This window comes from Sminthopsis crassicaudata, chromosome 1 (genome assembly GCF_048593235.1).
Source record: "Sminthopsis crassicaudata isolate SCR6 chromosome 1, ASM4859323v1, whole genome shotgun sequence".
Taxonomy (NCBI): domain Eukaryota; kingdom Metazoa; phylum Chordata; class Mammalia; order Dasyuromorphia; family Dasyuridae; genus Sminthopsis; species Sminthopsis crassicaudata.
In genome coordinates, this window is record NC_133617.1 from 543363639 (window position 1) to 543940354 (window position 576716).

Here is a 576716-nt window from a genome sequence, read left to right on the forward strand (position 1 = left end):
ACAGCAATTTCAAGCTACCCTGGGGCTGGGGTTGCTGACTTCCTTCTGTGCAGAAGTGGCCAAGTCCTGTTTGTAATGCTAGGCGTCAGGAGATCACTATTTGCTTTCTGTTACTGTATTGGAGGTCTCACCACTAGTCTGCTGATCCACTTGCTTCTGAACAAGAAGAAAGTAGCAAATGTTGCTGTATTTTGGCTAAGAGCCTTCCCCTAGATTCCCCCAGCATGCAGAAGCCTCCCTACCCTGGGTCTCCCTGCACTGCATTGTGCTGTGCCTTTTTCTTCTCTCCCCCCCCCCCCATGCCCAATTGATAGAGACCTTTCCTGAAGTTCTTTAAAAATATCTTCTGCTGGAAATTTGTTACATCCAAATATTTATAGGTTCTGTCACTCCAAAACCTATTCAGACGCTTGATCTGCTGTTGATATGGAGGAGCCAGAAAGAGCTCAGACAAAATCCTGTCTACTCTCCCTCATCTTGGCTCTGCCCCTGAAAACAAATCTTTATAACTAGTTTCTCTGATAAATATTTGAAATCCAAAATATTGGGGATATGTATTAGGCCTATAATTTCTGTGGCATAAGAAACTCCAGTATAGGAAACTCCCTTTAATAATGCAGGTTTTCTCTTTTGCATAGTTTTTCTTTGATTACTTAAATTTTTTTTGAAGTTTTGCCATCTTTTTTTGTTTGTTTTTTGTTTATTTGTGAGATTGGGATTAAGCTACTTGTTCAGGGCCACATGACTTCAGAGCTGGCACTCCATCTACTGCACCAAATAGCTGTCCCTGCCATCATTTTAAATAAGGTTTGCTAAAGGTTTAACAATGTTTTAATGTCCTAGGGAGCCAGTTTTTATTCTTGTTGATTACTTCAATGGTCTTTTTGGATTCCAGTTTATACATTTTTCCTTTAATTTCAACATTTCCTTCTTTGTATTTATTTTGGGTTTGATCATTTTATGTCTTTCTCATTTTTCTAAATGCATATTTAATTTATTTATTGTTCTTATTCTATTTTTGAGAAATTAATATATATATATATAGTCATTAATGCATGAATACATACACATTTTTTGAGGACTATTTTAATTGCAGAAATTTAGACTTATTGTCTTATTATTACTGTTTCACATAATTATTAATACTTAATATAATTTAGTTTTATACTGTTTTTACTGTTCTTTTCATTCTTTTAGGTCTCTTTCCTTAATACTTACTCCAGTAGGCTGTTTCTGTCTAGAGCTGAAACATTTCTATTAAAATGTCATGGCTTAAAGAACAGATACAGGCTTTCTTCAAGCCAATATCATCTTAGCTTTCATTTTCCTCTCCTTTTCCCCAAGTTTTCTCATAATCTCTTCTCCTTCTGTTTTATATCATCTTTATCTTATATAACTTTTTACTGGCTCATAATATATTTGCTAAAGTTTTATGTGAAGGGCTGATCCAAAATATAGGGATGGGCCACATCAGACAGGACATCATATAAAGCCCAACTCTATTCCAGTAATTTGAAATTTGCTTTTCTTCAGACCTTCAATATTTATCTATTTATTTTCCACACAAGGTTTTTCAGTGCAATTGAGATTTCCTGAGTGAATTCTTGATACATGATACATTTCTCACCTTCATGGCTTGGAAAAGTATGGGCAAGTTAGAAGTAAAAGTGCTGGAATTTGTGCCAGAAGATATATTTTAATTTTTCCTATTTTATTCACCATCTATATGTTAATGAGTAAATCACATCTTCTCTGGTGCTCAGTTTCCTTTTTTGTAAAATTTGATTGCTGAGCTAAATAAAATTAATGTTGCTTTTAAACTCTAAATATGTGATTTTATTAATTCCTTGAGTCTCAATTTCCTCATTTGTAAAATGGGGACAAGAATATTTGCATTTTCTGCCTCATAGAATAGATCCTGAGAAAGCACTTTGTAAATTTATTATATAAAAGTGAGTTATTATTATTATCAATGTGTGTATATAGCTGCAGAATCCATATAATGTTTTCTCCAGAAGAGCATTGTAAAATGTCCCCTTCTGAAATTTGAAACTGAGACTCACAAAATACAGTGAGCTTTAATTCCATGAAAAAGGGAATGGATAAAATTAGCTGACAGCAGAAATAACAACTTATCCCCCAAGAGACTGTTTGTAAGTGTGTTGTTGCTGAGTCAGTAAGAGACTTAGGATGCCTCCTTTAACAAGGTAAGTAATATTAAATAAGTTGTAATGTGAAAAGTTGTAAATCACCTGCCACGGGTAAAGTACTGATAAGAATTATTGAAAAAGAAGAGTTGTATACATAAGATTTTATTAGTCTTTCCTCAGCACTTGCTAGGTTAAAAAAAACTTTCTGTTAGACACAGAATAATACCAGGTCTATTTGATGCATATAATGGAGATTGATGATTAAGAATTGAAAACACTATCCATAAATATCAGAGAATTTAGATGTAGAAGGGAAATTACATATCACATAGTTGAGCCTCTTCATTTTGAATAGGAGAAAACTAATATCTAGTGGTAAACAGCAATTTGGGATTTGAACTCAGATAATTTGAGTCCAAACATAGTGTTTTTTCAAAAACCCTTTCAGTTGATAAATTTTGTTTCAGCTTACATAAAAACTTCAACAAACTTGTAGTCAAATCTCTCACAAAATACGAGCTCTGAAATTAATTGCGTAAAAGATAAATTGTGACTATTACCTCATGCAACATTAAATTTTAGTAGTTTATCATTTGTTAAAAGAGAGGAGACATTGTTAAGCTAGAGATGCTGATGGTTGTAGAAAAATCCTGTTCTCCCATCATAGCCTAGAAAATGTCTGAAAAAGACCTATATAGAACACTGAGAAAAACAAAACCTGAAGAAAAATATCCCCATCCAGATCAGAAACAAAAACAAAAACAAAAACAAGAACTAAAACTAAAACTAAACAAAACCCTATTAGAAACTTACGGAGGCTGAGAGAGAGAAATAGCAGTAGGAAAGATAGCTCCTATTAACAGTTCATGAGACTGAAGACTGAAGGATTGGGCCAGAAAAAGTATTATGAGCTCTTGCCAATGGACCCAAAGTCAAAGAGTGTTTCAAATGAGGATTCTCCAAGAGAGTTGCAAGCCAGTGCAAATATTAGTCATTGGGGATTAAGACTATCAGGAGATTGAGATGGAATTAAGGTATGGGAGAGGGGAGTTCAAGAGTGAAGGATACCATACATCTCATCTGGAATAGTAGGAAGAGGGAAATTATGGCTATAGAAGCCAAAGAACCAAAGGAGGTCTGCCCACACAAAAATGTAAGAAGAGGTAGAGACCTAATGCTCTTACAAAGTCCCAGTCCAAGAACTAGTATTAAAAATATAAACAGAAGAAACATAATAATCAAAATGAAGAATAACTCTTCATTATTAAGAGAATCCAAAGATATAAATCTGAAGAAAAGAGTAGCTTAACTAAAAGAATAAACTTTGCTAAAAGAATAAGCAAAACTTCAGAAGAAAAAACATAAATTAGCCATAGGGTCTATAAAAACATAGGAATAGCTATAAGATCATGTGACTAAAAAGATTAAAGATTAGACAATTTATCCTATCTTCACTACCTCATACTTCTCCAGTATGGAAGTTATTTGCCAGAGATAAAGCAATTTCTGATGTTTCTCCCATGGTTGAAGAACCCAAGAAGCCAAACTAAGCAAAAAAAAAAAAAAATCAAAATCAATGAATTAACATCAAAGAAGGTCAATATTCTCAAAGAGCATCCTCCCTTTGGGGCCTTCCACATGGAAGCAGCATTGTACAGACATCCTCCTTCTAACTATACACCATAGCACAATGGCAGCATTTTGTGTCAGAACAGAGCTGGACCAGAAAGCACAAAGAATGAAAACCAAGCAGTACATCTGTACAAGTTTGTAATACAGCTCAGCTCTGGCAATGCTCTGTTCCTTGTGGTCAGAGAACTGAAGAACAGAAGAAATAGAATAGAAGGTGGATATCTCTGTGGCTCTCTACTGAACTTGAGGAAAAGAATAAAACACTTAACCAGGGCCTATTCTATGCCCTCAGAAGTCAATTGGAGTAGAGATTTATACTGGAGAATTATACTGAGAATTTTAGATCCAGGTCCAGAGAAGCCTTCAGTAGAGAAAAGGGAATCTGGAAGAGAGCAATAGGAGAAAGTAGGGGAGAGAAAACTGAAATTATATAAGGTCTCAGAAAGGAAAAAATTTTCTTATCATAAACAGATAAACTAATAGGGAAGAGATTTTTTTAAAAAAGGACATGAAACTTTTAGATCTAGTAAAAGAATTCAGGAATCCATGAACAAATATTAAAGGAAAAAAAGGAAATTAAAGGAAAATAATTCAATGCTTGCAGAGCTTGTAGCTTTCTAAAAGAACACAAAATCAGATCATGCTATTCATGAATAATTTAAAAGAGAAATAAGAACGATGAGAGCAGAATTTGTGACCATCACAGCAGAAATAATTGGTCGAACAGAAAACTAGAATCCAGAATAGCAACTACTTAAAACAACAACAACAACAACAACAACAACAACAACAGAATAACTGATTTGAAATGCAGATACAGAGAAGTAAGGGACAATCTAGAAGAAGAGAAGTAAGATTCAGTAACTTTAACAGAAAACATAGTTTTTATACAAATAAAAAAATCTCAAAGACTATGCATAGAGACATTTTAAAGATCATAGATCTCCCAGAATAACATGACAAGTCACAAAACATAATTAATATAAGGCAGACAAATAATATTTGAATACTATTTATAACATTTGAACATAGAAAAAAAATGAAGCAATTGAAGGAATTAGAACAAGTGACTAATGTGGTAATAGAATGAACCACACTGACATTGTGACTCAATTCCCTTTCTATTCAATTATGGGACTAGTCCAACATTTGTTTGTGAGAGGACTTTATTCAGTTGTGGAAGTAGCATGGAAACCTCTCCATGTTGTTTGAACCTACCCCTATGTGACAGTAAAGCTGGATCATTTCTACCTGCTATTTAGAAATACTTCACTAAGAATCTAGGGATTCAGTCATATCCTACGATTAATACAAGAAGTTTTCTCACAGTTGTATATATCAGTCAATCCATATAGCTTATCTAAAAACTGATCATATGCTGATGAATTCCATGTTCCTCTGATAGGAATATAGACAAGTTGGGGAAGTGTACTCCCAACTTAGAAAGTCCCTAATCTATCTATCTTTCTTTTTTTTTTAATGCTCATATTAACTATATTTATTTGTGTGTGTGAAGTATTTGAGGTTAAGTAATTTGCCCAGGGTCATATAACTGGTAAATGTCAAGTGTTTGAAGCCAGATTTGAACTCAGATCTTCCTGACTCTAGGATTGGTGCTCTATCCCCTGCACCACCTCACTGAAACCCCCTAATCTTTCTATCAATTAGAAATCAGATTTCCTAAAATTGCATCCTGGTTAATTGCTTCCTTTTCATTAACTGGCATTATTTGATTGTTTTTAATGTATAAGTCTTTTTCTCACTATTTTTAGTGTCTAGGTCTAATCTTTTATTTGCTGCAGCACTATTTATATAGTGCCTAAATACTGTGCTAAATGCTTTACATATATAAATTCCTTTATTCTCTGGGAAGAAAGTGCTATATTAATTATACTCGTTATACAGTTGAGAAAACTGAGGCAAAAAGAGATAAAAGGAATTGCTCAATATTGCACATCTATTAAATATCTGAAACTGGATTTGAACTTCCTGATTCCAGCACAGTGTTTTTTATCCAGTGGACTACCTAGTGTGGGGAAAATACTTTATTATTTATTAATATTGTCTGAATCTAGCCTTGTGGGCTAGATTTGTTTAACCTAGTATGAATACAGGTAATACCGACCACAGGAACCCTTCAGTGGAGTCAGAGATTATTGAGAGGCATGCTTACTATTCTACTCAAAACTTGTGTTTTGGATTAGGTCAATAGCTTGTGTTTTGGCTTTGCCCAAATTTTACTGAATGTTTATACTTGCCTTACTGATGTACATTTTAATCAATTTATATTAATTTCCTTTTTTTTTTTTTTTTTTTTTTTTTTGGAAATTGCTTATGTGTAGGCTAATCAGTTTGTACCTTTGTTTGGACTTTATGCGATATGAGATTTACAAAGTTTAGGGAAGGGGTGTGGAGCCAGCCAAAACTTTTTCTAGCTCTCTCCTCTGTTAAACTGACTTAAAAATTATTTTAAAAGCCATTTTAGAAAGTTTATTCTCAATAGATTCCCTCTGTATGAATTTATAAGTCCCCGTGCAGCACAATGTGGATAGCAGCTTCTTCATTATTTTTATAATTCTTTCCAGTGTCCCTATATACCAAGAATATTTTTGCTCCTGTTCCAAACTATTTAATTTATTAATGCTGCCTTACATCATCTGTGGTTTACAGTATTCGCCATCTTCCCCACACAGATTCACATGACCATAATCCCTAACACATTTAGGATTTGAGTTGATCAATTCTTGCAGTTCCTATTTCTTAGAGGACACTTCAATTAGGTGTGTAGCTAATAAAAATACAAGGCAATCACCGTATCTGTCACTTTCATTATAACCAACTGGTTGCAGATGCAGCTACTATTTGATTATGCAGGTTTTCACTAACTACCCTAAAAGGGGCAGGGTTGTGATCACACTGCAGGGCTTCTGTACTTCAGTGGTCTGCTAGTCAGCAGTCTAGCATCCTCATATAAACCTAATTTTGCTCATCTTCCTCAGCCTTTTTCCTAGTTTCCAAGCTTCTTTTGAACACCTCAAGAGATGGATGACTGTTAGAAGTGTAGCTCATTTCCCTTTAAAATCAAGAATTAGATAGAAAGTCTCTAGATAAGACTGTTTTCAGAGATTGGTTCGTGTGTGGTGGAGATGGGGTGCCACTTTTCAATGGATTTATGCATAATAGGTTTTTGGAGGAGGCAAATTTAGCTGAAAAGCTTGAGAATCAAGGCCCTGTGAAACTGAGCCTTTATATATTTCCTTCAGGACACAGAAAGACAAGTCATACCTGAAACCAAAGCAGAGTAACAAGCTCCTTGGACAGCCTTCTCAGCCCTACTAATCTGTAGATAGAACTCAGGAGGATGCAAGAACAGCATTTGATATAGGGAAGCTTTTCCTTGTGCCTCATTAGGTTACACAATAGGCAACATATTTCACTACAATTTTGCCCTCCTCTCCACTCCAGGGCTGAAGGTATGAGGACAAACTGTGAGTGGTCATGCTCCTGCTGGCTTTACAAAGTACAAATAAAAAGTAAGTCTTACAAACAGCAAGTAGGGTTCATTTTATGCACATATTGCAATTTAAAGTGGATAAATCTCTCTTCATTATATAACCTTTCAGAGAGATGAAAAGCTATACACACACAGTGCTCAAGGGCCTTTTTTTTCTATTTTTTACATTAGACAGACTTTTTTTTTTTTTTTAAAGGGCCATACAATATTAAGGGTGTACATATCTAAGTAAGTAGACAAGTCAAATCCTTTGTGCTCTGTTCTAACCTCCTAGGGAAAAACTCACCACTGCACTAGATCAGACTTTTTTGTTCTGTCCTTGCATACTTTCTTTGACTTTCCAAGAGAAAACACCATGGAGTAATGAGGATGTATGGACAAGAAAATATGGGGTCAGTCCCCACTCTGGACACTCTCCAGTTGTGTGTGATCACAAGAAAGTGACCTTTCCTCACCACACTTGTTTCCACATTTGTACATTAAGGAAATTGTATTTAATGGCTCCTGGGATCTTTTCTAGCTCTAAATTTAAATGCTGTTATGGTCTCACTATCAATCATATGGTTTTTTTCCACATATAAAACATAAACAATTTGTCATTATTGAATCCCTTAAAATTAGTCCTTGGTGTTGGCTCTTGGATGTTAAATGTTTTGGTTGTTAATGTTAATGTTAAAATGTTAAATTTTTGGTTGAGTTTGGTTGAGACAAAACTCTTAAGATATATGAGTTCATTGAATGCCCTTTTTGGGCAAAGGGGAGGGATTTGTGGCTCCAGGATATTTGAAAGATTTCTTTCTGGCTGATTGCAATGTTTTCTTCTTGACTTGGGAAGTAAGGAATTTGGCTATAATGTTCCTGGGACTTTTTGTTTGGGGATTTCTTTTAGGAGGTGATGGTTAAATTATTTTAATTTCTATTTTACCCTCTGGTACTAGACTATCAGGACATTTTTCCTTGATAATTTCTTTTTTTACATTATATAAAGTTTTGAATTTAATGTTATTAATATAATGGATGATGCTTAATTACTCTATTACCAGAATTTACTCCTTTTTCTTATACTTCTAATCTAATATACTTTTCTTAAATCAGAATAAGAATATTCATTTAGTTTATTACAATAGTGTTTGTCCTATAGATACCTTATTATTTAACTGCCAAATGAAAGAATTATACTGAAGGAATTCTGAATTAAAAGATTTTTCAAATTTGGGGGGGTCTAATTAATCATTTGCATCATTTCCCCTCAAAAGTCTAATATCTTTCAGGATAGGAATTCTCCCTCCCCCTCTTCCTCTCTCTTTTTTCCTTTCTCCTTCTCCCTCTACCCTTCTCCCTCCTCCTCTCCTTTCCCTTTCTTCCTTTTCTTCTCCCCTCTTCTTCCTCCCTCTCCCTCTCCCATTTTTCCTCTCCCTCTCCCCTTCTTCCTCTCCCTTTTTCCTTAGGGTAGTTTGAATTAGAGGTTTAGAGGAGGCTTGAGGAGGGTTTTTTTTTTTTTTTGCTGAAATATGAAAGATATGAGAAACTTCCTATCCTGTAAATTTGTGAATGATGGTTAGAGAAATGCCTTGTTTACAACTTAAAATGTTGCTATGTTTAAAATGGAGATTATAGAAATAATTTTGCAGCATGGAATTGTATATAACATGCCAACATTTTACCCTTGAAAGACCATTAGAAGGAGGTGTACCAATCTTTACATGAAGGATATATCTTTATATTACGATTTCTATGTTTTTAGAGTGCCTCATGGGTCTCAAAAGAGGAAAATGGCAATGCCATTATAAATAAAAAAAAATAAATTGACTAGAACTTATTGTATATATTGAGGTGCTTACAGGTAATGGCCCTTAGAAAAATTAAGATTTTTTTTGAATGATACCATTTGTAATTATAAATCCAGGTTTGAATTGAGTTAATATAGTCTAATTAAAGAGAGATATGTTCTTACCAGGATAATTGTGATATTTTACCTTCTATAGGTAGATTAGACCTTAAGGACAAATATATTTAATATTGGTTATTGAAGTGACATGTAGACATTGCATGAATAAGAATGAAAAATGAAATTGCTTCAAAATTATTCTATTGCTGGTTTTTAAATGCCATTAGCATACAATGACCAGTTGAATATGGGCAAAAGAATTTTCCACACAAGATGATTCAGAAATATATCCAAGTGATGTAATTTTACAAGAATACATTTTGTTTTATATTTTAAAAATCAAAATATTGTTTATGTTATTACTAGGGTTTTAATTTTATTGTAATGTGATTTTGAAGACATTGTTATATAAGAAATGCTGTGAATTAGAGTGGTATAATTATAGCCTTAGAAAACTAATTTCTCTTTTAGCTTAGCTGATGTTAGATTATGAATTGAACTATTAAAAATATGGCCATGTTTAAAAACTGTTAAGTATTTAATTATCTATATTTTGCTTTATAATTGGTAAAAATAATAATTTACAGTTTTGGAAAAGTACAGTTTGGGAAATTTACTGTGTGGAAAAGTAAAACACATTTCTTTGGGACATTGTCTTTAGGCAAAGTCATAAAAATCTACTTTGCTGACAACAAATTTTGAAATTCTAGAGTAATGAAGCAGTTAAATGGAAGGCTAGGAACTCTCATAGCTGACATTCTCAAAGTGGGTATAGGATAAAATTGTAATGTGATTAAGTTGCAAATTTAATTTTTAATGGAGTTGTAAGCTACACTTTGAGATCAGCAACAAGATCAAAATGTTTTCTATAAGAGCTAAATATGTGTGCATAGAAATACACACAAATACATAAAACTATATACACATATACATAAATGTATATGCATAGATATAAACATTATTTATACATATTTATATGTTATGGGCCAGAACTCTGAACTTGAAACAAGGCATTAAATCAATGGAATTGATAAAGACCATGGTTATCATATAACAAATAATCGTTTCCTAGTGATATAATGATTGCTTATACTCAGTGTGGAGCATATAAGCAGGGACTGAGAGCCACAGAGAAGAGGCTTACAGAGGCCAGAGAAGACAGAGGACTGGAGGCAGAGATTCATTCTATCTTCATCAGCACCGTGGCTGGACTATCCTGCATTTTCTCCACTGAAACCAAGACTTGGGAAGGCCTTTAAGAAAAGCTAACCAGGCCCCAAGAAAGGAGACAAAATTTTGAAAAAGATAATAAAGGATTTGGACTTTAACCCCTGCTTACTCTTGTGGTGATTACTGAACTTAAAAGAAGGCTGCACAGAGACCTCAAGAAAATCAAACCAGAAAACATTACATTTATATAATTGATTTTCAAACAATTACAAAGGGGCAAGTAACATAATTTTCCTGGATGAAATTTCTTTTTCAATTTTTTCTTTTGATCTTGAAGGTAATTAAGAGCAACACTGGAAAAAGTAGAACAAGGTACCGACTATCCTTCAGATTCAATTGAATATACAGAAGTCTCTGTATGATAATATTGAGAGACAGAAGCATTCATTTTAAATCATTTTTAATCGGTTTTAAATAATTTCTTTTTAAAAAGTCTCTCATTTTATATATCAGACCGTTATGGGCCTGTTTCTGCTGCTTTCACATCTCAGTTTGGGAACTTGCTTTCAGTACTAGCAATTGATATAACCTGGGATCAAGTCTACTACTTTCCTCCTAGTTTGAACTCTCCAGGTTCTTTGCCCAGATTTAGACTTGGTTGGTCAGTAGCCACTGGGGCCTACTGTGCCTTTTCTGCCCTGGATCTGTGGCCTGAATCTGGACAGTAATGGATGGAGCTGCTAGATGGACTTGTGTTGTATACTGTGCAAGTATAGAGATGACTCTTTTTAAAAATCCCTGTGCACTAGATTACTCCTCTCATGTTGCTAGTGTTTACAGGTTTCTCTGTCTTTCCTCCTTGGTTTGGAAAAATGACTCATTGTGAATTTTCCTTGGATTTTCCTATTAGAAATTAATCTGGTATATGTTTTAGATATTTGTCAAGGGAATGTTATGAGTGAGATAAGTTATAATGCTTTCTCTTAAAAGAAAAGTGGTCTTGACTCTTATCACCCGCATTAATGCAGATTAAGTTCAAAAGTGTGTATCTCCATATCTTCCTTCCCCATTCTGTATCTAGAGATCCAGTTATTAAACATTTACTGACATACCACTTAGTATGGGAATAATGAACCAGAGAGAATACCTAATTTGAGTCTTTAAATCTTTGGACCTGATTCCTTGTTCCTTCAATAAATTTGAGCTCCAAGTGAACTTGGAGGATAATTTTTGAGGAGAATATGCTTAATGTGATCCCCTGAGTCACAGGTCATATTGGTTGTCAGCTAAGATACAAAAAAGATAAAAAAGAATGGTTTGAGAAATCTTTGTACTATGTAGATGTGATTTTTCTAGGAATCTTCTCTACATGATGTCACCAGCTGGACCATCTGCTTGCCAGGAAAAAAAGAAAGCTTATGGTTATACTGCATATTCAATGTGAACTGAGCTATAAGAATTTAATGTGGGAAAGCTGTTTGTATTGCCAAGTTGATCATGCTTTTCTCTTAAAATGGTCAGATTGACTTAACACTGGAAACTTATCTGTTTAGATACAAAGAAAACATCAAATTGAATAATTCAAACAACAAATATTTGTTAATCTTCTATAAGACTGTGTTCTTTAGTAGTAAGGGAATATTGTACAGGAAATGTACTGTTTTTATGTACCTAAAAATAGAGGGTGTGGAAGTCTAGCATACATCTTTTCAATCCTATTTCCCCTATATATACTTTAAAATAAGAAATAAGACCAACTCTAATGTCAGAAGGCCTGAGTTCATAACTTACCTTTGAAATTTGTATGACCTGTGACTTAACTTTTCTGAACCTCAATTTCCTCAATTGTAAAATCTGTGAGTGAGACCAGATTATTTGTTTCCTTTCAGTTCTAAAACCTATGGTTTCCATCTTCATAGTGCCAAAATGTTAGCTTATTTAGTTGAAATACATTGTCGTTAAATTAAATTAAAGTTGCCATTAAAAGATAAAGGGATGCTAAGGAGTTTTTGATATCCGAATGCCTAGTAATGGAGAAAGGTATATCTATAGAGCAAACAAAGGTGAGAATTAGGTGAAGAGTAGGTACGTGTAGATGCAGTCTGTTTTGGGGGGCATTTTCTGCCATATTTTCTCAGAATTGATGTGTAGAAGAGAATGAAAAGCAAACTTTGTTTCTGTTCTTACAAGATTAACCAGTATATAAAAAGGTGAAAGGCCTATTTACCAAAATGGAAAGGAAAGATTGTGTCAAAACATATGCTAATAAATTCTTTCAACTTCTGATCACATCCTTATCCAATTCTGTTATTTTTACCTTTTTCTCCCTAATTTAATTTGCTCCAAAATATCATTGCTGTTATTGTTGTTCAATCACTCAGCCCTTGTGATATCCTTAACTATAGTACACCAGACTCTAGTATCCTCCATTATCTGTCATAGGGTGTCCAAGCCCATGTTCATTTTTTTAAAATAACATTATCTATCGAACTTATCCAGCATTAGGGTCTTTTTCCATGATTCTCACTTACATAGTGAAAGTATTTAAGCTTCAACTTTAGTATTAGATCTTCCACTGAAGAACCTGAATTAATTTCTTTAAGTATTAACTGATTTGATCTCTTTGCTATTCAAGGAATTCTAAAAAAATCTTCCCTAATACTACAATTAGAATGTGTTCATTCTGTAGCACTCATTTCCTAATAGTCCAACTCTCATAGTCATACTTTGAACAGGGAAAACTCTAGCATTGACCACAGACCTTTGTTTGCAAGGTGATATCTCTGCTTTTTTATATGCTATCCAGATTTGCCATAGTTTTCCTTCCAAGGAGCCAGTGTCTTTTAATTTCATGGCTGCAGTTACTATTTGCAGTGATCTTTGAGCCCAAGAATATAATCAATTTCTTCTTCTATTTGCTAGGAAGTGATGGGACCAGTTGCCAAGATGTTTAGTTTTTTTATGTTAAACTAAGCCAGTTTTTACACACTTCTCTTTCACTCTCATCAAGAGGCTTCTTAACTCCTCTTCACTTTCTGCTATAAGAATTGTATCATCTGCATATCTGAGATTGTTGATATTTCTGCTGGCAATCTTAACTCTGGGTTTTGATTCATTCAGCCTGGCATTTCACATGATGTACTTTGCATATAAGTTAAATAAATATACAGACATTTCACTTAAGTTTTCTTTGTACTTTCTCTAAGGTCTGCCAGAACTAACAGTTGGCATAAATGGAATCCACAAAGTGAAAAATTTTATGGGAGAGGCAAGATTACATAATAAAAATAGCTAGAAAACATGAATTAAGGTACCTAGGATACTTCTAGATCACCATTACTTTGTTGTGTGACCTTCAGAATGCAAACTTCATTTTAAATCCTCATTTGAAAAACAGAGATATAGGCTCTTAAGGTTTTTCCTACATGTTTGAATTTTGGACTGGACTGTTCTTGTTCAGTCATTTCAGTGTAACCAACTTTTAATGATCTCATTTTGAGTTTTCTTGGGAAAAAATGTTAGAGTCATCTTCTATTTCCTTCTCCAGCTCATTTTACAGAGTTCCTAAAATGGTTTGAGACTGATAGAAATTTTATTTCTATTATTTCAGAATTATTTTCTGAAATGGTTGGAGAAATATAGCTTTATGTATAATACCTTAGGATTCCTGTTCTCTTCAAGCCTCTCCAATAGTTTCCCTTTTTATCTTTAATCATAGTCAGTATGAAAGGTATGAGTAAGAAACTTCAGAGTTCTTTTAATTTGGAGGTCTTTTTCCTATGTCTTTGATAGTTTGCATTTGTTCTTTTGAAAATTTCATATTATTTAATCACTAATCCATTGGAGAATGGCTCTTTTTCAGTTAACGAGTTAATCAAGGAACATTTATTAAGTACTAACAATAGCCATTGGAATCTTGTCCATTCTTTTGTGTGCTTTGGTAAGTAGATTCTCAGATATTTTATTTGGAATTAGATTTTCCTTTCTAGTATTTGTTTTTATGACATAGACATTTTGTTAAATTTTAGAGTTTTTTGTAAATTATATGTTTATTGATTCTCTTGAATTTCCCCAGTATAATGTATCATTATCAAACAGGGATAATTTTATCTCTTCTTTACCTGTTTTTAAGTCTTTAATTTTTTCTCTTGTTTTACTGTTGTTGCTAATTTTCCCCAAAATATATAAAATAATATTATGGAAACTAGACACTCTTGCTGTAATCTTGTATTTATTTTAAAATGTTCTAATGCATCCTTATTGCACATAATGCTTGCTTTAGGTTATGATAGATGTTTTTTGTGATATTAAAAAGACTATTTCTATGCCAAAATTTTTTTAACATAAGGTACGTTTCTTAAAGACTTTTACCTGAATCTATTGAGATGATTATATAGTTTTGGATAATTTGGGCTTTAATATGGTTAATTATGTTGTTTCTTTTCCTAGTGTTGGACTATCTTTGTAATCCCTTCATTTCATTTGGTAATAATTAATGATTTTTTTGGAAAATTGATGTACTTTTTTGATAGAATTTTACTTAAAAACTTTAACTCAATTTTCATAAATAATATTGGCATGTTATTCTTTCTGTGTTTTATCTTTCCTTGTGTTGTGTATCAAGATGATTATATTTGTCTCAAAAAAAGAAAAGATTATGGAAGAGTGCTTTCTTTCTTGATGTGAATGATTTTTGAAGTATGAATACTAATTATTATTTAAAAGATTGATGGTATTCTCCTGTGAATATATCAGGGCCTAGATCACCCTGCCTTTCTACCTCTATCCCACTTTGCTTTTCTTTATACCTTCTTTATAGCTAGATCTATTTCCTTTCCTAAGATTAGGATCTGATAGTTTGGGTATTTTATATTTTTATATTTTATATTTATTTATATTTATATATATTATATTTTATATTTTTAAAGATATTCCTCTTGTTCTTTGGTATTCTCAGTTTTGTTAGCATATAATTCCACATAATATGCTTTTGTTATTTTTCCACATCTTCTTGATTTTTTGTATTTAATCCTTATTCAATTTTTTAATTTGTTGATTGGATTTACTATTCTCTATTGAAAAAAATCAGGTCAAATTTTTTTTTGGTGGCTGCAAAGACTCAAATTTTAGTTTTATTGATCATTTCTATTGTTTTTGTTCCCAATTTATTTTCCCTATGCTTTTTAATATTCCCTCTTTTATACTTATTTTAAATGTTTCTTTTTTGGGGCTTTCTCATTTTCCAAAGACATATTCAGTTCATTAATCCCTTCTTATTCAATTTTGTTAATGTATATTTGTGAAGAAATAGTTTTGCCCTTGAGGATGACTTTAGCTGCATCTTAGTAATTTTTAAAATGTTTTTTCATCATTATAGTTTTCTTTTACAAAGTTATTAATTATTTCTATGATTTGTTTTTTGACCTATTTGTTCTTTGGAATTTCATTACTAAATCTCCATTTGGGTCTGTTTCTTTTGTTTGTGCTCCTAGAACCAATGGCTTTTTAAAAATTGCATTTTGGTCTATGAAGATATAGACTATTTCTGCCTGTTTACATTTGTTTGCTATATTTTTGCTATATACTCTAATATATTGTCAGTTTTTGGAAAAAGTTTCATATGGTGCTGAAAACATGTATATTCTCTGTAGTTCAATTTAGAAGATGACTTAATAAATCCATTAATATGTTATCAGTTTTGTTATTTATAAAGGATCTACTATGTGCCAGACACTGTGCTGAATACTGGCAATACAAAAAAAGACTGAAAAGAAAGTTAATTCCACCAAAGAATTTGAAATACAATGGGGGAGATAATATATGAACAAATATGCATAAAGCTAGCTATATACAGGTAAATAGGAAATAATTACTGTGGGAAGAATTGCCTGCTGGCTGTTCCATCAACAAGATACTCCATATGTTGACTCTGGGCATTCTTTCGAGCTGTCCCCCATGCTTGGAGTGTTCTCTCTCATCTGTTCCAAATATAACTTTCCTAGCTGCCTTTAAGTCCCAACTAAAATCTTACATTTTATTAGGAATCTTTCCATATCCTTTTTATTTTTGAAAATGTTTTCACCTTATCAGACAGAATAATTGCAATTCTTGATTTTTTTGTATTGACTCAATGCATAATTTCCCCCCATTCTCTCAGTTTTATTTTGTATATATCTTTATATCTTAAGGAAAATAGATCAACCTACCTTTTTATGCTAATTACATAGTACTCCTTCTAGGTGAATAAACTTTAGAGTTCAGCACCTGATCCATTTTCTGTTCTCTGTACATGATGTTCCACCTTCTACCTCTATTCTTTTGTAGATTATCCCCTATGTCTCAAATATTCTCTCGCTTTCACCTCTGATTCTCCTTCCTTACTTCTGCTTCTATGAACATCTACATTTTTTAAAAGGTCAACTTATGTGTCACCTCCTGCAGGAGACCTTTCTTGATTTTTTCATTGTTAGTGTTTCCCATTCTCACCCAAATTACCTTTATACATGTTATATGTATTTGTCTATGTACAAATTGATTTTCTTAGTGGAATATAAATTTTCTGAGGTCAAGGAATTCTCAATTTAGTCTTTGTCTCTCCATCACCTTATGCCAAGCTTGCCTATGCAGTCAGCATTTATTAAATATTTATTGATAGGTTAATTGGTTGAGGAAGCATCTTCCATACAATAAAAATATAGAAAAATTGATGAACAGTAGGACTAGAGATCAAGTTGTACTCTAGAAGAGAATAGAGAAGTTACATATTTCACTTGATATAAGCAATTTTAGCAAGCAGCTAATGAAATTGCTTAAGTAAAACAAACTAAGAAAAAAAAACATAGATCAAGGTAAGGGTGTATCTTCTAAGAGGCAAGGGGGAGAATGAGCAAGGCAGTGCAAAATGGTATTAACACTGTGGCTTTGAAGCCAGGCTCCAAATATAGTATTATTAAATAGTATTCCTTCTCTTGATTCTAGAAAGGGACGATGTTACTAATAGCCTTACCAAGATGAAACTTACAGAATTTAGAATTGGAAGAGATTTTATCTTAATTATTGACTCTGACCCCTTCGTTTTACAAATAAGGAAAACTGAGATCTAGAGATTTGATTTTCTCAATGTCACACAATTTAGCAGATCTAAATCCAATCATTTAACCTATGACTGTAAATCAAAAACTCTTTTCCAAATATCTTACTCAAGCTTGAGAAGTTTGGCCAGCATCACATCCATTAAGGATTTGAGTTGCAGTGATTCCAGGGATAAAGAGGAAGGAACATAGTTAGGGAATAGGAGAAGCTGAAGAAGATCAAGTCCTAGTTCCATTTAGATTTTTCATTTAAGACTACAGCTAATTACTGTTCTAAGTTTTAAGTTTTATTTATACCTTTGTAACTTTTTTCTATGCAAATTTTAGACTATAGTTTCCTTCTAGTTTAAAACAATAAAATCTCTTACAGATTTAAAGACATGGTATACTTATTTCAGTAATAGCAGAATCTGGGAGAAGTTGAAAATTTGTCTCCCCTTTTACTGGAGTCTTTGGTGTGAGGAGTTAAGAGAGAAAAGAAAGGATCATGATAATTATTTCCAAAAAGAGAGCAAGAAAAGGGGAGATAGCATCAGATAGGGAATTGCTGTAGAGCAAAGCTTCTTAAACTGTGGGTCATAACCCCATAAGAATATGGGGATTGCAAAAAATTTGGCAAATAAAAAGTTACTGATGCAATGATCAAAATTTAATTAAAAATTAAAGGCAGAAATATCTGCCCATGGTGCATTGTGCTTCTGAATTCACAACATGTACACTTTGCTCTGTACGTGTATAAACACTATCAGAAACACCTTGATCCAGATTTGTCATGTAAACATTTCTTAGGTGAAAAGAGATCCCAAGTGGAAAAAGTTTAAGAAGGTCTGGTGTAGAAAATCAGTGATAATACAGGAAAAAGAACTAATTCAGGCCTAAAAGATCAGGGTTGAAATCTTGACTTCTACTTGTGCAGGCCATTTCATTTCTACAATCTTAGGGTTTTATCATCTATAAAATTGGGATAATTTTAAGTAAACAATCTCATCAGGTTGTTTTGCATTACAAATATGATGATGTATACAATGTACTCTGTAAATTGTAAATAGCAACTATATCTCTGTGAATGTAATAATATGTCAGCATACTATTTATTAATCAAATCATAGAATTAAAGCTGGAAGGGATCTTAGAAGCCATCAAGTTAATCCTCTTCTTTTACAGAGGAGTAATAAAGGAAGTCAGAGATTAAATAATTAAGTAAAACACAGTAGTATTTGAAGCAGGATATGAATTCAAGTCTTTCCTCATACCATTTAAACTTTCCACTAGACCATCCATCCAGCTGCCTATAGAAGATACCTCAGAAGTATCACAATCTATTTGTATGGTTTTTGTACTTATTATATCATATTGACATGGAGTGAAAAACTGTGTAAAATAAAGTTGTCCCCTTTGATCTGCTAAGTAGTGAGAGTGGTTTTTCCCAGGCTCCAAGGAGTCTAGAGAGGGGATCCATCTTCTCAGGATGAGAAAAGGAACATTATCCAAGGGCAAATCAACTCCCATTGATCTTTTGGGAAGTCACATCCTCATACAGAAAATTCTAAATTTTTATTCAATTAAGAAATGCTAGTCTGATTGTGAATTCAAACCGCCCCAAATTTGTTCTTAAAGTGGGTTTTTGCCAGTCATTCTTTGCAAATATTTTTTCATTAAGAAATAGGCCTATTAAGGGGAAAACCTCTTAGTGCAAAATAAAATCTCTTTTTGCCACAGCCTCTGGGTTAGTGAATTCTTTCACTTCTGAATCTGGTCTCTGAGAAGGGATCTCATTTATTCATTCACTCACCTCAACAGTGTTAACCTTGTATTGTAAGTTATCTCTCCAAGTGTACATATTTTGTTTTTCCAACAAAATGAGAAGTTCCCCAAGAGTCATGAGTTTTTTGTTGTTGTTGTTGTTGTTGTTTTTTGCTTCATTCATTTTACTGGAGTGAAAGAACAATTAGGAAAACAGGTTGGCTAAGATCAATGGTATTAGAAGCTGTCACTGACTTTTCTTGTCAATACACAATATTTGTTTAGCATTCATTATAAGTCCAGCAATCTACTAGACATGAGAATGAGGAGGATAGGTGAAAAATGAAAGACTAAACAATTTTTCCCAAAGAGTTCAGGAATATTTTGGGGATGAAAAAATACATGAAAGTATTAAAGATTGCTTATAAGCAATTTAATAAAGTGCCAATAAATATACTTCAATGATTTTGTCGATGTGAATACTATTTCCACTGAAACAAATCTCAACCTCTCTAAACTTGTTCTTTGAGGTTGCATTAAATGGAAAATGAATTATTTTGCATCCAAATTGGCCATGATATTCTCCAAATTTAGCTCAGCTACAGAACACTACATGTGGTATATTGCCAGTACTATATGCCTTTCCTTCTTGATAGAACCTTTATTGGTACAGTCTGAGAATCTAGAGTCTCTCTATGACACAGTGGAGTAGGATTTTAATGGAAACCACATTACATATTCAAAAAATACAGATCAATGTGGAGAGAATGTGAAGAGGAGGAAAAGAATTGGCAGAATTTTCCCACCATCTACACCCCCTACTTGAGCCAAAACATGACTTTGTCATAACATTTCTTCCTGTCATTGAGAGCACTAGTGATATGCTTAACCTAACAGACTGCCAAGCAAAAAGTGAGCTGGGAACTGTGATGGAATCATGCATTATACTATTTGATTAGTGGGAAAGGAAGACCCTTCATAATATTTGAGTAACTCCTGAATATTCTAATGAGCCAGGAGCACAAATAGGAATGAAATATAAAGTTTTGCACTCAAAGAGTACTTGGAATTTTCTCAACTTGTAAAAGGAATAACAAATGCATTGCTACTGTTCTATGGTTTAGTTTTTTTGTTTTTGTTTTTGTTTTTTTTTTACCTTTCCTCAAACACTCTCAGTTATTTAAAGCAAATTTCCTTTTTATAGGAATATTTGGAGCATTAGCTATTTCATCGCTGGCAGGATTTAAAGTTGCATCATTAGCAGGTCCTGGCATTCTTATTTGTCCTCAGGGGACTTGACAGCTTAGAACTCATGAATGTGCATTAACAGGAACACATACAGCATAATGTGGGTTAATTTGACATAATGTGATGTATGTTCATCCCTTTCACACTAAGTCAGAATGATGAAAGACAACAGTCTTCTCTGGACTTTCTATAGGACTTCCATCGACTTTAACATTTTGAGTTTTCATTTTTTTTAAAAGGATAAAACCATTTCCTGATTTCATGGTTAATGAATGTTCTTTCCTTAAGAGGCTTTGATGTCAGGTTATTTCTCAGCCTGAACCACACTTTAATGTATTATCTGTGGAGTGTGCAACCACTAGAGCTTTACAACATCATTAAATTAGGTAACCATGGGAGCTGTTGCCACGGAGGATAGCTGAAGCCTTTTCATTTTATTACTAAAGAGTTTCCATTGGAAAGGAAAATGGATGGTTTTAAAATTTTATTTGGTCTTAAGAACTTTCAGGAAGAGAAAAAGAAAGAGATTCCCTTTGCCTTAGACTCTTATGGAATAGGGATTTCAGGTTTCAAACAACATGCTGTTCATTTTTTTACTTAATTTAAATGTCTTATGTCAGCTCCCAGATTTTATTCTCTATGAAGAGACCTCAGGGGAGAAAACTGAACTAAAGAGTCTTGGAAAACCCAATTTTCCAATGTTTTGGAATTTATCTTCATGAAATTCTCATATATGATCCTTTTTTGTGAGGATGACACTAGTGAATCTTGGTGACTAGTGACATTTAACAAATTCTGCTTATATATCTCATTTTTCATGAAGTTTCAAAGATCACTAATAGTCCTGAGGCAGAGAATCCTCCAAGAGGGAAAAAAAAAGCAGGAGAAGATTTTGGAAAGATGGTGGAATAGAATAGAATAGAATAGAATAGAATAGAATAGAATAGAATAGAATAGGATAGAATAGAATAGAATAGAATAGAATAGAATAGAATAGAATAGAATAGAATAGAATAGAATAGAATAGAATAGAATAGAATAGAATAGAAAATTTCAAGCTCTCCATATTTTTCCAGAAATAAGACAAGTTAGCATTTCAGGGCCAAAGAGTGGTTAAAAAAAGAGTTGGAGTAGAAGAGTGAATGGTCTTTCATGATAATTGGAGAAAATGAAAAGGGTGAACTCACCACTAATGAAGAGGAAATTAAAACAATACTTAGGAGCTACTTTGCTCAACTTTATGCCGATAAATTCGATAACTTAAATGAAATGGAAGAATACCTTCAAAAATATAGCTTGCCCAGATTAACAGAGGAAGAAGTAAGTAGTCTAAATAGTCCCATCTCAGAAAAAGAAATAGACCAAGCTATTAACCAACTTCCTAAGAAAAAGTCCCCAGGACCAGATGGATTTACAGGTGAATTCTACCAAACATTTAAAGAACAACTAACTCCAATGCTATGTAAACTATTTGAAAAAATAGGGATTGAAGGAGTCCTACCAAATTCCTTCTATGACACAGACATGGTACTGATACCTAAACCAGGTAGATCGAAAACTGAGAAAGAAAACTATAGACCAATTTCCTTAATGAATGTTGATGCTAAAATCTTAAATAAGATATTAGCAAATAGACTTCAGAAAATCATCCCCAGGATAATACACTATGACCAAGTGGGATTTATACCAGGAATGCAGGGCTGGTTTAATATTAGGAAAACTATTAGTATAATTGACCATATTAATAATCAAATTAATAAAAAACATATGATCATCTCAATAGATGCAGAAAAGGCATTTGATAAAATCCAACATCCATTCCTACTAAAAACGCTTGAGAGTATAGGAATAAATGGACTATTCCTTAAAATAATAAGGAGCATATATTTAAAACCTTCAGTAAACATCATATGTAATGGTGATAAACTAGAACCTTTCCCTGTAAGATCAGGAGTGAAACAAGGTTGCCCACTATCACCATTACTATTCAATATAGTACTAGAAACTCTAGCCTTGGCAATAAGAGCCGAGAAAGAGATCCAAGGAATTAGAGTAGGAAATGAAGAAATCAAATTGTCACTTTTCGCAGATGACATGATGGTATGCTTAGAGAACCCCAAAGACTCTGCTAAAAAGCTATTAGAAATAATTCAGAATTTTAGCAAAGTCGCAGGATACAAAATAAATCCACATAAATCCTCAGGATTTTTATACATTACCAACACAATCCAACAGCAAGAGATACAAAGAGAAATTCCATTCAAAATAACAGTCGATAGTATCAAATATTTGGGAATATATCTACCAAAGGAGAGTCAGGAATTATATGAGCAAAATTACAAAACACTTGCCACAAAAATAAAGTCAGATTTAAATAATTGGAAAGACATTCAGTGTTCTTGGATAGGCTGAGCGAATATAATAAAGATGACAATACTCCCCAAACTGATCTATTTATTTGGTGCTATACCAATCAGACTCCCAAGAAACTATTTTAATGACCTAGAAAAAATAACAACAAAATTCATATGGAAGAATAAAAGGTCGAGAATTGCAAGGGAACTAATAAAAAAAAAGTCAGAGGAAGGTGGTCTAAGTGTACCTGATTTAAAGCTATATTATAAAGCAACAATCACCAAAACCATTTGGTATTGGCTAAGAAATAGACTAGTTGATCAGTGGCATAGGTTAGGTTTACAGGGCAAGATAGTGAATAAAAATAGCAATCTAATCTTTGACAAACCCAAAGATCCCAAATTTTGGGATAAGAATTCATTATTTGACAAAAACTGCTGGGAAAACTGGAAATTAGTATGGCAGAAACTAGGCATGGACCCACATTTAACACCACATACTAAGATTAGATCAAAATGGGTCCAAGATTTAGGCATAAAGAACGAAATCATAAATAAATTGGAGGAACATGGGATGGTTTACCTCTCAGACTTGTGGAGGAGGAAGGAGTTTGTGTCCAAGGGAGAACTAGAGACCATTATTGATCACAAAATAGAATATTTTGATTACACCAAATTAAAAAGTTTTTGCACAAACAAAACTAATGCAAACAAGATTAGAAAGGAAGTAACAAATTGGGAAAAAATTTTTACAGTTAAAGGTTCTGATAAAGGCCTCATCTCCAAAATATACAGAGAATTGACTTTAATTTATAAGAAATCAAGCCATTCTCCAATTGATAAATGGTCAAAGGATATGAACAGACAATTTTCAGATGATGAAATTAAAACTATTTCCACTCATATGAAAGAGTGTTCCAAATCACTATTGATCAGAGAAATGCAAATTAAGACAACTCTGAGGTATCATTACACACCTGTCAGATTGGCTAAGATGACAGGAACAAATAACGATGAATGTTGGAGGGGCTGTGGGAAAACTGGGACACTGATGCATTGTTGGTGGAGCTGTGAAAGAATCCAACCATTCTGGAGAGCAATCTGGAATTATGCCCAAAAAGTTATCAAAATGTGCATACCCTTTGACCCAGCCATACTACTACTGGGCTTATACCCCAAGGAACTACTAGAGAAGGGAAAGGGTCCTGTATGTGCCAAAATGTTTGTGGCAGCCCTTTTCATAGTGGCTAGAAGCTGGAAGATGAATGGATGTCCATCAATTGGAGAATGGTTGGGTAAACTATGGTATATGAATGTTATGGAATATTATTGTTCTATAAGAAATGACCAACAGGAGAAATACAGAGAGGCTTGGAGAGACTTACATCAACTGATGCTGAGTGAAACGAGCAGAACCAGAAGATCATTATACACTTCAACAATGATACTGTACGAGGATGTATGCTGATGGAAGTGGATTTCTTCAACATAGAGAAGAGCTAATCCAATTCCAATTGATTAATGATGGACAGAACCAGCTACATCCAGAAAAGGAACACTGGGAAATGAATGTAAACTGTTATTTTTACCTTCTGAATCCAATTCTTCCTGTGCAACAAAAAATTCGGTTCTACACACATATATTGTATCTAAATTATACTGTGATATATTTAACATATATAAGACTGCTTGCCATCTGGGGGAGGGGGTTGGGGGAGGAAGGGAAAAATCTGAATAGAAGTAAGTGCAAGGGATAATGCTGTAAAAATTACCCATGCATATGTACTGTCAAAAAATGCTATAATTATAAAATAAAATAAAAAATTAAAAAAAAAAACAAAACTAGACAGAATAAGATTGGGATATTGTTGTGATGCAGAAAATGATGAGTTGGTGAATTTAGAAAAATATGGAAAGACTTGGACTTATGAAAGATGTTATTCAACTTCAGAGAAACTGAAGACAAGCATAGTATATTGTTTCATAGATATGTAATGAATATGTGTACATATGTGTAAAATTATAATAGCTGAATCTATGTCTATGTGTATATATTTATATGCATATATTTACATATCATATATATATATCATAATTTATTCTTGTGGGAGGGGAAATAGAAATGGGAAAAGAATAAAATAAGAAGTGCACTGCAGAAAAGAAAACCTAGAAAAGAAGCAAAGATTTATAGCTCTGAAAAAACTGTAATATTTATTATATAGAATTTCTTGAAATTGTAGTTTTTGATTCATATTTTAAATTTCTTTTGTTCTGCTACTTTCTATTTACATTTTAAATAACTAAATAAAGGTTTTGTTTTTTTTTTAAAGGAAAAAAGTATGATCCATGTAAAAGAGTAAGTAAAGTGTTATGCTAAGGACAAACCAGGGTCCATAGGAAAAGCAAATTGATAAGGAGAAAAAAGCTATGATGGAGTTCATTGTTATCACAAACTGTGTCAAGAGCACCAAAGCTAATTAGTTAAGAAAAACACTATAAAAGGATATTGGGAAAATGATACTTTATCCATTGAGGGTTGTTTTTTTTTTTTTTTTTTTGCTTGAGATAACATTCTTTTCTAGTAGTGGTGAGCTCAGTATGATCCTTCCTACTTCTAATGTCTCAGCATTATTGTGGCACAAGAGCCCAAGTATTAGCTGTATAATTAGGTCAGATTTGAGTTCTAGGAATTTTCAAGTTTTTATAGATTAATGAGGAGTATAGCAACTTGATTGGGAATTCAGTTTGAAATCTGATAGTATGGTATGACAAAATTCAGTTCCTATGATAATTTATTATTTTAATCTCATTAAAGGATTTTATTTTTAATAACAAATGAGTCTCATTTTGTTTAATTTTTTAATCTACCAAAACACACAAAAAAATCCACTAAAGGCAAAGCCTTTACCCCCCCCCAACATCCCACCATTATTTTCCATTGTAGACTATCTTATTCAAAATAGAATCTAATTTCATGTTATTTATTTCTTCTACCATTGTACTAGACTAATTTGGTTCACATTGTGATTTTTTTTGTTAAAATTTGATTGTCTTGTAGTCAGATGGTTTAAAATTAGCAATAGAATCATTTTAGATGACATTGCATTTGAGTTTAGCTTTGGACCTTCTATAAGCTTTTTAGCAGAAAGAAGACCGAAGAGAAACATATCTTTTTGTGCAGACATTACACTCAGTAAAGAAAACAGTTGGAGAGTGATTGGATTCATTGAATAAATCTTCTTGTCTTGTAGAGGTTGGAAATAAGCAGTAATTCAGTGGTGCAATCTTTAATTTATTGTTTTCTTTGAATAAGATAGAGGTTTAGTAGTAGAGAAAAAGCTTTATTACAAAGAACTTTATTACTCTTCTAATGGAGAAGAGAGATAGGAAAGGTTGCTTATCACCATCCAGTTGCTTTTTGTCAGGAAAACTGAGCACTGGTCTTTTTGTAATATTACTCAAAAAGATGTCTTAGTCTAATTTTCTTTGGGGCAAAAAACAAACACCAAAACACTGGGAATGTTTTTTGTTGTTGTTTGGTCCCTAATTATTTTCTGTCATCTATATCTGGATGATGTAGATATGAAGTAGTTTTTTTCCTATTTTCATAAGGTAAATGGCTAATCTCCCTCTGAGTTTATGGCCTCTGGGTAATTGGGGGGGGGTGATTTTATAAAAGTAGACAGCTACTAGTTTTGCAAACATGTATATAATACAGAGGTTTTTCATTCTTCATTTTTCTTGAAATTTGCATTTACAATTGGGGGGAAATAAAAATTTTAAGAGGAATATTAAGAAAATTAGAAGCAGAAAAAGCAGAAAAAGCAGAAAGAGGACAAAGCAAGCAACTATAAAGAACAAAGTCTAAGAATGCAAAGGACTTATTTGTGCATGTTTCTATTTGTGATATATTTGTAACATTAATACCAGTGCCTTCCTTTTTGTGATGATGTATGATGCCATTATTTTGCAACATGGCAGAAGTTTCTGATTACTGGAATGGCCAGTCTTCCTTAGAGAGCAATGGCTGTAGTTTGTATCCAGTTCTCAATGCATCGAGTCTAATGTAAAAGCAAAAGTATTTTATTTAACAATCTGGCCAGCTTGCCACTTGGGGAAAATTGTTTTTCAGCATTTTTAAGTACCACCAGAGACTATTAAATATTTTATCCAATACATGTCCTTGGCATAAGTTTGTGGAAAGAAGGAATTATTTCCATAGGTTTTTTTCTAATGAGAGCAAGTATTTTTAATCTAGGGTCCATGAACTTGGACAAGGAAAAAAAAAACATGTGTAAATATATATATATATATATATATATATATATACACATATATCTTTATTTTAACCAATCTTGGAATTAAGATTAGTATATGTAGAGATCTAAGTTTGGAAAGTGCTATATATGTTATTTCATTTGAGCTTCACAATAAGCCTGGGAGACAAGTATTACTATTATTCTTATTTTACAGATAAGGAAACTGAGGCTAAGGGGAGTTTAATGACTTTTCCAAGGTCACACAGGTAATATTTATCTGAGGCAGGTCTTGAACTTAGGTCTTCTTGACATAAAGTCTCTATCCAGCGAACTGCTTAGATGCCTAAATTCTGAATAGAGGGAAGTAGTATTAACAGTTGACAAAAATAAAAATGACATTTTTAAATATATGATGAAACAATTTTTGGAGATACCTTAAAATATTAGTTATGCTCCTCACTACTTTGGAATTATTGTACCTATATTTTGCTTCTGACCACCCCATTCCCCAATATGCCTTCTTCCATCACGCTCCTCACTTTTCACATTGCTTTTCTGTCTTACATTCCTGCAGGTTAAGATAGATTTCTATAGTCATATAGATTGTGTATTTTCCTCTTTGAATCAATTCTTATGTCTCAGTCTCCCTCTTCCCTCCAATGTAAAAACTTTTTCTTGCCTTTTTCTAGCAGATAATTTACACCATTCCACTTCATTTCCCTTTCTCCCAGTGCATTCTTCTCTCACTCCTTAATTTTATTATTTTTTTAGATATTATCCCTTCATATTTAATTCACAACTGTGCCCTCTGTCAATATATACTTCTAACTACCCTAATAATGGTGGAAAGTTGTTATGAGTTACAAGAATCATCCTTTCATGTAGGAATGTAACAGATTAACTTTATTAAGTTCCTTATGATATCCCTCCCTTTCCTGATTATCTCCTTATGTTTCTCCTAAGAGCTCTATTCATCTTTGGTCTTTTCATCATGAATGCTTGAAAGTTCTCTATTTCATTGAAATTCTACCTTTTTCCCTCCTAAAGGATTATACTTAAAGATATTTGGAGGAGTGTGAGGAATAGCTCCAGCAACTCCTCACCTTTACTCCTCCATCCTGGCTCTGCCTCCAACAAATGATATTTTAAAAAAAATTTTTGAAACAAGTCATCAAGATAATGCCAATCTGGTCATGTTCCTTCACTATGCAAATGGGTAAAGCAATAGGTATGTTTTAATATAATCAATTCCCTTCTTTTGTTTGTAATTTTTTAATATATATGTTGATATCATTAAACAAGAATTTCAATTTTGTCATTTTCCTTTGTAAACTTTGTATACATTTTAGAAATGGTAATAAAAATTGTTTTCAGTAAAACAAAAGCAAACAAACCATTTGACTGGAAAGAAATATTTCATGCCCTATGCAAAAATGGAACTCATTGCTTGATAATACATCTAGTTCTGATATGTTAATGAAAAAAGGAAACTCCTTATTTTATTGCTATCCATTTTATTTTTTTAAATCATGAACAACTCCTCCAGCATCCTAGAAAGAAATTTTATTTCATAACAATCTAAATTGTCAACCTTATCAAAAGCAGATTTACCAAGTATTACATTTTTAAACGATCTTGTCAAGAAATGGGAGCAAAAGGCAAAACACTTCTCTTTCACAAAGTTTTCTGGCCCTCAAGAAGTCAAGTTTTAAAGTATTTTGTTTCAACTAAGGGCAAAAATTTCACAGTTTTCTGAAAGAAAAAAAATCACTTCTGTAACATTTTGAAAGAGAAGTTTTTAATCCATTGTTGGGTTACCTATTGCCATTTTGAATTTATGACATATAAAAGTTCCAGCTTAAAGTTCTGAAGCCACCATTATGAATACTACTGAAAAAATTGCAAGCTTTCTTAGCTAAGCTGCTGATGTGGAAGAATAGAATAGTAGCTAACATGCTTGGAATTTTTGAAATGCTCCAGAAAGTGCTTTCCAAAAGTAGAGATGATTTACAAAATTATCTGCCAATATCTTTGAAAAGAGAAATTTGAAACACCTGGAAACATTTTGGAAATCCTTCACAAGTTATTTCTATCTTGATGTCATCAAAGTTGAATCATGGATTTGCAATCCTTTTCTTTCTGAGAAAAATTATTGAAAATGTTGAACTAAGCAAAGGAAAACTTATTGATCTTAGGTTAAAAAAAACATGATTGATTTTTAACTTAAAAAGACTTGGAGAATTCTGCTGTTCTTAAAAAAAAAAAAAGCTGAACTTGTAAAATGAGCCCGTGGAATCTTTTAATTTCATTTGCTACAACATATCTTTCTAAACCAACATTTTCAATATTTGGGAAAAACAAAACAAAGAGTTGAAATCAATTAAATATCCAACTCATGTTGCCGTATTAAAAACTAATCCATAGTTTTGATGAGGTCTTCAATGTTAGGTGTGGTTAGCGGAGGAATTGATAAAAATTAATCCCTGAGGCAAGCAAAAGTTCTGCTTAAGATTAGTATAGCTTCATGGTTTTACCCTCTAGGGAGGTTGTCCAGTCTGAAATTGAAGTTATGTCAAATCCCTGAGACCTACCCTCTGTAGAGATCTTGAGTAGTCTCACCTTGCCATGTCCTGTCAGAAATCCCAGTCTCATGCCCCTGAGATTAAATTTTTGTCTATTAAAGTCTACTTATGTGCCATCCCATGGCTGTTGCCTTCCTTTGGGTCAGTCTGTCATGGCACTATGCCTCAGGGTGTATTTCCCCTTCTCCTTTCCCCATGCTGTGTTGTATCTCCCCTAATTCCACTATGCTTTCTAACCCCACATTTTTTCTTTAACTTTTTTGAGGTGCTATATCCCTTTTAGGACTAAGAGAATGTTCCTAACCTCATGGGATGTTTCCTTTGTCCTTGTAAATAGCAAGTTTCACTAGGGAACTTGCCATTTCCATCACTAATTATTAAAACCCCTTTCTATGCTCTCCCGACTCTATTTCATATTAACCTTTCCTGATGACTTTATTTTGTCTATAACCTCTTCCCTAAATAAATCTATTTTTTGTCAAAGAGAATGGCCACTTTAGTTGCCTACCATAATTTGGTGTCTACATTATCCACATCATTTTGGTGTTTGAATTATATCATTTAGTGTCAAATCCCAAATCATAAACCACATCATTTTCATATTCTTATTTAAGCTGAGAAAAAAGCAGCTTTAAAAAATAAAACTTAAACATTTCCTTACATAGTTTATATGAATTATTTTGTAATTTAATGTATCAATAAAGAAATCTATTACCATACTATAATTTTAAAATATTTTGACAACTATATTTCAATATAATTGATTTCCTTTGCAATAATATATATTTAATTATATGCATTTAAAATTTATTGGCTGACAAATGGGTTCATTCATGATTCAAAAATGGTTAAAAATTCCTGAATTAAGAGTCTCTGATCAATACACTTTAGCGCTTGTATGTAATCATGAATTTCATGACACACTTAGGATTTAAGGGTACAGTATTTAGTGGTAAACAGCATTGAATAAATTACTCATAGTCTTATTTCCAAATATATTGCAGAAGATTGAAACCAATTAGAATTATAATCTGCTGCTGCTGTTCTATTCATTGGATTTAAAGCATGGTCCTTAAGGGAAAAAAATCCAGTTGGTAAACCCCAGCATATTTTGGGAGGCTTCTTCAAGGAGAAAGAAAGAAAGAAAGAAAGAAAGAAAGAAAGAAAGAAAGAAAGAAAGAAAGAAAGAAAGAAAGAAAGAAAGAAAGAAAGAAAGAAAGAAAGAAAGAAAGAAAGAAAGAAAGAAAGAAAGAAAGAAAGAAAGAAAGAAAGAAAGAAAGAAGGAAGGAAAGAAAGAAAGAAAGAAAGAAAGAAAGAAAGAAAGAAAGAAAGAAAGAAAGAAAGAAAGAAAGAAAGAAAGAAAGAAAGAAAGAAAGAAAGAAAGAAAGAAAGAAAGAAAGAAAAAGAAAGAAAGAAAGGAAGGGAGGGAGGGAGGAAGGAAGGAAGGGAGGAAGGAAGGAAGGAAGGAAGGAAGGGAAGGAGGGAGGAAGGGAGGAAGAATGGAACAGAGGAACAAAGGAAGGAAAGCAGGGAGAGCAGGAAAGAAGAAAGAACTATGTTGCCTAATTGACGAGTTCAATTGAATTTCCTCTGAGGCAGCTCTACTCACAGAAGTTGTTGTTTGTCCTTTGATTTGGCAATGTAGATCTTAGGAAAAATACCAGTTTATACAACTGAAAATAATAATTGTTGTTAGACAGAAAGTTAGCCTTTCTAGACTTCTGTTTACTCAATATGAAAATGAATGAGTTTAGTGAAGAAACTTTAAAGGTCCATTCCAGTCTTAATGGCTTTTGTACCCCTCCACCCACCCCCCTTTTTAAAATCAGCAATATTTGGGAGGGGGATGGAAAACTGAACCAGCAATTAAATTGCAAATGATTATAAAGCACTTTTTTGTTTATGCTACTTTTTAAAGTAGATTCACTATTTTCTCTGCAGAAATCTATAATACATATAGTTATAAAACTATTTAATTATAAAGCCATACAAAGTAAATTTAATTAATTACATTGTAAAAGATACAATTATATTCTCTTTTATTCTATTTTTTGACAGTTACAATAAAACTTTCCATTTAGTTGTTGTTATAAAAGTCTTGAGGTTCAAAAGGAGACCCCAAAAGGTTGGAGTTGCAGACCAGTGTTGTAAGATGTCTCAAAAGAATTTACAGGCTTGAACCCATTTCCAATCAAGGTGCAAAATTTATTGCAATTTTAACTCCAATTAAAGAGAGCTATGTGCCAAAAAATTTAACAAAGAACCAGGAGCAAGGATCCAGTTCCTCATGTCACTGATTTGCCAATTTTATGGCCCAGAAGTAGAACTAAAAAGTGGTCTATTCACTATTATCTCAGGAATTTGGTTATCACTGACCAGCAGATTATCTGACAGTCAGAAATGTTTGTAGAGCTATCCTAGAGCCAGAAAACTTTAGAATCATTGACAGACAGATTGTTAGAATCAAAGCATTCTAAGGTCAGGGGACCTCATTACTGTTATTTTCCCTGGAAGCTGTCCTTCATCACCTAAATCAGGGAAAAGCAAAGGAGAATTGAAGAAGTGTCAGATAAATAAAGTACCCAGGTATGAAGTGATGGGAGAGCAGTTCACATTGTAAAGAACTCATGAGAATTTATCACAGTCACGAAAGAAGACATTTATTAATGTGAAATGACTCATGGGCTAAATCAAATATGATTAAGCAAGGTTAAACCATATATGGTTTAAGCAGGAAGCTTTGAGAGCTGTGGACTATTAAAGTCAGAAAGAAGAGGGAGAGAGAAGTAAAGGTAGGTTCTAGGGAACTGGGGAGGAATTATGGAGGAGTTAGGAAAGGGTCAGGAAGGGACCAAGTTGAGAACAAACTCACATGAGCCCCTAGCAGCTACACAACTAGGTATATAGTTAAATTTGTCTTAGGTATGCTAAACAATACAATCTCAAGAGTTGCCCTAAGTCTGTGACAATGGTTGAGTGGGTTAAAGTTTGACAATAGAGGCAGAATGGACTGATTAAAGTTCCTGTTCCACATCAAAAACTATGATCAAAATGATTAATCAATATCAATTCAAAAGTTTAAAAGAAAATTTAAAGAACCATTAACTTGTAATGCACACAGGCAACTCATTTAACATTCTTGTGTTTTCTTACTGAATAATAATAAAGATGATGATAATAATGACAATAATAATTAGTATTTATATTACACTTTAAGGTTTGCAAAGTTCTTTTCAATCTCAAATTGTTTTGTTTGCAATAAATTGATGCATAACATTTTGCAATATGAAGGATTAAAGGAATATTTAACAATATAAAGTAGGCAAGAGTGGTCTAGGTCTATATCCTGATACTGATAGAGGCTAGAAATAATGCAAACACTATCTGGCGCGGCAGAAAGAACACCAGACTGGAAGTCAGAAAGCCTAATTTCTAGTCCTGAGTCTATCATTAACTTGATAAATGACCTTGGCAAGCTACTTCCCTCCCCTCATCCTCTATTTTTTCATCTATAAATGAGGGGGCTGGGTTTGATGACCTCTAGCTCTCTTGTTAGCTCAATCATTCTGTAGCATCTATAGCTAAATTTGGAGAAGTATGAATAATGAATCCCCCAAGTGTTCACATTATTCAAATTCAAACTGTTCGTTTCCATTGGGCTAGAACTAATTATCATATTTCAAACAGTGATAACTTTGAATAGAGTAAATTCCAATACATGAACTACACTAGAGGATTCATAACTTGAACAAATCAAGACCTAGCTATGTGTTGTTTGGGTTGCTTCCCTGATCCTACTTCCTCTCTGCCCCATCTCACAATCTTTAGTAGATGAAATAGCAGAAAGGGAAAGGGAAAGTACATTAATTAAATGTATTAATACAATAATACATTAAAAGGAAGTACAAAGATGAGTCTGTGTCTTGTTATCCTTTAATTAAGTGTAAAGAACTTTTCCTGTTGCATTCGAAAGGGATTCTGGCTTTTGGTAGCCTGAAGACTGGCTGTGTTTCAGGTGACCTTCAAAAAGTCAAACCTGCCAGTCCCAAAGGCAATCAAGGCACTTTGGAGGCAGGGAGTAGCTTTGTGGAAAGGGACTCCTTTACTTCTACCAGAGGGCAACAGGGCAGGAGAGTTTCCCTTTTCTCCTCCCCAGTCAGGCCATTCTGTAGTTCAATTTGGAACCATGTCACCCAAATCACTGAACTTCATATATCTCTTTGCCCTAGTGATGTGGATGACATATTCACCACATGATGGCAGACACCAAAAGCTGGAGTTTGGTTATGTGAAGTATTCACAATGACCATTCTCTGTGGCAAAAAGATAGATTTATTTGGGGAAGAAGTTACAGACAAAATGAAGGGATCCAAAGACATCAGAAATGGCAAGAATGAAATAGAGTTGGAGAACATATAAAGAAGTTCCTCAATGGAACTCAAAATTACTATGAGGTTGGGACTAAAGGGATTTAGCCCCCTAAAAGAGTTAGTTAGTTGTAAGGAGGAAAAGGGGGGTTGGGAAGCATAGTGGAGTTAGGAGAAATATCTCATGGTATGGGGAGGGGAAGGAGAAGGACAATAAGAGGCAGAGTGACATGGCAGACTGACCCAAAGCAGCCATGGGATAACCCATATGCAGATTTTATTGAGAAAATTCAACCTCAGGGACATGACTGGGATTTGCTTGCTTATTTTCTTATTATTTTGCTGATATCTATTAACTTTTACTAAAATTTTTTAAAGAGATAAAATGTAATGGGATATGGCAAAGTGAGACTGCTCTAGAGCTCTACAGAGAATGAGTCTCAGGAATTGACATAATTTGGATTTCTGATTAGACCTTCACAGAGGATGGGACTATGAAGCAAAACTGATCTATGTCAGTGTCTTATCCCTGATTGCCTCAAGGATCAATTCCTTTTTTTTTCCTGAGGCAATAGGAGTTAAGTGATTTTCCCTGGGTCACACAGCTAGGAAGTGTTAAGTGTCTGAAGCCAAATTTGAACTCAGGTCCTCCTGACTTCAGGTCTGGTGCTCTATCCACTAAGCTAGATACCCCAGGGATCAATTCTTTAGTTTCTATTACTTGCTCCTCCCAAGACCATTATTTAGGACCTTATAACCAGCAGTATCACTACTAGACATATACACCAAAAAAGAGCAATGAAAAGCTTCCTCCTTTTTTAGTAATAGTAAAAGAAAAAACCCTGGAAACTAATGGGATATCCAGGTATTCCAAGGCTGGATTTTTCACAAATTATAATTCTCCTTTTCCCAGTAAACACACATATAGCAGATAGCAAAGAAACCCCATTTATCCAAAGTCAATAGGGAAACAAAAATTAGAGGAAGTATAAATAGGAGAATGTATAACAGACTATACAAAGTGAAACTGTCCCATTGGGAGTGAGGTAATTCAACTCAACCAAGAGAGACTTCTAGATCTCATCCAAGGTGAAGTTGCCCAGAATCTCTAATATAGCAAGCTGAAGATGGGCACATGATGAAGACGGTCAACTTCTCTTGAAAGGGTATGTATAGCTTCTAATAGTATAGCAGCAATCCAAGTCCCTTGAGCTTAGAGTGATTTTATTCTAACAATCTGTCAATGATTCTAAAAGTCTTCTGGCCTTATGATAGTCCTACAAACATTGCTGGCTGCCAGGTAGATAATTTGCTAGTCTGTTATTCCCAAGGCAGTAGTGACTAGAGTTAGACCATCCCTCAAACCTACTTGTAAGCCATCAAATTAGCAAATAAATGAGGTCTCTCTAACTTTGTCCTATACATTTATCTTCTTTCTCTGGGTTCTTTGTTAAATCCTTTTGGAACTTGGACTGCTTCAATTGGCAAAAACAATTACAATAAACTTTACCCCTTGACTTGGAGATGTGTTCAAGTATGCAAATTCTTTTGAGACACCTCACAACACCAATCTGTGATCCCAACCACTTGGAGTCTCCTTTTGAACTTCAAAAAAAGAACCAGAATGATGTAGAAATTCTGGAAGAGAAAAATTTGAATGATAAAGGAAGTTACATCACAGAACTTAGAAGCTAGAAAAGAGATGAGAGGGGATAGGGCAGTAAATAAAAAGTTTAAACTGAGGGAGAATGGAAGATAAAGAAGAGTGTGAAAAAGAAAAATTATATTATACTTCATCAATTAAATGTAATGTCAGCTACATATGATCATCACACATGGTTGTGTTTGGACTACTCCTGTGATCTCACTGATAAAGAGCTCAAGGAGGAAATTCTAACAATGCTTATTTACATCTGCTCTGAAACTTAGAATCTTTTTTTTTTTTTTAATTTTGTGAAGCAATTAGGATTAAATAATTTGTCCTGGATCAAATAGGACAAATTATTTAATCCTAATTGCTTCACAAAGTCAAATGGATCAAATATCTAATAAGTGTCAAGTGTCTTGAGGCCAGATTTGAACTCAGGTTCACCTGACCTAAGGTTCTATCCATTATGCCATTTAGTTTCCCCAATTTAGCGTAGCGTCTTAAAAAGTTTCCTGGATGTCCCAGAAAGTCAACATCATATAGTCAACATATGTCATTATGTGACTTGAACCCATGTCTTCCTAACTTGCAAATGGGCTATTCATTCACTATACTATTGGGCTATTCATTCACTATGCTATATTGCTCTTTGTGAGTATGATTATATCATCATTAATATTTTTATTTTCTTTAAAAATATGTAGTATGTCCATTTTTGCCCAATAACTTTTTATAAATTTATATTTTACCTTTTAAAACATTTTATTAAAAAGTTGGATATCAGTAAAACTAAATAAGAAAATAAGCAAACATAATACAATTATTAAAATGTAAGGTGTATAAACTTTAACAAATCAACAGCCCTGATATCTTCTTACTTGCTTTTCTAATATTTTTTTCATTCTCTGTGTTACAAATGTTTTGCTATTATGTTTTTCCATGATAAATGAGTTTATATTTAATTTTGTTGCTTTTATCTTGGGAAAATGTCATTATCTTGCCTGTACCTGGGTAGGGACTTGTAAATAAACATTATGCAGAAAGTGAATGAAAAAAGTCAGGATATTCACTCCTTCATTTATATACATAAACACACATACACATAATTATGGAAAATTAGGACAGAAGAGATAGACTTGAAAGCTTGTGGTAAGGAGGTCAGACCTTCAAGAAATAATGTGTCATATACAGTCTTTACTTCTTGGTTGATAGTAAATTTAGCTTGAAACAGACTGAAATTATGTGTCTGAAGTTCCTCATGAGGCTTCTAAGTTGATGCACTTACAAAACAGAACAACAGTTTTCACACTCTGCTATTTCTGACAGATCATTATCCACAATATAGTCAATTCAATGCAATCAACATTTATTAAGCCATTGTTATAATTTGTTTAGCACATTGCTAGACACTGAGAATACAGAACCAAAAGCAAAACAGTCCTTGCCCTTAAGGACCTTTGCTTTCACTCGGGGGATATAACTTGTAAGAAAAAAATAATATAACAGAAATTTATCTACCAGGTAGCAGTGCTACCCATTATTCTGATTCTGCTTGTAGGGAAGTTATTGAAGTAATCAGGGTTCCATTCATCCATGTAATTATGCATTTCATCTCATTGAGCAGAAGTATCAAGCTCTCTATAGCTCTCAGAAAGTGGACTATACCCAGGGGTACCTCTTTATGAGAGTCCTCTATATCTCAATTGTATAGAAAATGTGATTGGTGTGGATTTACTCAATGCAAATCATTACTGAGCTTCCATATACTGCTGAAATTTGCTAAAACTTTCCATGATGTATTACTCAACTGATATTGAAATATGGCTAAATGTATACAGTGCATTAGTCTTTGCAGAGAAATCAGTAAAAGCAACAAAATAATACTTAATGAAATGTGGTGATACTATATTTACCTTTAGACAACGCAAAACTCAGATATTCAATATAGGTGGGGAGAGCTTAAAGATGGAAGGAGATTTTGCACAAAATAATTTTGAGTCAGGACACAAACTACTAGATGAATGAGAAAAGGTTATAAAGCAGAGATTAAGAGGAAATAGGTTCTGCACAATGGGGTCTTTCCATCCAAAAATATGGTAATTAGAGTAAAATATGAGGAAAATTTAGCTGGGCAATTTGTTGGAACTTGAGAATTAATGAAGGAGAGTAATATTTTCCAGCAAGCTGGGAAATAAGTGGGAACCATATCATGAAGAGTTTTAGCTGCCAAGCTAAATAATTTATATTTTATTTTAGAGATTGATCAGGTCCAATATATAAAAATACAAAGAGGGGGATAGAGAGAAGAGAGGAGATAAAGGTGTTGTGAAAAAAGAATTGACAAAACTTGGCAAATGAGTGAATATGAAGAGTTGAAGAGAAGGAAGAAGGACAAATCAAGCATGATTTCAAAGATGACTTGCAAACGAGTTATTAGAATTAAAATTATGCCCTTGATAGTTACTTACAAAGAAGAGCAGACTTAGAGCAGAAGGTAATGAATTCCATTTTGAGTAGGTTGAGTTGAAGATGCCAATAGGACAATTAGTATTAGTTATTATTGATTTCATACTTAATAAATTATGCAATCAGAAACTTGAATTGATTTAGTTGATTTAATCACAGGAAATGAAAAGATTTAATATAAAGATAAAATTAAGTAACTACTTTTGAGACAAGAATTTCTTTACTTTATTAAATAAGTAATTGTTTATCACCTGTGTTGGAATGATTCCTGGATTTAGCTGATTAATTAAGAAATATATAGAAATTTTATTATCTAGTAAATATACATATATGCTCTTGGATTACCTTTAAAATTTGAAATAATAAGATTAAATCAGGAAATGAAAGGTTCTAGAATATGATTGGACTGCCTCTGACATGTCTGTTGAGCCCAAGAATCTTTATGTCTTGCCAGCTCCATTTTTGTGAAAGGGAGGCAATAACAATTTATTTCAACTAGTATCTTAAGTAGAATGCAATTTGAAGATGAGCTCTTTTTGCAATTCAGAGAACAAAATCTTTACTTCTCATGTTATTTATCAAAGTCCCTTTCCACAATTTGCTTTAAAGATTTAGTAGTGCTAATTTGTCATGTACAAATGACTGAGCATATGGGCAAGTTTGTAGTACACTCATGATAGGTCCTTTGAACAACTTAACCCTGCTTTGAATTCAAGATGAGCCTCATTGACTTTGGTAGAAGGCTGTTTTCTCAGGTTAAATTGTCAAGTTAAGTTGCAAATAATTATTCTGAGAATGACCCTGAAAGAAACCATAATTATTTTTAATGGAGAAGCAAAATCCACGCAATTTCTTATTAAGAGATAAATAAAAAAGTATTGAACTTTGTTAGCATCTAATTATGAAATGTCTTTAACTGAAAAAAGTAAAATATGAAAAATATTTTCAATAAACTATACTTAGTATGCATTTTTCTTCTACTTATAAAAGGATTATAATAAAAATTAGGATTATATTTGCAGTTTCAATAAATAAATACATTAATCAATAAAATACATTAATCCAATTTGATGCAGAGATTGGTTTTAATAAGACGTTCCTACAAAATAGAAAAAATAATACAGAAGTAAAAAGCCATCAAGAATGAAATGGATCATAGCAGTGACAATGAAGGAAAAAATGTCATTCAGAAATCTAAATCAAGTTTATAATGTCCAATATAAATGGCTCTTTTCAACAGCAAGGTGATTCAGATTAGATCCAATGATCTTGTGATGAAGAGAGCCATCTGCAGAGAGAGGTCTATGGGAACTGATTGTGGATCATAACATGGTAACTGTGGAAATATTTATAGAAGAATTGCACATGTTTAATTGTACACTGGATTACTTGCTGTCTAGGGGAGAAGGTGGGGAAAAGGGAGGGAAAAATTTGGAACACAGGGTTTTGCAAGGATGAATGTTGAAAATTATGAATATGTTTCAAAAATGAAAAGCTTTAATAAAAAATTAAAAAACAAAATGTCATATATATATATATATAATTAGCAATTCAGAACTGAAGCTCAGAAGAGAGACTAATATCAGATTTATCATCTCCTTACAGAAGTGATAAGCAAATTCATGGCATTAAAGAGATCATTGAGAGAAGAGACTGAAAAAAGTATAGGGCTCAAGATAGGATTTTAATGAATACCCATACATAGGAAATGGGCTACAAGGATACTGTAAAGGAGTATTTAGGTTGAAGAATCAAGAGAAACCAGTGTCATAAAAAAACAATCTTCAAGATCACAAGTGAAATGAAAAATTTTGTCATTAGGCTATTGGTAACTTTGGAGACTGCAGCTTCAGTTGAATATTGAGGTCAGAACATAGATTACAAGGGTGAGAAGAAACAAAAGAATCTACACAGATTTTTCTAGGAATTTTTGGCTATGAAATGATAGAGACATATAGGTTGATACCTTGAGGGAATGGTAGAGTCAAAAAAAAAGATTCAGGATATGTTGGCATACCTATAGTCAACAGGGAAGAAGCCAGCAGAAAAGTAAGAGAGAAAGATAGAATTTTATGGAGAAAAAAGGAGATTTTTGAGAGGAGAAGGAAGGGATGAGAAAAAGAGCATAAATAAGAGAATTCCAACAAGGAAAAAGCCATCTCATCTTAAATGATTAAAGCAAAGGAAGAAAAAAGTAGGAGATATTAATGGGCTCTGAGATATAGATTAGGAGAAATTAGGACAGCCCAAATTGCCTTTTTTCAATAATGATATATTTGCTATTAAGGTGTTCTTTAGGTTCTTTTGTTTTCCTTGATATAGCAATCAATTTATTATTAGTTGAACTCCTGTATGAAATTATTTTGCATAAAATATCATGTAACTTCTTTCTTTAATTGATATCTCATTTTAAATTATGAAGTTGTTTGAATACGTCAAGATTGTGCTGTTTCATTTTTATACTGTTCATTTTTCTCATTTTAAACCTAACTTCATATTACATTTGATATTTGTTCTGTCAGTTTTCTCATTGTAGACAAGATTCAAGAATGACCCAAGTTATCAGTTACTATTTATTTCCTGATTTAAAATATATTAAATTTCCATGTTTATAGTTGATCCTTTATTATAAACATGATGTTCAATCCATCAATCAAATAGAGTTCACAGACACTAAATACATGCTCACACTGCTTAAGATGCTAAGGATACAAAGAAAAAAATGAAGGATTCTCTTCCTTTAAGGAAACTTATTTTCTCACAAGAAACAAGTGCATAAATGAGTATATTCAAAATAAGTACATGGTCATTTGAGAGAGGGAGTACCAGTAGTCAGAAATTTGGAAGGGCCTCATGTGGACAGTAACTACTGAGCTGAGCTTGGAATGAAAAAAATGTAGGCAGAGGCAAAGAAAATTCTCTCATTTCAGGTATTAGATAATTCTTATGAAAAAGTAAGGATATGGATGATGTTGTGCCTAAAGAACTGAAAGAGGGGAAGTTTGATTAGACTACATGTTACATGAACAGCCGCCAATCAACAAGCATTTATTAAGCCTATACTATATTCCAAATACTGTGAAAAGTTCTAGGGATAAGAAAAAAAAAAAGCTTAAACTTGGTCTTTGCCCTCAAGGAGCTCTCATTGTAATGAAGAAGCTAATATGTAAATAATTATGCACCAGCAGGGTATATGTAGAATAAATGGAAGCTAATTTTAAAGTAGAAGCACTGGTAGCAGAAGAGTAGTGTTTTAATGGGATTTAAGCTGAGTCTTAAAACCAGGGATGCTTCAGAAAAAGAGATAAGAGGAAGAACATTCTAGGTATGGGAGACAGCTGTTGTAGAGGAGACAGAGAAATGGTGGGTGGTATACATGGTTCATCTCCTGTTTATCTGAACACTTTTTCTTAGTATCCTTTGCTGGCTCTGTATCTAGGTCTTGCCTAATAACAGTAGATTTTTTTGGTCCTTTTTCAAAGTTGTTGATTCTTTCTTTATTATTCTTATGCATAACTTAGTTCTTTTTCCAATTTTTCTTCTATCCCTGCCTTTTTAAAAATTTCAATGTTCTCAAGATAAACTCCAGTCTTTCCTATTTTCATAGTAACTTTCTATGATTGGATTCCTCAGAAGAAGACAACAATGTCAAAATGTCTACTTGCAAAGCCTCAAAGAGAAATATGAATTGGTCTCAAGTCCAAAAGCCTTCTTGAAAGAATTCAATAAAGTTCAATGCTAAATTTCAAAACCCCCAGATCATAGAGAAAATTTTACAAACAACAACAACAAAAAGAACAATTCAAATATACTGGAGGTACAATTAGAATCGTACAAGATCTATCAGTAGTTACAATAAAAGATTACGGAATACCATATATCAAAGAGTAAAAGAATTAGGGTGGTAACTGAAAATATCATGTCCAGCAAAATTAACCGTAATCCTAAACAACAACAACAACAACAACAAATGAATATTCAACGAATTTCCAGATTTTCAAAAATTTGCTTAAAAAAAAAACCCTCTGCATTAAATAGAAAATCTGATACATAATATACAATGAGAAATATAAAGTAAACATCAAAGACTAATTTCAAGGGACTCAATAAAGACAACTTGTTTTATACATGGACATGCAAACCATATATTTAAGATTGTCATTAGTAATTGGATAGTTCAAAAGAAAGTTTGGGGTGAAGAAATGACCAACAGGATGATTTCAGAAAGGCCTGGAGAGACTTACATGAACTGATGCTGAGTGAAATGAGCAGAACCAGGAGATCATTATATACTTCAACAACAATACTATATGACAATCAATTCTGATGGGCATAGTTCTCTTCAACAATGAGATGATTCAAACCAATTCCACCTGTTCAGTGATAAAGAGAGCCATCTACACTCAGAAAGAGAACTATGGTAACTGAGTATGGAACACAACATAGCATTTTCACACTGTTATTGTTTGCTTGCATTTTTGTTTTCCTTCTTAGGTTTTTTTTTTTCCTTTCTTTCTAGATATGATTTTTCTTGTGCAGCAAGATAATTGTAATTGGATTTAACATATACTTAAACATATTTAACATTCAACTACCTGCTATTTAGGGGAGGGGTAGGAGGAAGGAGGAGGAAAAGTTGGAACACAAGGTTTGCAAGGGTCAATGTTGAAAAATTATCCATGCATATATCTTGTAAATAAAAAGCTATAATAATTTTCTTTTAAAAAAAGAAAGAAAAGCTTAGACCTAAAATGGATAATGTTATCTACTTTCAGAGAAAGAGGAGACAAACAAGTGTCGTACAACCTTACATAGATGTATATGAATATATATGTATATGATTATAAGTATCTATGTATATGTATGTATCTAGTAAAATGTATCTATATGTATGTGTATATACCTTGCATGTATGTATAAACATGCATATAGATGTGTGTATACATACATACATTTACTCATTCATTCATTTATAAATATATTCTTGCTTAACTGTAGCTTGCTATAGGAAGGTGGGGGAAGGAAATGGAAAAAGGATAAAATAAAAAGTGCATGGCAGAGAATAAAAGAAAACTTACAAGAAAGCAAAGATGGACAGTTCTGAATACAATATATTATATTATTATGTATGCTTTCTTGAAATGGAAATTTATTCTTACACATTTTGAATACTCTCTTATGTTCTGCTGTGTATATGACTATTTTTTCTGTTTTTTTTTTCTAATTTGTATTTAAGTTTTAAATAAATAAATTCACTTTTTAAAAAGAAAAGTATTGGTGGGTATTTGGCATGTTGCATACCAAATGACATGACAAAAATTAACTAATTATTTTTAGAAGAAAAGAAACAATTAGTATTCTATGGAAATCATCCTTGTGGAAACCAGCTATCTATATGTAGTCAAATCACTAAATACACACACACACACACACAAAAAAAAAAAAAAAAACATATATATATATTTTAAAATTACATCCAGAAGAAAATAAAAGTGAGAAAAAAGATAGAGCATGCAATCAAAATAATTCATTAAAGATCTATTCAGAAAAGTGATGGCCAAAATAATATGTGAAGGAAAGAAATTATTTAATCATAGCATAAAATACTTTCATACATAAACTTAACCCTTCTAAATCTATTGCTAAAACACAGAGAACAAAAAGAGCCTAAAAACCAAATTTTAAGCAGATACTTGACAAAGATAATAGTTCTTGAGAATATAAAGACATACATAAAATTTAACAAAGAGGGATGATAGAAAATTATGAATATTATGATGTCATAAAATAAAAGATCAAAGTTTAAAGGAAACTTGGCTAACAAGAATAAAGTCAACATGGTAGGGAGAGGAGAAATAAATCTAGAGACTATGGACAAAAATTCTCTCCTCTGATGTTTATTTATATCTGAGTGATTTTGGTAAGTAACTTGTTCTTTCTGGGCCTCACTTTCCTTATTAGTTTTTTTTTTTTAACTTCAAAACTAGGCTGTTGGACGAGATGGCTTCAAGGCCTTCTTCCAGCATTAAATTTATGATCCAATAATCCTATTGAAAGCCATCCTGAGGCTTATAAGAATGAAAATGGAAAGGAAAAAAGAAGAAAAATGAAAAAGATCTGCAAAGATTTACAATGTTATTTTTTCACCATTAAAGCAGTGTTCTGACTACATTTGTATTCTAAAATCACATTGTGATTATAGAGGAGGTAGAAAGAACAAAGAAGGGGAAGGTAGATAAACAAAGAGATCTGTACTCAACTTGATACAATTATAAAGATACTGGAGAATTGATTCACAAATTATTTGAAAGAGGAGATGTTAAAGGCATAAAAAATTTTTAGTCTAAATATAAAAAAAAAAAATCCCTGAGCAATAGCAACAACTAATACATATACCTACTTTTCCATTTCCACAAAAACAACTACAACAAACTTTAAATAATTATTAACAAATTATTAAGCATGTGACAAGGATATTAAAAGGAATAGGAAGGTTTTTATTAGAAAGAATCTAAAACAGATCATATTTTTGCTATCCCACAACTGAGTGAAAGATACATATGAGAATATACAAGCTTCCCTTGTGTTTATTGTATGTTAAATTTAGATTAGATTATATTAGAGAAATATCTACTAGAGTCTATGCTATATAGGTTAAGCTAATTTATCCCTAAGAAATTTAAGGAAGTTGCTCATAAAACATAGATATAGCAGATTAAGGCTTTAGTTATTGATGATGGATCATAAAAAGGCTATCCTCTAGTCAATGTTGCTCACTTTTAAGAATGTCCCACTACTGTGTGATGTAACATGCTGTTCTGATACGACATATTCTTCTGACCAAAAGCATTTCCATATGGAGACAAGGGAGACAACATATTCTAAATTAGGTTCTGTATTCTTAAGTGTCACAATGCTAATGTTAAATAAGCTTTTTTTTATCTAGGCTCTTTTTTTTCATCATGGTTTTCAGGTAGTCCAATAATTCTTAGATTGTCTCTCCTCGATCTATTTTTCAGGTCCGTTTTTATAGGAGCAATGGACTCTGCCTGGTTAATCCCAGCTAGAATGGCATTAGTACCAGGTGATTTGCCACATGCAAGGAGCCAAATAGCATTCAAAACTCTCTTCTTCAACTGGAAGCTCAGCAGCAATGTGATTGACTTCATTCTGAGACATAAAATCAATGGTTTCAGCATTGTTTGCTGATGGTCTATTGTGAATCTTATGGAAGCCTTCAGTCCGTCTCACTAAGATCATATCCTTATCATTTATCAATGAAGATCCATTAGCCCTGAGTTGTTGAGATGCACCACAGGTCTCTGGTCCACATATAGCCTTCAGGGCATCAAAAAAGCATTTTGGATTGTTGCTATCACTGTAAAATTGAATTTTATTTGTCTTCTTACTGAGTCAAGAATCCTGCATCTCTTTGTTTCATTTACACTTTGCTTTTGATGGAGTTAAACATTGGTTTCTTAGAGACTGACAAACAACTCCACTCTTAAATCCCGTGGAATTCTTTTTTGTTTAGCAGCTTCTGATTTTCTCCTTTATTTTAGTCAAACCAATTTTGATGTTTGAAATCTTCTGGCCCATATAAGTAAATGTAATTCTGCATACCAAATCTGTGAAAGCTGCTCATTCATTTTCTGCTCCACTGTTGCCAACTTTGTGTTGGCTCAACTTTCTCTCCAAGTTGGTAATGAATTGTTACTAGAGAAGTTTCTGCTGATATTGTCTTCTGGTAGTGCTCTTGACTTGGAGTCACGACTTTTGTTGAATGAGAATGATTCGTTTGGACAGGATAAGTCTATGATTGGTCAGTATCCAGTGCCACACTTTACCTTTGTCACTCTTTTATCCTTTGTTTCTTTCCTTACAATGGCATAGTTAACTGAGTCAATTTTGGAGGAGTGGTTCTTTTTATAAATAGTTTTTGTTTTTCCCCTATTTACATGTCAAGAAAAATTTTAGCATTCATTTTTATAAGATTTAGAGTTCCAAATTTTTCCCAATTCCTTTCTTTCTACCATATCCTCTTCCAAATATGGTAGGCAATTTAATATATTTATACATCTACTATCACATAATGCATATATTTATATTAATCACAATTGTGAAAGAAGAAACAGATCAAAATAAAAAAGTAACCATGATTAATGTTCAGTTTTCATTCTGAGTCCATCAGTTTTCTATCTGGTTATATTTATAGCATTTTTTTCCATGAGTCCTTTGGCCTTATTTTGACTCACTGTGTCACTGAGAAGAGTTGTCAATCACAGTTGATCATTACACAATGCTATTGAAATATACAATGTTTTCCTAGTTCTGCTTATTTCACCTTGTATCTGTTCATACAAGTTTTTATAGATTTTCCTCAAATCTACTTATTTGTCATTTTTCATTGCATATATTCCATTCCATTCATAAATCACAGCTTATTCTTCGATTGATGGACATCCCCTCAATTTTCAATATTTTGACACCATGATAAGAGCTGCTATAAATGTTTTTGCACATTTAAGTCCTTTTCTAATTTTTGTATTCTCTGGGATACAGACCTAGTAGAGGTATTGTTGGGTCAAAGGGTATGCACAGTTTGGCTGCCCTTTGAACATAGTTTAAAATTATTTTCCAGAATAGTTGGACCAGTTCACATATCCACCGACAGTGCATTAGTGTCTCGATTTTATCACAACCTCTCTAACATTTGTCATGTTCCCTTTTTGTTATATGGGTCAATCTGGTTAATGTGAGGTGTTATCTCAGAATTGCTTTCATTTGCATTTCTCTAATCAACAGTAATTTAGAGCATTTCTTCATATGCCTATGGTGTGTTTTGATTTTCTCATCTGAAAATTGCCTGTTCATATCTGTTGACAATTTATCAATTGAGGAATGTCTTGTACTCTTATAAATTTGACCCAGTTACCCATATATTTGAGGAATGAGGTCTTTATCAGAGACAGTTTCTATAAATATTGCTTCCCAGATTTCTACTTTCCTTCTAATTTTGATTGTATTGGCTTTGTTTGTACAAAAGTTTTTTTTAACATTTTTTTCAAATTTAAATATTTTACATTTCATAATTCTGTCTTTTGTTTGATCATGAATTTTCCCCCTTCCCCTAGGTCTGACAGATAATTTCTTTGTCTTCTAATTTTCTTATAAAGTTATTTTTATGTCTAAATTATACACCTGTTTTGAATTTATTTTGATATATGGTGTTAGATGTTGGTCTATACTAAATTTGTGTCCTATTGTTTTCCAGTTTTCCCAGGACTTTTTGCCAAACAATGAGTTCTTATCCCAAAATCTGAGGTCTTTTTGTTTATTAAACATTTTTTGCTTTTGACTACTATGTTTTGTGTGCCAAGTCTATTCAATGATTTACCACTCTATATCTTAGCTAAATTATTGCTTTATTATATAATTTGAGATCTGGCATTGCTAAGCTTCCCCTTCACTAATTTCCTATTTTACTAGAGCTACACCAGAGCATGTGGTGATTCCCTGGAGCTGGACTCTCCAGGTTTCCCTGATTTTGTCAAATTACAGGAGAGGTTTCTCCACACTTCACGATCCTGGGGCTCAGAATCTTCTGCTGATTTCCTGAGGTAGGGCTTCCTGCTGGCTCACTAGGCAGCTTTCTATCTTGGACTGCAGTCTCCCTCTTTTTCCTCTGCTTTACTCTTTTGTGAGAGTGATCCTGATAAATGTTGGAGAGAGATGTCTGGCTGATATTTCATATTTCCTGAGCTAAAAGATTATTTCATCACATATCCTTGCTGGTTCTACTGCTCCAAGACTTGTCTTGGGATGTTACTTTGTGTTTGTCCAGAGGAGAACATGGGAGAGTTACAGTGACTCCCTGATTATTCTGCCATGTTGATTCCCAAAAGTAGGGGAAAATTGCTAATTTTTGCTGTTGGGGTGATCCACTAAGTTTTATTGTGTTTAGGTAAATGGAAGACCATGCTGGTAATGAGAAGGTCATGAGACATACATGTCTTCAGTAATAAATGACTACTGCTGTTATTTCCGATTGCATTCCTCTCAAGGACTCTGTCAGTCTGATTGTCTGTGCCTCCTCTGGCATTAAAGTCAGAATTATAAGTTAATCCTCTTTTGGAGCACTGATTATGAGTGTCTCCATGTCTTCATAAAATTTTTCTTTCAAATCAGAATTTGTCATAGTGAAACTATACACACTGAGATGGTGGTGTGGTGCTTTCCTACAAGCATTGTCATGAGACTGTTCCCTCCTTCTGAGAGATATAACAGCTTATTGACTAGATTGGTTTTGATTGTAAAACTTAAGCCAGCTTCACAGTGGTGGCCATCACCATGGCCACTGCAGAAAAATGTGTATCCCACTAAACTTCTGTAAGTTGATTTTCATTTGCCAATCTTGTTTCACACAGGTCTGCTATTTGGATGTGATATTGCTGAGTGTTCTTTCTTTTCTCCTCCAAGTTCAAATTTAATTATTTATTTTAATTCACATTGCTTTATGAATCATGTTGGGAGAGAAAAAATCAGAACAAAAGGGAAAAACCATGGGAGGAAAAAAAAAAGAAAAAATAAGTGAACATAGCATGTATTAGTTTATATTCACTCTCCATAGTTCTTTTTCTGGGTGCAGATAATATTTTCTGTCTAAAGTCTATTGAGATTTCTTTGGACTAAACCACTGAGAAGAATCAGGTCTTTCATAGTTGATCATGTCACATTCTTGCTGTTATTGTGTATAATGTATTCCTGGTTTTGCTTGTTTCACACACCATCAGTTTCTGCAAATATTTCCAAATCAGCTTATTTTTTATAGAACAATAATTCTATTACCTTCATATACCACAGTTTATTGAGACATTCCCCAATTGATGGGCATCTACTCATTACAAAAAGAGTTATTATAAACATTTTGGCACATATGGGTTGATTTCTCTCCTTTATGATTTTCTTGGAATATAGACCCAGTAATGACACTGCTGGGTCAAAGAACACACACAATTTTATAGCCCTTTGGGCATAGTTCCAGATTGCTCTCCAGAAAGGTTGGATCATTTTACAACTTCACCAACAATGTATCAGTGTCCCATTTTTCCCACATCCCCTCCAACATTTATCATTATCTTTTCCTGTCATCTTAGCTGATCTGAGAGGTATGAGGTGGTACCTCAGAGTTGTTTTAATTTGCATTTCTCTGTTCATTAGTGATTTAGAGCATTTTTTCTTATAACTATAAATGGTTTTAATTTCATCATGTGAAAATTATCTGTTCAAATTCTTTGAACATTTATCAATTGTGGAAATAACTTGTATTATTATGAATTGGACAGAGTTCTTTATATATTTTAGAAATAAGACCTTTATCAGAAACACTGGCTGTGAAGATTTCTTCTCAGCTTTGTACTTCTCTTTTAATCTTGGTTTTCTTTATCCAAAAACTTTTTAGTTAATGTAATTAAAGTTGTCCATCTTGCCTTTCACAATATTCTTTAGTTTTTCTTTGGTTATAAATTCTTCCCTTCTCCAAAGATCTGATAGGTAAATTGTCCCTTGCTCTCCTAATTTGTTTATTGCATTATCCTTTGTGTCCAAATCATATACCCATTTTGACCTAATTTTGGTATACGATATGAGATATAGATTTATGCCAAGTATCTGATATATTATTTTCCAGTTTTCCCCTGTTGAGTATTCTTTCAACAAGAGCTGATCTTCTTTGAGGTCTACTGGATTTCATGTTATTCATAAGTATGTGCACATTGCATGTACCATTGGTGAGTGGAATAATCTTTGCAAAATTTTTTGAATATGTATGTATGTGTGTGTGTATGCTTGTGTGTATGTGTGTATTTCAACCACAGGGTAGTATTCCTGCCTACTGAGGTAAGTACACCAGGATTAGTTAGGTGAAGCAAACAATTTTTAGGGCACCTTTTCTACTTAACTCCAGGAAGTGAGTAATGTGTTCCTTTAAAAAGGCTACTTGGACAACCCAGATGACCACTGACTCCCACTGCTACTTCAGTCTAGTGGGAAGATGATCCTAGAATCTGGGCTACCTTTCTATATCTGTGATATAGGTGATAGCTTTTGAGACATGCATGCATAAATTGTATTTGAGTTAGTTTCCTGAAGTTGTCAGCTTCATTCTCTCTTGCAAAGTCATCAGAATCTAGTGGCAAGAAAAATGTTGAGAGGATTTGGGATGGCTCAGGATGCAGTGGATGACCTTGTTGTATTTGATATCTAACCAACCTTTAAGCACTTTACAACATCTCTTTCCAGTGCCTTAATGGCCCATTGGAATGAATTGTTCACCTGGATATATTCCACAGAGAAAGTTTTTGCATGCTTTCGATAAACATCCTCCTATCTTGGTTACCTTTAGCTTGGTTTAGCCCATCTGCTGAAGCAGTTGACTGAGGTGTGTCTATTGTGCATGTTATAGCTTCTTAGAGTGACAAGCGAGATTTGGGTGAATCAGATAAATGCCAAAAGTAAATGAGCAATACTGAAAAAGGGTTTTTCAGACTTCATACCAAAGGGCTGTACACTCATTGTATAGTTATATACAGGATATATACCAGTATCAAGGACTTAAGTTAACTTAAACCAATTCATTATTTTATGCATAAATTCTAAGAAACTTAACTTTCATGGATTTACATAATAGTGGCAAAGAGGATTAGAGAGCATTGGAAAGGATGGAAAGTTTCAAAATAACCAGATTTAATTCTTATTCTTCTAATTAATTAAGTTGTGTGATTTCAAATAAACACTTCACATTTTTAGCATCCAGTTTCTTCAACTATATAATAATCATGGGGGCTTGTACTAGACTATATCTTGCCTTTCACTTGAAACATTTGATTCCTGACTCCAGCCATTACTAGTTATAAATGCATGAACGAGTTCCTTAAATTCTCTTGAGTTTCAGTTTTTTCATCTGGAAAGTAGGAGAACATAGTCCTTATAGTATTTATTGACATACTTATTGTGAGGAATAAATAAAATTATACATGCAAAGTGACTTGCCAACTTTAGAGAATTATATAAATGTTAACTATTATTGTGATGATTCTTCAAATATAATTTACCAAATCACTAGAAATCTTATATTGTTTTCTCATTTTTAAGTGGTATGTCTTCTTGTCTACCCAGCCAGATTACAAAATTCTAGGATAAGTATTATGTCTTATATTTCTCTTATACACTTCCATCATACCTATCACAATGTCAAATATATGGTAGGAAACATTAAATGTATACAGTTTAAGAATTCAAACATTTACTAGCAAGAAAAAGCAGAGGGGACATTTTTATTTTGGAGGGAAGTTTCATAAAACTTCTGCAAGAATTTTAAGGATAAAATAACTCAAGAACTATATTGTTATTGGTATTTCACTGTGTACAGTGTATATATAGTAGTTTCTAGGACTCAAGGCAGAAACATTTAATTTTACACTTGGTGGCAGAGTCTATGAAATATTTATATTCATATTTTAAATAAGTATGCCTGAAGTAAATAAATAATTTACTGTAAAGTTATAAATTATTTACCAAGTTATTCTAAATATACACATTATTTGCATTCCACTGCATTTCTATGAAAACGAAAATAAGTGGACTGCTATTCTTCCACAGATACAAGGAGACAACAGAGGAGGAGAGCAAAAACAGTAAGAACAAATTCAAAAAGCTGCTAAAGGAGGGACAGGCATCATTTGAGATTAGGACTAATAAATATTACCAATACAATTTCATGTGGATCTTTGTCTGATATCTTAAATATTTAGCCCCATAAAGAAAATTCATTAGAATTAATTTTTAAATTATCATTTTTCTTCTAGAGCCTTAAACAATTGAGGTATTGTCTTTTATTGCAAAAGATCTCTATGACCTTTTTTGAGTTTATTTTTCCTCTATTAAATTATTTTGTACTGATAATGCAATCCATTTTCTCCTTTTCCTTTTCAAGTACTTGGTCCCTATGGATTGTTTGGCTTATAGTAATTTGATGATTATTTCCTTTCAGACTCCTACATACTTATATCTCATCCAATTATTGTGTCCAAGCTTGTCAAAGTCTTATTTTTTGTCAGTTTATTTCTCTTATTCTGTCTCTATTGCCAAGCCCATATGAGAGTGTGTTTATATGATCCTCTTTTCTCTTACCTATTCAGTTCTAACAACATCCCATATCTATCCATTTACTATTTAGTTTGAGTAATATAGATAAGCAAGACTCTTTTCCTAAGAAGTGCTAATGTACCTCAAGTCTCCCATCCCCTTTTTAAAAAACACCTTTCCCCTTCCAGGCTACTCAGGAATTAAATTACCTATTAAAAGACTTAGTATTTAAAGATTCATGTTTTTTCATCTTTATAAAATCCTCATACCAAGTGATGTTCTGGAAGAACATCTTCTATCAGTCCACATATTTATTCAATCTCTCATCCTATTTTCCTTGTTTATCACCTCCATTTCTTTCACTTTCTACTTCATCTCCCCCTTTTGTCTTCTATTACCATTTATTTTTTCTCTTCTGAGGAAGCTCAAAGGTAATACAGTATGTTGGCAGGCGTTTTATATCCTACATCAAAGGATGCAGTTCTCCAACAAGACCTTTCATTTATTCTCTGCCTATATTTAGGAAAATATATCCTTCCTTTGGACTTACTACATGCTAAAACCCTCTGGGCATACAAATAAATTGATTCCATAGGATAGGAGAGAGTCATAATAAAAAGAGCCCTTGTTTGAAAGCCTCTTGAATCCATTCCCACTGAATAAAAGCCCTATATTTACCTTCAGAAAGAATAATAGACAAACATACATACCATCATCTTCATATTGGATATAATCACTCTCAACCCCCAAGAATTCTCATTTCCTGGATAGAAGGCAAATCCTTTTCACCTTTGTAAGTTTTGTCCATTGATATTTTTTCTTAGCCTTTTAAAGCTCTTTAGTAAAATGGAAAATCAGGAAAACTGTGATCTCCTACTGCTGTTAAGCTCACATTAGATGTAGTAGCATGAGAATCATTTGAGACCAAAAATAAATAAATTTAAAAATGAATGAATGAATGTGTTGGCTTATACAGGATTGATTCAGCATCCTTAAAAAAACTTTTAATATGCGATATATTCTTATTTTGTTGCAATTGTTTGTTTCACCCAATTTGAAATCGAATTCACAAGCTTTTGAAACATATATACTCTTTAATCTTTTAGCATGAAACCACATTTTTTATCTTCCTTTGATCTGTTTTTTCAACTGTAGTCTTAATTGTAGGCCATAGATTTTAAAAAATAAAACATTTTATTTTTTTCCAACTACATAAAAAAGTTCAATTTTTAAATTTGTGTGCTCCAGTTTCTTTTTTTCCTTCTTATCTTTCCCTTCACTGAGAAGGTAAGCAATTTGATATAGGTTATACATGTGTAGTCATATAAAACATATTAATCATTGTATGAAAGAAAATACATAAAAATAAAGTTTAAAATATGCTTTCCTATGGATTCAGACTATGTATATACATATGCATATATACATCTATATATGTGTGTGTGTATATATATTTATATATATATATGTATATAATTTAGAATTCTTTCTTTTGAAGTGAATAACATTTTCTACTATAACTTCACAATTGTCTTGGTATCACTCTAGCTTGAATTTTTAAAAATTTGAGTCAATTCTCTATATATTTTTAGAAATGAAGCCTTTATTAGAACCTTTTTTTTTTATTATTATATATATATTTTATAATATTATCCCTTGTATTCATTTTTCCAAATTGCCCCCCCTTCCTCTATTCCCTCCCCCCGACGACAGGCAATACCATACATTTTACATGTGTTACAATATAGTATAGGTACAATACATGTGTGTGAATATCATTTTCTTGTTGCACAATAAACATTAGAATCCGAAGGTACATGCAACTTGGGCAGACAGATATTAGTGCTAACAATTTACATTCGCTTCCCAGTGTTCCTTCTCTGGGTATAGTTATTTCTGTCCATCATTGATCAACTGGAAGTGAGTTGGATCTTCTTTATGTTGAAGATTTCCACTTCCATCAGAATACATCCTCATACAGTATTGTTGTTGAAGTATACAGTGATCTTCTGGTTCTGCTCATTTCACTCAGCATCAGTTGACCTAAGTCTCTCCAGGCCTCTCTGTATTCCTCCTGCTGGTCATTTCTTACAGAGCAATAATATTCCATAACCTTCATATACCACAATTTACCCAACCATTCTCCAACTGATGGACATCCATTCATCTTCCAGTTTCTAGCTACAACAAAAAGAGCTGCTACAAACATTTTGGCACATATATGTCTCTTTCCGCTCTTTAGTATTTCTTTGGGATATAATCCCAGTAGTAGCGCTGTTGGGTCAAAGGGTATGCACAGTTTGATAACTTTTTGGGCATAATTCCAGATTGCTCTCCAGAATGGCTGGATTCTTTCACAACTCCACCAGCAATGTATCAGTGTCCCAATTTCCCCACATCCCCTCCAACATTTGTCATTATTTGTTCCTGTCATCTTAGCCAATCTGACAGGTGTGTAGTGGTATCTCAGAGTGGTCTTAATTTGCATTTCTCTGATCAGTAGTGATTTGGAACACTCTTTCATGTGAGTGGATATAGTTTCAATTTCTTCCTCTGAGAATTGTCTGTTCATATCCTTTGACCATTTATCAATTGGAGAATGGTTCGGTTTCTTATAAATTATGGTCAGTTCTCTATATATTTTGGAAATGAGACCTTTGTCAGAACCTTTGTTTTTAAAAATATTTTCCCAATTTGTTACTTCCCTTCTAATCTTGTTTGCATTAGTATTATTTGTACAGAAACTTTTTAGTTTGATGTAATCAAAATCTTCTATTTTGTGATCAATAATGATCTCTAGTTCTCCTCTGGTCATAAATTCCTTCCTCCTCCACAAGTCTGAGAGGTAGATTATCCTCTGTTCCTCTAATCTATTTATTATCTCCCTCTTTATGCCTAAATCATGGACCCATTTTGATCTTATCTTGGTATATGGTGTTAAGTGTGGATCCATATCTAATTTCTGCCATACTAATTTCCAGTTTTCCCAACAGTTTTTTCCGAATAATGAATTTTTATCCCTAATGTTGGAATCTTTGGGTTTGTCAAAGATTAGATTGCTATAGATGTACCCTTTTTTGTTCTTTGTATCTAATCTGTTCCACTGATCTACCGGTCTATTTCTTAGCCAATACCAAATGGTTTTGGTGACTGCTGCTATATAATATAGCTTTAGATCAGGTACACTTAGACCACCTTCCTCTGAGTTTTTTTTCATTAGTTCCCTTGCAATTCTTGACCTTTTATTCTTCCATATGAATTTTGTTGTTATTTTTTCTAGGTCATTAAAATAGTTTCTTGGGAGTCTGATTGGTATAGCACTAAATAAATAGATTAGTTTGGGGAGTATTGTCATCTTTATTATATTCGCTCGGCCTATCCAAGAGCACTGAATGTCTTTCCAATTATTTAAATCTGATTTTATTTTTGTGGCAAGTGTTTTGTAATTTTTCTCATATAATTCCTGACTTTTCTTTGGTAGATGGATTCCCAAATATTTTATACTCTCAACATTTGTTTGGAATGGAATTTCTCTTTGTATCTCTTGCTCTTGCATTTTGTTAGTGATATATAAAAATGCCGAGGATTTATGTGGATTTATTTTGTATCCTGCCACTTTGCTGAAATTTTGAATTATTTCTAGTAGCTTTTTAGCAGAGTCTTTGGGGTTCTCTAAGTATACCATCATGTCATCTGCAAAAAGTGATAGTTTAATTTCCTCATTTCCTACTCTAATTCCTTGAATCTCTTTCTCGGCTCTTATTGCCGAGGCTAGCGTTTCTAGTACTATATTGAATAGTAATGGTGATAGTGGGCAACCTTGTTTCACTCCTGATCTTACTGGGAAAGGTTGCAGTTTATTTCTATTGCATATTATGCTTACTGACGGTCTTAAATATATACTCCTGATTATTCTAAGGAATAATCCATTTATTCCTACACTCTCAAGAGTTTTTAGTAGGAATGGATGTTGGATTTTGTCAAATGCTTTTTCTGCATCTATTGAGATGATCATATGGTTCTTATTAATTTGATTATTAATATGGTCAATTATATTAATAGTTTTCCTAATATTAAACCAGCCCTGCATTCCTGGAATAAATCCTACTTGATCATAGTGTATTATCTTGGAGATAATTTTCTGAAGTCTTTTTGCTAATATCTTATTTAAGATTTTAGCATCAATATTCATTAAGGAGATTGGTCTATAATTTTCTTTCTCAGTTTTCGATCTACCAGGTTTAGGTATCAGTACCATGTCTGTGTCATAAAAGGAATTTGGTAGGACTCCTTCATCCCCTATTTTTTCAAATAATTTATATAACATTGGGGCTAATTGTTCTTTAAATGTTTGGTAGAATTCACATGTGAATCCATCTGGTCATGGGGATTTTTTCCTGGGAAGTTTATTAATAGCTTGTTCTATTTCTTTTTCTGAAATGGGACTATTTAAGCAATTCATCTCCTCCTCTGTTAATCTAGGGAGCCTATATTTTTGGAGGAAGTCATCCATTTCACTTAAGTTATCAAACTTATTGGCATAAAGTTGGGCAAAGTAACTCCTTATTATTTCTCTAATTTCCTCTTCATTGGTGGAAAGATCCCCCTTTTCATTTGTAAGACTATCAATTTGATTTTCCTCTTTCTTTTTTTTGATCAAATTTACCAAAGGTTTATCTATTTTATTGGCTTTTTCATAAAACCAACTCTTGGTTTTATTTATTAATTCAATAGTTTTTTTACTTTCAATTTTATTGATTTCTCCTTTTAATTTTTGTATTTCGAGTTTAATTTTTGGTTGGGGGTTTACAATTTGGTCTTTTTCTAGCCTTTTAAGTTGTAAGCCCAATTCATTAATCTTCTCTTTCTCAATTTTCTTCAAATAAGCCTCTAAAGATATAAAATTTCCCCTTATTACTGCTTTAGCTGCATCCCAAAGATTTTGATATGATGTCTCATCATTATCATTATCTTGGGTGAAATTATTAATTGTTTCTATAATTTGCTCTTTCACCCAGTCATTCTTTAAGATGAGATTATTCAGTTTCCAATTACTTTTTGGTCTATTTACCCCTAACTTTTTACTGAATGTAGCTTTTATTGCATTGTGATCTGAGAAGAAGGCATTTATTATTTCTGCCTTCCTACATTTAATTTTGAGATCTTTATGTCCTAGTATATGGTCAATTTTTGTATAGGATCCATGAACTGCTGAGAAGAAAGTATATTCCTTCCTATTGCCATTCAGTTTTCTCCAAAGGTCTATCATACCTAGTTTTTCTAATGTTCTATTTACTTTTTTAATTTCTTTCTTGTTTGTTTTGTGGTTTAATTTGTCTAAATCTGAGAGTGCAAGGTTGAGATCTCCCACTATTATAGTTTTACTGTCTATTTCTTCTTGCAGTTCTCCTAACTTTTCCTTTAGAAAGTTAGATGCTATACCACTTGGTGCATATATGTTTAGTATTGATATGGCTTCATTATTTATGCTACCTTTCAGCAGGATATAGTTTCCTTCCTTATCTTTTTTAACGAGATTTACTTCTGCTTTTGCTTGATCTGAGATAAGGATAGCTACCCCTGCTTTTTTGGCTTTACCTGAAGCATAATAGGCTCTGTTCCAACCTTTTACCTTTACTCTGTATGTATCTCCCTGCTTTAAGTGTGTTTCCTGTAGGCAACATATTGTAGGGTTCTGCTTTTTGATCCAATCTACTATCCGTCTCCGTTTGATGGGATCGTTCATCCCATTTACATTTACAGTTAAAATTACTAATTCTGTATTTCCTGCCATCGTATTATCCCCAGCTTATGCTTTTTTCCCTTGACCCCCCTGATCCCCCTCCCCGATATTTAATTTACAGACCCCCCTTGTGCCACACAACCCTCCCTCTTTTTTTTTTTTGGATCCCTCCCCCCTCCCTCCAAGTCCCTTCACTTATTCTCCTTTTCCTTTTCCCTTTTCCTCTCCCCCCTTTTAATGAGGTGAGAGAAAATTCTCTGAAAAACAAATATGTTAATTATTTACTCTTTGAGCCTCTTCTGATGAGAGTAAGATTCACACAATGATTCTCCCCCTCACTAAGTTCCCTCAGATATGGTGTATTTTCTATGTCTCTTCCTGGGATGTAGTTTCCCTCTTTTTATCACTCCTTCCCCTTTTTCTCAACCGACCTCCTTCCCTTTACTACACCCCCCTTTTTTTCTTTTATATCAGTAAAATCAAATTATCCTTGAGTATTTTTTATATACCCACAACAGAGTTACAGTTCTCAAGGGTTCTGTGTACCTTTTTCTGTTTCTCTTCAGTCTTGTGGATGTAGATCAAATTTTTTGTTTAAGTCTGGTTTTTTTCTTAGAAACATATAGAATTCCTCTGTTTCATTGAATGACCATCTTCTTCCATGGAAAAAGATGCTAAACTTAGCTGGGTAGTTCATTCTTGGTTGCAGTCCTTGATCTTTTGCCTTTCGGAATATCAGGTTCCAGGCCCTTCTATCTTTTAATGTGGAGGCAGCCAGATCTTGGGTGACCCTTATTGTGGCACCTTGGTATTTAAATTGTTTTTTTCTAGCTGCTTGCAGGATTTTCTCCTTTGTGTGGTAATTCTGCAGCTTAGCCACAATATTCCGTGGTGTTCTTTTTTTAGGGTCTATTTCAGAAGGAGTTCGATGAATTCTTTCCACATCTACTTTCCCTTCTGTTTCTATTATCTCTGGACAGTTCTCTTTGATAATTTCCTGTAAAATAGAATCTAGGCTCTTTTTTTGGTCATAGTTTTCGGGAAGTCCAATAATCCGCAGATTATCTCTCCTAGATCTATTTTCCAGGTCTATAGATTTTCCCAGTAAGTATTTGACGTTGTTCTCCAGCTTCTCACTTTTTTTGTTTTGTTTGACTGATTCTTGGGTTCTCTGTGAATCATTCATTTCTATTTGTTCCATCCTGACTTTTAAGGAGTTATTTTCTTCTTTCACAGTTTTTAGTTCTTTTTGTAAATGCCCAATTTCGTTTTTAAATGAGTTATTTTGCTCTATTGAATTTTTTTCCATTTCCCTAATTTTTTTTTTTGAGAATTATTTTCTTTTTCCAATTCAGAAATTCTATTTTCTTGAGACTTTTTTATCTTTTCCAATTCAGAAATCCTACTTTCCTGTGTTTTTTTAACCTTTTCTAATTCACTAATTTTGTTTCCCTGCATCTCCTGTGAATTCTTTATTTTTTCCAACTCCAATTTCAGGACATTGTTATTCTCTATCATAACTTCTCTTTCCTTTCCCCATTTTTCTTCGATCTCCCTCAATTTTTTAAGAGCTTCTTCTAGGAGAGAGTTATGTGATGGGGGGCAGGAATCGTTCCCCTTTAGGTTGTTATCTTCTGAATCTTTGCTGTTAACTTCCTCGGGGTTGGATACCCGCTCTTTCTCTGTATAGAAGGAATCTATAGTTTTTCTAGCTTTTTTGCTCATACTTAAAAAAATCTTTTGGGGTCTGTCCCTGGGGTAGGAAATTATTTACTTCTTTACCAGCTTCCTCCCAGACGGGATGGATGCAGCGGCCCCTGCGCCCGAGCTAAGATAGAGCTCTGGGAGAGAGTTCCACACCCCCTCCCTGGAAGTGCCCCAGAGGTGATTAGCACTGCTGTGCTTCGAGGGCGTAGAATAGTGAAGACAGCAGGAAGCCCAGTCTATGTGTCCGGGTGGGGAGTGGATGTCTGCAGCAGGTGACGTGAGAAGCCCCTGCGCTCAAACTGGAAGTGTCTGCCAGAAACCGCGGTCCCTAGTTCAAAGGTTCAGCTTCTCTGGGACTTCCTGGAGCTGAGTTCCACTCCCTCCAGCTAAGCTAGGCAGTGTGTGTTGCCTTGGGCCGTATCCACCCACTTGTCAGTCTCTTAACTATTCTCAGGAGGGAGCTGAGGCCACACCCCCTGGTGCCGATTCTCTGCTGAGTCACCCCCAGGGTGTGGGGGGGGGAAATCTAATCTGAGTTTTAAAATATTTTGGCTTTCTCTTCTGAACTGCTAAATAATTAGCAGAGAAGAGCTAACAGCCTGTGCCAGATTCCTTTATCTCAGTGGCTTCTCTGATCCCAGAGCCCCTCCCAGCGCAATGGGCGCAGTGTGCCCCTACCCCACCGTCTGTGCTGGTCTTTCTTATTCCTCCCCTGAGAACTGACCTTTCCTGTTGAAACTCCAGATTCTCTTCAGCTGGTAAGTCGTGCTTCCAGTCCTTGTGGTATCTATCAGTCCTGAGCTAATTTTGAGACTTAATTTATCTAATTGGTTGTGAGGGAGTGAGGACGTTCACTGAGTCGTGTGTTTCTTCTCCGCCATCTTCTTTATTAGAACCTTTGAATATAAAAATGTTTTCCCAGTTTATTACTGTCCTTCTAAGCTTTTCTGCATTGGTTTTGTTTGTACAAAAACTTTTTAACTTTATATAATTGAAATTATCTATTTTGTATTCAATAATGTATTCCAGTTCTTATTTGGCCACAAATTTGTTCCTTCTCCATATATCTGAGAGGTAAATTATACTTTGTTCTTCTAATTTGTTTATAATACCACTCTTTACATTTAAAACATGAACCCGTTTCAACCTTATCTTGGTATAGGGTGTTAAGTGTGGGTCAATGCCTAGTTTCTGCCATCCTAGTTTTCAAATTTCCCAGCAGGTTTTGTCAAATAGTAAATTTTTATCCCCAATGCTAGGGTCTTGGGGTTTGTCAAACACTAGTTTACTATAGTCATTGACTATTTTGTCCTGTGAACCTAATCTATTCCACTGATTGACTACTCTATTTCTTAGCCAGTACCAAATAGTTTTGATGATGGATGCTTTGTAATATCATTTTAGATCTCACATAGCTAGGCCACTTTCATTTGTACTTTGTTTATTAATTCCCTTGAAATTCTTGACCTTTTGTTCTTCCAAATGAACTTTTTGTAAAATAATTTCTTGAGAGTTTGATTGGTACGGCACTGAATAAGTACATTAATTTATATAGTACTATTATTTTTTATTATAATAGCTCAGCTTACCCCATGAGCACTTGATATTTTTCCAATTGATTAGATATGACTTTATTTGTATGGAAAGTGTTTTGTAGTTGTGCTCAGATAGTTCCTGATTTTGCTTTGGCAAATAGACTCCAAATATTCTATATTATCGACAGTTATTTTAAATGGCATTTCTCTTTGTCTCTTTTGTTGCTGGACTTTGTTGGTAATATATACAAATGCTAGTGATTTATGTAGATTTATTTTGTATCCTGCAACTTTGCTAAAGTTGTTAATCCTTTCTAGTAGGTTTTTAGTTGATTCTCTAGGGTACTCTAAGTATATCATCATATCATGTGCAACAAATGATAATTGGGCTTTCTTGAATTCCTACTTGAATTCCTTTAATCTCTTTTTCTCCTCTTATTGTCAAAGCTAATATTTCGAATACAACATTGAATAATAATGGTAAATAGTGAGCAATCTTGTTTCACCACTGATCGTGTTGGGAATGCCTCTAGTTTGTACCCATTATATATGATGCTTGCTGATGGTTTTAAATAGATGCTACTGATCATTTTAAGGAAATCTCCATTTATTCCTATTCTCTCTAGTGTTTTTAATTGGAATAGATGTTGGATTTTATCAAAAGCTTTTTCTCCATCTATTGAAATAATATTGTAATTTTTGTTATGGCTGTTGATTGTGTTAATAGTTTCCTAATATTGAACCAATCCTGCATTCCTGGTATAAATCCTGATTGATCATAATGTATTATCCAGATTACTTGCTGTAACTTCTTTGCTAATATTTTATTTAAGATTTTTGCATCAATATTCATTAGGGAAATTAGTCAATAATTTTATTTCTCTGTTTTCACTTTATCCGGTTTAGGTCTCAACACCATATCTGTGTCATAAAAGGAATTTGGTAAGACTCCATCTTTCCCTATATTTTCAAATAGTTTGTATAGTATTGGAATTGAATGGTCTTTAAATGTTTGGTAGAATTCATGTGTAAATTCATCTGGTCCTGGAGGTTTTTTCTTAAAGAGTTGATTAATAGCTTGTTGTATTTCTTTTTCTAAAATGGAACTATTTAAGTAATTTATTTTCTCTTCTCTTAATCTGAGCAAACTATATTTTAAAATATTTCTCCATTTCACTTAGAGTATCATATTTATTGACATATAGTTGGGCAATATAACTCCTAATTATTGCTCTAATTCCCTTTTCATTGGTGAAGAGTTCTCCCTTTTTCATTTTTGAGACTAACAATTTGATTTTCTTCTTTCTTTTTCTAACCAAATTAACTAAATGTTTATCTATTTTATTTGGTTTTTTTCATAAAATCAACTCTTAGTTTTATTTATTAATTAAATAGTTTTACTTTCAATTTTATTAATCTCCCCTTTTCTTTTCAGAATTTTGAATTTGATATTTAATTGGGAGTTTTTAATTTGTTCTTTTTCAAGCTTTTTTAGTTGCAAGCCTAATTCATTGATCTTCTCTTTCCCTATTTTATGCAAGTAAGCATCTAGAGATATAAAATTTTTCCTAATAAGTGCTTTGGCTGCATCCCATAAATTTTGGTACATTGTCTAATTGTTGTCATTCTCTTGGATGAAATTATTGATTGTCTCTATGATTTGTTATTTCACCCACTCATTCCTTAGGGTTAGATTATTTAGTTACCAATTACTTTTTGCTTTATTTTCCCCTGGCCTTTTATTGCATGCCATTTTTATTGCATATGATCTGAGAAAAATGCATTTATTATTTCTGCCTTTTTGCATTTGATTTTGAGGTTTTTATGCCCTAATACATGGTCAATTTTTGTATAAGTTCCATGTACTGATGAGAAAAAAGTATATTCCTTTCTCTCTCCATTCAATCTTCTTCAAATGCCTACCATCCCTAACTTTTCTAGAATTCTATTTACCTCTTTACTTTCTTTCTTATTTATTTTGTGGTTTGATTTATTTAGCTCTGAGAGAGCAAAGCCAAGATGCTTCACTAGTATAGTTTTGCTGTCTAATTCTTCTTGCAGCTCTCTCAACTTCTCTAGGTATCTGGCTGTTTTACTACTTGGTGCATATATGTTTAGTATTGATATTACTTCATTATCTATGGTACCTTTAAGTAGGATGTAATTTCCTTCCTTATCTCTTTATATGTAAAGTGTTTTGTTCATTGGATTTTTTTCCTGTTTCACAGATTTTGTTTTTCAATGAATTGGTTTCTTTTTCATATTTATTTTGTAAGGATATATATGCTTTTTCTATTTCATCAAGTCTATTTTAATAAACTTTCTTCAGATAATTCCTGGGTTTTTTCCCCATAGCTTCTTGCAAAGATCTAATTTCCTTTCCCCAATTTTCTTCTAAATCTCTTTTAAGATCTCTTGAATTCTTTTAAGACAGACTTGTGAAATGGGGACTAACTCATATCACCATTTGGAGCTTTCTGGAGCTGGTTTGCCTTTATGTTCCTCAGGATTTGAGGCTTATTCTTCTCTTTCTCCATAAAAGCTATCTATTTTCAAAATTCTTTTTTCTTTTTTGATCTTTTTTTTTTAAAAGGTTGAGGTCTGTTGTTAAGTCAAAGGGATGATAGCTGCTTTAGTTTTCCCTGGGACACTTCTGCTGACTGATTTCCAAGGCTGGGTAAGCATGACTACGTCCTGCATTATTTCAGGTCTCAGAGGCTCACAATTTGCTTTTTGTATTGGCTTTTGTGTGTCTTACAGAAAATCTGCTTAACCACTGGCTTGGAACCAGGACAAAGTAGCCTAAACTCCCAAGTGCACAGATGCAGCAATACCCTGGCTCCCTACCCCAGACTCCCTGTGCTATGCTCAGGGCTTGGCAGCCTCTCCTTCTGCTTGATTGAAACAGACTTTTTTGGAAATTCTTTCACAGTATCTTCTTCTGGAAATGTGTTGTACTCCAAATATTTGTGGGTTCTGTAACTCCAAAACCAGTTTAGAGCCTTAATCTACTGTTAATTTGAGGGAAGTTCAGAGGAGGTCATAGAAAGCTATGTCTGCTCTTCTCCATTTTGGCTCCATCCTGAAAATATTTAATTTCTGCAGCCTGTGCTATTAGAGGAATCAAAATTCTACCCAAATGTTACTGTGGGATAAAAATAATATAATAATTTAGCCTTTTAAGACTTTTTTTTTAAACAGGAGCTTGCTTAGAATATTCTGTCCCCAGATTGTCTAACATGGAGACACTTTGCTTCTTGCATTTCCCTATCGAGATGATGGGACATGTAAAACTGTGTTCTCTTTTGATCTGTAAAATTAACACTCTGAAATTCTGTCTCCTTTGCTTTCTGACCTCCCAAACTCTGAGAGTCTATGAGAGAGCTTCTCAGGCTGGGCCATTTCTAAGTCTAAACACCTCCATTGATAGCCAGATCTTAAGGCTGAAAAAAGCCTTTAAAGTAATTTCAATTGAGAGATCCTGATCTGATCAGTTCAAACTGTCCCCAACCCCCTGACAAGATCTCCTCATAAAAGAAATTTCTGCTCTCTCATTTCTTTTCAGGATTTGCAAAGTAGCAAGCTTTGCCTCTTTGGCATAGCTGCCACCCTGCCTGCTGTGAAGACATTCTCTTCTCAGTGCCAGGCTCTATTTCTCTAAAAGGACTTTGCCACTAGGAAGTCAGTCTCTTAGCAAAGCTGACCTCATCCAATAATAAACTTCCATTTTTGCCACTTAACATTTTGGGTTTGTGAATTCTTTCACAAAGGACCTGAGCCAACCAAAAGGGGACAATTCTCTGACTGTCACTAGAATCAATATAGGTTGGAGTGGCCTCCTTTGATTGGCAGAATTGCCAGAATAAGCTATATCATTAAAAGCAAAGGGACTTGGGATTCAAGAGTAGTAATACATGGAACTTGGCGCTTGGCACTTAGAGCCATGCTTCATAGGAATTGGGCTAAACTAAAAATCTAATTTCTTTCTATTCTGCAGAGAATGATATAGAGTGGGATGAAGACTCATATATTAGAGAGTGAGTTTGTATATTTGTGATTATACCTTTGAAGTAAATAGTCCTTTGTAAAAGCTAATTTAAATGTCAGTGGTTAATTGAAACAAATTCTGAGGATTTACCTCATACAATTGAGGGAATACTATCAGTGAGAACTAAAGCCAATTGCAGAAAGCCAAGCACTTTAAAAATCCCTTGAGGTTACTGGAGAGGTGAAGGGAGAAAATATCTATTTGGCCTTCAGGTGGTAGGGACCAGGTACTCAGTGTTTCATTTAGGTAAAGCAAACCTCTGCCAGAGTCCAAACCCTGCTTTTTAGCATATATTAAAATGAACATACAAATGATAGTGTCTCTATTTTTAAGAAAACTTTTATCCCTGGCCTCCCTATTGTTCATAATAAACATTGTTTATTCTACCTTACTGCCTCTTTCCTCTACCATGGGGGGAGGGGGAAGTGCTGTGTTAAATTCTGTTGGTGCTTTAGAGAAAAAACTGAAATAGTTCCTGCCTACAAGGTCATTACATATTGCTAGGAGGATAAGACTCATACTCAAAAAGTGATTACAACGAAAATAGCAATTTTAGGAGAGAGGATAATAATTAAACAGGAAAAAAGACCTCAAGTAGAAATAACACTTTAGTAATATTTCAAAGGAAAAATGGTTTTCTAAGAGATGGGATTAAAGAGAGAGGACATTCCAGGCAAGAAAAACAGAATTGAAGTTCTGAATGTCATTAAAGACCAGGAATAGGGTCCAGATCTGAGATTTCATTGGTAAAGGAAATTTGCAGGTTAGGAAATTCCCTCTATCAATGCAGGTAAGCATCTCCTCTAAAAAAAGTAGTCTTAGAAAATTGTTTTTTTTAATGGTTTTTTTTATTAATTTTTATAATTGTAATATTTTCTTTGACAGTACATATGCATAGGTAATATTTTTTTTTACATTATCCCTTGTACTACCTTCTGTTCCGAATTTTTCCCCTCCTTCCCTCCACACCCTCCCCTAGATGGGCAGGCATTCTCATACATGTTAAATATCTTATAGTGTATCCTAGGTACAATATATATGTGCAGAGCCGAATTTTGTTGTTGTTGTTGTTGTTGCAAAGGAAGGATTGTATTCGGGAGGTGAAAATAATCTGGGAAGAAAAACAAAGCAAAACAAACAAACAAACAACAACAAAAAAAAAACAATGCTCACAGTTTACACTCATTTCCCAGTGTTCCTTTTCTGAATGTAGCTGATTCTGTCCATCATTGATCAATTGAAATTGGATTAGCTCTTCTCTATGTTGAAGATATCCACTTCCATCAGAATACATCCTCATTCAGTATCATTGTTGAAGTGTATAATGATCTTCTGGTTCTGCTCCTTTCACTTAGCATCAGTTGATGTAAGTCTCTCCAAGCCTCTCTGTATTTCTCCTGTTGGTCATTTCTTATAGAACAATAATATTCCATAACATTCATATACCATAATTTACCCAACCATTCTCCAATTGATGGCCATCCATTCATTTTCCAGTTTCTAGCCACTATGAAAAGGGCTGCCACAAACATTTTGGCCCATAAGGGTCCCTTTCCGTTTTTTAGTATTTCCTTGGGATATGAGCTCAGTAGTAGCACTGCTGGGTCAAAGGGTATGCACATTTTGATAAATTTTTTGGGCATAATTCCAGATTGCTCTCCAGAATGGTTAGATTATTTCACAACTCCACCAACAAACAATGCATCAGTGTCCCAGTTTTCCCACATCCCCTCCAACATTCATCGTTATTTGTTCCTGTCATCTTAGCCAATCTGACAGGTGTGTAGTGGTATCTCAGAGTTGTCTTAATTTGCATTTCTCTGATCAATAGTGATTTGGAACACTCTTTCATATGAGTGGAAATAGTTTTAATTTCATCATCTGAAAATTGTCTGTTCATATCTTTTGACCATTTATCAATTGGAGAATGGCTTGATTTCTTATAAATTAAAGTCAATTCTCTGTATATTTTGGAGATGAGGCCTTTATCAGAACCCTTAACTGTAAAAATTTTTTCCCAATTTGTTACTTCCTTTCTAATCTTGTTTGCATTAGTTTTGTTTGTGCAAAAACTTTTTAATTTGGTGTAATCAAAATATTCTATTTTGTGATCAATAATGGTCTCTAGTTCTCCCTTGGACACAAACTCCTTCCTCCTCCACAAGTCTGAGAGGTAAACCATCCCATGTTCCTCCAATTTATTTATGATTTCGTTCTTTATGCCTAAATCTTGGACTCATTTTGATCTTATCTTAGTATGTGGTGTTAAATGTGGGTCCATTAAATGTGGGTAATTTCCAGTTTTCCCAGCAGTTTTTGTCAAATACTGAATTCTTATCCCCAAAGTTGGGATCTTTGGGTTTGTCAAACACTAGATTGCTATTTTTATTCACTATCTTGCCCTGTGAACCTAACTTATTCCACTGATCAACTAGTCTATTTCTTAGCCAATACCAAATGGTTTTGATGACTATTGCTTTATAATATAGTTCTAGATCAGGTACAGCTAGACCACCTTCATTTAATTTTTTTTTTTCATTACTTCCCTTGAAATTCTTGACCTTTTGTTGTTCCATATGAATTCTGTTGTTATTTTTTCTAGGTCAATAAAATAGTTTCTTGGGAGTCTGATTGGTATAGCACTAAATAAATAGATTAGTTTAGGGAGTATTGTCCTCTTAATTATATTCACTTGGACTATCCAAGAGCACTGAATGTCTTTCCAATTATTTAAATCTGACTTTATTTTTGTGGCAAGTGTTTCATAATTTTGCTCATATAATTTCTGACTTTCCTTTGGTAGATATATTCCCAAATATTTTATACTATTGACCGTTATTTTGAATGGAATTTCTGTTTGTATCTCTTGCTGTTGGATTGTGTTGGTAATGTATAAAAATGCTGAGGATTTATGTGGATTTATTTTGTATCCTGCAAATTTGCTAAAGTTCTGAATTATTTCTAATAGCTTTTTAGCAGAGTCTTTGGGGTTCTCTAAGTATACCATCATGTCATTTGCAAAGAGTGATAGTTTGATTTCCTCATTTCCTACTCTAATTCCTTGAATCTCTTTCTCGGCTCTTATCGCCAGGCTAGCGTTTCTAGTACTATATTGAAAAGTAATGGTGATAGTGGGCAACCTTGTTTCACTCCTGATCTTACAGGGAAAGGTCCTAGTTTATTGCCATTACATATGATGTTTACTGATGGTTTTAAATATATGCTCGTTATTATTTTAAGGAATAGTCCATTTATTCCTATACTCTCAAGCATTTTTAGTAGGAATGGATGTTGGATTTTATCAAATGCTTTTTCTGCATCTGTTGAGATGATCATATGGTATTTATTAATTTGATTATTAATATGGTCAATTATACTAATAGTTTTCCTAATATTAAACCAGCCCTGCATTCCTGGTATAAATCCCACTTAGTCATAGTGTATTATCCTGGGGATGATTTTCTGAAGTCTTTTTGCTAATATCTTATTTAAGATTTTAGCATCAATATTCATTAAGGAGATTGGTCTATAGTTTTCTTTCTCAGTTTTCGATCGACCTGGTTTAGGTATCGGTACCATGTCTGTGTCATAAAAGGAATTTGGTAGGACTCCTTCAATCCCTATCTTTTCAAATAGTTTATATAGCATTGGAGTTAGTTGTTCTTTAAAGGTTTGGTAGAATTCACATGTAAATCCATCTGGTCCTGGGGATTTTTTCTTAGGAAGTTGGTTAATAGCTTGTTCTATTTCTTTTTCTAAGATGGGACTATTTAGACTACTTACTTCTTCCTCTGTTAATCTGGGCAAGCTATATTTTTGAAGGTATTCTTCCATTTCATTTAAGTTATCAAATTGATTGGCATAAAGTTGAGCAAAGTAACTCCTAATTATTGTTCTAATTTCCTCTTCATTAGCGGTGAGTTCTCCCTTTTCATTTTCAAGACTAACAATTTGCTTTTTCTCTTTCCTTTTTTTAATCAGGTTTACTAAGGGTTTGTCTATTTTGTTGGTTTTTTCATAGAACCAACTCCTAGTTTTATTAATTAATTCAATTTTTTTTTTTTTTACTTTCAATTTTATTAATCTCACTTTTTATCTTTAGAATTTCAAGTTTTGTGTTTGTCTGGGGATTTTTAATTTGTTCCTTTTCTAGCAATTTTAGTTGTAAGCCCAATTTGTTGGCTCTCTCTTTCTCTATTTTATGCAAGTAGGCCTATAGAGATATAAAACTTCCCCTTATTACTGCTTTGGCTGTATCCCACACATTTTGGTATGATGTCTCATTGTTGTCATTTTCTTGGGTGAAGTTATTAATTATGTCTATGATTTGCTGTTTTACCCAATCATTCTTTAGTATAAGATTATTTAGCTTCCAATTATTTTTTGATCTATTTTCCCCTGGCTTTTTATTAAATGTAATTTTAATTGCATTGTGGTCTGAAAGGGATGCATTTACTATTTCTGCCTTACTGCATTTGATTTTGAGGTTTTTATGCCCTAGTACATGATCAATTTTTGTATAGGTTCCATGAACTGCTGAGAAGAAAGTAGACTCCTTTCTGTCTCCATTTAGCTTTTGCCAAAGATCTATCATTATCAAACTTTTCTAGTATTCTATTTACCTCTTTGACTTCTTTTTTATTTATTTTGTGGTTTGATTTATCTAATTCTGAGAGTTCAAGGTTGAGATCTCCCACTATTATAGTTTTGCTGTCTATTTCTTCTTGCAGCTCTCTTAATTTCTCTTTTAAAAATTTAGATGCTGCAGCACTTGGTGTGTATATGTTTAATATTGATACTGCTTCATTATTGATGCTACCCTTTAGCAGGATATAATGCCCTTATCTCTTTTAATTAGATCAATTTTTGTTTTTGCTTGATCTGAGATGAGGATGGCTACTCCTGCTTTTTTTGGCTTTGCCTGAAGCATAGTAGGTTCTGCTCTACCCTTTTACTTTTAGTTTGAATGTCTCACCCTGTTTCAGGTGTGTTTCCTGTAAACAACATATAGTAGGATTCTGACTTTTAATCCAGTCTGCTAACTGCTTCCTCTTTATGAGGGAGTTTATCCCATTCACATTTATAGGTAGAATGACTAATTCTATATTGCTTGCCATCCTGTTAACCCCTGCTTATGCTTTTCTCCTTTCCTTCCCTCTTACCTCCCTACCCAGTATTAAACTTGTGAACACCACTTGCTTTTCACAGCCCTCCCTTTTTAGTATCCCTCCCCCACCTTAAAGTTCCTCCCCTTATTTTACCCCTTTTCCTCACAATTTCTGTATTCCCTTCCCCTTAGCTTACTCCTTCCCTCTCACTTTTCAATGAAGTGGAAGAAGTTTCACCATAAATCGAATATGTCTATTAATACACACTATGTTCATCTCCCTCCTTTCTTTCTCTCAGATATAATAGGTTACCTTTGCCTCTTCATGAGATGTAGTACCACCACTTTACACTTTTTTATGATATAATTTCCTTTCCACCCCTAGTTTCTAGGACAAATTATACATATGTTCTTTACATATTTTTATGGCAGAAGTATAGTTGTCAAGATTTCTTTTTATCTTGTTAGAAATCTCGAGCTCTGTATTTGAAGATTGAACATTTTATGTAGGTCTGGTTTTTTCATCAAAAATAGATGGAATTCATTTATTTTGTTAAATGTCCATCTTCTTCCCTGGAAAACAATGCTCATTTTTGCTGGGTAAGTTATTCTTGGCTGCATCCCAAGTTCCTTAGCCTTTCGGAATATCATGTTCCAGGCCCTTAGTTCTTTTAATGTGGACACTGCTAGATTCTGGGTTATTCTTATTGTGGATCCTCCATATCTGAATTGCTTTTTTCTAGCAGCTTCCAGTATTTTTTCCTTCGTCTGATGGTTCTTGAACTTGGCCACTATATTTCTTGGCGTTTTGATTTTAGGGTCCCTTTCAGTAGGTGATTGATGAATTTTTTCAATATCTATTTTACCCTCTGTTTCCAAAACATCTGGGCAGTTCTCTTTGATAATTTCCTCGAAAATAATGTCCAAGCTCTTTTTTTCCTCACATTTTTCAGGGAGTCTGATTATTCTCAAATTGTCTCTCCTGGATCTGTTTTCCAGGTCTGTTGTCTTTCTAATAAGGTACTTGACATTCTTTTCAATTGTTTCATTTCTCTGGTTTTGTTTGACTATTTCTTGGTTTCTCCTTGATTCATTCATTTCTACTTGTTTGAGTCTAATTTTCAATGATGTGTTTTCTTCACTCACTTTTTTTATATCTTTTTGTAATTGTCCAATTGTGTTTTTAAATGAGTTATTTTTCTATGGAATTTTTTTCCATTTTATCCATTTTATTTTTTAGAGAGCTGTTTTCTTTTTCCAGCTCACTAATCCTGTTTTCCTTGGAGTTGTTTACCTTTTCCAATTCACTAATTCTGTTTCTCAATGATTTGCTTTCTTTATCCACTCTGTCTTTAAATGCGTGGAATGACTTCTCCAGGCTATCTTGCCAAGCTTCCCTTTCTTTTTCCCATTTCTCTTCTAGCTCTCTTGTGAGAGCCTTTTTGATTTCCTCTATGAGATTCTTTTGTATTGAGGAGCAGATCATATCCCCCTTAGGGGATTCCTCTGGGGACAGTCTGTTTTTAGTCTCTTCAGTATTTGAAGTCTGCTCTCTCTCCATACAGAAGCTATCAATGGTTAGAGCCCTTTTGAATTTTTTGTTCATTTTTTCAGAGCAGGAATGGAAGAAAACAAATTAACAAGAGAAACAATTGGTCTGTTTTGGGGGGGGATGGGGCTGGAGGGTGTTAATGGGCTTCCTCTACAGACTGGGGGGAGGGCAGCAGCATTATAATTGTTGCAGATTCTCTCATATTTGCTTCAATGGAACTTTTGTGCACAATGCATTATCTTCTTTATATTTAAATCAAAGGATTCTTAACAGAATTCCTATTCAGTAGAAAGACTGAATGTGCAGACAAATCTTACAGTTATTCCCTTTTGAAAAATCCATTCCTTTTCTTACTTGTTCTCCTCTATTTTCCATTCTTTTGAGTCTAGTTTTCCCTTTGTTTCCTATGCATTTTGGATCATTATAATTGATTTTGATTCTCTCATATTTGCTTCAATGGAACTTTCTGTACATGTTGCATTATCTTCTTTGTATTTAAAGCTTGAGCAAATGTTTCATTACAGCAATCCTTTTCATTCTAAAAAGTTTACGTCCAAAGCAATGTTTCAGTAATTCCCTTTTGAAAAAACAATTCCTTTTCTGACTTGTTCTTTTCTATTTCCCATTCTATTGAGTCTAGTTTTCCCGTTGTTTCCTGTGCATTTTGGATCTTTATAATTGATGTTAATTTTCTGCTTCTCCGGTCAAGCATTAACTCCGAGGCTTGTCATGAAGTAAGTCCTGAGAGAAAACACAGAGCTCAAGCAACTGTCTGCCTCCACGCCGCCATCTTGGCCAGAAGTCAGTCTTAGAAAATTGTTAAAGCATTGAGACAATAAATGATTTGTCCATAACTGTGGTCATATCTATCTGTCATATGATGGTACTTGAACCTGGGTAAGTATGTGGCATAATGGATAGAGTTGTTAAATAGATCTTAACTTAAATTTGATTTCAGATAATTACAAGCTGTACTACTTTGGGGAAGTCATTTAGCTTCTGTTTGCCTTAGTTACATATATACATATTTGTATGTGTGTATGTATGTCATCACAGTTACCCATGATATCCCTCCCCCTTTTCTTCCCAGAGAGCCATCCCATATTAAAAAACAAAAGTATTTTAAAATCCAAAAAAGAACAAAGTCTGTACAATTGATCAATGCATTTAAAAAAATTCAAAAACCGTGTTACATCCACCACTTGTAGAACTCTCATCTCCATGAAACGGTAAGTGTAGGGTCACATTTTATCTTTGTAATTTTGTTACATTTACTTTTGATTTTGTGTGTATCATTCTTTTCATTTACATTGTTATAGTTACTGTGTATATAGGGGGTGAGAGAGTGCTTAACTGGCTGTGCATCTGTTCATGTATTTGTTTCAGTGCTTCTCTATATTCATCTGACATGTTATTTCTTACATTACAGCAATACATTATAACATAATGTTATTTTTTTACAATTTGTTTAACCATTGCTCAATCAATAGAATCTATTTTATTTCCTTTTTTGCTATCACAAAATACTATAAATACACAAAAAATACTATACATATTTTGGTTTATATTTTGACTTTTTTTCATATCACTGGCATACTTAGAGTATAAGCCCAGAAATCATCATTACATCAAATTCTATAAAAAAAAAATTAGTTATTTTCTATTTAAAAATTATATTCCAAATGTTTATACCATTTTACAACTCCATTGACAAAGAATTTATGTGTCTGTCATTCCATAATCACTCCAATATTGATTATTGCCATTTTTTTGCTCATCTTTATCAATTTGATGAAACTCAAGGTTGTTTGTTTTGTATTTCTCTTATTTTTAAACATTTTGATGATTCTTTCATGTGTGTCTGAATACCTTGCAATTGGGCTTTTGAGAACTGGTTGTTTGAATTTTTCTTGACAATTTATTTATTGGGTAATAGCTATTAATCACATATACATATACATACACATATAAGATATGTGTATGTATATATGGTAACTGTTTATATGTCTTGACTATTAAATGTTTATTAGAGAAAATTGATACAAAGATATTCCCCCCCATTTAGTAATGTCCCTTCTTATCCTAAATATATTAGCTTTATATTTGTAGAAGTTTTTTTCAGTTTAAGTAATCAAAATTATCTTCAATTTTTTTGTAATTGTCTTTATCTCTCATCTGATTAAGAATATATCACTTAGCCATATAAGTTTCTTTTCTGATTTTTAAAATAATGTGTTCTTAAATGATACTGTTCAGAATATATTATTGAATATACTGACAGGTGTTGCTTTAAGCATAATTTTTCCCAAATGGTTTTTTTTCATAGTTGATCACAGCACATTCTTGCTGTTACTGTGTACAATCTATTCCTATTTCTGCTTTTTTTTTTTTTTTTTTTGGTCAGCATCAGTTCATGTAAAAATCTTTCCAGGCCTTCCTAAAATCAGCTGGTTCATCATTTTTATAGAACAATAATATTCTATTACCTTCAAATATCACAACTTGTTAAATCATTCCCCAAGTGATGGGTATTTACTCATTTCCTAATTATTTGCTACCATAAAAATAACTGCTACAAACATTTTTGCACAAGTGGTCATTTTCTCTTTTACAATTTTCTTGGGATACAGATTCAGTAGTGGCACTGCTGAGTCAAAGGTTGTACACAGTTCTATATCCCTTTTGGGCAGAGTTCTAGATTGCTCTCCAGAATGGTTGAATTATTTCACAATTTCACCAATGATGCATTAGTGTCCCAGTTTTCCAATACCCCTGCAACATTAATCATTATTTTTTCCCGTCATCTTAGCCTATCTGAGAAGTGTGAGATGGTGCCTCAGAGTTGTTTTAATTTGCATTCCTCTAATCAATAAAGATTTGGAGCATTTTTCATATAACTATAAATGCCATTAATTTTGTCATCTGAAAATTGTCTGTTCATATCCTTTGACCCTTTATCAATTGGAGAATGACTTGTATTCTTATAAATTTGATATCGTTTTTTATATATTTTAGAATTAAAGCCTTCATAAGAAACACTGGCTATAAATTTCCCCCCCTAGTTTTGTACTTCCCTTCTAATCTTGACTGTGTTGGTTTTGTTGGCAAAACTCTTTAAGTATTAATGTTGTCATTTTGCATTCATAATGTTTTCTAGTTCTTCTTTGGCCATCAATCCCTCCCTTCTCCAAAGATGTGATAGGTAAACTATTCCCTGCTCTCTTAATTTGCTTACAGTATCACTCTTTATGCTTAAATCAGGTACCGATTTTGACCTTGTTTTGGTATGGGGTGTATTTCTTTTTTTTTTTAATTAATTTTATAATTATACATTTTTGACAGTATATATGCATGAGTAATTTTTTTATAACATTATCCCTTGTATTCATTTTTCCAGATTTTCCCCTCCCTCCCTCTACTCCCTCCCCTAGATGACAAGCAATCTCATACATTTTACATGTTACAGCATAACCTAGATATAATATATATATATATGTGTGTGTAAATCCAATTTTCTTGTTGCACGTTAAGTATTGGATTCCAAAGGTATAAGTAACCTGGGTAGATAGACAATAGTAGCACTCTATTTCTTAATCAGTACCATATGGTTTGGATTACTGCTGCTTTATCATAAAGGTTTAAGCCAGTACTGCTAGGCCAACATCCTTTCTAATTTTTTTTTTCATTAATGACCTTGATATTTTTGCTCTTTTTTTCTTCCACATGACTTTTGTTATTTTTTTCTAGCTTTATAAAATAATTTTTTGGCAATTTGTTTGATATGGCACTAAACAAGTAGACCATTTTGGGTAGAATTTTATTATATTAATTTAATTAATTAATTATAATTAATTTTTTATTATAATTAATTTTTATTATATTAATTTAATTAATATAATTAATTATATTTATTATATTAACTTGGCCTATTCACGAGCAATTAATATATTTCAATTGTTTAGATCCGATTATATTTGTCTGAGAAATGCTTTGTAATTGTGTTCATATACAGTTCCTGAGTTTGTTTTGGCAGATAGATACCCACATATTTTATTTTCTCTACAATTATCTTAAATAGAATTTCTCTTCCTATCTCTTGTTACTGGGCCATGTTAGTAATATGCAGAAATGTTGATGATTTTTGGGGGTTTATTTTGCATCCAGTAACTTTGTTAAAATTATTAATTATTTCAAATGGGATTTTGGTTGATTTTCTATGATTCTCTAAGTGCACCATGGTATCATCTGCAAAGAATGATAGTTTTATATCCTCATTGCATATTCTAATTCCTTTAATTTCTATTTCTTTTCTTATTGCTAAAGCCAATATTTCTAGTACAAAACAATAATAGTGATAATAATGAGCATCCTTGCTTCCCCCTGATCTTATTGGGAACATATCTAGATTCTCCTCATTACAAATAATGCTTTAGATGGTTTTAGATAGATGCTGCTTATCATTTTAAGGAAAAGTCCATTTATTCCTATGCTCTCTAATGTTTTTTAAAAGAATGGATGCTATATTTTGTCAAAAGCTTTTTCTGCATCTATTGAAATTATCATATGATTTCTATTGGTTTGTTCTTGATATAGTCAAGTGTGGTTCCTGATATTAAACCAGCCTGGCATTCCTGATATATATATAAATATATATATATATATATTAATAGGACTACTTAAGTAACTTATTTCCTTTTCTGTTAATGTGAGTAATTTATATTTTTGGAAATATTTATCCATTTCAGTTAGATTGTAAATCTGCCATAGTTGAGCAAATTAGCTCCTAATTATTGCTTTAACTTCTTCATTGTTCATAACTTTATCCTTTTCACTTCTGATGCTAGTAAATTTGTTTTTTTTCCCCTTTCCTTTTTCAAATCAAATTAACCAAAGGTTTATGTATTATGTGGGTTTTTTTTTTTTTTTTCATAAAACCAACTCTTAGTTTTAGTGATTAGTTCAGTAATTTTCTTACCTTCTATTTTATTAATCTCTCCTTTGATTTCCGTAATTTCTAATTTGGTATTTAACTTGGGTGTTAATTTGTTCTTTTTTTTTAGCTTTTTTTTTTTTTTTTTTTTTTTAGTTACATGCCCAATTCATTGATTTTCTCTTTTTCTATTTCCTTCATATAACTATTTAGAGATATAAAATTTCCCCTAAGACTGACTTTGGCTTTATGTTGTCTCAATTTTTTTCATTCTTTTGAATGAAATTATGTATTGTTTCTATGATATATTGTTTGACCCACTCATTTAGAATTAGGTAATTTAATTTCCAATGAATTTTTAGTCTATCTTTCCCTGCACCTTTATGGAATGTAAGTTTTATTGCTTTGTGCTTTGAAAAGGAAACACCATTTCTGCCTTTTTGCACTTGATTGTGAGATTTTTATGCCTTAATACATGATCAATTTCTATGCAGGTGACATGTGCTGCTAATCAATTTTCTCCAGAGACCTATCATATCTAAATTTTCTAAGAATCTATTAACTTCACTGGTTTCTTTCTTGTATATTTTTGTGGTTAAATTTATTTAATTTTGAGAGGAGGAGGTTGAGGTCCACCACTACTATAGTTTTGCTGTCTGTTTCTTCCTGTAACTGGCTTAACTTCTTTAAGCATTTGGATTCTCTACCACTTGGTGTATATATATTTATTATTGATACTACTTCATACTTTAACAAGATGTAGTTTTCTTCATTGTCTCTTTTAATCAAATCTATTTGTTTTTGCTTTATCTGAGATCAGAATTACTATTCCTACTTTTTTTTTTGTTTTGGGTGAAGCATAATACATTTTGCTCCAGCCTTTTATCTTTTCTGTGTGTATTTCTCTGTTTCAAAAGTGTTTCTTGTAATCAAGATATAGTGGGATTCTGTTTTTTTTCAATCCACTCTGCTATTCACTTCTTTTATATGGGAAAATTAATCTTATTCACATTCACAGTTATGATTATCAGCTTTGTATTTCCCTCCTTCCTATTTTCTCCCTTGTATATACTTTTGTTTTCTTTTTTCATCCTGTCCCTCCTTGCTAATGTTGTTTCAGACTAAACACTCCCTTAACCTTTCTATCACCCTTCCTCCCTTTTCTTACCCTTTTCTCCTAGTGTTACCTGCTTTCTCTTCTATCTAATCCCTTCCTTTTTTCCACTTTCTCCTCCCCCTCTCTTACATGGTAAGATAAATTTCTATATCCAACTGAGTTTATATATTGTTCCCTGTTTTAGCCAAAACTGATGAGATTAAGCTTTTGACAATACTCATCTTTCTCCCTTCTTTCCCTCAATTGTAATAGGTATTTTATGCCTCTTCATGTGATTTAATTTATTTCATTTTACCTTCTCTTTCCTATTCTCCAAGTACAATACTTTTCCTATCCCTTAATGTCTTTTCATTTGATATCATCACATCAGATTCAATTAATGACTATATATGTATTATATATATATATATATATATATATATATATATCCCATCTAACTGTCCCAATAAAAGATAGTTTTCCAGAGTTACCAGAATCATTTTCCCTTTTAGGGATGTAAACAGTCTAACTTTTAAATAATATGTATTTTTTTCTCTGTTTACCTTTCTATGCTTTGATTTTTCACATGCTTTTATTTCCTATGCTTCGCTTGAGTCCTGTGTTTGAAGATCAAATTTTCTGTTTAGTTCTGTTTTTTTTTTTTTTCAATAGAAATGATTAAAAGTCTCTTACTTCATTGAAGATCCATCTCCTCCCCTGAAAGATGATGCTTAGTCTTGCTGGGTAGCTGACTCTTGGTTGTAATCCCAGGTCCTTTGCCTTCCAGAACATGCTATTCCAGGCACTCTGATCCGTTATTGTAGAAGTTGCAAAATCCTGGTTAATCCTCACTGTTGCTCACTGATATTTGGTTGTGTGTGTGTGTGTGTCCAGCAGTCTGCAATATTTTTTTTCTGAAGTTCTTGAAGTTCTTCTGAAGTTACTTCTGAAGTTTTGCAATAATGTTTCTTGGGGTTCTCCTTCTGGGATCACTTTCTGGACATGAATGAAGAATATTCTCCAGACTTTTTTGATCATGGGTCTTCAGGTAATTTTTATTGTCTCTCCTGGACCTATTTTCCAGGTTAACTATTTTTCCAATGAGTTATTTTACCTTTTTATCCAATTCTTCATTTTTTTTAGTTTGTTTGACCGATTCTTGATATCTCATAGAGTCATTAGTTTCCATTTGGCCTGTTCTAGTTTTTAATATGTGATTTTCTTCAGTTAGCTTTTCTGTTTTTCCATTTGATTAATTCTACTTTTCAATATGTTGTTTTCTTTGATGGATTTTTTTTTTTTTTGCATTTGGCCAATTGTATTTTTGAAAGAACTGACTTTCTCATCAGTGTATTTTTTTTTTTTTAATTTGGTCAGTTGTATTTTTTAAGGAATTATTTTCCTTTTCCAAGATGTTGACTCTCTTGCACCCCTCTCATTTTTTTCTCATTTTTTCTTCTATCTCTCTTATTTGCCTTTAATTTTTTTTATAAGTCTTTCTAAGAAGTCTCTTTGGGCTTGAGACCAATTCATATCACTCTTTGACATTTCCTCTGTGAACATTTTGTCCTTGTATGAATTGGTGTTTTGATCTTCCTTGTCATCCTAGTAGTTTTCTGCGGTTAAAATTCTTTTCTGTTTCTTGGTCATTTTCTTTTCTCCTCTTTTTTTCTTCCTCTTTTGTTCATTTTATGGTCAAACTCTGCTTTTGGGGCAAATGAAATACTGTTCCAAGATTCCTGTTCAAATCTTTGGCTTTGAGAACAGAGGCTCCTAGTTACTTGCTCACAACAAGGGATAGCCATACCTGCTCTCTTCAGGAAATAACCTGGTTTCCCAGGCTAGCAATTTGCCATGAGTCTCTCGTGTTTGATATCTCGCTCACAGTCTTACTTGTTCTCACCAGGCAATAGACCAGTTTCCTGAGCTGGCAATTTACCTTCTGCTCTGGAACTGGAAGCTGCCCCACTGAGCCAAGACAGTGGGTCACAGTTGCTGGTATGCTGCGATTAAGACCCTCTCACTGGCTTTCCCAGATATTGTTTGAGCTGGGCTGAACACTCCTTTCACCCCAGTGAGACTGATCTTTCTTGAAGTCCTTCTAATTTATCTTAAACTGGAGAATGGCTTCATTCTCAGACTCTATGGAGAGGTTTGGTGCATTTAAATTGTGTGTGTGTGTGTGTGTTATATAAAGCCTAAGCTGTAATATGTGTTTAGTTGTACTTGGATGATAACCTGAAAGCTTTTTCTTTTCTTTTTATAGAGATATAGATATGTGTCAATTATTAGATTAATTATAAGATAGAATAATTATTTAGAATCCACAAGGTTAAATGACCTATGTAAATTGACTGCTTTTCTATATTTCTGGGCCATAAGTTATAAAGGTCTCAGGTTTAGGACTTTTTTGGTTCAATTACATGAAATGGGGAGGTGCTGCTCAATCCTTACCTACATGTATATATTCTTGCACATTACTGATTATATAATTATATGACTATTCCAAAAAAACCAAAACAGTTTGTCTTCTTTAGGATAAACTTTAGTTCAATTCTTTGCAGGGGGTGAAGGAGACAAGGGATGGTATTCTTCATTAAAATAAGAAACCACTTCCCATAATGCATCCCTATATATTAGAATTGCTCATTGTCTTTAAGAGAGGCATTACTATTCTTTGGGAAGGTGTTATGAAAGTGTGATTTTACCCATTACACAGGATCATAAAACTAATACATGTTTTATGTATTAAGGATTTGAACAGGATTTGAACTTGGGTCACCTTGATTCAGAAGGTGACAAGAATGGTTAGTTAACTGGAAACCATATAATTTTAGGAGTTTTAATCTGAGAATAGATGTTGGAACTGGCATAATTGCTACCAGCAATTTTTTAAAGGGTTGTCAGGATGATTAGATATTAATCTAATTTGTATAGTTTCAAAAGAGAGAACCAAGAATGATAGGAAATAGATTTAAGCTCTGTTTAGGAAGGATTAGAGACCTGAATATTTAATGTAGTTTAGAGGTTTATTTTATAGGGGGAGAAAACTCAGACCCAAAAAAGTGTAGTCACTTACCCAGATTCATCCCAGGAGTACATAGCAGACCTGTGATTAGAATTCAAGTCCCATGATTCCAGATTCAACAGTGTTCAGTGCAACGTGTTATCTTCTTGCACTTCCTAACAATTAAAATTAATCAAAAGTGGAATCTGTTTCTTTAGAAAGTTGTGTTTCCTTGGAGGTCTTTAGTCAAAGGCTAGGTGAATATTTATCTGGGATGTTGTGGGAAATTTTCATACTTCAGGTATTTGTTGGACTGAATGCCCTCTGAAATTTCTTTTAACCCTGGGATTTGATGAGGTTGTTCTTTCAACTCTTATCCTTTAATAAAAATGTTTGAATCCTACCTAATGAGGTCCCTTCTGATTCCTTTCCACAGACTAAACTTTTGCTCTCTGAATCTGAACTAGAAGAAATTGTTCAATGTTTTTCTTTTCTTATTTCTAAGAAACTTGTCTTTCTTTGAGTAAACCACCTTCTCTTGCCCTATCAGTTGTGATGGTCATTTAGATGAGGCAGAAAAAAATAAAATATTCTTTATATAGTCCTGTATATTACATTTCCTAGAATTGTGTTAACACTCATAATAGCAATTCACCTGGTTCTTCCTCTTCCTTAAGGCTTTCCTGCCCGGTATGTAAAGCATAAAAAATAGTACAAAACAAGCAAGGCTCCAATGACTTTGCTCTGCTGTTTTGCCAGGCTGTCTTGCCTTTCTAGCCTAATATGAATTGAGGATGGCCTTTGGATAAGGCTACAAGTTTCCCTTTTTATTCAGTTAGGTACATTAATTTCTGCTTCCTATTTTATTTCCTATATGCTAGTAATTAAAAAATAAATTCCTAAGATGTGAGAAAAATTATTTTACCTGCACTATTTCTGAGACCTCTGCTTTTGGCTTGGTTCTCTCAGAAAGAAGCAGTACCAAAGGAAATAAATAAACATTGTTTTGCTTTTATTCATTTATGCTTTAAGTAACCATAACATTAAGTAGCATAATTTTCCCAGTCTGGCTCTGTGGAATTTGAATATGCCATCTCTGTTTACAAGCATTACAGGGAATTCTGCTAAATAACTATTTGCATTCAACAGAATTTCAGAGTTAGAAGGGACCTCAGAGGTCATTTAATCAAACCAATATTTGCAGTGTGAAATTCCTCTACTACATCTGTATTGTGTAACATTTTGAACAAGAATCATTTCTGCACCATCTTCAATAAGCATCCAGCCTCAGTTTGAGAGCATCTAAGCAGGGGAACTTAATTCCAAAAGTACCACTTTTACTTTGGGACCATTATAAGAATTAGAAAGTTTTTCTTCACATTGAGCAAAAATCTGTCTCCATAATTTAGTAATTCTTTTCCTAAATTATTCCCTCGAGAACAAAACAGATCAAATCTCCTACTCATTTCACATCATAACTCCATGTCTAGCAAACTCACTTCATTACGATTTAAATTACAAGTCAATAAAAGCTTTGATTTCATATAATGATACCACAACAAAGAGAAGTACTATTTGACAGAGAAGTATATTTCTATGGAGCAAATTATCAAGTCAACAAGCATTTATTACTTGTCTACCATATGCAAAACACTATGTTAAACATTAGGATTACAAAGAAAGGGAAAAGACAATCCCTGTGTCCAACCACGAGAAATTAATCTCTCTCCATTTATGTAGGTTCATATTTATGTAAACAATGTCTTATAACTGTATTCATATAATTCTGATATGTTTTTTACTAGATAAAATTCCAGATGTTTTATATAGACTGTCATCATTTTCAATGACATTTCTTTTTCCATCCTTAGTATTCTGGAGAAATGCTGATGATTTGCATAGATTTATAGTATGTCCTGCAATGTTATTTTTTTGAGTTCTTCAAGTAAACTATCATCATCTGCAAAAGTGTTCATTTTGCTTATTGGTATTCCCTTAATTATTTTGTGTGTTGATGTTGTTTTTTAATCTTAAAGCTTAATATGAAATTGAATAGGAAACTGAGGCCTTTAACTGAGAGTCAGAGATGGGATTCAGATACAAGTCCTAGTGTTCTTTCCACTGTGCCACTTTTCTTCTCAGTTCATGTGTCACTATGCTAGTTTCTTGCTTCATTAATCAACTACAGGAAGAAAGATTTATCTCTGTGGTCTCCAAGAAATAAAATGATAGAGGGAAATTTCTTTAAGAGTAAGAGAAATATTAGCAACTATATGTAAGACAAAGGAAAGTTAATGGGTCAAGGTTTATAAAAAAGCTAAAATGGAATGTATAGGTGGGGATAATAGGGCATTTCAGCAGTTTATTGAGTAGCGGGATGACAGTGAGAACTGAGTTTGAGGAAGATCACTTTGATAGTTTAAGAGAGGGTGGAATGGAGTGAGATTAAGACTTGAAGTAGGAAGTCCATGCGTAAAGGTACTGCAATAGCACAGGTTTGAGTTGATGGTGGCCTAAATCAGGCTCATGGCTATGTCAGTAGATAGAAGGACATATATAAGAAAGGTATTATGAAGACAGAAACAAGGCTTGACAACAGATTAGATATGTGGGGAAGGAAGAGTGAGAAGTCAAGAATGACATCTGGATTGCACTGAGTTCCTCAATAATATCCCAAATTGACAAATCTATTTGCTTCCCATGACTTCTCCTCCACTCTATCTCATCTGCACAGAAGTTGGTGATATCTTGATCTTGCCATCAACCCCAAGAATTCCCCTGCCATGTTCATGAATTCTGAAAGTTCTTTATTTGATCACATTTTTTTATGATTCTCTCTCTCTCTTTCTGTCTTTTTCTCTGTCTCTGTGTCTGTCTATCTTTATGTCTGTTTTATGATCCTTAACCCTATTCTTCAACCTTACTATGACCTCCAAGCTCTCCATTCCTTAGTTCTTTCCCAGGCTCTCACCATCCTCTATTATTTCCTATCCAGTTGTCCTTGGGTAAACCAGTTAAACTCTACATATATCTTCCATACTCAAACTTTCCAGTTTTTTTTTTTCTATCACTCTAATTTCATTTATAATGTAATTTGAATCCATTGTTTAGAAAATCATTTTTATAGGAATTCTAATAAGTTTTGTGTACATTTTTCTTTGAGCTTTTGATTATAGTTGTTTTGGGGTTATTCTACTCATGTGGGGTTATGTCTTGGGCATTACAGGCTTCTTAAAAAATATTTTTAAAAAAAATCATATATCCAGCCATCTGCTCTGGAAAACCTAGCATTGCTATCCTAGCTAGTAGTATTAGGGTCTGATTCTATAGTTCTGGATCCTCTGAACCACTTCCTGCTCCCCCCATCCTCAGAACTGCTATCCTGGGTAGGAAGATTGAATCTACTATCTGTCCTGGAACACCTCAAGCTCTGAGCTCTGGACATTGAATCCACATTGTAGTCACATTCTGGCAATCCCAAGATGCTTTTGAGCCCAAGGCTGAATCTAAGATTAGTTCTGAATATCCCTAGACTCAAAACTCTGATCTAGAGTCTGCATTCCTGGACTGCCTAGGAGACACCCTCCAACACTCCCCAAATGTATTCACTTGGCCCTAATCTTACTTTATTATTAGATCTAAATGTCCTCTTACTGTTATTTGTATTTCAGAGTTTCTACTCATCTCCAGTCTCTGCCTCAGAAGTGCTGGGAAATCTAGTCTTTCACTCAAAGTTCTTATTTCTCCAGTAAGATTATATTCATTTTGCTGGATGAACTATTTTTGGTTACAAGCTGATATTTTTTGCCACTTAGAATAGCATATTCTAAGCTCCTCACTTCTTTATGGTTTCTAAATCTTTTGTAATCCTATTTTTTGGAACCTGAACTCTTTTTTTCTGGCTATTTGCAATATTTTCTCTCTGAACTAGAAGATATGAATTTGGCTATAACTTTGTTGGGAGTTTTCATTTGGGAGATTTTTTTTTTAAAAAGATGACAAATTGATTCTTTTTTTTTTTATTTGCCTGCAGATTCTAATAGAATAGTTTCTTTTATGATTTCTAGATATGTGACATGCATTATCTGTTTTTTAATCATGATTTCAGATGTTCTTTTAATTCTTAAATTCATATCTTTTCTAGGACATTTTTTTTAAAATATGAGAAACATTGGGGATTTTTTCAGTCTTTTGACATTGTTTTAATATTTTATGTAGTCTCACAGAGTCATTGGCTTCTATCTTAACCAATCTAAAATTCAAGGAATCTGGGTTTTGTGTAAGATACTGTACTTTTCATATTAATCTGTTAATTTTTCTTCCAAGTCTCATAGACTCCTACAGCTAGAAGGAATTTTATAGAGCACTTCGTCCAACCTCTATTTTTTTTTTCAGAAGAAGCACAAGTTCTCCTGACTCTCAGGTCAGAAAGGTGGTTGAAATTTGGCTTTCCTCAGAGTTCCTTCAGGAGAAATAATGTCTGGATTTAGCAATAATAACTCAAGACAAGAAGTTAATCAAGGACTGACTTCTTTAATCCCTCTAAGTACTCTATGGCTTTGGCTTATCTCACCTTCCTATCTGTGGCTTGCTCTGTCCCACCACAAATGGCATGATTTGGTTTATTCAATGGCACTTCATATGCTAGTGGAGGCAATGAAGTCACAGGCTAAGCTGTTTGGGGAGAAGAAATATTCTTTAATCTTCAGTAAAAATAAATGAAGTTTGTTTTTGGAAACTATGTCTAAACTAAGTAGATATAAATTAAAGATGCTGTTAGAAGCCCAGCCCCTTATGCAGGCTTCCAAAGAGAATACTTTTTCTTTCAGCAAGAAACTGAGGAAAATCAAGTTTAGTTAGTCAATATCGCCAAGTGCCAGGTCACATCAATCATGTGCAAAAAAAGCAAAAGGCAATCACTGCTCTTAACAAGCTCACAATCTAATGGGAGAGCATGGTAACAACTATGTAAAATTACACACACACACACACACACACACACACACACACACACATACATACATAGATATATGCTAAATAGTCAGCAGAGGAAAATCCCTAGAATTGATAGGGATAGAAAAAGGTTTTTTGAAAAAGGTGAGATTTTAGCTGGAACATGAAGAGATCATTCCATGCTTGGGGAACAATCAGTAAAAATGCAAACTTAGAAAAACTGAATGTCTTGATTAGGGAATGTCAAAAAGGCCAATGTCACTGAATTGTTGAATATGGGGGAGTATAAGGTATAAGTAGACCATTGTCCATAATAGTTTGGCTTTGGGATAAAGTCTTTTCAAGCTTTTAGCTATTTATGTCAAGAGAATAAGAATTTAGAGCTAAAGAAATGGTGCTGTTCCCTTTCTCTCAAGGTAGATTCTGGAGACTTTCTGGTCTTTCTTCTTTTCCCTGGAAGGGAGGGGTCAGGTATTAGAAAAAATGGTATTTCTCTTTTTCCATTAGGAGGCTGGAGTCGAGGGAGGAGATTCCAAAAACTGAATGGCTCCTTGAACCCTTAGTTACTCAGAGTAAGGAAAAATAGAGAAATACTTTTAAAAGAGAAAACCATTCTATTAATGACCGTTATTATTTTTATTTAGTTACTACTGTAAAAAAGATTAGAAATCATCATGGGAATTAATAGTACTGGAAGGGAAAAGAATTACAAGCGAAGAGTTCAAATTACATGGAATGTGATAACTCAAGGCTCTAATATTTGGCTGGTTTTTACTCTCATTAGACAGTAGAGGAAGAATATTAAATTGCATCTGTGTTTTTTTCACACTGAGGACTCCGATTAGGAATTTAAAGATCCATCTTTATAGATGGAGTTCTGAAGGGAACAAATGACTTTGTTAGGCTGTAATTTGTCCTTTTCTAGAACAATCTCTACCACCTCCACATGTAGTATATTACAGACATAAATCATAAACTTTATACATGTATATTTATGAATGAAGCCAATACAAATGTTTAAGTATCACTGTCCCAGTCAACTTGTATATTGATTTCTTTGATGTCATGTTCTTGACAAGCAACTCTATAATTTCAGTGAATTTCTTTTCATATTTACCTCCACACAGAGAGAATATTTGACTCTTTGGGTGAATCAAATGCAGGCTAAAATGAAATGTCTCACTCTTTCTATTGTCAGGCTGATATAAAAATGGGGGAATTGTAGGGAATATTTGCTTTGTGAAACCCTACTATTAAAAAAAAAATACAAACTTCAGAGGGGCTTGTACCTCATTGGGACTTTGATCTTCAAGGAAAGGGCTCTGAAAGAAAATATTTTTAGTATGAATTTTCAAGCAGGAGAAAATTAAATGAAATGAAATTTGATGTTTGGAGCCATTTCCATAATTTCCTTTAAATTGAATCATGAGAAAGGTCACTTTGAACATACAAATGGAAAATAGGCTGAAACACTCCTAACAATCTGAATTGAGACTGATATGTCTTTTAGTTTGCAACTCAGACAATAAGGTAGCATGCAGAGTAATGAAGGACTCCCCACTTTTATAATTTTTGATTTAAGAATTTATCTTTTTTGCATGGCTTGCATTTTGGTGGCTGAACGCATGATAAAACATTTGATGCTAGCTTAGGAAACCTCTAGAAAGTTTGCATTTAACTTTATCAAACAGAATGATTACATAAAATTATCCTTCTCATCAAACACACACACATATGTACATATAAATGTACAGGACTTCAGATATTTTTGCTAATACATATTTACAGTTTTTGATGTGCCAGAAGATTTCATACATGATCTCAAAAATATAAAATGAAAATAATTGCTATGACTGTTTATTTAAATCTTATTTGAAATTTGATCTGCAAAATTAACACAATTATGCTATTATAAAATATGGACATTCTCCTATACCAGCCTGATAAAGAAGGGTTTATATTTTGGGGGAACTTTTTATTAGTGACATTTTTTTGGGCCAATACATTATTGTAATTAAAATACAATCTCAGAAGAGTTCCTAAACTTTCTAATACTGGGAAAAGGGTGAGCTAGCAATATTGTCATCCACTAGTTCTGAGTTGCAAATCTAGGGTCGATTGAGAAGGGTACTGACGATGCAGATTAAGGAACAGTTGCAGATCTGAACAGTGCAGGTAAAGAGGATTAGTTTAAAAATCAATCATAAGCAGTGTGGCTGAAGCCTACAGAAGAATACTCAAGGCAGGAATCTCAGAAAAAAGGGAAATCTACAGTTCTGTCATTCTGAACCAATAGAGCTTTCCAAGTGACTGATAGTTACTGAGTCCCTAACAATCTACAATTTCCCTGACACAAATAGAGATCAGGAACTTGCAGACCTCAGTCTAAGTTGGAAGTGGAAGGGAAACTGATTTGATGTTGCACTAGATCAGACCATTTTGGGAGCACTGACATTTTACAGATTTCTTACCACAGTAAAAAAATAAAGTAAGATATCACTTTATATCTGTTAGATTAGCTAATGTGACAGAAAAGAAAAATGAAAAATGTTGGAGGGGGGATGGGAAAGTTGGGACATTTAAGAGCACTGTGGATAAGATTATGAATTGATACAACTAATCTGGAGATTTTTTGGAACTATATTCAGAAGGCAATCAATCTTTGATCAAGAAATACCACTACTAGGTCTGTATTCCAAAGAGATTAAAAAAAATTAAAAAGGACATATATGTACAAAAGTATTTATAGAAGTTCTTTTTGTAATGGCAAAGAATTGGACATTGAGGAAATGCCCATCGATTGGGGAATAGATGAATAAATTGTGGTTTATTATGACAAAAGCTGAGCAGGACAGTTTTAGAAAAACCTGGAAAGATTTATATGAAGCATTGCAAAATGAAGGGAGCAGTATCAGGAGATTAATATAAACAGTAACAGCAATATTGTGGAATGACAATCTGTGACTAACTATGTTAATTATTCTCAGCAAAATAATGATCCAAGAAAATTCTAAAGGACTTATTTTGAAAAATATTCAAATATTTATCTCCCAAGAAAGGACTGAAGGAGTCTCAATGCAGATAGAATTATACATTTTCAAATTTTCTTTGTCTTTCTTTTTTAATCATTTTCTTTCACAACATGATTAATATGGAAATATATTTTAAATGGCTGAACATGTATGATCTGTATCAAATTGTTTACCTTTTCAATGAGGGGGAGCAGAGAGGAGAAAAGAAAAGAATTTAGAATTCAAAATTTAAAAAATATTTACATGGGGGTAGCTAGTTGGTGTAGTGAATCGAGTACCAGGCCTGAAGTCAGAAGGCCCCGAGTTCTAATCTGGCCTTAGATATTTGATACTTCCTGGTTGTGTGACCCTGAGCAAGTCAATTAACCCTAATTGCCTCAGCCAAAAAAATTTACATGTACTTGGAAAAATAAAATTATTTTAAAAAATAGATGTAATTCTAAGTATAAAAATAAAAAAAATGAGTAGAGAGATTAAATTAAAGATCTTTTTACTTGTCATTTACTAGCTCTTTTTTCCAAATGTATTTAAGACTTCAGAGTAAGTACAAATTGAAATTTTTAAAGTTAATTTTTATTTATTTAGATGGAACACCACTGATGTGGTGCTAGTGGCAGTGAAGAGGTGCAAGAATTGAGGTGGGGAATCCCCTCTGATCGGTGCAGGTCCAATGTGAAGGAATTCACAAACCTGAAAAGTCTGAGTGGCAGAAAAAGGAAGTTTATTGTTCACTAAGAAGAATGCTCTCTTAGAAGGCAAAATTTCTAATGAGGAATTTTGCAAAGGTGTGTTAACAGACCCCTGGTCATATGGACAAATATTGGCCTGGGACTGGGAGCTGTCTGAGCTAATCAATAAAGGACCATCAGACAGAGACCTTCAATTGAATAAAATCACTTATTTGGGAATTTGAAGGCTTTTTCCCAGAGTCTGGAAACCCCCTGAAGGGGATCTGAGCCATCCCCAAAAGATCTCAGTTTCAGTGGAGGGTGATTTGACCAAGATCTCCAATTGAATGAAGCCACTTAATTTGGGAAAGGCTTATTTGGGAAGGTATGCTTTTCCCAGGGGAAAAGGAAACCCCAAATCTCCCTTCTTTTACAGAGTAAAGAGGACACAGTTTCAGGGTTCATCCCCAGCACTACTACAAACTGGGTAGTAGAAGAAATTTAGAAGAAGTCCTCTGTAACGTAGGGTCCTTTATGTGTCATCTGTTATATGAATCTATAGCACATAATTCAGAAGTGTTAAATAATACTCAGAGGATTCTATAAGTTTCCTACATCATGAAGGAATATTGAGTTGTATCTGATGTTCTTTGTAATGTATTCTTTCCAATGATCACCAATGAATAAATCATTAGAGAGGGTAGATTCTGCCTGGGAAATTCAGAGGATTCAGAGGTTGAGGGCATTCTGCTTTTTATGAACAGTCTGTTTTCCAAATTCCTTCCAAATGGTTCTTGAATAACCCCTCTGAGAACTAGTCAGATATATGTAAGTGAAAATGAGAATTATAAGGCCTCAGGTATACTTGCACAGGGTGCAAGTTAGATTCTGGATGTCAGTGAAACACTTAGGAAAGCAGGTTATCGTTTAGAAATATCTTGCTTTTGGATATACTGAATGACACTCTTAATGACTAGCAAGAGTTAACAAGTCTCACAAAGGATTTGATTTAGAGCCAGGGAATAAGGACACACTAGTAGTTCAATCATACTGAATAATAAATACAGCCTGGGAGTATGAATGCACTCTCCACACATAATAGGGCTCAGTAAGCTCTCCCAGACCACAGAACACAATGCCTCATGCAGATACAGAATGACTGCAGAGATGAGATCATCTTCACTCTATTTTATCATCTCACCCTTTCTTCAGTAAATGTAAACCATTGATGTATTTCCTCTGCAAATACAATATACCAATAGCTAATTAGTTATCTAGATTCTTTTCTAGGATTCTTATTATTTCTCACATTTCTCATTATATTCTCTTGTGGCTTAGTATTTTTTGGAAAAAAAAAAAAACAAGCAAAAAACTCCAAAAATATGTGCTCTCTTAGATGTGCACAGGCTCAAACCTCTTCTCTGTTTAGTGAGAGGTTTAAGAAAACATAATTTCTACTGGTATTAGTAGATTCTAATAAGTCCAGATTCAAAGCAAGGTATTTTCAAATCATGTGATATATATTTATGTAGACGTAGACTTTTCTTTTTCTTTTATTTTCTTTTTGCTGAGGTAATTGGAGTTAAGTGACTTGCCCAGAGTCACACATCTAGGAAGTGTTAAGTGTCTGAGATCACATTTGAACTCAGGTCCTCCTGACTTCAGGGCTGGTGCCTCCACCACATCACCTAGCTGCTCCTTTATGTAGACTTTTCAATATTTAAATGCTTCTGTGATCTAAATTCCCTCCAAAAATGCAGATTGTAAACCTATCCATTTTGTTCTATCCTGGGTAACTCATGTCCTCCCATGAGTTTATTTCAACATGTCTAAAGTCTTCCTCTTCTGCCCCTCTTCTCCCAGAAAGATGACTTGCCCAAGATAACCAAAAAATTGCCTGAGAAAGAATTCAATAATTTTTGAAGGAACTCTGAGGAGAATCCTTCATTGTATTCAAATTCTAACCATCGTTGTCCCTCAGGATGTTGCCAGTCTTGTCCATGAAGCATTACTCTGTTTTCTAGAAAAGGAGATTTTTGGCTCATTGGGCTCTCTCAACTAAAAAGGAAATAAGAAAATTGTAACTCCTTTTTTTTTTCTCCTTTTAAACCAGTTACATGCCAAATATAGCAAGCAGGTGGATGCTAAATCAGGCTTTCACTTTTAATTAGGACATATAGTGATATATGACTTTAGTCTTTGTAAATAAATCTCTCTGATCAAAAACCTATCTTTTAAAGCTAATTTAAATATATATCCATTTTAATTAAAGTGAATATTGAATAGGAAAATGACTTCCCCTATATTCTTCCCTCCCTTTTGGATTTTACTAATGCCACTTAAATATTCCCAAGATACATAGAAAGCCAATATCTGGAAAATCCTTCTTCAGGGTTGAGATGCCAGCTCTAGGGGCATAGTGTTCTCTAACCCCTTTCAAAGATAAAGCAATCCCTCATCCTGTCAGGATTGAGTTATGATCCTTTCCTGGAACTATGGTTTGTCTAATATCCTTGACCCCCCGCCCCATATGCCTTCTTTTCTCCTAGCTATAAAAGACTCTTGAATTAGTTGCTTGCTGCTGAATGCTTTCAGACAAGAGTCCCATGCAGCCATCTGGCCTCCGCTAGTCTAAATTCTCCACAATTAAAATATTAAAAATCAGTCTCTGTCTTGCCTCAGTTTCTCTGGCATTATAGAAGGCAGTAAGGAAGCTGAAATTCTGATTAATGGGATATGACAGTTTAATAATTTGTTAAAGCTCCCTTAATTACAACTCTACCTGACTCTCATCTGTGGAGGAAGTATACATTCCCTAGTAGGAGTGTACTCAGAAAAAATAGGAAGATTCAGAAAAATTGGAAGTTTTAAAAAGCACACTTTGTTCATGGTTTTATAATTTTCTCAGAAATTTAGAGATATCTCTTGAAAAGATAATGCTATCTATTTGGAAAAGCACCTAAATAAAGGTCATTTAGTATTTTACTCTCCATGAACTAAGCCTCTGTCTGATGTTATTAAACAGAAAAGTCAGCAATGAAAACCAAGAAAATATCATCTGGCTGTGAGCAGAGGACTAAAGATTAAAAATTCTTTTGCCTGGGGAAAAAGCAATAGTGGAAGGCAGTCTTCTCCCTTTCCCATTACTTATAACTACGAACAGAATCATGCAATTTCAAATTCAGAAGATACCTTAATAGAATATCTCTAGTCCAACCCTTACCCAAAGGAAAAATCTACCATAATGTATCCAACAAGTGGTTATCCAATGAAGAGGAACTCATGACTTACCAAGGACCTTAGAGCAGATTTATTTGTTAGGAAGTTTTTCCTCATGTGATGGACAGCTTCCAACCATTCCTTCGAGTTCTGCCTTCTGGGGTTAAAGAGAACAAATCTAATAGTTCCTTGTTTCCTCCCCCACCTCCCATAGAATATAAACTGTTTGAGGGCAAAGATTGTCTTTCTGCTAGTACTTACAGCTGTAGTGTTTAGCTCAGTGCTTGAAACTTTGTAAGTGCTGAATAGATGCTTGTTCTTGCTTTACATAACCCCCAAATTCTTAAAGACAATTTATCATGTACCTGAAATCCTCTCTTTGCCAGGCTAAGCATTCCTAGTTTTTTTTTTTTTTTAAACCAATAGCCATATGATGTAAACTCAAGACAGTTCATCCGCTGAGTTTCCTTTTTGGGGGATGTTTTCTCTCACTTTTCCTTTAATTAAGGACTTTAAACTAAAAGGGAAAAAAAGATGGAAGGAGAACACTTGATATTTCTATTCCCCAAGTTATATTATCAAGAGCAGCCACAGAGAAGGAAGACTATATGGGACACTGCCAAACTAAGAGTAGACAACATCCAGGAAAAAAGTAAGTAGTGAAATCCATGGCTTTTTGTCTACACATATATTCCCAGTGATAGATAACAAACAAAAACTAGTGGTTCTTTATAAGAGAGCAATTATGACCTCATGGGTGTCACTGAAATTTGGTGGAATGAATTTCATAATAACTTATTTTAAAAATCATATAGGCAAAATGATATAGAATAGGGTAGTCTTAAGAAGGTACATGCATTTGAGGAAATTTAAAAACTTGAAAAGGGAAGCATGACAGATGATTTGATAAACGTTGAAATGATGGGAAAGAAAAAAGTATACTGTCATTGGAATGTATTATATATCCATAGGACAGAAAGGGTAAATAAGGAGTTTGAAAAACATAAGATTTTTTCATGTTGTCAAATGCCTTCAGTGAGGACCAACATACACACTGATGGTAAATTCTTCAACTTTAAAAGGCCACAAGTCAAAACTAAAGTGGAGAATGTGTTGGTGCATGATTTTTTGTTTGCAGATGATTGTACACTTAATGCAGCCTCTGAAGCATAGATGCAGCAAAGTATGGATCAATTCTCTGTTCCTGGTGCTAATTTTGGTCTGTCAATCAACACCAAGTAAACAGAGATCCTCCATTGTTAGGATTACTAAGTGAGAACTGAGGTTGTCTGGACAGTGACAAGGTGAGAATTCAGGTTTTCTGGACAATTACAAGGTGAGAACTCAGGTTGACTTGATAGAAGGAGCAAGCTCATTGGCTGAAGTGGTTCTTCCCAGAAGCCCTTGCATTATCCCACGCCCATTCTCTGGGAGGATAAAGAGGACAGCACTCCAGGAAGAGGAGAAGACTCTGAATTGCATCAGGCTTGACGGGGCTCTCTGCAGGAAGGGAAGTCACTTCTTTGGACAAGAGTTAACAGCAACTGCCTGGAGACAACGGTTCGTTACAGGAAGAAGAATCTGTCTGAGAGATTTGAATAGACACAGCAGATCTCTTCCCAGAGAGTGATCCGGTAGCTTCTGGAGACGACAGCACGCTACACTCCATCAGCCAGCACCATACCATCCATATTGGAACCACCAGTTACAAAATAAATGGTGAATGGCTAAGTTCACTTATCATTTTGATGATGAGATTGACACACATATTGCCAGAGTTAGCTCAGTGTTTGGGAGGCTCCAAAGAAATTCATAAACTGAAGTTCTACAGAACCGTTGTGCTGATCTTATTGTTGTATATTTGTGAAACTTGGTCAGGAAAATGGTTTGCTTCCATTTGAATTGTCTTAGGAAAATTCTGAAGATCACTGGGCAAGATCAGGTACCAGATACTGAATTCCCTTCTTGAATTAAACTGCCAAGCATTCCAACTCTACTGCAGAGAGCATAACTCCTGTTGGCCACATTGTTCAAATGCCAAATGTACACTTGCCAAAAAAAAAAAAAAAAAAAAAAATTTATGGAGAACTCACAAAAAATAAGTGCTCACAAAGTGGTCAGAAAAAGTGATACCAGGACATTCTGAAGGTCTCTCTTCAGAACTTTAGAATCGATTGTATGACATGGGAGACACTGACACAGGACAGCCCAGCATGGTGTGCCCTTATCAGAAGCAGAATTGAATTAGCCCAAAGGAAATGTGAGATGCGCAAAATTAGACAAGCTACCCCAAATGTTCATAGAGACCATTTGTGTCTGAGTTGTGACAAAGCATTCTGAGCTCATATTGATCTGACGAGCCACAGAAACACACTGTAACTTGACACTAACACAGCGATATCATTTTGGTTCCCTTGAGAATGAAGGACAACTAGTGATGAGGCATTTCAATTATCCAGACATTTCAAAACACTTTACCAAAATAAGAACAGCTAATGAGATCTTGACAGTTATGAGTGTAAATTTCATCTTTAAAAGTGAAAAACAAGGCAAAAATGTATTCTGGAACTGATTCTACATAATAGAAAGGAAGGAATTGCTAGGTTGTAGATCACAGGAATCTTGTGGAATAATGACTATTCCACTGCAAATTTTGTGATAAAGGAGAGGATATTTAGGTATATTTTAACATGCTTTCTAGATTTTGGGATAGAAGATTTCAAAGTTCAGAACAAAATTAGATAGGATCTGACACACTAAAATGCTCCAGGAGATGTCAGTGATAAAGGAATGAAGATGTTCAATAGTTATATTCTGAAAACAGGGAAACAATTCTAATGATAAGAGGGAAACTAGATTTGTTGGGAGAGACTTAATATAGATGCACATGAATATGCCTTCTTAATATCCTATCCTATTGCATTTCACACACACACCCATCTCCTTATCATATTTCTTTTTAATGAAGAGCCATAATCTTTCATCCCACAAAATTTGAATTTAACCTTTGAAGTTACACTTGTCCATTTTGTTAGGACCTCTAGTTGCTCTTGCTCTTTGCCTAAATTTTTGCCATCAGATATGAAAGATCATTTCTCACATTTAAAAATATTTTTTTCTCTCCAGTGTCTTTTCAGAAGCATATTCTTCATTCTTTCCAAATCATTTCCAATCCCTTCTCTTTTCCCAACCCTAACTCCTTGTAATTTACACCCCTACACTTAGTCAATAAAGAAAGATAAAAACACATGGTGTCTGTCTGCTCTCCAAAAGCTCACGTTTTAATTCAGGAGAAAACATGGAAATAATCAAGCACATAAAAAACATATATATATATATGTATGTATGTATGTATGTATAATATATATATATATATGTATGTATGTATGTATGTATAATATATATATATATATATATATATATATATATATATATATATATATATATATATATATATATATATATATATATACACACATATATATTTATATAGCATTAATGTAAAGCAGAGGGAATGAAATTATCTGGGACAGTGTGGGGAGGAAAGGTGAATGCTGTTTTCCCATTTGGTGAGATTTCAGTAAGTCTTTTTTTTAAATTAATTTTATAATTATAATTTTTTTTGACAGTACATATGCATGAGCAATTTTTTTAACATTATCCCTTGTATTCATTTTTCCAAATTTTCCTCTCCCTCCCTCTACTTCCTCCCCTAGATGACAGGCAATCCCATACATATTAAATGTGTTACAGTATAACCTAGATACTGTAAATGCAATTTTCTTGTTGCACAGTAAGAATTGGATTCCGAAGGTATAAGTAACATGGGTAGAAAGACAGTAGTGCAAACAGTTTACATTCAATTCCCAGTGATCCTTCTCTCAGTGTAGCTGTTTCTGTCCATCATTGATCAACTGGAAATGAATTGGATCTTCTTTATGTTGAAAATATCCACTTCCATCAAAATATATCTTCATACAGTATTGTTGTTGAAGTGTATAGTGATCTCCTGGTTCTGCTCATTTCACTCAGCGTCAGTTCATGTAAGTCTCTCCAAACTTCTCTGTATTCATCCTGCTGGTCAGTTCTTACAGAACAATAACATTCCATAACGTTCATATACCATAATTTACCCAACCATTCTCCAATTGATGGACATTCATTCATTTTCCAGCTTCTAGCCACTACAAAAAGAGCTGCCACAAACATTTTGGCACATATAGGACCCTTTCCCATCTTTTGTATTTTTTGGGGATATAAGCCCAGTAGTAGCACTGCTGGGTCAAAGGGTATGCACAGTTTGATAACTTTTTGGGCATAGTTCCAAATTGCTCTCCAGAATGGCTGGGTTCTTTCACAACTCCACCAACAATGCATCAGTGTCCCAGTTTTCCCACAGCCCCTCCAACATTCATCATTATTAGTTCCTTTCATCTTAGCCAATCTGACAGGTATGTAGTGGTATCTCAGAGTTGTCTTAATTTGCATTTCTCTGATCAAGAGTGATTTGGAACACTCTTTCATATGAGTAGAAATATTTTCAGTTTCATCCTCTGAAAATTGTCTGTTCATATCCTTTGACCATTTATCAATTGGAGAATGGTTTGATTTCTTATAAATTAGAGTCAGTTCTCTATATATTTTGGATATGAGGCCCTTATCAGAACCTTTAACTGTAAAAATATTTCCCCGATTTGTTACTTCCCTTCTAATCTTGTTTGCATTCGTTTTGTTTGTACAAAAGTTTTTTAATTTGATGTAATCAAAATTTTCTATTTTGTGATAAATAATGATCTCTAGTTCTTCTTTGGTCACAAATTCCTTTCTCCTCCCTTGAAGTTAGATGCTATACCACTTGGTTCATATATGTTTAGTATTGATATGGCTTCTTTGTCTATGCTACCTTTTAGCACGATATAGTTTCCTTCCTTATCTCTTTTAATTAGATCAATTTCTGTTTTTGCTTCATCTGAGATAAGGATGGCTATCCCTGATTTTTTGGCTTTAGCTGAAGCATAAAAGATTCTGCTCCAACCTTTTACCTTTACTCTGTATGTATCTCCCTGGTTTAAATGTATTTCCTGTAAACAACCTGTAGGGTTCTGACTTTTGATCCAGTCTGCTATCTGCCTCCGTTTAATGGGAGAGTTCATCCCATTCACATTTACAGTTAAAATTTCTAATTCTGTATTTCCTGCCACCATATTATCCCCTGATTTTGATTTTTTTCCCTTGTCCCCCCCAAACCCCTTCCCCAGTATTGAATTTATGGACCCCACTTGTAATATGCAGCCCTCCCTTTTTAGTATCCCTCCCCCCTCCTTTTAAGTCCCTTCCCCTTTCTTGTACCCTTCCCTTATTCCTCTTTTCCTTTTCCCTTTTCCTCTCCCCCTTATAATGAAGTGAGAGAGAATTCTCTGAAAAACAAATATGTCAATTATTTACTCTTTGAGCCTACTCTGATGAGAGTAAGATTCACACAATGTTTCTCCCCCTCTCTAAATTCCCTGAGATGTGGTAAATTTTCTATGCCTCTTCCTGGGATATAGTTTCCCTCTTTTTATCTCTCCATTCCTGTTTTTTGATACTATCCCCTTCTCTTTACTACTTCTCTTTTTTATGTTATATCAGTAAAACCAAATTATCCATGTGGACTTTCTGTATATACACAACAGAGATACAGTTCTCAAGAGTTCTTTTTACCTTTTTCTGCTTCTCTCAATTCTTGTGGATGTAGATCAAATTTTTTGTTCAAGTCTGGTTTTTTTCTTAGAAACAAATGGGACTTCCGGCCAAGATGGCGGCGTGGAGGTAGACAGCTGCTTGAGCTCCTCGTTTTCTCTCAGAACTTACTTCATGACAAGCCTCAGACTTAATGCTTGACCCAGAAAGAAATCCACAAATAATCACCAAGAGAAGACATCCTTGAAAGTCGCCAGAAAAGGTCTGTGTTTGCTCGGGGGAGGGTCAATCAGACTGGGTGCTGACTGAGGGCAGGCAAGCCAGAGCGAGACAGGCATCTCACACAGCTCAGACCGGAGGGGGAGGGTACGATCTCTGCCGTTTCTGCAAAAAGACTTTTTCCCCAGTGTGGATACTCCGTCTTGGCAGCAAGCTAGGATCAGTGGAGAGGGTGTACACACCGGAGGTGAAGATTAAAACCCCAGAAAGCCAGCATCTCTCAGAACCCGGGCACCCCCAACCCCCACCTGGACTGATTCAGTGCGTTCTCAGAGCCTCAGAGAGCAGACTCAGTATAGTCATTGTTGTTCTGTTAGTGGCTCTCTGCTGCCCTACCCCCAATCTGTAGAGGAAGCCCATTAATACCATCCAGCCCCATCCCCCGCAAAACAGACCAATTGTTTCTCTTGTCAGTTTGTTTTCTTCGATTCCTACTCTGACAAAATGAACAAAAAATTCAAAAGGGCTCTAACCATTGACAGCTTTTGTATGGAGAGAGAGCAGACTTCAAATACTGAAGAGACTAAAAACAGACTGTCCCCAGATGAATCCCCTGAGAGGGATATGAGCTGCTCCTCAATACAAAAGAATCTCCTAGAGGACATCAAAAAGGCTCTCACAAGAGAGCTGGAAGAGAAATGGGAAAAGGAAAGGGAAGCTTGGCAAGAGAGCCTGGAGAAGTCATCCCATGCATTCAAAGACAGAGTGGATAAAGAAATTAAATCATTGAGAAACAGGATTAGTGAGCTGGAAAAAGAAAACAGCTCTCTAAAAATTAAAATGGATAAAATGGAAAAAAATTCCATAGAAGATAAAAACTCAATTGGACAATTACAACGAGATATAAAAAAAGTGAGTGAAGAAAATACATCATTGAAAATTAGACTAGAACAAGTAGAAATGAATGATTCAAGGAGAAACCAAGAGGTAGTAAAGCAAAACCAGAGAAATGAAACAATTGAAAAGAATGTCAAGTACCTTACTAGAAAGACAACAGACCTGGAAAACAGATCCAGGAGAGACAATTTGAGAATAATCAGACTCCCTGAAAAATGTGAGGAAAAAAAGAGCTTGGACATTATTTTCGAAGAAATTATCAAAGAGAACTGCCCAGACGTTCTGGAAACAGAGGGTAAAATAAACATTGAAAAAATTCATCGATCACCTACTGAAAGGGACCCTAAAATCAAAACGCCAAGAAATATAGTGGCCAAGTTCAAGAACCATCAGACAAAGGAAAAGATATTGGAAGCTGCTAGAAAAAAGCAATTCAGATATGGAGGATCCACAATAAGGATAACCCAGGATCTAGCAGCATCCACATTAAAAGAACACAGGGCCTGGAACATGATATTCCGAAAGGCTAAGGAACTTGGGATGCAGCCAAGAATAACTTACCCAGCAAGAATGAGCACCGTTTTCCAGGGAAGAAGATGGACATTTAACAAAATAAATGAATTCCATCTATTTTTGATGAAAAAACCAGACCTACATAAAAGGTTTGATCTTCAAATACAGAACTCAAGAGATTTCTAAAAAGGTAAAAAGAAATCTTGAGAACTATACTTCTGCCAAAAAAATATGTAAAAAACATATGTACAATTTGTCTTAGAAACTAGAGGTGGAAAGGAAATTATATCATAAAAAAGTGTAAAGTGGTGGTACTACATCTCATGAAGAGGCAAAGGTAACCTATTATATCTGAGAGAAAGAAAGGAGAGAGATGAACATAGTGTGTATCAATAGACATATTCAATTTATGGTGAAACTTCTTCCACTTCATTGAAAAGTGAAAGGGAAGGAGTAAACTAAGGGGAAGGGAATACAGAAATTGTGAGGAAAAGGGGTAAAATAAGGGGAGGATCTTTAAGGTTGGGGAGGGATCCTAAAAAGGGAGGGCTGTGAAAAGCAAGTGGTGTTCACCAGTTTAATACTGGGTAGGGGGGTAAGAGGGAAGGAAAGGGGAAAAGCATAAGCAGGGGTTAGTAGGAAGGCAAGGGATATAGAATTAGTCCTTCTAACCATAAATGTGAATGGGGCAAACTGCCTCATAAAGAGAAAGCAGTTAGCAGACTGGATTAAAAGTCAGAATCCTACTATATGTTGTTTACAGGAAACATACCTGAAACAGTGTGAGACATTCAAACTAAAAGTAAAAGGGTGGAGCAGAATCTATTATGCTTCAGGCAAAACCAAAAAAGCAGGAGTAGTCATCCTCATCTCAGATCAAGCAAAAACAAAAATTGATCTAATTAAAAGACATAAGGAAGGGCATTATATCCTGCTAAAGGGCAGCATCAATAATGAAGCAGTATCAATATTAAACATCTATATGCACCAAGTGGTTCAGCATCTAAATTCTTAAAAGAGAAATTAAGAGAGCTGAAAGAGGAAATAGATAGCAAAACTATAATAGTGGGAGATCTCAACCTTGCACTCTCAGAATTAGATAAATCAAACCACAAAATAAATAAGAAAGAATTCAAAGAGGTAAATAGAATACTAGAAAAGTTTGATATGATAGATCTTTGGCGAAAGCTAAATGGAGACAGAAAGGAGTATACTTTCTTCTCAGCAGTTCATGGAACCTATACAAAAATTGATTATATACTAGGGCATAAAAACCTCAAAATCAAATGCAGTAAGGCAGAAATAGTAAATGCATCCTTTTCAGACCATAATGCAATCAAAATTACATTTAACAAAAAGCCAGGGGAAAATAGACCAAAAAATAATTGGAAACTAAATAATCTTATACTAAAGAATGATTGGGTAAAACAGCAAATCATAGACATAATTAATAACTTCACCCAAGAAAATGACAATGATGAGACATCATACCAAAATGTGAGGGATACAGCCAAAGCAGTAATAAGGGGAAGTTTTATATCTCTACAGGCCTACTTGCATAAAATAGAGAAAGAGAGGGCCAACGAATTGGGCTTACAACTAAAATTGCTAGAAAAGGAACAAATTAAAAACCCCCAGACAAACACAAAACTTGAAATTCAAAAAATAAAAGGTGAGATTAATAAAATTGAAAGTAAAACAACTATTGAATTAATTAATAAAACAAAGAGTTGGTTCTATGAAAAAACCAAAAAAATAGACAAACCCTTAGTAAACCTGATTAAAAAAAGGAAAGAGAAAAAGCAAATTGTTAGTCTTGAAAATGAAAAGGGTGAACTCACCACTAATGAAGAGGAAATTAGAACAATAGTTAGGAGCTACTTTGCTCAACTTTATGCCGATAAATTTGATAACTTAAATGAAATGGAAGAATACCTTCAAAAATATAGCTTGCCCAGATTAACAGAGGAAGAAGTAAGTAGTCTAAATAGTCCCATCTCAGAAAAAGAAATAGACCAAGCTATTAACCAACTTCCTAAGAAAAAGTCCCCAGGACCAGATGGATTTACAGGTGAATTCTACCAAACATTTAAAGAACAACTAACTCCAATGTATGTAAACTATTTGAAAAAATAGGGATTGAAGGAGTCCTACCAAATTCCTTCTATGACACAGACATGGTACTGATACCTAAACCAGGTAGATTGAAAACTGAGAAAGAAAACTATAGACCAATTTCCTTAATGAATATTGATGCTAAAATCTTAAATAAGATATTAGCAAATAGACTTCAGAAAATCATCCCCAGGATAATACACTATGACTAAGTGGGATTTATATCATGAATGCAGGGCTGGTTTAATATTAGGAAAACTATTAGTATAATTGACCATATTAATAATCAAATTAATAAAAACCATATGATCATCTCAATAGATGCAGAAAAAGCATTTGACAAAATCCAACATCCATTCCTACTAAAAACGCTTGAGAGTATAGGAATAAATGCACTATTCCTTAAAAAAATAAGGAGCATATATTTAAAACCTTCAGTAAACATCATATGTAATGGCGATAAACTAGAACCTTTCCCTATAAGATCAGGAGTGAAACAAGGTTGCCCACTATCACCATTACTTTTCAATATAGTACTAGAAACGCTAGCCTTGGCAATAAGAGCCGAGAAAGAGATTCAAGGAATTAGAGTAGGAAATGAGGAAATCAAATTATCACTTTTTGCAGATGACATGATGGTATACTTAGAGAACCCCAAAGACTCTGCTAAAAAGCTATTAGAAATAATTCAGAATTTTAGCAAAGTTGCAGGATACAAAATAAATCCACATAAATCCTCAGCATTTTTATACATTACCAGCACAATCCAACAGCAAGAGATACAAAGAGAAATTCCATTCAAAATAATGGTCGATAGTATAAAATATTTGGGAATATATCTACCAAAAGAGAGTCAGGAATGATATGAGCAAAATTTTGAAACACTTGCCACAAAAATAAAGTCAGATTTAAATAATTGGAAAGACATTCAGTGCTCTTGGATAGGCCCAGCAAATATAATTAAGATGACAATACTCCCTAAACTAATCTATTTATTTAGTGCTATACCAATCAGACTTCCAAGAAACTATTTAAATAACCTAGAAAAAATAACAACAGAAATCATATGGAACAACAAAAGGTCGAGAATTTCAAGGGAAGTAATGAAAAAAAAATTAAGTGAAGGTGGTCTAGCTGTACCTGATCTAGAACTATATTATAAAGCAACAGTCACCAAAACCATTTGGTATTGGCTAAGAAATAGACAAGTTGATCAGTGACATAGGTTAGGTTCACAGGGTAAGATAGTGAATAAAATAGCACTAGATTGTTTGACAAACCCAAAGATCCCAAATTTTGGGATAAAAACTGCTGGGAAAACTGGAAATTAGTATGGCAGAAACTAGGCATGGACCCACATTTAACACCACATACTAAGATTAGATCAAAATGGGTCCAAGATTTAGGCATAAAGAACAAAATCTTAAATAAATTGGAGGAACATGGGATGGTTTACCTCTCAGACTTGTGGAGGAGGAAGGAGTTTGTGTCCAACGGAGAACTAGAGAGCATTATTGATCACAAAATAGAACATTTTGATTACACCAAATTAAAAAGGTTTTGCACAAACAAAACTAATGCAAACAAGATTAGAAGGGAAGTAACAAATTTGGAAAACATTTTTACAGTTAAAGGTTCTGATAAAGGCCTCATTTCCAAAATATACAGAGAATTGACTTTAATTTATAAGAAATCAAACCATTCTCCAATTGATAAATGGTCAAAGGATATGAACAGACAATTTTCAGAGGATGAAATTGAAAATATTTCTACTCATATGAAAGAGTGTTCCAAATCACTCTTGATCAGAGAAATGCAAATTAAGACAACTCTGAGATACCACTACATACCTGTCAGATTGGCTAAGATGAAAGGAACTAATAATGATGAATGTTGGAGGGGCTGTGGGAAAACTGGGACACTGATGCATTGTTGGTGGAGTTGTGAAAGAACCCAGCCATTCTGGAGAGCAATTTGGAACTATGCCCAAAAAGTTATCAAACTGTGCATACCCTTTGACCCAGCAGTGCTATATATCCCCCAAAAATATAAAAGATGGGAAAGGGACCTGTATGTGCCAAAATGTTTGTGGCAGCCCTTTTCATAGTGGGTAGAAGCTGGAAGATGAATGGATGTCCATCAATTGGAGAATGGTTGGGTAAATTATGGTATATGAATGTTATGGAATATTATTGTTCTGTAAGAAATGACCAACAGGAGAATACAGAGAGGCTTGGAGAGACTTACTTCAACTGATGCTAAGTGAAACGAGCAGAACCAGAAGATCATTATACATTTCAACAATGATACTGTAAGAGGATGTATGCTGATGGAAGTGGATATCTTCAACATAGAGAAGAGCTAATCCAATTCCAATTGATCAATGATGGACAGAATCAGCTACATCCAGAAAAGGAACAATGGGAAATGAGTGTAAACTGTTATTTTTACCTTCTGAATCCAATTCTTCCTGTGCAACAATAAATTCGGTTCTACACACATATATTGTATCTAGAATATACTGTAATATATTTAACATGTATAAGACTGCCTGCCATCTGGGGGAGGGGGTTGCGGGAGGAAGGGAAAAAATCTGAATAGAAGTAAGTGCAAGGGATAATGTTGTAAAAAATTACCCATGCATATGTACTGTCAAAAAAATATATAATTATAAAATAAAATATTAATTAAATTTAAAAAATAAAAAAGAAACAAATGGAATTCCTCAGTTTTATTAAATGTCCATCTTCTTCCATGGAAGAAAATGCTAAACTTAGCTGGGTAGTTTATTCTTGGTTGCAATCCTAGTTCTTTTGCCTTTTGGAATATCAAGTTCTAGGCCCTTCAATCCTTTAATTTGGAGGCAGCCAGATCTTGAGTGACCCTTATTGTGGCACCTTGATATTTAAATTGCTTTTTCATAGCTGCTTGCAATATTTTTTCCTTTGATAGTTCTGCAGCTTGGCCACAATGTTCCATGGAGTTCTTTTTTTATGGTCTTTTTCAGAAGATGTTCGATGAATTCTTTCAACGCCTATTTTCTCTTCTGTTTCTATTATCTCTGGACAGTTCTCTTTTATGATTTCCTTTAAAATAGAATCTAGGCTCTTTTTTTCATCATAATTTTCGTGAAGTCCAATGATCCTCAGATTATCTCTCCTAGATCTATTTTCCAGGTTTATAGATTTTCCCAGTAAATATTTGACGTTATTCTCCAGCTTTTCATTTTTTGTTTTGTTTGTCTGATTTTTGATTTCTCAATGAATTATTTATTTCTATTTGTTAAGCCCTGATTTTTAATGAGTTATTTTCTTCATTCACATTTTTTAGTTCTTTTTGTATATGCCCAATTGAGTTTTTAAATGAATTATTTTGCTCTGTTGAATTCTTTTCCATTTCACTAATTTTTTTTTTAAGTGAGTTATTTTCTTTTTCCAAATCACAAATCCTACTTTCTTGGGAATTTTTTATCTTTTCCAATTCAGAAATCCTACTTTCCTGTGATTTTTTAACCTTTTCTACTTCACAAATTTTGTTTCCCTACATCTCCTGTGAAATTTTTATTTTTTCCAACTCAAATTTCAGGACTTTGTTATTCTCTATCATAGCTTCTCTTTCCTTTCCCCATTTTTCTTCAAACTCTCTTAATTTTTTAATAGTCTCTTCTAGGAGAGAGAGTTATGTGATGGGGAGCAGGTATCATTCCCCTTTAGGGTGTTATTTGGAGACTCTCTGCTGTTAGCCTCCTCAGGATTGGATACCCATTCTTTCTCTGTATAGAAGGTGTCAATCATTCTCTTCAGCTTCTTACTCATTTTTAAAACTCTGTTGGGGGTCTGCCCTTGGATAGGAAATTTACCAGCTTCCTACTAGACCGGGGATAGGATGCAGCAATCCTGTAACTAACTGGAGAGAGCTCTGGGAGAGAATTCCCCTCCCCCCCCAGAAATGCCTCAGAGTGGTTAGCACGGCTGCACTTCAAGGAGTGCCCAGTGATGGACCCCTGCTGTGTGGCCTAGCAACTGCCCTGAGGCTAGGAGCTGAACAGTAAAAGCGTCACAAACCCCAGCCAAAGCCTCCCATGGGGCTGTGGATAATAGCAGCTGATGTGAAAAGCCCCTGCACTCAAACAGGCCACTTCCAGATTGGGGTGGATCTAGGAACTGGCTTTGTATTTTAAAGTGGCTTGACTTCTCTTCTGATTTGCTGTTTTACAAGCAGAGTAGAGCTATCAGCCTGTGCCAGATTCTGTGCCAGATCTCAGTGGCTTCTCTGATCCCAGAGTTCTCCCCAGCCCGTTTGGCACAGTGTGCTAGCTCCTAGTCCAACCCTGTCTGTGTTGGTCTTTTTTTTCCCTCCTCTTGGAACCGACCTTTTCTGTTGAAATTACAGATTCTCTTTGGCTGGTAAGTTGTGCTTCTAATCCTTGTGGTTTTTATCAGTCCAGCACTATTTTTGAGGCTGATTTAACTAGTTAGTATTGAGGGTAGAAAGGAGCTTAGAAATGCGTATCTTCTCTGCCATCTTGGCTCTGCCCCAATTTCAGTAAGTCTTGAGGGAAACCAGAGAAGCTTGAAGTTTAAGGTAAGTAAGAAGAGAATTGAAAACATTGATGATAATCAAAAGCACAATTCAAAGAGATGTGAATGTAGAAATAACATGATTTGATAACTGATTAGTTATGTAGGGTTAAGTGATAGTTTAGAGTAATAATGATGATGCAAAGCTGGGTAACCAAGTATGGTGGTGTCTTCAACAGTAATAAAGAAGTTGGAATTGGAGATAGGCTTAGCAAAAAAAGAAAGTGTATTCTATTCTGGAAATTCTTTGTCCAGGATGCACAGGATTCACCCCAGTTAGATCAAGATATCTAACTAGTAATATGAACCCTAGACTTCAAGAAATAATTTAGGACTAGATATATAAACATGTAAGTTATCTGCACAGATATGATAGATGGGCTGATGAGAACAATTGAAATCATCTCTTGAGATTGTATAGAGGGAAAAAAAAAACCAGGATTTAGGACAGAGTCTTGGGGAACATAGTCAGGTGAATGGGAAAATGACTAAATTAGGGAGAGGCAAAATGATTGCATTGCAAGAACTCAGGAATAAATTTGTAGTGCTTGTTTCTAAGATTTTTTTTTTGTTGTTGTTCTAGTTTTGTTCAGTAGCATGTGAATAGGAGCATAACCAAACAAAAGAGCAGATAATGGGAGTAACCCCAAAGTGAGTTTTAGCAAGGAATGGTCACTGAAATAAGTGAGGAATTAAGAGTTTAGAAAATAGCATAGAGTTGAATTGATTCACCAGGGAGTAGAGATAGGGCAGGTTAGAGAATATAGTCAGTATAAGGGAAGGGAGTAGTGATTTCAGGCAAACTATCAGTAGATAAAAAAGAGATCTATTGAGGGGGGGGAGATGACTAGGATTTTCAAGATCTTTCCTCAAAAGTTTCTTCAAATTACTTGCAGGTAGTTATTTGTCCCTTGAGGCCTTAGAGGGCCTATGTCTCAGCAGGCAGAAGCAGGAAGAGATAAAATCTCAAGGTGTCTGATCAGGATTTAGGAGGAGGTGGTAAAACCCTGATGGAGAATTGGTAGATGAACTCTGGGAGAAGCCTTAGTAAAGGCAGAATTCTAAATTAGAAAATTGTTAGGACCTCTATTGAAACTATACTCAAAGTTACCTATGACTTCCTAATTACCAAACTCAATGACTTTTACTCTGCTGTCATCCTACTTGAACATTCTACAGTATTTTATTTCATTAGCTACACCTTTATTTTGAATATTTATTTAAAATATGTAATTGATATTCTTTTTTATAACAATATTATTTTGCAGGGACTCTTTTCCCTACTCCAAAATTGTCCTTTGAAACAAAGTCTAGTTTAGCATAGCATTGTCTTAACATTATTTACTTCATTGTACACCTATATCACTACCTTTTTCAAAAGATAAAAGATTGGTCAGTATATTGATTAGACTTTTGGAAATCAGTGTTGTTCTCCATTGTTGTGGTCCTTACCTAAAATTTTTCTCCTAATTTTTTGTTTATTTTGTTGATCTTGTTTTACATTAGTTGATAAAAATCTTACCAAGGTTCCCAGAAGTCTTCATATCTTATAAATCAATAGCATTAAATTCATATATCAGAATTTTTTATAATTCTCTTACTTTGGCTTTAGAGATGCTCTTTCTCTAATCACTTCTCTATCTCCCTCATCTTCTTATTCCTATTACTATTTATTAAGAGAATATTCCCTAAACAGTGTAACAGTGTAAACTGTTTGCACTTTTGTTTTTCTTTCCAGGTTATTTTTACCTTCTGAATCCAATTCTTCCTGTCTAACAAGAAATTCGGTTCTGCAAACATATATTGTATCTAAGATATACTATAACACATTTAACATGTATAAAGGGAAGGGAGGAAAGGAAGGGAAAAATTGGAACAGAAGTGAGTGCAAGGGATAATGTTGTAAAACAATTAACCATGCATATTTATTATCAAAAAAAAGTTATAATTATAAAATTTAAAAAATTCCTCCTGGATCATAGATCACACACTGTCTGTCTATTCTAGTGATTAAAACATCAATTTTCCAAACCATTCTAAAAATAAACACTGTTTTATAAGTACTCATAGGTGGTTGGGCAATTAAGCCCACCTGTGGAAATGGAAAATCCACGAGGTAAGAAAAGGAGAGTTTCAACTGTCCAAGAACTATCCTAGAAGTTTTATTGGAATAAAACTCCACTTTCTCTAACTGCAATGTCTGCTTGGAAACTATCTGAGCTGTGTTTTTTAAAATTTTCTGAATACTGTAGCCATTACTATCTTCAGGATGCCACAAGTCTTTTTTGGCTTGGTCCATAAAGCCTACTTCCTTAGCTGTTACTATTTGAATTTGAATCAGCCATTCAGGAGCCCAATCAATTTTTCCTGAGTCAATCATTCTAACAAGAATGGCTTGTTTTTTGTATAAATAGTACATATGGGTTTTTCTTGCCTAATTATCTGAGTAAAATTCACCTCACCAAAAGAATGTAATGGAAGTGCTTTAGAGATTAGATGATATCCCTTTAAGTTCACAGGTTCCATATATTTTGATATCTTAGTATGTATAATCATGGGTGCATAGTCTGAAAATCCAATTCTATCTCTTGCCTTAGGTTGTACCTCAACATGTGCAGTAGTCCATGGGCTAATGTTAAAACCCTCAATTGCCATGCACGAAATACTGTAAATATTTCTCATCAGAGCTTAATTTAATCTATTTAGTATGTGTTTGGGGTCCTCAAGGGGACCCTTTAGAGAGTTTCCATGAACCAAAGTCTTACTTCCTACAAAATTCTACTATGTGGCCTATCTTGTCCCAAGCAAGGTCAAGGAATTTTCTGTCCCCTTTTGGACGAATATGATATTGGGCTTGGAAATGTCCCTTTCTGCCACATTTATTATATTTCTTTCCTTCTATCTTCTCAGAATCCCAAAGCATTATATCTTCCCCTTCAGCAACTGCCTTCATTTAACCCTTTCTATAAAGCTGTGAGGGGGTGGCTTTTTCTGTGCTCAATGGGAAAAATATCTGGTCTTTCCAAAGCTATCTCCTTTCTCTTCTCTGGCTCAATCTGTAGCCAGGGCTCTGGCTTTCTTTTTTGTTCTAATTTAACCCTTTCTCTGTCTTCTACCTTAGTTCTCTGCCTGAGCTGTTGCATTTCCTGGTCTAATTGCTGAAACTCAGTGTTATCTCCTATTTCTTCTTAAAGGCCCAATTCCTGCAACTTTTGTTCTATTTGCTTAATCCCTTTACCCTTTCTATTTGAGCTGTACTTAAGGGGTGGGGGAGGTGGTTTTCTTTATTATCTCGATCACCTGGAGGCACATATCCTGATAAACCTTCTAATGAAGGATAAATACTTTTTGAGTGCTGAGGAGCACTCTTCCTGCATTTCTTTTTCTGGGGATGTGTTTTCTGTTAAAGAATCGCCCATTCTGGTTTGTAATTCATAAGCTTGCTCTTCTTTCACAACTCTACTCTAGGGTCTGGTTGACCCATAGTGTATCTCTACCTTCTCTTCTGGACAAGGAACTGTTATGTCTACCTGGATATTAATTTTAATAATTAATAATTAATATCTCAAGGCTTAGCATTTTAAATATTGTGCCCCACATTGGGCACCATGCATTAGGGTTTATTTACTCTCCCTAACTAATGCTAATCTGTCCTTATTCTTAGGCCTATCAGAGAAAATCTGGTAAATGTAATATCAATAATAATCTCAATCTCACCTCTGTTTTGAGGTTCTCAGAATCCTCCAGCTACCATCTCATAGAAAGCAGTTGAAGCATAACAGAGCACCTGAGAGTTTAAATCAGCAACCTTAAACTTTATTCCCGTAAATCATATCTACTCTATGACCTTCTGCACATACCTTAGTAGTGACTTCCCAGTCCAGGCTCCAGATGGTAAGAGGAAAGAGAAAAGGAAAAAAAGGGAAGGGCAAGAGCTAAAATAGGGTCAATGAGGTCATAGACACAAGCCAATCAACGATGAAGTCTACATCCCAAACTTTACTGAGACTTCAGAGCCAGATCTAGGTTCCTGCCATGAGTGGAGGTACCACCCACAAAGGAAGTCCCTAGTACTCAACTCTTAAGCACATACAGGGATAAAGACCATTGGTCTACTTACATCTCAATTGCACTTGCCTAACCTTTCTTTGGACCCTTACATCTATCCAGGGCTGCTAGGTCCTGGGTAATCCTGATTGTAGCTTTTAGGTATTTAAATTGTTTCTTTCTGGCTGCTTTCGATATTTTTTCCTTGATCTGATAGTTCTGAAATTTCATCATACTATTCTTTGCCATTTTCATTCTGGAATTTCATTCAGGAGGTGATAGGTGAATTCTTTCAATGGCTATTTTATCTTCTGATTCTAGGACATCAGGGCAGTTTTCCTCTATTTCTTGTAAGATAATGTCTAGGTTCTTTTTTTCATCATGGCTTTTAGGAAGTCCAATAATCCTTAAATTGTCTCTCCTAGTTCTATATTCAAGATCAGTTGTTTTTCCTTGGAAATATTTCATATTTTCTTCCATTTTTTCATTGTTTAAATTTTGTTTCACTGATTCTTGAAATTTTATTGAGGCATTCACTTCCATTTGTTCAATTCTAATTTTTGGTATATTATTTTCTTTAGTTATCTTTTTTAGCTCCTTTTGTATTTGGCCAATTGAATTTTAAAATGAGTTGTTTTATTCATTACATTTTTTCCTCACATTTCACAAATTCTATTTTTCAATGTGTTGGTATCTTTTTCATATCTATTTTTAAGGAGTTATATGCTTTTTCCACTTCATCAAACCTATTTTGTAGGGAGTTATATGCTTATCTCATTTCATCAAATCATTTTAAGGAGTTTTCTTCAGAAAATTTCCATTTTTCCTTTTCCATACCCTCTTGCAAAGATCTCATTTCCTTTCCCCATTTTTCTTCTAATTCTCTTTTAAGATTCTTTTTGAAATCTTCAAAGCCTTATGAAATGGGGGCCAGATCATAACTCCCTTTGGGGCTTCATCTGGAGTTGATTTGTCTTTAGGAACCTCAGGATTTGAGATCTGTTCTCTCTCTCCATAAAAGCTGTGTATGGTGAGAGGTTTTTTTGTTTTGTTTTGTTTTGTTTTTTGCTCATCTATTTTAAGAGTTGAAGTCTACTCTTAATGCAAAGGAGCCACAGCTGCTTTAGTTTAGTTTAGTTTTTACTGATTGACTTTCAGTGCTGGGTAATTCTGGCCATGTTCTGTGTTCTTCAGGGACTCAGTTTACAATTTGCCTTTTGTAGCAAATCTGCCCAACCACCTGTTTGCAACCAGGACAGAGTAGCCTAAGAGGCTCACAGAATATTCCCAGTGCAGGGTGCACAACACTCTGGCTCCCCACTCCAGCTCCTTGCCCTGGGCTCACAGTTGTGATCTGGATTCACAGAATGTCCCCTTGCCCATTTGAAACAGACCTGTTCTGAAGTTCTTCCAAGGTATCTTCTTCTGCAGATGTGTTGTACTCCAAATATTTGAATATGTCACTTCAAAAACCAGTTTAGAGGCTCAGTCTACTATTGATTTGAGAGAGGGCCAGAGGAGATCACAGAAAGCTGTGTCTATTCTCCACCATCTTTGCTCTGCCTTCCCTGGAAATCCCAGAAAAAGTACTTTATGAAATATCATAACTTTGTATAGGATGGGTGTTGAGCTTGTCTAAGGAAACTTGATGACACCCTTTGCATCCCTGACAAAATATGAGAGCTAATCTGGAATTCAGAGTAAGGCCACATACCTGGGACAGTTTGGATTAAAGATTGGTTATAAAGAAAAATTCTAATGAATGTATGTTAAACATTAGTCTAAGAATAAATTAATAAGTACTAATAAACATTAAATCATATTTAGTTGATTTATTTTAACTATAAATTTTTTTATCCACTTTAAATGTGGAGATATGTTTTTAATATGTAAGAGTCTGGAAATGTTGTAGTTGAATATAGCAAGTTCAACCAGAAAACTATCAATTTTTTACTTCAAAATGAAGATGCATTTCTTTTTTTTTTTCAATCATATGGCATGAGGCAATACCTTATAAAATAAAAACTATAATTCATATTGTATATTTATTTGAAGATTCTCTGGAAAGTTTTAAATATGGTTGTTGTCATGGAGACATTTTATAGTTGGAGAATAAATTGAGATCTCCCTTAACCCCCAATTTGGGTTCTTTCCATGAGAATCATGCATTGGATAGAGTGAATGAACATCTAAAAAGCTGTTTTAAGTTCCTGGTAATACTTTGATCATCCCAGTCCATTTTTATAGTCCCTCCTGACAAATTAAAGATGTTATCTATTAATACTCTCATACTGTGTATAGTAAAGACTAAAATGAGCTTCCAGTAATATACCAATTCTTGCTTAGCTGCATGTACTCATTTTTTAAAAATTCAAGCTGTTCAGAAAGGTGTTTGTTTTGATATACAAAATCCAGACATGAGAAAACAGACATTTTATTCTTCTATTATATATTACAGGAGGAATGCCAATATTCTCCCTTTTGTTTTAAAGAGATAATTCAAATGTGGCTTATTAAAAATTATAATTATTCTACATGTAATTGTATGCCACCATGAATACCAAGAACTTGTGCTTAAATGCAAATAAAATATGCCAAAGAAAGATAAGTCATAGTCAATTGAGAGAAATGCTAACTGAGCTTCTGAAAAATTTATAATTGGAAATTTTATACTCAGATGTGATTGCTAAAGAACTGATTGATTAACAAAGATTGAGATATTACCTTTAAGAAGTTTGAGTCACAACATTGACAACTACTTTTAAGCATCTCTAAGTCAATCATAATAAAGTTTTCTTATGCAATACATATCCCTTGATTATTTGGATCGTTTGATGACTTATCACTAGTCATTGGTTCAGAATTTTCCCGTCCAGGTAGTTCATAAGGTTTAGTTGTCTTGTGTATTTTTTCTTCCCTTCTTTTCATCATTGCTTGATAGTGCTCTAGCTCTTCTTTTCTTTTTTTCTTCTCTTCTTGTTTCAGAAGTTTCTCCTTTTCCTTAAGTCTGAGTAACTGTTCCTTCTCCCACTATTGTACACAAAAAATTGTTTTATTTAGCAGATTGATATAAGTACAAGAACTATGTTAGAAAAAACCTACTTTCACATTAAATGAATTAATCTCTGAGAATTTCTATGGTAACAAACAGTGACAGTTGGAAAAAAAATATTTCCTTATTTCCAAAGCTTAGGTTCTAATAATAGAAATTAATATTTTTGAAAAGGTGACACTTTTTAACACTTTTAAATATTAAATATTGATTTTTGAGGTGATAATGAGTACATTTCTTTTTTTTTTTTCTTTCTGTTGGAGGCAATCAAGATTAAGTGACCCATCCAGAGTCACACAGCAAGTGTCTGAAGCCATATTTGAACTTAGGTATCTCCTGACACCAGGGCTAGTGCTCTCTCCATTATACCATTTAGGTGCTTCTGCAATATTTTCCATTTCAAAAACACTCTAGTTAATTTTCACTTCTGAAAACTTTATATTATTTCATTCAGGAATTTTACAGTACTACATTATAAAAATTAAAGTTAGTTTAAACATCTAGATCCTCAAAAAGAGAATTCATTTTTACTTTTTGCAAATAAGAGAAATCATTCAACAGAAGAAGCTCAATTTGGTAGGGAGTAGCAATCTTATATTTCTGTAACTCAGGCCTCAGTGATTTTTTCTTTTCTCAATGACAATACTTGCCTAGAGGGAGAAACTTGTAGAATTTATAAAAAATGTTGAAAACACAAATCAAGCAACAAAGTAGTACCTAGTATTATATTAATATATAATGTTGAAGAGAAAATTGTAGAGCAAGGCAAACCTATACTTATTTCTCAACAATTCTGTAAAACAGCCACTTGGGATCACTTGAGTTGGTTACATACATTTTATTGACAGCAACCTGGCTTCTTAAAAATCCTTTGGGAATAAAGATATGGAATAAATGTTGGACAGTAGCAGATTCTATTGTGCAGAGCCTGCACTTGGTCCCCAACATTTTCATGGGGCCAAATTTATTTAAAAATAGATTTATTATTATCTTCTGTTGTTATATGACTTTCATTCTAAATATATCCTCTCCTCCCCTTCCCTGGGTCCCCAACCAATCCTTGCAACAAAGAAACAAAAAGAAAGGCTAAAAACAAAGTTTCACAAAACCAACATACACAAAACTCAAATCTGACAATATATGATTATTCTACCATAGTCTACACCCAAACACAACATTTCTTTAGTAGTCTTTCATCTTCACTAAAGAGGGAAGTGTATTTTTTTCAACTTGTATCAAAGTTGTATTAGAGAGTCTGCATGAAGTTTCCTTGTAAATCCTGAGGAGTTGCTTGTGTTTTTTTGGTCATTCTTTATCTAAAATATTAATTAAAGAGGGCACATGCTAACTTTCAGTGAGAAATGATATCAAATTGAGTATGATAAAATAGTCTTGAATTGAAGAAATATGAATACAATGCTATTTCATCATATTCATGAATACATTTTTGTAATTATTGTAAGAACCTGCAATTTGTGAAATCCATTCTTAATATACAATCGCACTACAGCACTGACACATAGTAGAATGAAAATCTTTCCCCAGTTTACAGCTACCCTGGTGTTGGATACCCAAGGGAAATGAAGCCATAGAATGTCCAAGAAGTTAAGATCCTAAGATAGGGATTTGATATAGTGTCTAGCTAAATCCTAGAACATATTTCTTGATTGAGTTAACCTTTGTATATATCCATCAACTCAGCTCAATCAAAGTGAATAATTAAGCACAGAACCATTTGAAAACAAAGTTAAAGGATAAGAGAACTTTTTTTGGCACAACCAATTGTGGAATCAAGAGGTTTATATTTGGGGTGGGAGTGAAGGATCTGACATGATGGGACATTTAGGTTATTATATATAGCCCAAGGAGATGAGATTACTAGTCCATTAAGAATTGAATTACTCAAAAGATTTTACTTAGCAAATTTATTTAAGGGGATCAACTAGAAATGAAAAGATAAGAGGGCAAACATCTTCTAAGCCTCCAAATAGAATAATGGAAATCCTAAAGCTTGAAACTTAAGAGAGGCAGCATAGAAAGATTAATTTCTTGTAAAGAATTTGTGAACAGATATCACAGAACAGAATGTTTCAATATGACCAATAGGTTGAATATGTAAAACAATATGACTAAGCTAAAGGAAGTAGGAAGGACAGATTTGGCACAGGGTTTTTTATGACATAAGGGCTAAGGAAATAGATTTCAGAAAGGCAGTTGATATCATGCAGTTTCATTAATGATGAAATTAAAATTAAATAACTATATAAATTGCTAAAAAGAAGAATTTGAAATAAGGAGATAAAGAAAAGGACAAATTTCCAATAAGTGATAAATGAGCAAGAATGAATTCTAAGAACCTTTTAAAATTATGGAATGTTATTCTTTTCTATCTGCTGCTATCCTTATTATTCACCACTCCACCCTACTGTAGTATTTACATTAGTAAAGAATTTGGGATCCTGGAATGTTATCAGAGGGCAATGGAAAGAAGAAGCTCTGAATGCATTGTAGAATAAAGAGTTTCTGAAGTTTAGAAACCCTGTTGAACAAGGATGAGCAATATCACTTAAAAACCTAAAATAAGACAACCATAAACCAAGACCTAGATTTTCTGGTGGAAAAAGTAGTGAGGTCGCACACTCTGGGAGGTCTTTCAAGTTCCACAGTTCCACATTCTTCTCATTGATTTCACTTGTGATTGGTTAATTGTAATTGATTGGGAACTCCTGCTTTTGAGACCAATGATAGAAAAATACTATTCACATTTCTTTTTCAGGCATATATAAAAATTCCTTTAAAAAAGAATCTCCTTTCCTTTTTTTTTTTTTTTTTTTTTTTTTTCTGAGGCTGGGGTTAAGTGATTTGCCCAGGGTCACACAACTAAGAAGTGTTAAGTGTCTGAGACCATATTTGAACTTGAATCCTCCTGATTTCAAGGCTGATGCTCTATCCACTGCGGCCACCTAGCTGCCCTTTCTCCTTTCCTTTTAATCAATCAGCAAATCAATATTATTAGCCATTTACTACATGCTAAGTGTTATACTTAACCACTAATCTTCCTAAAAGGGACATGGAAATGTTCAAGATAAAGAATTATTGTAAAATAGTTTTTTTCTTAAATAACAAGGAAAAATTAAATAAGTTTTAAGTATATACTGGCAAAAAGCATATCAACACATAAAATAAATCTATGATCTGCAGCATAAAAAATTACCAGAGAGGGAGAGAGAATGATAGAGAAACAGAGAAAGAGAAATAGAGTGCCAAGAGGTTATAGATAAAAGACAAGGACAACTTTGTTTGAAATATAAAGAAATAGAGGCCAAAATAATCAAGAGCATCTAGATGCAACTTGTAAGTCATGCCTTGAAAAGAAGCTGATAGAAAAGCTGATAGATTTTATGACATGCTTTAAAAAAAAATATATGTGTGTGTGTGTGTGTATATATATATATATGTATATATATATATATATATATATACATCTATATATGTGTGTGTGTGTTTGTGTGTGTGTATCTGTGTATATATGTATATATATATATATTATATATATAGATATAGGATTATATATATCCCCATATCTATATCATAAACACATGTGTATGTATGTAGACTATATATAGGCTATATAGAATCTATATAGACTATGGCATTGGCTTTATAGTATTTCTTCAGTTGAAAGGACTTAATGATGTTAAATATCTAATGAATTCATAATATTTTATTTTTTATAACCAAAACCAATAGTGTGATAATAACAGATCCTGTTCATAGAGAAAATTTAAACTCTAGATTTTAGAGAGATTTCAAAATAGTTAAATGGTAATTCAGAGTCAAAATGGCACTATGAGAAGGAATATAGCCTTGTTCTAAATTATCTCTTCTCCACAACATCTGGGAATACCAGGAAAAAAGTCACAGTAAGTCATTTTTTTTCAATCTAGGGTGGCTTAGAGATACAGGCAGAAGTCTGTGGACACTGAAGACAAGGAATGTCCAAGAATACATATAATTGAGAACAGTATAGTTCCCAGGGAACTGAAAGAAGGTTGAGATTAAAAACTAGAGGAAGAATTACAGGGCAGAAAAAGATCCCAGAGTAGCACTGAACTAGCACTGGGTACAAGGAAAATGCCACCTAGCAACTCCTATCTCCTATTACTCAGTTCCTCGTCACAGATTCAGGGAGAAGAGGAATAGTCCCAAACATGGGTCCTTGCTGTCTACTAACTGATCAAGAACAAGTTCTAAAACTTAGCTGTGTGGCTCTAACCCCAGGAGAAGATCCATGTAAATCAGCATGTAAACTTGCTGTGGAATAATTAGGATAGGATTCTCAAACCAAAGGACAGCTAGCAGTTCAGTTGCTCTGAATCTGCAAATCCTCAGCCTCTTCCCTAACTCTATCCCTCCACATAAACACTGTTGAACCTTAACCCTTTGAACCTTATAGGATCTTGCTCAACCTCTCAAATTTCAGTCTCTTAGAATTTTTATTTGCCTTTCTTCTGACCCACATGTACTAATTCCTTTCCTGATAAATTTCAAAACAAGATATCCCCTTTTAATTATTTTCTCCATCAAAATTCCTTTTTAAGGTTGACTAGGTTGCCATCCCAAAATTTTATGTGTAAAAGATACTTTTAATCTTCACCAAGTCTTGCCATTGCAGAATCAGGAACTATTTGGCAAAATCTTTTATAATATTCTTAAAAAAAAAAAAAAAAAAAAAAAACACCATAGTTATTTGGATTCAGATATTCTTGAATGGCTGGGATCCTAAGTCCTTATTGGTTCAATGTGTTAGATTGATTTCTAACACACTGAATAAATGATTTGCTCTTGACTATCTGATGTTTAAATGTTTGTCAAGAATTTACATGAAGATGGAATGCTTACCAAATATAGACAAAATATGAATCTTGGAGGAGTTGTTAATATCCTGGACAACAAAATAAGGATCACCAAAATACCTCATTAAAGTACAATAATTGCTTCAATCTGATATTAAGAATAGATAGAGCACCAATAATTTGGATTAAAAAAAAATCACCTGTATAAGTACATAGTGGGACGAAAACATAGAAAATGTATAAGAAGATATATTTTTTTAAATGATCTACTACATGCCTCCTCCTCCTCCTTTTCCTACTACAATTCCTCCTCCTCCTATTACTACTACTACAACTACTACTACTACTACTACTACTACTACTACTACTACTACTACTACTATCATTGTTGTTATTTTGTTCTAGATATGAATCAATATGGGGAATTCTCAAAGTGGTTTTTCCCTCTGCTGATGCAGGTCATTGGTAAATTACAGTTTTAGGGAATTGTCTGGGAAGTGATTTTTCCTTCTTTTGTGATCTCTAAATATTAAAGCTGTCTCTATAACAGATTTTAGTAAAATGAGTTTAGTAATTTTTATCTTTGACAAGTGTGTGACTTATTGAAAAAGTATAAAGATCAACTGACATGGATATTATATATTATATTTCATGAAGGCTAAACTGTCTTGAAGAATTTTAGAATCATAATAAGGTGGTTTAACTTTCCTATTCAATACATGAAACCTCAAATGGTAGCTAATCCTACTGTTGGTCAATTGTAATTATTGGGCAAATAGTGATCTGGTTGAACAAAACTAGGGGAAAAAAAAACAAAACCCAAACAGCAACATGCTATCTAGCTTCACAAGGCACTGCTTTTATGCCTCCCTGTTAATTTATTATTCCATTCAAAAAGATTTTTTCAAATCTTTTCATCCCTCTTCAAAACTTCTATAGAACTATCCTCTAAGCTGAGAACTTTGAATTTTTTTTTTACTGAGTATATTAAGGTCATTTAGCAACAGCTTCCTCTTTTGCCTTCCTCTTCATCTTAAATCATTCAGATTCCTTTTGTCGCTGTCTTATGATCACTCCCTTTCAGTCCCCTTTATTGTATCATCATTCAAGTCATACCTTCTAACTATGAGTTTTCCACAAGGCTCTGTTCTAGGACTATTTCTTTTCTCCTACTTCACCTGGCGATCTGATCAACTCCCATCTCTATGCTGATTATTCTCCAATTTATTTATCTCTGCTGACTTCAAATTTCATATCTTCAGTTGCCTTTCAGATATCTTTAAATGGATATCCACTAGACATTTTAAACTCAATATATCCACAGTTGAACTCATATTTTCCACCCAAACTTTCCCTTGTCCTAGCTTTCTTATATAAATTAACACAATTCCCTCCCCCTTCATTACCAAGGCTCTCAATATAGGTGTTTTAGTTTACTTTCAAAGCATCTTTTGCAAACACCACCTTATCTCCTCTGACACCACTACCAATCTTGTTGCAGGCCCTCATGACCTCATGCCGTTACTATTGCAGTGCTCTTCTAGTTGATATTCATATCCACTTCAGTCCATCCTTCACTCAGTTATCAAATTATTTAGTTTTCTTTAAATTAGGTAGGTCTGACGCTACACCCCCATACAATAAATTCTAGTGTCTCCTTCTGATCTGCAAATGAGATAGAAAATACTCTGTATGACATTCAAAGTCCTTTATAACTTGCTTTTCTACATTTCCAATCTTTTTACACCATATATTCCACCATGCATTCTATAATCCAGTAACATTTAGCATCCTTGATGTTTCTTGAACAAGACACCTCTCTCCATATTCTGGGCATTTTCACTGTTTTCTCTTCATGCCTAGAATACTTTCTCTCCTCATAGCTTCCCTCCTGGTTTCCTTCAAGTCCCAGATGAAATCTTAGCTTTTCCTATTTCTCTTAATTCTAGTAATATGTCTCTATTTATTATTTCAAATTTATCCTGTATAGAGCTCATTTGTAAAATTGTCAGCAGGTTGTCTCCCCATTAAAATGTGCACTCTTGAGGGCAGGGACTGCTTTTATTTTTCTTTGCATTCCAATGCTTAATTCAGGGCAGATGTGTCATGAATATTTATTTATTGAACTAGATAATTCACTGACCAATCTTTAACTATAGCCTTTCTTGGTTCTTACTCTAGGTCAAGCCTACTAATTGTGGGCTCACCTAAAGTTTTTTCTTCAACTGTCTGCTCCCTTTATATTATTTTCCTTGATGATCATACTGTGATTTCAATTTTTATCTCTTTGTAAATAATTTTCAGGTTGACTTTGCCTAACTCCATCTTTTCACAATCTATTTGCATCTCTACCTGTTTATTGGACATTTCAGATCAGATGTTATATAAATAAACATCTTAAAGATATTTTAAAGTTAACACATTCACTATTATTGGATAATATCTTCCCTCTAAACCACTACTTCTTCCTTCTTCCCCATCACTGTTGACAGTATCCACTCACAACCTAAGTGTTATCTTAAATTAATTGTTTTCTCTCACATTCTTCATACATAATCTGATGTCACACCCTCTTATCTGTTACCTCCTAGATAAAATTTAAAACCAATTGCTTGGCTTTTGTAACCCTTTATATTCTAGCTGCTTTCCATGTATTCATCAATTCTGTGGCACTGGCTTCCTTATTTTTCTTTGAATAAAATACTCCACTGTCTGATTGATTCTAAGCATTTTCACTGACTTTCCCACAAACCTAAAACTCTTCCTTATCTCAGCCTTCTGGTTTCCCTATATTCCTTCAAAGTCTCATCTTTAACTTTTGTGCCTTGCTTCTAAGACAACCTTGGCCTTTTCCTGGATTTATCTTATTTGTATAAAGCCTCATCCTTCTCCCCTGGAGAGGTTGCCCCCCTGAATGGGCAGCACGAACTGTCTTGAGTCCTGCTGATCTGTAAGCAGAAGCTGAGTCAAATGCACAAATGACCACAGACCTAACTCACAGTGAACTGTCCATATGCAGAGGACCTGACATGATTGCAATGAGGAGCTTTGTGTATTGCTGATTAACTCTGAGGTTATCAGGGATAGACTTGTCCTTGCCATAAGTCCTTGCATTGTTCTAGCTTTATTTTTATTTTTATTTGGTCTATTTACTTCACAAAGGGTTGGTCAAAAATTATGGTGCTAAAACCTTCTAGAAGAAGGTAATTCAAAGATTTGAATAGTTAGAAGAGAGAGAGTGTGGAATGTGCTCCATCATTTTCTTTTAATGTCCTGACCCAGTTTGTCCTATTCAGTTACTCTGCCTCAGGTTATAACTATTCCCTCAAAATGTTTGCTAGGATAAAGATCTTCTATCTTACACCTTAGGCTATAACCATTCCCTCTTAATGTTTGATGGGATAAAGATTTTTTATCCATTTTAGATATCATTAGAGTATCAGGAGAGCCACTCCAATACCTCCCATTATGTCATCCTAAGTGCCTCCCCCCATTAGGTCATCCCCATCTAATTACCTCCCCCATTATGTCATTGTTTTTGTTACCCTATAAAAGAATCTTGTTATGGGACATTGGGTGCTGAATTCTTTGAGATGATAGTCTCCTTCAGCCCTGGGACCAAACCATGGATCCATTTGGTCCCAGTAAATCTCTCCATTTAATAAATTCTATATTGAATACTCTCTAATCTCTATCTTGCTCAGTTTCTCTGGCATGAGAGCTGGGGTTGTGTTTTGTTTTTGCTTTCTTTGTATCACCATGGTTCAATAAAATACTTAGATAGTAGGTACTTAATAAATGATTTCTGATTTACTGAAGGTGTTACAACTATAGATATGTTATGTTCTCTATACCATATAGATATACCATATAACCCATACTTATTTTTCAAGTTGGTCATTTGGAGAGTTCCAAATGCCCAGCCTTATAGTATAGGGCAATAACTCTATAGATTAAAGTATACCCAAATCTAAATGATATAGATAAGCATTACTTTAGTTTTTAATTAGTAAATGAAATAATTTCTTCCTTAGTTTAGAAAGATGAACATAGTTAAATAAAATAAAGGAAAATACTAACGAGGATCATAAGGATGTAATTCTACAGTTAATAGTATCCTGTTAGAAGTCTCAATTTCCAAGTGTTGTAGTATAACCTTACCTATTACTGCTATCACTATTTCTGTGCTTAAAAAAAAAAAAAAAAGTTAATGAACATTTTCTTCCTTCTTCTCTTGCTTTAACCTCCCCAACACAACAAAAGTAAATTTTGGAGAAATTTATATACATATAGCAGAATAGACAAATGAACTGTCCTAATAGTTAGGTCTTTTGCTTCCCCAGTCCATTTACATCTTCCAGGGAACAAAATGATTAATAGCCTTTATCATATCTCAAAGACAAAAGTTGGTCACCATGTAACTTTTTAATTTTTAAAGATTGGTATTTAGTTGACAAAAATATTCATCAGAGAAAATCAAAAGAACTCAAAAATTAGATTCTTGTCACATATTATTGCTAATTTAAGAAATATGTTAGGCTAGTAGTATCTTACAAATACAAAAGGCAAAGTATCTCATACATTAAGGAATGTATCAGTGGTATAGCAAAGCAATTGAATTTAGCAATGTACCTACAGGTGAGATTTTGTAATTTCCAGTGTTTTTTTTTAATGCGTGCTGCATATAAAGGTTTATGTGTCAAAATTGTATTTTCTTATTCAAGGTACCTTTATAAAATACATATACATACATACATATATATATATATATTTATATATGTATCATATTTTACTGATTTTAGATAGTGAATATTACCTGCTTATCAATAAGAGTTTTCAATGCCATATCTGCACGGGTAATGATATCCGGATATGGACGAACTAGTTCTTTTTCTGGATGTTTTTCCCTTCAGACACAAAAGACAAAACCTATGATTAAGCACATGCATCATCACTAGTATATTTCTGTTCACTATAACTTACATATTAACCATTTTATTATATATAATCAGTACAGAGTACTTATGAGAATAATATACTCTATTAGACTTCAAATTTCTTGTTCAATCCAGTAACTTTAAAGTTTTTGTCTTTATTTTTGGTGATTAATTCTGATATATGTGGTTTTTACATTTGACTTGAACTAAAGGATAATAAAAAAAAACACCTTTGCTTGTTTTGAAAAATGTATGCAAATTACTAGATATATAAGAAAAATAAATAACTCAATCTCAAAAGAGGGAAAATTGAATGAGATATCAGTGAACAACTTAAGAGGAAAAAAATGTGGGTTTATAAGTGAATTCTCTCAAGCATTAAGGAGAAAAAACAATTGCAATAATATTTTGAATACAAGTAAACAAAAAACATGGCTGGGTTGACAGTTTTTCTACTATGAGATCTCTGTCAGCCACATTACAAAATTTTTAAAAAATGATGTAATAATCATAACTGATAAAGTAGTTTAAAGTTTTTAAAATTTATCACAGTTATTTGAAATAAAGATTTACTTATGCTATTGTTGGTGATGAACTTTACCTTAAGTATAAATTTTGCCAGAGATATTAGCTAATAATTTTATGAAGCCACTATGATTAAACTTTTACAATAGTGACCTTTTGTTGCTGAAAATGATGTGTTTCTCATGAAAATTTTATCTATGCACTAATAAAACTTATAAATAGACATTTCTGACATTTTAAAATCATCAAAGAGTTTAAATGGTTTTGAACTTATTTATTTTTAGATTTTATAATTTTTTTATATCATTGGAATTTTTCTCAGTGTTCCTCCCAAAATTTCCTTCCAGAAAACCATCCTACAAAAATATTTCAAGAGAAAAAAAGAGGAAGAGACAAAAAATATCAACCACAATTAACAACATATCAAAAAAGTTTGAAAATATACACAATGTACTACACACACAAAGCTCTCAAGTGTGTAAAGAAATGACATATCTTCTCATATCTCTTCTTTAGAGCCATACTTGCTTATTGTAACATCATAACATTCACTTTTGAATGTCTTGTAATGGTTATTAGTTCCATTTATATTATAGTAGTCACTGTGTATATCTTTTTGACTGCTTATATCACTCTGTATAAGATCATGGAATTTTTTCCATTCTTTGTGTTTATCACAATAACAATTTCTTAAAGTAACATTCATATACCAAAATATGTTTAATCAATCCTTAAATGATGATAATCTATCTTGTTTCTAACTCCTTGTTACCACAAAATTGTTATTGTAAATATTTGGTGAATATAGGCACTTGCTTTCTTAGGAATGTCCTTCTTGGGATATTGTCTGATACTTAAATCTCTGGATCATAGGGGATGGATATTACCATCACTTTAATTATGTTAATGATGATTGATTTCCAAAATGGTTTTATGATGAACAACTCCATTAACAATGCATGTTTTGTTTTTTTGGGGGTTTTTTTTGTTTTTTTTTTTTTTTTTTGCTTCGCTTCCCATCCTCTCAAACATTGACTATTTCCACTTTTTTTTTACATCTTTGCCAACTTTCAAGGTATGATTTTCTTCTTCTTGAGATTTCTGGTAATAGTAGCCTTTTCCTCTCTCATATCTTCCCATATATTTTCCTTATGTCTCACATTTAAGTATTTTCCTTCTGATTATGTATTTCTTGACTGCAAAGCTGTCTCAGTCTCTTATACTGGAAAAATAACTTTTCACTATCATTTATCTTAGGTTAATGATGATCCTTTTTCCTTTAGGTCTAATGGAGTCTCCCTACCAACCCACCACCAAACACACATACATACACAAATATCAGCTCTTTGGCCCATTTCCTTTTGTTGTCTGTTTCAATATTTTCATTGTTCCTCCAGTTATTTTCTATTTCCACTTTCCTGCTCTTCTTTTTCTTCTTCCTCCTCCTTCTGTTCATCTTCCTCCTCGTTACTGGGTTTGGGATTGGACCAAGTTGAGTTCTGTCTCTTGGTGCCACAGAATGGTTGGGTAAGAACAGGGAAGAGTGATGATCCTGTAGAGATTGTAGCAATTGCAAAGGAATTGCTCAGTTGATCTCAGAACATAAGCTTCTATATAGGTCCATTGTGCAGCTCTCCCATGAGTGGTAGTTGATGGGGGAGGAGATGATAAATGAGCACTGGGAGTTCTCTGCTGTTACTCAGATTATTACCTAGTAAGGTTCTTGATATATCTGTGGAAAAAAACTGAAAAAATCTTTGAAGTTATGTCTTGTGCATAATTCTTATTTTAGAGTGTTTTGAGAGGTTGTGAGGATCAAAATATATATATTTAGTCCTCCATCTTACTGATCACATGACACATAAATTGAACTATTTCATTTTTTTTAATTAAAGTTTTTTAATTACAAAACATATGCATGGGTAATTTTTCCAACATTGACCCTTAAAAAATCTTTTGTTTTAAATTTTTCCCTCCTTCCCCCATCTCCTCCCCTAGCTGTCAGGTAGTCCAATACATGTTAAATATGTTGAAATACATGTTAGAGCCAATATATGTATACATATTTATACAGTTATCTTGTACAAGAAAAATCAGATCAAGAAAGAAGAAAAAGAAAAACTGAGAAAGAAAACATAATGGAAGCAAATAACAACAGAATGAGTGAGAACGCTATGTTGTGTTCCACACTCAGCTCCTATGATCCTCTCTCTGAGGTTAGATGGGTCTCTTCACCACTGCACCAGTGGAACTGGTCTGAATCATCTCATTGTTGAAGAGAGCCACGTCCATTAGAATTGATCATCATATAGTCTTGTTGCTGTATATAATGATCTCTTGGATATGCTCATTTCACTTAGCATCAGTTCATGTAGGTCTCTCCAAAATCTGAAATCATTCTGCTGGTCATTTCTTACAGAGCAATAGTATTCCATTACACTCATATACCATAATTTATTCAGCCTTTCACCAATTGATGAGCATCCACTCAGTTTCCAGTTTTTAGCCACTACAAAAAGGGCTGCCACAAACATTTTTGCTCATGTGGGTCTCTTTCCCTCCTTTAAGATCTCTTTGGGATATTATCCCAGTAGAAACACTGCTGGATCAAAAGTTATGCAGTTTGATAACTTTTTGATCATAATTTCAAATTGCTCTTCAGAATGGTTGGATCTGTTCACAGTTCCACCATCAATGTATCTGTCCCAGTTTTCCCACATCTCCTCCAACATTCATCATTATCTTTTCCTGTTATTTTAGCCAATCTGAAAGGTGTATAGTGATATCTCAGAGTTGTCTTAATTTGCATTTCTCTAATCAATAGTGATTTGAAGCACCTTTTCATGTGGCTACAAATGAACTATTTCTTTACAACACAAAATGCAGCCCTTTCCAATAGTTTACAAAATAATTGAAATCAAAGGGAATCATTATTTTTTGCTTTTTCTCTATTACTTTGTTCCCTCTTTTTCAGTTGTGTCATCATTAGAACCAAATTTTTAAATAAGATAGCTTAGAATAATGACATGTAATGAGTCACATTGCTCACTAAAATATTAAACATTATTAGCATATTAATATAGTTTAATTGCAAAATAAACTTACTATAATTAAAGTGTAAATATTAGTGAGAACAAAAATATTTGTACCACCAAAAGGAGAATAAGTTCTTTTAAAGATGTCATTTATTTTAGTTTTATCACTTTTTGAAAAATTCTTAGTGTATATGCTTATAATGAACAAAATACACTTTTTATAGTAGCAGTACATTGTGTAAACATGCATTATATACATTTAGATGGATACACTCTGTGTATTTAGAGTATATGCTCAAAAAAGTTTTAATAATGCAAGTACACAATTAAAACAATTTGGAGACCATTGATCTAGAGCATATATTATATACTAAATTTGTGCAAAGGAAATAGAATTGTATACATTGGACTTTAAATCATTTCCTTACAACATACAAAGTGCTATATTCTAGTATGGATGTGATAAATATGTATCTCCTTGGAAAAATGATCTAACTTTTCTGCATTTCTGTTACATTATACACTGAAAGGTGACTTCTTAGTACATGGAGCTCTGGACCTGAAGTAAGAAAAGACCAGATTTTGTACTTGGTCTCAAATACTTATTTGCTGTGTGACCCTGGGCAAGTCACTTAAACTTTTGTTTAACTTAGTTTCTCCAACTGTAAAATAGGGATAATAATATCTTCTACCTTTTAGAGTTATTCTGAGATGACATTTGTAAAGTGCTATGTGTCTGGCACATAACAGAAGTTAATAAATACTCCCTTCCATTGATAAATTCATACAATATAATCTAATCATTTTGATATTAAAGGAGACCTTAAAGTCTAACTATTTCATTTTATAAAGGAATAAGGTGAGCAGTACACTCTAGGTTGGGGCTGCAGGGATCATCCTATAGATCATATACTATAATTCCTTAAATAAAGTCTATGGACAAGATGGGCTCATAACTGAATGACCTGGTATTTTGAGATGATGAAATAATTCAACTATTGATCAGGAAGGACAGCTGACTAAAAGAACCTTCAAAATGAAGCCATTCTACCTTAAATTCTCTTCCTAAGCATAGAAGAGATCTTTAAGCATCTCCTGTGGGGATAAAGATAGGGTTGGTGCCCTTTCCTGAGCATACCCAAAATAAACTGCATATACATAATAATTAAAGACATGTATGGGGTAAGCAAACCTGATCATATGCCTTGAGCTCCTATGTGATGCTTCTGTTTTATTTCCTTCTCAGTATAGGGAATTGAATTGCAAAACCAGAAGAGAAAGTATCCAGTTTTATTGGCAACTCTGTGAATTTGAGAAGTCCAGAGATTCTGGGTCATTTCACTGGAGTTGACTGGCAGAAGAAGAGGTTTCTTCATCAGAGCAGACAACTAATAACAAAAAGAAGGAGTTCAATCCATGTCCAGGCTTATCAGAAGACATGAGTAGGGAAATGAAAAGGGAATATTTATTTGTTAATAAGTTGCTGTACTCCAGGTATTATGTTAAGCCTTTTACAAATATTATTTTATTCTCACAATAATCCTGTGAGGTAGGTGGTTTTATTATTTCCAATTTGCAGTTGAGAAAAATGAAGCAAAAAAAAGATCATGATTTGTCTAGGATCACAGAGATAAGAAGTATCTGAAACTGCTTTGAATTCAGGCCTTCTTGACTTCAGGTTCAAGACTGCATCTACCTGCATCAGTTATGAGCTTGGGAAAAATTGTTTTGATAATGAAGAGATAAAACAGAAAATGACTATTCAGCAGTCCCACAAATTTCTCCATGTCTTAAAATTTAGGTCTTAACCACCTGGGAGAGTATAACAATAGTGATAATTTATTGCATACTATTTTATATCCTTTATTAATGTACTTTTGTGTGCAACATTACATATGGAAGAAATAAAGTGCTATGCTAATATATGATTTGTAGTACATATTGAATAATTTTCCACTTCCCTTTTTTGGGGACATGAGCCCTAAGTTTTAAAGAATTTTTTCTGGGTCTTGAAGATAGGAATGAAAAAAAATTAAAGACAATGGTAAAATACTAAATATTCTCTTTGGAAGTCAAACTCCCCTAAGACTGAACTCAGTCCCTGAATGGACAGAAAGAAGAGATGGACTTTGAATGGATAGGGAGAAGGTTCAGCAGGCCACATTCCCTGAACCCAAAGTGCATTATTGTTACGTAAATTAGGAAAATTTTCTGCTGTTAATGATGTATGAAATGAGGATGTTCTGGGAAGTTTTCAAGCATAAAATACACTTTAGTACAAGAGTTGTAGTGCCTTTTAGAGGTAACAACTCTGTTTTCTTTAACTTCATAAATTAAAAATGTTTAATTTGCTCTCTAATTTCCTAGGGACCCACTTGATTCACTTTTTCTAAATTTTTCTTTACTGATTTTCTGCCTGGCTTCTATATTAGTTTTCCCCAAATTTATTTTATTTTTAAAAACTTTATATTCCCAGGGTATTTTTTTAGTTTCCCCTTAATAAAATCTAGTTTCTATTATAAAGTTAGTTATATTTTGCTTGTTTTTATTGAATTGACATTTTCATTCCTTCTTGAGTTATTTATCTTTTTAAAGTTTTCCTCATTTAAGATTTATGATTTTTTTCTAGAATGCTTTTTCTATAACTTTTTTCCTCCATCATCTTTTTGTAATCTTACAGAATCTGATGGTCTAAACATAATTTTTAGTCATAAATAGGCATTAGAGCAAATTGTTTTTAATTATAAAAATGGATGATATTGTTTGATTCTTTTTATAATTGAAAGGATTTTGTTTGCATTGAAATCATCAGTTCCATCATCTTTTCAAATGTATTGTTTTATAAGATTATACACACACATTCACACATATTCACTGCTTCAAAATGTTAAAGAAGTACAGGACTAAGTAAGATACTGCAAAATGAAATTTAACATACCACAGAAATACTGAGAAATGATGAATTTCTTTAATTACAATTTTTTAGTATTTAAAGATATGCAAGCTATGTTATAAAATCATTTCATTTTATCTTAACATCAGTGCTGGAAAGTATATGATATTACTATCATCATTATTATATTTTTACAAAGGAAGAAATCAAGTTTGAATGATTTACACAGTGTCATCTAGCTAATAAGTATTTGAAATCAATGCCAAGTCCAGAATTCAACTGACTTTGCTACCTTTATTCCTACATTCTCTTTGTAGAAGGACAGATAAGGAGCAAGACATGGAATTGTGTCAAAAAATTCCAAGCAGATAAAACAGTGAGTAATAAGTTACTGTACCATCACTAATTTTATTTGCTTGATGTTTTATTTATTTTTACTTATGTATTACACATCCTATCACAGAGAAAAAGACATTGGGTCTTATGATCAGACATCACATCTGAATTTAGATTGACCTATGTGTAGGTTCACATGTTCCCTAACTATTGCTTTGTTATTATGTGGCTAAACTTTGTCAATAAATTTCTTCTTTAAGAAGCTCATCATAATGCATAATATCTTACTTCTAGAGAAATAACATGAGAAGTATTTAGGAAAAAAATATAAAGTCGTGTCTTTGAAGGACTTCTAACATTTTCTTCATCTTTTGTGATGTACTTCATATCCAAGATAGTGAGCATTGTCTTAATTAATCACATAGTTCCTATTTAACTTACAATTGAACATCTTCAAAACTGATCTTAAAAATAAAACCCAAATTAACAAAATCTTGTTATTAAAACTTGTATACTAAGACAAAGTTCTACTTATATAGGGAAGCTTGAGTATCCCCAAGGAACTTAGTGATACTGCTTCTTTTTCATTCCTATAAAAATACTACAGCTATTTTACAAATAACTAGTCATACCACCATAGACTTAACTGGAATTCTACTGTCTAAAAGTTTCAGAGGATTCTCTTCAAATCTTTGTTCACTGACCTTGCATCACATAGGTTTGCCTCATAATTGATCTGCTGAGAAAAGATAAACCTACAAACAAAATCTTTTAAGTTCATATAAGGACAATTACCCCTTCATGTAGGATTAAACTACCCTAGAATGGATGGGATTTTCTTTGGCCTAGGAGTAAATTACATTTAGAAATTGTAGCCTGATATCATAAGAATGTTCCCAGGCTAATTTTCAGAGGCTAGTCAATTCTGCCTAAGAAGGGAAGAGCAAGATGGCAAAATATCAATAGATTTTGTTTTCTTTATCCTTTTCTTCTGTTCCTTAAAAGCATAATATCAGTACCAGCATGATACAGAGGAAAGAGTGGTGGATTTGTTGCTTAGAGTCCTAGGTTCAGTGGCCAGTTTCTGTTACTCCATAAGTGACCTCCCTCCTGTCAGAAGATTACAAATTCTTCTTATTTTTCTTTTCCTCCATGCCAGCCTTTCCCATTAGAACATAAGCTCCTTGAAGACAGGGCTACCTATCTTTTTTGCTTTTTGTATTTTCATCCACAGCATCTAGCACAATGTCTACTACATAGAAAATATTTAATAAATACATTTTGACTTGCTTTTGATTTTTTTGTCTATTTTGGATTTTTTTTTTTGGCTTTACATATCTGTATAGCTGTTGATTTTCTTAAAATAATGTCATCAACAAAGGTTTTTGATTTCCTCTTTTCCTATCTTTACATTTTAATTCCTTTGTCTTTTCCTTATTGAATTACTAGCATTTCTAAAAATATATCAAATAAAAAAGGGGGAAATATACATCCTTGTTTTACACTTGAATTTACTGAGAAAGCTCATATAACCTCATTGCATATGATACTTGCTTTTACTTTTAGATTGATACTTGACATGCTTTTATTAAATACATATTCTTCTATGCCAATACTTTACAGGTTTGGATTATTTTAGGGTTTTTTTTTTAACATTTCTTTTACTATAAATAATAATTGTATTTTGTAAAAGACTTTGTCTACAGCCAATGAGAAAATCTCTGAAGGTTTTATTTTTAATATCATTATGAATATCATATTTTTAAAGTTGAAACAGAATCCTTGGTATAAATCCAATTTCATGTTAATTAATGCTTTCTCAAATCACATATTGTAGTCTGTTTCAAAAGATTTTATTTTAAAATATTGAATCAAAATTCATTAACAGCAATGGCCTAGAGTTCTTTGTTCAGTCCTTTCCTAATTTAGGTATTGGAATTAAGTGTATATCTCTAAAAAGGAGTCTGATACTTTGTTTTCTTTCTTATCTTTTGAGAATAATTTGTGAAGTGTTTATATTAACTGTTCTCTAGAACTTTGAAAGAGTTATATTTTGAATTGATTAGAATCATTAGAAGCAAATGAATATCTCTTACCCTTGTCCCAACTCTCATTTATTAAGCACCCACTATAAGCTAGTAATTTCTCAGTGCTTTAATAAGTGAATATTGTGAAAGGTTAGGAGCTATCATTGTCCTCATTCTGCATATGAAACTGAGGTTAAAATTAAGTGCCTCACTTTGAATCACATGTCCATGGCCAGTTTAAAACTCTTCTTAGTGATTCCAAGTCCTGAGTTCTATCTATCTATTCTATCTATGCTTCTCATATAGTTTCATAGATCTACTTCTTTTTCTGAGATTGAATTGTTGGATATATTTATTTGATCTTCAGTTATTTAAATATTTTATATTTTTGTAAGTATTCATTTCTTTTGTGTTCTCAATGTTGATTGCATATAACTGAATAGTAAATTCTGATAATTCTTTTTTTTTTTTTTTCTTCTGATTTTGATGTGATTTTACCTTGGTCATTTTCTATTTTGTTGATTTAACTTCCTTTTCTTTTTAATCAGATTGACTAAATGTTTTTTCATCAGTTGTTGCAAAGAACTAGTTTCTAATTTTATTAGTTATATAGTCTTTTTGATTTCTAATTCATCTACTTTTCTACATTTGTAAAATACCTCCTTTTGCATCTATTTTGGATTTATTTTTTGAAATTTTAATTTTGTAAATGATTATTTTTCACTGCCTCTTAACTTTCTTATTCTGTTAATGTATGTTCTTATGGAAATAATTCTTCTCTCAGAGGTTTATTTATGTGCCAGAAATTTTGAATTGTCATTTCATTTTATTGTTATTTTTGTTATTCAAATTTTGAAATGTTATTTCATATAATTATTGTTTGTAAAATTTGTTCTTTGACCTATTTGTTATTTAGAATTGCATTGTTACGTTTCCATTTGGCTTCATGTGATTTTTTTCTTTGTGTTCCTAGATCTGTTTATTATTATTTTGTGATCTGCAAATAAGCTGTTTACTATTATAATTGCATATATGTTTATATAAATAGTTTAATTACATAAACACTTTTTATAATAGAATATACACAATTGTAGTGCCTTTTTATATTTATTTTCAATATCTCTGAGTCTGAACATATGACTAATTTTTGTCAAGATTCCATGTGGTAGTGTTGAGAAATATAGAATTATTTTAGCAGAATGATTTGGATGATACCAAAGTTTTTAGCTCAATTTCTATCAGAAATTTGTTCAATTTGTGTTTATTTTTTTGTTAGATCCATCCAAAACTGAAAAAGTACATTATTCTCTCTTACTATTGTATCTTTTTGTAATTTTTTTCTATTTATCTACATCTAAGAGGTTTTAATTTATCCATGTCTTTTTGTAATGTTTTCCATTGTGAACTTAGATATAATAATATTTGAAATTTATAAATTCAATATTAATTTATATTCTGTAATATATAATATAAATATACATTTATAAATATATAATATAAATATAAATTTATTATTAATATTGCTTTGTTGTTTATGGCTCTTTCAGCATAATATCATTTCTTTATTTTCATTTATGCTATTAATATTTGTTTTCCATTGTCTGATAGTAAGCTATTATAGTTCCTGGTTTTTTTTAATTCATCTGATGAATTGTCAATTCTTTATTTTTATTATGTTTTTATCTTTGTTTTTTTTTTTTTTTTTAATAGTTTTTATTTACCACATATATGCATGGGTAATTTTACAACATTGACAATTGCCAAACCTTTTGTTCTAATTTTTCCCCTCCTTCCCCCCCCCCCCCCCCCGCCATGACAGGTTGACCAATACATGTACAATATGTTAAAGTATAAATTAAATACAATATATATGTATACATGTCCAAACAGTTGTTTGCTGTACAAAAAGAATCGGACTTTGAAATAGTGTAGAATTAGCCTGTGAAGGAAATCCAAAATGCAGGTGGACAAAATTAGAGGGATTGGGAATTCTATGTAATGGTTCATAGTTATCTCCCAAAGTTGTTTTGCTAGGTGTACCTGATTCAGTTCATTACTGCTCTATTGGAACTGATTTGGTTCATCTCATTGTTGAAAACGGCCACATCCATCAGAATTGATCATCATATAATACTGTTGTTGAAGTATACAACGATCTCCTGGTCCTACTCATTTCACTCAGCATCAGTTCATGTAAGTCTCTCCAGGCCTTTCTGAAATCATCCTGTTGGTTATTTCTTACAGAAGAATAATATTCCATAATATTCATATACCACAATTTATTCAGCCATTCTCCAATTGATGGGCATCCATTCAGTTTCCAGTTTCTAGCCACTACAAAGAGGGCTAACACACACATTCTTTCACATACAGATCCCTTTCCCTTCTTTAAGATCTCTTTGGGATATAAGCCCAGTAGCAACACTGCTGGGTCAAAGGATATGCACAGTTTGATAACTTTTTGAGCATAGTTCCAAATTGCTCTCCAGAATGGCTGGATGTATTCATAATTCCACCAACAATATATCAGTGTCCCTGTTTTCCCATATCCCCTCCAACATTCTGAATTATCTTTCCCTGTCATTCTAGCCAATCTGACAGGTGCTTAGTAGCATCTCAGAGTTGTCTTAATTTGCATTTCTCTGATTAATAATGACTTGGAGCATCTTTTCATATGACTAGAAATAGTTTCAATTTCTTCATCTGAGAATTGTCTGTTCATATCCTTTGACCACTTATCAAGTGGAGATTGGCTTGGTTTCTTATAAATTAGAGTCAATTCTCTATATATTTTGGAAATGAGGCCTTTATCGGAACCTTTGACTATAAAAATGTTTTCCCAGTTTATTGTTTCCCTTCTAATCTTATCTGCATTAGTTTTGTTTACACAAAAACTTTTCAATTTGATATAATCAAAGTTTTCTGCTTTGTGATCAATAATGGTCTCTAGTTCTTCTTTGGACATAAATTCATTCCTCTTCCACAAGTCTGAGAGGTAAACTATCCTATGTTCCTCTAATTTATTTATAATCTCATTCTTTATGCCTAGGTCATGAACCCATTTTGACCTGACCTTGGTGTACGGTGTTAAGTGTGGGTCAATGCCTAGTTTCTGTCATATTAATTTCCAATTTTCCAAGCAATTTTTGTCAAACATTGAGTTCTTATCCCAAAAGCTGGGGTCCTTGGGTTTGTCAAACACTAGATTATTAAAGTTATTATTTTGTCCTTTGGACCTAGCCTATTCCACTGATCAACTAGTCTATTTCTTAGCCAATGCCAAATGGTTTTGGTAACCACTGCTTTATAATATAATTTCAGATCTGGTACAGCTAGGCCACCTTCATTTGATTTTTTTTTTCATTAATTCCCTTGAAATTCTTGACCTTTTGTTTTTCCATATGAACTTTGTTGTTATTTTTTTCTAGGTCATTAAAATAGTTTTTTGGGAGTCTTTTATCTTTGTTTTTAAGATGTTTCTTGTAAGCAACAGATTGTGTCTCTTGAAGGAGGGTTCTTAAATAATCTATTGCTTTCTTTTGCTATATTAGATTGTTACAGTGGTTCACATTTAAAGTAATGAGAGTTTGTTTTATAATTTCCTCCATTTCTGAAGAATCTTATTTAAGTGAGCTTTGAAGTTTAGATTACATATAGTCAAAAACTCTAGAGTAGCCATTTTCATTTCAGTTTTTCTTTCCTGTGAAGAAATCTATACTACTTAACTCTATGACTTTACATATACATATATATATATATATGTATATATATATATATATATATATTTAAACATCATTTTCCATATGAATTTCATCATGATTTGTCTACTATTCTACAAAGAAGCAATAAGTATTTATTAAATACCTAGTGAATACAAATACAAAGAATGAAATTATCTTTATTCTAAAGGACAGTATACTCTATTACTTCAAATTAAGTTTCTTTATGTCCCTAATTCCTGAAGGAATTATATGGCTTAGGATCACAAGATTTAGAAGAAGCAATAGGTGTGATCTACATTAAACTCTGGCAGGCTTAGAGAAATTGTGATTTATCCAAGTTATAATAGGTACTGAATAGTATAGGAGAGTGGATTAGAGAGCAGAATCTAATAAAATGTTATCAGAAACACATTTGAAATATAAAGATGTATACAGAGTTAAAAATAAAATACTTCAGCAAAATCTATTATGTCTCAGATGAATTCTCAAAAGCAAGAGCAGCAATCATGATCTCTGATAAGCCAATACAAAAATGGACTTGATTAGAAGAAATAAACAGGGAAAACTTATTATATCTTAATATCAACATAGACAATACTTAAAACGCATGTTCTAAATAATGCACTTAATCTCTACCTTACTTTTTATTGCTAGGACAATTTATTTCCTTCTTCTTCTTCTTCTTCTTCTTCTTCTTCTTCTTCTTCTTCTTCTTCTTCTTCTTCCTTCTTCTTCTTCTTCTTCCTCTTCTTCTTCTTCTTCTTCTTCTTCTTCTTCTTCTTCTTCTTCTTCTTCTTCCTTCTTCTTCTTCCTCTTCTTTTTCTTCTTCTTCTTCTTCCTTCTTCTTCTTCTTCTTCCTCTTCTTCTTCTTCTTCTTCTTCTTCTTCTTCTTCTTTCTCTCTCTCTCTCTCTCTCTCTCTCTCTCTCTCTCTCTCTCTCTCTCTCTCTCTCTCTCACACACACACACACACACACACACACACACACACACACACCCCATACACATATACTGAATTGTGTGTGTATCTTCATGAAATGAAAGATTTACTTTAATAGTAACAACAATTTTCCTTTACCTTATTTGGTTTATTAACCTCACTTCACAAAAAAAGGAAGAATTCAAGAAGGGAAAACAGAAACTCTTAGCCTCTCTATTAGGGTGAGCAACATGAATTTCACATATGTGAAGAAGAAAAATAAGCATAAAATATTGTAGATAATCTTTGTTATTTACAATCTGTAGTATCTATGGGTTATTAATGATACATTTCTAATGTAAAAGTAATGAGAGGAGCTCATCAGAACTCCTATGTTCAAATGATTTCTATTCCTATCTTCTCCTTCTATCTCAGGTGATGAAATTACAGAAGGTAACAGGGACAACAATGTGTTAAAATTTTTACTGAAATGCAAAGTGTCTACATTTTGCTACCAATTTATGAGAGGTGAGATTTTTCTAAAATTATTGTAGGACTTGAAGGGAATTCAGAGTTCATAAATCTAGGTTCCTCATTTTGAAATTAAAAAAGCTGAGGATTACTATGGATTAACATTCTCAGAATTATACTATTTATGTCTAAAACAGGATTCAAATCCAGGTCTTCTATCTCAAAATCCAGCATTCTCTCCATTATAACATGTTTGATGTTATTAGAAGTGTTAATGATCTGACATACTTCTGATGATCTTTTAAAAAGTGGAGTACTTTTAGTTAAGGCCAAAGGTAGTTCTAAGAACTATGAATTTTGAAACACAATTAAGAAAGCCATTTATGGAAAAAGAACCCAGTAATTGAAAGGAAAATGTTTCTTGATTATCAAAAGAGAGGTTTCTTTTTTTTCTTTTTTTCTCTCTATTCACATTGACCATGTTGTCTTGCAGTGAAGCTATTCAACACACCAACAGGCCTAGCTGGTGAAGGCATAAGACCAGAGGAATTGTTAGTTGAGAATAAATACTTGCTTTGAGTTTAGCTGCAGGTCCATGAAGCCCAACTAAGCAAGCTGCCCAGGAAACATAATGTGACAAAGGGGAGCAGCATGAATTAAAAGAAAACAAAGAATGTTCCCCTTATATCCCTATGTATATACTTCTGTATTGGAGTAATATATTATGAATGCCCACTTTTCCCATTAATGTTGGATATAGTTGTAGGAAAGTATGCCCAGGTTGTTAGGACATATTTTCTTATTTTTGTTCTTACAAGGCCATCTCACTATCTTCTCTTTGAACTAATTGCTCAAGGTGAGTAGATCAGTAAGGACTCAGTTTTAACAGAACCAAAAAAAAGTATCTCAATACTTGATGAAACTCTTCTCCCCAACCCACAAGAAGAATTGGGTTTTTTTTGGGGGGGTGAGATAAGTTGATGGAGAAGAATATCATATAAAAACCATCTCTCTCTCCTAAACAATTGTGTGATTTTAACTTTGTAAGAGTAATCATGAATTTGATTAACTTAATGGAGTAAGATAAGTAACTGATGGAGTAAAATAAGTATTGAAATAGAATCAGAAAACACTAAGTTTTGATAAGACCTGAAAGAGATTCATATAGCAAGCAAATTAATTTCCTGTGCCAAAAAAAGGAAAGAAAGTAAATCATAGCTATAAAATTATGGAGTCTTGGAGCTAGAAGAAATCATATAGATCATCTAATTTGATTCCCTCATTTTATAGATGAGGGAACAAAAACTAAAAGTAGCTTAAGATAACAAATCCAGGACAAAGTTTTGGATCTTCTCACTCCCAATCCAATTCTTTCCCCCATTCACTGATGTCTCATTGGATATTTTTATCTGCACTGGGATGAGAAAAAAAGGGGGGGAAGTAGTGCAAAAAGTCTAAATAATGTTGAAAGCTATAAAGGAAAAAGGTTTTTTTGTTTTGTTTTGTTTTGTTTTGTTTTATTTTGTTTTGTTTTCCCCAAGATCAGGAGACATGGGAATGTTTGTAGGTGGTAGGAAATGAATCAGTGGACAGGGAGATATTATCACTAAGTGACAGAATATAAATGACAAGCATCAACCTGTTGGAAGAATGGCAGAAGTAAATTATAAAGACTGGAAAAATAGGAGGGGCCTTTGGTATGAAGGGCTTTGAATGCCAGAGAATTTTGTATTTCATCTTGGAGGTAATAGAAAGCCAGAATAAAGCCAATTTAAGAGATTGGGTCTGTACTTTAGGAAAATCATTTTGGCACTTAAATGGAGGATGGAGGAAATGAAATGGGCTGGAATGGGATCACTCAAACAGGTGGAGGCTTAGCTTTCATATGTATTAAGGTTACCTCATGTGAGATAGGGATGAAATAAGAAATAGTAGCAGAAGGCATTTGAGTCGTAAATGGCACAAATGGAAGGCACTTTGTCAGACACCTTGCTGCTTTCCCTTAGAGGATATCCTGTACTCAGCAAAAGATGGAAGACACAACACATGCAGTGAGAGAAATGTTTCCCTTATCTTTTCATCTGAAAAAGCAACTTCTCTTGCATTTAGTTTTAAAGTTAACATTTAAAATAACACAATAGTAATAAACTTGCCTGGCTTGTCTATGACTCCTGAATTATCTTCTCCCTTGAGTGATTTTTAAATAATCTTTCTTTCACCATTATCATTATCCAGAAACTTTCTATACTTTCCCTAAATAAAAGTCCTCCCCTGTAATTAATAAATAAATATATTCAAGCAAAAAAAATCAACATATTTTCTTTCTGAAAAAATGTATATTTTATTATTTATCTGTCATCTATCATCTCTCTGAAAAGAAATGGTAAGCATGATTAAAGTTCTGAAGTTTTTTCTTCGTAATTGTCTTACTGTTATGAACTTGAACAAATAACAAAATGAAAATTTCCAATCAATGAATGGTTAAGGAACACACACAGACACACACACACACACACACACACACGCATGCAAGCAAATTCTATTATATTCACATTATTCATTTATTAAAAGTGCATCTTAAATTTAACATAGTACTTGATTGTGTTGCATTCTGAACTTGTTTTATGTTTCAATAATAATTTATTTTTGTTCTTTCATTTTGAAATCAAAGTTTTTTCTTTTATATTATTGTGCTCATTATATAAACTGTTCACCCTGTTATACACACACACACACACACACACACACACACACACACACAAAACACACACACATACATACATGTGTATATATGGTATAAACTCATCCTATTTTAAATCAATCAATTAATATTAGTCTTTCCATGTTTCTATTATATATCATCTCATGATATAATAATATTTATTCAACCAAATGGGATTTTCCCTTAATAATTCTTTTGTAAGGCATTCTAAACTTCCCAAATTATTCAGACTTCTTTTGTGTGATTGTGCTATTCTGTCCAAATAATTATTTTCAGTTATTATATTTTAACTGATAGTAAGTTCAGAATTAGTAATTACAATATTGGCCAGAATACTGTTCAGAATTTTTGAGTCTGTCAATCATATCATCAAATTACTATAATATTATTATATAATAAATAATCTAATGAATATTAAAATAATACACATAATATATAATTACATAAAACAATAATAAATTACTATACAATTGTTATTTATATATTCAATGGTATGTGCTAGATTTTGAAAACTCATTTTTTAAAAAGTACTTGTGAATAGGAAAATGTGAATATAATAAAATTCATGTTTTTTATATAATTGTTTCCCAGAAGTTTTGATTATGTTGAATAAATGAATAATATAATGGTAAATGTTATTATTCAATTTAATAAAAAAAAAAACTTTAGCCAGCCAGAAATTTTTAAAGAAATTTATCATGAAAAGTTCTGTCTTCTAAAATACCTATATTATTTTCATTATTAAATTGCCTCCTCAAAAACAATACATTTATAATAATAAAAAACCACTTTGTTTACCATACCAGTACTCATTAAATGAATTTATTAGATCTATATGCTCGTTTGACTTAATAGTAATAAAGTCACTGTAATAAAACACTATCATGGTATTAATGTCTTCTGCTCTGAAAATGGAAGTCTTTGGCTCGGTATTTCATTAAACAGCAGGAGACCATTATCTTGTGACAACATTCTATTTCATTAGTATCTCAAATATATTCTTAATATTCTTCATATTTATGTTTCTATAAAATGGGAGGCCTAGAATAATCATTGTTCTCATGAAAAGTATTCATCGTTGCATTTTGAATAATATTCATTAGAATATTTTCAGTCATTAGAAACTATTGACAAGTATTTTCTATTCCTTCTCCTATTCACTCACAACAAAGCTGGTTCTGCATCATACCTGGGATTTTGGTTATTTGAATCATTACCAGCTTCAGATCAGTTTTTGTTTGTTGTTGTTAATACTATGTCTTACTTCTATTTATTTACTACAAATCTGATCTCTGAAATTGCAGTAAAATATTTAAAGGTGAATGTAATTTTCTAGATTTAATTTGAAATAATAACCATCTATACAAACTTGTACCTGCACTAGAAAATAAATTCAATTTTTTTCTTTTTTTCTCCCTTCCTTTTCTCCTTTCCTCCTCCTTTCCTCTTCTCCTCTTCTCTTTCTCCTCTCTCTCCTTTCTCCTTTTTCTCCTTTCTCTTTTCTTTTTACTTTCCCCTTCTCTTTCCTTCCCTCTTTCTTTCCCTTCCTTCCTTCCTTCCTTCCTTCCTTCCTTCCTTCCTTCCTTCCTTCCTTCCTTCCTTCCTTCTTCCTTCCTTCCTTCCTTCCTTCCTTCCTTCCTTCCTTCCTTCCTTCCTTCCTTCCTTCCTTCCTTCCTTCCTTCCTTCCTTCCTTCCTTCCTTCCTTCCTTCCTTCCTTCCTTCCTTCCTTCCTTCCTTCCTTCCTTCCTTTCTTTCTTTCTTTCTTTCTTTCTTTCTTTCTTTCTTTCTTTCTTTCTTTCTTTCTTTCTTTCTTTCTTTCTTTCTTTCTTTCTTTCTTTCTTTCTTTCCTTCTTTCTTTCTCTTTGTTCCTACACTGATTTTTCAAATTTGGATTCTTTCTTCTTTGCCTGCTTATTTTTTTAAATTATCTATAACAGATAAAAAACTATCTATTCACCTCTAGTCATGGAATGTGTGGAGGTGGAACCTTTGATCTTGGGTCTTTCTTCAGTTTTCCCCTCTGGCCTGGAACCAAAAGCAAGAACTATACCTCTCTGTAAATTCATACAGCCAGCAGCATCCCTACCCATGGCTTCTACACTCACAGGGACACGTGCTGGTTCCTTCTCTCCCAGAGCCACATCTCAACCAGCCATAACCTGGCATCCCTTATCAGCAGGGGTTCCCTCAATATTCCCCCTGCTCCCTACACAGTTTGGAAGGCAAAAAGTCTTGTGAATGGGGCTGAGGCTACCTTTCAAATCAGCTAGTCCCAGAGCTCCCAGCTTGCTTTTTCCCTGGTGCTGTTCTGGAGGTGTTTATGCTTCACCCAGGTCAAACCTCCATCCTGTATCTTTCTTTGAATCTTCTCCAATTATTCCAGGAGCATCACTGTTTTGTCCCATTTCTTGTTTATTTTTACTCACTTTACATTTGTCCCGAGGTGCTGTTTTTGTCTTGTTTATAAGGGAAATCAAGAGAGCTTGGAATTTTCTGACCTACTGCACCAGCACTCTTTTGATTCCTTTCTTTAATTTGGGAAGTTATGCTTTCACTCTATCAATACTAGACACATGCAAAGTGTTTCTAAATACATGAATGTTAAGTAGAAAACTGACACAATTATCTACATAATGATCAAATTGATGAGGTTTAGGTTTTGGGGTTCCTTCTCATAGGGAACCAAATGATAAGATCTAAATTTAGGGAACCAAAATGAGATTAGGGTTTCTGGTAATAAAGGAGTTAAATTATAAGGTCTAGTGCCAGGTTCGGGGTTCAGGGAACCAAATGATAAGGTTTAGCTCCCCTGCACCCCCTTGGGATTTGGCATAAGGTTAGGGAGGTTTGGGGAACCCCCTTCTGGCAGCACAGAAATTCTCTGTAAAGGAATTTACAGACTGAAAACCTAGATTGATAAAAGGTTTATTATAGGGATTATAAGGTTAGAAATCCTGACAGAGAGGCATAAAGTCTTATTAGGGAAATAGGTGAGGGTAAAGAGAGGATAACACTGGAAAAGAATATTATTCCCATGGGCAGAGGCCTACTTGGCATAACATGGCAAAGCCTATAATGGCATAGCATGGCATGTTTAGAACCTCTGCAAAGAGAAGATTTTAGTTTGGTTCTTTTATGATAGGAGCTTTGGCTATAAGCTGAAGGAGGCTAGTGGTTGGAGTCCCAAGTTGGCTCATCTACTTGAAGAAGACTTTCTCCTTCAAGGAGTTTTAGAGTTTTGGGGCCCCTTCTTCAAAATGAACACCATTTTTATTGTAAATATTTATACAACAAGAGGCAAAAGTTCATTTTCTTTTGACTTGAATTATCTTCAGTGGTCCTCAAACTTTTTAACTAGGGGGCCAGTTCACTGTCCCTCAGACTGTTGGAGGGCCGGACTATAGTAAAAACAAAAACTCACACTCTGTCTCTGCCCTTCAGCCCATTTGCCATAACCCAGCGGGACCTCATAAACGTCATCAGCTGCACAACCCTTAGGCCCTAGTTTGAGAATCCCTGAATAATGATCTCAACTCTGCTTCATTAAATCTGTATAAATACTTTCAATTTGTATGCTGAATATCAAAAGAAATGTATACAAAGGAAAAGAAGTCAACTTAATTTATTTTATGGCACTAACATTGAAAGTCTATGTAAAAGATGAGGAATTGAGGTAATATTTCAATGTTAATATCATAATATAATGTTTTAAATTTATTGAGGTCTTAAAATGCCAAAGAATACACCATTGAAGTGTTTTTATTATGCCACTTATAGAACTAATTTTTTCTCTAACTAAATTCTGAGTAGTTTTTATACATGCAATTGTAGAAATGTTTTGATTAATAAGAGAATAATGGATTTATCGATTTTCATATTTGTTTCTTTGTGATTTTTGCATCCCACATATAGAAAAATAAAAATTGTTTGGTGTCCATAGATGAGAAAAGATTTAATTGATGAAGGAAAAGATCAGTGAAATTCTAGAAAAGTTTATTGACATGGAATTCAACATGATTGATCTAGCAGGTACCATTTGTTATCATAATAACTTATGACTATGTAAATAGAAGTAAACCAAAATGTTTCCCTTTTTGTTCCCCCCTGGGTGTGGTTAGTTGGGCTATTCAAATCTGATTCTGACTCAGTATTTCACCTATTTGTGCTAGATATTTCCCTTTGGCTATTATTTATTTTGTTGCCTTAAAAACAACTGAGCTCAGTACTTTTTTTCCCCTAAATCTGCTCAAAATTTCAATCACTTGTGACATTCTCTTACATCTCATATGTAATTACCAAAACTTATTGACTTTACTTTGACCTCTTATATGTGAATGTTCCTTTTTACTGTCTTTTCTACCTCTATAATTCAAGCTGTGATTTTTTCTCATCTAAACAATGTAAAATGGCTCTAATTGGCTTCCTCTATTTCATTCTGTTTCTTCCATTCCATCCTTCATATTGTTTCCAAGGTAATCTTAAAATGCACAGATCTACTTACATTACTACCTTGCTTAAAAATTACTTCCAGAATAAAACTTGCTTCTAGAATAAAATGTAAACTTCTTATATTGGCATTCAAGGCTTCCACAATTAAGCTTTTGATTTTCTTCATATTTTGTTCTTCTCTCTTGTTTTTGTGCCAAGCAATATTCATTAAAATGGTCTTGAAGAAGAGACCTTGAAACTCTCTAAAACTCTTTGAAGGAGAAAATTTCAGTGAGGGACCCTGCCCAAGGGAAACAAGATAAACAGCTTCGTTCTGTTATTTAGATGGGGTTGGTTCAGTCCTAAACTAAATATTATAACATCATTAAGTGAAGATCTCCAATTCTAAGATTCCAGATCAACCTGAAATCCAGCTTGTAGATAGAAAGAGCCAACTTGAAACTCCACCCACTATCTTAGCCCTCCCTTTGCTTGTAGCCAAAGCTCCCATTAATAAAAGAGCCAATTAAAAACTCATTTTCTTTGCAGAGAGGTCTTGACATGCCAGACTATGCCATGCGAGGCTATGTCATTCTATGCCATGGAAACCTCTGCCCACTGGAATAATACTCTCTTCCCGTATTGTTCTATCTCCCTTACCTATTTCCCTAACAAGATTTTATGCCTCTCTGTTGGGATTTCTAACCTTACTTCCCAATCTCTATGATAAGCCTCTTTTATCAATCTAGGTTTTCAGATTTGTAAATTCCTTTATAGAACCTTATCATTTAACTCCCTGAATGCCAGAAACCCTAATCTCATTTTGGTTCCCTAAATCTAGACCTCATCATTTGGTTCCTGAAAGGGAACTCCAAAACCTACACCTCATCAGTCTCATCAAGATTATTATTGTTTCAACTCATATTTTGCTTTCTAATTCTCAGAGGTTGATTTATATAATAATTTCAAACATATATTATTTGTTTGCAAATGAAGATTAAATAATTAAGAATTCTATGTTCTTCCTCTTCTTTTTTGCATAACAAAATATCTGCAAGTGGATCTTCTATGTAGGTTAATATAAAGTGATATTATACTTTATTCAATAAATTAAACATTCATTAAGTATTTGCTATGTGCTAGATCCTGTAACTTTTCTTTGTAACTCCAAATGACAGTTATATTCTGTGATTACATATTATGCTTGTCAACACACAAAACTATAGAAGTTATGAATTTAAAATTACATAAGATTAACCTATTTCTGTCCTCTAGATATAATTAGCATTGGAAAGAAAACCCCCATACCTCTATCTCATAGGAGAAATATTTTCCAGAGAATAGGAAATAAAATGCTACCTTATTTTCTTATTTCTGTATTGAACAGGTAAATGGAATCTCATCATTTTTAATTCTCTTTCATTTTGTATCCAAAAGTAGACTGTCAATATTATTTCAATATAGGCAAACCTAGATCATTATATAGTCTCCAAAATGAGATCTATAATAAGTCAAAAAAATTGCCTTAATTATCCACATAGCAAAAAACAAGCAGATGAAAATGACTGTTATCTAGACTATGGCATATATTTTAATGGACAAATGGATAACCTAAAGAACTCATCCACTGGCATTATCCAGATCATAATTTAGACATTACAAGAGTAGTAAATAAAAATTTTGGGTTCAGAATTTATCATAACAGATTATTTTCTTTTTGGAAAATAGCATTTAATGATCATAATTCTGAAATGGTAACATTTTTTGAATGTCAGTGTTCATACATATACACATAGATGCATATATACATAAACATAGAAGCATTCATATATATACACATATATAAAATGTATGACTTAAAAGTCTATAGTCTCTAAAAAATTGTAATTTTAGGATCAATTAAAAAGTAACAAAGGGGAAGGAAGGGAGTTGAGATGGTGGAGTTAAAGCAGGGATTCACCTGACCTCTCCCCCCAAATCCCTCCAAATATAACGCTAAAAATTTTTTAGATCATCAGAACCCACAAAAAGACAGATTGAAACAATTTTCAGCTGAAGATAACTTAGAAGGCCAGTAGAAAAGGTCTGTTGCACCAGGGTGGAAGTATAGCACAATCTGGTGCAGACCATGCCAGCATAGACCTGTTCCCAGAAAATCAGAGACTTTGTGGCTTTGCCCATACTCAGATCTGGGCTACTGTCCTGGCTCACAATGCCAAAACAAGGAGGAGTACACTAGAACTTACAGCCACAGTGGATTGGTACCCTTCTCTCAGTTCCATGGCAGAAAAAAAGTGCTTGTGGTTATTCATACAGCATACAGCATTCATACAGGCCAAGAGAAGAATATACTTCTCTTTGGATAATACCACCTTGGAAGAATTGAAAACTTCCAGGACCCCAGAAGGATCTCTGAAAACAGCCGCATAAAATGCTTAAGTTTGGGACATTGTACCTTTCACCCTGGGAACAGAGCATTATTTTAACAAAGAGTTAAAAGTCAAGTAATAAGCTGGGAAAATGAGAAAACAGAAAAAGATTCTGATCATAGAAAGTTACTGTGGTGCCAAGTAAGATCAAAACACATACTTAGAAGAAGACAACAAAATCAAAGATTCTATATCCAAAGCCTCCAGGAAAAATAAAAATTGGTGTCAGGCCATGGAAGAATTCAAAAGAGATTCTGAAAATAAAGAGAAGTAGAAGAAATATTGGGAAAAGAAATGAGAGTGATATAAAAGGATGCACACACACACACACACACACAAACACACACACACACACACACACACACACACACACACAAAACAGAGGAGAATGCCGCCTTAAAAATCAAAATTGGCCAAATGGAAAAAAGAGGTACAAAAGCTCACTGAGTGTAATATTCTCTTCTTTAAATTGTAATCATTCTCTTGGAGCAGGTTTTTTGGAGGGCTTCTGGAGGCAACCTTAAGTTTCAGTTCAGTTCAATAATCCCAAATGCAACTAGGATTCCAAATCCTTTACTGTGTCTTTCCAAATCTTATCTCCTTCACTTGGGGCTCGGCTAATTTTCTGGAAGCCTTCTGGACCTTGGTTTCAGTATTCTCCACAGGACAGCCTGCCACCATTTCTCTGTCTTCCTTAATTCTGCCCGATTTGTGAATCTCCTTGTCTGAATCTCCCGAAGTCCTCCCAATGTCTCCAGCCAGCACAAAGGTAGAAGATGAAATAAACTCTGCCTCCAAGAGAGTGAGCTTATGGGTTCTCCCTGGGCTTGTGGGATCTCCTTAAAAGTATGCTCTCTTAAAGGTATGAATCTTGTGGAATTCTAGAAAGTACGTTACTGAACTAGAGAACTGTTAAGTACCATGCTAAATTAGATAATTATTGTCTCTATCCATTCCGGTGACTTAGTACCTTGTAAGAATTTTAACAACTGAGGAAAATAATTCCTTAAAAGTTAGAATTAAGCAAATGGAAGCTAATGGATTTCATGGTAGAACAACAAACAACAAAACAAAACCAAATAGAAAACAATGTGAAAAATCTCACGGAAAAAAACCAATTCATCTGGTAAATTGATCCAGAAGAAATAACTCAAAAACTATTGAACACCTGAAAGCCACAATCAAAAAAAGAGCCTGGGCATAATTTTTCAAAACATTATCAAGGAAAATTGTCATAATATTTTAGAACCATAGGATAAAATGGAAATTTAAAGAATCTACTGATCACCTTCTGAAAGAAATCCTAAGATGAAAACGCAAAGGAATATTATAGACAAATTCTGGAACTCCCAGGTCAAGGAGAAAATACTGCAAGCATATTTAAAGAAATAATTCAAGTATAGTGGTTATATCAGTATAAAGACAGATTAATAGCTTCTATACTATTTGAGGATTTGAAAAATGATATTCTGAAGAGCAAAGGAACTAGAAGAATCACCTACCCATCAAAACTTAGTAAAATTCTTCAAGGGAAAAAGTGGAATTTTAATGAAATAGAGAACTTTCAAGCATTCATGATGAAGAGACCAAAATTGAATAGAATACTTGACTTTCAAATTCAGGACTCAGAAGAAACATAAGGTGGTAATCAGAAAAGTGAAAACATAAGGAACTTAAATAAGGTTTATTTGTTTACATTCCTACATGGGAAGATGCTACTTGCAACTCATTAGAACGTTCTCAGTACTAGAGCAGCTGAAGTTTATATAGGTAGAGGGCACAGTTGTTAGCTGCATATGAAGGGACAATATCAAAAAAAAATAAAAAAGAGTGATGGAAGAATGCCCTAGGAAAAAGGAAAAGGGAGAAGTGGGATAGGATAAATTATTTACCATAAAAGAGCCAAGAAAAAGCTTTTACAGTGAAAGGAAGAGGAAGAGGGGAGGGGATATGAATGAACCTTACTCTCATAAGAATTAGTTCAAAGAGGAAATAACATACATGCTCAATTGGGTGTTGGAATCTATCTTACCATGCAGGGAAGTAGAAGAGGAGAAGGATACAAGAAGGGGGGAAGGTGACAGGAGAGAGGGCATAATGGAGGAGAGAGTGGTCAGAAGGAAAACACTTCTGAGGGGGGACAGGGTAAAAGAAAAGAGAATATAATTAATGGAGAAGGGATGGAGTTAGCAGTAGTAATTTGAAAAAACATTTGAAGCACATTTCTCTAATGAAGGTCTCATACATTTAAGTATAGGAGACTGAGTCAAATTTATAAAAAAACAAAAATAAGAGCCATTCCCTAGCTGATAAATGATCAAAATATATGATGAGTTTTCAGATAAACTAATTAAGCTATCTATAGCCATATTAAAAATATTCTAACATACTATTGACTGGAAATGTGCAAGCTGAGGCAATTCAGAACTACTACCTCATATGCGATGACCCAGAAGGGGGAAGTGTCAAATCTTGAAAGGAATGCAGGAAAAATGAGATATTGATTGTTCATGGTATTGTAAATTTATTCAATCATACTATAAATCAATTTGTAGCCAAGGTGTTATAAAATCATACATACCCTTTGACCTAACAAAGCCACTATTAGGCATGAATCCCAAAAGAGATTGTTTTTAAAAGAAAAGGAATTAAATGTACAAAAATATTTATAGCAGCTATTCTCTTGGGACAAAGAATTGGAAGCAGAGGGGATGCCCATAAATTGGGGAATGGTTGAATTAATTGTGATATGTGATTATGATGGAATGCTATTGTTCTATAAGAAATAATGAACAAAGGCAGCTAGATGGCACAGTGGATAGAGAATCTGCCTTGAAGTCAATAGCACCTGAGTTCAAATCTGACCTCAGACACTTAACACTTCCTAGCTATGTGACCCAAGGCAAGTCATTTAGCCTTAATTGCCTGACCAAAAAAAAAAACAAAAAACCCAAAGCCCCCCAAAACCAAAGAAATGGAGGAGCAAAATGCTCTCAGAAAAATCTGGAAAGACTTTCATAAGCTCATGCAAAGTGAAATGTATTATGTTAAAAGTAATAACAGTATTGTAGGATAATCAGCCATGAATGGCTTTGCTCTTCTTAGTAATTCAATGATCCAAGATTACTCTGAAGATCTTATGATGAAAAATGCTACCCATACCCAGAAAAAGAACTGATTATGTCTGAATACAGATTGAATCAAAAAAAATTTATCTTATTTTTCTTGAGGAATTTTTCCTCCCAGGGTCTGTCTCTATGGGATCCGGGTTGGTACCGGAAGACAGGTAAGTATGGCCTAGTCGTGCCGTCACGGATGGGCATTAAGAGTAGCTCTAAGGGGAGCTACCAGGTTAGAGTAGTCCATAGGGGTGTAACAAACACTGAGGTACTACCTCGTACCTATCAGATTGGCTAATATGACAAAAAAGAAAAATGATAAATGTTGGAGAAGACATGGGGAATTTAGAGCATTAATCCATTGTTGCTGGAGTTAGTTGTTAACTGACCCAACCATTTTGGACAGCAATTTGGAACTATGCCCAAAGGGTAACCAAATTGTTCATACTTTTTGACCCAGTGATAGCATGCATCTATCTTAAAGAGACAATAAAAAGGTAAAAGATCTACATGTGCAAAAATGTATGTAGAAGTCCTTTTCACGATGGCAAAATATTGGAAACTGAGGGTATGCCCATCAATTGAAGAATGACTGAACAAGTGTAATATAGGAATGCAATGGAATATTAGTGTGCAATAAGAAGTAGTGAACAGGCAGATTTCAAAAAACATGGAAAGACTTTTACAAACTTATGTTGAATGAAATGAGCAAAACCAGTAAAACATTGTACACAGCATCGGCAATATTATGTAATGATCAATTATGATTGACTCAGCTCTTCTCAGCAATACAATTGTTAAGACAAGTACAAAGGATATATGAAGAAAATTGCTATCCATAACCTGATAAAGAACTCTGATTACAGATCAAAGAATTTTTTTCACTTACTTTATTCTTTCTTCTGTTTTTTCTTTTTGATTTGCTTCTTTTTTCACAATTGTAATTAATATATAAATAAGTTTTACATGATAGCATATGTATAAACTATATTAAATGCCTACCATCTTCAGAAGAGGGAGGAAGGAAAATTTGGAAATCAAAAGTCTTGTAAAAATAAATGCTAAAATTTTTCTTGATATGTAACTGAAGAAAAAGACAAAAATACTATAAAAAAGTAATATTCTCTGACACTACTGAATTTTTGTGGTGGCAGATTTGCTTAGAAATTCATCATCTTTGATATTTAAAAAATTGACAAATATCTATTTGAACAAGATAAATAAATGTTAACAATTGATTAAACAGAAAGCCATTTCAGAGGAGACTAAATTATTCAAAAGTACCTTTTTTCTAATCCTTAACTGATGAGTATTATAATATTAGCTAGTAACTGTTCCAAATCTAGCAATCACATCTGTTTATCTGAGATATCTTTGTTCCATATTTTGAAGTAAAGAACTACTACATATGGTTGTATCTTAAATAGCTAATTAGTATTCTTCTGTTGTTTATTATCCTCCTGTTGCTAATGAATGACATGATTATTTTATGAAACAGTGTTCCTATTTTAGACTTCAGATCCACTGAAATGACTCTCCAATATCATCCTTCTAGAAGACAAATGCGTAATCCTTTCTAGTTACATTTCAAATTTTTACTTGTAAAACAGAGCTTTACTAATAGTCTTTCTAGAAATCTAATTTTTTTTTAGAGGTATACTGTTTTTCTCTAAACTTTTTAAACTATCATACTGCATTACCTTGAAGGAAATAATAACATTATTTTCCATTATTCATGTAGATCTATTAAGCAGAGCCTATGTTATAACTTTATATGTCAAGTTTTAATATAGTATCTTGAACATTTGGTACTTGAAAATATTTGTTTATTAAATTTAATAATGTACAATGAAATGAACTAGACTAGAAAGAAAGAGACCTGAGTACTATTCTTGGTTCTGCCACTAGTATTATCTTCAGCAAATCATTTAATGAAATTGTTACTTAAGGTATCTATATACATTTTGCTTTCAGTAAAACATAGTTGGCATTACTTGGAGGGGGGAACTGTTTAAGTGAGTATAGCATATAAATGCAGTATTTAAATAATATCTACTCATTAAATGCATCAGGCAGTGTGGCAGAATGGAAAAAGCACCACCAGAAGGCTGAGTTTCTTATTTTAATCTCTCCACTACTAACATGGACTAGTTAATTATGACCTTTCTCAGCAATAGTTCCCTTACCTGAGAAATGAGGGCATTTTGCCAAATGATTTCTAAGATCCTTTTCTACTCTAAAATGATATTATTCTAAGTCATTATAAAGAATCTTTGGGCAATTCATTAAATATATTAAAATGAGATTTAATTGACTAATGAAGATACTAGAATATGGTAATTAAGTATAATGGGTCCACTGAAATGGCTATAAATGAATCAGATTTTCTAGATCTGAATGCCTAAGTGAAAAAAAAAATAAAGAACATAGGAAATAAATAATTTATAAGACTCTCAGTTTATTATCTGTTTTTGATTCAATCAGTCAAAAGTTATTTTGCATCAATGTAAACAAGAAAATAATATTTAGTTTTTATCCAGAGGATTACTTTATGAAAATATGTAATATTGTCATCAATGTAGCTATAATACTTCATACCTATCATTATTGTTGAAGTAGTCATTTTCCCTCCTGCGGTATTTTCTGATGGTCAGAGATGATAAGCTCATTTTATGGACTAAACTTCAGAAATTCATTCATGGCAGCCTATAGCCTCAACAATATGGTATAGCTACAATACTACAGTTATTTCAGTCTTCAATATACATTCCCATTAATGCCATTTTAAATTATAATAAAATCAATTAACTGCTAAGTTTAGTTTTGTTTTTGTTGTTTGAATATTCTATCCCTTCAAACTGTCAAGTTGGTCAACATGTATGTGCTAAGCACCTACTTTGTGTTTGACACTGTTATAAAAGGGATAATACCAAGAAAGGAGCAAAATCCAGTCTCTGCAAGAAATTCACAATCTAATTTGAAGACAACATGCAAACAGCTATGTACAATAAATCTCTTTACAGAATAAGAAATAACAGAGAGAAGACATGGAAGGACAGAGAAAAATTTTCCTATAGAAGAGCAATAAATCAATAAACTTTAAGTGTGTAAGGGGGAAGGAGATGAAGAGAATGATTTTGAGAATCTTTAAAAGTTAAACAGGATTTTAACTATTTATTCTGTAACTGATACAGAGCCACTGGACTTTACAGACTAAAGAGATGACATGGTTATACCTATACTTTTGGAAACTAATTTGCAATCGGGTGGAAGATAAATTGGAGTATGAGAGACTTATGGGAAACAGACAAATAAGCAAGGTTCTGTAACAGTACAGGTATGAAAAGATGGGACTTGTATAGGTAGCAGGATCAGAGAAGGGGAAGGGGCATAATAAAGATGTCTTACAATGGTCAAATAGGAGAATTTGAGGTATAGTGAGGAGTGAATTCAATGTTGTCAATTTAATAATTTCTAAAAGAAATTGGTGTCTGAGTTTCTGGGTTTAAGTAGCTAATTTGGTGATCAATCTCGTCAGGTTTGGATATACTGGAATGAACACATATTCTGCTGTATGAAGTATTTTTATATTATTAGGACCCACTAGAGAATATACTTTGCTAACATGACTAAGTTCACTTTCTATGCCATTATGAGATATCAGCAAAGGTTATGATGAAGATATAACTGCTGATATTTCTTACCCAAAAGTTCCACATTAATTTTTTTCATGGTGTAGAGATAATTTTGAGTTTTCAAAGTCTTTCAGTGGAGCATAAACTGGAAGTTTCTATCAGACTAGAAATATTTTGACATGGTTCTGGCAAATAGGATCAATCTGAATATGGAGAAATACGTCATCATTAGGTTGGACACTAAGAAATGAACTCTCTAAACAGAAAAGACAAATGTCCCTGTATAGCCCTATCCCATTGGACAGATAGCAAAATTATTAAAAAAGGGAAAAGAGGATTTCTGGGACCCAGATTAGGAAATAAATTGAATCCCCTGAACTCTTCCAAATTATATTACAGAAGCTATAAAATAGCATCTCAAAATGAATTTGGGAAAGGCAGAACCAACAAAAAGTTAGGGGGAACACATTTCCAGTTCAAGAGAATTGAGAAACTTGGCAGCAAAAGTCTCAGTGGAATCAAAGAGGAGCACATTTCAAGGCAGTCATGGTCCCAGTAAGTCATCAGGAGGCCCCTCAGCATGGGTCAGGGAATAAAACTCTACAGCCCTGGTGAAGCAGCAGGCAAAAAAGGCTATTGCTGTTCTGGAGGCCTTGGGTTGGGGGAAGTTCTAGCCTTTTGTCTGCTGCTGCTCCAGGTGAGAAGTCAGGCCCTCCTATAGCACCAGGAGCATCACAAAGATAATTGAAGAATTTGGACATTCTACAAAGAGCTTAGAAAGATCTTCTCAACTAAATCAACCACAGCAGAAAAAAGATATTGGAAAATCATAAAAACACAAGAAAATCCATAAGTAGATTTAAATAAATAAAACCAAGAGAATATTGTCCACAATGACTACAACAATGTAAATAGATCACTAGAAAGAACTCAAATTGTGAATAAATGAAAACAATAATAAATATTCTCTTCCCTCCTCAGAACTTAGGAAATACTAGTAAGACTAGAACAGAGTAATGTTTATATTGTCAGATTCTCTTACTCCATCAGATATTTATGCTTAATTATTTAATCTGGAAGGTGAGATGGATGCGCATTGGGTTGTAGTTGAGAAATTATATAGTGCTTACAGCTACTTCATACAAAAAATTAGAGCCCCAAGCAGTTTACAGTTAAAGAAACCAAAACTATATATAGTCATATGAATTAATTATAGATATATAAATTAAAACAATTCTGAGGTAACCAAAACTATATAGTCATATGAATTAATTATAGACATATAAATTAAAACAATTCTGAGGTAACCAAAACTATATATAGTCATATGAATTACTTATAGACATATAAATTAAAACAATTCTGAGGTACCACTTTATACCTTTCAAATTGGCTGTTAAGAAAAGAAAATTATAAATGTCAAAGAGAATGGAAAAATTGGGGCACTAATTCTGTTTGAGGAATTGTTAACTGATTTAGCTATTCTGAAAAGCAATTTGGAACTATGACCAATGGCCTACAAAACTTTATTTTATTTATAGCAGATTTTTTAGTGGTGGCAAAGAATTGAAACTGAGTGGGTGCCCACCAATTTGGGAGTGACTGAGCAAGTTGTGGTTTATGATTGTGATAGAATACTCTTAGTACTATGAGAAATGATGAACAGGATGATCTCAGAGAAAACTGGAAGAACTTATGTGATCTGATCCAAAGTGAAATGAACTGAAACAGAATATTTTGAATTGCTTAGCTAGTCTCAGCAATGCAATGGTCAAAGAAAATTTCAAAAAACTCATGATGAAAAATGCTATCCCTCTTTAAAGAAAGAATTTATGTAGTCTGAATGCAGCCAAAGCAAAATTTTTTTACTTTCTTTTTCTTTTTTTTGGTCTGTATTTTTCTTCACAATATGACTATTATGGAAATACTTAGACCAAATTGTTTGTTTTTCAGCAAGGAAAAAGGGATTAGGAAATTATTAATGTTAAAATTGTTTTTACATGTAATTTGGAAAAACTAAATATTAAATAAAAATTAAAGTTTCTTTAAATTTGAAATTTAAGTGTAAGGTTTTAAAATTTATGTATACAAAAACAAATATATACATATGCATTTGTTAATATATAGATGTGTGTATGTACATATATACATATGTATATATGTATGCATGTATGGTGTGAGAATGTATGAAACTGAATCTTAGTGTACTTCAGTTGAGAAGCATTATCTTGAATCTTAGGAGTACATATCCTAGAGCTCTGGACCAAGGCATAACCTTTTCTTCACACTAAGCTTACAATGGAATATCTTGAGAACAAGGTGTTATTAAAATTTCCTCAAATTCTAGAATTATAAAAACATTTGTCATGAAATGATGGCTTTATAAAACTCAGAAATCTAGGTTTTATATTTCATTACAGTCTTCCCTTGATAGAACATCTTGAGGTGGATAGTATCTTGAGCACTGCAGCATCTCATCTTCATGCTATTTATCAGTACTACTTGTGAATATTGTAGTTGAGATAATAAAATGTAAATTATGCACAATTGCACAAAATAACTGGATTTTTAATTACTATAGTGTCAAGAACATAATGGGCATTAAAAATTCTTATAGATTAACTTTATAGCTAGAATGGAATTTACCAATCACCTCTAATCCTTTTATAAGAATATAAAGGCTAATTAACTTATTCAAGGTCAAACAGATACTTAAACTGTTTCCAGAACTCTGCAGGATACTTGTTGTTGATTCTTTTTTTGAAGACAGCTAGCCCTATGTTGCTTTAAAAAAAATACAGTATAGTTTTATTCAGTGTTCAGATTAAACAAGAGAGGATTTGGGACATAGAACAAAAAATTCCATACCTAATAGTGCATATTCATGTTGTATTGTTTCTGATCAATAACAACATGCTCTTTAAACAAGTTTAAACTATACTTTTGTACTAAAATCCAAAAATTCAGCCTAAAATAGTTAATTTTTAAGAATTGTTGTTGAAAATTCAGGGGGTTTATTAGAACCTTGTTATTTTTCTAGCTTTAGATGCCAATATTTAGTCTGGGAGAAAATATTCATTTTTTTCTATGGCAAAAATTAGACAAACATGTTAATTTTTGAATAATAGTTATAATTTTGAACCCTTAAGATATTATAAAAATATTAATGACTATAATAATGATGTATGAAACACTGTCCTGATTATTTCATTAAAATGATTGATATGTTTTTAAAATTGAACTATTAGCTAAAAAGTGTTTTTATGAATTAAGGCTCATGAACATTGTTTTTTATTATTATAGAAGATTGATTTAGGATGCCATCTTGTGGTACAGTCAATGTTTTCAAAATGGTAATATACTGCAGTGGAATATTTTTGATCTATAACACTACTGACTTCCTCTAATTATAAGTTAGTTCTCTTTAGAATCTTGTAAGAACAAAAAACCTCATACTTTTCTGAAAGTTATGTAGTTGTCATCAAAGATACCAACCGGCTTAAAATATTAAAGAGATATACAAATCTCTTTAATTTGACTGCAAAGGACCTTATTTCCTAGAACTATGTATAAGATGGAATGAAGATGAGGAAGAGACCATAAAGGAAAGAGAAGGAGCAGTTAAAGAGGCAGAATAAGCAGGACTCTGTAGAATAATAAGAATCAAGAAAGAGGAGAATTTCAAGGAAAAGTTGGTCAGCAATATCAAATGTAACAAAGAGCTTGACAATGAGAGTTGGATAAAGCAATTTGATGTGATAAAGAATTTATTACCTTTGAAAGAATCAATTTCAATGGAGTTGTCAGAAATAAAAACATTGCTCTGAATTATAAAGAGAATGGATAGGTATAAAAGCAAAAATGTCTTAAACACTGAATAATAAGTTTAAATAGAATTCTTTATTTTTCCCATGAGATCATGAAACTGGAGATAGACTCCTTCTAGTTAGGGTGGAGGTCTCTTAACATTTCCCTTACCTTTATCCTTTCATGGTAGAATTGATGGGGGTTAAGGTCCCTTTAAGCTAGGATCTTTTGATTCCCAAATCCTGGTCAAAAAGCACCTTTTTGAATTCTAATGATATCCAGGCTTTCCCAGCCCCCACCAGGTCTGAGCTAACTTCGGTTTTCCCAACCCCTAGAGTTTAAACCCATTGAATTCTATTCAATGCTGACCCTGGCTAAAAAACCACCAGGAGCCTTCAAGATCACCAAGAGCCCCCATTATAAAAGGGGCTACTTTGGAGTCCATGTTTTGCATAAGTCCTAAGAATGGCATTATGTCAAGGGTTTCTGCCCACTGGACCTATTCCGGTGCCCTTTTATCCCTACCCTTAGCTTTACTAACTAAATTTTACTTCTAAACCTCTACAATAAACCTTTTTATCAATCTAGGTTTTTGGGCCTGTAAATTTCTTTACAGGGGACTCTGCGCCGTCACTGGACTATCCTTGCGCCAATCCAAAAGGGGTTCCCCCTTTCCTAATTCTCATCAGAATCATGCCCAGGTTAGGCAAATTCTTCAGGGAGATCCATCTCCAAGCCTTGATCTCCTATGCTACATCAATATAGTGTTATAGAAGATCAATTTTATTTTTATTTTAGATATGTTAGTGTTTCTTGAATTCAACATTTATATTTTGTGTTGACTTCATTCAAATTAAAATTTCCCAAAAATATAATAATAACTTTACTATTCAGGTTCGTTCACCACTATTCAAATGATATAAATAAATCTTAGATTTCTTAGATAAAAGAAACTTTTTGCATAGTTTAAACACAATGGAGCTTTAGAGTTAACCTATATGCTTGTCTCAATAAATGGGCTACAATAACTTAGTGGCTCCTCGGTCCATATGAATTAATTTGTCTTAAATACCAAGAAAATAATTATTCTTATTCTTTTCCCACTATTTTTGGAATCTGCTTAATTTCCCCTTCAAATTTGTGAAGCCAATAACAAAATAATCTTAAGAGAAAGGAGCATTTTTCCCCTTTTGCCTCCTTTATTAGGCAATTTAACAAAAATTTATCTAACATATTTAATAAATATAAGTAGATCTTTCTAGTTGATATAAATATTGGCATATGTGCATTTAAGGCTATGGATTAATATATAAAACATGCATAAAGACACATGTACAGTATGCACATACATATATGCACACATGTATATATATATATCTTTCTCTGTGTCTATTTGTGTGCATGTGCACACACACGACTAAGTGGCAGAGTGGATGGAGCACTAAGTCTTGAGTCAGAAGGACCAGAGTTCATATTTGACCACAGACACTTACTATCTATGTGACCCTGGGCAAGTCAATTATCCCATGTCTGCATAAAATGGAGAAAGAAATGGCAAATCATTCCAGTATATTTACCAAGAAAACCTCATGGACAGGTGGTCCATGATGTCATGAAAAGTTGGACATGACTAAATGACTTATCAACAAAAACAATACACACACACATATACATACAAACAATTAAGTATAAATGTTAAGATAGTGATACAGACTACAAATGAAGAAAGCAGATTCATTACAGAAATATTGGTTTCTACCTATTTTCCAAAATATAGTGGTGCCCTTCACTTTGTGGATGTTGACTTTTAGTCCTAAATATTTGTAAAATAATCCCAGGAAAAATGTTATTCTTAGATATTAGATGGATAGCCACTACAAAATCTAGTAACCTGTATTTTAAAGTATACTCCTGGCATTAGCTTATCAGAATATAAGGGGGTATGATTCAGATTCATACTTCACTTTGCAGGGAGTCAGGACTTAACGCTATAATTCTTTGGAAAAGTTAGAGCCACAGCAAGAAACAAGGCTATCTCAACACCTGGATGTGATAGTGACAGTATGTATCAGCGCTAGAGATTTAGATTACATTGGAAGCTTGAGAACATTATGATTTCCAATGTCCTTCTTTGGCCTAGTAAGAGCATAGTTGGAAAAAGATCTCAATTTGGGATCATGAAAGAAAAAGAAAATAAGAGATTTGTTGAAAATAGAGCCCACAGTGAATCATTAGGAAACTAAAAAAGGAGAAAGTTTGAGGAATAAGGTGAAACTTCTTTCTAATTGGGAACCAATAATAACATCCAAACTATAGAGAGCATAGGAAAAAACAAGACCTATCCGACCCATCCAAGAGTACTAAAAGCATTGGGCTGAACACAAAGTCCTAATACAAAACTAGAAACTAAAATTTGATTTTAAAAAATGGGAAAAATACTAAACATAATGAAGAAATGTAAGAGATGAGACATTAAAGAAATAAATCTAGGAAAAGAGTAATCCCACAGCCACTGAAGGCAAAGTGAGAAGGGGTAAATTTTTTTGTACACAAGGATTGCAAAATGGCTAGAAAAAAAATGAAGCAAGAGATAAACAATGAAATTATATGTAAAATTAAAATTCAGAAATTTAAAAAGATGAAATGAGAATAAATGGTTGAGAGTAGGAGATGGAAAAACCATACCTAAGTATTTCACTCCCAGTAAAATAGAAAGAAACAAATAACTGACTCCACACAAAAAAGAAAAAAAAAAAAGAAAAGGGAAAAAAAAATTTGTCTTAGTTGGAATGGGAAAAAAAAAAACCAAAAACCTAATTCCAACTGTTTACTAGAAAAACAAAGAACAAAAACACAAAAAATTTGTTCAGATGAAGTTTCCATAGCTTTGAGTATTATCAATCTCATGAAGCCCAGCTTAAAAAAAAAAAAAAAAAAGCAGCATACTTTCTTCCATTTCATCTCATGAATGAGAAGAGTTATTCTTTGCTGCTTGTCATCAACAGGGGATGGACATGTAGTAAATTATGTTGGTGATTTCTGTAAAAGAAATTCCAATTTGGTCCACAGCTTAAAATCCTGTAGGCAAATATCTTCTGGATAGGGAGATAGGACACAATAATAAGAGGAGTTATTGACTGCATACCATAAATATAAGTGATTAAGATTCTTTGGTGCTTTTTCTTTTGCTTTTTTGGTCAAGTGAATTAAATTAAAATTATTTTATATCAAGTATGTAATTCCTTCTCTCTTAAAAATTAGTGGAGACTGGAAAAAAATAAACAGTCTGCTGTCTTACTAGTCATATGTCTTACCATAAGATAACAATAGTATTTTTATGCTTCAAATTTGGCTTCAGATTTTTAAATCACTAATATTTTTAGTTAAACCAAGATTGTATATTTTAATGGATTTATTAAAGTCATACTCATCTAATTTCCTTTTTGATTATTTTGTTATACATCATATGCCTCTACTTTCATTTACCTATGTCTCTTTTATTCATTATGGAAATATTTCTTAAACTCACTAAAGATAGCATCTTTTCCAGCAGGAAGTCTAACTGTGAATTCTCCACAGAGATCTTAAATGGTATACTATATCTTATAATTTTATAAGGTTTCAATAGATAATGGATGACATTTTGATAATTTTATGCCTTGTATAATTAATATAATTTTAGATAATTGCATACAATTCAGGCCCTGTATAATTCAACTCCAAAGATTTGAATTTTGAAATTTAAAATATTTTAAAAGATAATTTTCTTGAAAATGTTTATCATTCATCATTTCCTTCACTTGAGAACTCACAATTATCCCTTCTATGGTTTTAACCTTATTTGTTCTTAAAAGTTGATTTTTTTTTTCAGAGAGAACCTGTATTATTTTGACATACACTGCATTTTTCCTTCAGTTCCATTTAATTTGTAATGAAACCATGAACACATTTAAAAAAGTAATTCATGATCAGTTTACCAAATTTTTCTTTTCTTTAGTTCTTTCCCTTAAGGACAATTTTATTCTGTTTGTTTGTTTGTTTGTTTGTTTGTTTGCTTTGGTTTTTAATGAGTAGAGGGTTTTTTTGGTGTGTGTTTCTACTCTTTTGTTCATAATTAAAGAAAAATATTGTGTATTCCCGAATTGTAATTCTAAAGAAAAGAACAATCCTTTTCAGATAACTATAAATATATTAAAATACTTTCATATTTAATGCTTCTCGGAGAAATTTCATGTTTCTAATACATTTTGATACATTATTAAAGGAGATGGTGCCATTTTACTTTAGAAACTAAAATTCAGTTTAATTTTTGGATGTTAAAATAATGAAAAAAGGATTTAGGTTTTGAATTCTTATACAAATATTTGAATATATGTTGTTTCTTTCAAATAGATAACTATTGGTAATACTACCTATTATATTCCTTTTGGGATCACAAAAGAAGTGTGGAATCTCCTATCTTGTCATGCTGAATTTCATCATTAATATCTGAATCATCTTTTTTAACTTCATTTGAATCCCAAGTTTCTTGTGTTTTTGGACAAATGTCTTTGAATGTATGAAATATATCTGCCATTTGGTAATAGATCTGGAATATTGCATATTATACCTTGAAGTAATTATTAATTTATGTATAAAGCAAAAGAGCAAAAATTTAATGATCTTTTTGTTCTCTTAAAATCACAGAAACTTCAAGTGGCACATGCCAAGATAAATGTAACCAGTCAGTTAGTAGTCTATCACAAATGATGAAGAACAAATGAGTTTATCCCCGTCCTATTCATCTATTTTACAAGCAAATAAAATTCACAGGTTTTCTAGAGAAGAAAATTTTGTCCCTGTGACTTAGTTAATTACATACATAAAAAAACTATTCAGCTTTTGACTCAAACTAAGAATTTAAAAATTATGCACCCATATCCACAACGTATTAAGTCTTTTGAGAAAATAGAATTATACATAATAAAAATATTTACCAAATGATATCGGGCATACAAGTGACAGAATATTCCACTATATATTTAGACTAAATGACAGCACATAAGAGTATGTTTTGGCCTGCTATGACAGAACATAAGCCAGAATTTCACAGTGCATACACACTGAAAAGAGATAATAACTTTTCATTGCCTTTTCACCATTTCAGATCCTGTCACTTCAATGAAATTGTATAATTTACATCAAAATTCATTATCAATAGGGGCAGCTAGGTGACGCAGTGGATAGAGCACCAGCCTTGAATTCAGGAGGACCAGAGTTCAAATTTGGTCTCAGACACTTAACACTTCCTAGCTGTTAGACCCTGGAGTAAGTCACTGGGGTGGGGGTGGGGGAATTCATTATCACTAAATAACAATGGGTGATTTAATTACATTTGCATTTTTAAATTCAGCATCAAAAAAATACATATAAAAGACCAAGAAATTTCCTTGACATACTTGCTAAATTTCACATATTATAGTCAATAATACAGCATGGTATATATAGAGTATTGGACTTGACATAAGGGACCTTGGTTTCATATCCTGGCTCTGATATTCATTTTATCTCCTTGACCTTAAACAAACCAATTAACTTTTCTGGACTTTACTTCTTCAATTGTAAAAAGAATGGATTGGTTTCTTCTAGGTATAAATCCTACTTTTTTTTTTTTTTTTAAATTACTTTCTTCTGGTCTTAAAAGAAAATGAAAAGTTATTATCCGTGGCTAATTTTGGATTTTAAAGTTTTCCATTGTGTTCACATATCCCTTTATGGTGTCATGGATTTTTCATACAAACTAAATAAATTCCATCTATTAAAAAGAAAAAAGAAAATAAATAGCTACATTAGAAATTCACCTAAATAGATATTATTAGGATTAATGTGTCCAGAAATGCTCACAAATATTCAATTGTCATATTTAATCCTGAAAAAATAATGTACTAAATTTACAATATAACAGCTGTAATATCTTTCAATTCTCACTTCAGTGAGCAGGTCAAAGGTTCTCATCAAGACAAAATTGGATTTGTCAGGAAATCTCTACTGCTATTGGGGACAATGGCAAAATCTCTCAACTATAATATAACTGAAATCTCAGTGAATGATGATTAAAAACAAAAACAAAAACAAAAAAAACTCTACAATAAAAAGATTTTATTTCATTGGGAATTTAAGATGGGGTGAGTCTTCTGGAGTCCAGTGACTAGACTCTGGAAGAGAGAGATTGAAATGGGATGAGTTAAAAATAGATAGGAAAAATAATTCAGAAGTTAAGGATAAATTAAAAAAAAAAGTTTTGGTTTCAATTTTCCATAAAAGCTAAATTTCAATGTAAAAAATTTCAATGCAAAGGTTTCACTTCCTCCTCAGCTTTGAGAGGATTCTTTATTATACATTTACACCTGTACTTTTCTTGATAATTGATTGGATATATTTAGCTTCCTATCATTTTCCTGAGACATAAAGTCTGAATAATGTAACAGTTTATTATTATCTGTATATAGAGATTCACTCCTTCCCTCACCCCCTTTCTATTATAAACGTGTGGTACAATGTCATATCATCTAAGAGTAAAGCTACTACCATCCATATATGGTAGGGTAATACAAAATGTTCATACTTGTATTGATCCTATCTCCCAGAACAGGTCCTGGTTTCTTTATTGTTTATAATAATAAGCAATAAGGTATTTCTTCCTTAAATTTTTTCTTTGATTTTATTTTTTTTCATCCTTTATTTTTCATTATTTCCTCATTTATAGTACTGAATTTCAGCATTTTTCTTGTGTGATTTTTTCTAAGTTCCTTTGTTAGATCTTAATAATTCTCTAGGCCCCAGCTTCTTAAATTGTGGGTTGCAATTCCATGTAGAGTCTGATAACTGAATGTGGAAGTTGCAAAACTGTGACATTATCAGTAAATGTTTGATTTGTATACTTATTTTATACTCTTATAAACTCAGGGTTACATAAAATTTCCTGGACGAAAAGAGATCATAAATAGAAAAAGATTGAAGAAGCACTGTTCTAAATCATGCTAAATAATTAGATGTAAAAAAAGACAATTTCTAAATGTATTTTTATTGTGAAATATTTTAAATGTGGAAAACTTACCAATTCATAGCTCAATATCTGGTATATTTCTTTGATTTGTTAATTTTTTTTTAAAATCTTGATGCTTTAGGAATATTTGCAGAAAAAAAATTTTCTTTTTTTTTTCCAGTTTGACTGGATTGCATCTCCATTTGCCAATTGATTATAGTATTGTAGCATAAATTAGACTTTAAAAACTGTAATGAATTGACTGTAGTTACTGCTTCAGAACAGTGAAATGAATGGTTGTCAAGTGACTGAATATCAATAAGGAGAGTATGAAGGGTGTTAGAAGAAAATAATTCCCTTCACTTCCCATTGCCAAAAGCACTGGATAAGGAGTTAAAGAGATGGATTCTTGAATGTGACTCTCTTCTTTCATGTTTCTTTCTTTTTTATTTTAGAAGACAAGCTTTAGGTGCTTTATGTACCTGAAATGTTTAATTGAAATATCTTGACTGTTTATAAGCCAGAAGTAATCTTTGCTTGTAGTCAAAACTCAAAATAGATACAAATCTACTCTTCTAGATATAACTTTATTGATTATACATATTATGTGAATATTTTCCTCCTGTGATACAGACATTTTAAAATCTACTTCAAAAGCAAGAAATCATGTAATATTAATAGTAAAAGGGAAATCCTAATTTTAAAAATGTTTATAATGAAGATGCTCAAATTAAGGGAATATTAGTAGAATAGTTTTTCTTTTTAAATTGAAGAAACAAAAGTTTCAAAAGTAGAGTTAAATGTGATGAAAAAAGTTGTCTGCATTGGATGAATCTATTTCCTTACAAATATTTTCCCTTAATTCCTTGAAATTTGAGAATGCACTCCAGGCACTCCACTGAAAGAGATATCTAATGACTTCTGTTATCATCTTACTTAAACTGTCTATAGCATGACATTGTTGACTTGCCCTATGTATCCCTCAGATACTTTTTTTTTGCTCTTTTGGCTCCTAAAATACCATGTTTATCTATGTTTTTGGTCTTCCTTCATGTTCCTTTTCTTGCTCTTTATTTTCCTTTAATAATACTTGTCATTTCTTTGGCCTTTGCTACTTTTCTTCATTAACTCCCAGATCTATCTTCTCAGCTTTCACCCTTTTTCTAAACAAACATTCAATTGTTTCACTGTGACTTCATATAAAAAACAATCTTATTATCACTTTCCCCAAGCTCCTCCTCTTTCTTATCTCATTATTTCAATAGGAGCAACATTCATCTAGTTTTTTATATTTAAAAGTTTAGCATTTTCTTTTTCTCTTCCATCCAATCAATTGCCAAATCGACTGTCATTCTTGTGAATTCCATCTAGATGATACTGTCTCTTAAATATTTCCATTGCTTCCCCATATGGAAGTATATCAAAACTTTCTTGTGAGCTCAATTAAAAAAAAATAGGAAATAAGATTTTTTTTTTCCATCTTGATGTATTTCAGACTTTTTCCTTTAGGAAAATAAATATAAGCATTGTTTATCAAGGGTGATGACCAAGTTTAACTTTTGTCTAGATAAGATCATTCCCCTCCCCCATTTTTCTGAAGATATTGACACCATAACCTACTTAAAGGAGTTGTCTTCTTTTCAATTCAAGAATTAATATATTTATCATAGTAAATAAGATTATCTCATCATAGGCATGAATCTTGTGTAACTATATTAAGTACTAAGTACATGTACTGAACTAGAGAACTATTCATCACCATGATAAACTAGATAACCACTGTCTTATCAATTCCACTGACTTAACACCTTGTAAGAATCCTTGTTTCAAGTACAAAGTTCTGGCCCATAACATCTCCCACTGTCTTTTGTTTTAGAGACTTCTCAAGGAGGTGAGAACCCTAAAAAGGAGGTGATCACGCCTTTCCTGACTGCTGAAAAAGTGGTTATCACACCTTCCTGATGTCTCAAGAAGGCAAATGAAAACATCAAAGGGAAATGGGGAATCAAACCAGAATTAGCCAGTTTCTGAAGGGTCTCACTTGAAACAGGTATACATAGATCCATCAAAATGGGAGGTATTACATAAGCATATAGTAACATAGGCTAGTAGTGATGTAACAAACAACATGAATCAACATGTCCATTAGTCCTAGAAATAATTCAAAAGCAATCTATTATTCATTACTTCATGTATCAGGGAATCCAATGATTCCTGCAAGTTTTGAAGTCCTGTATTAGTGTTATCATGTTTCAGGGAATCCAATGATTCCTGATGGTTTTGAATTTCTGCAACAGTCTCATTATCAGCCATGCTCTTTCAGTGTCAGATGTTTCTTAGGTCTTCTTTTGTTTCAAGGTTTTTTTCTCTTTTTCTGTCTTCTCATTGGCAACCATCTGATTCCTTCTCCATCCGTAGAGATATAAGCAAACCCTCTCCCCCAAGCAGTTAACCTATCTGGTTCCTTCCATTCATCACTTTTTGGATTTCTCCTCATCACTTGGCAATTACATTAGCGCTGCTTGCACTGGACACTATCCTTCTATTGGGTTAAAAAGCCTGTATTCTCCCCAATTGTAATTTCTTTCTCCAATCTGATTGCTTTTTGGCTGATTGATCATATCAGAATATTGAAATTCTAAAGACTCTCTGGATATAAACTCAGCTGCCATCATGCTCCCCCTGTTATTTGTTTGAGGTCTTGGAGCTGGGCCCCGCTTCTCATTTCCCTGGGTGGATCTACATTCAGAGGCCCAGTGGAAGCCCTTGTTTCATTTTGGACATAGGGTTTTGGGTCTTTTCTCACCCTGTCTTCTCACTCTATCTTCATACTTACATTGGGCTTTCAGATGTCCTACTTTACCATACTGAAAGCATTGACTAGTCTCTTTGGAAGTCCCTTGCAAGAAGGACCCTGTCTTCCCATGTTCTACATCATAGCCTGGGCATATTTGTGCCCACTGTAGCACAGTGTTTTATGATCTCCTCTAAAGGAGCATCTTTGTGTAGTCTCCATATAATTCTTCTGCAAAACCTCATTAGCATTTTCCTTAGCCAGTTGTCTTATCATAATTTCTGTTGCTGTATTTTCACCAATAGTTCACATGACATCTGCAGACATCCCACAAAATCAACAAAGGGTTCATTTGGACCTTGCTCTATTTTCATGAAGACTTCCCCTCCATCTTTTCCTGGGAGGGAGCCCCATGCTTTGATAGCTGCAGCAATTTGCTCATATGCTATCAAAGGGTAATTAATCAGTACTGAAGCATCTGCATACTGACCTATGCCTGCTAGTTGGTCAAAGGTGATTTGTATATTAACTCCAGTTTGCCTATTTCATCGGGCTTGTATTCTACATAGTTCACTGTACTCTGAAAGCCACAAGTTTTATCCAGATTCTAAACATTTCCTTGCTACGATTTCCAATCACTAGGGGTTAAAATTTCATAAGCCAAATTCTCTAGTATCATCTTAACATAAGAAGATGTAGCCCCATAAAAAGTGCAACACTTTTTAAAATGTTTAATAATTTACAGATCAAAAGGAGTGTATCTTCTCCTGCTTTAACCTGAAGAATCAAGTTCTTCAATCACAGGGTATGCATTTATTTGTAAATCAGATATAGCCTGTCCTTCTTTTTTAGCTTTACCTAGTACCTTTTGTTATCTTATCATAGGCTGCTTTGTAGGTGGTGCTGATTGTATTACTACCCTTCCTCCTCATCCTTCTATCTCCAGCCATGAAGAGTTAATTGAGGGGGGTAGGTCAGGGGTTGGGGAATGTCTTAATGGCTCTTGCTGTGAAGCCCACACTCCTTAATTTAATCAAACTTGTACTTAACTCCTTTTTTGTCTAATTCTTCATCCTCTTCACCTAGTTTGTCAGTATCCTTCCCTTTCTGCACTTTACTCTTTTTCCTTGTTCTAATACTTAGATAATTTCCTAAAGCCAATTGTATTGTTATATGTATAAAGTGTTTCTTTAGGAATTGAATCAATACCATTATCATTGTAATATTCACTTAATTCCTCTCCTACTAATTTCTACTCCTCTTGATTTAATTCTTTTTCCTTTGAGAACCAAGAGGATGTGTACACTGTACTGTTTCTAAAAGTTCAATGATCTGCTCCCAAGTTACAATCAAACTTGGCTTTTAATGAGTTTAACTATGCTTTTGACATATTTTCCTTGAAGTGGAAAAGGCTTCTTTCTAAACATATGTACCATTACAGCTGAAACACTACTTTAGCCCTTTATAAAGTTTCCTTCTTGTCTGTTTTTGTAATCACTCTAATTTCTGGGTCACAGATGTAGGTCCTTAGTCCATGTTCAGACACCAAAATGTAGTGTTCTTGTTTGGTTTTCTGAAGGTCTGGGGGCAGCTTTCATTTCAGCAGATAATCACCACAAAAATAGGCAGGTGTTATAGTCCAAATCCATTATTTTCTCCTTCAAAATCTAGTTTCCTTGTCTGTAGCCCAGGTTAGCTTTCTTAGAGGTCTTCCAGAGTCTTGGTTTCAGTGTAGAAGCTAAGGAGGACAGGTCTGCCACCATGGTAGTGTGAGATGGGATGAATGAATCTCTCTGAGTCCAGGGGCTTGTGCTTCAGTCTCTAACCACCACAAATGTGGATGATGGAATGAATGTGTCTCTCCTTGGCTCTGGGAGCTTGAGCTCCTATCTTCCAGTCCCCTTGTCCTCTCTGGCTCTGACTCTGGCTGAGGCTCCCAGCTTATATGCTCTCTTATAATTACATTATCATGTAAAACTATATTAAGTACTAAGCACATATATTGAACAAGAGAACTATTAAGCACCATGCTAAACTAGATAACCATTATCTTTATCAATTCCACTGACTTAATACCTTGTAAGAATCCTTGTTTCAAGTGCAGAGTTTTGGCCCATAATACTTAAGGGGAATGATAAAGGAAGAAACTGAGTAATGGCTACTATGGAATGTTAACCCCAAATTTTATTTTAACATTATGATATTACTCTTGTTCAATATTCCTATCAATATGATGACCTCAGATTATCTTGGAAAAGAGATATGTCTAAGGCATGGGGATATGGAACGGTGGGTAAGGAACTGCCAATTTTGACATCTCTCTCCACACTAGAAATGGCTTGAATATTAGCTTAGTGATAAAATAAGTAAAATTATTTTGGAAAAACTTGTAATTAAAATTCAGAGTACAATATTAATATTCTACTCATTAGACTATTAAATGGATCAGATAATCAGATTCTAAAACCTAATAGAAAATCAGAATGGGTCCCAAACTGCTTCCGTTTAAGAGAATTCATGCTTTAGTGTAATTTTTAAATCCTTAAAAGAAGTTTTCCAGGATAGAATTTTCCAGCTTTGCTAACTCCTGATTAGATTAATGGAATCTGACTAATTGAAAGAATGACATTCTATGTCAAACACTATAAGAATTACTTGTGCACGTTTATTCATTCTTGTGATTAACTATTCTGTGCATGTTGCATATGATAACTCTTAAACCATGCCAGTGTAAGCAGTACCTTTATTAATTAACTGTGAGAGCCTTCCTTTAATAGCTGTAAATAGCCTATAAAGTCTGTAACTAAGATAATTTTAACCCCACCAAACTATCAGCAATTCTGTCAAGAGAGAATTATTCTCTCTTTTTTAGTAGTGGACATGCTATCAGCCATCAGATCATCTAAGACTAGTAAATCATGTCGGAATGAGGAAAATTCTTGTTGCCAGTCATTTTAAGAATGTCAGAATCATGTGGCTTCTGTTCAGAAACTCCCAGTTGGTCAAAACTGATCTTTAGTACTTTCTTCACTGTTTGTTTGTGATTTGCTTAGTGTATATGAATCGATTCTGAGATTAGAAACACAAAGTTCTAAAGTATGATATATTAAAATGAGTAAGTATTCCACGGTAAAGAAATTGTGGTAAGATCACAGAGATGACCCTCCAGAGATGCTTGACTACTTACTGAAGAGATCCTCTTGGTCTTTAGATAGTGCTCAACCAAATGAACAATGAACCCTCCAGCCTGTCAAGTAGATGATCTCATCAGCAGATTCTTCGGAAGAGGAAATGAGACTAGAAATGCTTTTGTGTACAGAAGAAAAAAAGATCAGATTTCTATTTTTAAAAATGTAGACTTAAAATAAAGTCATGTGTGTGTCAGTGAGCTTTGAAAATAAATTCTCTATTACATAGGTGATGTCTGTACTGATTGTCTAATTTAAGGAAAGTTGGGAAAAGCTCAGAATGGGGAATAGAGTATATTAAAAAGTCTCTGTAACAGGAAATAAAGCATTTGTATCTCATATAGTAGAGAAATCAAACATGCAGATTCTTACATAATATTGAATGAACTAAAATATTTTTAAGGATAATTTCATCTTTCATCGAAATTTAAAATGTATGTAAGGTATTTTTGGTTGTGTGAAAAAAGACATTGCTAACAATAGAAATTAATTCTTGTCTTTTCTATGAGTGTGTTATCTATTCAATAAAATGGTGTCTAACTAAGGCAATTTAAAATTTCCCAATGACTCAAAAAAAAGTGAAGTTTATTTAGCTTTCAAGATTCATCTTATATTACTTTCCTTTGTCCTCTTCTTGCTCATCAAACTGAACTCTGCTTTCTAATCATATTCCATTGTTTTCCATTTTCATATCTTTTTGTTCACATTATTCTCTATGAGAGGAATATTCTCTAAATTGGGAAGATCTCATATCCAAGTTTTATTTTTTCCTTCAAGATCTCATAAAATGTCCTGGACAAAGTAGTTGCTATAGGTACTTGGAAAATGTTTTGTTGAATTGAAATTGAATTGAAAGAGCTATTGATAGCAAACAACAAGGAAGATAGTAGAGCAGCTCCAAAATCAGAGGAGCTCCAAGATCAGAAGAGCAAAGGGAGGAAAAAAGGCAAAGAAAATATTTGTCAGAGAGGCAAAAAGTCTGCTTGAAAACATTTAAATCTTGGGAGTAGGATGTGAAGTAATTATTTAGCTATCTCCAGTAGTCATTTTAAAAAGGCAATTGGCAACCAAATTTAGCAATTTCCAATCCATTCAAAGTCTCTTAGCTCAATTTAATACTTTAAAAAGAACAACAAATGTAAGTTGATGTATAAGTTCACTAAAACTTTGATACCATTCTTCATACTCTTACTATTACAACTATCATCTTCCGATTTAGGAATATAAAGTTTCTAGTTTCACATGGGTAACTAAAACAAAACAAAACAAAACAAAATAAAAAATTAAAAGATGGAGGCTAATGCATGTGGCAGAATAATATAGAGTTAGTGTTCATAAGCTAGAATCTAATTGGTTCTCTTGTTTACCACACCAAATCAATTCAATTTTGTAACAGGTCTTCACTTTATTGTTAATATTAAAACATAAGATAAAGATATTACAAAAGAGAACAATCAGGGTAAAAAGAGCCTAAAGTAAATGCCAAATGAAGATTGATTTAAAGAATTATGCATGTTTAGTTTATGCAAGAGTAATGGGGTTATCATCTGAAGAAGAGTTTGGCTTGCTTGACCTCAAGAAACAGAACTTAGAGTAATAGGTAAAATGATGAAAAAGACTAGAGTATGATGTCAGTAAAGACTGTCTAGTAAATAACCAAAAGAGGAATAGTAAACTCTGAAAAATGTTAGTTTCCCATTCCTAGAACTTCTTCAAATAAAATGTTTCATCCCTTGTTAATGAGATCTGTGTGTGTGTGTGTGTGTGTGTGTGTGTGTGTGTGTATATGAAATGTATGTATGTATATCATGGATGGAATTTCTTATCCAGTATGAGTTTAACTAGATGGTCTCTGAGGTCTCTTCCTATATTTCTGAGGGACCCCTATTTATTTATTTATTTTATTAATTTTTATAATTATAACATTTTATTTGACAGTACATATTCATAGGTAATTTTTTTTTTTACAACATTATCCATTGTACTCCCTTCTGTTCCAAATTTTTCCCCTCCTTCCCTCCACCCCCTCCCCTAGATGGCAGGCATTCCCATACATATTAAATATTTTATAGTATATCCTAGGTACAATATATAGAACCGAATTTTGTTGTTGTTGTTGTTGTTGCAAAGGAAGAATTGTATTCGGAAGCTAAAAATAATCTGGGAAGAAAAACAAAACAAAACAAAACAAAACAAAACAGTGCTCATAGTTTAAACTCATTTCCCAGTGTTCCTTTTCTGGGTGTAGCTGATTCTGTCCATCATTGGTCAATTGGAATTGGATTAGCTCTTCTCTATGTTGAAGATATCAACTTCCACCAGAATACATCCTCATTCAGTATCATTGTTGAAGTGTATAATGATCTTCTGGTTCTGCTCATTTCACTTAGCATCAGTTGATGTAAGTCTCTCCAAGCCTCTCTGTATTCCTCCTGTTAGTGATTTCTTATAGAACAATAATATTCCATAACATTCATATACCATAATTTACCCAACCATTCTCCAATTGATGGACATCCATTCATTTTCCAGTTTCTAGTCACTATGAAAAGGGCTGCCACAAACATTTTGGCACATACAGGGGACCCCTATTTATAATTTCCAAGAAGTTTCTGAAAAACCCAGTCAGAAAGCTTTTTTCTTAGTCTTCATCTTTTTTGACTTCTTTGAAATATTTAACATTGTTTACCTCATTGATATTCCTTCATCTGGCTTGCATAATAATATATGCTTCCTTTCTGCCACTTCACTTTTTCTTCTTTCAAATTCCTTAAATAAATGTTTCTCAAAATTCTGTTTTCATCTACTTTTTCCTGATTTTATTTTACACAAAATTTTAGATCTGGAAAATGGCTACTATAATACTTTCTTTGAAGCTTTTTTGAGGTAATATAGTTTGTCCTAAAAATCTTAGTGCAGTTTTAAGTTTTAGTAACATCTAGGGTATAAAAACTACAAACTTATAACAAAAATTGAATTGCTAATTATTGATATTTAAAACTAATGTTTCTTATTAAAATTCAACTTAATCACTACCTTGTTTATGTAATTCTCTAGTCAATTTTCATATTTTGCAAAAATTTTCATTATCTGATAACACTGTATTTGTAATATTAATTTTACTATTCTTCCAAGAAGAATTTTATATAACTCCCACTCCCAAGAAAAACTCTAGTGAAGTTAAGTCAAATGACTAAGTTGGCCAAACAAGAGGACCTCCTCTATTGATATAACAATTTGAGAAAGTATTATTCAGAAACTGCCCCACATACAATGTATAATAGCAAATGTATCCACATTGATAAATTAAAATTTTATTATTAAAATTCACAAAACTAAAGAAATATTAAATAACTTAAAAGAAACTTTCAAAAGACTATGTAGCATTTGTGCATCTGAAAATATAAAAGCTTAAAATTATAGTAAAATGTGGAGGGCTGGAACTCTGAAATGGTGTACTTGAATCTAAGACAGCAGAATACTTAAGGCTAAACACCTACTCAATGTGAGATAATGGTTCTATAAACATATACTTAGATTTGTAGCTTCTAATATATATGTATATATATCAGCTCTTTAAGGAACTTCAAGAGCAAGTGAGAAAGCATCCAGGTAAGACCTATCTCAGATAAATAAGGTTTTGCTATACCTGAAAAATATGCGTATAACTTTCTTCTCCTTCTGGAAATCCTTTGGTATTTCATACTTTATCTTCTTTTGCTCCTTTTCATGCCTTTTTAGAAGATGACTACTTGGGCCAAGAGGTGATAAAAATAGTTTGGAAAGTGCATAGGCAACTTTATGTCCTATATATTGGAAGAAAATGAGGTTCCCTGGAGCTTTTACAGTTGAACCAAAGAAAGGATTTATAATGCTATTTAGTTCAGCCTATTGAAAAAGGACAAAAAGATGAGACAGACATTAGTGAAATGATTTGAACCAATATAACAATCACACAAATTAATAAGAACTATCATTCAGAAAGAAAAGGGGAGAGAGTTTTAAAATACAGGATATGTGCTAATGGAAGTAGAACAAGGAAGTGGAAAGAAAGCTATAGTCGTCAGAGAACTTGTCTTTACCAGTTATTATGACCTTAATCTTTGTGAATTTTAGTTTCTTCAACTGTGAAATGAAGTATTTGAACTAGTTTAAGGTCCCTTACAATTTTAATCTAAAATCATGTGATCTTTGTTACTTATAAATAACATATATATATATATATATACACATATATATCTTTTAAACTGTAATGATTTGATTCTGGCTACTTGTAATCATGAATATATATATATGTATGTATATGTATATGTATAATACTGGAAGAGACTCAAAGATTTTAAACATATCATATACATATATTACATACAAAATGTATATGTGTGTGTACATATATATATCTGTATATGTAAGTCTCAGAAAAAGAAAATAAAGATAAGACAAATATTGTGAATACATTGGTATAGATGATTGCTAGATGAGAAATCTACTTCTATTTATGTAGGTTGACACTTTCTCTGAAATTCAAGTCTTAGACTAGGGTTTTTAATTACTAACTTGTCTAAGATTTACCTAGCCAGTATGTATCATAGGCAGGGACTGAATTCATATGTTCATGTTTTTTAAAGATAACCATACTACCCTATACATCCTCTACATAGACACACACACACACACACACACACACACACACACTCGCACACATATATCAAAACATATGATTGCACTGCTGTTCAGAGGAGCTCAATGTAACTGAGATGTACTTTATCAATGCAAATTGGCAGCTATTCTTCAATTTATAATTTTAGAGAGTTGCCTGTGGACATTTAGATGTTAAGTGATATATTCAGGGCCACAAAGCTAACGTGTCAAAATATATTCTCACACCTATAACTTTATGATTCTAAGTCCAGCTCTTCATTACGTTATCCTACTGCTTTCCTGTTCTTTTTTATAATAAATGAAACGTTGTGTAATATATACCACAATATGATACTCATGAAGCAAATACATATATATATATGTATATATATATATATATATATATATATATATATATTTGTATTTTTGTGTTTTGATCTTAATATGTGTATATAAAATAAAAAATATAAAATAGCACACATCGAATTTGTTGATATTGTTGTTAACTAGTTTTTTAAAATGTATCTAACTCTTTGGTTTCCATTTTCCATTTTGAATTTTATATTTTAACAATTTTACAACTGAAGAACCTTATGCAAATGGAAGTTAAGTGACATAGTATTGTGTCTGAGGTGGGATTTGATCTCAGATCCTCCTTTTGAGATCATATCCCACCTCCTTTCTCCTTTCTCCAGGATAAGCAGTTTAACCACTGTACTACCAAATCTCTCTCTCACATTTGGATAGACAAATATCCTGACTCTCTTAACAAATGTAAATGCTGTAAACTTTTCAAAATGTGAGAATCACCAAGGAAATTTCTGAGATCAGATTTGAACTTGGGTCCTCCTGAATTCAGGGCTGGTGTTCTATTCACTGCGCTACCTAGCTGCCCCTAAATCTATGACTAAACAATTATGATGGCAGATCTATTAGGATAAGTCAACGTATTGTCATATACCTTTGTAAATTCTTAATTCTTCAACTCAATAGGCCTTCTGAACAAATTTAAAATTAGAAAAGAAACAAATAATGAAAATGAAATGCATGGCTTTCATTTAAGTCCAATCTAAACTGAGAAAAGAAGATGAAAGAAGGAGAAAAAGGAAGGAGGAAGAAATAAAACAGAAGCAGCAACAGAAGAAAAAAAAGAAAGTAGGAGAAGGAACAAAAGGAAGAGGAAGAAGAGGGAGAAGAGGAAGAGGAAGAGGAGGAGGAGGAGGAAGAGGAAGAAGAAGAAGAGAAGGAAGAAGAAGAGGAAGAGGAGGAGGAAGAGAAGGAGAAGGAAGAGAAAGAGGAGTAGCAGGAGGAGAAGGAGATGTAGTAGTAATAGTAGTAGTAGTAATAGTAGTAGTAGTAGTAGTAGTAGTAGTAGTAGTAGTAGTAGTAGTAGTAGTAATAGTTTGTTGGGAGTTTCTTTCTTTAGGAGATGTCCATGACTGATTTTTAAATTACAATGCATATTTTATTGTGTGTGACAAAATCATCATAACCTGAACAGCTATTTTTAAATGTTTCATAATGTTCTGCTATGTTTTTATGATTATAAAACAATCTAATTTTAAATGAATTGCAAGTTTTATTTTGCCATTTCTGACTCAAAAACTGAGTGTTTTTGAACTTAAAAAATCTATATTCAGCCTTTTACCATTGTTTTAAGTCTTCATTTTATATTGTCATTAATACCCATCATCCATCCCAGGTAACTATTATCCTATATATCCTTTCTGTCCTTTGTAGCAAAACTGTAATAGAAAATAGTCTATAATAGGTGCTTCTATTTTCTTTCCTCTTATTCTCTTCTCAACCCCTCAACAATCCAGCTTCCAATTTCCACCAAATCCTCTCTGTCCAAAGTTATTAAAGTTTAATTGCTAATTCCAAAATCTTTTCCTGAAGCATCATTCTCTTTGACCTCCTAGACATAGATGGCTGCCTTTAGCAGTTTTCAGACCTCACTCACTTTGGTTAACATATATTTTATTTGAATGGTGGATTATTGATTTAGTGACAATTCAGAAAACTGTACTTGAAATCAAAACTCAGAAAAAATATCAAATTACATCCCCAAGAGATTTCATCTAAAATAGGAAATTCCACCAATTATAGCCCCAGCTGGATTATTATTTTTCTCATATTGTTATTATAACAGTTAGAAATAAATATAAAGCTTCTTCTTATTTATCTTTTTCAGTTTAAATCCATCCTGAAGCCAAAATCAATCATTAGAAATCAATAAAAGCCACATTCTGGAGTTGCACACATACAATGAATACATGAGTTCATTAAAAAAAGAAAACTGAGAAAAATGCTAGTTACTTATTGTTAGCCTTTGCTTATTAATCTCTCAGGAAAAAAGCAAAATCCTTAAGACTACAGCCTGTTAATAATAAATTGTTTCAAAGATGAAACTTTAATATACTACTCTAGCTACAATTTCATTATTTCCTTAAGTAATGATCAAATAAACTATCAAATAAAAATCACTTAAAAAAGAAAAGCATATAAGTTCTTATGAATTATAAGCTATGAGAGGTTCTCAACAAACCACTTCATTAATTTAGAATCTCATAGCAAGCTGAAATAATCTTATGACCTTGCCTGGATATAGTTTCACAAGGAACATCTAAATAAGGACAATCTTCCAAATATACAGTACTTTCCACTCTCCCACTCTTACCCCAGCAATAAGTTATTATCCACATTAAAGCTAAATATACCCAATTAAATACTTAATAGTTATCAAGCATTGTGATTACATTCTTTAACAGCTCAATTTATATTTTAATGACAATTAAATACTAGACACCATTAAATACTTAGTGGTTTTCAAATATTGTGACCATATTCTTTAACAGCTCAATTCATAATCTAATAGTATTGAGAGAAATTAATTTTCTAGTGATACAATGGCATCACCCTTTGGATGTCATTTTTCAAGTTAACAGCATTTTAGATAAAATGATTTCTCAAAAATTATGATAAAAGAAAATTTAGAAGCCTTGCAATAAAATAAACAATATTATGAAATTTAAAAACATAACACAAAATTTCTTTGCCACCAAATAATATCAATTCAGTTGAATTCATTTAGAAATCTTATATAGAAAATCACTTTGTCCATCTATCAATTTGCATTCTAATATAATACATAATACAGACATATATATATATATATATATATATATATAAAATATTGTAATATGATAATAATAGTAGGCAGAAAAAATAATAATAGGTAGATAGTTCACTATTTTCCAGGCATTGTGCTAATTTTACATTTTACATTTATTATTTTATTTGATACAACAACTCTGGGAGGTAGGTGTTATTATTAGCCCTATTTTACAAATGAAGAATATGAGACAAATAGGTAAAGTGACTTGTTCAGGCTCATACAATTTTTAGGTGTCTGAATCTGGATTTGAACCCAGGTTTTCCTGATCAATGCAGTTTCCTAGAAAGTAATCTTAACATCAAATATCAAATCTACTTTGCATTGAATTTTGATTTAATGGGATTATCTTAATAGGAAAACATATCTCACTTTAAACGAGAGCATTTTATAATTTAGTTTCAGTACAAACTTCAATCAGATCAAAACTGGATTATAATCAAATGGTAACATTCAAAAATCTCAGTTTTCCTAAGGGTCATTAGCCTCTAATACTTCAAAGATTCATAGTAGGAATTCAGATTCCTATTTACTGCTTTTAGAATTCATGAGGCTCTAAAGATTAGAAGCACCTTCAGATGGTCTTTAAGGACAAGGTTTAAGTCTGCTATACTCAAATAATTCCATATTGCAAAATTTTTTCTATGGTTTCTACTTGGTAAACATTCTAACCTGATAGCATTATCATATGCAATTGCTAACATGTATTTTCCAAAAAGTTTCTCGTATTCTCATTCTCTCAATAAGAAGGGGGAAAAAAAACCTTCTTAAATCTTTTTTCCACTTCTAATCCTTTCCTTTACATTATCCTCTATTCACAGTCAGTACAGATTCTACCTTTAGAATTCTATTCTTTCTGCTCTTATCTTTACTTACTTATAACTTCTCTTTTCTACTTGTTTTTCCCTCCAGAACACATTGATTAATTCTCCACAAACTTCAAAACTGCATCTTTTTGTTACACTCTGATTCAGTACTTTATCTTCACCACTTTTCTTAGTCCATTTGATCTTTTTTTTTCCCCCAATAAAATTCTAGTCTAACATTCCATTAAATTTCTCCTATACATATTTCTTTATACAGTACTAACTAAAGGCTAAACTTTCACTTCTCAAGTTCCATAGTCTATTTCAATAAATGTGAATAAATGATTATATTATATTGAAAAATTTCAAACTAGCTTCAGTTCTGCTTATTCTTTTAGTTAATGAAATAACATTGTTTTAAAGAATGGGAAGAATAAAAGCTTCACCATCTCTCTATTCTTATCCACAGAAGCTATAAATCTCACCAAAAAAACCCCCACTAAAATATTTCAGCAGTTACAAAAACTTTAAACCAAATTTTAAACATTTACACTAAATATATTTCAATTATAATTTTAGATTCTAGTTACTTATGTAAGTTTCTATAAACCAGGAAAAAGATTTTTTCTTTTTTCCCTGTTTTTTATTCTCCACAATCTTCAACCTGACTAGTATAAAGGCAGAGAAAATGAAAGCATCTTGTAGTTTTTCCTCCTTATCTTGTATCTTGTAGCTTTCCCCTTAATAGTTTAATTAAATGGTCAGTGAGTGCCTATTCTTTATATTAGAGATTATTTGACTTCATTAATTTTTACTACCCTTTTAAGGTCCTTTTATAATTTAGTTTCAGTACAAACTTCAATCAGAAGCAATATTTGTAGCCAACTGGTTTTCTCTGTTCAAAATTTTTCAAAAGAACTTTTGAGGAAGAATCCCCAATAAAAGTCTGCCTTTAGTCCTAAATAAATGAATGAATTAATACCAAGTTGATTAATCAATTAATCAGGACAAGATACAGATATCTGATAAAGTGAAATCCCAGTCCTTCTAAGCAAGTAGTAAGATTTAACTGATCACAATGAAATATTCACCAGCATCTTAATGTGGCTACTAGTCCCCACAGAGCCAGGAATCACACAAAGGTCTGAGAAGAAATGTAGAAAGAAAAAAAAGAAAGAGTTGTCAAATAATGAACAGCCTAACTTTAACCTGATTTTAACTAATTGAAACAATTAGCATCACTTGAAGCTTCCAGTAATCTTCCAGTAATCAAACCAAGGAGATTACTCATTTGTAGATCAGGGTGGCCTGACTTAATTAATCCTGCCTCGGTTTTACCCTGGATAATACAAATACAGCTCCTTAACTGTCTGGTCGATGTAGTCCTCAATCTTAATTTGGAGCCTTGATTATGTGTGACCTGAACTCCAGGAGACTCACTAGTTCTCATTATATGTGATTTGACCCTGTGTTGTTCAGGTCCTGTCCTTGTTCAATCCGGAGATCACAGAGATTTACTCAGAAAACTAGTAGATATTGGCATTGATCCCCAGGATACCACTTCTGATGACATAATTGTGGAGAACAACCCCAAAGACTTTCATTTGGAAATTTAGCAGAAAAAAATAGACATACATGTGACTTACTCTTCAGGTTTCTGTGAGATTTACATTACATAGATTTCAGACATGAATATCAGTATGCTAACTGCAGGATAGATTAAAAAATAATTACTAATAAGCAGTAAAGTATTTCCCCCACAATACCTCATATACTGTATTTAATATATAGAATGAAGATACGAATCTGCTTACTGAGTAAATAAAATTAATATCTTTTTAAAAATAAAAATAAATAAAAATTTATTTTCTTATATCCTAATTTATATCTTGTGCACTCCTGGGTGGACATGCACTCCTAATTTAAAAAATACTGCCATAAAGAATCAGTATGGTTTTTTACTTGTTTAATTGAAGAAATATGATTTCTGCCATTAGTATGACCCAGGAAGTAAAAAAAATGCAAAGTGCCCAAATTATTGTTATCTACTGGGTTAATTACCTTTGAATTAGGCTAAAATATTGTTATTGTTCAGCCTTCATTATCCAGAAAGACCAATGCCTTCATAGGTGATGTCTTGACTTGCTTGTGAATTGGATTTAAGTGAAGTGAAGTTGCACAAAGTTGTCAGTCTCCTTCTCTCTTCCAGAGACCGGGGTAAAATAGAAATCAAGACAACTGGTGATGGCCTGGGATGCAATGGAGGTCCTTGATGTCTTCAATATCTAATCCTGGTGTTTTTGTTGGGAGGCTTGTTGGTTACTCTCACCTTGGTTTAGCCCATCTGTCTAGATGGTTTTATTGGGGTGTAGCTGCTGTACATGCTACAGCATGTACGGCTTTTTGGAGTCACAGGTTAGAGCTAAAAGGTAGGGCAAAGGGTGTTTATCTTCTTGGGGTCTTTGATGACTGACCAAGCAGATTTGTTAGTTACTCTCAACCTGTGTTTATAAAATAATTTTAAAAATCTATGTTGCCCAATAAGTCCCATTTGAATCACCTTTTTATGTTAACACTCAACCCATTAGAAGCTCCTCAAACTGAATTTTTACTAGAGAGTTTACAAAGGCAATAAGGTAGTTGGCAGACATTTATTGATTCCTGTTCTAGTTCGATGGAGTAAATTTAGATGCATAACAGATGGATGACAGAGAGTGAGGCTGATGATTTTGGGGAACTCTATATGTATTACTTAAATCCAATTCAGGTGCAAGTAAAGACATAATTCAGAGCTGTCATTCTTTAGGAGTTTTAGGAATATTTGTTCAGGGAACTTCCTTATTCTGTAATAAGATGAAGGAGGGAAATAAAGGACCATGAAAGAAAAATGATAAGCAATAATTACTCTAATTGGGCAGAGAGTTTTGCTTTCAAGCTAGGTTAATTATAGCAACAACAATGACAAATTTGAATAAATACAGATTATAAATGCAAGAGACTCAAGTGAATTGCCTCCTAAGGAGTCTGGGAAGAATCCTACATGAAGATTTCAATATTCTTGAGACAGCTATGTAGCACAGAATGAAATGGGTTGGGATTCAGATTAGGATGAATAAATTCAAATCCAGTTTCACACAAGCTGTGTGATCTTGGGCAAGTCACTTAGCTTCTTTTTGCCTCAGTTTCCCCATAAGGAAAACAGATCTCTATTTGATAGCACCACCCATCTCTCAGCATTTTGTGAGGTTCAAATGTGATGATATTTGTAAAGCATTTAGCACAGTGCCTGGAACATAGTAAGTGCTAGGAAATGTTTTTATTGTATGACTTTTATTATTATTTCATCTCCCAGATTAGGACTCAGGTAACAGAAAGGAAAAAGCACACTTTTGAGTCAAAACTGGAAAACAAAATTAGTACTCTTGCAGGGATAGGGGTGCTGTTCCAGTGTGTTCAGGGTTTCAGTGCTCTCAAGGGGCTTTAGGAATATTGTAGTTTATTGAAATGTGACTAGCCCTGCATACGTGGGAAGATAGGAACACTACTAGCAGAGTGATTCTCATTGGGAATCAAATTTTACATCTTGAGTTAATTTGAAATCTTTGATTAGATTTTGTTCTTTTACCAAGATGACAGCACTAATGAGCTGAGACCAAACAATAACCTCTAAAAGAATGTAAAATATATGTATATGTATAGTTTATATTTACATATGTATATGCATATATATACATAAATGTATATGCATGTAAATATACATTCACATGCAAAATATATATACATATATTTGTCAGACTAATAAATCTCTCCTTTATCATTAATAAATATGTATATCTAGTTCTCAAAATGGTTGTGATATTTATTTCTAATTTTGTGATAATACATTTTTTTCCAAAGGATATATATATATATATATATATATATATATATATATATATATATATATATATATATATATATATGATAATTTAACTATTTCTGCATTTCCATGACTGCTCAGATACATAGTCAAAAATATAGTTGCTCTAAAAAGAAAGGGAAAAGATGATTCTTTAACTGTATTTTTCTAGAACAAGGATTTTTTACAGCTTAGCTACCAAGGCTTATGGCTATTCCCAAATTTTTGTTTGGTATTTATGAAAAGCTTAAATGAAAAGAATGTTCTTGTTCTGAATCTAAAACAATTCTCAATGCTGAGTGAAAATAAATACTATGCCAGTAAATTTGCTTTCAATTTTGGCGTAGAGATAATTTTTGTAATTGCATCATTTTCATCGCCAGACTCTGCCAAATGGGCAAATTAATATTAATGAATGATAATACAAACATATACAATTGAGAAACGTCCAGAATTGGCTTAATCTTTGAACCATAGTGTGTAAAGAAAGGTAGAAAATTCTATTTTAATTGATTTATCTAAATACAGTTACATGTGACTTATAGTGGTTGCACCAAGGTTTATTTTTTTCTGTACCAAAGCTTTCTCTATCCAGCTATATGTTTAATATTTTAAAGGGAGCCACAAGACACATCAAAATATTATATTTAGCATATAAATTAAAATGTGAATACAAAGGATGAACATTTCAGAAATGGAGCTAGGGTAGAAAAACTAGGGTAGATACAAGAAGCTATAGATACTTAAAAGGAAAAATTTGGCTAAACATCTCTGAAAGATGTAGTAATTTATACTTAGTAATAAGTATTACTTATTACTTAGTAATTTATAAATTCTTAAGAGTTTTAGTTATTATACTTTATGCTTTTCATATTAGGAATGTCTGTTTTTTTAGTGACTTAAATATAAATACAGCCAGAGGAGAGATATATTAAATGTCTTTTTATTCAACCCTTCCTTCTGTGATAGAATGATCTGCTGACAATATCAAACATATTCATATTAAGTAGAAGCCCTTGGGTACTCCCAAAGGAGATCTGCAATAGCTACAATTTTAATTTTGTTTTTCCTGCTTTATTTTTTGAACCAATCAATATTAATCAAAGTTTATTTTCTAAGTATAAATCCAGCCTGGGTGCAGTGCAGTTGCTATAGTTTATTTGATAGAATTTTACTTAAATTTTGCTCTCAGAATCACTAAGGATATTAGTTAATAGCTTTCTTTTTTTGTTTTGATGAATCCTAATATAGGTAGCAAAACTATCTGTCTACCATAGGAAAACATTAAAAGGACCCAATTCCCCTATTTTAAACCATTTATGTAGTATTAAAATTAATTTTTCTTTAAATGTTTAATGAGATTCACTTGTAACTCCATCTGTTTTAAAGTTTTTTGTTCCCTTTGGGAGGATTCATTTATCTTTTGTTATATATCTTTTTTCTAAGAGAGGGCTGTTTAATCTATTTCATGTTCTTTTCATCTGGACAATTTATATTTTTTATAAATAACTGTCATGTATCATGTTATTTGGATTGTCAGATTTATTGTCATATAGTTGGGTAAAATAATTTCTTATTTTTATTGATTATGAAATCATCTTTTTCATTTTTTCTACTGATAATATGGTTTTCTTCCTTTGAATTTTGAGTTTGAAATTTCAAGTTAAATAATGGCTTCTCTATTCAACTTATTAAAATTTTTTGGTTTTGAATTTGTAAATATTTTCTTTAATTTTCTGAATTCTTATCTTAAATTTGAATTGATTAATTTGTCTCTTCTTTTATTGATGAAAGTGTTATATATATTTTAAGTTAAATATTGCTTTAGCTGCATCCCCAATATTTTGGTGTATTGCCTCATAATTGCCATTATCCTTAATGAAATTAAAGTTCTTTTGTATTGATCTTTGACTCACCCATTCATTAAGATTGTTATTTACTCTTCAACTCATTTTGATCTTTGCTTCAAATTCCCTTGATGGTTATAATTTTATTGCATTTTGATGAGTAAAACATTAATTTTGTACCTATTTTTACAGTGACATCATATTTCTATAATGAATTCATTTAAAATATAGGAAAATGTGGCTCCTAAGTTCCATGTGTTTATTTTTCTGTGGTTTGGGGAAGTTTATTTTAGAATGGAAAAAAGTGATGAATTCAATCACCATCACTTCAAACCTTCCAATTTTAAATCATTTTAAAAAAATAATTAGATATTGATTTCTCTCTACCTGACTTTACATTATTACTTTTCTCTAGATAATTTCTGGCCTCTTTGTGGTTGAAACCAAACTCAGTTTACCAAAAACACTTTGCTAATGAAAAAAGATGATTACATTTAAGGCTGTGGATAAAAAGACTACAGTTAGGAAAGGAGAAGAATTCTTGCCTCAGGACTTCCTTTATAGGAAAGTTTTTAAGTAGGTAGTTGCCCTAGTGATATCAGAACTTTTGCAACCAGATGTTATAGGAACTCAATCCAATTTTTTCTGTTGATTGCCACAGAACTGCCAGGAATTGCTTTTCCTTTATATGACTCCAATCTTTCCTTTCTACTTCTGGCAACTAGAATCTGATTTTGGTTCTGAGTTAGCTCCTTCTGTTTATTCCTTAGGACATGAACACTTCTCCCAAGGTTTTGATTAGCTCAAAGAGGTACAAGCTACATAAATTTTAACTAATTGATTCAAACACTGAAATGCTTTTACCTAACAAAGGTAATACTTTTAATTATGTGGGATGCTAGGGGCACATCCTGAAATTATTTTAATTGTTCTTGTTATCTGATGCTAAACTCAGTTGTTTCTTTGGTGCTGAAGAAATATCCTCTGATCAGACCTATAATTAGCCTTGCTACCGATACATATATACAGATATGCACACTGAGTCTCCTACTTATTTTTTATTCCTGAACTTACTGTCTAAATTGTATATAACTATATAGTTTCAAAAATAAGAATGCCAAATTTTTCTTTAAAGCCACATGAAGAAACGTAAACAATATTGTTATAGTTTTTGATTGTTGTCAAGCCATGCTTGTTTAACAGTCATGTCTGTTCTCTCCTTGAAATAAAAGGGTGTTTATTAAATGTTCAGTGTTATCCCTTAAGAGAACAAAACTCTTTAACAATGGCCTAGAAGTTGAGTTATTAAACCTGCACTAGTAAAGGTCCCTCTGCAGTAGATTTTTTATGATGTTCTCATGTTAGCAATGTAGGAACAGCTTTTAACCCAGAAAAAATATTATAGAATCTAGCAAATATATTCTTTAATAGAATAAATTAAGAAAAAATACAAATGGAAGATTAGGTTGTGTCTATCATAGCTCCAGCTCAAGAATTCTTAATAAAACACAGTTACATGTACTTCTTGTTTCCATTCAGAAGAATATCATCTCTTCTAGATGTAGTGAACAGGAACAACTGCTGCTCTTTTCTTCTTCTGCTGCCATGAGAAATAGCCACTTTTTTCTCCTCATTTTATTCAAATTTCAAAAATTCCAGGCAAGCCTTGAATGAAAAAAAAAATCTATCCTGCTCCTACACCCCATAACTAGGTATCACATCATTTTAGTTTCTCTCTTCCTAATCTGAAAGAAACTACAAATTCTATTATTTTGAAGTTTTTTTCAGGAGTAGTTACATTTTACATTAGTAATTTGAATAATAAAAAACTCATCTATTAGCTTGGGATCTCATATCTTATGTTTTACTTCTCAAATAATTTTATATCTATAATTTCTATTCTTCTTTTTAAAAACTTCCACAAAAAGTTTTGTTCTTTCTTGAAAACAAATGCTTTTTTTCCATGATTTATAAATGCTGAATTTCCTTACTGTTATGCGCCAGAACAAAGGATGCTTACAAGATACTAAGTCAGTGGATTTATAGAGACAATAGTTATCTAATTTAGCATGGTTCAGTATGATTGATTTAATCCTACAAGGAGATGTTATGGGCCAGAACTTGAAACAAGGTACTAAGTGGAATTAAGGAGACAATGGTTAAATCTAGTTTAATATTGATTTAATCCTAAAACAAATAATGGTTTCCTAGTAATATAATGATTGCTTTGTACTTAGTGTATTTTGTATAAACTAGACGCTCTCAGGGCCAGAAAGGACAAGATCACTAGAAGTTCTCGGAAGCTAAGACAGATTCATTCCATTTTCCACCTTTCTTGTGGTAGGACTTCCCTTGGAAGTCGGGGAGATTCAGAAGCCAGAGAAGGAGGCAGGAGCTCAAGCTCTCAGAACCAAGGAGAGAGATAGGCAGCAAACTACCCAAGCCCCAAATGAAGGAGACAATAAAGGGTTTGGACTTTAACACCTGGCTGCACTTGTGGTGATTACTGAACTGAAACAAAGGCTGCCTCCAGAAATCCCAAGAAAACCTCAACAGAGAACATTACATTTTAGAGAGAATATTACACCTTACATGTTCAACAAAATTTTCACTTAGCACAAATCAACAAGGCTGTGCTTTTATTTTTATTTCCTTTTGTTGTATGCAAAGTCACATTTGTTCCTGTAGGAGTTCTATTACAATAGGAGAATCATGCAACTATTTTATTAGAAATATTTCAATGTGAAAAATGATTTTGTATGTTCAAAACTATTCATAGCACCTCTTTTAATAGTGGTAAAGTATTAAAAGTTGAGGAAATATCCATCAATTGAGGAATGATTAAGGAAGTTGTTTTATATTACTTATGTAATAATATGACTATATAATATAATGAAAACCTAATATTATATAATAATATGACAATATTATTATATGATATATTATATAATATTATTATGATGGAATAGTATTACACTATAAAAATAATAAACAGGATGTTCTCAAAAAACCTAAAGATACTTCAATGAACTGGCATAAAGTAAAATGACAATATTGTCTTTACAATATTGCATGATCATCAACTGTGAATGACTTAGCTATTCTCAGCAATACAATGATTCAGTACAATTCCAAAGGATTTAAAATGCTATCCATCTCAGGAGAAAGAACTAATGGAATCAACACAAGATCAAAGTAAACTTTTTGTCTACTTGATTTTTCTTGTTTGTATGTTTTTTAGGTATATGTTTTTCTTTAACATCATGCTTAATATGGAAAAGTTTTGCATGACTGAACATATAACACATTCCTTCCATACCATGGGGGACAGGGACACAATGCCCCAACAACCTAAAAAAACTTTGTATAAAATGTTTTGACCCTCTCTTCATACCAGAGAGCAAGTCTGAATCTTTCTTTTTCTTTTAGAGGTGATTATATGGTATTGTAAACTTTGGGTTGGTATTAAACAATCATTCACACACACACACACACACATATATATGTATATATTATGTATTTCTGAGTTTCCAAACTTTTTTAATGTCCTGTGCTGGTCTTCACATATATACAACTATTGTTGTAGTTTTCTGTAGCTTCAGCAAAACTTCCCGAAAATTTTCATTTAATTTCTTTAAAAATGTTTTTTGATAGTTTCTTATTTTTCCCCAATTAAATGTCAAGACAATTTTTCGCATTCATTTTTTACAAGATTTTAAGTTTCAGATTTTTCTCCATCCTTCCCTTTCCCTCTTCTTAAAAATGATAGACAATCTGATACAGATTGAGTATATGCTATCAACATAGTTCCATATTAGCCACAGTTGTAAAAGAAGAAACCAATCCAAAGGGAGGGAAAAAAAAAAAACACATGAAAAAGAATAAAGTAAGTAAAATAAGTATGCTACAATCTGTATTCAGAGTCCATTAGTTATTTATCTAGATGTTGATCACTGCATTGCTGAGAGGAGCTTAGTCATTCATAGTAAATCATCACACAATGTTGCTGATTCTGCTCATTTCACTTTGCATCAGTTCATTCAAGTTTTTTCAGTTTTTCTGAAATCTGCCTATTCATCATTTCTCCACCACATTCATATAACAGTCACTGCCCAATTGATGGGACATCTCCTCAATTTCTAATATTTTACCATCACATAAAGGGCTTTTTAAAATATTCATGCACATGTAGTTCCTTTTCTCTTTTTAAATAAACATTTTGGGATAAAATATAGAAGATTTACTGCTGAATCAATGAATATGCAGGGTTTTGTTGCTTTTTGGGCATAGGTTCCAAATTGCTCTCCAAAATGGTTGGCTCAGTTCAAAGCTCTAACATTAGTGTCCCAGTTTTCCCACTTCCTCTTCAACATTTATCATTTTCCCTTTTATTTATTTTTTGTCATATTTTCCAATCTGATAGGTGTGAAAGGGATTAAGATAGCCAATCTGAGGTGATTTGCATTTCTCTAATCAAAAGAGATTTAGAACATTTCTTCATATGCCTAAAGATAGCTTTGATATTTTCCTCTGAAAACTTTCCTTTGACAATACATCAATTGAGGGGTGATTTATTTTCTTTTAAATTTGAATCAATTCTCTATATGTTTGATAAATTAGGCCTATATTAGAGACTCTTACTATAAATATTGTTTCCCAGATTTCTGTTTTCCTCCTATTCTAAATTTAATTGGTTTTGTTTGTGCAAACATTTTTTAATTTAATATAATAAAATTTATTTATTTTACATTTTGTAATTCCCTCTATCTCTTGTTTGGTCATGAACTTATTTCACTTAACCTCACTTTTAAAAATGTGGATATTTCAACATTTGATGCATATATGTTTAGTATAGATGTTACTTCATTGTCTATAGCACCTTTTAGTAAGCTGTAATTTCCTTTCTTATCTTTTAATTAGATTTATTTTTGCTTTTTCTTTGAGTTCAGGATTGCTTTTTTTATTTTAAAACTTCAGATGAATCATAAAAAGTTCTGCTCCAGTCCCCTATCTTTACTCTATCTGTGTCTTTCTGCTTCAAATGTGTTTTTCATAAACAACATTATTTTAGCATCTACTTCACATCCATTTCATTGTTATGGGAGACTTCATTCCATTCACATTCACAGCTATAATCACTGCGTATTTTCCCCTTCATCCTATTTTCCTTCCATTCATCTTCTCTCCTTTCACCTATTCCCTCTACAACAGTGTTTTGTTTCTGTCTGCTGCCTCTCTCCTTGGTTTGGCTTTTCTTCTGTCAGTTCTCCCTACCCCATCTTTTTATTAATCTCCTCCCTTCCTACTTATCTATCCAGTAAGATAGATATCTCTATTCAACTAATTGTCTATAATATTTCTGCTATGAGCTAATACTGCTGGAAGCAAGATTCAAATGTTGCCCATGGCTTATAATCCCATCTTTCCCTCAATTGTAACAGATCTTTATCAATCTTTCAATATAAAATAACTTAGCCCATTCTACTTCTCCCTTTCTTTTGCACCCAGTATACTTCTCTTTCTCATTTTTTAGTTGTTTTTAAATATTATTTCCTCAAATTCATTTTACACTTATATTCTCTGTCTTTGTATATTCTTCCTACCTATTATTAGTGGTACATTTTTTTTAAGAATTATAAATATGGGGCAGTTAGGTGGCGCAGTGGATAGAGCATCAGCCCTGTAGTCAAGACCATCTGAATTCAAATCTGGTCTCAGACACTTAATACTTCCTAGCTGTGTGACCTTAGGCAAGTCACTTAACCTTAATTGCCTCAGGTTAAAATATGCAGAATTATAAGTATCATTTCCCCTTGTAGGTATGTAAATAGTTCAGCTCCATTGAATCCCTTATGCTTTCTTTTACTTTTTTTTTTTTTTTTTTTTTTTAACTTTTAAAGTTTTCTCTTGGATCTTGATATTGGATATCAAAGTTTTTATTCAATTATGATCTCCTTATGCCAACATCTTTAAATCCTTTTATTTCATTGAATGATCTTTTCCTCCCTTGGAATATTATACTTAATTTAGCCAGGAAGGTGAGTCATGATTGTAGTCCTAGCTCCTTTGCCATCTTGTGTTATCATGTTCCATGATATCTGACCCTTTAATGTTGCAGCTACTGCATCCAGTGTAATCCTAATTTTGTGCTTTGTGGAATATCATGTTCCATGGCCTCTAGTCCTTTAATATGGTAGCTGCTAAGTAAGTCCTGTGTAATTCTGATTGTGTCTCCCCCAAATCTGAATTGTTTTTGTTTTTTTTTCTGGCCATTTCCACTTTTTTTCCTTGACCTTATAATTCTGTAATTTGGCTATTGTGTTCCTTAGAGTTTTTGTTTTGGCATCTCTTTCCTGAGGTTTGGATTCCTTCAATGCTTATTTTGTTCTTTGGTTCAGAACATTAGGTCAGTTTTCTTTGATCATTTCTTGAAAAATGATGTCCAGTTCCTCCTTTTGATTATTATTTTCAGGTAGTTCAATGATTCTGATTTTGTCTTTCCTGGATCTATTTTCTATGTTAATTGTCTTTCTAATGAGGCATTTCAAATTTTCTTTTTCTTTTCTTTTTTCTTTTTCTTTTTTTTTTTTTTTGAAATTGTTTGATTCTTGATGTCTCATAGAATCATTAGCTTCCATGAATACAATTCAAACTTTTAAGATGTGGATTTCCCCAGTGAGCTTTTGTATTTCCTTTGAAATTTGGGTAATTGTTCCTTTTAGGAAATTATTTTCTTCAGTGGATTTTTGTACATCCTTTTCCATCCAGACAATTTTATTTTTTAAGCAGTTCTTTTTCCAAGAAGTTGGCTCTCTTTTCATAATCCTCTGGCATCATTCTTTTCCCAACTTTTCCTCTGCCTTTATTATATCATTTTTAGGCTCCTTTTTGAGATCTTCACGTGTTCTTTCTGGGTTTGAGACCACTTCCCATTTTACTTTAGGGTTTTGCCTATAGGTTGTCTTCTTCTGAGTGTGGGTCTTGGGCTTCCCTGGCAACATAATAACTTTCTATGGTAAGATTCTTTTTTTGTTATTTTTTTGCTCATCTTTTTTTGGGCCTCTCTGCTATCTCTCAAATTTAAGCTCTGCTTGCAGGGTAGAAGGAGCTCTGTCTTAAACTTCTTGTGCCATTGGCTTTAGGTTCTGCCTGTTTACCTGGTGCTGCACCGATGTTATTCTGAAGCCCATTCAGGAACTTTTGCATCTAGGACTGCACTAAGAGAGTAATGGGAGTAGGGTGATTAGTGCTGCTGGAGGCCATAGGGGTCTGGCAGCTTACTTGGCCCTGAGCTGGGGTCCTGGTGGTGTCTTGCATTGCTGAGACCAGTGGAACTGTCCTGAATTATGTGGTTCTCTGTTTTCTGAATAATGCAGTTTTCCCTGTACTATGCTGAAACCAGTGGAGGTCTGGCCCCTGGAGGATGTGTCTTTGCCCCAGGCTGAACTGAGTGTTGGTTCTTGGAGCTATAATCTGCCAGTTCCCTTGACTCTGCTAAGCCATGTGGAGTATCCTTTTGTTGGTGTTTGCATGTCCCACAGCATGGACTCAGGATCTCCCTTTGGTTTTCTGAAAGGGGATTACTGCTAGTTTATTGGGATGCTTTCTGGATTGTACTCCTCTTTTGCCCAAGTGAGACAGACCTTTCTTGCAGATCTTCCAAGTTTCTTGGCCTAAAAAATGGTTTCACCCCATCTTTTTGCTGGTTCTACTATTCTAGGAGCTGTTTGGGGACACTATTTTATGGTTGTTTAGAGTACATATATGAAAGTTACAGCAATATATTACTCCATCATCTTAGCTTCCACAAGTCTGATCATAGTATTTTAGCCAGCATCCCTGGAAACTAATTTTCTCCTTTGTCCCTGTGCAAATTCAGTGCTCCCTTTAATTTCTTATGCTGACCCAACTATGATAAGGAAAGTCATGATGTGGAAGGGAAAATTGTATAAACTACATATCTAATTATTTGCCTCCTCAATGAGGAGAGAGAGAAAGAGAAAGAAGAGAGAATATATAACTCAAAATTTTACAAAACAAATGTTAAAAATTATTTTTACATGTAAGTGAGGGTAAATGTTAAATCATTAAATATAACGAGGGAGGAGAATTCTGGAAAAATGGTGGAGTAGATCAGAAAATTCTAAGCTCTCCAAATTTCCCCACAAACAAGTACCTCAGAGCAAATGTAGCAGTAGTAAAAACAAGTAAGAGTTGGGAAATAACAGTGATCTTCCTAGAGCAACCAGAGAAGATCTGAAGAAAGATACCAAGAAAAGGTTGGACCCAAATAAACATATTTCAGGCTAGTTTTGCTAAAATAGCAAGCTGTGAGCCCAGGGGTTAGCAGAGTTGAAAAGTAGCCTTCACCCCAGCCACAGGAATTTTCATCTCCCAGACACTGTGGGGAGTCAGGAGTCTGAGATGGGAAAAAATTGAGGAAACTTTTGCTAATAAAGAATACCAGGCCTAGTTGTGAGAAGTTGCGAGACGAAACAAGAACATACCAAGTGAGTATAGAACCAATGGGGTAAGAATCCTTCTGGTTGCCAGACATTAGGAGAAGGCAGAGTTCTTGGTTTTGGGACCCATACAAAGAGAAAAACTGAAAGAGGATCTGATGCCAGAGATACCATCCCCTCAAGCCCCATGATTAGGGGTGACTGCTAAATGAGCAGACAAAAGAGAAAGAGCCCAACCATGGAAAGTTACTTTGGGGATAAGGAAGACCAAATTTCATCTTCAGAAGAAGATGCAGAAATTAAAAGTGCCTCCTCCTCCAAAGAGTAACATCAAATGGTCACCTGACTCCTCTAAATTTATAGAACATAAAGACTTTAAAATCAAATGGGAGACATTGAAGGAAAAATTAACAATAAAAAAGAACAATCCATGAAAAATAAGAAGATTATGTAAAGAAAGTCAACTAACTAGATAAGGGGATACAGAATCTTAAGGGGAAAAAAATGATTCCTTGATAAGTAGAATTGGGCAAAGGAAAGCCATAAAAATTATAAGAAAGTAAGAAATAATAAAAGAATAAAGAAGAAAAAAACAAGAAAATATGAAACATCTCATGTAAAAAAAAGACAGATGAAGAAGAGTAAATATAAGAATAAAGAAAACATAAAGACTACATGAAAGGTACAGCCAAAAAGAAAGAATCTTGATATTATAATACAAGAAATAATTGAAGAAAATTGGCCTGAATATTTGAACCAGAGGGAAAAGTAAAAATTTAAAAAATCCAGCAATCACCACCTGAAAGAGATCCTACCTGGAAAACCTACTGGAACATCATAGTTATAATCTGAAAACCCCTGGTCAAAGAGAAAATATGAGTGACAACCAAAAAAAGGTATTTGAATGCAATGAGGCCACAATTAGAATCTCTCTCTCTCTCTCTCTCTCTCTCTCTCTCTCTCTCTCTCTCTCTCTCTCTCTCTCTCTCTCTCTCTCACACACACACACACACACACACACACACACACACACACTACACACACACACACCCACACACACCATCGGTGTCTACATTAAAAGAATGCAGATGTTGGAATAATATATTTGGTAGAGAAAAAAAATTAGGCTTTTGGTCAAAAATATGCCCGGCAACTTTAAGTATAATCTTGAATGAAAAAAAAAAAAACAACCATGGACATTCAGTGAATTGTCAGACTGTCAGGATGTTTATTGCAAAAAGACCTGAATTAAGAGAAAATTTGACATATAAGATTCAAGAGAAATATCAGGTAAAATATCAGAGACTAATTTCAAGGGACTTAATAAGAACAAACTGTTTATTCTTTATATGTGGAAATGTAAATTATATGATTTTTATTAGTAGGTAAGTAGCTCAAAAGAAAAGTTAGGGTAGAACTGAATATGGTGAGATTCTAAAAAGCAAAATTGTATGGGAAAAGATAAAAAGGGAAATTAGGTTATATGAATAAGGTGCAAGAGAAAGAACTATCACAAAAGAATTAGATGGATGAGAAGTGAAAGAGGGCTGGTAGTTCTGCAATCCTCCTCACATCAGAAGTAGATTAAAGAGAGAACAATGCACACACACACACACACACACACACATACATCTAGAAGAGTATAAAAGTCTACAAAATGTATTAAGAAATAACAAGATGAGGGAATAAAAGAGCAAGTATAGAAGAGTGTGTAGATTAATGGAAATTGGGAAAAGTATGTAGTTTAATAGGAATGTGATAAAGATAGAGGGAAATTATGGGGAGAAAAAAAGAGGGATCGTTGTAAGGGAGGTAGGATAAGTAATAGCAAGCAAGGTAGTGAGTAGAAGTAAAGTAGAGGAGTCAATAGGGAAAGGAAATAATAGATATATACAAACAATAATAATAATCAGGAATAGAATTTATTAGCAAAAAAAGGAGAGGTAGTACAAAGTTAAAGTTAAAGCAGATTTATATATGTCAGCCATGTTAATCAATATTGTTTTGAATCATTTAAAATGACTAGAAAGGAAAATAATAGAATATTTCTGTAGTATAGAAAATAATGAATTGGTGGATTTAACCTAAGAAGGATGATGTTATCTACTTTCAGAGAAATGGAGGATAGAGTACAACCTTACACATATGTCTATAAATCTATATCAGTATATAAGTTTATGATTATAGATATCTACATATAAGTAGGTATAATGTAAGTATATATGCACATGCATATGTATGTATACACATATATGTAAAAGTGCATGTATATATGTGTATGTGTGTCTACCTACTTATCTATCTCTACACTTAACTGTAGCCTTGGGTAATGGGGGGGGTAAGGAAGAAAGAGGGGGCAAAGAGGAAAAAGGAATAAACTTCAAAGTGAACAGCCAAGAACAAAAGAAAACCTACAAGGAAGCAAAGAAAAGATGGACAGTTCTGAACATAAGGTATAGCACTTAGAAATGGAAAAGCATTGCATCATATTTGAATCCTCTCTTATGCTCTCCTATGAACATGACAATTTTTCCCTATTTTTTCTATTTTGCTTTCATTTTTAAGTTTCAAATAAATAAATTCATTACAAAATATACCTCCATGGCATATTAATGTGTTAAGGCAAACTCAACTTTTTGTTCCACAACTTATTAATCTTATGGCCTTAGACAAATCATAAAAACTGAATGATCCCATTTTATTATGTTTGAAATGGAGATAATAATATTGTTTGCAATGAGGAAAGAATTTCATTGATTGTAAAGCAGTATATAAATATGAACTATTATTTGTTTTTCATCAAAAAACTGATATTTATTATTTCCAAATGATATTATTTCAATGTTTAATTCTATAATCACATTAATTATATATTAAATCATATCTTCAGATGTGAAAAATACCAAATTTCTTACATATAGGTTAGGAATACATTATTATGATGCTCAATTAACTTGTTCGACTTTCAACCTACCTCAGCTACATCCAAAGCATTCAAGATCCGTGCATCCTTCTCATCATCTTTTATTCTTTGTAAGGTTTTCCAAAGTAAATTTCTTAGCCCATCTTGACTCTCATCTCCATAGAGTTTTCTGATCATTTTCACTAGATTGTATATTAAGCCATAATAAACAGTCCAGATCAATTGACAACCTATTTTAAAAATCCAGAAAGTTCTATGTAAGTATCATCTTAGCTATTTAAAAAAAAAATATTTAAGTGAGGGGGGAAATAAATAAATAAGTTTATTATGAAACTTCTATAGAGTTTGCAAAACCTTTAATAATTATCTGTTGTTTTTAAAAGTATAAATAACTAATTTTAAAAAGATATAATTCTGCTTTTGTTATACATTGAAATATGTTTGAAACAGGAGAGAAAGGTTGCCAGAGAACCTACTTTTTTTAATCTTCCTCTTATTATGATGAAAATACCAAAAAGACTCAAAACTGATAAAATTTCTCAAATTAAATTTAAAATCATCGAAAGGAATAAGAAAATCAAAGAAGATCTTTACAATTAGAAAATATTATCAAAAGCGAAGTAAAAACATGTGGAGAAAAATAAAAATAAATATTTATCAACAATATTAACAGTATCAAAAATAAAGATACATTATTTTTTTCTAAGACACAATGAAATTGAATATTAGCACAATGATATTTTAAGGAAAACTTTAAAAATTAAAATAAATAATTAGCATTTTACACTGGCAAAAATAAAGTATTTAGAGAAAATACTGTTTTAGACTAGTTCTATTCAATAAGACAAACTCAGAAAATAAGACATAAGAATTTATTAGCACAACAAAGTAGCAAGTGGCTTTGATTGCTGCTTTTTATACAAAGGAGTAAACAAATTCCATATAAAGACAAATTGTATTTTGATTGTGGAATTATAAATTAGTGCTGCCTTCACTTTTGTCTCATTACACTATCATAGGAGATGAGATTAATGTACACACACACACACACACACACACACACACACACACACACACACGAGTATTTCCAGAGGACCATCTCCTACAGGCTATATACAAATGTACTCAGTCTAAACAAGGTTTAAAATAGAGTTTCTCTGACTGCAAAAGTAGCTGATTTTACACAACCCCATTTGGTGCTCATACTCATGATTCAGCCTCACAATTGGAAGGATATTGTTATTCTGTCCTTAATTGCGTCATCCATTTCCTTGCTGCTTTTAATTTAAGAATCAGTTCTTTGTACCAAGGGAGGTATTGTAAATGTAAGAAATACACAATCTCTGTGAGAACACTAAAAAGCTAAGCAGTTAACCATTCCCATAGGAACCAAAATTCCTTTCCATCTTCCTGGAACTTATTCCAGGCTTTCCAAACTGAGTCCATATGAGTCAAAGATTTCAAGATCTTAGGTACAGTACTCCTGACCTGCAAGTTGCACAGAACCCTTCCTTCTCTCTGAGGAAAATCTAGAACTAGCCTATTTTGCAATGCCACAGTCCTAAGAGAAAGGACCTTCCACTCTACCTATGGTTTCATGGATATATATTTGAAAAATTCTGTTATTTTATTTAACTGTGTTTAGCTTCACATATGAACAATATGATGGGTAAAGAATGTGTCCAGGCTTTCCCACTTAAGGAGAAGTGTAGCAGAAACTTTATTGGCTGCACACTTGCTCTACAAGTATGTGCTAGAAGGCAGAGTAGGTGTGACCAGGAACATCCCTTCCACCAAGGATAAAGGGAATTTATAATGGTGACAAGAAAGGCAGCTGGAGACAACAGAATGATCCTCTGCATAAACATTATGAGCAAAATATGATTGGAGAACTTGCAGTACGAAGCTCACAAATCAAGAGGAAATGATAAGCAGCTTACAGAATAACTCAGAGAGAACTAATAAAACAAGTGAAATTACATATAATGAATAAAGAAAACCAATATAACTATACTGGTTAACTATAGGTAATATAACTATATCTACAGAAGTGTCAAGTCTTTTGGTAGCATGCATGATCTTCAAATATATGGCAAGTACTTTCTCTCAATCATCTGCGCATGGATAAAGAGACATTTGTGGAGGTATTTTCTTGAGGTGCCAGGTCACTGTAGACATCCTCTGAGTAATGCTACTAAGTAATTTGCTATTAATGAGACAGTCTAATTTTGTAAAACATGACAAAATCTAGTCAGATAGTTTTTTTGGTTCATATAGTGAAATACAATTCAGACTTTATGAATCTAATCTTATTAATCACAGATCTATAAAAAGACAATAAAATTAAGAAGCCCATATTCACCTGAAAGTTCAGAGACTTTCAGTTTTTACATAGCATTTGCTCTTTCCACTTCCAGCCAAGATGGCGGCGTGGAGGCAGACAGCTGCTTGAGCTCCGCGTTTTCTCTCAGAATTTACTTCATGACAAGCCTCGGAGTTAATGTTTGACCAGAAAAAACCCCATAAATAATCACCAACAGAAGATGTCCTTGAAATTCACCAGAGAAGGTCTGTGTTTGCTCTGGAGAGGGATGAACAGACTGGGTGCAGATGGAGGGCAGGCAGCTAGAGCTGGGCAGGCAGCAAGAGCGAGACAGGCAGCTGACACAGCCCAGACCAAAAGGGGTAGGGGTACAATCTCTGCCATTTCTGTGGAACAACCTTTACCCCAGTGTGGATATTCCTTTTTGGCAGCAAGCCAGGATCAGCAGAGAAGGTGTAAACACCGGAGGTAAAGAAGAAAACCCTGGAAAGCTACCGTCTCTCAGGACCAGCCACCCCCACCCCACCCCAGAGTGACTCAGTGCGCAGCCATCACTGTCCTGTAAGGGCCTTCCTGCAGTCTCCCACAGTCTGTAGAGGAAGCCCAGTAACAGCATCCAGCCCCATCCCCCTCCCCAAAAGCAGACCATTTGTTTTTCTTATTAATTTGTTTTCTTTGATTCTGCTCTGACAAAATGAACAAAAAATTTAAAAGGGCTCTAACCATCAACAGCTTCTGTATGGAGAGAGAGCAAACTTCAAATACTGAGGAGACTAAAAGCAGACTGTCTCCAGAGGAATCCTTTAAGGGGGATATGATCTGCTCCTCAATACAAAAGAATCTCATAGAGGAAATCAAAAAGGCTTTCAAAAGAGAGCTAGAAGAGAAAGGGGAAAAGGAAAGGGAAGCTTGGAGAAGTCATTCCATGCATTTAAAGATAGAGTGGATAAAGAAATCAAATCATTGAGAAATAAAATTAGTGAGTTAGGAAAAGAAAACAGCTCTCTAAAAAATAAAATTGATGAAATGGAAAAAAATTCCATAGAAGAAAAAAACTCACTTAAAAACTCAATTGGACAATTACAAAAAGATATTTAAAAAGTGAGTGAAGAAAATACATCATTGAAAATTAGAATCAAACAAGTAGAATTGAATGACTCAAGGAGAAACCAAGAAGTAGTCAAGCAAAACCAGAAAAACGAAACAATGGGAAAGAATGTCAAGTACCTTATTGGGAAGGCAACAGACCTGGAAAACAGATCCAGGAGAGACAATTTGAGACTAATCGGACTCCTTGAAAAATGTGAGGAAAAAAAGAGCCTGGACACTCTTTTCCAGGAAATTATCAAAGAGAACTGCCCAGACGTTTTAGAAACAGAGGGTAAAATAGATGTTGAAAAAATTCATCAATCACTTACTGAAAGGGACCCTAAAATCAAAATGCCAAGAAATATAGTGGCTAAGTTCGAGAACCATCAGATGAAGGAAAAAATATTGGAAGCTGCTAGAAAAAATCAATTCAGATATGGAGGAACCACAATAAGGATAACCCAGGATCTAGCAGCATCCACATTAAAGGAGCGAAGGGACTGGAATATGATATTCCAAAAGGCTAAGGAATTTGGTATGCAGCCAAGAATAACTTACCCCGCAAAAATGAGCATCTTTTTCCAGGGAAGAAGATGGACATTTAATGAAATAAATGAATTCCATCTATTCTTGATGAAAAAAAAATAAAAACAACAACAACAAAAAAAAACAGACCTACACAAAATGTTTGATCTTCAAATATAGAACTCAAGAGATTTCTAAAAAGGTAAAAAGAAATCTTGATAACTATATTTCTGCCATAAAGATATATAAAGATCACAGGTATTATTTGTCCTAGAAACTAGAGGTGGAAAGGAAATTATATCATAAAAAAGGGATAAAGTGGTGGTACTACATCTCATGAAGAGGCAAAGGTAACCTATTATATCTGAGAGAAAGAAAGGAGGGGGATGAACATAGTGTGTATCAATAGACATATTCGATTTATGGTGAAACTCCTTCCACTTCATTGAAAAGTGGGAGGGAAAAAGTGAAAAGGGAAGAAGTAAGCTAAGGGGAAGGGAATACAGAAATTGTGAGAAAAAAGGGTAAAATAGGGGAAGGAACTTTAAGGTGGGGGAGGGATACTAAAAAGGGAGGGCTGCGAAAAGCAAGTGGTGCTCACAAGTTTAATACTGGGGAGGGGGGTAAGAGGTAAGGAAAGGAGAAAAGCATAAGCAGGGATTAACAGAATGGCAAGCAATATAGAATTAGTCATTTTAACCATATATGTGAATGGGGTAAATTCCCCCATAAAGAGGAAGCAGTTAGCAGACTGCATTAAAAGCCAGAATCCTATAATATGTTGTTTACAGGAAACACACCTGAAACAGGGTGATACATTCAGAATAAAGGTAAAAGGTTGGAGCAGAATCTACTGTGCTTCAGGTGAAGCCAAAAAAGCAGGGGTAGCCATCCTCATCTCAGATCAAGCATAAGCAAAAATTGATCTAATTAAAAGAGATAAGGAAGGGCATTATATCTTGCTAAAAGGTAGCATAGATAATGAAGCAGTATCAATAATAAACATATACGCACCAAGTGGTGCAGCATCTAAATTCTTAAAAGAGAAATTAAGAGAGCTGCAAGAAGAAAAAGACAGCAAACTATAATAGTGTAAGATCTCAACCTTGCACTCTCAGAATTAGATAAATCAAACCACAAAATAAATAAGAAAGAAGTCAAAGAGGTAAATAGAATACTAGAAAAGTTTGATATGATAGATTTTTGGAGAAAGCTAAATGGAGACACAAACTTTCTTCTCAGCATTTGTTCTTTCTATCTTTACCCAATTCCTGTATATAATATGGACATGCCATCAATGGGCTGGAAGATGAATCTTTAAAAGTATCCATGAGGATTTGACTTGGAAGATGAATTCTTTTTCCCCTTGATATTATAAGGCAAAGATTCCAGCATAGGAAAAAGATGATTCAAAATTTTCTTTACAATTTTAATGCAATTTTATATGTAAAATTCTTAATTCACTCTTGAGAACTTATTAAAATATACTCAAAATCTGCAATTCCTATTAAAACATTTGGAATTTAGTCATATCAGTCTAATATTGTTATTTTCTCAAAGTTTACTACTATATTAAAAAAAAATTACAGCTTTATCTTATCCTTACACAGAAACACAGAAACAAAGATACACAGACTGATGCACACACACACTCACACATACACACACTCACACACATATGTATGTATTTCTCATATCATTCTGAAAGAATGAGATACTTTAGGGACCTAATCTTATACATGAATATATAATGTTTTAGAAGAGGGCAAAACCTAAGAAGTCATTTACTTAGTTATTTGGAATATGTAATTAGCCACAATTTCAGATTAAAAATAGTAAAATATTTCATTCTTGCATCCTATGATACTAACTCATATGTTTTAGTATTCATCTATTAATAGATTTAGTATTGCAACAACAAAACTTCCATTGTTTACCTTTCCCGATTTTGAAATTTTCCATAAAAGGAAATGAGAGATATGTTTATGACAACATCAAAGTTGTCCCTTCAAGGACATGCTCTAATCTGATACAAAGCATAAAAGACATAGTTTCCCTCAGCTCTGTTTGATTCACTTAAAAACCATAGTTAATAGCCAGTTATATAGCAAAGGTCTACATTATTTATATGGGATTATAACACAGAATTAACCAGGTGGAGAATTTTTCCTCTTCAGAAAGAAAATAGCATAATGAGGAAACTGAGTCAAGAGAATTTTAAGTTTGCTCATGCAAGATCTTCTCAATTTTACCAAGTAGAGAAATCCTCCTGTAGTAGTTTTTAGAACACCACTATCCTTTGGGTAGTACACAGCATTCCCTTGGGTGGTGAATTATTTATTGATTTAATGACAATTGAGACAATTGCACCTGAAATCAAAACTCAGAACAACATCAAATTATAGTCTCAATAGATTTTTTTTTATAAAGTAGCAATATTTCAGTATTTTTTTATGTAACTATAGAGAGAGCTTCATTTAACATGCCTTTTATCAGTAACAAACAAGTTATAAAAAATAGAAACATAATTACTCAAAAGAACTTTTATTCCAGGTATATTTAAACTTTCTCATAAAATTTTTGATTTTTTGATAAACTATAAAGTTTAAATGAAATAGTGACAAATGAAGTACATTTAACCTTATTGGAATTTGATCAATCATTTCAGCCCATTGAGAAATGATCTTTTGTGTACTTGATTTTCACATTATTTGAGGCATCTCTTTGAGGCTTGTGTCATCTGGAGCTATGCATACTTATCTATGTTAAGCATAAATTCACCAAATTCTTTAATTAACCATGTAAAGCAAAATAGGATTCTATGGTATGTCATCAGAGAATGTTCTAAAAAATTATCTTAAGTACTTTGGTTATTAAATTAGTTATTACTCTAACTGGATTATTATACAGTTCATCTCATTTTCTTTCTTTCTTTTTTCTTTTTTTTTTTTTTTTTCAATGAAAGTTAACAAATCTGCCCAGGGTCACACAGCTTATAAGTGTTTGAGGCTGGATTTTAACTCAGGTCATCCTGGCTCCTGGGCTGGTGCAGTATCCACTGTACCATTTTTCTTTAAATAGCACTTTTTTGTCTGGTGCTTTCCTAGATCTTTGACAGAGTAATTGTAGGAAAAAATCTGAGTGAGTTATATTGCCTTTTTCTACTCTGCCATTTTTATTAGTCTCTATCAGGTCTATCATATACATGTATATGAATATTACAGGAGACATTTTTAAATATCTTGCTGAAATTCAAGCTGAAAATCAGGATATATGTAGTTTATCTCTGACCTACCAATTTAATAGACCTATGTAAAAGGGAAAAGGTTTATTTGGTTGTTGTTTTTTAATAAATCTATGCTACTTCCTAAATATCATCACATACCTTGCTAAATACTTACAAACCATTACATTTTGTCAGCTCTAGAATTATGACAAAAGTTTGTCTGATTTATACTAAAAACTAAATAAAACAAAAAGCAACCTTCTGCTTCAAAAGTAAAAAAAGAATACAACAAATTGAACCCTGGAATAATGTTTTAAAGGCTTATTTTGAAAAAATTAAAATACATCTAAGTGTTTGTAAAATGATATGAAAAGACAACTAAAACATTTTTTACTTTGATGTCCACTAATAAAACCTTTTACTATCTCATTATTGTATAGAATCATAGCATGGTTGTATAGAAGTGACCTAAAACTATTCAGTGATACATAAAATATATCCTATTAAGTTGGAAAGCCTTTGATTCAAACTTGAATCAAAAGGTTCAGGTGATTAATTTTTCAATCATAATCTCAATATATAAATAGATTAGAACATATCTCTCAATCAATGAGATATATGAATATATCTCAATATGAACCATATCTAATATATATTATAATATAATAAATGTATTCCACAAATATATAATCATGCAGAAATTATTTTAGTAACTAGGCACCCTCTAAAAAAAAAAAAAAAAAAAAAGGAAAGCCTTAAAGGAATCAGCCACAATGTGGATCAATTATCATAGGAAAAGAATATAAGCAAAGATCTGGAACATGGGGATGGTGAAGCTCTACATTTTAATTTGACATGAAGTCTATATGGAATATAGCAATGAAATATCCTGTGTGGAAAGGACATAGCAATAGTGCACTGGATATGGGGTGGTTGAGAGTGTGGAGGCAAATGTATCCTTGCTTGCAAGCCATTTCTCTCACTTTGAAATTAAACTTCTTTTTGATTCCTGACTCTTACTGTCTCTAGTCTGCTTTTTTTCAGCTCTGGCCATGTACAGGTTAGAGGCTGATTGTGGTCTAGTTGACATATTCTTGCTATGTTTCACTCATAATACTATAAATACTGATGGTTTATGTAGGCTTATTTTATATACTGCAATTTTGCTAAAGTTATTGTTTCAATTAAAATTTTAGTTGATTTTTTTTAGGCTCTTTATGTATACTATCATATTGTCTTCAAAGATTGATAGCTTTGTTTCGTCATTGCCTATGATTATTCATCCAATTTCTTTTTCTGTGACTGTAATTTCTAGTATGGCACTGAATAATAGTATTGATAATGGATCTTCTTGCTTCATCCCTGATGTTATAGGAGAAACTTTTACTTTACCCTAATTACAAATATTGCTTCCTTCAGGTTTTTAAAAGATACTACTTATCATTTCAAGAAAATCTCCATTTATTCCTATGCTTTTAAATGATTTATAATAGGAATGGATGTTAGATTTTGTCAAAAGCTTTTTCTGCATCTTTTGAGATAATTATGTGACTTTTCACTTTTTTATTGATATGATCAGTTATAATTAGTTTCTTATATTGTACAAATCCTATATTATCCCACCTGATCATAGCATATGATCTTTGTTATACATTACTATAATCTCCTTAATGCATTTTATTTAAATATTTTGAAAAATATTCAATAGGGAAATTAGTTCATAACTTTCTTTCTCTATTTTTTTATCTCACCAGATTAGCTATCAAAATCATATTTGTGTCATCAAAGGAATTTGGTAGAATTGCTTTACTTGTTTTTTCCCAATAGTTTATACAGTATTTGAATTATTTTTTCCTTAAATGCTTGATTTTTTTCCTTAAATGCATTTTTCTTAAATGCTTTCCTTAAATGCTTATTCACTTGCAAATCCATCTGATGTGATCTGTGATGTGAGGCACCAAAATCTGGGGTTTGGTCATGTGAAGAATTCACAATAACCATTCTCTTTGCCAAAAAGTAAATTTATTTAGAGGAATAGGTTACAGACAAAATAGAAGGATACAATAGACACTGGGAAGGGTAAATATGAAATAGCATACGAAAGACAAGTTCCTTAATAGAACTCACAATTACCCAGTAGAAAGGGAATACCCCATGAGGTTGGGACATGCCCTTAGCTGGCAGCCTAAATCCTGAAAGGTACTTAGCACCCTAAAAAGAATTAGTTAGCTGTGAGTAGAATAAGTGGGGTTGGGAAGAATAATAGAGTTCGGGGCGATGCCATGTGACATGGGAGAAAAGGAAGGGGAAAGATTCCACAATTGTAATGCCAACTGAAGTGGGCTAAGTTCCAAAAGGATTTAGCAGAGAACCAGGAGTAAAAAGATAAATTTATAGGACAAAGTTGGATGGATCTTAGTGTTGCTAATTTTATGGCTTGCAGATAGGTTTGAAGGATGGGCTATTCACTATTGTCTCAGGAACTTGGTTATCACTGACCAACAGATTTTCTCTCTGACAGTCAGGAATGTTTGTAGAATTATACTATAGTATTCCTAAAGCCAGGAGACTTTATAATCAGTGACAGACAGATTGTTAGTACAATGGCATTCTAAGGTAGAAGACCTCAGGATTACTACTATATCTTCCCTAAAGTCTAGGGGAAGAAATAAATAACTATATTATTATATTCTTAAGGCCAGGAGAATTAAGAATCATTGACAGACAGTTTGTTAGAACAATAGTACTCTAAGGACAGGGGACCTCAGGATTACTGCTACATTTCCCCTAGAAACTGTACCCCATCACATCTTGTCCTGGAGATTTTTTTCTATGAAGTTCATTGATGGCTTATTCAATATTTTTTTGTGTCTAAAACAGGTTTATTAATATTTTCCCTTCTGTTAATCTGAAGGATTTATTTCACTTAGATTGTCAGTTTTATTGACATATAATTGGGTAAAATAGTTTTTACTAATTGATGTAATTTCATCTTTATTGGTATAATCACCCTTTTTATTTTTGATATGGTGATTTTGTTTTCTCCTTTGTTTTTAAAAAATTAACTAATTCTTTATTTTTTCCATAAAACCAACTACTAGTTCTTTTCCTATTTTTTTAAAAAATTGCATGCCCAATTCATTGAAATGTTCTTTAAAAGAAAATTGATGTACATGCTTAGAGACATATTTCTCCTAAGTAATGCTTTGATTGCTTCTTATAATTTTTATAATGTTTCATTTGTCTTCAATGATTCTTTTCTTTGACCCTCTCATTTTTTAGGATTATATTATTTAGTTTTGTGAGAAACAGATTTATTTTGTTTCCACAGTATGAAAATTAAATTGAAAAAAAAGTGAAACAAATAAGAAAATGAAACTCCACAGTGAGAAGGTCATCAAAAGGCTATCAGGGGTAGAGGTTATCTTGCCCAAAAGAATATAAGAATGTAAGCTTCTTAGGGTAGAGATTGGGTTTTGTAATCAGGGGTGGTGGCCTGCAATTTGAAAATAATCTTTTGTTCTTTACCCTTAGCTTTTCCCTTTCGAGAATGGAAGCTCCTTGGGGGCAGGGACTAAATGGAGTGGGAAATACCCTACTCTGTTAAGCATTTGATAGACTTAGTCTTTCTTAACTTATTTATTTATTTATTTTTTTAAAGAAACAATGCTTTAGAAAACCCAGCCAATGGGGAAAGAAGCCAGGAACTGGGGGGCTCACTAGTTAAGGAATAAAAAAGGGAATGCCCTTTGCCATTGTGTATATCTCTCTAAAACCATGCTTTGTGTATCAGAGACTGTGCCCCCTTTCTCATGAGAAAGAAATAAACTTTTTCCTACACTCAACTCGGACTTCTGATTGTTTTAGTGGTCAGTTTTGTCCCACATAGTTTTTCACTAATTTTTTTATCTATATTTCCAGGACCCTTTAATGATTGCAATTTTTATTGCATTGTGGTCTGAAAAGGGTAAATTTAATATTTTTGGTTTTTGACATTTCTTTGTGAATTTTGTGGCATAATAGACAATCAGTTTTTGTGAAAGTGTCATGTACAGCTCAGAAAAAAGGTGAAACTCCTTTCTGTTCTCACTCGGTTTTCTTCAAAGTTCTATCATTTCTAATTTTTCATAAATTCTATTTATCTCCTTAACTTCTTATCTATTTCATGGCTAGATTTATCTAACTTTAACAGAGGAAATTTAAAATCTTCTATAAGTATAGTTTTACTCTTTTTTTCTTTCTAGAAACTCATTTCACTTAAGAATGTTGAGGCTAAGGTATTTGGTGCATGTACAGTTAGTATTAATATTACATCATTGTTTAAGACAATGTTTAGAAAAATGTGGTTTCCCTGATTTTGGCTTTTAATTAAGTCTAATTTTGCTCTGTTGTGTTTGAGATCATGATTGCTATTCCATTTTTACTTCAGCTGAAGCATAATAGATTCTGTTCCAGCCCTTTATTTTAATTCTCTGTGTATCTTTCTATTTCAGGGGGTTTTCTTGTAAACAACATATTGTTGGATTCTGATTTCTAATTCATTCTATTATCAGCTTCCATTGTTCAGGGGAATTCATCTCATTCACATTCACAGTTATGATTAAATAAAAAACCTATATATTTCCCTTTATACTATTTTTTCTATTTATTGTTTTCTGGTTTTTTTATCTTATTCCTCATCTAAAGTTTGTTTTGCTTCTGACCACTCCCTTCTTTAAGCCACCACTCTTTTCCTTCTTTTCTTGTTAATTCCCATTTCCCTTTTACTCACATTTGGTAAAATAAGAGTTCACTATTCAGTTGAATTATATACACATATACATATACAAACATTCACACAGACTTAGCTATAGCTATCTATTTATCTATCCATCCCTCTGATAAGAGTGAAGTTCAAGTACTGCCAACAACCTCCCACCATTTTGCCCTTCATGCCCTTCCACCTTGTACCAGTGTATCCCTCTTGGTCACCCTTTTATTTTTTATTTTTAGATCATATCAGCATAATTGATTCACATCTATGCTCTCTATTTATGTAGAGTATGTCAAACTATCCTAATACTGATGAAGTTCTTAAGAGTTACATGTATCATCTTCCCATATGAAAATGCAAATAGTTTAATCTTATTCAGTCCCTTATAATTTTTCTTTCATTATTGCCTTTTTATACTTCTTTTAAGTCTTTTGCTTAAATGTCAGTTTCTATTTATCTCTGGTCTTTTATCAAGAAAGTCTAATATTTCCTGAAATATCCATTTCCTCCTTTCAACTCCTCCCAACACTTATACTCAGTTTTGATGAGTAGATCATTTTTTGGTTGTAATTCTATCTTTTTTGCCTTCCCAAAGATTCTAAGACCTCTTTTCCTTTAAAGAAGAAGGTGCTAAATGTTGTGTGATTCTGACTCTGGCGCCACGATATTTGATTTTTTTTTTTTTTTCCTGCCTGCTTTCAATATTTTCTCCTTGATTTGGAATTTGGCTGTAACATTCCTGGGAGTTTTGTCCTGGGATCTGTTTCAGAAGAGATCAATGGATTTTTTTAATGTCTACTTTTTTTCCTTTGGTTTTAATGTATTGGGGTAATTCTTTTTAAAAATTACTTGAAATACCATGTCAAGGCTATTTTATGGACCATGGCTTTCAAGCACTCTACTAATTCTTAACTTATCTGTCCTTCATCTTATTCTAGTTCCCACCCTGTGCTTTTGTTGACAGTTCCACTACAAAATTCAATTTGATGCATTATATTAAAATTGCTTGTAGGGGAATGTTGGGATAATATGGTTGAGTTGCTGCCTCAGCACTGATATCTAGGCTCCACTTAAGGAGTTTAAAGGTGATTAGCATTCTTTACTTCACATTTTGCCTAGAGTCAGTACTGGTTGTAGGAATTAGAATTATTCATGAAATATCTTAATTTCTTCCCAAATAGATGTAAAAATGTTTAAAAAAAAAAAAAAAAAAAAAAACTTGAGTCCCAAATTTTGCCTCTCTACTTCCTATCCAGCCCTCTCATTGGGAAGACAAGCAATTTGGTATAGATTATGCATGTGCAGTAATGCAAAACATATGATGAAAAATCTTGATGTTATTACTGAATCTTTTGCACTATAAGAACTTTAAGATTCATTTTTCCCCTGAGGCGTTTGGTGTTAAGTGACTTGCCCAGGGTCACACAGCAATTAAGTGTTTGAACTCAGCTCCTCCTGACTTCAGGGCTGGTGCTCTATCCACTGCACCACCTAGCTGCTCCTACTGCAATTATTTTCAAGAGACTAAACTAGCTATGTCAATGTACACTTTCAGACAAGTACAAAATAAAAATTTGCACTTTAAAAAATTCATTGATAAGATTCAAATGCTTGTACTTACAGTTATCTGATATCTGTGAAGAGAAATATGTTAAAAGGTCTAAAAAATTTGCTTCCTTCAATTCCACAGGTCCCATTGATTTTGTGTTCTGTTCTAGATATTTTGAGACGTTTTCATGTTCATTAAAGCCTGTGAAAGCAATTTTCCGCAAAGTGGATGTAGTTGCATGCAGACAGATGTCTCCAAGAACAGTTATATACATATAGGCTATAATCCATTCCCATGAAGAGTCATCATCTTTGTTTTCTTCCTAATATGCAAAAAATTCCAAGACATCTTATTTGTGATTTATTTGGGTTGAGATTTTAGCAAATAATTCCTTTTATATATACATACATTATATATATAATATATATGTATATATATATGTAAAACCATTTTATAATTCTATCTTTAAATTAACTGCAATACCTTGTACAGTTGATTGCCTGTACAGTTGATTCTTGAAGAGGATCAATGTAACATCGTTATGTTGGAGTCAAGGTATGGTGTGTTTGGATGTGGTTAATTAGGGCACTATGAACTCATTAGACTACTACAATTCAGGCACAAATAGTTCACATAAATATTCAAAGTGAAAATATTCCTAAATATATGCATCTTATGTTCTTTTGAGCAACTGCAATCCTGCTTCACTCAGACCTTCTTGGATGAAGGCATGTGATGTTGGGTAGTCTTTGACCCTTCTCTCACATGTCATACAATTGCTTCCAAGCTCTGCAGAAAAACCTTGATATTATATACCTATATCATTTCCTCTGGCCTTTATGTGAATTTTGTTTTGTGTGAGCTCTCTTTTAAATAGTCTTTTAAGCAAACATAGACCAGCCCATAGGAGTTTTACTCTTTATTGCAGAATTTGAATGCTTGACAATTTAGCTCAAAAAAAGGACCTCAGGATCAGGTGCTTTATTTTTCCAGGTTATCTTCAGATCTTCCTAAGACAATTTAAATTGAAAAGATTCAGTTCCCTTGCTTTGGTACACTACCAAGGTTTCATAGACATACAATAATGAAGTCAGCACACTGGCTCTGTAGACCTTCAGTCTGATAAGACAGGGTAAAACCCCTTCTCTCTCACACTTTTCTTTAGAATCTTTCAAACAATGAGTTAATCCTGCACATATTAACCTCATTATCAATGTGTATGTCCCTAGAAAGTATACTACCATGGTTAAATTAACTTATCCACAGCATTTAAATTTTTTTCCATTTACTGTAACCAATGGTTCCACACATGGTTGATATGGTTCTGGCTCATGGAAACCCAATGTGTTCTTGGTATGAATTGTTAGACCAAAATTAGAACAAGCATCAAAGAAGCAATTTATTCTTTATTACATGTTGCTCTGAGAGGCTGTATTGAGTGCACAAACATTTGTGAATAAAGAAATCCAATGTGTCCTTTTCAAATTGAATAACTTATCTTCAGTGCAGTTGCTGACCTTGATGCTCTTTTCATTCTCACTGAAGGTGTCTGACATTATTGCTAAAAATACTATGGAGCATGGGGAGCAAGTTTACAGGACTGCTTCACTCCATTGATGACTGGAAAAGTGTGAAAACATCATCCAGTACCCAGAGCTTGTGTAAACATGCCATCATAAAGTGATGTGCAATTCTGATGAACTTTTCCAGGCAAACGAATTTTGCTATAATTTTCAATAAGCCCTTACAAATGGTAGTATCAAAGGTCTTGTTCAGATCTTTTTGCTTTTGATGTAATTAAACATTGTCTTCTCAGAAACAAATGAAAATCCTACTGACAAACCCTGTTGAGTTCTTGTTTTTTGGTTAGAAACTTAATTTCCTTGAAATTTTTGTCAAACTTATCTTGATTATTCCAACTGTTATAGCCCATTTAAGTAAATGAAGTTCTGTTCACCAAATCTCTGAAATCTTCCCACTCCATTTCTTCTTCACTGTTTCCAGCCATGTATTGGTTCAGCTTTCCCTCCAAATTAGCAGTAAGCTACTCCCACTTGGAGAAGTACTCTAATCTGTTGATATTAAATCTCCTGATAGTTGTCTTGCCTTGGGATTGCTGCTTTGTTTGAATGTGAATATTTAGCATAGATGTCTATGATCAGTCCATCACTATGTACTACAGATCTGCTTCATCACTCTCACATGCTGTCTCTTCAACTTTCAGTGACAGAATATATATATCTAGTTTATAGCACATATGTTTGCTGTGAGGATCCATCCTTAAAGTTTTATTGCATGTAGGCAAATGGAAGATAGTGCTGGTAAAAAGAAGGTCATGAGATACATAAGTGTTTAGAGGTAAATGGCTATTTGATGTTGCTTTTTCCAACTCCATTCTTTCTATGTTTGTTAATCTTACTTTTGCATTAAAGTCACCCAGAATTTTAAGCTTGTCCTCTTTCATTGCATTGATGATGAATGTCTCCAGGTATTTATAAAAATTTTCTTTGACCTCATCAGAGTTCGTCATGGGGGGAGAATGGAGCTTTCTTGAAAGGAGCAATCACGTTGATAAGAGCCTATCGTTTATCCTTTTGGTAGGCATACAAGTTTATTGGCTAGTTCAGTTTTGTTTGCAAAACTTATGTCAGCTTCAGTGTTCATCTTCACTGTGTCCACTCCAGAAAAAATGTTTATCTTGCTCTGACTGGCAAATTAGCTTTCATTTGCTAGCGTTGGATCACTCAGGGCTGCTATTTGGATGTAATACCTGAATTCTCTCATAACAATCACCATTAAGTGTTTATGATTTATTGGATTTAGTTTTGCCCATAAATGTGTACACATTCCATGAATTGATGCTGAGTTGAATAATCTTTGCAAACATTTTTGTACATTTTTTTGGTGTGTGTGTGATGACCACAGGATTTCTTTTGGAAAAAATTTGGAAAGACCCAAATGAACTCATGCTGAGTGAAGTGAGCATAACCAAGAGATCATTGTACACAAATTGATAATCAACTACCAAAGACTTTTCTACTTTGATGAACCTTTAAGAGCTCCATAATAAGTGATATAAATGATTCATCTACCTTAATGACTGTTGGAATAAATCATTTTCATCTGCCCTTATCATCAGGGAAAGTCTTCACTGATAAGTTTGAGGCCCATTGGTTGTTTGCTAAAATTATTTAAGAGGATATGGCTACTGCTCATGAAATAGCTTTCTGGAGTCATAGGAGAAGATTTGGGTGAATCAGTCAAGAGTGTGGCACTGACTGAGTGTGGAGGTGTGGGATGTTATTCACCAACTGTATCTCTGTCTCAAATATTCTTAAATTCTTAAAACCAATTATTTACACCTGGCTAATTGAAGCCAACTGATATTCACTACAGTAGTTTAAAAAAAACATCCTTAATGACTCAAGAGTTCCCATTGGGTTGAAAGAGGAATTAAAAAGACTAAAATGTATTAAATGTCTAATCTTCTATTAAAAAAAAAACTGTATCCTAATTCAAAATGCTGAGATCAAGTGGAAATTTAATGTTAAATGAATAACAAAAGTAAACTTTCTCGCTATCCAATTTTTGTATGTGTTTGATTTTTATCAAACACAATGTCATTTAACATTTAAGTTAGCTGTTACCTGCTTCTGAGGAGATAGACGACCCAAAATAAAATATTTTCCAAGATTCATGAAAATCCTCAAGCAGGACATGTTTAATTTTGCAGCATCCCCAAGAATAAAGAAACCAAGGATTGACTCCAAACTAAATAATTAAAGAGAGAAAACACAAAATTCAATGAAAAATAAAAATCTCAGTCTATTAAAAATAAAAACAATTAAATAGCTAAAGGCAACTATATTCCTGTTCACCAGTTTCCTATAGAGTAGATACATTTTGGCATTTGTTAATAGCAGCTAAAAGTCTACTTGAAAGTATAAAGGTTTTATATTTTATGAAGTAGAGTGTGCAAATTTACAGAAACTCTATAAGGTGAAAAATTGATCACATATTATTGTATCCACAATGAAGAATGAATACAGAACATAGAGTTAAAAATATCCAATTATACAGTCCAATTTCTTTGTTTTGTTAGTTTAAAAGAAAATCTGAAGAGTGACAGGGCCAGCTAGATAGCTCAGTGAATAGGTGCTGGACCTAGAGTTAGGAAGATGTAAATTCAAATCCACCCTCAGATATATATCAACTGTGTAACCCTGAGCAAGTCAAGTAGCCCTAGTTACCTCAGTTTTCCCATCTAGAGGAGGAAATGACAAACCACTTCAGTTTATCTTCCAAGAAAAGTCTAAATAGTGTTCCAAAGAGTTGAGCACAATGAATAACCAATAATGTCTAAAGAGACACTTGCCCAAAGTAACATGAGTAGTAAAAAAAAAAAAAAAAAACAACCTCTCAGATTGACTAAGATGACAGGAAAAGATGATAAATGTTGTAGGGTATGTGGGAAAAATGGGATACTAATAAATTTTTGAAGGAGTTGTGAACTGATCCAACCATTCTGCAGAACAATTTGGAACTATGCTCAAAGAGTTATCAAGCTGTGCATATCCTTTGATTCAAAAGAGTAACTATTGGGTCTGTGTCCCAAAGAGATCATTAAAAAGAGAAAAGGATCCACATATGCAAAAATATTTGTAGCAGCTTTTTTTTGTAGTGTCAAGGAACTGAAAGCTGAGTGGATGCCCATCAATTGGAGAGTGGCTGATTAAATTATGGATGTAATGGAATATTATTGTTTTATAAGAAATGATGAGCAGCCTGATTTTAGAAAATCCTGGAAAAACTTACATGAATTGATTCTAAGTGAAGTGAGTAGAACCAAGAGAATATTGTACATAACAATACTATGTGATGATCAGCTGTGATGTAGTTGGCTCCTTTCAGCAAACAATTGATTCAAAGCAGTTTCAATAGACTTGTGATAGAGTCATCTGCATTCAGAGAGAGAACTATGGATCAAATGTGGATCAAAGCATAATATTTTCTTCTTATTTTGGGGGGGGGGTTATGGTTGGTTTGCCTTTTTTTCCTCACTTTTTTTCTTTCACCTTTTGATCTGATTTTTTCTGGCACAACATTATGAATATAGAAATATGTTTAGAAGAATTACACTTTTAACCCATATTGGAATGCTTGTTGTCTATGGGAGAGAGTAGGAGAAGGAAGGAAGAAAAAGTTAGAACACAAGCTTTTTGTAAAGGTGAATGTTGAAAACTATCTTTGCATGTATTTGGTAAAATAAAAAGCTTAAAAAACTAAGTATGATCTTCTAGGAATTTTTTAAAATTAAACTTTAGTGGAATAGAAGATTTCCAAATATTTCTTAAAAATAAGGCCAGGACTGACCACATATTCTGGGAAAACCCAGAAACCAAGAAAATCCAAAAAAGGTCTATATTTTGAGAAAGAATATATAAGGATGAATTGGTTAAATGTTAACAAGGAAATATGAAATGCATTTTCAGAATGCTAATACCTTTAAGGATCATAGGGAAAGGTTAAAATGGCAGAAGACCTATGAGTATTTTTCTTATATTTTAATGATTTTAGGAGAAGACAAATTGGGAGGGGAGGAGGAAGAAGAAAAGGAAAATCACTGCTGCATTATAGAGTTTCAGAAGATGAATAAAATTTAGTAAGAGAGCAAGCAGTAAGGAGATTGCCTCTAATGAACCTCAGTTTCATCTGAATCAGATAAAGAGAGAATGAAAACAATTATATATACACACACTGCCACCCTCACTTACCACTGAGAGTACTGAAAGACATTATAAGTAAAGGAATCACCATTAGCAAAACAAAATTGAATGTTGGATGGCATAAATGAAACAGGATTTTAAAAGTGTTGAATACAGCTATTAGAGGAGCTACCTAACACTGACCCATAATTGGAGCAGGTCCAAACTGGTGGGGGCCAGACTTGTGAATAACACCATTGCTGCATCTGGAGTTTGCTGTTCTGACCAGATATTATCAATCCACAGCCTCCTCAGCCCTCTCTATGAATTTTTAGTTGTTAAAATTTACATGAAAACTTTTTAAATCCTATTTTATTTACGCCAAATACCATTTCTTGGAAACTTGAAATAAATCCATAAAACCACTTGAAATATCATTGATTAAAGGGGACATTATTTAATTGTAAAGATCCCAAAATAGTAAATGAAAAAATATATTTGCACAATAATAGAAAATTTTTTTAAAAATTCTATTTAATATGAAGCTATTTAAAAAATAATAGACAGCTCTGGAGTAAACTATAAAGAGAACTCTTGGGGAAGGAGGGGAAGATCTATAGAATTAATTATTTAATAGGAAATTCAAGAATCAAGATGAAGAGAAAACTGGACTAATACTCTAATGACTATGCACTTTGATGCCCTATAAATGGATCAATATTTTTTGTGGAAGGAGAAAACAGTTGAAAGGTGAATTAGGAGAGGGAAAGTAAGAGCTATAAGATACTCTTTCAAAAAAGATTATAAGATACTTTTTCAAAAAGAGACTGTAGGAATGCAAGACCAAAGCAAAGAAAGAAAATTGGAGTTAGAGAGGAGATCTATATTGGGAGAAAGGAAAAGATGGTACCAAAGAATTTTCCTGTGGGAAAGGAGGTATATATTTTCAGCAAAAATCGGGGACCATATAATGGGTTTTGGGGGGTAACCAAGGAAGAATTTGCTCTTTAGAAGATTACATTATAAAGAAGGATATGTTACATAAAATAGCATCCAACTTCCAGAGAGGGGATATATGAATCTTGAAGGACAGGAAATACTCAGTATGGTAGGGGAAATACCAATTGGTAGCATGGTATTATGAATGATGATATAAGACACACATTGACTCTCTTTATACCACACTGCTTCCAGCTGACATTATTTCTTTCATGAAGCAGTACATCTGAGACGTGGCACAGATTAAAATAGAAAGAAAGGGATGAAAATCCATAAATTTTTGATCATAGAAATGTGATTTTTAAAAGGAAACTAAAATCTGTTTCTTCAGAAGTGTTTTCTTCACAAGGAACACAAAGAAAATAAAGTACATACATGGAAACTGGCAAAGATGTTCAATAAATGGCAGTAGTCAATGTTGGAGGGGTAAATAGCATGATAGGCACAAAAATAAAGCATGAACTATGAAAAATAAAGCTAAAGCACATGAGAGGACACCCCTAAAGTAACCCTTTGTGAAAATAGCAGGTATTACATATTTTACACATTTTGAGAATGTTTAATGTATCAATCAATTTTGCTGATAGTTTTTAATTAAAAAATATGATAGCTGTTATATGGGATTATATGGAAGGGATAAAGGAAGAATAAACAGAATGATTATAATTATGTAAGATACAAGATATCATGAAAAACATATTCTAAAAATAATAAATTAAACTTCACTTGTCTGATTGACAGATTCCATTTTTTAGCATGTTAGTCAATGCTTGCCACATAAAGTATTCATTTGTTCTTGTTTTTTGAATAAATGTTCATGATACATGTGTATGACATTTCTGTTTTGTTTAAATGTCTTAGGCATAATATTCGTTTTTCCAAAAAAATAATCAATATTCCAAAATCAGAAAAAAATGTTCTGAACAGACTGGAAGTAAAGTGAAATAATTACAAGCATTAAACAAGACAAAATTTCCTAAAAAATCATGTAGCAAACTTCCATAAAATGGAAATGGAGGAATCCAATGCTAGAATCCAATGCTTAATTGGGAGGAAAAGGACAAGAGTTAAAGGATGTAAATAAATAGGTAAAAATTAAAATAGTATGAATAAAAGCAAAATGTAGACTTTGGAGCTATTTTTCAAATTGCCATTTATATTGGCAGCAATCCATAAAGTTCCTGGGGTTAATACTGATGGTTTGGGATTGAGAGAAGTCTCTAATACTATACTGTTTTATGGTTCTCACTTATGATTCCCCACAAATTATCATAACTTTTCTATTGCTGTTGAGGGAACCACTAATCTCCCAGTCCCTCAGTCTCATAACTTATGTGTCATTTTCTTCTCCTGTCTCACATCTTCCAAATCCACTAAACTTGTTGATTTCATCTGTGTAACATCTCTCAAATACACAATTTTCTCTCTTCTAATACTGTCAGCACTCTGGTGCAGGCCCTCATCAACTCACACTTAGACTATTGCAATAGCTTCCTGATCAGTTTATCAATCCATGAAAATGATTTTCCTTAAGTAAAGAATCAATTGTGTCATGCCCTTGGCCATGGAACCTAGGTATCTATCTCAAATCAAATGGAGCCATTGGTAAACATTGCAAAATAGCATTTAGAAAAAGCAAATATTTTATAGATGAAGGCCTATTGGGCTTTTGGAGAAGAAAGAGTTCCAACAGATCTGGACAGGTGATTTCAATTAGAAGATAAGAAACTCATAGATAATTCAACAGTTAATAAAAAAATTCTATATTTTATATTTTGTTAACATGTGACTGTGTCAAATAAATTTTTATAATTTTGTGTTTTTTTATGATTTCAGTTTTTTCATTTGTTAAGCTTTAGAAAGAAACAGCATCTCATTTTGATTATCACTTCTATAATCTTTTTGATTTCTGATTTATTTCTCCCCTAATTTTCTATATCCTCATTTTTGTGCTTATTCAAGGTTTGCTTGTTTGATGACTAGGTTTTTCAAATGCATTTTTTTCATGAATTCTCTCATTTTCTATTTGTTAATGTATGGTTTTAGGTCTAAAATTTTCCTATAAGAACTGACTTACCTATATCCCAATCATTTTAGTTTCTTTTTTCATCATTATTTGCCTTCCTGTAATTAAATATTGCTATGATTTGTTCCTTGTCCTACTCAATATTTAGAATTTTATTATTAAATTATTTTGTCTGTCTCTTTTTTGGTTATTTTTGGATTAATATTTTATTATTAAGGTTTGTAAAATATGTTTATTGTTTCTGCATTTTAACATTTATTTGCATTATCTCTGTATACTATTACAAAGTTAATTCCATGTTACACTGAAAAAAATGTATTTTCTTTAGCAAGAAAACATTGTAAATCTTTTGCCTATAATTTCTTTAACAATTTTATATTTACCTTTTATATTTCTGTTAGATTTCTCCAGCACTGAGAAATACGCTTGAAAATTTACTGTTATTTTGTATTATTTTCTATGTCTTATAATATTTAGAGGTTCAGGCATATGGAACTTATGTCAAAATTGATTTATTATCTATAATTTCTTTCAGCATAATGTTTCCTTTTTTATCTTTTGGTGTTCTGAATTTTTGTTTTTGCTTTATCTGTGATGATTACAACTTCTGCTTTTTCAGATCCATCTGATATATGGTAAATTGTGTTCTAGTTTTTCATCATTGTGTATGTCTTTTTCTTTTTAAGTGTGTTCTTTTAAGGAGCAGAATATAGGGATTTTATTTTCTTATCCAATCTTTCATTTACTTTCATTTCATTGAATTGCTGAATCCATTCACAATTTAAGTTATTAGAGTTCACTTGATTCTAATTTTCCCCACTGAATAAGATGTCCCAACAATGTAATTTATTATCACCCTCTGCCCTACTTATGATCATTCTGCCCCCTCCATTTGCCATGAAATCTCTTGAGTCAATTCCTTCACATTCTTCCTGCTCCCGAAAACTCTTACTGCCCTATAACTAAGGCAGGATGCTATTCATGGAAGCACATCATTCTCTCTGTGGTCTCATGAAACATCAGATCTCTGCAAAATGATAACATTTTACAATCCCTATCTGCTATTTCAAAGTAACCCTCCTCTGCCACCATGGATGTATTTTTCAGCAGGACTTTCTTCAGTCACTGAATCTAAGTATCTCTCTTTCTCTCCCCCAGTTTGTTTCCCTTTCTTTATCTCCTAATCCATTCTCCATTAGCCCTTCCTCTTTCATGCTTTTTTAACCACTGAATTTAGGATACAACACATTCTCTCTCATTTTCTTTTTTCCATTCTCCTTTTAAGATGTTCTTCTATTTTGCACTTTAGCATCAAAAAACCCTGAAAAGGGATTCACTTGATTGAAATACAATGAAGTTTAGCCCATGTCATTTTAATCTTGTTCCTTCACTTTCACTTATCTTGTTGGGCAGCCAGGTGGCACAAAGGATAGAGCAATGGTCTTGAAGGTGGAAATATATGAGTCCAAATTTTTATTCAATCATTTACTGACACATTACACTTGCCTACTAGTAAGTCTACATGCTTCCAGTCTCTCGCCTGTCTAATTCTCCTCAATTCAGCCAGTAAAGTCATTTTCCTAAAGTTCAGGTCTGATCTTAGAAACTCCAATGAGTTTTCTATTGCCTCTAGGTCTGAATACAAACTGTTGGGACTGACTTTCAAAGTCCTTTATAACCTATCCCTCTCCTAGCTTTCCAGTCTTTTTATACGTTACTCCCTGATATATATTCCTTGATACAGTAATACTAGCCTTCTGGTTGTTTTCAGGAACAAGACACTCCATCCCTCAGCTTCCAGCATTTTTCTCTGGCTATGTTTGGAATGATTTCTCTTCTTGGCTCCAAGAACTGACCTCACTGAATTCCTTTACTTCCCAATTAAAATCCCACTTTCTATAGGGCCCATATCTCCTCTTAATTCTAGTGCCTTTCCTCAGCTACCTATTTCCTATTTATCCTATATATAATTTGCTTTGCATATATTTGTTTGCATGTTGTGCTCCCCATTAGATTGTAAGCCCCTTGAGGGCAGGGATTGTCTTTTGTCTCTTTTCATATCCCTAGCACTTTACACAGTACCTGGCAAATAGTCAGAGGATAATAAATATTTATTGACAATATTTTGATCTGGGCACTATATTCTGAATTTTGGAGATAAGGAAATTGAGGTTGAGAGGTTGTAACATGTCAGGTTAACCCAGATGGTAGGCTTGATTGGAACTCAAATCTTTCTAATTCAGAAACCAGCATTCAAATCTATTGTGTCACCTAGATCTCTTTTTTTCTATTCTCAAGGACTAGTCCAACACTATGAATATAGTAGATATTTAATAATATTTACTGAATTTTTTTGAAATTAGTTGTCTGATTATAGTCAAGTAACTTAAACTCTTGAATGGAAATGGAGATTTAAACTAAATAGGCATAATTCATATTTGCAGGTCTCGGAATAAATCTGTGCTATTCCTAAGCATCCTTGTTGGAGGATTCCATGTCCAGCCACAGAATTCTATCCAGGTAGCTGTGAAATACAGCCTTGTCATAAATATTTCTCTGTCTCTTCCAGATGGTTAGAAAGCAGATAAAATAATGATGACAATAACAACTAGCACTTATATAGCATTTAAAGTTTACAAACACTATATTATTTGATCTTTGCAACAATCCTGTGATGCAGATGTTATTATGTTTATTTTACAAATGAGAAACTGAGTAAACATCATTAAGGAATTTGACCAGAATCACTTAGGTACAAAGTGTCTGAGGCTGGATTTGAATTTAGGTCTTTATGAATCCAGATCCAGTTTTTTGTATACTATGTCAGTTAGCTACATAATAAAGGACAAAATAAATGAATTCTCAAAAAGCCCTGGTCCTTCTTAGCTATCCTTCTGTGGCCAGCCCTCCTCCTAGCCTTATGAACTTAAATATATCTTTCTTGATCCTACTTGATATTCTTCCTCTCCCCTCAAATAATCTTACATTCATTTATTTTCATTCAAACTAAAGAAACTCCCAACACAATGTTTTTTGTCACAGTGCCTTTTACATAGTAATCAATTCATTTTAATAACATTATTATTATTCTTATTAAGTGTGAACAAGGCTCTGTAATGCATGTATTTACAGATTAAAGATGCTAGAGTTTCCCTTTTCAGATAGGAATCATACAGTTGAAGAGTAAAACAACTAGTCTAGTAGTAAGACTTCTGATGCTCAAGATTGCTTGTCATACCAACAATCCTTTGCAGTGTAAACTCATACTAGCTTTGAAGCAGACCCTGAACCATTTACTGGTTTGTTGACCTTCAAAAGACATCCCAATTTTCAAAGACTCTCCAACCTATAGGTTAGTTATATCCTGTTTTATGGAGTTTTGGAGACAACCTTATATCCAAAGAATCCCCTATTTTGGTTTTGGAACTCTTGGAACTCTTTGTTTTTGGAGACATTTCCTTATTAGGCCTTGAATTATGGACTGCTTTTTACCAAGAATGCCTTCTGATTGTATATCAAAGGGCCTCAACTCTGACACCTGGAATTCCTCATTCTCTTGTTTCCTGGGACTTTTCTCCTAGAATCTGTCCAAATTCCTGCCTTTTCTCCTTTTTTTTTTTTTTTTTTTTTTTTTTTTTTGTTTAAAAATTGTATAAATTATCTATTCTTTTCAACTTGAGTGTGAATATGTCAGAACAGACATTGTTCTAGCTTGCAAGCTTTTCCTTCTTAGGCATTAAAATGCATTTAAAATCTATGTAAATTATAATCACAATCTAGATCATTCTAGGTTCCCTTTTTGGCTACTGCAGTTTCTTCCATTTAATAATTCACAGGTTTTCTTTAACATAAGTTAACAAATGTTTGATGAATCAAGCTTATTTGACTAAGAAAGCAATGATGAGAAAAAATGAAAATTCAAGTCTTTGAAATTTTTAAAATGTGAAAATTTTTGATGGGTAAAATATAGTTTCAATGTGGTAATTTTATGTAATTTGTGCTCACATATAGGATATGCATTTCCTTTTAAACTACTTATAATTATATATTTTCCTATTGTATCTTTAGGAGTGCATTTCAATCAATAAATTACTTAAATAAACTATTTAAATTTAATATGAAAGTTTGTGGCTTCAGATTGCTCATATTCCTCATTTTGTCTTAAAACTTTTAGAATTGTTATAGAATTAAATAATTCCCAGAATTTAAAATTTACCTGTTCTGTTGTTAATTTCCAAGACGTGGCTTAGAAAGTGGTCCTCAAACTGTTGGAGGGCCCGAGTAAAAACAAAAACTCACACTCTATCTCTGCCCCTCAGCCCATTTGCCATAACCCAACAGGCAGCATAAATGTCCTCAATGGGCTGGCATCTGGCCTCTGGCCATAGTTTGAGAACCTCTGGTAGATAATGGGATTTGGGGTATGGAGTGTTACCTAATCTGTTCAAATTGCACCTTAAATCTATTACTTCTGAGTGACTTCAAAGTTTGCAATCAGAGGTGTGAAATCTTGTGAAATATGATGAAGAGGCTTATAATCAACTGATAATGGTGGGGAGGAGGACATCAATTAAGAAGAAGCCTGCATTCTCCTTTAATAATACAGTACTGCTGTTCATCCTGGCACAAAAAAATAAATTAGAAAGTGTTATTCTCTTTAAGGAAGAGAATATTTATTTTTTATTTACTCTTTATACACAAATGCTTCACAAGTGATCATCTATGACCATTTTTTCTGCCAATTGCTCCATTTTCATTTTTCTTTCTCAGTTGATCTTCGGGGGTTTTCTGGGTTTGATTGAAAGCTTTCTTTTCCTATTGAGTATGCAAATTGATGTGAGCTTTCAAAACCATATTCCAGAAAGGACATAATGTTCACTATTCAAGATTTGTTTGTTTGTTTGTTTATACTTCACAAGACACTTCTAAAAATATGTTTTCCTGAAGAATTACACATGGTACTTCATAGCCCACAGTTGCTACAAGCAAAATTAAGAAGATTTAAAATGATAGAAATTAAGATCTTATCAATAACAAATTTTAGTTAAGACAAATTTCAATGTATGCGCCTGCAGCTCTTGCAACAACAAAACCTAAAAACAATTTATTAAAAAAAAATGAGCCTAAAAGAATATAAAAGGACTCTGATTTTCACATTATAATTAGAAGTTATTTTCATAGCCAGCCAAAGTGTGGTTAACATTTAAATACAAAGGGTTTTTTGACAGTTTAGCACAACAGTTGCATTGTGTTATATCAGATTTAAAAGAGAACCCTTACCAGAATTTTTTCTGAAGCTGAGTTTTATGTATGAGGAGATGTTCAAGTACTTCATTTAACTGAGTTGTCTGGTTCTGTACACAAGACCAAACAACAATGCAATGCCAAAGGAGGTGACTCACTTCCTGCCTTTTAAAATAAGGCTTAGATTTAGCTTTCTGTGATTTAAAGACATATGAAAAGAAAATGTTTAAGAATTCTTTAAATTAAAATCAACATTTTTTCCTAGTTCTATTCAATTTTCATTGTCAAGTAATCTATATTCCATCAACATTATCTTAAGTACACATTATAGACAAACTTGCTACTCAAACACCAGTCCTCAGGTCCTCTAAAGGACCCACAGGATGTAACAAATGGCCGAGCTTTGAGGGATCTGTTGTACTTAATATATAATGATAAGCTAACTGAAGAAGGACAGGGAACAACTAGGACCCAACATCCACAGCAGCTCTGACAAATTTTCTTTCTATTTCATACAGAAAACAAACAAATAAACAAACAAAAAACTTTTTTTAATATGTTAGTTTCTGTTATATAAAACATTTTAAGCACATTTTAATCCAACCAAGAAAAAAATTGTATTATTACTATTTCTTTGAGAACTGTATATATTTTGTATGTACCTGAGAATACTTTGATGTTGTTTCCCTCATTGTGATGTGAACACTTTGAAGGCAAGGACTATGTTTATTTTTCTTTTATCCCAGCATTTAGCACAGGGACTGGGACACAGTAAAGGTTAGTAAATACTTTTTGATTGATTGACTATATAGCATTTTCTGTTTATTGTTTAACAGTGGAGGAGAATGAATAAACATTTATTTAGGAACGATTATTTGCAGTCACTGTGCTAAATACTTTTTGGAAATGTTATCTAATTTGATTATTACAACAATCATGAACAATAGATGCTTCTGTCATTTTCATTTTATAGTTGAAGAAACAATGTAAAAAGAGGTTTTAAGTGGCTTACTTAGGGTCCTATAAGTAGTGTCTGAGGCTAAATTGATTTCAGGTGTTCCTGACTCTGGCTTAGTGATCTATCCACTGAATCATTAAGTACCTTTAATAATATATTAACAATCATCATTGAACTTCTCTGAAGAATAAAGTATTCTGACAATTTCTTTGATTTAAAAAAAATTATTTTTTATACTGATCATTAAAAATTGCCATGAGCTCACATATTTTATTTCTCAAAAGTGTCTTAAGCATTATTAAGGGATAACTTCATGAAAGAAATAATGGTTACTATTAAATACAATTTTAAAAACTGGAAGTCTAGTTCATAAATAATAGATTCAAAAAAGCTTCTATTAATATCATATCAAAATATATAAACACAAAAGAGTTTTCTGTTAGAATTATTAATTTAGTACAAAAATGAAATAGATCACTAAATTAAATTTTTCAATATTAAAAATGAGACTTTATTTGAATATTTTGTGTTAATAAAGAAAGGGTCTGAATGACTGACTATAGTGAATACAAATATTAACCTGAAAAATAATTTCTTTGTGATAAACAACTGTAGATATGGAAACCATGTACTTTAGGACTATAAAAAATTCAAGTTGGAATAAAAAAGAATTGAATTTATTTTTTAAATTCAATTTTACCTCATTTTTAGTTTCAATTTGTCTTCCTCTTTCTTCCCTCTTCTACTGAGAAAGAAAGAAAAACAAAGTCTATTATAAATAAGTAAACAGATGAGGGGGCAAAGGGAGAGGGACAGGAAGAGAAAAAGAAGGAAAGGGAAAGGGAAAGGAAGAGGGAGAGAAAGAAGGAAGGGAAAGGAGAGGGGGAAGAAGAGAGGAAGGGAAAAGAGAAGAGTAGCAGGAAGGAATGGAAATGGAAGGAGAGAAGAGGGGAGGGGAAGAAAGGGGGACAGGGGAATCCAGAAAATTCAGTAAACAAAGGAGGGAGAGCATTCTAAGTATGAGAGACAACCAAAGAAAGTATCTGGAACCAAGAAGGAGTGTTTAGTTCATGGAGTAGTCATTTCTGTATCATCACATGAAAGCACACATGATGGGGTATGAAGTGTAAGAAAAATGGGAAAGTAGGTGATTAGGTTATGAAGGATTTTGAATACCAGACAGAAGATTCTGTATTTGATTCTGAATGCAATAGGAAGACACTGGAGTTTGCTGAGTAGAATAATGACATTTCAAGACCCGTGCTTTAAGAAAATCACTTTGGTGGATTAGAGTGGGGAAAAACTTGAAGCTGGCCTATTGCATCTGTGTAAGTGTGATAATGAAGATCTACACCAGAGCTGTGGCAATGTCAGAGGAAGGGCATGGGGGAGCATACAAGGGCTGTCATATAGGTGAATCCAGGGTAACGACTAGGTTTTGATAGTGAGAGCCTGTTAGGAAGGCGTTAACCTTATACAATAATAAGAAAGTTGGAAAGAAGGAGAATGATTTAGGTAAAGAGTAAGAAATCTGTTTTGATATATTTAGTTTAAGATGACATACTTAGTTTATAATACTTTTGTTTAAGCTTATGTTAAATTTTGAGGTATCTGAAAGGATAATTGAAGACAACAGACTGGAGGAGAAATAAATTGACAGAATGGGTAAATCTGAAAACAACAAGCATAGAGATGATAATTAAATCCATGGGAGCTAATGAGATCACCAAGTGAAAGAGTAGAGAAGTGGGCTCAGAACAGAACCCTAAAAGTCACCTGTAATTAGAGAGTATAATCTAGAGGAAGAACCAACAAAGAAGATAGTATAGTCATATAGGTAGGAGATGAACCAGGAGACAGTGGTCTCCTAAAAACATAAGAGAAGAGGGTATCAAGGAGAGGATGGTCAATGGTTTCAAAGGTTGTGGAGATTCATGAGTAGCAGACTATGCAAAAAGAATAGGGCAAGGGAATGTGTGAAATCTGAACTCTCATATAAACTAGAGAGAAACAAGATGGCGGAGAAGAAACACATGACTCTGTGAACATCCTCACTCCCTCACAACCAATTAGATAAATCAGCCTCAAAATAAGCCCAGGACTGACAGATACCACAAGGACTGGAAGCACGACTTACCAGCTGAAGAGAATCTGGAGTTTCAACAGGAAAGGTCAGTTCTCAGGGGAGGAATAAGAAAGACCAGCACAGACGGTGGGGTAGGGGCACACTGCGCCCATTGCGCTGGGAAGGGCTCTGGGATCAGAGAAGCCACTGAGGTAAAGGAATCTGGCACAGGCTGTTAGCTCTTCTCTGCTAATTATTTAGCAGTTCAGAAGAGAAAGCCAAAATATTTTAAAACTCAAATTAGATTTTCCCCGATCCGGGGGGTGACTCAGCAGAACTCTTGGCACCAGGGGACGTGGCCTCAGCTACCACCTGAGAATAGTTAAGAGATTGACAAGTGGGTGGATACGGCCCAAGGCAACACACACTGCCTAGCTTAGCTGGAGGGAGTGGAACTCAGCTCCAGGAAGTCCCAGAGAAGCGGAACCTTTGAACTAGGGACCGCGGTTTCTGGCAGACACTTCCAGTTTGAGCACAGGGGCTTTTCACGTCATCTGCTGCAGACATCCACGCCCCACCCGGACACATAGGCTGGGCTTTGTGCTGTCTTTACTACTCAACGCCCTCGAGCACAGCAGTGCTAATCACCTCTGAGGCACCTCCAGGGAGGGGGTGGGGAACTCTCTCCCAGAGCTCTATCTTAGCTCAGGCTCAGGAGCCGCTGCATCCATCCAGTCTGGGAGGAAGCTGGTAAAGAAGTAAATAAATAATTTCCTACCCCAGGGACAGACCCCAAAAGATTTTTTAAATATGAGCAAAAAGCCAGAAAAACTATAGATTCCTTCTACACAGAGAAAGAGCGGGTATCCAACCCCAAGGAAGTTAACAGCAGAGAGACAGCAGATAACAACCCAAAGGGGAACGATTCCTGCCCCCCATCACATAACTCTCTCCTAGAAGAGACTATTAAAAAATTGAGGGAGTTTGAAGAAAAATGGGGAAAGGAAAGGGAAGCCATGATAGAGAATAACAACGTCCTGAAATTGGAGTTGGAAAAAATAAAGAATTCACAGGAGATGCAGGGAAACAAAATTTATGAATTAGAAAAGGTTAAAAAAAACATAGGAAAGTAGGATTTCTGAATTGGAAAAGATAAAAAAGTCTCAAGAAAATAGAATTTCTGAATTAGAAAAAAGAAAATAATTCTCAAAAAAAAATTAGGGAAATGGAAAAAAATTCAATAGAGCAAAATAATTCATTTAAAAATGAAATTGGGCATTTACAAAAAGAACTAAAAACTGTGAAAGAAGAAAATAACTCCTTAAAAGTCAGGATGGAACAAATAGAAATGAATGATTCACAGAGAACCCAAGAATCAGTCAAACAAAACAAAAAAAAATGAGAAGCTGGAGAACAACGTCAAATACTTACTGGGAAAATCTATAGACCTGGAAAATAGATCTAGGAGAGATAATCTGCGGATTATTGGACTTCCAGAAAACTATGACCAAAAAAAGAGCCTAGATTCTATTTTACAGGAAATTATCAAAGAGAACTGTCCAGAGATAATAGAAACAGAAGGGAAAGTAGATGTGGAAAGAATTCATCGAACTCCTTCTGAAATAGACCCTAAAAAAAGAACACCACAGAATATAGTGGCTAAGCTGCAGAATTACCACACAAAGGAGAAAATCCTGCAAGCAGCTAGAAAAAAACAATTTAAATACCAAGGTGCCACAATAAGGGTCACCCAAGATCTGGCTGCCTCCACATTAAAAGATAGAAGGGCCTGGAACCTGATATTCCGTAAGGCAAAAGATCAAGGACTGCAACCAAGAATGAACTACCCAGCTAAGTTTAGCATCTTTTTCCATAGAAGAAGATGGCCATTCAATGAAACAGAGGAATTCTATATGTTTCTAAGAAAAAAACCAGACTTAAACAAAAAATTTGATCTACATCCACAAGACTGAAGAGAAACAGAAAAAGGTACACAGAACCCTTGAGAACTGTAACTCTGTTGTGGGCATATAAAAAGTACTCAAGGATAATTTGATTTTACTGATATAAAAGAAAAAAAAAGGGGGGTATAGTAAAGGGAAGGAGGTTGGTTCAGAAAAAGGGGAAGGAATGATAAAAAGAGGGAAACTACATCCCAGGAAGAGGCATAGAAAATACACCATATCTGAGGGAACTTAGTGAGGGGGAGAATCATTGTGTGAATCTTACTCTCATCAGAGAGGCTCAAAGAGTAAATAATTAACATATTTGTTTTTCAGAGAATTTTCTCTCACCTCATTAAAAGGGGGGAGAGGAAAAGGGAAAAGGAAAAGGGGAATAAGTGAAGGGACTTGGAGGGAGGGGGGAGGGATCCTAAAAAAAAAAAAAAAAAAAAAGAGAGAGGGAGGGTTGTGCGTCACAAGGGGGGTCTGTAAATTAAATATCGGGGAGGGGGATCAGGGGGGTCAAGGGAAAAAAGCATAATCTGGGGATAATACGATGGCAGGAAATACAGAATTAGTAATTTTAACTGTAAATGTAAATGGGATGAATGATCCCATCAAACGGAGACGGATAGCAGATTGGATCAAAAAGCAGAACCCTACAATATGTTGTCTACAGGAAACACACTTAAAGCAGGGAGATACATACAGAGTAAAGGTTAAATGTTGGAACAGAGCCTATTATGCTTCAGGTAAAGCCAAAAAAGCAGGGGTAGCTATCCTTATCTCAGATCAAGCAAAAGCAGAAGTAGATCTCGTTAAAAAAGATAAGGAAGGAAACTATATCCTGCTGAAAGGTAGCATAAATAATGAAGCCATATCAATACTAAACATATATGCACCAAGTGGTATAGCATCTAACTTTCTAAAGGAAAAGTTAAGAGAACTGCAAGAAGAAATAGACAGTAAAACTATAATAGTGGGAGATCTCAACCTTGCACTCTCAGATTTAGACAAATCAAACCACAAAACAAACAAGAAAGAAATTAAAAAAGTAAATAGAACATTAGAAAAACTAGGTATGATAGACCTTTGGAGAAAACTGAATGGCAATAGGAAGGAATATACTTTCTTCTCAGCAGTTCATGGATCCTATACAAAAATAGACCATATATTAGGACATAAAAATCTCAAAATTAAATGTAGGAAGGCAGAAATAATAAATGCCTTCTTCTCAGATCACAATGCAATAAAAGCTACATTCAGTAAAAAGTTAGGGGTAAATAGACCAAAAAGTAATTGGAAACTGAATAATCTCATCTTAAAGAATGACTGGGTGAAAGAGCAAATTATAGAAACAATTAACAATTTCACCCAAGATAATGACAATGATGAGACATCATACCAAAATCTTTGGGATGCAGCTAAAGCAGTAATAAGGGGAAATTTTATATCTTTAGAGGCTTATTTGAAGAAAATAGAGAAAGAGAAGATTAACGAATTGGGCTTACAACTTAAAAGGCTAGAAAAAGACCAAATTATAAACCCCCAACCAAAAATTAAACTTGAAATACAAAAATTAAAAGGAGAAATCAATAATATTGAAAGTAAAAAAACTATTGAATTAATAAATAAAACCAAGAGTTGGTTTTATGAAAAAGCCAATAAAATACATAAACCTTTGGTAAATTTGATCAAAAAAAAGAAAGAGGAAAATCAAATTGATAGTCTTACAAATGAAAAGGGGGATCTTTCCACCAATGAAGAGGAAATTAGAGAAATAATAAGGAGTTACTTTGCCCAACTTTATGCCAATAAATTTGATAACTTAAGTGAAATGGATGACTTCCTCCAAAAATATAGGCTCCCTAGATTAACAGAGGAGGAGATAAATTGCTTAAATAGTCCCATTTCAGAAAAAGAAATAGAACAAGCTATTAATCAACTCCCCAGGAAAAAATCCCCAGGGCCAGATGGATTCACATGTGAATTCTACCAAACATTTAAAGAGCAATTAGCCCCAATGTTATATAAATTATTTGAAAAAATAGGGGATGAAGGAGTCCTACCAAACTCCTTTTATGACACAGACATGGTACTGATACCTAAACCAGGTAGATCGAAAACTGAGAAAGAAAATTATAGACCAATCTCCTTAATGAATATTGATGCTAAAATCTTAAATAAGATATTAGCAAAAAGACTTCAGAAAATCATCTCCAGGATAATACACTATGATCAAGTAGGATTTATTCCAGGAATGCAGGGCTGGTTTAATATTAGGAAAACCATTAATATAATTGACCATATTAATAATCAAATTAATAAGAACCATATGATCATCTCAATAGATGCAGAAAAAGCATTTGACAAAATCCAACATCCATTCCTACTAAAAACTCTTGAGAGTATAGGAATAAATGGACTATTCCTTAGAATAGTCAGGAGCATATATTTAAGACCTTCAGTAAGCATAATATGCAATAGAAATAAACTGCAACCTTTCTCAGTAAGATCAGGAGTGAAACAAGGTTGCCCACTATCACCATTACTATTCAATATAGTACTAGAAACGCTAGCCTTGGCAATAAGAGCCGAGAAAGAGATTCAAGGAATTAGAGTAGGAAATGAGGAAATTAAACTATCACTTTTTGCAGATGACATGATGGTATACTTAGAGAACCCCAAAGACTCTGCTAAAAAGCTACCAGAAATAATTCAAAATTTCAGCAAAGTGGCAGGATACAAAATAAATCCACATAAATCCTCGGCATTTTTATATATCACTAACAAAATGCAACAGCAAGAGATACAAAGAGAAAATCCATTCCAAACAAATGTTGAGAGTATAAAGTATTTGGGAATCCATCTACCAAAGAAAAGTCAGGAATTATATGAGAAAAATTACAAAACACTTGCCACAAAAATAAAATCAGATTTAAATAATTGGAAAGACATTCAGTGCTCTTGGATAGACCGAGCGAATATAATAAAGATGACAATACTACCCAAACTAATCTATTTATTTAGTGCTATACCAATCAGACTCCCAAGAAACTATTTCAATGACCTAGAAAAAATAACAACAAAATTCATATGGAAGAATAAAAGGTCGAGAATTGCAAGGGAACTAATGAAAAAAAAACTCAGAGGAAGGTGGTCTAAGTGTACCTGATCTAAAGCTATATTATATAGCAGCAGTCACCAAAACCATTTGGTATTGGATAAGAAATAGACCGGTAGATCAGTGGAACAGATTAGATACAAAGGAGAAAAAAGGGTACATCTATAGCAACCTAATCTTTGACAAACCCAAAGATACCAACATTAGGGATAAAAATTCATTATTCGGAAAAAACTGTTGGGAAAACTGGAAATTAGTATGGCAGAAATTAGATATGGATCCACACTTAGCACCATATACAAAGATAAGATCAAAATGGGTCCATGATTTAGGCATAAAGAGGGAGATAATAAATAGATTAGAGGAACAGAGGATAATCTACCTCTCAGACTTGTGGAGGAGGAAGGAATTTATGACCAGAGGAGAACTAGAGATCATTATTGATCACAAAATAGAAGATTTTGATTACATCAAACTAAAAAATTTCTGTACAAATAATACTAATGCAAACAAGATTAGAAGGGAAGTAACAAATTGGGAAAATATTTTTAAAAACAATGGTTCTGACAAAGGTCTCATTTCCAAAATATATAGAGAACTGACCCTAATTTATAAGAAACCGAACCATTCTCCAATTGATAAATGGTCAAAGGATATGAACAGACAATTCTCAGAGGAAGAAATTGAAACTATATCCACTCACATGAAAGAGTGTTCCAAATCACTACTGATCAGAGAAATGCAAATTAAGACAACTCTGAGATACCACTAAACACCTGTCAGATTGGCTAAGATGACAGGAACAAATAATGATGAATGTTGGAGGGGATGTGGGGAAACTGGGACACTGATACATTGCTGGTGGAGTTGCGAAAGAATCCAGCCATTCTGGAGAGCAATCTGGAATTATGCCCAAAAAGTTATCAAACTGTGCATACCCTTTGACCCAGCAGCGCTACTACTGGGATTATATCCCAAAGAAATACTAAAGAGCGGAAAGAGACATATATATGCCAAAATGTTTGTGGCAGCTCTTTTTGTTGTAGCTAGAAACTGGAAGATGAATGGATGTCCATCAGTTGGAGAATGGTTGGGTAAATTGTGGTATATGAAGGTTATGGAATATTATTGCTCTGTAAGAAATGACCAGCAGGAGGAATACAGAGAGGCCTGGAGAGACTTAAATCAACTGATGCTGAGTGAAATGAGCAGAACCAGAAGATCACTGTACACTTCAACAACAATACTGTATGAGGATGTATTCTGATGGAAGTGTAAATCTTCAACATAAAGAAGATCCAACTCACTTCCAGTTGATCAATGATGGACAGAGGTAGCTACACCCAGAGAAGAAACACTGGGAAGTGAATGTAAATTGTTAGCACTAATATCTGTCTACCCAGGTTGCATGTACCTTCGGATTCTAATGTTTATTGTGCAACAAGAAAATGATATTCACACACATGTATTGTAACTAGACTATATTGTAACACATGTAAAATGTATGGGATTGCCTGTCATCGGGGGGGAGGGAATAGAGGGCGGGGGGGGGATAATTTGGAAAAATGAATACAAGGGATAATATTATAAAAAATATATATATATAATAAAAAAAATAAACTAGAGAGAAACAAACACATCTATGTATATATATATACATATATAAAATAGATGATAAATAGATAAATACATGCGTACATATGTATTTCATTCAATGGAGAAAGAGAATGAAAAGGGGAGTAGAATAAAATGATCATAACAAAACAAACTCTAAATGCAAGCGGTGAGTTGCAGATGGGTTTAAAAGTGATAGAAAGATTGAGTTTTGCCCAGGCAAAAGAGAAAAGAACCAGAACATAAAATCAGACTGTATCAAATCTAGAGAACTGCTGCAGGAAACAAAGATGGGGAAAAGAATCAAAGAATATGCAGTAGAGATAAAAACACATCAACCATAACTGTGAATTTGAATTTGATAAATTCACATAAAATTGAAGAGAATAGTAGACTGGATTAGAAAGTAGATTCTGACAAGACATTGTTTAAAGGAATCACACCTGAATAATAATGATTCATGCAAAGTCAAAACAAGGAGCTGAAACACAATCTAATATGCTTCAGCTGAAATTTTTAAATGTAAGGCTAGCAAGAATGATCTCAAAGCATCAGCAACAATAGACCAGATTAAAAAAAACAAATGATAAGGAATCTACATTTACTGAAAAGGTCCCCAAGACAATGAATTTAATATCAGTACTTAACATATATACACCAACTAACTTAATATCTAAATACTTTAAGGAAATATTAATAAGTTGCAGGAGAAATGAATGATAAAAGCATAATAATGGGGGGCCTCATTGCAACCCTTTCAGACCTAGACAAATCTAACAAAAAATAAATAATATGTTAAGGATGTGAATAGAATTTTAGAGATGATGGAAACTTGAAGATTATTGAATATGAATAGAATGGACTAAATATATCAGCTGTGCATAGCATTTTATAAAAATTAATCATGTACTAGGGAAGGGGTCACAACCACAGGCCAACTTTGGCTCATTATCTGTTTTCGTGTGTCCCAAAAGATTACAAAGTTAACAAATAAAAAATAGACCAGATTTGGCCTTTAGGGCACAATCTGCTAACCCTTGTACTGTTAAAAAAAAAAAAAAAAATCTTACAAACAAATGAAGGAAAACAGAAATATTAAGGACATCTTTTAGCAAATGCAATTCAACAATAAATAAAGGAATGCCAAATTATTTAAATGGGAAATTAAATTGCTTAAAGAATAATTGTTTCAAAGATCAGTTCAAAGAAACAATAGGTAATTCCATTAAAATTTCATTATATTAAATTCCATTATTAAATGAAAATTCCATTAAAATGAGACAACCAATCAAATTTCTGGAATACAGCCAAAGCAGTTTTTTTTTGGGAAAAAGTTAAATTTCTAGACATTTTTACCAATAAAAAATAGAAAAGAAAAGCAGGTTAACAAAATAATCTAGGAAGGCCATAAATCTAGAAAATCAACAAATTTATAAAAACCAATCATCAAAATAGAAATCCTAAAAAGTAAAAAGATGAACAAAATTGAAAAAAAATTGAATTATAAAACTAGAAGCCATTTTGCTTTATTAAAAATTATATAAGCCATTCATACTATTTAAAAAATATATAAAACCAAATCACCAGCATCAAAAATGAAAAAGTTCAATTCATACCAATTGAAAAAAATGAAAAGTAAATTAGAAATTACTTTGATCACCTAAGTTAAATGGATAGATATTTACAAAAATAGAAAATTAAAGTATTAACAGACTAAGAAATAGAGAACTTAACCTAAATTGAGAAAAAGAAATTGACTAAGCCATAAATGAACTATTCCTCTCTCCCCTCCCCAAACATCAAGTCAACAAACATGTATTAAGATGGTAAAAATATTACAACAAATATGTATTAAGTAACTGGCATGTACACTAGAAAATTTTTAAAAAGGCAAAATGAAACAAAACAAGACAAAATTTAAAAAAAAAACCAAATTAAGTTCCTGTTTTCAATGAACTCATATTTTAATGGAGTAGAAAATACACAAATAATTATGTAAAAAACAAAATCTGTGTGTGTGTATACATGTGTGTGTGTGTGTGTGTGTGTTTGTACACACCAGTCTACAGAGGATAAAATGAAAGGTATATGGATTGGCTTATTGTTAGGGCCTAGAATTCAGAAATTACTCTATATTTGACCATAACTCTAACCAAGTAAATGGAAGGTCCTATGTATCAATAACTAGTTTAGCCAGCTTTATTTTGGGAAAGCTCTTTTGAGAATAATATCCTTGTAGTCATTAAGGAAGATTGTGGTCAGAATTCATTGATTGTCCATAAGATTTCTCTCTTGAGAATTCTGTGTCTGTGCACCAATATTAATAGACATGACAACAGACAACCAGAATTCTGGGCTGGGCTATCAACCAGGTTATGCATCCACCCTGAGCCAAGCCACAGCCCACACTTGTCCCTTAACAATAATACTGTTTGTATCAAATGATTACCTACCATGCCAGGAAAAATCACATCCTGCTTTGTATCAGTATCCTCATGTGTTTCAGACATTTCTGGAAAGCAAATGACTTCACCAGTCTTTTTCATAAAACTGATAATTGAAAGGATGTTGGGATATTTGCTGTAGGTGTCTTCACAAAAATAAAGTGCTATTGTATGAAAAAAAGGTTTTCAAAACATTATTTCTCATTTAATTATATCTATTTCAGCTGTACAAGAAATTTTAGAGGGCATCTTGTCCAATTCTTCCTGAAAAATAATTCAATCCATATCTCAACAAAAAATCATTTGACTTTTGCTTGAAGGCTTTTCAAGTGAGGATACCTCCAAATGCATGCTAATTCTATTTTTGGATAACTCTCAATTGTCAAAAGTTTTTCCTTATATCAAGCTGAAATCTACCTCTCTTCAACTTTCACTTGTTGTTCCTTGTTCTGCAAAGAAAAGCATTTTAATTCTCTTCCAATTAAACATATGCAATACCAAATGCTCTCAGATAAGAGCAAAACACAGCAAAACTACCATTTTTTTCTAGTTCCAAGCACGATTTATGCCTCTTTCAATACAGGTTAAAATCACAGCTTTTGGGGGATTGTCATGTCAATGTTGTTTCATATTGACATTGCAATCTATTAAGCTCCACAATTTTTTAAAGGCAAATTGCATTCAGCCATGCTTTCCACGTTTTGTGCTTGTGAAGCTGACTTTCTGAACCCAATTTAAACTCTACATTTCTTTATCACTTTAAAGATCAATATAAAATCTTCTTGCTTTTCAAAACCTTTCATAATCCATATCCCCTCCCCACTTTTCCAGTTTTCTTATGGCTTACACTCCCAATCCCCAAATTATATACTGTGTGATCCAGTGAATAGAATACTGTTCTCCTTACTGTTCCTTGAACAAGACATTCTATCCTATCTCCAGGCATTTTTACTGGATGCCACCAATATCTGTAATGTTTTCTTTCCTTATTTTTGCCTGCTGACTTTCCTAGCTTCCTTTACATATCACTTAAAATCCCCTTTTCTATAAGAAGCCTTTCCTAGTGCAACTTAATTCTAGTGCCTTCCTTTTGCTTATTATTTTAAACTTCTCATATGCATGTGAATATATGTATATATATGTATATATATATCTTGCTTGTACATAGTAGTTTGCATACTTTTTCCCATTAGATTGTGAGCTTCCTGAAAAGTGATTGCCTTTTGACTTTATTTCATACCTATTAATGTAACCATTGGCACATAGTAGGTATTAAATAAATGTTGACTGACTGGCTTTATCCTATCATTTTAGTCTGTTGAAATGCCTTTGAATCCTGATTGTTATCCAATATGTAAGCTATCTTTCTTAATTTGTGTTATCTGCACATTGGATAAGCATATCTCTCCAAATTTGTAACATTTGTCTATTTGAGAAGTATGTCACCTATGTCTTCATCTCAGTCATTGATCAAAGAAAGGTCTCTAGGATCACATAGAATATCCTTTCAAGATTTCATTGATTAATGAACATTTTTTTGTTTTAGTCATTCTCTCAGTTTTAAATCTAACTCCCTGAATTGTTTGCTAACCCATATTTCTCATTTTTGCCCACAAAGACTGTCCACAAGAAATTTTGGAAAATTTTGTTTAAAAATTAACCCTGAATTTAAAAGAAATAGTTATTGAGAAAGCCATGTTTATTTGTAGATGCTCACTAAATACTCCTCTCTTTCAATAATAATATAATAATAATAATTAGCTGCTGACTTCTAAGAGAAATAAATTTGGTTAAGACTTAAACCTGTGATAGTAGTAATAGAATGGAAAAAGAAATCCAGGAAATGCTATAGAAATGGAAAATGAAAGGACAAAGTAAGTACTGGATCATAATGTCATATTTTTAGCCCTTAGAATTCGCCTAGCACAACACCCTCATTTTACAGATGAGGAAAATAAAGCCCAAGGGAATTTAGTGACTTGCTCAGCTTTATACAAGTAGAAAAACTGGTCTTTGAAACCAGGTTCCTATATCCTATTCACTGCATTACCATCACAAAGGAGTCAAAATTCTTAAGCTTCATATGAACCAAATAATATTGTCAGTAGTAGTGATGAGAAAGCTAGAAGAAAATTTGGAAAGCAATGGAAACTTACATTTTAAGCATATTTAACTAATTCGTTTCTTACTGCCTACAAACATACACATGTCTTTTCTATCCTGAAAAAAACCCCAACTTGATTCTTTCATCTCTGCTATTTTCTTGTTTCTTTTTTGACTTTTCTATAGCTAAATTCTTCAAAAAAAAAAAAAGCCATTTTGTAGAAGATGCTTTCACTTTCCTTTCACATTCTTCTTAATCCTTTACAATCCATGATCCAGTGTTATAATTCTACCAAACTTCTCTCTCCAAAATTATTAATAATGTCTTAGTAGCCAAAACCATTGACTTTCTCAGACCTCATTCACCTTCATTTCTCTGCAGCTTTTGACACAATAGAGCACTCTTTCCTTCATACTATTTCCTCTCTTGGTTTTCAGAACACCACTTTCACTCTTTCCTGGTCTTTTCTTACCCATGGAACCACTCCTTCTCTGGCTTTTTTGCTGGATCATCCTCTGGATAACATCTAAAAACATCTAATCCCAGTAGCCCTCAGGGTTCTGTCCTAGGCTCTATTCTTTTCTCCATTTATATTATTTCACTTGATACTCTCATCAATTCCCATAGATTTAATTACCATCATTATGGTGATGATTTTCAAATGTACCTTTCCTGCCCCATTTTCTCATCACTTCTGTGCAGAAGATGACAAGCTTATTGTCTATAATGTGACATACTAACTATACTCAATGGCAGTTCTCTCTATCTGCACTTAACTTCTATCTGCCACTTCTACCTTATGGCATCTCTACTGACTCTCACCTCTGCCTTCTTTTCAATGCTCTCTGTCTTCCTGCTTTAGGCTGTTGACATCTTTTTATTGCAATCACACAAAAGTAGCCAATTGACAATACACAAAGCATTTAGAGCTCATGCTTGAAAAGGAAAGTAATATAGATATATAATATGTAGTAAATGTACATATAATATGCATGTATAAAATATATTACATATATAATAAACATATGCATGGATTGAGATAACCTTGCTAACAGACACCAAGTTAGTTTACATTATACAAAGTTCTGTTTATATCACAGAAGGGTCCTCTCAACATGGAAAAAAGCTTGATAAAGTTTTACTCCAATCTAAGGACCTTGATTTTCTTGGGCAGCTTTTACTCTTTCACTCCTGGGAGAAATTGAATGATCCCACAATCTTTAACCTGTACCTTTAATTCCTGTTCAGATATCTAAAGGCATCTTAAGCTCATTATGTCCAAAAGAGAATTGATTATCTTTCCCCTAAACCCTCCATTCACTCCTAATTTCTTCATTACCATTTAGGACAACAGTATCCTCAGTCCCTTAGACACACAACCTAGAAGTCATCCAGTACTCCTATGTCCCCCCATTTCCAAGTTATTCCAAAGAGCTGTTGATTTTACCTTTGCAACATCCTCAAATACTTCCTTTCTTTCCTTTGAGACATCCACCATTCTAGTTCAAGACTTCAACAGTGCATATCTTGATTACTACAATAGCCTGATGTTGAATGTGCCTGTCTCACATCTCTGCACACTTCAATCCATGCTACTTTCAGCCAATAAAGTGATTTTCCTAAAATGCAGGTCTTAACATGTCACCTTACTTCTTAATAAATTCCAGTGGTTGTTAATTCTTCCGGGAATAAATACAAAATTTTATGTTAGGCATTAAAAGCCCTGCATAATATAGCTCCTTTCTATCATTCTATTCTTCTTATACCTTCCTACTCAACTTATACTTTTAAAAAAGTTTTTTATTTTCAAAATGTATGCATAGATAATTTTCAATATTCACCCTTGCAAAATCTTGTGCTCCAATTTGTTTTCTCCTTCCTTTTCCTCCACCCCTCCTTTAGACAGAAAGTAATCCAATATATGTTAAACATATGCAATTCTTCTATACATATTTTTACAATTATTATGCTGCACAAGAAAAATCAGATAAAAAAAGGGAAAAAATGAGAAAGAAAACAAAAAGCAAGCAAACAACAACAAAAAAGGTGAAAATACTATGTTGTGATCCACACTCAGTCACCACAGTTTTCTCTCTCTGGGTGTAGATAGCTCTCTCCATCACAAGATCATTGGAACTGGTCTGAATCACCTCACTCTTAAAAAGAGCCACCTCCATCAGAATTAATCTTCATATAATCTTGTTGCTCTGTACAATATTCTCTTGTTTCTATTCACTTCACTCACCATCAGTTCATGTAAGTCTCTCCAGGTCTTTCTGAAATCATCCTTCTGGTGGTTTCTTATAGAACAATAATATTCCACAATATTCCTATCCCATTGTTGGGACCCTGGATCTCTTAGAATCAGCCGGAATCAGGAGAAATTAAAAGTCTTTATTCTTGGTCTTTTGCCTTCTCAGTCAGGGGATTACATCTAGCAATCCTTCCTTCCTCTCTCTCCACCTCTGGGAGAATGCCTCCATTTCCTCCTCCTACTCCACCCACATAAGTCACTTCCCCTTCTTTGTCCACACCCACCCATCCAGCCAGCACTGAATAGTTGGGGAGGGTCATCCTTCAAACATAATAATAGAGAATTGTCCAATTGGCAATCAGTCTCACGTGCTCCATTATCCAAGTGCATTTGCTCAGTTCTAGCCCTTTACATCCCGTAACTTATTTAGCCATCTTCCAATTGATGAGCATCCACTCAGTTTCCAGTTCCTTGCCACTACAAAAAGGGTTGCCACAAATATTTTTGTACATGTGGGTTCTTTTCCCTTTTTTTGTGATACAGACCCAAAAGAGACACTGCTGGATCAAAGGGTATGCACAGTTTGATAGTCATTTGGGCATAGTTCCATATTGCTCTCCAGAATGGTTAGATCAATATTCACCATCTTTTCCTATCATTTTAGCCAATTTGAGAGGTGTGTAATAGTACCTCAGTATTCAACATGTACTTTTTAATCCAGTAATATTGGCATCCAGGCTTTTCCAAGAACAAGATACTCCATTTCTCAGCAGTGGGAATGTTCTCTAGCTATCTCTCAAGCCTGGACACTATCCCTCTTCTGCTCTGACTACTGACTCCCTGGCTTTAGGTCTCATCTAAACCCCCACTTTGTATAGGAAGTCTTAATTCCAATGCTTTCCCTCTTTTAATTATTTTAATTTAAATTATTTCTCTTCCCCCCATGTATTTGGCTTACTATATATATTTACATGTTATCTTCTCCATTATACTATAAGCTTCTTTAAGGCAAGACTGTTTTTTACCTCTTTTTGCATTCACAGAACTTAGAACAGTGACTGCCATGTAGCAGGTGCTTAATAAATATTAATTAATTGATTAGGTAATTTAAAGATATAAAGGGAGCATGTTTTATAAAAAGGGTATAGGATCACAGGTTAGAAATGGAAAGATATTTTTATTAGCCACTTCTCTCTACTGATATTAACCTGACCTAATGGCATAAGCAAAAATAGGTAAGCAAAGAAGAGATTACAGAGAAACTATTGAAAATTTGCATAGAAGAGTATTTTTCTTTGATTTCAAATAGCCAGCAATAGCCAAACCAAAAGAAAAGAAGTATTTCAATATTTAGCATTGAGTCCATTTGAGGAACTGAATTGCCCAAAGAGAACCCTAAGAATATTATAATATTAAGAATAGGGGTTAGAACTGTGATTTCATTAATATAAGATAATCTATCACCTTCTCTACAACTTAGAGCATTACAGGATTTCCTAAAGCACTAGGAAGTTAAATTATTTTCTCAGAATCACAATGCCAAAGTTTGTATAAGGCCTTCCAAGCTCTTAGAGCATCTCTATTCTTCTCTATCACCTCTATAATAATAACCTTCATTCAAGTATCCATCTAGTAAAATTTTTCTAGATGAGTACTATACCTAATTATGTATAAAATATGTATGCTTTCATCCAAACACTATGTACATTTAGGAGACCTACTATTATTAATCTTCACTAATATTTAGTGAATATTTAGGACTCTCTGAAGGTATACATGTATTTTATATATTTGTTGGAAAATAAAATATACATTATTTTTTTAAATTGTGACATCTTTTGTTAAGAGACAGGTCAATTCTCCAAGAGCCTCCACAGCTGTGGATCATGACATCTGAAGGAGTTGCAGGGCAGTCTTTGCTGACACAGGTGTTGCAGACTGAGAATGAGATTAATTGGAGGCAGAGGGAAGAGGAAAGAGGTTAGACAATGCAATGGCCTCTCATTCAGAGAAGTCAGAGAACAGCAACTGCCTCTCAGTCTCCTTGTATCATCCTCTCACAAGAGGAGATTCATTCTGGGTTGGATCTCTCAGCAGCCACTGTCAGTTGGCTCCAGTGTATTCCAACAGCTCTCCCATGTATTGCAACAAACTTTTATTTTCATATCTTATTTATTGCTGAATATATTCTCCTCTTGTTCCCCACTGAACAATGCAAGGCTTGTAACAATTTTTTTTTTTTTTAAAGAAAGGAAAAAGGCAACTCAGTAAAGCTAACCTATATATTAACAAAGTGTGATATATATGCAGTATTCTACATAGTTTCCCCATTTCTTCAAAGGAAAAGAGATTATTAATTTTTTGTCCCTTATCTAGGGTAAAACTTTGGGGGAATAATTATTGTTATACAATATTCATTTTTATTCATTTCCATTTTCTTTTTTTAAAAAGTACCATTTATACATAGATTTTAATTTAAGAACAGTTCAATAAAATGCCTTATGTTTGTTACGATAAACAATTTTCCCCTATGTAAGAAATATAATTGAGGATTATCAAGATAATTTTGAATTTTCATTATGTAATATAAACCATTTTAGATGTAGTAAATTTAAAAAAAATATTTTACCAAATAAATATGGTTGAAGTCTAAGTAAGTGTGGTTCAAAATCTTCCAGATTTCCATACAGGTGATAAATAAAGAGTCGTAAAAAGGTCAAAAATCCAATCTGTAAAAAAATAAAGAAAAAGAAACATACACAGAGAGAAAGTGAATCCACTGTTACACTAAATCAATTAAAATGTAAACATATTATTTTTTTTTCTTGAGGTAATTGGGGTTAAATGACTTGCCCAGGGTCACATAGCTAGGAAGTATTAAGTGTCTCAGGCCACATTTGAACTCAGGTCCTCCTGACTTGAGGGCTTGGTGCTCTATCCACTGGGTTATCTAACTGCTCTGTAAACATATTATTTAGAGAATTTTTAAAAAGGAAAATGTGTGCACCATATGATTCTTTTGTTCCATATCTTTTAATCAAAGATATGTTTAAGTTTACACTAGATTTAAACAGGACATAAAGTTTGAGATGTAAGTTCAATTAAATAGTAAGATCATGTTGAAGTTTGTGTGTCTCTGTGTATATGTAAACATTCACATATATGTATAATGTGTGTGTATATATATACATATATATATATACATATATATATATATATATAATTTTTTAAAATTTTATGCACTATCAAAGTTGAATTATGGAAAATTTTATACAAAATACAGTCCTCCTTCATTTCTGCATATTTTTTAAAATGTCAGGATTCATAGATGTGATAAGATAAACAACATAAATTATTGATTCAACTAATATATAAATAACAAATAATATTATATTTAAAAAATGATCTCATAATTCTTCAGCTGGAAATTTTTGATGAATTAGTTTTTAATTTAAATATACATGCATGCACACACAAACACACACAGAAACAAAGTGAATTTACTGTTACACTAAATCAATTAAAATGTAATTTATTTAAATTTTGATTTAATCCAATATATTTTACTTAATCCATTATATTCTCAACTATATGAAGAAGATAACCCAAGAGAATATCAGTAACTACACATTTACATTACCAGGAATAGAAAGATTTTAAGATTAATATACATGGCCATAAAGGACATTTTTCAAGGGTTTTTGGAAAGTAACAATTGCATGTAAACCATATATGAAAGCTGTAGCCAATAAAAGATCCTATTGAACTTACTGCTTGTTGTCTACTTTTCAAAAGTATTTTATTTGACAGAGCAGAATGTAACCTTAAAGGCTCTTCTCCAACTAGATTTCTCCTATGCTATGTCAAAATTATACAATGTTCCTTCAAAGATGTGATAACTTTCTCGAAACCTTGTGACCATTAATATCAGGTGAGAAGTAAAGCTGAGATATATGCTAAAGATATTGGCTACTATGAAAAAGATCCAGGACAAAATTCCTTGAAGAGCATCCTTTCAGATGATTCTATTTACAGGTAACACTGGTTGATTGCATTAAGCCCTCAAAGTTCAAAAAAGTAGCTATGTGGCACAGTAGTTAAAAAACAACCCTGGAGTCTGGAGGACTTGAGTTCAAATATAGCTTTAGATACTTATCAATTATGTAGTCACAAGCCCAATTGCCTCCAAAGGGACAAAAACAAACAAAACAAACAAAAAAAAACTCTGAAGAGTCTTAACCCTATCTATCAAAACAGAAAAAACAAAATGGGTGAAGAATACTTGTTTTTCCAGAATTCATCCAATTTGTGTGTGGTTATGTGTATAGTTTCTATGTAGGGTGTGTGTGTGTGTGTGTGTGTGTGTGTGTGTGTGTGTGTGTGTGTATGTAGAAACACATAGATATCTGTGTATATATAGGGTCTATGTGTATCTGTATGTTAGTAAATGAATGCTAAAAGTTCATGTTCATGTATACACACATCATATTTTTATGGTTTATTTTTTTTTACCTTGTTGAGTCAATGAATCAAGCATGAAATGGCAAGCAAAAAAGCTAATGGAATACAAAGCCAAATTGAAATAAAAAGTATACAAAAGAAGAGAAATGATAGTCTTGTAGTCTGCCTTTTCCAATCGTATCTTTAGTATTTTGTTAAATTCTGTGAGCCAAGTTGTAGGAAGAACATTAACAACCTGGAGAATGCTCAATGGAGAGTATTCAGGATAATGAGAGGCCCGTATAGGTCATGTGAAGATTAGTTGAAGAAACTATTTGACAAGAGAAGTAAAGTGTGAGAGGGGACATGCAGGTCAGCAGGAAAGGTGTATCAGTAAGGTGGGAGGGCCTTGGGAAACCAGCTATGCAGGAGTGGAAGTGGACATCATCTTCCAGAGGTCTCAGCTCATAGAAGGTCTTTTTACTAGAACTGAGAAAGAAAGGACTCTGATGATTTAGTACACCAAATCTTACAAAGAAGTACCACCCTCACAGTTATAGGGCAGAAAAGAGTGCTTGGTCGGGTTCCTAGAAGGATCTCTGAAAACAATGCAAAAACAATGCATAAAATAATGTCCCCAGAAGCTTGGGACAATGCACCCTCCACCATGAAAACAAAGCCCTACTTTAACAAAAAATTAAAGACCAGATAACAGATTAGGGAAATAAGCAAACAACATAAAAAAAGATTCTGACCATGGAAAGCTACTATAGTGACAAGAAAGACCAAAACACACCTGCAAAAGGATAAAAAAAATCAAAATCTCTACATCCAAAGCCTTCAAGAAAAATAAGAATCGGGCTTAGACCATGGAAGAACTCAAAAAGGATTTTGAAAATTAAATAAGAGAGATAGAGCAAAAATTGCAAAAAAGAATTGATTGTGCTTGCAAAAGGAAATAGAAAAAAAGCGAAGGATAAGAATGCCTTTAAAAAAACAAAATTGGCCAAATGGGAAAGAAGGTAAAAAAAGCTCAGGAAAGAAAATAATTCCTGAAAAATTAGAATTGAACAAATGGAAGCCAATGAATGACTTTATGAGAAATCAAGAAAAAACAAAACAAAACCAAAAGAATGAAAAAGATAGAAAATAATGTGAAATATTTCATCGTAAAAATAATTGACCTGGAAAGTAGATCCAAGAAAGATAATTTAAAATTTATTGGTCTACCTGAAAGTCGTGATAAAAAAGGAGAGAATTCAGACATCATCTTTCAAGAAATTATTAAAGAAAACTATCCTAATATTCTAGATCCAAAGGGGGAATAGAAATTGAAAGAAGACACTGATGATCTTCTGAAGGAGATCCCAACATGAAAAGTCCTACGCATATCAATGCCAAATTCCCAGTTCAAAAAGAAAAATCTGGAAAATAAATCATTAACTGAAGCAAAGTGAAATGTACTATGTACATGGTGATAACAATATTGTGGGATGATCAGCTATTCTTAGCAATACAATGATCCAAAACTACTCTTATAATGAACTTACGACTTATGATGAAAAATGCTAACCATATACTAGAGAAAGAACTGATGGATCTGTACAGGTTGAAAAGAATTGATGTGTCTGAATACACACTAAGGCATACCTTTTTTTAAACTTTATTTTTTTTTGAGCATTTTATTGGGGGGTAATCTTTTGCAACATGACTTTTATGGAATTTTTTTTTGCTTAATTTCAGATGTGCTTTCTCTAAGGGTGGAGGGAGAGAAAAGAAGAAAGAAAATCTGGAACTCAAAGTTTTAAAAACAAATGTAAAAAACTTTCGCACATAACTAGGGAAAATAAAATATTAAATAGAGCACAAAAAAGTGAAAAAGTCATATTGACAGAAGATAAAGGATGTCAAGGGAAACAATGGGGTGAAAAGTAGGATGGAAGGGATACTAAATACCAGATTATAAATTATATTACAAACCAATAACTCTAACCCTTAACTCTAACCCTCATCCTAATCTTAAATTCAAGCTTAGTTTTTTAAATTGTTGATAAATTATTTTTTTCAAAACAATATGCTTTTCATCCTCAAGTTATATTACACACTATAGCTCCTATGTTAACTTCCTAACACCTAAGAGTTTCCCACTGGAGCAGCAGCCTATGGAAAAGAAAAACAGGAGATCCAATTCATATTCAGTGTGGAGGATCTAATACAGCTTACTAAAAGTGAGTGCAAGTCTAAATTCCATGGCACCCACAAAATGATTTAGTATTGATTTTAAAAAATAAATTGATCAGTGAAACAAATTTGGTACAAACTATACAGAAGCAAACAAATGTAGTAACCTGCCATCTGATAAAAAACAAACATCAGTTCCTGTAATAGGAATGCACTATTCAACAAAAACTCCTGTGGGGGGAAAAAATTAGAAGCTTTCTGGCAGAAAGGAGGTATAAATAAATATCTCACATATCCTGAGTTAAAGTCTAAATGAATACATTATTCACACATAAAGAATGTCATCATAAACAAATCCGGACTGCAACATTTATGGCTAAGGGAAGACTTCATAACCACACATAGAAATCAACACAGAAGATTAAACAAACAATTTTGACTGTGTAAAATTTAAAATACTTTGTACAGATCAAAATTAAGTTAAAATTAGAAGAGAAATTGATAGCCGGAAAACTATTTTCACAAATTTTTCTTATGAAAGTCATTTCCTAGACAAGTAACTGACTCAAACTTATAAATGGCCAAAATATATGAAAAAGCAGTTTTCGCAAAAAGAAACCTAAGGTATTAATAGCATATAAGGAAAAAAAATCAAGATCCAGATCACTAATAATCAAAAAATGCAAATTAAAACCTTCTTTGAGGTTCTGCCTCACTTTCATCAGGTTTCTAAACTTGACAGAAAAGGAAAATGACTATGGGGAAAAAAAAGACTTTGATACATTGTTCAAATAGCTCTAAATTGATCTATCCATTTTGGAAAGCAACTTGAAACTATGACTAAAAGGTAATAAATTCTGCCATACTGCCAGCAGGTCTGTATCCTAAAGAGATCAGAGAAAAACACAAAGGACCCCTATGTAAAACCCCCAAAACAAACAAACAAACAAAAAAAAACCCAAGCTGTTAAAGAAGCTCTTTTTTTTTTTTTGTGACAATAAAGAACTGGAAATTTATGTTGGGATGGACTTTAAGCATTGTCTTATGTCCTGCCCTGTGGAAAAATTGCTCAGCAACAATGGAAACTTTGTCCAGTAACAAAGGCTGTTTTTCAGACCTGGGGTAAGTGTGATTGACCTTATCTACCTTAATCTTTGAAACACATAGCATAACCCAAGAGCATAACACCTGGCTGAGTGGGCAACTACATCCTGTTTTTCTGTTTCTTCTAGAAAAGAAAATGCTCATTTAAGAACCAACTCAGGCTGTGACACCTAGCCCAGAAATTTGTAAAAATATGAAATCCTTTGTCTAGCTTGCTTTAGTCCCTTAAGGACTAAACCCATCTCACTACTCACAATAAAATCTCCCTTGATTGAGAATTGACTTGCTCCATGAAATTCTTTTCTCAAGTTATCCTGACTAATCCTGACCAATCCTCATCACCAGGAGCATACATCAAATGGGAAGTTATTGAAGAAATTATAATTTATGAATGTAATGTGTTGTAGAGGATCACAGTCAGTGGGGAAACTCTGGGTGAGGTATAGGACCTTTCAGCCCAAAGGGTTGATAACAATGTCTGATTCAGCTCTTCATCTCCCCTAAGGGATCTCAGCCTTCCTGAGAAGTCAGGGGGCTGTGACAACCTGTGTTGAGATTGAAGCAGAGTGATAGCAGGTGGAAGTGATACCAGGTGGCAAACATAGCAAGTTGTTTATGTGGTCCCCCATGCTCAGTGTTGTTTTGTTACATTATAAAAAGGGGAAAGCCTTTGAAATTGGGGGATTCCATCTTTCCATTATCTTCAGGAGTCTTACCTCTCTACTATATGTTAATCACCCCAGTGTGGGGGCTCTAGAAAGCAGGACACAACAATTATTAGCAATAATGATAAAAAGGATGGTTTCAAAGAATCCTGAAAAAATTCATATGAACTCATTTAATCAAGTGAACTGAAACCAGAGAACAATAACAACATGATAAAGAGCAACAACTTGAAAGATTTAAGAATATTGATCAATTATGATCAATTATGATTCCAAAGAACTAATGATGAAATACATTAATTCCCTCCAAATAGACTAGTGATGGAGTAATAGTACAGGTTAAGACACATTTTTGACATGGTCAATGAGATGATTTTTTTGACTTGACTGAATGTCTTCAATGCAGGGAAGGGAAGTGTTTGGGGAAAAATAAATTTTTGCTAATTAAAAGAAAAATTTAAACAAATTTTTAAAATTCATTTATTGTGAGAATGAGTGACTAATACCATAAGATTATTAGATAACATAAGAAGCTATAAAGTTTCCCCCCCCAAAAAAAGATTGATACTAATGGAATAATTAATTGCATAAAAATAGATATCAACTTAAGGTTATGTATGAGAAGATTTAAATATCAAAGTAAAAAAAGCCTAATTATAGAAAAACTAATATTATCCAAATATTCATTTTTAATCATGAAACAAAAATTACTATACATTATAGGAATGAGGACTTGTATTTGTGATTTCATCAGCTTTTCTATTACTTGATGGGAAGCTCTGTCAATAAAGATCACTACTTTCTTTGCAGTCAGGTTTTCCAGAGGTCAACTAACTCTCAGGGTCACACATCCAATATGTGACAGAGATAGGATTTCCTTGTTCAGAGGTCACCTTTCAAGTCAAAATTTTGCCTTTTTGTAGGAGGATATAGATAGAGATTGAACTTGTGATTCCTTTGGTTTTAAAAAAAAAAAGTCCCTTAGGTGAGGAACATATTCTTTCAAAAATTTAGCTCTTTCTCTGTAAATTATAATCTTAAAGAGATGCCTAGAACACTGAGAGGCTAAATAAATTAAATAAAGTGTTCTTTTTGGGCTATTCTTGGCTTCAGAGCTGGCCACTATACCATGCTACCTTTCATGCCTCTGGGTATGTTATATCAAACAATAAAGTGTGTATTGAAAAAAAGATTAGAAAACCAAACAACAAAAGGAAAATTCATCATAAAACATAATAATCTATGTAGGTCCTAAAATAGTGGTATGAGAACATATGTAGCAAATTAAGAAAAAAATGGCGATTTTAAAGTACCTTTATCAATTTTATTTCGCTTGAATATAAATATGATTTCTGGGATGCATCACAACAGATTCTATACAAAACCGATTCAGCAATGAAAAATAATGTTGACAGATGACTGCAGTGCAAGGAGGCATGATCCAAAGAAGAACAAAGCATATTTAAAGCTTCTGAAATATTAAAAATATGAGAATAAGTACACATAAAATCTTGGCATTGTTTTAAATTTATTATTTTGTACTTTAATTTGATCTTCAATCAGTTGTCAATGGATAGTCAAAGATTATTATCATACAGTGATGTATCTTGTAGAACTTTACCTATTCCTGGATTATTTGGAACAGTTGGAAGAAATAAAACATTTGAAAATGGCAGAGTAAATGAAGCATACTAGCCAAGCTTTCCTAATACTCCTTTATAAAGAGTTTAAAAATAATGTATCTGGTTGGATTTTAAGGCAGCATAGATAACAAAAGTTTGAAAAAAAATATTTGTCTAGGAGATTAAAATGAGAAACCTGTGGCACTGGAGAGGTGGCTGGCTAGAAACAAAGTTTAGTGGCAGTTGTGAGTCTTGGGGGCTATGTTGCAGATAGCAGCAGCAGCATAAATATTGGTAGCTCTGATTACCCAGAGACAAAAAAAGAATTGAAGATCTATTTATAAAAAGATTACAAAGGACTTCTGTGCTAATACTGGGTGCAGGGCTGGTCATTATTTGGTAACTCCTTGGCATATTACCAATTCCAGGGCAGAAAAAATCAGTCAAAAAGAAGTAATAGCTTTAGATCCAAGTGGTATTTCTAGGGAACAGAAAAGCTGTGATCTGAGAACCCAGGTTAAGTCAAAACCAAAGACCAAAAGACTAGTGACCACTACCTTCCTCAGATGATACTACCTTGGAAGTGCCAAAAATTTTAAGATTTTCAAAATTAATTGTGAAGTATCAGGGAAAAAAGTTTGCAAGTTGAGAAAGTGACAAACCCTATCCACCCCCCAGGTGAGCAAAAGCCAGCTATAAAATAAAGTTCAAAGTCAAGAAATGAGTTGGGAAAATGAGCAAACAAAATGATATCCTAATCATAAAAAGCTACTGTGACAATAGAGAAACTCAAAACACAAACTTAAAAGAATACAATCATGTAAAAACATCTATAGACAAAACCGCAGATTGAATATAAGCCCTAAAGAATTCATATGAAAGCTAAATGAAGAGATTTTTAAAGTTTAAAAAAAAATCAGGGATAAAGGGAAAATTGGGAAAAGCAATGAGAGCAATTAAGAAAATTATGAAAAGAGACTAAAAGCATGGTAAAGGGGGTGCAAAAATACTACAGGCAATAAGGTCTTAAAAAACAATTAACTAAATGATAAAAGAGGTGCAAAACCTGACTGAAGAAAATAATTACTTAAAAATTAGAAATAAGGAAGTAGAAGCTAATGATTCCATGAGACATCAAGAAAAAAACAATAGCAACATAAAAGTCAAAATTATGAAAGAATGGAAGAAATGGTGAAATATCTCATTAGAAAAACAAGTGACTGGGAAAATAGAGCAAATAGAAAATATGAAACATAGATTTGAAGGCTGAAAGAAGTAGAAATATGGGAAAAACAATCTTCACATAAAAGAGACATGTAAGGAAGAGTAAATAAGGAGCAGTGATAAACATTTGAACCAAAGAGATGGGAAGAGATTAGAGTGAAGAAAATAAATGGAGGGAAATAGCAATCATAATTGTGAATATAAATGGGATGAATTTACCCATAAAATGGAAGTGATTAGCATAATAGATTAAAAACCAGAAGCCAAAAATAAGTTGTTTACAACAAATACACTTGATACAAAAAGACAGAGTAAAATTAAAGGACTAGAAAAGAAACTATCATGTTTTTGCTGAATGATAAAATGACAGGAGTAGCAACCATGACCTTAGACAAAGTAAGAGCAAAATTAGACCCAATTAAAAGAGACTGGTTTTGATGGTTTTGATACCTAAACCCAGGAAGAACAAAAACAGAAAAAAAACTAGAGACCAAATTCTAATATCAATATTAATAAAATTTAAATAAAACACAGAAACACTATAACGATATAACCCAGAGACGATATAAGTTTATAGAATTAATACCAGGAATACATGGCTAGTTCAACAATAGAAAAACTATAAGCATAATTGATCATAGCAATAATAAAACCCACATAATCATATAATCACATCAATAAATGTAGAAACTTTTTTTTTTGAGAAAATACAATATTCTGTGCTAGAAAACACAGGATTAAATGAAGCTGTCCTTAAACTGACAAGTAGTGTCTAACTAAAATCAAGAGGAAACTTTATTTGAAATGAGAATAAACTACAAGTCTTCCCATTAGAAGTGAAGCAAATATTTCCATTATCACCATTATTATTTAATATTATGCTAGAAATGCTAATTACAAAAATGACAAGAAAAAGAAATTGAGGAAATGAATATACATAGTGAGGAAATAAAACTATCATTCTTTGTAGGTATTATAATGGTTTTCTTAGAGAACCCAAGAGAATCAACTTAAAAATTACTTTTAAACTTAATGACTTTAGCAAAGTTGAACTATATAAAATAAATCTACATAAATAATCGAAGCTTTTATGGTAGGAACTCACTATTAAATAAGAACAGCTATGAAAACTAGAAAGTTTTCTGGAAGAATCTAGGCATATACCATTATTTTGCACCATATAAGATCTAAATGTATAGTTAATTTAGACACATAAAGTGTCTAATTAGGATACTATGGAAAGTGTTGCCTTCCACATTTATAGATAAGAGTTCATGACCAAAGAAAAAGATAAAAAGAGCACAAGAGACAAAGTAGTTAATTCTGATTACAAACAAAAACCAATGTTGCCAAAATTAGAAAGAAATCAGAATGAGGAATTTTTTTTCTCTGATTTTTCTTCTTCAAATAGAGAACTGAGCCAAAGCTAAAAAAAAAAATTGATACATCCCCCAGTTTCAAAGAGTTACTTCCTTAAGATTCTGGATCTCTTTTTCTAGTTGGATGTCTTCCTTTTCATAATCTTATTTTTTTTAATTGTTCATATTTTTAAATTTTTTCTCAGTCTCATTTTACTTTTAAAGACTTTTTTGAATTCTTCTAAGAATTATTTTTAAACAGATGACCATTTGACATTACTCTTTAGGATAAGAGAGACCTTTTTTTGCTTCAGTATCCTTCTCTGAAAACAAACTCTATTCTTCTCTATTACCATAGTAACTTTTTTTGGTTGAATTCTTTCTCTTTTGCCTACTTTTTTTTTTTTAATTATAGAAATTTGTTAGTGTAATCACCTCTAGCTCTGAGGAATGATGGATACTGCCTCTGCCCTGAAATCCTCCTTCAGTTCTTCCCTCTGTCCTGGAACTGCAATTCATAATTCAGTCCTTCTATAAATGCTCATCAGTATCTCTACCCCATTGCCTCCATACTCACTAGGTCTGTGTTGGTTCTTTCTCATCCAAGGCAGTCTCAACAGCACATCTTGGCTGGTGTCCTTATCAGTAGAGGTTCCTTCAATCTTCTCCAACTTAGAATACTGGTCAATACTCGTCAGGAGGTGAAAATCCTATGGTTGGGGCTAGGCCTGACTCCCAACTTACCTATCCTTAGTGCTCACTGCTTGTAGTTTAGTGGAAGTAGCCTAGAGAAGGTTACACTTTATTAGGGCCAAACCTCTAGCTTGATAGCTTTCTTTGAATCTTCTTCAATTGTCCCAGAAGGACCACTATTCTGTCCCAACTCTTGTGAATGTTTACTTTTTGATTTTTACCCTGAGGAACATTTTGTCTTGTTTGGGGGAGGGGGGAATCTGGAGAGCTTGGAATTTTTTAAATCTACTCTGACATTTTACCAGAGTCCTCTCCTGGAAAAAAAAACATATATATATCTATATCTATCTATCTATCTATCTATCTATCTATCTATCTATCTATCTATCTATCTATTCTGAAGAGTCCATTAGTTCTCTTTCTGGAGGTGAAAAGCATTTTCCCCCATGAGTTCTTTGGGATTGTCATAGATTATTGTATTGATCATGATAGTTAATTTTTTCCTATTTAATCATCATTATTATACTACTATTATTGCACACAAGGATTCCCTGCCTCTGTTCACTTCATTTTGCAATAGTTCATATAAATATTCCCTGTTTTTTTCCATAAATTCATCACCTTTGACCTTTCTTACATGATGGAATTCCATCATAATCATATATCTTGTATAGTCATTCCTAAATTGATAAGCATCCTCTTTCTTTCTTTTTCTTTCTTTCTTTTTTCTTTCTTCTGTCCTTCCTTCCTTCCTTCCTTCCTTCCTTCCTTCCTTCCTTCCTTTCTTTCCTTCCTTCCTTTCTTCCTTCTTTCCTTCCTTCCTCCATTCCTTCTTTCCTTCCTTCCTCCATTCTTTCTTTCCTTCCTTCCTTCCTTCCTCCATTTCTTTCTTTCTTTCTTTTTTTCTTTCTTTCTTTCTTTTTTGCTAATACAAAGATAGCTGCTAGAAATATTTTTGTACATATAGATCTTTTCCTTCTCATTAGAACTCCTTGGAACACAGACATAATGTGGCATTACAGGATTAAATGATAAAGTTTGTAACCCATTTCAGCATAGTTCCAAATTGCTCCTTAGAATGGCTGGCCCAGTTCAGAATTCCACTAGCAGTTCATCAGTGTCCCTATCTTTCCATGTTCCCTTCAGCACTTATCATTTTTCTTTTCTGTTATTTTAGCTAATCTGATATGTGTAAGGTACATCAGAGTTGTTTATATAGATATAGATATAGATATAGATATCTTATATAATTTCTAATGATTTATAGCATTTCATGTAACTATTGATAAATTTGCTCTTTTCTACTGAAAACTGCCTTTGTGCATCATTTGACTATTAATCTATTTATTTTATGGAAATGTTCTTACTTTTCTAAGTTTGGTTCAGTTTCCTATGTATTCCAGAAATAAGACCTTTATCAGAGAAACTTATTATAATTTTTCCCGGTTTACTGTTTTCCTTCTAAATTTGGCTGCATTTTTATTTTGCATGTGAAAAAAAATTTTCTAATTTAATGCAATTAAAATAAATTACTTTGCCTCCTGTGTCCCTCTCTAACTCGTTGGTCATAAATTCTTTTATTACCCATAAATCAGGTACTGTTTTCCATGATCCCCTAATTTACTTATTTTTTTCTTTTTTTATTATAGCTTTTTATTTACAAGATATATGCATAGGTAATTTTTCAGCATTGACAATTGCAAAACCTTTTGTTCTAACTTTTGCTTTCCTTTCCCCCACCTCTTCCCCCAGATGGCAGGTTGACCAATATATGTTAAATATATTAAAGTATAAGTTAAATACAATATATGTACACATGTCCAAACAGTTATTTTGCCCCTAATATCTATCATGCTATGTGGTATGGGTTGTTGATCTATGTCTAACATGCTAGAAAGCTTTGCATTTTTTTTAGCTGTTTCTATTGAATAGCAAATTTATTTCCCCTAAACTTTGATCTTTATACTTATCAAAAACTATTTTACTGTGTTCATTTACTTCTGCACATTGGATATTTAATGTATTCTACAACAATTCTATTTTGGTTTTGACTTTAAAACACTTAAAATGGTTACGTAATTAGAGCTTACAGTACAGTACCTTCTTGGATTTCTCCTTTGCACTGAGCTAAATAAATTGCCTCAGTCCATGCAGCAGGAAGATCTACATGTTTACCCACACCCAGGCTGCTGAGTCCTAATCTTCTCTGTTATGGGAAAAGGTAAAATATGAAATATGAAAAGTTTATTTGAGGTGGAAGTCAGTCTATCATAAAATATTACAGTACTTAACAGTTAAATTACAAAAATTTTCAGAGATTTTCATCCCAAAAGAACAAAGAAAGATGTGTTAGTGTTTATTATCTATAAAAATCAAATATATATATAAACAAAAGTTTACTTCTTTGAAGAAAGCCTTTGATAATATAAAGGTTAAAGATGCAGATTATGTGCTATATATTTACCTTTATAATTTTTATGATTTTTCAATCAATTTTATTAGTGTTAAAATCTAAGTCATATTTTAAAAACATCAGTTATTGTTGTTGAAAATGATTAATCAAAGTTGATTATAAATCAGTTAAATAATTGTAACCAAAGTATGCTTTGAAGTCATTAAGCTTCATTTTGAAATTTCATTAGGCAAATTATGTATTTGCTTTCATTTATTTATATTAAATGTTAGGAAAGTGCTTATCTTTTTCATAATGCAATATTTTGGGTGAACACTTTGAATGAGAATTAATTACCAACATAAGATGTGACCTAAAAGTTCTCTCTTAAAGACAAATAGAAAAATAACCTTGATAATTCTGTTTCTGCTAATCTTACTATCATTTTCTTTTTGATTTTCAACACAAGTGAAAATTTTATATTTGGTACTCTAACATCAGCTTGATCAAAACTAAGCAACTATGTGACCATGGGCGAATAATTTCCCCTTCTGTGTATTGTAGGGTTTAGATGATCTCTGAGATCCCTTCCAGAACTAATATTCTATGATAGCAATTGATTTTTTTAATATGGTTTTTTTAAGCTTGTGTTCATTTTAATAATTATTTTAGGATAATCCAGGGAAAAAACTGCATCTGTTTTATTACAGAAACTAATGAAATAAGAATAAAAAAATCTTTTCATTATGAAGTTAGCTGGCAAACAAATTTGTTGTTTTCATTATTATTATGCAACAAATGTCAAAGGGACAAAGCTAATAATCCAAACTGGAGGGATGAAACTTGCTTAAAGTGGTTGCAGCACCTATCAATATCCTACCCATTACTTAGGTCCTCTGTGTTCATCATTTTCAACCAATTCAATTAGAGCAAGTTTAAGGACCTTCCTACTGGGGTATACAATACAGTCTTCATAATCAGAAGAGTCTATATATTAGAAATGAAAATATATAAATGAAGCAAAAGCACAGTTGCTCTTGCTCATGTGAATTGGAAGATGATGCCAAGTAGTCTTAGTGAAGATTAGAGCAAAAACAAATTGGCCCTAACTATAAAACTTCTAAGATAAGCAACCTGATTGTATCAGGAAACATAGTATTTATAGTCAAAAAGGCAGGTTGGAATCCAACAAGTTAAGAGGGTAGCAAGTCTTAGGCTGGGTGTTAATAATTAGGAACAGAAAAAAAGAACTGTATGAGATGATCTTATAAAATTTCTTCATTTTACAGAAATGAAATTGAAGCCCAAAGAGGTCATCTTACTTATTCAAAATAGCCAAAAATAAGTAACAAAGCCAGGATTTAAACCCAAATTTGTCAAAAATTCCAGTGCTCCTTTCCCATTACCATATTGAGTTCTATTAGGAGTGCAAGCTATACCAACAAAAGTTTCCCTATAAATGCTGTTTTTATAACAAGTAACTCAGGTTTCTTCAGAATGGCCAGACATGAGAAAGCCTGGTATTAGGTTAACAACTTTTGTCTTCTTAGGATCAGGAAGATGTAAAGAAAACTCTATATTTTTAAGAAAATTTGGAAGTTATCTTAGAATTCTAATGAGCACAATCTCCCATGAGTTCTTGATCAATCACCTTGCCTTAATGGAAATATTTTTGAATTGCCATGTATGTAGCCTGATAGTTTAAGGAAAATCTACTTTTCCCCTAATAAAAGCTAATTGTTTTGTACATTTTCTTCCCAAAAGTGTTATACTACATTATCAGAGATGTGTCAATGAAATATTGCCTTCATTTTATAGTCATGGGCCCATGACTATAAAAATATATAGGATCCCAAAGGTCCTAGTTCAATGTCCATATTTTAAAATTAAAGGAATGAAGAATGATTTGATAAGTAGTAAGTGACAGAGACAAGATTCAAATTCAAATCCTTCCTATTCATCGTTCTTCCTGCTGAACAATAAATCTCAGATACAAAGACAAGATGCCCTAAATACAAAGGAGTTCTTTACCAATTGTTTCTTTGAACTAAGCAGCTATTATTACCAAAGAACATATCCTCACTTGGTGAACAAGATTTTGTACATAACCTTTGTGCTTTTTATAAACAATAGCTGACAGCCAATTTCTGCTGACAAAAATCAAGCGCTTAATTTTGGACATTTAGAGTTGATGTGCCTAATCGATTATATCTTGTTATCATTTCTTTGAAATTTGTCTAAATCATTTGATATGGAACAATTTTGTTACAATATTTAACTCTGATCTTTATTCCTGACAATTTTTAATGAAAACAAGTTACTATTACAGCATTTTCTGCCAGGTTTTAGTCATAGATAAGCTTTCACTAAATGGAAGAAGAAACCCAAATGAACACCATGAAATTACCTTGCATCTAAGTAGCATTTTTCTAGCCTGGTCCTGTAAGTTCTTCTTATCCTCTGGATTTTCTGAGTCATTGAATTTCTTGATGAATTCTTTTGTGATTAACAAAGGTTGTCTAAACAAGTAAAAACATGATTGTGGCTATCATTTTGGATTTTAAATAATTAAATTCAAGATGTTAAACATAGCATATTCCTGGAAAAATATTTTTCAATTACCAGAATAAGCACAAGTATATAAATAATCTAGAAATGTGAGAATCATAAAAATTAGAAGATAAAGACTGCAAAAAAAGATGAAAACTTTCAATCACCCCTAATTTAAGAAAAATGACAAAGGACTAAGTAAATTCAGTCCTTAAATAAGTTCAAATACATAAAATTAGCATAAGTGACAAAGAATTGATCCAGAGTCTACTGAATCTCAACCTCAAAGGATGAATTGAGGATTTGCAAACAAAAAAAAATCATGTACCAACATTCCCTCCATTTCAATGTTAGCTTACTGTTTTGTCAAGTTAAATAATTTATTAGTGCATGAGTTGATCTTGATGCTATTTTCATTCTTGTTGAAAACATCCAAAAAACATGCTAAAAAGCATGGCACCTAGCATACAATCCAGTTTTACTCTACTGGTGACTGAGAAAAGTGCAAGAATATCCTCCATTATCCAGAACTCAAGTAAGAATGCCATCATGGAACTAGTATATGGTACTTATGAACTTCAAGCAGCCAAATTTTGCTGTCATCTTCTAGAAGCCCTTGATGGTATCTCTTGGAATTTTTAACTTACTTCAAAACTCAATTTAGTTTTGCTTTCTATACAAAGTGACAGAGAAATGGTGAAGTTTGAATATAAGTGATGAAAATAGCTTTGGTGACTAAAAGGAAGGTGGATTAGAGTGAGGAAAGATTTGAGACAATCAAATTTGCAAGCAATTTATTCCAATAATTCAGGCATGAGATGATGAAGGCCTGCACTACAATGGTGATAGTATCGAAAGAGAAGGGGGCATATATGAGAGGTTTTGGTAATAAATTGGATGGGGTAAGAAATGGGGAGATCAGAGACAGTGTGGAATCAAGGATAACTCCTAGGTTACAAGCCTGAGGGACTGTGAAGATGTAGAAAGATTATATTCTCTGGAGAGTAATAGGGAAATTGGGAGGGTTTAGGGAGAAACATAATGTGTGCAGTTTGGGACATATTGAATTTAAGATATTTATTGAACATCCAGTTGAAGGTGTTTAAAAGACAATTGGAAATGTGAGATTAGAAGTTAGTAGGGTAGGATATGTAAATTGGAGAATAATCAGGATAGATATATATTAGGTATACAGTTGTATATATATATATATATATATATATATATATATATATATATATATACACATATATATGCATATATATACACTTATATGTGTGCATATTGTATAATTTAATATATATATAAAATGTCTATATAATTGTTATATAAAATACAGGAAAAATATTTGTATGTAATATTTTCTTAAACACACACATATCTAGCATACTTATAAAATGAATAACTAATAGAGTAATATTAATATATTTAAAGATGAAAAAATCTCATATTATATAAAAGAATTTATGAAGGGAAATGTAATTATCTAAATATTCTTCTTTAAATACCACTAATTTAAGAATATTTGGAGGAGGGGGTGTTCAATATCTTGAACAATAATTGGTGTAAAATTTTCCAGAGGTGACAACTACATCCTCTAATATAATAAGCAAAATTTCTGTCACAGAGTTATAAATCTTAAAATAAAGTGAACAAAAAGATATTCAGTGTTTCACTTTCATAATCCAACACCTCTGTAAATAGGAGGGAAGTAAAAATCTCATGTCTCTTTGGGATTATTCTTCATGATCATAAAAACACCTCAGTCAGTTTCAGTCTTTTATACTTGTTCTTTCAATTTAGATTGTTAAATTTCTTTTGTATGAATACTTCACTTTGTATCAATTAATATGTCTTGCCATGGTTATGTCTTCTTTATGTTTCTTACAAAATAGTAATATTCAATTACATTTATTTACTCTAATGTTTTAGTCATTCTCCAGTTGATAGACATCCAGTTTGTTCCCAGATCTTTGCTAATACAAATGATATACATGTATTCATTGGTGTATCTTTTACCTCTGTGGGGTAAGTCAGTTGTGTGTGGTATTTCTGGATCAAAGGAACCATGGTAGACATGGAAATCTTAGGTCAAATCCTAATCCAATAGTTATTACTGGTTAAACTGTGGGCAACTCATTTAGCATCCTTATACATCATCACAGGCTTGATTGGTATTTAGTAATTCAGTGTGTGTGTGTGTGTGTGTGTGTGTGTGTGTGTGTGTGTGTGTGTGTGTGTGTGTGAGAGTGTGTGTGAAAAAGAGAGAGAGAGAGAGAGAGAGCACACAATAGGTACATCTGATCTGTTAGGATGAAAAGTTAGTTACTTCTTCCTGTTTGAGTCTCACATGGACACTGTCACTCTTTTCTAGCTCCTCCTTTTCAGAACAACTTTCTTTCTTGTCAACTCCTTTATCACCATGGCTAGTAGTGAATAAATTGTAGGCAATTTTTTGGACTTAGAAAAAGGAAGGCCTGGATTAAAATTTCCCCTCACTCACTTATTAATTATGTAATCCTGGTCAAATTTAAACCTCTTAATCTCAGTTTTCTTATTTCCAAAATTAGAGAGTTGAACTAAATAGCTTCCAAGGTTCTTTCTAAAACTATGATATAATATACAGTTAACTCCTATAATAATTGTCTAAGTGTATATTGCCATGGAAAGTTCCAGACTCATATAGTCTAGAATTGGGAAGCCTGGCCTACCTATTCAAATGTTATACATACATGGCCTTTTATTTAGCATTATTATTATTTTGAAACAGTGATAAAGTTAAGCATCCAATAAAGAACCTTAATATTGAGAGAGCTATGTAGTTTATAAAGTATTTCATGTACAAGTAAGAATTTTATAATCATTTTAGTTTTTGAATTTTCAATGAAAATGAGTAATATTTTGTCTACCTTTCTTGAATAGTGTGACCATTCCTACTAGGACAATAACTCATAAAACCTGATTATATAATGACTCTATTTACTAAGGTTTTTAAAATTCATACTTACTTTGGCTTTTTAGTTATGTTTTGTGTTATGTTTTTTGCACTATGTTTCAAAAGTTCTTCATGGTAAGAGGTTGAAATTATTCCAAATCTGTTTATAATAGGCACCCTGGTAAAAGGCATATTCTCAGGTAATTAACCTAACAAAATAAGAAAAGATATTTGAAATATTAATATAAATTTTCTACATGTGTGCATGATTGGGGCAGGAATTGGTACAAACCACTGATGTAACTCCCCATGTGAAATTGACTGGGGAGCCTGATTCTTCAAAAATTGTGATAATCAATACTATAAGTATCTCAGAGAGATCTTGAAGAAGGCCTGGATATTTGTAACTAGTGCCAGTCTACAAACCCTAGAAGGCTCACTTTTGACACAGTTTCTATATTATTCATTCTCTAAGTTTACTTCTAAGATGCATGACTGATGAGTCCTCACCTCAGCTTTGTCCAAAGATGGTAAATTGGTTACAAAATTTATCATTGACCCTGATACTTGAAATCTCAAACCCTGAGTCACACTCTCCTGACATTTTAAAATTCACAAAGTTGAAGCTTCCAAATTTCTTCTTTAATCTCCTCAATCAAATCAAAACAATAAATGTTGAGGTAGACAAAGAACTAATCCCATATTCAGAGCACCAGAGTTTGTACTCAGAGGAAAAACTCTAAAACCCTCGAGAAAAAATGATAGCTCACTAGATTCCATCAGTGAAATAGTCAAATCAAGAGCAAAGATCCACCAAGAATGAGAACAGTCAAAAAGAATGAGGCTGAGTCCAACTAAGGTTTTTTGAAGGTATCTCTCCAGTTCTGGTTTTACAGCTGTAACCAAAGAGGCTTCTGTCCCCCAGATGATTAGCACCCCAGAACCAATTATATAGAATGCCTATTCTCATTCTCTGAGGAAGTTCCATTTCAAATAATAACAAATCTCCTGAAAGTAGACTCCTCAGAGCCTTTGTAACATGGGATGTTGCATTACTGGCACTTCATACCACTTCTTATGCCATTTTCTATTACTTATATACATCTATTTTCATTAGTGTAGGAAGTTATTTGGTGAGAACCAAAGTGCCAATTCTAAACTTCTTTCTTGACCAGTGAAATTCATTTTAGCTTAATTCATCAAGGTGCTTAGAATAAAGACTTCTGTTTAAAAACCTGGTAAAAATTTTTTAGTAAGAATCTCCTTCCAAGTGAATCTTCTAATTCAGTGAGTCAATGCTTCAAATTTCAGTGAAGATAAATAACATCAAAGTCCTTAATGAAATAAATTTCATGTCAAATTTCAAAACAGATATTTTCTTTCTTCCAGAGTTTGTTTGTATTTTTCTTTCCTTGTAGCTACAGATAAACAAATATCATATACATATAAAAAAGACTGCTAATCCAACTTTGATATCCACTTGCAATCCACTCACACCTGTGACTCTAAGAAGCTGTAGAATGCATAATGGCAATACCTCTGTAAAATGTCTTGACAGACAAACAAAACGTGGTTGAGGGTAGTTGACAAGTCCCAAATATGTTAGTGAATTAGTGAGATATCTACTCCAAGCATGTGAAGACTTTCTCAGGTAGAATGGGTGGATGAGAACAATTTGTTCTAATAGCCATGAAGGTGACTGAAGATGAAGATGTAGAGCACTTAGAGCTTGGTCAGACATGGCAGATACCAAGATCATCTACTGCATTCTGGGATATGGAGACTTTTATCTTGGACTTCAGTAACTCAAAAAGAGAGACAGAGACAGAGATAGAGAGAGACAGAGAGATGGGAGGAACAACTAATAGATACATAGCTAACAGAATTCCAAATGATCTTTCTAGCCAAAGTAAAGCTTTTTAAATTTTTTCCACTTGTGACCTCTTTTACCCCAAGGTAAATGTGACCCAGGTTATATAAGTATATAAAATAGATATACAAATCAAACATTTACTGGTATTTGCCTAAATCCACAGAGGATGGAACGTGTCTATCCCAGCCTTTCCCTTCTAGCCTCATCACTACAGGCTTTCTCTGCCAAGCCCATCAAGTACTCAGGACCTCATCAATAAGGCAGGTAGTAACACAAGGGAATTTCTTAGAATTTCTAAAGATGGCGAATGAAATGTTTATTGAAAGAATATATTGCCTTTAGGAAAAACAAAATAAAACAAAAAAACACCTCAATGCTACAAACTTCAATCCACTTAGTGGTTAAACTGAACTACTCACCTCAAAAATAAAGTTTTATAACAATCAAAAAGAATTTCAGATACAAAGGAAAGGAAATGTGAATAACAGAGAACTATTCTGTACCCACCAAAAACCTGACTGAGAGAAGGATTAAAATGTGTTCTGCAGTGGAGCACAGGATACACCCGAGAGTGACCTACTCTGTAAATCTGAGCTTAATTATAAAGGAAAAAAGGGTATTATTGGATATCCAATAAGAGTTATTCTTTTTAGAAAGAAAAATAGGCCTGAAGAGATTATTTGCCTATTAAATATCCCAAACAACAAAAATAAAGGAGGGCAAATGAATACAATATAGTCAAGAATAGCAACAGCAACAAAGTGATAACAGAGAAACTAGTGATGATGTAAACTGTGTCCCCTTTAATCTTTGGGGAAGGGTGGTCCTCAGTCCCCTCTGGGAGGGGCCCCAGCCTCCTGTTCATAGGGAAAACTCTCAGATAATAATCTCCTCTTCAATTGGAGATCTTGGTCAGAGGGATGTTCTCCACCCTCTATTGAAAGGTCTCCCAGCTCCAAGACAAAACAAACCCAATATAGCCAAGGCCTAATCAGAAATGCCCACTGAGTTGCTTCTCATTGTAAACCCATTTAGCAAAAGTCCTAACAGGAGTTTGCCTGCTAAGAAAGCTGTTTTCTCAGTGTAATAAACCCATTCTTGCCACAAATCTCCTGCTTGTATTCATTGGGGTTATGAATTCTTTTGCAAAGCCTGTGGGACTGATCAGGGGGATCCCTTGCTGTCAGGGGATCTCTCAACCATTATTTTTTCACACCTCAACATTTGGTGGCCCGCTACAGGGATCCCCCAAATTCTGGCCGAGGTAAGCCTTCTCTTGCTGTTATCTATTCTATAGCTGGGACACCTAAATCCCCGGGGAAGATTTGGGATGTAAGGAGCTTCTACACTCCAGCAGAATTCCCTGGCTGGGAATGTTCTGACTGAGAATTCTTGTGTTTCTGACAAAAGTCCCTTTAGTCAAGGAACTTGATCATCTCTCCCTCTCTAGGGATGCCTTAGGAGGATGGTGCACTATAGAATCGGGGAAATCTAAGACTTGTAGCAAAATGGGACAATCTATCTCTCTATTCCTAAGGATTGTCCCTTAGGCTGTTTTTAAAATAGAGACAAATTCAGCTTAAAAGATCTCAAAACTAAAAAACTTAAAACAGCCCTGCAGAATGCTGCTTAAATTTATTAGAGGGAAATAAAAATTAGATACTAACCTTTTAAGTACCACTTCCCCCCCCCCCCACCTCCTTCCTGTTGCTCTAGGGATACAGGGTCCCTGTGAATCCCTTCTAGAAATACTTCCTTACCAAAGACAGGACCTTATGTCCAACAATATTTCTTTAACTCTATTCCCCTCACCTCCTGAACCAGATCCTGAGACTTATATCTCTCTGATACAAGGAGTGGGACCCCTTTTTCTCCTCTTAAGGATCCCAATTCAGCCATTTCTCCCTAACTTCTGCCCTCTGAGAGAAACAGCAGACTCTCAGGGGAAGACACTCAGAACAGAGGTGCCTCTTTCAAGGTCAAATCTCTCTTAGACTAAGGAAAAACCTGGCCATTACTTTGAGGACCCCACCCAGTTTATTTTGGGATCTAAGGCCAATACCCTCCAATTTGATCTTTCCTGGGGGGATGTTAATATTAAACAATCTGCCCCAGATATACAGAGGAACTGCAGAAGCTAGCTTTGGGACTTCAAACTTCTCCCACTCAGTTGTTAGAAACAGCTGTTGGAGTCTTTAATAATCAGGAGCAAACTGCAGCAGAGGAAAAAGACCGAAGAGTGAAAGTGAGAAATGGAGAACTGTCTCATATTTTGGCTGCTATTTCTGGGAAACATAAGGATTTGTGCTTCAGATTGTGGACAGGGCCATGGAGCCTGAAACTGTCCACCAAGGAAACTCCCCAGTCCTTGCCCAGAGGAGCACTGGAGGAGAGTGCCTACAGGGGATGAGCTGCCCCGCCCAATGCCCTGCCCTCTAGCAGGAGTTTGGGGCTTGCTCAAGCCCTCACTCACTCCACTAAGACAACCAAAGACCCAAATGTAGCCAGGAAGACCAATGAATTTCTTTTTGATATGGGGGCTTCTTTCTCTGTTTTGCTCTGGCACTCTGGTCTCACCTTCTCCTCCCCCCTTAGAATGGGGATTGAAGGGAAACTTAAGAATTGTTTGAAGACTTTCTCTCTGCCTTGCCAGTTTGGTGACTCTATTTTCCTTATTCCTCATATAATCATAATTTCCAAAGTATCCATTCTAGGATCTCCTCTATCTTATTGAAACTGTCCCATGGGTTTCCTTCTTTCCTTTGTGCCTTACTCCAGAACCAAGTCAATTTACCAGTCTTTGCAGGTGACAGAGAAAAATGTTGCCCCAGGGAAAGACCTCTCTCCAGTTTCTCTCCTCTCTCCTCCTTTGATATATAACCTCTCCAATGCTTTTCTCCACTTGCTTCAAATAGTGACTGGTTGAAGATATCTTAACATTATTTTACCCTTTCTTTCATCTCATTTTGACAATATCTGTGGAAACCTAACTTCTCATATTCCTCACACTGGTGTCAGTTGCCCTCAAAATATCCAATTTCCTTCCTCTCAATGTGAGACAATCATCTTTTCTAGCACTAAATCCCCCAGACAAAAACCAGCACAAGGTCCCCATTTCCTTTCACAGAATGTTTCTCTTCAATGGTAGGCTCATTTGGCAGTGCAAGTCTTTTCCACTAAATCAAGACCTCCCTGTTTTCCTTCCCTTTTTTCAGTCCTTCTTGTTACTTCATCTACTCCCCATAGATTAATTTCTTTCTGAGACCACCAGAATCATCTTTCATTATTAGCTCTTGATTTGACCATCTCACATTACACATTCCTCTCTATCACCCTACTGTCCTCTTTCCTTTTTGTTCATTTTCCTATTTTATAATTTCACAAAAAACAAAAATGAAAAAAAGAAAAAAACCCAACAACACAGTGATTAGTGATTTATCTTTAGGCAGAGTGTAGCCTGTCCAAAATGTCCTTCACCCATTTCTTGACATTACTTGCCTTTCATCTGACTTTCATTTTCATCTATCTCTCTTTGTATAATAGAGATTAAGTAATTATAGGTACCAGGAAAGGGAGGATGAGTTTCTAGAACAGACAGAAGGAGAAAATATATAATGAATAGTGAGAGAGATTCTTTATGGAAAGAGGCACAAAAATGAAATTTAGAAAATTAATGAACAGGACTAGATGAAGATGAAGAGGAGAGAAAATAAGTTGACTGAGAGGGGAAAAAAGAGGGGGAGAATTAAATAATCAAATAAACTCAGGAATGAAAAAAGGAACCAACAAACAAAACCTCAAAGGGAACAAGCTAACTAAAGGGAAGAGAGATCTGGGTGAAAGGAGAAGAGAGCCAGAAGGAATAGCACCATCTTAAAAAATTATTTTCATATATATATATATATATATATATACATATATATATATATATATGTGTGTGTGTGTATGTATACATTATATTTATGTATGTATGTGTATATATATATTTATTTATTTATGTATACATTATATTTATGAGTGTATGTATATATATATGTACATATATATATATATATATATATATATATATATATATATCTCAAAGTAATTGATGGATCATAGTTCTATGTTTACAACAGAAGATGAGAAAAATAATAACATTGAAAAAATTATAAGAACAGATTAAACTTAATTCAACTTTAAATGCAAATCGATTAAACAGCCCAATAAAATGAAAAAGTGACAGATTGGATAAGGAAACAAAACTACAATCTGTTGCTTTCAAGAAATATTTTTTTAAAAATTTACAAAACTGAGGAGATGGAAAAAATTTGACTATGCATCAAATGAATCTAAAAAGCAGGAGATGCAATCTGACAAAGCAAAAACAATATCTGAAAAATTAAAATGGATAAACAAGAAAACTGCATTATGATGAAACAAGAAATAGATTAACATTAAGAAACTTTTATGTTTCAGATTCCTTAGCATACAAATTCATAAAGGAAACATTTATTGATCTAAGACATAGATAGTAATACTGTAATGATAAGAATTTTCAATTTATCTCTTAATTTTGGATAAATCTATCAGAAAAATAAACATAAACAAAAATAAACATAGAACTGAATAAATTGCTAGAGAAATTGGAGTTAAAAGATTTATGATATTTTCCAAATGACAAAAGAATATATACACATGGAACTTGATAAAAAAAAATCATGTATTAGGGCATAAAAATATTGCAAATAAATGTAAAAAGGCAGAAATATTAATACATTTTACAGATAATAACTCAATAAATATAGTTCAAGATCCTAATGGAAATTTAACAATGAAATCCTAACTAAAGACTAGATTAAAGAACAAATCATAAAAACAATAATTATTTCAAAGAAAATGATTATGATGAAACAACATGTCAAAATTTCTAGGATGAAACTAAAAGTCCTCAGAGGAGATGTCACTGGGATTTTGAATACTACACCAGGAGAAAATGTACATTGACATATACTATTGAGCTAAAAAGGTTTTGATTATAAGTTCAATAAAATACTATGTCTACTCTCTATAGATAAGTTTACCTAAATATGAAGAAATTTATCTCCAGCAGCCTGACCATCAGTTGATTTCTTTTGCCTATAATTCAAATGATGAAGGAGCTGAATATAGTACTTAGCTTTCAAGTGTTGCTTTATAAATGGAAACTCAAGTAGACTAGAGTTCAGCAGGAGGTGAAGCCCAACAATCAATCAGTTCTACATTGTAAGCAGAAAAGTGACTAATCTACTGACTATGCCATATCCAGAACTGAACTTGGTTGGGAAATAAGTAAAAACTTTAAGTTTAAGTTCAAGGGAAGTTAAATAAGCATTTTAACCTGATACCAAGATAGTAGAGAAAAGGGGGCTCTGATTTGGGGAAGTAAGGCAGTCAGTCACCTGAGTAACTCACTGCCACTGCAATTTCCTCTTTCCTCACCTATAGGTCCTTAACATTTTTTTTCCTTCTTCACTCAAAAGCTTCCAGGAAGGAGGAGTAAGAAAGGGAGAAAGGTGAAGTTTGGGAGTAGGAGGGTAATAGCGGGGGAGAAGAGAAGAAAATGGGAAGGAAAGAATTCCTCTGTTCAAGGATTTTGTAATTTACTGTTCAGCTACAGCCAATTAAACAGCTTTTTGCCACAACATAGTAAGCCTACAGAAAAAAAATAAGTAATCATTGATGTGTGTTCTGATAGAAGTTCTGAAAAAGAGGACTAGAGAAGACACCTGACACCTCGGATACCTTTTACAATGTTACATAGTGAAATAGCATTGATTTGCATTCAACCTGCTAATAGTAGAGAATGGCTAGTAGAGTGAGCTCAGAGAACTATATGTGCTTCATATATATAATTGAAGAAAAAAGTTGGGGAGTAGGGGGAATTAAGGCACAGGAAATAAATATGTCCAAGCATAATATGTTTTGTTTCCATGAATTCTCTTTAGTATTCTTTCCTAAATGTATCCATAATCAGGAATGAAAATTGAATTAGAAAGTAAACACATACATACACACAAACACATACAACCACATACATACACACACACACACACACATACAACACTCACATAAATGCATGCATGCTTGCATAATCACACAAAAAGTCTAAACTATATAGCAGTAAAGCTTTGAAGCTCTGAAACCTGGGTGGTAAAATATATGATCTAATTAAGGGATGAAATAATCAGTAGGATGAAATTAAGCAGAAAATTTGATTCTTATAGACAAACTGAAGCTAAAAAATAGCTAACAGACCCAAGTAAACCTAATCACAGAATCACAGAATTTCAAAATGGGAAAGCCCCTCAAGGATTGATTACATGATCCCACACATATCTGAGCAGAAACTTTACAACACCCTGGATAAATGGTTACTCAGTTTACATTTGAAGACTTTCAGTAATAGAGACCTCATTATCTCCCATGACAACATATTCCATTTGTGACAGATCTAATTCCTTTTTTTTTTTTTTACTAGAAGCAATTAGGGTTAAGTGACTTACCCAAGATCACACAGTTAGAAAGTGTTAAGTGTCTGAGATCCGATTTGATCTTATGTCCTTCTAACTTCAGGGCTGGTGCTCTATCCACTGTACCACCTAACTGTCCTGTAACAGATTTAATTCTTAGAGAACTGTGAGATATAGGAAAAGTACTGTGTTTTGAGTACCATCTTCAACATTTACTTGTAGTACAAACCTGTCCAATGGAATATACAAAGACACACACACACCAAGAGTGTTGGGTTTGGGCAGCAGATGGTAGATAGGTTAAGGAAAAACACTTAGAATTTATGTGGTGCTTTGTTTATAAAGCACTTTGTGTTATTATCTCCTTTAATGCTCACAGTGACTGTGAGGCAGATACTATTATTCCCATTTTACAGATGAAGAAACTGAGACTAAGAAAGGTTAACTTGTCAGAGTTAATTATACTTACATTTACGGATTGTAAATACCTGATACAGAATTTCAACTTAGATCTTCCTGACAAACTGCAGCATTTAATCTTCTTGTTATTGAATCATTTCAATCATATTTGTTTCAAATGAAATTTAACTAGTCCAAACTAACAGTTCATGATGCAACATCTGGCCCAGAAAAAAAACTGGGTTCAGTTGTTTCAATCATGTCCTACTTTTCATAACCTCATTTGGTTTTCTTGGCAAAGATACTGGAGTGGTCCTCCTTCAGATCATTTTATAAATTAGGAACTGAGGCAAATGACCTTAAAACACATAATTACTGAATGTCTGAGAATGTATTTAAATTCAGAAACTCCTAACCCCAGGACTGGTACTCTATCTACTATGCCATCTACTTGTCCATACTCAATCTATTGTATCCTAATCACATGAAATTCACATGGTTAAAACCTAAAGAACATGATGAAAAATCTGGTCCAGAAAGAATTGATTTGGATAATGTTGTTATTCAGTTGTTCTAGTCACATATCCTAAAATGGGTACCCATAACTGGAAACTGCTTTTCTTTGTTTAGTATTATAGTAATGCATATTCTCTTCTAGTAAATAGTAAGTAAACCAAACAATTATGGAAGAATTGTCCGCTGATTTCAGCAAGAATCTGTAGCCCCTCATAAAGCAAAGCCCAGTGGGAAAGAACTAAACATAGGAGAAAGGATAGTGACTTCAGAAAAGCAGTAAAACATTTAGCTAAGTTGCAAACCTCATTTATAGGAAAAAATAATGTTGGGCACAAGGTGGAATAAGCTCATGATGTCATAATTTATTATCTACGTTACTTTATCAAGTAAATATTTGCATTTTAAGTTTACATTTAAAAATAGCCTCAACCTATCAGACTCTAATTATGCTGACTTAAAATTTCATTATATAACAACAATAACGTTTGAACTAAATAAATGACCTAAATAAACTCTCAGAACTAAAATTGGGAAGGTTGTTCTAGATAGACTGAGATATATTAAACCAAATCTATTTAATATAGAAAACTTTGAATCAAACCCAGTATACAGTCTCAACAGAGCTGAATTATCTAATAATTAAACAAAAAGTAATACATCAATTTTTATACCTAATATATAGTGCTTTAAGGTTTGCAAAGTACTTTGCATATATTATTTAATTTGTTCCTCACAACAATCCTGTGAGTCCTGTCACCATCCCCTTGCCATTCCTGACATTTTACAGGTGATAAAACTGTGATTAGAAAACTTTCATGTATTAAATGTCAAAGAAAAGAACTAAGCTTATTGTCCTGATTCCAAGCTCAACACCCAGAAAGAAATAATTGAATATTATGGAGACATTACCAGGATAACATAAGTTTTAGCAGTTTCTACATACAAAGGCTCAAAGGGCTCAGAATTTGATATTTTGGAGGGTAAAGGAGTTAAAATTACAACCAAGAATAACCTACCCAGCAAAACTGAGCATAATTCTTCAAACAAACAAATAAAAATAATGTTTAATGAAATAGAGAACTTGCAACCATTGTTGATGAAAAATACCTAGCTGAATAGAAAAGAATGACTTTCAAATAAAAAGGTAAACATGAAAGATAAATCCTAACAAGTTCATTATGGTTTAACTATTTATAGTCTTATATAGCAGGGTAAGAGTTGTAACTCCTAAGAACTTTATCATTATTAAGATAGTTAGAAGGAGTAAACAAAGACAAAAAGCATGGGAGTGAGTTGACTTTGAAGGGATAATTTCAAAAAATGAAATTAAGACTGAGAAAGAAATGCACTGAGAGAAAAGGCAAAGAGAGATAGGATGTAAAAACTAACTTACATAAAAGGTGTGAAAGGAAAAACTTTTACAATAGAGAGAAAGCTAGGATACTGGCAGGTACCAATTGACCAGTGCTCTCATCAGAACTGGTTCAAAAAGAAATAACAAACACAGTTGGATAAAGAAAACTATTTTACTGTATGTGGAAGGACAAGGACTGAGGAAAGAAGGAGAGAGAGAGAAAGAGACAGAGACAGAGATACAAGGATAAACAGACATGCAATAGTTTGAAGGAAAATACACAGTAAATTGGAAAATAAATAATCTAAACTTAAGGGATAAGTGTGTCAATGAATAAATCATAGAAACATCAATAATTTCATTAAAAATAATTAAAACAATAGAAGAAAGTTATAGGATACAATCAAAGGGGCACTTAGGAGAAAATTTATATCTCTATGTAGTACCATCAATAAAATGGAGAAAGAACAAGTCAATGAATTTGGCATGAAAGTGAAAAAAAACTGCAAAAAAGAACAAATTAAAAATCCCCAAGTAAATACCAAAATGGAAATCCTGAAAATTAGAGATTAATGGAATTGAAATAAGAAAGCCATCAAAGGAATAAGACTAGTTTTATTAAAAACAAACAAGCAATAAGATAGACAAACCATTGGTTAATTTTATTTTAAAAAGAAAGAAAAAAAACAAATTACCAATATTAAAACTGAAACAAAGGTGAGTCCATCACCAAAGGGGATGACATTAAGACAACTCTTAGTAGCTACTTTGCCCAATTATCTGCCAGTGAATCTAGCTATCTAAATACACATTATCCAAATTAACAGTACAGGACATAGAATACTTAAATAATCTTATCTTAGAAAAATAAATTGGACAAGCCAGCAAAGATCTCTTTAAGAAATAATCCCTGGAACCCAGATGGATTCACAAGTGATTTCTACCAAATATTTAAACATCAATTAATTCTAATACTATATAAAGTTTTGAGGGGAAAAAAAAAAGGATCTCAAAGCAAGCAAATTAGGGGAGAAGGAAATATTTTATCTGTCAAAATTATACATAAGGGAAGAATTTAAGATCAAAGAAAAGATAGAGGGTATTATGGAATATAATGTAGATAGCTTTGATTATATTAAATTTAAAAGCTTTTGTATAAACAAAATCAGTGTAAACAAGATTGGAAGGAAAGCAGAAACTGGAGGGGAAATTATAGCAGGGTTCTCTGATGAAGGCCTCATTTTTTTAAATATATAAAGAAGTGACTCAAATTTATAAAAAATAAATAATTATCTAATTGATAAATGGTCAAAGGATATGAACAAGCATTTTTCAGGAGGAAAAATCTAACTTATCTATTATAATAAAGATGCTCTAAGTCTCCTTGATTAGAGAAATTAAAATTAAAACAATTATGAGATATTGAGCCATACATCAATGGGAAAAGAAAACTGACAAATGTAGGATAGGATGTGAAAAAATTGGCACACTAATGCACTGTTGGTGGAGTTGTATCTAACTAAATGATCCAATAATTCTAGATAGTAATTTGAAACTATGTCCAAAGAGCTATAAATCTGTGTATATCCTTTCACCCAGAAATCCCGCTACTAGATTTATACACAAAATAACTCAAAAAAAAAAAAAAAAAAAAGGAAAAGGACATAAATGTATAAAATTATTTAGAGCCAACTCTTGTTGTGATGGCAAAGAATCAGGAATTAATGGCATGTCCTCATATGGCTAATCAAATTGCCATATATGATTGTGATAGAATGCTATTGTGTTAAGAAATGATGACCAGGATGATTAAAAAAAAAACCTTGAAAATAATAATTAATACAAAATGAAGTGAGAAAAACCTTGTACAGAGTAACAGCAATATTTTATGATGATTAACTATGAAGGACTTAGTTATTTATCAGTAATACATTGATCCAAAACAATTCCAAAGGAGGTATGATGAAAAATGCTCTTGAGAAAGAACTGATGAAGTCTGAAAAACATTTATTTTGTTTATTTTATTTTTTTAGCAACATGAGCTAACGTGGAGGAAAAATAAGTGATCCTTTCTAATAAAATGGATGTAACTATGTGTCAAGGTTCCTTTCATAAACTTATTTGACTATATATATCTGAATATGAAAGATCCAATAATGCAGCTAAACTGGTAGAAGAGAAAATACTATTCTTGCAATTTAGCTTTGTCTCTATGCTCTTTTTTTTTTTTTTTCTGTTGATTTAACTACAATGGAAAATGAAAGTGATTTAGGTTTGGAAAACCAAACCTGTCTGGTAGTCATTGGATAAATAACATTTATCAAGTTTATATTCTTCAGAGATTAAAATTTGGCGGTATCTGGAATACTGATCAAGTTTTCAGATCAGAATTTGAGTAAAAAGAAAGGACAAACGCTGAAGGTATTAATTAGCTAGTTGCAAAGACTCCACTTGCTGGAGATATAAAATATTTCATAAGGGAAAACTTTGTAGGGAACAAAGAAAGTAAATGTGAGGAAAGGGATACTTTTGTTTGCTTGATTTTATTGGTTCTATAATTACTGACAACAGAATTAAAACAGAAAAAAGCCTATAGACTTTAAAAGAATTGGCAATGTCCATTCTTACTTTGAGGAAGAAATAATCAAGGATTTAATCTGAGCCAGAATCTGGAAGCACTGGAGCAACATGTAGTAAACAACAATTACTTGAACATCTGAATGAGGTATGAGTTGCCTCAGAGTTGTGTCCACTGGAGTACATTCAACGTCAGCAGCATTGGGTATAGATTATGAAACCAGGATGGATCAAGCCTGATGGGACATCATGATGACATCACTAGAAAACATCAGTGGGCATAACAGATATAAACAGTCACTTTACTCACATCTTGACTAAACATGTTCCCTACAAATATACAAACCTACTCATGTGCTTTGACTGCAGTTTCCTTGTATATGTGTTTCTCTACATATATACTCTATAGAGGTCCATTCTTTCCAATGATATTATGCATATTGTGGACTATTGAATCAGATGGGATGTTTCACTGTTATATTTCTTAGTATGGCATTTCAGTATGGTCTTTACTTATAACTCACCATTTTTTCTGGTTTACTATTAAAGGTAAATACATCATTGTAAACTCATGTAAATTATTTTATAGGGAAGTGGACCCATGGAGTAGCTAGAATCTTGAAAAGCCATTTTCCATAAAAGTCATGTGGTGAAAGAAAACACAGCAATCTGTATTCTGATACAACCAGATACAATCATCTCTGGGTATGGATAGGATTTTTCATTATAAATCCTTCAGAGTAGTCATGGATCATTGTTCTGTAATAGTAAATAATTTACATTTCTGATCATCACAGACTAATCTATTACTTTGTATACAATACATTTCACTTTGCTTGAATTCATGGAAGACTTTCCAGAGTTTGTTTGTTTGTTTTTCTCCCTGAGAGTCTCCTGTTCATCATTTCCCATAGGACAATAATATTCCATCACAAACACATATCACACAAGAAAAACAATTTTGAAAGATTTAAAAATTCTGATCAATACTATAACTCACTGATTCCTGAGGACCAATATTGAATTACAATTCTAGAGAAGATGTAGAATAAAATTTTGGACATGGCCAGTGTGGGATTTTTTAAAAGCTATTAATTCTTGACTGCTAATTTCTTAGCTTACTTTTCCAATAAGGACTAGGGTGCAAAAAAAAAGGAGTAAAAATAGGGGTAAAAGAGAAAAGAAAGCTAAGAGAGTCAACTAGATATATTTTTAAAAATTAAATAAAAGTTCAGAAATAAAGAAATTTAAAACATCTTTGCAAATTTCAATGAATTAAATGTTCCACTGTATACATGGAAATTTGATTTCCTTTTGTTTGTTACACTCAAAATAAAAATAAGTGTAATTAAAATATATGGCTCAGTTTTATTTTTTCCTGTCTGATCTTCTACTCTTCATGTAGCTGCCTCTATGTTTTAATATTTACATTACTTAAAGCCTAGATTGTCCTTCCTTGAATCTCTCCCCTTTCAATGACTATTTGTTCTTCAAGACATGTTTAAATATCACCTCTTCTTGATTCACTAACTGGAAATGATCTCTCAGATGATCTGAGAGAATTCTGTGTTCTTATATAGTTATATTCTTATTTTATTCCTTTTTATCTCTGGATTTCTGTAACATCTAGTTTCTATTGGATCATAACTTCCTTGTGAGTAGGTCATGTCTTTATTTTTCTCTCCCACAACTTGGTGCAATGTTGCAGATAATGTTGAAGGAATGGAACTAAAAAAGTGAAAAAAAAAAAAAGTGTGTGCCTCTGTGGGAAAACTTGACTACTGATTAGGTGAATGAAAGAGCATTGATTTTGAACTCAAAAGATTTGCGTTCTCAGGCAGGATATGCTATCTATTATTTTTGAGACTCTGATAAAACATTTCATCTTTTAGGTCTCAGTTCCTTTATCGGTAAAATGAAGCAACTGTGCAAGATGACCTCTAAGCTTCCTTCAAATTACAAAACTTGAAAAACTCGATGCACCACCAGACCCACCTCAAAAGATCACTTTTATACTGCTAGCAAACGTGGCAGAAGAAAAGCTTTGATGGCCCTTATATTTCTCCTAATACGACTTTTGCTTGCATATTATTCGTGACTTGGGTCAGCAAAATTTGAGAGATTATTCCCAAAATGTGTAAGCAACTTCCAGCATTCTTCTCAGCCTAGCCAGCCGGGAGCCGGGGCATATCGTTAGAAAGGGGAGGTGGAGAATCTCGCCTCAGAGAACTCGAGTTAGCCCCCTAGTCCTCTCATTGCCCGTAGAAATAAGTCATTACGGCGCCTAGCCTAGGACCTGGTAGTCTGTTCTGGTAATTTTTCTTTTAAACAATTATCCCGCTCACCCGCTGTGGGTTCCCATTCACTAGCGCTGCTGAACCTGGTTGCTAAGGACGCTGTTCTGTCTGAGTGAAACTTGTGGGGGAGGGACGAATTAGAAAGGCTGCCTGGTCCGCGTGACCAGAGTGGTGTCTTAGGGGAATTCAAATGCAATCTTTATTCTTATTTTGCTTCCTAATGTGCTTTTTTTTTCCTAGAGGAAGGTGTGGAAAACATGTGAGTCGTGTGGTGAAGGGATATAAAAGCAATTCACCTCTTGAAATTGGTCTTCATCGCCTTCACTTCCTTCTTCTCCCTCCCCGCCTTCCCTCACCCCCTCCACCCTTTACTTTTTGGTACCAATAATTCAATAATAATGGCTTCTTTGAATAGTTTTTGAATAAACTGTGTGTCTAATATGAATATATGTTGGAAAAATGCATTTCCTAATTTAGCACTCCCTCCAGGATGTTTAGGCTTTGGTAGTCCGTTTCCCAAGTTGCTGGTGACTTATTCTAGAGAGGTAACCAAGTAAGGCTTAGATATCTAGTACTTTACATCATGAACATAATCCTTTGATTATCAGATTTAATCATATTTAATAGTCATATTTAATTAGCTTTTATAGAGTGTATTTACTGCAAATTAAAACAACTCTGAGATATCACCTCAAACATAACAGATTGGCTAAGATAACAGGAAAAGATAATGATGAATTTTGGAGGGGATGTGAGGAAACTGGGACACTAAAACATTGTTGGTGAATGTCAACTGATCCAGCCATTTTGGAGAGCAATTTGGAACTATACTCAAAACTGTGCATGCCCTTTCATTCAGCAGGTTTGTATCCAAAGAGATCATAAAAAAGGGGGAAAGATTCACATGTACAAAAATATTTGTAGCAACTCTTTTTGTGGTATCAAAGAATTGGAAAATGAGTAAATGCTCATCAATTAGGGAATGATTAAATAAGTTGTGGCATATGAAAGTAATGGAATATTATTGTTCTATAAGAAATGATGAACAGGCTGGCTGATTTAGAAAAGCCTGGAAAGATTTATATGAACTGATGCTCAGTAAAGTAAGCAGAACCAGGAAAACATTGATACAACAAGACTGTGTGATGATCAGCTATGATAGACTTTGCTCTTCTCAGAAATTCAGTGATCCAAGGCAGTCCCAATACATTTTGAAAGAAAAATGCTAGTCTGCATCTAGAATGAAATTGAATGAAGATCAAATCATACTATTTTTTCTTTTTTTTTTCCTCTGAGGCTGGGGTTAAGTGACTTGCCCAGGGTCACACAGCTAGGAAGTGTTAAGTGTCTGAGTCCAGATTTGAACTCGGGTCCTCCTGAATTCAGGGCTGGTGCTCTATCCACTGCACCACCTAGCTGCCCCAGCATACTATTTTTTCATGGCTTTTCCCTTTTGTTCTGATTTTCCTCTCCCAACATGGCTCATATTTAAGTGTTTTAAATGAATGTACTTTAATAAAATTTTAAAAAGAAAAGGAAAAGTGTATTTACTAAGCAAGAATATCTATTACATCAACATCCCAACCAAACTTGTTAGAACTTTTAGCATATATGGCCAAGTGGCAAACTCAAAAATTCTGGTTACTGAAAGTTGTTTTCTCCCTTCCAGGAATCTACATGTGAAGGTCTCCTAGGTGTGGGACCCTGTTGAGCAAAATGGATTGCTATATCCCTTGAATTCTGAAGCTGCCTTTCCTGGTGTAGGTAGTTATTTCCTCAATGTGTCTCTCAGGTCCTAGTGGAAAAGCTACTCATAGTCACTGTTCTTTAGACATGGTTTCTATTACAGATGTGAATTCCTGATTTTCTGATCTTTTGAAGTTCACAAAATCATCATTTGGTTAATGGGGAGGGAGGAGAAAAACTATTTTTCCCACTGCCCAAGAAAGGGTACTTTCATCTTCAAAGTCCTTCAAAACTCTCTCCACATGCACTGCTACTTCATCGCCATAGCTTCTCTACATTATCTTCAACAAGTATGTAATGATCTCTGTTTTGGTTTTCTTGGGGTCTCTGAGAGCAGCTTTCCTTTCAGTTCAGTAATCACCACAAGTGCAGCCAGGTGTTAAAGTCCAAATCCTTTATTATCTCTTTCAAAGCCCTATCTCCTTCACTTGGGGCTCAACTAGTTTTCTGGAGCCCTTCTGGAGTCTTGGTTTCAGTAGTAAAACGAAGGAGGAGAGTCTGCCACCAAGGTGGTGAGAGATGGGATGAATCTGCATGAGTCCAAGCCATTGTGCTCCCTTCTTCAGCCTCCAGCATTCTGCCTGCTTTTCTTCTCAGGCTCTCTGAATCTCTCCAAATAAATTCTGGCTGAGGCTCCCAGCTTATATGCTCTACACTGAGTATACACCAATCATTATATCACTAGGAAATCATTATTTGTTGTAGGATTAAATCAATCATACTGAACCCTGCTAAATTAGATAACCATTGTCTCCTCAATTCCACTTAGTACCTTGTTTCAAGTTCTGGCCCAAAACACAGGTATGTTCTTTCTCCTTTATGTGTTATCTTCTTCCATTAAAATAAAACCTTCTTGAGTGCAAGAACTATCTTTGTTTCTACCTCTATTTCTATTCCCAGGGTTTAGGATGGGACCAGATACATAGTAAGGGTGTAATAAATATTTGCTGACTGCTTGACTGACTTTACCACTGCAGTGGCTGCGACTAGAATTCCTAATTCTGAACTGACTTGTTTCCTTCAGTGTCTTCTAATACTAACCTTAATTGGTAAAAAGGAGAATTTCAAAGTCTCTGGAATGTCTCCCTCTTTTACCTAATGTGACATTTAATTCACTTTGATTCAGTGAAACTAGCTATAATGTAACAAGGAAATGTTGGTGCTGAAAACAAACTACCCAACCTGAAATAGTATTTACAAAGAAATTGTATTAGGTCAATTTTAGTGATACATAACCAGAAAGAAGAGTCCTTATGATATATCTTGTCTAAATCTTGACATAGTTCATCTAGGAAAAGATAGGATTCATAATAAACTTCTCCTGACATCTCATGATCAAAGAAATTAAATTGAGTAAGCAACAGTGAATTAAGAAAGTTAAACTTACACCAGGGAACAAGTACACTATGGCCATCAGTATCACAAAAATCCTAATCTTATGTTTCCTTCAGTGTCATAAAAATTGAACAAATTCAATTAAGCAGAACTATAATCTTATATGTCTCTTAAGGAATAAACAGATTCTATACCTAAATTGTCAGGTTATAGATTAGATTATTTTAAAGGGTTTACAATAGACTGATTTAAGAGGGGAGATTTATATATCACCAGTTAGCTACAGTATTTGAAAAAAGAATGAAATCATTTTAGGAAGCTCAAATTTATCTTTCTTAAACAGTTACCATTATTATTCCATAAGTCAAGTATTGGTAAGGTGTGGTTAATAAAAACTGAACACAACCTTTCAGTTAACCAAAAAATTGCAAACAGGAATGGCCTTCATTCCCAAACAATAAATAAAGGGAATTTGAATATGTCCCTTTTGATGACAAAGGCCATGAAACATAAATGTCAAAATAATTCAATAATGATCATCAATTTTAATTAATACCAAACCTCCTTGCTCCTGGTAAACCACTCCCATTGTATATACAATTAATATATTTCACCTTCATTACCAGCTATCCTACTTAGTCATTTGATCTCTGGAAATATCTTTCCTTGGAAATTGTGGAAAAGACATTATTCTCAGCTCAGTTCTCAGCAACTCTGAAGGAAACTCCTCCTAGTACATACACTTTGTTGGTTCCAAGTCACTTGCAGAGATTCCTCTTTGTTTCATAATATACATCCCATCAATTTCCAATTATTCACCACACAAAAAGAGCTGGTAGAATTATTTTTATAAAAATAGGATTTCTTTGTGGTATAAACCTAGTAATGGTATTGTTGGATTAAAAGGTATGTACAGCTTGATTGCCCTTTGGCAATAGTTCCAAATTGCTTTTCAGAATAGTTGGATAAGTTCACAATTCCACTCACAGTGCATTAATGTCCCAATTTTCCCACATCCACCCCAACACTGATCATTTTCCATTTCTGTCATACTAGTCAATCTGATGAGTATGAGGGGTACCTCAGAGTTGTTTGAATTTTCCATTTTTTATTCAATAGGAATTTAGAGTATATTTTCCTATTACAGGATAGCTATGATTTCTTTTTCTAAAAACTCTCTTCATATTCTTTGACCATTTGTCAATTGGGGAATGACTTGTATTCTTTTTAAAAGTTTTTTTTGTCACAAACATTTTGGTACATGTGGGTCTTTTCCCTTCTTTATGATCTTTTTGGGATACAGGCCCAACAGAGACACTGCTGGATCAAAACATATACACAATTTGATAGCACTTTGGGCATAGTTCCAAATTGCTCTCCATAATGGTTGAATCAGTTCACAACTCCACCAACAATGTATTAGTGTCCCAGTTTTCCCACATCCCCTCCAACATTTGAGTGTATTCTTATAAATTTGACTCAGTTCAAAAAAAAAATATTATATACATGAATGAAATGAGGCTTTTAAAAAGAAACCTAAAAATTATTTCTCAGATTTCTACTTTCTAATCTTGGTTGTATTGGTTTTGTTTTGCAAAATTTTTAATGTAATATAATCAAAATTATTCATTGCATATTTCATAATGCTCTCTATCTCTTGTTTGGTCATAAATTCTATTTTCTCCATAAATTTGAAAGGTAAACTATTCCTTGTTCTCCTAAGTTGTTTATGGTCACCTTTATGTCTAAACCATCTACCTATTTTTGACATTTTCTTGGTGTATGGTGTGAGGTGTTGTTTTATATCTAGTTCTTGCCAGACTGCTGTCCAATTTTTGTCAAATAATGAGTTTTCATTTCAGAAACTGAAATCTGGATTTGCAAACATTAGGTTACTATAGTCATTTACCACTGTGTCTTATGTACCTAATTTCAATGATCTATCACTCTTTTTCTTAGCCAATATCAAGTAGTCTTGATGATTGCTATTTTACAATATAGTTTTAAATCTGATTCAACTAGGTCACTTTGATTTTTTATAATTAATTCTCTTGAAATTCTTGAGCTTGTGTTCCTCCAGATGAATTTGTTAATATTTCTCCTATCTCTATAAAATGATTTTGGTAGTTTAATTAGTATAGCATTGAATATAAGTAAATTAACTTAGGTAGAATTGTTATTTTGTTGTATTGGTTTGGCCTACTCATGAGCAATTGAAAGATTTCCAGTTGTTTATGTTTGACTTGATTTGTGTGAAAAGTGTTTTATAATTGTGTTTATATAGTTCTTGAGCTTGTCTTTGCAGGTAGACTCCCAAATATTTTATAATGTCTGTCTTTTTTTTTTTTTTAATGCTATTTCTTTCTATCTCTTGCTGCTGAGCTTTGTTAATAAAATATAAAAATGTACATTTGATTTTAGAATTTGCAACTCTGCTAATGTTGCCAATTATTTCAAGTATTTTTTTAGTTGATTCTCTAGGAATCTATTAGTTTATCATCATATCATCTGCCAAGAATGATAGTTTATTTCTTCATTGACTGTTCTAATTCCTTCAATTTCTTTTTCTTCTCTTCTTGGTAAAGACAACCTTTCTAGTACAATATTGAATAATAGTGGTCATAATGAGTATCCTTGCTCACTTGATCTTATTGGGACAGTTTCTAGTTTATTCCCATTACATATATTTTTTGGTGATGTTTTAGATAGATCCTGCTTATCATTTTAAGGAAAACTTCACTTATTCTTCTGCTCTTTAGAGTTTTTAATAAGAATGGGTGCTGTCTTTTATCAAAAGATTTTTTTTTTCATCTATTGAGATAATCACATGATTTCTGTAGTTTTGTTATCGATATCATCAATTATATTTTTGGTTTCCCTGTTATTCAATTATCTCTAGTATAAATTCTGTTTGGTCATAGTATATTACTCTCATGATAAATTATTATAATCTCTTTGTTAATAATTTATTTAAAATTTCTGCATCAATAGTCATAGAAAATTGGTCTGCAATTTTCTTTCTCAGTTTTGGTTCTTCCTATTTAGATAAAAGCACCATATTTGTGACATAAAAGGTATTTAGTAGGACTCTTTTGCCCATTTTTTCAAATGTTTTATATAATATTGATATTGTTATTTAAATGTTTGGATTAAATCTAGCCTTGAAGACTTTTTCCTTAGGGATTTCATTGATGGCTTGCTAAATTTATTTTTCTAATATGGGCTGATTTAAGTAATTTTTTTCCTCCTATGTTAATCTGGTCAATTTGTGGTTTTTAAAATACTCATTCATTTCACTTAGCTTGTCAGATATTTGCATTAAGTTGGGCAAAATAGCTTCTAACTATTGTATAAATTTCCTCTTTATTAGTGGTAAATTTAGCCTTTTTCATTTATGATACTGGTTATTTGGTTTTGTTCTTTTTTTTTTTTAATCAAATTAACCAAAGTTTATCAATTTTATTTTTTTCATAAACCAGCTCTTTGTTTTATTTACTACCTCAGTGATTTTCTTATTTTATTCTCCCATTTGTTATTTATTATTTAAAGTTTATTAGTTTTTGACATTTATTTTCATAAGATTTTGATTTCCATTTTTCTCTCTATATCAATCTGATACAGGTTACATACGTACAATTATAATAAATATGTTTCCTCATAAAAATATTGTGAAAGAAGAATCAGAAAAAAGATGAAAACAATGAGAGGAAAAAATAACAACAAAAAATAAAAGAGTAACTGCTTCAACCTTCATTCAGACTCCACAGTTCTTTCTCTGGATATGGATAATATTTTTCAACATGAGTCAGTTAGAATTATCTTAGATCACTGTATTGCTGAGAAGAACAAATTCTAACACTATTGCTGTTAATGTGTACAATGACAACAGTCTTTGACTATTGTAGCTTTTATGCCAAATTTATTCCATAGATCAATCACTTTATTTCTTAGCTGTACCAACTAGTTCTGATGACTGCCACTTTTTAATATAGTTTTAGATCTGGTACAGCTAAGTCTGTTTCCTTTGCCTTTTTTTCCCATTAATTTCTTGATATTCTTGACATTTTCTTATTCCAGATGAATTTTGTTATTATTTTTTCCTAGCTCTATTAAATAAATTTTGGCAGTTTGATTGGTATGACACTGAATAGAAGTGCCATTTTTATTATATTAGCTTAGTCATGAGTAATTGATGTTCTTTCAATTGTTTATATTTAACTTTATTTGTGTGAAAAGTGTTTTGTAATTGTGTTCATATAATTTCTGGGTTTGTGGTGAAATGGCAGATTCCCAATAATTTTATATTGTTTATCATTATCTTAAGTGGATTTTATCTTTCTACCTCTTCTGTTGAGATTTGTTGGCAATATATAGAAATTCTGATGTCATGTTGGTTTATTTTATTGTCTGCAACTTTGCTAAAGCCATTAAACATCATACCATTTGAAAAAAGTGATAATTTTATTTTTTCATTACATATTTTAATTCTTTCAATTTCTTTTTCCCATCTTTTTCTTAAATTAACATTTCTAGTACTATATTGAACAATAGTGATGATAATGGGCATCCTTATTAATCTTATTGGGAAAGCTTCTAATTTATTCCCATTACATGCAGTGCTTGCTGATGGTTTGGATACACATTTTAACTTAATTCATTCCTCTGCTCTCTAGTGTTTTTAATAGAAATGTGTGCTGTCATTAGTAAAAGGCTATTTCTGCATATTGAGATAATGTTATGATTTCTGTTGATTTTTTTAGTGATATAGTCAACTATGCTGATAGTTTTCCTGGTATTGAACCAACCTGTTACAAGTCCTGCCTGATCATACTTTTTATCTTGGTGATAAATTGCTGTAATGTCTTTGCTAATATTTTATTTAAAATTTTTGCATCGATATTCATTAGGATAACTGGTCTATAATTTTCTTTCTCTACTTTGTCCTTCTTGGTTTAGGTTTCAGCACCATATTTGTGTCATAAAAAAAATTGGTAGGACTCTTCTTTGCCCATTTAAAAAAATAATTTATGTAGTTTTGGAATTAATTGTTCTTTGGTAAAAATGAATGTTTGGATTATTTTATTTCTTTTTATAAAATGAGGTTATTTAAGCATTTTATTTCCTCTTCTGTTAATCTGGGAAATGAATATATATATATATATATATATATATACATATATATATATGTGTGTGTGTGTGTGTGTGTGTATATATATATATATATATATATATTCATGTTTAATATTTAGTGCTATTTTGTACAATCATAGAGAAATTAGCAAGAAGGGGGAGTTAGGGGAAAGGATAATGCATTCAGTTGTGGATATGTTGAATTTAAGTTGTCTGTGTGATACCCTGTTTTGTGATATGTAGTAAGTAGCCAGAGATGCAAGAATGGAGGTCAGGGGAGAGGTTAGAGGTAGACAAATAGAACTGTGAATCAACATTGTGAGATCATCATTAAATCAGATCACCAAACAAAATAGTACAAGGGAGAAACAAGTTCAGCCCTCTATGTCACCCATGAGCAATAGATATAACCATGGGCAATAAATAAAGTTCCAGTAAAGGAGACTTCAGTAGGCTCATTCAATAGATAGTAAAATAACCATAAAAACAATGTTATGATGATGTAGAGAGAAGAAAATATTGAAGATTATGGAATGTCAAAGTAATCTTGTGAAGGTAATCTACAATTAGTGCTTTTACTTCTTTCTGCTTATCTCCTAATTCTCTGCATTCTGGCTTTCAACCTCAACTCAACTGAAACTGTTGTCTCTAAAATTACCACTTATTTCTTAAAAGATTTTAAAATTTCCCTTTTAAGAAATAAATAGTTGAATTGAGAATGAAAGCACTAATTGTAGACAGCCTTACAAGGAATTTGACCATAAAAGGGAGGGGAGATATACAATAGTTAGTGGGGATAGACAAATGAAATTGGGGTTTTTTTGATGATGGGGACAACAAGTATATATGTTTGTAGGCAGCATGGATTCAGGTCATAAGGAAAGACTGAAAATTACAATAGAGTTGGAAGAAGAAGAAATCTGTGAAGAGAAGTCATGATAAAATGGGATTATTTATGCATGCAGAGAGATTTACCTTGACAAGGAAAACTATATTTTCATGTGAAAGAAGAGTGAAAGAGGAGATAGTGACAGAATATTGGAGAAAAAATAGTGGAAGAAATGTTGTGAGATGAGTAAGGGAGAAAAGTGAATAGCCTCAAATTTTTTTTCAGTTAAATATGAGGCAAAGTTCTGAGCCAAGAAAAGGAAGAATCATGGGAATCATGGGAAGTTTGAGGAGGGATGAAAAAGTTTGGAAAAGTCATGGTGAGTAGTATCTTGAATTTAATTAGGGTACTCCAAATGAATTGTCTTTTTGCAATTAATCTTTTTTTTTTTTCTTTTTTTTTTCCTGAGGCTGGGGTTAAGTGACTTGCCCCGGGTCACACAGCTAGGAGGTGTTAAGTACCTGAGATCAGATATGAACTGGGGTCCTCCTGAATTCAAGGCTGGTGCTCTATCCACTGCACCACGTAGCTGCCCCCTGCAATTAATCTTAGGATAATTGAAAATAAAGTTGTAAGGGATCAAATTTGCATGGTTTGACGATTTTATCTAGTTTCATGTGTGCACACACACATGAATGAAGATAGCAAATGGTGAATAATTCAAAGTTGAGGCCTGGCAGATCAAGACTAATGATAAAATAAGAGGACAAAGGATATAGTAGAAGAGGACTGAGTCGAGTTGAACAGGTTCACCAAGGAATTGAGACATGGAAAGGGTGAGTAGCCAATGCAGAAGTGATGGCATAGGAAAATACTAAGGGGTGGAGGATGCAGTAAGGGCAAACGATACTGGTAAGAGTTATGATGACAGAAGGCAATAGAGTATTAGTGGTGTAACGAATTCTTTGCAAATGCTCCTGGATTTTCTCTTCCTCTATGAATGTAATGGTTTGGATGCTTTAGTTATCTTACACTGAAATAGACTATTTGTTGTCTGTTCCCCATTTTCATTTTATGTCTGAATACGTATTTAATTCAAAGCAGATTTGGGGGCCTACAATCTTCAGATAATCATTACGCTGTCTAGGAGTTTCTCTGAGTCTCATGCCAGCACTCTAGTGGCGTTTTGGCTTTTTGAATCCTTAAAGACCCGTGCTCTCTTGTTAGGGAGCCAGAGGATGGGAATAGCACTGCATGGCAGAATTTAATCCAGCCAGGAGTCTTTCCTGGTCGGTCTGCGCATATTCCTCCACCCCTATCCTTCATCATCTTTCTATCTTTTCAACCAGTGGAAAAGCCTGAAAATAGTGAAAATGCCGATATTAAGGAACCAGAATCAAGAGACAAGCAGAAGAGTTGTGAACTGGAATACAAGAAAGGGTAGCTCCGAGAAGGAAGGAAGGGTTTCCTAGGATGGTCTCTCCTCCACCTTCTCCATATCCATACCTCCGAGACAGTTGCTTCTACTCTAGTAGGCTAGCTGAAAGATGAAAATTGACTAAAGAGAATTACTACGCCGGTTTCTTACTGCCTTTGCCAGTTTTGTTCACTAGTAAATTACCTTCGCTTGTCTCTTCCTGTTCCTAATGTCAGGCATATTTTCCGTCTCTTATTCTATTCTAAACCATGCTCTACTAAAACGCTTCATTATCAGTCATCATTTTCTCTTCCACAGATGTACACCCATCCTTCCTTCTGAAGACATTTTTTTCCAGATTCCCAATTCTCCGCCAAATCTTTTTGCTCTCCTTTGATTTCCTTCTCTAGCCACCTTTTCTCCCACATTTCTCTCATTTCCTCTTTCCTCTTTCCTAATTCTTCTTTATTTCTTTTCCCCTCCCCCAATCACTCCACTCTACCTCTCCTTCAATCTCATGTGCTTGGAACTGCATATTCGACCTCCCAGTGACAACCATCAGCCTTGGATCTAAACCTTTTTACATCCCTCTTCCTGTGTTTTAATTACTAACCTGGTTCCTTCGCGTTTGAAGCACTACAGCCTTTTGGTTCTTCCGCTGCCACTGCTCCAGCTGTCGACCCTCCTAGTGTAGATAAAACAATTCCACTTGTGGATTCTTTTGCAATTCAGACGATTCTGAACATTCCCTCCAATCTCCCAAAGGATTATTATTATTGTTATTTTGTTTGCAAATATTGTTTGCAAACATTGACTGCCAAGAAATTAAATGACCCGGGTCTTCTTGTCTGCATCTTTTTATTTTTTTTTTAAAGCTTTTTAGAATTTTGGAGGGGTTTAGTAATTCCAAGATTGCAATCAGTATTTTGTTATTTTCTATTCCTTGGGTGGTGGTTCTTTCACGTTTTATTGCTCCTTCTAAATTAGAGTTACTCTGAGTCTGTTCAGAAAAACGACGGCAAATGAGGTGGCAAGATCACTATAAAACAATTCACTACTCTTATGGAAGCTCAAGGAAAAAGACCCTGGACCTAAATCGCATTGCTTTTCTTGGAGTAGAAGGAATTACTATACTTTATTACTATTATTATTATTATTTAAGTAATCACTGGATTTTTTTTTTTTATCACTTTACTGTCTTACCACCTACCTTAATGTTTCAACACTTTCCCTTTTCAGAATAGAGGGACAACAGTGGCTCTGTCTGCAACTTTGTTTTATGTAGTTGCCGTATGTGGCATTTTGGACACAGGATCCAGTTACCGTCAGGAGCTGCAGCAGCCGCCTCCAACATTTAAGAAAGCAACCTCCGCATCGGTCTCTACAGGTCCTCCTTGCGGCTGAGATTTATAGCATCCACAGTATCTTGGAGTTTTTGGAGAAGAGCGCAGTGTTTCCTTCCAGAGGATCCGCGCCCACATTCACGAGAACCAAGAAGGCAAGGCCAGTAGGATTTGCTCAAAGGGTAGGCTGACACTCTCCTCCTGGGACATTTCTGTCCCTAAACCCAACTGGAATTTGAATGTTAGCTTGGTTTAATCCTACTGAGTTTCTCCTTTCCAGATCTCAGACCTTTCCCTCATTCTCCTGGTATAACCATTGTTCCTATTAGTCTTCCATAATTTCAAAATAGTTCATATGGAAATCCTTCACCTTTCATTTTTTACAAACAAATTTAATGTTAAGTAGAGTAAGTTTGTTTGGAATATCTTCTCCTTAGATTATTGATTATAAGTGCAAAATTGTCATAGTAATAAGTACCAAAAGCTCATTCCTCTGAGTCATGTGGCTGCTTGACAACCTAGGGAGAATGAAGTCTTAAAGTTGGGGAAAAAAAAAATCTGACTTCTTAAGTTATAAACACTTTGTCTCTTTATTTTAAAGTATTATTGAGACAAACAAGGAAGAATAACCTTGTGAAAAAAAGAAAGATTGAGTTTTGTAGTGAAAGTAAGGGATATTTACCTTTATTCTCTTCAACTGGGTAATGGAGCAAGAAAAATAATATTTTCCATAACATTCTTTTTTTAAGCTTTTTATTTTCATAACATATGCCAGATAATTTTTCATCATTGATCCTTGCATAATCTTGCGGTTTCAGATTTTCCCCTCCTTTCTTTCAACTCCTCCACTAGATGGCAAGCAATCCAATTTATGTTATATATATTAAAATGTATGTTAAATCCAGATGTGTAAACATATTTATACAATTCTATTGTTGCACAAGATCAAAAAGGAAAGAAAATGAATAAGAAAACAAAATGCAAGCAAACAACATCAAAAAAAGTGAGAATGTTATATTGTGATCCACATTCAGTTCCCACAGTCCTCTCTCTGGGTGTAGATGGCTCTCTTCATCACAAGATCATTGGAACTGGGCTGAATCATCTCATTGTTGGAAAGAGTCATGTTCATCAGAATTGATGGTAGTCAATATTGATGTTGTTGTGTATAATTGTAGCGAGCTGTGGTCTCTAGAAGCTGCCGGATCACTCTCTGGGAAGAGATCTGCTGTGTCGTCTACTCAAATCTCTCCGACAGATTCTTCTTCCTGTAACGAACCGTTGTCTCCAGGCAGTTGCTGTTAACTCTTGTCCAAAGAAGTGACTTCCCTTCCTGCAGAGAGCCCCGTCAAGCCTGATGCAATTCAGAGTCTTCCTTCTTGAATCCTGGCTCTGAATCTCCTCCAGCTCTTATCCTTCTCCAGGCCGATCTGCTCTCTGCGCCCAGTGCTGTCTCTTTTTATCCTCCCAGAGAATGGGCGTGGGATAATGCAAGGGCTTCTGGGAAGAACCACTTCAGCCAATGGGCCTGCTCCTTCTATCAAGTCAACCTGAGTTCTCACCTTGTAATTATCCAGAAAACCTGAATTCTCACCTTGTCACTGTCCAGACAACCTCAGTTCTCACTTAGTAATCCTAACATCTCCCCCTTTCTTTTGATTTAGAACATAGCACAGTCATGACCTTGAAACATAAATCCATCAATATGGGAAGTATTACAGATAATTACATAAATGACCTTGAAACATAAATCCATCAATATGGGAAGTATTACAGATAATTACATAAATTACATAAGCATATAGTAACATAGTAACGTAACACATGCTAGAAGTATATAACATAATCATAAATTGAAAATTTATAACTGTCCATAAGTCCATTGTCCATTAGTCTCATCTTGTGTGAGGAAGTCCAATGATTCCTGCTGGTTTTTAAAGTTCTTTAACAGTCTTTTTATTAGCCATGCTCTTTCGGTGTAAGATGTTTCTTAGATCTTCTCCTTTATTTTGAGGTCTTTCTCTTTTTCTGTCTCTCTCTGATGGACAAGGCGAATACGACTCGTTGGCACCCATCTGATTCCTTCTCCTGCTGAAGAAATACAAGCAAACCCTCTCCCCCAGGCAGTTAACCTATCTGGTCCCTTCCATTCACCACTTTCTAAATCTCTTCTCATCATCTAGCAATTACATTGGAATTGTTTGCACTGGATACAGCCCTGTTGGTTTAAAAGGCCTGTATTCTCCCCAAGTGTAATCCATTTTTGCAATCTGATTGCCTTTTGGCTCACTTATCAGGTAATCCCGTTCTGCCATGTGATTGCTTTTCTGCTGGTTGATCAAATCAGAGTCCTGACCTTCTAAAGACTCTTTGGGTATAACATCAGCTGCCATCATGCCCCAAGTCTTTTTTGCCTGGGGCCCTGGACCTGGGCCCCTAATCCCATTTCCCTGAATTATTCTACACTCTGATGCCCAATGGAGTCCTCTGTTGCATTTTGGACATGGAGTTTTAGGTCTTCTTTCACCCTGTCTTCTCACTGTATCTCCATATCTACACTGAGCTCTTAGATGTCCAATTTTTCCACATTGAAAACATCGCCGAGTTTCTCTAGAAGGCCCTTGCCAGGAGGGACCCTGTCTTTCCACATTCATCATTGTCCGGGTATAAAAAGCATTTGTTCCCACTGTAGCACAGCGTCTTATGATCTCCTCTAAAGGAGCATCTTTGTCTAATCCCCATATAATTCTTTTGCAAATCTCATTGGCATTTTCCTTAGCCAGATGTCTGGTCATTATTTCTGTAGCTGCATTTTCTCCAATAGTTCTTTTGACAGCAGTTTGCAAACGTCCCACAAAATCTGCAAAAGGTTCATTGGGACCTTGCTGTATTTTAGTGAAAGCCTCTCCACGATCTTTCTGTCCAGGAAGGACACCCCAAGCTTTTATTGCAGCCTTAGCAATTTGTTCATATATTGTCATGGTATAATTAATCTGTTCTGAATTCTCTCCATACTGACCTTCACCAGCTAAGTGCTCAAAAGTGAATTGTGTGTTAACTCCTATTTCCAAATTGCATCTGACTTGAATTTTACATAATTCATGAAATTCCGCAAGCCATAATAAATTTTCTCCAGGTTCCAGACATGTCCTTGCTATGGATTTCCAATCATTCGGGGTTAGGACTTCATAAGACAAACCATCTAGTAACATTTTGACATAAGCTGATGTAGCCCCATAAAGGGTACAACCTTTTTTCAAATCCTTAATTTTATTCAAATCTAAAGGTGCATATCTTCTCCTTTTTTTACCTACAGAGTCAGTATTTTCAATCACAGGATATGCATGTATAAAATCACTTATATCCTGTCCTTCTCTCTTAGCTTTAACCAATGCTTTTTCTAATCTTGTCATAGGCTTAGGCTTCTTCACAGGCAATTCTGTTTGTGTTTCTGCCTCTTCCCCTCTTTCTTCCTCCATCTCTGAAGGTGGGGTTGATGTGGGCCTGTCAATAATCTGTTCTCTAGGCAGGGTTGAAGCTTCTTCAAGAGAATCATACCATAATTCCTCATTTAAATCCTCTTGCTCTAGGGAAAGATCTTGATCTTTCCTTTTTTCCTCACACTTCCTCCTCTGTTCATTTTTAGAACTTTTCCTTTTCCTACAACTTGCTTGATAGTTTAAGGCTAATTGAACTATGTTGTAGATATAAAATACTTCTGCAGAAATTGAACGAGGCCCATTTTTTGCTTGAAATTCTTTCATTTCATATCCCACTAGCTTCCATTTATCTACATCTATCTTTTCTTCCTCTAAGAACCAAGGGGATGTGTGTCTTAATGCAGCCAAGAGTTTAGCAATCTGTACCCAGGTTACAAGTAAACTCTGCTCCTCAATTATCTTGATTATACTCTCTATAGTACCACTCCTGAATGGGGGTAGGGCTGAGGTTGCTTCTGGGGCTGGGGATGAGTCGGCTGAGGTCCAGGGATTGAATATAGCTAACATCTGCCCCATTTCAGCTATAAGAGATTCCTGGTTTAGCCCTTAACAAGTTAAGTTCCTTATTTATCTATTAGCACGCTCACTTAATCTTTAACAAAGTTTCCTCGTTACTCACGGTTCTGGGTCAGAGAGACTGAGATCTAGATCGGAAGCTTTTCCACTGGAATCAGGACTGTGTCTGTCCCTGTTCGGGCGCCAAATTGCGAAGGTCTGGTCTAGCTCCTCTTGTCAGAAATAAGCAAAAGTCCTTGCCCCACGTGTGGACGCCAATTGTAACGAGCTGTCGTCTCCAGAAGCTGCTGGATCGCTCTCTGGGAAGAGATCTGCTGTGTCTTCTACTCAAATCTCTCCGACAGATTCTTCTTCCTGTAACGAACCGTTGTCTCCAGGCAGTTGCTGTTAACTCTTGTCCAAAGAAGTGACTTCCCTTCCTGCAGAGAGCCCCGTCAAGCCTGATGCAATTCAGAGTCTTCCTTCTTGAATCCTGGCTCTGAATCTCCTCCAGCTCTTATCCTTCTCCAGGCCGATCTGCTCTCTGCGCCCAGTGCTGTCTCTTTTTATCCTCCTAGAGAATGGGCGTGGGATAATGCAAGGGCTTCTGGGAAGAACCACTTCAGCCAATGGGCTTGCTCCTTCTATCAAGTCAACCTGAGTTCTCACCTTGTAATTATCCAGAAAACCTGAATTCTCACCTTGTCACTGTCCAGACAACCTCAGTTCTCACTTAGTAATCCTAACATATAATGATCTCCAGGTTCTGCTCATTTTACTTCTTATCAGCTTATGTAAATCTCTCCAGACTTCCCTAAAATCATCCTCCTGATTGTTTCTTATAGAACAATAATATTCCATAACATTCATATACCATAACTTATTCAGCCATTCTCCAACTGATGGGCATCCACTCAATTTCCGGTTTCTTGCCACTACAAAAAGGGCTGCCACAAACATTTTTGCAATGTGGGTTCCTTTCCCTCTTTTAAGATCTCTTTGGAATATAAGCTCAATAGAAATATTGCTGGCTCAAAGGGTATGCGCAGTTTGATAATTTTTTGAGCATAGTTCCAAATCGCTCTCCAGAATGGCCGAATCTGTTTGCAGTTCCACCAATAATATATCAGTTTCCCAGCTTTCCCACATCCCCTCCAACACTGATCATTATCTTTTCCTGTCATCTTAGCTAATCTAAGGGGTGTGTAGTTGTGTCTCAGAGTTGTCTTCATTTGCATTTTTCTGATCAAGAGTGATTTAGGGCATCATTTCATATAATTATAAAGGGTTTTAATTTCTTCATCTGAAAATTTTGTTCATATCCTTTGATCATTTATCAATTGTAGTTCTTATAAATGAGTCAATTCTCTATATATTTTAGAAATGAGTCCTTTATCAGAACCCTTAAATGTAAAAATGTTTTCCCAATTTATTGTTTTTCTTCTAATTTTGTCTGCATTAGTTTTGTTGATATAAAAACTTTTTAAACTTAATATAATCAAAATTATCTATTTGGTATTCAACTATACCTTCCAGTTCTTCTTTGGACATAGATTCCTTTCTTCTCCACAGATATGAGAGGTAAACTATCCTTTGTTCTTCTAATTTGCTTATAATATCATTCTTTATGTCTAAATCATGAACCCATTTAGACCTTATCTTAGTATGTGGTGTTAGGTGTGGGTCCCTTTGGAACTATTTTGATTCACAGTTAACTATCATTAATCTTGCTATTATTATATACTATACACACATACACACATATACATATACACATATTGGTGGTTTTCACTTCATTTTATATCAGCTAACATATGTCTTCCCAGGTCTTTCTGAAATCAGCCTATTCATCATTGTTGATAGTACAGTAGAATTCCAGAATAATTTTATAGCAGAACTTTTTTAGCCATTCCTCAAGTGATGGACATTTGCAAAATTTCCCAATACTTTTTCAGAAAAAGAACTTCTAGTTATATTTTTAACATGTAGGTCTTTTTTTTTTTTTCTTCTTTTCTTTGATTACTTTGGGATATAAACCTAGTATTAGCATTACTATGTTAAAGAATATTTGAGGGGCAGTTAGATAACCCAGTGGATAGAGCACCAGCCTTGAATTCAGGAGGACCTGAGTTCAACTTTGGTCTCAGACACTTAACACTTCCTAGCTGTGTGATCCTGGGCAAGTCACTTAACCCCAGCCTCGGTGGGGGGGGGGAGAATATTTGAGATATAGGCTAAAAGACATATTAAAGTCAAAGGGTATGAACAATTTTATAGCCCTTTGGATGTAGTTCCAAATTGTTTTCCAGAAGAGTTGGAGTAGTTTACAACTTCGATGACAGTGTATCAGTATCCATATTTTTCACAACTCTTCCAACATTTGTTATTTTTCTTTTCTGTCATATTAACCAATTGAATAGATGTGTGATGGCACCTCAGAGTTGTTTTATTTTCCATGTGTCTAATCAATAATGATTCAGAGCATTTTCCCCCATAAGACTATTGATAGCTTTATTTTTTCCTTCTGATAATTGCATGTTCATATCTTTTTAACTATTTATCAATTGCAGAATGGCTTTTTTAAATAAATTAACTCAGTTCTTTATATGTCTGATAAATGAAGCCTTTATAAAATTTACTTACTATAAACATTATTTTCATTTCTTACTTTCCTTCTAATTTTGACTGAATTGGTTTTGTTTGCGTAAAACTTTTGATTTTCATATAATCAAATTATCCATTTTACTTATCATGCCTCTTTTCTTATTTGGTCATAGATCTAGCAGATAAATTTTTCTATCTTCCCTTACCATACGGCCCTTTATATCTAAAACATATATCCGTTTTGAGCATATCTTGTGATGTGGGATGTTAGTCTACACTTTTCTTATTGTTCAGTTGGGCCCATTCTTTGTGAGCTCATTTAGGATTTTCATGGCAATGTACTGGAATAATTTGTCATTTCTTTATCCATTTCATTTTACAGATAAGGAACTGAGGCAGAGAAGGTTGGTGATATCCAAGGTCCCACAGTTTATATATAATTCATGAAAATGAATTTTCCTGATTCTAAAACCTGTGCTCCACTATCTATAGTTTCCAAACTGTTCTCTAGTTTTCCCATCAATTTCTGTTAAATTACAAGCTCTTCGTTCGAAAGCATGAATCTTTAAGTTTAATAAAAACTTGATTATTATGGTCATTTACTACTGCATTTTGTGAAATAAAACTATTCCTGATTTAGCATTGTGTTTCTTAGTCAGTACCAAATTTTTTTTGAGGATTACCACTTTGTAAAATAGTTTGAAATCTTCCTTCACCTTTTTTTCATTGATTCTCTTGATATGCTTGACCTTTTGTTTTTGTTTTTGTTTTTTTTTTTCAAATTAATTTTGTTATAGTTTTATTTATCTCAAAAAAACAATTCTTTGGCAGTTTGAATGACATGTCACCAAATAAATCATTTAGGTAGAATTCATTTTGATTCTATTGGTTTGGCCTACTCATGTGCAATTATTTTTTTCACTTGTTTATATATGTCATTAATTGCATGAAAATGTTTTTTAATTATGTTCATATAGTTCCTGGATTTGTATTGGCAGCTGGACTCCCAATATTTTATATTGTCTGCAGTGGTTTTAAATAAAATTTCTCTTCCTATCTCTTCTTACTAGGTTTTAGCGATAACAAATAGAAAATTTTATGATTTATGATTTTAAAAAATGTTTATATTGTTGTTATATTATTGTTATAGCTAAAAATTCTAGAATAATCTTGAAATCAAAGGAGTGATAGTCTGTTTCACACCTGATCTTATTGGAAAAACTTCTGGTAGATTCCCCATTAGAGATAATGGTAGCTTTTCTCCCACACCCCTCACCTCTAACCCCTTGAGTTTGAGCCTGAAGCTATCTCTCAAACCAGGTAGCCCCAGGGCTTGCCTGAGTGCATCTTGAGGTGTTTACACTTCTCTTTGGCCAACTCTCAATCCTGGAGATCTTCTTTGGTTGTCCCAGGAGAACCACTGTTATGCCCCAATTCTTGTTTATTTCCACCTTCCCTCTTCACCCTGAGGTGCTCTTTTGTTTTGTTTGTGATGCAAATCTGGACAGCTTGGATTTTCTGATCTTTCCAGAATCCTCTTCTCCATTCTCAAAAATCCCTCACTTTATTCTCCTGTTTTTACTAAATATCGTCATATCTTTTCTGCCTTTTGTAGACAAACTCCTTGAAAAGTCAATCTATAGTAGGTAATTTCACTTTCTCTCTTCTCTCTTTCTTCTAAATCCTTTACAATCTAGTTTCTAACCTCTTCATTTCACTGAAATTTCTCTCTCCAAAGTATCCAATGACCTTTTAATAGCCACACCTATGACCTTTTCTTAATCCTCATTGTCCTTGTCTTCTCTGTTGCCTTTGACAATATTGAATACTCCCTTCTATTTCACATTCTCTTCTCTACAGTTTTTGTAGATATGACTCTTTTCCTGGTTCTCCTCTTATATATCAGACTGCTCTTTGTCAATCTCCTTTGCTATATCTCAGTCTGGATAATGCCCTCTAAATATAGGTATTCCAAAGGATTCTGTTTTCAGCATTTTTCTCTTTCCCCCTCTATAATACTTGACTTAGTCTTCTCATAAATTTTCTTGGACTTAATATCTCTGTGTTAATGATCCTTGAATCTATCCCACCTAATCTCCCTGCTGACTTCTGTTTTGCAGGTCCAGTTGTCTTTCAGACATATGAAAGGTCTAGTTGTCTTTTAGAATCTTAAACTAACCATATGTGCAAAACTGAATTTATTACCTTTCTAAGGCCAGCTTCCTATGTAATTTACTATCTTTCTAATCCACATCCTAGGTGCCATCCTCAACTTCTCACTATTCATTACTTTCTCTATCTAATTTGTGCTAAAGTCTATCAATTTCATTTTTGCAACATTTTTTGGATATGCTGCCTTCTTTTCTTTGATAATGCTACTATCATGATGCAGACCATTATTAACTCAAGTTTAGAATATTTCAATATTCTGCCACTGGAGCTGCCTGCCTCAAGTCTCTTTCAATTCCAGTTAATCCTCTACTAAGCCATCAAACTGATTTTCCAAAAATGTAACTCTAGTCATATTATATCCCAATTTAATAAATTCCAATAGTTACCTGTCATTTTCAAGAATAAATACAAGATTTCTTTGGGACATTCACAATTCTTCATAACCCTCCTCTGCCTTTCTAGTCTTCTTTCACCTTACTCTCCAACATATACTCTTTCACTACAATGACACTGGCCTCCTTGCTATACCTCAACTGTATCTCTCATCTCTGAACAGTTTCTCTGATTGTCCTTGTCTAAAATAGTCTCCTTTATCTCTGTTTTCTTTAACTTTCTTCAAATTCCAAATAAAATCTCATCTACTAGAATCCCCTCTTCTACCCCTCTTAATTTTACTGCCTTCCTTCTTTTAATTATTTCCTATTTATCTTCTATATATCTTGTAACATACTCATTTGTGTGCTTTCTCCCTCATTACAATGTGGAAACCTTGGGGACAGAGACTGTCCTTTTCAGCTCTATAACACTAGTACTTGGCACAGTGTCTGGCACATAATAATAGATAATTAAGAAATGTTTATTGACTTGATGGATAAAACTCAAATTGTTCTTTTTAACATTTAAAGTTCTTCATAACCTGACCAATCACCTACTTTTCCAACTTTATTTTTTATGTTACTACATCTCCCTGACACACTCTTTTTTTTCTTTTCCTTTCATTTTGCTTCTTCCTGTTCCTTTTCTTCTTTTTTTGTGATTTAATATTTTTATTTTTCCAAATTACATGTAAAAACAATTTTTAACATTCATTTAAAAATTTTTGATTTCCAAATTCACTCCATATCTACCCCTCTCATTGAGAAGACAAGCAATTTGAAATAGATTATATATGCAGTCACACAAAGCATATTTTTATATTAGTCATATGGTAACAGAAAACAAAAAAGTTATAAATAAGTATGCTTCCATCTGCATTTAGACTCCATCACTTTTTTCTCAGATAGCATATTTCATATAAGATATTTAGGCTGGCGTAGGATCATTGCATTGCTAAGAATAATTAAGTTATTCATGATTCTTCAACATACAATATTGGCTCTTACTATGTAGAGTGTTCTCCTGGTTCTGCTCACTTTACTTTGTATCAATTCATGTTCCAGGCTACTAGGTGTCTCAGTAGACAGAGTTGTCAACCTGAAGTAAAAAAAAGAAATCTAAATTCAAATCTATTTTTTTCTGAAATCATTTCTGAAAGCCCAGTAATAATCTGTTACAATCATATACTACAATTTGTTTAGGCATTCCCCAATTTATAGGCCATCAATTTCCAGTCCTCAACCACTACAAAAATTGCTGCTATAAATATTTTGTACATCCATTTTGGAAAATAATTTGTTGTTGTTATTCAGTTGTTTCAGTTGTGTCCTACTCTTCATTTCTCCATTTGGTATTTTCTTGGCAAAGATACTGGAGTTATTTGCCATTTCCTTCTCCAACTCATTTTACAGATGAGGAAACAGAGGGGAAAAGGGTTAAGTGAATTACACAGTGTATCATAGCTAGTAAGGGTCTGAGGTCAGATTTGAATTTAGGTCTTCTTGACTCCAGACCCCATACTTTGTCTACTGAGATGCTTAAGGGCCTGAAAAATTATTTGCTTCTATGCAAATAAAAATGAGGAAAAAATCATAAATTTTGACTCAGAGATTTAACTGTAAGGCAAATATCCCAAGGAAAAAAAGAGGGAAGGGATTAAGCACTTGTATAGCACTTAGTATATATTATGGAGCATTTTGGAGTATTCAAGGAGAACTAAGACCTCTGGTTTTAGAATTTGTCAAGCTTTTTTCAGGACTGTTCATCCCCTTGGAGTGTTCACTTGGCACTAAGTTGTCATCTGGGGCTCCAAGAAACTGTAGCATGAACAGGAGCCACATGCCACATCCACATGCCACATCCTTTTAAACAATGTCAACATATAAGCTAAACCAGACAGAGAGTAACCCATAGGCCTCAAACCATTTCGTAAGTTAGGGGGGTATCTACTTGAAGCATCTGAAGACTTTACCACCCACACACCCACACCACTTGCAGATGAGAACAATATCTTTCAGTAGTTGAACACTGTGGTCACACATTATGACCTTAGTAAAATCCATGGTTCATCCCTAGTATCAAATATAGATCCTAAGCCATCCATAACATCCTGGACTCTTCCATCAGTTGTTCAGTTTTCTTATACCTTATATCCATTTCACTCCCATGTACACATTGGCCTAGTGACATCAGCTTTCTTAATGTTCCTCACACAAGATACTCCATTACACTGGGCATTTTCATTGGTTGACCTCCATGCATGGAAGGTCTTCCCTCTGCCTCACCTTTTCTTGGTTTCCCTGGATTCCTTCAAGCCTCAGCTAAAATTCTACCTTTTACAGGAAGTTTTCCCCAACAATTCTAATGTTTTCACTCTGTTAATTATTTCAAATTTATCCTGCATCTATTGTGTTTGTTCATAGCTATTTGCTTATTATCTCCTCCTTTAGATTGTAAACTCTTTGAGGGAAGAGTATGATTTTTAACTTTCTTTGTATCCCCAATGCATAGCACAGTGCCTGACATATAGTAGCTATTTGATAAATGTTTACTGACTTTGGTCACATTGAAATATACGTCTTATTCTGCATCTGTCAAAAGATTAATAGCATGCTTTATTATCTGTTTTCTGTAATTGTTGATCAATGTTCTTAAGTCTTTCAATATTATTTTTCATTTTCATTTTAAACTATATAAATAATTCTTTTTGTTCTAGTCATTTCACTCTGCTTCAGTTCATATAACTTTTTCATCATATTTTATAGCACAATAATATTCTATTTTTTCTAAATGCTATAATTTTTTTTAGTTATTTCCCAGTTGATGGACATCTTTTTTATTTTCCAGTTCTTTGGTATAACAAAAAATAACTACACAATTTTCATACATATGAGTAATTTTCCTTTTCATCTGATTGGTTCAAGGTACAAACCTATATATGAGGTGATCAAAGGTAATTAAATAAAGTTCAGTAATTTTTTGAATACAGCTCTAAATTGCTTTCTGGAATGGTTGGACAAATTCAAAGATCTATCAACAATGCATTGGTCTACCTATGTTCCAACAGTCTCTCCAACACTGTTGGAGAGATAATTTTTTTTATCATTATTAATTTTGCCAACCTGATGAGTATAAGATAAAACCACAGATTTGCTTGTCTCTAATATTTGAATAGATTATTGATAGATTGGATTTCTTTCTTTGATTTCCTGTTCATTGCCTTCAAACACTTATCTTCTAAATTTAAATCAGTTTTTAAAATATTTTGTAGGTTACAGTATCTTTATGAAAAAGTATCATTGCAAAGATTCCCTCCCCTCACTTAACTGATTTCCCTTCTAATTTTAACTGACAATGGTTTATTTATATAGTTTAAGTAATATTTGTCACTGAAGAAATAAATGAAGAAAAAAGAAAAAATGAAGGTTTCCTAGCAAGAATGCTCAAAAGTTATTTTAAATTATTTTTATGACCATGGCCAGAGGTCTGACCCCTCCCCCAAATGATGAAAAGTCTCTGGAATAAGTGAAGAAGTATCCAGTGAGTTCCTGAAGGAAAACAGTCCATTCTTTTGGTGGAGGAGTGTGCTGATACAGCAGGGAAAGTGTGCTTTTATTAACCAAACCCCTCGCATTTACCACCCAATCTCCTCCTAGTCATTTGCAATTATTCAGTATTCTGCTGACTAACAACATTTCCCTCTCTGCCTTCTACATTCCCTCCTAAATATGTTCCCCCTCTCTTGTCATGCATCCAACATTCAAAGAGGTGGAAAACTGTTCCTACTGGCCTATTAAGCACGCTCATTTCCCATTTACCTTTGCCAGGTCATTGACTCCAACTAGTTTGAGCCTGAAGGTGGGGGTCTGTGGTAAGACTGTGGTTGAACCATTTCTGATTGGTTGGATCTACTTGTTAAGCGACTTTGTTAATTATTCTCAGAATTCTAGCCCTCTGGAAAACAAACTGTTTTGTTACTCCATCTTGGGGTCCATTTATCACATAAGGAATGCATATTATGATATAAGATTTTTTTAAGGCCCAATGATCAAACCCTTTGAGAAGTATTTTAAAATGGAAACAAAATATCATAGCAGCTGAATTCAGAATCTATTCAACATAGTTTTTTTCTGCTTTCAAAAATGTATTTGCTTACTTTTTATCATTTACCAATATTTTATCAGATTACAGATTCTCTTTACGTAAAGTTCTTTATCTGCTGCATATAGATACAGAGTAGCTACAACTTAGTAGCTACAACTTAATTGATCTCATCCAGTTAGCAAGTATGGTAACTCATGTTTTTAAAGAATGTAAATTTCAGTGTTACCAATTATATTATAGATTAGTAACAGCAATAAATAAATAAAGTTCATTGTCATCATTTTTGAAGATGAGACTGATACCATTTTGGACTAAAGAGAGACTAAAGAGAAAAATGAGTCTTCTCTTTTGACTCTATATACCCTTGTGTAGGAGTTACATTATATCTCTGCTCTTAGGATCCTCATCTTTAACTGTTCCCAATTAGACAGGCATTTTAGCTGTTGTAGCCAACACAGTGGATTTCTCAAAAGCTTTATGAAGGGTCTCAATATAACATCTGACTTTGACTGCCATCACCTTAGCTAAACTTGTTAAAGGCACTTAATGTTTTGTCATTTTCAATCCAGGAAGACATAAAGTCTATTAAAAACAAAACAAAACAAAAAAACACTACCCATTTGGTTCCAGAATTCTGACTACAGAAAGGTACCTCTGCCAGTTGCCAGTGACAGTTTTGGCAGTTGGGAAGAAGAATGAACCCCAGGCTCAGCTCCCCTGATCCCCTCTGTTGCTGTTCATCTGAACAAATCTTTGTCCTATATGACACAGACTTTTCTGACATTTCAAATGAGCTATACTTTTCCCTTAAAAAATCACCCTTTCCCTGAAACCTCACACTTTAACTCTTGCTCACTTCAGTCTATTTAATTCTTTAAAATCAGACATTGATGAATGCAAGATTTCCCCTGACCTTTGTGGAAGTTGTACTTGTGTCAATACTCCAGGCAGTTTTAAATGTGAGTGTTTTGAAGGCTATGAAAGCGGGTTCATGATGATGAAGAACTGTATGGGTAAGTATGGTTAGCTTGCTCTCAAAATTTGAAGCAAATGTAGCATAGACTCATTATCTTGGTCCATGCCTATCTCAGAGAATGCTTGCAACATAGCTGTGGACCAAGATGTAACAAATTGATGAAACAAAAAATATGTTCATTATTATTACTCTTAGTTCACTGAAAATTCTTGACATCTCAATAGTAGTAAATTAATGATAAGAGATTGTATTCATGAAGATCTAAAATCAATAAACTAGATTCACACAATTTTGTATTAAAATTTATGATATTTTATAGCAATTATTACTTGTCCCAAAGTTTATGACACCTTCAATTTTTTATTATTGCAGCTCTAATTATATAGAATTTTAACCTACTTTTCAGGATGTTGTGAATTACACATTTATATATTGATGTTTAATCTGACCTCTAAAGTGAATATTTGTTGGATAGTAATTTATGTTCTTAAAACTTGAAATTCATTTAGTAAATCTGAAATTTAACATTAAAATAAAACAATCTGTTTTTTAAAATAATCTGTGATATGTAAATGCTGCCTAATTTTTATCTAGTCTATAATACCTTTTTTCTTTACCACCACTTTCCTTTCTCAAACTACTAAACTACTTAATAGTTTAATAATTTTGAGTTGTACTAAAACTTTTGACTAGTTACTAGATTCTTCTAATACTATATTAGAAGATAGAGGGCCTATCATAAGAGAAAATCTCATTTATTTGTGATGTTCACTCATTTTCAGATAATTGTTTTCCCATTCTTTACCATTTTTCTAAAATTCACTTAATAGATAATATATTTATCTTTCAGACATTAATGAATGTGAACATAACTCTCTACTTTGTAGAGGTGGAAATGATGTGAACGCAGAAGGGAACTTTGAATGTGACTGCTCACTTGGACATGAACTATCATCACATCAGAATTGTGTGGGTGAGTTTATCTCTAATTTGTGTCTGCAGAATTAAATAAATTGTAAAAAGAAAATAAGGCTTCCCACAATTATATTATTTGTTGCCCAAATTTCTCTCATTAAATTAAGATTAGGTTTTAGGAAACCTGGTTTTGGCCTAGGAAGAAAGACTAATATTTGTTACCATAGGCAAATCATTTAATCATTCTGGACATCAGTTTCCTCATATACTGATAAATTGGACCAGATGCGTCTTAAGTCCCTATTAGTTCTAAAACTTAACTTTTCTATTTATAAAAGAACCTTCATATTTTCGATTTTATTAATTGATCCCTACTACATCTATATTCAGATTACAATTGATTTTATCTGATATCATATACAGTACCAGGCAGTAAAACAAACAAATTTCAGTCATTATAGTTTTATTGGGGGAAAATAGCACATGTGTAATGTATACAAATTCAAAAGGTCCAGCTACTAGGAGAAAAGACATCTATTTTCAAGTATCTATTTGCTCACACCCTTTTGATCTTACATACCCACATATGCATACACATAAAAATTCTTCCTTGCCATCCCTACTCCATTAAATCTAAGTAAGATAATATTTGTGAAATGCTTAGCAAAGTACCTATCACATAAGCATTTAATAAATTATTATTCTCTTCCTTTCCCTGGCAATATGACAATTTCTAAATTTATCAGTCTTTATTATTATAGTTAAGAATTTTGTATGCATATGTGTATTGCCTTTGGTTTCTTCTACTCAGTTTCCATGCTGACTTTTAGTTGTTATAAGAAATAAGAATACCCACACACGTACATACACGTGATACTTAGGGCACTGATATATCCCATTAGCAGTTTACATTATTTTGTGTGCTGTTCGTCTTAACTCCAGCAAGGGAGAATAATATCTAAATTATTCACCAAGTGGCCTTCTCAAATTACCAAGTAGTCTCTCTCCTGACTGTTAAAAGCTTGCATTATCTCAAGTGGCCACTAGAGGGCACTAAGCCTACAAATATCCCTCCACTGTTGAGCAGAACAACTTAATATGATCATGCTGCCAGGGTTCCATATTTACTTAAAAGAATGTGAAATATTGCTTAGGACATATATTTTTTAAAATAGAAAATCTAAGATTCCTTCCATATCAAAAGCAAATTAAGAATTTGTGCATGGAGCTCCCTTGCCTCTAAACATTCTAAACTCCTCGTACTTAGTATTGGAGGGATTAAGGAAAGGGTTATATGTGCCCAAATTTGGAACTCTTGGAGTCCTAGATTACTTCAAAGTAAATCAAGGGAAACACCAAAAGAGCAACTGTCCTCCCTTTTTCTCTACTTGGTCAAGTTATCTGTTTGATTCAAAATTAATATCAATGAACTCTGCAGCATTAATCTTAGTCACTAGTAAATATTATCTTCAGGGGGCATAATTTGTGGAGGCTCAGCATTCCATCCATACTTTATAGTCAGCTAACAAGATGAGCAGAAAGATTTCTCAAAGGCAAAAGGATAGAAAAATAATTAAATACTATATGCCCAAATACAGAGTTGCTACTTTCCTATCTTTTCCTGTCTCTTTTTGTGCACTACAAATGCATTTCCCCTAATTAAGTGTGTGTGTGGGGAAGCATAAGTGAAAAAACACTCTTTTAGATTTCTCTGTCTTCAACATACCATAACCATTAAATCTAACCTACATAATAATTCAGAATATCTAAGGGTTTAAATACTTTGTAAAAAACACACATGAGCAAATGTAAAGAAAAAAAAATAGCATCCTTTCATTATAACTTTTATCTTTAAAAAAGTGACTTAATATGAGAATTAAAACAACTCTGAGATACTACCTCACACCTATCAAACTGGCTAAGATGACAGGAAAAGATAATGATGAATGTTGGAGAGGATGTGGGAAAACTGGAACATTAATTCATTGTTGATGAAGTTATGAACTGATCCAGACATTTTGGAAAGCAATGCTCAAAGGGCTATAAATACCCTTTGATATAGCAGTGTTAGTACTGGGTTTGTATTCCAAAGAGATCATGAGAGAGCAGAAAGGACTTAGATGTGCAAAAATGTTTGTAGCAGCTCTTTTTGTGCTGGCAAGGAATTAGAAATTGAGTAGATACCCATTAATTAGATTAATTAGAGAACAGCCAAATAAGTTATGGTATATGAGTGGAATGAAATACGATTTATTATAAGATGAACAAGCTGATTTCAGACAAACCTGGCAAGATTTATATGAACTGGTGCTGAGTGAAATGAGCAAAACCAGAGAACATTGTATATAACAACAAGATTATGTGATGTTCAACTATGACAGATTTAACTCCTCTCAGCAATACGTTGATCCAAGATAATTCCAATAGATGGGAATAGGAAATACCATCTACATCCAGAGAAAAAACTATGGAGACTGAATGTAGATCAAAGCATACTATTTTCACCTTTGAAAAAGTTGTTTTCCATTTCTTTCTTGTGTTTTTTCTCTTTTATTCTTATTTTTCTTTCACAACATGACTAATATAGAAATGTTTTAAATGATTGTAGATGTACAACCTATATCATATTGCTTGAGATCTTGGGGGAAAAAGTTGGTGAGAGAGAAGAGAACATTTGTACCTCATAATCTTACAAAAATGAATATTAAAAAGTATCTTTACATGTAATTGGTAAAACAAAATACTATTTAAAGAAAAACAAAATATTATTTAAAAAGAAAAACGAAAATTACATGAATTATGGAATTCTTATGCAGTTCTTAGTGATTCTTTTTAGTTAATTAATTGTGCAATGTTCAGCCACAGAAACATTTTTTTTCTTTTGTAGATGTAAACGAATGTTTTCTGAGTGATAATCTATGTAGAAATGGAAAGTGTGTGAACATGATTGCATCATACCAGTGTGCTTGTAATCCTGGATATCAAACAACTCCAGACAGACAAGACTGTATGGGTAAGAAGGAGGAGCATCAGTGTCTTTAAAATTCTTTAAGTCAATAAAAGGAGTTCTTGCCACTAAAGAAAACAAGCTATTTCATTAAAAATGGAGAGCTATGAGAAACAATTATAATTCTAAGTCACTGTGATCTCAGAATATTTTATAAACATGTTTGTCTTGTGTTGCATGGTTATCCTTTGTAATAAGAAACCATGAGAATCTTTTTACTATATCTCTCTTTAGTCCTTTTTTGGATAATTTTTTATATTTTCATTGTTTTTTGTTTAATGAAGTATTTAAATTTAGACAGTTTACTTTTGCTTTGAGTTTACTAACTAAAAATGAAGTTTTAATTTTTTGAAGTAAATAGCTCTGCAAGGCAGCATGGTTCCTTTCTTTGCTTTGAAGTTATAGGTCTAAACATCCAAGAATGTACTTTTTATTAACTTGATCTTTCTATTTATGTTCCTGATTTCTTTAATCTTGGAGAAATGGGGAAAAACTTAACCAAATGAATATGCTAGTTTGTATAGTTAAATAGCTTAGAATAACTACAGAAAAAAAATAATCATGATTATTTTTCACAAGGTATACTGTTGTGTCCTGCTTTCTAGACCTCCCAAGTTAGGATGACAAAAATGTACTGTGCTTTCTAGAGCAACCATGCTCTAGAAAGTGGTAGTTAAAACATACCATCTTAGTGAAGGAGTGATGAGGCAAGACTCCTGAGGATGGTAGAAACATGGAGCCCCATTTATTCCAAATTCTCTCCCCCACACAGGACCCCATAAACTTGTATGTAGATTGCCACCTAGTATCTCTTTGCCACCTGGTATCACTCTGCTTCAATCACAACACAGGTTGTCACTGCCTCCTGACTTCTCAGGAAAGCCAAGAGCCATTAGGGTACATGGGGAGCTGAACCAGACATTGTTAGCAGGTTCCTCTGGGCTGAAGGGTCCTATACTTCACTCATAATTCTCCCACTATCTGTGGCCCTCTATAGTGGACTTTTTCAAATGAAGAAGAACTGACAAACAATATACTGTTGATATGGTTTTTTACCAGGTACTGATGAGTGTAGGATGATAAATGGAGGTTGTGACACCCAGTGTTCTAATTCAGAAGGCAACTATGAATGCATTTGCAATGAAGTTTATGCTCTGATGCCAGATATGAGAACCTGTATAGGTAAGGTAACACAATCACAAGCATGTTCTCCAGCTTAGTTAATTTACATTTACAGATTTTATTGTATTCAATTCAATTCAATTCATCCCGATATACATTTATTTAATGGCTATTCATATACAAAGCACTTTATTAGGCAAACCAAAAATGAAACAATCTCTGTCTCCAGATACCATCCATTCTATAACATATCCACAACTAAATAACAGAGATAAACACAAAGTAGTTCGAAAAGTCCCAAAAACATTAGTAATAGACTAGGGATTATTAGCAAATGCACTGTGTGTGTGTGTGTGTGTGTGTGTGTGTGTGTGTGTATGTAAAAATATTTCTGAGAGCTATAATTAGAACTAATGTAAGGATACTAAGAAGGGAAGGGAAGGAGGGAATATATTCTAGACATGGATAGTAGAAGGTAGAAAGATAGAATGCTGTGCATAGGGAACAAATAGCTGGGCAGTTTGAAATAGACAGTATATGAAATAGTAAATGTAAAATAAGAATGAAAATGAAAGTGGGATTTCTTTCTTGGCCAATGATTATCTAGCTGTGGAATTTATATTTTATCCTTGGGAAATCCTAGAAGCCACTGAATATTTTTAGTAGAGAAGTGAGGTAGTCAGTTCTGTTTCAGATTTATCAATTTGTAGTCTATGGAAGATTGATTGGAGATGAAATAGATTGGGTAGGGATTGTGTAAATGAGATGAGGACGGGTATAATAAATATTTTGGAAGTTCAATCATAAGGGATATTGAGGATGAGGAAGAAGAAAAAGTCAGGAATGATTTTAAGGAGGTCAACTTGGGCAATTAAAGGTAATATCTTCAATAAAAGTTTGGAGAAAAGAGGATTTCTTAGTGAGTTTTATATTCTATGAAAGAGATGGAAACAGGTAATCATTGGTATATTCTCAGAAATTATTTTAATTTTTATATGTTACAAATTTCATTTTTTTAGATATTGAAGAATGTGAAAATAATTCTGGAATCTGTGATAGTGGCCAGTGTACTAACATTCCCAGTGGGTGTCTCTGCTATGATGATTTCATGGCTTCCATGGATATGAAAACATGTATTGGTGAGTATTCATTTAAATAATAAGGTATTTAGCCATTATATAAGTAATAATCATTTATATATCATTCTTCATATAGTTGGAAACACAGATCTGTTATTTCATTTAGTATGGGAACTCCTGATGAGGAAACTCTACTCTCATCTACTAAATCAGATCAGGAACTCCTAAGAAAGTCTTGTCTCCAATACCTGTAGTATTATGAAATCAAAGGGCTTGCTCAGAATGGCACAGCCCTCATGTATCAAAGGCAAGACTTCAATGCATGTCTTCCTGGTTCCAATATCAGCTCTATTAACAGTATCATGCTGCCTCTCAGCGCTTATGTATGTGTACACATAATAGTGTTTCATGATGTAATGTTAAAATTATAAGTGTTTCCCAAGAAGTTTGAAAAACAAAGTTTCGTGTATTGAAATAGGAAAATATGCCCTCTGCCTTCTGTTAAAATGGGGAGCTCAGGAAAAATGTTTATTTATTTGCATTAACGTTTATTTACTGCATTATGGTTTATAAGTGCTTACACTATCTTTATCATAATTGTGAAAAAAAGCATTTTGCAAATGCTTTCACATGAGTAACTCCAGGCTCTAAAGTGGTAAATTTCTTTCCAATAATTACCCATCTAATTAGGTTTCTGAGACAGGGACTCAAGCAAAATTCAATTCAAAAGCTAATAAGCTTCTTTCTTTAGATCATTCTCTAAATCTTTTATGATTATATTAAACCATATATGAAATATACAATAATTGATGAAATTTATCATATTACCAAATTCTATTGAAGATTTTAAAATAAAAATTCAAATTTTAACTCTTCCACTACATAGTCATCTTGAATTAGGGCCAATAAAAATCAACCCAAGAATGAAGAAAGAGTACACACTGTGGTAATTAGCCATTCCAAATTTTAGACTATTTCTCTATCTACGTTTTTAGTTATGTATGCTTTTTAACTTAATTAGGACCTGCCAGAAGTTACATTCTTAAAATAGCTTTTCAGATGGTTTCCATGTTAAAATTAGGTATTAGAGTAGGACTTTAGTATAGGATGCTAATTATTTGCATTTTTAAAAACTTGTTTTAAAAGCTTATTATTCAGAAAATTAGAAAAGTAATGGATTTTAGTAGTTAGGGTATTCGTGTATTTATGCTGTATGTGTTTCAATTTCTAAACCACAGTAAAACAAGCTGGGAAATATGAAAGAAATACATCATATTTTTAATCTCATGAACTTATAAATATATATCCAAGGATGTGTTGCACAAAATGCATATTTAATATATATTTTGAATGCTTTTGATTTCTATCATTAATGGTCAGTGCCTGTAAAAACTATTTTATTACATGTGATATGTTAACCAATAAAAATAAAATATAATCTTGTAGATGTGGATGAATGCCACTTAAATTCTAACATCTGTATGTTTGACGAATGTGAGAACACAAAAGGATCCTTCATTTGTTGCTGTCAATTGTGCTGTTCAGGAAAGAGAGAAAGCATTGAATATACAGGTATGGTTTAATCATGTATCCATTATTTCATTTTTCTTTTCGCATTTCAGAGGACTGTCATCATTAGTATTCTACTAAATTGCTTATACTAGGTAAACCAAATAGATTGTTACTAAAATCTATTACATAGTATAAATGAATTACACCATATCCCTCTGTCTGACTGCCTCTGTCTTCACACAGTTGACTTGATTGTAGCATATCAAGCTGGCTGGGATCCATGTATGTAATTCACTAGTTCTGATGTGCTTAAATCTAATTGCTTCAGTAAGATATGTGTGTCATATCATTCTAATCATATGTAATCTATTTCAAGCCCAAATCTAATATGTTATCTTTTACTAAATCTTTATGCAGAAGGTAGTTGGTCAAACTAGCACTCTTTCCATTATATTAATGATTATTAATATAAAATTTAGAAGTTTTCATATTCTATATTAAATTATACTAATAGAATAATTTTGGAAGTAAAATCAGTAATATTTCATAAAAATCTTATTTTAAACTATACTACATTATCTGGCATTTAATCAACTATTGTTTTCTTAGATGTAGATGAATATGACATTGATGTTCACAGCTATAGTATGCATGCTTCATGCTTAAATATCCAAGTAAGCTTCAAATGTAGCTGTAGGGAGGGAGGGTTATATATCGGATGTGTTAGTGAATAGCAAACATGAGTATCAATTACATTTAGCCAAATATAATATTTTATGCTATCCTTTTTGCATGCATACTTGTAATTTGCATACTTGCAAAAATGTTGTTTTTCTTCTTGATTTTACCTTAAAATCAAAAGATAGCTTTAGTTGAAAGATAATTTATGCCTAGGAATTTGTTTATTATTGGATGGCATATTAAATCAGAGTATAAGAAAACATCTGTTTTGTGTTATAGAAAAGTTTCTATCTGAAAATAGCACTTAGAAGTACATCTGATCAATTATATGATTAAAAATATTTTATATATTTTCCAGGCTTTTAACAATTTCAACAAGATTTAAAGTTCAATGAAACAAAAAAAAGCAGGAAAGGCAAAACTTTTGCAAGTTTTTGCAGATTTACTTTTTAAAAACATAACCAAAAGTTAAAATTTAAAGTTTAAATTAAAGCCAAAATTAATATAATTTGTTTGTAAATATTTTAGTTTGTATTTTCTTTTGTTCCCTTGGTTTATAGAGCTGGATGAATGTTCTGCTAGAACCCATCAGTGTAATATAAATGCCCAATGTGTGAACACACAAGATTTAAACCACTGTGCTTGTTTTGAAGGAGTCACTGGAGATGGCTTTACTTGCTTAGGTTAGTGAAATTTTAAAGATACAGTTTCCAACATCTTTTAACTGGCAAATGGTTTTGCTTAGGTTAGTGAAATTTTAAAGATACAGTTTCCAACATCTTTTAACTGGCAAATGGTTTTTCTATGCTATCCCTTATTTTGAAGCAATGCTATGAAATGAAATAACACTAAGGAGACTTTTCATTATGGTTATAGACACAGGATTTTTTTCTTTTATACTGCACATAAAAATGTCTAATTTTAAAATTATTTTTCTAAACTACAAAAATTATAATGTATTTTTAATTTCCAGTATTTTTCTATTATCCAACTGTTGACAGCCACACTTATTGTGACTATGTATATAGGAATGGCTGAAACAAGATAGATAATTCAGATTTCCTAACACTTTTCAAATATGAGGATAATAAAAAAATATTGTAGATCTCTATAGCATAATATTTGTATTATTAATATCAATTGATTTAGAAAATACATGGTATGAATTGAATAGTTTTAATAAATTTGCATTTTATTATGACAGCATCTATATACTGTTGAAAATAGTAATTCACACTATCAGGCCATAAAAGGTGTTTCAGGATTTTTATAATTTTGTTGGAACTAAATCAAAATTGAAATAACAATACTTGTGGATATATAGTATCTTTGTAATGAAGGGTGATTTTTGAAAGTATATCACCCTCTACTCAAGAAGATCCAATGAGTCCTTATTAATTGGAAATCAAATATGAAGTCTTTTGTTTGACATTAAAAGTTACTTAGAATTTGATCTATTGTTGTTACCTTTATAAGTCTTCTTACAGTTTACCTCCCTCTTTAAATCTATATTCCATATGAACCACGTGTCTTGATATTCCTTGAATTTTAACTTACTCTTTTTGCCCCTCATTTTTGGAATGCTCTTTCCTCATCTGGAAAATGGACATTGACTAGTTGGTCTCTGTGGTTCTTTCCAGCTCCATATCTATAATACTAGATGGCTTTTTAAACAAGATTAACTTTATTAGTATCCAATTAAACCTCATTCTTAGGAGAATGAGTCTTTTTAAAAAAATAAGTTATGATGATATATATATATATATATGCATAATATAAATTATAATATATTAAAGCGATAATGTACTAGATACACTTTCTTGCTCACTATATTGTAATGCTTAAAATAATTGCAGTGCTAGTAATTTCTTTTCAAATATGGTGATTAAAAACACCATTTTATAATAAAATTATTTTGAATTAATTACAAAATCAAGGAAAATTATTATCAGTCAAATTGACAACAACATTTTATTATGAGAGAAAAAAAGCGAATATAATACATACCCCTTAAAACTTTCAGGACAGGACAGGTTGTCCTAACGATTTAAATAGTATATGTCATTAGCTTAATTGTCAGATAAATGGCTTGCTAAATGAACAAACAAGAGAAAAAAGTGCTTGCATAATAAAACATAAACAGTCATGATAATTTAATAGTAATTGAGTCCCTTTCATCATTAGATGTTGATTGTGCAGAAAACTTTAATCTTTGTGAGAATGGACAGTGTTTGAATATCCCTTCTACATTCACTCCAGGTTCGGGTAGCAAATTTTGCCAAGGTAAGTCAAGAGTATCTCAATTATTATTTTAAAATTTACATTGGCTTCAATGAAACTACAAAAAGAAGTTGAAATGACCTCAATCTGGAAACACTTTTAACATATACAATAATTCTTTTCCAACAGGGATTATTTTGCAATATAAATAATGATGAAGTTAGCATTCATACATCACATAATTTTCCTGAATTGGAGCCTATTTTATTTTGCCCTTTTTTGTTTTGTTTTATTTTGTCATTTAACCATTTCTCATTTAAGTATTGTTGTTTTGTTTTTAACTTATATAGGAAAACTATTCAACTTTTTTTCATCAAATGAAATGTAGTCTATACCTAACATTATCACAATTTTCAAAATATCAACTGCTTATTTTGGGTAGCATCGTCATATTTCACTTGGTCATGTGATTTTCTGGGTTTCATCCAGGATGATGTCATTCCAAGAGAAGAGTTTTTATATAGTCTTACATTTTTCCAAGAAAAAGGGTCTGAAATTTTTAAAATTATATTAATAATACACACAAATGCAGTGTGGAAGACATTTTTTTTCTAAAAATTTATAAGTAAAAATTAGTGGAATTACTGTATTTTTTTTTAAATCATTTTTTGCTCCAGTCTTTTTAGATCATTTTGGGGAAAAGATTCCAATATCTGAAGGAGCCTCATTTGTTTTGAGGAAGTATTTGTAAAGTGATATACACACACGCACACACACACACACAATTTTTATATCTGAAGTTGTTAATAAATTGTTATTTATTGATGAATTAAGTTTAACCATTATACTTTTTGAAAATGAAATCTATTTCATTTTTATAGAGTTTCGGTTCCAGTTGCTAGTAAATAAAATACATAAGAAAAAAATCTATGCAATAGGAAAGTGACTTAGTATTTGAAAATATGATCTCATTTTGGAGGCTTGTTATCAAAGTGAACTGCTTAATATAATCAATGCCCATATGCTAATTTTAATGCAGTTAAAATTAATCATTTTAACCCCTTTGTGAATTAACTATTGGGAAGGACCAGGAATTTCTATTAGTCTCCAAGTATGGAGAAATGAAGAAAACCATTTAAAATATTTTTAAATTCTAAAAATATAAAGAAAATTATTTTAGAAGAGTTTACCCTCTTCCTTTATTTGTATGTGTATATATGAGTACATACAGTTGCTATAACAGTACTAGTATTCATGAACTCTTTAATTTGAAAGGAGGCACAGAAAAATATCCTCATGTTTACTCATATTTAAAGAACTGAGTTTCTACCTACAATTCAACTTTGAAGAAATTTGAAATGAAAATGAAATAGAAGGGATTTTTTTACATGATTTTAGAAACAAAAACTCTTTGATTGAATGCAATCAGAAGATTTGTACCTATTATTGAGATTTATAAGGTACACTTCTAGTTGAGTACAACATAAGATTACACAATCAAAAGGCTTGAAAATTAAAGTTAGAAATTATGCTTCATAATTCTGAATATTAACCAAAACAAAGTTTCATTTTCATGTATTTGATTTTTCACTTAACCAGATTTTTTTTGACTATGAGCTATATGTACCCAATGCTTTATTAAATAATTTTTAAGAATTAAAAGGTCCTTTAAAAACTTTGAACATAGCACCTTTAAATGATTTCCATTTAATTTTGGTCTATTCAAAAATTACTTTCCTGTTTTAGCACATGGTTGATATTTGATATCTTATTAATATTAAACTTTAATTACAAATAAAATATCCACATTAAGTTTTGGAAGAGGAGGAAACTGAATAGATTAATAAAATACATAATTAGCTAATATTATTGCCAACATTTTATCTGTTGCTGATATTGTAAACAAATGATATAATAATGTATTTTTACATGCCTTTAGATATTGATGAATGTTCATTCCAGAATATCCGTGTCTTTGGAACATGTAAAAACCTTCCAACAATGTTTCATAGCATCTGTGATGATGTCTACGAACTGGATAGAACAGGAGATAACTGTACAGGTCTGTCAATTCTTTAAATATAGAAATTGTTTCTAAAGATATATGATTATATTCTAATTACTGTATGTGACTACTTGGTGCAAGTTTTAAGAAATAAGAATGGAGCAATTAAATAGTTCTTTAACATCTTTTTTGCCATTTACACTATCCAATGTGGTTGGCTTTGCAATATTATTACCCTCTTATTATAGATGAGGCTCAAAACTGGTTAGATATGTTAGAATAATGATGATAATCAGAATAATGGCAATAATAGATATTTAGCATTTCTATAAGGTTTTAAGGTTTCCAAAGTGCTTTATAAATACTATCTCATTTGAACCTCAGAACAATCTTCAGAAATAGGAGGTGTTATTAGCATTTTGCAGGTGAGGAAACAGACGCACAGAGGTTGAGTAGGCCAGGGTCATACAGTTTGTATCTGTGTTCTTCCTGAATCAAAATTCATAAGTCTTATTTGCTATGTCATTTGACTGCCCTGACACAAATTTGTTTCTCCTGATTATGTTACCTTGGAATTTATTGCTGCCACTATTCTCAGCTGGTTAATTAGCTAAACTTTCTCAAGTTAGTGATTCTTTTTTTCATGTTAAAGGAAAAACAATTATTATTTTTGTGGTTCATTTACTTATTTTTCTTAATGTGAGAACTCATTGTACATATTTGACTATGGATTGATTAAGCCATATAAATTCTAGAATAACTTTAAATGCCTCAAATAATATTCATTATATAATATGCAGCTATGATATATATATATATAACATACATATATATACATACACATACACACGTATATATATGCATATATATGTGTGTATATATATGCATATATATATATATATTTATATATATATATACATATATATATATATATATATATATATATATGAATTTTCAGATAAGCATGTAGATTAATCATTGCTTTGTGCCAGAAACCATGTTCTAGGGATACAGAAAAAGGCAGAAAACACTGAACCAGCCCTCAAGCAGCTGATGGGAAAGACATAGTGTAAATAAATTGGTCCATACCAAATGATAGAAAGTAATTTGATTGAGGTGGAGATGAAATTGCAAAAGGCCTCTTATGGAAGGTGCTATATTAAGTCAAGTCAACAAGAATTTATTAAAAAATGTACCTTGTCCATAGTATTATGCTAAGTACTAGATATTAATTATTCAAAAAAAAAAACAAATGAAAGACAGGGAAACTTAGAGGAGGAATGAACATTCCGGCTCCACCTTATTTGTTTCACTAAAGTGTGGAATTTGGAGAGGTAGAAAAAAGGGGGAGTCAAGATGGCAGAATGAAGAGTCACAATTGCCAAACTTTGTTCAAAATGGCCACAGAAAATGCCCGATTGAATTCTGAGTCAACAAAAATAAAGTCATATTCTTTGTCCAGTCTATAGAAGATAAAGAATATAGAATGAGAGGTCTTGGAGCATCACAGTAGAAGGTGGCTAGGAACACTGCACATAGGCACAATGAAAGTGTCTCTGCATTGGAAGAGACAGGTTGAAGCAGTAGCAGCAGTGGGAATACTAGATCCCACTCAATCCACAGGGATGAAAAGGGGCTGAACAACTTGGATGCCAGATGACTCCTGTGTTAAGACTGGGTGTAGGATTGAATGCCATTTGGTAGCTTTAGATGAATTTCCAGTTCCTTGTCATAATTCCAGGAAAGGGTTATAGTAGTGAGGGAGAAAGAGACCTTAACTTGGCAAGGACCAGAACAAAGACCAGAAGGGCAGTGACTAGTCTTCTTCAATACAACACTATCTTGTAGGCATCAAAAACTTGTAGATTCTCAGATTAAAATATAGAAGTTCAAATCAGTCATTTCCCAGGTCCCTCCATTTTCCACAGGAGTGAGTAGACCCCAATTCTAACAAAATCAAGAAATCAGAAAAAATAGCAAATAGAAAGAGAACCTGACTATAACAAGATTTTATGGTAATAGGGAAGGTCAAGACATAAACTAAGAAGATGGCTAGAAAATATAAGAAAAGCTTCAAAGAAAAATGCAAATTATGCACAAACCAGAAAGATTTTTTAAAAAAATATTTACATTTTTTAACATTAACAAGAATGGTAGAGAAAAAATGTGAAAAGAAATGAGAGCTAAGTAAGAAAATTATTAAAAGAGAATTAACAATTTAGTAAAAGATAAAAAAAAAAATTGAAGAAAATAACTCTACAAATTGGAAATGACCAAATGGTAAGAGGTGAAAAACCTCACTGAAGAAAATAAAAATTGGGTTAACCAAGGAGAAGCTAATGACTAAATGAGACATTAAGAAATAATAAAGTCAAAAGACTGGAAAAAATGTGAAATATTTCATAGTTAAAAACAGCTGATTTGGAATAAGAAAACAGAAAACATAACAGAGGAGACATAATTTAAGAATCATTAAAGTACTTGATCAAAAAAGCCTAAATATTATTTGAAGAAATTTTAAATGAAAACAGAATCAGAAGACAAAGTAAAAATTACCTATTGGTTCCTTGAAAGAAAACTCAATATGGAAAGCTACCAAAAGCAATAAGTAGTCAAATCCAGAGCTACCAGATGGAGAAAATACTGAAAGAAGCCAGAAAGAATTGAGATACTTTGGAAGCACACTCAGGATCACACAAGACTTTTAGCATCTACAATTATAAAGGAGAGGATTTAGACAACTTTTTTTTTTCAAGAAAGCAAAGGAATTAGAATTATAAGCAAGAATTATCTAGCCAGCAAAACTGAATATCATCCTATGGGAGAGTGTGTGTGTGGAAAGATAATAAAGAAATAAGAAGATGAACCTTTTAACCTTTTCAAATATTTTTGATGAAAAGAGCAGAGCTCAATAGAAAATTTGAAGTCTTGTGTAGATAAATCACTGTAGCTGGATGGTAGAATGGAGGGGGGATCCAAGTAGAACACTAGATAGAAGACAGAATGTGAAGAACTTTTTGTTTCCAAATCATGGAAGTAATTGGACACCAATGAAATGGTGTGGGGACTGGGAGAAAGTGTGTTTTTTGGGAAGATACTTTAAGAAAATCACTACTCCAAATAGTAGGACTAATTAGAAAACTTTTGTAATAGTTGAGGTGAGAAGGGCCTAAGAAGAGACTTTTTAAATGGAAAAGCAAAAGGGAAATAAATTTAAAAATAATTCTTACATATTAGGTTAAATACGTAGGATGAATTTGAGTGAAGAGTCAAGAATGACATCTTGATTGTAAACTTAGGTAACTAGAGAATGATGATATCTTCAGTAGTAATATGAGTTGGAAAGAAAAAAGTTTAGGGGAAAAGATAATGGCCTGTTACTGAGCATGTTGTTGAATGTGAAAGGTCAAGGCTACATCTAGTTTGAAATGTACTAAAACCAGCTAATATAGGACTAGAACACTCCAAATACTAGGGTTATATATGTATATCTAGGTGTTAGCAGCACAGAGATTATATTAAAATATTAAAAGCATATGAAGTCATCCAGTGAGAAAATGTAGAAAGAAAAGGCGATCCTGAGCAGATATTTGGACTTTGTTTAAATAGGCATGATCAGAATTAAGATAAAGAACAATTCTTGTGAAAGGACCAAGAAAGAGTAATTACAAAACACTAGTAAAGAGAGATTGAGGTATTAATGAAGAGAGGTATTAATACTGTCAAAAACTGCAGAAAACCCAAGGATAAAAATTGATTAAAAAAAAAAAAAAAACAAATTACTTGACTTGACCAGAGATTATAACTTTTGAGAGGCAATTATAGTTGAATAAATTTGTTTAGAAGCCAGGTTTCAGAAGTTATAGAACCACATGAGAAGAGCAGTAAAGCATCTGATGTAGCTAGTTTTCTAAAGGAACTTAGCCAGAATGGAAAGGAGCTATAAATGATACTAGTAAAATATGTGTGAACAAGTATATGTGAAACAAGTGTATTTGAAGGATTAAGGAGAAAAGAGCATGTTTATACAAAATAGAAAGAAACCAGTAGGTAAGAAAAGATGAAAATTAAAGGATAGGGATGATATTGGGAGCAAGAAAACAGGAGATGGAGTCAAGAGTACATTTAGAGGATATATTTTGACTAGGGAAAAAATTACCTTTTAATCTGAGAGGCAGAAGGGAAAGAAGGGGGGGGGAGAATAAGGCATTTATATAATATATAAACTGTGCATCAGGTATTAAGTGATTTTATTGTATACCTATTTTATTTGATTTTTACAAAAACCCTGTGTTGATAGTCTTGAGGAAAAGACAGAAAGGTTTAAATAACTGCTTTGGTGAGTGCAATTTTGAATAGATTAAGGAGGTATAAAAATTCCACTGCTGTAGTGAACTCAAGGTTTATATTTTTAAATTCTATTCAGCACTTAGCAAGATTTCTTGATTTTCTTCAACTTAATTCAGCAGTATTTAAATAGGGGGAAAGGCTAAAGTTGATAAGAGCAGTCCATTGATAGGATTTAACAGAATATAATTGATGACAGACAAAATTTAACAAAGATATGTTAAAAAAGTAAAACATAGTATAATGTTGAATTGATTCATTGGAGTTGAGTTATGAAGGGGGAGAGTATAGTTGGGCAGGTAATTGACTTCAGGGAAAAATAAATGAAGAATAAATTAAGTGGGAACAAAGGACAGGACTATGTGTCATAAGGCATAGAGAATGATCAAATTATAAAAAAGATTATGAACAGATATAGGAGTTCATTAACATAAATAGAGCAGATGTAAATGATGGTAAGATCAAAGAGATGACTATGTATGTAATTGACATATAAATGAAGGAGTAGGTCTTGGAAATTGAATATACTGAGGAACTGGGAACTTGAAGTATTTATCTTATCTGCTATCTATTTATACATATATACACACGTAAGACAAAAATGGGAAGGGGTAAGGGAAGGAGAAAACAAAGAATAAGCACTAATATGTGCAAGCCACTGTGCTAAGTGATTTTTTAAAAACAATCCTCATATCAATCATGCAAGTTAGGTTTTTTTATTATACTTCACAGTTGAGGAAATTGAGGTCAAGGGACTTACCTAGTCTCTTATGGTTGGCATCTGAAACCAGATTGTAACTCAAGATTTCCTGACAATAAACTCGGTGAATCTACTGTGTCATCAGCTGCCTCTGAAGTAATAGGGGAAGTAATAAAGAAGGATGCCTGAATGATGTGTGTGTGTGTGTGTGTGTGTGTGTGTATGTGTATATATATATATATATATATATATATATATATATATATATATATATATATATATATATATATATATATATATATATATATATATATATATATATATATATATATATATATATATATATATGAATGTGTGTGCATATATGTACATATATTAAACCCCTCTAATATTATGGCAAGAGTTGAGGGAGAGAGCAATAAAGCCTTTAAAGTAATTGAGGAAAGAAAGTTAATGTTCTGACGATTGATAACTACCAGAATCTTAATAGATAAATTTTGGATAATGTAAATAACAAAGGAAGAGGTATTGCTAAAGGATTGCAGCAGAGGGAGAGTCTAAAAATATCAGTGGAGAAAAAGGAGCCTTCCTCTGCAACCTTACAAAATATATTGACCTCATTCAAAAATTTTTTTTAATTTTCCTATTTAATTTATAGAAGCCAAAATTATATTTCTCTTAATATTACATATTTGAGCCTTCAAATTTTGTTCATTGTTATTAGTCAGCACAAAAGTTTTTCAAATCTTCTCTTTACCTTTTCCTTCTCATCCATTTAAATCTCTTGTCAATAATTTAAACTGATTTGAAACATATATTTGAGATTTTAAAAATCAAAATTTCAAAAATGTTTTCTTCTAGATGTTGATGAGTGTGTCAATCCCATCAATTGTGTTAATGGTTTCTGTGTCAATATCCCTGGTCGATTTGAATGTAACTGTCCACCAGACTTCCAGCTAAACCCAACTGCTACAGATTGTGTGGGTATGTATAATTTAGGGAGAAAACAGTGAAAATTTATTTAACTTCTTAGAATATGTGTGTCCTTTTTGAAAATAATTTTAAAAGCATATAATTTAAATTAATTTTCCTTTGATTCTTGTTAAATTAAATTTATTGCATTTAATATGTAACAATGACCAGCATTTTCATATCTAATTTTTGATATATTTCTTTTTATTTATCTAATAGAAGTAAAAGGTTGAGTAAATATTATTTCTTAAAAATCATTTATTTAAAAATACAAAATATGAAATAACAAAATAGAAAAAGAAAAAAAAGAAACAAAAAAAAATAAAACATTGTCGTGCCCAACAGATCCATCAGGGAAAATTCAAAATATATAATAAATGTCCATTTTAAGAAAGAATATATAATAGTGGAAGGCATTGTATTCATTACTGTCCATCTTTGCCACTTTGTGGATTTTTTTTTCTGTGCACTTTTTACTTTTCTTTTTCCTTTTCATCCCCTCCATCTCTCCCAAGCAAGCTACAGTTAAGCACAGATATTTATATGTGTATGTTTACACACATTCATATTAATGTATACATATTTATGTATTTTGCCACATACATTATATATATATATATACATATATATATACATACTTTTGCACATATATCTATAAACATACATATTTGTACATATGCATAAGTGAATTGAATTCTTAAACTAGAAGGCATTTTATAATTTTTTAAAAATTCAATAGTATTTTATTTTTCCAATTACATGTAAAGATAGTTTTCAGCATTCATTTTTGTAAGATTTTGAGTTTAAACTTTTTTTCCTACTTTCATCCTATCTCTCCCCCCCAAAACAGCAATCAATCTGATAAGTAATATATGTAGAATCATTTTAAATATATTTCCATTTTAGTCATGATGTGAAAGAAAAAAATAAGAACAAAGGGCAAAAGCATAAGAAAAAAATGGCAAACAAACTTTTAAAAAAAGTTAAAAATAGTATCAAAAGATCCACATTTGGTCTCCATAGTTCCCTCTCTGGATACAGATAGCATTTTCCATCCCAAGCTATGTGGAATTATCATAAGTTGATACTAATCGCTGAGAAGAGCTAAGTCTATCAAAGTTGATCATAATTTTTGTTACTGTGTACAAGATACTCCTGGTTAAGCCTACTTCACAATCAGTCCATATAAGTCTTTCCAGGCTTTTCTGAAATTAGCCTGCTCATTGTTTTTTATAGAACAATAATATTAAATTACATTCATATACTCCAACTTATTGAGCCATCCCCCAATTGATGGACATAGACTCAAATTCCAATTTCTTGCCATCACAAAAAAACTACCACAAAACATTTTTATACAATCCCAGTTATGACAGTGCTGGATCAAAGAATATGTAGAATTTTATATCCCTTTGGGCATGGTTACAAATTTGAGCTTAACTTTTAAACTTTTGCAAAATAACTAAAATATAGTAAGAGAATGGGTAATAGACATCTAGAAAAGTAAAATGGTAATTATAAATGGACAGCATGACATTAGGAAGAATAATCATGCCTTACATTCTTGACAGGGTATATTAGTTTACCACGATTTTAAGAAAGCATATAACAAGTTCTCTTGTGTTATGGGGAAGAAAAGAGGAAAAAAATAGTTTAGATGATAACAACATAATTTGGTGGATTAAGAACTGATTGAATAGATTGAATATTCCAATGGTTTTAATGCAAATTGGGAAGGAGATCTCTAGAGAACTGACTAGGGATCATTTATTTGGTCCTAAGATATTGAGAAGTTTATCACTAACAAAGGAGAAGCTACCATACTTGATGAGAAAAAAAAAAAAAAAAAAAGATAGGAACAATATTAAGGGAGGGTAAAGAGAGTTGTCTTAATTGGCTATAAATTACATTAGTAAACAATATCATCAAAAGTACAATCTTAGGTCACATTGAGAAATCATATTCAGTATTAGGGAAGTGCTTATCCTGCCGTATTTTGTCAAACCTCATTTGGAGCACAAATTCAGGAACATTAAATAAAAAACATTGAAAGCTCAAACATATCTAGAGAAGGGAGAACTAGATTGAGTAAGGCAATTCATGTCATTCAAAGGGCCTGGGAATTTGACAGATGTTAAGTGAAGTTGAAAAATGGTCACGTGGGAGAGCAAATAGTGCATTGATAGTATGTTTTCAATATAAGGAAAAAATAATTAATCCAATGTAGATGAATTTACCTCAAGATAGTAAATATAGTTTAGAAGGTATTTTTCCCCCAAGCACAGTTATATTAGATGACATAAGAAATCTTTGCCAATTTCTCACAAAACCAGATGTGAATGTTTATAGTATTCTTCCAGTACAAGTTCCTATATTGTTCTACAGATAATCAAGTTGGTAATTGTTACCTGAAATTTGGTCCCCCCTGTAACACTGAGATTGGTGTTGGAGTTAGTCATTCCTCATGTTCTTGCTCTCTGGGAAAGACTTGGGGAAAATTCCTGTGAGAGTTGTCCACCTGTGAACAACAGTAAGTATAAATATCCTCATTTGTAATTTTCTAAATGTTGTAACTGTCATGTTTGAGATTTTAACAAATGGGTCAACTAAGGTAGATCTCTGTGCAAAATAACATTTATTGTTACTTGCCATTTAGTGTTACTTCCTACTTGTCAATAAATGGGTAAGTGAATGGCCTCTCATTATGACAAAGACCCAAGCTCAGAAAAAGGGCAGCTAATAATCATGGGATTTGGGGCAACATGATTGGTTACAAAATTGAGCTCAAGGGAAAACTTCCAGGTATGAGTTAGCAGCTCAGACTTTTGGAGAATACATAAGTGGAATAAAGATAGCAGCTCCAATGCCCTTTCTATTCATATGCATTCTCCAAGGTGAGTTAAATTTCTTGAGCAGGAAAGCTAGATTTTTAAACTTAACCCATTACAGGTTAACTGAACTCTGAACTAAATTCATAGACAAAGAACCATGACTTAAGAAGTGCAAGACAAAAAAGATACAGGATTGATCTTAATCTCCTCAAACCTTTTGGGGACAGATTGCCAAAGACAACTTTTAAAACTTAACAAGAAAAGGAAAGGGGAAAAGTTAGTTTTATTTTAGTTCTTGTCTATTTTAAATGAGTAGGTGAATATAAAAAAATCTAGGACTGACGTCAAGAATAACTTAGTGTTGCAGTGAATGATCTGGATTTAAAATGCATTTTAATAAATCTTAAACAGCTCCATCAAACTTATAACTTTTTCATTATGAAATGCAGTAGGTTACTTTTGGCACAGTACTACTAAATTCTCTATGAATCGGTTAATAATCTTCAAACATATTTGCATCAAAATTCTAAAGGCAATGTGATATTTTCCCTGAAAAAAAACCCAAAAGTTCATATGTCAGTTCTACACACATTAGATTGCAGATTTTCTGGAACAGAATAAACTTACCTTTTACATCCACATAGACTGAAATATTTCTGTTAACAAAAAAGATAATGAATTCTTATTATTTTTCAAATTTATACACTACAGTATTATTATTAGCCAGAAACTAGTATATAGCACTTTGCTTTGTCATAAATAAATCTTGATTATAGCTTTCTTGAATTTTTTTCTGTTTTGAGATTAATTTCCTTCTTGAAATTAGCCATAGAATGTCTTCAGATTTTTTAAAATTCCAACATTGACATAAGCTACACTATTCTACATTCAGCTTTTATTTATAAGGGAGAAAGATGTTTTTCCTTCCCTTTTATTTCCATTGTGTGACTAGAATTTATAAGATTGTAATGCTTTTGACAGTAGATTTTGGAGAGCCATGATCACATGACTAGCACAATGATCTGCTAATTACTTTTTCCAAACCACTGAAACCCTTCAAAAAAGAGGAATTATCTACCAGATATAAAGTAATTACAATCCAATCTACAGGAGAAAGAATATAACAACTCCAGCAAGGTAAAATCATTATAAATTAATACCAAAGGTCTCTCCCTAATCCTTAAAACACTCAGCACCCTGTATCCCACTTACCTTTATGTGCCACAGGAGGAACTCTGGTTTGTGCAGAAGCCCATCTTGCACCTCTCCAATACTACACTCCTGTGGAGACTCTTACCAAAACAATTTCCCTCCACCCACAAAAATTATCAGACACAATCTTCATTTATTATTGTTATTTTAGAAGCTAGTCAAATTCTTTGTACTTCCTAAAGTTTAATCCAGTTTTAGCATCTTTCTTGTTCAAAGGGAATTTGTCTTGGTGGAAGAGGCTTGGGACACCCTGAACATTGAACTACTTTGGATTGCCAGTTATCAGAGACATGGAACACACATTCATTGGAAAACAGGAATCCCACAAAAGATTCTTTTGATTTGTTCACAGCAAGCTGCACCCAGAGAGTAGGTGCAACTACTGCTCAGTCCATTGATTTCTGAAGTGGCAATTTACCCTCAACATATAGGAAGTTGTCTAGTTGACCCATCTGAGTAACATTGCGAAAATTAATATATATGGGACATTGAGCAGATTATCAAAAATCTCTCAAAAAAAGCTTATTTAGAAATCTGTTGCAACCAAAAATAAATGTGGATTCTCTTCAAATCCCTAGGTCCTTTAAGGTCTTTTCCTGAACTCATTTAACCCAAAACAAGATATTACTGAGGCAATATTATCTCAAAGTTTACATACAAGTTCAGGGATGGAATATCTTCTATTTACCAATTCAGCAAATAACATTTCAAGCTCTGAAATAAGCGCTGACGATACAAAGAAAGGCAAAATTACTATTCTCAGGAGCTTTCTGTCAAGTATAAGCAATTTATGAACAATGTTAAATTGGGAGTAATCTCAGAGGGAAAAAATTGGGATTATAGAGGATTATTTTACAGAAATTGGAACTTTGGTTGAGACTTGAAGGAAACCAGAGATGTTAGGAAATAGAAATAAGATGGGAAGGAAAAGAATTCCAGACGTAGGGGACATCAAGAGATGAAGGAATGTAAAGAACATCAAAGAGACCAATATCACTAAAATGAAGAGTATATGGAGGGAAGGAATGCTAGAAAGAAAAAAGTCCAAATTGTAAAGAACAGTAAAAGCCAAGAAGAAAATTTTATTGAGAAAATAGGGAGATGTTGGAGCTTACTGACTGGGGTGTCAAAATCTGACTTGCATTTTAGAAAGATCAGTTTGACAGCTGAGTGAAGGATTAGTTTGAAGAGATTTGTGATAAAAGACCAAACTACAGGCTGTTGTCATATGTAGTCCAGGTACGAGATGAAGAGAACCTGTACCAGGATGATTAGGGTCAGAAGCCAGAAGCCAGAATGTTGCCAGAGGTAGAAACAAATGTTTGACAACAGATTGAATATAGAGGATGAGAGGCAATATGACATTTAAGTTCTTTAGCTTGTGAGCCTTGGCCCCTAGGAAAATGGTATTATACTAGACCATCATAAATAAAAGGGAAGGGTTTGGGGTGAAAAACAATTATGGTTATATTTAGATTAAGGTATTTATTATGCATTCAGTTGAAATTAGAAATGTGAAACTGGAGTTTGGGTTAAGGGTAGACATAGACAGTCATAGCCTAGAGATAATTGAGTCCAAGGGGAGCTGATATCCCTAAGTAAAAGAAGATAGATGGCAGCATGGCAGCTACATGGGCGCACTGGCTAGAGCATCAGCACTGAAGTCAGGAGGATCTCAGTTCAAATTTATCCTCAGATACTTTTAATACCTTCCTAGCTGTGTGATCTTGGGAAGCCAGTTCACCCCAACTGTCTGATGATAAAGAATGAATAATATATAGGGAAGAAAGAACATGTGATTTAAGATCCAGCAAAGGAAGGAATAGTTCTACAGGAAGAAAAGCAAAAGAAAATAGTGTCAGAGAAAAAGGAGAGAAAAAAAGAATATTAAAAAGAAGATGAGTGATGGTACCAAATGCTGCAGAGATTTAAAAAAATGAGAATTTTGAAAATGCCCCTAGATTTGGAAATTAAGAATATTGCATTTAAGATTTCATTGTTATGGATAACTCCTGAGTAAGATAACTCTCCCAATGCAGGTCAACACATTCTCTACAACTTCTAGTCTTCAGGGTCTTCAGGCCACAGAGGAAGATTTCACTTCAATAAGGAGGGGGATCCTATTATCTCAGTCAGGAATTGAATCCAGGTATTCCTAGCTTTGAGGATGGCTCCTCTACATAGTGTCATACTCCCTCTCAAGAACCTTAAAAAGTGCCTCCAGCAGCCATAATAGCCTAGGAATTGAGTAGCTTGATTTATAGAGCACACAATTGGCTCAGATTGCTCTAAAAACTTGCTGCTCCTTTTTAGAAATTGTCTATGTATATTCTTAGCACTTTAGATTGTGAATGGCACTCAAAAAGATAGAGAAAAATTATATGTGGGAACCACATCTGCTACAACTTCCTGAATGCAGGAATGGGATATTTTATTTGTGCTGAGAATATGCTAGCTCTGGTTTTAAATAAATTGTCCCAGGAGGATATAACAAATCAAAAAAAGCTGAATTCAATAATGAAGAAAATATAAAAAGATATATATATATATATATATATATATATATATAATTATAATATAAAAATACCAAGAGAATCCATAGATCTCCAGAAAAAGAAAAAAGTTAAAATTTCCAAGATTAATTTTAACAATTTACCATAAACACAAAAGTGTTTATATAATGTAAGAGATCAAAATAATTTCAATTTATCAAGGAAAGAAAAAAAAATTATCACTGCAAGTTCATTCCAGAGCCATGAAGGACTTGAATATATTCCAAGAAGAAATAAAGATCAAGTTGCAACACAAATGATGTAGCCTGAAAATCTGAACTACATCATCAAAGAAAAAAATGAACCAACAAATTGAAACAATTGAAGTATTTTTGAGAAAAAAAAGGCCAAAACACAAGTAACCAGAATATTTAACTTGGAAACACCCCAGAAAAAGCATTAAAATAGTAAGGAAGTACAACTACTGAAAAAAGAAAAAAAGTAATTACACTTAGAGGTGCTTTATTTTTTTTTAAATAAGGCAAGAAAAGGAGGAGGATAGATCATCAATAGGATAAAGACATGAAATTAAACAGAAGTAAAAGTGGAAAAATGGAATCAAAGCCCTGTGACTAAGCTAAACCTTTAAATTTACTTCCCTCTCCTTTTACTCCCTTGTGTGTGTATGTGTGTGTGTATGTATTTTTTATGTTGTTCATTTATTTCAATTGTGTCCAGCTCTTCCTGACCCCATTTGGGGTTTTGCTGAGCAGATACTGGTGTGGTTTGTTATTCTCTTCTCCAGTTTATTTTATAAATGAAGAAAATGAAGCATTAAGTGGCTTGCTTAGAGTCATGCAGCTAGTAAATGTCTCAGGTTAGATTTGATCCAAGAGAGATGAGTCTTGCCAGACTCAGCATTCTCCACTGTACCACCTGATCACCCCAATATATTTTGTGGAACAGAGTCGCACAATTGAAGGATTCCAAAACAGAAAAGAGGTAGAGGAATAGAAGGAAATGAATGATGCATTTGCACCGAGTGCAGTGTTGAGCAATGAAGGGATGGTGATTGCAACACTCTTCTGGCTATAGAAAAGACTGCAAGAGAGAAGAATTGCATTTGGAAGAGTAGAGAAAAGAACTAACTTCAATAAGGGCTTGTGGTCCCACTTTTAAATATTCCCTTGAGGAAGGAACTGTAATCCTACAATGTAAGATGAGGCCTCATTATTGGCTTAGTCTGCAGGGAGTTAGGTCCATATTTGAAATTAACAAAGTGTTATGCCTATTTAGCATTCTGGTCAGGAACAAGAAAGCAAGATCTTTAAGGGGCAACTGACAGAATGGTAGAGACATGAACCCAGTGGTAAAATGGCACAGCTTCTGTTAAGAGAATTGATCATAGTAGTATAGTCAAGGGTCATATGATTTGAGATGAATAACTGTATTACATAGTACTTACAAAAAAGGAAAATGAGGCATGATCTGTAAATAAATTAGTAAGTTTCCTCAGGATTCTGACTATGTGCTCTTTTCTCTAGCCATACTATTGCTTGGTGATTTCAACTATCTTAAATTGTCTGAAAGACCAATGTCCAGTAAATATCCTTAACTCAATATATACATGCCAATCATTTGGGAAATAACCTACAAGTTATTGTATATGAAGATAATGGAATATTTTTCTAAAAAATGAACAAGTTGAATTTAGGAAGGCTTGAAAAGATTTAGATGAACCGATGCTGACTGAAAACAAGCAGAACCAGGATGTACACAATAACAGCAAGAATGTGTGATGATCAACTGTGAAAGATTTAGTGGTTCTCAGTGGTTCAGTGATTCAAAGCAATCCCGTTAGACTTTGGACAGAAAATGCCATCTACATCCAAGAAAAGAACAAAGGAGACTGAATGTAAACTACCACATGCTACATTCACTTTTTTTTTCTGTTTCTCTCTCCCATGTTTTTTCCCTTTTGTTCTTAATTTTTCTTTCCCCATGATTCATAAAGCAATGTATGTTCAAAATAAATAAAAACAATTTATAGAGAGAACTAAAATTTATAAAACAAGCATTTTGCTTGTAAAAAGATAATTATGCTATAAGAAATTCAGAATAGAATGAATACAGAAAATCATGAAGATTTCATATGAAGTAATGCAAAATGAAACAAGCAGGTCCAGGAAAACAATATACACAATGGCAATAACAAAATCCAATCAAAATTGAATGATGCAACATTATATGACAAATTTCTTCCTAGTGAAGTAATATAAGACTTATTTGCTGAGATATGGTGCACAGAATATGTGCTTTTTCAATCTGTCGGTTAGTTTTATATTGCTTTTTAGTAGCTTCTAACATTATATTCATTTGGAATTTTATAGGAGTGGTTTATCATTTCCTTCTCCAACTCATTTTATAGATGAGGTACTTAAGGTCACATAGCTTGTGATTTGTACTCAGGAAGAAGCATCTTCCCTGAATTCAGGCTCAATACTCTAGTCACTGTACCATTTAGTTGCCTAATTTTTAAGTGCCTAATAAGGCACTTCAAAACAACATCGTACCCATCTAGTGCAATTATTCAATAATTATGTTTTGATTTATGATTATTCATTGGACTATGTCTTGGAAATAATAGATATCACATGTTCTTTTTTTTGGTTGTTCCTAGATGAATATTATAATTTCTGTCCAGGAGTTGAGAGCTTCAGACCTAATCCTGTCACTATTGTCTTTGAAGGTGAATTCATTTTTAATAACTATCAATATCTGAACTAGCTGGGAAATAAGAGTACTGAAAAATAAATTGTAAATAATAGCTCATGAAAAATTAATGTACCATTGAAATTTCCCTCTCATATATCTAGTAAAGTTTTTATGCTGAATTTTAAAATTTGGTTTTCATCCCATTTTAAGGACTATATATAGGAATAAGGTTATAATTAATATCTTGATGAAGAATTACACTTTATAATGAATTTTTCCTTCACCCTTTTGGATCTTGATCATCTTTAAATCTTTGAATATATTGTGTATATGCCTTATTTCCTATCCCTGCTAATTTTTCTATTTTACTTCTATTCCTTGTCTTACTATTAACTTTCTTGCTATGACCCTCTCCTCCTATCTTTTACCATAGATCCTTCCATTATCTTCATCTCCTACCCTTTCATTATCTACACATTCAAGCTAATCCACCTACTTTTCTCTCCCATCTTATCCTATTCTTTCCCCCCAGATTTTGGACAAATATATATTATTCCTTCTTCAATCTATTCCAATGTGAGTTGGATTTCAGAACCACCAGGTCTCCTCCCCCATCTTATTTCTCTCTATAGGTACTTGCTCTTGCACCTCATTCATATCCACAATTATTACTGTTTTTACCTTTTCCTACATAGCTGTGATTTTTAGAGTTACATCATATGCTCAACTCTACTCCAATATTTCTTTGGGCATGTACAATTTCTAATGACAATCTTAAGATGTGGTTTATATTTCCATGTATAAAATAGCTTGTCTGAGTCCCTTGAAATTAGCCTTTGATGTTAGCCCTTATATGTTAAATTTTCTATTGATTTCAGATTTGTTTGAGATAAAATCCTGAACTCTGACAGTTCATTGAATGTTCTTTTTTTTTCTCATTCAAATTATACTTAATTTTGTTGGATATAGTATTTTTAGCCACAGGCCTAAGTTCTTTTGATTGCAGGCCCAGCAATCTTTTATTATAGCCACCAATAAGTTTTGTGTAATAGGTCCAGCATATTTGAATTGTTGTTGATTGTAGAATTTACTCTGATTTGGGAGTTTCAAAATTTAGCAATGCTATTACTTTGTAGGTTAACCTTGAGATGGTGATTGTTGAATTTATTTCTATTTTCCCCTCTTGTTCTATCATTGCAAGGGACAATAAGGGCAGACAATCTCTCTCTCTCTCTCTCTCTCTCTCTCTCTCTCTCTCTCTCTCTCTCTCTCTCTCTCTCTCTCTCTCTCTCTTTACATAATGGTATTTTTAAAAAAAATTTTCTTTGTTTCCCAAAACTTCAGTGGTTTCCCTTTGCCCAATTTTAATTTTCAAAGAGTTTAATTTTCAAACAGTTTTCCTGTTGTTGCCAGAGAATCCTGTTCTGCCCCAAGTCTATTTTTCATTATCTACTTTAGCTATTTTGTTTTATTTGTGGGAGAAATCTGGAGAGGTGGAATTTTCTGAACTACCACCATCTTTCCACATTCCTCCCTTAGAATTTGTTTCTTAAAGACAATTCTGCTCGCTCCATATTCAATTTTGACTTCAACTCAGTAATCATTTATGACTAAGTAAGATATTTATAGCAATTGATGAGATCTACGTATTGTCCGTTCTCCTGTGTATAGTTTTTAATTTTTGCTATGTGTATAGCCAAACCAAAATCATTTGAATTAAGAAATGTGAATTGTATAACCTAACTGTAACATATTAAAAGTAAAAAATTATGCTGGAGATACCAGATTAAAAAATATCATCAAATAAATTTATGGCCAGGAAAAAACTTACATCAGTAAGGTAAGGAGAACAAGAGCTAACCTACAAACAGTACACGTATTCTGTGGTATATATGGTATATATGTGCATATACATGTGCATGTACATTCTGTGGTACATATGAAGAGATCTAGAAGGTCTGCTATATATTCTGTAGATTACCATTGACAGATTTATGGGAAAAATCATATAAAAGTTGGTAAGGTATGGATCTGTGTCAATAGAGGTAATTCTTCCATAAATCACAGTTCATTAAAGCAGATAGACAGTCAATTAGAAGAAAAGTGACGAAAATTCTTATTACAAAGTAGTTGCATCAAAGCATTATCTGAATGATATGGAAATTTTTTTTTTATAATCACTACCAACTTTGAACAATTCTTCCAAATCCAACACCATTCTAAGATTATAAAAAAGCTAAAATAATCAATGGTCTAGAAAATCATGTCAATTCAATATGCATTAATTTTAAAAGTATAATGCAATTATGTATATATATGTCAGAATCATTCTCCTCTTGGGTTATGACAATTTTTTAACTATAATTATTTGTTTTGTAGATATTGATGAATGCCAAGAATTACCAGGTGTCTGCCAGGGTGGAAACTGTATTAACACTTTTGGAAGCTTCCAATGTGTATGTCCACATGGCTACTACCTTAGTGAGGAAACTCATATATGTGAAGGTAGAGCAAATTCTTAAAAATAAAACACTTATAGAAAATTATTTACAGAAAAAAATTAAAATGTCCAGTTCACAAATTCCATGAGAGAACAATGTTTATCTGGGTCCATCTTACTTCTTTCTAAAAAGTTTGTTGGATCTTTAAAATTACATAGAACATTTATTTTTTTCTGCAATGTTCATTTAAATAGTTCATGGCATACTTAAATTTTTAATGCTAACCACTTACTGTGTATTGCCAGAGTAGTTTGGAAATTCTTTGTCATTGTTGCTGTTGTCATTGGTTTGTTTAGTCCTTTTTTTTTTTTTTTTTTTAGCTGTGTCAGATTCTTCATGAACCATTTTGAGATTTTTCTTGGAAAAGATGTTACAGTGCTTAGTCTTTTTATTTTTTTTTATTTTACACATGAGGAATTGAGGCAATTTGGGTTAAGTGACTTGCTAGTCACACAGCTAGTAAATGCATGAGGGTAGATTTAAATTCATAAAATTGAGTCTGATTCCAAGTCCCATGCTCTTATCTATTGCACCACTTAGCTGTCCCAATTTGATCTGAGTCACTAAAAAGAAGATGAAACATATTAATTCAAAATATGAAAATAACAACTATGTATCAACATAAAAATTAGGTTTAAGTTCCAGATCTGACACATACTTTGTTGACCTTAAGAAAGTATTGACCTATCATTGTCCTAGAAAGTTTCCAAAGACTGTTTAAGTTGTAGGCCAATTGCTGATCTGAATTAATGGAATTATTCATGACAATAAATAATTCCTGTTCTCTGAATTCAGCAGGTCTATATGCTCTCTTTTCATTCTGAGAGTTTAACCTCTAGAACCTTTATGATAGCCATGATCCAATGATTCATTCTTCCAAAGGTAAAGTGAGCCCCAAATTACAGGATTTTTCTTGAGAGTTACAAGATCTTTTTTATTAAACAAAATTATAATTTGATAGCTGCTAAGGAAGACTAAAACATTTTCTTAGCCAAGGGCAATAATTTTCCACTGTTAAGTCTTTTTTTTTTTCACTTAAGCTGTTAAGGGATAGCCTATTTTCTACTTCTTTAAATAATCTGCCTTATTTTCTTGTCTATAGGGCCCTGGCCCACCATGATGCCTCACTTATGTTCCTCTTCCATGTCAGTATGGAATCTAGTGGATAGGAAGTCAAGACAACCTGAAGACAAATCTGGCTTCAGACATTTATTGTGTGACCTTGGGCAAATTACTTAATCCCTGGTTACTTTTCTCAGTGATAAAATGAGGTTAACAGTACCTACATCACAGGGTTTTGTGAAGATCAAATAAGATAATAATAAACTGCTTAGCTCAGTGTGGCACATAGTGGATGCTATATTATTCCCTTTTTCTTTCCCTAAATTTCACTGGGCTGCTAGATCTACACCACCACTACCATGACTACCACTCTGCTCCAACAAAGTTCTTCCTTCAAGCTTCTGTTTAGAACTATATTAGAACATCAAAATTCTACGTGGATGCACTTAATTTTTGCAAGCATGTAGAGCAAATGTAATACTACATACATATTATTTTAATTCTCACACATTGAATATAACTAGAAGAGTGAGGGAAGGAACAAAAGATCCTGGACAGAAAAATGATTGGCTTTATCTTATAAATCATTGGTCAACAAACTTATTTTTTAAATCATGCTCCTCACTTATAAAGCATTTTTGAGCAGCAAACCTAAGAATGTGCATGCATATCTTGATTATATGTCAATGTGTAATATAAATCTACTACTGAAGTAAAACAAATAAATTACAAATTTACAGAAGAGTTAGAAATAGGAATGGAACTTATTTCATTAATACAGAGTAGGTAAAGAAGTAAATTATATTATCAACGAGGTCCACTTCCTATTTGTCACTTTTTAATAATTTTTTGACTAATTATATTTGGAATTATATGTAAAATAGAAGTTTGATATAGGTTTTGCATGTACAGTCATACCAAATATATTTCTATGTTAATCATGTTGTAAAAGAAAACAGAGGAGAAAAACAAGAAAAATAAAGAAAAAGTATATTTGATCTACATTCAGAATCCATCAGTTCTTTGAAGATGGAGAGCATTTTTCAGCATAAAGTCTTTTATCAGAATTGTCTTAGTTCATTGTATTACTGAAAATAGTTAAGTCATTCATGGGGTTATCACATAATATTGAAGCTACTGTATGCAATGCACTCCTAATTTGGTTCTTTTTCACATTGCATAAGGTCATGTAAGTCTTTTCAGGTTTTTCTGAGACCAATCGGCTTATCATTTCTTGTTGTACAATAATATCCTATTACAATCATATGTGACAACTTGTTTCCCAATTGATGGATTATCCCTTCAATTTCCAGTTTTTTTTATCACTTTAGAATATTAGAATTAACTAGAAATTGATTTATTTAAGTTAATTAAGAATTATTAGAAAAAAAATTTTTTTCATATAGATCTTTTTCCTTTTTTTTTTCTAATCCAGACTTTGCCATGGTAAAGGACAAAGTTTTGCATGGTTTTATTGCCCTTTGGAAATAATTCAAATTTCTCTACAGAATGGTTTAATCAATATACCATTTCATCAACAGACCATTAGTGTTTCGATTTGCCCACATCCTCTCCAACATTTATCATTTTTCTTTTTTATTATATTTATCAATATGATAGGTGTGAAGTATTTCAGAGTTTTTTTTAATTTGTACTTCTCTAAACTAACACAGCCAAAATTAGAAAGGAAGCAGAAAACTAGGACACAAAATTTACAGCCATGTTTCTGATAAAGATCTCATTTTAAAAATATATTAAGAACTGTCAAATTTATAAGAATACAAGTCATTCCCCAGTTGATAAATGATCAAAGAATATGGACAATTTCCAGATGATGAAACCATATATAATCATAGGAAAAAATGTTCTAAATCATTTATTTATTGAAACATGCTAAACAAACAAACTCTCGAGGTACCACCTCATATTTCTCAGATTGGTTAAGATGACAGGAAAAGATAATGATAAATGTTGTAGGGGATTTGGGAAAACTGGGAAACTATTGTAGGTGGAGTTCTGAAATGATCCAATCATTCTGGAGAACAATTTGGAACTATAACCAAAGAGCTATAAAACTCTGCATGCCCTTTGATCCAGCAGTGCCACTGGATTCCAAAGGAAAAAAAATAGGGAGAAGGACCCACCTGTGGAAAAAATGTTTCTAGCATCTCTTTTTGTGGTGGAAAAGAATTGGAAAATAAGTAGATGCTCATCAATCAGGTATTGGCCAAATAATTTATGGTATATGAAAGTAATGAGATATTATTTTTCTATAAAAAGGTGATGAAAAGGCTGACTAGAAAAAACTGGAAAGATTTACATGAATTAATGCTAAGTGAAACAAGCAGAACCAAGAAACATTGTATATAGCAATATCAAATTTGTGTGATGATCAGCTATGACAGGCTTGTTTATTCTCAGCAGTTCAATGATCCAAGGCAATCCCCCAAAAAATTTGGATGAAAAATGCTATCCACATTCAGAAAAAGAACTATGAAGAATGAATGTAAACAAACACATATGGTGTTCACTTTTTTTCTCTCTTGTGGTTCTCTTTTCTAATTTTTTCTCCCAACATGATTCATAAGAAAATATGTAAAAAACTGAATGTACATATATAACCAAAAATGTTTTATATGTAACTGGGGAAAATAAAAATTGAAAAGATATTTAAAATAAAATGAAATAAAATTTGTACTTTTCTAATCAAAAGTAATTAGGCACTTCTTCACATGATTGCTTTGATTTCTTCATCTGAAAGCTGCCTGTTCATATGTTTTGATCATTTTAAACAGGGGGATGGCTTGTGTATCTTTATAAATTTGACTCAGTGCTCTATATATTTGAGTAATGAGGTCTTTGTCTGAGACACTTGCTGCTAAATTTTTTTTTAGCCTTTGGCTTTCTAACCTTGGTTGCATTGGTTTTGTTTGCACAATCAAGATCTGTTTACATTTCAATTTGTATTCTCTTATATCTCTTACATGGTCATGTACTTGTAACTCATCCCCCTTTTTCTTTAAGAATTTGGATGCTACACTACTTAGTACATATATTGATGTTATTACTTTATTGTCTCTGATACTTTTTAATGAAATGTAGTTTCCTTCTTGTTCTCTTTTAATTTGGTCTGTTTTTGCTTTTGCTTTGTTTGAGATCAAGATTGCCACCCCTGCTTTTTTATACTTAAAGTTAAATTTCTTTATTTTCAGTTCCCTTTTTAACCCTTTAGGCTTCTCTAAGATCTTGATATTAGAGATTATTATTTTTTTAAATCCTAGTCTTCTTGTGAAAGCTTGAAATCCTCCTATCTCCCTAAATGGTCATTTTTCCCTTGAAGTATTTTGCTTAATTTCATTCAGTAGATGATTTTTGTTTGTAATCCCAGCTCTGTACTTTCTCATATATCATGCTCCATGACCTCCAGTCCTTTTAATTTTACAGATGCCAAATACTATGTAATCCTGATTGTGACTCCCTGATTATATTTGAATTGTTTCTTTCTGGCCACTTGTAGTCTTTTTTTTTTTTTTCTTTATCTGATAGTTTTGAAATTTGGCTATAATGTTCCTTGGAGTTTTTATTTCTTTCCTGAGGTGATAAGTGGATACAATGTCCATTTTCCCTTCTTGTTCCAGGATATCAAAGCAGTTTTCTTTGATAATTTCTTGAAATATGCTATCCAAGTTTTCCTTTTGGTTATGGCCTTCAGGTAGTCCAGTGATTGCTGACATTTAGGCTACACTGAAGATTGTGGCTGTCTGGCCACTTGAGGCTGTTTATTTATCTAATATTATGCTGTGAAGTACATGGAGGTCTAGTCGCTGGAGATAGCTTGTTTGCCCTGTGCTATGCTGAAGCACATGGATTTCTGGCTGCTGACTATTATCTGTTTGCCCAGGGCTAATTCAGTGGCACTTGGTGGCTTTTAGAACTGGAATCTTGTCAGTTCCCTTGGCTATGCTGAGTCATGTGAAGAGGATGGGGGCCATTCTGATGTTGGGGTTTGATGTTCCACCACACTGGGACACAAGGTCTCGAGCTGATTTGCTGAGCTGGGGTTTGCTGTTGGCTTAGTAAGACATTTATTGTCCTAGATCATGTTCTCCTTTTGCCCAAATGAGACATCTTTTTGCCAATCTTTCAAGTTTTCTCGGATTAAAAGATTGTTTCACCTTTTTTTGCTGGTTTTGCTGGGTTTTTTATTTAGATTGTTTTTGTTTTCTGTGTTTTTGTTCTCCCAGGATTTGTTTCAGGGCACTATTTTATGGTAGTTGGAAGGTGAATATGGGAGAATTATGGCAATGTATTGCTAATTCCACCATCTTGACTTCTTACTTTTAAATTAAGTGGTCTTGGCTTCCAGAGTGGAAGAAGTATTGTCTCAAGCTTTAGGATTTTTGTGCAGTTGTTTTCAAAGATTATTCTGGGGACCTGTAATTTTTCCATTCTTCCAAGCTGGTATGATCTAGGAAAAGTGTGTTTATTACCTTCTTGACTTGTGCTCTCTTCTATTAAAGACAACAAATAATTTTTTTCCACTCTGGGTCTTTACCAGCCTCAATCTGTAACCACAATCTTTGCCCTGTGACTGAGACCTGGAATTAAGTAAGGGCAATGAAAGAGTTCTGCCCCAAGCAGCCAAAAAAGACATTCATGTAATCTTCTTTCTATTTTTTATGAATTGAGAGGTCCATAAACTGCCACTTGCACCATTGGATTCAGTTGTCCTTAAGGCCTACTGATGATTACCTGAAGTGCTGCAGCCTATCCTGGACCATACTCAACTCTTACCCCCATGCAACATAACTTTGCTGCTGACCTTCCAAGTTGCCTTGGAAAATTGCTTCATTGTGTTCTTTTGTGGTTTCTGCCATTCTAGTGTTTATTTTGAGGCAATTTTCAAAGTCATTTGGATTTGAGGAAAACTCAGGTTGAGTCCCTGCCTATTCTTTTCCATCTTCTATCTGTAACTTTTAATTTTAGAGTTGATTTGCTAGGTTAAGTGAAATGCCCATAACCAATGCGAGGTCAGAAGCAGTACTTGAAAAACCAAATCTGACCTGGCCTTTGAAATTCACTTTCTGTCTGTTATGTCACAATGCCTTTCATTATAAAAACAATATACATTTTTAAAGTATAAGATAAAAGATAAGATGAAATAACATTTATCTTATAGGAAATTTGGGAACCACTGGAGTTAGAGTAGGACTGCTATTGTCCAAGGACTAAGACCAATGCTATGTTATTCTATCATGAATATGTCTATTACGATCCTCTAATATATGAATGTGACAGTGGGTGAAGTGCTAGCTTTCAGATCAGGAGAACTTAATTTCAAGTCCAATGCTTCACATACCTCACTAAAATTATAAAATATAGAAGAATTCCGTCAGTTAACAGATTTTTCACACTAGGAGCTCCCCTCTCCAAAGACATTTTCATAAAGAGCTCCCTATCCCAAATAAATACACATATATCTTAATGTTAGGAAATCTTCTTTTTTCAATAATTATTACTCAACAGTCTAGCAATTATAACTTATTCTTTTTTTAGATTTTGATGAAAATTATGTGCATCCTGGTGTCTGTCGACCTGACACCTGCTATAATACACTGGGAAATTACACCTGCATTTGTCCTCCTGAATATATGCAAATTAATGGTGGACATAACTGTATGGGTATGTAAAGTTCTATGTAATATGTACCATTAATTTTGATTTTAGGATTGTATCTCATTTCTTGTAAGGTATTCAAAAAAATCTGATAAATCTTTATAATTGATGTCAAATTTGGAAGGTAAATCTTGTACGGGTGAAATTTGAAAGTTATTCTCATAGTTTCTAAAGTTAGCTATAAAATAATTGTTAATTTTCATATACAACAATATGTATTAAAAGATTACATCACTAAATTAGAGATAGCAAGATTCTTCTCAAATCACATTTATGTTCTATTTATAAGATACAAATTTTACCTTAAGATGAACTCCTTGAAATCATATTATTATAAATTTTAGAGAAGAAAAGATCCTGAAATGGTCATCTAGACCATTCCTCCCATTTTATAAATGATAATGTCCAAGAAGTTGTGAGTTATTACAGGTCACACAGATAGATGGCTGAACTAGAATTTTACATTTAACTTATCATTTAGAAATTATTAAGTTGACAAAATTTAGAAAAAAATGATATAGCATACTCTTTGGCAAATTGAAGGATCTTAACTATTGAGTTATGGACTTGCTTTATGACAAAACTTCTGGGAAAGAAAGAAATTTAATATAAATTAAGTTGAAACTAACTTTTCACACTACATGCAAGAAAAGGTACCAAATGGATGCAGATCTAGATAAAAATGTCACAAACACATTAGGGTAATAATAAAAGACATACTGTTCATAACTACAGAGTTCTTTAATCAGAGTTCTTGACCAAAAAGTAGCTAAAAAGATTATAGGACCTTACATGAAGAATTTTTGAATATATAAAAATTGCAATAGTTTTACACAAACAAAATAATTAAAATGCAAAGAAAAGTAGGTAAATGAGGGAAAAGCATCAACAAACTATTTTGTTAAATTCTGATAACACAATATATAGGGAGATTTTATTCAAAAGATCTTCTACAGTAAATAGATGGTTAATCAGACAGTTATCAGAAAAAGAAATGCCAACTTTCAACTATATGAAAAAAAAAGTATTCCAAATCACTAATAGTAAGCAAAATGCACATTTAAGCAATCTTGAAGTTCATTAAACATCCATTAAATTTGCAAAGATGATAAAAATGGAAAATTTTAGAAGGAATGTGGGAAGAGTTGTATATTGATCAGTTCTTAATTCTTTCAAAATCTTTTACATTGCTTAAAGTGGTCATTATATAATTCCTCCAGATTTTGTTGACTTTACTCTGAAATAGTTCACATAAATTTATTCAGATTGCTCTGAATCCAACTTTTTCATCATTTCCCCCCAAATAATGCTATTCCACTATATTCACAAAGTCTTCCCAATGATGAATAACAACAGAAGTGCTGGACTAGCAGTATACAATGTGACATTTTCAAATATGATCAAAGTGTGAATTTGTTTTGATTAGCTATTTTCATTTATTTCAAGGGAAGGCTATTTTTTAGGAAAGAAAATTTTAGAGGGAGAAAAGTCATATACTGATGCCAAAAAGACAGAAAGAAAAAGAACACCAATAAACATTAATTTGCAGAAGATAAATGAAAGAAGTTCAGAAAGAGACAGTGACTAGTAGGAGAGTTTTGTTAACTGTTTAATGTAAGGAAACAATCTATATAAAATATTCAGTTTCATATACATCTTTTTTTCTCTGTTCTTTGTATATCATGTATTTTGTCAAATTTATGTTAATAAAACTTTAGAAATTTTTCTTAATACATTCAAAAAAATCTACCAGATACTATATTACAATTGTCTGCACTTCAATATTGGAGCTAATTTATTTGTCACTTTCAAACTATTTTTCTATTTATAGACATGAGAAAAAGCTTTTGCTACCAGAACAAAACCACCTGTGAAAATGAGCTGCCCTTTAATGTGGCCAAGAGGATGTGTTGCTGCACATATAATTTTGGCAAAGCTTGGAATAAACCTTATGAACCATGCCCTACTTCAGGAGCAGGTGAGAATTCACTTTTATATACCTGTTAAAAATCAATCTAGGAACCTAATTGTTCATTATTAGAAATGTGCCCTAGACCCAGGACAATTTAGGATCTGAGAGGCATTGTGATGTAGTGCTGAACTTGGAGTCAAGAAAGAGATGCAATTCAATACTGATTTGGACCATACGACCTCGGAAAGTCATGTATAAAAATGTTTCTTTATCAATATAATGTAAATATTTATCCTTGTACTACCTACCTTACAGGTTTATGATGAGTAAAGTACTTTTTGCAGACTTTAAAGTGGTAATACAAATGTGAGTTATTATTATTGTTTAAATACTTGTGCATGTAAAATCATGACAGTTTGGTGGCTAGAGGAGAAATACTTTGGGAATTCAAGCAATTTCAATGAATGAACTATTTTATCACTGGGAAGCCAACAGTAATATTATATAATTCTATAAAGTATGTCTAATAAACTCTACAGTTTAAATTCTTTCTGCTTTATAATAAGCATTGCTCTATTCCATATTTTTGCAATTTTATATTCTCTACCATATAAAAATTACATTTGCTCAGCAAAATTTATGTGAATCTTTTTTTTTAATTTTCTGTTTGAGGAAATTGTGGCCCATAGAGCTTAATTGGTTTATCCAAAATTACACTCATAGGTTAGTATGGTAAGGATCAAAAATATTAAACTTTAGATTCTCATTATGCCAAGGATTTAGATCTAGATCTTAAAGGCTCAAGGTCAATGCTTATTTTCTAGCTTCTTATTATCCATGTGTGGTGTGTGTTTAAGTAAATCATTAAGAATATGAATTTTATATATGCATTTGAATATTATATTTAGTGAAATGATAATAAATAGTCTCTGGTAAAACAATCCAGAATATCAGACAGATTTACTTAACAAATTAAATGCTTGACCAAATAGGCATCTGGTATAAACTAGAAATAGTTTATAGCAATGAATATCCAAATATCCAAAAATATTCCCCACATACTGACTTGAAGATCTGGAAACTTTAAAATCCATTTCTTTTCAGTATGTTTATTCTTTTTTTACAAAGACATTACTAGCTCTCTCCTAAGAATAATAGTTGATAACTATTGATAGAACAACTAGTAGTTTACTCTGGAAAGAAGTATAATTAATATATCTTAAAAAGAAAAGCAATATTAAACTCCTTCAATTAACCTCCTGATTTTCAAGTATATAAGTTATAAAGTTTAATAAACTAATTAAATGTTGACTGATATGGTACTTAAATTATATCCACACACACATATACATACATGAAAAGACAAAGGTCTTGAACTAATAATTTTATATGTATTTAATAAGCACGTACTATATGCCATCCTTTGTGTTATGCTAGAGGATCTAGACAGAAAAAAAATTGGCATTATCTGTGCTTTAATGAAAATCATACTCAAATTAGAGAGACAAAACATAAAATAAAAAGCTGTAGGATAGGTAGAAAAGGCTGAAAGTCTTAAGGGCACATATAAGGCTACATACAACAAGGGTAAAAACAAAATTCACAGATCTTTAGGTAAAATGTACAAAAGTGCTTCTATATAATGTGGTTTCTTTAAAAATTTGTAAACTGACTTGAAGAAGACACTGCTTGAGTACCTAAAAGCAACACTGTATTTGAAGTAGAGGACCTTGATTTAAAAAGCAATATATTGTCTCTATGGCCTTCTGCAAGTTATTTAATTTTTCTCAGGGCATAGAATTCCTTATTTAAAAAATGGAATTGGATTTCTGAGCTCCCATACATTTTAAATCTATGATACTATAGCTCTCACTTTGTGGGGATTTTGGAATTTTGGGAAACATTTAAAACATTTGCTCATAGTTGTTCACTTAATTACTAAGTAGATTTTTTCTTTATGTTATCTTTCTAAGATCAGTATAGGTTGATGTTATCTTGATTGATTGATATAATAGCTAAAATTTACCAAGCATTGTGCTAATCTTAGCTTTACAATTATTTCATTTTATGATTACAGCACTCCTTAATGGTGGGTACAATATTCTCCATATTATAGATCAAGAAAACTGAGGCAAATAAGGTTAAGTGACTTATCGATGGAAACACAGCTAATCAGTGTTTCTAAGACTGTATTTGAAGTCAGGTTTTCCTGATCCCAAAGTATAAGGAACTCTTATATGAGAAAAATCCTTACTCTGAAGGAATTACCCAAATGGTTTGATCAGGATCTTGCAAATGTCTGAAACAAAACTCCATCTTTTTCTTTTTCTTTCACTTCATTTCTTCTTAGCTCCAAAACCAATTCTTATTATATCATGAAGAATTAAGAAAAAAACAAAACATTTTTTTAAAAAGGAAGGAAATGTCTTTTGTTCAGAAGAAAAGAATACCTTATAAGAATGGCAATTATGCAGTAAAATTTGTCAAAGTTATAACTGTCAAATACCCATTTTAATTGAAGTAAAGGAAAAATGCAAGTCACAGGCAATATCTAATATTTTATACCGATTCAAAACAAATTAGTTTCAGAACATAGAAAAATAGAGTAAGGATGAGTATCTTTTTAACCTAAAAAGGTTGTACATTTCTTCTGTTCACATGAACAATTAAAAAGCTAAATTCCCAGGAAAACAATATTGTCATAATCTATGCCTTTTTTAGTAATATATAATTGAAATGAATATATTATGATTATAAAAAGTAATAATTATTGACAATCATTTCTGAAATAATTTTGAAGGTGTTTGCATTGGATAGTATTTTTTAACCATTGCATTTGCTTTATTTTGATTTTAAAGTTGAATTTAAAGCCATATGTGGAAATATTCCTGGGTTTACTTTTGACATTCATACAGGCAAAGCTATAGGTAAGTTTTTTCCCCAAAATATACTTAATTACATGTAATATATGCATATGTTTACATATAGTATTAAAAATCACTATAGTGTTTTAAAATAGAATACTAAAAGAAGCCATGGTTCTTATTCTTATTCTTGATCCTTTGCTAAGCCTCTTCAGATCTTGAGGATTTGGGAACCTGGATTTCTACTAAATGAAAATGATTGTCATTTCTTAAAAGAACTTCCCATTTGTATATTTCAGAACAAAGGAAATATTTAAATAGGAAATATTTTTAAAGTATATTTATACCCTAATTTCTTTACCATATCCTATACGAGTCAATATATCTATAAATTTTATGAATGTTGGGCAAATTTCATATTCATTCATTTTCTGTGTATCAGCATTCAATATCTAATATCCAGAAAAAATACAAATATCAGATTAACACACATATTGCAGAAAACTGCTGACATTTAACAACTTCTCAATTTATATTGTTGAATTCCTACAACAGCTCTAAAGGGAAAGAATCTGTTAAAGCTGTTAAATACTAAATCCAGAGTGACTTTTACTTCCACTCAAGCCAGATATAACTATCTAGAAAATAATAAATCTTAGAGCATGTCTTAACAAAATAGTATGGGGAATGCTAGAGTTTTGTTGAACTTTTCAACATCTTTTTCTAAGTTCAATTTAAGTTCTAGAAAACATTAGAATTGTTTCTTTCTAGATGGAAGTTCTTTTTTGAACTTGTAGCTTTTTTCTTAAAAAAATACAACAATTCTGATCATTTTTCAAAGAGATGACAAAAGATAGTTTCTTTTGTGTTTTTGAAGGAGAATATATTATTTCAAATGATAGTTCACTGGGTGGGTAATAGTTATGTTTAGTCTAAATTTATTTAATACATTTTCTTAGTTGCTTGGAAGAATCTAGTTCATGATTTTGTATAAGTTTTATATATCAGAAAAGTATTTGTAAGCTTAAGTGACAGAAGAAGTCAGTTTCAAATCATATACACATTATAGTATATAAATTGTTTAAAAAATAAGTGAAGGAAAAAAGCCTCATTATATTGTTTATATCTGTTCAATTTCAGATATTGATGAAGGCAAGGAGATTCCAGGGTTTTTTTCAAATAATGTTTGTGCTAACCAGATTGGCAATTTTCACTGTGAATGTCCTACAGGATTTAACTACAATGATCTTCTCTTGGTCTGTGAAGGTAATTTCAAAATAAAGATTTTATTTTCTTAAAATCTAGTTTTGTATAATAATTTCCTTGGAAAGGATAGAGACCATATGATTTAATTAATATTAGAAACTTCATTTTGAAAATTGTATTTTATTTTCAGTTTTCAAAATATGCCCCTCCTAACTCTTCACCTAGTCTTTGAGATGGAAAGAATTATAATATATGTGTGTGTATATATGCATATTTGTGTACATATAGATTCAATCATGCAAAACATTTCCTCATTAGCCAAGTTTTGAGAAAAAAAAAGTAAGAAAAATGAACAAAGGAAATAAAAGTGCTTTAATCTGCATTCTGAGTCTTTATCAGTTCTCTAGCTGGAAGTGGTCAACATTTTTTATCATGTGTACTTTGGAAGTGTGATGTCTCACTGGGTACATTGTTCTCCTGATTCTGTTCACTTCATTTTGCATTAGTTCATGCAAATCTTCCCAGATACTTCTGAAATTCTTCTTTCATCATTACATACACCATAATAGTAATCCATAATTTGTTCAGTAATTTCCCAATTGATGTTCAATTCTTTAGTTTACAATTCTTTATCACCACAGTTGGTATATGTGTGTGTGTGTGTGTGTGTGTGTGTGTGTGTGTATGTGTATTTGTACCTAGAGATGCCTTTTTATTTAATTTTTGGGGGCATTGACCTATGCAGTATTGATGAATTAAAACAGAATTTTATATTTTGGAGTTAGAGTTCCAAATTGTTCTTCAGAATGATCAAACCAATTCACAACACTACCAATTAGTGCACTATTGTCTCTGTTTTCCTACATTTCCTTCAACATTTGTCATTTCACACACCTCCATCTTAGCCAATCTGATTTGTATGAAGTTGTATTTCAATGTTGTTTTAATTTTCATTTATTAGTGAGGGCAGGTGTATGACGGTGGATAGAGGACTGAACATGTAGTAAGCAGTTCCCAAGTTCAAATCTGGCCTCAGAAACTTAGTAGCTATGTGATCTTGGGCAAGTCACTAATTTTTGCCTCAGTTTCTAAATATGTAAAATGAGTTAGAGGAGGAAAAAGACAAACCACTCCAGTATCTTTGTTAATAAAACCTTAAATGAGGGCATAGAGATTGAGGCATGACTGAAATGACTGAATAACAGCAAAAATTATTAGTGATTAGGAGTATTTTTTTCATGTTATTATTGATAGCTTTCTTTATCTGAAAATTTTATGGTAATAAATTTAAACCATTTATCAATTCAGTGATGGCTTTTATTTTCATAATTTAGATCAGGTCCATATATATTTGTGCAGAAAATTTAAAATTTTTATTATGCAAAATTATCTACTTTATCTTTATTTGTCTTATTTAGTCATGAATTCTTCTATCCAGGAATTTTACAAGTAATTTCTTCCATTCTCCCATTCTCTCATCTCTTCATTCACTAATATCACCCTTTATGATAAATCACATACCCATGTACTTCCTTTGTTATATAGGGTGAGATGTAGTCTCTATGAAACTGCTTTCTGGTTTTCTTAATTTTTTTTCTCAAATGTTTAGAATTCTTCCTCCAGAAGCTTGGATGTTTACATTATCAAACACTTAAGTTACTGTGGTCATTTATTAGTGCATATTATATATCTAGTCTATTCCACCAATCCATCACTCTTACTACTTAGACTGTATTGGATTCTTCTGATTATTTCTACTTTGTAATATGGTTTGAAATGTGGTACTGGTAGGCTACCTACTTTCACATTTTTTTTTCGGTTATTCTTCTATATGTTTGACAATTCTAATAGATGAAAGTTATAATGTTTTCTAGCACTACAAAATAATTATTTGATAATTTAATTGATGTAAAACTGAGTAGGTAAATTTAAGTGGAATTGTCAGTTTAATTATAAAAGGTGCAGTCTTTCAATATGGGAGCAATTAATATTTCTCCAGTTGTTTAGATTTGTCTTTATTTGTGTAGTTTTTGTTGTAATTTTGTATGCATAATTGCTGAGTTTATCTTGACAAATTAACTCCCAAGTATTTTATACAAATACTTTTTTACATTTTTTATATATTTGTAAAAATAATTTTTCTATTTCTTCCTATAAGTTTTGTTTGATTTCTTTTTCTTGGCTCATTGTTACAGCTAGCATATCTGATGTAATATTAAATAATGGTAGTGATAATGTATATCCTTGCTTCACATCTAATCTTATTGAGAAGGCTTCTGGTTTTTACCCTTTACAGATACTGTTTAATTTTTATTTTATTATCATTCAAAGAAAAGGTTCATTTATTTTTTCTAGTGTTTTAATAGGAATGGTGTATTTTGTCAAAATTTTTTAGTATCTTTAGATATAACTATATAATTTTCTGCTTTCTCTTACTAATCAATTATTCTGATTGTTTCCTTAACACTAAACTGTTCCTGCATTCCTAGTGAAATACAGCTTGGATGCAGCGTATAATTTGAGATATATTGGTATAACACCTTTGCAAGGGAAATAAATCTATAATTTCCTTTCTCTGTTTTTGCTCTCACTGGTTTAGATAGCAAAACCATATTTGTTGAATAGAAAAAATTCACAGAACTCTTCTTTCACTTCCAAATAATTTATATAGTATTGGAATTAATTGCTATTCACATATTTGGTAGAATTCACTTGTAAATCCATCTGGTCCTAGTTATTTTTTCTTAAGGAGTTTGTTTATATCTTGCTCAGTTTACTTGTCTAAAATCAAAGATGTCTATTGTCATAGGGAAAATGCTCTAAATAACTGTATAGAAAATGAAAAAAAATTAAAACAACTCAGAGGCATCAGCCTTACACATAGCAGGTTGGCTAATGTAACAAAGGGAAAACTGGGACACCAATACCCTGATGGTTAAGTTGTGAACTGATCCAATAATTCTGAAGAGTGATTTGAAAGTATGCCCAAAGGACAATAAAACTCTGCATACCCTTTGATCCAGAAATACCACTTCTAGGTCTCTATCCCAAAGAAATAAAAGGAAAGGGAATTATTTGCACAAAATTATAACAACTCTTTTTATTGTAGTTAAGAATTGAAACCTAAAGGGATGCCCATCAAATTGGGGGATGGCTGAACAACTTATAGTATGAGACTATAATGAAATACTATTCTATAAAAATGACAAGCAGGATAACTACAAAAACAAACCTATTGTTTTTTTGAATAAAACTCTTATGATCAGTGATATTAGTTTTGTTGCTATTCTTTGCATAAAACACTCCACCTCTCAAATTTCAGGCATTTCACTGAATGTTTTCCATGCTTGCAATTTTTCCCTCTAAATTTTGCCTTCTGAATTCTCTAGTTTGACTAAAAAAGCTTACCTCCTGAAAGAAGCTTTTTCCAGTCTTTTTTAAAGTTAGTGCCTTCTGAGTTTATGTCCAATGTGTCCTGGTTTACATAATTGTTTATATTTTGTCTTTCACTATTAGATTATAAGATCCTTGGAGACTTTTTATCTTTCTTTTTATCTCCAGCACTTTAGCATAGTGACTGGCATATAATAGACATTTAATAAATGTTTGTGATTTAACAGCAACTTTCTATGACTGAATTTCAAAAAAAATGCTAATCTGTACTGATTGAGTTTTCTATATTGAACAACCACAAGTTTGCCCTATCCCTACATGCATATGTACACACACACACACACACATATATGTATGTATGTATTTCATATATACCAGTATTAAAAAAAGACTTAAGTAGTAGCTTTCAAACATTTTCATTGTTAGAAAAATCAAGACTCCAAATTATACATATAGTAGATAATAGAAATTGGGTTGAATGTGTACTGGCCAAAGGACATATCACAGAACTTGATAAATTATTTTAAAGTAATTGTTTTAGTATAAATGAGGAATTCTTTAAAAAATGTTAAAATTGTTGACAAACATGTGACAAAATTCTCCATGTAAATATTTTTATTGTTAAATTTAGTATTTTTCCTTACATGAAAAGACATTTGTTTTTGAAACAAGTTCCAGATTCTCTTCCTTCCTCCCTCTGCCCTGCTCTATCATTTAGAAGGCAAGTAATTGAATATTGTTTACACACATGTGGCCATGCAAAACACTTCCATAAAAGTCAAGTTGTGAAAAAAATAAGATCCCCCTCAAAAACTCAGGAAAAATAGTTTTCTCTCATATTTAGCAAATTCCCAAAGATGACAAAAGATAGAATAGGTGGAAGTTGGAAGGGCTTTGGAAAGAGGGGGCAAACTCATGTTTTGTTGGTAGAGCTGTCAAGTGCTTTGATAATTCTAGAAAACAGTTTGAAATTATATTTTATTTTGCTTTGTCTATACTCTTTGATGCAGAGTTGCTATTATTAGCCATATATTTCAAGGTGATCATTCATAAATAAAGGCTCCTTCTGGAAAAAAAAATTATAGCATCACTTTATGTAGTAGCAAAGTACTAAATAACTAAAATAGACAACCCAGTGATTACTGGGTGTCCATAAAATTTATGGTATGTAAATGTAACGAAATATTTTTCTATAAGAAACAATGAACATGATAGAATGAAGTATGAAAAGACTTACATGAATTGTAGCAGTGATATATTCATAATAATTACAATATAAATTAAAAAACAATGGAAACTGAATTGTGAAATTAGAATAAAACAAATTGGCCTCAAATAAGAAATATTAAGAAGATACTTTTACTTCTTATAAAGGTGAGAATATTTATTTAGGTGTAGATGACTGCATATTATATCAGCTTTTAAAAATGTGTTGACTAGTTTTGATGATATTTTTATTTTTATTCATAAAAATTCTTTGACATAAGATATGATTTTTTGGAAGGATATGGGGTAGGGACACAAAGGAAATGTAAGTGATAAAAATAACAATAAAATCTATTTTAAATTGTAAGCTATTAACAAATATGCCTCCAAATCTAAAAGAGCTCTTCAAATCACAACTCTGAGAATTTCCCTCATACCTAATAAAAGATAGAAACAGTCAATTTTGACCCAGAGAAAGAGCTCTCTCTTATATATACCAGAATTTTTGTGTTAGTAAGTAGCTTAAAACAAGCAGGTACCCATAGAATTGGAGATGGCTAAAGAATTATAGAACATGAACATATAATATAGGATATTATTATAGAGGAATCACAACAGATAAGTACTATGTATTTCATATATTTTACATTTTTGTTTTAGATCGTAATGAATGTTTGGAAATGCCAAATGTTTGTAGTCATGGCTTATGTGTGGATTTGCAAGGAAGTTATCAATGCGTCTGTCATGGTGGTTTTAAAACAGCACAAGACCAGACCATGTGCATGGGTAAGAAATAATTTCAATCTTAAGTCTTAAAAATAATTAAAAATAGAGAAATTTTTGTATTTAATTATGCATCATGAGAGCTTATCATGTGCCTCATGGCCGAGTTAACTTCTTTAAAATTGTAAACTTTTCACCAAGCTATTAAAAGTAATTATCTAAAAAAAGAAATATAATTTCAAATGAAATTATGGGCAATTTGGTTTACATTTACATAGTGCTTTAGGGTTTACAAACTCCTCTCTGATCACTACTATATATGTATTGTTTTTTCAATTATTAATGGAGCCTCAAGGCCAGGATCTATTTTGCTTACTTGAATTTATATTTCCAGCATTTAGCTTAGTGCCTTGTACATAACAGGCACTTAACAGTTTTTCAATCATTTACTAAGACACTATTATCAGCATTACTTCATGCTACTTGGACTAGGATCAGAAATTAGGGTAGGGATATAAAGAATCTTTTTATTCCTCAATTAGTATTATATCTTGAGAAAAATATCAAAATGTTTCTATTTTTTTTCAATAAAGTAATTGAAAAATATATGTATACTGTTTAAAAAACTAATGCTGCATAACAAATTTACTATGAACATAATTTTTTCAGCTTTAACATGCTGCCTCGTGACAGAAATCTAGATGAAATTAATTAACCAATAAATATTAAGCAACTATGTGCTAGTGCTGGTGATACAAAAGAGGTAAAAACAATCCCTTTTCTCAAGGAGTAAATAATCTAATGAGGAAGGTAATATGCAAACAAATATATACAAACCAAAATATATACAGGGTAAATAAGAAATAATTTACAGAGGCAAGGCATTACAATTAAGACGGGCTAGAGAATATTTTCAATAAAGATAAGACTAATTGGGAAGGCAGAATTCAGTAGGTAAAAGCAGAAAAGAGGAGACAGCATAGAAAATGCCCAGAAAGGAGAGAGAGCCACAGAAATTTGGAGCCAAATTGTGCAGAAAGTTTTGGTGCAGTTTACATTTTAAAATCTTTGTTGTTGTTCATTAATTTTCAAAGGGTGCCAATGATATCATGGGATAATGAACTTATGCTTGAATTGGATGTAAATGAGGCAGAATTGTTTAAAGTCCTTGGTCCCATTTTTCCCAAGCCATCAAAGTTTAATGGCAAGACAAAAGTCAAGACAAGTGGATGGTCTTGTAATATTCAATACTTGATGAAACTTATGGTGGTCTATAACTTCTGCTTCTGCTACCTTCATGGCTATTAGAACAAATTGGCATTTTATCCTAAAGGCAATAGGAAGCCATTGGAAAGTTTTATGGTCTTGAGGAAAAGCACTGACAGCAGTGTATAGGATAGACTGAAGTGAGATATTTGAAACAGGGAAACCCTCAAGGCCATTGGAATACTAATTGACAAAAAGTCAGTGAATTCTTTTGTAAAAATATAGTTGTGAACAGAAAACAGCAGTGAGGTGATCAGAGATCTGAGAAGTCTGTCAACTGAGTGGATAAGTGAAGTGAGGGAAAAAATCAGAATCCACTATCACAAACCTGAGTGGCTGAAGGTACCAGAACTAGAACCAGACATATTACTATAATAATTTAAATGGAAACGACCACAAAAAGGCAACTAAACAAATTAATGCAATGACCAATTTGATCCTAGTGAACAGATGCTTTAAAAAAATCACATTGGGAGAGAGATGGGGGAATATGGGTGCAGAATATTGCATATGCTATCTGTGGTTTCTCCATTAGTCAGTTTTGCTTAATAATGTGTTGTTGTTACTGTTGTTGTTATAAGGGGAAAAGAAGCAAGAACACATAGAGAAGTTAATCTTTGGTATAGTTTTTAAGTAAGTAAAGTGCTAAGTGTGTTTGATTACATTCATCATAATTCTAAGGAAACTAGAAGCATAAAATGCTATATTTTGTGCTTTCTTAGATTCTTGGAAATGTTTACTAGAAAAAAAACCCATCAAGATTATTCACTTACAGAATTATTCTTTGAATTTTACCTTTTAAATGATATGACCATTTTGACTTGGAGATCAGTGAGATGCTATTAATCACTCCTAAGCAGAGGCTTGCTTAAAACACAATAATGCAAAAAAGGTTTTTTGGAGAATATTTAAAATGATTAATGGTCATGTCTTAATCAAAAAAAAGTTGTTTTTGGAAGAACCATTTATCCTCTAATATGTTTATTAAATTTATACTAGTAATACATAGGTTTCTTTCACTTAGTATCTCAGGAGTGCTAAAAGTACACATAACTATTACATGTAGCAAAAAAAATTATATTAATAAAAAATTATCTTATTCAAAGTAATCAGTGATTCAAACTTGACTTTTCAATTAAATTCACTTGCAAGGTTTTAGTAAGCAAATTAATTGAGTTTGTTAATTTTTATACTACATTTGATATGGAGAAAAATATATAATACATACATTATATATATGACATATAAATGTTTCTTTCTAGGTATTGATGAATCTGAGGATCATCTGTGTGGAAATGGAATGTGCAAAAACACAGTTGGATCCCATAACTGTCTCTGCTACCCAGGGTTTGAACTTACTCATAATAATGAATATCTGGGTAAGTGCTGAAATCTAAACATTTTCTCTTTCCAATTCTTTCAATTGTCAAATGATAAACTTAACAAAAAATGAAATTAAGATAAAAATGAAATTATAAAAGTTTTTATATTATATAACTATTGTGTTTAGATCAATGACAACCAATCAACAAACCTTTATAAAAGGCTCCTGTATGCTAGGCACTATGCTAAACTTTGGGGATAACAAAATAAAGACAAAAACAGTATATGCCTTCAAGAAATTTAAATTTAATGGGGGAGACAACATGCAAAAAGTTGTATACAAAGCAAACTATATACAGGATAAATAGGGAATAATTAAGAGAAGAGTAATTATAATGATAATTTTGTTATAGGGTATAGATAACAAAATGATTGAACCACTCTCTTCTGTCAAGTAGGCAATAAATTAAATGAAATAAACTTTCGAAATTACTATTTTATCAACAATCAATTCAGTCAAAACAGTAGATCATAAGATCATAAAATTAGATTTGGAAGGAACCTCAGAATGAGTCTTATACATTTTACAGATTTTACAGATTACTCATTTTACAGATGAGGAAACTGAGGCCCAAGGAAATTAAGTGACTTGCTCAAGATTGCACAGGTAGGGTCAGAGATGCAATTTGGACTCAGTTCCTTCTTTCATGTCTTTTTTCATTCTCTATCCATTTATTCCTCTACATACAGTTGCAATCCTTTTATACAATTGGAGTCAAAGAATACTTTTTCACTATTTCTAATTATTTAAGGAAATTAGTATCCAAAAAAATTCAAAGTACTGAATACTTAAGAAATTTTGTGTACAGTTGGGAAGAACTTTGGTCCCTATACTTGAATCAGTGAACACTTTATGTCAAGCATAGTATAAGGCAATAGTATTTTTTGTCTAGTGGATTTATTTTTAAGACACATTGCTTTATGAATCATATTGGAAAGAAAAATCAGAAAAAAAACTGAAAAACCATGAGATACACAAAAAACCCAGAAAATGAGGTGAATATACCATGTGATGAATTACATTCAGTCTCCTTAGTTCTTTTACTGGAAGTAGATGGCAATTACTGTTCAAAGACTATTAGGATTGCTTTGGATCACTGAACTACTAAGAACAAGTTTTTCATAGTTGAACCCAACACATTCTTACTGTTATTGTGTACAATGTATTCCTGGTTTTTATTTTGCTCAGCATCAGTTCATGTATATCTTTTCAGGCCTTTCTAAAACCAGCTTGTCATCATTTTTTACAGAACAATAATATTCCATTACCTTCATATACCACAATTTGTTAAGCCATTCCCTGATTGATGGACCTCTATTCAGTTTCTAGTTCTTTGCTACCACAAACAGAGCTGCTACAAACATTTATGCACATCTAGGTCCTTTTCTGTCCTTTGTGATTTCCTTGGGTTACAGATCCAGTAATGGCACTGCTAGCTCAAAGAGTATGCACACTTTGATAGCCCTTTGGGCATAGTTCCAGATTACTCTCCAGAATGATTAGATCCTTTCACAACTCCACCAACAATGTGCGTACCATTTTTGCTGTATCAGTCTTCCCATATCCCCTCCAACATTTATCATTATCTTTTCCTGTCATCTTTGCCAATACAAGAGGTATGAGATGGTACCTTAGAGAAATTTCTATTTCTCTAATCTATAGATTTAGAGCATTTTTTCATATAACTATGCATGACTTTAATTTTATTATCTGAAAATTGTCCCTAAATTTTGACCAGATAATCAATTTAAGAATGACTTATATCCTTTTAAATTTAACATAGTTTTTAATATATTTTGGAAATGAGACCTTTATCAGAAACATTGGCTGTCAAGATTTTTCCCAGTATTGAACTTCCCTTTTAATCTTGTTTTTGTTGGTTTTGTTTGTGCAAAACCTTTTTAATTTAATGTAATCACAGTTGTCTACTTTGCCTTTCATAATGTTCTCTAGTTCTTCTTTGGTCATAAATACCTCCCTTTTCCAAAGATCTGATAGATAAATTATCCCTTATTCTCCTAATTTGTTTATGGTATCCTTTATGCCCAAATCTCATACCCATTTTGATCCTTATTTTGGTATGGGGTGTGAGATGTAGTTCTATGCCAAGTTTCTGACATTATTTTCCAATTTCCCCAGCAATTTTTGTCAAATTATTTTAGAAGCTAGAGTTTGAGAGTTTATCAAATACTAAATTCTACAGGCCTTGATTATTGTGTTATGTGGATCTAATCTATTACACTGATTCACTACTACTATTTCTTAGCCAATACCAAATGATTTTGATGACTGCTTCTTTGAAATATAATTTTATATTTGGTCATACTAAACCACTATCATTTATATTTTTTCATTAATTCTATTCTTTATCTTTTGTTCTTCCAGATGAATTTTATTATTTTTTCTATTTCTATAAAACAATTTTTGGCAGTTTGATTGGTATAGCACTGAAAAAATAGACCAATTTATTTAGAACAGTCATTTTTATTATATATCCTTGGACTTACCCAAGAGCAACTGATACTTTTCCAATTGTTTAGATCTGACTTTATTTGTGTGAGAAGTGTTTTGTGATTGTGTTCATATAGTTCTTGGATTTGTCTTGAAAGGCAGGTAGATCCCCAACTATTTTATTGTATCTACAATAATTTTAAATGGAATTTCTCTTTCTATATCTAGCTAATGTGATTTGCCAATAATACAGAGAAATGCTGATGATTTGTGTGGGTGTATTTTATATCCTGAAACTTTGCTAACGCTATTGTTTCTAGTAGTTTTCTTGATGATTTCCTAAGATACTCTTAAGTATATTTCATTATATCATCTCCAAAGAGTGACAGTTTTATTTTCTTATTGCCTAATCTAATTCTTTTAATTTTTTTTCTTTTATTATTGCTAAAGTCTACATTTCTAGTACAATGTTGAATAATAGTGGTAATAATGAACATCCTTCTTTTACCTCTGATATTACTGGGAATACATCCAGCTTCTGTCCATTCCATATAATGCTTGCTTATTATTTTATTTTATTACATTAATTTTATATTTATATTCACACACACACATATATATATATAATATAATTTTATTTTATTATTATTTATATTATATTATTTTAAGGAAAGTTCCCTTTATTCCTATACTTTCTAGTGTTTTTAGTAGGAATAGGTGCTGTATTTTGTTATAAGCTTTTTCTGCATCTATTGAGATTATCTTATTATTTCTATTTGTTTTGTTATTGATAATGGCCAATTATGGTAATAGTTTTCCTGATATTGAACCAGTGCTGCAATCTTGGTGCAAATCTCGCTTAATCATGCTGTATTATTCTACTGATAAATTGCTATAACTTATTTGCTAATATTTTATTTAATATTTTGCATCAATATTCATTAGTGAGATTAGTGTAATTTTCTTTCTCTGTTTTGGCTCTTCCTAATTTATGGTGTCAGTACCATATTTGTGTCATAGAAAGAATCTGTCAATATTATTTATTTCCCAAAATAGTTTATATATATTCATCTGGCCTTGAAGATGTTTTCTTAGGGAGTTCATTAATTTTCAATCAATTTTCTTTTTCTAAAATGGGAACATTAGTAATTTATTTCTTCTTCTGTCAATATGGTTAATTTATATTTTTGTAAATATTCATCCACTTAGATTTTCAGACTTGCTTCAATGCAGTTAGAAAATAATTCCTAATTATTGTCTTAACTTCTTTGTCTTTAGTGGTATATTTATTTTTTGATTTTTGATGCAGGTGTTTTTTTTTTCTTTACCTTTTCTAATCACATTAACCAAAGTTTTATCTATTTTGTTGGGCTTTTTTCATAAAACCATATAAAATAAAATTCATAATATTCATAAAATTCAATAATTTTCTTAGTTCCAATTTTATTAATCTCGCCTTTTGAGTTTTAGAATTTCTAATTTGGTATTTAATTAGGGGTTTTAATTTGTTCTTTTTCTAGCTTTTTTAGTTGCATGCCCAATCCATTGATCTACTCTTTATTTTATTCCTGTAGCTATTTAGAGACATAAAACCTCCCCTATGATCTACTTTGGCTGCATCCCATAAGTTTTGGTATGATGTCTCATTATTGTTATTCTCTTGGATGAAATTATGGGTTGTTTTTGTGATTTGCTTTTTGACCCATTCATTTAGTATCTTTATTATTTTGTTGTTTATGGTATTTTGTCAAGATGTGCTTTCCTTCCTTATCTCTTTTAATAAGATCTATTTTTATTTTTGCTTTATCTGAGATCAGAATTGACACCCCTGTTTTTTTTTTACGTCAGTTGAAGCATAATAAATTATTTTCCTGCTTTTTACTTTTACTTTGTATGTATCTCTGTGTTAAATGTGTTTCTTGTAAACAATATATTGTAAGATTGTTTTTTAAAATCCATTCTGCTATTCAATTCAATTCCATGGGAGAGTTCATCACATTACTTTCACAGTAATGATTATCAGCTCTGTATTTCCCTTCATCCTATTTTTTTCTCTTTTCACCCTGTCCCTAGTGTTGTTTTTTTTTTTTTTTTACCCATCCCACCTACTACCTTATCTTCTTACCATCCCTTACCCCTTCTCTTACCTTTTTGCTTAGTGTTTCTGCCATCCCTTCAATCCTGCCCCTACCTTTTCTTCTATATCCTCTTTTTATAGGGTTAGAGAAATTTTTATACCCAACTGAATGATATAAGTTATTCCCTCTTAGAGCCACAACTGATGAGATCAAGCTTCAGACATTGCTCAGATCCCCTCTCCCTTTTTCCTCTGTTGAAATAGATCATTTGCACCTTTTTATTTGAACTAATTGTCCCATTATATCTCCCCTTTCCTCTTTTTCCAGTGCAGATATTTTTTCCATCCTCTAATGTCTTTTTCTTTAATGCCATCACATCAGAGTTCTTTCACAACCACACTCTCAAATGCTTCCCTTTGTCTACCCCAGTGACAGTTCTCAAAAGTTATAGATATTGTTTTTCCATCTAGGGATATAAACAATTTAACCTTTAAATAATATATATTTCTCCCTATTTGCCTTTTTACTTTTCTCTTGAGTCCTGTGTTTGTAGATTAAAATTTCTGTTTAGTTCTGGGTTTGTTTTTTTTTTTAAATAAAAATGATTAAAAATCTCTTACTTCACTGAAGCTCCATTGTCTCCCCTGAAAGATGATGCTGAGTCTTACTGAACAGTTAATTCTTAGGTGTAAGCCTATATTTCTTTATCTTCAAGAATATGGTATTCTAGGCCCGTCAATCCTTTATTGGAGAAGCTGCCAAATCTTGGGTAATCCTGATTGTTGTTTCTTGACATTTGAATTGCCTTTGGTCTGGTAGCTTGCAGTATTTTTTCCTTCAGATTGTAGTTTTGGAATTTCACAATAATATTCTTTGTGATCAATGGATTCTTTCAATGAGTGTTCTTCCCTCTGTTTCTAGAATATTATGGCAGTTTTCCTTAATGATCTCTTGAAGAATGTTATCTAGGCTCTTTGTTAGTCATGGCCTTTCAGGTAGGCCAATAATTTTTAAACTATCTCTTCTGGATCCATTTTCCAGTTCAGCTGTTTTACCAATTAGCATTTCATATTTTCTTCCATTTTTAAAAATTCCTTTTAGTTTGACTATTCTTGCTGTCTTACAGAGACATTAGCTTTCATTTGCTCTGTTATAGTTTTTAAAGAGTTTTCTTCAGTTAATTTTTCTCCTTTTCAAAGATCTTGACTCTCTCATGCATATCTCTCATTTCTTTTCTCATTTTTTCTTCTACCTCTCTTATTTGCCTTTTAAAGTTTTTTTATGAGCACTTTCAAGAAGCCTCTTTGGGTTTGAGACCAATTCATATCATGCTTTAAGATTTCTTCTATGGACAGTTCTTAACTAAGTTGATGTTTTGGTCTGCCCAGTCACTATAGTGGCTTTCTGTGGTCAACATTCTTTTCTGTTTCTTTCTCATTTTCTTTACTTGTCCTTTGGCATTTCCTCCTTTTTTTTTTTTTTTTTTTTTTTTACTTTTAAGGTGAAGCTCTGCTCCTATGGTAAAGTTGTCCCAAGTTTCCTGTGCAGCTCTGAGCCTTGACTTTGAGCACAGGGGCACCTTGTGTTTGCAGGGGGTAGCTTTGCCTGCTCTGTTCAGGAAACAGCCTGGTTTTCCAGTGTTTGCCTTCTAAGCTGGTACTGAGGGCTGCACCATTGATTTTCTCTTCTACTTAGTTAGTCCTGAGCGTCTTAGTTAATGATTTGCTGTGTGTGATAAAGACCCTTTCACCAGCTTTCCCACAGTCTATATGAGCTGGTTTAAACACCTTTTTCATCCCAGTGAGACTGACCTTTCTTGAAGTTTTTCCATTCTATCTTGAGTTGGAGAGCGGTTTTATTCTCTCAGACTCTGTTCAGAGGCTTGGTTTCATATGGTTTTTTAGGTAAACTGGAGAGCTCAAGCAGCTTCTTGGCTTTACTGTGGAAGTGGGCAGTAGTATTTTTTGATCTCATTTGGGCCCATTTTTTTTTCATTTTTAGAAATGATTATTCCCCCAAGAGCTTTTACTTGCATGGATTAATCCATCATATTAACCACCTTAGAAAATGAAAGCATTTTGATATTTTTATTTTTGGGTCAATATTTCTAATTAATTTTGTATTCAAATAACAGTATTCTCTTTTCTTCTTACCATCATCCCAATTGAAAGAAAAAGATACAAAACACTTGCAACAAATATGTATAAGTAAGCAAAACACATTATAGTATCTCTCCATGTCCATTTTGGTATTTTTATGAAAATAATTCCTTGGAGGGCCTTGGGTATCACTCGGATTCCCCAGATCATGTTTTGAGAATTGTTGATAGAAAAGAAAGAGTTCTGGTTGTGGAATTAGAAGATCTGAGTTCAAATTATGCCGCAGAAACTTATTAGTTAATGTGATTTTTAAGCTCTCTGGGCCCCAGTTTCTACATTATAATCTCTCTAGTCCTTAATTTCTTCATCTGTTAAGTACCTTCCAGCTTTATATCTGTAATCCTTTAATTCATTTCTGTTTGATTTTGAAATACAGGCTGCCATTATGTTTTAAAATTTAGTATGTCCCTTAATTGTTTTGTTTTTGCCCCTCCCCCACAAAACCAATTGTATTAGTAGTGGTTAATGGCTCTAAGCTATATCATTATTAAAAAAAAATGTTGAAAAGTTTTCATTTATAATAAAAAATAAATTTAAAAACACTTTTATGTAAATTAATGAGTATTTCAGCTTTCTTGTACTTTCCAAAGATTTTCAGAGTAAGCCCTTTGTCACCATTACATCATTTGTCTTAGTATATGCTCCTTTTTGTGATATTCAGATTAAATTGAGATTATTATTGATTCTCTAACTTCTGCTCACTACTGTGCTAGAAAATGTAACCTGGGATAAGGTAAATGGAGGACTTACTTCTCCCTTTATTTCTCTCTATTCTTAGTTGTTCTTTTACTTGTTATATTCCTTTTTCTGTACCTTTTTAAAAAAATTACATGTTAACAAATGCTTAAAGAGTAATTTATTCAACTATCACCAGGTGGTCCATGAATTATATAATTTCTGATATCCTTATTATGATCGGGTGCATTTCTAATAACAATATACTTTTAAAAAATTGCTGATCTGGCACTCACTCTCATCTTTGATGGAAAGCGGAACATGTTAATAGTCTTTCCAGATCTATTGTGAATTTAGCAAATCTATAAATTCCATATATAATCCAAAATATTCTATGTGGTACTGATTGTTTTTTATATAGCTAGAGTTCCTTACCAGAGTAAAGGTTAGTAATTTGTTTTACTGTACATCCAATCGGAAATAGAGTAGTGAAATTTTCATTTTAGAGTGTCAAATTAAAATTTTACACCTCTCTTTCCCCCACTAAAAATAAGATTTATTAGAGAATGAAGGATTCCTTCTTAAGCTTCTGATGCCGGAAACCAACACTTGCTTTCCTAACTGTAAAATTTTAAGTTGCACTCATTTTAATGAATATGTTAGATGTACTATGGCATATATTTCAAATGTCTAAATAATTATCCCTAAAAGTTTTTTGCCCCTAAGAGTTAATTATTCATAAAAGTTATTATATTCTGCTTTCTTACAGATATAGATGAGTGCAGTTCACTTTTTGGACAGGTGTGTAGAAATGGACAATACTTTAATGAAATCAATTCTTTCAAGTGTTTGTGTAATGAAGGATATGAACTTACTCCTGATGGAAAAAATTGTATTAGTAAGTATTCACTAGAAAAATCCTTCACTTAAAATAAAGAAAATGTCTTTTAAAAAAATGATTCAGAATATATACATATGTGTGTGTCTCTGTGTGTGTGTGTATGTTAGTAGAATTTTTATTTAAACCAATAATTTGACAATTGAAAGTACAGAATATTGAAGCTACCCTCTTTCCATGAAATGATAAAGTAAGCTAATAAAAGAATCCTAAGATCAAGCATGAAATTTGCTATCTATATGCCAAGAGTTTTTTTTAACTTAAATGACTAATTTGCTATAAATCTATTAGTATCTTTTTGCAATATCTGTAATATATTTAAAAATCTTTTTCTGCCTCTTTCTCTCTTTCTCTCTCTCCCTGTGTTCCTCTTTCCCTCTCTCCTCCCTCAAGATACTAATGGATATGTAACCTTTCTGGGCTCTTGTTCTCCCGGTGCCTGTCAGAACCCGGAAGGATCATTTCGATGCATCTGTCCTCCAGATTATGAAGTAAAAAGTGAAAATTCCATTGGTAAGGCCAACTTTTTTTCTGATTCTCTCATCAGTTCTAAGACTAAATGGTATGCACTACAAAGGATATAGGCTAAAAATCAAAGCAATGGAAATTTTTAGCTTCAAAGAATAGTGGTGGCATGCATCATCCTTGCATCCAGTAAAATCTCTTAAACTTTCAGGGAAATTTGTATATAGTCTGACTAGAATAAAGATCACAAAGTTCAAACCATCTCTTATTACTACCTTAAGGGGGCTATAGGGTGAGTTCAGGGAACATTAGTACCTCTGGTCTAAGGGTTGCCAAGCCCTTTTTCAGCACTGCTTTCCATCTTTTGTGTCCATCTAATTCACTCAACTCTTAACCTGTATCTTCAAAAAGATGCAGAATGTGCAGAGGCCATATCATAGTAACCTGTTTCAGCTAACAGGTTAAAACTAATTGAGGGTAATTGAGGAGTTTCAAATCCTTTAATGAGTTAAGAGGTATCTATTCCAAGCATGTGAAAACTTACCCTGGCTGAATGGACATGAGAATAATTTGTTCCAATAACCATGAAGGCAGCTGCAGGAGGCTCTGTCGAGTATTAAACTTGGTTAGACATCAAAGATACCAAGCTCATCCACTGCATCCTGAGACATCACCAGTCATCTTGATTTCCCTTGTCACTGGACTTTGGCTCTGGAAGAGAGTGAGGCCAATTTGTACAACTATGTCTCAAATAAATACTTATGTGTAAATCAAGAGACATCATCTATATCATTTTACACTTCTTACCTATTTCATAATGATGTGATAAGCAAATGACAAAACAACACACTTGAATACACTGTGAATTGTAGCACAATCATGCACACAGGTGACTCAGGCCATAGGATCATCTTCTCACTGAACTGAAGCAGCAGTGATATCTGGTAGCCTTCTGGTCATCTGACCTGTCTTTTTTGAAGGACAATACTACATGATTCCTGGAATGAGGAAGCAACTAGAAAAGGTGCCATAAAATTTGTCTTCTATACCTAAGCAACCCAGGTTTGCTTTATACCTTGGCAGGCAGGATCTAGATCTTCCTGTGGTCAAAACACACAAAAATGCATGAAAACTTTTTTCAAAGACAATTACACTCACTGTTGGTACATGGAATGTGTGCACACATATGGACAATATAAAATCCAATATATCTGAAAGACAAATTCTCTCTTGTGAGAGAATTCAGTGGATATTGCATCCAAATTGTAGGTCAAAGTGAAATAAGGCTGACAAAAGCTAACATACTTAAACTAGAGCTGAAGACACATTGTTTTGAAGATGGATTTTTGAAGACAAAATATCAACAAGCTTTGTTGATTATTGAATCATTGTTGATGTTGATTAAATCAAATGTTGATCATTAAAAGAACATCCTAAAGCTGACATTAGAATTTTCATTCAAAACGAATCTAATCAAGAAGCTTGTATGCCAACCAAAAAACCCACTTTCTCAGTCATCAAAGTAGTGAAGCAGGGGTGTGTACTTGCTCTTATGCTTTTCTACATGATATTTTCAGCAATGTTGTCCTACATGCCTTCAATGAGGATGAAAATGGCATCAAGATCAGCTACTGCATTGGCCATGAATTATTTAATTTGAAAAGGGACAGTTGGTACATTATTTCTAGATGATTTTGCATGCAATATAGCCTCTGAAACTGAGATACAACAAAAACGTGGACCAGTTCTCTGCTGCTTTTGCTAATTTTTGAAGCACAGGTGCTCCACCAGTCACTGGTTACAGCAAATGGAGTAATACTGAAGGCTATGCTTGATTTCACTTAAGATTATCAGTATATTTTCCAAGGATATACACATAAATAATTAGATTAATACACAAATTGCTGGAACTAGCTCAGTGCTTGGGAGACTCTGATGCAAAGTGTGGGAGAGAGGAAATATTAGACTGCTTGCCAAACTAAAGATCTAAAGAGTTGTTTTGGTGACCTTATTGTTGTATGCCTGTGAAACATGGACAGTATCCAGGCACCATGCCAAGAAATTGAATTGCTTTCATTTGAATTGTTTTAGGAAGATTCTTATGATCATCTGGCAAGATAAAATACCACACAATGTCATCTTTTCTCCATGTAAACTGTCAAGCATTCAAACTCTGCTACAAAGAGTGCTACTCCAATGGGCTATCCATGTTGCTCATGTGCCAAATATACATTTGCTTTAAAAAAACTAGAAGGAACTCCGACAAGACAAGGACATAGTGGTCAAAAGAAGCATTCAAGGACATACTCTAGTTTTCTCTGAAGAATTTTGGAATTAATTGCATGACATGGGAGATACTGAGACAGGACTGCCGAGAATGGCATGCCCTCATCAAAGAATATGCTGTGTTCTAGAAATGAAGCAGAATGGCACTAGCTTAAAAGAAGCATGAGATGTGCAAATTTAGAAATGCAGATGTTCTTGTGGATTATTTGTGCTTGAATTATGACAAAGTCTTCTGAGCTTATTTTGATTTTATTAGTCAGACATAGGTATCTTTAATCCACATAATGAAGTTATTTTGACCCTCTTTGAGAATGAACAATAACAACCAACAGTGATGTCTTATTTTCCTTCATCTTTAAATTAGAAAATCATCTATTTAATCACCTTTCATTATATCCAAAAGCTTTTTTATTTCCAACATTTAGCAAGTCTCCTCATCTGGTTTAGTTTCCTTCACTTCTAAAATAGGAATAATAGCACCCACTTCAAAATGATGGTTATGAGGATAAAATTAGATATTTGTACTTTATTTTTAACACTTTACATATACAAAGTCCTAAGTAAATCCTTGCTCCCTATTTTGTGTATCTCCAAATTTTGTTTTTTTATAGTTTGTTTTGTCCTGTTATAGGATCTGTTTTGACATTTTTATTCAGGTAGGTTGTTTACTGAGATTGATTAGACATTTCTCTTTAAATATACTTAAATAGATCTCCTACTTTATGCATATGATAGGGTTACAGACTGGAACTGGATTTCCCAGGAGAAAACTCACTTTCAGTGTAAGTCAAGAATTTCCCTACAATTTAGAATCTGAGAGTTTTCAAGAGCACTAAGAGATTAAAGAATCTACAACAAGATCATACTCTATATATCAGAAGCTAAATTTGAACACAAATTTTCCTGAATTTGAAATCTGTTTTCTATTCATTATGGCTCATTGTGTGTGGCCTATGGTGTATGTGTGTGTGCATGCATATGTTTTGTATGTTAGCAAACATTTTTGATTTTGAAGCAAGAAGAGTAACTTGAAGAATTTGTATAATCCATATTTTAAAGTAAAAATAGCATTTATGTAGAGCATTGAAGTCTGTAAAATAATTCATATAAACTCATTTAATCTAAACAAAAAAACAGCTTTGTGAGATAGGTGCTATTATTCTCATTTTATAGATGAGGCACAGTGATTTGCCCAGGATTACAAAATATTCGAGGCAAGTTTCATATTTAGTTCTTCCAGGTTCCAAATGCCACCTTGCCACCTCTTTTGTTTGTCCTTTAGTAATCTTGGGCATTAAATACACAACATTTTAGGAAGTATCAGAAAAATTACAAAATTAACTTTTCTTTTCCTATTTTATAGATATAAGTGAATGCAATGAAGATCCCAACATCTGCCTTTTTGGCTCTTACACAAATTCTGTAGGGGGTTTCCAATGTATCTGCCCCACAGGTTTTATATTGTTTGACAATGGACAGAGATGCTTTGGTAAGTCTTGAAATTATGATGGTGTTAATATTGACCTTTTTGCTAACTACTTAATTCCTCCCAATTTTAAATCTCATTAGATATAAGTATTCAGCAAATCACCAATTAGAAGGTCTGTGATTTTAATATTCAGATGTTATGCCTAAGCCTTCCAGGTTACCTTTTGTTCTATTGAGTCAAATATTACTTTAAAATTAGGAAATACATCAAATTTAAGATTTATATTCTGTATACATTTTGAGCATTTGTGTAACTATACATTATTCGCTATAGAAAATCATCTGAAAACATCTTTGCATCAAATATATGCTTAAGATAGGCATATCTCATTTTCATAATGGTATTTAAAAAAACCAAAAAGCATATGATATTTTATCCATCACCTTTTACTTATATTTCTTTTGTAACATTTCCTTATGTTATATCTTGATAATAAATCTCCAGTCATCTCTAAAATTTGTATTAGCTAATTCATCAGTTCTTGCTGAGACAAAAGTGGCAGAGTAAGAAAAGCTCCCTAGCACAACCCTTCCACAACAACCTAAAAAACAAACCAGAGTAAAACAAAGTTTAAAAAAAACTTTAAAAAAGAAGAGAAATATGAATATCTCACAGGAAAAAGCAATTGGCCTAGGAAATGAATTGAGAAATAATTTAAGAAATATTACCCTAAAATGTGAATGAAAAAGCTACATATCATATTCTAAGAAATTATTTTGAAAATTTTAAATCTCATCATGATCTCTCTATACAGATAAAAGGTCCCAGCAAAACAAATAAACAAAAATAAAACAAACAAACAAACAAAAATGATTAGAACCAGACCCAGGGCAAAGTAGAAATTGGAAGACTATATTGTTTTCCTCTTGAAAGAAATCCCAAAATGAAAACTCTAAAAAATATAGCCAAAACCCAGAACTCTCAAATCAAAGAGAATATATACCACAAGTAGTCAGAAAGAAAAAAAAAATCAAATACTATGAGGCTTATTCAGATTTACAGATTTAGTTGTTACCAAATCTTTATATCTGATTTCCATCTTATGATAGATATGTATTAACTGATCCAGAGTAAAATAAATACAACAAAAAGAAAAATATACATAATGACTGCAACAATATAAATGAATAGATTACCGTAAGACTCTTTGAATAAGTGGAAAAACACATTATAAATTTTAAATGTAAAAATAAGCCACTTCCTTTACAGCAGATAAGGATTTGAGGTAAAATATATGCATTGTAAGTTGTCATTATTGTGTCAGTTTTTGTCTTTTGTTAAAAGAGAAGGGTTCAATCTGGAGATGATGAAATATTTTATTTCATTTTTCTTCTAGAAATAATTATTATATAAAAACAAAAGACATCAATAAAATGTTTTTTATAATTACTTTTTACTGGGATCCTGATTTTATCTGTAGAGAGCTTCCTGTGAGAAATATCCTTTATCAATACAAATTCATGCATCTTTACAGCAAGAAACTGATGGAAGTCAGCTACAAAATACCACCAACAACAACTTAAAAGAAAGGAGTGGCCTAAATGATAATCTATTGTCAGAAGAACTTAAGTTTAAAAAAAGAGAGGGTTGAAATAACAAAAAATCCAAATGCTGTCCTAGTATAAAAAGAATATTTGTATACCTAGAGAAAGGTCTTTAACATAAAGGGTAGAGATGAAGCCTTTAAAGTAAGACATGGCTGGGAATTACAAAGAATATTTTCTGAAAAAGTGAATATTTTTTTAATCACGTAAACAAGATCCATTATGCTTTGAAATACTGTTTTTTTTAAATTTCTTGGTTTTAGGGCAAGCTAAGTGACATGGGGCAGCTAGGTGGCACAGTGGATAGATAGAGCACCAGCCTTGAAGTTAGGAGGATCAGAGTTCAAATCTGACCTCAGATACTTAATAATTTCTAGCTGTGTGATCCTGTACAAGCCACTTCACCCCAACTCAGCAAAATAAACAAAAATTTCTTGGTTTCTTTTGTTTTTGGGCAACTTGGCTAATACGGAAACACATTTTCATAATTTCATATGTATAATGCATGTCATATTTCTTGCCTTCTAGGTGAGGGATTGGAGGGAAAAGAATTTGGAAGTCATAAAATTTTAGTATTGAAAAAGAAAAAAAATAGCGTGAAGATAAAAATACTGTTTAAATTTTTTGATATTGTACTTTTAAAAATGACCATCATGGTTCATTTTTATAATTTTGTTACTAGAAATTTTTTTTTTTTTTTTTTTTCCTGAGGCTGGGGTTCAGCCTCACACAGTTCAGGGTCACACAGCTAGGAAGTGTTAAGTGTCTGAGATCAGATTTGAATTCGGGTCCTCCTGAATTCAAGGCTGGTGCTCTATCCACTGCGCCACCTAGCTGCCCCTAGAAAATTTCAATATATTTTCAAAATACAGGTTTAGCTTTTTAGCTGATTTACTTCACTGAATGATGCATTGTATTTTTTAGATTTATACCCTTGTAGGACAAAGGTAATTTTTTTTAAAATAGGAAACAGTATGATAGAGAAGAAAGAAACATAGAGATAGACTGTAGCTTTGTTTAGGAGTCCTTTCTTTGATATATGTATCACTTAGTGTAATCTTCATGGTGAATTTCGCTGAAGATAAAGTATTACCTAAGACAAAATTATGTGCAAGCTTGAGCATTTCTAGCTTCATAGATTCTATTAACACATAAAACCTACTATATTAGCCTCCAAGAAACAAGGTTATTCCCATGTACTGATGAGGCATCAGAATAAGACTTGAACAAATATTACTTTATTTTATTTACGAAAGTCTTCATTTTCTTGTAAAATTTCACAAAGCAAGCAATTAGAGGTTGTCATTTGTCATAGAGTAAGATATTATGAAAAGTATATGATTTGGTCATTCCAATTAATGTTTTTAAACTATACTAAACTGCATCCAACTAAAAAGCTTACTCCCTTTCTTCAAAGATATTTGCATTAGAATATTTTATAATAGTTTCCTAAACAATTGAAATGTTTTTACATTTTTTAAATTGCTTAGATACCTGCCAGAGCTTTTGCTTCAAAAATTTTGAGAATGGAATGTGCACAGTATCAAAAGCTTTCAATACCACAAAGGCAAAATGTTGTTGCAGTAAGATGCCAGGAGAGGGCTGGGGTAACCCTTGTGAACTGTATCCTAAAGATGATGAAGGTATGATTTTAAAATAACAAATGATTTTTGAATGAGAGAAAACCATGTGAACTGCTTTTTTCCTTATTTTTTTGTTAAAATATATGTTAAATTCAATATATGTATACATATTTATACAGTTATCTTTCTGCACAAGAAAAACCTGAATCTAGAAAGACTAAAAAACCTGAGAACAAAATGCAAGCAAACATCAACAGAAAGCATGAAAATGCTATGCTGTGGTCCACACTCAGTTCCTACAGACCTCTCTCTGGGTATATATGGCTTTCTTCATCACTGAATAATTGGAACTGGTCTGAATCATTGTTGAAGAGAGTCATGTCCATCAGAATTGATCATCATATAGTCTTGTTGTTGCCATGTATAATGATCTCCTGGTTCTGCTCATTTCACTTAGCATCAGTTCATGTAAATCTCTCCAGACCTCTCTGAAATCATCCTGTTGGTCGTTTCTTACAGAACAATATTACATTAAATTCTTATGCCATAATTTATTCAACCATTCTCCAATTGATGGGCATCCATTCAGGTTCCAGTTTAGAGCCACTACAAAAAAAGGGCTTTCACAAACATTTCTGTACATGTAAGTTTTTTTCTCTCCTTTAAGATCTCTTTGGGATATAATCCCAGTGGAAACACTGCTAGGTCAAAGGGTATGCACAGTTTGATAACTTTTTGAGCATAGTTCCAAATTGCTCTCCAGAATGGTTGGATCCATTATCTGTTTATATCCTTTGACCATTTTATCAATTGCAGAATGGCTTAATTTCTTATAAATTTGAGTCAATTCTCTATATATTTTAGAAATGAGACCTTTATCAGAACCTTGAAATGCAAAAATGTTTTCCCAGTGTGCTTCCCTTCTAATCTTATCTGCATTAGTTTTATTTGTATAAAAACTTTTTAACTTGATATACTCAAAATTACCTATTTTGTGATCAATAATGATCTCTAGTTCTTCTTTGGTCACAGATTCCTTCCTCCATAGATTGAGAGGTAAACTATTCTATCTATGTTCTTCTAATTTGTTTATAATGTCATTCTTTATGTCTAGATTATGAACCCATTTGACATTATCTTGGTATATGGTATTAGGTGTGGATCAATGTGTAGTTTCTGCCATACTAGGTTCCAATTATCCCAGCAGTTTTTGTCAAATAGTAAATTCTTATCCCAAAAGTTGTGATATTTGGGTTTGTCAAACACTAGATTATTATATTATTGACTATTTTGTCCTGTGAACCTAACCTATTCTACTGATCAACTAGTTTATTACTTAGCCAATACCAAATGGTTTTGGTAACTACTGCTTTATAATATAGTTTTAGATCTGATATAGCTAGGCAGCCACATACATTTGCTAATTTTTTTTCATTTATTGCCTTGAAATTCTTGACCTTTTGTTATTCCAGATGAATTTTCTTATTACTTTTCCTAGTTTCTTGAGAGTTTGATTGGTATGGCACTAAATAAATAGATTAGGTATTGTCATCTTTATTATTTTCTGTCAACCTATCCAAGAGCACTTGATTTTTTCCCAATTGTAAGATCTGACTTTATTTGTGTGGAAAGTGTTTTATAATTTTTCTCATATAGTTCCTGACCCTCCCTTGACAGATATATTCCCAAATATTTTATCCTATCAAGTTATTTTAAATGGAATTTCTCTTTGTAACTCTTAACTGTTGGATTTTGTTGATGTATAAAAATGCTGATGATTTATGTGGATTTATTTTGTACCTGCAACTGAAGTTGTGGATTATTTCTAATATTTTTAGTTGATTCTTTAGGGTTCTCTTAGTATACTATCATATCATCTGCAAAGAGTGATAACTTGGTTTCCTCAACCTACTCATTACATTAAATAGATGCTCCTGACTATTTTAAGGAAAAGTTCATTTATTCCTATACTCTCTAGTTGTTTTTTTTTTTTTTAAATAGAAATGGGCATTGGATTTTATCAAATGCTTTTTCTGCATCTATTGAGATAGTCATATGGTTTTTGTTAATTTGATTATTGATAATAGTCAATTATGTTAATAGTTTTCCTAATATTGAACCAGCCCTTTATTCCTGGTATAAATCCTACTTTGTCATGCTGTATTATCCTGGGGATGATTTTTTGTAATCTCTTTGCTAAGATTTTATTTAAGATTTTTGCATCAATATTCATTAGGGAGACTAGTCTATAATTTTCTCTCTGTTTTCATCCTTCTTGTTTGAGGTATCAATACCATGTCTGTCATAAAAGGAATTTGGTAGAAGTCCTTCATTCCCTATTTTTTCAAATAGTTTATATAGTATTAGAGTTAATTGTTATTTAAATGTTTAATAGAATCCACATGTAAATCCAACCAGTTTATGGTGAGAGTTCGTTTTTGTTTTTTATTCACTTTTTTAAAAACTTGAGGTCTGTTCAATGCAAAGGAGTGACCTCTGCTCTAATTTGCCCTGGGGCAATTATGATTGATTTCTAGTGCTGGGTAATAGAGGCTAGGTCTAGTGTTCTGCTGGGGCTTTTTTGTCTTTTTCAAAAGGCAAATCTACTAAATTTACCACCTGATTGCAACCAGGACAGAGTGGCTTAAGAGACTCACAGAAGATTCACAGGTGTGTGGAAGCTATAATGCTCTGACTTCTTGCCTTGGTTTCCCTATGCTACAGGCTGGGTTCGGCAGACTGTCCCCCTGCCTGATTGAAACAGACCTGTTTTGAAGTTGTTCTTCTAGAAATGTGTTGTACTACAAATATTTGTGGGTTCTTTGACTTCAAAACCAATTTAGAGGCTTTATCTGCTGTTGGTTTGAGAGAAGGTTAGAGGAGTCACAGAGTCATGTCTCCTCTCTGCCATCGATCCATGTTAACTGTTAAAATGAAATCATTTCCTAAGGAACCTACATAGGTGTTTTTCATTGAATAATTTAATATGGACAACTTGCATGAATGTATATGTAATATGCAACTAGGTGATTACTTAAATGTCAGAATTACCTGTCTTCAAAAGGAAGAATTTGGGAATCAGTGGAATAGGGGGAAGGAAACAAATTGTTAGATTTCATTAAATTTTTTATTAGGGTATTGTACCACAAAACTCATAAAATAAGAAATCTTATATTGAAAGCTGAATTAACACACAGATTTTCATAGATCTTTTTGCATTGTAGAGAAACAGGAGAGGTAAATTATAGATTAGTTTGAAGCAAATTCAAAATCATCAGACATGCTTCTTTGAATGAAAAAAAAAGCAAAATATAAAGCAAGATGGAAAGATGGAATGCATGGAGTTGATATGTGTTGGGGAAAATCTTTGTTTAAAATACTAGTACCTCATTCAGATATATTGGTGTTAGAATTTTTTTTAAGTAAACATACGTAGAAGAAAATCAAAGAAAAAAAAACCAAATATACATTATTTTGAAATTGTAAATTAGAAGCAAAATAAATTTGTTTTTTTTTAAATACTATTCAGTATTCAGGATAATTTGGAATTCTTACGCAATATTTCTCTGCAGTTGCTTTCCAGGATTTATGTCCATTTGGCCATGGAACTGCCTCTAGCCTTCATGATTCACAGGAAGGTATTTAATTTTATTTTAGCAAGAAATCACAAAATCTCATTTAATAATTGCATATTCCTCCATTACTCCACAGAATACACCCGCCTACTTAAAAAATTATGATGCTATGTTTGAATAGTAGCACAACTTGCATGTCTTTAAATATCTGAAAATTTGCTTGAGCCCATCCAATTTGTTGATTAAAAAAAACATATAGAAGCTTGGGAATTCTGTTTTTCAGATGTCATTGAATGTCTTGAAAGCCCAGGGATTTATTTAAATGCCAACACAGATGGATCATTTGGCTGTGAAAGCCCCACGGGTTACAACCTGAATTATGCTACAGTATATTGTTTGGGTAAGTGTTAATTCACAGAATGACATGCTAGAATGAAAAATGGGACCTTAAAATTTATAAGATCTCAAGATATTAAAAACTCAGTTTCTATATTCTCTTTTTTAAAAGTTTTAAATTTATTTTTAACACACATTACTTTATGGATCATTTTGGGAGTGAAAAATCAGAGCAAAAGGGAAACACCATAGGAGAGATTAAAAAAGAGAAAAAAGTGAACATTTTAATCTCAGTTCTTTTTCTGTATTCAGATGGCATTTTCTGTCCAAAGTCTATTGGGATTGTTTTAGATCACTATACCACTGAGAAAGAACCAAGTTTTTCATTGTTAATCATCTCATATTACTGTTATTGTATAATGTAATCCTATATTCTCTAATCCAAGATTCACCTTGCAATAACTCCAACTCATGGTAATCTAACCTTTACTTAGACTTCTGATGAGAGGAAAAAACTAGTACAGCAGTATTAAATATGTGCAAGTTACTAGTGATAAAAAGGAAAAAAAAGAAAAAAAAAGGCAGCTTACACTACTATCTACTTTTAGATATTTCTAATTGTTATATCATCTAGTTCAATCCCTTTATTTTATAGATAAACAAAAAAATGGTATAGAAAGGCAAAATGACTTTTCTCAGAATAAATGTTCTTTACATGAGATGGAAACTGAATTTCATTTTCAGGAATATGTTTTCTGTTTTTCATTTCATCTTTCTACAATATATGTGCTTAAAATCCACTTTTTCTTCTATAAAGAGATCTGCCAAGCACTCAAAGTTAGCAGTTTGCTTGCTCCTTTATTCTCCTGTCCAATCCTGTTTATACTCATATGGACCAGATAATTACCTGAATTCTGACCTCAAATAAAACTACATTGCAAAACTTATTACACAATCAAATTTACCTCTCCAATATTCTGCATACTGGAGATACAAAAACAGAAACAAAGGTCTGGTCCTCGGGGAATTTATGGAGGGACAAGAACCAAGTAGATTAAAGATTTAAATAAAAACAAGATAAACATCATCTTTCAATCACAAATTGTGAACAAAGATTGGAGAATTCAAGAAATAACATCTTGACCACTTTCACTAGAACATAAAAATAATAAAAATATAAAGAGGAGGTGTATAAATTAAATATAGCTGGAGGCAGCTTGTGAAAGTACTGTGTTAGTAATTTATATATTATCCTAGAGGCAAAAGAGTGACATTGTAGACTATTGAGCAGGGGTAGTGATCTGGTCATATATTGTTAAGGGACAGGTCAATTCTCTGAGAGCCTCCACAGTTGTGGATCATAGCATCTGAAGAAGTTGCAGGGCAGCCTTTGCTGACACAGGTGTTGTGTTGCAGACTGGGAGTGAAATAAATTGGAGGCAAAGGGAAGAGAAGAGAGGTCAGAGAACAGCAACTGCCTCTCAGTCTCCTTGTATCATCTTCTCACACGAGGAGATTCATTCTGCAGGTCTGGGTTGGATCTCCAGAAGCCACTGTTAGGTGGCTCCCGTGTTACAATAATTTTTCTTTTAGAAGGATTATTTTGGCATCTGTGTAAAAGATGATTTGGAGAAAGAGGAGACAGGAATCAAGGAGACTTTGAATTGTTAGAAGACTGTTACAAGAGTTAAATGAGAAGTTCTGAGGATCTGAAATAGCTTAGTTACATAAAATATGTATGTAATATATAATTTAACACACAAATTATACACACACATATATGTTATATAAATAAAAAAGTATGTAAGAAGCATTGTGAAGGAGGGTTGGATAGAACAAGCACTATAAAACTGTCAAGAGGAACACATTTCCCAAATTTAGCCCATTCTTCCTCTGTTTTGTCAAAAGTCATCATTTCCATGAACTATGGAGTACAGAACATGTATATACATTGAATGTTTTTATAGAAGTATAGTGCTCATGCTCATCTATTATGGGATGACATATTAATATATACTCAGAACCATTTATTCTACTTCTTCAAGAGAGTGCATCCACTCTCCTCCTCAAAAACTTGGGTGTCAGAAGTGTATAGGCTTTTAAAAATAATAATTTAAATTTTTTTTTTATTTTCCAGATACAAATGAATGTTCAGTTGGGAATTCATGTGGAAATGGGGCATACATTAATGTTATTGGAAGTTTTGAATGCAATTGCAGTGATGAATTTGAGCCAGGTTCTATGATAAATTGTGGAGGTAAGCCTTTATTTTCTTGTCTTTTTTTTTTTGTTTGTTTTTAGGTAGGAGAAGATCTGTGATTTCAATAATATGTTTGACACTATATAAAAATTCCTTTCCACTGATGTAGATCAAGAATTCTCTGAGAAGAAGACTTATCTACCAGAAAGTTAATGGGTTAAAATCAAGATATGAATCTAAATCTTTTGATTGCAAAAAATATGTACGCTATATCATGTTGTTTCTCAAATTTTATTTAAATATCATTCATATATAAAACATACCACCTAAAAAGATAACTCTCTGTATATTAATATAGCCAGTCCTCTCAATAGCAATATTCAATAGACATGATAGATTATATTATCACATTGTACAGGCTTAAAAAAGGTAAATGACATACTGAAAATCACATCATAAGCAATAGACCAGGAGTTTTATATAAGGTATTCTGACTATTCACTCAGTGTCCTTCCCATTACACCAGTGGAAAAGGCTTTTTGGTTTGTGTGGTTAACCCATAGCTTCCACTCAAAAAGAACTGTTCAGTTGCTGCCACCATCATTACATTTTTTAATCTACATATATTTTATCTCATCTCTTTATATGAAAGATATATGTATCTTTATATATATATATATATATATATATATATATATATATATATATATATACATATATATATATATATTATATATATATATATCCTACTGATGTAGCCACTCTAAATTGGTCATTTTACAACCACAGATTCTCAGTGTTGATAATTATGTGAAATTGCTGCAGTGTTCCTTCTTCCTTCCTTTGGTTGCCAATTCCAAAAGTAAACAAAATTTATGACTCAACTAGAGTCAATCAAATTTATTTTGACATTTATTAAATACTTATTATATGCAGGATTAGTCACTGCATATAAAAGACATAAAAGTTATATAAAGTACAATTGCTAGCCCTGGTGTATCTTACAGTATCTTAAGTAGAAGATAAGATTACTTATAGAGATAATTGTAAAACAATAATTTATAATAACAATCTCTTAGGTACTAAAGAGTGTTTTATGTGATCTAAATGGAAGAAACTCAACATCATTTGAATGACAAGAGTACAGTGATCAATCACCATTTAATTAAATAGACCATTATATTGAGAACAAAAAAATAATTTGCCTTTTTATCACTGTTCAGAAATCAACGAATGTGTCCCAAATCCACTGTTATGTGCTTTTCGCTGCATAAATACCTTTGGTTACTATGAATGCACTTGTCCTGCTGGCTATGATCAAAAGATGAGTAAAGGTAATGACATTTAATAAGTAAAAATTTTTAAGTAAAACCTAAACATACACTTAATCTTGATAATACCAACTGTGCCCATATTGGGAATATAGTTCTTCCAATTCTTAAATAAATTTAGCTTAACAGTGGTTTTCATATTTGCTTTCACTCAGTATGTCATTGGTTAAATAGTCTTGAACATCTCAACATCTGATGTTTCCCTGATTACTTTGAAATTAAATTCAATCAGAGGGAAATTGTTTTGAGTTGCGGTATCATTATAGAAGTGTTACTATACAATATTGATATATTCAAAATAAAGACAGTTGCACTCTTCTTAGTGTCTTTAAAAGGTTATAGAAAGTTGTTTAGAAAACTGGCAAAAGTGCTTTAGCCTTTCTGAGATTTTTTTTGGGGGGGAATGGGAGTGTTATTTTCCTTGGTCTCAAAAGACATAGCTTACAAGGGAAAATAAAATTTTACTTGATAAAACAAAATAATTTTTTAAAAATTATTATGCTTGAACTTTGAACATGAACCTATTGTCAGGGATCTTTTTGTTAACTATGAAGTATTGTCTTTCTTACAGATCTAAATGAATCTGTTGCAGGTTTACATGACTGTGAATCTAAAGGCATGATGTGTAAGAATATGATTGGTACTTTCATGTGTCTCTGTCCCACTCTACTGATCCAAAGACCTGATGGGGAAGGCCTTTATATAGGTAAGGTTTAGAAAAAGATATTGATAATCATTTTTCTAATAAAGATAGAAAGAGAAAATAACAAATCAGGTAGCTAAGTCTAATAATAAAATATGACTCCTGCATAAAGAGACAGTGGTCAGTCATTAGGAGACAATAATATAAATAATAAAAATTGCTTTTTTTTTTTACAAGTAAGCATTTTACTAAATATTCAAAATTACAGCATTGCATTTTTTCCTCCTCTACTCTTTAGCCATTTTTAGTAAACTGAAACCAAATGTTGGTTGTTGGTTCCTTTTGCAAATTATTTCATCTTTAAGTTAAATATTTTCAAGTATTTCAAAGGTATATACTGTATTCAAATATATAAAGGCATACACACACATACATATATATATATATATATATATTTATATATATATATATAAATATATATATATATATATATATATATATATTTATATATATGTATATATATATATATATATATATATATATATATATATATATTTATATATATTTCAAGGGCTCTCAAACTACGGCCCATTGGCCAGATGCTGTGGGCTGAGGACCTTTATGCAGCCTGACAGGTTATGGCAAATGGGCTGAGGGGCGGAGACAGTGTGAGATTTTGTTTTTACTGTAGTTCAGCCCTCCCACAGTGTGAGGCACAGTGAACTGGCTTCCTATTTTAAAAGTTTGAGGACCACTGGTATATACCATATCCAAATTTTTTTTTTAAGAGTATCCTCAGATAAATTTGCTAATAAACTGGTAGTTAACATTTCAGGAAATGTCATTTTATTTTTCTCATTAGTTCTTCCAAGTTCTAGCCTGCAAAGGCATAAAAACTGCTTCAAACAAAATGTCCTTGGGGACAAAATAATTTAATATTTAGTTAAAAGTTTACCAGATTGTTAGTTTAGGATTTTCCATGTAGATCTTCTTAAAATGCTAACATACTTTATTCTGGCACAATGCTATTAAGAAATTATTTATGAGCAGCAGCTAGATGATGGAATGGTTAGAGCACCAGCTCTGAAGTCAGGAGAACCTTAGTTCAAATCTGGCCTCAGACATTTAACACTTCCTAGATGTGTGACCTTAGACAAGTAACTTAGCCCCTGTTGCCTCAGCAAGAAAGAAAAAATTATTTATGGTAGAGCCAAGATAGTGGATTAGAGGGAGCAACTTAGCCAAACTCACTGAATATTGGCTTCCTAATATTAAAATAACACCTCAAATCAAATTTTGGAGGGGTAGAGCCAACAAAAGATCAGGGTGAGACATTTTTTACAGCCTAAGAAAGCTTAGAAGATTGAGGAGACAACTTTGACACAAAGGCAGAAGTCTATCTAGATAAATATTACAAATTGTATTCAGAACTGTTCATCTTTTGTTTCCTTGTAGGTTTTCTTTTATTCTGTGCTGTACACATTTTACTTACAACATTGATGGATTCCTCTAATCCAATTCTAGGTTTAGGAATCATTTTCTTAAGATAATTGGCTCTCCTTTTCTTCTTTATTATTATTTGATTTTATTTTTTTTTGAGCAGGTAACCATTTGACTCTTTGAGGTAGGAGAGACTTTTTTTTTTAAATTCAGTTCCTCTGACTATTAAACCTAGTTTTCCTAATTCTCATAGCAACTTTCTCTTTTGCCTACTCATTTTTTTTAAATAAGAGCTTGTTATAATTATCTCCAGTCTTGTGGTGTGAAAGATGGTGCCTCTGGCCTCCGATTTTCCTCTAGCAGATTTTCCTCTAGTTCTTTCCTCAGCCTCAAGCCCCAAATCAAGAATTATACCCTCATGTAAGTGTCCATGCTAGCAATATCCCTACTCCATTTTTTCTTCACTCTGTCCAGGGCCTCATCTTGGAATGGTGTTCCTTAGCACAGTTCTCTCAGAGACATCCAACTCCCCACACTGTCTGGGAGGTGAAAATTCCTCTGTGGCTTGGAGCAAAGACCCACCAACTAGCTAGCCCAGTGCTTGTTGCTTCAGTGGAACTAGCATGGAAGTGTTTACACTTCACAAAGTCCAAATCTCCATCCTGATATCTTCTCTGATTGCCATGCTGTTCTTTTCTATCTCTTGTTTATTTGTACAGTTCTAAGTTAGCCCTTACAAACTATTTTGTCTAATTTGTGGGGATATCTGGAAAATGTAGAAATTTCTGATTTAATCCACACCTTCCCAGAATCCTCTCCCAACAATATGGTTGGTTGGTTTTGTTTGTTTTAACAAGAGACACTCTTGAAATGGAAAGATACACATAATTAACCCTGCCAAGTTGTAAAAAAAAATTGAAGCTTAATCTAATTTTCTTTAAAAAAAATGGGGCAATTAGATGTCACAGTGGATGGAGCACCAGCCCTGAAGTCAGAAGGAACTGAGTTCAAATCCAGCCTGAAGACACTTGTTACTAACAGCTAGGAGACCCTGGGCAAGTTACCAAAAAAAAAATTAAAAAAAAAAAAAAGGAAAAAAAATGTAGGGTATAGCCATCATGATCTCAGACAAAAGAAAAATCAAAGAAAAAAATTTTAAAAGATAACCAGGAAAACTACATTTTCCTAAAAGATAAAATATGGAATAATTCAAAAAAATTTTAAATTAGTTCCTCTAATAAAGACCTCATATACTCTACATTGATATACTGAGTGTGGAAATATTTAAATTTATAAAAATGAGCTAAAGTTTGTAAATGGTTAAAAGATATGAATAAAAGTTTACATATGAAATCAGATCTATAGTAATATTAGTCAAACATAAAAAAAATCTTAGATACCATTTCATGTCTAGCAATGACAAATTCTGGAGGGAATAAGAGAAAATCAATATATGAATAAACTATTGGTGGAATTGAGAATTAGTCTAACCATGTTGGAGCCTAAAGGGCTTAAAACTCTGCATACCCTTTGATTGAGCAATGCCACTACTTTATGTATACTCCAGAAATCAAAGAAAAAAGGAAAAGTACGTACATCTACAAATATATTTATAGCAGCTTTTTTTGTGGTATCAAAGAATTTAAAATTGAGCAAATGCCCACAAATTGGGGAATGGCTGAACAAGTTGGATTAAATGACAAAGGGGATGGTTTCAGGGGAATAAAAGTGGGAATACCTATTATGAACTGATGCAAATTGAAAAGAAAAACTAGATCATTTTATACAGTAACAGCATTATTGTAGTGATGATTAACTATGAAAGACTTAGTTACTCTGATCAGTATAATGATCAAAGATGATTCTGAAGGACTCCATGATGAAAATAGAGAACTGATGAATTCTGAGTACAAAATGAAGTATAATTTTCTCACTTTATTTTTCTTGCTTTTTTTTTTCAAAATGGCTAACTTGGAAATAAGTTTTGCAAAATTTCACATGTATAATTGTCATAGTTGCTTGCCTTATCTCAGTGGGTGGGAGATGGGGTTGGAAGGTGGGTGACAATTTGGAAATCAAAATTTGAAAAGATAAAAGTGCTTAAAATAATTTTAAAAATAAGAAATTATTTACTTGAAATTTGTTAATAATGTATCCTTCATTAGCAAAGCTGCTAACTCAAAACAGAAATGCCAAAACAAAATCTTAGGTCAATATACTTTGCCAAAATTTTTTGATCATGAATTACTATCTCTATTTTGTTTGCATGATGTTTTTCTGAAGATGAAAATGAATACTGGACAAAGTCAGGAAACTGTGAAAATGGTCATTGTGTTAACATTGTTGGGAGCTACCGGTGTGAATGTAATGAAGAATTCCAGTCAAGTTCATCAGGCATTGATTGTTTTGGTAAGTTGCTGTAAACCATACACACACACACACACACACACACACACACACACACACACACATACCTGAACATATAGAATTAATGGAAAATAATTATAAGGCTGTTAAATGTATTGAATACACTAAAAATGCAAGCTTCCTGACCTCAATTAGGCTCTCAGTGCTTCATGGAAGTTCTTCTAATCATCGGTAATTGATTACCTACAATATATAGCACAATGACAGTTCCATACCCTCTCCCCTCAAGTCTCTAATTCCACTGTCATTGCCTGATCTGTTGGCAAATTACATTACTTCCAATGTCATGAGTTCTCTTATTACTCCAGGTTTGATTTGCAAAATGCTATGATGATAACAATTATTATTAGATTTCATCTCTTCCCATCTGCAATAGTTGATTTTTCTTTTTTTCTCATTCAAGTAATTTGGGATGTAAAATAGGTTGATAACCTAGATTAGGTCATTTGCACCTGGCTTCTTAACCCAAACTGCAATTGATAGCCTTATGAGGGATGTAGAAATAATGTATAATCATAGATTACAAGTAAAAGACCAATTAATAGAAATATAAAGAATATACTCAAATATTTTTGCTTCCTGATTAGAGAAGCAGAAGACCAACTACAACTTGTTAGGTTCTTACTAAGTGATAGAGATATTGGGTTATTACTAAGTGCTAAGTCGGTACTTGACAATTTTCTAGTTCCGGCCTTTTCTGGTAGTTTGACTTGTGAATTCCTGGGGAAGAGCTTGTGTGTTTGGGAAGAGCAAGTTCATTGGTTGAAGTGGTTCTTCCCAGAAGCCCTTGCATTATCCCACGCCCATTCTCTGGGAGGATAAAGAGGACAGCACTCCAGAGATAGTCTCTGCTTTAGACCAGGCTTGACACGGCTCTCTGCAGGAAGGGAAGTCACTTCTCTGGACAAGAGTTAATGGCAACTGTCTGGAGACAACGGTTCTCTACAGGAAGAAGAATCTGTCAGAGAGATTTGAGTTGACACAGCAGATCTCCTCCCAGAGAGCCATCAGCAGCTTCTGGAGACAACAGCACGTTACAACAACTCTTGCTGGTGTTCTTCATTCTACTCTTAATAGGCTTTGCAAAATTAAGTCTTTGTTATAGGAACTATATGACACTAATATAAATCACATAAGAAAATATAGAAGGCTAGTTTGTCATACTAGCATAGGAATAAAACCAGTCTACCCCCAGGGGTTGATGAAACTAGACATGCAGATCAGGGTACTTGGAACATATCAGGGAGGCATATTGTTTATATTGTTTATAAAATCAACAATCATGTTAAAGCAGATAGATGTCCTTTTAAATGAACACTTAATGAATTGAATGAATACTTACTTATTCATTAAAGCATATATTCCATACTTTGAGTTTCAAAATAAAACAATAGTTCAAAATATAATGGGTTCCTTATAAATGATAGATTTCCAGTGAACACACCATGACTATTTGTAAAGAACATTGCAAAACATACTTTTTTCCAGAAATGTTTCAGATTAGAGAAATCTCTTTTTTGACATTCTGAGAACTTCTAAATTGAATGTCAATAATTTCTTTAGAAATTTTACTCATCTGTAAAATGAGAGAATTGTATGCCATTGCTTCCAGCTCATCTGTGATCCTATAATCTTACTATTCTCACTGATCTCTTTTCCTCTCATTTTAAGAGTTCTATTGCCAAAGTTAAACTTCTCCACTTGTGAGCTCTACTCTTTCTCTATCTCCAGTTTCTTTCTGCATACAAACATATTAATTTTTTGGTTGACTTTGCTAGTCTCTCAAACTATGAAGTTAAACATAAATCAATAAGATTCTTTTTTATGCCAGAGACTCCAGAGAAAAAATTCCTAGCAACTTCAGACAGTGAATCGATTTTTTTTGTTTTAGTGCCTTTGTTCCTGTCTCTCACTTACTGTTCCCAATATTGAAATACTTAAAAAAATGTTGGTGTTGTCTTATCACATTTGTATCAGTTTTCCATATATATAAACATATTTTTAATAAAGCACAGATTTTGGACTTAATATATAATTTCCTGATCATTGGAAAGAGGAGGGAGGAGATAATAGGGCCAGCAAAAATTTCACTTTTTCTAAATGAAAAGGTAAGTAGCAACCATTCTGCCCAGATAGCTCTCCTTTTAGTTTCAAATTGCTCTTCTAGTTGCAGAAGGTTGAGACAACATCATTGTGACGTCTCTATTCCCAGGAGCCTTTCACACTCATTACAAACTAACTCAAAACCCCTGCACAGCAGATATCCCACACACATATAATCTTCCCTCTGGTAAGAGTTTTCTTTCAGGGCAAGGGAAAGAACACCGATTAACTCCATTAGTTAGTGGTTCAAAAACAACCTGAATATTGCCATCCTTTCCAATGGACTTTATTTTAGCTAGTTTAAATTATTCTTTGCCTGGAGATGGTGTATTCTTAGGGAATATAGAGGAAGTAAAATAGTATCATCTTAGTGAAAATAATGAAAGTTTAAAACAACAAACCTTTCTTTGCCTCTACTGAGAAGAATCAGTGTGATGAAGGGATATGAGTAAAGGATCAAGAAAATATGATAGGTAACAACAAGTTCCTGGGAGTTCTTTTGGAGTGGTTATTAAAAAGTAATGAACTACCTTATCACAGTCAAATCTAGTAAATTTTTTTTGGTAAAAGGTTTTTTGTTTTGGTTTTAGTTATTTTTATTTTTGTTATTTTTTTTAAACTTTAAGGAGCACCCAGTAATCCTTGTGCTTAAATGTATTAACTTCCCATACTGTATCCATATCAACACCATCCTAAAACTGAAACAAAAATTATAATCTTTGTTATCTCAAATAAAAAAAAAATTCTGTGATCTATTAGTTTCTTAAGTGTCCTTGGGAAACTTTTTGAAGACAGGAATAATTAAAGCAAAAATACTGACTGCAAAACATTTTTGTACAACAATCATTGACAGATATATTAAACATTGATAATAAAAATCATGGGCCTTTATGGTGATTGCATTTTTCCTCCACTTTATTCATGTAGAAAACAGAAGAGGATTCTGCTTTGCTGAAGTTCTACACTCCATGTGTCACATGGCCTCCAATTGCCAAAGCATTGTCACAAAGTCAGAGTGTTGCTGTGATGAAGGATGGGACTGCAGTGGCCAATATGAACTTTGCCCACTTCCTGTAACTACCCAGTACAAAAAATTTTGTCCTCATGGTCTAGGATATGCCACAGATGAAAGAGGTATGAATCTACATCCTAGTTCACTATTGACAAATATCTTATTTTAAATATTTAAAATATTCAAAGGAAACTGTTTTATTATTTTATATTTCAATAAATTTTCTTATATTTCTTTAAAAAGATATGGTAAATTTAAACTAATTAAACTAACTGCTAACAATATTCTACAAGTAAAAAATCAAGTAGGACTGTTTTTATTAAATATTTTTTGTAATAAGCATCTTCTGTTTACATAAAAGTAATGTAATATTTCAATATAACAAATACCTTTAAATGTTTCATCCATTAGTAATTTAGATATGCTCAAAAACATTATGTACAATTATTTCTTACATATCATAGGGTCATGGAGCCATTATGATCTGGGTAAAAATTTTTGGACCTCTCTTCATATCAGAGAAGTTTGATTTTTTTTTTCCTTTTTTAATGGAGTGTACCCAGTACTTTATTGTAAAATTTACATTAAGTATGGTCATAGGCTATGTGTAGATCAATGCCAAGGAAAAATAAAAAGGTATTTTAACAATACAAAACAAGAAAAATTTAAAAATGAAATAAATTTGAGAATACTGTACTGCATTATGATACTATTATACAATCTATTATATAATATTATGAATATATTTTATGCATTTATGAGTTTCTAACCTTTATTGTATCATCTTGTTAGCCTTCTCATGTCATTACTGCTTCTGCAAACTCCCCTAGAAATCCCAACCTGTAATATGTTGAAGCCACTATGGAGAAAGTCCTTATGTAGAAGAAATAAATAATCGTAAATCACATTTACATTATTAAATTTAATTAGGAAGCCTATTTAGAGTGTATATATAAATATGTATATAAATGTGAGCATGTGAATATTTAGTTTAAAAAAAAATAGGTCAAATAATGGATTACAAGTACACTGCACTCCAAATTTGATGTTTCAGTGATAAGGAGCATTAAGCTGATAACATTTAAATACTTTGTAATTTACTGAAGATACATTTCTGTTTATGGGTGGTTATTTTTTTCTTTGATTTGATTTCACTTTTTCCTCTAGTTTTAACTTTTTTTTTTTTTGAAATGTTAGTGCTATCTTGCTCTGGCTAGAAGTATAGGAGCTAATATAACAGCAGTGAATTCCAATACTGATCAGCACAGAAGCTTTGGCTTGCACTGCTTTTCCAAGTTGGTCCAACGAAACTGTCCTTAGGCAGCTTTACTTCTGGAGCTAAGTTCACTCAGTTTTAGGCCTACTAAATAGCTAAAAGCTGTCTCCCCAGCAGCAGGAACTCTTTAAGTCTATACCACTACATTCAGCCATTTAAATTTTATTTTAAATGCTACCTGCAATTACATGGATTAACATAGCTATAAATAAAAGCTGGGATCAAGTTCAATTCTTATATATCCTGTGTCACCAAAAATAAAGAAACAATCCTCAAATGCCTTTGCAATAATCTGAACATTAATCATCAAGCTTGGAGTTCTAGGAAAGAAAAATGGAAAACTAGGAAAGAAAACTTAGTCCTAACATACTCCCAACCTCTATTTCACAAATGGTACCTCTCCAATATCACTCATCTTTATATCATGTCTTTCATATTACTCTTGTCTCCAGGTTTGTTTTTGTTATTCTTTTGACTGGCACTAGAGTATGCTATTCCTAGCCTACATTTCCTCTCCATCATAAACCACTAGTTCTACCTTTTCAGGTGCAATTTAGAGACATCTTAGTAGTTAAGGTTAAGATGAAGGCATACTCCTTTCATAATTATTTGTTAATACTATTCATGCAGTAGTTAATTTTTAAAATTGCTCTCCAGAATGGTGCAATCATTTCACAACTCTCTACCAATAATGCTTTAGTGTCCCAGTTTTCCCAGATCCCCCCAAACATTTATCATTATCTTTTCCTGTCATCTTACCAATCAGAGAGGTATTAAAGGTAAAGGTTTTAATTTGCAATTCCTTACTCACTAGTGATATAGAACATTTTTTCATTTGACTATAGATGACTTTAATTTCATTACCTGAAAATTGTCTGTTCATATCCTTTTACCATTTATCACCTGGGGAATGACTTCTTTCTTATAAATTTGACACAGTTCTCAGTATGTTTTAGAAATGAGACTTTTATCAGAAACACTGAGTGTAAATCTTTTTCCCAGTTTTGTACTTCCCTGATTGTGGCTCTTTCCAACAATGAGGTGATTCAGGCCAATCCCAATCGACTTGTGATGGAGAGAACCATCTGCATCCAAAGAGAGGACTGTGGGGATTTCATGTGAATCACAACATAGTATTTTCATCTTCTGTTGTTGTTTGCTTTTTTCTTATTTTTCCCCTTTTTCATCTGATTTTTCTTGTGCATAATGATAAATGTGGAAATATATTTATAAGAATTTCATATTTAATCTTCCTGTCTAGGGGAAGGGGGGGTAGGTAATGAAGGAGGCAGAAAAATATGGAAAACAAATCTTTTGCAAGGAAAAATGTTGGAAACTATATTTGTGTGTATTTTGAAAAATAAAAATCTATTAAAAATAAAAATTACTCTATAACAAATAAAAATAAATGAATGAATTCACAGAATTCATCAGCATTTTGCATGTTACTAATAATACCCAACAAAAAGAGAGAGTCTACTTAATCACAAAAACAGATCTAAATAGTTTTTAAAAATTAATTGCTCATAAATCAATCAATGGTAAAAATGATATTGTTAATCATTAAATGAAGGGATTATCATACCAATTAAGGAAAACATAATAATGGTTCAGGAGAAATAAAAGATTAAAAATCTCAAATGAAATAATGAAAAATCAGAAGGAAATGTACTTAGTTTCAAATCTAAAACTATATTATCAAATTTTAAAAAACATGAAAAATACTTCAACATTTCTGTATTTTAAGATCTATTTTAATTTTTCATAATCAGTACATTTATGTAAATGAAAGGAATATTAACTTGAAAAAAGTATAGGTCAAATACCGCAGACATAATTTAGCCATTCTCTGAGTAGCTTCTTGGTTTCCATTTCTTTGCCCATAAAAAATAAAAACGGAGCTGCCATAAATATTTTTGTATGCATTTCTTTTTTAATCTCTTTCTGGTATAGGCCTAGTGAACTTGTATCATTTAAGTCAAAGGACATGCACAGTTTAGAGACTTTGGAGACTGGCTTCCAAATGTTTTCCAGAACACTTAGACTAATTCACAGCTCCACCAGCAACACAAGGTTTTTCTGTAAACTTTCCAACATTTGTCATTTTACTTTTTCATTTTTTTTGACAGATAAGAGGTGTAACCTGAGTTATTTTTATTTGCATTTTCTCTTAAATTATTTGAAATATTTTTCATGTTTTATTAATAATGTGGATTTTATTCCTTGCAAACATCCTATTCATCTCTGTCAATTTTCTGCTGGGAAATAGATTTTATTTTTAATAAATGTAAATTAAGCCTTTTCTGGAGAATGTTGCTTGTCTCTCTTAATTAATTTAGTAATAACAAATGCTAAAGATGGATTCAATAAAAATATTTTTATGCAGTTTCAGAGTTCTATCTTCACAGGTCAGAAAATGTATTTATTTCATGTACTTCAACTAATTTTTCCTTCTCTACAGATGGAGATGAATATAAAGTCATGCGAAACTTGAATAATAATGGTCAGTGTATTAACACTGTGGGTTCATTCAGATGCTTCTGCAATGTAGTCTATACAGCTGACACAAGTGGAACAAGCTGTGTAGGTAAGCTCTATTAACTGTTCCCTCTGGTTGCTGATTGACACATTTCCTGCAAATCATTTGATCTTACTGACTATTGAAATGTAAGTTCTGTCATAGAACAGAATGGGACTATTCCTTTTTACAATTCTTAGATTGAATAAGCTGTATTCAACTAGTGCTCCAGTGCAAGCAAATGGTTGCATTCTTACATGTAAAATTTAGGAATAAATTTTGAAACAGAACAAATAGAAAACAATAATGTGATAATACTATATTTTCTACTGAAATGTTTACATTACAAACGTTATTTTTTGTAGTATAGTAATATTCTATTTCATTTGCTGAATCTATTCCCCTATTGATGGATATCTACTATGATTCTAATACTTAGCAACATTTTTTGTGTGTGATAGCGATTGGATTTTCTTATCCACTGATTTACCTATTTTATTATTTATCTTTTAGATTCTTATCTAATTTCCTTGCAATATGAGCCCAATAATCAAGTTTCTTGCTCAAAGAGTTTAGACATTTGTTATTTGATTTATATAATTTCAAATTTCTTTACTATTAGAAGCTAACTCTAATGCCCTACAGTTCTTTAAAATTGAACAGATTTGGAGAGATGTAATTTGTATTTTTTAACTAGTAGTTAATATTTATGCTACTTATTCATTCATTCCTTAGATCTTGATGAGTATTCCCCTTTTAAACCTTGCAATTTTGTCTGTAAAACCACTGATGGTAGTTATCAGTGTTCTTGTCCTCAAGGATATATCCTGCAAGAAGATGGAAAGACTTATAGAGGTAAAATGAAAGTTTTGCTTTATTTAAATTTTTTTTTCATTTATAAAAGAACTTCCGTATAGGACAGTCCTAAGGATTTTCTAACTTCAGAAATCAAAACTTGATGAAATCAACCTAGATAAGTGTATAGCAAAAATATCAAATATTCAGGTAAGCCCAACATTCCTGAATAAAACCTAAATCAGATTAAAATGTAATTGGAAAATATTTTTAAAATAAAATGCAATAAAATAATAATGTTATGTGGTTTTCTAAGTCACTATGGGATCTGTAGGCATCCTTATATATAATTTATCACCCTCTTTTCTATTTTGAATTTTGTTATAATACAGACTTCCAAATAACTAGTTTGATACTTTTAAAGTTGTTATTTAAATGCTGATGAAGATTTAATCAATAATCATAAGCATTTACTAGGGACACAAAGAAAGTTCTTGCTCTCAAGGAACTTACATTCTAATAAGACAGAAAATATATAAATATATAGGTAGATAGAAGATATATCCAAAGTAGATGGAAGGCACTTTAAGAGGGGAAACAGCTGGGGGAGGGAGGTAGAAAAGACTTCCTGAAGCAAGTGAAATTAGGGCTGAGACTTGAGGTTCATGTCAAAACTTAGAGGTGAAGGTGAAGAGGATAGAGCATATAGATAAGATGATGAAAGATGAATATGTTTAAAGAATTGTAAGTGTTGCTTATTGTGGCAGAGAGTGGAGTGTTTTTATTCACTGTCAAAAAGAACTCCTGGATATATGAGCAGTTCCAAAGGAAGCTTATTATGAAGACCATGTCCTTATTCCAAGAAAACACATGAAGCAAGATAAATATTGTTCTCTTGATTCAGTTGGCTTGAACTATGAAACTAAATATTTAATTCAGTTAAGTTCAACAAATATGCTAAAACACTGACCTAAGAAATAAGATTACTGTAATATAAATTGCCATTTGTATTTTTATATAACAGGAGAAAAAAGCTACTTATTGAATACAACTGGAAGTTTGTAAAAGTTTTAGTGAAATGTGGAAAGACCACTATGATACAGATGTGCATCTGCTTTTATAAAAATAATATGACTAGAATTGTTACATTCAGATCTTGATGAATGTCAAACCAAACAACACAATTGTCAATTTCTCTGTCAGTACCTTGGAGGGTTTCTACGTAAATGCGCATTTGGATTCACACAACTTAATACTGCCTGTATTGGTAAAAAAAAAAAAAAAAATGTCAAAGATGAGAGACTTCATTTTTTTGTTACTTTAAAAAAATCTACATTTAATCATAAGCACTTATGACCATCTATCTTTCTTAATCCATGAGAACTGATATAAATATATCAAAATAATTTATTATTTTAGATTAGGTGGGTATTTGACAAAGAAAAAAAGGTAGGGTAGACAGAGTTACCTGTCTATAATAAGCATTTTGCTAGAAGTTTTTTATTTTTTATTTTGCTTCTAATTGTATTCTCCTATAATTTGATTAAATGAAGTATTAAAAGACTTGGAATAAACAAGAATATATTAGTTTTGAGTTCTCCAATCTTAAAAGATTGTATGTTAAATTTTAGTTAACTATAACATTTTGTACAGTAATCCAACATACAGTTTTAAACTCACTCAGAATTCATTATCTTACCACTTTATTTTCTTTCTTAGATTTGAATTTAGTGTAGAAACAAACCACAGTTCCTGGCATGAATTCAGGAAGATTGACCATCTGAGTTCAAATCTGGCTGATGTTTCACATTTTCTTCCATTTTTTCATTTATTAGTTCTTGCTATCTTTTGGAGTCATTAACTTCCACTTCTCATATTCTAAGTTTTAAGGTATTTTATTCAGTGAGTTTTAGTATCTCTTTTTCCAATTGGTAAATTCTGCTTTTTAAGGGGTGCCTTTTCTTTAATAAATTTTTGCTCTTATTTTCCATAAGACCTAATCTGTAAAACTTCCTAATATTGTTTCCAAATAAAAAAATGTTCTAATGAAACTGATATCTAATTGTTGAAGAAATTTGTCCTACAAGTTTGAGGTCAATATGTGTTTGTATTTTCTTAAAAGTAAGATTCATGTGATAATTATTTTTAAAACTAATAAAATATGTAATGAAGATATATTTATCTTAATAACAAAATACAGTGTAACATAAATGCCATAAAATGTTATTGTCAACAGATGATTTGCTAAAATTAATATTCAATTATTTGTTTGTATATATGGGTGGTATTCTCAATGTTACCACAATGCAGTTTTTTTTTAAATCAGTGCCTCAGTTTCTTCACAAAATAATTGTATTTGTGTCATATATTTAGTTTGAATTGTAAGAACATTAAATGATAGGTCAGATTCTCATGTTAGTTGGCTTATTCTTGCAGTTATAGATGAATGTGATGAAAACCATAAATACCAGCATGGCTGCCAAAACACCCTTGAAGCTTACAGGTGTGGTTGTCCACAAGATTATAGTCAACATTATCAGTGGAATCAGTATGTTGGTAAGAACATAATTCCTCTAGAAAAATTGAATTTCCTTGTTTCAGATACTTCTAAGAACAAGCAAGTTAAAAAGTTCTACTTAGAGGTTTTTAAGGGACCCTATTTGGTCTAGGAATCACTTTTTTAGAATACAAATTTTAAGTTCATACAAAGATTATTAAAGTATATATTAAAATTATTAAAAGGATTACAAAGGATATCATTTATACTAAAACACCTTTTTACTAAGTTAATACTAAAGAATCAATGTGTACTACATAGTTCTTAGTCCTTAAAAACAGAGATCAAAGTTTAAAAATAATCTTAGTTTTTCAAGTATGTTGATCTTAATTTACATCATATCTTACATTTATTTTTATATATACCCATATATATAAATTAATACATATATATATATAAATTCAATTATCATTGAATTTATGCTACAATGTTATTACTTCATTGAAAATTTTAAGGTAATTTACACTAATACTAAGAATTGTCCAGGCCTTCCCTTTCATATACAATCACTTATACCTTTCTTTAAAATAATAAAATGTAAAATATTTAAGTATAAATAAAGAAAATTGGTATACTTAATTCCAACAACTGTTAACAACTTCAAAAAAAGTAGAAATCTTTCTAACATTGATAATTTATTTATTCAGTTTTGTATACTAAGTTGATAATATTGATGTAAAGGCTGCTTTTTAGAAATATGGTAAGATTATGAACGTACCTAGAATATGTATAAATTTATAAATCTTCTAGAAGACAATTCATATTTTGTAACATGAAACATCAGACATTATATATTTAAACAAAAAAAAAAGGAAAAATAGCCATGTAGAGATTAAATGTCTATCTTAGCAACCAAGTCGAATATAGTCCACATTCCTAGTGAAAACTCAACAAAAAATGGATTTCTTTTCATTTGTTGGTGGACTCTTCAAAACTTTATTAAGCCAGTCAAATACTGTGTGCTAGGGGGTGCAATAATTTCTTAGGATTTAAATAATTTCTCAGGACTAAAAACACACAACACACAACAGAACTATCTTTACTCTAGCAATAGTTTATAAATTAAGATGATGATTCAATATCAAAAATCATTCTTTTGTCCTGGGAAAACCAGAATTACTCATCTGTTATTATTTCAAGGCTAACAATTTGGGAAGAATCTGGGAAGAATTGGTATTCTGTAATACCAAGAATAGAAAAGATGAATGACCAAATCCTTTGAGAGTCCTCATACATATTACCTAAATAAAGACATGATAAAATTTTGTAAAATATTCACCAGGCAGAGTCATGGGACCTAGGTATTTCTGACTGGGAAAGTTAATTAATTTATTTATTAATACCTTGCCTCTAAAATAAGGTATCTAACTAAAATGAAAGTTTAAAGAGCTAGGAATTAGTGATTTATATGTTTGGGAGCTTGGGGTCAAACTATGTTCAAAGATCACAGACTCCCTGAAATCTATCTATGAACACTTAAGGTTTTGTGATCTCCAGGTTATGCCTAATGTGGGTAATAATTCAAAAGACATTTGTTAAGCATGTAATATGTGAAAGATAAGGTGTTACATGTTGGGAGAAATACAACTCCATCAATAAGTAATTCCATTTGGAGTTCCATAAGGAATGACAGTATACATACACATATAAAAATATTTCTGCATACATATGGATGTATTTGTTTATGTATATATGTAGTTTTATATACAATGGTATAATTACATATACATATATAATAGTACCATTCAAACATAATAATTTTATGTTGACATTATTATTTTATAAATAATTACTAAAATAATAAATCACACTGATTTAAATTTAATCCTACACAATTGTTTCAGATTAAAAGACAGGTGCTTGTTCTCTCTTTTTGTCTGTCTTTGTGTGTCTCTGTGTCTCTGTTCTTTCTGTCTCTTTTTTAATGAGACCACAAAGAAAGGTATAAATGTGAGTAGTGTTATTTTGTTTTGATAGAGAAGATGACCAATTGAGCAAGATTGTGGAAGGTGTAGTAATATATAATAAAGTCAGGTGATAATGGACACTAAAAGGTAGAGTTATTTAAATATTCAATTATTAATGCAGTAGGGAAGCCACAAAAGTTTGTTGAATGCATGAAGTCATATCACTTTAGTTATTAGGTAAATGATAGGTTAAGTAGAAAGGTTTTTGAGGCAGGGAGACCAATTGGGAGGTTTTTGCAACAATCCACAAAAGAACAGAGGGCCTGATCTAAAGCTAATTCCCTCTGATTTAAATGAGTCTTATGAATATGTGGAAGTATAAACAATAAAATTTGCTAGCTGATAGGTAGTAAAAGTGAAGAGACTAGGAAAATGCAAATAGGAAAGTCCTTAAGATTTGTTTTCAGAAAAATTATCTTTGCAACATAATGAAATTGAGATGGCTATGAAATACTCGATTTGAAATATCCAATAGATACTTGGAAATACATAAAACTAGAGCTCCTACGAATACTAGTCTAGATTCTATTGTTAGTTACAGAAAAATGATTAAATGTATTTGTGAGCCAATACAGCCACAAAAAAGAGAAACTTAGAAAACAGTTGATGAGAGAGTCTCGGGGTTCTCCAACACTTAAGGGGCATGATATGGGTGATCAACCAGCAAAGGAAATAAAAATATAGAAGTCAAAGTTATAGGAGAACCTCCCAAACAAATAAACAAGCAAAAATCACTGATTCTCAATCTTGGTTCTCATCTCAAATGCTGAAGGATTTTTAAAAAGAGGTTTAAGAAAAAAGATGACAATATCTGTTCTTCCAATAGCTAGTGAACATTATTAGGGAAAACTAATCAAATAATAATAAAACTGAATTTCAGATCTAGAATGGTATTTTATCATGTCACAATATTACAAAAAAATGAACAATGTTTATAGGTGTTGACATGAAGAATTAAGCAAAATGTTAGATAATTTTCAATTTCCCCTAATTTTCAGAATTTGTATACATTTTTACTCATAAAATAGTTACTATGAATGGTCTCATTCATTTTCACATTGATTTAAAAGGAAATACCTTATTTCATGTGAATTTTTTGTTACTTTGTTAGCAACTTACACTTGATTCTGTGACTCTTAAGAAATGTCAGCAGAGCTTTGATGGATTTGACTGGACAATAACCACATGTCAAACAAAAGCATGTGTCAGGAGAGATGTGAACTTATGCCCTCATGTATCTTCTAAAAGTTTTATTTCTATTCTACAATATGTCATGATCATGTGGAAAAATATATAAATGAAGAGTTCATAACAAAATATTTTAATAAACATACTTAAATGTTTCCTTGTAAAATTTATAAAATACTTTCCAAAAGTGGAATGTTTAAAGCTAATCAACACAGTCAATTTATTGACATGATAATTTAACCTCCTACTTAAATATTTTTGACAAGATTTCTAGCTTTGCTTAAAAAATAACAATGTCCCCATAGTTTTATTTTTGTTGCACTGTAAATATTGAAGATTGCAAATTAGAAAAGATGCTACATTCAGATATAAGATCTTATAGCACAGTAAAGTTACATTATTAGAAAATGTATTTTGAGTAAACCCAGTACTATATCCATTAAATATAATATCAAATGTATTTCTGTTCAGCATAGTTTCTTAAAATTTAAAAAATAAACCTTAAATGCAGTGAAATACTGTTTTATAGGTTGTAGGTATTTGTTTTTTATCCTCTGAATCTCTTTTCCTATACAGAATTATTTAGCAAATTGTATTTACTCTCTTATTAATTATATCCTTTATTTATAGGAACTTTGTTGCCTCTTTCCTTCCATCTTAGACACACTTCTTTAAATGAAGATTGTTACAATGAAAATATTCCAAGAAAATTTTTGTGCTTCTATAAAAGTGTTCCCAATGACTAGCTGCAAATAGGCCACTTGTAACAGAAGAAAAATAATCTGTACAAATAATATATTAAATAAACATTTTATCATCTACTATAAATACTTAAAAATTACAAAATTTTTGTGAAGTTAAATGTAAATTTTCCCCAGAAGAAAACTTTAATTATAATACTTGCCAGAAGCATGCAAAATATATTTGTATATTCTGTATAATTAAGTAGAAAATCATAGTACCCAAAGTCAAAAGTAGTCAATGGTCCTAAAGACATATCAAAAATATAAAATAACTCCCTTTTCATTTAATTCATCATTATTATGCTGTTAGTAGTAAATGTGCATTAATGTTTTCATGAGCCTAAGAAACATACACTTGATGTAAGGCTGATCTTTAAGTAGGCAAAGCAATATTAAGAAAATGGTTATAAAAATTTCTCTTCAGTTTCTTTAAAACACTTACATTATTTCTCCCTACAGAGTGAAGGTTAAGAATACTTCTGTCAAAGAGAAAAGAATAACTGAAATAATTATATTTTAAGAGGAATTATTGAATAGGTAAATCTCGAATTCTTTCAGAGGGATGTTAGCATAATTTGCAAATGAGAAACTAATATAAAGAGTATTCATGTCAATCACATTGACATAGTTTTTAAACTTCTAAAGTCCTCATGGACTTAGAAATACATGGAATAAAAATCTCCCATTCTTTTAAAATTTAAAGTTTCGGGAGTTAATAGTTCTACATTATGTTCCTGAATAATAGTCCTCTGTTTTTCAAATAGATGAGAATGAGTGCACCAATCCCAATGCTTGTGGTTCTGCCTCCTTCTACAATACTTTTGGAAGTGACAAGTGTACTTGTCCATGCGGATTCTCTTTTGACCAATTTTCCAGTGAACATTGTGATGTGAATGAGTATTCATCAACAAACAACTCATGCAATTATGGTTGTTCCAACACGGAAGGTGGTTATCTTTGTGGCTGCACACCTGGGCATTACAGAGTCAGACAAGGGTGAGACAATCCCATCAACAACATTAAGAATATTGTATTGTTTTATATGTATGCCAAAAAAGACTCACTACCTAATATATGAAAAAGTTATTCTAACATTGATGATGGACAAGGGAGGGTGTCAAGAATGGCAGAGTAAGATTGTTGCCAAGTAAGGACTCTGTGTCATAAGATTTCTATAATAACCACAAAACCTAGAAGAAATCTCAAAATGCTAGACAACAGCAATGTTTAAGTTGAAACTCCTTTAGATTTAAAGCATAAATGGGACACAATATGGGTTGCAAGATGGGCTTCTTGAAACTGTCATGATGATCATCTTGTCATGAAACTATGAGAAGCACTTTGAGAGAGTTATGAATATCTGTAGAAAGGCAGTGGAAGATTACATAGTATCTAACTAGTATAAGCAATACCAAATTTGAAAGCCATATCATCCATTTTAAAGCAACAAAAAAGATGCCTTTGAAAATTCTATTCTATGTGGTAACAAGACAATACGCAGGCAAATTAGATCATGAAAAATAGAAGTTCTATGTATTGTTAATATCATGAACAATAAACAATTATATCAAGGGAGTTGAATTGAAGTCCTGGTTTCTCTAAGATACTGTAAAAATGGTGAGATCAGATAAGATGAATAATTTTTGCCTGAGAAATTTGAGTGGTTTAACAATGGCTAGCAAAGCTTTTTCCAGCTTTCTCTTAGACACATGCCTTTCTTAATGGAAGGTCTTACATCTCTTTGTTTTTTTAGCCAAAGATGAAAACACCAGTATTTCTAATAAACATGGGATGAAATATGTTTGTATATAAAGCATTCACAGCTTTCTATATAAGTATATAAATTCACAAAATTAATTATAAACAATTGGAAAGAAAATATCTTACCTGAACATCAAAAAAGTTGTGTCAGAAAGTTACAGAGTTAAAAAGAATGGCATATTGGTTTAGTAATTGTTGAAAGAACTGCCCAAAAGTTAATTCTGCCTTAATAGGTACCACAAAACTTTTGACTCGGTTTCATACTCATGTCTTAGGGGTGCACTGCAAATATATAAAGTTAACCCAACTATAATGCAAATTTAAACTGATGTTCTCCTGAAAATTTTTCAATTTAAAATATGCCAACACAAAAATATGAGCAATTGATGTAAAATATAACATTTTTCAGGCAGGCAATTTAAACAATTATCATTTTGTCTAGGCCAAAATTAATTATCTCTCCCAAGTAGAATTAAGTATAGCTTCCACATTAAACAGAGTCAGATTAAAAAACCTTATTAATCACTTGATTTACATTTGGTAGTATCAAGCTATACAACTGCACCAATAATATATTTCTTCATCTTCTGAATTCCTTTTTTAAAAATAGCATAATGTTTTTTTGTTTTTTTGGTTTTTGGGGGGTTTTTTGGAGAGAATTTTTCTTTTTTATAATTATAAAATTTTTTGGACAGTATATATGCATGAGTAATTTTTTTTTATAACATTATCCCTTGTATTCATTTTTCCAAATTATCCCCTCCCTCCCTCTACTCCCTCCCCTGGATGACAGGCAATCCCATACATTTTACATGTGTTAAAGTATAACCTAGATAACAATATATGTGTGTAAATCCAATTTTCTTGTTGCACGTTAAGTATTAGATTCCGAAGGTATAAGTAACCTGGGTAGATAGACAGTAGTACTAACAATTTACATTCACTTCTCAGTGTTCCTTCTCTGGGTGTAGTTATTTCTGTCCATCATTGATCAACTGGAAGTGAATTGGATCTTCTCTATGTTGAAGATATCCACTTCCATCAGAATACATCTTCATACAGCATTGAAGTGTATAGCAATCTTCTGGTTCTATTCATTTCACTCAGCATCACTTGATGTAAGTCTTTCCAAACCTCTCTGTATTCGTCCTGATGGTCATTTCTTACAGAGCAATAATATTCCATAACATTCATATACCATAATTTACCCAACCATTCTCCAATTGATGGACATCCATTCATTTTCGAGTTTCTAGCCACTACAAAAAGAGCTGCCACAAACATTTTGGCAAATACAGGTCCCTTTCCCCTCTTTAGTACTTCTTTGGGATATAAGCCCAGTAGTAGCACTGCTGGATCAAAGGGTATGCATAGTTTGATAACTTTCTGGGCATAATTCCAGATTGCTCTCCAGAATGGCTGAATTCTTTCACAACTCCACCAACAATACATCAGTGTCCCAGTTTTCCCACATCCCCTCCAACATTCATCATTTTCTTTTCCTGTCATCTTAGCCAATCTGACAGGTGCGTAGTGGTATCTTAGAGTTGTCTTAATTTGCATTTCTCTGATCAGTTGTGAAAATAGCATAATGTAATTTTAGACTTGATAAGTGTTGAATTTTTAATGAACTCTAAGGAAAAAGAGAGACTGAAAACTATAAACTTAACTCGGATTACATTGAACCAACAGAAAATAATGCTAATTTAAAGGAATTTTGAACCTTTGAGACAAACCATATTTGAAAAGACATCAAACAGAAGGCAATAGCTGCACACATTTATGCTTAATATCTTAAAATCAAAGTTGAATGAGAATATATATATATATAAAGCAATTAATACCTCAATATCAGTCTCTCTAACATCTACTTTAAGCAGGATAAAATGAATCGTAACAGATTTGGAAAGCATACTAACAAAAAAAATCATACTACATTAATGAAAAGTGATCTATTGCTCTTAAGGAAACTAGAAAGAATAACATTCTCTTCTCAGAAAGGAGGAAGAAAAATTTCTATTCTTAGAGCACATTCTTAATAGGTCAAAAATCTAGAAATACTTTGGAAAAAAGAAACATCACTTTACCAAGAAATAGTAAAGACTGATACATTTGATCAAATATGATTTACCTTCAGATGAAGTCTACAAGCTAAGAGCCAAGGGAAAAATTGCCAAAATGTCAGAAAACAACCAAGTCATGGAGATTTATATGTGGAAATGAAAAAGTTTATGATGGTAATGTAGGATCAGGCCTTTGCCACCAAAATGAAACAAAAGATTATTATTTTAAGTTAGCTGGGATTTAGTGATCAATAAAGACTTATACAAGGAAATGGTACAAACCATAAAAAAATTATTGTAGGCCACAAAGACCCTCAAATATCTAGCAAGAAAAGGACCTGAGACCTAGATGTTCTAACAAATGACAAGTCCATATGATATAAATACAGATTCTAAAATATCCTGGCAAATTCAGCAAAATAAATTGATAGCATTTTCACAGACTGAACTCACAATCTCCCAGATATAATTTTTATGCATACACATAGACTTGAAAATAATTTTAGTAGGTGAGGCCTTGCCAAAAATTCATAATTTCCAAGCTGCACATAAAAGAAAAGAGATCTGGGTTTCACAGGACCCAGCACCAGTTTTCAAGAGATGACCTATACACCTCAAAAGGTGTGCCTCCACTTATGTCTCTCTGCCTGCACTCCACCGTCAGTTAATATGCTCATTCCTTGTATTCTTATTACCATCTCAGAGATCATGGTCTTGCTATTGCCTATATAAAACATCATTTCCATCCCTAACTTCCTTTAATTGTAGCCACTTCAACCCTATCTCCTCTTGAACACTTTCTTTTTACCTTAATCTTTCATCTCTTCCTTCACTGAGCTCTGGCTCACTCCTGATGACACCTCACCATTCCATAATAATGACTATTACTAAAATGTACTGTTATGATCCATTTCATAGTTGCATAGATGTTACAATGTGTAGAGTGCTGGACCTGGAGAAGAAAACTCATCTTGCTGAGTTTAAATCTGGCCCCAGACACTTAGTAGCTGTGTGACCTTAGACAAGTCATGTAATCATGCTTGCCTCAATTTACATATCTGTAAAATGAAGTGATGAACTACAACTATTTTTTTTGCCAAGAATTTCCCAAATAAGAGTTATGAAAAGTTAGAAATAACTGAAAGAAAACCCATTTTACACTTATGATTCTGTTGTCATACTCTCACTCCCAAATTATTAGTAGTTGTGGGGGGAATGAGTGTATCCCTAACTCCTTTTTTACTTGCATGCACTCATTCTTCAATAAGCAAAATAAAAGTCATTTGAGATACACATCATCCAGATTTATCACCCAATCCAAATCCTTGTAGTTTTAAATCTCTGCATTATTGGCCTCTTAAGATACTTTCCTTCCTTTCTCCATGTAGTCAAATATTGATTCAGTCTTTCCTCCTCAACTTAAGATCTCATAGTAGAGGACTTCAACATATATCATTGTTTTTACAGATATCCTTACTTCTCAAGTCCTAACTCAATGCAGTTCCCTTGACCAACATTTTCACTTTATCTCAGCTATACCAGAGGTACTTAAAATCTTGATCTTGATATTAGTCATGAGTGTTTCACTTGGTATTTGTGAACTCAGAAATTCTATTATGTGATAAAAATCTTCTATTATTCTTTTTTCTTTCTCTTAAATGATCTCTAAGCTTTTCATCCACACCATGACCCTCAATGTAATGCTCTTCAGTTTGTTCCCAGAATATCACCTTGATGTGCACTCTTCCTCAACTTACTGAGCCAGTTCAACTCTATGCTCTCCTATATACTCAAATCACTTGTTTTCTTGTTTTGACATTGATCTTCTTCTAATCATCCTTCTCCTCTCCTCATTGTACCATTCTTTGTGCTAAAGGGAGGATGGTATGATAATCCTCCCTTTAATACTAAACTTCTTGAGAAAGCCATTACAATTGGTATCTTTCAATTCTAAACCCCCTACAATTTTATTTCTGGCACTATCATTCAATTATGTCCATTCTAAAATAACCAGTTAATTGCCAAATCTAATGACTTTTTCTTAATTCTTATCTTTCTTGTACCATTTGATATTATGATTTTTTTCTTCCTAAATACTCTTAAAGATGGTCATGAGCAAATCTTTCCTAATACTTACATTTATTTCTTTGGTATCTTTACCTACTTATCTACTACATTCTAGGGATTCTTCTTTTAAATTATACTATCTATTTTGTTTGGCAAAGTTATCATTTCTCGTAAGTCCAATTACATCTACATATCTGATCCCCAAATTTATATTTCCAGCTTTAATCTTTCTAAAGATCTAATTCTATCACATTGTCTCTTCTGTTCTTTCACAATGTCATCCACCCTCTACTCAGTTGTCAACATTTTTCTCTACCTTTCCTTTTAAAATTATGTATTTTCACTTCTAAGTGAAAATACTTTCTCCCTTATGTACCTTCCTCCCATCCAGTCATCAAAACAAAGCATAGCAAACACACACACACACACACACACACACACACACACACACACACACAGAGCCATGCTATACAAATTTCCTCATTAGCCATGTTTAAAAAAAAAGGTGGGGGGAAGAAAAAATATGTATTAGTTTTCTATCTGGAATTATGTGGTTTAGATTATTATGATTATTATGTGGTTTAGAATTGAAAATTGATTTCCTTCATAATGATGTTATAGCATAAATTGCTCTGGGTCTGTTCACGTCACTTTGCATGGGTATAAACAAGAATTTCTGTGTTTTTTTAAACCATCTCATTCATCATTTCCTACAACATAATATTATCCTTTAACATTCACATATCATAACTTGCTCAGCTGTTCCCCAAATTGATGGGCACCCCATCATTTCCAATTCTTTGCTACCACAAAAGCCAGTAAACAGTCTGAACTAATTTCTTTAAGTATTGATTGATTTGATCTCTTGGACTCTCGAAATTCTTCTCAATTCACTACAATTCAAAAGCATTAATTTTCTAGGACTTGGTTTTCTTTATAGTCTAATTCTCACAGCCATACTTTGCTATTGGAAAAAACATAGCTTTGTTAGAAAGGTGAATACATCTTAGTATGCCAGCCATTTGTCATAGATTTGCCATAGATTTTAATCCAAGGAATAAATTATATTTTTAATTTCATGGTTGCAGTTGCTGTCTGTTGTGATTGATCTTAGAGCTTAAGACTATAAAAGGTGGCACTACTTCAATTTCCTCTCCCTTGATAGGAACAGATCTTTGGTATTTTGATGTTTTAACTTAAAGTTTTAACTTTATTTTTATTTATTCTTCAGCATTTATAATCTTTTCTTTCACACTGATCAAGATATTTTCCAATTCCTTTGCTTTTCTGCCATCAGAGTGATATTATTTGTATAAGACTGTTTCTCCCAACAGTTTTAATTTCTAACTTTTGATTCATCCAGTCAAGCATTTTGTATAATGTACTGTGTATAGTCTTATCATAGTGATTATAGCTTTGTAGGATAGGTTAAAATCAATAGGCTCTATCTACTTTCCATTTTATTATTTGATTCTGTTGTTATTCATGATCTTTGTTTCTCTAGATGAATTTTTATATTTAAAAAATTTATATAGTAATTCTTTGATGTTTTTTTTTTTTGGTATGGCACTGAATACATAATTTGTTTTACACAGTATTATTGTTTTTGCTATACTGTATTAGCCTATCCATGAAATAATTCTCTACTTATTGAAATCTGCTTTTCTTCATATAAAGAGTATAATTTCATATAAAGAGTGTTCATATCATTCGTACATGGGTCTTGGCAATATTTTTTAAACTGGATTTTTTAATGTTTGTCTTAGTGGATTTTGTTAGTTAATATGCAGGAATTCTGAGGACTTATGGGGGTCTAAATCCTATTTGCTGAAGTACATTGTTTCTGTTTTTTTTTTAAGTGAAATCTGTAGGATTCTTTTAAGTAATTTTATCATTTATAAGAACTGATATTGTTTTCCCTTTACCTATACTAATTTCTTTACTTTCCTATTCTTACAGTTAACATTTCTAGTACAATATCAAATAGAAAAATAATAATAATAATGAACAACCTTGCTCTGTCTTTGATCCTATTGAAAAAACTTCTAGCTTATTATCATCATGAAGGATAGATAGCTCTTGCCTTTAGATAAATACTACTAAGCCACTTGAAGGAAAGTTACATTTGTTCTTCTGTTTTCATGTTTTTTAATAAGAGTGGATTTGTATTTTATAAAAATAAGGCCTTTATCAGAGAAACTTACTATTAAAATTATTTCCCAGATTTCTTATTTCCTTTTTATCTTGGTTGTATTTGTTCTGCTTGTACAAAAGCTATCTTAATTCAATATAAACTAAATTTTCTATTTTGCATTTCATAATGGTATATCTTGTTTGATCATGAATTCTTCCGCTCCCCATTGATCAAAAAAGTAGACTCTTCTAATTTGATTATGTTATCACACTTTGTCTAAATCATGCATCTCTTTGGTACACAGCATTAAATTTTGATTTATACCTAGTTTGTAGACTAATATTTTCCAGTTTTATTACCAGTTTTTTTTCAAATAGTGAGTTCTTATCCTTAAAAGTTTTGGATTTATCATTATTTGGAAAAAACTGTTGGGAAAACTGGAAATTAGTATGGCAGAAATTAGATATGGATCCACACTTAACACCATATACCAAGATAAGATCAAAATGGGTCCATGAATTAGGCATAAAGAATGAGATAATAAATAGATTAGAGAAACAGAGAATAGTCTACCTCTCAGACCTGTGGAGGAGGAAGGAATTTATGACCAGAGGAGAACTAGAGATCATTATTGATCACAAAATAGAAGATTTTGATTACATCAAACTAAAAAGTTTATGTACAAACAATACTAAATGCAAACAAGATTAGAAGGGAAATAACAAATTGGGAAAATATTTTTAAAGTTAAAGATTCTGACAAAGGTCTCATTTCCAAAATACATAGAGAACTGACCCTAATTTATAAGAAATCAAACCATTCTCCAATTGATAAATGGTAAAAGGATATGAACAGATAATTCTCAGATGATGAAATTGAAACTATATCCACTCATATGAAAGAGTGTTCCAAATCACTACTGATCAGAGAAATGCAAATTAAGACAACTCTGAGATACCACTACACAACTGTCAGATTGGCTAAGGTGACAGGAACAAATAATGATGAATGTTGGAGGGGATGTGGGAAAACTGGGACACTGATACATTGTTGGTGGAATTCTGAAAGAATCCAGCCATTCTGGAGAGCAATTTGGAACTATGCCCAAAAAGTTATCAAACTGTGCATACCCTTTGACCCAGCATTGCTGTTATTGGGCTTATATCCCAAAGAAATACTAAAGAGCAGAAAGGGACCTGTATGTGCCAAAATGTTTGTGGCAGCTCTTTTTGTTGTAGCTAGAAACTGGAAGATGAATGGATGTCCATCAATTGGAGAATGGTTGGGTAAATTATGGTATATGAAGGTTTTGGAATATTATTGCTCTGTAAGAAATGACCAGCAGGAGGAATACAGAGAGGCTTGGAGAGACTTGCATCAACTGATGCTGAGTGAAATGAATAGAACCAGAAGATCGCTGTACACTTCAATGCTGAATGAAGATGTATTCTGATGGAAGTGGATATCTTCAACATAAAGAAGATCCAACTCACTTCCAGTTGATCAATGATGGACAGAAATAACTACACCCAGAAAAGGAACACTGGGAAATGAATGTAAATTGTTAGCACTATTGTCTACCTACCCAGGTTACTTATATCTTCAGAATCTAATACATAATGTGCAACAAGAAAATTGTTTTTACACACATATATTGTATCTAGGTTATATTGTAACACATGTAAAATGTATAGGATTGCCTGTCATCGGGCGGAGGGAGTTGAAGGAGAGGGGGATAATTTGGAAAAAATGAATACAAGGTATAATGTCATAAAAAATTGCTCATGCATATATACTGTGGAAAAAAATTCTAAATAAAAAAAAAGTTTTGGATTTATCAAAAGCTAGGTTACTATGATCAGTCACTACTGTGCTTTACATACCAATTCAATTTCACTAAATCACACTATTTCTAAGCTAGCACCAGATAGTTTTGATAATTGGTACTTTATAAAGTTTGAGATCTAGTATTACTTGGCCACCTTCTTTTAGTACCATTACTAGGGCAATGAATAAGTAAATTAATTTAGGCATAAATGTTACGTTTATTATATTAGCTCTGCCTACCTCTGAGCAATCTTTTCCAGTTGTTTAAATCTCACTTTGTGTGACAAATATTTTGTAATTGTGTTCATATAGTTTCTGGGCAGGTAGGTAGACACCCAAATATTTTATTTTTTCTACATTTATTTTAAATAGAATTTCTCTGTCTCTTGCTGCTAGGCTTTGTTAGTCATATAAAGAAATGATGAGTATTTATATGTTTGTTTTATATCCTGCAACTTTATTAAAGTTATTAATAGTTTCAAGTAATTCTGTAGTTGATGCTCTAGGGTTCTATAACATTAGTATACATATCATCTGGAAAGAATGATAGTTTATTTCCTCATTGCCTTTTCTAATACCTTCAATTTCTTTTTCTTCTCTTATTTCTATACCTAATATTTGTAGCACTGTATTGAATAATAATGGTGATAATGGGTATCCTTGCTTCACTCTTGATTTTATTGGGAAGACTTTTAAATTATTCCCATTACAGAAAATGCTGATTGTTTTAGATAGATAGTATAGTAGTCATTTTTTTAATTATAGCTTTTTATTTACATGATATATGCATGGGTAGTTTTTCAGCATTGAAACTGCAAAATCTTTTGTTCAAATTTTTCCCCTCCCCCCCAGATGGCAGATTGACCAATGCATGTTAAATGTGTTAATATATGTTAAATACAATATATATATATATATATATATATATATATATATATATATATATATATATATATACATACATGTCCATATAGTTTTTTTCCTGTATAAAAAGAATCGGACTTCAAAATAGTGTACAATTAACCTGTGAAGAAAATCAAGAATGCAGGCAGACAAAAATAGAGGGATTGGGAATTCTATGTTCTATATTTCCCAGAGTTCTTTCACTGGGTGTAGCTGGTTCAATTCATTACTGCTATATTGAAACTGATTTGGTTCATCTCATTGTTGAAGAGGCCACGTCCATCAGAATTGATCATCATATAGTATTGTTGTTGAATGATCTCCTGGTCCTGCTATTTCACTCAACATCAGTTCATGTAAGTCTCTCCAGGCCTTTCCGAAATCATCCTGCTGGTCATTTCTTACAAAACAATAATATTCCATAACATTCATATACCACATTTTATTCAACCATTCTCCAACTGATGGGCTTCCACTCAGTTTCCAGTTTCTGGCCACTACAAAGAGGGCTTCCAAAAACATTCTTGCACATACAGGTCCCTTTACCTTCTTTAAGATCTCTTTTGGATATAAGTCCAATAGTAACACTGCTGGATCAAGGGGTATGCAGAGTTTGATAACGTTTTGAGCATAGTTCAAAATATCTCACCAGAATGGCTGGATGTATTTACAATTCCACCAACAATGTATCAATGTCCCAGTTTTCCCACATCCCCTCCAACATTCCTCATTATCTTTCCTTGTCATTCTAGCCAATCTGACAATCTGACAATCTTTTCATATGGCTAGAAATAGGATTTTTTTTCCTACGGAGTTCATTAATAGCTCATTCAATTTCTTTTCTAAGATGGAGTTATTTAGGGTTTCTATTTTCTGATCTGTTCATTTAGATAATTTACATTTTCATAAATACTCATCAATTTTACTCAAATTGTCAGAATTATTGGCATATAGTTAAGCAAAATAAGTTTTCCCCTAGGTACTAGTTTGACTGCATCCCACAAATTTTGGTATTTTATCTCATTGTTGCCATTTTCTTTAATGAAATTACTGTTTCTATGATTTGTTCTTTGAACCACTCAATTTTTTGGATTAGATTTACTTTCCAATTTGTTTTAAACATGTCTTTTCAGTGTCCTTTTTAAAATGTAATTTTAATAGTTGTCTTTTTGCCTTTGATTTTTAGAATGTCATATCCTATTGGTCTATTATTTCTGTAGATACCATGTGCTGTTGAGAAAAAGGCATATTCCTTTCTATTCTCATTCAGTTTTTCCCATAGTTCTATCATATCTAGCTTTTTAAATATTCTACTTACCTTATTAATGTTTATTTTCTGGTTGGATTTATCAAGTTCTGAGAGGGGACAGTTGAAGTCCCCCATTAGTATAGTTTTGTTGTCTATTTCTTCCTGTTTCTCGCTTAACTTTCCTTTAAGAATTTGTTTGACTGATTCTTGGGTTCTCTGTGAATCATTCATTTCTATTTGTTCCATCCTGACTTTTTAAGGAGTTATTTTCTTCTTTCACAGTTTTTAGTTCTTTTTGTAAATGCCCAATTTCGTTTTTAAATGAATTATTTTGCTCTATTGAATTTTTTTCCATTTCCCTAATTTTTTTTTTGAGAATTTTCTTTTTCCAATTCAGAAATTCTATTTTCTTGAGACTTTTTTATCTTTTCCAATTCAGAAATCCTACTTTCCTGTGTTTTTTTAACCTTTTCTAATTCATAAATTTTGTTTCCTGCATCTCCTGTGAATTCTTTATTTTTTCCAACTCCAATTTCAGGACGTTGTTATTCTCTATCATAGCTTCCCTTTCCTTTCCCCATTTTTCTTCAATCTCCCTCAATTTTTTAAGAGATTCTTCTAGGAGAGAGTTATGTGATGGGGGGCAGGGATCGTTCCCCTTTAGGTTGTTATCTGCTGACTCTCTGCTGTTAACTTCCTCGGGGTTGGATACCCGCTCTTTCTCTGGGTAGAAGGAATCTATGGTTTTTCTGGGCTTCTTACTCATACTTGAAAAATCTTTTGGGGTCTGTCCCTGGGGTAGGAAATTATTTATTTACTTCTTTACCAGCTTCCTCCCAGACTGGATGGATGCAGCGGCCCCTGCTCCTGAGCTAAGATAGAGCTCTGGGAGAGAGTTCCCCACCCCCTCCCTGGAAGTGCCTCAGAGGTGACTAGCACTACTGTGCTGAGGGCGCTGTGTTTTAGAGGCTTCCCTGAGATTTGAGACTGAACAGTAAAGGCAGCACAAAGCCCAGCCTATGTGTCCGGGTGGGGCGTGGATGTCTGCAGCAGGTGACGTGAAAAGCCCCTGCGCTCAAACTGGAAGTGTCTGCCAGAAACCGCGGTCCCTAGTTCAAAGGTTCCGCTTCTCTGGGACTTCCTGGAGCTGAGTTCCACTCCCTCTCCCTAAGCTAGGCAGTGTGTGTTGCCTTGGGCCGTATCCACCCACTTGTCAATCTCTTAATTATTCTCAGGTGGTAGCTGAGGCCACACCCCCTGGTGCCGAGTCTCTGCTGAGTCACCCCCAGGATCGGGGAAAATCTAATCTGAGTTTTAAAATATTTTGGCTTTCTCTTCTGAACTGCTAAATAATTAGCAGAGAAGAGCTAACAGCCTGTGCCAGATTCCTTTACCTCAGTGGCTTCTCTGATCCCAGAGCCCTTCCCAGCGCAATGGGTGCAGTGTGCCCCTACCCCACCGTCTGTGCTGGTCTCTCTTATTCCTCCCCTGAGAACTGACCTTTCCTGTTGAAACTCCAGATTCTCTTCAGCTGGTAAGTCGTGCTTCCAGTCCTTGTGGTATCTATCAGTCCTGAGCTAATTTTGAGACTTAATTTATCTAATTGGTTGTGAGGGAGTGAGGACGTTCACTGAGTCGTGTGTTTCTTCTCCGCCATCTTGGCTCCGCCCCCAAGAATTTGTTATACTACTTGGTTATGCATATATTTAGAATTGATATTGCTTTATTGTCTATGATACGTTTTAGCAAGGTATAGTTTCCTTCCTTTAATTAGGTCTATTTTTGCTTTTATTTTGTCTAAGGTCAGGAGAGCTACCCCTGCTTTTTCTTTTTCTTTCTTTCTTTTCTTTTCTTTTCTCTTTTTTTTTTCATTTCAGCTGAAACATAATAAATGTTGCTGCACTTCCTTACCTTATCCAATGTGTAGATCTCTGCTTTTAGTGTGTTTCTTGTAAAAACATCAATTGTAGGATTCTATTTTTTGATCCACTCTGCTATTTAATTCTGATAGAAGAATTAATTCCATGGACGTTCACAATTATAATTACTACCTTGTATTTCCCTCCATCTATCCTTCCTCCTGTTTTTTTTTTTTTTTTTCCTCTCTAATTTCAGCCTTTCCCTCCTTACCATTGTTTTGTTTTCGTCTACCACTTCTGATCTACCCTCCATTTTGTCAGGCCCATCATATCTCTTTATTTAATCTCCTCCCCTCCTATTTCCAATTTGGATAAGACAGATTTCCATATTCAGCTGATTGCCTTAATACAGATGAGAGTAAGGGTCAAATGATGCTCATCACCCACCCCCATCTTCTTCATACACGGAAATAAATCTTTTGTGCCTATTCTTGTGTGTGTACCTCTCTCTTTTGCACCCAAGGTACTTTTCTTTCTCATCTTTATTTTTTTATGTACCTTTTCTATATATTCATTTGAGCTATATAATTTGTGATACGATTTTTAAGTGTTAATAGTATCATCTTCCCATGTATATACTTTTAGTTCCACTGAATCCCTTATGTTTTATTTTCCTTTTTATCTGTTTATGCTTCTCTGGTGTCTTGATATTGTAGGTCAATACACCTGCAATTGTAGATCTTCTCCTATGAAAGTTTTTTGTATTATGATTAATTTTGCTGAGTAAATGCTTCTTCCTTATATAGTCCAAGCTTCTTTGACCTCCAGAATAGCATGTTCCATGACTTCCAGTTCTTTAAGGTTGCAAATGCCAGGTCCTATGGAGTTTTGTGATCCTGGCATTTTCTTTCCTGGATCTATTTTTCAGGCACTTGTTTTGCCCATGAGTATTTTATATTTTTCTTGCATTTTTATTGTATTATTTTATATTGTATTGATCCTTGATATCACATAGAATCATAAGCTTCCATTGCCCAGGTGTTGTTTTCCTCAATTAACTTTTGTTCTTTCTTTTCCATTTGGCAAATTGTATTCTTTAAGGATTTTTTTCCCTGGATTTAAAAAAAATCTCCTTTTCTATTTGACCAGTTCTACATTTTAAGCAGTTTTCCAAACTTCTTTTTCTTAGCATTCTCATTACTTTGACCATTTTTTCCTTCGACTTCTCTAATATAATTTTAAAGCTCTTTTTTGAGTCTCATGAACCCTTTCTGTGCTTGAAATAATTTCCTGTTTTTCTTTGGGGTTTCTCTTAGGTGTTTTGATATTATTGTCCTTTCCTAAGCTTTTGTCTCGGTCTTACTCATGAATGCAATATTTTTATATGGTTAGATTATTTTTTGTTTTTCAGTTTTTTAACCTTCTTTACTTTCTTTTAAACCAGTTGTTGCAGTCATTTGTTATTTACCTGTTATTACCAGAACACCCTAATGTCTGGAGCTGAGCTAAGGGATTGTGCTATGTAGTGCTGTCATCTGGCATGGCTGAAGTCTGCCAGCTCCCTGGCTATACTCAAGCACATATGGAGTCTTATTGCTGGTGTTCCCCTGCCCTGTCATCCTGGGACTCAGGATGTCCTGGTTTACTAAAATAGGACTTAGTTTCCTCTCTGACATGATCCCTCCCTCCCCACCCAGGAAAGACTGAGACAGACAGACAGACAGACAGACAGAGAACCCCTCCTTGCCGGTTCCACCACTCCAGGACCTGTTTGGGAGTATTATTTTGTGGTTGTCAGGAGATTAACATGGGGAACACTATAACAGTAATTCACTACTTTTCAATCTAGCTCCCAAAAGTGCTTTGTCCACTCCATCCTATCTTTAAAGGTGTTTTTTTTTTCTTCTGATTAATTTTTCCTTTGATCTCTCCTCCTTTTCTCTGTCTTCCCTTAATTCCTTTCCCTCCTATTTCCCAAATTGAGTAAAGTTCTAGACTAAGCTATGTATCTTTCTTTCAATCAGTTCAGATAAAAGGTACAAGAAGTGTCTCCCACTCCTTGCACCCATTGACCCTTCTTTGTCTAAATTTCTCTTTAAAAACTTCATTTAATACAAATTAATTTCTTCCATTTTCCCTTTCTTTCCCTCTTCTCCCTTGTGTTCCTCTTCCTTTCCATTCATCAAGTAACTTCAGTAACTTCCTGGCCTTTTGTCTAATTGAACTCTCTCTGACCCTTAAAAATGACTGTTTTGAATTTTAAGGAACTATATTTCTCCCCATTTAAGAAGGTAACTAGTTTAACTTAGTTTTATATGACTACTTGTTCATATTCATCTTTTTATGATTCTCTTGACTACTTAAAGGTTTAATGTATAAAGGTTGAATTTGCTACTTAGATCTAGTCTTTTTCTTAGAAATGTTTAGAATTCCTCTTTATTTCATTAAAGGTCTATTTCCCACCCTATAGGATTATATTCAGTTTTGTTGAGTATATAATTCTTGGTTATTTTTTCCTGGACCTGGCAACTCTGGATTTTGCTATTATTCTTGGTAGTAATTATTGAAATTTTCTTTCCATATGTAATCCACAAATAGTTTAAAGCTATTAAAATCATTTAAAGCTATCTGAGTAATTTTAAAATAATTTCTCATATTACATTTAGACTTTTAGTAGTTATTCATCCAGTGATTATAAAGTACCCCTTGATCAGTTTTTCAGATCACTTGGTTTTTGTGTGATATATTTCAAATTTTCTTGATTTTTTGAATTTTTGACATTTTTGGCTTTGCTTTATTATTTCTTGATATGTCATGAAGTCATTAGGTTCTATTTAGCCATTAAAATTTTCAAGGATTTTTTTTTCCATTTTAATTAACTTTTATTTGTGAATTCCCATTTTTAAGTTATGGTTATCTTTTCTATAAAATATTTTGCTCACAGATTCAAGTTAATTCTATTTCATGGTTAAATTGTGATGTATATATCTTAACTCCCAAAGTGAATTATGACTTGTTGTGATCATTTCATTCAAAAAAATATTGAGAAAATATATGAGTACAAAAATATTCTGTTGACTATTCATAATTCTTACAACAAGGAAACATAATGGCCAAGATAGTAGAAAGTAGACAGGACACTGTCTGAGCTCTTTCTGGCTTCCTTCAGAATCAACACTAGATCAGGTCTCTGAACATATTTAGGAGTGACAAACACAAATATTTGGAGGATAATAATTTTCCAGCTTAAGGTATCTTAAGGACTTCAGGAAAGAAAGTCTCAATTGGGTAGAGGGAGACCCATCATGGAGAATCTAGTGGAATCCACTAGCCCAAAACAGCAGCATAGATTAATCTGACCTGGTTCAGAAGCTCAAATCAGTAGAACAGCTAAGAGACTTCCAACACAAATGGATAAGGCAAATTGTGAGGCCCTGAACCCCAGCATAGCAGGCAGGACTTGACCAGGCAGTACAGTGGGGAAGCATGTAGGGAACCCCAGAGTATTCAGTGAGAAGTCATTCAGAGGAAATTCAGGACAATGCCCTAAGACCAGACCTCAACCTTTAAAAATGAGCAAAAAAAAAAAAAAAAAAAGCAAAAAGAGCTCTGATTCTAGAGAATTACTATAGAGCCAGGGAAGACCAAAACAAATCCAGAAGAGGACAGCAAAGGAAGAATGCTTGCAGATGAAGCCTCAACGTGGGATATGAACTGTCTGCAGTTCTAAAGGCTATCTGGGAAGAGTTCAAAAAGGATATAAAAAGGAAGATAGAAGAAAATGAGGGAAAGAAATGAGAGCATTGCACAAAAGTTAATGAAGTTTTTCTTTTTTTTTTTGGGGGGGGGAACCAACATCTTTGAAAAAGAGCACAGAAATTGACTGAAGAAAACTCATTAAAAATAGAATTGATGAATTGGTTAAAAAAAAGTCCACTGAACAAAACAACTCCTTTATAAGTACAATTAGTCAAATGCAGAAGAAAATTTTTAAAAACGTTAACCAAAGAAAATAATTCACCAAAAATTAGAATTAAGACAAATGAAAGTGAATGACTCAATGAGAAACCAATAATCAAAAATGTTTTAAACAAAAATTTTAAATGTCATGAAAAACAACTGACCTGTAAAATAGATAGGGGAGAGACAATCTAAAAATTATTGGACTTCCTAAATGCTATCAAGGAAAACTATCCTGATATCCTAGAGTCAGAGGATAGAATAGCCACTGAAAGAATCCACCAATCACCTGCTGAAAGGGTCTTTAAAAACAAACAAAAAAAAACCCCTCCAATATTGTAGTGAAATTACAAAAATATCAGATCAAAGAGAAAATAATGCAAGCAGCCAGAAATAAGAAAATTCAAATATTGAAGAATTACAATTAGGATTACCCAAGACCTAGCAGCTTTTTATATTAAAGGATTGGAGTATCTAGAATGATTTTCTGGAAGGGAAAGGAGCTTGGACTGCAACCAAAAATCAGCAAAAGTAAGCAGTGTCTTTCAGGGGAAAAGAAATCCAATGAAGTAAGGGATTTTCAGTCATTTCTGATGAAAAAACTAGAGCTGAACAGAAATGTTGATGTTCAAATGCAAGACTCAGGAGAACATAAAAAGGTAAAAGAAAAATATTTTTAAAGCTAAAAATATTTGTATTTCTATATGGGAACATATGTGTAACTGTTGAACTGTATCTTTTTCAGGATAGTTAGAAGGGGTTTATTTAAAAGGTGTAGTTATGGTAAATTTAGTTATGTCAACTTTAATGTGATGATATAAAGAAATTAGGTGTGGGAAAGGGATTATTCTAAGAGAAGAGGAAAGGGGAAGTAAAACAGGGTATATTATACCACATAAAGAAGCACAAAAAATCATTTTAAGTTAAGAGAAAGAAGGGAGGGGATGAGTACTATTTGAACAGATTTGGCTCCAAAAGGGAATAACATGTACTTAGTTTGGTATAGAAATTTGTCTTACTCCTCAAAATCAAATGCAGAAAGGCAGAAATAGTAAATGCATTGTTTTAGATCATGATGCGATAAAAATTACATTCAAAAGAAAATTACATTCATTAGAAGGCCAGGGGAAAATAAACCAAAAAGTAATTGGAAGCTAAATAATCTCATCCTAAAGAATGAATTTTAAACAGCAAATCATAGACATAATAATTTCATCCAAGAGAATGACAATAATGAGACAACACACCAAAATTTGTGTGATGCTGCAGCCAAAGCAGTAATAAGGGAAAATTTTATATCTGTAGTTGCTCTTGCATAAAATAAAGAGAAGATCAATGAATTGGGCTTACAACTAAAAGATCTAGAAAAAGAAAAAATTAACCCCCCATGTAATACTAAACTTGAAATTTTAAAAATAAGAGATTAATAAAATTGAAAGTAAATATATATTAAATTAATAAAAACCAATAAAATATAAAGTGTTAATTTGATTAGAAAAAGAAAAGAGGAAAATCAAATTGTTAAGTCTCAAAATTAAAGGGAGAACTTTCCACCAATGAAGAGGAAATTAGAGCAATAATTAGAACTTATTTTGCCCAACTTTATGCCAACAAATTTGATAACCTAAATGAAATGGGGGAATACCTACAAAAATATAGATTGCCCAGATTAACAGAAGAGGAAATTACTTATATAGACCTATTTTAGAAAAAGAACTTCAATAATATATAAACTAGTTGAAAAATAGGAAAAGGACTACTACCAAATTCCTTTTATGACACAGACCTGGTACTGATATCTAAACCAGGTGGATGAAAAAGAAAATAAATTACAGACCAATATCTCTAATGAATATTGATGCAAAAATCTTAAATAAAATATTAGCAAAGAGATTATGGAAAGTTATCCACAGGATAATACATTATGAACAAGTAGAATTTATGCCAGGAATGCAGGGGTGGTTCAATATTAGGAAAACTATTAGCATAATTGACCATATCGGTAACCAAACTAACAAAATCATGTGATTATCTCAATAGTTGCAGAAAAAATGTATTTGACAAAATCCAACACCCATTCCTATTTTTAAAAAATAGAGAATACAGGAATAAATGAACTTTTCTTTAAAATACTCAGTAGTATCTATTTAAAACCATTTGTAATGCAAGCATGTGTAATGGAATAAACTAGAACCATTCCCAATACAACAATCAGGGGTGAAACAAGGTTGTTCACTATCACTATTACTATTCAAAACTGTATTAGAAATTCAGCAATAAGAGAAGAAAAAGAGATTAAAGGAATTAGAGTAGATAATGAGGAAACCAAATTATCACTCTTTGCAGATGATATGATGGTATACTTAGAGAATCCCAGAGAATCAACTAAAAAGCTATTAGAAAATTTGTTTTACCCTATAAGATAGTAGGAGAGGAAAGAGATAGGAAAAGGGGAAATCAATGGAAAAGAGAGCAGAAACTAAAGAAAGGGTGAGTTGAAAAGGGGGACAGATTGAGCAAAGTTATGGTTATAAGCTATAGGCTGGTGAGGATGGAAAAAGTGAGAGAAAAACATAACTTAGATAAAATAGGATTGTGGGAAATAGAGAATTAGTTAAATATGATATTCATTCCTAAGATTGGCCCATCTTCATAAGTTTGCTGTAAAATACCCTTGATAATAATGATTAATGTATAAATTGTTACAATATTTGTGATAGATTTTATATGAAAACTCATGATATCAGCCTATATTTTTCTGATTTACCAGGTTTAAGAATTATGACTCTTAATTTGTTTCATAAAATACTTTTGGTAGGGTTCTTTGTCATCTTTGAGAATAATACATGAAATATAGGTACTATTCTTTAAAAATCTGAAAGAATTCTTCTATGAATCAATCTGATCAATTTTTTTTCTTTTGTTGGGCTTTATTTTGGGGGCAAGGAGCAGAGTGTAGTCTTTTTAGAGCAAAATCTATTTCTTTTACTTAGATTAGGTTATTTAAGATCTATCTGATCTGTTAATAGTTCTATTTCTTTGATGTTCTCAGTTTTGTTTCCAAACAAATGAGAATAAAGATTATTCTCTTAATTTCTTATGGTTTGACTTGGATTTCACTCTGCTCATTTACTATTTTATTGATTTTCTGGTTTCTTTTTAAGCAGATTAGCTAAAGGTTTAACAATTTTGTTATACCCTTCAAAGATCCAGCTTCTGTGTTTATTTTTATTTGTTTTTAGCATTTTCTCTTATTCTACTATCTTCACTCAAGTTGTTTAGAAGAAAGTAGATATGATCATGACAAACCAATCCCCTGGTCAATGAGCTTTGATGGCCCCCCCCAATTACTTCCAAGATTGAATGAATATAAACTGTCTTTGGCCATCAACTCTTCATTAATTGTTTTTTTTTCTTACCTTCCAGTCTATTCATACTTTACTCTTTTCTGTGACCTCTTCATGTGGACTACACTGGCCTTCTTGGCAGTTCCTCAAAAATGACAGCTTCATATCCTTTTTTCATCTCCACTCTTATTTGGCTGCCTACAAATTCTAATACTAATGGTTACTGATTCTTTTTGGATAGTTCACAATTGTTCCACTTATATATTAAAATATCAGTTGAGCTGTTAATAATAAAATATTAAATTATTAATAAAATTATTAAAATAATAAATATACAGTAAAGGTAAAATATTATTTTCTACAATTTGATAGCTTTATGGCTTTGTCCCTCAAACATAATTCATCAATTCTTCCTATAACAGTCAACATATCACATTGAAAGATTTGATTTATACTATGGTGATAACTATTCATTATAGAAATTCATTTATGTTACTAAAGTATGAATTCCTAAAACAAGCTAGAAATAAATGTACTCTTATGATGTGACATTTTAAAGCACTTGCATTGGAAGATGATTCTCTAGCTTTAGAGCATATAGTTTTAAAATATTTCTATTTTAGGAAAATAAGTTTATAATGTAGTATCACATACTTTATTGCTTTCAGTCAATCCAAAAACATTTTTCCCCAAACTGTTATTGAATAGTAAATAAAAAGTGAGAACATTAGTTTTAATGAAGAAAACTATTTGTTTCTTTTCAAAAGATCCTCTGGGAGAAAGCTGGGAAGAAAATCTAGGCAGATGTTAATCAGACTATGTGTTTAAAAATATCATTTACATGATCATTTTTGCCAACAGTCATTGTGTCTCGGGAATGGGATTTAACAAAGGCCAATATCTAGAAGTGGATACAGAGGCAGATGAAGAAAATACTTTGTCTCCTGAAGGAAGCAAAACAAATGGCTACTCCAAGAAAGAAAGCAGACAAAATGGAAATATTAACAAAGTTGAACCAATTGTGGTAAGTAAATTTACTACTTAGAATTTCACTTTAGTTAGTCTTAAGATTTCATTTATTTGAGAAAATGACATTAATATATATGTATTTTATCATCTAAAGTAGAGTTCAATATACTTAAATTGTCATAGTCGATGCATTGGAAAGTAAATTACAGTGCTAAATAAAAGTCCAAGAGCTAATAGGAAAAAAACATACAAGTGATTATTTTAATATAATCTACTGGAGGATTTAAATATTAATAATGGTGTTAAAAGGAGGAGTTTTCTGGATTTCTTTCTAAATTAACAACACTGCTTTTATTGACTGAAGTTGGACCGATTAATTAAATGCTAGAACTCTTTTTTGAGGGGGACCCAAACCTGTGATTTCATCAGTTTGGAGAAAATTCCAAATCTAATTGACAACTTTAACTTGTAGAGTTCACTTTATATAACTATTCACTTGGAAAAAGTGAAGTTTAAATCGCACATATCCTCTTCCATCAAGGATTTTTGTATTAAGCATTACATTATAAAATTAGAAGAAATTTTGGATTGGGAGATTCAAGTTGCTGAGCTCACCTTCTTGTCTGGTTCATAGTATTACATAGTGTCTCTTGGGAAAAAAGTAGAATTGACAGTTCATAAACGGGATGTAAAGAAGTCATTTGGATTTCACTATTCATAAAAGTATAGCACACAGTGATTCATCCAGATATTTTTGACCATACAATACATCTCAATACATCTGAAAACACTATTAGTAGTAATTGAATGAAAGAATGAATGAAAAGCCAATTAATAAGCATTTACTATGTATCAAGCACTGTATGAGATAGAAAAGATGAAATAGTCCCTTCTTCCAAATCCAGTATAAAGTAGAATTCCCAGCACAGTACAAAAGAGTTTTAAAGAACAAAGTGAAGGATTTCATTGAATAATCAATTCCAAAAGATTGTTCACTAAATCAAGAAGAGTCACCCACTTAGGAAACCTTAAAGGGAGTGAATTAAACCACTAGATCTTTCTCTCTAACTTTCACTTAAATGGATCAGTATTATTCTACCAGGGATATTTTAAACAATTTTGTCAGAACAAAGAGGGAGATAGGGTCAGTTAGGTGGCACAGTGGATAGAGTACCAGTCTTGAAATCAGAAGAAGCTGAGTTCAAATTTGGCCTAAGACACTTAACACTTCTTGGCTGTGTGACCCTGAGCCAAGTCACTTAACCCCAATTGCCTCAGGAAAAAAAAAAAAAAAAAAAGGGAGATCTATCTTCATTTGAAACAAATGCCTATACAATTTCTCTCACATCTCTAATTACAAATCCCTTTATTATTAAAAAAAACTTTGCAATTGATTTGATATTTTTCTGTAGCAATAATAATAACAAACACTTCTGGCACCACGGATATGGAACGCTCATTTTTGCTTCTTATTTAAGAGATTCCTCTCAATATTGAAAACAAGGACATCGATGGAATTCAGCTTTAGAGAGGCCTGGTGCCTGAAAAAAGAGGCAGGGCTTTTCCCCCCTGTAATCTCTAGCTGGGAGCTCTTTAGAAGAATCACTTCAAAAACTTAGATTTGGCTGATATATTGAGCTGCTTCAAAAGTATAAAGATATTTTACGTACTTCCTTTTGAGCAAAACATGTGTTTCCTATACATTTCCTAAGTATGTTTTAAATTTTTCCTTAAGTAAACAGCAGCAGTAACTTTTAACTATTAAATTGATATTGCTTTATTGGAATTTTATGGTGGTTCTACAGTCTCTGTACCACTATCTGAACAAGTTCCACAAGATACATATTCTCAGACAAGCCAGGTAAAGACCTGGGGCTTTTCCTTCTATCTATGGTCATCTTCTCTGAGAAGTATAGTTAGAGAACCACTACTCTCATTTCCAGTAAGCTATGCCTGAAGGACACAAGAACTCCTGATCCCTCAAACCCAGAAGACTGCCTCCAAACTTCTCTTAGGATCTCCTTTCAGTGACCTATGCAAAACACATCAGAAGAAGCAACTAATCTAATCTCAGGCTCACCTTATATATCATGTGTTGACTATCTTCTAAGAGTAGTTGTCCCTTCAAGACTGGAGCATACACTCAAAACTTTCATAGATCTACATAAAAAATTCTTCCAGCCCTTTCAAAAACCAAAGAGAAAGCCAGGTTTAATTGGTAGTCATTCCCTTTAAGATCAACTAAATATTCAGTTTGTCCTTTTTTTAGGACAAATACTCTGAAGCAGAATTTTCTTTTTGTTATGTCCACCAAGAGACTAACCAAGGTTTGTTGTTTTATCCTAAAAAAAAAATTTAAACAAACAAACAAACAAAACAAAACAAAACAAAACAACCCCCCCCCCAAAAAAAAAAAAAAAAAAAACCTGTATCTTTCAGCCCTGAGCCAGCATACCTGGCTCACTTGAAAAGAATGAGAATATCACCGGAAGAAGCCCAGTTCTAAGCATTCTTCATTGAGAATAGTCTATATTCAGGACTAAAGGGAAGCAAAAACTGTAGTTCCCCTGATTACATTCATTGCCCCTGAATGAAAAAGTTCAAGCTGGATTTTCACCTCTCCAGTTAAAGAGATTGTTTTACATAATAAAAAGAGTGTAATAGAAGTAGTAAGAATTTTAGAAGGGTGGAAGTGCCTTAGTAAGAAGGAATATTACATTAATTTTAGACAAGAAACATCACAGGTTTTAGGAATAAAAAAATTCTGAAAAACAATGATATTGCAATATTTTTCCTCTTAAACTCAAAATACTTTTAAAAGACCCATTCATAACATATCATTGCCTATTTTGCAGTATAGATTTTTCAGACCTTTCATTATTGTTCCTGAACTTATGTATCTGCATGATGATACAGATTTTTTTTAACCAATAAATGTTCTGGAGTTCTGGAAAATATTAATAATTTGTCTTCATTTGATGTGTCATTTATTATCCTCCATACATCAAGTCCTCTAAATAATCCTAAGAATAAGAATTATAATTTAGACTATCCATCATCAGAAGATCTGGTCTTCAGCAAAGGGACATTTATATATATATATATATTTTCATTGCAAGATTGTATTATAACCTATAATTACCTATTAAAGTCAGAATAGTTTTATGAAATTTCAGAGAATTAACAGTTCTCCCAACTGATATTGATTTCTTCAGAATAAATTCAGAAACTAGGAGTAAAGAGGTTTGATTAATTAAATTGAAATTTCAATTAGTCTTTATTTCTCTTGCTTTGTACAATTGCTTTGTAGCCCTTATTTCTGAAGATTATCTCCTCTTTTTTTCAGGTTGAAAAGATGGATATAGAAAGTATAGATATGGACACCCCAATAAAAATGAAATTCAACCTTTCCAGCCTTGGCAATAAGTTGCATATTCTAGAAGGTATGCCTGCCATTGAATCACTCAACAATCACATTCAATACATCATCTCCCAGGGGAATGACAACAGCATCTTCCGAATTGACCAACAGGATGAGTTAACCTACTTGCATATGGCCAAGAAAAAATCTGTGCCTGGAACTTACACACTGGAAATCACTAGCATTCCTCTGTATAAGAAGAAAGAAATGAAGAAATTGGAAGACAGTAATGAGGATGACTACCTCCTAGGGGAGCTTGGTGAAGCTCTCAAAATGAAGCTGCATATTCAGCTCTACTAAGGCCTTTATAGACTTGATTCAGTATTCAAATCACTTTATAATCACTAAATAGTTTATGTATTTAATCCCCTTGAGCATATCTACTCTCCACAAGCTATATAAGGTGTCAGTGACTTTTTTTTTAAGAGGAAAAAAATAGACCTTTAGTTTTTCTTCCCTCCTTCCCCACTTGCCCCTTCCCCCAAATGTACTTTAAACTCTGCTGTGGCCAAAGATTTGGGTACAAAGGAACTGTGGTTACTGTGTTTTTATATAATTTCACTCTAAAATATATTTTAAAAAAACATCCTAAATATTCAAGACATAGCATATGTCACTAAATGCATAAAAATAATGTGAGCTTTTTTTTTCTTGTTTGCAGTCTGTAACAAGTTAGGTATTTTGCTATAGTTCCTAATTTTAAAAGTATAGATATTTATTTTAGTGCAGTAATATATGGAGAAATTAACAGACTAAGCAAAAAAGGGAAACTCATTTGTTTTTCTTTAAATTTACAAATTTGAACTATTTATTTTTAAAGGTGATTAAAAAAAAAGATCCAATAGATTCAAGAGATGTTTCCTTTTCCCCCTAGTCATCCAGCCTGTCTTAAAGAGAACCTTGCAGAGCTGAATGAAAATTACAATTTTTAGATATGAGAATTACATAAGACTCTGTAAAGGAGCATCTAAGTTAGAACAGCTCACTGTGTATGTGTTCTATATCATCAGACACATTAATGGAAGATGAAGCACAACCCCTGTAGCAAAATACCTTGACTACTTGTAATACCATTAGCATTGCAGACCAAATTGTACTGTTTCCTTCTCATAACCTCAAGGAAATACATATGCTACCCACAACACCTCATTCTTTAAAAGGGTGCTCTACATATTTGTGTTACTTTAGGCAGCTGAAATGTCGTTCCTTTGAAAGGAACTCCTGAAGTTTCCCAGGGTTTGGTGCTGGCTTAGATTAATGGTGCATTTACTATGATCAAGCTATTTCAGGATTGCCATATGTGCAAACTAATCATGCAGTGCAGCCAAGGAAATACGTGTTTTTTTGTGTTTTTTTTTTTTGAATTTTTTTTTTTTAGAACATTCATTATAGTTATATGCCGTATGCTTCATTTTGTCATAGTCTATTGTGTATGAAAATGTTTGTACAATTACTTGATGTTTAGTTTGCTTTAGTATTTTTTTAAAAGCTATGTTATTATGTGCTCATAAGGCTTATGTCCCAACAGTGCTTTTATGACAGTTATCTATAAGGATACAAACACATAACCAAACTTCAGCCAAAAGCACATGTATACTCCAGGTTTGTTTCTATCTTGTACCTATGCTGACAAAATTAGTAACCAGTTATATCTAGTGTTTTAATTTTGTGTTTTGTTTTGTGGGGAAAGAAATATAAATTTGTAATCAAGTGTTTGTGAGGAAAGATTTTTGGTTTTTGCTTTTGTTTGTTTTTATAGATCTGTATCAAATATGAAAACACTTTTCTTGCATTAAAAGCTTATTTTGGGGTAGATTTTCTGGAATTACCTGTATTTTAAGAGCGTGGAATTCTTGCTCTATAGAGATATTCTCACAAGGGACATCTGACATTTATAAAACATAATCATCAATTAAACATTTCTCATCAAGATGCAACTTTCAATCAGGAAGCAGTCATGATATATAATAGATAAGAGTGTTGGGCTTCAAGTTTGAAAGATCTGGGCTCAAATCCTCCCTCTTGACACAATAGTAGCTATGTGTTTTCAGTGTTCTCAAGCAACTCTCAAAGGAAATGTCCTTAACAGAAAATCTTTTTTGCCAATGAAAGCATAAGTTAAATCCATTAAAATTTTTTTTCATCAGCCTCATATTTGCTTAAATAAGTATTTTGCAAGAATTTTATTAGATTAGACTAAAGCACTAGTGTATGAATTTTAATACTCATCATTTTAAAATTATATAAGACCATAAGTTTGGAGCTATCAAGGATTTTAGAAGCCACTTAGTTCGACTCATTTTACAGATGAGGAAACTGTGCCATATTGCCTCATCCATCAGTGAACTAGAGATAGAATCCTTTTGGGAGACATTTTCTACTGTAGTCATCTCCAGAGAAGCTTTAGGACATTATTTAAGGATAGCGATTTCCCTGACTCCTGCTATACTTTTTCTGAATGATTTGTCCCCCACAAAATTCTATCTACAATAAGATAGCACATGTTATCTCTCCAACAAAATGATTTTCCCCCTTAATATAAAGTATATTACATACACATAAAAATGTGTAATGTGTTTATATATATATATACATATATATATATGCATATATGCACTTATGTTTTATATAACATCTGGAGCTTTTAAAACTTACATATTGAATTTACATTTGTAAATCAAGACCCATTTAGTAGAGATTCACAATTTTATTCATAATCTTCTGCTCTGTAATAGCTATGGAAATTGCTCATTTTATTTGGAAAATATTTGGGATAAAAGAATTTTAAACTAAAAGATGATCTGAAATGCATCTCAGAATTAAATCATATGCTTATGGATTATTCTGGATCTCTATTTTTCCCAACTGAAAATTAGCTTCAGTGAGTAATTTGCCTCTGGATATTCTCTCAAACTTGACTAATTTATCTGGCACTGTTACATTTTGAATGTCGCAAAATAGAATTATCTGAAGCTAAATTTTACTTTGAAATTTTTACAAAAACTATAAAGAAATTTGAAAATTCACAACACTGAAAAGTTTTATATAGCCTATATCACAATGAAAATTAGCATTTTGAGACATTCTTTTCAATAGAATTTGAGCTTTGCTTTGAAAATACTTATCAGATCTTATGGTCTCTACCATAAGGATAAATTGATGCCTGATAAAACTGATTGCATGATGTTTTCCTTCCTATTTTATCATTCCTGTTAACAGCTTTCTAAGTTGAAGATATGTTCAATCCAGAGATTAGTGTTGGTTCCCTTTGGAGGGAGATTTTTTTTTAAACAATCTAAATTACTTTGTATTCCATTATTAAACTAAATTGGTTAAAATGTAGTTGAGTGTACACATTTCAAGATTTCAATAGGGCATTAAAGCCTTTACATATTTACATTGCATAAAAGCCTTATTACCAAGATGACCTAGTTTGAAGATTCCATAAGTTTCCAAAGTGATGTCACAAAAACCTGCCTATTAGGAACATTAATTAGTCCAAGCAAATGTTTATATTAACACAAGGCACTCTAAAGGTAGTTTAAAATGATCACTCTTGTGCTTTACACTTCACACAAAATCAGCTTTCATTTTCCCTACATTCTATGTTATTAGCTACCTACAGTTGAAAATCAATATAACCTTGGACTTAAGAACTTTGAAAAATGGTCATCTTTGTTGAAAAAAGTACAAATGTAAAAACTAGGAGGATATTCTAATCTCATCCACTCACTTTATCAGTATTAAAACACAAAATTACTTTGTATAGACCACATAGGAGACAGAACTTAAATCAGAATTGTAATCCTCTGCCTTCTTGGATGGTCTAGTAAAAACTCTCCTTTTGTGTTTGGAAAAAATTGGATCCAGAGAATTTAAATGAATTGCTGAATTGTCCAAGATCACACAGATTATATCAAAATCAGGATTTGAATTCAGGTCATCAAGTGTTTTTTTTTAAATGTTGCCACCATTTATCTCCATTTTCTGCTTTAATATTCTAATATTCTGAGAGGTCAGGACTTGTTAAATTAAAAACATAATGTGGCGCCTAAAAACAAGTGTCACCAGAACTCACCTGATGACCAGAAATGTTTACAAATGGAGACAAGGGGAACTTTTCCAGAGAATCTAAATGCCATTGTGTCATTGCCTATCATTTCTATGTGAGGTCAAAGTTAAATTGTTAAATAAATTCTCCCTTTAGGATAAAAGGAGAAAATTTCATCTCACTAGGCCTACTGTCTGTCTGCCTGCTCTCAGGAAGAAAATCACCATTTCACTGAGCACCAGACAACATTAAATATCTGTTAAGTGCTAGGCCCTGGGCTAAGTATTGAGCATATGGGGATGGGATATGGAGATGGAGAAACGTAGGAAAATGAGGATGATCCCCAAGTTATAAGCCTGGTGTTCTGGGAGAATGGTAATACCCTTGAAAATAATAGGAAAACTTGGAAGAGGAAAAGATTTCAGGGGAAAGGCAAGTTTACATGATGTTAGATTCAAGTGTATTAATAGGCAATTAGAGATGTGAAATTGAAGGTCATCAGAGAGGACTAATGTACTGAGTAAGTGGATTTGAGAATTAACATCATTGAATTATGGGAGCTGATGAAATTATCAAATGAAATAGTATAGTGGGGGGGGGGGGAAGGGTCCAGAAGACAGACTTATAGGACTCTACAATGTGGCCTGGATAAGAAGCCAACAAAAGATACTAAAAAGGAGCATCCAGATAAATGGGAGAAAAAGGAGAGGAGTGTCCCAAAAAATATAGAATGGAGAAAAAGGACAAGAAGGTCATCAATAGTGTTAGATTGCAGAGAACATGAAGACTGAGAAAAGATAATTAGATTTGGTAATTAAGACATCCCTGGTAACTTTGGAGGGAGTGTTATGCCACAGTTTCCTTTGATTGTTCTACTTCAGTTTCCCTGAATTGTTGTGCCTCAGTTCCCCTGGTTGCAACCCCCACCTCCAACCTTGACCATTAAGACTAATATAACTTAGGATTGGTTACTCTAAGGTTATAAACTGTAAATGTTTAATCTCAGGTAAGAGGAAGATCTATTTTAGACATCCTAGCTCCTGGCCTTCCCAACTAATCAGAATGTCCAGTGCTCACTCTACAGCCCCCCTTCTGTCTTTGTTCTCCCTTATTACTAAAGTCCTATAAAGAATCTCTGGAATCTCACATTCGATACCAGATACTTTGAGACGTGAATCTGATCCAGTCAATTAAGCTCTCCAATAAATAAAATATTAAAAAAAAACTCTCATCTCTATCTTGCCTATGTCTCTGGCATTACAGGAGCAGTTTCAGTTGAATGGGAGGACAAAAATCAGATTGTTGACCATAAGAGAAAAAGTGGAGGCACCTCTTGTATACAACTTCTCAAGGAATTTAGGTCCAAATGATAAAAATGAAAGGATAGTTGGAACAAATGGTTTTTTGAAGATGGGCAATTTTGTAGGCAGTAGAAAAAGACTTCTTTCAGTGATCAGGGAAAAGGCCATTTCCTCAAGCCTTAGGGCAAGCTGAGTAACCTCATTTCTTAGGACTTGTCTTCTGACTAAAATTACTTAAAACCCTCAGAAGACAGTGAAAATATAAAATCCTTCCACTGATTTATATACTTACCACTAGTTTTAATCTCTCCAACTAAGTGATTCTGAATGCCCAGTTGCTACCATTCAAATTCATTCTCTACCCTTCATTGCCAAATCCCTTTGTCCCATTCCCCTCAATTAAGCCCTTTTCCCTTAACTCCCACAACAATATAACTTATCCTTTCCACTGTGCAATCTGAAATGACCAATCCTTAGGTAACAAATTTGTTTAAATTTTTCCCTTCAAACTCCATGTTTTGGCTCTCTAGGACCTGACTCTCTCCTATGGACAGTTATCCTGACCTTCTTTTCCAACATTGGAGGGATCCATTTTTGTCAAGTTCTCCCTCTGCCTCTATCATTTGGTAATTTCTCTTTCTTTAAATTTCACTCAAATGATGATAGCATTTTTATAGAATTATATAGTATTGTGTACTATGCTAAGCATTTCATAAATATCTTTGTTGAGCCTCACCACCACTCAGAAATGCAGATATTGCTATTATCCTCATTTTTGAACTGGAAACTGAGGCAACTGAGTTCCAGAGTGAAAAACTACATAATTAGTGTCCAATATCACTTGAACTCTGGTGTTACATTAATGAGATCCAGGGCTCTATCCACTGTTTTATCTACCTGCCCATATCTACTATTCAATCAAAATTCTAATATATCTTTTCTACTCACCTCCAGGATAGATATTTTCTTTCCCCAATTAGTTCAGGGCCTGGATCACATTCTTTCCTCCTCAATTCCTGTGCTTATAGACTTCAAAAAATACTTCAAAAAACATTTTGATACTTCCTCATTACTTTTACATGACTTACTTTTCCACACTACCTCAACTATAACATAAAGATTATCCAATTCTATTATATAATCCCGAGTCTCAAGACCCTTTATTGTACATTGTCAAGCATCAACCCTAGATTATTCCTATCAACTACAACATACCATGCTGGAGATGATCATAAAATTATATTTTGAGATTTCTGGAAGCCAAAATGGTCAGAGTAAGTGGTCACACAAACTCACCCATATTCACTTCCAAGCAGCTAGAAGATAGCACCCCCAAATTATTTCTGAAATGGCAGAACCAGCAAAAAGATGGGATAAAACAATCCTCTAGCCTGAAGACTTTAAAGGTTGGCAGGAAAGATCTGTCTTACTCAGATAAAAGGAGAGAACAGTCCAGGACAGTAAGCATCTTGGCACTTCATCAGGAAGCCCTGCCTCAACAAGCTAGCAAAAAGTCTCATACTACAATGTGATATTAGGCAAATAGGCAAATGCCAACACTTGAATTCATCACATGCCTCAGTATAGTAATAGGCTAACAGGTAGACTCTAGTTCATCGATGCCTCAGTGTAGCCCTGGGGCAAAAAATGCCCATTTGGAATGGCAACACAATAACCTCCCAAATACCTCAGCACAACGCTGGAAAATAGGTACATATCTGCTTTAGAATACCCCCTATAGATGTCTCAGCACATGGCAACAGGTAAACTGCCAGACTCCAAATATCTCCAGTAGCAACAGTTACCTAATATCATACCCCACTCCCTCAGTGCAACAACAGGTACAAGAAATCCTCATGATCTTCAGGGAAGCACCAATACAATACCAGGCAAACAGCCAAGAACTATAGCCCCCAATACAAGAAGCTTGGGACAGTGGTCTTTCCAACCCAGGATCAGAACTCAAATTTAAAAGTAAGGGCAAAGGCTAGAAGAAATGAGCAAAAAAGAAAAGAAAAAGAAAAAAATAAATGACCACAAAAGTTATTATGGCAACAGGAAAGAGCAAGATAAAAACTCAGAGGAGAACAACAAAGTCAAAGCAATTACAGGTAAAGCCCAGAAGAAAAATGGGAATTGCATTCAAGCCGAAAGAATTCATGGAGGAGCTCAAAAGGAAATTTAAAAATCAAATAAGAGCTAGAAGAAATATTGGAAAAAGAAACGAGAGTGATGCAAGAGAATTTTGAGAAAAAGTCAATGGTTTAGAAGAGAAAACAATTCTTTAAAAAGTAGAATTGGCCAAATGGAAAGGAGATAGAAAAGCTAACAAAAGAAATAATTCCTTAAAGATTAGAACTGGACAAATGGAAGCTAATAACTATATGATACACAAAATCAATCAAACAAAATCAAAAGCATAAGAAAATAGAATATGTAAAATACCTCACTAGAAAATCAACTAACATGGAAAATCATTCCAGAAGAGATAATTTAAGAATAATTAGACTAACTGAAAACTATAATCAAAAGGAGGACCTAGGCATCATACATCAAAATTTTTTTCAATTATATCCTGTTATTCTAGAACTAAAAAGAAAAAAAAGACATTATGAGAATCCACCAGTCATATCCTGAAAGAATAGGCAAAAGAAAACTCCTGAGCACATAATAGCCAAATTCCAGAACTCCCAGGTCAAGGAAAAAATAATGTAAGCAGCCAGAAAGAAAGAATTCAGATATTAGGGAGCCACAATTAGGATTACACAGGCTTTAGCAATTGGAACTTTGAAAGATTAGAGGTCACAGAATAAGATATTCTGGAAAGCAAATAATCTAAGAGTACAATTAAGAATCATTTATCTAGTAAATTGAACATAATCCTTCCAAGAAAAAAAAAAAAAAAGAATTCAATGAAATAGAAAACTTTTACGCTTTCATGAGGAGAAGATCAGAGCTGAACAAAAAAGTTTGATTTTCAATATCAACACCCAAGAAGGAAGCCTAGAAAAGTTTTTTAAAAAGAGGAAAGAGAAAACAAAGTTTTTAATAAATTTAAACTGTCTATATTCTTATCTGAGAAGATAATATTTATAATTCTTAAGGATTGTATCACTAAGTTAGAATAGGTATATATAGAAAGAGAGTAGAGATACAAGATGAATCTGAGGGGAATGACATAAAAATTCATTAAGAGGGAATAAAAAGAATTACACTGGGAGGAGAAGGAAAGAAGAGGTAAAACTAAGTCAATTATCTCACATGAAAAGTCATCAAAGACCTGTTATACTAGAGGGGAAAATGAGAGTGTGGGTTGTGAAGACCATGTTAGCACCTTGGATATCTTAGAATCAGCCAGAGTCAGGATAAGCAAAAGTCCTTAGTCTTTATTCTTGGTCTTTAGGGGTAGAAGTGAATTGGATGGACGCAGGATCTCCATAACCTTCCTTTTCCTTCTCTACTGCCTAAGTGACTTGGCTTGTCTTACTCCACACCCTAATCCCTCCTACAATTCTCTGTATACACCAAAAGATCAAGCCAGCACAGAATAGTGTGAAGGGCCATTTTCTAAGCATAAGCTAATAGAGTATTGTCCAATGGGTAATTAGCCTTAAGTGCTCAGTTGTCTGACACCAGTGCATCAACTCAGAGTTTCAGCTCTTTGCAGTGGGTAAGGGTGATCACTCAAACTTTTCATCAGAATTGGCTCAAAGGGTAAACATACACAATTAATTGGATATGAAAATCTGTCTTACCCTACATTGAGATAAGAGGAGAATAAGTTAAATAAAAAGGGCAGATGGGTTAAAAGGAGAGAAGATTGAAAGAGGTGTTGGTCTGAAGCAAAACACTGGTGAGGAGGAAAAGTGTGATAGGAGGAAATAGGAGAATTTTAGGAGGAGGAAAAGAGTATGAATGGAAATGCACAGTAATCTTAACTATGAATGTGAATGTGAATAGGATGAACTCATTCATAAAACAAAAGCAGCAGAATACATTAAAAACTAGAATCCAACAATATGCTGTTTATAAGAAATACAATTGAAATAAACATTCAAAGTTAAAATAAGGGGCTAGAGTAGAATCTGTTATTTTCAGCTTCAGCTGAGGTTAAAAAAAAAGACAGGAGTTGCAATCATGATCTTAAAGCCAAAACAAAAATAGACCCAGTAAAAGATATAAGCAAGGAAGCAATATTTTGCTAAAAATTATCATAGAAAATATCAATAGTAAACATACATGCATTATCCAAATACTTAAATGAAAAGTTAAATGAGTTATAGGATGAAATAGTAAAATTATAATATAGTGGGGGATTTAAACTTCTCCCCATCAGAACTAAATAAATTTTAGGCATAAAGTTAACAAGAAATAAAGAGATTGAAAAACTTTAGAAGAGTTAGATGCAATAGACCACTGGAGAAAACTGAATAGGAACAAAAAAGAATAAAACTTTTTCTCAGCCATATATAGCACCTTCACAAAAATTAACCCTGTATTAGATCATTAAAAATTTCAAAAACAAATGCAGAAAAATTAAACTTTTCAGACTATAACATACTAAAGTTATATTCAATAAAATTCCATGAAAACAGCTTAAATTAATTGAAAACTAAATAATCTAAGCCTAAAGAAAAAGTGGATCAAAGAATGAATCTTAATAATAATTTTATTTTTTAAAAATGACAGTAATGAGATACTTTATGCTTTGCAATCAAAACAGTACTTAGAGCAACTTGTATATCTCTAAAACTTATATCAATAAAACAGAGAAAGATCATATCAATTAATTTGGAATGCAACAACAACAAAACTAGAAAAAGAATGATTTGAAAATCCCTAATTAAACACAAAATTGGAAATTCTGAAAAGCAAACAAGAGATGAATTAAATTGAAACTATTCTGTCTACTGCAGGGAATGAATTGTATGTGTTTGCCATAAGTGGATTTTTCACTATATCTTCTGCTAATAGTTTGGGTTATTATCTTTTGGTCCTTCTGTGATGTTGCCTCCAATTAATCTTTGCCACCATGAATTTCTTGTGTCTGAGGCTTAAGCATCCTTCTAACCATGTTGGCCAATACTCCTTTATTTCAGGCAGCCCAGGAATCTCATTCTAAATATTATCAGGCTGTTCGAGTTTTATGTTTGCAATTTGGGATAACAAAAGTGGAAGCTAGGAGCAGAGTAAAAGCCTGTACAGCTTGCCTTCCTTTCCATGCTCCTATGCTCCCTACAGGGAAGAACCCTTGTGGTTTGAGACTCAATGAAATTTGGCAAATGGATGTGACCTGTAATATTCTTCTCTAAAATATAATGTTCTCTGGGAGCAGGTTTCTTGGAGGGCTTCTTGCGGCAGTCTTCATTTCAGTTCAGTGCAATCACCCAAATGTAGCTAAGCTTTCTTAGAGGTCTATCTCTCTCCTTGGTTCTGAGAGCTCCTGTTGCTAGTCTTCTGCCTTTGCCAGCTTCTGTCTCTAGCTCCCTCCAAATGTCTCCAAATCCAAAGGTTTGTACTTCAGCCTCCAGCCAGAATAAAGGTAGAAGATGGAATAAATCTGTCTCCTCCTCTGGGTGTGAGCTTGTCCTCTCTGACTTCTGAATGTTCCAGACTGAATCCTGGTTGAGGCTCCTAGCTTATATATGCTCTCTTAAAGGTGTGAATCTTGTAGAACCAATAAGTATTAAGTACATTAGTGAACTAGAGAACTGTTAAGTGCCATGCTAAATTAGATAACTGACAGCACCTTGTAAGAATCTTAACAATTCCTGCTTTCTTTTGATTTTAGGACTTACATGGTCATGATCTTCCTGACTTCTCAAGGAGGTGAGAACCCCCAAAAAGAAGGTGATCATGCCTTCCCTGACTGCTCAAAAAAGGAGTGAAAACACCATAAAAAAGAAGTGATCATGCCCTCCCTGACATCTCAGGAAGGGAGATGAAAACACCAGAGGCAATGGGAAATCAAATCAGATTAGCAGGTTTCTGAAGGGACTCACTCTTAAAATAGGCATACATAAATCCATCAATATAGGAGGTATTACACATAATTACATAAATTACATAAGCACATAGTAACACAATACAGACTAGTAGTGATGTAACAAATAACATGAATCAACATGAAGAATTATATATGTCTATAAGTCCTAGAAATAGTTGAAAAGAAATTTATTGTCCATTAGTTCATGTGCCAGGAATCCAATAATTCCTGCAAGTTTTGAAGTCCTGCAATAGTCTTATCAACAATTTTTCATCTCAGTAATCCAATGATTCCTGCTGGTTTTCAAGTCCTGCAACATTCTTATCGTGTTAGGGAATCCAATGATTCCTGCAGATTTTGTTCTTAGGTCTTCTCTTTTGTTTCCAGATTTTTCTCTTTTTCTGTCTCTCTCTGATGGACAAGGCAAATACATCTCATTGGCACCCATCTGATTCCTTTTCTATCTGTAGAAATACAAGCAAACCTTTTCTCCCAAGCAGTTAACCTATCTAGTCCCTTCTATTTACCACCTTTGAGGTTTCTCCTCATAACCTGGCAATTATATTGAAGCTACTTGCATTGGACACTGCCTTTCTGTTGAGTTAAAAAGCCTGTATTCTCCCCAGTTGTAATCCCTTTCTGCCATCTGATTGATGTTGGCTGATCATGTAATCCCTTTCTGCTATGTTGTTGCTTTTTGGCTGATTGATTACATCAGAGTCCTGACCTTCTAAAGACTCTCTGGGTGTAAACTTAGCTGCCATCATACCCCACCTGTCTTTTGTATGATATCTTGGAGCTGGGCTCTGCCTCTCATTTCCCTGGGTCAATCTACATTCTGAGGCCCAGTGGAAGCCCTTGTGGAATTTTGGACATGGTGTTTTGGGTTTTATTCTCTCACCCTATCCTCTCACTCTATCTCTTTGCCTACTCTGAGCTCTTAGATGTCCAACTTTTACATACTGAAAGTATCGACAAGTTTCTCTAGAAGTCTCTTGCCAAGAGGGACCCTGTCTTCCCATGTTCACCATGGTTTGGGTACAATAAGCATTTGTGCCCACTGTAGCACAGCATCTTTTGATCAACTCTAGAGGAGCATCTTTGTGTAGTACCCATATAATTTTTCAGCAAACCTCATTGTCATTTTTCTTAGCCAGTTATCTTATTATTATTTCTGTAGCTGCATTTTCTCCAATAGTTCTTGTGACAGCTGTTTACATTCGTCCCACAAAATCTGCAAAGGGCTCATTGGGGTCTTTGCTCTATTTTTGTGAAGGCTTTACCCCCATCTTTCTCTGGGAGAGAACTCTAAGCTTTTACAGCAGCAGTAGCAATTTGCTCATACATTGTTATGGGATAATTAGTCTGTGCTGAATTCTCTGTATACTGACCTTCAAAGGTGACTTGTGTATTAATTCCTGTTTGCCTATTTCCTTGGGCTTGAATCCTACATAATTCATATTCTGAAAGCCACAACAAGATTTGTTTAGGTTCTAAACAGGTCCTCGTTATGGATTTCCTATCATGGGGAGTTTGGATTTTATAAGTCAAATTATCTAATAACATCTTAACATAAGACGATGTAGCCCCATAAAGAGTGCAACCTTTTTTTTTAAATCTTTAATTTTTCCATCAAAAGGAGTATATCTTCTCCTTTTTTGATTTGAAGAGTCAAGCTCTTCAATCACAAGGTATGCATTTATTTTTAAATCAGATATATCCTGTTTTTGCCTTAATCAATGCCTTTTGTAATCTTGTTATAGGCTGCTTCATAGGAGGTTGTGACTGTGTTAGTCCCCCTTCTTCTCCATCCACCTATGAAGGGTTGATTGAGGGAAGTAGGTCAGGGAATGGGGAATGCCCCAATTTCTCCTGCTGTGAAGTAGCACACTCAAAATTGTACTTAACTCCATTCTTATCTGATTCTTCATCCTTTTTCATCTAGTTTAGTTGGCACCTCCCCCTGCATATTCTTCTAAACATTTTGCACACTTATTTGCACAGTGTAAGATTTTACACACCACTGGCATGCCTTTTAATCCACAAGGTCAGCCAATAGTAGAGAGAAGAAACAGACACATTAAGACATTCCTCCAAAAACAAAAAAAAAGGGGGAGCCACAGGTAACCCAAGAGAACTTCTAAATTTAGTTCTTTATACCATTAATTTTTTAATTTTTGACAAAGATGCACTGGCTCTGGCAGACAGAATTTATAACTCACCAGAAGAGCAGTGTCCAGTGCGAGCAGCTCCACTGTCCTTAGATAATTGCCAAGAGACCCAGAAAGTGGTGAATGGAAGGGACCAGATAGGTTAACTGCTTGGGGGAGAGTGTTTGCTTGTATTTCTTCAGATGGAGAAAGAATCAGATGGGTGCCAGCCTCCCCCAGAAGTCCAATGGTGCAAACTCCGTTCAAAGGCCTGAATCAAAGGTGTAAATTCTATGCTAGAGAATTGTTTAGACAACCTGAGTTATCACCTTGTATTCCTAACAATGGACATCAAAAATTGTTAATGAGACTCTTGCAGGACTTCAACACAATCTCCCTAATGAGTATTGATCCTAAAATCTTAAATAAAATATTAGCAAAAAGATTACAGAAAATCATCCCCAGGATAATGCACTATGACCAAGTGAGATTTATATCAGGAATGCAGGGACAGTTCAATATTAGGAAAACTATTAGCATAGTTGACTATATCAATAACCAAATTTAACAAAAACCATATGCAGGATACAAAATAAATTCACATAAACCTTCATCATTTTTATATATCACCAACAAAATCCAATAGCAAGAGCTACAAAGAGAAATTCTATTCAAAATAACTGTCGATAATATAAAATATTTGGAATCTAACTACCAAAGGAAAGTCAATTACAAAACACTTGCTACAAAAATCAAGTCGGATTTAAATAATTGGAAAGACATTAAGTGCTTTTGGATAGGCCGAGTGCATATAATCAAGACAACAATACTCCCTAAACTAATCTATTTATTTAGTGCTATACCAATCAGACTCCTAAGAAACTATTTTAATGACCTAGTAAAAATAACAACAAAATTCATATGGAAGATCGAAAAGTTGAGAATTTCAAGGGAATTAATGAAAAAAAAAAATCAGATGAAGGTGGCTTCGCTGTACCTGATCTAAAGCTATATTATAAAGCAGCAGTCACCAAAACCATTTTGCATTGGTTAAGAAATAGACTAGTTGATCACTGGAATAGATTAGGTTCACAGGACAAAATAGTGAATAACTATAGCAATCTAGTGTTTGACAAACACAAAAATCCTAACTTTGGGGATAAAAATTCATTATTTGACAAAAACTGCTGGGAAAACTGGAAATTAATATGGCAGAAATTAGGCATGGATCCACACTTAAAACCACATACCAAGATAAGATCAAAATGGGTCCATGACTTAGGCATAAAGAACGAGATCATAAATAAATTAAAGGAACATAAGATAGTTTACCTCTCAGACTTGTGGAGGAAAAAGGAATTTGTGACCAAAGAGGAACTAGAGATCATTATTGATAGCAAAATAGAAAATTACATCAAATTATAAAGCTTTTGTACAAACAAAACTAATGCAAACAAGATTAGAAGGGAAGTAACAAACTGGGAAAACAGTTTTGCAGTTAAAAGTCCTATAAAGGCCTCATTTCCAAAATATATGGAGAACTGACTCTGATTTATAAGAAATCAAGACATTCTCCAATTGATAAATGGTCGGAGGATATGAACAGACAATTTTCAGATGATGAAATTGAAACTATTTCCACTCATATGAAAGAGTGTTCCAAATCACTATTGATCATAGAAATATAAATTAAGACAACTCTGAGATACCACTACACACCTGTCAGATTGGCTAAGATGACAGGAACAAATAATGATGAATGTTGGAGGGGATGTGGGAAAACTGGTACACTGATGCATTGTTGGTGGAGTTGTGAAAGAATCCAACCATTCTGGAGAGTAATCTGGAATTATGCCCCAAAATTTATCAAACTGTGCATACCCTTTGACCCAGCAGTGCTATTACTGGGCTTATATCCCAAAGAAATACTTAAGAAGATAAAGGGATCTGTATGTGCCAAAATATTTGTGGCAGCCCTTTTTGTGGTGGCTAGAAACTGAAAAGTGAATGGATGCCCATCAATTGGAGAATGGTTGGGTAAATTATGGTATATGAATATTATGGAATACAGAGAGGCTTGGAGAGACTTACATGAGCTGATACTGAGGGAAATGAGCAGAACCAGGAGATCATTATACACTTCAACAACAATACTGTATGAGGATGTATTCTGATGGAAGTGGATATCTTCAACAAAGAAAAGATCTAATTCAATTCAAATTTATTAATGATGGAGAGAATCAGCTACACCCAGAGAAGAAACACTGGGAAATGAGTGTAAACTGTTTGCATTTTTGTTTTTTTCCCCAAGTTATCTTTACCATCTTAATCCAATTCTTCCTATGCAACAAGAACACACATATATTGTATCTAGGATATACTATAACATATTTAACATGTATGGGACTGCCTGCCATCTAGGGGAGGGGATGGAGGGAAGGAGGGGAAAATTCAGAACAGAAGTGAGTGCAAGGGATAATGTTGTAAAAAATTACCCATGCATATGTAATGTCAAAAAAAAGTTATAATTTTAAAATTAATTTTTAAAAATTAATTAATTAAAATTAACAAAAAAAAGTTTTCATACAAACAAAACCAATGTAGACAAAATTAGAAGGGAATTAATAAGCTGGGAAAACAGTTTTACATTCAAGGGTTCAGATAAAGGCCTCATTTCTAAAATATATGGAGAATTGACCCAAATTTGTAAGAATATAAGCCATTCTCCAATTGATAAGTGATCAAAGGATATGAACATAACAATTTTCAGATGAAGAAATTGAAACCATCTCTAGTCATATGAAAAAGTGCTCTAAATCATTATTTATCAGAGAAATGCAAATTAAGATAACTCTGAGGTACCACTACACATTCCTAAATTGGCTAAAATGTTGACAAATGTTGGAGAGGATGTAAGAAAACTGGGTCACTAATACACTGTTGGTAGAGTTATGAACTGACTTAACCATTCTGGAGAGTAATTTGGAACTATGCTCAAAGTGCTACCAAACTGCATATCCTTTGATCCAGCAGTGTTTCTACTTGTCTTGTATCCTAAATAGAGCATAAAGGAGGAAAAGGAACTCACATGTACAAAAATGTTTGTGGCAGCCCTTTTTGCAGTGATAAGAAACTGAAAACTGAGTGGATGTCCATCAGTTGGAGAATGGCTCAATAAGTTATGGTATATAAATGTTATGAAATACTATTGTTCTATAAGAAATTATCAGCTGGATGATTTCAGAGAGACTTGGAGAGATTTACATGAATTGATGCTAAGTGAATGAGCAGAACCAGAAGATCATTATACATGGCAACAATAAGATTATAAGATGATCAATTCCGATGGGCATGGCTCTTATCAACAATGATTCAGACTAGTTCCAATGGTCTTATAATGAAGAAAGCCATCTCCACGCAAGGAGAGGACAGTGGGAACTGAATGTGGATCACAGCATAGTATTTCCACTTTTTTGTTGTTGTTTGCTTGCATTTTGTTTTCTTTCTCATTTTTTTCCCTTTCTGATCTGATTTTTCTTGTGCAGCATGACTGGAGGAAGGGGTGAGGGGAAGAAAAAAAATTAGAACACAGGGTTTTGTAGGGATGAATATCAAAAACTGTCCATGTTTAAATTTTGAAAATAAAAAGCTTTAATTAATATTTTTAAAAATGTCATGACTCAGCAAAGGGGAACAAAAGAATGCTATGGCTAGCAGAGAGATGCCTCCTCTTACTCACAGTGATTATTACAGGACAATCTAATGACATTTGAAACCTCTCTTCAATCAGACTAGAGAGGGATGGATGTCAAGCTGAGTGATATAGTCAATGTCTTCAGTATTGGTCTGGAGAGATCACTATTCAGGTAATAGATATTCAATGCAATAGAAAGAGCATTGGCTCTGAAGTCAGGAGGATCTGTTCAAATCTGACCTCAGACAGTCACTTTGGAGGGGCCACTTTTGTTGAATGTGAATGTTTGATTTTGAAATGATGGATCTATGATCAGTCCAGCATTCTGTACCATACACATAACCATCCTAACTCTCACATCCTATTTTTTTTAGCAATCATGTAGTCTTTAAATGCCAATATTTGCATAAGGATGCATCTATTAAATTTTGTTTCATTTAGGTAAATGAAAGACAGTGTAGGTGATGAGGTCATGAGATGCATAAATCTTCAGTAGTAAGTGACCACTGTTCTTACTGTTTCTGACTCCAATCCTCCCAAGCATTTCAACAATGTCTGATAGTCTGTGCCTATTCTTTCATTAAAGTCACCAGAATGATAAGTTTTTCCTCTTTAAGCATATTGATAAGAGTATCCGGCCCTTTGTAAATTTTTTCTTTGACCTGATCAAGGTTCATCAGAATGACATTATAGTCATTGATAATGATGGTAGTGTATTTTCCTGCAAGTGGCAACCACATTTTCATGAACTTATTTTTCACTATTATTCACTCCTTTTGAGAGGCATACAAGACAGATTAGATTTGATTGTGAAACCTATGTGGTGCTCCTTCTCACAGAGAGAAAAAAAAAAAAAAAAAACTGACTTTGATAAGCTTGCCTTCATTTGCCAGCCCTGTTTAATTAAAGGCTGTTTTTTGTATATGAATACACAAATACTCCTAAAAAGAGCTATTCATCTTTTTGGTCTACTAGAGTTTGTATTGTCCATAAATGTGTGCAAATTCCACATGGTGCATGGAATCATTTCTGCCTACAAGTTTTTGTATATTTTTTAAAAATTCAATCACAGGATCTCTGTCACAGTTAGCAAGCTAGCAGATAGGTTTTAAGGCACCTTTTCTAGAACCTTCCATATGCTAGAAGGTGAGCAGTATGGTCCTTAAAAAGGCTGTTCAGATACCTAGGGGACTGCTGAATCCCACTGCTGCTTGAAAGACTGAGTGCCTTTGTATAAGGCTGTGGCTACAATTTCCAGTGTATCTGTACCTGCTACTTCTTTACTAGCCTGACATCTCAGGAATTTGAGATGATAAGAAAATAGTAACATAAAATAATAACATAATGAAATAATAAAATGGTTGGCTAGCATGTAAATTGGACTTAAATGAGACAATTGCATGAAATTGTCAGCTTCAATCTCTCTCCCAGTCATTAAAATCCAATGGCAAAAAAAAAAAAAAAAAAAAAAAAAATTCAGGATGACTAATGCTGGCCCAAGATGCAGTGGATGATTTTGGCATCTTCAATGCCTGACCAAGCTCTAAATGCTCCATAGCATCTGTTTCCCACTTCTGGACTATTTGAACAAATTATTAACATCCCCTATTCTACCAGAGAAGTTTTTGCATGTTTAGGATAGTCACTTCCCTAACTCATGATTGAGTTTGAGGCTCATTGGTTACCCTGAACCTAGTTTAGTTCATCTGCTGAGTCAATTTTGTTGGGGCGTGGCCTCTGCACATACTACAGTTTCTTGGAGCTATAGGTGAGAGTTGTGTGGCAGGTAGACTTCAAAGGTGGATAATCAGTTCTGAAAAGGAATCAGTAATATTCATAATAGAGATACCAGTCCTCCTGAACACCCCATTTACTCCTCTATGACAATTAAAAGAAATACAGAAAGCCAACAAATTAAATGCCAAAATAGAAATTCTGAAAAATCAAAGAATAGACAAAATTGAAAATACAACAACAACAAAATCTTATTTAATGGAAAAATAAAGCTGAAGGTATGTGTGATATTAAGGAAGAACCCAATAATATAGATAGATAGATAGATATTAATCCTTAGCTTTTCTGATTTTTTAAATAGATAAGAAAAACAATTCTAGTTTCAAAAATATTTTTTAAATTGTAAGCCAAGAAATTAAATAAAAATAGAAATCATTATATTTAATTATGTGATCAAACTGACAATTTAAATAAGGTAGATAAATATCTGCAAAAATATAAAGGATTTGGGTTAACATTAAGAAGATATAAAAAATTTAAATTACCCAAACTCAGAAAAAGAAATTAATCATGTTATAAATTCTCTAAAGAAAAATCATAAAACTGATGGATTTACAAGTGAATTTTATCAAACATCCAAAAATAATTCATTTCAACATTACATAAAGTCTTAGTGAGAAAAGAAAGAATCCTATCAAATAATTTCTACAATGTAGACTTTGATCCCTAAATAAGAGAGAGACAAGTCAGAGAAAAAAAAACACAATAAATCAATGTCACTATTATATATCATGGTCAAAATATTAGCAGGTTCCAACAACACATCAGAAAGATTGTGTATTATAATAAGATATGTGTAATCTCAGGAATACAAAAAAATTTGAATCAATATTAAGAAAAGTTTAAAAACAGATTTGGTGTTTTCCCATTATTTTAGTACTTCTTTAATTCCATTCATTCTTTGAATCTTTTTGGCCAATGTATTCTTCTCTATTTTTAAATTTTTATTGAAATTATTTCATGGTGAATTATTTTCTTTCTCCAGGATTTTACTTTGTGTGTCTTTTAACCTATTGTGTTAAGTGTAAACATTTTCTTTTTTGCTTTTCCACATGTCCACTGCTTCACTTCATGAATTAAGATTTTATTCTAGTTTCAGAATCATCACAGTCCTGTATTATTGGACATTGTGGCTAGACCCTGGTGCTATCTTTCATTGTAGATCCATAGTGTGATGCTGTTAGTATGGTGCTATAGCAGGTTATGTATCACTTTTGCATAGTCTGTAAGTAACTTCTATATAGTCTCTTATTGACAGGTTAAATTATCTCTGACTTCTAAAGCCTCATCCAAAATCCAAGTCTTGGCTTATGGGTAAAAGCCAGTCATGATATTAGTATCAAGCCTTTCCCAAAATCTCCATCTCCTTCTTTCTGGAATCTTATTCCTAAGTTGGGGCCAAGAACTAGACAATGGGTTGGTATCAAGCTGGGTCTTCCCCAGCAGGGGGAGGAGAGGATAAGTTTTGTTAGTTTCTTTGTGTAATCACTACTAGTAGCTTTATGTCTTAGTTAGATGGAACAATCATCCAACCTCACACTGGTTCATTCTAGATGTTCACTTGGTGTTCCCAAACCCTATGTAGTTATCAGAGATCTGCAGCTTCAGGTATTAGACTCTAAAGCACGTCTAAAGCACTGATTTTAGGTTTATCTATCAGTGTGTCCTCAGATACTGTGTGCATTGAATTTGGCTACTTTTTTTTTTCCTGAGCAATTTCTGTAAAGAGGCCTCAAGTCTAAAGTATATATTGTGTCAGACCTAGTCTTTTTTTAATAATAGCTTTTTTATTTTCAAAATTCATGTAAAAATAGTTTTCAACATTCATCCTTGCAAAACCTTGTGTTCCAAATTTTTCTCTCCTTTTCCTCTCTTCCATTTCCCTATACAGCAAATAATTCAATATGTATATTAAACACATGCAATTCTTCTATACATATTTCCATGTTTATCATCAGGTTTTGTCTTATCTTTTATGGAAAAAAAATCTCAGAGTTTTCTTTCACCTTTTTTTTTTTTTCCATTTGGAAATAATGTTCTCCATTATTAATGGATATTCTTCAGAAAGCTGGATCTGCCTAGATTCTTTCATATTACCATCTTTACTGGAAGTTTTTAATATTATGCTATTAAAAGTATATATTTTCACTAACAAGGAAATTGTGTTTGCTGATAAAATATTTTTTGGTCTTCTTACTGTGACAATTGATTTATGTGAGTTAATTTTTTGTAAACAAATATTATAATCATTGTTCATATACTTTCTCTTGTCAAATTCTTATTTTGCATTATAAATTGTTTCAGAATTAAATTATTTCAACTGCAATTATTTTAAGGTCAGATTTGTCTTTTAAAATATCCAAGCAAACTCAGATTTGCTGACCTCAAAGATGTTCCAATATACCATTGCTTCCTTTTCTATTCTTTAAGTATTTGAATTTAGAGAACATCTTCAATAAGTTTGTTTTTTCTTCTCTTTCTCATTTCCCCACAATAACCAACTAAGATATATAAAGGGTTATAAAATGTTTATTCTTTCCAATCATTATTACAAATAACCTTGCACTGAACGGGAGAACAGGAGGCCAGAAGCTTCTTGAAACGCTTTATTCTACAAGGCTAGTTTGGTGTAGGTTTGTTTTCAAAGAATATTCTAATTCAAGCATCACTATACCATTTTCTTTTTGGCAAAAATAGATTTTAAATGATCTGTAAGCTATATTTCTATGTATCCCATGAATAACAGCAGCTTTTTGGGATGCGTTCCTTAATTTCTCCAAATCTCTCTCTCTCTCTCTCTCTCTCTCTCTCTCTCTCTCTCTCTCTCTCTCTCTCTCTCTCTCTCTCTCTTCTCTTCTCTTCTCTTCTCTTCTCTTCTCTCCTCTCCTCTCCTCTCCTCTCCTCTCCTCTCCTCTCCTCTCCTCTCCTCTCCTCTCCTCTCCTCTCCTCTCCTCTCCTCTCCTCTCCTCTCCTCTCCTCTCCTCTCCTCTCCTCTCCTCTCCTCTCCTCTCCTCTCCTCTCCTCTCCTCTCCTCTCCTCTCCTCTCCTCTCCTCTCCTCTCCTCTCCTCTCCTCTCCTCTCCTCTCCTCTCCTCTCCTCTCCTCTCCTCTCCTCTCTCTCTCTCTCTCTCTCTCTCTCTCTCTCTCTCTCTCTCTCATGCAATCGCAATCAAAATCTATAGGTAAATGACAGGATCTGAAAGGATCATACTTATGAACATTTGGCATTTCCCAGAGAAAGGGACAATGCATTTCCTTTTTTTGCCATTTTGCAACAATCATCACTGTAGCTATCACATAATGTATGCAATAGTAAATAAACAATTATTTTGAAGTTTTAAAAACTCATAATAAAAGACTTCACTGCTTTCTGAGCTGTATTGCTATCGATGATTTATCTCAGCCAAACTAAGTCTATTTCAACAGCACCTTTATATAAAAGCAAATCAGAATTATTGTTGAAAACAAGAAAGGCAAATTATAGTTCTAGTTCAATAAGATGACTATTTCAATTTATGTGCTGTTGAGCTACCTGTTTCCTGCTGGAAAGCATATTAACACTTTTTTAGTTAGCTAAAATCACCATCATTTTGGCCCAACATCAGAATTGAATCTATCAGATTGTGAGTGAAAATTTATATGGGCCTCTAGTCTTTGAATTCTAAGACAAATATGCTTATAAGTGTGTTAGACATATCTGTATCACTCCATCCCACCCCCAAGTTCTGCATCATTTTGTTGTGGTTCACAATTGTAATGGAAATACATACAAAAAAGAACAGGGAGAAGTGGTTTGCCCATATGGTCCGTGGTATACTGATGGCTAGTGATTTATTTTAATCATTTTTCGGCCTTCTAGGTATAAACCTACAAAATATAAGAAGCTCTGAATCCTTTTTCCATTTGCAAACAAGTCATTTTAGCAAAGTGTGGCCCCAACTATTCTTCTCTAAGCATTTATGTTTGTGAAAAGATCTGCTCAAATTTCTGGTACAGGAGCAGCTGTTGCTTAGGCGAGACCACTACTGGGGCCCTCTTTTCACTTAGCTCCTGTCATTCCCCTCCCCTTTGCTCTGTCTCTCTCTATCATGTGTTCTTTTGTCTCTGTCAAAGCAAACTCCCCTTTGACCTTTTGGCTAGCTCTAGTCTACCCCTTTTGTCAGCTTCCACGTACAAGTTCCACCCTAAATCAAGCATTGTCTGAGTCTGCAGAAGCCAGCACGTGCCCACATCCCCCTAATCTTTTAATTTCACTCTAGGAAAAGGCAGCTGTTAGGGATACACGCAATGCACAGCTGTCACTGTGGCCTGCTGCCTGCTCCAGAATAACAATGAGGAAGTAAGAAGTAGAGTTGAGGGACTAGAAGTAATGTATCTCTCTCCACTTTCTTTTTCTCTCTCTTTTTCCCTGCAACAGTTGGACACATATGCTATGAAATGTTGTATGGTCAAAAAATACTCCTTTTCCTCCTGCTTCTCTTTAGCTCCACACCACACTGAAGCACATCCCACACATTCATATTTTCTAGCCTTAACCTGTATTCCTTTAGAAAACTTCAAAATATAGAACTTGTTATATGTATTAATATTATCCCTTAGCTGTAAAACTGATTATCTATTCACTTATAGATTTTGAAGAAATTGATGCACAATTTGCACATATCTCCTCCTCTAGATGCTATAGCTTTTTTCATCTTTTCCTCTGTAGTGAAGAGCATGAAGTAGGGATTAAATATTTATAGGTAAATAATGATCATTAGACTAATTTTGATGTAAATTTGATTGGTCAGCACGAGTTGAATGAGATAACAACAATTCATGTTCCCCCTAATTTTTAAATTATTTACTCTTTCAGTGAAAGAAATTGGATGTTTCCTTTAAAAGGACAGCAAAGTAAGCAAAGTAAGGGTATATATTAAATTATTTAGTATAATAAACATAAATGTAAAGTGAAATTAACCTAGATCAAGAAACAACAAAGGTCTTTAAGAATTTGTCAATCTCTCTATATTCTTTGAACAATTGTAGAAATATTACTTTCCTTTTCTAAAGTTCAGTTTTTTCATCTGTAAAATAATCTTTAAAGTCATTTTCTGTGCAAAGTTTTAGCCATGACAAAAATTCATGGTACAGAATATGGAAGAGGAAAAGTCTGAATTACATGCAACTTGATTAATCCTACCAGCCCAGATGAGCTGACTTGAAGTAATTCTTTGTGATGATTTTTTGGAAAATAAGTAGTTGTAAGTATCCATGTTGAAAACATCAGTTTAAGAAGCAGTTACTGAGTGCTATATTAATTCAGTATTTGTCAGGTTCTATACTTTTATTTATTTTTTCTTCTGAAAGGGCTGACACAGCAATCCAGAACTCTGAAAATACAATCCTGCAAATCTTTACTATAACAGAATAAACTAAGGCCAAGAGATGCCTTATGCAAATCAAAGATGCTGGGGATAGCGTGGGGGTGGGGAGGGCTTGTTTAGGGGAGTACTTGTCACTGACTTTATCTCACTCAATTGATAATTTTAAAGTCATTTAAAGAAATATGACCCTAACCAGAGCATATGGTAGATTGTGCACCTGCCTTGTGCCTTGCACCTGCTTAGCAATCTTTGGCTGTCAGGCAGCCTGTCCTTGTGTTAGGGGCCACAGGGCAAAAGCATTCCAGCTCATTTGCATACTGGACTGCAGCCACGTGCCTGGACTATTGGACAGATTTGACATAACATATCATTGCTTTTAAGATCAGCAAATCTGGAGAAAGCTATCAGTATTGGTAACAAAACAGATGCCTCATCACAGATGAATGGTCAGGCATAATCACACAGACAGACCCAGATACATACACACTAACACACCATAATTATTTTATAAAAATTGCATTTTCATACAATACACAAATACAAATGTATTTATGAATTGGATTTTGTAAAAAAAAAAAATAATAATTAAAAGATGCTTAAAGCAAGGGATAACAACACAAATCATCTAATTCCAGGCAAATATATGCTGAATTCTCCAGCTGTCTCGCAAAATGTCCTTTAAACATCTAATTGCAAAATCATAGTTGAGACATTTTTTAAAAATCAGAACTATTTTCCTCTATTTTGTCAATTTTTATTGTTTCTACTTTGCAGAAAAATATATTAGAAATATTTCATCCTGATATCCACAACAAGTTTTCCAGCATTTTAAAATAAGTAAGTTCTATTTGAATAGCATGGTTTAATAGCTAGACTTAGGAGTCAAAAGTCCATGCTTCAGCATTTATTCTATGTGACCTTGAACAAGTCATTTAACCTTTCTAAGTCTTAGTTTTCTCAACTGTAAAATGAATTAACAAGACTTGTACTACATATTTCACAAAATTATTACAAGGATACTTTGTTAACGTCAAAGCACTGCTTAAACATATTTGTGAAACTGTTACATAATAGTCATGCATAATATTAAGTATGATTCCAAAAAAGAGTGTGTATATATATATATATATATATATATATATATATATATATATATATACATATAATAATTACCTGCCTTTGGAATCAAAAATAAAAATTGTTATTTCAGTAAAAGCAAAAGAAACACTTTAAACTTTGTGTTTTTCTGTTTTCTTTTTTCAACTCTTTCACTTTCTTTGAACAAATATATTAAGGCTCAAAAACTGGATCTCTGGATATGCATTTCAAACTCATTAATGTTCAAATCTCTAAGTCATTAAGAAAATACAACAGTGCAGCTTAGTTACAGGAGAATTTCATCCATACTATCATAAAATGTTAACTTTAAATACAGCCAGGAATTACTCAAGCCAAGTACAGATCTCACTCCTAAAATCTATAGTGAATTGATCTATTAGTGTGTGCCTAAGGGATTGAGCCTAGCATTAAACTAACTGACTCCCCATCTGTCATAGTATCTAGGGCATTTTTGCTGCTTGATTAGTACAGGACTTGAAAAGATAGTACAAGATAGGCCATGTGGTAAACTGGACTCTTTCTGGGGGGAGGGGAAAATTTAAATAAAATATTGTGACATGACTGGTTAATCACAGCAGCTGATAGCACTAAAGTTCTATACATCCTCTTGAATCAAGATCCTACATTCCTGGCAGTACACTTCTTGCATTATTAATTCAGAGTCATCCCCCTTTAATTTGGAACCCAGATTAAGATTTTACTCTATACAGAACAAAGGTGGAAAAGGCAGGCCCACATTAAGGCCATTAACAAGAACAAGGAGAACTTTAAAGGATAATTTGAGTGAATAGAAGAATGAAATTTGGCTTATAACAGAGATCCTGGTTTAGCTCATTATACCAGACAGCAGATGGAGAGTAGCCGTTGCTGGGCAGAATTCTGGAGATCTGAGGGGATAGAGAAGAAGGGAAGTGAAGTTTTTCCAAGGACCTCTTTTTTTAGTCATTAGAGTTAGTAATAAGAATTAACAAATTGATTATTATAGTGCTAAGTACTATTGTTGACAGGGAAATGCTTTTATAGGTGTTTTTTTTTTAATGTATGTAGTCTTACAAAGGGTACTGACTGTGTGTTTTTTTAAACATCACATTTTTCCAGATATTAACATAATTACTCGATGAATCATCTCATCCACAAAAGAAAAAAAAAGCAATTTACCAAAACTAAGCAACAATTACTTGACAATATATGCTACAATTCACATTCATACTACTACATCCCACAAGGGAGGAAGAATCTCTTTCTAGGGCAAGCTTGATCAATATAATTGTGCATTCTCAGTTTCAAGGAATTTTTTTGTTTTAAAATAAATTATATATAATATGTCTTCCTATACTTTTCTGACTTCTTTACTTTTTTTTTCTTGTGGTGTAATACTATTCCATCACACTCATGTACAAGAATTTGTTTTTCAGTTTATAAGAACCTACATTTTTCTACTTCTTTGCTAATACAAAAAGTGTTGCTATTAATATTTTGTCACATATGTAATATACATACACAGATGTATGTGTATTATATACATATATGTATATGGGAGTGTGTGTGTGTGTGTGTGTGTGTGAGTTTTCTATCTTTGAGCTTCTTATATATGTCCCAATATGATCCTTTAGGCATAAACATTTCAGTCACTTTTTCAGAATAATTACAAATTGTTTTTAAAATTGTTGGACTATTTCACAACTCTTCCTGCAATCTACTAGTAAAACAGATGCTCCACAGCCCTTTCAAGATAAATTTTCAAATGTGGTCCCCACCACTACAAGTATTATCATAAAGATATCATATTTGGGAGATGCCTATTACAAAGCAAACAGACTTTTTTTTAAGACTTCATGAATCTTGGTGATGCCTTGGAATTTGTTTTAGGAAAGACTTGTGATAAGGAGAAGGCCATTTACCTTTTGGAGCTGCTCAGAGGAATGGTAGTGGATAGCAAGGACAGCAGGGACAAACCGGGAGTGTTTCTTGCCATATTACTTCTCTTGTGATGATCCCATTTGTGATTACCAGTATGATGATGGAAAGTCATGGAGCAAAACTTATTGGATATGTTGGATAAGACTTCTGCATAGATGATAGTTTTGTCCCTCCCAACCCACCTTGCCTTGTAAAGTAGAGCTCAATATCCCTGTCAGAATGTTAGGAAATTTTTCAAGGTCTTTTTATTTTGTGAGGAAAAGGAGAGAAAGGAAAAGGTAGATAAACTGTCCCTTCTGGGTTTCCAGCAAAAAGTTGTTAGTGCTCACATTTTTGTTATCTTGATTTTATATAACATCTAAATTTTGATGATATTTCAATTCTTTAATATGGATTAGAAAGGCTGCCACCAGTCCTGATTAGTAATCCTAATGATAGAAAGCTGAACATGTAAGAATTGGGAGAGTTCATTTTGTTTTAAAAAATGTAGAATTATTCCTTTTCAGTGCAGTGAGATGAGAAGATAGGTAGGAACCCTTGCTCTGAGAGAGAGAAAGTTTTCAACCTCTCCCAAACCATCCTTTATTGAGATGAACAAGATAGAGGATTAGGTTATTTTTCTCAAATTTTCGTGAATTTACAAAGGTCTCCAAAATAGGAATTATGTCAAGGTAAAAAAAAAATTCTAACAAGATAGCAAACTGATAAACAGTGAAGTATAAATGCTAATCCTAATTTAATCAACATCCTTCCCTATATTTTGGCAAGGAGGCAAAACTTAGCCCAGTGGCTCCATTTACCTTTTTTTTTTTTTTTTTCTGCTATTGCTGCTGAGGCTGTGGCTGTTGCTGCAGCTACTATTCTTGCCAGCAAATCCTGCCCCAGTCCTCACCCTACTATTCTGTGTCAATGAACAATAGCTCTTAAATCCTCCCACAGCCTTGCAGAGGAAGGGCTAGTAAAAGAAAACAGAAGCAGGCAGTGTTCAGCCAGAAAACTAAAAAACAGAGAGAAGAGGGATAAGCTGTCAGCATGGGGAGGGGATGTGTCTGTGTTTCTGCACCAAACCTAAAGGTAAGCAGATTGGCATACAGATGGGGCCAATTCTATTTCCCCAAAAGTCCCTTGGGGCAGGATCTTGGCCAGTGAAAAGTGAGTTCCCCAACTTGGGAACAGACTGAAACAGTGTTAAGGTCCAACCCCCAAGGAATCTACTGTCAAAGAAGGAGTAATTAGATGATAAGCAATGAATAAAGGAATATAAGGCAAAAAGAGAACAACATTAACAAAGATCTTAGGAGGAATAAAACTTGGATTAAAAAAAAGAAAGAAAGAAAGAAAGAAAAAACTTGAGCACAAGTACATAAATCAACAGAAGGAAAGACATTTAAATGAGTCCAGACATTTATACATAACTATTGTAAAAAAAAAAAAAAAAAAAAAAAGGAAATTAATAAATATTTCAAATGGCAGAAGAACCTGAAAATTCCCAATAAGCCATAGAAGTACAGCACAATGTTTATGAGTAGTTCATAAAGAAATAAGAATATTGAAAATAAACATTCAAAGTGAACAAATGGCAGAATTTTAACTTGCATAATGGAAATGATTTTAAAAATAGGAAAAATTTGGCCTTCTTGAGTGAGTCTCTAAAAAATGAGCACTATTGAGAATTACAAATATACTGAAGTGAAAGACAATTTTGGAGAAGTAAAATTTATTAATCTTAAAACCACAGTAAGGTTGAAGACTATATGCATAAAAGAACCCAAGAATAATGTTAAGATGATAAATCCAAAAGCTCACATGTTTTACATAAGAAATAATACGAGAAAACTGCAAATTAAGAAAAAAATATAGAAAAAAAAAGAAACTAAAAAATTCTTAATGTGAAAAAAATTAGATGAAGAAAAATATAAATTTAATTCTCACAATTTTAAAGATAAATTAATTGAATAACACCATAAATCAAGATATTGACAGATTTAATGAGGGAAAAAAGGAATTGTTTACATGAAATACTTTAAAAAGCAAATACACAAAATAAAAATAAAAGATTGGAACAAAATTTATTATGCATTAGGTGAACCCCAAAAGAGTAATAGTTGCAATCATACTATCACACAAAGAAAAAAACAAAAATTCACCCCCAAAAAGGAGATAAATAAGAAAATTACATTATGATAAAATAAACAATAAACAACAATTAATTTCAATATAAATTTTATATGCCCCAAATGTCTTAGCATCTAAATATATAAAGGAAAACTGATCTGATTTAGAAAAAGTAAATAGTAATATAATAAAAATAGGAGATCATAATATCCCACTCTCATTTTCTGATAATCTGCAAAGATCAATGAAAGCAAAAACATGGTATGGGAAAAATTGCTGGAGAAATTAGAGTTAGGAGATTTATGGTATTTTTTAAGACTAACATATACATACTTCTCAGAATCACATGGAACTCTTGAGAAAATTAACTATGAAAGAGTGGATGTAATACAAACAAATAGCAAACAAATGTTTTATAGAACTTGACATAATAAAAATGGTTATGAGTAAAAGACAGAAAAGCAAATAGGAAAATGAAAACAAATTAAAGAATAAAACAAGAACATTCATTCATACTACCTATTTATCTGATGAAATTATAGAAATGCTAATAATAACCATGATTAAAAAAAAAAAAAAAGAAACGAAAAGGTTTAAAGATAGTCAAAGAGCAAATAAAGCTGTCTCTATTGGCTAATGCTATGTTGGTTTCCTTGGAAAATCCTAGAAAACTGGTAAAGATATTAATCAAGATAATTAATATTTTCTACAAATTTGCAGAAAAATAAACCTTTAAAAGTAAAAAATAAAAATTATAATAGCAACAAAAATCAAAGAATCAATAATAGGATAGAAATAAGAATTCTGTTCAAAATTATTACAAAAAGCACATAAAATATGCAAATATATTAAATTACATTAAAGAAAGAATTATTTGAATAGCTTGTGGAAAAAATTGCATTGCTCATGAATGGACAATGTCAATAAAATAAAAATAATTGTTGTGCCATAGTTTCCTTTTATTGTCCTGCCTCATTTTCCCTAAATTGTCCTACCTCAGTTTCCCTAAACTGTCCTGCTTCAGTTTCCCTAAACTGTCCTGTCTCAGTTCCTTGAATTATTCTGCCTCAATCCCCTTGGTTGCAACCCCACTTTCTAACCATCAGGACTGAGATAATTAGGGCTGGGAGTCCTGACCATTAGCATTCCATAGAGCCATAAATTGCAGATGAGTTGCTGGAAGATATGCTTACATATCTAAATTCCAGACTTTCTGTCTGTAGGGTAGTTTATCAGAATTTATGGTCCTACCCCTAAAAGGTCAGAACCAAATTGATAGTCCCTGACTGGAAATTCCAGCTATTTATCAATACTTGGACTCTACCCCTTGTCTCTGTCCCCCTTGATCTTACAGCCACATATAAAAATCACTGGAATCTCATATTCACTGCTGTATTCTTTGAGAGGAAAGTCCAATTCAGCCCTGGAGGCATAATGGATTCTGCTCTGCCTCCAGACTATCTCTCCTCAGAAACCCAAATAAAATATTAAAAACTCTCTAATCTCTCTTGCTTCAGTTTCTCCAGCATTACATAACAATACTATCATGTTAATTGATAATTGATAATCTCAAACTAAGTGAGGAAGACAACATGCAAACAATTATGTACAAAGACTTTTTGTAGTCTTGGTAAATGTTCTTAATTTTTTAAATGAAATATGAGACAAGTTTCTAAACTGGGAGGATAAGACAAGGGGAGATCTATGAGAGGATTGAGAAGGGATAAAAAGTTTTGGGAAAACTGCTATGATGAATGGATAGTGAACTGATTAGTGAAGTATAAAAAGATTGCCTTACCTTATTAATGTCAATCAAACTATCCAAAGAATGCATTCAATAATGTGATAAAATAATAATAAATTAATTTGAATAAACAAATGATATATAATATCTAGAGAGTTATGGAAAAAAGAAAGGAATGAAAGGGGGACAGAACTTCCAGATAGCAGACATCAAAACCATTTGATACTGGTTAAAAAATAGAGAAGTTAAATCAACAGAGTAAAGTGGACAAAAGAGAATCAGAAATAATGGAACTCAATAAGACAGTGTTCAATGATAAACTCCAAAACAAATTACTAAGGAAAGAATCCTTTATTTGAAAACTCCAGCTGGAAAACTAAAAAATATTCTAATAGAAATTGTAGCCAGACCAACATCTTAAGTCATACTCTACAAACAAAATATTTATAATATTTATTTGACTTAATATTGAAAATTGCAACACAAACATACATACACACACAAATTAGAAGAGAATCAAATACTACACCTCCCAAAGCTATGAGTTGGAGATGTCTTTTTAACCAAGGAATAGAGGCAATATTTACTCAGGTGAGCTAATTTAATGGAGGCACCCTCATATCTGAGAATTGGCTATGTAGTACTTAGATTTACTAATTATTCTAAGGAGCTTCTTGGCTTTGCAGTTCAATTCATACATGCATGCATGCATATATGGATAAATATATGTGTTTATATATTTTAGATTTTACAAATATATGTTTGTGTGAGTGTGCAGGTGTGTATGTGTGTGTGTGTGTGTATAATTGAAACTCCAAGGTAAAAAAACTCATAAATTGAACTGACAATATGCGGGTCATTAGAGGTACTAGAAGTTTTTGGATAACCTAAAGCAGGGGTTCTCAAACTACAGCCTGCAGGCCAGATGCAGCCCGCTGAGGATGTTTATGCCCCCCCCCCCCCTGCGGTTATGGTAAATGGGCTGAGGGGCAGAGACAGAGTGTGAGTTTTTGTTTTAACTGTAGTCCGGCCCTCTAACAGTCTGAGGGACAGTGAACTGGCCCCCTATTTAAAAAGTTTGAGGAACACTGATTTAAAGTTTGAGCTATATATACCATATAAGAGAAATCCAGTGGAAACTTTTCATTACTTGAAGTTTAAAAGTCTCAGATCTACAAAACTGAATTTACATTCCAAGGCCATTTCCCTTATTAAAAAGCTGTCACAGTGATTGTGAGCCTATTTTAGGCTGTATCATTGCCCAAACAATATGTACTGACTCTGAAATATTCCTCATAGAATGCAAACTTCCATTCTTGATTAGAAATCAGTTTCATAGTTAGAAAAATATTTCAAGGAAATTTATTCATTCATTGTTCAACTTCTAGAAAAACAAAACCAAAGCAAAAGCTATACAAATAGAATTAACACATTAGAGAAGGTTGCTTTATTTAGCATTACATTTCTATCCTCACAAGGAGATGTAGGTGCTTTTCCCAACTTAAAGCATTATATGAATACTTTATTATTATTATTATTGCTATGTAGAATTTCAGCACTAATCATGAATTCATAAATAAAAGTAATTTTTGGAAGATGAAATAAAATATTATCAGGATTTGATCTGCTATCCTGTCAATTAATAACTTTATTACAAAGTAATGAGATGCAGACCTTGGAAGAGGAATGAATTCATGTCCAAAGAAGAACTAGAGATCATTATTGATCACAAAGTAGAAAACTTTGATTATATCAAATTGAAAAGTTTTTGTACAATCAAAATCAATGCAGATAAGATTAGAAGGGAAACAATAAACTGGGAAAACATTTTTACAGTTAAAGGTAGGCCTCATTTCCAAAACATATAGAGAACTGACTCTAATATATAAGAAATCAAGCCAATCTCCAATTGATAAATGGTCAAAGGATATGAACAGACAATTCTTGGATAAAGAAATTGAAACTATTTCTAGTAATATGAAAAGATGTTCCAAATCATTATTAATCAGAGAAATGCAAATTAAGACAACTCTGAGATACCACTACACACCTGTCAGATTGGCTAGAATGATAGGGAAAGGTAATGCAGAATGTTGGAGAGGATGTGGGAAAACAGGGACACTAATACATTGTTGGTGGAACTGTGAATACATCCAGCCATTCTGGAGAGCAATTTGGAACTATGCTCAAAAAGTTATCAAAGTATGCATACCCTTTGACCCAGCAGCGTTGTTACTGGATTTGTATCCCAAAGAAATCTTAAAGAAGGGAAAGGGACCTGTATGTGCAAGAATGTTTGTGTCAGCCCTCTTTGTGGTAGCCAGAAACTGGAAACTATGTGGATGCCCATCAATTGGAGATTGGCTGAATAAATTGTGGTATATGAATATTATGGAATATTATTGTTCTGTAAGAAATGACCAACAGGATAATTTCAGAAAGCTCTGGAGAGACTTACATGAACTGATGCTGAGTGAAATGAGCAGGACCAGGAGATCACTATATACTTCAACAACAATACTGTATGATGATCAATTCTGATGGACGTGGCCCTCTCCAACAATGAGATGAACCAAATCAGTTCCAATAGAGCAGTAATGAACTGAACCAGCTACACCCAGTGAAAGAACTCTGGGAGATGACTATGAACCCACTACATAGAATTCCCAATCCCTCTATTTTTGTCTGCCTGCATTTTGGATTTCCTTCACAGGCTAATTGTACACTATTTCAAAGTCTGATTCTTTTTGTTCAGCAAAACAACTGTTTGGTCATGTATACATATATTGTATTTAATTTATACTCTAACATGTTTAAGATTTATTGGTCGACCTGACATCTGGGTGGGGGGAAGGAGGGGGAAAATTGGAATAAAAGATTTGGCAATTGTCAATGTTGTAAAATTACCCATGCAAATATCTGGTAAATAAAAACTATTAAAAAAATATGTCCTTCCACTGAATCACTTTTTTAAAATAAAATTTTATCACAGGTGAAGAAGATGGAATTAAAAAATTAATTTTGTATATCAGAAAGAAAATAAAAGTGTATGTCCAAGATAATAGAAAAAAGTATGAGTCTTACCTAAGATCTCCCTAAAGTGCTTTGAACAACTTTAAATGATGCTCCAAAACAATTCTGGAGTGGAAGAACCTACAAAATGATCCGGTGAAACCATTTTCCAGCCCAAAACAACTTAGAATATTGATAGGAAATATCTATTGCATCAATATGAGGGGGGAGGATTATTCAAAACAGACCAGTTCCAGTAAACTAAAAACAGGTTATGGAAGGAACTGAATAAGCAGCAACAGCAGCTGCATGTGGAAAAACTCTCAGCCCATAGCTATAAGTGGGTGGAAATAGGATGGAGGGAAATACAGTTAGAAATCATAAATATGAAAAAAAAAAATTGAAGCAACTTTGATGAAGGCCTCATTTCTCAAACATATAGAATATAGAGTCAAATTTATTAAAAAAAAAATAAGAGCCATTCCTCAGTTGCTAAAGATATAAACAACCAGTTTTCAGATGACGTGATTGGAGCTACTTACAGCCATGTGAAGGAATGCTCTAGATCACTATTCTCTGAATGAATGCAGAAAAAGTTGATTCTGAGTTGTTGCCTTATACCTATTAGATTAGGTGGTAGGACAGAAAGGGAAAATGGAAAATGCTGGTGGGACACTGGAAAATTGGTACACTAGTTGGAACTGTTAACTGATTCAACTATTATGTAGATTAATTTGGAACTATGCCCAATGGGCTATGAAACCATGTATAACCTTTAACCTAGCATTGACATTACTGGGTCTATATGCCAAAAGATTAAAAAAAAAAGGGATTTATATGCACAAAAATATTTATAGCAGCTTTTTTCTGGTAGCAAAAAATTTGGAAATTGAGTGAATGCCCATCAATTGGTAAATGACTGAACAAGTTGTTATGGATTATAATGGAACACTATTTTGCTAGAAGAATGAATAACAAGATGCTTTCAGAAAATCTTGCAATCGCTTACATAAACTGATGCAAATTGAAATGAATAGAATCAGTAGAACATTGTACTCATTAATCGAAATATTGTATGATGATCAATTATGACTTACTTAGTTATTCTCAGTATTACAATTATTTAATACAACTCTGATGGTCTTATGATGAAAAATGCTATCTATTCCAAAAGAAGAAACTGACAGAATCTGAAGATAGATCAAAATATAAGTTTTTAAACTTTATTTTTTTTGGGTTGATTTTTTTTGTCCATGTTTTCTTTTACAACATGACTGATATGGAAATATGTCTTGCATGATTACACATCTATAATCTGTATCAAATTGCTTGCCTTCTCAATGAAGGAGGTGAAGAGGAAGAAAGGGAACTTGGGACCCAAAACTTTAGAAAAAAAAATGTTAGAAATTGTTTTGTTTTTTGGGAGAAACCAAAATGCTAAATGAGAAAAGAAAGAAAACAGACTTATTTTATATTTCACAAATATAAATTAAATCCTATATTCTTGCAAACTTTTGTTTTAAAAAGACAGGATTTTTCATTTATAGAGTAACTAGACCATTATTCTATTATTGTCTTTTTAAAAATCCTTTTTGGGGGTGGAGGGTAGGGAGAAACATAGGGAGAAAGGATAATGAGAAAAGATTTAATCTTAAATTTTTCCATGCAAAAAAAGCAAATAAATGTGCTAAATGTAATCACAAAATGACAATTTTCTAATTTAAGTTTCTAACACCTCTCTTTTTTCTAATGAAGACTAAAACATTACTAATTCATAGTTCATGTGATCTATCCAGATCATGTGATCATGTGATCTAACCAGATTATCTTGAAAGTATTTCTCTTAGTAGGAACTCTTTGATTTTAACTCTTGGTATGGTCAGAATTCATTACCACAACCACAACCACTTAAAAATTAATTTAAATTCTTATAATTAATCATGTTATCATCCTATTCCTATTCAAAGTTCTATAATAATTTCTAAAATATAATAAATATATATTATAGTTCTACCATAGTGATAATAAAGATTCTCAATCTCTAATCATAGATTTTCCAAATATATTTCTGGAGTTGGATTATAGTTCTACCATAGTGATAATAAAGATTCTCAACTTCTAATCATAGATTTTCCAAATTCCTTGGAGAGTAGTCCAAGGGAGTCCCTTTTATAAAGTCTCTGAGAGGCTGACTCGACCAAACCTGACCAAGAATTCTGAAGACTTCATTACTTTTAGAGCTCTGATTTCCAAAATCTTTCCATCTCATTGAAATCCACTTCCTTGAAATTTCCACATATTATTCCTATTTCCAACCTCTGGAATCAAGCAGAAAAAAGTATAATAACTTAGAGTCTTAGAAAATACTTAAAGGTAACTATTACATCCCTCTTATTACACTTCTACTCTAACACCATCTTTTCTCCAGGATAAAGACTGATAATTTTTTTTTTAAACATGATGCTTCTATGGCATGGTCTACACATTCTTTTTTCATTTGTATGCCAGTCTGGTTGTCCCTTCTTCATAAGCATTCTAATTTTCTTTATTTTTCTAAAATATTCAAAACTAAATAGAATGTTCCAGATATTCTCTAATCAAGGCAAGGTATAGTAATACTACAAAAATAATCTTCTATCTGGAACTCATACCTCAAACCCAATTCAACAACTTTCTTTAGAATTTCTCTTAAAATTCTATAAGTTCAATTCAAAAGACAATGTTTAAAAAGTTACTGTTTAAAAGAAAAATACTTTCATTTGAACTTTTCACTCTGCTTAACAAGATAAAACTCAGGACAAAGAAAAATTAAGAGGAGTTGATTATAACTATGTTAATGTAGCCAAATGTTTGAAAGATTAATCACTAAAAGTCAGATATGGCTTCAAGGATGGGACCTGCTTTTGTTGGGAACTTCCATTATGAGATAAAGACAATTCAGATATGGGGCAGCTAGGAGGCACGTGGATAGAGCACTAGCCCTGAAGTCAGGAGGACCTGAGTTCAAATATGGCCTCAGACACTTAACACTTCCTAGCTGTGTGACCCTGGGCAAGTCACTTAACCCCATTGCCTCAGCAAAAAAAAAAAAAAAAAAAAAAAAAGGCAATTCAGATAAGTCAATGTTTGCAAAACAGTTTTGGATCCTTACACCTTATTTCTTATTGGAAGTGGGAATACATGACAATTTTTGATAAGGGTGACTGACTAAATAACAAATATCAGGGGACTGATTAATGCCTCCTCTAACACTGACTAAAAATCAGATCTAGGAACAATAGATTGTAGAAGTCAAAATAACTTTCAATAATTCCCCATTTGGTACTAACCCTATATTTATTTTTTTTTATTAAAGTTCTTTTTTCAAAATATATACTTGGATAATTTTCAACATTCACCCTTGCAAAATCTTGTGTTCCAAATTTTTCCCTCCCTTCTCTCCACCCCATCCCCTAGAAAGCAAGTAATACAATATAAGTTAAACATGTGCAATTCATCTATACATATTTCAACAAATACCATGATGAACAAGAAAAATCAGATCCAAAAGGAAAAAAAGAGAAAGAAAAAGAAAATAAAATGCAAGCAAACAACAATAAAAAGAGTGAAGATACTCTATCCACACTCAATTTTCACAGTCCTCTCTCTGGGTACAGATGGCTCTCTTCATATAAGACCACTAGAACTGGCCTAAATCATCTTACTGTTGATGAGAGCCAAGTCCCATCAGAATTTATCATTGCATAGTCTTGTTTGAAGTGTAAAATGATCTCCTGGTTCTGCTCATTTCACATAGCATCAGTTCATGTAAGTCTCCCCAAACCTCTATGAAATCATCCTGCTGATCATTTCTTATAGAACAGTAGTATTCCATAACATTCATATACCATAACTTATTCAGCCATTCTTCAACTGATGGGCATCCACTCATTTTCCAGTTTTCTTGTCACTACAAAATAGGGGTGCCACAAACATTTCTGCACATGTAGGTCCCTTTTCTTTTTTATGATGTCTTTGGAATACAAGTTCAGTAGAAACACTGCTGGATCAAAGGGTATGCAGTTTGGGCATAGTTCCAAACTGCTATCCAAAATGGTTGAATTAGTTCACAACTCCACCAACAACGTATTAAGTGTCTCAATTTTCCCATATCCCCTCCAACATTGGTCATAACTTTTTTCCATTTAACTTTTGACCTTTTGTTCTTCCAGATGAACTTTGTTATTATTTTTTTCTAGCCCTGTAAAAATAAGTTTTTTGGGAATTTGATTGGCATGGTACTGAATAAGTAGATAAATTTAGGTAGTGTTATCATTTTTATTATATTAGCTCAGCCTACTCATTAGCACTTGATATTTTTTCAGTTGCTTAGATCTGACTTTATTTGTGTGGAAAGTGTTTTTGTGATTGTGTTCATATAATTCTTGACAGCCTTGGAAGGTAGACTCCCAAATATTTTATATTATCTACAATAATTTTAAGTGGAATTCAAATGTAATTTGTATCTCTTGTTGCTGGACTTTGTTAGTAATATATAAAATATAATATATAAAAATGCTGATGATTTATGTGGATTTATTTTGTATCCTACAACTTTGCTAAAGTTGAATTATTTCTAGTAGTTTTTTAGTTGATTCCCTAAAGTTCTCTAAGTATACCATCTGCAAAGATGATAACTTGGTTTCCTCATTACCTACCTACTCTAATTCCTTTAATCTCTTTTTCTTCTCTTATTTCCAAAACTAACATTTCTAATACAATATTGAATAGTAATGATGATAGTGGGGCAACCTTGTTTTTTACACATGATCTTATTGGAAATGGATTAACCCTATATTTTGAAACAATGAACAACAAAACAAAATATATTTGGTTCAGCACCACAGTCAGTCTTATATTGCATCTTTATGCACAACTATATTATCTAATCCCTGCTGCTCTTTGTGTCAAATTAGTAGCTCTAAACTAAGGGACTTAAACTCACAATAGAAAATAAGTATACTATGACCATGGATATCACAAATCATAATTTCATGTGTCCATCAGTATCATAAAGTTGAATAAAGATATTTAGAATCGCAAAAGTCTAGAAATACAACACTAAGCAAATGGTATAACTCCCCCAACACACACACACACACACACACACACACACACACACCCACACCACACATATGTGTATGTATCTTAAGATATTGTATGTTGTTCAGCCCTTACAACAAGCATAAATTTTTAAGCCTGGAGTTTGTTAGGACTAAGTGGGATCAAAATACATATAACTTTCATAAGTAATAGGCAAAACAAATTTAGATAAAATTCATTCTACACAATAAACACATTTAGCTCCCATTTGTTCAAGGAATATTTTATTCATAACATAGCAAGCTCTTGCACAGGATTGATAAGAGTTTTATGAATAGAGGGTCCCAAGAAAAACTTGTAAGCTTACAAAAAAGGGAGATTTTACAATTTTTTTTTTCTTTGTACCATTTCCAACCCAGTAATCAATTAATAATTTTTACTTTAAGAATAGTAACTTATTGAACAGTCATATGATTATCAGCCAAGTGACAGGAAAATAATTTTAGGTGAAGCTTTTTCTTAATAATAGACAAACCTAGAAGTTTCCAATTTTTTAAAATTATAGTACTTCAGAATATTATAATGTGCTCAGAAGGACTAATAAAAGTTTTTGAAGATTTTTTCCATATTCTTTTAACATCTGGATTACAAGAGAAGTTTCTTTTCTAATAGCATAGTTCATTAAATAGTTCACAATGTCATAAACAAAATTATGAATTTTAAACTTGTGCAAAAATTCACAAAATCATAAACAATATTTTGGATTTGGAACTTGTCAAGTCACCTCAATTCAGTTAAATGCAATTTCCAAGTCACTTTATACAGAAAATCATTTATCTGACTGTACTCTGATCACATCTAAAACCTCAGTATAGTTATTTAGTATGCAGCAATTACATTCAATTAAAGAATTAATAATAAAAATAATAGTTAACATTGATATAGTGCTTATCTGTGATACAACACTGGGAAGTAGGTGTTATTAATTCATTTTCCCCTTTAAACAGAGGTGAAGTCACACAACAATAAATTAATAGGATTGGACTTTAACTCTGGTTTCTTTGATCCCTGCATTTCCCAGAAGTTTTTTTATGTTTTAATGTCAAATAACAAATACATTTCTTTTACTACAATTATCCTAATAAGAGAATACATATAGACCACATTCCAATTTACTTTCAAGACAGATTTCTACCAAATCAAATTCAGATTTATAATTGTTAATGGCATTATTAAAATCTCATTTCATCCAAGGATCATTTATTGGTAGTACTTCAAAAAGCAAGTTATGATTATCAATAAATTCATTTTTAAAGACAATTAGTGACAATTCTCAGCTCCTAAAATTTTTTTTTTCTTATTTTCTCAAAGAGCTAGATCAATTCTTAGTCCCCTTAATTCTTTCCAGGTAAGACTAATTGACAGTTCTCCATTCCCATCCCCCAGCTTTGAAGCTTTGGAGGAATTACAAACTGCATATTACAAAGATCTAAAAACCTTTTCTACTTCTCTCCAAATCTCCAAAACCCTCTATTCAGCCTACACAATTTTCTACTCATTTCCTCTCCTCTTCTAACTCCCTTAAATATATGCTGCATTCTTTTAATCTTAGTTTTAAAAAAAACAAAACAAAACAAAACTATACCGCTCTTGTTTCATTCACATCCAGGTGGAACACTTTCCTTACCAGTGAAATCCCAAACCATATACCTTATTCTACTAAATCCTTTCCAGGCCCTAGTCGCCTGCCTTAACTCATGGTGAATATCTTATCCCTATTATCCATCTATAATCAGAAAGAAGGCCAGTATGGGGTTGTCTCCTGTGGCTGGGGGTGGGGTTGACTAGTCCTGAGTTTTTCTTCCTCTGCTTTTCCATTCCTAAACCTTTCCCCTATTTCTGTTACCCTCCAGGGCATTTTGGTCTTTATCTTATGAAAATGAGGGCTCTTGCTGTTTCAAAGCCTCTCATTCTCATTGAAAGCTCTCATCTCTTATCTGACAATTTTTTTTTCCTTTTCTTATAATTTTTCCAATCCCTACCCAACTCTATCTCTCATTTGTAGACTTTGCTGGCAGGATTTTACCAAGCCATTACAATTTGATTCCCCAGGAGTCCTGATCCCTCTGTGAATACCAGTATTCCCATGCAAATGCATGCAAGGCCTTTACTCTTCTGCCCAGTCTAAGCAAGCATATTTTCTTTTATCTTCTTTTCTTTGTATATGAGTAAAAAAAGAAAATCAAAATTTAGATTTTGGAATCTAATTCTCTTTCCAATCCTGATTTCTAAGGAGAGCTAATTTCTCCACCAGTTTAATGCTTAGCTAACCTGCTGGGGCAGGGAGTCCATTCCAGCTTGAATGACAGATTGAAGGATAGAATACACCTTCCTAGAATAGACCTTCCTACAATTAGAGACAGAAATAAAAGCCTTCAAAAATCCTGGGTTGCCTTCACCAATTGTTTCATTTGGTCTTTCACTCCAAGTTCTTTGTAAATAGCTTAAGGGGTTATTGTTGTTTCTTTTCAGTCCTCTAAGTCTTCCTGTCCTTATTTGGGTTTTTCTTGAAAAAGATACTAAAGTAGTTTGTCACTTCCTTTTACAGGTCATTTTACAGATGAGGAAACCAAGGCAGACAGGGTTAAATGACTTACTCAGTGTCACATATCTAATAAGTGTCTGAGGCTGGATTTAAACTCAGAAAAGAAAATCTTCCCTACTCTAGGACAAACTTTCTAACCACTGCCCATATAGCTGCCCTTTCACCTAAGCTGTCCTTTATAATAATAATAATCATTTATTTTGTTGTTTGGTCATATTTGACTTTTAAGGACCCCATGGATCATACTTTGAAAGTAGTAATGACGGGGTACGGCTTCTAGGAGTAATGTAGCAGTAAGATGGTCTGATCTTAGAGTGCTTCTGTTCAAACAATCTCAATGACTTTAAAATCTTCTGGCCTAAGAATATGATACATTAATGATCCTCAGGCCCTCTGACCTTAAAGTACTATTGTTCTAACAATTTGCCAATGATTTCAAAGTCTTCTGGCCTTAGAATAGCTACAAACATTATTGACTGACAGATAATCTGTTGGTTAGTGATAACCAAGTTCCTGAGACAATAGTGACTATACCACCCCTCAAACCTACCTGTAAGCCATAAATTTAGCATAAAAATTCTCTGGTCTAACTTTGTCCAGTAAATCTACCTTCTTTCTCTCGGTTCCTTACTAAATTCTTTTGGAACTTAGCCCTTTCAATTGGCATTACAATTACAATGAACTTTGCTCCTTGACTTGGATATGGGTTCAAGCTTTTGAATTCTTTTGAGACACCTCTTGACACTGGTCTGTGACCCTCAACCTTTTGGGAATTCTTTTTGAACCTCAACATTTGGTGGCTTTGTATGGGTAGAGTTTGGCCTCCTCTGGTAAGCCTCCTTGTTAAGGTAAGCCATTTTCTTCTCTCTCAATTCTATAGCTGGGATACTCCAAGCAACTGGAAAAAGTTTGTCTGGATCATCTTGAGCTCCACACTCAGCAAATTTTCTGACAGTGAACACCCAAGCTTGAAAATTCTTGGAATTTTCAGCAAAATTCCTAAGGAACCTTTGCCACCTTTCCACCTTCTTTGGGCTGACACAGTCAGCCTGTGTATTTGGTAATCCCATCATTCTCTGTTTTAGTTGCAGAAATGTATAGCTATATACTTTATGACATTATTTTATCTCTGCCCAGTTTTCTGATTTGTAAAGAGAAATAGTAATGGTTGTTGTAAAGATCACATGATTGCAGAAGTGCTTAGCATAAAACAAATGCTATATGAAACCACTATATTGTATATAATTGCTTCATATTAAATAACTTTATATGGGTTTTTAGATGCGACCAACTTATAATGGAAATGTTGAGATAAATTATGTGTGTATGCATGTGTGTGTGTGTGTGTGTGTGTGTGTGTATGTGCGTGTAAAATAATTTGGAAGCAAATTCAACTAAATTAAAGCTTCCCTGACACTAGGAGAATAGTGTAGAGAGGAAAGAAAGTCTCTTTCTCTTTCTTCCCTCATACCTTCTTCCCAGACTTCAGCAAAAATACGTGGACAAAGATGTGAGACAGAGAGAAAGAGAATATATTCATTTCAGTGAAATTTGCTATTTGAGATATGATAGTAAAAGTAGTTTTAAAGAAGCTCTAATCAAATCCCACTAAAGAGATGCACTGACTATATTAACTAACTATAAAGATTTAAGAATTTGGAAATTTTAGAAAAACAGAAAAGCAGTATATTGCTACTTTAAAACAGCAACAAACAGCTGACTTATCAAGAGTCAGACTTCTGAGGAATTGTCAGTTAAAAAAAAAAATGTCACTTTAACCTTTTCCTGGCTCACAAAAGAGAAATGGCTTGTGTGAATTGGAAAATAACCAAATGGCAATTCAGTTTGCCTGGAATATTTAATTAGAATTTAGGGAATCTCATTAACTAAAGTTGTCAGTTTTAAAATCTGTTCTATCTAAATTTTAAGAATTGTCTTGTTTTCTCCCTAAAACAAAAAAGGAAACTCATTGAAGGGAATAGAAATCCTCCCCTGAGAACTTCCAAGGCTTTAACAGCTTGGGGACATAATAAAGTGTAACAACTAAAAGAAGGTGGAAAGTTTATTTATCCTTGCTAATCCTGTTTTATAATATTTTGTAAATGTAATTTAGGGAATTAGGTATCATCACCTTTGCTAGAAAATTAAGAGGAAATTATGGCTGAGACTATGTGGCTGTTAGGAAAATTCTTAAATTGTTACCTAAGTTGTTTGGAGTTATTGTCATCATGTTAAACCTAAAATTGGTAATTACTGTGGAGGAATGAGGTGAAAGTTTTATTAGTTCATCTCAAAGTATGAGGATGTATAACACCTATTTCTTCCTTCACAGAGTAGGGAGAGGTATTAAACAACACAGCCGAAGATGGCAAAGAGGACACATATTTCTTTATGACCTTCTCCCATGATTCTCACACTAATTACAAAATCCAGTCTCTGCATTAGTTCTGGACTGGCAGAATCCACGAATATTAGGAGTGTAACAAATTACCAACAGAAGATAATTTTGAAGATTGCCACAAAATATCTGTTTCACTCTGCCATGGAGAGAGATGATCAGGCAAAGCAGGCTGAGCACAGATGCCAGTGCACACTGTGCAGACCCAGATTAGGAAGTGGACTCCTAGGACATGCAATCTCTATGGGGCAGAGAAGACTCTGGGCTATGGAGATTCTATGGGGAGTAATCTACAGCAGTGTTGACCACTCTGCCCTGGTTGCAAGTCAGTAGATCAGCAGAGAAGTTAGAATACAACCAAAACAAACACAAAAGGTAAATAATGAACCCCCAAATGCCAGAATATCACAGGGAATATCAGAATATCTATGCCCATCTAGCACCAGTAGTGAGTCAGTACTGATCCAGCATAGCTGCAGATACTTTAGAAGAAGCCGCTACTTGTAGCAGAAGCTTGGAAAACCTCCCTTGCCCTAAAAGCAGACTTGAACTTAAAAAAAAATATCAAGTGCTCTTGGATAGGTCAAGCAAATATAATAAAGATGACAATCCTATCTAAACTGTTCTATGTATTTAGTCCTTCACCCCCAAGAAAATATTTTACTGTCCTAGAAAAAATAAAACAAACAACAACAAAGCAACAAAATTCATCTGGAAAAACAAAAGTTCAAGAATTTCAAGGGAATTGATGGAGGAAAAAAAAAGCAAATGAAGATGGCCTAGCTGTACCAGATCTAAAACTATATTATAAAGCAGTGGTCATCATAACCATTTGGTACTGGCTAAGAAACAGAGTAGTAGATCAGTGGAATAGGTTAGGTTCACAGGACAAAATAGTCAATAACTATAACAATCTGATGTTTGACAAACCCAAAAACCCAAAGCTTTTGGGATAAGAATTCAATATTTGACAAAAACTGATGGGAAAATTGGAAACTAGTATGGCAAAAAGTAGGCATTGACCCACACCTAACACTGTATGTACCAAGATAAAGTCAAAATTAGTTCATAATCTATACATAAAGAATGATATTATAAATAAATTAGAAGAGGTTAAGATAGTTTACCTCTCACACCTGTGGAGGAGGAAGGAATTTTTGACCAAAGAAGAGCTAGAGATCATTATTGATCACAAAATAGAAGATTTTAATTATATTGAATTAAAAAGGTTTTGTAGAAACAAAACTAATGCAGACAAGATTAGCAGGGAAGCAATAAACTGGGAAAATAGTTTTACATTTAAAGGTTCTGATAAAGGCCATATTTCTAAAATATATAGAGAATTGACTCAAATTTATAAGAAATCAAGCCAATAGACAATTTTCAGATGAAGAAATTGAAACTATTTCTAGTTATATGAAAAGGTGCTCCAAATCACTGTTGATCAGAGAAATGCAAATTAAGACAACTCTGAGATACTACTACACACTTGTCAGATTGGCTAAGATGACAGGAAAAGATAATGATGAATTTTGGAGGGGCTGTGAGAAAACTGGGACACTGATGCATTGTTAGTGGAACTGTGAATGGATCCAGCCATTCTGGAGAGCAATTTAAAACTATGCTCAAAAAATTATCAAACTTTGCATACCCTTTGGCCCAGCAGTGTTACTACTGGACTGATATCCAAAGAAATCTTAAAGGAGAGAAAGGGACTCACATGTGCAAAAATGTTTGTGGTAACCCTTTTTGTAGTGGCTAGAAACTGAAAACTGAATGGATGCCCATCAATTGGAGAATGGCTGAATAAATTATGGTATATGATTGTTATGGAATATTATTGTTCTGTAAGAAATGACCAGTAAGATGATTTCAGAGAGGTCTGGACAGACTTACATGAATTGATGTTAAATGAAATGAACAGAATCAGAAGATCATTATTCATGGCAACAACAAAGTTATACGATGATCAATTCTGATGAAAGTGGTTCTCTTCAACAATGAGATGATTCAAACCAGTTACAATTGTTCAGTAAAGAAGACAACCATGCATTTTTTTTGTAAATAAAAAGCTATAATAAAAAATGTAAAAATTATTAAAAATTATTAAAAGATTAAAAAAAGAAAAAGGAAAACAAACAGCCCATGAAAAGAAAAGAATAATTGGGATGAGCAATAGCAAGCTCAGCTCTTCTCTGGGTTCTTTGTCAACTCCCCTTAATTTGTAAACTTGTCAGTTTTTTTGAAACCATCAGTATAAGCAAGGTCATTGGTCCTGAGAAATGAGTGTGTTTGAAGATATAGTTCTAAATAAGGAAATGTATGCTAAGAATCTACATGTTAAATAAAATCTCCTATGTGTGAAATTTCTGGTAAACTTTAAAAAATGTTATCTAGCCCTAAGCTGTGATTAGTAGAATTTGCTATTAGAGATAAACTCTCTTGGGATAGTAACTGATATTCTTTTTTTTTTTTTTTTTCTTTTCTTTTTTTTTTTTTTTTTTTTTTTTTTTTTCTTGAGGCTGGGGTTAAGTGACTTTCCCAGGGTCTAGGAAGTATTAAGTGTCTGAGACCAGATTTGAACTCTTGTCCTCTTGCATTCAAGGCTGGTGCTCTATCCACTGCACCATCTACCTGCCCCCAGTAACTGATATTCTTAAGGAGTTTTGAATTTGATTGCCTGATCATTAAGCCAGGAACCCCCCTTTTCAGAGAAATGCTATAAGTTAATTCCTTCCTCAATTGTCATAGGTGGACATCTTATCTGGGAAAGAGCTGGGAAGGTAATCGTTGTCTCTGCTCAGGGTTGGATGCTTCTGACTTAATTTCCAAGTTCTGTTTCTTTATTTCCCACCTGATTATTCCTGAGTCTGGCTTTGAGGTGGAATTGTTACTGCATGATTAGATGGTCAGACAGAGCTAACATTGCTTTATGTGCTGTCAAGCTGAAGTCTGAACAACCTGTTTTGATGCTATTATAATCATGTCCCTGCTTTTTTCCTCTTATAGAAAATTTCTATAATCAGAGAAAATGATCAGTAGAAACCATGAGCCCAGTACAAGTATCCCAGGGGACACAATGGTTTTCTATCTTATACCTTAAAGATGCTTTCTTTTGCATACCATTGCATAAAGACTCACAATTTATTTTGGCCCTTGAACAAGAAAATCCAGCATAACATAACCCTTACCAATTAACAAGGGCAGTCAGGTCCATAACATGGAGGTAGCTGAGGGCTTCCATCACAGCCCTCACATATTTGGACAAGCACAGGCTATTCAGTATGTGGATGACATCTTGATCTGCAGCCCCAGTGAAAGGCTTGTCTGGCTGAAGTCATAAAAACCCTAAACTTCTAGCCCTTTCTCTCCCCCCTCCTTTTTCCTCCCCCCAACCAGAGCTCAGAAGTTTCTTTGCCTAAGGACCCAACATTGCCTATCAGTCTGTTAAGAATTTGGGCCATGAATTAACTCCCACCTCCCTTTTGTTCACTTCTGAGAGGAAGCAAACCTTCCTCAAAGAAACCCCTGTGTATTTTACCCGGGCATAGCTGGATTTTATATCTAGCTTTCCTTATTGGCAAGCCCTTCTATGATTCTATTCTAGGACCTGACAAATTCCCCTGTAATGGGGGCTCTGGTCAGGACTAGATTTTTAAGACTCTGAAAACTAAAATAACCTCTTGTCCTGCCTTACTTAGCCTTACCTGAAGTCTTTTATTCTGTATGTTGATGAAAGGTAGGGCCAAGTCCTAGGTGTCTGACTCAATCCCTTGAGACCCTATCCCAGATCCCTTGCTTACTTCTCAAAGAAACTTGGTGTCTTAGGGGTGACCCTTTTGCCTTAGAGCAATGGCTGCCACAGCCCTTCTAATTGAGAAAGCCTCTAAGTTTACCTTAGAATAATCATTGGAGGTTCTAACAGCCCATGAGATTCAGAGCAATTTAGAAGCCAAAGGGCATCAGTGGCTTGCTAGTAGAAGACTTAACAGATATCAGGCACTTCTGCTAGACACCCCAGATTTGCTCTCTGGGTGTGCCACTCTCAACCCTGCCATCCTACTCCCTAACAACATTCAAATCAGGTGATGTTATTTGTGAGGAAGCTTTAGATTCTGCCTACTCCAGACAACCTGACTTGAGGGACATTCCTCTCTACAACCCAGATGGTGAATGGTTTATAGATGGGTCCAGTTTTCTTGAAAATGGGGAAAGGAAGATAGGTTTCTGCCTCAATAGCACCTTGGAGACTAAGCCCACTCCCTGAGATCTCTGCCCAGATAGCTGAACTTATTGCCCTTATTAAGGCTTTGAAACTGGGGAAGGGAATGAAAGTAAATGTCTATACTGACTCCAAATATGCCTTTCATGTTTTGCATGCTCATGGGATTATATGGAAAGAAAGGAGACTTTTGACATTAATAAATAAATACACAAATAATTAGATTTCCCCATTAAGCATGCAGGGGAAATTCTACAATTAATGAAAGCTGTCCATTGACCTAGAGATGTTTCTGTTATATTTTGTAAAGGACACTAGAAAGGGGTTTCACTTCAGGCCAGGAGAAACAGGGTTACAGATTCAACTGTCTGTGCTGCTGCCTATTTGCCCTTGACCATGGCACCTTTGGTTCCCCAACTCCTTGAGTCCTACACTCTCTCATTTATCTCCCAGGAACAAGTCCTGCTGCGTGGTTTTAAACACCTTCAGGCCAACTTCTAATCCCAGTGGACAGCCAATGGAAACTTCTCTGTGGCCTACACCAAGCTACTCACTTGGGAAAAAATGCTCTCCAATTCATGTGCCCCAGTAAATCCTGAAAGGGCTGTTAACCCCTCTATCCTGAAGACTGTCTGGAGGAGGTGTATATACTTAAGGGAGGACTGGCAGGTAGATTTTATACATATGCCCCCTTGCAGGGACTTCAAACTGCTTTTGGTTTCTGTTGGCATATTTACTAATTGGGTAAAAGCCTTCCCTTATAAGACTGAAAAGGCTCAGAAGTTTTTCCTAAATGAGATCAAACTCATTTAAGATTATTATTTCCACTCTGCATGTCATCCTCTCTACTTATGCTTAATGCCTTTTAAACATTATGGTGCAAGCACTCTAGACCACCCCAGCACTCCTTTCACTGCATATAATGTTACACTATTCTACCCATTACTCCTACTTCTTTGAGAAAATAAAATCAGGGATTTGGGGTAAATGTTTTTTTGGTATTTATCCTAGGAAAAGCTGTCTGATTGTGAGACATTCATGATTCTCTCATCTATCTCACCTCAAGTCTTCCTCTGGGTGGAGTTCCTGGCTATTGTCCCTACCAATCCCTATACTAAGTCTACTTTTAATTATCCTTTTTTTTGGATCATATTTGGCCCCTGCATTTTTAATCTACTTGTGAAATTTGTTTCCTCCATACTTCAAGCTATGAACTTGCAATTACTTGTTCAACCTGAATACCAGCTAACTGATTCTGACACTCAGCAAACCTTGGATGCTGCCATCTTCAAGTCATGTGACTCTTCTCCTCAGTCTGGACCCCACTAGGCAGGGACAGCTCTACACCCTTTATCATCATAAAGCAATTCCAGAAGATGAGATCTCTGTCCCTTTGTCCCAAATGAATTTGGGATGCAAACTATTTGAGAGGGGGAAAATATGCTTCTAGAGGAAACATAGCAGTAAGAAGGTCCCCTTTCCTCAGAGTGCTTCTGTTCTAACAATCTGTCAATGATTCTAAAGTTTTCTGGCTTTAAAATCAGTGTTCCCAAGGTCCCCCAATTTTAGAGTGCTTTTATTCTAACAATATGTTTATCAATGATTATAAAAGTCTTCTGGCCTAGGAATATAATATTTCTTCCCTTAAGTTTTAGGGAAGATATATTAATGATCCTGAGGTCCTCTGATCTTGGAATACTATTGTTCTAACAATCTATCTTTCAATAATTCTAAAGTCTTCTAGCCTTAGAATAGTCCTACAAACTGAACTGATTATCAGCTAGATAATCTGTTGATTAGTGATAATCAAATTCCTGAGACAATAGTAAATAGACCACCACTTAAACCTATCTGAAAGCCATAAAATTAGCAAATAAGTAACATGAAGCTCAGTCTAACTTTGCCCTATAAATCTATCTTCTTTCTCTTGGTTCCTTATTAAATTTTTTTGGAACTTAGCCTGCTTCAATTGGCATTACAATTACAATAAATTCTGCCCCTTGACTTGGATATGGGTTCAAGCCTGAAAATTCTTTTGAGATAGTTCTCCACACTGGTCTTTGACCCCAACCTTTTGAGGGCTCTTTATGAACCTCAAGAGTAATATGTTGAAGGGATTATCTCCGATGATCAGTGATGGCTTTAAGGTAGGAATTGTTTTTTATTGGGAACTTTTATAATGATAAAGACAAGTCAGACAAGTTCCCTCTGCTACATGGAAATCTAAGTCACTTTCTCTCTTCTTAGTCCTAAATCAATTTCTTCTCTTCCTTCTCCTAAAGGCAGCCTATATGTTTAGCATCTGAAGTCAGAATAGCTCAGCTACCTTTAGCTTGGGATCTGAGAGGCAGATAATTATAGTTATAATCAGTCTGAAAAATGTAATTTGACTTATATAAAGATAGCGAGCTACCCTTATAGAGAACTTACTCTGTCAGAAAGCCCTGAGTTCAAATGCCATGTCTGACAAAAGCTAACCTTTTGATCTTAGCCAAGTTGATGAAATTTTTAGTGCTTCAAAAAACTTTAAAATTCTATGTTGCAAAATAGTTGTGATTCTGCATGGTTTCCTCCTTTTGGCATTTAAAGCATTTTATATTGTGTCTCTAACCAACCTTTCCAGCCATGTCACAATGTAGCTTTAACTCGCCTTTCTGTATGGGGAGAAAGTTTTTCCTCATGAGTTCTTTATACTATTGAAATCAGTTTCATATACTCCAAATTAATTTAGGTATGTTTAACACACATAATACAATGTTAATGAGGTGTGAAAAAGTTGCAAGGTCTGAAAAACCCTTAGGTTAGCTGATGTTGGGAGTGGCACGAACAATTCTGGGCAATAGCAGTAATTTAATACTGATTCTGATGGTCTGAAAGCTTAGAACTCAGTGATGGGAACTACCCCATCCTTACCACTCTGCATTATACCTCTAAACCATAATATTAGCATATCAACCTAACCTTTGTTTCTGTTTCCTATAAAGTTATCTTGTTTCTGCCACTTCACTTTGGAAATCAGCCCACTGTATAATAGCATAATAAATCTTATCCTTTAACTTGAAAAATGATTGAGTATGCTAATTCTTTTGTTTTTTCCCTGAGGCAATTGGGGTCAAGTGACTTGCCTAGGGTCATACAACTAGGAAGTGTTAAGTGATTGAAGCCAGATTTGAACTCAGGTCTTCCTGACTTCAAGACTGGTGCTCTATTCGATGTGCCATCTGTCTGCCCCACATATTAATTCTTTTGCCAAGACACAAAGGGAGATCCTAATCATGTTGGGCTATCTTCTCAATAGTGTGTTGTAAAGTAATAAAAACTTTAAGAATATTATGTATTTCAAAGTGATTAATTTTTAATTAAAGCAATTAATTAAACAAGTGACCTATTATGTCATAAGCATTGTACTTGATGATAGGGACACTAAGACAAAAATAAAATAGTCCCTATCATAAAAGAGTTTACCTTCTCCCAGGGAAATTACATTCCTACATGCACACATTAGTGTACCATAAAGATTGGATCTACAGTTTTACTGGTGTAGGGAGTTCCTAAAGAGGAATCTTTGCCATGGCAGGTTCGTATAGTCTCTGGGATTTATAGCCTTAGAGAGTTTATGGTATTAAACTCAAATAGAAACAGAAATAAGGTTGGTGGAAAGGGGAGATTTTGTGAGGGAAAAAAAGAAGTTGGCTTTAAATCATTATAAGGATTCTTGTGGGCAACATATGGACAGCTTATCCCTGTCTAAGGCCTAAATGCTCTTCTGCCTCATTTCCCACTTTTACAATGTATAATTTCTTACATTATTTAGGTCAAGTAATATCTCTTACATAAGAGCTTTCCTGATCTTCCTAGCTATTAGTATCTTCACTCCTCTCCCAATAAAATGACTTTTTATTTTATAAAGTGACACTTAGAGTCAGAATGATCTGAATATAAATTCCATTTCAGAAATTTACCAGCTGAGTGATCCTGTACAATTTGCCATCTGTAAGATCCAGTTTCGTCATCTGAAAAATGAAAATAATAACTGGACCTATCTCACAAAATTGTTGTGAAAATCAAATGAGATACTAGATGTAAATTATTTTGCCATCCTTAAAAGCATCATATAAATATTAGTTATTGTTATTATTACAGAGATACTTAAGTCATAGCAAAAGGCAGCATAGTATAGTGAATCAAGATTTGATTTGGGGGTCAGAAAAATGGGGTTCAGTTGCTAGTTCTGATTTATATCAGCTGTATGATTTTAGACAAATTTTTTAATCTTTCAGTGCTCTAAACCAGAGGTGTCAAACCAAATAAAATATTTTATTTTATAAATACAAATATAAAAGGAAAATATATTTTATTTAAAATAAAACTAAATAAATATTTAAATATAAAATATAAATTGCAAACGTGTAAAGAACAATAACAACAAAAGTTGAATGTTGTAAAATTATAATGACCAAATTTGACTCCAGAGGTGAGAAATGAAACTGTACTTCCCTCCTTTCTTTTTTGAAGTGGTGATTATAAGTGTGGAGCACTGTATAATATGTAGTAAGATTAAGATCTATGCTTTGGTTAGTCAAACATTCTTATGATCAAGACACTGTGATTCAGGTGTCTAAAGCAAGGATTGAACTGAGAAACTCTGGATTTTAACAAGTAATTTTTAGAATCCAAATTTTCTGCCTTTTGGCCTCATTTTAGATCAACTAGTGATCAACCTTAACTATCCAGTGAACCACTAAGGACTCAAAGAAAATTACCATAATACACAGAAAAACTTCTTGCTTATGTGAAGCTTCAGGGGTTTTAACTAGACTAGAATCTCTGATTTCCAAAATGTCCTACCTACTCCCTACTCCAAGTGGCCAGTTAGAACATTCAGAAATCCTCTTTCTGGTCTGGTTAAAATTCTTCACTGAGTGGTTCTCTTTATACCTATATATCTATATCTATATATAAATATATAGATATAGATATATATCTGGGATATAATTAAGTTTCATATTGAGTATGGCTCAGAAATCATTCACGCATCTCCATCTTTCTATTTTCTATCTTCGTTGTCTAGTTTACATTGAGGTAGCCACCATCACCAATAAAGTTTTGGATTGATATAATATTTTATTGTGAGATATTCAATGAATTGGTTTTAGTGATTCTACTTTAGCAGGGGAAAAATTGGTTCTAAAATCATTATTTTGGGGGTTCCTTTGATTCTGATTTAATGTTTCTAGTAATTTTTTTTTAATTCTAAAGTAGTCTGATCTAAAAGCACTCCTATAGGTTGTTTCTAGTTAATTTGGAAAATATTGCCTTCAAAAAGTTCAAATTAGCTAGAGCTCAGTTTTTAAAATCTTTATTTTTATAGGATTAACTTTGGAAAATAGATATCCTTGCCTCAGAGAAGTATCCTCTGATTTTAACACTCTGCCTGGGCTTAGATTAGCTATAGAAAATCAATATCTTTATAAAATAGCTAATTGGCACATTTGGGCAGACCCTGAGAATCAAATTTTAAAAACAGACTATGACACAATTGAGTTGACATTTATCTTTACAGATATGTTTATGAGCTTTGATTAACAGGGGAAAAAAAAACACCTCATTATGTACAGACATTCACCTGCAACAATTCTAATATTTTATTCACTTTGAGCAGCATATGCTTAGGAAAGGTTGAGAAGACACTTTTGCAAAGGTAAAGGTAATAACCTCTTGACTCAGTTTCACGTTATATTATTTCCTTTCTGAATAGGAAATTTCCCATCTCATGAATTCTGAGCGTGGCAATTAAATTTTTTGAATAATGTGGTACCTTTGTGATGATATTTTATAAATAAATATGACTTTTATATGGAATCAAATAAAGATAACAGATATCTTGTTAAATTTTGTCAACTTAGTCTGTGCTCTTGAAGGCACAATCTTGATTTTGTTATAATGTGATCCCAGAAAAATTGCTTGCTTTCCCAGAAAAATTCTGTAATCAAGGCAGATAAATTGTAACTGTTAATTTTTTAAAAAATGTGATGAATATTGTTGTTGCAATAGTCAAACATCTCTGAATTATTATATAAAGATGCAAGTATGAAAGACCTGAATGAATTTTTGGACATAATTTGTTTTGACTTCCTAATCGAAGTAGTTCAGTAAATGAATGTTCAGACTTGCCATTTATTCCCTTGTTAATGATTATGCATTCATGCATAGCATCAGATTTGCACAATTATCACCTTTTTTCTAAATTCTGTGATGATAATGATGTGTGTATACATTCATATGTACAGATATACACATATGCGTGTACACACACACTATATATGTATATCTACATGTGTATGTATATTACATACCCTTGAAAGTGGTCTAGGACAAAAATATAGTGTGATAAAGATGTTTAAGTTTCAAGTTTTATGAAAGAGTTTTAAAATTACAATGGAGTAATAGATTTTTCTTTGAGAAAAGTAACAGATTTAGATAGGTTTCACTAAGTTATGTGTATATATATATATATGTATATATATATATACATATATATGTATATATATATATACATATATATGTATGTATGTATCTATATATCTGTCTTTCTGTGTGTATGGATAGATAAATACACACAGGCATACAGTCAACTTGCAAATCTTCCTATTAAGAGCAGTGAAAAAGAACAGTTAAACATGATGTTTCTGTATATTTATATATATATGTATATATATATATATATATATATATATATATATCTGAAGATACGAATATATCTTAAGATTACAAATTTGTTGTTTTTAACTTTTATGGCTTAAAAATGTACAAGATAGCAATATGTATGAAAATTAATTTTTCCTGTTCACCTTGATATAATTTTGTCTATAAATTTTAATTCCTTTCAAGGGTTATATTTTTATCCTTTTCCCTCACTCCCAACCTATGCTTAAGCACAATAAAACCTGCATTTTTAACTTTATAATTTTTGAGTTGTGGGAAATCTATTTTGATTCATCTGTAGTGTTACTGTGCAAATTAGAAGTAGGAAGCTAACGTTTGTTGAACCAAAAAGAATTCTGTGCATGAGGGAGAAGTAAAGTAAAAGTACACAGGTCATTCTGGGCATAAGGATCAGGGTAAGGTTAGGGGAAAAGACAGAGAGTAGAAAGAGAGATAAGAGAGAGATCAAGAGAGAGAGACATACAGATTGAGGCAAAAGAATCCCTAAAACTGAAGGTGGTTTTTAAAGATTTTACAAATCTTATTGCTCTATTAAAGACTCAGTCCAGATAGCCTTGAGGTATTTTCCAAATTTGAGATTTTCTGATTTTCTGGTTCTAGTTGATCACCTACAAAAGAAGTCCAAATACTTTTGAATAGTTCTAATTATTAGGAAGCTTTTTCTTATAGTGAATTGAATTCCCCTTCCTGAAATTTTACACCCACATATCCAAATGCCCCATTACACCTGCTTCTGCCTTCTGTAGCCATCTTTATTCCTCTTTTCCTTAATAACCTTTTGAATACCTGAAGGCAATAAATATCTTCTTTCTCACTGTGATCAAGTATACCTTCATTTATTTATTTAATTCTTTCATAAGTAGGAAACTTAGGGGCCTCAAACCCATCAGTAAATTAGAGAGATATTGATCCCAAGCATGTGATGACTTCCTCTGGTGAAATGGACATATGAGAACAATGGAATACTTAAAGCTTGAGCAGACATTGTAGACATCCCAGTCACCTACTACATCATCAGTTATCTTGATTTTTGTCTTGCCATTGGACTTTATTCTGGAAGAGAGATTGAAGCTGATGATTTTGTGCAATTATTCCTCACTTAAATCCAATTTATACACAAGTCAAGACATCAATCATTTCATCATGAAAATGAAGGATGAACAGATCTATTGTGGCCACTGTTATCTACCACAAGATCTCAAAAAGGAGATATTTCTCCTACAACATAACCAAAAGAAGCCTGGTTTTATTGGATTGAAAAGAATATGCAAGAAAATAATAATTTATAACTGGAAAAGGTGGATTAAATAAAAATGTAAAATATTTTAAATGTAAAGTTTTAAATTGATCTTACAAATAATAGGGAGTCAAATTAAGTTAACTGAGTGAGGAGAATAGCATTGTCACACTATACTTTAGGAAAATTCTCTGGCAACTGTATGGAAAATGTATTGCAGAAGAACAAAATATGAGGAAAGAAGACCAATTAGGAAGTTTTTGTGAATATCCAGACAAGATCTGGTGGATCTTGTGATGGTGATCATATGAATAGAAAGAAGGAGAATTAAGAGACAAAGTTGTGAAATGAAAATCAATAAGATTCAGCAGTTGATTAAATATTCAGCATGAGAAGTAGAAAGAGGAGTTGGATATTATTCTAAAGTTGTAACCTTGGTTAAGTGGAATGATGGTAGTGATCTCAATAGATATAGGGAATAAAAGAATACATTTTGAGGTGCATCTGAAGACAATGAGATTTGTTTTGAAGATGTTACATTTGAGATGACTATAGAGACTGGATGACCAGATATGTAGGAGGAGAACCAAGAAGACTCAATGTTATCAAAATTCAGAGACAAAGTAATACCCAAGGAGAAACAGTGGTCAAAGGTTTCAAATGTTTCAGAGAGGTCAGTCTTATTATATTATAGTCACATTCTGTAAACATAAAGAAATAGTTAATGAGATTTAGGCTTCTGATGAACAGAAGTATTCAACAATGTACATCATCATATTCATATATTCATATATATATATATATATATATATATATATATATATATATATATATATATATATATAAAACTAAGTTAATTACCACAGAGCACTTGTGCAAACATTCTGAACACATGTACTTTCTGTACCCCTTAAAATCAGTATCTGACTTAATGATGGTCTTTAGGGATATGTTGAAGGACAATATGTTTTTTAAAAAAAACAAAACAAAAAAGCACTAGAGTTGGATCTTTTTTTGAAGATCATTTTTGTTACCAAACTTCTTAAATTTAATGTATGAATGCACCTACTTCCCTGCTTTGGATTTTGTTTAGGAACTTTTGGTGTGGAAATTGCATATTTTGTTAGACCCAGGTCATTTGTTGGTTGTTTTTATTGAACTTCTTTCTTTCTTTCTTATTCTATGCTACATAGAATGAGGAGGTGAGGTGAGAGGTGAAGGGATGTGTTTGGAAATAAAGGTGATGTTAAAAAAATAATCTTTAAAAAGAAATTTAACTATTAAAGGCTAACAAGTATTTATTAAGCATATACCATGTCAACCATTACATATAAATTACAAGCCATAGAATGAGCAAAATATTTTGTCAGATAGTAAGAGTTATTCTGCAGGTTTTTTCTTTAATCAATATGTCAAAAGACCCTTATTGATTGGAATTGAGACATTTCCATAGATTTGTTGTGAGGCTTATTCACATTTTATGTGCCTTCTTTTTTTCTTGTTTTTTTTTTTAATTTTTAAAGCTTTTTATTTTCAAAACATATGTACAAATAATTTGATAGCATTGACCCTTGCATAGTCTTATGTTTCAGATTTTCTCTTCCTTCCCCCTCCTCTCCCCTAGATGGCAAGCAATCCAATATATGTTAAATATGTTAAAATATATGTTAAATCCAATATGTATAAACATTTATACAATTCTCTTGCTGCACAAGAAAATTCAGATAAAAAAGAAAGTAAATGAGTAAGAAAACAAAATGCAAGTGAACAACAAGAAAAAGAGTGAGAATGTTTTGTTGTGATCCACATTTAATTCCTACAGTCATCTCTCTGGGTGTAGATGGCTCTCTTTATCACAAGATCATTGGAACTTGCATCAATCATCTCATTGTTGGAGTCACCTTCATCAGAATTGATTGTCACATAATATTGATATTGCCATGTTCAATGAACTTCTGGTTCTGCTCATTTCACTTAGCATCAGTTCATATAAGTCTCTACAGACCTCTCCAAAATCATCCTCCTGATCATTTCTTATAGAACAACAATATTCCATAACATTCATATACCATAACTTGTTCAGCCATTCTCCAACTGATGGGCATCCACTCAGTTTCCAGTTTCTTTCCACTTTGAAAAGGGCTACCACAAATATTTTTGTGTTTATGTACCTTCTTAATAAAATCATTGTTTTAGTTCTGGAAGAAGCAAAATCATCTCTCATTCATGTTGTAAATAAATACTCTGAGGGCCAAGGATGTGAAGTGACTTCTTAAAGATTACATTATCATTCCTCTTAATTCATAATTATGTTGTTGAGAGATCTAAAGTTTTTAAAATTCTTAAAAATATATAATTATATAAATTATTCTCCTGGTTCTATTTATTTTATTCTTCATCAGTTCATAAACATGTCAACCCATCTAGGCTATACTTTTATTTCCACCCAATAGTTTGTAGGACTGATGGACAATCTGCAAAGAGTTTTAGGAATAACCCTATAAGTCAACATGCCTAACACTAGTGCATCATATTCCAGCAGAGTGTTTTAATGATATATCTATTTTTATAATTATTGATAGATTTTATTTTTCCTGTTAAAAACTCTTTATGTCCTTTACCTACCTATCAATAAGAGAATAGCTCTTCCTTTTTGTAAATTTTACTCAGTTTCCTATATATTTGAGAGATAAAGTCTTAATCAGAGAAACTAGCTATAATAAAAATTTCCCCAAAAAATAACATTTTCATATAATCAACACTATTTTATGTTCATGATTCTCTTTATGTCTTATTTAGTCATAAATAATTCTGTCTTTAGCCAAGGATCAGGTGTGGACTTTTCCATGTTGCTCTGATTTGCTTATGATATATCTTTTTTGCATCTATATCATGTACTCATTTTAATCTTATCTTGGTATAGATTATGAAATATTAGTCTAAGTCTAGTTTCTGCCAGATCTTTCTTCAGTTTTCCCAGAAGTTTTTGTCAAATAATGAGTTCTAGTATCAAAAGCTTGGATCTTTAGGTTTCCCAAACACTGGATCACTATGATCCTTAACTGCTATATATTGTATAATCAATTCCATTTATCAACCATTCTATTTATTTGCCAGTACCAATTGTCTTAATGATTATCACTTTATAATATAGTATGAAATCTGGTGCTGTTAGATTCCTTCCCTTCACATTTGCTTTTCATAGATTTCCTTGATTTTCTTGATTGTTTATAATTGCAGATGTCATTTGATTTTTTTTTTTTTTGCTCTGTAAAATAGTTCTTTGATTGTTTAGTATGTCACTGCATAAATAAATGAATTTAAGTTAAATTATAATTTTTAATTACATTGATTCTGCCTACTGATAAACAAATGATATTTCTCCAATTGTTTAGATCCGTATTTATTTGTATGAAAACTTTTTTCTGTGATTATACAGAGCTTAGGTTTATATTGGCAAGTATAGTAGACTTCCAAGTATTTTATGATGTCCATAGCTATTATCAATGCAATTTATCTTTCTATGTCTTTATACTGGATTTAACGGCTAATATATAGAAATGGTGCATTTATATATAGAAATTTATATATACATACAAATATATAAAAATATATAGAAATTTATGTGCATTTATTTTGTATCTTGCAACTTTACTAAAGTTGTTCATCTAGTTCAATTAGTTGATCTCTAGGTCTCTCTAATCATATTATCACATCACCTGCAAAGAGTAATATTTCTTATTTCCTTATTGCCTATTTTTATTATTTCAACTTCTTTTTCTTGTCTAATAAAATATCAAATAATAATAGTGATAATGTATATCCTTGCTTCATTCCTGTTGTAATTAGGAACCCTCCTTACAGATAATGTTTAATCTTAGTTTTATATAGATACTATGCATTATTTAAAGAAAAGTTCTATTCTATATTTCCTAGTTTTGCAGCTATTGGCATAATGATAAGATTTTTTGTTGTTTTTATTACTGATATGTTCAATAATGTTTACACTTTTTAAATATTTAATCACATCTGCATTTGTGCCATATATCTCACCAAGTCAGGATGGGATATCAGGTTTATGATATATTATTGGAGTTTCCTTGAAAGTATTTTATTTTAAAATTTGCATTAACATTAATTAGATCTATAATTTTCTTTCTCCATTTTGGTTCTCCCTCGTTTAGATATCAGAGTTATATTTTTGTCAGAGAAGAAATTTGGTAAAATTTCTTCATACTTTTGTTTTCAAAAAGTTATTTAAAATTTATATATAAATTGTTCTTTAAATGTTTGGTAGAAAATACTTGTAATCCATCTACTCCTGGTCATTATTTCTAAGGAAACTTTAAGAAATAGCTTTAAGTTTTTTTCTAAGATGGGACTATTTAAGTATTCTATTTTATCTTCTTTAACTTGGACAATTTATATTTTTGTAAATATTTGTTTCCCTTAGATTGTCAGTTTCATGGTATGGAATTGGCAAATGTGCTTCTAATGGTTGCTTTAATTTCATATTTATTAGTGAAGCATTTGTCCTTTTAATTTCTGATAATGACAATTTCCTTTTCTTCTTTATTTCTTCTTTTTCTTTTAAAGAATCAAATTAACCAGTGGTTTTTTGGTATGTTGTCATTCTAATTAATGAATTTATTGAGTGTTTCTATGATTTGTTCCATGATCCATCCATTCTTTAGAATTAGATTATCCAGTTTCCAATTAATTTTTAATCTATATATATGTGCCAAAATGTTTGTGGCAGCTCTTTTTGTTGTAGCTAGAAACTGGAAGATGAATGGATGTCCATCAGTTGGAGAATGGTTGGGTAAATTGTGGTATATGAAGGTTATGGAATATTATTGCTCGGTAAGAAATGACCAGCAGGAGGAATACAGAGAGGCCTGGAGAGACTTGAATCAACTGATGCTGAGTGAAATGAGCAGAACCAGAAGATCACTGTACACTTCAACAACAATACTGTATGAGGATGTATTCTGATGGAAGTGGAAATCTTCAACATAAAGAAGAGCCAACTCACTTCCAGTTGATCAATGATGGACAGAGGTAGCTACACCCAGAGAAGAAACACTGGGAGGGGAATGTAAATTGTTAGCACTAATATCTGTCTGCCCAGGTTGCATGTACCTTCGGATTCTAATGTTTATTGTGCAACAAGAAAATGATATTCACACACATGTATTGTACCTAGACTATATTGTAACACATGTAAAATGTATGGTATTGCCTGTCGTCGGGGGGAGGGAATAGAGGGAGGGGGGGTAATTTGGAAAAATGAATACAAGGGATAATATTATAAAATATATATATATATATATAATAAAAAAAAGAAAAAAAATCTATATTTCTAAGGTCCTTTATTGAAATTAATTTTATTACATTATAATTTGAAAATAGATCATTTAAAATTTCTGTTTTTCTGCATTTGTTTGTGAGGTTTTTATGCCTTATTACATGGTCAATTTTTGTGAAGGTATCATATATGACTGAAAAAAAGGTATACTCCTTTCTATTTTCATTCAGTTTTCTCCATCTTTTCTTTTTAAACATTTTTCTTGTATATTTCATGTTAAGATTTATTTAGTTTTTAGAAAGGGCAAATTAAGATCTGCTGTCATTATAACTTTATTGTCTATTTCTATTTGTAACTTACTAAATTTTTTAAGAATTTGTATGCTCTGCCTTTTCTGCATAGATATTTGAGTATTGTTATTAGTTCACTCTCTGGTACCTTTTAAGAAAATTTAATTTCCCTTTTTAACTCTTTTAATTAAATCTATTTTTGCTTTTGAGATCTGCTTTTGGTATTTGTTTTATGTATATAAGATCATGATTCCTTCCTTTGTCTTTTTAACTGTAGCTAAAGCATGACAGAATCTGTTCTGGCTTTTTATTTAAGCTCTTTGAGTCTGTTTCAATTGTGTTTCTCATAAACAAATTTTTTGTTGAATTCTTGTTTTTAACCTTTCTGCTATCCATTTATATTTTATTCATAAGTTCAAACCATTCACATTCACAGTTATGATTGCTGTGTATTTCCCTTTAATCTATTTTCTTTTGCTTCTCTCTCCCCAGTCCCTTCTTAAAAAGTTTATTTTGCTTCTGATCACTACCTTCCTTAATTTTCCATCTCTCTTGTCACCAATCCCTCTTTCTCTTAGCTCTTCCAGTTTCCCAGTTTGAACCAGTTTAGATGGGCATAATATTCAAGAATTGCCCACTTATCCTTGCTCACCATTGTAAAGGCTCTAATTCATGTACCTTTTTATATGAGATAATTTTCCCCATTTTTCCTTTCCTTTTTTCTATATATCCCTCTTTCTCATCCCTCCTCATCTCTCCATTCGTCTGTAATCATCTCAACATAATTAACCCATACTCATGCCCCTCTTTATGTAAACTCTTTCTAACTGCCCAATAATGACAAAGTTGTTAAAAGTTATACAGATCACCTTTCCATATAGATATACAAGCAATCATAAAGTTCATTGGCAATATGTTTTAGTTCTGTTCACCTTCTTAAATTCCTCATCATAAAAATTAATAAAAATATTTTTAAAATTCCTCATCAGTTATGTGTTATATCTTATTCACAGTCATCAAGATCCCCTCCACTGTCCTCTACATGACTTTCATTTTTTAATTTTTCATATATATTTGTATTCAATGTCTTGTCATATAATAATGCTAATATTGAGAACGTAGGCCATTACTTTTATATAAAATTTAAGATCTCTAAAAGAGTTTTGTAATTTTTTTAAAAACAATCCAGTTCTCTCTTTTCCTGCTCAGCTCTGGCTCCAATTCATTTTCTATGTATACCATCTTTCCCAATATATAAAAACTTATGAAAATACTTTATAGGCTGTCCATTCCAATGCATATAGAAATGTGGGAAACAGATATTCTTCTTCTATTTAGTATATTTTGCGTGGATGGTCAGGTAAATTTCTTTTAGTGAATGTGACTTCTAAGGTTTGAAAATAATAACAGCTAGTTTTTGTATTCTTCCTTAAGGTTTGAAAAGAGCTTTACAAATATCTCATTTTATCTTCACAATAATTCTAGTTGATAGATATTTCTATTATATTTCTATTATCCCTTTTTCACAGATGAAGAAATTTAGACAGATGAAGAAATTTCAGGAGAAAGCTAAGTGAATTGCTTAGTATCAAAATAATTTTCTGAGGTTAGATTTGAATTCAGGTCTTTCTGACACCAAGTCCAGAGTTATATACACTGAGTCATTTACTTTGATATAATGCTTTGATATAATGTTTTATGCCTCACCTGATAGTTGTTTTCAAAGATTTTTTGTTACATTGCTGTATTTTACAGAGATGTATAAATTGAAAAAAAAATTTTGTGAAAGAATCTGCAAGACAATTAAAAAAAACTTGAATCAAAAATGCATCTATTTTATATAAAATTAAACATGCATCCATTTTTATAACTGGATGTATTATGTAATGAATTTAGTGGACAATAACAAAAATGCTACAATTGTAATTCTAAAGGTAAATATATTAAAATTTCTAACAAAAGGAAAAAGAATATAATAACAAGTAAAAAATGAACTCAAAAACATAGAGAAACACTTTTAAAATAAAAAGAAATATACAGAGTGAAAATGAAGATATAGAATACAATTTATTATGGTTTAAATGACATTAAGAAATTAGGAGTTGCAATTATGATATTAAACAAGAAAAAAATAAAATATAGAAAGTTGTGATAACAAATTTGTATGCATCAAATAAAACAGTAGTTAAGTACTTAAAAGTATTGGATTAGTTGTCAAAAGATATTGGTGATAGCACAATCATTGTAGGAAGCTTTAATTTTCTTCTCTCAGAGTTAAATAAATTCACCAGAAAGATAAAGAAGGAATATATAAGAGATAAATGCATTGTGGAGAACTCTAGATTGTATTATTCTAATAGTTACTTTATTTAGAATATTAAAGAATATATATATATATATGTATATGTATATGCATATACATATACATATATATATATATATATATATATTTATAGATCTGTATCTATAGACAAATGTATGGGTATGCCCATGTGTGCATGCATGTGTGTGTGTGTATGTATGTTTTGTTTTGCTTTTTATTTTTTAGCTTTCAAAAGCATTGAAATCAAAATGTTCCATATGCTAAGGAACAAAAGAAGCATAAACAAATATAAAAAAGCAAACATAAGTTCATTCTTAAACATAATAAAATAAAATATTAATGAATAAAAAAGAGCAAAAGATGCTGATTGAAATGGAGATTAAATAGAAATACCATAATTATATCAAATAATAATATTCAATCAAAGAAAAAAGAATATTACTAAAATATTTTAAAGATAGTGACATGACATGCCAACATACACATCAGTGAAGCATTTATTAAGTATTTAATAATGTCCTTCCACATAGTGTGCTGGGGAGGCAAAAGGGAGTCTTTATCCTCAAAGAGCTTACAGTCTAATGGAAGAGTCAACATGCAAACTAATACATACATACATACACATACACACACACACACACACACACACATATATATATATAGATATATAGATATAGATATATAGATATATAGATATAGATATAGATATAGATATATAGATATATGTAGCAACTTAGAAAAAAATTAACAGAAAAGAAGACATTGGATTAAGAGGGGTTGAGAAAGATTTCCTGTAGGGGGTTGAATTTTAGATAGAACATAAAAGAATCTAGGAAAGTCAGTAGTCAGAGAGGAGGAGAGAGTGCATCACAAGAAAGGGGACCAGCCAGAGAGAACATTCATGAACTGCTTCTCTGAGTTTTATTAAATTACCAGTTCCATATGAATCAACAATGTTACATTATTGCTCAAAAAAAGACACAGTGATTTTTTTGTTGTTGTTTGTTTTAATCATGTGATCCGATTTTGGGGTTTTCTTAAAAGAGTGTAGTTTGTCATTTCCTTCTCCAGCTCATTTTTACAGAGGAACTGAAGCAGAAAGGGTTAAGTGACTTTCCTAGGGTCACATAGTTCATAAATGTTTGAGGCTGTACTTGGATTCATGAAGATGAGTCTTCCTGATTCCAAGCTCAATGTTCTGTCTACTATACCATTTAACTAATGTGTGCCAAATGCTATATGCTGAGCTCTGGGGTTGCAAGTACTAAGAATAAAAAAAAAAATCTTACTCACAAGGAATTTATAGTCTAATGGACAATTTTACCTTTGACTTTAACTTTTTCACATCAAGAGATGAGAAAGGAAAAGGAACAAATGACTCCTTTGACTTAAGAAATCATTGAAGTCTCTCATGAAGATGTGATTTTTTCTCCTCATTGGGACTTATTGAGGCCAATTCCTCTACCTGTAATCTTGATTCTATCCTTTTTTTTTTTTTTTTTTAGGTTTTCCTCTCAGTTATATTCTATCCCTTTCTTTTTAAATTTCAATCTCTTCACATCTATTGTTTCTTGTTGTACTGTCTACACTTCTCCATCCTTAAAAAAAAAAAAAAAAAAAAAAATTGCTTCAGACAGAAAGGAGTACACTTTCTTCTCAGCAGTTCATGGAACCTATACAAAAATTGATCATATACTAGGACATAAAAACCTCAAAATCAAATTCAGTAAGGCAGAAATAGTAAATGCATCATTTTCAGACCACAATGCAATAAAAATTACATTCAATAATTGGAAACTAAATAATCTTATACTAAAGAATGATTGGGTAAAACAGCAAATCACAGACATAATTAATAACTTCACCAAGAAAATGGCAATAATGAGACATCATACCAAAATGTGTGGGATACAGCCAAAGCAGTAATAAGGGGAAGTTTTATATTTCTAGAGGCCTACTTGCATAAAATAGAGAAAGAGGTCAACGAATTGGCCTTACAACTAAAAATGCTAGAAAAGGAACAAATTAAAACCCCCCAGACAAACATGAAACTTGAAATTCTAAAAATAAAAGGTGAGATTAATAAAACTGAAAGTAAAAAAAAAAAAAAAAACAACTATTGAATTAATTAATAAAACTAAGAGTTGGTTCTATGAAAAAACCAACAAAATAGTCAAACCCTTAGTAAATCTGATTTTAAAAAGGAAGAGGAAAAGCAAATTGTTAGTCTTAAAAATGAAAAGGGAGAACTCACCACTAATGAAGAGGAAATTAGAACAATAGTTAGGAGCTACTTTGCTCAACTTTATGCCAATAAATTCGATAACTTAAATGAAATGGAAGAATAGCTTCAAAAATATAGCTTGCCCAGATTGACAGAGGGATTGAAGGAGTTCTACCAAATTTCTTTTATGACACAGACATGGTACTGATACCTAAACCAGGTACTCTGAAAACATAGAAAGAAAATTATAGACCAATCTCCCTAATGAATATTGATGTTAAAATCTTAAATAAAATATTAGCAAAAAGACTTCAGAAAATCATCCCCAGGATAATACATTATGACCAAGTGGGATTTATATCAGGAAAGCAGGGCTAGTTCAATATTAGGAAAACTATTATTATAGTTTTAGCTATATTATATATATAGTTAATTATTAGCATAATTGTCATTATCAATAACCAAATTAACAAAAACCATATGATCATCTCAATAGATGCAGAAAAAGCATTTGATAAAATCCAACATCGATTCCTATTAAAACACTTGAGAGTTTGGTAATAAATGGACTATTCCTTAAAATAATCAGGAGCATATATTTAAAACCGTAAGTAAACATCATATGTAAACTGGAATCTTTCCCAGTAAGATCAGGAGTGAAACAAGGTTGCCCACTATCACCATTACAAAGAGAAAACCCAATCAAAATAACGGTCGATAGTATAAAATATTTGGGAATATATCTACCAAAGGAAAGTCAGGAATTAAATGAACAAAATTACCAAACACTTGCCACAAAAATAAAGTCAGATTTAAATAATTGGAAAGGCCCAATGAATATAATAAAGATGACAATACTCCCTAAATTAATCTATTTATTTAGTGCTATACCAATCAGACTCCCAAGAAACTATTTTAATGACCTAGAAAAAATAACAACAAAATACATATAGAAGAGTAAAAGGTGGAGAATTTCAAGGGAAGTAATGAAAAAAAAATTAAATGAAGGTGGTCTAGCTGTACCTGATCTAGAACTATATTATAAAGCAGCAGTCACCAAAACCATTTGGTATTGGCTAAGAAATAGACCAGTTGATCAGTGGCATAGGTTAGGTTCACAGGGCAAGATAGTGAATAAAAATAGCAATCTAGTGTTTGACAAATCCAAAGATCCCAACTTTTGGGATAAAAATTCATTATTTGACAAAAACTGCTGGGAAAACTGGAAATTAGTATGGCAGAAACTAAGCATGGACCCACATTTAACATCACATACTAAAATAAGATCAAAATGGGTCCATGACTTAGGCATAAAGAATGAGATCATAAATAAATTAGAGTAACATAGGATAGTTTACCTCTCAGACTTGTGGAGGAGGAAGGAATTTGTGACTAAAGGAGAACTAGAGGTCATTATTGGTCACAAAATAGAAGATTTTGATTACATCAAATTAAAAAGCTTTTGTAGAAACAAAACTAATGCAAACAAGATTAGAAGGGAAGTAACAAATTGGAAAAACATTTTTACAGTTAGAGGTTCTGATAAAGGCCTGATCTCCAAAATATACAGAGAATTGACTCTAATTTATAAGAAATCAAGCCATTCTCCGATTGATAAATGGCCAAATGATATGAAGACAATTTTCAGATGATGAAATTAAAACTATTTCCACTCATATGAAAGAGTGTTCCAAATCACTATTGATCAGAGAAATACAAATTAAGACAACTCTGAGATACCACTACACACCTGTCAGATTGGCTAAGATGACAGGAACAAATAATGATGAATGTTGGCGGGCATGTGGGAAAACTGGGACACGGATGCATTGTTGGTGGAGTTGTGAAAGAATCCAACCATTCTGGAGAGCAATCTGGAATTATGCCCAAAAAGTTATCAAAATGTGCATACCCTTTGACCCAGCCATACTACTACTGGGCTTATGCCCCAAGGAACTACTAAAGAAGGGAAAGGGACCTGTATGTGCCAAAATGTTTGTGGCAGCCCTTTTCATAGTGGCTAGAAGCTGGAAGATGAATGGATGCCCATCAATTGGAGAATGGTTGGGTAAATTATGGTATATAAATGTTATGGAATATTATTGTTCTGTAAGAAATGACCAATAGGATGTATACAGAGAGGCTTGGAGAGACTTACATCAACTGATGCTGAGTGAAATGAGCAGGAATTAGAATTAGCAGAATTGATACTGTATGAGGATATATTCTGATGGAAGTGGATTATCTTCAATATAGAGAAGAGCTAATCTAATTCCAATTGATCAATGATGAACAGAATCAGCTACACCCAGAAAAGGAACACTAGGAAATGAGTATAAATTGTTAGCATTTTTTTGTTTTTCTCCCCAGGTTATTTTTACCTTCCGAATCCATTTTTTTTTCAACAACAACAACAAAATTTGATTCTGCATATATATATCTTGTACCTAAGATATACTATAACATATTTAATATGTATGAGAATGCCTGCCATCTAGGGGAGGTGGTGGAGGGAAGGAGGGGAAAAATTTGGAGCAAAAGGGAGTACAAGAGATAATGTTGTAAAAAATTACCTTATGCATATGTACTGTCAAAAAATGTTATAATTATAAAATTAATAAAAAAGTATATTTTTCTACACTCTATACGAAATTCCTAGAAAAAATATTATCTACTTTTGTAAACCTCCATTTCCTCTATTTTAACTCATTTTTTTTGACTCAAATCACTAAGGTGAAACTGATCTCTCAAAAGTAATCAATGATGTCTTAACTGCCAAAGGTCATTGATGACCTTTCTATTATCTTCATTCTTCTTAACCTAATTATTAGCATCTTCTGGATATGATCTCCTCCTATATTTGTATCTTGAGTGCTTAATTCAGTGTTTAGCACATTTAACAAATATATTTTCACTAAATAAAAGAAAAAAAGTAGAAGAGCTGAAGACTTTCAAGTCACATGATCAACAAGATGGTAGATTAGACATATTCTCTGATTCCTGTGACCTCTTGAATTTCTCCAATACAGAAATTATGCACTAAAAACAGAACAACTTCAGCTGTCTCCATGGTCTAGGACACAGAAAATCCAAAATAAGTGTAACCCCCATTCCAATCCAGCAATTTGATATTTATTGATTCTGAAATCAACCAGATTTCCTCTCCCCCATTTCCTATGCTATTAGCATAATATATTAGAATATATTATAGTTTTAATCTATAAACTATGGAGAGCCAGGCTTGAGGCTAGCTGGCATGACAGCTAGTATGGCCACAGCCTTTCAGAAACAAAAGGCCTTCAGGGACTGCAACCTGGAAGCACCAGCACAACAAAGCCCTAAGTTGCTGTTGCTGAGCCAGAGAATTGAGAACACAGGGAATTGTTTTGAATTATCATATATGTATCATGACATTGCCTCTGAAAGAATTCAGGCTCAGACAGTCTCCAGTCCAAATCTTCAAGCCCATTTTGATGAGATTTATACACTCAGTGGGAAGGCCAAGCACCTTGTAGGAGTCAACAACCCAGCAAATCAAGACAAGGATATTTATAGAGTAAATGGTGATAATTACATCAAAAGATATGTAAATTTTGAAGTTACAGGGGGAATTTGCTAACATGGAGAAGTCCTAAAGTCTTGTTGGAACTCAACATGTGGTTATCCAGAATGCATAAGAAAAGCCTACCTAGGAGGGATATTGATTTATGGTAATGATATTCTAATGTGCAAGTTCATCCAAGGACAGCAAAGAAGGGGAACTGCGCAAGGACTATGTTATTAAAAGCACGGAAGTGAGAACGCAGCCCTGGGTGACCTATCTTCCAAATCTGAGTTAAATTGTACAAGATGAAAGATGAACTTCAATTATAAATGATATTTTGAGACATTTTTGGCAATGAAAATAGAATTGAAGAGATTGTTTTTCAAGTATTCCAAACAACAGAATCATAGAGTGAATAAATGCAACAAGCAGGTACAGCAACAATAAGAGAGTAAAAGTAGAGAGATCAGTAAAAGACTTCCTTTTAAATGTACACAAGGAAATAGGGTAAAGACAGAAATATGAAAGATAAAACAGTGAAAAGGTAGATAGGGTATTATGAAAATGATACTCTACTTACAGGTAAATCTGTGCCTTTTTCATTTTATTTTATTTTTGTAACATATTTGGAAATGTAGAGAAACAGTAAAATAACAACAGTACTCCAGTAATGTTCTGGAGTCACATCAAGGAATGGCAATGAGAGGAAGGTGACCTCTGTGGTCTCAGAAATGCCCAGCATGCTCTACCAATATGGCTGCATTAGCAAATTCAACTCATGGGCCTCTAACAGAAGGCAACCCTACAGTCTGACCCCTTCCTTCTTAAAGAGTGTTGTGGAGATGCAAATTCCAAATTGCAGATTTTCATTGAGGCCCTAATAACCACCACTGCAGTAATTTTCTGTGCTGTAATAGAATTCTACAGAAGGATGGAGAAAGATCAGGACTTAAAGTATACCTTAAACCCACCTGTTTCTCCCTCCTTTAAGTTTTAGGGTATTAGGCAAATGAAAGAAATTTACCTCATCTACAATGCTGTAGTCAGCAGCAACTCTGTACTATTGAACCAGAGAACTGAGGAAGAGAAAAGACAGAATACCATGTATGATGAACTAAGGATTTTCATGTGACAATCCTGAGAGAAAAATCCTAGAACACAGTTTGAGTCAGTTTTGCCTTGTACCTACCCATCCCAGAGACCTAGACTAGTGAACTGTGAATTGTCCAGTATGAAAGGAAGTTGAGATTTGTTAAGAGTCAGCCTCCAAGAAAATCATAGTCAGAAAGTAAGGAGTCAAAAAATGAACACTAGGAAAAAATTAAGGGTTGGAGTGGGAGACTGAAATTACTAATGATTTCAAGAGGATAAAAACCAATGACTTTTAGTATATAAATCAATAAAGAAGGTACTAAGAATAAAAGAAAATATGGATTCCCTGTCTTGTAAAGAAGTTAAAGCATCTTTGAGAAGAGCATGGAACTATGGTGTGTTCTTCTTGAGGGGATTGAAAAAAGGAAAGAGGAATTATAAGAGCAGAACTTTTGGCTTGAATAACAAAAACAATAATCATAAGAGAACAATTTAAATCAGTAGAGGGAAGAACCTTAGAAGCAACAGAGTAAAAATGGAGAAGTTATTTTATTAATGTATCATAGGAGATGGGTGAAGATAATAATAGGAAGCTGGACCTGGAGTATTATGGATTTAAAATCTTGTAATGCCTGTTTATGGGTGAATATGATTTTTGTGACACAAAAATTACAGAATGAGAGGATGCATGGAAAGTAGAAGAGGAAGAGAATAGAAAAGAGTAAGTGACTATTCTGGTCAAGTCAAGACCTAACAATGTGGGGAAAAAGGCTACTGTAATTTCTTAGGAAGAGAGGAGGCCACGGGAGTGTCATGAAATAAAGAAGGGAAGGAATTAGAATCTACTTTATCTATCGCCACCCCCAAACAATTCCTCCACTTATTTATTATATTGGTATTTTATTGCTTTCATTTTTGTTTTGTTTTGTATTGTCTTCATTTTGTTACTTTTTTTTTTCATTTTTTAGGATTTCTATTTTAGTATTTGAGATATAAAATGGTGTCTTTTAGTATGTTTATCTATACTTCCGACTTATTGATCTCTTATTTCTGTTACTAAAAGTGTTCAGAGATAATTTTCCCTTAGAACTATTGTTCCAAATTTTGGAATGTTGTCTAATCATCTTTACCTTTAATGAAATTATCTATTGTTTTAATGATTTTGACTCATCCATTTTTCAGGTTTATTTATTCTCTAGTTGACTTTTATACTTTTAATGATCTATTATTTGATATAATTATTATTGTATTGAGATGAGGAAATGTATATATATATATATATATATATATATATATATATATATATATATATATATATATAAAATATTTTCATTTGCAGCATTTGTTTGTGAAGCTTTTATGTCATTCATAAGGATTTCACTCTAAGTGGTTCAATCCTTTAAAGTGATAGCTACTAAATCTTATGTATTTATAATATGTGTATTTGATGTTTGAATTCTTGCTGACTATTTTAATTGGAAGCTCTAGATTTTGGTGATCCCGTTCCGGGAAGTTTTCATCTTAGGGAGATAATTGCTGGATTCCTTTTGTTTTTGCATTGTCCTCTTATTATAATATGTCTGGATAATTTTCTTTAACAATTTTTTAAACCATGAAACCAGGTGTTTTCTTTGATCATGAATTTCAGGTAATGATATGAATTTTTTATAAAGCTTTTTTATTTTAAAAACATATGGGGGACTTCCCGCCAAGATGGCGATATGGAGGCAGACAGCTGCTTAAGCTCCGTATTTTCTCTCAGAACTTACTTCATGACAAGCCTGGGAATTAATGCTTGACCAGAAAAGAAACCCACATATAATAACCAACAGATGACGTCCTTGAAATTCGCCAGAGAAGGTCTGTGTTTGCTCGGGGGAGGGTTGAACAGACTGGGCACAGCCTGAGGGCAGGCAAGCCAGAGCAAGACAGATAGCTCACACAGCTCAGACTGGAGGGGGGAGGGGTACGATCTCTGCCGTTTCTGCAAAAAGACTTTTACCCCAGTGTGGATGTACAGTCTTGGCAGCAAGCCAGGAGCAGCAGAGAGGGTGTAAACACCAGAGGTGAAGAATAAAATCCTGAAAAGCTAGCATCTCTCAGAACCCGGCCACCCCCACCTCCATCTGGAGTGATTCAGCACATTCTTAGAGCCTTAGAGCACAGACACAGCACAGCCATCTTTGTCCTGTTAGTGGCTCGCTGCTGCCCTCCCCCCCAGTCTGTAGAGGAAGCCCATTAACACCATCCAGCCTCATCCCCTGCAAAAAAGACCAATTGTTTCTCTTGTCCATTTGTTTTCTTTGATTCCCGCTCTGACAAAATGAACAAAAAATTCAAAAGGGCTCTAACCATTGACAGCTTCTGTATGGAGAGATAGCACACTTCAAATACTGAGGAGACTAAAAACAGACTGTCCCCGAGGAATCCCCTAAGGGGGATATGAGTTGCTCCTCAATACATAAGACTCTCATAGAGAAAATCAAAAAGGCTCTCACAAGAGAGCTAGAAGAGAAATGGGAAAAGGAAAGGGAAGCTTGGCAAGAGAACCTGGAGAAGTTTGAGCTCCTCGTTTTCTCTCAGAACTTACTTCATGACAAGCCTCTGACTTAATGCTTGACCCAGAAAGAAATCCACAAATTATCACCAAGAGAAGACATCCTTGAAAGTCGCCAGAAAAGGTCTGTGTTTGTTCGGGGGAGGGTCAATCAGAATGGGCGCAGACTGAGGGCAGACAGCCAGAGCAAGACAGGCAGCTCACACAGCTCAGACCGGAGGGAGAGGGGTGTGATCTCTGCCGTTTCTGTGAAAGGGCTTTTGCCCCAGTGTGGATGCTCCGTCTTGGCAGCAAGCCAGGAGCGGTGGAGAGGGTGTAAACACCGGAGGTGAAGATTAAAACCCCAGAAAGCCAGCGTCTCTCAGAACCTGGCCACCCCCTGGACTGACTCGGTGCGTTCTCGGAGCCTCAGAGCCCAGACTCAGTACAGTCATTGCTGTTCTGTTAGTGGCTCTCTGCTGCCCTGCCCCGAGTCGGTAGAGGAAGCCCATTAATAACATCCAGCCCTATCCCCCGCAAAACAGACCAATTGTTTCTCTTGTCAGTTTGTTTTCTTTGATTCTTACTCTGACAAAATGAACAAAAAATTCAAAAGGGCTCTAACCATTGACAGCTTCTGTGTGGAGAGGGAGCAGACTTCAAATACTGAGGAGACTAGGAACAGAATGTCCCCAGATGTATCCCCTGGGAGGGATATAAGCTGCTCCTCAATACAAAAGAACCTCATAGAGGAAATCAAAAAGGCTCTCACAAGAGAGCTGGAAGAGAAATGGGAAAAGGAAAGGGAAGCTTGGCAAGAGAGCCTGGAGAAGTCATCCTATGCATTCAAAGACAGAATGGATAAAGAAATCAAATCATTGAGAAACAAGATTAGTGAGCTGGAAAAGGTAAACAACTCCAAGGAAAACAGGATTACTGAGCTGGAAAAGGTAAACAACTCCAAGGAAAACAGGATTAGTGAGCTGGAAAAGGTAAACAACTCCAAGGAAAACAGGATTAGAGAGCTGGAAAAAGAAATCAGCTCTCTAAAAAATAAAATGGATAAAATGGAAAAAAATTCCATAGAAGATAAAAACTTAATTGGACAATTACAAAGAGATATAAAAAAAGTGAGTGAAGAAAATACATCATTAAAAATTAGACTGGAACAAGTAGAAATGAATGACTCAAGGAGAAACCAAGAGGGAGTCAAGCAAAACCAGAGAAATGAAACAATTGAAAAGACTGTCAAGTACCTTACCAGAAAGACAACAGACCTGGAAAACAGATCCAGGAGAGACAATTTGAGAATAATCGGACTCCCTGAAAAATGGGAGGAAAAAAAGAGCTTGGACACCATTTTCGAGGAAATTATCAAAGAGAACTGCCCAGACGTTTTGGAAACAGAGGGTAAAATAGACATTGAGAAAATTCATCGATCACCTACTGAAAGGGACCCTAAAATCAAAACGCCAAGAAATATAGTGGCCAAGTTCAAGAACCATCAGACAAAGGAAAAGATATTGGAAGCTGCTAGAAAAAAACAATTCAGATATGGAGGATCCACAATAAGGATAACACAGGATCTAGCAGCGTCCACATTAAAAGAACGCAGGGCCTGGAACATGATATTCCGAAAGGCTAAGGAACTTGGTATGCAGCCAAGAATAACTTACCCAGCAAGAATGAGCATCATTTTCCAGGGAAGGAGATAGACATTTAACGAAATAAATGAATTCCATCTATTCTTGATGAAAAAACTAGACCTACATAAAATGTTTGATCTTCAAATACAGAACTCAAGAGATTTCTAAAAAGGTAAAAAGAAATCTTGAGAACTATACTTCTGCCATAAAAATATGTAAAAAACATATGTATAATTTGTCCTAGAAACTAGAGGTGGAAGGGAAATTATATCATAAAAAAGTGTAAAGTGGTGGTATTACATCTCATGAAGAGGCAAAGGTAACCTATTATATCTGAGAGAAAGAAAGGAGGGAGATGAACATAGTGTGTATCAATAGACATATTCGATTTATGGTGAAATTTCTTCCACTTCATTGAAAAGTGAGAGGGAAGGAGTAAGCTAAGGGGAAGGGAATACAGAAAGTGTGAGGAAAAGGGGTAAAATAAGGGGAGGAATTTTAAGGTAGGGGAGGGATATGAAAAAGAGAGGGCTGTGAAAAGCAAGTGGTGTTCCCAAGTTTAATACTGGATAGGGGGGTAAGAGGGAAGGAAAGGAGAAAAGCATAAGCAGGGGTTTACAGGACGGAAAGCAATATAGAATTAGTCATTCTAACCATAAATGTGAATGGGGTAAACTCCCTCATAAAGAGGAAGCTGTTAGCAGACTGGATTAAAAGTCAGAATCCTACTATATGTTGTTTACAGGAAACACACCTGAAACAGGATGAGACATTCAAACTAAAAGTAAAAGGGTGGAGCAGAATCTACTATGCTTAGGCAAAGCCAAAAAAGCAGGGGTAGCCATCCTCATCTCAGATCAAGCAAAAACCAAAATTGATCTAATTAAAAGAGATAAGAATGGGCACTATATCTTGCTAAAGGGTAGCATCAATAATGAAGCAGTATCAATATTAAACATATACGCACCAAGTGCTGCAGCATCTAAATTCTTAAAAGAGAAATTAAGAGAGCTGCAAGAAGAAATAGACAGCAAAACTATAATACTGGGAGGTCTCAACCTTGCACTCTCAGAATTAGATAAATCAAACCATAAAATAAATAAGAAAGAAGTCAAAGAGGTAAATAGAATACTAGAAAAGTTTGATATGATAGATCTTTGGTGAAAGCTAAATAGAGACAGAAAGGAGTATACTTTCTTCTCAGCAGTTCATGGAACCTTTACAAAAATTGATCATATACTAGGGCATAAAAACCTCAAAATCAAATGCAGTAAGGCAGAAATAGTAAATGCATCCTTTTCAGACCATAATGCAATCAAAATTACATTTAATAAAAAGCCAGGGGGAAATAGACCAAAAAAATAATTGGAAACTAAATAATCTTATACTAAAGAATGATTGGGTAAAACAGCAAATCATAGACATAATTAATAACTTCACCCAAGAAAATGACAATAATGAGACATCATACCAAAATGTGTGGGATACAGCCAAAGCAGTAATAAGGGGAAGTTTTATATTTCTAGAGGCCTACTTGCATAAAATAGAGAAAGAGAAGCTCAATGAATTGGCCTTCCAACTAAAAATGCTAGAAAAGGAACAAATTAAAACCCCCCAGACAAACACAAAACTTGAAATTCAAAAAATAAAAGGTGAGATTAATAAAACTGAAAGTAAAAAAAAAAAAAACAAAAAAAAAACTATTGAATTAATTAATAAAACTAAGAGTTGGTTCTATGAAAAAACCAACAAAATAGTCAAACCCTTAGTAAACGTGATTAAAAAAAGGAAAGATAAAAAGCAAATTTTTAATCTTGAAAATGAAAAGGGAGAACTCACCACTAATGAAGAGGAAATTAGAACAACAAAAGGTCAAGAATTTCAAGGGAAGTAATGAAAAAAAATCAAATGAAGGTGGTCTAGCTGTACCTGATCTAGAACTATATTATAAAGCAGCAGTCACCAAAACCATTTGGCATTGGCTAAGAAATAGACTAGTTGATCAGTGGCATAGGTTAGGTTCACAGGGCAAGATAGTGAACAAAAATAGCAATCTAGTGTTTGACAAACCCAAAGATCCCAACTTTTAGGATAAAAATTCATTATTTGACAAAAACTGCTGGGAAAACTGGAAATTAGTATGGCAGAAACTAAGCATGGACCCACATTTAACACCACATATTAAGATAAGATCAAAATGGGTCCAAGATTTAGGCATAAAGAACGAAATCATAAATAAAATGGAGGAATATGGGATGGTTTACCTCTCAGACTTGTGGAGGAGGAAAGAGTTTGTGTCCAAGGGAGAACTAGAGACCATTATTGATCACAAAATAGAAAATTTTGATTACACCAAATTAAAAAGTTTCTGCACAAACAAAACTAATGCAAAGAAGATTAGAAGGGAAGTAACAAATTGGGAAAACATTTTTACAGTTAAAGGTTCTGATAAAGGCCTCATCTCCAAAATATACAGAGAATTGACTTTAATTTATAAGAAATCAAGACATTCTCCGATTGATAAATGGCCAAATGATATGAACAGACAATTTTCAGATGATGAAATTAAAACTATTTCCACTCATATGAAAGAGTGTTCCAAATCACTACTGATCAGAGAAATGCAAATTAAGGCAATTCTGAGATATCATTACACACCTGTCAGATTGGCTAAGATGACAGGAACAAATAATGATGAATGTTGGAGTGGCTGTGGGAAGACTGGGTCACTAATGCATTGTTGGTGGAGTTGTGACAGAATCCAACCATTCTGGAGAGTAATCTGGAATTATGCCCCAAAAGTTATCAAACTGTGCATACCCTTTGATCCAGCAGTGCTACTACTGGGCTTATATCCCAAGGAGATACTAAAGAGGGGAAAGGGACCTGTATGTGCCAAAATGTTTGTGGCAGCCCTTTTTATAGTGGCTAGAAACTGGAAAATGAATGGATGTCCATCAATTGGAGAATGGTTGGGTAAATTATGGTATATGAATGTTATGGAATATTATTGTTCTGTAAGAAATGACCAACAGGAGGAATACAGAGAGGCTTGGAGAGACTTGCATCAACTGATGCTGAGTGAAACGAGCAGAACTAGGGGATCATTATACACTTCAACAATGATACTGTATGAGGATGTATTCTGATGGAAGTGGATATCTGAAACATAGAAAAGAGCTAATCCAATTCCAATTGATCAATGATGGACAGAATCAGCTACATCCAGAAAAGGAACACTGGGAAATGAGTGTAAACTGTCAGCATTGTTCTTTTTGCTTTTGTTTTGTTTCTCTTCCCAGATTATTTTTACCTTCTGAATACAATCCTTCCTTTGCGACAACAACTACAACAAAATTTGCTTCTGCACATATATATTGTACCCAGGATATACTATAAGATATTTAATATGTATGGGAATGCCTGCCATCTAGGGGAAGGGGTGGAGGGAAGGAGGGGAAAAAGTTAGAACAGAAGGGAGTACAAGGGATAATGTTGTTAAAAAAAAAAAATTGCCTATGCATTTGTACTGTCAAAGAAAATGTTATAATCATAAAAATTAATAAAAATAAAAAAATATTTTAAAAAATTCATGATCCCATGATCCCCCCAAAATATGCATAATATTTATATTAATATTCACTCTTGCAAAATCTAGTGTTCCAATTTTTTTCTTACTCCCTTCACTCCATTACTTCTAGATGGCAAGTAATCAAGTGTATGCGTTTATATATTTGTTAAACATGTGCAATTCTTCTATACATATTTCCACAATTATTATGGTGTACAAGAAAAAACAGATCAAAAAGGGAAAAAATGGGAATGAAAACAAAATGCAAGCAAACAACAAGAAAATAAGTGAAAAAAATATGTTTTGATTCACACTGAGTGCCCACAAATCTCTCTCTGGTTTCAGATGGCTCTCTTCATCACAAGATCATTGGAACTAGCCTGAATCACCTTGCTGTAGAAAAGAGCCATGTCCATGAAAATTGATCGTCATATAATCTTGTTGCTGCTGTGTGCAATGTTTTCCTGATTCTACTCATTTCACTTAGCATCAGTTCATGTAAATCTCTTTAGGCCTTTTGGAAATCATCTTGCTGATAATTTCTTATACAACAATAATATTCCATAATATTCATATAACATAACTTATTAAGCCATTCTCCAACTGATGGGCATCTGTATAGTTTCCAATTCCTTTTCACTACAAAAAGAGCTGCTACAAATATTTTTGCATATGTAGGTCCTTTTTCTTTTTTTATGAGTTCTTTGGGATACAGGCCTAGTAGAGACACTGCTGGATCAAAAGATATGCATAGCATATTGCTCTCCAGAATAGTTGAATCAGTTCACAATTCCACCAACAATGTTTCCCTAAATCTCCTCTAACATTCATTATCTTTTCCTGTCTTCTTAGCCGATCTGGGAAGTATGTAATGATACATCAGATTTGCCTTAATTTACATTTCTCTGACCAAGAGTGATTCAGAGTATTTTTTCATATGACTAGAAATGGTTTTAATTTCTTATCTGAAAAATTGTCTGTTCATATCCTTTGACCATTTATTAATTGGAGAATGGCTTGTATTCTTATAAATTTTAGTCAATTCTCTATATATTTTAGAAATGAAACCTTTATTAGAGCCTTTGGAAATTCCCCCCTCCCCAGTTTATTGTTTCCCTTCTAATCTTGTCTGCATTGGTTTTGTGTGTACAAAAACTTTTTAACTTAATATAATCAAAATGATCAATTTTGCATTTCAAGATGTACTTTATCTTTAGCTACAAATTCCTTCCTTCTCTAAAAATCTGAGAGGTAAACTATTCTTTGTTTTTCTAATTTGCTTATAGTATTATTCTTTATGTCTAAAATGTAAATCCTATAATTCTTAAGTTCTCTCCTTGATTTATTTTACAGATCAATTGTTTTCTTGAAATCATATAATTTCCTCATGTCATCAATTTCTATTTGGCTCATTCTGATTTTTAGGGTGCTTGCTGCTTGGCTAAAATTTTGTACATCTGTTAGAATTCTTGCAAGGTGCTAAGTCACTGCAATTGATAGAGACAATGATTATGTACTTAGTACTTACTAGAGTTCTGCAAGATTCACACCTTTAAGAGAGCATATATAAGCTAGGAGCCTCAACCAGGATGCACTGTAGGAGATTCAGAGCCAGGATTCTGTGGAAGAGATTCACAAGTCGGGCAGAATGAAAGAAGACAGAGAAGTGGTGGCAGGCTATCCTGTGGAGAACACTAAAACCAAGATCCAGAAGGCCTCCAGAAAACTAGCTGAGTCCCAAGTGAAGGAGATAAGATTTTGGAAGAGACAGTAAAGGATTTGGACTTTTAATCCCTGGCTGCATTTGGGATAATTATTGAACTGAACTGAAACTAAGGCTGCTCCCAGAAGCCCCCCAAGAAACCTGCTCTCAGAGAACATTATATTTTAGAGAAGGACATTACATTTTGTCACTTGAACGTGGAACAGACACGATACTGATTTCAGTGGAAAAGCCTCTGATTCTGATCCAGTGAAAAAGTCTCTCTGACCCAGAAATTAGGGTGAGTACAACAAGGAAACTTTGTTAAAGAGATAAAATAGTATTTCAGCTAAAATGGGACAGATGCTTAGAAAATAATCTGCTTTTCCTCTTCTTGAAAATATGTAGAGAGCATTCCCAGACTTATAAGAAAGCAAGGTTTAATTATAACTTGGGAGCAGATCATTGATCTTTTAAAACTGTAGAGTACACATTTCCTTGGTTCTCTACGGGAAAAAGAATTGGATCTAGAGGAGTGGAAATTAGTAGGAGAGCAACTAGATGAATACTACAATTCCAATACAAGCTCAATTTCCAAAAATACACTTAATATATATAATTTAATAAACTGACTTTAACAAATTATATAGTGTCAGAAAAAGGAAAAAGAACAAAGACCAGAGGGGGAGGTGCCAAATAAACTAGGTGAAAGGGATGAAGAATCAGATAAGAATGGAGTTAAGTACAATTCTGAGCATGGCACTTCACAGCAGGAAAATTTCCCATTCCTTGATCTACCCCCTCAATTAACCCTTCATGGATGGAGAAAGAAGGAGGAGGGGAAGAAGCAGTGACACAGTCAGCGTCACCTATGAAGCAGCCTATGACAAGATTACAAAAGGCATTGGTTAAGGCAAAAAATGAAGGACAGGATATTTCTGATTTAAAAATACATGCATACCCTGTGATTGAAGAGATTGACTCTTCAAGTCAAAAAAGGAGAAGATACACTCCTTTTGATTTGGAAAAAAATTAAGGATTTGAAAAAAGGTTGCACTTTATGATGCTACATACTCTTATGTTAAAATGTTATTAGATAATTTGGCTTATGAAATCCTAACCCCCAGTGATTGGAAATCCATAGCAAGGACATGTTAGAACCTGGACAAAAATTATTGTGGCTTTTGGAATTATATAGGATTCAAACCAGACACAATAGGCAAACAGGAGTTAATACTCAAGTCACCTTTGACCAACTAGCAGATGAAGGTCAATATGTAGAGAATTCAGAACAGATTAATTACCCCACAACTGCTTATGAATAGATTGCTACTGCTGCTATAAAAGCTTGGGGTTACCTCCCAGAATGAAGGTAAAGCCTTCACAAAAATACAGCAAGGAGCCAAAGAACTTTTTGTGGATTTTCTGGGACGTCTGCAAATAGCTGTCACAAGAACCATTGGAGAAAATGCAGCTACAGAAATAATGACCAGACATCTGGCTAAGGAAAATGCCAATGAGGTTTGCAGAAGAATTATATGGGGACTACACAAAAATGCTCCTTTAGAGGAGTGGGTACAAATGCTTATTATACCCAGACTATAATGAACATGGGAAGACAGGGTCCCTCTTGGCAAGGGACTTCTAGAGAGTCTTCTGTCTTTTCGGTGTGGAAAAACAGGACATTTGAGAGCCCAGTGTAGGTACAAAGATAGAGACAGGGTGAGAGAAGACCTAAAACCCTATGTCCAAAATGCCACAAGGGCTTACACTGGGCCTCAGAATGTAGATTGATGCAGGGAAATGAGAGTCAGGGCGCAGCCCCAAGATATCATACAAAAGATAGATGGGACATGATGGCAGCTGAGGTTACACCCAGAGAGTCTTTAGAAGGTCAGGACTTTGATGTGATCTATCAATCAAAAAACAATCACATGGCAGAAAGGGATTACATGATCAGTCATCCAAAAAGCAATCAGTTGGCAGAAAGGGATTACAAAGGTAGAATACAGGCTTTTTAAATGATCAGGGCAGTGTCCAGTGCAAACAGCTCCAATATAATTGCCAGATAATGAGGAGAGATTTAGAAAGTGGTAAATAGAAGGGATTGCCTGGGAGAGAGGATTTGCTTGTATTTCTACCAATGGAGAAGGAATCAGATGAGTGCCAAGGAGCCATATTCACCTTTTCCATCAGAGAGAGATAGAAAAAGAGAAAAATCTGGAAACAAAGGAGAAGACCTAAGAACAAAATCTGCAGAAATCACTAGATTCTGTAACACAAGATAAGACTGCTACAGGACTTGAAAACCATCAGGAATCATTGGATTCCTTGAGATGAAAAAATGTTGATAAAGACTATTGCAGGACTTCAAAACTTGCAGGAATTATTGGATTCCTGCCACATGGTAGATTCCTTTTAGACTATTTCTAGGATTTATGGACATATGTAATTCCTCATGTTGATTCATGTTATTTGTTACATCACTACTAGCCTGTGTTATGCTACTATGTGCTTATGTAATTTATGTAATTATGTGTAATACCTCCCATATTGATGGATTTATGTATATCTGTTTTAAGAGTGAGCCCCTACAGAAACCTGCTAATCTGATTTGATTTCCCATTTCCTTTGGTGTTTTCATCTCCCTTCCTGAGATGTCAGGGAGGGCGTGATCACCTCCTTTTTTATGATGTTTTCACTCTTTTTTTTGAGCAGTCAGGGAAGACATGATCACTTTCTTTTTGGGGGTTCTCACCTCCTTGAGAAGTCAGGGAGGTCATGAACAACTATGTTCTAAATCAAAAGAAATAGGGAGATGTTAGAATTCTTACAAGGTGCTAAGTCACTGGAATTGATAGAGACAATGATTATGTACTTAGTACTTACTAGAGTTCTGCAAGATTCACACCTTTAAGAGAGTATATATAAGCTAGGAGCCTCAACCAGGATGCACTGTAGGAGATTCAGAGCCAGGATTCAGTGGAGGAGATTCACAAGTTGGGCAGAATGAAAGAAGACAGAAAAGTGGTGGCAGGCTGTCCTGTGGAGAACACTAAAACCAAGATCCAGAAGGCCTCCAGAAAACTAGCTGAGTCCCAAGTGAAAGAGATAAAATTTTGGAAGAGACAGTAAAGGATTTGGACTTTTAATCCCTGGCTGCATTTGGGATGATTATTGAACAGAACTGAAACTAAGGCTGCTACCAGAAGCCCCCCAAGAAACCTGCTCTCAGAGAACATTATATTTTAGAAAAGGACATTACATACCTCTTTCATCAAGCTGTTTTATCTTTTTCTAGTGTTGTCCTCTGTATCTTTCTTTTACATATATATGTATGTACATATATACACATTTGTATACATTTATTACACGTGTACATAATTTTTATTTTATTTTTAACATTATTTTATTTTTCCTCAGTTACATGTCAAAGGCAGTTTGGCATTCATTTTTATAAGATTTTAAATTCCTCTTCCTCCCCCTTCCAAAGATAGCAAGCTGTTTGATGTAGCTTATATATGTACTATCCTATAAATCATATTTCCATGTTAGAGTTGTGAAAGAAGAAATAGATCAAAAAAGGAAAAAAAAATGCTCTAACTCATCATTGATTAGAGAAGTACAAATCAAAATAACTCTTAAAGTTACTTATGAGATTGGCTAAGATAATAGAAAAAGAAAATTATAAATATTGGAGATGTGTGAAAACTGGGACATTAATACATTGTTGGTGGAGCTGTGAATCGATCCAGGCATTCTAGAGAGCAATTTGGAACTATGCCCAAGAGCAATCAAATTTTGCATACCTTTTGATTCAACTACCAGATCTATATTCCAAAGAAATTATAAAAAAGAGGGAAAGGACCTACACATACAAAAGTATTTTTTATTTCCTTTAGTGTTGACGGAATTGGAAATTGAGGGAATGTCCATCAACTGTGTAATAACTGAACAGATTGTGATATATGAATGTAATGAGATACTATTGTGCTATAAGAAACGATGAGCTGGCAGATGTCAGAAAAACCTGGAAAGATTTACATGAACTAATTGATACTGAGTGAAGTGAGCAGAACCAGAACATAGTTCATAGTAATAGCAATATTGTGTAATGATCAACCCTGATTGATTCAAATCTTCTCAGAAATATAACACCCCAAAGACAATTGCAAAATGCTATCTACACACAGAGAAAGAGCTACTGGAATTTGAAAACAGATTGAAGTATACTATTTTCCCTTTTTGGAGTGGCTTTTCCCTTTTGTTCTGCTGCTTCTCTAATAGCATGATTAATGGAGAAATACGTTTACATGATTGCATATGTATAACCTAGATCAGATTGCTTGATGTTTTGGAGAGGGAAAAAGAGAAGCAAGGAGAAACACTTGGAACTCAAAAAGAATGTTTAAAAAATGTTTACATGTAATTGGAGAAAATTAAAATATTATATACAAAAAACTGAGTTTTTTTCTGAGAAAAAAACCAAACCAAACCAAACATCCCCCACTAAAGGTCATGAGACTATGTTAAATTAGCACATGAATTTATATAATATTAACCTAACATAAAGGTTATATTTTAGTCAAAATGTTCCTTAACCATGTTTTTTGGTTAAGGTTTTTTTTTTAATGTTGTAAGAAAATTAGTAGATCTAAGGTCAACCTGGAGTTAGGTGGAATTTGGATTCAAAGATCTAACTGGCTGTATGACCATGGACAAGTCACCCTTTGAGTAAAACTACAAAATTCTTTGAAGATATAAATCACTGATGTTTCCAATTTGCATTCATGTAGCAAATTTTCCATATCAGTACAGAGACAAAAGCAATTTCCACACTATTTTTAAAAAGCGACTTTTAAAAAAGTATCTTGTAAGATTGTAAATAAATTTGTGAATAATGGTCCTTTTATGCATGGAAGAAGAAAACTTAAAGTAGTTATAGCAGATGTAAGTAGTATTTCTAATTAATCCTGTCCATGTAATGCCTCGACATTTTTCTTCAAATCTTTTGTTGAGTTACCATGACAGAATAATACTGAGTAATTCATGCTCCAATGAAGTTATCCAACATTGTAAAGACAGATAACTTTAAAAAGACTTAAGAACCTTGATCTAAACAATGATCAAGTAGAACTCCAGAGGATGATAAAGCATGCTACCCACCTCCTGAAACTGATGGGATATAGAATTAAATATATATTTTGGACATATGGACAATGTGGAAATTTGTTTTGTTTCCCTAAGATTTGTTAATTTGTTTCTTTTTTTTTTTTTTTTCATTTTTAAGGGGCAGACTAGTGGAGAGAAAGAGACGTTTGTTCATTGAAAAAAATTAAAAACAAAATTAAAAAAATTAAAAGCAACATCAAATGCAGCCATTAAATATAATATTTAATATAGCTGCTTTTGTAATTATTGCTGGGTGTGTTTAGTTTGTCCATAGTTTCTTTATGACACAAAAATTTCTTTAGGGAATAGTCTGTCAAATCACTCAAGGAGAATACAAAGGCCACCTACCACAAAAAGCAGAGCTTATTAAGTATGCAGTGCCAGACATTGTGATAACCAGTTGTAGCAAAGAATAGAGGAGAGAAGCCAAAAGGTCAAATTATCAAATTGAATGGAAAAAATTTATTTGCTTTTATCTTCAGTTAGCTACTACTTTAGAATATTTGGATTTCTTAAAGGGAAAAGTATGTTCCTCCTGGGAATAGTTTGCTTGAGTTGCCATAGTAAGTCATAAAGTGTGAAGATTCAAACAAGCATGCTGCCTAGATAGAACTGAAATTTCTTAGTGACATGCTGAGAAATGCTTTTGGAATTCTTGTTTTACCTCCCCAAAGCAAAACAAGCAAATAGGTTACTTCATTTTCAATAAGTTTATTATTGTAAACTTCCATCATAAACTTCATCAAGAGCACCACTTCTTTTAGGTTTACTGTAATAATCAATATTGAAAAAAAAATGCAGAAGTCCCTAGTAAATAAGGTTGTTCAATTGCAATTTTTACTTAAGTCCAAGGATCCATGACCCAGTTTCCCTTTTTTTGCTGAACAGCTCAGTTTCAGCTTCTAGTAGCTATTTTTCCCCCTTTCCTCAACCTGTTCTTATCGAGACCAGTTTCATCTGATTTATAAACTTCCAATATTCTTTCAGCTCCAAGGTAAGCCATCTTCTCCAGTGCTGAAGCATTACAAAGGCTTACTGGTAGGCACTAACCAATGATGGACACAGTGTGTTCACTCTCCTCTCTTCTTTTGGCAACAGCCCACTGTATGCCATTCCCAGCAGCTCAATTCTGATTTCTCCTCCATGCTAATCTACAGAATCGGCCACCGGTTGTTTGGTTAGCCCAGGTGTGTAGCACCAAGTTGATTTGACAACAAAGGTTTTAAAGCTTCCCCCAGCGCCTTGAACTATCCTCCTCATTCAGGCAGAGTGATAGTGGGTACCCAGTCATTTACATTTCGGCTCTCTTCACAGAACAAGCTTAGTTTTTCTAAAGCTGGATCTTTCCAGGAATTCTCATTGGGATTCTGTAATGAAGAAAAAAAAAGGAAATATTCAAGCATTTTACTATTCAGATCACATCAATTTATATTTGATGTTGGGTAAGGAAGAAGTGAACAGGTCGAATGATACTTACTGTAATTAAAATGCAATGTAGGTCTTGGGGTTCCCCAGAATCTTCATGAGCACCTAAAATCGCTGCTAGCTTCTGAATATTGTTGACTCGAACAATATCGATGTCATTTTCACAACAGAAAGCCTGGATGAGAGTGAAGTGAATTTGCAGAGCAATGTCACCCTCATCTTCTTCATCTGCTCCCAGGACACAAAAAGCCACGTTATCTGGATCGCTGTAAAGAGGGGAAAAGGAAAGTTACAAGAGAAAGAACATTAGATCCAGGGTGTCAAAACAAGGAATACAACTTTGCGTTGAAATCACAATTTAGGGTGAGTTTTTTTTTTTTGGGGGGGAGAGTTGTTCTACTGTCTCTGCCTCTATTTCTACATGTTGCTTGGGTGGTTTAGTAATGATTCCCACTTCACACTTTAATAATAATAATAATAAACGGTAACTTGGGGCTACTTGATAGGATACTCACACATTCATGACTTTAGCAGACTCATATACGCCTGCAGTAAGACAGCCTTGGCGTTGGGCAGACAACAGCAGCTCGTTCAATGCTTTCCCGGCGCTCTGCATCCTACAGGGACAACACAAGAAGGCATGCGGGTGAGAAAAAAGTCCAGAAAGGAAGAGAGAAATATCGTTAAGATCTCTGGGACTGTCGAGTAGATGCAGTGAACACTGGCAAGTAAAAGTGCAGATTCTCGAATATCCTTTCTTCCCAATACCCTCTACTACTGTGGATATTTTCTTCAACCTTTTTCCACCGGAAAATTGCCCCATAGCCTCCTTAATACAACTCTGCCACTTTCTCTGCCCAGTCAAAAACTATGAGGATCTTTTTTGCTAAAAAGGCGAAAGAATCAGAGCGATTTTAATAAAAGTTTCCAGCGTTCTGCATCCTGCAGACAGCAAAAGGAAAACACTTTGAAAGATCAGCCGTCCTTCCAGCAAAGGTTGGAATACTCCAGCTCAGATTCTAACAACGTGCTCCCCAGCCCTACAGGAGCTTGCCCTGGCTACAGCCTAATTCAAAGGTTTCCTTTCCTTCTAACAGCTGCTAGTTGATAATTACCTATTGGTGCTTTCGGTAACCATCTCCTGGCTGTGGATTTCTTCCAGAGTCATGATTCAGTAGAAGGGGAAAAAAAATAGTTATCCACAAAGAAGAGAAGAAGCTTCTTGCTGCTTCTTACTCAATGGATAAGAACCCGGTAAGCAGAGCAACGTTTGGTAACCAAGTAAAATTCTAGATGAATCTCCTCAGGAGCCTCTTTATGTTCTTTCTGACTGCTGAGAAGACAGCTGGTGGAGTTCCTTACACTGATTGGCTGAGGCAGGGGAGTATTGTAATGGTAATTAGGCTGTAGGCTGTCCGACTCGTGCCAGAAGGCCACGTGTGGGGAGGGGGAGGAGGAGGGAGAGGAGGTGTTTGAGTGGAGGGGGTTGAAGGATTACAATGCCTCAAATCTGCCGCTTTTGTTATGCTGTTACCAGGCAGACTGGAGCCTGTAAATTTAATCTCTTTTAAATCATAAAAAGGAAAAGGAAATTAATTTGGATGACGAAATCGCTGCTTTTTAGAAAAATTAGATCTTCGCAAAAATTGTCGATAAATCTTACCATTCAAGATTATTTCACTTTAAGAACAGTAAAACAAAACTTGAAATACTGCTTCTAACCTGCAGAAATTGAACAAGACCTATTTGCTGCTAACATACAATTCTTAAAGACAGAAATCGGCATTTGCAAAGCCGTGCAATGCACGAATAAAAGTATAAACGGGGATTGCGGCAGAAATTAAAACTTTACCAAAATCCGCACAAGCCCTGAATAAATAATGAGTCTTAGTGGAGCAGATTGTGGATGGCACACGCTGCTCGTTTGCATTTCTATTGAAAGCACACAATAGTGGAGGTCTGGCGTGTGGCAGTTTGGAGTTTAGACAATTGATTCTTTTTCTTCATAGCAACACTGTCCACCTGCCACTAGGGTGGGGATTTGCTGATGGGTTGTGGGGGTGGGGGTGGTGCAGGATGGGACAATTGTATTACTCTTTTCTTTCATCCAATCTGTTATTGCAGTTGAATGTCTCCACTTGCACACGTTTCCAAAGTGCAATTGGATTGGGGTGCCCTAGGCGCAGGCGACAGTCTCCTAGGTTAAAGACTGTGTTCTTTGTTTTAACTTTCATACACGGTTTCTACAATAGGGCTGGCAAGCAATTTGGGCAAAAGTCCAGCTCTTGCTCTCAAACTAGAATTGATAAACTACGTTTAATTGGCTTTAGGGTTTTAGAGTATGGTTCTATTCATTTCATCCATGCAGTTAAACACCATACGTTAAAGGGGAAACGATAAAATTAGCTAAGGGATCTGAATTCTCATTTAGTTGATCTAAATTCAATAAAGATACATATATTTGATAAGAGGAGTTTGTTTATTCCACTTCGAACCCTAAAACCGAGTAGTTTCTGAAGTTGAGGGCTCTGTGGAAAGCCATTTACAGTACAGAACTACCTAAAGGCTGGAAAATATCTAGAATCTAGATTTCTATATTTCTCCTATGGAGTAATCTAAAGCATTCTGGTAGATAATTTCTAAAGAAAGCAGGTGTTTTCTGAGCCCCAGATGACTTGCTAGAAAGTACATAAATCACAGAAGTTACAAGATTTTCCAGTTTTTGCAAAGCTACATATTCTATCCATTTTTTTTTGTTAATAGCATTGAAAGAATGAAGTTGGAACACTTTTGCAAGAATATTTTCATATTTTGTATAGTATGAAATGTATACATGTTATAATTTTTTCCCAGAAGAGGTACTTGAAGATTTATGCAGTTAACTACTGAAAATGAGTATTTGCAGTGTATTTTAAAGGACTTGTGTGAACTCTTTAAAAAAGTCACTTCCTCTCTCAGCTTTCATTTTCTCTTCTGTAAAATGGAAAAAATAACACTTTTTGTGAGGTTCAAAAGACATATAAAAGCAGGAAAAAACTAATATAATATTAGCTACAACAATGCTATTAAACCATGACATTCATTAAATGTCCAAAACATCAAATGGGGATGTTAGATATTGAGTGGTCAAAACATTTAAATCAGAAAAAAATCAACTCTGGCCAATATAACTATCCTTTTGAACATGGGAAGGGATTATTGAAGTTAAGAAAAAACTTTTAAAATGTGCATATTTCCATTACAGATAAGTATCAGAAACAGATGGGTCTATACATTTTCCAGCTTTCACAATAAGGAAATTTATAGGTTTCAACTATTATTTTAGTAGTATATGTCAATATTCAATTATTTTAAAATTTTGTGATTTGTGAGTTTCAGGACACTGAGAAAAATTAATTTTAATTTACAACCAAAAACCCTTTGGATTTGATGCAAAAAAAAAAAAAAGGCACCTGCCTTAATTATGGAGAATTATTTTATTTAAATCATTTTATCTTCTGAGAAGAATCACTTTCTGCACAGGCAAATAAGTTAAATTATAATTTTTAACTAACTTAATTCTGATTCTCTCATCTTTTTTTCCATCTTGTGTCTCCCTATTCTGGAAGTGCAGCAACTATTCATGAACCAGATCCCAATGCTGATTGGCTTAGAAGCTTTGATTTGTTTCTTTTCCTACCCAGGCCAATTCATGCCTCCTTAGGCTGCCTTGTTCCCTGCACTCCCTCCTTTCAATTCCAGCTATTCATCATACTGGTACCAGATTTAGAACAGATACATAGTCTGCCCTACAGCAGTTCACAACTCCTAGCTTAGTCTCAGTAACCTCAGTAGCAGGAATCTTAGTTGTATACCATTTTACTGAGCAATTTTGAAACTTTTATAGTTTTCCTTCTGATAGATAATTTCTGATTACATAAAGGAAATATTCTTCAGTTTATTTACAACAAGTGCTATTCTTGCTGTAACCAGCAACAACCCTAAACAGATTAGACCAGAAATATGAGAAATAGTATAATCCAGCAAATAGAGATTAAAGCCTCTTTCCCAATGACATCATTGATGTTATTACTATATAAATTGTCCCTGGTTCTGTTCACTTCACCATTCTTTAGTTCATTAGTTCTGTAATAATTCTTTTTTGTCATTTCTTGTAGCATAGCTATTCATCATTTCCACATATATTATAATTTATGTAACCATTCCTCAATTGATGGGTTCCCCTTTGTTTCTAGGACTTTGCTGCAATAAAAAGAGTTGCTATAAATTTTTTTGTATATATAGGATTTTCCCCTTTTTTCTTTTTTCACTAAGTCACTGATTTTTAGCACATAGCTACAAATTGCTTTCCAGAATAATTAGCACAGTGAAAACTTCCAGTTGTTTCTAACATGCATTTCTCTTATCATTAATGATTTGGAATATTTTTTTTCACATTGCTATTGGACAGTTTAGATTTCTTTCTTTGACCATTTAACTACTGAGAAATAGCTCTTCTTATACATCTTAGTTATAAGAGCTTTATGAAAGAAAGCAGCTATAAAGATTGTTTTCCCTCAGTTAACTGTTTCCATTAAAACTTTAACTATTGTATTTAGTTTGTTTGTGCAATTGTGTTTCAGTTTTTTGGGTATTAATCATTATTTTAATTTAGGTGATCTCATATATGGTAATGAAATCTTATCCTAATCATAATTGCTAAAGATATCTTCTTCCTTGATTTTCTAATCTGGTTATTATATCATTACACTCACACACATATCCTTTTAGAACTTATTACAAATTTATGAAATTTTTGACCCTATTTTTGACAGCCTATAGTTTTCAAAGGGGTGTATAATAAATAGGATCTTTGATTTTGTCAAAAATTGTGCTACTATGTACATTTATTAGTATAGCTAATCTGAAGGGAAAAGAAAGAAGGAAATAAGCTTATATTAAATACCAACTATATGCTAAATACTTTACGAATGTTATCTTATTTGAGCATCACAACAAACTCTGTTAGTCCTATTATTATTTCCACTTTATAATTTAGGAAACTGAGGCAGACCTATGAGAATTATTCATAGTTACGCAGTTAATTAAATGTTTGAGATAAAATTTGAAGCTTTTCTCCTTGATTTTATTTATCCACTGTATCTCACTGTTCCACTGAGCGACTTTTCTACTATTTAATTAGTACATCACAGAATTGATAATTTCTATTCTGTAATATAGTTTGAGATCTAGGACTGGTAAGATACCTTCCTCCTCATTTAAAAAAAAAATTTCCTTGAGATTTCTGATCTTTATTTTTATTTCAGGTGAATTTCTTTTTAGTTACAGAAAGTAAGTCTTTGGAAACGTGACTGGCATGACAACGGATAGACAAATTAAATTATGTAGTTTTTGTCATTTTTGTTATATTGATGAGGGTCAATCTATATCAATTAATTAATATCTTTCCATTTATTTAAGTTTATCTTTATTTTACCAAAATATGTTTTACATTTGAATTTGCTTAGTTTTTTACACATAATTTAGTTAGTATTCATTTTGGATATTATTTAGTTGTTTTTGAAATAATTTCTACTTCCCCTCTTTTCATATCAGTTCCTTGGTGAGTTATTAAAATAGTAATAGTTTTATATTGATTTATTAATATCTTGCTGCTTTGCTGAAGTTATTTTTTAATAATCTCTTCTTTAATGTTCTCTATGGAAAACATTAGATAATAGGCAAAAAAAGATATTGTGTTTTCCTTTCCATCTACACTTGTTTCTCTCTTTATTTCTTGCTAGCAATATGTTAAATAACATTGGTATTAATAGACATCCTTGCTTTATTCCTAATTTTTAATAAAGGCCTCTAGTGTAGCATCATTATATATCATGCTGTCTTTGCTTTTAGATATATTTACATAAAAGTTGTGTGCTTTTAATAGAAATAGGTATTGTTTTTATGAAAAGCTTTTTTCTGCATTTATATGATCAAATTAGTTTGATTGTTTTATTATTATTAAAAGCTGTTAAGTTTGTAAGTTTCTGTGTTTGTACAGAGATTGTATTTTTACTAATAATGAAGCCTGATCACAATGTTAAATCTTTTTGATGTATTGATATTACTGTTCTACTAATATTTTTACTTAAATTTTTTTCACCAATATACATTAGTGATAAAGTTTTATAGATTTCTCTCTCTCATTTGCTTCCGCTCGCTTTAGTCATGAGAATCATACTTATATATAGTAGAAATTTGGTAGGATCGATTCTTTTCTAGAAGTCTCTTTTCTTCAATGAGTTCAGTGCCTGACTTATAGTCTCTCCTGCTTTCATAGCAGAATGCTTCAATTTTCTTAAATACTTACTGGAAATTTACTTAACTCCATATGATTTTGCCCCTTCATTCCATGTTAGCTACACACAAAGTTGTTATACCTTTGATCTTGCTCTCACATATAAATGTACCACTTCCATGTACACAAACTCTGAAATTCCCATATATGATCACAATTTATTTTCATTCCATATCTTCCTGTGACTGGCAGCCTCAAACCCTGTTCTTCATATTTGAATTCCTCAATCCTTCAGTTTTTCAAGGCTATAACCTCTGCCCTAGCTACATTCTTTTCCCTTCCCCATCCTAACCCCTTGCTAGATCAGTTCAAGTTTACATTGTCTTTGAGACTTTCCCTCTATTATATTGCTGATCCTACCGTGACAAGCTTCAGTCTTGAATTACTGCCACCATCTGTTGCCTTCATTCCTACTAATATGTGGATGAACAAAGTTAGAAAAAAACCATGAAACCATGCTGACTGGGTCCACTACAAACTTATTTTAACCACAATGAGGCTGTAATATGTAATTATCTCACTATCCTACTTATCACAGTGTCTTTTTCACACCTTTTCATTCCTCCTCAGAACTTCTATAGCTCCCTCCTCTCCCAAACTTCTTAACTGAGAACCTTGCCTCATAATTTATTTAAAAAAACTGAAACCATTTTTCCAAGCTATAGTGAAAAATCCATCTATTAAAACTCAAGTTGGATCGAGGGACAGAGTAAAAAATTCTGTTTGAAGAAAAATTAGTAGGATGGGGAAAATGATTGAAGTTCAAGCAGCTTGGCTTGAAAATTGTGGCTAGACATAAGATGAAGGTGAAGGTTTACCATCAGAGCCAAGGTGAAGTCAGAGGCCCACTTTTTGGTAGGAGGAAGATGAGGTGAATGAGAGCAATAGTTCCTTGGTGAGCTATTATGAAGGAACATCCAAAGATTGTACTCAGTAGTTTTGAGCTCAGTGTTGAGATTCTCAACCATAGGTTTTTTTAAGATAAATTTTATTTTAATATTTAAATTATAGCAAAACTAGCAGAATCATGTTTTTTTTCCTTTTTCTTTTTTTTTAAGACTCAGAGGTATTCCATTATATTTCAACGTAATCACTCCATAATAAGATTAAATTAGTTAAATAATATTAAACGTGTTAAATTATAAACTTTATAAAATATTAGTCCATTTTTTTTAAAAAATAAGTTTTTAATGGCTAATAATATTTGGGGCTACATAAGAACTTTCTTCTTTTTGATACCTTCCTTAAAATATAAACCCAATAATGGAGTCTCTGGTTCAAATGATTGTTTTTCCAAAATAACTGTACAATACAATGTATTAATTTGCCTATTGTTCTACAGTCTTACAAATACTGAGTAGTCATTTTTTATCATCTTTTTGCTAATTTGCAAGTTGTAACATTAAAAATTTAAAGTTATTTTGATTTGCATTTCTATTATTAGTAAATTGAAACACTCTTTCATGTTGTGTATGCTTTGTAATTCTTTTGAGAATTTTTGTTCATATTCTTTGACTACTTATTTATATTCTTATATCATGCCTTTGCTCCTAGCAATCTCATCTTATTTGGTACAACAAATCACAAGCATTACAGGGACAGGTGAGATATGATGGCTGTCTCCAGTATTAAAATAGCTGTCTTGAAAGAGGACTTGTACTTTCTTTGTATAGATTAGAATAGTAGCAATTAAAATATGTGGCAGAAGAAACAGACTTCATTTTATTCAGTAAAAACTTTATGATGATTATTGCTATCCAAAAATGGAATAAGTACTACATCAGGAGATAGTAAAATCTACTTCACTTGAGATTAGATGGCAGTTTGTTGGGTATGTTGTAGAGGGTATATAGATTAGACTTAATTTCTGGAGTCTCATCCAATTCTGAAATTTTGTAAATGTCTTCTTATCACTAGGATCATATAGATTTTTAGTATTGGTGCAGTTTTCCTGATTACAGCGTGACCTCTTGTGGGACAAGGAAAAATATACTTTTGTTTTGTTTTCTGATACAAAGCTTTAAAACAACAACAACAACAACAACAACAACAACTTTTCATACTAAAAAAAAATTTTGTCATTTTTTTTACATCATCATTATTTTCATAGGAAAGGGTGTAATTTTTCATATCTCTTTTTTTGAATCATGGTTGTTCTTTGTAGTTTTTACAACATTTAAAAAAAACATTTTTGATAGTGGTTCTTCACATTTACATTGTTGTAGTTTTGTGTATATTGGTTTTATTAGTATGATTTACTTTACTTGCATCAGTTCATGTAGATCTTTCTAGACTTTTCTATATTAATTATATTTGTGATTTCTTATATTAATGTACAATAATTTGTTTATCTATTCTTCAACTTATAGGTATTTATTTTGTTTCCAATTCTTTTCTATCATAAAAAAGTACTGAAGGGAGGATAGAATTTGTATTTATCATATACATCTTTATTTTTATCACATATGAATGTTCCATACATTCATGCATTGCAATTTGTTTAACAATTCCATAATTTATGGGCAGCTACTTTGTTTCAATTCATTGTAATAACAAAACATGCTACAAATATTTTGATTTATATGAGGGACTTGCTTCTTTTTGATAGCTTCCTTAAGGTATAAATCCAGAAATGGGACTCTCTGGTTCAAAGGATAAGACATCTTAGTCACTTCAGTTTCACAATTTTTTGCTTACCAAAGCAATTTCACAGCTGCACTGGATTACTGTGACAGTCATTCCACAATTTCTCCAACATTAAGAATTGCCATTTTGTTTTATCATTGCCAATTTTTAGGATATGAGGTGAAACTTCAATGTTGTTTTGATTCTCATTTCTTCTCAATAATTTGGAGAAAACTTTTATTAGTTGTAAATACTTAGCAATTTTTGTTTTGAAAATTGCTCATTCATATACTTTGATCACTTATCTATTGGGGAATCACACACAAACATGTGTATATGTGAGTAGGATACCAAACCTTAATTAGAGAAATTTGATTAAAAAAAAAATTCCTCCATTTAACTACTTCCTTTCTAAGTATATTAATTTGTCTTTGCAAGTCTTTCAATTTCATGTTATGTTACCTTTTTTGTTGCCTCCATCTCATTTTTTAAAAATATATTTATAATCAACTTTGCTTTTAATTTTATATTGTCTAAAATTAATGTAAATATTATTGAATATGGTATAAGGTATTCCTTTAAAGCTAATTTCTAGCAGTTTTTTTTAAATAAAAATCTTTTTTCCCTGATAATTGATATTTTTCCATTTTATTTAAGTGTTTTTGAGTTCTATTTTTTCTTATTCTCTATTGTCACTTTGTTCCATTAGTGAAAAAAATTAATGTTATACTATTGTATTTAAAACTAATTATTAATTGTGATTCACTTTTCCCCTTCAATTTGTTAAAACTAAAAAGTTAAAATCAATCAGTTTCTGAAATTAATTTTGCTTTCTTTTTCATCAAATTCCATATTTTTTGGCAGCCTGATTAGTATAGCACCAAAAATCTGAGCTTGTTTTAAAAGTATTTGTCATTTTTATAAAATTTCCTTAGTCTAGACATGAACACTGAATTTTCCACAGTTATTTGTTTTCTTTTTTTTTTATTTTTAAATGCAACTTTTATTTTGTATTTTTCAAATTAACAAAGCATTTATTTTCTCTTCCTCTCACATTCCCTTCAATTAGGAAAAAAAATATAACCCTTATAACAAATATGTGTATTCAAGAAAAACACATCTCTTCATTAACTATATCCAAAATATATATCTCATACTGCATCCTGACTTCACTATCTCTCTGTCAGGAGGAAGATATTGGACTTCATCATTGAAACTCTGAAATTATTGTTCTTCACTATATTGTACTGATTTTTTTCCAGTGTGATTCTTAATTTTTAAAAATTGCATGTAAAAAGTTTTTAGCATTAATTTTCACAATTTTTGAGTTTCAAATTCTCTTCTTTCTTCTCCCTCCCCACTGAGAGAGTAAACAATTTGATATGTTATACATGTACAGTTATGTGAAACATATATTTGTTAGTCATGCTGTGAAAGAAAACAGAGACAAAAGGCAAAACAAAAACAAAACGCCAAAAATGTATACTTTAATCTACATTCATACTCTATAATTCTATTTTTGAAGATGGATAGCATTTTTATAAGTCCTTTGGAATTGTTTTGGATCACTGTATTGCAGGGAATAGCTAAGTCAGTCACAGGTGATCATCATACAATATTGCTATATAGACCTGGTAGTGATATTACTGGGACATAAACAATTTTATAACCTTTGGAGCATAGTTCAGAAGTATTCTCCTAATGGTTGGATCAGTTCATAACTCCACTAACAGTACATTAGTTGTCCAGAATTCCCACATTATCTATAATATCTGTCATTTATCTTTTCTGTCATATAAGCAATCTGATAAGTATGAGGTGACACTTTAGTTTTATTTTGTAATTCTATAATCTATAGTGATTTTAAACATTTTATGTGACAATAGATAACTTCATTTTCTTCTGAAAACTGCCTGTTCATATCCTTTGACCATTTATCAATTGAGAAATGACATATTCTTTTAAATTTGCCTTAGTTCTCTATAAATTGAAGAAATTAGGCCTTTTAATTTAATATTTTTCCCTCAGTTACATGTAAACCATTTTTTTATTTATAATTTTTTCCACAGTATATATGCATGAGTACTTTTTAATAATATTATCCCTTGTATTCATTTTTCCAAATTATCCCCCCTCCCTCAACTCCCTCCCCCCCAATGACAGGCAATCCCATACATTTTACATGTGTTACAATATAACCTAGATACAATATATGTGTGTAAATACCATTTTCTTGTTGCACATTAAGTATTAGATTCCGAAGGTATAAGTAACCTGGGTAGATAGACAGTAGTGCTAACAATTTACATTCACTTCCCAGTGTTCCTTCTCTGGGTGTAGTTATTTCTGTCCATCATTGATCAACTGGAAGTGAGTTGGATCTTCTTTAGTTGAAGATATCCATTTCCATCAGAATACATCTTCATACAGCATTGAAGTGTACAGCGGTCTTCTGGTTCTATTCATTTCAGTCAGCATCAGTTGATGCAAGTCTCTCCAAGCCTCTCTGTATTCCTCCTGTTGGTCATTTCTTACAGAACAATAATATTCCATAGCATTCATATACCATAATTTACCCAACCATTCTCCAATCGATGGACATCCATTCATCTTCCAGTTTCTAGCTACAAAAAAAAGCTGCCACAAACATTTTGGCACATACAGGTCCCTTTCCCCTCTTTAGTATCTCCTTGGGATATAATCCTAATAACAGCAATGCTGGGTCAAAGGGTATGCACAGTTTGATAACTTTTTGGGCATAGTTCCAAATTGCTCTCCAGAATGGCTGAATTCTTTCACAACTCCACCAACAATGTATCAGTGTCCCAGTTTTCCCACATCCCCTCCAACATTCATCATTATTTGTTCCTGTCATCTTAGCCAATCTGACAGGTGTGTAGTGCTATCTCAGAGTTGTCTTAATTTGCATTTCTCTGATCAGTAGTGATTTGGAACACTCTTTCATATGAGTGGATATAGTTTCAATTTCATCATCTGAGAATTGTCTGTTCATATCCTTTGACCATTTATCAATTGGAGAATGGTTTGATTTCTTATAAATTAGGGTAAGTTCTCTATATATTTTGGAAATGAGACCTTTATCAGAACCTTTAACTTTAAAAATATTTTCCCAATTTGTTACTTCTCTTCTAATCTTGTTTGCATTAGTATTGTTTGTACAGAAACTTTTTAGTTTGATGTAATCAAAATCTTCTATTTTGTGATCAATAATGATCTCTAGTTCTCCTCTGGTCATAAATTCCTTCCTCCTCCACAGGTCTGAGAGGTAGACTATTTTCTGTTTCTCTAATCTATTTATTATCTCATTCTTTATGCCTAAATCATGGACCCATTTTGATCTTATCTTGGTATATGGTGTTAAGTGTGGATCCATATCTAATTTCTGCCATACTAATTTCCAGTAAACCAATTTTTAACATTTGTTTTTAGAACTTTGAGTTCCAAATTATCTCTCTTCCCTCTTCCCCATATCTATTACCCTTACTGAGAAGGCATATGTGAAGTTGTGCAAAAGATTTCCATAAAAGTCATCTTGTAAAAGAAAACATAAATTTCCCTTCCCTCAAAAAAACCTCAAGAAAAATAAAAAGTTTTTTAAAGCATGTTTTAATCTGTATTCAGACACAATCTGGAGATCTGGATATGGATAGCATTTTTCATTATAAGTCCTCCAGGATAGTCTGGGTTCATTATATGACTGAGAATGGCATTCTTGGTTGTAATCTTAAGTCCTTTGCTTTCCAGAACATTATATTCTAAACCTTTGATCCTTTAATGTAGGCTTCACCATGCTTGAATTGTTTCTTTTTAGATGCTTAGAATATTTTCTCCTTGATCTGGGAGTTCTGGAAGTTGACTATAATAATATTCCTGGCAGTTTTAATTTTTTGGACCTCTTTCAGGAGGAGGTAACTGGTGGATTCTTTCAATTTCTAATTTATCTTATGGCTAAAATATCAAGAATTTTCCTTGATAATATTTTGAAATATGATGTTTAGTCTCTTTTTTTTTTTGATTACAGCTTTCATGTTGTGTAATAATTTTAAAATTTTAAATTATTGATCCTTGACCTGTTTTCCAGTAAGTTGTGATGTTTTACATTCTTTTCTTTTTTTTTTCATTCTTTTGCTTTTGTTTTATTGTTTCTTGATTTCTCATAACTTCATTAGCTTCCATTTGCTCAATTCTAATGTTTAAGGAATTATTTTCCTCAGTTAAATTTTGTGCCTCCTTTCCCATTTAGCCAATTTTGCTTTTTAAGGCATTTTTCTCCTTATTGGCTTTTTATACTTCCTTTGCATCACACTCATTTCTGTTCCCAAATTTTCCTTTGCCTTTCTTAATTGATTTTCAAAATCCCTTTTGACTTCTTCCAAGACCTGAGACTAATTCTCATTTTTTTCTGAGAGGCTTTGGATGTAGGATCTTTAACTTTGTTATCTTTTTCCAAGTGTTTTTTTCATCTTCCTTATCACCATAGTAACTTTATATGACCTTTCTATGTTGTTTGCTTATTTTATCAGCTTATTACTTGACTTTTAACTCTTTGTTAGAGTAGGACACTGTTTCCAGAATGAAAGATACAATATTCCAGGCTTCATGAATTTTGTGCAAATATTTTCGAAGATCTAGGGAACTGAAAGTTTTCAGTTCTTCTAAGCTGATATGATGCAAGGAGAAGTGTGTTTACTACTCTCCTGGCCTATGCTCTGGTCTACATGCTTTTCTGCTCTGGAACTGTTAGTCAAGTCCTGTTCTGTGGTATCTTGAAGTTCTAATTTTATTAGTATTCCTCCTAGTCCTGGGACTGTGGGCTAGGATTGTGTCTTAGATCTGAATATGGGCAAAGCAACAGAGTCCTGAGTGCTAGCAAAGAGACCTTCTTCTGACCAGCTAGTTGACTGGAGTTCTCCAGAAGATGCTGCTGTTGCCATCACAACTGCTGATTCAGTGGCTTTCATAGCCAGCTACTATTTTGCTGATTTCCCAAGATCTTCTGGCCTTATGCTACAAATTCCCTTCTGATTTCTAAGTAGTCTTTGGTGTCTGTGACCTGAAAAATCTGGAAACTGCCACTGCTACCACTGATTCAGAGATTTCCAATCCCTTCTAATAGGTGGGGCTGGGACTGTGCTAGCCTGGCCTATGCTGGGATTGTGTTCCAATCATACTCTGACTAGGTCCTGAGAAGTTTTTGCTCAGACAAAATTAATGCAAACTAGAAAAAAAAATTAATCAAATTTTGCTGACAAGCCATTTCCCAATAGATATTCATTAAAAGATAAGAACACTCACTTCTCAAAAGAATTACCGAGTATTAACAAACAAACAAAAAAAAGAATGCTTCAAATCATTAATAACAATATTAAAACATCCATAGGGTTTTAACTATGTGCCCTGCAAATTAGAAAGATGACCAAAAATGGCAGTAGTGATTGGTGAAAAACTGTGAATCTGTATTTTGGAGAACAATTGGAATTTATTCAAATAAAGTGACTCTTTGAACCAGAGTCTATTATTAGGCTCATACCCAGTTAGTTTTTAGGTAATCCACAATTTGAAGAATGACTGAAAAAGATTATAGTAAATTATGTAAGGAAATATTGTTATATTGTAAGAATTATGAGAATGGAAAGATTTGTACAAATTGATTAATAATGATTAATAATCCAACAAATATAGATAATACCTATCAAAACGTAAATGCAATATAGAGAAGTTGAACTCTGAATAAGAGAATGTCCAGTGAAGTTCCCAGAATAGGGAAAAAGAAATATACTATCTTCTTAGTAATAGAGAGGTAAGACACTACTAGGATAGAATATTCTATATATTGGCAGATAAAGTTTTCTTTTTTTTTTTCTAGACTTGTTTTGCTTAGTCAGACAAAAGCATTCCATCTGGAGAGGGAGCAATGGTAAATGACTTGTGCAAAGACAAAAGACAACAATTAAACATTTTTATTAAAATAAATGTATAAAACATTCTTTATTATAAATATAAACATATACAATAATATTTAATAATAAAAAAGGGGCAGCTAGGTGGCACAGTAAATAGAGTACCAGCCCTGAAGTCAGGAGGACCTGAGTTCAAATCTGGTCTCAGACATTTAACATGTGCTAGCTGTGTGACCTTGGGCAAGTCACTTAACCTCAATTGCCTCAGGGGAAAAAAGTATGTTTATAATACATATTTATAATTAAACATAAAATTAAGTATTACTGTGAAGTAAGAAATGACAAATATGATTTGGAGATACTTATTTCCTATAAAAGTTTTGTATGAAATGATGCAGTGATGGAAGAAGAATTAGAAGAAAAATATATCTCATGATCAATGTACATATTGACCTATACATAAATAAAAATACATGCATATATATGGACATGGATTAGAGTATACATAAAAATAAAACCTTACTAAAAGGAAGCTGAACTCCAGACAAATTAGAAACTAAAAATAATCCTAAGGAAGAATATAATAGCTTGTGGTCACTGTATTTTTAACTGTTTTTCTTTGTTACATTTATATGATCTAAGAGTGATGGTGGTTGATATATTCAGTTTGGGAGATGAAAGATATGGATCCCCTCCTCCACCTCACTAGAAGTCAGAAAATAGTCCTACATGATGATATTTTAATATGTAAATAAGATGTGTCTATAACCTGATTACTTTATGACTTTGAGACATAAAGGGAACAATACAATTAGCTGAAAAAACTATTGTTTTTCAGGGTTTTGGTTTTTTTTAATTTATTTTTTGCTACATGTATAATTTATGCTCCTAATTTTACTGCCTTTTTTTTAAACTTTAAACTGAGCTATTTCTTTCCATATCTACTCTATTTATCAGAGTATCCTAGGTTTAAAGGGGCTATAATTTGTAACTATTCTTCTTGCTATGCCTTTGAGAGTCACTTGAACATAATGGCTGATGGTTAATGGAAAGCACAATGGTAGGATCTTATAAGCTATAGAATTAGAAAACCAATCCTTTAGGATCACCCCTAAAACCTGAAGTAACATCAACTTTATATAGACACAATCTTTAAATGTGCATAAATGTTAGAAGAAACTGTTTGCACAATACGAAGATAACAGACAAAAAATGGATACATTAAAGAACTCTATGACAAATTTTTTCTCCATCAATGAGGTGGATTCCAATGTCACAGTTCCCAATATTGTTTATGAAGTACAAATGGCATTAATGGGGAAAAAAAAAGAATAAGAAAAACACAGAAAAATCTCTGCTGGAAGTAGCACTTTTGAAGGTATTGAGGGATCAGCTGAGATTATCATTTCAACACATCCCCCCATAAATCTTTGTGCCATGCCTTTCTGAACTTCTTTAATTTCTCTTGACAACAATTCCCATACTGCAGGTTTTTAACATCAGCGTCATCTTTGCCCTTCTCCTCATCCCATATATCTAATCAGTTGCTAGGCTTTGTTGTTTCTATAGCTACAATATTTTTTGCATGGCTCCTTTCTGTTTACATGGTCACCATCCATTAGTTCATACCTTTATCACTTCTTACGTGGAATAACAAAATAGCCACCTAATTGCTTGCTGACCCAAGCCTCTTGCCCCCCCCCCCCTATTTTATCCTCTACATAACCACAAAAGTGATGTTCCTAAAGCACAAATCTACCAACATCACTGTAGTACACAAGAAGTTCTTGTTTACTTCTAAGGTCAAATTAAAATTGTTACCTTTACAACGTGGCTCTAATTCACGTAATTCATGTATGCTATGTCCCCCTCCCCCAGTCCTCCTTAATAGTATTTTAGTTTATTTTTCAATTATGTATAATTTGTGTATTATGTGTAATGTTCATTTTTTTAAAATAAGACTCTGAGTTCCAGATTTATCTCCCTCTCTATCTTTCTCCCTCCCTCCCCAAGACAGCAATTTGGTATGTGATACATGTACATCATTTTAAGCATATTTCTACATTAGTCTTGTAAAAGAAGACTCAAAACAAAAGGGAAAATTCCCAAGGAAGAAAAAACAAACAACAGCAAAAGGAAAATACATTTGCTAAGATAATCATATGATTTCTGTTAGTTTGGTTATCGATATAGTGAATTCTGCTAATAGTTTTCCTAATATTGAACCAGCCCTGCATTCCTGGTGTATAAATCTTACTTGGTAATGATATGTCATCCTGGTGACAATTTTTACATCAGCATTAATTAGGGGAATTGGTCTACAATTTTCTTTCTCTGTTGTGACCTACCTGGTTTAGGTATTAGCACCATATATGAGTCATAAAACGAATTTGGTAGGTCTCCTTCTTTCTCTATTTTTCCAAATAGTTTGCATAGTATTAGAATTAATTGTTCTTTAAATGTTTGATAAAATTCACATGTAAATCCATCTAAACCTGGAGATTTTTTTCTGAGGGAGTTGATTAATAGTTGTTCAACTTATTTACCTAATATCAAACTATTAATTTATTTTCTTCTCTGTTAATCTGGGCAATCTATATTCTTGTAAGTATTCATGCATTTCACATTAGATTATCAAATTTACTGGCACACAGTTGTGCAAAATAATTCCTAATTATTGCCCTAATTTTTCTTCATTGGTGAAAAGTTCACCCTTTTCATTTTTGATACTAACATTTTGATTTATTCTTTCCTTTTTTATAATCAAATTAATTTAAAGTTTATCTATTTTGTCTTCTTTTCCTGAAAGCCAATTCTCAGTTTTATTTATTAATTTGATAGTTTTCTGACTTTTAGTTTTATTAATATCCCCTTTTATTTTCAGAATTTCAAATTTGCTATTTAACTGGAGATTTTTCATTTGTTTTTTTCCTAGCTTTTTTTGGTTGCGTGCCCAATTCATTGATCTTCTCTTTCTCTATTTTATGCAAGAAAGCACCTAAAGATATAATATAATACTTCCCCTAAGAACTGCTATAGGCAGAGCCAAGATGGTGGAGAAGATACACGTGAATTTGTAAGCTCCCTTCTTCCCACAATACCAACTAGTTAAATTAGCCTCAAAAATAATGCTGGACTGATGAAAACCACAAGGATTAGAAGCACAACTTACCAGCCGAAGAGATTCTGGAATTTCAACAGAAAAGGTCGGTTCCGAGGGAAGGAAAAAAAAAGATCAGCACAGACAGTGTTGGATTGGGGCTAGCACACTGTGCCAAATGGGCTGGGGAGAACTCGGATCAGAGAAGCCACTGAGATAGAAGAATGTGGAATAAGCTGATAGCTCTACTCTGCTTATAAAATAGCAGATCAGAAGAGAAATCAAAGCCACGTTAAAGCAATAGCCAGATAATGTAATCATCCCAAACCAGAAGTGACCCAACAGATCTCAGCACGGCTGTGTAGCCGTCTGCTGCTGTACGGGGTTTTCCTTGGAGCAGTTAAGAACCTGAACAGTGGGGGACACAGCTCAGGGCAGCCTCTAATCCACATAGTGTGGGGCTCAGTTCTCTCTGCAGAGAAACTCCAGCAACAGCAGAACTCCCATAATAGCAGAACCTTTGCAGCAGGGACTGTGCTTTCCAGGCAGACACTTATGATTTGAGCACAGGGGCTTTTCACATCAGCTATTAATATCCATGGCCCCTTAGGAGGCTTTGGCTGGGGTTTGTGACGCTTTTCCTGTTCAGCCTCTAGTCTCAGGGCAGTTGCTAAGCCACACAGCGAGGGTCCTTCACTGGAAACTCCTCGCAACGCAGCTGTGCTAACCATCTCTAGGTCACTTCCGGTGGGGGGAGGGGAACTCTCTCCCAGAGCTCTCTCTTAGTTCAGACACAGGATAGCAGCAACCTATCCCCTTCTGGGAGGAAGCTGATAAATTTCCTTCCTAAAGGGCAGACCCCACACAGAATGTTAACAATGAGTAAGAAGCTGAAGAGAACAATTGATACCTTCTATACAGAGAAAGAGAGGGTATCCAACCCCGAGTAGGCTAACAACAGAGAGTCTTCAGATAACACCTTAAAGGGGAATGATACCTGTCCTCCATCACATAACTCTCTCCTAGAAGAGACTATTAAAAAGGTCATTCAAGATCTGGCTGCCTCCACATTAAAGGTTCGAAGGGCCTGGAACCTGATATTCCGAAAGGCAAAAGAACAAGGTTTGCAACCAATAATAAACTATGCAGCTAAATTTAGCATTTCTTCCATGGAAGAAGATGGTCATTTAATGAAACAGAGGAATTCCATTTGTTTCTAAGAAAAAAACAGACTTAAACAAAAAATTTGATCTACATCCACAAGGCACAAGAGAAGCAGAAAAAGGTAAAAAGAACTCTTGAGAACTGTATCTCTGTTGTGAATATACAGAAAGTCCACATGGATAATTTGATTTTACTGATATAACTTTTTTAAAAAGGGGGAAGTAGTAAAGGGAAGGGGATAGTATCAGAAAAAGGGAAAGGAGAGATAAAAAGAGGGAACCTACATCACAGGAAGAGGCACAGAAAATGTACCACATTGGAGGGAATTTAGAGAGGGGGAGAACCATTGTGTGAATCTTATTGTCATCAGAGTAGGCTCAAAGAGTAAATAATCGACATATTTGTTTTTCAGAGAATTCTCTCTCACCTCATTATAAGGGAAAAGAGGAAAAACGAGGAAAAGAGGAATAAGGGAAGGGTACAAGAAAGGGGAAGGGACTTATAAGGAGGGGGGAGGGATAATAAAAAGGGAGGGCTGTGCATCACAAGTGGAGTCCATAAATTCAATACTGGGGAAGGGGTTCAGGGGGGACAAGGGAAAAAAAGCATAATCAGGGGATAATATGATGGCAGGAAATACAGAATTAGTAATTTTAACTGTAAATGTGAATGGGATGAACTCTTCCATTAAACGGAGGTGGATAGTAGACTGGATCAAAAGTCAGAAACCTACAATATGTTGTTTACAGGAAAAACATTTAAAGCAGAGAGATATATACAGAGTTAAGGTAAAAGGTTGGAGTAGAATCTATTATGCTTCAGGTGAAGCCAAAAAAGCAGGGGTAGCCATCCTTATCTCAGATCAAGCAAAAGCAGAAATTGATCTAATTAAAAGAAATAAAGAAGGAAACTATATCCTGCTAAAAGGTAGCATAGACAATGAAGCCATATCAATACCTAACATATATGCACCAAGTGGTATAGCATATAACTTCCTAAAGGAGAAGTTAAGAGAGTTGCAAGAAGAAATAGACAGCAAAACTATAAGAGTGGGAGATCTCAACCTTGCACTCTCAGAATTAGATAAATCAAACCACAAAACAAATAAGAAAGATATTAAAGAGGTAAATAGATATGATAGATCTTTGAAGAAAACTAAATGGTTATAGGAAGTAGTATACTTTTTTTCTCAGCAGTCCATGGAACCTATACAAAAATTGATCATATATTGTGACATAAAGATCTCAAAATTAAATGTAGCAAGGCAGAAATAATAAATACCTTCTTCTCAGATCACAATGCAATAAAAACTACATTCAACAAGAAGTTAGGAGTAAATAGACCAAAAAGTAATTGGAAACTAAATAATCTCATATTAAAGAATGACTGGTTGAAACAGCAAATTATAGAAACAATAATTTCACCCAAGATACAACGATGAAACATCATACCAAAATTTGTGGGATGCAGCTAAAGCAGTAATTAGGGAAAAGTTTTTATCTTTAGAGGCTTACTTGAATAAAATAGAGAAAGAGAAGATCAATGAATTGGTTCTACAACTTAAAAAGCTATAAAAAGACCAAATTAAAACCCCCCAATCAAAAACTAAACTTGAAATTCTAAAATCAAAAGGAGAAATCAATAATATTGAAAGTAAAAAAACTATTGAATTAATAAATAAAAATAAGAGTTGGTTTTATGAAAAAGCCAATAAAATAGATAAATCTTTGGTAAATCTGATCAGAAAAAGGAAAGAGGAAAATCAAATTGTTAGTCTTAAAAATGAAAAAGGGGATCTTTCCACCAATGAAGAGGAAATTAGAGAAATAATAAGGAGTTACTTTGCCCAACTGTATGTCAATAAATTTGATAACTTAAGTGAAATGGATGACTACCTCCAAAAATATAGGCTTCCTAGATTAAGAGAGGAGGAGGTAAACTGCTTAAATTGTCCCATTTCAGAAAAAAAATAGAACAAGCTATTATTAATCACCTCCCCAGGAAAAAAATCCCCAGGACCAGATGGATTTACATGTAAATTCTACCAAACATTTAAAGAACAATTAGCCCCAATGTTATATAAACTATTTGAAAAAATAGGGGATAAAGGAGTCCTACCAAACTCCTTTTATGACACAGACATGGTACTGATACCTAAGCCAGGTAGGTTGAAAACTGAGAAAGAAAATTATAGACCAATCTCCTTAATGAATATTGATGCTAAAATCTTAAATAAGATATTGGCAAAAAGACTTCAGAAAATCATCCCCAGGATAATACACTATTATCAAATAGGATTTATACCAGGAATGCAGGGCTGGTTTAATATTAGGAAAACTATTAGTATAATTGACCATATTAATAATCAAATTAATAAAAACTATATGATCATCTCAATAGATGCAGAAAAAGCATTTGATAAAGTACAACATCCATTCCTACTAAAAACGCTTGAGAGTATAGGAATAAATGGACTATTCCTTAAAATAATAACAAGCATATATTTAAGACTGTCAATAAGCATAATATGTAATGGAGATAAATTGGAACTTTTCCTATTAAGATCAGGAGTGAAACAAGGTTGCCCACTATCACCATTACTATTCAATATTGTATTAGAAATGCTAGCCTCAGCAATAAGTCAAGAAAGAGATTAAAGGAATAAGAGTAGGTAATGAGGAAATCAAACTGTCACTCTTTGCAGATGATATGATGGTATAATTAGAGAACCCCAGAGATTCTAATAAAAAGTTATTAGAAATAATTCACAACTTTAGCAAAATTGCTGGATACAAAATAAACCCACATATATCCTCAGCATTTTTATACATCACTAAGAAAATGCAACAGCAAGAGATACAAAGAGAAATCCCATTCAAAACAAATGTCGAGAGTATAAAATATTTAGGAATCCATCTACCAAAGAAAATTCAGGAATTATATGAGAAAAATTACAAACACTTGCCACAAAAATAAAGTCAGATTTAAATAATTGGAAAGACATTCAGTGCTTGTGGATAGGCCGAGCGAATATAATAAAGATGACAATACTCCCCAAACTAATCTATTTATTTAGTGCTAAACCAATCAGACTCCCAAGAAACTATATTAATGACCTAGAAAAAATAACCACAAAATTCATATGGAAGAATTTCAAGGGAATTAATGAAAAAAAAAAGTCAGATGAAGGTGGTTTAGCTGTACCAGATCTAAAGCTATATTATAAAGCAGCAGTCACAAAAACCATTTGGTATTTGGCTAAGAAATAGACTAGTCGATCAGTGGAACAGATTAGGTACACAGGACAAAATAGGGTACAACTATAGCAATCTAGTGTTCGACAAAACCACAGTTACCAACCTTTTGGATAAGAATTCATTATTTGAAATAAACTGTTGGGAAAACTGGAAATTCGTATGGCAGAAATTAGATATGGACCCACACTTAACAGTATATACCAAGATAAGATCAAAATGGGGCCATGGTTTAGGCATATAGGATGAGATCATAAATAGACTAGAGGAACAGAGGATAGTCTACCTCTCAGACCTGTGGAGGAGGACGGAATTTATGACCAGAGGAGAACTAGAGATCATTATTGATAACAAAACAGAAGATTTTGATTACATTGAATTAAAAAGCTTTTGTACAAACAAAACTAATGCAAACACAAGATTAGAAGGGAAGTAACAAATTGGGAAAATATTTTTACAGTTAAAGGTTCTGATAAAGGCCTCATTTCCAAAATATATAGAGAACTGACCCTAATTTATAAGAAATCAAACCATTCTCCAATTGATAAATGGTCAAAAATATGAACAGGCAATTTTCAGATGATGAAATTGAAACTATATTCACTCATATGAAAAAGTGTTCCAAATCACTACTGATCAGAGAAATGCAAATTAAGACAACTCTGAGATACCACTACACACCTTTCAGATTGGCTAAGATGACAGGAAAAGATCATAATGAATGTTGGAGGGGATGTGGGAAAACTGGGACACTGATGGGACCAACATTGGTTGGTGGAGTTGCGAAAAAATCAAGCCATTCTGGAGAGCAATTTAGAACCATGCCCAAAAAGTTATCAAACTGTGCATTCCCTTTAATCCAGCAGTGCTACTACTGGGTCTATATCCCAAAGAAGTACTAAAGAAGGGGAAGGGACCTGTATGTGCCAAAATGTTTGTGGCAGCTCTTTTTGCAGTGGCTAGAAATTGGAAAATGAATGGATGTCCATCAATTGGAGAATGGTTGGATAAATTATGGTATTTCTCTGCAAGAAATGAACAGCAGGATGAATACAGAGAGGTTTGGAGAGATTTGCATGAACTGATGCTGAGTGAAAGGAGCAGAAGCAGAAGATCGCTGTACACTTCAACAACGATACTGTATGAAGATGTATTCTGATGGAAGTGGATATCTTCAACATAAAGAACATCCAATTCACTTACAGTTGATCAATGATGGACAGAAACAACTACACCCAGAGAAGGAACACTGGGAATTGAATGTAAACTGTTTGCACTACTGTCTTTCTACCCATATTACTTATACCTTCGGAATCCAATTCTTACTGTGCAACAAGAAAATTGGATTTACACACATATATTGTATCTAGGTTATACTGTAACACATTTAATATGCATGGGATTGCCTGTCATGTAGGGGAGGGAGTAGAGGAAGGGGGGGAAATTTGGAAAAATAAACACAAGGGATAATGTAAAAAAAATTACTCATGAATATGTACTGTCAAAAAAATTATAATTATAAAATTAATAAAAAAAAGAACTGCTATAGCTGCATCCCATAAATTTTGATATGTTGTCTCATTATTGTCATTTTCTTGGATGAAATCATAAATTATGTCCAGGATTTGTTGTTTTACACACTTATTCTTTAGGATTAGATTTAGTTTCCAATGAATATTTGATCTATTTTTCCTTGCCATTTTATTACAAGTCATTTTTTGCATCATGACCTGAATAAGATGCATTTATTATTTCTTCCTTTCTGCATTTGATTTTGAGGTTTTTATGCCCTAATACACAGTCAATTTTTGCGTAGGTTCCATGTACCACTAAGAAAAAAAATTCTATTCCTTTCTGTCTTCATTCAATTTTCTCCAAAGGTCTATCACACCTAATTTTTCTAAAATTCTATCTACTGCCTTATCTTCTTTCTTATTTATTTTGTGGTTTCATTTATCTAGTTCTGATAGATTAAGGTTGCTATTTCCCCATTAGTATACTTTTGCTGCCTATTTCTTCTTGCAGCTCCCTTAACTTCTTCTCTAGAAACTTGGAAGCTATATCACTTGGAGCATATACATTTAGTATTAATATTTCATTATTTATGGTACCCTTTAGCAATATTTAGTTTCCTTACTTATCTTTTTTAATTAATTCAATTTTTGCTTTTACTTTATCTGAGATCAGGATGGCTATATTCCCCTCCCCCCCCCTTTTTTTTACTTCAGCTGAAGCATGATAGATTCTCCTCCAGTCTTCTATCTTTTGTCTATATGGATCACTTTACTTTAAATGTGTTTCTTGTTAACAACATATTGTGGGATTCTAGTTTTAATCCAGTCTGCTATCTGCTTCCATTTTATGGGAGAGTTCATCACACTGACATTCACAGATAAAATTACTAACTCTGTATTTCCAGCCATCTTATTTTCCAAGTTATTTTTTTTCCTTTTCCCTTTTCCACCCTCACAGATAATTTGCTTCTGATCACCTCCCTCAATCTATCCTTTCTTTTTACAGCCTCTCCCCACTTTCTTATCTCTTTTTCCTTCTCCTCTTCTCCCTTCTATTACCTCCCCCTTTCTCCTCCTATTTCCCTATAAGTTTATATAGTCATTGATCCAAATCTGATGTGATTAAACATCCACATTATGCTCATCCTCTTCCCTTCTTTCCCTCAACTGTAACAGCTTTTTCACTTCTTCAGATGATATAATTTATCTCCTCTTTTTCTAGTATGATCCCTTTTCTACCCATAGCTTTTTAAAATATCATCAAAGTCAAATTATATCTATATTCTCTAAGTATATCCCTAACAAATATATAGTTCTCAATACACCATCTCTCCATATAGACATATAAACATTTTGATCTTTAAAAATACATTGTTTTTTTCTTCCCTTTTTATGCTTCTCTTGAGTTCTCTATATGAAGAACAAATTTTCTGTTCAGCTCTGGTATTTTCATAAAAAATAAAAATAAAAATAAATGAAAATGCTTTATTTCATTGAATGTCTATCATTTCCCTTTCTTAATTAAGCATTATGATAATGCTTAATTTTTCTGGATAATTGATTCTTGGTTGCAGTCCAAGTTCCTTTGCCCTCCAGAATATCATATTCCAGGCTCTTCCATCCTTTTAAGTGGAAGCTTCTAGATTGTGGGTAATCTTGATTGAGGTTCATTAATATTAGAATTGTTTCTTTTTGGTTGCTTGCAATATTTTCTCCTTGATCTAATAAGTCTGGAATTTAATGACAATATTCCTTGGAATTTTCATTTTGGGGTCTCTTTCAGGAAGTGGTTGGTAGATTCTTTCAATGGTGATTTTACCCTCAGTTTCTCAGACATCAGGGCCATTTTCCTTGATGATTTCTTGAAATATGATGTCTAAGCTCTTTTTTCTTGTAGTTTCCAGGGAGTCCAATATTGTCTCTCCTGTATTTATTTTCCAGGTTAGTTGTTTTTCTAAGAAGGTATTTTATACTGTCTTCTATTTTTTTGTTTTCTTTTTTTTTTTTTTTTGATGTCTCTTGATTCTTGATTGTCTTGATGTCTCATTGAATTATTTGTTTCCATTTGTTCAATTCTAATTTTTAGTGAATTATTTTCTTCAGTTAGCTTTTTTAATCTCCTTTTTCATTTATCCAATTGAACTTTTAATGAATTGTTTTGTTCATCGGATTTATTTTTCCAGATTCTGTTTTTCAAGGAGTTTATTTCGTTTTCCATTTTACCAAAACTATTCTTTAAGGAGTGATTTTCTTCAGATAATTTCTGTTTCCTTTTCTAGAGCTACCATTTCCTCTCCCTATTATTCTTTTAACTTTCTTTGAAGATCCTTTTATAATTCTTCCAAGAGAGCCTTGTGAGATGGAAACTCATTTATGTCACTTTTTGAAGATGTTTTGCCTTTAGTACCCTCAGGGTTGGAGGCCTATTCTTTCCTGTCTCCATAAAAGCTATCTATAATTAGAGCTCTTTTTAGCTTTTTGCTCATTTTTAAAGGTTGAGGTCTGCTCTTAGGACAAAGGGGAGATTGTCCCAAGCTTTCTCTACAGGCAAAAGCACTGGGCTGGGGCTGGTGCTGCTGGTCTCCCTCCCCTATTGGTTGGGTGTGGCCAAGTCCCATGTTTTGCTGGGATTCAAGGGATCACTATTTGCCTTCTGTAGTTGTGTTGGAGATCTCACAGCTAGTTTCCTGATCTACTGGCTTCTGAACCAGCACAGAATAGCCAACACTGCTGTATTTTGGCTAAGAGCCTCCTAGTAAATTTCCTTGTCCAGATATCACTCTGTCTTGAGTCCCAGTGCTGGGCCTGTGCTTGGCCACTTCCTTCCATGCCTGATTGAAACAGACCTTTTCTGAAGTTCTTCCAAAATATGTACTGCTAGAAATTTACTATATTCCAAGTATTTGTGGGTTCTGTCACTCCAAAACCCGGTCAGGGGCTTGATTTGGTATTGATCTGAAGGAAGACTGGAAGAGCTCTCTCTTCCATAGTAACTTTGTCCCCCATATCACTTCTTTTCTTTCATTCATTTATTTATATTGAAGCTTTTTATTTTCAAAACATGCAATGATAATTTTTCACCAATGACCCTTGTAAAACCTTGTGTTCCAATTTCCCCCCTTCCACCTATCCCATACCCTAGTTGGCAAGTAATCCAATATATGTTACACATGGTAAAAATCTATATAAATCCAATGTAGGCATACATATTTATACAATTATCTTGCTGCACAAGAAAAATCGTATCAAAAAGTAAAAACAAACAAACAAACAAAAAAAATTCCTCATCATTTTTTACAGACCAATAGTATCAGACGGTTTTGATGACTGCTACTTTATAATATGGTTTGAGATCTTTGCATTTTTTTTCATTAATTCCCTTATTATTGACCTTTTGTCCTTACATGTGAATTTTTTTTTTATTTTTCTAGGTCTATAAAATAAATGTTTAGTGTTTTGATTGGGATGGCACTGAAAAAAATAGACCAATTTGGGTGGAATTGTCATATATGATTATTAGATTGGCTATCCATGAACAACTAATTTTTTTTATTATTATTGTTTAGATATGTGTTAGGATTACAAGGTGAGAACTCAGGTTGTCTGAGCAATTCTCTAGCTCAGAATTCACACTTTTAGTTCCGCCCTATAGGGGGAGTTTACACCTTTAATAGGAGTTCTGACTACTCTCTTTATGGTTAAATCATGAGAGTTTACAGCACAAATATTTTCTTTGGAGGCATCTGTAAAGATTGTTGGTCCTTTAAGAGGAACCTTAGAAACCTTTTCTTCAAAAATCCATCGCCAATTATGTAGTAGCCGGGTTATCTTTAATGGAGACCCATGTGCAAAATTTGAAGCTGTGGCCAATAAAATTTGCCATTCTGGAATGGTCTCACAGAATACATTAATTTGTGTGTTAGTATAGAATGTGTATATTTTTTCAGGACTTATCCCTGATAATTGTAACGTGCTCTCCTGGCAGTTACAATTACTAGTCTGTCCTAGACCCATCAGAGTACCTTTGACCACTGTCCTCTGCAGTGTGAACTCTACCCAGCTTGCCTCCTCTGAGGCCTTCTAAGGTCTCTGGCCACAATCTCTTGAATCTATAGCTTAATAACCGGTAGTGCACTCAAGAACAACCACGTGTAATCTTAAAAGCCTTTATTATACCTACTCACATAATGCCCTAACTGATGCCCTGACTTGTTGGTTCCCGAGTGAACACCTGGTCAGAAGACCCATGTGTTCACTACCAAAATCCTTACCTCTTTTGGCTATCCATCTTGGCTTGGCCACCCAGGCTAGGAAGCCAAGGTGAAAAACGCCAGGTTAAAGAGGACCGCCTGCTGCCTGCAGTGGGCTTACATAGGGCCTGTGAGGTCACACACACAGCCAATCAGCGAGAGAGTCACCCATTATGAAGCTATCTCAATATGGTCAGGATCCCGCCCAAGGGCAGTCCTAATATCCACAGAAATTACTTCCGGGCCTCAATCTCCTGATGCACTGTGGCACCCATTTAAAGGCCCCTTACAGATAATTGTATTACTCTCTTAATAGCCTTTAATAAAATTCTAGCCACAAGCACTAGGTAAGGAGTAAGGGTTTGTTCTGGTTGTGCTGGGAGGTTCACCCACTCAATCACACTGTCTCCTTGATGAAGGACTGCTGTCGGTGCCTCTTGTGTAGCAAAAACTGATATTTCCAAGGGTTTTTGAGTGACTCTTTCAACCACATTGGAAAAAGCCAGTTCAATTTCTCTCAAAGCCTCTTGTGCTTCTTTTGTAAGCTGGCGTGGTGAATTTAAAGCACTGTCTCCCCTTAAAATGTCATATAGAGGTTGCAGTAGATTGGTAGTTAAGCCTAACACTGGACACATCCATTGGGTATCTCCTATTAATTTTTGGAAATCATTTAAGGTGTCCAACTTCTCTGTTATTAAAGAAAGCTCTTGTACTGTGAGTGTATTAGGATATACTTCATATCCTAAATATTGAAAAGGAGCATGTCTTTGAATTTTTTCTGTAGCTATATGCAGTTTGTAGTACTTTAGTGTTTTCATGGTCTTTTGTAGACATGCTTCTAACATTTGTTCCTCAGGTGCACATCCCAAAATATCATCCATATAATGTAGCAATATTACTTTTGGAAATGCTTTTCTTACTGAAGTAAGAGCAGCAGCAACATACATTTGGCACATATTAGGGGTGTTTTTCATTCCCTGTGGCAAAACTGTCCATTCATATCTTTTATAAGGCTCAGCCAAATTAACACTAGGCACTGAAAAAGCAAATCTTTTCATACCCTCATCTAGAGGGATAGAATAGAAACAATCCTTAATGTCTATAACCCAAAGAGGCCATTCTCTTGGCAACTGAGTAGGAGAAGAGTTCCCATAGTTTCCATCTGTTCATTTACTCTTCTTAGATCAGTTAACAGCCTCCATTTTCCAGATTTCTTTTTCACCACAAATCCTGGGGAATTCCAAAGATTTAGAGAAGGCCGCAAGTGTCCTTGGTCAAGTTGTTCTTACACTATATCTAATAAGTCCTGAATTTTATCACTTCTTAAGGGCCACTGTTCTACACACAGTGGTGAATTAGTCTTCCATTGAATAGGAACTGGTGAAAGTGCAGGTAGGCCTTCAACAGCAGTCCTGCCTAAAAAGCTGAAGTACTTATTTGTAATCCTATATCCTGTAAATGTCTCTTCCCCAGAGATTGATGGGGATTTTTTTCAACCACAAAAGGAGTAAAAACTCCTGTTTCACTTTCAAATATCCATCTCAAAGGCACAGTACTAATTTCTGCTGCTATTGATCCTCCTACCTGAGACATGTAGGTGTCTGCCTTAATCTTTGGCCAGTGACTGGGCCAATGACTTTGGCCAGTGACTGCTCCCTGTTCGGGTGCCAAATGGCAAAGGCCCGGGCTAGCTTCTCTGAAGGGCTCAGAATAAGTCCTTGTCAGGATAAGCAAAAGTCCTTGTCCCACGTTGTGGGCACCAAATTATGAAGGTCCTGTCGTCTCTAAGTTATCCTTCCAGGCCGCTGTCTCAACTCACTCTCCCAGCCAGACTCTTCTTTCCAGACAGCTGTCCCAACTCTGATTCCTGACTAGACTAACATCTTGCCCTTCTGCCCTCCTCTTTTATCCTAGCAGAGATTGTAGTAAGAACTCAATGGGGCTTGTGAGAAAATACTTCAACCAATGAACTTCTTTTAAAGGGGCATGTGAGAACTCCTTTTCAGAACTCCTATTAAAGGTGTAAACGCCCCCTAAAGGCCGGAACTAAAGGTGTGAATTCTGAGCTAGAGAATTGCCCAGACAACCTGAGTTCTCACTTTGTAATCCAAACAGATATGACTTTATTTGTATGAAAGTGTTTTGTAATCTTGTTCATTATAATTTCTTGGTTTGTATTGGCAGATGGAGTTCCCAGTAATTTATATTGTTTACATTTATTTAAAGTGAAAGTTTTCTTTCTAGTGCTTGCTGCCGGGATTTGTTAGAAAAATATATAGAAATTTTGATGATTTATGAGGGTTTCTTTTATGTTCTGCAACTATGCTAACGTTGTTAATTGTTTAAATTTGTTTTTTAAATGATTCTCTAAGTATACTATATCATCTGCAAAGAGCAATAATATTGTTTTTTCATTTCATATTCTAATTCTTTTAATTTCTTTTTCTTTTCTTATTGCTAAAGTTAACATTTCTACTACAATACTGATTAACTGTTGACAATAGGCATCCTTGTTTCACCTCTGATCTCAGTGGGAATGTTTTTAACTTATCACCACTTATCACTTATAACACCAAACCATAATGCTTCCTGATAGTTTCAGATAACTTCTTATCATTTTAAGAATGCTCCCTTTATTCCCACATTTTCTATAGTTTTTTTTTTTTAAATAGGAATGGGTGCTGCATTTTGTCAAAAGCTTTTACTGCATCTATTGACATAACCATATGATTTAACCTTTTTCAATTTTGACATTGGTAATTTTCGTTTTATTCTTTCTTTTTTTAAACATCAAGTTAATCAAAGATTTATTTTATTGTTCTCCCCCCCATAAAGTCAGATCTTAGTTTTATCTTTTAATTCAAGTTTTCTTGCTTTCAGTTTTATTAATCTTTCCTTTGAATCTTACAATTTATTAGGTATTTAATTGGGAATTTTTAATTTGTTATTTTTCTATTTTTTAGTTGCATTTCCATTTAATTAGTCTGCTCTTTCTCTATCTTATTTATGTAAGCATTTTAGTGATAGAAAATTCCCCCTTAATTACTTTGGCTGGATTCCACAAAATTTGGAATGTTATCTCATTATTGTCATTCTCTTTGATGAGATTATTAGTTTTTGTATGATTTGTTGTTTGACCTACTAATTCTTTAGAATTAGATTATTTAGTTTCTAATTCATTTTTGATCTATCTTTCCATAACTCTTTTTACATGTAATTTTTATTGTATCATGATCTGAAAAGAGTGCATTTAATATTTCTGCCTTTCTGCATTTGTGAGATTTTTATGTCCTCATATGTCACCAGTTTTTGTGTAGGTGCCATGTAATACTTTCTATCCCTATTTCCTCCAGAGGGCCATCATATTTAGCTTAAAAAAAATTCTATCTACCTCCTTAATTTTTTTGTTAATTTTGTGGTAAGATTTGTCTAATTCTGAGATGGAGAGGTTGAAGTCCCTCCCCAAATTATTTTGTTGTCTATTTCTTCTTGCAACTGATAACAACTTATCCTCTATGCCATTGGTGCATAGTGTTTAATACTGACATTATTTCATTTTCTAAGGTACTTTTTAGCAAGATGTAGTTTCCTTCCTTATCTTTTAATTTTATCCTTTTGCCTTCTAAAATATCATATGCCAAGCCTTGCAATATTTTAAGGCAGAAGCTAAATCCTGTGTAATCCTGTGAATTCTTGATGTTTGAATTGCTTCTTCCTAGCTGCTAGCTTGCTTTTATACTTCCCTTTATATTTGGCCAATTCTACTTATTTTCTTCAGATAATCTCTCCTCCCTACTCTCCCTTCCCCTGCCCCCAATTTGGCAAATTCTTATTCTAAAGAAGTTTTCTTCAGTAAATTTTTGTGCTTCCCTTTTCAAGCTGTTAATCACCCCCCCATAATTCTCCTGTATAATTCTCATTTCTTTTTCCAATCTCCACCCCACCCCTAATCTTTTTTACTTGATTTTAAAAATCCTTTTTGAGCTTTTCTAAGAGGACTTTTTGGTCTTGAGACCAATTCATATTCCCCTTTGAGGCTTTACGTGTAGATTTTTTTGAGTTTTCTTCTTCCAAATTTGTGTTCTGATCTTCCCTGTTGCCACAGTAGCTTTCTATGGTTAGGGCTCTTAAACAAATAATAATAATAACTTTTTTTTTTTTTTTTTAAGTTTGGCTTGCCTCCTGGGGCACAGTTTTTTGTGTTGAGGCTCTGGAGTTTTCTGCCCAAGGCTTCAGCACTGTCAGCTCACCCACTGTATTGGCGTGCCCCTGCCTAGTTATGCTGGTTGAGTCAGGAGTTCGGCAGTTTGCCTTTTGCATTGAGGTTAGAAGCCTCATAGCTGGCATGTGGTGATACTAACCTGCTGATCCAGGACTCTGAGGAGCCCCGGTTTTTAATTGGTACTGAGGCTATGTCAGCTCTGTTGGCTTGACGGGATACCATCTGTCCTGGGCATATTCCCCTTTCAACCAAGTGAGAACATCCTTTACTGAAGTCCTTCTTAGTGATAAGCTGGAAAATTGTTTTTTTCTCTCTCTTTTTGTGAGTTCTGCCATTCAGAATCTGTTTAGAGGTTTACTTTAATTTTGTTTCTGAGGGAAATTAGGGAGAGCTCTGGCAACTTCCTGGCTTCTCTGTGCCATACTATGTTCTTGCTAAATTAGTCTACTTCCTTTTCCTAGTTTATGATCCCATCATCCATCCCTTAGAAATCTGTCCTCTCTGCTGGAAATTATTGTCATTATCACCTCTTATAATCACTAGCATCCTTCAAATCTCAATTCAAGCTCTGCTTTCTATATGAAGTCTTCTTAGTTCTTCCCCAGCTTCTAAGCTTCTCTGCCCCAATTATCTGAATTTATATATTTTGTATTTTTTTTTCCATATGCTTATAGCAAAGATTTATAGAAAGGGCCTTCTACAATCTAATCACTTATTCTTTCAATGGACCTCTTTCCAGTCACTGATACTCTTCTACCTGGACTTTTCCAATCAATGATTACCAAACGTTTATCCCATCATACTTTATCTATCTCTGATTTTGGACTCCTGGCCAATTTAGAAACTCTATTCCTCATTCCACTCTTCCTGCTCCTTTACTCTCATCTTCTCCTTTTCACACCAACTCTACACATATAAAATGTTTTGTTTCTCATCTGCTTACACTTTTCATTATGTTCTCTAGAATGTCTGCTCTATAATTATTAAACTCCCCTTCATCTTAAATCTTTTCCTGAATCTTCAGGGTTTTACTGCAATCTTGGCCCCCCTTTCCAGGACTGGTTAATCTTAAATTCATCTTTCTCCAACCACTGGTTATATCACGGTAGACTAAATACTCTTGCTCCCTCTACCACTTTCAAATTCTCCTCTATCACCATCACTCAGTAATCTTCCTGTAAAGTATGGGATAGCTCCCTGGAGGGCTTCAGAGTCAGCCAGAGTCAGGATAAATTAAAGTCCTTGGTCTTTAGGGGGAGAAGTGAAGGAGGCAGGCAAGTTGCCAGGGGGGCTTGCCAAAGACCTATCTGGATTCTCTCCTCCTAGTACTGCTGCCAAGTGACTCTGGCCTCTTCCCTGCCCCCTTCAATCCTGGCCTTCTATTATCTTAACACCAAACATTCAGCAAGCACTAAAGATGAGGAGAGCCATTATACAAATATATGCTAATAGAGTCATTATCTCACAATGAACAGGTAATTAACATTAAGTGTTCTGTTGTCTGATTCAAATATACCTTTTTGGAGTTTCATCCTCTATATCTTTCTTCCTATGCTATTCATACTATTCAAAATATATCACCCACTAGATAATAATTGCCATTATCTACTACACCTTCCTCAATACAGTTTCTTCACTGCTTATCTTTCACTTCAATGTAATTTTTGCCTTCATACTAGACTTCAAAGTTCATATAGAAACTTACTCAACTAACCTAACTTTCCAGTTCCCCAATATATTCTATACCCCAACTTACTCACTCCTCTTCTACACCTTAGCCACACAGAGAGTTATATCCTTTATCTTACTATCAGAAGTATTCCACTTCCATGTTTATGAACTCTTAATTATTTAAGTAATCATTATCTTTTATAATTTCATCACTCTTTTTGCCTTAGGACTTCTAACTCGATTCTTTGTCCTTGCCATGACTTCCAATTCCTTCACAAAGAAGGATTTATTTCCCCTAAAGCTATCATTCTTGCATTGGCTTCATTCTCCTATCTTCCTTGACTCTTATTCTTCTCTACATTTTGGATTTCTTGCCAAATTCTAATATCATATTACTTCTGCCTTCCACTTGAAGGCTTTTCACACGTTCTCAATTGGAATTGGAGAAAAAAAGTGAAATTGCTTTGATTTTGTCTACCACAAATACCTAGAACCACATTGTACCAAAGAAGGCATTCCTTTTATCTCTTCTTCCCTGATTTGCTCCCCTACTCACACAGGGGGTTTTCTCCTCTTATACTCTCTATCCTTCCCTTCTTTCTTGGTCCAGGGTACCTCCATCCTCCAAATTACCCAGACTCTCAATCTCAGCTTCATTCTCAACTTTTCACTTGCACTCACTCTACATAACTAATATGTTGTCAGCCTTATTATTTCTACCTTTATAACATCACTTGTAAGTAGCTACTTCTCTACCTCTCTCTCTACTGATACCGTGGATACATTGATTCATATCCTCATTACTTCAAAGCTGGACTATTGGTTAGTCTTCCACTTGTTCTTTCTCTAAAGTATCTTCCTATTCTGAGCCAATCTCCCTTGAAATGTCAATGATGTTCAAGGCAGAGAGTCACCAGAGCCCTCCACCTGGGATTAGTATTATGATAAGCTAGACCCTTTCTTATCATTAGTGGGAGTTCCCCAGCCTTTGTTCCAAGTCTGTATTCTCCTCCAGTATCCATTCCTGTGGTTCTACTCAATCTCAGGAACTTTTAAGACCAAACCATTCCTCTTTGGCAATCACTTCCAAATATGTTATCTTCTCTATGAGAATGTAAGCTGCTTAAGGAGGGAGGGTGTTTTTCTTTTTGTATATGTATTCCCAATCTTAGTAGAGAATGGTTAATGCCTGTCATATGGTTAATGCCTATTCCTTCACTTAGGCAAGGGTACCATGTAAAACTTTTTTACTTCTTTGCTGCCTCTTTCCTTTATTCTCACAGGCTGTGTTTTCCTCTCCATCTCCCCCAGTTTGTCCTTTCTGCAGTTTTTATCAGCATCCAGATGAACTTTCCTTTTATGGAGTTGGATTGCGAATAACTGTGCTCATTTCTTTTTGGTAGATAGATTGACCAATCCCAACATACCAGGCGGATGTCTCCTGGCCTTGCTTGCTGTCTCAGTTTATTAAGACAATTGCTTCTTTTGCTTTCAAAAATATTTTCTTCCCCTCCCCTCTTTTTACCTTTTTAAACTCCCGAGTTAATCGGCAATTCCGGATGTTTGAAGTGAGAGGATAAATGAAGCCTTCGGATAATCGAGGCATGCCTGTACAATCGTTTCCAGGTGCAACTGATGCAAAAGCGACTTGTGCAGTAGCTTCACGGCCAGAAGCGGCAGTAGGAGGCTGGAGAAGAGCAAAGAGCTTTTTCTCCTGTCTCTCCCTTCAGCAGTTCCTCTGTTACTGCTTCTATCCTTCCTCCGTCCCCTGTCTCTGATGCTGCCTGGGGGGATACAGGGTTTCTCCACTGCCCCAAACCCTCCCACTTGCTCCTCGGACCCTGCTGCCTCCCATGGAGCCCAGGGAAATCCCCTTCCCTTGGCCAGGCGGCTCGATGGCTTCGCAGAGGTAAAGCCCAGCACTTCCCCGCCAGCTCAGCTCCCAGCCCACGCCTCCGCCTTCCCCGCGGCCAGTCATCACCTACCGGGAGGAGCCGCTTCTCCTCTGAGTAGTCCAGGATCGCAGTGCGGTTGGCCTGACCTCGGCCTGGACCGGGAGGCCGTGCGGGGCGGCAGAGGGCTGAGTGTGGAAGGGATGGGAAGAGGTAGGGTGTGTGACCGGGGAGGGAGTAAAAGGTAAGTAAGGGGAGGAGTAAGAAGGCTGAGTTTCTTGTGATTGAGGAGGGCAATGGGACGCAGAGACGCTGAGGGCGGAGAGTTGTGGAGAGGGGGGAGAAAGGGTCTGAGTGCTGGGCGGCTGCAGAAGTTGTGGATATTATTAGAGGTAATTAGATGTATTAAGAGGTAAGGTGCCGAAGGGAATGGAGAGGGAAGGGGTGGTGTTTGAGCTTTAAAGAGTTAAAGATTGGGAAGAGGGTGGGGGTGGGGAGGTCCTGTAAAAGTTGACCAAAGTGGGAGGTGATCCTGGGGTTAGTTGTGAGTTTTACCAGAAGAGCTTGTATAAAATCATTTCCTACCTTACCCCCAGTTCCTCCATCCCTCCCGCCCTCTTTCTGATAGATTGCAACAGATTATGCATACTTTAGGCTTTTGAGGTAAAGATTTGAGAATCCTGGAGACCAAGGTTGTAACAAAATAATTACCATCAATATGTGCATTTCAGTTTACTTCCCTTTAATATTTTAATTAAAAATTAGAAACTTTGTTTTTGATATGTTGCATTGCCAGTAGACTATCTATATGGTTGAATTCACTTCTATCTATATGTGTGTGTATATATACACATAGAGATAGAAATGAATATGTATATATGTAAAATAACTGATACAGATGATAAATGTTTTAACAGGTGATGTTTGAATAAACCATTTGTACTATTTTAAGTTATGTATTTGTCTTAACAGTAACCCCTAAAATGCTCGAGAATTCCTTAAGAAAAACAATGGAGCTAGAAAGGCAAATATATTAAATTGCAAGACTGGTTGGAGGGGGAGGGGTGCAGCTGGTTGGCTCAGGATAGAGCACTAGTCCGGAAGGATCAGAGTTCAGGTCTCTGGGAAAATCAGGGAGGGAGATGGAGAGGATTGGAGAAGGGGAGAAGGACGAGGGAGGGGGAAAGAAAAATAGAGAGCAGTGGGGAAAGAGGAGAAAGAGGGAGATAGAGAATTTTTATTGTTTTTGATGGGAAATGTACTTGAGTCCTCTAGTTTTACTCAACTAGTTAAAAATGAATTTGGAATAAAAACATGTTAATTTTATACCATAATTAATATTATTCTACGTTATTTGAGGGAAAAAGAGAAAACTGGAGTACTGGGTACTGAAAATTCAGCATTATGTTTTGAAAACAGTTCACCTTTAAATTTCCATAAATCACAGGGCACTAAACTGATCATAAAGATAATAATAGCTGGTATTTATATCATTGTTTTAACGATTTCAAAGTGCTTTATGTACATTATCTCATATGAGGTTCATGACAGAAGGTATTCCTAGTATTATAATTCATATAATTCATTTTAAAGATATGGAAAATGACCTTTGGGGGGATTAAATGACTTTTTAAGTAAAATGACTTGTTACTGTTGGAACAATATTAGAATTTAATTCTCCCAGATTACATGCTGCCACACTGTCTCTCAATGTGAACTGTATGCAATATTTTGCTTTTTAGGTGTTCATAATTCTTATTGATAGATGATATAGACTTCATATGTAAAATGAAAATGCTAACTATGGCTTTTTTTTTTCCAATGTTGTGAAGGTCAATGAACTAATAATATATATGAAATGTTCTGAAAGCCATAGGAATCTACATTTTTAAAAAATGGTTTGATGGAGCCATGGTTACCATCATTGCAGAATTCCTGTATGGCTTCTCATCCTGGTTAATTCTAATCCTTGTCTCTTTTATAAATACTTTATCCTATCTTCTATATTCTAGGTCCTGTACTAGATTCTAGGAATGCCCTTTTCCCCCCACAATGAAATGATCTCTGTATTTAAGAAGATTATATATTGGGGATTTCAACAAGAATACAGATAAATATAAAGCAGTTTGAAGAAAAAGAGGATAATTGTTATTTGTCAAGGTTTCATGGAAGAGGTGGCACTTATAGAGTCAAATTTTTAGGAAAATAATTCTAAGAATTGGAGCAGAGAATACATTATAAAATTAGATAACAATTTGTTACAATTCAGGGTGGTGGCAGATGGAAAAGTAACTGCTCAATTTCTGTGGAATATAGAATAACATGCAAAGAGGAGTAATTGAAATGCAAGTTAAAAAAAGATTGTTGAGGGCTAAAAATCAGGCCTAGGGCTTGAAATATAGGTTGGGACAAGGTTGTTGATGACCTTAAGTCCCAAACTGAAGAGTTTTGTCCAGGAGGCAATTGAGTACTGTACTTGGAGTCAAAAGAATTTAGGGTTAAAAACCTGATCTTGCCATTTATTAACTTTGGAACCTTAGGTAAGTAATTATCTCTGGGTCTCATATTTTCCTCTTTTGTAAAATTAGTGTTGGATAAAAGTCTTAGTTCTCAATTTATCACCATAGATTTTTGAACTGGGGAGTATTCTGGAATCTCTGTGGATTATGAATTTCAGAGGTGAATCTTTGTTGACAGACTAATAGATTATCATAATGGTTTGCAGTAAGATTGTAAACTCTGGGTAGAACTGTGAATTGATCCAAAATCCTGCAAAGCTACTTAGAATTATTTGAAAGATGCTAATTAATTATTAACTACCTTTTGATCTAGTAAACCCTAGAGGATAACTAAAGGGATAAAATGTGATGTGAAAACAGTAGAGATGGATCTAGAGAAGAAGAAGGGATGACATGAATAGAGACTGCTGTGAAGAGGAATAACTTTGGGAGTGAAGCAGAAGGTAGTATGGTAAAATATGAGATATGTTTTTTTTTTTTTAAAAAAGAGGGGAATTTCAGCGCTTTAATACCATAGAAATTTTGAGTGATGTTATAAAGTTCAAGGTTTCTCCTCCAAATGGCTGAATGTAAGACATATGTGTACATATATGTATATATATGTGTATATATATATATGTATATACATATATATATGTATATATATATATGTTAGAGCCAAAGGAATCTACATAGAATTGATAGCCTGATAGAATTTTGACTTTAGAATGTTCTAAAGTTTGTTACTTATATAACGCAAATATTATGGAGTATTAGCATCTTTTTAGGATTTGGATATTTGTGATTTAGTTAGATTTGAAGAGTTTAGTGAGTTGTGATACTTTAAAAATATTATTAGATTAAAATGAGCCCTAAATCTAGGAAAGTGATCTGTGGGAGTGTGGAAGTAATATCATACCTTAGATTTGTTTGTTCATTTCTTTTAGTTCTTACTGAGAGAAACTTTTTTTCTTCACTAGCATTTTAAAGATTTAATATCACCACTTCCCCTATATATTGTTTTGAATAGTTTTATTTGTATTCAATTAAAAATTAGAGTGAAAGAATTACAGTATGGTAAAGGACCTCAGATTTAAAGAAAACAAATAGCCATTCTATAGGATTTTTTTTTATTTAATAGTTTTAATTTACTAGATGTATACATGGGTAATTTTACCACATTGACAATTGCCAAACCTTTTGTTCTAATTTTTCCCCTCCTTCTCCCCCGCCCAAGATGATAGGTTGACCAGTACATGTTAAATATGTTAAAGTATAAATTAAATACAATATATGTATACATGTCCAAAGAGTTGTTTTGCTGTACAAAAAGAATCAGACTTTGAAATAGTGTACAATTAGCCTGTGAAGGAAATCAGAAATGCAGGCAGACAAAAACAGAGGGACTGAGAATTCCATGTAGTGGTTCATAGTCATCTCCCAGAGTTCTTTCCCTGGGCTTAGCTCGTTCAGTTCATTACTGCTCAATTGGAACTGTTTCATCTCATTGTTGAAGAGGGCCTCATCCATCAGAATTGATCATCATATAGTATTGTTGTTGAAGTATACAATGATCTCCTGTTCCTGCTCATTTCAGTCAGCATCAGTTCACGTAAGTCTCTCCAGGCCTTTCTGAAATCATCCTGTTGGTCATTTCTTACATTCTAAAGGATTTTTTAGGATAGCCTATAATGGGGAATTCATTCTCCTTAATGAGGCAGATCATTTCTTTTGAAGGATAGCTCTAATTGTTAAACAATTTTCCAAATGTTGCAAAGATCTGACTCCTAGTCTCCTTTATTCTTTCATTAGTTCTGATTTTGCCTTCTGGGACCAAGCAGAAACATCTAATTCCTATCTTTTGTATATTTGAATACTGTTGTTACCTTCCTGAGGTTTTTTTTCATACTAAACATCTTGAGATTTTTTTAACAGTTTTCTTATTTGATAGTTTCTAGTCCCTTCATCATTCTAGCTACATTACTATAAATGTACTCCAGCTTTCACTACTTAATTTTCACTTAATTAAAATTTTTTTTACTTCATATATTCATATATTTACTTCATATATGTTCTAACCAAAAGGATTTACTTACTGTTCTCTGAATTCATTATCTCTATCTTTGGCTCCATTGCCTTTCCATAGGCTGTTCCCCCTGACTATAATGTGATTTCTTCACCTCTCTTACTTGGAATACTTGTGTTCTTTCAGAACTTGTTAGCTATCACCTTATATAGGAATGCTTTTCTAATTTATTTATTTCCTCATCCTTCTTGCTTATCTTTGCATTTGACTATCCATCTCTCCCCTGCAAAGAGCTCATACCTAGTCATAGGTACTTAACAAAACTTATTCATTTGATTTGTTAGTGTCTCTTAAGATGTAATATTAAAATTTAGGTATTATAATCTAACTAGGGCGCAGTATAATGAGTCTGACAGGGCAGAATATAATAATAATATGGGCAGTTTCTTACTCTGGACCTATATTGCTATTATTATAGCCTAAGAAGGATATTTACTTGTTTACTTTTTAACACTGAAATTTGAAACCTGACATTTGAATGATTACTTTGTTGTGAATATGCTACAAGTGAAGTAGATGTTTGGTCATATTGGAAGAGTATTTGGCAATGGTGTTAGAATGAAGTATGGTTTGAAATTAGATTTAAAATTGTCTCATTAAAAGCAAATAAAAATAGATCTCTTTTTTTACTCAGAATCTATATGTTTCCCTTTCTGTTTCTGAAACATACCTGTTTTATTTAGAAAGGCTTATGTATCATGAAATGTGGTAGGAAAAGAAAGCAGGAAGCTCTTAATCTATACAAGTAAGGGAGGGGGTATAGTTTTGTAGAAAAAGAAACCTCGAGTCAGGAAAGACCCAATGGTCTTGCACTAGTTTTTTGATTTATCTGACTCTTACTAGTTGTATGAATATGGGATAGTTATTAATCTCTCTGAACTTGGAGTTTTCATCTGTAAACTGTTAAACCTATAATATCTCTTTCACAGGGCTGTTTTAAAAGTTAAATGATATATTTTTCATATAACATTTTACAAACTTGAAAGCATTTTATAAATGTCAGCTATTATTATCATTATTTCTCTTACTACAGTTGACAAGACTAAAGCTCAAACTAGTTCATTGTCCCATGTTCACAAAACTGTTAATAAATTCATACAAGCTTAAAACAATACCAATAACAGTGATATATCCATCTTTCTACTTGTTCCATCATTTAAATTGCCCGTTTTTCATCTTTTGTCAAATTTGTCAGCTTTCTATGTTATAACTTGCATTTCTCACTGTTAATAATTTGTATCATTCTCCTGTATAGTTATTAGTGATTTACATTTCTTTTGAGAATTATTTATGCCTTTTGACCACTTATCTATTGGACAGTAACTTTCAGTTTTCTGTCAAAAGGAAGTTAGTTGCTTACTTTCTCTTCAGGGGAAAGCTTTTCAACTTAGTGTAATCAAAATTATTTGGTCTTAGGGAAAAGAACTAACTTTAGAGTTAAAAAGCTTAGGTACAAATCTTGCCTTTGGCACTTACAATTTGTGTGACTCTGGGCCTCTGAACTTCTTCCCAGTTATAGACTTTTGATCCTGTGATATACTGTGTTCTTTTGTAATTGCTTCTGTCCCTTGTTTAGTTAAGAATCTACCACTTATATAGAACAGTGAAAGTTACATATCCTGCTTCTCTTCTGATTTTCATTAATATAATCCATAATATTTAAGACTCATATCCATTTTGGATTTATCATGAAATCAGATATATAATATATTGGTCTAAATCGGTTTACTGCAAGAGTGCATTATAGTTTTCTTTCACTTCTTATTAATTGGATATTATGTCCGTTTGTTTCTTATTTTATCTTGTCTAGTCTATTCAATTGTATTTTCTATTTCTCAATCAGTACCAAATGTTTTTGATGACTTTAAAATACAGATTGAGGTCTGAAGGTGCTATTCCATTTTCCCCTCTTTAATTGCTTTGAGATTCTCTATCATTTATTTGGCCAAATTAATTTAATTATTATTTTTGCCTTGTTTTGTGAAAGTATTCCTTTAATAGCTTGGCATAGTACTAAATTAACGTATTAATTCTGGTCTTATTGTAATTTTTTTTTTTATTATACTGACAAATCCTAACCACAGACATCAGATTATCCTCATCCATATTCTTTCAAATATCCTTATTATTTTTTTCTTACTTGCAGAGTATTTTCCATGTTTTCCATATATATATATTTATATATATTTTATTAATATATATATATATTTTCCATATATATATATATTTACTGTTTCCTAGATCCTTTTTCCTCCTTTTTTAGGAGTCTAGTGCTTGATTCATAGTCTTTCTGATGAGGTAATAGGGAACCTCAAAATGATGAGGTAACTTGAACCAAATCATGAGGTATATACCTAATAATAAGGTATATGCCTCAATAGGATTAAGTGAGGTCTAGTGGCAGGATTCGGGGTATAGGAAGTCACATGGAGCTCCCCTGCAACCCCTTTAGGATTTGGCGCGAGGATACAAAGTTAAATCAGGTCTAGTGGCGACGAGAGTCCCCTGTAAATGAATTTACAGGCCGAAAACCTAGATGGGTAAAAGATGTTTATTGCCAGGTTTGGAAGCAAGGTTAAGGTCTGGTTAGTAAAAAGCATTAGATAGAGGAAGATATGGCGGGGACAGAGAATCTCTGATGCAAGCAGCTGGCATCTTTCAAATCTCTGAACCAAAGATGATTCTAGCTTTGCTCTTTTTAGCTGCTTGAAGAAGTAATGGGCGGAGCTCAGGTTAATTCCTTGAAGGCCAGATTTTTGTTGGGCTTTATCCAAGCCAGCTCAGATCCAGTGGGGGGCTGGGTACAGCCCAAACTAGTTCTGACCAGATCTTGTATCAAAGGGGGCTGAAAACCCAAACCAATTGGGGGCTGGGTACAGCCCAATCTGGATCAGATACAGATCTTTTCCCTTAGGAATATCTTGTCCCAAAGGTAGATCAGACAAGGAATCTTAAAGGGGCTACGCCCGCTACATTTCTGTCAACTACAAACACTGCTCATATGTTTAAGGACTTTAGTTTGTGTGTTTGCATCACATTAACAGTTTGCTAGTTTTTTTATCAAGCTTCTCAACTCCAATAGTCTGTATTTTTACTCCTGCTCAGCTACACATAGGGAGAGTCAAATGTTTAATTTAATTTTAATCCAACAAATATTCCATTTCCATAATCCCATAATTCTGAAATAACTTTACTGGACAGATAAAGAACTAAGACTGTATCCTTCCTTCTTTCCTTGTGCCTTATTCCCCTTAATTTTCATCTTTTGCAAACTCTAGTTACTGTCTTGTTTTTCTAGACTACCATCCCTGCCCTGCTATTAAATTATTCCACAGTTTTGAGTTCTTCCACCTTTTCCTTTTCCTTCTTCTGTAGCTTTTGACAGTGCTGGATATTCTGTCCTCCCTGGGTTTTCATAACATATTAATTCTTTACCTGTCTGATTCTTATAAGTTTCCTTTGAAAGTTTATTATTCATGTTTCACCCTTCATTCATAGATGTATTGGTTGGCTTGGTTCTAGACTGTCCTTTCATTCTTATGCTTACTTTACCTTTCACTTAAACTTAAATCATCTCTACCTAGAGGACTCCTAATTCTATCTATATTTACATTTCTGAGCTTTAGTTTTCATCCCCCACATCCAGGTGCCAGATAGACTTCCTGGTCCACATTCCACAGATATCAAAAAATTAAATTTGTCCAAAATAGTATTCGTTATTTCCCTCTAGATCTACTCATTTCCCCTAATTTCTTTTTCTTTTGAAAGTAACTCTATTCTAGTCATTAAGGTTTAAAATATTGGAGTCATCCAACCCTTGCAATTTTTCTCAGTGATTATAACCAATCATATACTAAGTTGTATTGATTTTTATGCAGCTAGAAGATGACACAGAAGATAGAATACTGGGCCTGGAGGACCTGAGTTAAAATGTAGCCTCATACACTTACTAGCTGTGTTATACTAAGCAAGTCACTTAATCCTGTTTGTCTCAGTTTCCTCATCTGTAAAATGAGCTGGAGAAGGAAGTGGTAAACCACTCTAGAATCTTTGCCAACAAAACCCTAGATGTGTTTATGAAGAGTCAAATATGACTTAAGTGCTGACTTACAACAAAAATAGATTTTTACCTCTTTAACATTTTTCACATCTGTCTCTTCTCCAGTTATACTACAATTATCCTGGAATAGGCTGTCATTATTCTCTTCTACATATTCTGTTGAAAAAGCTTCTTTGAATTCAGTCTCTTCCCTCATTAATGTATTTTTCTACATATCTGTAAAATTGATATTTCTTAAAGTTCATATCTGACTATATTTTCCCCTCCTCTTTAAGTAGTTTCCTTCTGTCTTTATGATAAAATAAAATCTCCCATATTTGGCATTTTAAACTCTTTACAATCTGGTTCTGACTTTTCTTTCAATTCTGATGACTCATTACTCTCCCTCATATATTCTACAACAGTGGTGTAGAACTCTTGTCTGAAAACTCCAAGGAATGAGATTAAAATGTAATTGAGAAATATTTAATAAAATAAATAAAAATATGTTGAATTGCCTACTATGTTCCAGGTAATGTGCTTAGTTCTGGACAATTGTTAGACCAAAAATAGCACACAAAAAGCAAAAAGACAAATTCTGCCCTCAATTACCTTACAGTTTAATGGGGGAGGAAACATGCATAAATATATGCACAGAATATACAGAATACAGACAAAATAGGAAGTGATTAATAGGGGGAAGAAAGAAGAATTAAGAGGGTTTGAGGAAGGTTTTCAGTAAAAGAAGGAATTTTAATTGGAATTTAAAGCAAGCCATTGAGGGCAATAGATGTATTGGAAAAGGGAGAGAATTCCAGCTATAGGGGACAGCCAAAGGAAATGCCCAGAGCTAAGATATGGAAAGCCTTGTCTGTAGGAGGGCAAAGTAATAAGTATCACTAGATTGAAGAATGGGTATCAGAGAGTTAAATGTTAAGAATAGTAGAAAGGGAGGAGGGGACAAAGTTATGAAGGGCTTTGAATGCTAGTGTTTTTTACATTTGATTTTGGAGACAATAGAGTACCACTTGAATTTAGTGAGTAAGGGGATGGGGGGGGGGTCAGACTTAAGGAATATGAGAATCAATTTAGTGGCTGAGTGAGGCATGGATTGGGGTGAGGAGAGAATTTAGGCAGGATATTACTGAGGCTCTTATTAGTCCAGACATAAAATGATGAGAGCCTGTACTAGTCATCATCGTGGATGTGCTTTGTACTTGAAGAAGACCAAAATGACATTAAGATGTTGGGGTCAATGTACAGTGGCTAATCAGACCAATGCAAGCTCAGATGGTTTTACTAAAAGTCAAGCATTAGTCTTTATGAACTTTTGGAATGGAAACATCTCTAAATTTGTGCATCTCATATTTCTTTTTTTTTTCTTTCTTCTTCTTCTTCATTATTATTATTATTATTATTATTGCTGAGACAGTTGGGGTTAAGTGACTTGCCCAGGGTCACACTACCAGGAAGTGTTAAGTATCTGAGGCTAAATTTGAACTCAGGTCCTCCGGACTTATTTATTCACTGCACCACTTAGCTGCCCCCTCATATTCCTTTTAAGCATTTGAAGTTTGGCTTTGTTCACAGAACACAGTGCTTCTTTGATGTGGGCACACCATGCTGAATGGTGCCATACTAATGTCTCCCTTGTCACAATCAATACCAAAGTTCTTCAGAGACCTTGAGAGTGTCTTTATATCTCTTCTGAAATTCCTGTGCGAGTTGCATTCCCTTGCATTCTCAATAAAACAGTGGTGTTAGTAGAACAAATTTCTTCCTGCTCCACTGTTGTCAACCTTATATTGGCTTAGCTTCCCTTTCAAGTCCTCAACAAATTTTTCATTTGTGGAGATGTTGATGTTGAATCCTTTGATAGTCATCTGAAGTGGAGGCTGCTACTTTTGTTGAATGTGAATACTTAGCGTGGAGAAGATAAGTCTGATTGATCCAGTACTTTGTCTCCCATCTCTTTAGTTACTCTCACATCTTGCTTTTTCTTCTCCTTACAAAGACAGGGTCGTTTAAATGCCAATGTTTGTTGTAAGGATGCATCCCCAAAGTTTTAGTGCATTTAAGTGAAGGGAAGATAGAGTTGGTGATGAGGTAAGGAATTTTTTTTTTTTTTCTGTTGCTGTTTCTGACTTTATTTCTCCCAAAGACTCCCTGCCATATCTGGTAGCCTATGCCTACTTTGGCATTAAAGTCAACTAGAATTAAAAACTTATCCTCTTTTAGCACTTTAATAACGAGGGTCCTTAGGTCTTAATTTTTTTTAACTTCATTAGGATTCGTCATGGTAGGAGCATGGTCATGGTGGTATGGCATCTTCCTGCAAATGGCAATGGCACTATCATGAGTGCCAGTATCATGAATTCTTTTAAAGTTAAAAAGTTTGTTGCCTAGATTTGATTGTGAAACCTATGCCAGCTTTATAGTGCTCCTCATCTCAGGTCACTCCAGAAATATAGTATCCAGTTTGAACTTCTATAAGCTAGCCTTCATTTGCCAGCCTTGTTTTGCTTAAGGCTGCTGCTATTTCTATTAGGTGCCTGCTGAGTTCTTTCACAATCAGAGCTTTGTCTTTCAGGTCTACTGGATTTCTTGTTGTCAGTAGGCATGCCCATATCCTTATGTTCCAGTGGTGAGTGGAATCATCTTTGCTGAAGTTTGGGAGCATTTTTTTTTGTTTACTTTGACTATAGAGTGGGATCCCCACCTGCTGTGGTAAACAGACCAGGGTAAGGTGAATAGACAATTTTTAGGATATATTTTCTAACCCCTTCCTTATGCCAACAGATAAATACTGTTGTACTTTTGCTTCTGTAATTTTAAAATTAATTTATTTTAATACAGATTGCTTTATAAATCATGTTGGGAGAGAAAAATTAGAACAAAAGGAAAAAAACAACAACATGGGAGAGAAAAAATACAAACAAAAAATGAAGTGAATATAGCATGTGTTAATTTATATGCAATCTGCATAGTTCTTTTTCTAGATGCAGATGGCATTTTCTGTCCAAAGTCTATTGGGATTAAAGAACCAAGTCTTTCATAATTGATCATCACACATTCTTCTTGTTACTGTGTACAGTGGGTCTGTTTTGCTCAGAATCAGTTCGTATAAATTGTTTGAGGCCTTTTTAAAATCAACTTGTACACCATTTTAAAAATAGAACAGTAATATTCCATTATCTTCATGTACCACAATTTGTTCAGTCATTCCCCAATTGATGGGCATCTACTCATTTTCCAATTTTTTGCTACCACAAAAAGACCACAGACATTTTTGTACTTGTGGGTCTTTTCCCCTCCTTTATAATTTCCTTGGGTTATAGACCCAGTAATGACACTGCTGGGTCAAAGGGTATACACAGTTTTATAGCCCTTTGGACATAGTTCCAGAGGATGCTGCTCAGATACTCAGGAGCCTACTGAATCCCAGTGATGTTTCAGTTCAGTGAGAAGATGACTGTACTGGGAAGTGTTTGTGACTTCGTGCAGAGTTGGGACTGCTACTCCCAGTGTATCTATACCTGTTGGTTCATCACTAGTCTACTGCCACAGGACTTTGAGGTATGTAAAATATTAAAATAGTAACATAGTAAAATAGTTGAATATTAAGATAATAAAATAGTAAGATGGCTGAATAGTAAAATAATAAAATAGTAAAATGATGGTATGGACTATGTCCTTTGACTCATGTAAATTTGATTTAAATGAGCCAGTGATGTGATATTGTTAGCCACATTCTCTCTTCCAGGATCAATGGAGTCCAATGGCAAGATAAAAGTTAAGACAACTGGTGATGGCTCTGGATGCATTTGGCCATCTGCTGAGATGGTTTTAGCAGGGTGTGCCCACTAGGCCCACAGTTTTTTGGAGGCACAGGTGAGATTTGGGTGGCAGGTGGACAACAAAGAAGGATAAATAGCACTGAAGACAGTTTGGAAGTCTTTATGCCAAGTTCTCCCTGAGCATCCTATATAAAACAGTCTAGTATCTTTAGGAAGTTTCTGATTCATGACTATTCAATATGATGGAAATCTCAGACAAAGGAACTTTGCTCAGCACAGATCAACTTGTGCTGTCCTATGAGCTTAAACATAGATAAAAAAGTTAATAATATAGCATTTATTCAAAATGCTCTTTTAAAAAGCAGTATTTTCCCCCATTATATGTCAAAAAGATTTTTTAGTATTTATTTTTACAAAATCTTTTATTCTTACATTTAATTTCTTTCCCTTCTGCTTTTGTTTTGGGTAAGAGATTTCTATATTCAATTATTGTGCATATTATTTCTTGTTGAGCCTATACTGATGAGAGTGAGTTTTAGGCAATATATATATACACACACATATATATATATATATGTCTTCAGGTAAAATATATTTCTGTATTAATCACAATTATGAAAGAAGATAGATCAAAAGAAAAAAAAACACAAGAAAGTATAAAATAAGTTAAAAAATGCTTTCATCTTCACTCAGTCCACCATTTCTTTATCTGATTATGCTTGGCTTTTTCTGTTGTGAATCCTTTTTACTTGTCTTAGATCCTTGTGTTGTTTAGAAGAGCTGAATCACTCATAGCGAATTGTCACACAACTTGCTGATATTGTGCATAATGTTTTCGTGGACCTCAAATGTAATGCTGCAAAAATTGAGGCAAGATAGAGATTAGACAGTCTTTAATATTTTATTTGAAAGGGAGAAATTTACTGGGACCAAATGGATCCATGGTTTGGTCCAAGGCTAAATGAGATTATCATCTCCAAGAATCTAGCAATCTCAATGACATATATATGCACATGGCTCAGATATAGGGGTAGACTGAGGCAGGGTCGGAGTCAGAGTGCTAAGAGCTGGAACTAACAATCCAATTCTGACAGGGTGGGGGAGGCTTAGGGGATATCTGATAAATTGTGATTACAGAATGGGGAAGGCAGCCAACATTCTGATAAGTTGGAATGAGGAGAGGCAGCCAACATTCTGATGATGTCTCAGATAGAAGGTCTTTCTCCTTATCTGGACCATCATGATTAGGAGGGAGGGATGGTGTTGCTGGATTAAACAGAACAATTAGGACTGAGGCAGAACAACTTAGGGGAGTCAGGATAATTAGGGAAATTGAGTCAGGACAATAAAAGGGAACAGTGGTACAACACTTAGTTGTACAAAAACTTTTTAATTAAATATAATCAAAATTGTCTATTTGCATTTTGTAATGCTAACTCTTTTTTGATTATGAAATTTTACCCTTCTCATAAGTCTGACAGATCATTCCTTGTCCTTTTATTCATTTTTTTTATGTTGTTGGATATTCTATTTATCTCATTAGAGTTTCTTTCTTGTTTATTTTTTGGTTGGATTTATCAACTTATGACTGGAACAGCTGAAGTACTCCACTAATATAATTTTGCTATCTATTTATTCTGCAACTCATTTAACTTCTCCATTAAGAATTTGAATTGCTAATTGGTGCAAATGTAGTATTGAAATTGCTTTATTGTCTGTGATATCTTTTAGCAAGTTGTAGTTTCCTTCATCATCTCTTTGTAATAAAGGTCTATTTTTGCTTTTACTTTGTCTAAGATTAGAATTTCTATCCCCTGCTTGCCTTTTACTTCAGCTTAAGCAAAATAGATTCTTCTTCAATTCTTTACCTTTACTCTGCTAATCTTTTATTCTTACATTTAATTTCTTTCCCTTCTGCTTTTGTTTTGGGTAAGAGATTTCTATATTCAATTATTGTGCATATTATTTCTTGTTGAGCCTATACTGATGAGAGTGAGTTTTAGGCAATACCTATCTCCCACTCTCCCACTTTTTCCTCCACTGTGCTAGGTCTTTCATGCCTCTTAATAATTTGTCCTATTCTGCCTCTGCTTTCCTTCTGTACCTAGTATACTATTCTTTCTCATCCCTTATTTTGTTGTCATTTCCTCAAATTAATCTTCTACCCATCCCCCCTATCTATATATATTCTTTCTAGCCATACTATTAATGGTATTTTTAAGAATTATAAGTATCATCTTCCCATGTAGGAATGTAAACAGTTTAGCTCCATTGAATCCCTTATGTTTTTTCTGTTTTCCTTTTCTGCTTCTCTTAGTCTTGATACTGAAGGTCAGATATTTTTTGTTCAGTTTTGGTCTTTTTATGAAACCTTGAAATCCTTCTATTTCATTGAATTCTCCCTTGATATATTATGCTTAATTTCGCTGAATAGGTGTTTCTTAATTGTAGTCCTTGCTCCTTTGCTTTCCAGAATATCATGTTCCAAGATTTCCAATTCTTCAGTGTTGCAGCCACTAAATCCTGTATAATCATGATTGTGTCTTTCTGATATTTCATTTTTTTTTTGGGGGGGGGCCACTTGTAGTATTTTTTTCATGGAGCTGTAATGTGGCTGTAATGTTCCCTTAAGTTTTTATTTGGGGATCTCTTTCCAGAGGTGATCAGGGGATTCTTTTATTATCTGTTTTGCCCTCTGGTTCTAGAATATTAAGTCTATTTTCCTTGATAGTTTTTGAAAGATTCTGGCCAGGTTCTTTCAAGTAATCTGATGATGCTGTTATTGTTTTCCAGGTCAGTTCTTTCTTTAGTAAGATATTTTTTAAATTTTCTTTTTTTTTTTTCATTCTTTAGAACTTGTTTAATTGATTTTTCATAGAGTCATTAACTTCCAATTGTCCATTTCTGACTTAAGAATTTTTCCCACCCTCAATTAGCCTTTGCCCTTCATTTCCCATTTGGCTAATTGTAGTTTTTAAGGAATTGTTTTCTTTAGTCGTTTTTTTTCTTTTTGAATCTCTTTTCCATTTCCATTTGGGCAATTTGACTTTTTAAGTAGTTGCCTTTTTTTTTTTTTTTTTTTTTTTTTTTTTTTGTAATTCTCTTGCAACATTCTCATTTTTTTTTTTTTTTTTCATTTTCTTCTACCTGTATTATATGACTTTTAAGCTCCTTTTTGTGCTTTACCATGAGTTCTTTCTGGCTTGAGACCACTTCCTGTTTTTCTGTGGGACTTTGCCCAGGGGTGGGTTTTTTTTAATGGTTTTTTTTTTTTTTTTTTTTTTTTATTAATAGTTGTCAATCCTAAAAACAAATGACCAAGGAATCACAGTGGTTTTTAAACCACTGTTAATTCTAAAAATACTAAAGATCTCACACAATTTGTCACAACCATAGTTAACTCTGGGGGAAAAAAAAGGCAAAAGTGTTCATAAGCAAAAAAGCTTTCTTTATTCTATTAGAGGAGGGAAACTAGACAGACATGCCAGGATTTCCTTTTCCCATTTTAGAATGGGCAGATCTCAATATATGTACTAGTGGCTATGCAATGATTTGTAGTCTTGACAATAACAGCTACAATGAGCAAAGCTTGATTTATAGCAAGATTTCATGGACAGAATATGGCTATTTCAGGTGCTTGTCTGAGCTCATTTATGAAACAATTCTAAGGATTTTGCTGTGGTTAAGTTCTTCCACAGGGTGAACACAACAGATTGCTTGCTGGGACTTAGCTCTGGAAAACAGAACTAATAGCAAATAGACAGGAGTAAAAAGATGGGCAATCTTGTTATGGAGATCCTATTACATTGTTTTCTTCTTCTGAATTTGTGTTTTGACCTTCCTTGCCAATGTTATATTTTTTGGTTGATTTTTGTTTTGTTTTGCTCTTTCATTTATTTATGTATTTGCTTTTTTTTTTTTTTTTCTTTCTTTGAAATTTTAGTTCTGCTCCTGGGGTAGAAGTACTTTGTCCCAGGCTTCTTGTGCCAGGGGCTACAGGCCCTAGCTCCTATACCTGGTGCTGCACTGATGTTGCTCTGAGGTTCATGGGGATCCACGTGTCTGGTCCTGCACTGGGACTGAGTGGGGGATGGCTGGTACTGCTGGAGGTTGGAGGGATCTGACAGCTTATCTGGAGTTAACCTCAGTTCAGGTGTCTGGCCTGTGCTGAGGCCAATGGGTCTTCCAGCATTGGTGGCTGCCTATTTAACGGGGGCTATGCTGAAATATGTGGTGGTTCTCGGAGCCGGTGGCTGCCCATTCTGGGCATATGTGTAAAGTCCAAGTGTTGCTTGCTCCATTGCACTGGGGCCCAGTATCTCTAGCTAAGGTTTGCTGAGTCTGGGCTTGCTGGGATGCTTCCTGTTGTAGACTATATTCAACTTTTACCCAAGTGAAGCAGACCTTTCCTGCTGACCTCTCAAGGTTCTGGGGCTAAACGATTATTTCACCCTGTCTTTTTGTTGGTTCTCCTGTTCTAGCTTTGGTTTTGGCTTGCTATTTTATGATTGTTTGAGATGCATATGGTGACTTTCTTGTTTATTCTACAATGTTGGCTCTCAGAAGTCCCATCCTTGCCTTTTGTTTTTTGCATCAGATAACACAAATTATACTCCAGTCCTCTATTTTTTACACTGTTTATCTCTCATTCTTAAATGTGTTTCTTGTAAACATGTTGGATTCTGATATTAATCTATTGTTGCTGTTTCTATTTTATTGGTGAGTTCATCTCATTCATAGTCAATTTATGATTAGCTTGTGAATTTCCTTTCATCATTTTTTTACTCACTGCTTTCCTTTTCAGCTTTTTTTTTTTATCCTACTTCTATTAGCTTATTTTCTCCTTTTGCCCTCTTATTTCTTATTTTACCCATCCTAGTAAAAGTCTACTCATCCCATGCTCCTTATCTTAATATATGCAATCTTATAAAGTCCCTCCTCAACCCTTTCCTCCAGTTTTTTCACCTCTCTAGAAGTTTAGAAAACTTCAAAACACCTCATCTGATGTATATATTGTTTCCTCTTCAATCCAGATAAGAGTAAGGTTCCAATATTACCAGCTTTCCACCTCATCCATTTGCTGTATATTAGTTTTTTTCCTTTCCTATCATGTTTTTATAAAATAATTGCTCCTTTTAACCTTTTCCTACCAATTTTATTTATTTATTTATGCTTTTTATTAAAGCTTTTTTATTTTTTTAAACATATTCATAGAAAATTCTGCAGCATTAGCCCTTGCCAAACTTTGTGTTCCAGTTTTTCCCCCCGCATCTCTCACTCCCTTCCATAGATGGCAAGTACCAATTTTGATTTTTAGAATCACCTCATCATACACAAATCAGCCTTCACCTTTTTCTTCAAACTGCCTTGATAATAACAATTTTAAGAATACTATTGCTAATAATAATAACATTTTCATAAATAAAGAGTTTGACCTTAATCACTGTCTTACAATTCTTCTTTTTTTTTTTTTTAATTCATTTTTTCAAATTATCCCCTCCCTCCCTCCACTCCCTCCCCCCCCATGGCAGGTAATCCCATACATTTTACATGTGTTACAATATAACCTAGATACAATATATGTGTGTAAATACCATTTTCTTGTTGCACATTAATTATTAGCTTCCGAAGGTATAAGTAACCTGGGTAGATAGACAGTAGTGCTAACAATTTACATTCGCTTCCCAGTGTTCCTTCTCTGGGTGTAGTTATTTCTGTCCATCATTTACAATTATTCTTTAGTGATTTTTTTATATTGAATTTTCCATTGAGTTCTGGTCTTTTTGTTACAAACACCTAAAAGTCTTTTTATTTGTCAAATGTTCATTTCTTTTTTCATTTATTATTATTTATATAATAATATATATGACATATATACATATATATCATAAAGTTATATAAAATAATTGATCCTTTTAACCTTTTCCTACCATTTTTTTTTGAGAATCCCCTCATCATACACATAGCCTTGACCTTCCTTTCAGTAATTTATTGTATCCATATTCTTTTTTGTTTTTTTAAATCAAACCTTACAGGTGTCTGACAGTTCTTAGATTGTTTCTCTTCAATCTGTTTTCCGGATCAGTTTTTTTTCTGAGATTTTCCATATTTTTTCTATTTTTTCTGTTTTTATTTCTTGTGGTGTGTTATAACATCATTTGATTCCATTTGCCCAATTCTAGTTTTCAAGGAATTCCTTTCTTCCTTAAAATCTGTTTTTCTAATTGGTTAGTGTAAGGGCCCTTTAAATGGGCGGACACAGTGCATCGGGATTGAGGCCCAGAAGTAATTTCTGTGGATATTAGGACTGCCCTTGGGCGGGATCCTGGCCATATTGAGATAGTTTTGTAATGGGTGACTCTCTCGCTGATTGGCTGTGTGTGTGACCTCACAGGCCCTATATAAGCCCACTGCAGGCAGCAACCGCCCTCTTTTTAACCTCCTGCTGTTCACCCTGGCTCCTAGCCTGGGTGGCCAAGCCAAGATGGGTAGCCGAAAGAGGTAAGGATTTTGGTAGTGAACACGTGGGTCTTCTGACCAGGTGTTCACCAGGGAACCAACAAGTCAGGGCATCAGTTAGGGCATTATGTGAGTAGGTATAATAAAGGCTTTTAAGATTACACGTGGTTGTTCTTGAGTGCGCTACCGGTTATTAAGCTGTAGATTCAAGAGATTGTGGCCAGAGACCTTAGAAGGCCTCAGAGGAGGCGAGCCGGGTAGAGCTCACACTGCAAAGGACAGTGGTCAAAGGTACTCTGGTGGGTCTAGGACAGACTAGTAATTGTAACTGCCAGGAGAGCACGTTACAAATGGCGCCCAACGTGGTGGACGCATCAGAAATTATCAGGTTTTGAAAATATTTAATATTCAGAATTAAGATTCTGAAAGATCCGGTAGAAACGCCACTTAAGAGGGAAGACAGAGAAGTAATATGGACCCAGGTAAATCTGGGATCAGGCTCAAGGACACAGCTGAACATAATGCTTATTATATAAAGAGGTTAAAGAGCCAGATGGAAGATCTTTTAACAAAGATCACCACTGAAGAACAGCAGGAAGCTTGTAATCAAGCTCCACAAAGGCTATCCCCACACCTATTAGATATAGCTCGGAGAGGGAGCAACCTAGAGCTAATGCGTATGTATGACAGTATAAAGTACGAAATGCCACAGCAAGAGTTGCTGGAATTGCAGGTTAAACTACAGATTGAGATAGAGAAAGAAGAAAAAGCTAGGTTACTACAGATAGAACAGGAAGAGTTCAAACCAGTGGCTGAAACTAAGGAAGGAAATAAACGAATCACATGGACTTCAGTTGTAGAAATTCTTCTTAGCGTTTTGTTGGTTTACCTCGTGCATTGTTGTTTTAAGGAATTTATTGATTACTCTTCCATTGAGAAGAAGTTTAGTTCTTTTTATGTGCAAAGCTCAGGTTTGATTTTAAATCAGCCTTTGGGGAATTTTCCAATTCTTCTTCCCTCTGCCTCACCTTCTTGGGCCAAGGGAGAAGGGGGAGGAGGAAAAGGAAGGGCGATAATACCATCAGCACTGCCCATTAATCCATTCAAAACTCCTGTGTCTTCATTTCAAAAGACAGGAGTAGGCTTTATGCCCCAAGGCAAAAAGGAATTGTGGGGTATTGACTATAATCAGAAAAGTTTTAAAAATACAGTTCAGTTAATTTCTAAGAAACCTTACAGGGACAAGACCTTGCAGTTAGAGAGAGTGGAGTTTTATCCTTGTAAAACTGCTAGGATCGTCTTTGGAGAGTTGGAACTCCTCTTTTATTACCTGGTGGATTTTCCACTTCCACAGGTGAGCTTGATTTCCCAACCCCCTACGGGTACTTATAAAACAGTGTCTATGTCTAGAATGGGTTGGAAAATTGCTGTTTTAATCACTAGAATAAATAGACAGTGTGTGATCTTTGACCCAGGAGGAAAAGTAATATCAGATTTATTGATTCACACTCCTGGAGTACAATTCGGTATCAGAAACTCAAACTTTGATTTTTAGGCAAAAGAATTCAGGGATATAGCCGAGTGTTCTAGTAAAGTCATTACTGCACAGACTATCCCCAAGATCTCTTCTAAACAAGAGAAGGGAATTTTGGGATATGTGATTGCTTACAATTTTTAAATTTTGATTTTACATTTTTAAACATTTTTGATTTTACATCTTCAAAGTATTTTGATTTTACATTTTAAAGTTATTTTGGTTTTATATTTTTAATCTATTTCGGTTTTACACTTTTAAATTATTTTGGTTTTACATTTTTAAATTCTTTGCATTTTACCTTAGCAATGCACTTCGGGCATACACAGAAAGTGCAGCTAAGTGACAGACTGACTTTTGTCTGACTTGTTAATCTTTTTGACAACAACTTTGTTTCCACTGTGATGTGGAAAGGCCTGGATGGCATTTGGAAAGGCCCAAGTTGGGCCCTGGGTACATTCCTTCCTAGGTGCAGATCCAGCAGTAGAGTTCATCCCCACCAGAGACATTTGTAACCTGGGGATCCAAGAGAAGGACCAGACAACAGTCCAGAGAGACCAGCCAGATGTCCGCAGCCCTTCAGACGCTGATGGCAGCAATGTCCCTCCTGACCATGACACCAGAGACACCAGACACAGTTCCAGTGTTGCAGCTGAAATGGACTGTTTTGGGTGATACGCAATATAAAGACTGTAAATGGACAATGGGCCTGCTTGCTTCTCCCGTGGCCACTTGCCATATGGTGGCCTGGGAAGAGGCTTTGCCCTATGCTTTCTATTGAAGGACTATGCTTTTAAATTAGTGGGTGAAAAACCAACACACCCACCTGCCATTGTTATTGAGACAATGTTACTGGACATGACTTTGCTTATGTGCACCTGTGAAACTAGAATTGTTCTAGAATTGTGAAAAGTGCAATTGAGAATTGTGATAAACTAGAATTGCTCTAGGATTGTGAAAAGTGCAATAGAGAATTGTGATAAGCTAGAATTGTTCTAGAATTGTGAAAAGTGCAATTGAGAATTGTGATAAACTAGAATTGCTCTAGGATTGTGACAAGTGCAATTGAGAATTGTGATAAGCTAGAATTGTTCTAGGAGTGTGAAAAGTGCAACAGAAAATTGTAAGAAACTAGAATTGGTCTAGAACTGTGATAAATGTAACTAGAATTGTGACAACCTACCTACTAATATTTGTTAACTAGAATTGTGATGTTTTACCTTGTTGACTTCCCACCTCAGTGTTGACATCCTACCTCATTGGCATCCAACCTCTTTGGCATATTATCTCGAGTATGACTTTGATGAATGGGTTGAACACTTGGGCCACTGTTGAGCCTGATTCTCATTGTCATACTTCTGTTTACTAATCTGCTGCTTTGTTCCTCCTTGGGCATAACACTCTGTCATCTCATGGACCAAGTGAACTACAGCTGGTGCTAAAAGTTTAGCTTGGTGAGATGTGCGGTTCCCGCAAAACAAGAGAAAGGGAATTGTAAGGGCCCTTTAAATGGGCGGACACAGTGCATCGGGATTGAGGCCCAGAAGTAATTTCTGTGGATATTAGGACTGCCCTTGGGCGGGATCCTGGCCATATTGAGATAGTTTTGTAATGGGTGACTCTCTCGCTGATTGGCTGTGTGTGTGACCTCACAGGCCCTATATAAGCCCACTGCAGGCAGCAACCGCCCTCTTTTTAACCTCCTGCTGTTCACCCTGGCTCCTAGCCTGGGTGGCCAAGCCAAGATGGGTAGCCGAAAGAGGTAAGGATTTTGGTAGTGAACACATGGGTCTTCTGACCAGGTGTTCACCAGGGAACCAACAAGTCAGGGCATCAGTTAGGGCATTATGTGAGTAGGTATAATAAAGGCTTTTAAGATTACACGTGGTTGTTCTTGAGTGCGCTACCGGTTATTAAGCTGTAGATTCAAGAGATTGTGGCCAGAGACCTTAGAAGGCCTCAGAGGAGGCGAGCCGGGTAGAGCTCACACTGCAAAGGACAGTGGTCAAAGGTACTCTGGTGGGTCTAGGACAGACTAGTAATTGTAACTGCCAGGAGAGCACGTTACAGGTTAGCTTTCTTTACATAATTTTCTTGGATTGCTTTTATTATTTTCCCTCAATCTCTTTAATTTGATTTTTAAATTCTTTTTAAAGTTCTTTCAATTGTTCTTTTTGAGCTTGTGACCATTTGATGTTACTCTTTAGGATAGGAGTGGTTTTTTTCATCTCACTATATTCCTCTGAACATTAAACAGATCTTTTTTTTTTTTTTTTTTAACACTAAAGTAGCTATCTATGATTGGGTTACTTTTCCTTTGCTTACTCATTTAAAAAAAATTCTAATTTGTTTTATTTTATTTTTAGCTGCTTGTTATTATTACCAAATTTTAATTGTGAGTTGTGAATAGCATTTCCTTAAACCTCAATCATCCTTATTATTGTTTTCTAAATTCTTTCCAGGGGCTTAACCTCATTGATTCTTCTTCTCCCCTAAGCCACAATTAGGCCTTAGGCACTTTGTCCTGAAATCGGCTTACCCCTTCTAGTATTGCACTAACCAGACTTCTTGTTCATTCCTCCTTGCCCACAGTCACAGCTGAGGATTATGTCTCTTCATTACTACTAGGCCTTGCCTGTAGAAATAGTAGGGAGTCTGTCAGTCTTCCCCCACTTCACTATCAGCTGTTCTCTACATGGAAGTTTATGAAGTAAATGTTTGTGAGGTGAAAGATCCTATGGCTGTGAGGTAGAAGTTCCTAAGGTGAAATTTATTGAGTCTAGTCCTCTTCCCTCAGGGCTTACTGTTTGTTGATCCAATGAAGTTGGCCTAGAAGTTGGCCAAATCTTAGCTCCAGAATCTTTTTTCATCCTCCTGACTCCAGGGCCAATATTCTATCCACTGTACCATCCAGCTGCCCTTAGAGTCTTTCCTGAAGTTGTTTTAAGAGAACAGCCTTTTTTAAACAACTTAAGAATCTCATACTGTATTCATAGATGCCTTAATTTGTTTATTAGACTTGGAGGCCATATTTCCTTCTGTTGTTATCTGTTCATATTCAAAGACTTTGATATTTCTTTTCCCTGGAATCAAATACCCCTTCCTCTCTTCTATTTTCATTCTCTTCCCATGTCCTTCCCTTCTGATTTTGGTTTCCTTGAGGTATTTATCAAAGTCTCTTTTCACATTTAACAGTTGATGGTTTATCAACTTAGATCTTTGGCCCTACTGACTTTTGAATGGTCCAAATTGGTCACAACTCGATGTAGTGCTCTTTTTCATATTAGGAAGCCTTATTAGGCTTATTAAAATTCTGCACAGATCCCCATGCACAATATTTTGTCCTGGTTACTTGTCCCATTCTCCATTCTACAGTTTTCTCATGAGGTATAGGAAGTTCAGTTTATGCAGTACTGCTGCTTTTAGGTTGCTGCATTTATCAGTTGGAGAATGGCTTGATTTCTTATAAATTTAACTCAGTTCTCTGTATATTTTTAAAATGAGGCCTTTACCAGTCCTTGATTGTAAAATTTTTTCCCATTTATTGCTTCCCTTCTAATCTTTTCTGCATTCATTTTGTTTGTACAGAAACTTTTTAACTTAATGCAATTAAAATTATCCATTTTGTATTTAATTATGTATTCCACTTCTTTGACACAAATTCCTTTCTTCTCCACAAATCTGAGAGATAAAATATCCTTTTTTTCTCATAATTTGCTTATAATATAACTCTTTATGTCTAAATTATGAATCCATTTTGACCTTATCTTGGTATACAGTATTAGATATAGATTAATGCTTCATTTCTGCCATAAGAATCTTCAATTTTCCCAGCAATTTTTTGTCACATAGTGAGTTTTTATCCCAAAAGCTGGGTCTTTGGGTTTGTCGAACACTAAATTGCTATAGTAATTGACTATTTTGTCTTGTGAACCCTACCTGTTCCATTGCTCAACTACTCTATTTCTTTTAGGTTTTTATCCTGAAGGGCTGTGACTAAGCTAGCTAGCTCTTGAAGCCCAAATATACTTCTACAGGCTAGAGCCAGGCTCCAGTGCTTCATAGCACTGAAAATACTGAAAGTGGACTAAAGTGGGGTGGGAGTGGTGATAAAAACCTATGTTGTGTCTATAGTTTGGTTACTGAAGCCTTACTGCAGTGAGGGTGGGAAGGTGGAGAAGAGCTGCTGAGTGAATTCAGGTTGGGGAGTGTTAGTTTCTGGATTTTTAAAAATTTCAGATTAGATTTTTTTAGATTCTGGATATCCTAGACATTGGAAACATTTACTTTATTCTTAGTTCCTAACTTCTATTTTAGAAAGGTTTGTGAGGTCTGGAGGATGAGAGATGAGAGAAAAATATCTAGTCTTCTCTTGTTGTTCACATGACCCAGAATTCTAACATCTTTTAAAATCCTGCTTCTGTCTTCTGGGGGAACAATTTAATTTAGGCCCTTATTACCTCTTAAAATTACCTCTCAAAAAAAAATTCTGCTTGGTTTCACTGCCTCAAATTTTTGCCTACTCCAGTCCAAATTCTTAACTGTCGAATTATTCTCCTTAAACAGGTGTACCCATCCATATCCATTACTTTCATCCAATAAATTTTAATGTTTTCTTATTATTTCCAGAATATGTTTGGCTTTTAAAGCCCTTTATAACCTGTCCTCTTCCTACTTTTTAGTTCTTCATTTTACTGCCATCTACTCTGTGATCAAGTGATACTGACCTTTTTTCTGTTTCTTGCACAAATACTTATTTTCTGATTCTGTATTTAATGTGATTGGAAAGTTCTCTTTTTCACTTAGACTTCCTGACTTCCCTGACTTATTTTAAGTTTCTGCAAAAATCCTATCTTCTCTAAGAAATCTTTTATTTTTTTTTGAACTCTTAATTCTAAATGCTCTTAGATTAGATCCACTTTAATCTGTGTATATCTTTTTAGTTCATAATTAATGTTTATACACACACACACACACACACAGAGAATGTATCCTTTATGGGCAAATGGACAATTCCTTTTCTTACTTTTTTTAAAAGTAAAACTCCAGATTTTAGCGATACCATCATTTTTGTACATTCATTTTAGATTGTATAATCATTTAAGACATTTCTATATTTCTCATGCTGGTAAAGAAAAATCAGGACAAAAGGGAAAACTGTAAGAAAGAAAAATCAAATAAAAAAAACAACAAACAAAAGTGATGAAAAGAGTAGGCCTGTATTCAGTCTTTTGGAATTGTCTTATATTTAAAAAGAGATTACTCTTTCACAATTTATAATTACATAATCTGGCTTTTACTATATCCAACAATGTTCGGGTTCTCTTTACTTCACTCAGCATCAGTTTATGTCTTTTCATGTTTTTCTGAAATCAGCCTGCTCATCATTTATTGTAAAACAATAATATTTTGTTGTATTCATGAACTTGTTCGGCCATTCCCCAATTGGTGGGTATCCACTCAATTTCCAACCTCCTGCAACTACAAAAAGAGCTACTACAAACACTTTCCCTCCTTTAAGATCTCTTTGGGATACAAGCCCAGTAGAAACACTGTTGGATGAAAGGGTATGCACTATTTGATAGCTCTTTGGGCATAGTTCCAAATTGCTCTCCAGAATGATTAGTTTATGCTATATCATATTTCATATGGTGGGAAGTATGATTGTTTAAAGTATGCTAGTTTCCTAGGAAAGAGAAACACAACATGAGTTTAGAAATAAGTATATATAAGTCTTTGTGATCATACTATTTACTCCACCTAATATTTTACTTAATTTTCACTTTTTCCTATTTGACTCTTGAGATTTCAGAAAGATTTGTTTCTAGTTTTTTTTTTTTTTTTTTATTTAATAGAGAACTATTATTTCCCTTTTCAAAATTACTATTGGAGTACAGAATTCATGATGAGGAGTTTTAGGAAATAAGATTAGATCCATAAAATGAATCTACATTATAAAGAGCTTTGAAAGACTGGATTTAGATGTGAGAGGCAACTAGATAGTGTTAGATTTGGTGTCAAAAAGATTTGAGTTTAATTTTCACTCCAGACATTTAATATTCTTTTACTGTTTTGCAAATTGTTTTTTTTTTTTTTTTCTTTCTGGGTCCTGAGTCCTGGTCAAAGGCCTTGGCTTCTAGGGCTGGAGTCCTAGTCAAAGGCCTGAGTCCTGGGTTCTGGTAGAAGGTCTGGGTCTTGGGTCCTGGGTGCTAGATGCCAATTCTATTTTTTTAAGAATTTTTTTTTTTTTTAGCATTTTTTTTGCATTCTACTTTTACCAAGCTATTTTCTTTTCTCTCTCTTTTTTTTTTTGTATCATTTTGATTTCTTTTTCAACTTTTCCTTTTCCACTCTTATCAGTTTTCTTAATTCATCTAGGTATATTTTTAGTCTTTTTAAATTTACATTTCTTGAGGCTTTGTTTGTAATTGTTTGTATATTTTCATCTTTTCCTAAATTTGTCTTGATCTTTCCCATCACCTTACTCATTTTTATGACCAGTTTTCTCTTTGTTGTTTGCTCAGTTTTCCAGCTTGACTTTGAAATTTATGTTCCAAGTTGATCTGGGTTCACCTGAAGAGCAGGATGCATATTCTCAAACTTCAGGCTTTCCTTAATTTTTAAGGAATTATTTTCTGCTGTTTTCATAGCCATTTCTGGGGGTGGTGATAAATTTTTAGTATTTCCATAGTGGTATGATCCAGGAAAAGGTGTTTTCACTGCTCTTCTGGTCCACACTCTGATGTTAGATCCTCTGCTCACTTATGACCACAGAAGCTCCTCACTCTGGGACTGCAACCTAGATGTACTTGTGTACAGTGGCTGCACAGTACCTTCTCTGTACTCATTATTAGCAAGGATTCTCCTGTAATCGCTGACCAAGTTTTTTAAGGTCCTTTCCAGATGTTGGATAAAGGATCCTGAAACTGCTGCTGCTGCTGTCATAGCTACCTTAAAGATTCACAGCTGGTATTGCTGCTCCATACCCTCTGGTCTTACAGTCTTTCCAGCGTCAATTTTTCCTTCAATTCCTAATTGTCTTGGGCTGGAAAAAATATCTCATGTTAAACTTTTGGCTCTGCTACTCCAGAATTCAATTTGAAATATTATTTCAAAGTTGTTTTATAGGGGAAAGTTGGGAGCTCTGCTGAAGTATTTACTATTTACAGTAATGCTTTCCAAATTGTATTTCCTCCATCCTATTTTCCTCTTATTCTATTCTCTTTCCTTTCACCATGTCCATTCTCAAAAGTTTATTTGTTTCTCATTTTTAACCTCTCCCAGTTTACTCTGCCTTCTGTCAGCTTCCCCACTCTCCCTTCTTACTTGTATACTTTTTCCCTCCTACTGTCTATACACAACTGACTGTGTGTTATTCCCTCTTTGAGCCAAATTCCATGACATTTAGATTCATGTTTCCCTCTCCCCTTCTCCCATCTTTCTCTCCATGGAAAAAAATTTTCAAGCTTCTTATGTCAGATAGTTTACCTATCCCTTTACCCTTCTCACAGTGCATTCTTACTTCTCACCTCTTAATTTTATTTTACGTGATCAATCTATCATATTCAATTCATAACTGTGCTTTCTATCTATTTATATTCCTTCTAATAAAATGATGATGAGAAATAACAATAATGAGAATTTTTTTTAGAATTTATAAGTGTTATTTTCTCATATAGAAATATAAAGTGTACTCTTATTAAGTTCCTTATTATTTTCCTTTCCTATCTTCTTATAGTTCTGTTGAAGCTTGTATTTGAAAGTCAAATTCTTTTTAGATCAGATCTTTTTATTAAAAATACTTGAAAATCTTCTATTTAAAAATTCTAGATATTCCTCTGAAGTATTATACAAAAATTTTGCTGAGTAGATGATTATTGATTGAATTCTAGTTCTTTTGCTTACCAAAATATCTTATTCCAAGCTCTTCAGTCCTTTACTATAAAACCACTAAATCTTGTATTCTGACTCTGGCTCCGTGATATTTGAGTGGTTTCTTTTTCTCTGCTTGCAATATTTCCTCCTTTAGCTGAGAGTTCTGGAATTTTGATATAATATTCCTGTGAATTTTCATTTTGGGATCTTTCTTTTTTTTTTTTTTATTATATATATATATATATATTTTATAATATTATCCCTTGTATTCATTTTTCCAAATTACCCCCCCTCCCTCTATTCCCTCCCCCCGACGACAGGCAATACCATACATTTTACATGTGTTACAATATAGTCTAAGTACAATACATGTGTGTGAATATCATTTTCTTGTTGCACAATAAACATTAGAATCCGAAGGTACATGCAACCTGGGCAGACAGATTGTAGTGCTAACAATTTACATTCCCCTCCCAGTGTTTCTTCTCTGGGTGTATCTACCTCTGTCCATCATTGATCAACTGGAAGTGAGTTGGATCTTCTTTATGTTGAAGATTTCCACTTCCATCAGAATACATCCTCATACAGTATTGTTGTTGAAGTGTACAGTGATCTTCTGGTTCTGCTCATTTCACTCAGCATCAGTTGATTTAAGTCTCTCCAGGCCTCTCTGTATTCCTCCTGCTGGTCATTTCTTACCGAGCAATAATATTCCATAACTTTCATATACCACAATTTACCCAACCATTCTCCAACTGATGGACATCCATTCATCTTCCAGTTTCTAGCTACAACAAAAAGAGCTGCCACAAACATTTTGGCACATATATGTCTCTTTCCGCTCTTTAGTATTTCTTTGGGATATAATCCCAGTAGTAGCGCTGCTGGGTCAAAGGGTATGCACAGTTTGATAACTTTTTGGGCATAATTCCAGATTGCTCTCCAGAATGGCTGGATTCTTTCACAACTCCACCAGCAATGTATTAGTGTCCCCATTTCCCCACATCCCCTCCAACATTTGTCATTATTTGTTCCTGTCATCTTAGCCAATCTGACAGGTGTGTAGTGGTATCTCAGAGTGGTCTTAATTTGCATTTCTCTGATCAGTAGTGATTTGGAACACTCTTTCATGTGAGTGGATATAGTTTCAATTTCTTCCTCTGAGAATTGTCTGTTCATATCCTTTGACCATTTATCAATTGGAGAATGGTTCGGTTTCTTATAAATTATGGTCAGTTCTCTATATATTTTGGAAATGAGACCTTTGTCAGAACCTTTGTTTTTAAAAATATTTTCCCAATTTGTTACTTCCCTTCTAATCTTGTTTGCATTAGTATTATTTGTACAGAAACTTTTTAGTTTGATGTAATCAAAATCTTCTATTTTGTGATCAATAATGATCTCTAGTTCTCCTCTGGTCATAAATTCCTTCCTCCTCCACAAGTCTGAGAGGTAGATTATCCTCTGTTCCTCTAATCTATTTATTATCTCCCTCTTTATGCCTAAATCATGGACCCATTTTGATCTTATCTTGGTATATGGTGTTAAGTGTGGATCCATATCTAATTTCTGCCATACTAATTTCCAGTTTTCCCAACAGTTTTTTCCGAAAAATGAATTTTTATCCCTAATGTTGGAATCTTTGGGTTTGTCAAAGATTAGATTGCTATAGATGTACCCTTTTTTGTCCTTTGTATCTAATCTGTTCCATTGATCTACCGGTCTATTTCGTAGCCAATACCAAATGGTTTTGGTGACTGCTGCTATATAATATAGCTTTAGATCAGGTACACTTAGACCACCTTCCTCTGAGTTTTTTTTCATTAGTTCCCTTGCAATTCTTGACCTTTTATTCTTCCATATGAATTTTGTTGTTATTTTTTCTAGGTCATTAAAATAGTTTCTTGGGAGTCTGATTGGTATAGCACTAAATAAATAGATTAGTTTGGGGAGTATTGTCATCTTTATTATATTCGCTCGGCCTATCCAAGAGCACTGAATGTCTTTCCAATTATTTAAATCTGATTTTATTTTTGTGGCAAGTGTTTTGTAATTTTTTTCATATAATTCCTGACTTTTCTTTGGTAGATGGATTCCCAAATATTTTATACTCTCAACATTTGTTTGGAATGGAATTTTTCTTTGTATCTCTTGCTGTTGCATTTTGTTAGTGATATATAAAAATGCCGAGGATTTATGTGGATTTATTTTGTATCCTGCCACTTTGCTGAAATTTTGAATTATTTCTAGTAGCTTTTTAGCAGAGTCTTTGGGGTTCTCTAAGTATACCATCATGTCATCTGCAAAAAGTGATAGTTTAATTTCCTCATTTCCTACTCTAATTCCTTGAATCTCTTTCTCGGCTCTTATTGCCGAGGCTAGCGTTTCTAGTACTATATTGAATAGTAATGGTGATAGTGGGCAACCTTGTTTCACTCCTGATCTTACTGGGAAAGGTTGCAGTTTATTTCTATTGCATATTATGCTTACTGACGGTCTTAAATATATACTCCTGATTATTCTAAGGAATAATCCATTTATTCCTATACTCTCAAGAGTTTTTAGTAGGAATGGATGTTGGATTTTGTCAAATGCTTTTTCTGCATCTATTGAGATGATCATATGGTTCTTATTAACTTGATTATTAATATGGTCAATTATATTAATAGTTTTCCTAATATTAAACCAGCCCTGCATTCCTGGAATAAATCCTACTTGATCATAGTGTATTATCTTGGAGATATCTTATTTAAGATTTTAGCATCAATATTCATTAAGGAGATTGGTCTATAATTTTCTTTCTCAGTTTTCGATCTACCTGGTTTAGGTATCAGTACCATGTCTGTGTCATAAAAGGAGTTTGGTAGGACTCCTTCATACCCTATTTTTTCAAATAATTTATATAACATTGGGGCTAATTGTTCTTTAAATGTTTGGTAGAATTCACATGTGAATCCATCTGGCCCTGGGGATTTTTTCCTGGGGAGTTGATTAATAGCTTGTTCTATTTCTTTTTCTGAAATGGGACTATTTAAGCAATTTATCTCCTCCTCTGTTAATCTAGGGAGCCTATATTTTTGGAGGAAGTCATCCATTTCACTTAAGTTATCAAATTTATTGGCATAAAGTTGGGCAAAGTAACTCCTTATTATTTCTCTAATTTCCTCTTCATTGATGGAAAGATCCCCCTTTTCATTTGTAAGACTATCAATTTGATTTTCCTCTTTCTTTTTTTTGATCAAATTTACCAAAGGTTTATCTATTTTATTGGCTTTTTCATAAAACCAACTCTTGGTTTTATTTATTAATTCAATAGTTTTTTTACTTTCAATTTTATTGATTTCTCCTTTTAATTTTTGTATTTCGAGTTTAATTTTTGGTTGGGGGCATTTTGGGATCTTTCAGGAAGATATTGATATTCTTTTAATTTCTATTTTATCCTGTTTTCAGAATATCAAAGCATTTCCTTAATAATACTGTTCAGGGTCTTTTTATGATCATGTCTTTAGCTAAATTTAATAATTTTAAAGTTATCTCTCCTACAGCTGTTTTCCAGATCATTTATTTTTCCAGTGAAATAATTCATTTTCTTCTATTCTTATGT

General features: G+C 33.2%; 3 protein-coding genes and 1 long non-coding RNA gene across 7 annotated transcripts; 1 reads left to right on the plus strand and 3 right to left on the minus strand.

Moving 5' to 3' along the window:
- Nucleotides 1-113325: 113325 nt before the first annotated feature.
- On the minus strand, nt 113326-299235 carry TMEM232 (transmembrane protein 232). Of its 4 annotated transcripts, none has more exons than XM_074281948.1 (16): nt 299146-299235; nt 288263-288334; nt 261759-261894; nt 258608-258719; nt 255909-256014; nt 250225-250382; nt 243151-243250; nt 236173-236327; nt 225674-225715; nt 224052-224209; nt 213689-213812; nt 210114-210363; nt 196628-196806; nt 174474-174712; nt 123632-123722; nt 113326-113937 (listed from the first exon to the last, which is right to left on the minus strand). In XM_074281948.1, the coding sequence occupies exons 3-16, from the start codon at nt 261875-261877 to the stop codon at nt 113704-113706; spliced, it is 2067 nt and encodes a 688-aa protein (XP_074138049.1). In that variant the 5' UTR covers nt 261878-261894; nt 288263-288334; nt 299146-299235; the 3' UTR covers nt 113326-113703. The 4 variants fall into 4 exon arrangements, with proteins under 4 accessions (XP_074138049.1, XP_074138048.1, XP_074138047.1 ...); XM_074281947.1 differs by lacking the exons at nt 288263-288334; nt 299146-299235 and adding exons at nt 274947-275156; nt 277241-277298; XM_074281946.1 differs by lacking the exons at nt 288263-288334; nt 299146-299235 and adding an exon at nt 277241-277302.
- A 3676-nt stretch (nt 299236-302911) lies between these two features.
- On the plus strand, nt 302912-423335 carry LOC141550862 (fibrillin-2-like). The gene is given in 37 exon segments (XM_074281944.1): nt 302912-303255; nt 304069-304191; nt 307021-307146; nt 308200-308322; nt 309282-309401; nt 310788-310913; nt 312095-312217; nt 313719-313817; nt 315694-315816; nt 321668-321790; nt 324164-324273; nt 324275-324308; nt 330994-331062; nt 333408-333533; nt 340148-340273; nt 342099-342245; nt 345038-345106; nt 346184-346309; nt 351509-351634; nt 354100-354216; nt 362354-362482; nt 362876-362995; nt 366597-366722; nt 369757-369909; nt 373422-373487; nt 373708-373824; nt 375898-376017; nt 377184-377294; nt 377863-377997; nt 381658-381783; nt 384832-385038; nt 388654-388779; nt 389446-389565; nt 391942-392061; nt 396725-396956; nt 417992-418154; nt 421446-423335. Coding segments are annotated over 37 exon segments (4704 nt in total). The 5' UTR covers nt 302912-303233; the 3' UTR covers nt 421821-423335.
- LOC141550865 (uncharacterized) lies at nt 313544-363518 on the minus strand. Its single transcript, XR_012484691.1, has 3 exons — nt 363492-363518; nt 324187-324296; nt 313544-313573 (listed from the first exon to the last, which is right to left on the minus strand). It is a non-coding gene; the product is annotated as an uncharacterized LOC141550865 (long non-coding RNA).
- An 81704-nt stretch (nt 423336-505039) lies between the features above and the next one.
- Nucleotides 505040-510177, minus strand: GADD45G (growth arrest and DNA damage inducible gamma). The gene is made up of 4 exons (XM_074281949.1): nt 509990-510177; nt 509390-509491; nt 508927-509140; nt 505040-508816 (listed from the first exon to the last, which is right to left on the minus strand). Exons 1-4 carry the CDS (start codon nt 510040-510042, stop codon nt 508706-508708), a joined length of 480 nt encoding a protein of 159 aa, XP_074138050.1. The 5' UTR covers nt 510043-510177; the 3' UTR covers nt 505040-508705.
- Between the last annotated feature and the right edge of the window lie 66539 nt (nt 510178-576716).

Coding starts and splice junctions, on each gene's coding strand:
- GADD45G (XM_074281949.1), bottom strand. CDS start 510,042: ATGACTCTGGAAGAAATCCACAGCCAGGAGATGGTTACCGAAAGCACC. Junction 509,492..509,989: donor GTTACCGAAAGCACCAATAG/GTAATTATCAAC, acceptor TTGTCCCTGTAG/GATGCAGAGCGCCGGGAAAG. Junction 508,817..508,926: donor TACATTGCATTTTAATTACA/GTAAGTATCATT, acceptor TCTTCATTACAG/AATCCCAATGAGAATTCCTG.
- TMEM232 (XM_074281948.1), bottom strand. CDS start 261,877: ATGCCTTTTACCAGGGTGCCTATTATAAACAGATTTGGAATAATTTCA. Junction 236,328..243,150: donor ACTTCAACCATATTTATTTG/GTAAAATATTTT, acceptor TTCATACAATAG/CACTTTATTTTTGTGAAGAC. Junction 225,716..236,172: donor ATGTGATTTTTCCTGGCATG/GTAGGTAATCAT, acceptor CTTTCTCAGTAG/AAGAGGGAAGAAAGAGGAAG.